This window comes from Furipterus horrens, unplaced genomic scaffold (genome assembly GCF_987537825.1).
Source record: "Furipterus horrens unplaced genomic scaffold, mFurHor1.1.pri manual_scaffold_3, whole genome shotgun sequence".
NCBI classification, from domain to species: domain Eukaryota; kingdom Metazoa; phylum Chordata; class Mammalia; order Chiroptera; family Furipteridae; genus Furipterus; species Furipterus horrens.
Genome location: NW_028327173.1, coordinates 11,276,870 through 11,780,853, shown reverse-complemented (window position 1 = coordinate 11,780,853; position 503,984 = coordinate 11,276,870). Strand labels below are relative to the sequence as shown.

The following is a 503,984-nucleotide window of genomic DNA, read 5'->3' as shown; positions in this document are numbered from 1 at the left end:
CTCACTTCCCTGGCTCCTGGGAGAGCAGAGCCCAGCCCTGGCCCAGCCTCCAGCTTCACCTGGGGGTGGGGGTGGAGGGACACCCAACTAATCCATCCGCAGTTGGGCACTTGGGTCGATTGCAGCCAAGCCCTCTCTGTTCTGTGTGCCCAGTGGAGTGAGAAAATAGAATTGCTCCTGAAACATAGTCTCTCAGGACACGATCGATCGTGGGACTCGGAGATTTGCTTTCTATCCTAGTTGTCCATGTCCAGGAAGCTCCCAGACTGAGGAAGCCCTGCTCATCTGAGGTCTGGAGGTTGCTGAGCATCCTGGGTGGCTCCTAGTGGCCTGCTGATAACTCCATGGTGTACCCTGGCTTAGCTGCCCCCTCCGTGCCCCCCAGCACTTGCTTATGCTGCTCCCTCTGTCAGCGGTCCCTTCCCCTCCTTTCATCACCTGGTAAAGTCATTCTTCAAGCACCGGATCGGAAAGCCTTCCCAAGACCCTCAAGTGGCATAAGCTTCCTCTTCCAGTGTGATCCTGGAGGCAAGGAATACATACCTCCGTTGATGCTGCTTTCTCTCTGGACTAGTTGAATAGATCTCCTTCCTACACTAGATCATGGGCTCCTTGAAGGCAGGGATGACAGCGATTTCAGCATCCCCAGTGTCAGGCCAGACAAGGTGTACAATTTGTCTAAAGGAAGTATTATCCCCCACAGGGGAGCGCTTCCATGAGGATAACTATCATAGCGATCATAATCGTGCGCACATATGAAGGACCTTACTATGTGCCTGGTCCCATTCTATGTACTTCCCACCCGCAAAATAAACCTATGAGACAAACAGTATTATTATTCCCACTTTGTAAGTAAAAAAGAACAAGACCTAGAGAGAGGTTAAGCAGTTGACCTAAAGTCAGTTAAGCGGTGATGCCAGTCAACAGCCAACACTGTTGGATGATCGCGCCCCACAGAGCCCGGCCTTGCTGCGCTGTACGCAGCGGGCACTCAGAAACTACTGTTCTGCTTACCACCAGTATCCTCAGTGTGACCCTGGGTCAGATGTCTGCCTTCGGGAAGAGCCCACTCCAGCGCTGCAGGAAGCTGAGTGCAGCCTAATGAGCTTGCCAGCTCTGCCAGAGAGCCAGGAGTAGAAGCCCCGGACAGCCCAGCCTCTGCTAGCACAACCCAACCCCCTCAACAAGGCTCTGGGTTTGAGTTGAGTCACACCTATCTGGCGAAGACTGGGACTTACGGGAGGGCCACAATGAGGGCAAGGGGTCTGAATGATGACTTGGTAATAATACCAACAGCTGCCATTAGGTACCAGGTATTATATGAAGCGCTAGCAAATCCTTAGAATTCCTTTGTCGTTCCCATTTTACATGTGAGAAAAGTCAAGGCATCAAAATGTTTAGTCCCTGCTCAAGATCAAGTGGGGAGTGACTGACAGTGTGCAGCCATGAACCCAGACCAAAGGCCGTGCTCCTCTTCCCACCACACCCTCGTGGTTGCCTGCAGCCCCTCCCCGTGCAGTGGTGGGATGTGCACCACAGGACCCAGGGTGGTGGGGCCCCAGCAGGAAAGGCAAAACCTGTCACGTTAGACTTTCCGAGCTCACTGAGATGCACCTGGTTGGCAGCGGTATGCCAGTTGCCCTGACAGGCCTGGCTGGCACAGGGCACTGGCCTGAAGCCAGACCCTGCTGGCCCTGGGCCAGCCTCTTGGGGCCGAGGTAATGTGGGGCCCAGAGCTGGGGTAGAGGGCTGAACGCTTCTCTCCCCAGCTCATTAGCAAACATCTGGGCTCAGGAAAAAGACCGACCTGGAATGTGACTGGGCTGTGGGGAGCTGCTCCCTCCCAGAGCCCGGGGAATGTGAGCTCCCTCCCGCAGGGGCACGGCTCAGGTCAGCTGTTTCCTCTAATCCCGTCAGCCCTGCCTCGACAGGGGTCCAAACCTCTGCACTCTCCTGGAGAAAGAGGGAAAACAAGCAGAAGGCCTTCCTTCCTAGTCCACCCTACGGAGACAGAGGGCTGGTATTAGGCCCAGGAGACCACAGTCCCTCCCTGTCTCGTGAGAGAAAGACCAAGGGTGTCTACGCTTCTAGGTTTGGAGCTGGGAGGGGCCATTAGAATTCATCTTGGAAGGTTCTAGAATCTTTCTGCTCGGGTTTGAATTCTTGTTCCATTACCCAGTGACTCTGGGCCTCTGCAAGCTGCTTCATGTCTAGGCCCCGGCTTCCTTCTCTGTAAAACACAGCTGGTACGTTGTGTACTCCATAGAATTGTGGTCGCTTGCTCATTTACTTAACACATATTTATCATGCCTACTATGTGCCAGACAGGCACCGAGGTGTCGGGACACAGTAATGGACTAGACCCATGAGGTCCCAGCCCTCAAGAAGCAGGGAGGCAGAGAGTATACAAATAAGCAGACGAAAGGGCTTCTCCTAACCAAAGAGTTACAAAGGAACCAAGTGAGCCAGAGGGCGTGATGCGATGGGAGAAGCCTCCAAAGACATCTCAGAGAGGTGACGTTTAAGGTAAGATTATGATGAGGGGGAGCCAGGATTCGAGGAGATAAATGGATGCAAAGTACTCGGCACTGTTCCTGGAAAATAGCACGTGATCCAGAAAATGAAAGCTATTTTAGGGAGGTTCACATATAGCAGAGGGAAGGCAGGGAGTCGGAATCCCTGAATCAAACCCAGGCTTTAGCACAAAGCATTCTCACCGTAACCAAGTCGTGCCCTTCCCTGTTCTCACTTTTTTCACCTGTGAAATAGGAATTTTAATGGTACCCTAACCTGCAGGCTTTCTTCGGGAATTCACCGAGAGATGTGTACCTGAGAGATGTGTACCTGAAGCTCGGCTCTCAGGAAGTGGTAGCTATTATACTTATATTTTCCCTTCCCCAGGAGGAAAATGGTTTGCCTACATTCACTCATCAAGTCAGGAGCAGAATCAGATATTCTGGCTCTGAGCCCTCCCCCTGGGCTGCTTCCTCCCCTGGTCCCTGGAGGCTCTGGAAGCCTCTGGGGTCCATCTCAACATCCGCACCCAAGGGTCTGTCCCTGAGGGCCACTGAGGCTGTGGGAGGTGCGGCCTTGGCCTAGACTGAGAGGCCCAGGGAATGGTCCTTGGCCCCATGGAAAAATTAAAAATGCTCTTTGTAGGTAGGGTGAAAGATCAGGAATGAAGAAAAGGGATCAAATGCTGAGAATAAGGGAAATGAGAAGAGAGAAGTTCAGAGATGAGAACTAGATTCTGGGAAGTCGGGAGGGGAAACCCAAGTCTGGACCAGACAGGTCCAAGCCTGTCTGACTCCAAGGGCCCTTTTCCCACTCCAAAGAGGCAGGGTGTGTGCCAGGTACAGCTCCTTCCTCATCTGTAAGAACCACCATACTGATGGCGCTGGGAATGTGGCCTAAATGCCCGAGCTGCAGTGCCAGGGGCTCTCCCCAGCCCCTCACTTCACTCTGCGGGTGTTTCTTCCTCCCCCACACACCTCACACGCACCCTCACGGAGCTGAATGTTGTCTTCCTTCGCTGTAGTTGCCCGACGCCCCCCCCCCCCCCCCCCCCCCCCGCCAGTAAAAGCCCCTCACCTCCGTGTGACAGCAGGAGACCTGGGCTTTCGGGAAAGGGCCTCCGCCTGGAATCGCCCTTCCCTGCCCCCGTGCTGGACATGGCTCATTAACAAGGCCGCGTAGTGGTGGGCAGCGCCAGGCAAATCAATCCGTTTACAACGTTGACTCTCCGTTTCTTCCCTTGCATTGTTTCTTCCATGTCTCAGCCCCAGCGGCCCACACATATCCACAGAGTGGGATAAGAATGTTCCTCCGTCCTCAAGAGTTGGCCCTCCTGTGCATATTTAATATCCCACAGAACAGCATTTTTTCTGATGCTTTTGTGCTCCAGATAATTCCTGTAAAATCCCCTTTTCTAGGAACATGGACTTGGAGAAAAAGAAGGCACACGAGACTATCATGTGGATGTCTGCCCAGTCCCTCTTCTAGAGAACCCGCCTCCAACCGTATCCACAAACACAGGGTACCCCCAAAGCCAAGTCTGCTCTCCCTGAACCTGCCCTCCTAGCTAGAGTCGATTGGACCACAGCAGATACCTGACGCACACTGGGCCGATCAGACTGGAATCTGAACTGCGAGGCACGGCACCGTGTTAGGGAGCTGAGTCACGTGACGGGCAGGCCTCCAGTGACTCCGACAGCTGGAGAGGCTGATGAGAGCTTGGCTCTCGCCTTGCGCAGCCTCGGTGTTCATTCACCTTTTCCTTGGAATCTCTGAGCTTCTCTAGCATCTTACAATCTTAAACTGATATGAAAGAGTCTTGATTAAAACAATGTTTTGTTTTGTTTTTTAAATGATTGATATTTTTAAATCCTCACCCAATGATATGTTTATTGATTTTAGAGAGGAAGAGGGTAAGAGGGGGAGAGGGAGAGAGAGAGAAACATTGATTGATCGGTTGCCTCTTGCACACGCCCTGACAGGGAATCGAACCCGTGATCTTTTGGTGCATGGGAGGATGCTCCAACCAACTGAGCCACCTGGCCAGGGCAAAACAATGTTTTTTTTTACTGCCTCCTAAGTTCCAGCACAGTGCCAGGTTCCATAGGTAGAATAAGGCCTAAGGCATGCTCTTTAAGGGAAAAAGTAACACAAATAAATGGGAAGTCAGAGAGCAAAGGAAAAGCTCATTGCCAGGGAAGATGCCCAGCCATGAGGCTCAAAGAGGTCAGAGCAGGGAGATACCCCAGGGGGCCACTATGCCCCAAAAGGCTTGCTGGAGGAGGTAGCATCTAAATGGGGGCTGGAGACAGGACCAAGGCTTGGGCAGGTCAGAAAGCAGTTCATACTAAGAAAGGAACCAGAACAAGTGATTTGCATTGACTAAAGTAACCAACATAGCAGATACCATCAAAACACACTTTCTGGACTGGCCCAGAAATAGCCTCAGAATCCTTAACATATCTCATCTAGGCAGTCGCCAGCAAATGGGTACGTTGGCTTATGAGATGAAACTTACTCGTTTGATGAATTTGTCAGCCCAAGGAAAATGGGTTTTAGGAAAAAATAACTAGATTTAGTTGCCTGAAATACATATACTAATCCCCAGTTACTCAACGGATATTTATTGTCTATTATGTGCCAAGCTCTGGGTGGAGACAATGAACAAAACACATAGGTAAAGCTAGACTGTGAGACAGTGGTAAATGCCAAAGAAAAATAAAACACGGAAGCAGGTTGGGGGTGGGGGCAGGGAGGGGAAGAGTACAAAACCCAGAGTGGTCAGGGAAGGCCTCACTGAGGAGGAGACAAGGAGACACGTGGGTAACGACTTGCAGGAGACAGGGAGCAAGCTGTGCGGACACCTGGGAGAAGAGTGTCTCAGCAGGAGTAGCACATACAAAGGCCCTGAGGTGGGAACATGCCTGTGCGCTCAGGAGCAGCGAGGACGGAATGACTGAAGCAGAGGAGCTAGGCAGGAGATGGCAGGTCAAGGCTGGGCAGGTACTAGGAGGGCCAGACCTGGTAGGATCTTGGGAGTCCAGTGTGGTGACTTTGGCTTTGTCTTCAAATGGCAGGAAAAGCCATTGGAATGCTTTGAGCAGAGGACTGATACAATCTAATTTACGTATTAACACTGGCTGCTGTGTGGAGAATAGATAATAATACTGTATAGTCTAACATTACTATCTACCAGGTACTGTTCAAGGGCCTTCCATATATGAATCCTCATGATAAGCCTTTGAGGTAGGTATTATCAATATCATTCCCATTTACAGATGAGGAAACCAAGGCAAAGACAGAGTAAATAACTTCCAAGGCCCCATAGCAAATATGTGTCAGAATTGGAATTCAACCCCCAAGAGTGAGGCTCCAGAGCCCCTGCTCTTGGCCTCTGTCTTACTCCATGGAAAGGTAGTGAGCACAAAGTAGAAGGCAGAGATAGGAGCTGGATGGTGGAGGGTCTTGAATGCTAGGCTAAATAATTTGGATCTATATATATACAATCTGTGCATGACTGGGGAGCCACTGAAAACTTCTGAACAGGAGACAACATGCATAAGACAGCATTCAGACTGATAGGAGGGGGGAGAGGCTGAAGGCTGGAGGCCACTGAAGACTCACAGAGATTCTGCAATGTGAAAACAACCTTCCACGTCTCCCCTTCCTCCACCAAACTGACTTTACAGATCGCAGGTCCAGGCCAAAAAGAAGTTTCACGGCTGCTTTCTGGGGCCCAGGGGAGGAGTCAAGAAACCTTAATAGATGTGGCTACTGACTGCCATGTTCTGTGCCTCGCCTTCCGTGGCTCTCTCCCTTGGTCTTCAAGAAAGAGTATCTACACGGACGAAGGAAAAAAATCTGTAATTACCTTTATACTCCTTGACAGGAGTTTCCTGGTAAAACAAGTAGAAGTTGAAGTTTACCCATGAAATCCACCACAGAGCGAAGAGGAAGTAAATTCTGTAACAGTGGTGGGCCTTTGCTATGGTATGAAAGTCTGTCATATGATATCACAATTGATATATCTCCAGTTTAAATGGGGGATTCCTCTTTTGACCACAATTTGTTATATAACCGATTATAAAATAATCTTATTTAGCTGGCCATTTCTCCTCCACAACAGGGTGCCTGACCTCCCATCTGTACTTCGTGGCAGGAAGGGGTCATTACAATAGTCTTACAACGAGGACCGGAGAGATCGAGTGACTTTCTCATAATTACAGTGACCGAGGCAAGCGGCTCAGAGGAGAACAGAGGATGCTCTATAGTAAGAATTTTGGGAAGCCTGTCTTCTGATTGAAAGTCACTGACCCATAGGAATGATCAGTCAGGGCCACCCACTTCAAAAGGAAGTTAATTTAGAAGTTTTAAAAATACAGGAAACATTAAACTCAATTACCAAACTGAAAAAAAGTAAGGATAAAACTATGCCATAAATATAATAAAAAATGTATTCTGGGTCTTGACCACACTCAGAGGTATAGGCAGCAGGAACAGTGGAAGGTGAATAATGACAGAAACTGAAGACACATGAAGACAAAGGCAAAAAGACCATAGTGCGCGCGCACACACACACACACACACACACACACACACACCCATCTGACTCTCAAAGAACCACAGTGTATTTCCACTCATCTACATGCAAACAGAAGCCACGTCCACCTAATTTATTAGTACTCTCTTTAGAAGCTAAATTCCTAGAGGTGGGTTTCTCATTTTAGATGAGGGAGTTGTGGGGTGGGAGGGGAAACCAGACTAAACCCTAGGTTCTGGACTTAAGATGTCAGTACAAACTCAGGGTCACACACACATACACACACTTCACAGCTGTCTGGAGAGTGGTCGAAAAGCAATGACACATGAATAGCAATACACATACCTACAGATCTTGGTTTCTAACTACCACTTCCCACCGAAAGGAACACGAGCTCCTTGGAGAAACGGCTGATTCTGATGTTGGGGGAACAAACCTAAGAAAAGTCTGAGGTGTCTGGTGCTTCAGGAACGGAATGGACGTATCAAAAGGACATAGGCACCATCTTGAAAGAACTCCTCTTAGAAACAGTCTGGACAATTTGAGTAATAAATGTTCACAGTGATGGCTTATAATCAGTTTAGTAAGATGAGAATTCATGAGTCCATACTGATATGAATAAACAAACTAATATTTGGGGAAGAAGGGAAAGTTCTTCCTCACAAAATGTCAGGTAATAAGGCATGATAAATTCAGAAAATCACCAAGGCATGCTAAAACAAATGATGGTTCGAGAAGGAATAGGGTATTTACAGTCTCAAAAGAATCTCCTCACAATTTACTTATTAGTTACAACATCACTTTAACCAAGTGACCAAAGTTCACATCACTGACATTCAGGCAGATGGATGTCATGTGACACACTGAAAAGGACATGTTACCATCTCTACCCAAACTGTAAAACCTGGAATCTAGTCATAAGGGAACATCAGACAAAACCAAACTGAGAAACACTCTACAAAAGAACTGGCCTGTACTCTTCAAAAATGTCAAGATCAAGAAAAAAAGCTGATGAACTGCTCTGGATTAAAGAAAGAGACTCAACAACTAAATATAATAGATGATCCTGGACTGGGGAAAATAGGTAGACAATATATTATTGACAGTTTACAAAACTTGAACATGAACTGTGGATTAAATAACACTATTGCATCAGTGTCAATTTCCTGACTCTGCTAATTGCACTGTGGTCATATAAGATAATGTCCTTATTCTTAGAAAATATACAATGAAGTACTGAGGGGTAAATGGGCAGGATGTCTCCAACCTACTCTCAAATGGTTCAAAAGATACTACATACACACACACGTGCGCGCGTACAGAATAAAATAAATAGGAAAAAATGTGAATAACTGGTGACCACGAGTAAAGGGGACAAAGGAGGTCCTTGAATTACTTTCACAACTTTTCTCTTAAGTATAGAATTATATCAAAATCAAGTTACCAAAAAAATTTAACCCTTTAAAAGTAAAAAATAAATTATAAAGGTAGTAAATATTATCAGTATACATTATGAAAAAGGTTTTCCATTTTTTACCTAGTGGTGGTTATATCTTACTGTAAATTATGTCTAAAACAAACACAAAAAAACAAAAACAAAACCTAACTGAGCCCTGGCTGGTTGTGGCTCAGTAGATTGAGTGCTGGCCTGTGAACCGAAAGGTCGCCAGTTTGATTCCCAGTCAGGGCACGTGCCTGGGTTGTGGTCCAGGTCCCCAGTTGGGGGCGTGCGAGAGGCAACCAATCTATGTAGCTCTTGCACATCAATGTTTCTCTCCCTCTCTTCCTCTCTCTCTAAAAATAAATTAATAAAATCTTTTTTTAAAAAAATGGTTAACTGAAAATGTACATAGTTTTTAAGGTGCATAGGTCAATAAAATGCCACGATGCTTTATTACATTTGCAAGGATTTAGCAAAACTCATCAGTATCACCGACCTGAAGCTCTGGTTGACAATTATGTTTCTGATTAATGAACACAGGAGTTATTATTTTTACTTTTTAACAAATATAGATGATTCCAATCAGATCAATTTATTCTTATCAATTTCAACTACTCGATCAGGTTTGTGTCAAATCAGGTTTAAACTGGATCAAACCATTCTGAATGACCCTTACCAGTTTAAACAGCTTTCGCCCAGCACAGCAGAGTAGTTAAGAGTTTGGGTTTGGGAATCAGTAAAAAATCCTTCCTGTATCACTTCTTAGCTGTTTGTCTTCAGGTAAGTTAATTTATCCTTTCAAAATCTGTCTCCTCATCTATGAAGTGAGGATAATAGTATTTTTCTCATAGGAATGCCGTACAAAATAAGCATCATGATGTATGTAAAGCCTTAGAACAGTAACTGGCACAAGCGTATGCGTCCAATAAATACTAACTATTCTTATATAATCACCTGAAGTGATCACATTAAGTTTTGCCTGCCTCACACTGGCTACACCAGGAATGAAGATGACTTGACTGACAAGTTGATATGAGCTCCTTTTCCTAGACCCAGTTCCTGAATTCCTTCCTCCTAGAATTCCTGACACCACCTTCCCCACTTACATCTTCTGCCTCTGATCTTCTTAAGTAAAGATGGCACAATCGAAGCCCATTATCCTGCATGCAGATGTATAGTCTTTGCTGTGTTGCCTACCCCACCGCAGCCTCCCATGTGGGAAACATGGTCAAGTTTCAGAAGGGGAGAAGCCACAGTGCCTTGACTTGTGTGCATCATTTTTTTAAAATTTATTTTTAAAGAGAGGAGAAGGGAAGAAGAAAGAGAGGGAAAGAAACATCAATATGACCAGGAATCAAACCTTTTGCCTTGGTGGAATCGATCCCAACCAACTGAGCCACGCCAGTCAGGGCCTACTTATATGTATCTTAATGGAGCAGAGTGAAAATAACTGCCATTCATACTTATTTGTGAAGATGCACGGTTTTTAAATAATTGTTAGGCTTTTTATTACCAGGAACTCATTTGAGAACTCCATTTGTCCCTCAGATCTTGCTAACTTAGACTTTAAGAGCCAACTGGAGCCCAAAGATTATGCCCTTTCTGTTCCAGAACAGTCCCCTACCCACCATCAAGGCCATGCACACTATTCAGATTCAAACAGCAACAACTTTTTACATACTTGTGTTAGCACATGTATTTGACCCTCAAAGCCTGTAAGGTAGGCATTATTTTTCTCCTTTTACATATGAAAGTGAAGTTTGAAGAGCTTCAGGAAATCCCCCTCACCCCCGTGGTCACATGACAAGTAAACGATGGAATAGGAACTTGGACCCAGGTCCTCTGGCTCTGGGTCTTCTCTCCCTTGTTCCCCACCCACTCTAACTCATCACTGACTGTCCCTTGTTCCACACAGAGGCTGCTCAGTGAACACGGGAACTTCTGCCCCGCTCCTGCCCAGGTCTGTTTACCCCAAAATCATCCTTTGGTGTAAGGGGGGGGGGGAGTGTTGCTTGCAGCACTCTTTAAAAAAAAAAAGTGGTGATAGCTTCCAGATGAGCTTGTTATTCTAAATTTAACATTCCTTTGGGTACTTAGAATTTCCACTTTCTCCCTTCCACCCCTTTGCATTGGTGTAATTAGAAAGCACGCAACAGGAACCCCTCCGTGTCTCCGCACCACTCAGGAGGAAGGCTGTCCCAGCCCCAAGGAGTCCGTCTTGGTGGAAACACTTTGCAGAGTTTATTTGGACAGGTTCAAAAATAGTCCTGCAACAACACAAGCAGATTGTACCACAACAAGTAAAATGTAATTATGGCTTGGTTACATTTTTTAAAAATGTAAACAGTGAGGTTAGGAAAAACTGAAGCAAAAACTACATGGGAGTTTCTCGCTCATGCCCAAACTCTGCGTTCCCTGCAAACAGAATCTCCAGACTGCGCCCTTAGGTCTTTTGAAATGGATGCGAGAGGATGACACGGAAGGAGGCAGCTCAGGAGTGTGTTGAGGCCATTTCTCAGAACAAAGGCATGCTTCTGCATACGGCAAATGCAGCCTGATAATGGCTCCCCCGGTGGGTACTTGGAATGCCAAAGTCATTCACCTAAATGAGTTCCAAATACATATTGTTCTGGGCCAAATTATAGTGTCAAGCTCAGACTATATGTATTTATGTATGTTGGCAGAGTAGGCCTCTTTGGGGGCGCCAGGTTTATCCTAGTATCCTGTGCCCAGTTGGGTTCCCATCTCTCTCTCTCTCTCTCTCTCTCTCCAAACCCAGGAATTTCCTTGCATTTGGTTCCAGAAGGGCAGACAAGAAGCAAAGTCAGAGTTTCACAACCCCACGAGGGAACAGGTCCCGGAAGACTTGAATTTCTAATGAAACTTAGAGTAGAACAGAATGTATGCCTTTGCCAATGAGCTGGAACTTTTTGAAGGTTGATTTGAGATGGGGGCAGGGAGTGGGGACAAGATCGAGCATTGTGCTTTGGGCCAGTCTCTGCTAAGAGCTACAAGACAGGAATACAGAGTACCCTGGAACTAAAGCAAACAGCCAATGCTTCCTTTGGCTGGCCTTTGCCCAGAACCATTTCCTCACAGGGCTCACCGGCTTCTCAAAACACAGAAGCGGTATTTCAAAGATGCTGGGCAAAGGGATCCATCCAAATAACTGCCTAAAATCTAATAACTAATGAGAGAGAGAAGTCTGATTCCAGTATCCATTTTGGCTCCACTGTCTTCTAACATATCTAGAGGATTAGTGGGCATGCTGTGTTCCCTCTCTCTCTCTCTCTCTCTCTGGAAGTGGACCAGTCACCCTTCTCTCTGAATAAAAATGGAAAAATTGGGGGAAAGAATAACTTAAAGCAGGTATGGAGAAGACAAGTGTAACGGATGAAATAGGTTGCCGGGTTATTTTTCTTTTAATTACAGGATTGTCTTGATCATGGAATGAACAGGACAAAGTGAAAAGGAGCAGAATGGCTATAGCAAGCCCTGGCCATGACTTACAGCTCTAGGCTCAGGCCGGTCTCTGGGCTTTAACTGACCCGAAAAAAACAAAAAAAGCCCAGAGAGCAGTGGAGCCTGGGCAGTTGGCAGGGCAGAGGGCCACTGCTGCCTCTTCTGGTCCAGAGGTTGGCACGCCTTTCCGGAAAGAGGAACAGAGTGGAGGATGAGGGAGGGAAAGAAGAGGCGGTGTGACTACCCTGAATTTAATTCATTACAACACTTGTAAGAACTGTCTAGTCGACGTTCCAGAATTGGGGACAGACACTAGCTGCACCCTGGTGCCCAGCCTCCCCCGCCTCCCCCTTGCCATGCACACTCCACAGCTGCACTGGCCCCCACTCGTAGTTTTCCAACTGTCAGAACGCTGCACCCCTGTTCCGAGCCTTGGCGTCAACTCCTTTTGTTTTCTTCCTCGTCTGTCAGGAACGTCCAGGTCAACCTCAAGCCTCAGTCCATGTTATTTCCTCCTCTGCCAGGACACCCTGGGGAGACCTAGTGGTTCCTTCTCCTTTGTCCTCACTGCACTTTGTCTACAACCCGCCCCTTCCAGTGTCAACAGTTTGTATGACCATCTTTCTCCCAGACTCTAAGAGCCTTGTAGGAAGGGGCACCTGTCTTATCTTTTCATCTACGTATCTGTTTGGTAGCTGTTCAATCAATATTCACAGGATAAAGGAACACGTGGATCAAGCTCTGCCCATCTTAATTTTATTATAAAGAGAGAAATAAGGTATGGAAGACTGAATTTTGGGGTTCTGAGTATTTTCAGAAGAAATTGCTATAATACTACTTTTGTGTCCAGCCTCCCCGTTTCAAGTAAAACGAAAGGAATAAACTCACAGAGCTCTGGGCATCAGAAGTGGGCCTTTTGCCCTCAAATTTCAGCTGTCACATGAAGACAAAAATCAAGCCTAAACGTGCCCTTCCAGCCAGGTGGGTATGCCACACACAGTCCCAAACCTCAGGACGAAGCCCCCAGCGCTGAAGCTGGGACTGGGCCAAGCTCCAGAAGCTGCGAACAACTGTGACACCACATGGCGAGTCACCCACACAGTCAGGCTACAGGCCCTGCCGACACAGCCAGCTCTCTGACCGCCGTGCGGCAGGCGTAGCTGAGACGTGCCTGGCAGGCCCGGGGTGGGGAGAACAACATACGATCATAAAGAGCTGCTATTGCAAGGCAAGGCTCCTCGGGACACTCGTCATCGTCATCAGACAGCACAGCAGCCGCCTCCAGCCTCTGATTTACGAGCTGGAAGCAGTCCTGAACACTACACATTAGGGACGCGCAACGGCTGTGCTTTCAGGAAGGTCCTCAGAGAGGCCGGGACCAGGAGGTTCCAGCTGCTGGCAGTTCAAGTGTCATCTTTCTCATGCTCGGACACTGGAGGCAAAGAAATGCAGGCAATGCACGGGGCTGCCTATTTTTGTTTAATTTATTTCTTTTAAGACCACCTCCTTGCAATTTCCAGAGAGAAAATACAAAACAAGAAACAGACTTGGTTTCAAATACATAAACAGAGTGCTGGAGTTTAAAGCGTTGCTGAAAACATTGTTACGGGAGAACGTCAGCTTACTCCAGAGCACTTCAGGGTTCCTGAGGAATAAACATGGTTTCTCTTTTCCTCCCACTGGGATGTCCTCAGGCGGAAGTCAGTGCTCCTGCTCCTGTAAAGAAAGGACACTCAGGTCACAACTGTGCAGACAGCATTTTGACAACCCTCTCTAACTTGCTGCTGCAGGTCAGACCCAATGGACCATTGGGCCCAAAACCTTACCCTCCCCCCGACCATGTGCTTTAAAACTGTCTCACAAAAGGACTGCAAATATCCCATCTGAGTTCTGAAGACTCCCTAAACTCGGAGGAAGTGGGGTGGGGAAGGAGTGGAACAGGGCTAACTAATCAGTACCTGAATAAGTATACAGTATTCCTAAACCCATCAAAGGGACAGGGCCCAGGTGAGTGGAAAACACATGGGTCTGGAATCAAACAGCCTCCGAAGGACGGGATCTTTGGCAAGTTTTTTAACCTCAGTAAGATTCAGATGTCTCATCTTCTGAATGAGGATAACAACATCTCTCACAAATCTACTGGGGCCTGGGGAGGTCTCGAGAAAGAATACAGAGCCCCTAGGATGATCCACAGGGCATAGCAGGCACTCAAGAAGCAATTACCATAATAGGACTACATTTTAAAAGCCCCAAGTTGGGATTTTGCTCCTCTTTTTAGAGAATGGAGGATGACAACATCAAGGCACAGACTCAAGTTCAGATAAAGTTACAAGGCCATTTTGGAGCAGTACACACGAGACTGTAAAGAAATGTAACAATATTTTCCACAGAAAGTCCCAGCCATTAAATATATAATATGCATATAATCACCCCTGAGCCATTATCCATGGCAACTCAGTTTGGAACATTTCAAACAATTAAAAGACCTGAAGTTCCTCTCCCTGTTCCTTTCTGTTCTCCCCCAAATTCAGCCACGGTGCCAACAACGTGAAGAGCTGGGGCGCAGGGGAAACTAACTGCCTGTCGTAAGCTCTGTGCCACGCAGCTGCGCCTCTCCTCGCGCTGTCCCCCCCGATTACCTCACCCTGGCTCTGGCGCAGAGACGGTTCGTTAATACGGGAGGCGGCGAAAGGCCTGCCACTGCCCCGCTGGCCAAGTCTCGCCGCTCCCACTCTCCCCCCAAACACGCATAGCAGTCGGCAGGCGGCTGACACTCGGGGCGGGTTCTAAGATAGAAGCTATGAGCCGTGGTGGGGTACTGTCGTTTGCGATTTAGTGGCAGCTTTTGATCAGAATTGGGACACTCGTTTGTACCACATTTTCTGCTCTACTTGTTAGGACGGTGGAACAATGGACAAGTCAATCACCCTTTCTTGGCTGGCCTCAACTATAATAATGAATGTATGTGTTTATATAATGTCTCACCTCTTAAAACCATTTAAGAGTTCACATTTAACTCTCACAATATCCCAGTAGGTAGCAATTATTTCCCTCATTTTATAGGTAAAAAAGAATCTCAGAAGCGAGCAACTCAAGACAACACTGGAAGCAAGGGATGGCCCAGGCCTCACACCCAGGTCTCCTGGCACCTGTGCTCCTTCTGCTGGCCTCTCAGGCTGCCCACCTCACAGTGATTCTAGCTCAAGGGTAACCCAGGAAGCGGATGATTCCACACACCCAGGAAGTGTGAAGTTTTTCGCTGAAGTCTGCATTGCCATAAAGGTCACACCTTAGTAAGTCTGAGGCTATTAACGCATCTAATAGGACATACCATTTACTCCATTCATTCATTTTACATTCAAGTGCCTACTTTGTTCCAGGCCCCGGGGAAACAAAAATAAATAAAGCCCTGTGTCCTTCAGCACCCAGCTTCCCATGATCCTTTCACTTAAACCCCATGGTAACCAGTCACCTGAAGTAAGGCAATGAGGACCGCAGCTACACACAAAATGTGCTGCCTTCTTCCCTCTTGAGGCAAGGGTTACGATGTTTCATCTTGTCTGCATGATTAAAAATCCATCTGTAGACAAGGACTTGGGCAGAATTATGTGGGACATAGAGTCAAAAACCTGTCCTCTCCAACTAAAAGTAATGACTGAACCCCAGAAGTTTTCAAGTTTAGCTTGAGTATATGTGAGGTGTCTACCAGGTACTCTGAGACTGTGAACAAAGGTGCTGCTTACAGATATTGAACACAAATCTACTTTACCACGATGATACACTTTCAGGCAGGTGTGTCAGCTCCAGTCAACTAACATATGAGCATGTATGTGAGTGTACGTATGCATCTCAAGGTGCAGGGGAGGGGAGAGACTTGAGGCGCCAACATGGTGCCAACATCACTAAAGGCCAAAGAGCCATCAGGATCACAGTGGTGCCCCGTGACACACACAGTTTATTTATAAACTATATGCACCAGAAAGAATTCTTCGAGGACTCAGGAGAAAACTCTTTTTCTTTGGAAAGAAAGAGAAATATCAGTTTGGTACATACTTTGACATATTTTCCATGTAGAAGATACGGAGACTGGAAATCATGCTGACAGTTGGAGTAGGCCATTCCCAGTCCCATGCCAGAACCAAAGGCTAGTGGCCACATTCTTCCTAGTGAGCAGAAACAGGGAAATCCCAACAGGGCATGTTAGGAGGAGATACAGCTTGTTCTCTGGCTCAAACACATTTGCTTAGGATTCAATAAATATTCAGCATGTATCATACAGATGACTATGCCATGCCAGATTTTGTCAACATTTCATCAACAGTCAAAAAAAGGAAGAGGGAGGCTGTTAATAAACTTACCAATTAACTAAGTACTTATTAAGTACTTATGCTTCCAGGTTTAATAATGGTACATACGAATGATACATAACGGTATAATATGAAAACAGTAGACATAGTTGAAACTTTTAACCTCTTACCAGTTCTAATCATTTGCTCATTTTAACTAGCTTTTTAATCTTAGCAGAAATAATACCACTTTCCAGTAAGGTGCTTGGATTTTTTAAATATCTAAGAATATCACCAATATTTCCATGTTTTTGTTACAGTTAGTGGTAAGGTTTACTTAAGCCAATACTGGAAATGATTATTTCATGTCAGTACGACGTGTTATTTATGATTCTCTAGTTATGTATTTCCACCAGTTCTTCGTGGAAAGACGGCAATAGCCAAACTTCAGTTCTTCCACAGAATGAAAGGATAATGCCTGCCCTTAGCTTAGAAGAATTTTTGGTCAAAAAGCATGTGTATTTCTGGTCCACTTGTTTTCATTACTAGCAGTATTGTCATTTTCAAGTTCCTTTCAAAAAATTGTAATTAATTAGAAATATTTGCGCATGTAGATTTGGTCAAATGACTCACTGGCATGAAGTGCAGGCTTTTTAATGATATCACATTTACGATATGTCCAGGGGGAGTTCTGGAGGTGCTCAGACCATTCTGACCTCTTTTGAGTCCACATTCTCTGTCTAGCTACCGAAACCCATAAATGGCTGGGCTGGCCACTCTTTCCAGAAGTATCCCTGCTATGTGTATGCACACTAGGACATCATGTTGAAAAGGTAGTAAGAGTCACACTTACTTTTAAAGAAGGTAAGTGAGAAAACAAGTCCTAATCCAAAACCAGTACCTGCAAAGAGGAACAATATGTTACATCTCATAATATAACTTGACAAAAATAAAATGAACATTTCATAAATGTGAACATCTATAAAAGATTCTCTTCCCCATAATTTGGTAGAGTTGATTTTCTCATTTCTAACATTCTTTCTTATTGTCAGAGGCTTTTTAGATGCCATTGGCCCCCTGCCCACAACAGGGGATAAAAACTTCATGCCCCACTTTGTCTAGACAAGTCTTGAGGGGCGAGAGAACAAGCCCCGAGACAGCTCTTGAGAAGCCACCTCCGCATCGCCTGGGAAGAGCCTCCAGCCCCTTGGGCCCTCCCATCTGTCTCCCTCTTCCGCAGGGATGCCACAGCCAGGACATCAGATGAACAGTGTCAGCGGGAAGCTCCCTTTGTCATTTCAACACTGGGTGATGGTTACTTTCTGAGGAATATCCTAAAGGCTGTCACAAGTCAGTGTCCAAATGTGGTGATTAAGGCCCTCCCCTCAATTTACTCATAGGGCGTTTTTACCACTATCTTTCAAAGCAAAAGAACACACACACACCTATTTTAATGGTGTGGTAGAAAAAATTTGCAAATACCTAATTTTAAATTAAACTTCAAGGACACCTAAGCTTGAATAAGAAGGACCCAATCCTCATTTTTACCAATATTTCTCCAACACTGGTCATCACAACTTTGTTAAATCCACACATCACCTGTACAACTATTTACTTAATAGTTTTCTTTTAAAAAAGAAAGAAAATCAATGCATGTATTTACTTAAATAACTTAGCCTCAAGTTAAGTAATAATATTGGTGGAATCATAGATTTGAGTGCTAGCAATATTTTTTTTTCATAAAGTGTGTCAAAATGAGTGCAGAAGCATTTAAATAAAAATATATGTCTGTAATACTGCTTTAGGGAAAAAAATCAGCTCACATACTGTAGTGATGCATGTCCCAACCTTTGAGATAAACTTATTTTCCCATCATCAAAAAAAAGTAAACATGCCAAGGAAGAGAACCAAACCTAATCTTTCCCCTTCAGATTTGACAACTGTTTCTGCACCTTTCAGAGCTGATGCTCTTTACAAACGGTCTGTTCCAGGCCAACAGAGTCCCCTACTACCATCTTGACAATTAAGCACCACAAAAAAGTCTCAGTTCTCACTTGCCTGAATGGTTTTCAAATTTGTGCTATATGGAGAAATGCTTCTCCATATAACCATGACTCTAGGCTGCGACAGGGTGAATGAACATTCAAAGTGCTCCTCTGTCAACCAACCGGACCTCTTCTGATCCAAACACAGAGAACTAGCAAGCCAGCTTAATTCACATCTTTTTTGAGCCACCGATGCAACAATGCAGCTGATGTTAGCCTGAAGAAAGTATTCATGCTCGTACCCGGAACGATTTCCGGTAATTCTCCCCTACCATGTATATGTGGCCATGATGTATGTTTCTTCCCTATGACTGTATCCTACATAAACATGATTTTTAATTAAAAATTATTACTTTGCCCTGTCCAATAGAACTTGTATTAGGTATTGATTTGGTGCCTGACTTTAACATGCAATATCTGAAAACCATTCATGTCATCCCAATTTCCATATAATTTCATCGAATGGTAGAAAACTAGTCAGTTTACAGACCACAATAATTAACCTACTCAAGATTGCCATAATGAGAAGGAAAAGGGACTAACATTTCAGTATTTCCCATGAGTCCTCAAATTCTCTTCCTTCCCCCAAATTATCTGTTAAAGCAAACAATCTGACGTGGTATTATCCCGCATTTTCCAGATGCAGAAAATAACTTGCTCATGGACACTGTTTAGTTAGTGGTAGAGCAGTGAACTGAGCCCAAGTCTGCCAGACTCCAAAGCCGCCATGCCCACTATATGTCCTGACATTGGATTCCCTTACCATTTCGACCCCTTAACAATCACTACCCACCAAGGGAAAGTAGACTATCAAGATTTCTACTGCCAGTGCACTAAGATACAGCCAAAAAGAAATTGTGCTTCCTGTCCAAGAGCCCAGAACACTAGGCAACCAGGGTAGTAACAAGTTTACACAAGGCCAGAAGGGCTTGTTCAGATTCACTCCCAGACTAATCCGACGGCGCATGTCACAGACACAGGTCTACCTGGTAGGCGCTGAGTCAAGAACTTCAGAGAAATAGGAGCTATCAGGATTGATACTCCTTGGCAAGAATCTGCTGTTGCTTGGTTTATAAAATGGCACAGGGTTCAATTTCAAAACGGCCTGCCTCACCCCCCTGCAGCTGGAAGATGAGTAAGACAGTAAATTGGTACTAGAAAATGAGGTAAAGGATTTGGACTGGCTTACAGATTTCAAACCAGGCAATGGGATGGGGAGGTAGGCCAGTAAAAACATAATGGCTTACAATCAGAGCTTTTGGTGTTCTCCATCTGGAAGGCAATTTTTTGGCAAACAAATCAAAAGCCCCAAAGGAAAATATTTCAGCATTTTTCTTGTCCCTCTGACTCCATGCCTGTCTCTCCTATTTTTTCCCCCAAGGAAAGAAAGCTCTCTGATGCTCAACTTTTCCTAGTGGTCCACCAAGAACGATGACATTATCACTCAACCACAGAGATGAGAAATGCTTCAACATCAACCAATACAGAGTAGAAAATCTTCAATCTCAGACTTTATTTAAATTCAGGTATATGCCCAACCACCTAGTTTTGCTCCTATAAAAGGCAGTTATCTGCGACTATACACGAGATCACAATCATAGTTCAGACTAGCCGAAGACAGTGTCCTCTATGATCTTAATTAAATTGGGCTGCTACATCTTCAGTCCTTAAGAGAGATTTCCCCCCTCCATTTCCATATTTTAAAGACACAAAATAACAAGACTGTCCTCTTCAGGGAAAAAAATAATAATGAAAAATAATTTTTAAATGTCAGTGTTGTACTTTGAGTTAACTATCTCAGTTATTTAAGAGATGAACAATGGTGGAACTGCTGATGAGTTTCACAGGTTCAAGTTCTCACATGCTCAATTTTCTTTTAAAAGGCAACATGTTGCTTCAAAGAAAGTCCCACCTGATCAGGGGACACCAACTCTGCAGCTGTTTCCACTAAAGATTGGCACCTCTGCGCCAGGTTTAAACTTCATTAACAATAAAACATGAAAGGTCTGTCTTACAATAAAAACAAACCAACATGGAAAAGAGAAGAGGTTTCTCTGCCTCTGGCCACTTTTTTTCTGTTGTTGCATGACAAGCTCCCTTAGAGGAAAAAAGCCAAAGGAAAAAGTACAAAGCATTTTTCACCTTCCCTGGAAGCAAATATTTAACTATGAACACAGTTTATATAACTTTGCCTCCCCCGACTCAAGCCTGTTCTTTTGGTCCATGCTGTCTGGAATGACAAATAACCCTAAAGCAAAGAAATGCCTGATTATAGGTACACATCTTCCTCAGAGCAAAGCCCAGTTACAGGGGGAGCGGGAGAGGGAGGGAGACAGGAGGCAAGCAAAAAACACAACAAAACAGAGGAGCCTTATGGAATTGACATTAGGCAAAGAGCCCGTGCTCTGAAACCATTTCTTTTGGAGAGGAAAAAGAATTGGCACAAATTCTTTCAAAAAGAAATTACTCCAAATCAATCTAACCCTGAACTTTAACGCATGCTTAGTGCCCAAAAGGACATCATAAAACTGGCTAGTAGATAAACACACATTTTTAGCAAGGAGCAACTCCCTAACAGCTCATCTGATACTATTTTAATAACAGAACAACGGAGAACTCACTCCCACTAACTACATATAAAACATTGCCTTATCTTATGCCCAAGTGGATTCTGTAACAAACCTGAAAGAATAACAACTCACAGCGGTCCACCTGAAGCCACATTTTGTGTAAAAAAAGAGGAAGAAAGCTATGACTGTGCCATACGGACAATTTCCAGTTAGTCAATGCAACTTTATTTAGGAAAATCTTTGCTTCACTAGGCCACATGTCATAAAGCACACGGTTAGAAAGCAAACATAATCAGCAAGAATTAACAAACAGGCCACATAATCTGATTGCAGTCTGGGAGTAGAAATGTACTTTGGATGTTAGCTCCTCAGCGAAACAAGCCGGGGTACCACATGCTCCTGCTGAATCAATTCTGTAGAAGTTGCAATTGCCAATGGACTTCCAATTAAGGAGGAATAACTATTGCTTGGAGAGGTGTGGGAAAACAAACAAACAAATCCTCAGAAATTCTCTTAGAAAACATTTCTCCAAAATTTCAGAAGGAGATAAAGTCCACAAACCCACCTCATTGGTCTATTTAGTATATGTTACTTCTATGATAATTAAGGTCTCACTGCAGCTCATATTTAACACTTCAAACCAAGCTCCTAAATTCATAAGCCTAATGTATAGTAATCAATGCTAAATTTGATCTGCATCTAAAAATTAATTAAAATTGCAAAGCAACTCCATTTTAATTTGTATAACAACTTATATCAAGATGTATGAGCAGAAACTTTACCATAAGCGATTGGCAGTTCATAAATATGAGAACTACAGGAATTACAAGCAAGTTTTTAAGATCCTTAGAAGCCATGTGCCAAACAACTTTATTCTTAAAGGTCTGAGAGACAAAGAGAAGATACAGCGTCCAGAAAGTGAGGGCCTCACGCGCCTGCCGGGCGCTGCTGTTGGGGAGGAAGGCCCAGCTCAAACCCCTGCTGCCTCGGGACCTGCTGGCTATCCGACCTCAGGCCAAGGACGTCACCTGCCGGCCTCAAACGTGCTCGCCTTCAGAGTGATGACAATCTTACAGGGTTGCCGTATGGATAAGGTACCTGGCAGGGTCTTAAGGAACTTGGTTAAGTGGTAGTAGGTCTGCCATGGCTCTGATAAAACTCAAAAGGTGTCAAAAGTGTAATATTATAGTCAATCCTCTACTCAAATACACTGAGGGTGACCCACAGCTGAATATGAGAACGTTTCCCTTCTCTCTCTGCATAACTGACTGCATTTCAATGGCATTAGCAATTGTTTCTAGGAATACACCAGGTTTTGATATATATGTATATACATTTAAAACAGGGAATTCCTTCAGACTCACTGCTGAAGTAGAACATTTTTCTTTAAAGCATAACAAAGACTTTCCTAGAGCTGTCTTGTGTTTAATAAAGCTGTATTTATGCTTTAAACATGGGTTACTATCAAATTGACCTATTTATAATGGGCATGTTTTCCTGTTCAATCATGTGTCTGTCAACGCTATTACAATCATCAAATGCATTTGTTATGACAGAACAAACAAGAATGTGCTTTTATAGAAAAGTACCCTAGGGACTGAGTTTAGTGAGAATTACATTTCCAAGAAACATTCCTGATTTATGAAAGATGCTCAGGGCCCAATTTATGAGGGAAAAAAAGGTTTTCAGTCAGTTCCAAACTGTGTTACTTAATCCTTTGAGGCAAAGATAGATTGTCCCAGGTGTCCAAGTGTAAATGCCAAGTCATGTGAATTAACCAAGAGTGTGTGCCAGACCAAAGACCCAGGGATGGTAAATCCGATCTGTGTTAATCAGCTTCTCAAAAATCAACATTGCTGCAGGGTACAGAGGAAATAGACCAGGAAGGTGGCTATTTAACAAGGCCTTGACCTTCCTGTGGCTATCCAGACTAGACAGAGGCTGGAACATCTGTAGGAATTTCTCAGGTAGACATCAACTGTCCGTATTTGAGTGGAACACACACAGCAGTCAGCAGAAAGGAGTAAAGATAGGGAAGGCAGCCGTGGGGGCTTTACGGGTGAGCTCTGCTTCAGGAAAGGCCCAACTCACAAAAGGGCCCTTTTTAAGTGAGTGCATATATATAGCACAGGATCCAACTTTCGGAATCCTGACAGCCACACAACTTTCCAAGAATGCGCAGAAGAAAAAACACGGTTGTACACGAAAAAATGTAAAATTAAGTTTCAATAAACAACAAAAGGCATAAAGCCATTAGATTTAATTGGGGGGAGGTGCTTTAGTTTCAAGCACTGTATCATGTTTCGATACACATTTCATTTGATCCACAGAAGCACCTTTTAGAAGCATCAGGACTCTGTCTTACAGCAGAGTAAACAACGTAGATGGGCTAAGTGAGTTACCCAGGTAACGCACACATCTGTCAAAGTAGAACTCAAACCCAGGCTGTCTGCCTCCAAAGTCATGGCTCTTTCCTATACACAGGGATAAACCCCATAGGGGTCTGCAGCAGCAGGTCTATTGTTACATATGACAACAAAGAGTTTTTCTGTCCCTGACTGGCGTGGCTCAGTGGACTGAGCACTGGCCTGTGAACCAAAGGGTCACAGGTTTGATTCCAAGTCAGGGCACATGCCTGGGTTGCGGGCCAGGTCCCCAGCGGGGAAGCATGAGAGGCAACCACACACTGATGTCTCTTTCCCTCTCTTTCTCTCTCCCTTCCCCTCTCTCTAAAAATAAATAAATAACATTTTTTAAAAAATGAGTTTTTCTGGATTGTAGCACTGTGGGTAATTGATGACTATGTTACCAGTCTTCAGTCCCTTAAGGAAACAACAGAAACCACAGATATTTGACTTAATCAGGAGCGGTAACAAAAACCTGAAATTACTTAGAATCAATGAAAAGGTCAACAAATCAAGTCAGGAAATATTTCCCTGTGCGCTGACTGGAGACAAAATGAGTCCAAACGGGTGAGGGCTGGTGAACGACTCCAAGCTGCTCAGAAGGAAAGGGCATTTTGCCGCCAGTCCCTCCCCTCCCAGCACTGCCCGCACCTCTAGCCCCGCTCACTGGTATCAGTAACGGGATTCTCATCCCTGTGAAAGTAAACGGAAGTCAGGAATCTATTATACCCTGTGTGCAGCACCATTACAGTTTTTATGTTGTTGCCTATTCCTGCTCCAAATGAAAAATTCAACAAACAAGGACCAATACCTTCTTTTCCCTACACATATACAGTCCTACTTGAGTACAGGTCGGCTTTAGAACTCGTCAAACACTACTTGTCGCATTTTGAGCAACAAAAAAGTTGCAGCACCTGGCGCTTGCTCAGGGCTTGTTGCCCTTGCTAGAGCTTGTGTGAGTCACACCACCATCCCACGAGAGAAAAACGCTTCATCGTTCAGTAGTACTCATCGGTGTCGGCTCTCGTCACGAGGTCCAGAACGAATTAACGATGAGTATCAAGGTGCCACTGTATTAGCATTTATTAAGGAGAAGGCACTGAGGATAAATTCCTTTACTTTTCGGAGCACACCACTCCAGGACATAGGATTTGTTCTTTGAAAAGAGGGAACTGTTACATAGTGGTTATTCTTCAGCTGTAAGGTTACATGGGCTTGGGGGTAAGACAGGCTAAGTGACTGAGAATATTGGTTAGGTTACTCTGTAGTTGTGTGGCAGTCCTTTGGGTCAATTATAACACTTCTCTGGGCATCAGTTTTTTCATATGGAAAATAACATTAACAGTGCCTGCCCCTGACTGGGGGTGGTGAGGATCGAAGAGCACATGTGTGTAGGAAGCCTGGAAGAACAGTGCACTGCCCAGAGTCACTGTCCTTGTCTTCTCCCACAAAAAGCCTTGCGAAAACAAATCGAAACTTTAAATATGTACTGAGCACTGAAGGGCAACGGTGCTGGGTTTAACAAGGATCAGAAATAAGTAAGACACAGTCTCTTCTTTGGGGAGCTTGTGAACTAGAAGAGATAACAAGTCAGGTATCCATAAAAGTGAACAAAAGCAGATCCTCAGAGCTCCGAAAGAGGGGCAGTGTTCTGCTGGAAAATTTTTTTTTTTTGACCTTCAAAAAAGAGGTGGCATTTGAGCTATCTTAAAGGGCAGACTTTTAAAAACAGATTTTACTTATTTTTAGAGAGAGGGGAAGGGAGGGAGAAAGAGAGGGAGAGAAACATCAATGTGTAAGAAATATATCAACGACTGATTGCCTCTCACACATCTCCAACTAGAGAACTGGCCTGCAACCCAGGCCTGTGCCCTGACCAGGAATCGGGAATTGAAACGGTGACCTTTTGGTTCACAGGCCAGCACTCAACTCACTGAGCCACACCAGTTAGGCAAAGATGAACTTTTAACAGCTGGAGTTTGGAGGGAATGGGCATGCATTGCCCACAGGGGCGGAAATAGGGGCTGGGGTGGGGGCAGAGGGCAGTCCAGCTAAAGCACGAGGCATGTCCTCCAGAGCGGGAGATAAGGCTAGAAGGGGGTGGGACCCATTCTGAAGGCATTGGAATCTGGGCCAAGGAGTCTACCTGGCACTTAATTCAGCAGACAGGGGACTTCCCTGAACAATTTTTAAGAGGCTAAGAGGAGTGAGGCTATGCTTTAGGAAGACTCATCTGACTACGGTGTGTAGGATTACTTGAAAAGAAGAGACATTTTACTGGCAGAATTTGCAGGACTTAACAACTAATTAAGTGTGTATATGTGTACCTGGGGTTTTGGAGGGTGCCGTGGGGAAGGCTGCAGGAAAATGCTGGGAACTTCTATCTGGATAACTATAAAAACACTGGTGCTATTTAAAAGTCATCAAGTAAGTTTTTAGTACCAAATTTCCTTAATAAATCTAAAATATAATGATTTATAGAAGTGCGACATGTACATTCTTCTCAGGAACACCTTACAATATTAAGTAAAGAACATTCACTAAGCACTTATGCTTCAGGATTAAATCACCTCATTTTGATCCTCACAATAAACTTCTTTTATTGCCCCACTTTATACACCAAGAAACTGAGACACCAAAAGGTTACGCACCTTGCCTCAGGTCACACGCCTGGGATGCGGACCCAGGCAGGGTGAGTTCGGAGGCCCACCCCTGGCTGCCATGCCGCAGTACTGCCAGGGCAGCCTCCTCACAGATGGATGAATTATAGTCATACAATTGCAATCATTCGTTTTGACTTACCGAAGGAAATTAAGTACCTTCCAAAACTCATCCTGGTCAACCTATGTGTAGGTATTTCCCTAATTATACAAACTGAGTGCCTGCTGTGTGCTAGGCACTATGCTAGGCCCTGGGACTAACAAGTTCCTGCACTCACTTAGTTCCCTGTCCAGTGTTGGGGGACAAGACACAGGGACAGAAGTGAGATGCACTGGAAGCAAAGAGCAGAGTCTGCAAACCATCGGGAGGGTAAGAGAAGGGAGGGGGAGAAACAGTGGCAAGGGAAACGGACTACAAGGAGCGTGGATCCTCTTTTCTGCCCATGCAGCTGAAAACTGTTGCTTCACCAGCCGCCCTCTGCCTCTCCTGTGCTCCATGCTACAGAAGTGAGACCGCCGGTGTTTAAGGTAACTTTGATCAGGAATTATGAACTTCTGAGTCGGGATGACAACATTTGATGATTCCGAGATGACAGATCCTTAGATAAATGTAATCATGGACACAGACAAACAGAAATAGAAAAGGGGGTCAAATATTTTAAAAAGATACCAAGGGGGTTGCATTTAAGGTAAAGTTGGTGCAAATAATGAGTATCTCAAATCGGCATTGCAAAGGTGTTGGGAGGACTTGCCTGAATTTTGGGGCTTTCTATAAGCAAGCAGCTTTTTATCTGTTAATCAAATCTAGGTCTAATAAAGTGCCTAGACTATACGGATAGACAGGACAGCACCTAGATGACTTTCTATTACAGTAGCGTCCTACAGTAGCATTTCTTAAAGGCCTCACTATTCTACAAAGCCCCAGAAGTAAAACTCTCCAAATCACTGGACTTGCATACTTTAAGAAACCAAAAATTTAGTTTTATAAATTCAGTGAAGAAAAAATTCTTCTAAAATATAAGTTATGAGCTGAAATAAAATGAATTTTAAGTTGCACTGAAATAAGGAGAAAAATAAGTTGTCAATTTTCAATGATCACAATCAGTCTTTTTGGAGAATACATAAAATTAATAGCATTTATTCTAATATCAAGACAAAAAACGACTGGAGCAGTTATACACTGTACTTTTGGTTCCAGTCAAAGTGGGATATTTATGAGCTTACAAGTTCAGGGTTTGTCACATACAGGCCTATACTGAAATGGTAAAAAAATAAATAAAAATAAACATTCCTACAACTAATGGATTTCGATTTAGTCATCTGAAACGATGCCAAGAAACCAGCAGCTCTCTTAGGGCCTCCTTCCTAGTAAAAAGTGAATTGTTGCTTTAAATCAATTGCTTCAGTTAATCGTTTAACTTGTATCAAACAGGAATTCTGAGTGGTTTATATGTGCAGGTTCTGACAAACAATCAGAAACATTTGTTTTAAACTTGTAAACATTTGTCAAAGTTAAGTAAGTCTACAAACCCATCAATTATATGAGAGTGTTACATTAATTATAAGTTATCCAAAGCAACCTAATGCAGGTTTAGGCTGGATAAAGAAAACTTAAGTAAAAGCACAGGATTTCAATTCCTCCCATATACACCGTTAACTATTAATCAAATAGCTTTAAAATTCTACTAGAAGATACACCACTGAAGCAACCCAGAGAGTCTATGTAACCTTAGATAAGCCCCTTGGCCACACTGTGATCTGCCCGTCCACCTGCCATCTCTTCAAGACATGCCTCGTACCATTTTTGTTTGACTCCTCATCATCCATTAATATTCGCCCGTATTCTCATATTCCATATTTTTCTAATTTGTACTTAAGTTTATCTTGTATCTTATTTCTGCAATGCTGTATAAAAAGCATTTCAGATTAATTCTATCCATTTATTTTAAAAATTAAATTGCTAACTGTAAACAGTTACCAATTCCAATAGACTTTCATTTTATAAGTAATAGTGCTTTCTTTTTCTCTTTCTTTCTTTCTTTCTTACAAGTATACATTTGGCTTTAAAAAAAAAAACCTTAAAATTATGAACTGTGCTTTTTAAAAAGTCATTCTAAGTACTGTTTGTTCCTTTTTCTTTTCTTCATTTCCCATCTTGTTTTCAGTTGTGGAAAGAGTGTGTCACAGATACATGAATATGTGGCCCTGTGTTTGTGAGTTTAGTCTGAAAGGGCTGTGGCTGGGGACTCAGAATAAGAAGTTTTGGGGAAAGTTTTAAAACAGAAAGCCTTTCTTCCAGGAAACTCGTCTGTGGAAGCCCAGTACATTCAATAGATACAAACTAAGCTTCTACTTGAGGCCTCCAAGTAGCATGAGGCCCTGCCTCCTGAACCTCATACCTGTGCCAGAGGGGACCCACAAATTCTAGGGCTCTGCAGAACACATTTTGAAAACTGGTAACAAATGAACTCTCCTGTTTGTCAGTAGTTATGATTCCAAACAGCCAGATCTCCATTCAGTAGAAACCAAGCTCCAAGCTAGTTACAGGTCAGCAGCAGGGGAATGGAGAGGGTGTACATATGTGTGTGCCTAGTGTGTGGGACCCTAATGGCTGGGTAAATCCAGGAGGAGAAGAGTTATCAGCTGGGATCAGAAGACCAATATAACAGCAGTCTCATGGACAAATATGTCTAATATGCAGAAAACAAAGAAGCAGGTTCCAAACAAATCACCTTATCTGAAGACCTAGGGAACATGTCTCAATCTCCCCAGGCATTCATTTTCTAAACTGTGAAATGACAGGGTTGAAATAACTTAGTTGTTACCAGCTTCCCCACCCCCAGTAATAAAATTATTTTTCCAAATAAAATATGTATTACACAGAAAACAGATAAATAAAACAGATCAAAGTGGAGCTGCTCTGTGGGGGCAGGGAGAGGACAGGGGGTTGGAAGCCTGACTAGAAATCACTAACTTAGCCTCCCCTCACTTTCCTCTCCGTACCTACCCCTACCCAAAGGCAACCCCTAGGATACTCTGAAAGACATTTAAAAACCAATGGACCAAATGAATCCCCAAGGTTTCTTCCAGCTCTAATCATCTATCATTCTATAAATCCACGAATTCATGGAGGCTGTTAAAATGGGGCTATCCAGAGGTTGATGGGGTCTCAGCTGCGTAACCCCCAGAGAGGTTACACTGATTCATATGTCCACACTAAGCCTGAGGGTTCTGGCTGCTTACCTCTTCACTGACACTAAGTATTTTCAGCATTTTCATATTTCATCCTTTTGGTTTTAAATAACTCTTTGAGGTGTAATTTATGAAACAATAAAATGCACCCTTTTAAATTGTACAATTCAATGAGTTTGATAGGTTTTATACATGTGAAACCAGCACCACAATCAAGAAACAGAATACACCTCCCACCCCCAAAAGTTTCCTTGTGCCCCTGGCAGTCCATCCGTCCCTTCACCCTTTGCCCCAGACAACCACTTACCTGCTGTACTTTGTCACCACAGATTGGCTAGCATTTTCTAGCATTTTATGTGTGAAAAGAATCATGAAGTATAAACAGGCATACTTCGTTTACTATACCTGGCTTTACTGAGCTTCACAGACTTGTCTTTTTTTACAAATTGAAGGCAACACCCTCCGCCAGCAAAAGGATTCCGATCCACTTTGTTGCAGTCGTGGAGAGCTGAACGCTCGGTATCTCCAGGTTCTGCCTGTACTCTTCTTTTGTTTCTTTGTTTGGAGGCGTTTTTGGTGCTGAAACCCAGGACAGGCAACATATGCTCTTTTGTGTCTAGCTTCTTTCTACCAAGCTAATGATTTTGTAATGTATATATGTTGTTGTATGTATCAGTAATTTGTTCCTTTCTATTACTGAATATTCTAGTCTATAGGAAGTCTCTACAGAGACAACAGCCATCTGCCTTCACCTGTAACAAGTGTGGCAGGGATTGTCACTCCCGAGTCGGACTGCACAGCCATTCTCGGCGGTGCAGATAGACTCTCAAGAAGCTACGCCATCGTCTCTCGAGACGGACGGCTGCCGACGACGACGAGGAAGTCTCTATTTTGTTTATCTATTTATCTGTGATGGATATCTGGGTTCTTTCCAGTTTGGGGGCATTATGAATAAAGCTGCTATGAACATTCATATGCCAGACTTTTTGTGGACATGTTTTCATTTCTCTTTGGTTAATACCTAGGAGTAGAATGACTACATGATATATTTAACTTTATAACTACCTAACAGTTCTCCAAAGTTGCAGACGCATTTTATATTCCCATCAATAGTGTACAAAATTCTGGCTGCTCCACATCCTAATGAACCTCAGTGTCGTCAGTCTTTTTAATTTTAGCTATTTTAATGGGTGTGTAGGGGTATCTCTTCCCCCTGGCTGGTTTGGCTCAGTGGATTGAGCGTCGGCCTGCGAGCTAAGTGTCGCTGGTTCGATCTTCCAGTCAGGGCACATCAGAGAAGGAAAACTCTGATTCCAAAAAACCTCCGCTGCCTTGCGGCATACCTCTTCAGGGGAAAGGCTAAGGGAGTAAACCCCGACAGAAAATCCGGAGCCGGAGTCCCTAAGGCGGTTTGACGTTGTAGTCAACACCGGCAACTCCTGCGGCGCACCTGAAGCCAAGCTGTATTGACTCCGTCTTTCCCTTGGACCCTTCAGCTGCGAAGAGAGGGGGGGTCAGCTGCATGGGCAACAGCAGACCCTCCATATCACCCTGCCCAGGCTCTGTAGCTTCAGCTTCACTGGAGAGGACACTCCAGCATCATCGCAAGATGTCGATTCAACACGGGAGGAGACAGATACCGTGTCACTCCCGAGTCGGACTGCACAACCATTCTCGGCAGTGCAGATAGACTCTTAAGAAGCTACACCATCGTCTCTCGAGACGGACGGCTGCCGATGACGACGAGGGGTATCTCATTACAATTTTAATTCTTTTGTAAAAAATGTTTCAAACATTTTACCCATTTTCTTAAATGAGTTGTTTGTCTTATGATTAGTTTTAAGATTTCCTAATTTATTCTGGAAACAAGTCCTTTATCAGATACATGTATTGCAAATGTTTTCTTCCATTCTGTGACTTGTCTTTCTGTGTTCTTTGTTTGTTTTTCCCTGGTGATAAGAACTTGTAGGATCTCCTCTCTTAGCACCTTTCAAATGAACCACAGAGCTGTGTTACCCAGTCATCACCAGCACCTTACCTCTCCAGTACTCACGTCTCATAACTAGAAGTCTGTGCCTTTCGGCCACTTTCATACTATTTCCCTACCCTCTTTCCTTTTTAAGGCTGAATAATAGTCCATTGTATGTATTAGCCATATTTTGTTTATCCCTTCACAGACTCAAAGCTTTTGAGATACACAGTGTTTGAAGAGCTGGCAAGATTCAGGCTGTTTCAATTGGCTCTATAACAGCTACTGGGTGCAGTCACTGGATAAAAGAATGAGAGGTCAGGATTTCTGCTAATTCAAACTGAGCAGCCTGGTACATCTCTGCTTTCAAAAAAAAATCTTTTTACTTAAGCTAAAGAAACAACATGCACTTGAGATTTTTCTTTTTAATAACGGGGGGGGGGGAACTATGATAGTTCCTAGTGTCAACCAACGGTGGTGGGCACCAACTCAATGCCAACAGGAAGCCCCAGTTGGGGGTGCAATGAAGCACGGCTGCATGGCTCTAGAACAGCTCAACTGTGAGACAGCCTGGCTGTGAGGTGGCCCTGGGGCCCGGCCCCTCGCCTGCTCGACAGCGCGGCTCTGTCCCTCGATGGTCTGCTCTCCTCTGCTCCCGGCCAGGCTGCTTTGTGCAGTGCTGGTCTGCTCCCCTCAGCTCCAGAGACACATCTTTGGTGTTTCAGCTCAGCCAGGGAGAGAGATGCAGCCTTGGGTGGAAAGGGAAAGTACACTCTTTTTATGTTTTTGATGGGGTCTTTTAAAGAGCAAAAATTGTATATTTTGGTCAAATCTAGTATGTCAGTTTTTTTCTTTATGAATTTTTGCTTTTTGTGACCTAAGAAATCTTTTCTGAACTCAAGGTCACAAACAGTCTCTCCTGATTTCTTCTAGAGGTTTTATATGTTTTAGCTTTTACGTTTAGGTCTGTGATCCTTTCAAGTTAAAATGTTTTTATGTGTGATAATGAGGTTCATTTTTTTGTCTACATGGACAAACAGTAATTATAACACAATTTGTTGAAAAGATTTCCCTTTCCCCATTAACCAACTGGGCATCTTTGTCAAAAATAAGCTGCCCATATATTTATGGGTCTACAAGTATTTCTGGACACAGGCTGATTCCACTGATCCATGTGTGTATCCCTTCTCTGATGCCGCACTGTCTGATTTACTGCACCTTTACAGTAAGTCTTGAAATCAGGTAATGTTATTCCTACAACTTGGTTTTTCTTTTTAAAATTGCTTTGGCTACCCTGACCGGGGTGGCTCAGTTGATTGGGTGTCATCCTGCAAAGTGAATGGTCACTGTGTTGATTCCCGGTCAGGGCACACACCTGAGTTGCTGGTTCGGTTCCCATATTGGATGCATGTGAAAGGCAACCCATCGATGATTTTCTCACATCGATGTTTCTCTCCCTCTCTTTCTCCCTCCCTTTCACTTTCTCTAAAAATAAATAAATAAAATCCGTATTAAAAAATAAATAAATAAAGACTGCTTTGGCTATTTTGGATTATTTACTTTTTCATATAGATTTTAAAATCAGCGTCTCAATTTCTATAAATACCTTTGAACATTATTTTTCTTGCTGGCCAAAGATAAACTTCCTCACTGAGTTGCTAGGAGAGTAAAAAAGGGATAATATGTTAGTGTACCAAATACGATGGCAAATAACAGGAATTAAATAAATGTTAGCTTCATCTCTCTTTCCCCCTCTTGGCCTTTAAATAAATAGGATCCAATCCAGCATGCCCTAACATTTCACTAGTGGGTCAATGCCTGTAGTAAAAATATTACCACACCAAATGACTTTTATAAGTAAATATTTGTATTTTTACTTGGATTCAAACTAAAATGTACTTGCCAGAGAAAGCAATTCAGCATATTTACTAATAAACTATTTCAGCCCACATTTTAGGAAAGCATAAAACCACAGCCAGACAAAAATTTAAATGTGTTTTCAAGTTCCATATAGCGCCTAATTACATTATTCTATAATACTAACAGAAAACTCTCCTCTAGCAAGATCACAGTATTCCATTATTCATATATTGCTGCTGTCAATGGAAAAAGTATTTCTGTATTTGTTTAGAAATTGCTTAGAAATACATATAACAAACAAAACATGGCTACTAATTCAACAATTAACATGTACTAATTTGAAACCCAAACCTATAAACAACCAAAACCCTTTGAAGTATTTTAGTTTAGCCTAATTGATATCACTCCTTGAAATGGAGTGGTATCAGTTTGCAAACACAGGCCACCAAAAGGCAATTTTTGGTGAACCACCAATACTTTGTGGTAACCCACATTTATCAGATGAACTGATACCTAAAGAAAAACAATAATTTGCTTTCTTTTTCCATGACTTTATTCCAGGCCGCTTTCAGTGTAGCTATTTTTTAACATTACAATGGCCTGAAACAATTAACTTAACTACCCTTAACTGATTAATGGATGAATACACAAAATCTGCTGGCTCACTGTAGAGAGCTAGCTGCTAAGTCATTTACTGTCCTACCCTTTTTTTTTTTTTTTTGTAATTCAAAATGTGTTTATTGGGATGGTTCCCCACTCATCTTGATTTCGGGTGCTTTTAGTGCTGCCTCCTTCTGAAGGCGCATCCTTCTGTCAGACTTGCTTTTCTCCTTCATAGGCTGACAGAGGACAGAAGAGCAGCCACACACAAGACTATCCTCTTTATGCAGGGCTATGGACGGTGGTGATTTTTAGCATCTTGGGCGTTTCACATCCATGGAGTAGGAACTGGAGCTCAGCACCAGGTGGTTCTTCTTGTGTTTCCCCTTCTCCTCTTCTGGAGAGGGACGGAAGAGATCCTTAGTGAGAGGCATGTTGTTGTGGGGAAATCATCACCACCGGAAAGGCCTGTCCTGCTTTCTTAACAAGGAAGGAACAAGGCCAAACTCTTTCTTTTCATGAAGATGAATGTATAGCAAAGCAATAACTTTCGCCCTGTTGACTGAGCTGCATATAACCAGTGACCTATCTCAAGACAAATCAGAAATTAATAAACAGCAAAATGTTACTTAGGCTTCCCCGCCGCCTCTCTTATTGGTCAACCACAACACCAACCTCCACTTACACGGCTTGGCATCACCCTGACAGCTACCACTCATGAGCCTGCATGTCAGGTTCTGTAAATATTACCCCTGTGCCATCACTATTACTTCAGTCTTCATTCCACTCCTTCCCTTGTCTTAGTTCTGGTTTCCTCTAACTTGATCAGCTTTGGCATGATTTTTGCAATAACATACTAATCCATCTCCCTGTCTTTGTTCTGACCCTTTCCAATTCATTCTCCTCATGCTACTTCAGTGATTTCTCTGAAATCAGAAATTCAGCCATGTCACTCTTCAACTTAATAAGCAATGGTTTTTCTCAATACTACATAAAGAGTTGGCATACAACCCATCAATTCCACTCCTATGACATATCCAAGAGAAATGAAAACATATGTCCATGCAAAAACTTGTACACTCGATGGTAACAGCATAATTCATAACAGCCTAAAGTGTGAACAACGTAAATGACCACTGGCTGATAAATGGCTAAACAGAATGTGAAACATCCATACCACAGAATATTATTTGTTAACAGATGTCGATACTTCCCAAAGTGATCTACAGATTCAATGCAATCTCTATCAAAATCCCATGACATATTTTTTGCAGAAATAGAAAAACCCATCCTAAAATTTATATGCAATCTCAAGGGACCCTGAATAGGCAAAATAATCTTGGAAAATAAAAATTTACTGCAAAGCCACAGTAATCAAAACAAGGTGACACTGGCATAAACACACATAGACAGTGGAATACAGGGCCCAGAAATAACACTTGCATGTGGTCAAATGATTCTGAGAAGGGTGCCAAGACCAACCAATGAGGAAAGAATAGTCTTTTTAACAAATGGTGCTGGGAAAACTATATATCCAGATGCAAAAGAATGCAAGTTGGCCCTCCCTTATCTGACACCAAACACAAAAGTTAACTCAATATGGCTCAAAGGTCTAAATATAAAGCCTAAAACTATAAGACTCTTAAAGAAAACATAGGGCAAAAGCCTCATTACATTGGATTTGGCAATGACTTCTTGAATACAACACTGTAAGATAGTAGGAAAAAAATATATATACATATACAGGTCTCTATCCCCAGTTCCTAGAATAGAGCTCCTAAATCCCTTGGAATTTCCTGGGTGATAGGAGTGTCTTCTGTTCTAATGACGCAACTCTTGGTGAGCTCCTGGACAGCTTCAGATGGGGGCTGGTCACCAGAAAGACCAAGCCAAGCTTGGAATTTTCAACCCCCGCCCCCCGTCCGCCATTCTCCAAGATGAGAGGAGCTGGAAATTAATTAATGATTGACCATACCTTTGTGATGAAGCATCTATAAAAACCCCGAAAGTATGGGGTCCTGAGAGCTTCCAGGTTGGTGAACACATACATGTATGGCCAGAAAGGTGGCACACCCTTACTCCACAGAAACAGAAGCTCCTGCTCCTGGGACCTCATCAGGATCTCACCCTATGTATCTCTTCATCTGGCTGTTCAGTTGTATTCTTTAATATTGTTGGTCATGAACTGGTACTCTTGTAAGTAAACTGCTTTCCTAAGTTTTATGAGCCATTCTAGCAAATTATGGAACCCTAGGAGGGGGCTGTAGGAGCCTCTGATTCATAGCCAGTCTGTCAGAAGCAGAGGTAACAATCTGGACCGTGACTGACACCTGAGGTAGGGCCAGTCTTACAGGAAAGAGCACTTAACATGTGGGGTCTGCGCTAACTCCGGTAAGTGTCAGAGCTGAACTGAATTACATCCAGCGGGTGTCAGAGAATTGCCTAGTGTGGGAAACTCACATATCTAATGCCAGAAGTACTGGGGGTATGTGAGTAAAAGAGAAACGTGGAGGTTTTTTCTGCTCAGACACCAAAGGCACAAGTAACAAGGAAAAAACTGACAAATTGGACTTCATGAAAATTTTAAAATTTTGTCCAGCAAAAGACAATATCATAACACAACAAAGCCCAAAACAACAAGTGGGTGGGTGTGGGGAACACTGGTGCAATGTCGGCTGGTTGTCAATTTCAGCGTTACTTACCTTAACAACAACGTGAGGGCGTTGGCGGAAGTATATATGTTTGAAATGAGGTAAATGGATGATGAACTGTTCCATGAAATTTTAAAAACAATCAATCCACCAATGCATCAGTCCATCAATACCCACCAAGTTGTAGAACTTCCTTTGGTGGAAAAAAAAAATGCAATTCTCTCTTGCTCTCTTTTACACACACACAGTGCTTCCCCAGCTGCTAAAAGGGGACAGCTGCAATGTGAGAGCCCACTGTCCCCCAGAGGGGGGTCTGATCACCAGGGATGGGAGCCCATCCGTGTCTGCCTTCCAGGTACAAATGCTGGGCAGTCAGGACGGCGCCTAGTGGACCCCAGATGGGGCTACCAGCAGTCACAGGACCAGCTACACAAGCAGCCATGGCCTCGCCACCACTACCGTTTCCCTGCACATGAATTTACCCTCAACTGTTCGATCAATAAAGCCTCCTGCAGTTCAAAATAATAAAGGCCGTATCAGAGTAAAAAGGCATCCCACATGGTGGAAGAAAATATTTGCAGACCGTGTATCTACTAAGAGGCTCATATCCAGAACATATAGGGAACGAGTGCCTAAAACACAACAAAGGACTTGAAAAGACAGTTCTCCAGGGAAGACAAACAAACAGCCAATACACACATGAAAAGATGCTCGGTATCCTTCATCATTAGGGAAACGCAAATCAAAACTACAGTGAGATACCACCTTACACCCATTAGGATAGCTACTATCAAGAAAAGAGAGACCGTTGGAAAGGATGTGAAGAAATTGGGACTCGGGCACTGTTGGTAGGAATGTAATATGGTACAGCTGCTGTGGAAAACAGGACAGTAGATCCTCAAAAAAGAAAAAATACAATTAATACATGATCCAAGAATTCCACTACTGGGTACAGACCCATGTTCACCACACCATTGTTCACAATAGCTAAAATGTGGAAGTAAGCCAGCGTCCATCGACAGGTGAACACACACACATATATATGAATATTATTCAGCCTGAAAAGGAATGAAATGCTGACAGATGCTACAACATGAATGAAACTTGAGGGCATAATGCAAAGTAAAATAAGCTAGTCTGAAAAAGACAAATACTGCATGATTCTGCTTACATGAGGTCCCTGGAATAGTCAAACTCACAGAGACAAAAAGTAGAACGGTGGTTGGGGCTGAGGGGAGCTGGGAATGGGGAGTCATTATTACATGGGTACAGAGTTTTAAAAGATGAAAAGTTACAGAGATGGATGACAGTAATGACTGCACAGTATTATGAATGTATCATATTTGATACTACCACTTCACTGTACACTTAAAAATGGTTAAGGTGATCAATTATAGTATGTATATTTTATCACAGTAAAAAACTTGGGAAAATATACGATTAAATGATAATGCATGTAAAATGTAACATGCTTAACAGTGTCTGGCATATAGTAAGCACTCAATAAATGGTAACGATTATCATCATTCCCGATAGAAGTCAGAGTCTCTCTTTCCTCTGGGATGTTGCCTGGACACTTTCTGGAAGGCAGTCCTCCACTTGGTCCACCTACTAAATGCCTACATATTCTCTAAAGATGAAACACCCATTGCTAATGCAGTTAACATTTATCAAGAACAGGTAATGGCCTAATTGTTGCTCTACAGAGATTGCTTCATTTCCTTACTTATAACAACCCTCTGAGGCAGGTATTATTATTTTATAGATGAGGAAACAAGGCACACAAGGGTACTTATTGGTAGTACATTTATTCTAACAGGAAAAAATTGGGTAAAAGCAAAGGCACATGAATGCTACCATGATCCACTGAATGGAATATATTCTAGGGGCTGCTTATAAACGTCCATGGCTTGCATTTTTCCTTGTTACTAAGAAAATGAAAAACACTGTAGTGCTTAATACACCTGTCTTGCAAAAACAGCATTTTTCAGAGAAGTATCAGCAACCTCGGGCAACCTTTCCTCCAAACAAGACGTCTCCTTCCCTATTTTAGATTTCCTGGCCAATGCCTGGATTAGTAACACTAGATAACCCTTACTCTGGTCTCACAGTAGGATTGAAATGCAGGGAAAAGGGACGCCACCGATTTTACAGCTTTTTGGGTCACATTAGGCATTTCCAGGACCTCCATAGGAATCTGGAAGTACTGGAATCAGATCTTCCTCAAGGTCTCCAATAAACCTGCAGCTCTGGGGCTCTGGCATTATCACACACACGCCACTTAGGTCATGAGATCATAGCCTGCAGCGCTGGCCTTCAGCATTCAACAGTGAGTTGCAACAGGACTCTGACGGCAATGACAGTGCTCCCATGGCCCACCGGGCTTAGAAGTGCTCAAGTCACAGGGAAGCACCTCCGTATGTCTCATATCTGTGATTTTCTCATCTCCTGGAATCTTACTTTCCCTGGGAAACAGAACATATATAACCTCCTATCCAGACCAGAGTGACAAAAACAAGCCTCTTATGTTGGCAAGATCCTATGCCTCCTACTGTCATTAACAAGAATGTGTGACGTATGTGGGTACATACAAGGCAAATTACAAGGAAAATAAATGGCACAGGCCTTGAACTGAATGAAGAAAGAAAACTAAAACGTTCAATAAATCTGATAAAACTTAAAAACAAATCCATAAAATTAACAAAAGCCATTAATGATGCATTCACATAAAACCAATGGAACATGACATTCATAAAATGTAATATTCTTCATTCCTTTTTATTTCCTGCCGTAAGGCACTGGCACTAGCATTTGAAGCAACATCACTCTCTACTTGTTTAAAAGCAAAAGTGCTCTCTGGTTTATGTTTCTTGGTTGACTACTCCCAAACATTTCTAATACTACGTACTTCATTATTAAGATCTACTGATAGCAATTTACACCCCCAGATGAAATAAAGTTGATAAAAGTCCCAAAAGGACAAGGACACATGATCAAACATGTGAATTGGCAGAAACTCAAGTGAAATCTACCTTAGTTAGACTTTTAAATTTAAATGCTAATTCATTCAGTTAATAAACACACAGTGAACAGCAAAAATGGGCAGAGAACATAATCTGCAACATTCTCAGCAATCTATGTTATTCATTTAGCAGTTATTACGGTATGCCTCCTCTACGCCAGGGGTTGGGGGATCAACGGTGAACAAAATGGTCTCTAGTTCTCATGAAGTTTATATTCTAGCAAGATCAAGCAAAGAAAAAAATTGCAAATTTCAGCTGGTGATATGTTCTATTAAGAAAAAGTAGTGTTCTTTTCCTCCCCGGCTGCTTGAAGATCAGCTGCCATCATGAATGACACAGTCACTATCCAGACCAGGAAGTTCATGACCAACAGACCCCTTCAGTGGGAAAAGATCATTGACATCCTTCACCCTGGGAAGGCAAGAGCATCTAAGACAGAAATTCCGGAAAAACTAGCCAAAATGTATAAGACCACCCCAGATGTCATCTTTACGTCTGGATTCAGAACCCATTTTGGTGGGTGGCAAGACAACTGGCTTTGGCATGATCTATGATCCCTTGGATTAAGCAAAGAAAAATGAACCTGAACTTAAGACTTCCAAGACATGGCGTAATGAGAAACACAAGAAGACCTCAAGAAAAAAGAAAGGAATGCAAGAACAGGGTGACTGAAGTCAGGGAGGGGGACTGCAAGGGTCAACGTTGATGCTGGCAAAAGTGAACTGGAGCCCTGGCCACTGTGGCTCAGGTGGATGGAGCATGGTCCTAAACCCAGTCTGATTTCCAGGCAGGACACAGGCCTGGGTTGCAGGTTTGATTCCCAGTTGGGGCGCATCTCTCTGTATCATATCCATGTTTCTCGTCCTCTCTCCCTCCCTTCCCCTCTCCCTCCCTTCCCCTCTCTCTCAAATGCGAATAAAATAAACCTAAAAAAAGTGAGCTGGAGAATGGAAAACAGAAGGAGTAAAGATTCTTCACTGGCTTTTTCATGAGTGGATTAATAAACTAAGAACTTAAAAAAAAAAGGTACATTACTCTCAAACCTTATGGATGAGCTAGGCAATGCATAATGGTTAGCAGTGGCAGGAGTTAGAAGTCAAAGACAAAGGTGAAAACGTGAGGAAGAGAAAGGAAAAGAAGGGAACAAGAGCTGAAAGAAACATAAGGAAAAAGGCCCATTGTGCCTATTACACGGAGGTGTTTTTGTTTGGTTTTGTTGATGCATGGGCTCAATTGATCAGATCAAACCATATCAGAAACCATATATGCCACCATACTCCTATTAAACACAAAATAAAGGTATTTTAAAACCAGTATTAATGGGGAAATAGAACTGTCGTTCTTTCTTTCCAGATAGAAGAAAATTAAATTTTAATACACACGCATGGGGAATTCACATAGACATGATAAATCCATGAAAATTCCCAAAGACAGTGAGGCAACATTGCGTATATAAGACATTTTAGACAAAGGAGAAAAAGGGGGTGTTAGATTTCAGAAGTAAGAATAGGTGATTTACATGCTAGTTGAGGGAGAACAGAACACACAGGGCAGGAAAATGCCCCTAGCTGACTCAGAAACGCTGGGACACAGTGGGCATCCAGTTCAACAGGCACCTGCCTGAAGCCCTCTTGTACTACCATACATAATTCAAATTAGGCCAAGGCAGCATCCCGAGGTGACCTTCCTGAGGCAGGTTTTTCTCTCTTTGATTCTCTTGGGCAGGAAAGAGCAGAGAGTCAAAAGTTCTGAGTCCTTTGTTTCTTAATAAATAACTTAAAAGCAATATCCCAAAAAGCAGCTTCAGAGTGACATAATTTTGTCCCTTTGGTCCCACCTTTTAAATTTTAAATAATAAAATTTCACATTCCAGAAGCTAAGCTGATAGACTGCTCCATATTTCATTGATTAAATCATTCAGTTCTGAGAATAAGTCAGTTCAGTTAATGGTGTTGAGTCTCATTTCAGGAGGCAATGAAGCACATGGGCTCCCAAAGTGAGGCCTATATGGTGTATGCAAGCACTCGGGTATTTAATAAGGAGTATGTCTATGAAAACAGAAGAAAAAAAAGGTAAATGATAAGAGCTGATTCTGTAAGGCTGTCAGTCAAGAAGATTTCTGGATGTGAGACTCAAAGTTTCTTTTGCTGGAATGAAGGCAGGCAGTGATCTGGTAGATCCTCCATGTCTACCATTTGAATGTCTCTGATGATGCCCTCAGGTGCTCTGGTGAATTCTGCTTGGCTTACACTGAAATGGTTTAAATATGAGCTACTTTGGCAATTTTTCTGAAGTTTATATTATGTCCTTTAGCTGCAATTTGCAATTGCAAAGCTCAGAAAAGTTTTAGTTCTTAATAATTAAAAGTCAAGGGGTGGGAGGAAAATGAAACATTAGTTTAAAGGGTTATAGCCAAACATTTAGGGAAACTAGAAAAATTCAGGATTCAGCCTAGTGTATAGGTGAAAAATAAAATTTGAAAGACAGTTAACTGAACTAGAGTCTAATATTCACAAGTGTGTATTACAGATTCTACAGAAACACAATTTCTCTCCCTAAAATCGCCATTTTTCTCAAAGATAATCAAATCAATAAAACTGATTTTCTTATGATAGCAAAGGCAGGGGTAAGGGTATTCATAAATAAATATATCTCTTCTTAAAGGACCAAATCATTTAAGAACTTTCTACTAAGACATTACTCAAGTCTCAAGAGTAAGAGATCCTTGAAGAACACTTTTTAAAAGATACACTGCCTAAAGTACATGTTTATGAGAGCTGTTTAACTCATCTGTGCAACATGTAGGCCAAACATGAACAATTAAAATCGTCTCTTCTTTTTTTCTTCCCAGCAAACCAGTGGGAAAAACAACAAAAAAGCTTTAGCCAAACAGAGAAGTGCTCATAAAGGGAGCTGTCTATTCACCTTGGCTTTCCTTTAGTCTCATCAAGGTAGAGTATAAACTTGTCACTATATAACTGAAAGCCTGCATTGGCCCTTTCTTCCCTGCCTAAAGCTTCTAAAAAACCTCTATCTTATGACAGGCTGCCATTCCCTGAGTCTCCATGTCCATTCTGAAGTACCAGAAAAGCACTGGTTCTATTTACCTTACTGCCTAAAGGGACAGGAACTGATACACAGACTACAGAAAGGAGCTCATCCCCGTAGTCCCAAGACCACTCCAGACTAAAAGAAAGCCTCCCAAAATTAGACTCATCTCTCTTATGGCCTGTCTCTAAGTCCATCACTAAAGGGACAACCCCTCAAAATCTGAACTCAGTTCCCCCCTCAAAAATAAAAAAACCCTTTCAACTTCATTGTCATTTTCAAAGTCAACTACGTAAGCAGAAAAGCAACCAAACTCATGACCTTTTCTTCTCCCTATAGTCTTTCCTGCTAAATATAATCAGTTACTAAGTTTTATATGTTATTCGGTGTAAGTGAGATGTAACACACCTCCTCTTCTATTTCCAAATTCTGATCAATGACATTACCACTTAACCTTGGAGTCATCTTTAAAAAAAAAATGTATTTATTTTTTAATCTTTAGAGAGAGAGAGGAAGGGAGAAAGAGAGAGGGAAACACTGACTTGCTGTTCCACCCACTTATGCATTCATTAGTTGCCTCTTGTATGTGCCCTGACCGGGGGCAACCTTGGTGCATTGGGTCAACACTCTAACCAATTGAGCTACCTGGCCAGGGACAGGAGTCATCTTTATAAGGAATGAAGATGAGATAAACTTAACCAATTGGAGAGAAAATTTTAAAAAATAGCTACTATGTACTTGTCACTGTGCTGGCCTAGGAAGCGCGTTATACTATTTTCATTTTATAAATGGGGGAAAAAGTTTGGAGTTTCTCAAATATTTCTTTCTTGTCTAACAGTTCAGACTTCCATCACTTCACATATACAGTACTGTTTGTCTCCTCTACTCCAAATTTGTTCTGTATAAAAACACTGCCAGAACGATCATATGAAAATTTCATTATATCACATCAACTCCCTGTTGAGGGCGGTGAGATGCCTGCTGCTTCCCTACTTGCCCACAGACTGGCCCAGAGCTCAATAAATACTTATTGTTTAAAACTATCCCATGACTCCCCACCAGCCTACGTGTAATGAGCCCTGGAAGCATCAAGTAATAGATTTAATCTTAGACAGAGGCCTTGAATCTACAGAATGTATGTAGAAAAGACTTAAAGACCAAGTGGGATCTCTCTAAAACATTTCACAGCTCTGACTTCACCCAAACCAGACTTCCCCTAGGAACCGAGGTGTGGAAATGACAATGCCTGGGTTCTAACCCAGCTCCTCCACATCCAGCTAGTTAACCTTTCCATGCTTCAACTTTCTCCTCCACAGAAGTTCAACTGGGCCTCAGCTCGAACTCTTTCACCCTCCCTGACTATCCAAGTCCAAGCCGTTTCCTAGAGGTCAGCTAAAGGCCCATTTCCCTTGCAAACTCTTACTGGATGACCTTAGCCCATCACTCCACTATTTGACTTATAATGAGTCTGAATCACTCATCTTACTTTTTATCTGTAATCATACATCACCGTACCTCATTTAATTATTTTACCTGTGTATGCCATACCCCCAACCAATGTCCCACTCATGAATGATAACAACGCTACACACTGCCTCACGTGATCATCACGGGCAAAACAATATTAATTATCAACAATTACTACGGCCACCATTTACTACATACACAGTGCCAGGCACTATGCTAAGTATCTTATGTATTTTTCTGACCTTCACTCTTCATAATTGTTTTAGGTAAATCTGTTTCTTTATCCCCATTTAAGGAAGAGACTTAACCCAAAGCTACGATACTGAGGATGGGGGTGAAGAGTGAGATTCAAACTCAGCTCTATCTACCGCCCATTCTTAACTACTACATCATACTGTTTAGTAATTACTATGGTCACTTCATATCTAGGTGCTAAATCTTCTCTCCTAAATGTAAGCTGTTAAGGATAACAAGAATCGTGTACTTCTTTGGTCGCTTCCAAAATAATCCATTCTTAATAACGGAGTCATACTCTCAGGTCTTTACATAAACTAATCATGTAATCTTCACAAGTCTGCGAGATAGTAATAATTCTTATTGCCAATTTGCAAATGAGGAAGCACGGAGAAGTGAAATAACTTGCCCCAACTCACACAGGGTGAAGTGGTATTGATACATTACTTCATTTATTCCCTCTTCTCAACAACTTTATTAAGCACTCTTCTAGGGGTTGGGCAGCAGTGAATAAACCAAAAACATCCCTGCTGTCACGGAGCTTACAATCTTATTTTCCTTCAAGGACAATCCTCTTTAAGACTTCCACGCAAAAATATCAAATTTGGATAATAAAAATCAGTACCGAAGAAAGAACATGGGACCTGAAGCCAGAAAGCCTGGGATAAATGCCCAATTTTGCCATTTATTAGACCCTGGGCAAATCCCTTCACCTGACTCTCAATTTCATGACCTGCAAGAGGTAATGAATTAAGTTGCGTACCCAGCACAGTGTCTGGCACTTCGTATTCTGCTCCGAGGAGGAATCCCCCTCTTTTCCCTTCCTTCTATGCAGCGACTTGGTAATCTGTGTCGTCCCGGAGCACACGTTAAAAGGCTACACGCAGTTACATTAAGGACCACAAAGGGACCAATGTCTTACTTTCCAGGGCAATTCTCATTCCAGATCACCATCACTGTGTCTCCAGTTTCAGGCCCGGATAAATCAGGTTACAACTCGGGAATGACAGCAACTCACGTTAGGGCCTGGCAGTGTCTATAAAGTGCTCCCGATGACCTTCTTTAGAATGCACTTTTGTTTCCGTTGGGGTGGGATGTGGCCGCCTGACCCGGCTCCACTACCCGCGCGGGAGATGTGGCCCCGGGGAGAATGTCGAGCCTCTGGCATGCGGCTGTGCCACCTGCCAATCCAACCCCCCACCTCCTCAGGGCTGCAACTCCACTCCTCCCCCTCGGTGCTGCCCAGGCTCCTCCGGCCCGTGTCCCCCACCGCCCGAGTGACCTCCCGCTCAGGCAACTCGCCTTGGCCTGAGGGGCTGGAACAGGCCGGGCGGCCTGACCTCTCACGGAGGTTCCCTTCCGCCCTCCAGGTCAGCGGAGCCTGGAGCTGGCTGATCGGCTTCGGCGGGGCCTGCCAGCGGCGAGAAGCCTCTTACCTATCTTGACGACCGTATCCGCCAAGCACCGGTCCCACTTCCTGCCGAGGTCTGAATCCGACATATTTCTCACCGTAAACTACAGCTTTCCTAACGATCTGGCCCCGTACTCCTACTCCAGGCAAGACTCGCGAGAGTTGGCCGTGGTTCCCAGGCCCAGAAGACCGGCCTCGGCCTGCCAGATATCGCGAGATGATGTGACTGCTTCCGTCCTTGCCAGTTTTTTCAGTCGGTCGTCAAGGTGACGGGTGGCTGGGAGGCCCGAGGTGACCCTGACCTTGGATACGCGCCTACCTAAGGGTTTCGAGGCTATCAGGTTTCCTAGGTGGCATCCAGAGCCCTGTCTGGAAGGCCCTTCCTCCGCACCAGCTCCCGACGTTGGCTCTGGAAATTCGCAAGGCAAGTGAGGGCACAGCGCTTGATTTATTCATTCATTTACTTACCTTCACTTTTTCTGCTCCTGCATTCACTCATTTGTTGCAGTGAAGCTCCCACCCGCACCGCGTACATAGAAACTGCGCTGGCAAAAGGTTACCTATTGCCAATCAAATGGAGGCTTTTGCGGCCTCTGTACAACACTTTGACACAACCGCGCCCTCCCTCCTGATGCTCCTTGTCTCCGCCTTCTCTTGATTCGTTTGGACTTCCAGGACACCAGTCTTTCCTAGTCCTCCTCTGACTCTTCTCTTCGGGAGTCCTTCCAGGGCTGCTTTCTCTCTGCCAGATGCTTAAAGAGCGTTGTTTCCACAGGGTTCCTTCCTTCAATGCTCTTTTCGCTCTACACACTGTCCCTGAGTAATTGCGCGCCTGCCAAATTCTACACTTAGATGTCTGCCTCAAGCTCCACATTTTTTAATTCAGCCTCCTTGCTGGAGTCCTTGATTTTAGTTTTCCTTCCTCGTTTCCTTCCTCCATCCTATCAACAAATACCAATTTGACCATATTATTCCTTTGATTGGAAGCTGTCAGTGATTCTCATTTATCTACGAGATAGAGCCAAGCTTCATAAAGTTCATTCTAGGAAGCCCACATTAAGAGACCTTAGAGCCCCCCTTCATCAGCTTGTTGTCACAGGAGCTTGCCTACCCCTATAATTCGCTACATTGTGTTGAAACACCTCTTTGTAGAAGTTTGTATTTGCCAGGAAAATTATTATAGAAGCTCATTAAGGGCCAGAGCACAATGCTTTAGGCAGTAAGGTCTTCTATGAAAAATTTGTTGAACTGAGTCAAATTCATTCACCTGTTTTATTTTTTTTATCTATCTGTCCTTGGCAACTTTAACAGCAGAATGGCTGTACCATCCTTGCTATGATAGAGCCCCTACTTTCAGGAAGTCTCCTTCCATGACCACCCTTCTAGCTCTCATCTGAGCTATAATACGTATCAGATTGTATTGTAACTGTGTGTCTCCTGGATGTGACTAAGCTCCTTGAGAATGGACACCGTGCCATTCCTGTATCCCCCACAACTAGCAGAGAGCCTGGTAAATATTGGATTTTCAATAAGTGCTTTTTGAATGGATGTAAGAATGAATGGGCCCTGACCGGTATGGCTCAGCTGGTTGGGCGTTGTCCCACAAATCTAGAGGCCGTAGGCAAGATTCCGTTCAGGGCACATGCTTGGGTTGAACGTTTGGTCCCCAGTCGAGGCTCCTTCAAAAGACAAATGATTAATGTTTATCTCTGACATCTGCTGTTTCTCAGCCTTTCTCCTCCCCCCGCTCCCTTTCCCTAAAAATAAATAAATAAATACCGTAAATATTTTTAAACAGAATGAATGGATGGATGGATGAATAAATTATTGATTGAATGAGGAAGAGAAAAAAGTTTTTGTTCTAGAAGAACTTTATAGTGTACCATTTATGTTGAAATAGAAAAGGAAAATTAACTTCACTAAATACCTATGATGTGTCACAAGTAGTACCAGGCATCTCATATAATTTCATTTATCCTCACAGCAGGTTGAGATTAGTGTATTTTCACAGATTTGGAAACTGAGTATCAGAGAAATTAATGTGGAAGATGCATTGTGTAGATTTAGAAACTGACAGAGGCATTTTTATTGGATTCCAGAGAGTTGTAAAATTTTGTGGAAGGCAGAGAGCAATTACAAAAGCAATCAGAGGCAGATGGTATAGTATGAGTTCTGGAGCCAGGCTGTCTGGGTTCCGATCCCAGCTTTGCCATTTCCTAGCTTTGTATCTATTATTCTCTTTCCCCATTCTTTTCCCAATGTGATGTTTTGTGCGATGTTTTGTTCACTGTTGTATGCCCAGCCCAAGAACATTATCTGACACATAGTATTTGCTTGATAAATATATGTTGGTTGAATGAATAAAAGAAATGAAATCTCTGGCATTTTGATAATTCTTGGAGAACAAAGACCAATATAAGTGAGAACAAAATATTTTTTTAAGCCAGCAATACACATATTATCAATTTTGTTACATTCAAAATGTGTAAAAATAGATTTCTCAGTGCTGGAGGAGGGAGTTACAAACATGAAAAGGAAGAAAGCGTGAAAGAACTCTTTGCTGTTGGATTGCAATTCAATGTGTCAGTATGAACTCATGGCATTTAATATAATATAGATATAAAAATGTGTGTGTGTGTGTGTTTCCTGTTCTTGTTTGCTGGGAGGCCCTACAAGCAATGGCACACCAGTAGCAATAAGCAAGCCTAGATCTTGACTTCTAAATATCATTCTCTACTAAAAGAATCCAGGGTTCCTTGGGAAAACATCTGAGGTTCCAGGGTTGTAGCAGAGAAAATAGGAGATGACTCTGGAATGGAATAGCTTCTTGTGTCACAAAGTAAGAAATTATTTAAAGGATGTTATGTCAAAATGTTTCAATAACTACAATCTGCCTAAAGTCGTGCTTAGTTCCCAGCTGGGACTCTGTGTAAGGCATTATAATGAGTGTCACTAGGGCTTCCCTCAATTGTATGGAACAAGTTTCAAAAAGATAGAAGTTTGCATTTCAAATGCGTTAAGACAGTCTTGTGACAAAGCAATTTCACAACAAGAGAGTCAGCATCTTACATTGGACAGAAGAAAAATGAAAACAAAAACTGTCACTTAAGTACACTAGATTTTAGCCCCAAGTGGTTAATCAACTCAACATAAGCTCTTTGTTTAGTTTTAGTTTACTAGGTTGTAAATCCGGCTTCATTAACAACACAAATTAGAATATTTCATAGCACAGCACCTACAGAAAGGTCTTTTAGATTTCAGTGGAGTTTTCTTTTGTTTCCTTGCTATTAAAAACTAATTCCTTTATTAAAGGGAGAGTCACATTTTTTTGTTGTTGTTTCATATATTCTTTCTTCAAGAGGGGACTTATATTGTTTTGGCCCTTCAGTAATGTGCCCAGAGTCAAACAGCTATTAAGTAGTTTCTTTGTTTGGTTCCAAAGTTCAGAAGCCCCTCCCATTTACATATATATTTACATACATATATTGATATTTACAAGATAACAAGCATGCAGTAAAGTGCTAGAAACATAAGTACAGAGTAACAGATAAATGGTAAAATGAACATCACTAGCACTTCAGACGCCCACTCCCCAGTGTGCCTTGCCAGATCATACCCCCTTCCTCCTTGCTAGCATAACTGCTGTCCTGACTTTTATGTTACTCATTTCCTTGCTTTCCTTTAAGTAGTTTTACCCTGGTTATACATCCTTAACAATATGGTTTAATTTTGCCTGGTTTTGAACTTTATGTAGATAGAATCACATAGCCCATATTCTATGGTATTTCACTTATTTTGCTCATTATTATGCTTTAAGATTCATCCATGTTGTTTCATGTATATTTCATTCTTATTTCATTGCTATATAGTATCCCACTGTATTCTACCCATAATTTATTTGTTCTGCTGTCCATAGATATTTGGATTGCTTCCAGTTTAAGGTTATTACCAATAAGGTTCCTAATTCTTGTACATGCATCCTTATGCATACTGGCATGCATTTGTATAGGATTATAGGTCATATAACTAAGGGGAGCAATGAGATATGTTTATCTTCAGCTTTTTAGATACTGCCAACTTTATCCCAAAGCGATCGTACCAGTTTACATTTTCACCAGCAGTGAATGAACATTCCTGTTATTCCATATCCTCACCAATAGCTGGTTTTTAATTACACTCTAAAATTGTTGCCAATCTGGTAGGTATACAGTGGCATCTCATGGGGGTAATTCTTGCTCTTTCAAATGACTAAACTACTCAATCATATGTTCTGAATATATAATATAACAGGAGTGTGGGGTTCAAATTTAATGAAAAGAGCTCTGGCCAGGTAGCTCATTTGGTTAGAGCGTTGTCCCAATACACCAAGGTTGCAGGTTCTATCCTCAGTCAGGACACATACAAGGATCAACCAATGACTGCATGAATGGTGGAACAACAAATCAATGTCTCTCACTCTCTCTCTCAAATCAATTAAAAATTTTTAATTTTAAAAAATTAAGTTAAAAAATTTTAATGAAAGAGTCCATGTCAAGAGGAGATGATAGAGACACTTTGCCACCTTAACGTTTGTGACCTTGAAGCAGATATACTGGGTTGAATAGTGTTCCCGACCCAATTCATGTCCTTCCTGAAACCTCAGAATGTCACTTTATTTGGAAATAGGATCATTGCTGATGTAATTAGTTAAGATTAGGTCATAACTGGAATAAGGAGAACCCTAAATCCAAAATGACTGATGTCCTTATAAAAAGAGGAGAAAAATACAGAAACAGATACAGAAGGAAAATGTAAGAACAGAGTCGCTTAGGAGGCCATCAGGACACAGCGAGCAGGAAAAAAGAAGTTTATTGAGGGAATCAGCAAGCTGGGAGGGAGCCATGCTGCAAGTGGCTCTGACTCCGAACTCCTAGGGAAGGAGGGGGTTGCTTTATAGGGGGAAGAAAAAAGGGACTATTGAATTGTGGTTATCTTGCAGCTGCAAGCATGACAGGCCAATCAAGGCCAAATGCTGCTCGGCTTGACACACCCTGCTACCGTGGGGAACTCCCAGCCCAAAATATCGCTATCTTCCAAGCAGCTGCAGGCCAGCGGGGGGAGGGCATGGGAACTGAGGCTGTCAGAAAATGGCTATGTGACAGTGGGACAGATTGGAGCTATGTGCCTGCAAGCCAAAGATCAATCACCAAAAGCTAGGAAAGAGCCATGGAGCAGGTTTTTCCTCCGAGTCACCAAGAAGAAACAAACCCTGTTGACGCCTTGATTTTGGATTTCTAGCCTCCAGAACTGAGAGAGAATAAACTTATGTTGTTTTAAGTCATCCAGTCTGCAGTACAATGTTATGGCAGGTTTAGAAAATAAACTAGCAGGGAACACACTAGATTGGATGTCATGTGAGCTGGATCCTAGTCTACTCTGCCACTAACAGGTGGGTAGGTACATGTAGCAGCGCCCATCAAATGGGCCTCCCTTAGCAGCTCTCTCTTCAAATTCTTGCATTTGCTTCTTCTCCTTGTATCTTTGGGCCTAATACTGGTAATGGCTCCCACCGTTACTTACTCCGAGGAATTACCATCCCTCTTGCTTTGGAAATAGTAACTTTATTAAACTCTCCTCAGTTTTCCGCTTTGAGTGGACCACGTATTTCCTGCCAGGACCCTGACTGCTAAACTTAGGAGAGGTCCTTGCCCCACTTCTATTTCCTGTCTGTCCCCACCCACAGCCTTTATTTCCTTCCTAGCGTATATCACAACTTGCAATTGGCTTCTCTGTTTATTTACTACTCTCACCAGTGCCCCCCCATTCCCCATTTCTCCCACCAGATGGTAAGTTTCATGAAAGCAGAGACTTCACTTGCCTCATTGTCATTATACCCCTAGTGCTTCGCACAGTGTCTGGTACACTGAAGGCATTTAATTAATATTTCTTGAATGAATGAATGAATGAATGAATGAATGAACGAGGAACAGAAATGATGTCTTTTTAATTTTATATCTCTAGCACTAGCCAGGAGAGGTACTAAGTGGTGCTCAAATGATGTTCTGTGTTCTCACATGGCCCTGCCTTTGAGAACAGAGGGTCTGAGTATGGGAGACAAACTTATGACTAACAACCAGTGCAAATGGAAGTATAGCTTTGTGCTCAGTAAACTCATATATGGTATTTGGATTGACCTTAGAGTCTGAGTCTGAGGGAATGCTTGGAAAGTTCTCTTGAAGGTGCATTTTCTGCATTTACCTGCATTTGAAGATATACTCAAGTTGCATATAAATGGATTTATGAGAGAACATGAATTTGAGACAAAGAGCAGCACTGAACTAGTTCGGATTTAAGCATGTGAGCTTGAGAGTGAGAGTTGGTGCGAGTATGATAATCGTAGCTTGAGTATTAATATTTCAGAGGCCAACAAAAAGCATACATTTGTTCACATAGAGCTCCCCTGGCTAACTTAATGTCACATTAGCTTTGATTGTTTTTTTTCACCTGGATAATGTGAACTCAGCCATAATGAGGTTACTGGCAATCACTTGCCAGTTCTGTTTGGTTGATAAAAATTAGGGCCCTGGCTGGTGTGGCTCGGTGGATTGAGCACCAGCCTGTGAATCAGAAGATTGCTGATTTGATTCTTGGACAGGCAGGGCACATGCCTGGGTTGCAGGCCAGGTTCTCATTTGGGGGCGTGCGAGAGGAAACTGATCCATGTTTCTTTTGCACATCAATGTTTCTCTCCCTCTCTCTCTCCCTCCCTTCCCCTCTTAAATAAAAATAATTTTTTTTTAAAATAGGGATTTCTTGATCAGTGCAATTTGGTAGAAAAAAACATTTCTAAATATGGAATTCAAGGTTGGGGGAGGCATTCTGGGCAGAAAAAAGGTTAGGCGACCTCTTCTTAACTTCCCTCCTGTCTCACAGAAGAGATGGGTGTCTCAGTCCTGAGCTGGCACTTAGATCTGCCTGCTTCTAAAGGCACACCTTTACCTGGGAAGTTGTCAGAGGGTCTTTCCATGAAACCCTGAAACTCTATATAAATATTTATGTATGAAAGCATATCATTTTGTTTTTTTTTTTAGTCCATAGCTTTCCTCGGATTCTCAGAGAAACCCAGGATCCAAAGAAGGTTAAGAACTGTTGACCTGGAGCCAAATACAGGTCTTGGGTAGGATGCCAGTTCCTCCAGCAGAGGACAGTGGTACCCACGTTCACCGACCTTCTTGCCTTTACAACATTGGTTATCAAGAGATCTGAGCGGCTGATTCAGGTAGGCCTGACTCAAGAGTATCAAAAGAGAGCCCCAACCTTCCCCTGTTCTCATTGGGTTGGTTTTGAAATCCCATTTCCAACCCCCAGTTGCCACATCATTGGGTATGTAAGCTCTCAAGCAGTAGCTCCAAGGAAGATCATCTTCTCCCATCAACTTCCTGAAAGGGTCTGGAAAAGTCTCCTTAGGAACACACATTTTTCTGAGCTCTGTTGCATCTTTGTCAATGCTGGTTTTTTTTGCTTCCTTCGTGGACGTGTTTAGACCACCAGCACAAACACTGATTCAGAGACCCTGTTTGGAAGACATTTTTCAATGGAAACAAGAATGAATTGACTTTGGCTGGATGCCTAAGCCTATACTAAGCCTATAGAACGATCACTTAGTTCCTTAACTTAGCATTCAAAGCCGTTTGAGAAGGGTTTCACCTCTCCACTTCAAGTCTTTTGTTACTGTCCACATATAAGGTCTCCTTTTTGGCCAAACTATTCCTGCAATTGCTTTGGGCTTTCCAACAAGCTGCCGAAGAGGTCAGTCCTTCCTTCCTGTTTCCCTTATCTTTTTCATCCCTATATCGGCACACATTATGGCTGCAACAGAGTGTGCGAACAGAAGATTAAGTCAGAGGGATGGTGGAAGCAGATGGTATAGAACCTTGGAGGCCATGACAAAGACTTCGGTGTTACTCTGCGTGAGATAGGAAGACATGAGCAGTTTCTGAAGGGAGAAGTGACTCCATCTCATTTGTGTTTAGCAAAGGCCACTCTGACAATTGTGTTGAGAACAGAATGTTGGGACAGGGGCAGAAGCAGAGAGCCAGGTAGGAAGACTATTCCAATCATCTAAGAATGATAGAAAAGGAGGCAGTGAGAAGAGGTTGGCTTCTGGGTGTATTCTGAAGGTAGGACTTACGGGATTTGCTGACAGATGTGATGTAGGGTTTGGGGGGAGTGGAAGAGGAGTTAAGGATGGGTGTAAGATGTTTGGTGTGAGCAAACAGAAAGGTGGGAATTAACAGTAAGATGGGAGAAGGAAGCTTGAATGGGGGAACAGACATAGGAATTCAATGTTGGCTAGGTTAAGTTTGGAGCTGCCCAGTAGACCCAGTTTATGTGCTGCCCCGTATTTCCTCAACCCCCTGTCCTCCCTACCCCCTTGTCTGCTTACTCAAAGAGCAGCCCTGGCCACCACAACTAGTAGCCTCCTGCTAAGACCACTGGCTGTCTCAGCCTCCCCCAGGGTGACAGCCAGGCTACAGCTAACGTCCATCATGCAAAAGCTCCAGGCACCAAACCCAAGTGACCAGACCCAGAGGCTATGCTTCCTTCCAACACTTCTGAGCCCAGATCACAATCTAAACCAGAGTTGGGGAAACTGGCACCCCCAAGGCCCCCAAAAAGGCCATGGACTACAACCCAGAGATTCAAGGGGTAAAAGTTTATCGTTGAGAGACAGGAGGTGAGAAGGAGTCAACAGATGAAGTCTAATTCCTTCTGAATTCTACTCTCCTTCCCAAGAGGTAACACCAAAGCTCTGCCGTCCACCCACCCGACCCTCCCCCTCTGGAGATGTTCTCGTGTGACCTGGCCACCAGCTGTGTTTTCCTGTGAATCTGTGGCTGGCTTGATAATGTACCTCTTATGTTTGCTTTCCCTCTTCCCTCCCTTTCTGCTCTGGGATTGCACTTCTTCAGCAGAGTATGCCCATGTATGAGCTTTACCCTGGGCTCTGATTTCTAAAGAACCCAGGTTTAGCCAACATTCAAGTGGAAATGCAGAGTATGCAGGGGAAAGGTCAGTGCTGGAGATAAAAATGAGGAGTTCGATGCATGTATGTGCTTCTCTAAGGTCTCCTATGGGATGACTATGGCCAGAGGGGAAAGTTAGAACAAGGCCTGAGCCCTGTGACCCTGTAATGTTTAAAGGCTGGCCAGAGGAGGATGAGTCAGCAAAGGAGAATGAGAAGGAATGACCATGTGTGGGCAGAAAACCCAAAACATGGCTTCCTGGATGCCAAAGGAAGGAAATGTTTCAAGGAAAAGAACATGATGACCTGGGTCAAGTGAAGATGGAGAATCGGTCCTTGGATTGAGCATCAAGGAAGTATTTCAGTTGCACGGACCAGAACGGTTTCCTCAAAGGAGTCGGAGCCAAAGTCTGAAAACAATGGGTTTGAGAGAGATTAAGAGGAGACAGATTGGAGACAGCAGGTGTACACAATCTTTTCAAGGTGTGTTTCTACAAAGAGATGAAGAAAAGGGGCAATAGCTTGAGAAGGGGTGGAGTCGATAGCAGGTTCTGTAGGGGAGAGCCCTTGCTCACGTTTGTATGTGGATGGGAATGTGGATGGGAAGGCTTCGGTAGAGAAGGTAACACAGATGATGCGGGGGAGAGAGAGGAGGGACGGCTGCCTCCTGGAAGTTCCCCGCAGAAACCGCAGGGTTTAGGTTTCAGGGGCTGGAAGTAGGAGGTTTGTTTCTGAGCAAAGAGGGAGAAAGCTAGACATCTGGAATTTCCTCTCCATGGATGCCTGGGTCTCTAGGGCCCAACTTTTAAAGTTGAACGTTTACTTTTTGATGTGGTTAGAATCCCTTAGCCCACAATATGTTCCCAAGAGCATTTAATTAAATGGGAATCTGGTGTGCATCTGTGACTAATTAATGTTGATCAAAAACAATTAAATATTAAATGTCAGTGCTGTTACCTGGTTCCTTACTAATAATTGCAAAGGGCTGAATGTAATTATCAAGTCCTGACCTCCATAGGAACCAAGTTCACCTTCAAATAATGAAAAAGAAAAACTGAGCTAATGAGAGAGCAGATTTTGTACATTTTAAAAAAATATTTGAAGCAATGAAATGCTAAACATCAAGGCAAGGGTATTGCTTAGAGTTCCTTTCCTCAGTGCATGGGCTTCGAAGGGCCCTCTCTCTTACAGAAATAATGGCAGCTCCATTAGCAATGTAGTAAACATTCCTAATGGTTCTCCTTTCAGTAAAACATGTCTTCATATGCTGATAATATTCTGTACTGTATATGTTATGTGATAAATGTAAAATGATGCAATTCTATTCAACAAGTGTTGTTGAGGACTTGATTTTACCAGTCCTGAGCTAAACTCTGGGGATAGAGAAATGTGTAAGATGAACCCCTGTCATCTTTAAGGTCTGGCCTGGTGTTCCTCAGAGGGTGCTCTAATGCCCACCATTATCAGACTTACCTGGGTGCTTTGCCCTTCCTCTCTCCAGTTCATCTAGTATGATCAGAGGTTGCTGTTTTCTCCTGGTTTAATAAATAACTTTTGTTCGCATTTCTTGTTTTGGCGTGATTTTTAAAGGTGGGGGGGAGCAGCAACAACTTTATTCTGCCGTCTTGAAACTGGCAGGCCACCACGATCCTTGTGGTCCTGGTGAGGGGTGGGACGCATCCAGCAGATCCCACAGATGGGCTGCTTCTTGCCCATGGGAGCAGTGTGGGAGATCGGAGGACAAAGACCAAAAGCAATGCCTTGGATCGGCGTGGTTGCTGAGAGCCAGAAGAGTGAGTCAAGACCAGAGGGCCATCCAGCAAAGAGATGGGTGGAGGATAGGAACCATAGTATGAAGCCAAAACAAAGAGCGTTGAGGACCAAGAAATTTACGAGCAAGGAGTAGCAGGATGGAAAAACAAGGAGGCGGTCTGGAAAGGTTCCCAAGACAAACCGGGGATGCTTTGGGTGACTTGAACTCTCATCCCCGCAGCGACTTCAACATCCTGCCCAGGTTGTTTAACAGGATCATGGTAAAGGGACAGTGTGACACTGTAACCTTCAGTGCTCCTCTGAAAAGTTCAGACTAAGCTCCGTGCATGACAGTCTGAGTTCTGAGCTGTTGTTAACTGTAAAATGCTCATTTGATGCTCTTGGGAATTTGATACTTCTAATTCTTAATCTGTAAAGAGAAACCACTGTAGTTCCCTTGACCTATTGCACTTTACAGATGCATGGGGATGCTGTGGGGATGGAGCAGAACTTCAGTCCGACTTCCCCCTTTGCTTGTGCAGGGCGCTCATAATGTCTTTAGCTTTAAGCTGAATGCAGGAGAGGGATGCAAGGAGGAAGAAGGGCAGGGAACTCACAATTCTTGTTAGCATGTGTTGGGTGCAAGGCACTTTCCATGTGCTGTTTCTTTTATTCTTCTAACAGCCATCTGGGTTGACCCCTCACACCCACTTTTATAGATAAGGAAACCAGCCCCTCCTAAGTGGAGGATATGACATTTCAATGCAGGTCTCTCTGACTCCGACACTATGATGCTTCCAGTATAGCACAGAGCCAGCCCCTGTTCCTCCCTCCCTCCTCTGCAACACAGGAGGAGGTGACCAGTCACTAAGAGCCGCTCTCTTCCCAAAGGAAGAAGAAAGCTGACTCATGGCTGACCTTCCCTCTGAAATGTTATGTGATCTTTTGAACGATGACTATTTAAACCAAAAAATTTGACTTGGACTTTAAAAAAAAATTTTTTTTCATTGTTGTTTTAGTATAGTTGTCCCAATTTTTTCCCCCATTGCTCTCCGTGACTTGGACTTTTAATATGGCTAAACAGAAAAGATCCTCTCATTCACTGAATAAGTATATGTGGAACACCTCATTTATAGAAGGTACTGGGCTAGAACGTTGGAGGATTTGGAAATGTATAAAATACAGGCGAATTGTATAAAATTACTTTTATGGTTAAGGTTTATTTGAATTTAGATGTACTAAAAAATGTTCAATTTTGAGCTTGAAATTGATCTCTTGGCATTCACAAGAGAGGTCAGGGCTGGATTTGCCAGTAGGGCAGGTCACTCACCTGGAGGTATTGAAATCTTGCAGATGGATGAATTTCTCAGAGAAGATGGATTACAAGGGATAAAAATAAAGACAAGGATAGAGCCTTAAATTACACCAATTGTTAAGAGCTGCAAGTGAAAGGTAAGCCGTCAAAGCCCTAGGGATGAAAGAGGAGGAAGAGATAAAGGAGGAAAAGGCAGACAAGAATAAAAAGTTTAGAAAGGGCGCACACACAGAGCTTCCAGGAGAAGCTGTCCAAAGTGTCTAGCACTGCATGGAGAGCTAGCCGAACAGGGATTTCTAAAAAGCCATGGAGTAAGAGTATTGATAGGCAGATGATGCATCTATCCTGGAAAGTCAAAGAAGGCTTCATGGAGGAAGTGGACATTTGATTCAGGACCCAAAGAACAAGTAGTTTGTCAGAAAGAATGATGTTCCAGGCAGAGGGGCAAGCGTGTGCAAAGGCATAGAACTGTGAATGAGCATTGCATGTCTAAAGAAGAAAGTTCTTGGTGGTGGGGAATGGGGCCCAGCTTAGAGAGGCTTCTCGAGAGAAAAATAGTTTAGACCTATGTCCAATATTTTGATATAGAATTATTATTGTTGAGTATTAAGTTGATTGTAGATCAGTAAAGGGGGCTTTATGAGAGGCAGAATATCTAACGTTTAGAATGTCACATGCTGTGGGCAGAGATTTTGACTCTTGTTCACTGATGTACCCATGTGCCTAAAACAGTGTCTAGTATGTGGTAAGAGCTCAATAAGCCTTGTATTTGGGTAACAAATGTCCATACTTGACCTTAATAATTTGATTATATTAGACATTCCACAGAATCACCAAATAAAACAAAAAAAGTGGAATTGAGAAAGCTCAGTAAAAACAAGAGCAGCCCTAGCCGAGTAGCTCAGTTGGTTAATGCTTTGTCTCGATATGCCAAGGTTGTGGATTCGATCTCCTGTAAGGGCACATATAAGAATCAGCCAATGGATGCATAAGTAAGTGAAACAACAAACTAATGCTTTTCTCTTTCTCTTGCTTTCAGATAAAAAACAATTTAAAAAATATAGACAAGAGTAAGCATTACAGAAATTGATGGGGTTGAAAAGAGATGTAAGTAAACAGTAATAATAATAATAATAAATGTTAACACTTATTAAGCATGTGTCTTTAGAGTTTGCTTGTACTAGTCAATAAATATATAAATATCTTTGACAACCACCTTTTACTGATCTAGAGAGAATCAAATTAATATCTGACAGAGGTTAAGAGAGTTGCCCAAGACCACACAGCTAGTGGAAGTTATGCTGACATTCAAATCCACTCTGTTTCTCTCTAGAACCAAAGCTCCTAATAAAAATAAAGCCTAAGCACCATCTGCATTCCAGGCACTGTCCTAGGCATCCTATACTTGCTACCCCATAAGTCATCTACGCTGGTGGCATTATTAGCACCATCATGCCTGTAATATATGTAATATAAACACAGAAGTGAAAGGACAGAGAGAGGTTAAGTAGTTTACCTAAAGTCACGTGTAAATAGGCAGCACAGGCTGGTGAGCCCAGGCAGACTAGCTGCAGTCTCAGGACTCAACTCATATAGCCCTGCCCCTTGGCCGTGACACCGTGCTGATTCAGAGGGACATTTAGGCCATAACATGTGATCCCATTGTTGTTTTTAAGATTTTATTTATTTATTTTTAGAGAGAGAGGAAAAGGAGGAGAAAGCGAGGGAGAGAAACATCAATGTGTGGTTGCCTATCAGACCCCCAGCTGGGGACCTGGCCTGCAACCCACGCATGTGTCCTGACTGGGAATTGAACTGATTACACTTTGGTTCACAGGCCGGCACTCAATCCACTGAGCCACACCAGTCAGGGCTGTTTGTTCTGATGGAGGAAACACAGACTTTAGAAAGAGCCCTGAGTTTGAATGCCTGGTTTTCCACTAACTCGCTGGGTGACTTGAAACTCTCTGAGCCTCAATTTCCACAATTGTAGAACAGGAATAATAATTGTATCCACTTACAAATCTGAGGATTAGATGAGGTAATGCCTATAAAGTTCCTGGCGTGATTTCTGCCACAGGTCAAGATATTTTAGTGACTTATTTGTTTTTTACTCTCCTTCTGTCAAGGATATTTCACTTAGATCAGGGGTCTTAACTCTTTTATTGCATGGACCCCTTTGGCAGTCTGGGGAAGCTGATGAAGCCTTTCTCAGAGTAATGATTTCAGAGACAAAAAATAAAATGCATAGGATTACGAAGGAAACTAGATATAATGAAATACCATTATAAAAAATGTTTTAATTTTGAATTTATGATATAGTAATGGATGTGCTTGTTACTGCATTGAACCATAGAACCTAGTGGCAGGTCCAATAACTTTCACAAATTCCAAGAAGTGATGAAGGTCAAAGACATTTGGGAATCACCTGCAGCACCTGTTATGTGAAATGAAAATATCTTATCAGTTCTGTTGGTGACAGTCACTCGTCCTGCTAAGGGTTTGTTATCTACATTCATAATTGAAGGAAATGCTAAGTTCTAGTCAGAGGTTAGTGAGAAAAAAAAAAAAAAGATGTAATTTTTTTCCATCCAAGTTTATAGAACCCTGGGTTAAAAAGAGATGGTTTAAGGGAAGGCGGGGTTGGGGAAACTCTGGGCCTGGCTGGTCTGCCTGGAGGTTCCTCATAAACAGGCCCCTGCAGTCACGCTCTGGGATGTTACTTGTTTGGCCCTGGGTGGGCACAAGTTATGCATCTCAGACTCCCTGCGCCCCAAACTGAAGCCCTGATCTTCCTTCCTGCACAGGCCTGCCCCACAAACACCCTTTCTCAACTCAGCAGATGGAAGCCCCTCCTCCCAGCAGAAATCTTGGAAGTGTCCTGATGCCTCTCCCTCTCACCCTTCACTTCTAATCCATCAGGAAATCCCATTGGCTGTGCTTTCAAATAAACCTGAATCTGGCCACGGCTCACCCCCTCCACTGCCCACAGGCTGGCCTTTGCCACCAGAACCTCTCACCTGGTAACTGCAATAGTCCCCTCCCCTCTCTCATTACTTCTTCCTTGCCCCTCTGCAGCCTCTTCTCCACAGTCTGAGCGGCCCTTTTCTGTGTAAGGACCCCTTGCTTACTCTGCTGCAAGCCCCCTGGCCTCCTTGCTGTTCCTCAATCCTGCTAGGCAACCTCCCAGTTTGGGGCCTTTGCACTGACTTGACTATTTCCTCTGACAGTAATAATCTTCCCTTAAACATCACCATTCCCAACTCTCACATCTCTAAGTCTTCATGCAAATATCACTTCCTCCAGGAGGCCTCTCTTGATTGCCTTATTTAAACACAACTGTGTCTCCAGCCCTCCCGATACCCTTAGTCTACTCTAATTTTGCTTTTGGCCTTAGCATGTAAAACCTGTCATGTTATGTAATTTACTTATTTATTGGGTTTATTTTATGTCTTCATCCTTCCTTCACCCATACTCAACTAGAAAATAAGCTCCATAAAGAAAGGGATCTATGTTTTGCTCACTACTATGACTGTGGGAGAGGGGGAACACATAATAGGTGCTCAATAAATTGAGTAATTCAATGAATAAAGCAGGGTTGGCAGGTTGCACATTCAAATGAAGTAGCTCAGACATGAGAACCAGAACCAGGCTCTGTTCCCAGCTGCCACTCTCTGAGCCTTAGTTTCCTCATCTGTGACATGGAAATCACAAAAGCCTGTCTTACAAAACTGTGGGAGGATGAAGTGAGCTGGTCTGGAAGGGACCTGGCATTTTGCAGGTGTTTCGTAAATGCTGACTCCTGATCTACTTCTGATCTGGAGTAAGCAACTTCCTCCTGTTGGCATGGGGTCCTGGGAGCTCTTGTACAAGGGCAGGGCTCATGTCCCTCTCCTTCGTCCTGTTCCCAAAAAGGCTCAGAATAGAACCAAAGTCTCCTGCCTCCACTTGGTGCTGTAGCCAACGGACCACACGACCACTTTTTTCCTGTCCACTACTTTCTTTTGAGGTGGAAAGTAGTCGTTGGAATAACTTACCCAGGGGCAGGGAAAGGAAAAAACAGCAAAAATTGTTTTAAAAGGGAGTTATACAAGCATATGCAGGAAAACCCCATTGAGAGACATAAATGCTGATTCAAAAGAGGAGGAAATATGAAATTTGAGTTTTCCAGGCCTTCCCTGGTCCTGAATTTCCTCTCTTCCATCACACATTTTTCTTACCCACAAAATGGGCATTAAGAAAGATGACAGGGTCAAAAAATAGACCCTGTAGAAAAGAGGAGGGAGGTTGAGGATGTTGTTGAGCAGGAGTCAGTGCTGCTCCCTATTCCTCCCACCAGTTCCTTAAGTCACGATGGGGAGAGGCAAGCTCAGGCAGAAGCTGATGTCTCCCCAGGGAAGGAGAGTGAATTCCGGATCACTAATGGAGACCGTTTTCCAGGGCTGCTTTCATCTCCTGCCCAGCCCAGGGCTGGGGACCAGCAAGCTGCAACTCCAAGGAAAACCGGACTTCACAGCGGTCTCAAGCAGCTGTCTTCCTGCAAGGGCATGTGCCTGCGCCACGGAGTCAGGCCTGCCGTCCAGCCCAGCTTGTGCCCGGCTTGTGCCCGGCTTGCCCCTCAACTCCAGGGAGTCCTGCCTCCCCATTTCCTCCCCACCCGAAACAATGCTGAGTTGGCATGTGAAAATGAGTGTGAAGCGAGGCTGCGCACTGGTCTTTGTTGAGGATTTGTTTTTGCCAAGTGGCTTGGTGGGGAAGATTGCATTGCTTGGTTATTTTTAAGCCTGCATTTCTGGAATTTGATTTGGGGGAAAAAAAGAAAAAGAAGAAAACAAAAACCAGAAACTCAAGTCATGAGAAGCTAGTGGCTCTGGGCATCCTCTTTAGGAGCCTTGGTACTCTCTAGAGCAACCAGGAGCCCAGGGACTGTGGAGCTGGCAGAGAACAGAGAAGCAGAGGGGTTCCAGACTGCTCCAGAAAGTAACCTGCTCTTCATCCCAGGGGGAGAAAAAGTGCCATGCCCACCTGATGCCTCATTTCTGGCACTTGCCCGTGGGCACTGGCTGCATGCCAGGCTCTGGGCTGGATGGTGATGGAAACAGTATGGGTCCCTGGTGGTATGAGGCTCATCCTTTAGATGGAGAAATTGAGGATTGCAACATAGTTATGGTATGAGCTCGATATGGGGAAGATACAAGGTTGGAGGCGGTGCTAACCTAGCCCAGAAGGATCCAGAAAGACTCCCAACTATGAAAACTGAAAAATGTGCGTGAGTTAGCAGAGCACAGCCAGAGAGGATTGTGGGTAGGAGAGGGGTGGGATGGGGTGGAGACAAGAAAAGAGGCTCTGAAGGCAGACAGACCTAACTTCTCATTCTGTCCCACCTCTGACAAGCTGTGCTGTCTAGGCAAGTTTGCCTACCTTCATTCTCCTCACCCGTAAAATGTGAATAATCTAAATCCTTTACTTACAAAAGCTAACATTTATAGAGCCTGTTCTGGGTCCAGGCACTGTTCTAAACATCTTATATATATTAACTCAAAAGATAATTTTTTAAAATATAAAATGTTGATTCTCATATACACACGAAATGAACCCGTATCAAAGAGTTTATGGAACCTATTAAGTACTGAGGGAAACTGTAAGGTGGTATGACTAGGTCGGAGGAGAAATCAAAGTACCCCACAATTATATTGAGATAAGATGGATGGAGGGCATATAACCTATCAAATACTATTACCGTAAGAAGTAAGGAGGCATTAAGGGTTTCTGAAGTCTGTAAGGTCAGTGAAAATCAGATATTTTAAATGTTTTAGTTCTGTCTACAAAAACGGAATCCACTAAATTATTATGGGTTATAGATGGGTTAAGAAGAAAGATAAAAGACTTCCTTATAAATCTGGAAAATAGAACATTGAAACTACATCCACATTATTCCAAACAAATAACTACCATAAAATACCCCTTGTCAGTTCATTTAGTCCTAAATAGTTAATTCTTTTTTTTTTAATTAAAAGATTTTATTTATATTTAGGGACAGGGGAAGGGAGAGAGAAAGGGTGAGAGAGAAACATCCATTGGTTGCTTCTCATACTTGGTTGCCTCTCATATGTGCCCTGACCAGGACCAAACCCACAGCCCAGGATTGGACCCTGACCAGGAATCAAACCAGTGACCTTTCATTTTGCAAAATGACACTCAACCAACTGAGCCACACCAGTCAGGGCCCTATGTAGTTAATTCTTGTTCTGCTGGCTCTTGAGTCTCATGAAACCATCTGTTTGACTGTAGAGATCTGGAAATCCTGACCCACGCTACTGGTCTAAGAGTCTAAAAGTCATGTAAGCCATGTCGGCTCAGTTTTGAGTGTCAATAGTTTGAAATATCCAGTACAGCCTTTTTCCATGAGGCTCTGAGACTGTTTTTTTGAAAATGAAAACTCTGGCCTACAGCTTATAGTAGGGTCTTCTGGCAACTAATCAATGTTTCTCTCTCACATCAATGTTTCCCTCCCTCTCTTTCTCCCTACCTTCCCCTCTCTCTGAAAATAAAAAAGACCTGGTTGCTGTGGCTCAGTGGATTGAGCATCAGCCTGTGAACCGCAAGGCCGCTGGTTTGATTCCTGGTCAGGGCACATGCCTGGATTGTGGGCCAGGTCCCCAGTTGCGGATGTGTGAGAGGCAACTGATCTATGTTTCTCTCTCACACATTATTGATGTTTCTCTCTCTCTTTCTCTCTCCCTGCCCCTCTAAAAATAAATAAAGTCTTAAAAATAAAAAACAATTCTTTGAAAAAAATTAAATTAAAGCAAAATAACAAACCTTTGTGATTTTTGCAGGGATCCTATGGAAAATCTTTCCCTGTCACCAGCACCTGTCTGGCAAGTTTGACTTTCATTGGAGCAGGCAGTCAAAGCCTGCGTTTGGTTTTCTTTCTTCCTTCCTTTCTTTTTTCCATTTTAAAATCTTTCTCAGTTTTTTCCCTATTCCTTTTAAGTAGGTATTATTATTATCTCCATTTTGGATAAAGAGAACTCAAGGCAGAGATGTTGTCTAAGGTCACATGACTAGCAAAGGGCTAAGCCAGTGATTCTCAACTGGTGTGATGCAAGAATTTTTAAAGCACACAATACCTGGTTACTTAGTCAGAGGCACTGGCCTCTTTTCCCTGGATTGTCGAATTAAAAAGTGACAGCAACTATACAACAATAGCTGTCTGATGTGAATGAATCAAAATAAGAACTATGTTTTTTGTCAGATTGGCAAAAAATATATTTTTTAGTGTGCTACAGAATTTTAGTGATTACTTTATGTGTGCCAGGATATGAAAAAGGTTGAAGATCTCTGGGCTAGGTGGTTGTGAAATGTACCTAAGATTTAATTTTAATCAGATATGGGAAGATGACAGACATGGAGACAATTGCTTGTGAAAGGCAGGGCCAAGTGAGAAGGAACCAGGGCTGGTTGGGAGACAGAAAAAAAGCCTGGGCAAAAGACTGTTGTGCTTTTCATGGGGAAGGAATGGGAGAGGCGAGGCAAGCAGTTTAGGATTGCTTAGTTTGAGTAATGTCAACAGGCTCCGGGCTATGAGGTGGCCCCTAGTTGTCTGGTACTTGGCCCTGGGTGATTTAGGGCAGAGGGATACTGACTTGGTGTTCGAGTTAGACAGAGGAGGTGGCTGGGTGTTTGAAATGTTTGGCTTGCACATGAAAGGCATGCTCACAGGCAAATTGTTTACTATCTCTAGGAATTAGCTAGCCCTGGGAGAGGCAGTCTCTCCAGGATTAGCAAGGCCCTAAAATGTCAAAGCATCATAAAACACAGAACATAAAAACATGATTAATACATGAGCCTGACTTTGAACCCCAGCAGTCTGACTCTGGAGTGTGTGTTTTTATCTGTACACCCTACTGTCTTTCATAGGGTTATTGTGCTTAAGTGGGGTGTGTAATAAACATATTATGCTTAGCACATGGCCCGGCACTTAGTAAGTGCTTTATAAATCACCAGGACTATTAGGCAAAGGCCTAGAAGTGGGAGAGAGAACAAGGCCATTCAGGCAACTAAGACTGGACCATGGCTTTACTGAGGAATGCTGGGGAGTGTGGGGTGGGGAGAAATGAGGCTGGTGTGGAAAGGAGAGGCCAGGTCTCCCAGGCCTTGTTAAGGAAGGTGGAATTTTCCCTAAGGACAGAAAAGAACCAATGAAGTGTTTTAAAGAAGGCTCAAATTTGTTCTTTTTTTAGAGGGCCCCTTCCTAGTTGTGGGGTCAAGAATGGATTTACTGCAGGACAGCTCTGGAGGCAGTAGTGACCAACAGAGCTGGATGAGCTTGATCTCCCCAGCAGCCCCTTGGCATTCTCAGATTTTCATTAGGCGCTCTGCCTGTCCCCCTACTCTCAGACCCCGTGGTGGGAGTTTGGGTTCTGCCCCCTAGGGGTGGAGCACTCAACCACCTAAGCCTATGTCGATCGGCTCGGCCTTCTTTCTTTCTTTCTTTTTGAAGTATATTTTATTGATTATGTTGTTACAGTAGTTCCAATTATTCCCCCTTTGCTCCCCTTGCCCAGTACCCTCCTTCCCTCCAGCAATCCCACCCCCTTTAGTTTATGTCCATGGGTTGTGCATATAACTTCTTTGGCTTCACCCTTTCCTATATTATTCTTAACTTCCCGCTGTCCATTTTGTACCAACCGATTATGCTTCTTAGTCCCTGCACCATTTCCCCATTTCTCCCCCTCCCCTCTCCCAGCTGATAACCCTCCAAATGATCCCATTACCTATGATTCTGTTGCTATTCTGGTTTGCTTAGTTGGATTTTGTTTTCATTTTTTAGATTCAGTTGTTGATAGTTGTGACTTTGTTGTCATTTTAGTGTTCATAGTTTTGATCTTCTTTTTTTTAAATAAGTCCCTTTGACATTTCATATAATAATGGCTTGGTGATGATGAACTCTTTTAGCTTCACCTTGTCTGGGAAGCACTTCATCTGCCCTTCCATTCTAAATGATAGCTTTGCTGGATAGAGTAATCTTGGTTGTGAGTCCTTGCTTTTCATCACATTGAATATTTCTTGCCAGTCCCTTCTTGCCTGCAAAGTGTCTTTTGAGAAATCAGCTAATAGTCTTATAGACACCCCTTTGTAGGCAACTCTCCGCTTCTCTCTTTCTGCTTTTAGGATCCTTTCTTTATCTTTCACCTTTGGCATTTTAATCATAATGTGTCTTGGTGTGGTCCCTTCTGGGTCGAGCTCGCCCTGGACTCTCTGTGCTTCCTGGACTTCTATGTCTATTTCCTTCACCAAATTTGGGAAGTTTTCCTCTATTATTTTTTCACATAAGTTTTCAATTTCTTGCTCTTCCTCTTCTCCTTCTGGCTTCCCCATGATTCGGATGTTGGCATGTTTAAAATTGTCCCAGAGGTTCCCAAGCCTCTCCTCATTTTTTTTTCAATTCTTGTTTCCTCATTCTGCACTGGTTGACTGTTTTTTACTTCTTTATGTTCCAAATTATTGATTTGAACCCTGGTTTTCTTCCCTTCACCATTGGTTTTGTGTGGATGTTCCTTCGTTTCACTTAGCATAGCCTTCACTTCTTCCCTTATGCATTTGCCATAGCCAAGCATATCTGTCAAGCCTGTGAGCATCTTTATCACCAGTGTTTTGAATTCTGTGTCTGTTAGGTAGGCTATCTCCTCATCTGTTAGGTTGTCTATCTCCTTGTCACTTAGTTCTCCCACTGGAACCTTGATCTGTTCCCCATTTTGGGCCATACTTCTCTGTCTCCTCATCTTGACAGCTCCTGTGTTTGTTTACCTCTGTGTCTTAGGTAGAGCTGTCACTCCTGTTACGTTGTAAGAAGCAGAGCCTTAGGAATTCGTCAGTACAGGGTGACCTATTTCAACACGTTGTGGCGCTATATGAGGGGGAGGGGTCTGAGAGGGAACAATGCTGCCCATTCAGCACTCGCCCCTTTTCAAGGCACTTCTCCCACTTCCCTGTGGAACTGATGCCCCTCTAGCTGCTGCCCTGACTGTCGCTCCCAGAGTGGGTGGGTCTGTGGATGTTCTAGGACAGTGGGGGCCCTTTAAACAAGTGGACTCTGCAGAGAGACCAGCAGTTTCTGCTTCGACTCTAACCCCCACTGGTTTGCACAGTCAGAAGCAATGAGGCTTGATTTTCCTCGTTGCTGGGATTGTGAGCTTTGCGGTCTGGTCAGGAGCTAGGAACGCTCCCCAGGTGTCCCTCCTGACTTTTTAAAATGTTTGACTGCACTTTCTTCTGGCCTGCTGCTGCCGCCGCCGCTGCTGCCACCACCACACCGCGTCCTCTCCGTCCTGGCTCTGACCCGGCTCCACCCTCCTAACTATCTGGATGAGTATTTCTTCTTTATATTTTTGTTTCCTGGACTTCCATGCAGTTTGTTTTCTGGAACTTCTGGTTGTTTCTGGTTTTGAGGTAGTTGTATTCCTTCTTAGTTATGGAGGGAGATGCAGTGTGTCTGTCTACGCCTCCATCTTGGCTGGAAGTCCTCTAAGTTCAGCCTTTTTCTTTTCTTTACTTTTTTTTTTTTTTCAGCTCAGTTCATTTTGGGGCCACTATGATTGGGTCAATGATAGGTCTGAGAAGAGTGACTATCAGGACTATGGCTTAGACCAGGGATCCTCAATGCCCAGGCCACGGACCGGTACTGTTCTGAGGCCCGTTAGGAACCATAATGCACAGCAGAAAGTGAGTGGGGCCTACCGGGGCTCCCCATCACTTGCATTACTGCCAGATCTCCACAAAACCATCCCCTGGTTCCAAAAAGGTTGGGGACCACTGGCTTAGACTACTAGAAAACAAACTTGCTTTTGGGTGCAGAACTTAGATCTGAGAGGATATGAGGGCTGGAGCAGCTGCATCCACCTTGCCACTACAAGGGCAAAACTTTGAATGGCTTGGGGCATGACTTAGAACAGAAGTATAAAGCCAGCCCAGTGAGAAACAGATAATAAGTTCCAATGTCATCACTTGTGCCCTGAAGCTAGCTGTGCATGAAGCCACTAACCTCACTTTTCAGTTCATTTTTTTTTTCCAAGATATTTTGAGTTTGATCTCTGGCTAATGAAACCAATGAAAGTAAACAGCTCATTGCAATTTATTCCTTAGTAAACAGCTCATTGCAATTTATTCCTTAGTACTGACTAAGTGTGTGTGGGGGGGAGGTAGGGGGAGCAAAATCCTGTTGCTATATACTAAATGTTTATGTCCCCCACAAATTCATATATTGAAATCTAATTGCCACTGTGATGGTATTAGGAGGTGGGGCCTTTGAGAAGTGATTAGGTCATGAGGGTGGAGCCCTCATGAATATAATTAGTGCCCTTATAAAAGAGACCACAAAGAGTTCCCTTGCTCTTTCTGTTATGCTAGGACACAGCAAGAAGATTACCATTTATAAACTAGGAACCAGGGTCTCACTAGGCACTGAATCTACTGACACCTTGATCTTGGACTTTTCAGCCTCCACGACTGTGAGAAATAAATTTCTGCTGTTTATAAATCACCTGGTGTATGGCAGTTTATTATATAGTAGCCTGAACAGATTAAGACACTTTACTACTTAAAAAAAAAAAAAAAAGGTTACCATCCAAAGCCCTCTCATGCACCATTGGTAAAAGCTGGCACTACCTTTGTAGAGGAAAATTATGCACTAGTATTAAAATGTAAGTGTTTATACCCTTTGACCTAGGAATTCCATATCCAGCAACACATTCTACAAACTTGTACAAGCATGCAAACATAGAAAGATGCAAATATAGAATGATTTATTAGAGCAAACATTACTAATAAACCAAATGTCCATCAAAAAAAGAATGGAGCTCTGACCAGTGTGGCTGAGTTGGTTGGACGTTGTCCCTCAAAACCAGGACATTGTCGCTGATTCAATCCCTGGTGAGGGCACATGCATGGGTTGGGGGTTTGGTCCCTGGTCAGGGCACATATGAAAGGCAACCAGTTATTGTTTCCCTCTCACATCAATGTGTCTCTCCCTCTCTTTTTCTCTCTCCCTTCCCTTCTCTCTAAAAATAAATAAATCTTTTTAGAAAGAGAATGGAAAAATGAATTATGGTATTTCTCTACAACCCGAGCAACTCAAACAACCTATATAGCCCTGAACACAATGGCATATAATGCAATGGAATATGTTACGTTTTAAGAGATTGTGATAGTTCTATATAAAGACACAGCAAGTTGTCCATGATATATAAAAGAAAAAAATAAGTCACAAATGATAGGCATGATTTGTGTCTAAGATCTTTACGTATTGGTATATATTAGAACACCCACCAAACTGTAAATTGTGTCATTTTAGAGTGTAAGCTCATGGGGAAATTTATAGGTCCTTCTTTATATATTTCTGTAATGTTTTATTTGATAAGGTATTTACCCCTTCAATAAGAAAAAAAATGATGAAGTTTAACTATTTATAAGAAATAACGAAGATACAATCTAGATATGTCTCTATCTTGTCCTTTTAACATTGAAAAGGAAAAATAGTTCAAAATGGTCTAAAAACAATAACACCATTAAGTAGATTAAGGGGAAGTTGGGCAAATATTTCAGCACACGTATTCAGGAGCCTTCTCTCCCAATTCTACACATGTGTGAGACTTCAGTCAAATGCCAGTAAGTCTTACAGTTCTCAGGAGAGCATGAGAATCAGGCCCTTTGGCATTAACAGAGCTCCAAAATTATCAGATAAAAAGCTAAAAGTTTCATTTTCTTGTTGACAAGCATCCAAATGTTTGAAAACATGGAGAAAATGGACTGACCTTTCCCCTTCTTTGTCAAGTTGTTTGGGCTTTGAGCAAGAAGTGCTTTTTATATCCTATTTCAGGGTCTGATGGCTGACCTAGAAATATAGTCCCTACTAACGGAAGAGGAATCAGCCAGAATGGACGTATAGTAAGTTGAGAGGGAAGAGTGAATGAAAAACACAACATCCCTTGGTTGCAAGTGACATACAACTCAAACTGGCTGAGGCAACCTGCATCTGAAAAGTCCACTGAATCCAGGAGCTCAATTGTATCTAGACCTGTCTTTCTCTCTTTCTTTGTTGTGAAACTTTATATAAGAAGGCTCTTCCCGAGTTATGGCACAGGCAGCTCCAGGCTTACATCCTGTTCTCTCTTAACAGCTGCAGGAAGAAGATGCTCTATTTCCCCAGCAGTCCTATTGACTTGAATTGTTCCTGATTTTTTTTGTCTGAACGGGGTCACGTGGCCATATTCAAAGCAGTCCTTGTGGCGGGTTGGGGGCTGGTAAAGAAGACTGACTAGTGCAGGCATGGCCCCCATCCCCATTCCTGGAGCCAGGGTGAGAGTTATGCCCACTGAGTCGTATAGACTGAGAATAGGGGAGTGGCAGTGTCCCCAAAAGAAAATCAGAAGGAGAAGGTTCGAGAAAGGACAGACATAATATACAGGAACAGCCAAGTGGCTAGATGGGGCTTCAGCTCCAGTTCAAATAGTGACAAATACTATAAAGAAAAATAAAACCGGGTGAGGGAGACAAGAGAAAGAAAATCTTTTTGACCCTGCTCTGGGACTAGGCTCTTCCCTGCTCTTGAGACGTTTTGGGGCTTAAAAGGCCAATGCCTTCAACTTTTAGTTTTACCCTCTGGAGAATCCTCAAGTGAGGGAATTCAAGATCAACATTCAGACGGTGTGGAGAGCTTCACGCTGTAGGGGCTTCAGGCCCCAAGCTTCCCAGGGTCTGGGTGAAGCAGCGCCCCGCGAGGGTCAGGGTTCCCCCATTTAGCAAGTTATTCACGGAATGCCTACTTCGTTTCAGGCAGACCTCGCAGCGCTATGCAGCAGCCCCCACAGAGTTCAATCTCTCGGATGAGACACTGATAACGAACAACTGAACAGACATGCGTAACAGTCTTAAGGGTGAGAAACGCTGTGACGGAAGGTAAAGCGGGGTAGGGAAATAGAGGGTCTGAAGGTGGTCAAGGAAGTCCTCTGTGTTGAGAAGACTTTTGAGCAAAAACTGAAGAACTTGAATGATGGATCCAGACAACTCTCTGGGGGAACAGAGTTCTAGGCAGAGAGAAGGGCAAGCTCAAAAGGATGTTTCCATATTGGAGGACCAGGCAGGAGGCTGTGTGGCTGGAACAGAGTCAGTGAAGGGAGGAATGCTAGGAGGTAAGATCAGAGAGACACAATGGGAGTTCCGGCAAGGAGGGTTTCATTCTGTGGCCTCTCCTCTTGGCTGGTGGGCAGCTGCCATCTGCTGTGAACTCGCCTGACTTCTTCTCTGTGTGTGCTGTGGATGGGGGAGGGGCAGAGCTAGCTCTCTGGTGTCTCCTCTTATAAGGCACTATCCCATGGTGAGGATCCCACCCTCATGACCTTATCTAGCCCTAATTACCCCCCAAAGACCCCATCTCTAAATACCATGACATGGTGGGTAGGCCTTCAACTTACGAACTTGTGGGGTGGACACCTTTTGTTCATAACACCCTTCTAATGAATTTTGGTTTTGCTTGAGGTAGAGATAGCTTTTGTGGCTTGCAACCAAGAACCCAAATGATGAGCACTTGCTCAATTTCACTTAAGTCTGTTGTAGCTCTTAGGAAAGAAAACTAGAAAGGAGAGTGGGGATAGCTCAAAGTCCCTCATTCCCACCACTGCAGAAATGCTCAAAGCAAATTACAGCTACAGAAGTCACTAATGTCATCTTGATTTATGACACATCTGCCTGTTTAAGAGTTTCCTCAGGGCATAGTTTTAACTTCCTATCTCTTTCTTAGAAGGTTGCTGCTCTCTTCAATCCTGGGGGACAGTGAACAATGACTTCCCCCAGCACCAATTCATTCACAGACCCAGCCTTCCTGCCCACCCCACCCCCATCAGCTGCTTGGCTATTAGAGATGTGTGTTTCCTGTTTACAAAGAGATATGAAATACATTAGTTGAAGAGTTCACCCCTAATGCTGTGCTGCTTCCTTCTGCTTCGCAAGATGAATGTCACTTGGCCCTAGAGTTTTATTTGTCTTTGGAAGTAATGGATTAGATGATGTTTAGGAATTCGTGACAATGTAAGACCAGATCTGTAAGGTTCTCGGTTCACATTACTCATCTGAGTTTCATTTATTTATACACCTTCCTATGTTCCAAAGAGGATTTACTAAATGTGTGCTGTGCAAAAGATTTTTTTTTTTTTAAGCGATGAAGCTGGGGCTAAATTAAAATTAGGGAAGAAAACAAGTTTGATGAAGTAATGAAGTAAGAGGCAAATTAGAACCCAAAGCTGCCTAAACACATATTGCTTAAAGTTTTGAGGAGATGTTAAGAGATGTACTGAAAACCTTGTCCAGAGTTTCCTGATTGGCAAAGCGAGTAGGGAAACACTTCTCATATCTAATTTATAGTGCCTTTAAGACTGAAACAACATGGCTGGTTTTACTTTTTTACTTACATAGTAAGTGGTAGTTGAATAGCTGCATTTTGTTTGGACTCCGAAAACAAACTTTTCTTTAAAATATTTTTTAAATTTTTGAAAATGTTTATTGATTTGAGAGAGAGAGGAAGGGGAGGAGAGAGAGAGAGAGACATCGATTTGTTTTTCCATCTGTCCATGCACTCCTTCATTGTTTCTTGCATGTGCCCTAACTAGGAATCAAACCCACAACCACAGTGTATCTGGACAATACTCTAACCAACTGAGCTACCCAGGAAATGTTTTTATTTTTGATGCCTTTAAAAAGCTCAAGAAACAAAATTTTAACTTTTTAGATCAGATAAAGTTGGCCATTCTCTACAAAATAATCATTTCTTTTACAAAGAGTCCCTTTAAGACACTTAACAATATTTAAAATTTAAATAGTAATAGCATGACTTATTAAGTATTTGTCAGCGCAGCCTTGCTCTGAGAAATCACCCGGAGACCACTGTGGGATTAGGCACTGGGTTTATTGAGGGAAAAGGGAGGAAGTGGGTAGTGGGGAGGGGAGAGACAGCTCCTGGATCAATGCGAGGGCCCGTAGGAGCAAGGGGAATGGGGAGCAAGGGACCAGGGAATGGGGAATGGAGACTGGGGTCTCCCGGTCTTCCTCGTGGGCCCGTAGGAGTCCCACCTGCACTTCTGCAGGAGCTTTTTTTATACTTGTTAACTGCACATTTTGGTGAGGGTGAGTTTGCTTATTAACATATTCAGTAGGTCATTTATGTCTCATTGCTTCCACCCCACACATACCAGTTTAGTTAACATATCAAGCTAGGTCCATTACCATTTCCCCTGGGAATGGTTTCAGTCCATCAGCGTATCCTTTGGGAACTGCTAAATCCATCAGCATATCCTTTGGGAACGGCTAAGTCCAGGGCCAGGTTGATTAGCATATACCAAAAGTCCAGGTGTGCATTCTAGCTGCCTTCGTGTTCTGACAGTATTTGCTTACAGATAGATTTCTAGTAAAGTCTAGTGGGACCTGAAAAGCCTTCTAATTCATCCTTCCAGTCCAATATGGAAAGATCATTAACTTTTTTAAAATTGTATTAAAGGCACATAACATAAAATTTATTATCTTAAAATTATTTTAAGTGTATAGTTCAGTAGTGTTACGTATACTCGTATACTCATATTGTTGTACAACAGATTTCTAGAAACTTTTCATCTTGCAAAACCAAATCTCTATACCCACTAAAAAATTCCCCATTTCTCCCCCCAGGCTCTAGCAAGCACCACTCTACTTTATGTTTCTGTGATTTTGACGACTCTAGATAGCTCATATAAGTAGAATCATGCAATACTTGTCTTTCGGTGACTGGCTTATTTCACTTAGTAGTTTTTTCAAGGTTCAGATATGTTGTAGCACATGAATTATGTTTCATTGCACATATATACCACATTTCTTTATCCATTTATTCACCTGTGAACATTTCGGTTGCTCCCACATCTTTGGTATTGTGAATAATACTGCCATTTTACATTCCCACAAACAATGCACAAGCGTTCCAGTTTTTCCACATCCTTGCCAACACCTGTTTTCTGTAAGATCATTAACTTCTGAGGAACAAGGGAACAGAGATTGATACACTTAAAATATTTTGTCTGGTAGCAGAGTGCCTCAGCGTACCACCATTTTATATACTTTTGCAAGGTATCCCCAAATTTTATTTTTTAGCAAAATAATGCATTCATGGTATGATGTCCACAGATTGGGAAGGAAGATACAAAATTATCTTTGCTTCCAAGTGGCATGATTGTCTGTAGCAAATCCCAAGGAATCAACAAAAATCCCAGCAATAATAAGTGATTACAGCAAGGCTATAGGTGCTGATCACTTTCCTGTATACCAGCAATGAAGAGTTGGAATCTGAAATTAAAAATACAATACAGTACTATTTACATGAGCACCCCCCCCCCCAAATAAAAATCTTAGGTATAAAAGCTAACAAAAGTGTACAAGGTCTATATGAGGAAAACTACAAAAGTCTGATGAATGAAATCAAAGAACAAGATGAGTGCATAGGTAATTCATGTTCATGGACAGAAAAACTCAATGTTAGATTGTCAGTTCTTCCCAACTCGATCTGTAGAATGAATTCAATCCCAATCAATATCCCCATAACTTATTTTGTGAATTTGAACTAACCGAGTTTGCATGGAGAGGCAAAAGACCTGGAATTGCCAATACCATATTGAAGAACAAAGTCAGAGGACTCACATTACCCAACTTCAATACTTACTTTAAAGGTACAATGATCAATAGAATGTGGTATTAATGAAAAAATAATAGATTGATGGAACAGAATAGAGCTCAGAATTAGATCCTCACAAATACAGTCAACTGATACTTTACAAATAAAGGCAATTTAATAAAGAAAGGGTAGTTTTTTCAACAAATGATGCTGAAATAACTGAACATCCACATGTGATAAAAGTGAATCTAGATACAGACATTATATCTTTCACAAAAACGAACTCAAAATGGATCATACAGCTAAATGTAAAAATAAAACTTGTGGAAGACAACATAGGAGAAAATCTAGGTGACCTTGGCTTTGTCAATGAGTTTCAGACACAACACCAAAAACACAAACCATGGAAGAAGATATCGATATGATGATCTTTATTTAAACTAAAACTTCTGGCCCTGGCTGATGTGGCTCAGTGGATTGAGCGCCGCTTGTGAACTGAAAGGTCGTGGGTTTGATTCCCAGTCAGGGCACAGGCCTGGGTTGCAGGCCAGGTCCCCAGTTAGGGGCGTGTGAGAGGCAACCGTATATTGATGTTTCTCTCCCTCTCTTTCTCCCACCCTTCCCCTCTTTCTAAAAATAATTAAAAATAAAATCTTAAAAAAAAAAAAAAAACCCTAAAACTTCCTCTGTGAAATACACAGTTAAGAGAATGAAAAGAGAAGCCACAGGCTGGGAGAAAATATTTTCAAAACACATATTTGATAAAGGACTGTATCCAAAACAAAAAGAACTCTTAAAACTCAGCAATCAGAAAACAAGCAACCCAATTAAAAAGTGGGCAAAAGATCTTGACAGACACCTCACCAAAGAAGATAAACCCACAGCAAATAAGCATGTGAAAAGCTCAATATTGTATGTCGTTAGGGACTTGCAAATGAAAACCACAATGAGACACCACTGTACACCTGTTAAAATGGTTAAAATCCGAAACACAAACAACACTAAATGCTGGATGTGGAGCAGCAGGAAGTCCCCATTCATTACTAATGGGGATTTGAAATGTCACAGCTAATTTGGAATACAGTTTAGCACTTTCTTACGAAGCTAAACATGGTGTTGCCATAGGCTCAGCAACTGCATTCCTACAATTGCATTTGTATTTACCTAAATGAGTTGAAAGCTTATGTCCACACAAAACCCTGAACATGGATGTTTATATTAGCAACTTTATTCGTAATTGCCAAAAATTGGAAGCAACCAAGAAATCGTCAATAGGTGATCGGATACACAAACAGTGGTGCATCCAGATGATGAGTTATGATTCAGGCTAAAAGGAAATGAGCTATCAAACCACCTAAAGACATGGAGGAGCCTTAAATGCACGTTGCAAAGTGAAAGACTTTCTGAAAAGGCTGCTTACTATATGATGCCCACTACAGAGCATTCCGGAAAAGGCAAAACTATAGAGACAGTAAAAACATCAGTGGCTGTCAGGGGTTCAGGGAGTAAGGAACTAGGTGGAGCTCTAGGAATATTTAAGTCAATGAATCTATTCTATAAGGTGCTATAATGGTGTATGCATGACACCATGGCCTGTTAAAACCCACAGAACTATTCAACACAGAGTGAACTCTGCTAGAAACTATGAACTTAGTCCCCAGAAGGCCACTTTCAACATTTTAGCAGCTTCTTTTGGCATATTATATCCATCTTTCTAAATATGATTTTACTTCTAATTTTTTATGAATCCATTTTAGGCATTCTCTATTAACTTCCTATTACAAGCAGATGACGTTTTAGCTTTCTCAAATCATCAACAGCCCCGATTCTCCCCTTTTCAACTTCATAATGTGACAAATATGAAAATTTTGAGTTAAATCCACATTCAGTTTTTACATTATTCAGAATATGTAAATATAGAACACGGATGAGCCAGATAGTACACTATCATGTTTCCCTTCTTGGACAACTTTTTATTTTATTTTTGTCTGTATTTCTCTTTATCTCATTTTTTTCCATTTGCTTAGTTCTGCTTTTGTGTTTTTTAAAAATCTGCCCTGGCTGGTGTGGCTCAGTGGATTGAGTGCCGGCCTGTGAACCACAGGGTCACCAGTTCGATTCCCATTTGGGGCACATGCCTGGATTGCAGGCCAGGTCTCCAGTTGGGGGCGTGTGAGAGACAGCCACACATTGATGTTTCTCTCCCTTCTCCTCTCTCTAAAAATAAATTTTAAAAATATTTTTTTAAAAAACACACCTGTATATTCAACAATTCTTCCCATGACTCTATGGTGGATATTTGTCATTCTTTCAAAATGACGAATCTTGAACCCATCCTGTATTTGGGGAATTCCTCCTTTTGAGACTCGTGGGAAGCAGAACTCCACCATAGAGGCAGAAGATTCTAGATGCTTGCTTTCTTTGTGTCTTGGGGCTAAGACATGGGCACTTGGCTTGGGCTCCACCCATCGGTGGCAATGCACACATCTAAGACTTTGAGTAGATCACTAATAACTGGAGAAGCAGGAAATGCAAGGAGGTTTTTGTAGTAGAAGTTGAAGTGGGGCCACAGTGGGCCCTGCTCAGGGACTCAGTGGTGTCAGCTTTGCAAACTGCAGTGCCTGGTACTCAGGTACAGCGGCAGCATCACCTTCACTGCGCCAGCTAACAGCCTAGTTTCGGGAGCTATTTCTAGTTGGATAGCTATGAATGAAGTTCTCCAGACCTTTTCGGATTTTATGGGCCACCTAATATCCTTTTAAAAAAATTCTCTTTCTCCTTAAGTCAACTACAGTTGATTTATCTTACCCTCTGTTAAGAAGAGCTCTCTAGACACGGTCAACATGCAGGGCCGATGGCCTGGGCATGTGACCTGGAGCTCTAATGCTCTGCTTGTACCATCTTGAAATTCTTAATAATTTTTAAACAAGATCTTCATTTGCATGTTGAATGGGGCCCTGCAAATTATGCAGGCAGTCCTGGTTGCCTGGAGTCAATAATGTGTGAATTCCTCTATTTTCCAGGAGACCTCCATCCTGGAGCCCTCCTCCGTCCTGTGCACATCTGGACTGAGCTCTGCACAGCTGTCACCCTGAGTCTTCCCTTTGCCAATAGCTTGTGAGTTTCCGTCACCTTTCTCCTGGGTTGGAGCCACTGTTTCCTGGATACTTGCCTTTTTCTTGTGTTTTTCTCTCATATGGGAGGAGTACATCATCCATCACTTCCTAAGAAAAAGTGCTTGAGAGGTAAAATTCTTGAGAGGTTGAGTATCTGGAATTGTGTTTATCCTACCTCACACCTGATTGATAGATTGGCTCGGGGTAGAGTTCTATGCTAACAGTATTTTTCATTGAGTAATTTGAAGGCTTTTTTCCTTTGCCTTCCAGCTTCTACTGTTATTATTAAGGTCATTCTAATTCCCAAGTCTTTAAATATGGCACGTTTTTGGTTTTTATTTTCTCAATTTCTCTCCGTCCCTCCCTCTCTCTCTCTGAGAGCTTTTTGACTTCTAGGCCAGTGCCCACAGAATTCCTGGGGATTTTCCTCCAACATCAAAACATATTTCTTCAGCTCTGGCTGGTGTGGCTCAGTGAATTGAGTGCCAGCCCATGAACCCAAAGGTCGCTGGTTTGATTCCCAGTCAGGGCACATGCCTGGGTTGCGGGCCAGGTCCCCAGCTGGGGGAGTGAGAGAGGCAACTGATCAATGTAGCTTTCACACATCAATGCTTCTCTCCCTCTCTTACTCCCTCCCTCCCCTTCTCTCTAAAATTAAATAAATAAAATCTTTAAAAAAACATATGTCTTCATACTCCGTTGGGTTGATACTAGAAATAATAGTGACAGAATCTCCCTGTTTCTTTCTTTCATTCAATAAATTGTTTATTGAGCAGTTACAAGTACTGAACAGTCTGCTAGGCACTGGGTTTACAATGGTCAACAAGACAGACAGGACTCCTGCCCTTAGTAGAGCTTGTGTTATGGAATTCGACCAAACAATTGTGTATGTGGGTATTCATTATAAAGAAAAGAGGGAGTTGTAGTAGTAAAGTGTGAAGGTGGTCAAGGAAAGTCTCCCTGAGATCTGAAAAATGGGAGAGAGCCAGCCATGTGAAGGGTCAGGGTAGAATGTTCCAGGTAGAAGATTCTAGAGGAGCCAAAGTTCTCGTGCCAGCTTGTCAAGCTCGCCTGATTAGGATCCTTATCACTTCTTGAGTCTCACCTCTTACTCCCTTTTAGCCCCTCTGGCCTCCATGCTGCTCCTTGAACATACCAGGCATGGCCCAGCCTCAGGGCCTTTGTACTTGCTATCCCCGCTGCCGAGAATGCTCCTTCTCCACGCATCTGCATGGCCTGTTTCCTTACCCCCTTCAAGTCTCAAATGTCACCATCTCATTGAGACCATCCCTGGCCACCATGTTGAAAATTGCAAACTCACTCCCAATACATCTGATCCCCTCTCTGAGCTTTCTTTCTTTTCCCTTAGTACTGCTTCTCATCCGACATACTGTATTTTTTTTACTTGTCTTGTTTACATCTGTCTTCCCTCGCTAAAATGTAAGCTTCCCAAAGGCAAGGATTTGTGTGCATTTTTTTTGCCTGCTGTATCTTCAGTGCTGAGAATGATGTCTCATGCACAGAAGGTGCTTGATAAATATGTTTTGAGTGAATGGATGGCTCTGAGTGAGGAAGAGCTTGGTATATTTGGGCAACAGTACATGAGCAATAAGTGGGACAGGGTGAGCAGGAGGGACAGGGCAGGGGAGGTGGACAGAGGACAGACACATGGGGCTGGTAGAGCAAAGAAAGGAGAGTAGTTTATCCTAAAAGTTATTAGAAGACCTTCCTAGGGTTTTAAGCAGGGGAGTGACATTATCCAGTTTGAGTTTTTGAAAGGGTTGCTGTGGCTGTCATGTAAAAGTAGAAATGGGGACTAGAAATGAGGTCACCAGTTAGATGACTACTGCAAAGAGCCGAAGAGGATGGTGGCTGAGACCCAATTGAGGGCAGTGCAGAGAGAGAAAGTGAATAGATTCCAGATATGACAAGAAATCTACCCTCGGCCCTTGTGACAAGACCCTTGCTACAAACTGGGTGTGGGTTTATAGACCTTGACCTCTTTCCAGCGAAACTTCCTTCAACTTTCCTGTCTGGTTTGGTGTTTAATGGTCTGGCCAGCCTCTAAGATGAATTAGAGGATGGTAAACTGGATCTCACCTGCACCCAGAAAATATGATCAAGAACTCAGAGGAATTTTTGCCCTAGCCTTCCAGGTTCGTGACCCAGGATCTATTCCTCTCTGTACTTGACTCATGGCTGATCCTGCCTCCTTACCACAGTATTTCCTCACTTATCATGGGTATTACGTTCTAGACCCCCCTGCAATAGGTGAAAATCTGCGAAGTAGGAACCTTACATTTATTTTAGTATTATATTTTAAAGCTTTATAAACCCTTCCTGCACACTTATAAACTGTTCCTAGTCCCTTATTAACCTTTCCCACTCCCTTATTAACCTTTTCAACACTTTTGTAAACACTACTTATGTTCTTAAACATATTCTACACTCTTAAACCTACGTAACTTTAACAACATACGTATACAGTACCACAAAATCCCGCGATATAGCAAAAAACCTGTGATAAATAATTAAATATAATATTTTTAAAAATCCCGCAATACAGTGAGGCCGCGACAAGTGAACCGCGATATGGAGAGGGACTGCTGTGTTCCCTGCCTCTGTCCTGTCCTCCCCATCCCCCAGGAAGGAACTCTTCCTTGCTCTCTGCTACTCTGTGTTCTCAATTCACCTGGTGTGAGGGTAAAACTCTGCTTACTATTCCTAGTTGTAATTATTGATTGGTTTGCCTGTCTTCCCAAACAGACTGTGTATTCTCTCAGAGCAGGGGCGTTGTCTGCTCATTATTGTGCCCTGGTTCTTGTCTACAGTAAAAGACTGTTGAACTTGATGGCAATAGCCACGCTGGCCATGCTTTAGGACAGCCCGATTGCTCATGTCCTCACTGTGAGATGAGAAGGGCTGCCTTGCATTTATCAGCCCCAGCCCTCAATCTGGCCAGGCACAGACACTCTTTCTAGGCTCTTTTCCATATTAGGCAGAGACTTACCAGGTGCAAAGGCCTGTGAGGGCTCTCTCCATTGAGCGCAGAAACTTGGCTAGCCAGGGAAAGGATTCTGAAGTTGTCTCCAAAGAAGGGGGAAGGATTAGCTGCTATTTAAACAGCATGGGAGCTGTCAGTAAGGAAATGGACTCTCCTGAAATTGACAATATGATGCTTCCAAATATGAGCTATTGACCAGATGGAAGCCTGATTGTCACTGAGCCCAACTCTTCTTTCCCAGCAGGGATCTGGTGGTGCCAACCCCTCTTTGGACTGCTGTACAGTAGGTGTCAGGATGCAGCCCACCTGAGATCCTAAGGGGGAAAGGGTTCTCAAGTAGTTAGCAAGCATGGTCTAGTAATGTCAGAAGTAAAGTGTGGATTCTGACTTTCTGAATAGTGTTAAAACAATGTGGAGAATGAACCATCAGGAGCCTCCATAAGCCAGGTATCATTAGAAAAGCATTTGTTCAACCTCTTAAAGTGTATTAGTTATCTATTGCTGTGTAACAAATTACTCCACAATAGCAGCTGAAAATAACACATTATCTCACAGTTTCTGTGGTCAGGAAATCGGGAGTAGCTCAACTGGGTGGATTTTGCTCAGAATCTCTGATGAGGTTGCAGTCAAATTGTTGACTAGGGCCGCAGTCATGGGAGGCTTGACTGGGGCTGGAGGATCTGCTTCCATGACAGCTCACTCACGTGGATGTTGGCAAGAAGCCTCAGCTCTTCATTCCATGCACCCTTCCAGGACACGCATGATGTGGCAGCTGTTTTTCCCCAGAGCAAGCGATCCAAGCAAGAGACCAAGATAGAAGCCTCAAGGATTTTTATGACCCAGTCTTGGAGGTTGCACACTGACACTTCCATTTTATCCTGTTGGTTAGAAGTGAGTGACTATGCTCAGCTGACCATCAGGAGGAAGGAAACTAGGCTCCACTTTTCAAAAGGAGTGTTAAAGTCACAGGTAAATTTTAAACCACCTCATACAGTCAAGAAGAAGCAAGAAAATGGAAACTCTTGAGGCTGCAAAAATGTCTATTTCCCTTAATTAGGTCAAGGGGATTTTGGCATAAAGAGGAGTCCCAGGCTGAGAGTGATGGCTAGTTTGTTCTTTAGTTCACACATACGTACTGTCAAGGGGTAGAGACCTTAATATTAACCGAAGGACTCTGATCTCCAGGCCCTTATGCTTCTATCACTAGCCATGAGTATTAATCCTAATTTAATTATATGCTCCTGTTATCCACACAAGGGCTCTAAGGCTCAGAGAGGTTGCGTGACTTGTTCAAACTTGTTCTGGCAGAGCCGGGCTGCAAAGCCAGTTCCTGAGAGTTCCAAGTCTGTGTTCTTTCTTCTACACTTGCTTAAACCTGAGTGCCTTCTGTCCTGCTTCCTGCAGAAACAGAGTGAAGGTGGAAAAGGGCCCAGGGGAGTGGCGAGGGCTATGGGAAGGAGGAACATTATCGCCAAGGCCTGGAAGCTTTTATAAGCATGGCTCTCCCCTGGTTGGTTGAAGAACACATCGGAATCTCTCTGGAGGCTGCTGTGAAGATGCTGTGGAATTCCTGGTGTGCCTGACGAGGTGTTGCCGCGCTGAGGCTGCCGGCCAGCTGGCCCTCCCAGAGACAGCCCCTCTGGGGTCTGCGCTGCTCGCCCCCTTCTGCTGCAGTGAAGACTAATGTCACACGTCGCTGATCAGCTGGTGGTTGCAGAGCCCTCGCTGAGCATCAGACACACTGCTCAGGTGTTCTGCACATTGACGCAGGGCCTCTGCATGGCCAGAGGCAACTCAACACCATTGATTAACCGCAGAGGAGGAGCCCGAGGCACAGAAAGAGTGATTGTCTGAGTCTGCGCAGACAGCCAGTTTTGAGGTGGGTTGACCAAGGTTTGGGGCGTTGATAAGCCGTAATGGTTTAAACCCGGGGGCCTGGAGTTAGCGGGTCTGGAGCTAGAGGTCCTGATTTCATAGGCTCTAGGCACTCTTGCCCTCGAGGGCCCCTCCCTTCCATAAAAAATATTAAATGTATTTTATGACTATGTTGGAATAAAGATGAACCTAATCCAGACTGAATTAATTACTGTATAGTCATTATCATTATAGCCATTTTTTCTTCTGATTTAGAAATAAATGAAATTAAAACAATTTTGTGGGCCCCTAAAAGTACTGTGGGCCCTACACATGTGCCTCCTGTGCCAAATGGAAAAGTCAGCCCGGCCTGGGCATGAGTCCTGATTCCCCCGCTTGCTAACTGTGTGGCCTTGGCTGAGTTACTTTATCTCTCTGCACCTCGCTTTCCTTCCCTGAGAAATGGGAACAAATGTGAGACTGTATGATATATGGTGAGAATGAGGTACAGTGCCTGCCATAAATGAATGCTCACTAAATCAATAAATGTTAGCTGACATTCACGGAACATGCCTTTGGTTGCTGGCCCAGTCCCCATTGTGGGCACGTGCAAGAGGCAACCGGTTAGCGTTTCTCACATCAATGTTCCTCTTCCCTCTTCTTTCTCCCGTCCCTTCTCTCAATAACAAATCAATAACATCTTTTTTAAAAAACGGGTCCATTTGTCCATTTTACCCCCAGCTTCTTCCCTTCTGAGCCAGTTCCATACTTGCTTAGCTACATTCGTCTTAGTGTATAGGCTGTATGGGCAGTAATGGGGGGCGGTACGCTGAGTGCTTGCCCAAAGATCTCGGATCTTAGACTTTATTTTACGGAGAATGAACAAAGATTTTTGAACAACAGAGCAGAGCAGATCTGATTTTCAAAAAGATCTCCCTGGTAGGAAATGAACAGTAGGTGCAGACAGGAGGTGATAAATGCAGGAAGTCTAGGTAAGAAATTTTTCCAATAGTTCAGTGGAGGATTGATGAACAGAACAGTGAAGATAGAAATGAGACAGACGAGAGAAAGAACTTTCAGAGAAGGAAGGAACAAGGCTTAGTTATCTAAGAGCAGAAAGGAATTTGTAGAGAGGCCACTGGTAATTGAGGATGGTGAGACCATTTAAGTAAAACTCTGCCCTTACGCCCAGCAACCCGTGAAAGGGCAAGTGGCAGAGTCCACTCCCAGGAAACTTCCCATTTTATTATAGCCCACCAATCACAAACATGCCCAAAGTCGAGAGGATGGTGTAAAACATCTTTACCATTCCTGTACTCTCTTCATAGGTACCTTGTCTCCCACATGGCCTTCCTCTTTCATTTTCTACTCCTCTGTTCTCCCCTAGGGCCTATGGCTCCATCTAGACACAACCCCTTGTGATTGAGGCTAAAAGGATCTACTTCTGTCTTACCAATATGAATAGGTTCTTGTAGATCTTTTCAGCATCTCATCTCCTTCTAGGGTTGAGAACAAGAAGGAACAGAGAGGATGCAGGGCCCAGAGAAACCCATCCTGCCACATAACCAAGAGAGAAAACATGTACAGGGTGAGGTTCAAAATTCGCAATGCAAATTTCTGCCACGGTCAAGAAGGGAGTTGGTTCTGGGCACAGGGTGGAACGTTCCGGGCAGATGGTGTCGATTGTGGTGACTGGGGCAGTAATGGGAGCCATACACTTGAAGTTCAGTATTTCTGCCTATAATATGGCCTGTGTATTACCAGTATTGTTGCAAGGCTAAGTTCTGCTTTCTGATCCAAGCTGTTGTCATCTCCTTTGCCAAGAGACTGTGTCTGGGGGTCCTTGATCAGGCCCCCACTTTGCTTCTTTGTTCATGAAGGTGTCTGTTAGTGGTGAACCTCTTTTTGTCTGGCTTCTAGTTTCCACAAGGCAGGAGGTTTATCATAGTAACATCTCAGCTGCTCCTGGTCCCCCTCCTCTTACTGTTTCCTAAGAGGAGCAGTTAATTGAGCGGGTTTGGGAGAAGGAACTGAGCACACTCAGCTCAGTGCCCTCCTTCCTTTCCTCTCTCTGATAACACATTTGTTCCTGCTCCTTCACCTCAAGTCCTGCAGGGGCAGGGTCTACCCTGTCCAGGGCTAGTCAGCCTAATTCTGGGGTAAGGAATCAGAAGTCCCCTTAGTGATATACCTAAAGCCAACTTCTCCATAATCAGCTTAATTGGTAATAAAATGATATTTGGGTCTCTCCCTACTTGATTCCTGCACCTTCCCTTCATTTTGTTCCAAATTCCAGCAGGAAAAAATGCATGTTATTTATTGAGTTATCCCCAAACCCTAACAGTCCCAGTAGAGACATATCTAAGACACGTATAATCAAATTAGAGAATTGGACCTCCCAATAAATAGAAATAACACATAATTCATTTCAAGCGCAACAACAGAGAAAACACATAATTCATTATAAGTCTAGCAATGAAGTGATAGGATTTCAAAAAAAGTTGTGTCCTTCCAATCTGTAGTTAAAATATTTACACGGGGCCCTGGTGATATGCAGGCGGTAGTTTACAGAGCACAGCCTGTTCAAACCAAACAGTTGCTCTGTTCCTGATTTTGGAAACTCGTCAAGGAATCAGTGTTTACTTAGACAACTTGGGCCCAGAGCGGCTCTTGTGTAGCTGGATTCAATCCAAGGAGAAGCCATGGCCCAGGAACATTCCTCCTTCTCCCCTGACCATTGAGACACAGACCTCCCAGCTCTCCAGGGCCCTCTGGAGGGCGTTGGGTCCAGCCTCCAGTCAACTGTGCGGTCCCCAGGCTGGACTGTGTAGACTGCTCTGCTTTAGAATGAGCCCCTTGGCACCCCACCCAGTGAGAAATGCTGTGTGTGGATGTCTTATCCATTGAACTTGCAAAGAGAGAGTGTAGGTTTCAGGACAAAGGATTTGACGTTTAATACATGGATGACTTGAATTAGTCTGGAGAATAATGTAGGGGGTGGACAAGCTGTGGGAAACAGACCACAGAGAATCTAGAGAGATCAAGTCTGAGACAGGAAACAAGGCCTGCTATTTCTACCCCAAATAAAAAAGCAAGCCTGATGTTATTGAAGAACAAGTGTGCGGATCAACCCTAAAGCTCAGGCCATGGCTCCTGTGTCCTCAGTAAGATAGTAGTAATTGTTATTATTCTCATTGAGGTAATTTCGAAAACCAGTGAGATCAGCATGTGGGTAAGCCTGGTGAGAATTATAATGATGGGGTTAAAATAGTGAATAGCAATTATTTCAGTCTGTTCCATCCTTTTTTCTATTTGGCAACTGCCTTTCCCTGATCTTAGGTGGTTCTAATGGGACAGTCAGTCACTGTCCCTGCCAATACAGTGGTGGACAATGACTTAGGCCTGGTCAATCATGGTACCGACCTTTTCTTTCATCACAATTGGTGCTGGGATAGTCTCGTTACCCAAACAGGACTCATCAGAATCCTTCTCTGAGATTTGGAAACACCCCCCACCCCGATGAGGTTCATTGGTGAAATAGAAAGGGGATGAGCTTTGGTGTCTGAAGGTATGGATTCTGCCTCATGAAGTTGGGCAAATATATATATTTTTTTGTAGTCTCAATGTTTTTATTTTAATATATAATGGAGTAATAATGTGATTATTGATGGAGATAAAATATATACAGTAGACACACAGTGGACATCAATGAATGGCCCCTATGGATAGCGTTCATAAAAAAAGAGTAGTCTAATCCTCCCCACTCTCCCACCTTACCTCATCAATCTTCACTCTGTAAAGCACTTTTAATTAACTATAATTGGGAGACCCGCCTTTTAGGAGGGAGGGGCCATCCTTCATTCTCCCTTGCCCTTGAGATCCCTGGAGAGTCGAAATGAGAGAGTAAAATCTCAGGATGGACTACTCATTGTCTAGCCTATCCATTGATAACAAGTGCTGGGGAATCCTTTTCAAGAGTTTAAGAAATTATCTTCAGCCTAGAAGGTAGGTCAGTGCTCTCTAATAGAACTTTCTGCTGTGAAAGACACCTTCTCTGTGTGTGCTGTGCGCTACAGTAGCCACTAGCCATGTGTGGCTACTGAGCACTTTGAATATGGTCAGTGAGACAGAGGAACTGAATTATTTACTTTTTTAAATTAATCGAAATGTAAATATTCGTGTGTGGCCATGGCTACCATATTGGACAGAGCAGCTCCAGAGGGAAGCATGGGGTTAGCAGGCAGATACAGAAGTGGGTAAGAGTAATACGCAGTGCTTGCTTGGTTGAGAACTTGTGTAGGAAAGGCTACAAGTTGGAAGCAGGCGGGTCTGCAGGGCTGGAGCAGTTGCTCAGGGAAAGTCATCTGTCCAGCTGGCAATTTAAAACAGTGCATACTGTTTTGTGTGCGCTACCTGCAAATCTGCAGGACTCCTGAGAACGGTGTCTTAGAATTCTTTTCAAAGTTTTAAATTGCAAAGTAATTTAAACTTTTTAGAAAGAATTTTATTTATGTATTTTTAAAGATGGGAAAAGGAGGTAGAGAGGGAAACATCGGATGTATCAATCGGTTGCCTCTAGCACGCCCCCAACTGGGGACCTGGCCCACAATCCAGGCATGTTTCTTGACCTGAAATCAACCGGCAACCTTTTGGTTCGCAGGCTGGTGCTCGATCCACTAGGCTGCACCAGCCAGGGCCACACCCAGCCAGGGTGCAAAGTAATTTAATCTTTAACCACATCCCAGAAAGACTGATTACTAGAGGGAGAAAAATCCCTCCAAAACCTAATGCACAGTTATGATCATATTTGTATATTTTCTTTCAGTCTTTTACACACGTATGTTTATACTTCACATGCATATTTATAAATTATAATCTCTATGGATATACATTTTGTATGCTACATTTTCCATTTATCATAAGTACTTTTATGTGTCATCATTTTTTTGGTATCATTTTAAAAAATTGCAAAATATTCTACTGGATCGTCGGCAGCCGTCCGTCTCGAGAGACGATGGTGTAGCTTCTTAAGAGTCCATCTGGACCGCCGAGAATGGCTGTGCAGTCCGACTCGGGAGTGACATGGTAGTATCTGTCTCCTCCCGTGTTGAATCGACATCTTGCGATGACGCTGAAGCTACAGAGCCTGGGCAGGGTAATATGGAGGGTCTGCTGTTGCCCATGCAGCAGACCCCCCCTCTCTTCGCAGCTGAAGGGTCCAAGGGAAAGACGGAGTCGATACAGCTTGGCTTCAGGTGCGCCGCAGGAGTTGCCGGTGTTGACTACAACGTCAAACCGCCTTAGGGACTCCGGCTCCGGATTTTCTGTCGGGGTTTACTCCCTTAGCCTTTCCCCTGAAGAGGTATGCCGCAAGGCAGCGGAGGTTTTTTGGAGTCAGAGTTTTCCTTCTCTGATGTACCCTGACTGGAAGATCGAACCAGCGACACTTAGCTCGCAGGCTGACGCTCAATCCACTGAGCTAAACCAGCCAGGGCTATTCTACTGGATACACTCACTATAATTCATATAACCATCTGCCTTTTCAAAAATTCTTTTGGATGTTTCCAATTTCCTTCATTACGATGCTGGGACAGGTGGCCTAGGGCACATAACTCCACCCTACCTGGCCCCATACTTTTGTGTAGCAGTGGAGTATGAGCTTTGAAGGCAGACAGACATGCATTTAAATCCTGGGCCTTCACCACCTAGTAGCTACATGACTTCTGACAGGATCATTCATCTCCTTGGGTTCCAACTTTTTCATCTATACAATGGGAATAATAACATCTGCCTTTCTGGGTTGTCAAGACTGGACATTTGTAAATTGCCTCCCACACAGCCCGGGACCAAGAAGATACTCAGTGAATTACAATTAACAGTATCATAATTATTTTTACATTAATAATTAGTTTTAGGAAGTTTAATTATGGTAGTCTTTAGAGTCTAGTCAGAGTTCCAAGGACCTCTGATTTTGAGAAACCTCTGATTTGTTTGTGCTAATGACTTTCATGGCCCATCCCTCTTGATTGGACCAGAATCCCCTAAGCTTAGACTCTGGGAGGCCGAGGGTCTCTAAGCATTAGAGAAATGGGGGGCATCCCGGGAAGCTGCAGAATGGACTGGGGAGGTGAGTGAGGGGAGGGTTCCACCTTCACATACTAACCAGATAGATACACAACCTTCCCTCAGGTTTGATTCTCTCTGGGGTCCTTCTCTTCCCATGGGGATGGGTAGCGTGACACTCCCAAAATGGACAACATCTGAGTGAGGGTGGAAGGAGAAATAGGAGGCATTTATAAGATATGCTTTCCTGCTAGAGTTGGCAGCTGTGGGTGGTAGATAAGGAAGGCACTGTATTTGGAATTCTGCCCCTCTGGGGGGTCCTAGTCCCTCCTGAGCTATAGGAGCAAATTACTAAGCCCCTCCCTGTGCGCTCTGTTTTTCTTGTTAAATGACGATAATAATAATGTCCACAAGGAATTACGAAGCTCAAATAATAAAGAAACAGCAATGCTCATTTTCAGGCCTGGGGTACCAGTTATGTTTCAGGTCTTGGGTAGGGCAATTGACACGCGTTACCTTACCCAGTTGTCACACAGTCCCCAAAGGCAGGGGAGGAAAGCAGGGCTCTGACAGGTGAAGGCACATGCTCACCCCACTGCACCTCCCTGCTTTATAAACTGTAAAGCTCTGGATGGTTGTAATCTTTTTTATCATCCTTTTTTATTGGGGTGACATTGATTAACAAAATTATACAGGTTTCAAGGGTACAATTCTATAGCCTATCATCTCCATATTGTATCACGTGTTCACCATCTCAAATCAAGTCTCCTTCCATCACCGTTTATCCCTCCTATCCCCTCTGGTTGTAATTTCTTGTTTGTAATTTGTTACTAGACACTCTGGGGTTCTTCAGCTCATTCTCTGGAGATTTCTGCTAGAAAGTTCTTCCTGAGGGTTACCAAGTTCATTGAACAAGAGGACTTGACATACATTTGTTGGGCACCTACTGCGTGGTAGAGATGGTGCTGGGGACTCAGCAGTGAACAACACTGTGGACAAATTACCCTCAAAGAGGATACATTTTTACGTAGGAAGACTGACAGGTAAAAGCAAACAAGTATATAAATATGACTTGAACTCATGAGAAGTGCAGGTAAAAAAAGGAACAGGGAAAGGGATTGAGTGCCATTTTTATGTCCAATGGTCAGAGAAGGAACTATGGTGACAGCTATGTTCAGCGCTCAGACGTTAGGGTCGACAAGAATGTACTCTCCATAAGGACAGGGCCCTGGGATCTTGCCCATCCCTGTAGCTCCAGAAGGATGTTCCTCAGTAGGTTCTCCATAAATCTTTGTTGAATGAGTGAATAAACAACAGCCATTGTCTCAGACCTGCTGGAGAAATATCCACTTGAGGACAGGCATGGGATTTTGGATTCTGCTCCTATCAACTGACACTGATGGAGAACTTTCTGTGTGCCGGGCACTACTCCAGCCTCTGCGGCTGCTGAATAATCCCTTCCCTTGAGGATCTTTGCTAGAGGTGATGGTGAAACTTGCAATTTAGCTGTCTAGAAGAGAAGGGAGAAAAGAGAAGGGAAGAGCGAGGGGTTACGTGCAAAGTGTAACAGTGTCAGGGCCCAGAAGGAGTTCAGCAAGTGGACTGCCTGACATTCTTTTCTTGGTGCAAAAAAAAAAAAAAAAAAAAAAAAAATCTGGTTCTGTTTTTTAGACTGGGGGCTCGCTGAGTCAGTGGTTCAAAGAGAATAGCATGAGGATAGGAGTGGCAGATGTCATCTGCAGCAGATGGTGATGCCCCAGAGACAGACTGTGGCCTTGAAGATGCTTTGCTCCACCCTCTCTGGGCCAGGAATCAAGGTCAGGGGCAGACAACCAAGCTCAGTTCCCCGGGGTCCCGATCCCAGCCTCTCAACCAGGCCAGCCATTCCCAAGAACGTCACCCTTGTTCCACCCTTGGATGCCACACCAGGCTCAGCAGTCTCAGAGGCCAAGGTCGTGAGAGGAATCATCCTAGCATCTGTTGTTAACCATTATTTCCATTCTTTTGGCTGCTCTTCCTCCTCAGCTCCAAAGATGCTGGGTCAGGCCTTTGTTCAGCCCCACAAGAGAAGGAGAGGATTATTAAAGGAACAGATTTTGCATTCCATATTTACCCCAGATGACATTGCCTTCATCCCTAAAATAGCTCCAGCTCTCCTGGGTGGAACTTGCTCATTCCTTTTCATCTTGTTATTTTGCAACTGTTTACAGAGACCATCACCATAGTGATATTATCAGCACCGGTCAGATGAAACTCCAAACTCTTAGGTTGTTATTGCTTTTTTCCTTTGTACCTTGGAACATGACTTTTTCACCCCAAACCAGATCTTTCATTTCTTATAAGCACTTAAGTTCTCAGCTCCCAAGTCAGCAGCGCTCTGACTGATTGCCAGCAGTTAAAACCACAGAGGTGGTCCATGCTGGGAAGAGGAATAGAAGGGCTCGGACTAAGTTTCCAGAATGGAAACTGTATGTACCAGAAATCTCCTTTCCTTCAGATAAAACTTGATTAAAGTTTCAGGGCATTAAAAGAGGTACTAAGTAAACTAAGAGTCTAAAGAACCGTTAGTGCCTGTCGGTCGGCAGCCGTCTGTCTCGAGAGACGATGGTGTAGCTTCTTAAGAGTCTATCTGCACCGCCGAGAATGGCTGTGCAGTCCGACTCGGGAGTGACACGGTATCTGTCTCTTCCCGTGTTGAATCGACATCTTGCGATGATGCTGGAGTGTCTTCTCCAGTGAAGCTGAGGCTACAGAGCCTGGGCAGGGTGATATGGAGGGTCTGCTGTTGCCCATGCAGCAGACCCCCGCTCTCTTCGCAGCTGAAGGGTCCAAGGGAAAGACGGAGTCAATACAGCTTGGCTTCAGGTGCGCCGCAGGAGTTGCCGGTGTTGACTACAACGTCAAACTGCCTTGGGGACTCCGGCTCCGGATTTTCTGTCGGGGTTTACTCCCTTAGCCTTTCCCCGGAAGAGGTATGCCGCAAGGCAGCGGAGGTTTTTTGGAATCAGAGTTTTCCTTCTCTGATGTGCCCTGACTGGAAGATCGAACCAGCGACACTTAGCTCGCAGGCCGACGCTCAATCCACTGAGCCAAACCAGCCTGTACGAGCCTGTACCACCCTGGAAACCCCAGGGCCAGTGCACCCAGTAACAGCTACAGACCACGTTGGAGCACCACCACCCCGCCCCTGTACAGCTGATCCTCCTCAGAGGGCAGAGGTTGGTGGTCAGTGGTCACAGCCAGTCCTTGCAGCTGACTGGCCTGTGTAAATCCCTCCCATTGACCTGCTAACAGCAACCAAGACTCAACTACAAGAGGAGGGTGTACTCAGCCCACATGAAGGGTACACCTCGAGTACCCAGCTTGGGTGATCGGGGGTGGGGGAGAATGTGCCACTGGACCCTACAGGATACCTACTACATTAGGCCACACCACCAAAACATGGGGTCAAAGTAGCTCTGCCTAATACATAAAAACAAACACAGGGAGGCTGCCAAAATGGGGAGACAAAGAAACGTGGTCCAAATTAAAGAACAGATCAAAACTCTAGAAAAAGAGCTGAACAAAATGGAGATAAGCAATCTATCAACTGCAGAGTTCAAAACACTGGTTATATGGATGCTCAAGGAACTTAGTGAGGGCCTCAGCAGCATAAAAAAGATCCAGTCAGGAATGAAGGATACACCCATTGAAATAAAGAACAATTTACAGGGAAACAACAGTAGAATGGATGAAGCTAAAAATCAAATCAATGATACGGAACATAAAGAAGCAAAAACAACCAATCAGAACAAGAAGAAAAATGAATCCAAAGAAATGAGGATAGTGTAAGCAGCCTCTGGGACAACTTCAAGAGGTCCAACATTTGCATCACAGGAGTGCCAAAAGGAGAAAAGAAAGAGTAAGAAACGGGAAATCTATTTGAAAAAATAATGTAAGAAAACTTCCCTAATTTGGTGAAGGAAATACACATGCAAGTCCAGGAAGCACAGAGTCCCAAACAAGATGGATGCCAAGAGGCCCACTCCAAGACACATCATAATTAAAATGCCAAAGGTTAAAGATAAAGAGAGAATCTTAAAAGCAGCAAGAGAAAAGAAATTCATTACCTACAAAGGAGTTCCCATAAGACTGTCAGCTGATTTCTCAAAACAAACTTTGCAGGCTAGAAGGGATTGACAAGACATATTCAAAGTCATGAAGAGCAGGGACCTACAGTGAAGCTTGCTCTACCCAGCAAAGCTATCATTTAGAATCGAAGGACAAATAAAAGAGTTTCCCAGACAAGAGAAAATCTAAAGGATTCATCATCACCAAACCATTATTACATGAAATGTTAAAGGGACTTATTTAAGAAAAAGATCAAAACTATGAATAATAAAATGGCAAAAACTACAAATCTATCAATAAATGAATCTAAAAAACAACTAAGCAAACAAGAACAGAGACAGAATCATGGATACAGAGAGCGTTTTGATGGTTGCCAGATGGGAGAGGGGTGTGGGGGAATGGGGGAATTAGGGGATTAAGAAGTACAAATAGGTAGTTACAGAATAGCCATGGAGATGTAAAGTACAGCATAGGAAATGGAGTAGCCAGAGAACTTACATGCATGACCCATGGACATGAACAATGGTTTGGGGATAGCCTGAGGGAGTGTGGGTACTGGGTGGAGCAGGGGCAGAGGAGGGAAAATCAGGACAACTGTAATAGCATAATCAATAAAATATAATTAAAATGTAATTAGATACAAAATAAACAAGGAAATAAAGGAAAACTGAAAAAAAAAAAAGTTAGTGTTTGGACCAAGAAACATGGCTCTAGAATTCAACAAATAAACACAGCCGGCATGTTGTGAGCCCTTAGCAAACAATTATCTTCATGATATTTTTCTTCATAATCATCATCTTGGACGAAAAGTCTTTATTACAGCATTCTCCTACTCTGCTGGTGGGTTGTAGGTCTGTGTGACTTTTTAATCAAAAACTTGGCAATGGGTAGGAAAAGCCTCGGTAATGTGCTCTTCCTTTGATGCGAACTTCTACTTGTGGGTTCTAAGAACATAATTAGGGATGTAGGCAGAGGAGTACATATGAAGATGTTCATTGGTAATGATGGTGAAAAGCTGGGAATAACCTCGCTGTACAACATTAGGGGATTGCTTTCAAAAAATCATAATCTAGCCATACAATGGATACTAAGCCACCATGAAAAATAATGCCACAATAGAATCACTAATAATTTGTAAAATATTCATAATGTGTTATTAGACAGGAAAAAGAAGCTTACAAAAATGTGTGCATAGTATGATCCTATTCTTGTAAAACATGTATATAAGTACAATAGAAAAAAGATTAAGGGGATAGGCCCTAAAAATATGTGATTATTTACTTTTTGTGTGTTTTATCTTTAACTTTTTTACAATAGGCATGTATTTCTGTAGTCATGTTTAAAATGCTATTTTTAAGAATAATAATAAGCTGTCAGGCCTTTTAAAATCATCTCTCTGATAGTCCTTGTGGGCAGAAATAGAATCTTATTCCAGGAGCTTTCTTGCATAAAGCTCATAAGATATAAAGTGCTCAGTGATTTCTTATTGTGGTTGGAAGATAATGAATAAAAAGTATAATACATGGGACCAATAAATATGTAGCAACCATTGGTTTTCTGCTTATTTAGTTTAAGGTAAAAATATATACAAGGATGACATAACCAGGTATCAAATACATGGACAATGTAATAAGACTGGTAAATGTCTTTACAGAATACCAAGAGTCATTGATGCTTGTCAAGAACAGTGAAGATTGGTGGTGGTGGTGGTGGTGGGGTGCCATCTGCTTATTGCTTATCTTATTTAAATCTCTTAATAATTCTATCGTGGCAGGTATCATACCCCCATTTTATAGATGTGGAAACTAGGATATGGAGGTTCAGTCACCTGCCCTTTCAACATTGCAGGGAGAACAAAGATGCACTTATTCAGCTAGGAGAGGCATAGGTCCCAATTCAGGATTGAAATGGCTGAGATAGGAAGGAAAGAGAGGATGGAGAAGGAAGACCTGTACACTTATGGCGTGGTCCCAAAAGTTCTTTACCAGACTGGCATACCTCTAGGTTGCTGCCTGGAGAAAATGATAATAATTTTAACTACCCTCCTTTGAGCACTTGAGGATGATGTTGATATAAAAATGAGGATTACAGGGTGTCATTATATTCAGCCTCACTGGCCTGTGGGAAGTGGTGGAAGTTACAGCAAAAATGTGCCAGAGAGTAAATTACACAGAACCCTAGAGTTTATCATCATTATGATCATTACTCAAAACATCTAAACACCTCTTTGTTTGAGGTAATGTGGAGGGGAAAGAAAGCAAAGGCTTTGGGATCAGACAGACCTCCGTTCAAATCCTGGCTCACCATCCATGTAGCTGCATGATCTTTGTTCAGCCTGACAGGCTCTTCCCTGAGGTATCTGTGGAGCCCTGACGCTTGTATGGAAATCCTGCTTCAGTTGATCATCCCCCCAATTTCCTGTTATATTGGAAATTATAATGGGAAGCTCTTTAGAAGTGCATTAGTCAGAACAAGGTCAGCTGTTGAAACAAAAGAGCCCCAACTCTTAGTGGTTCACTGTTACAATAAAGATTTATTTTCCCCATGAGACATGATCTGATTGGGTGTTTTCAGTGGACTGTCCTGGAAGGGGATTCAGGCTTCTTCCATCTTGGGAGTCTTCCCTTGGATCCTCTGCCGGCTGATGGAGAGAGAGAATGTTATGGTCATGTCTAGGGGTGACACATGACATTTCCTCCCACATTCTATTGGTCAAAATCCAGTCACATAACCACAACCTCACTGAGGGGCGACTGGAAATTATATACTAAGCTTGTGTCCAGAAAGAAGAAAGGAAAAGGGTGAACATGCAGCCTCTCATTGCTACATATCTGTAGCAATCACAGGTAGCGTGGGGCAGAGGCTCAGAGGCCATCCAGATAAAGCCCAACGGGACCTCAATGGCAGGGTCTGGCCATGGTGCCCAACAGAGAGATCTTTGGCAATCAGAGTTTTCTTGACACATATAAGTTTTATTTTATTTTTTAAAGATTTTACTTATTTCTTAGAGAGAGGAGAAAGGAGGGAGAAAGAGAGGGAAAAAAACACTGATGTTCGAGAGAAACATTGATCCGTTGCCTCTCACATGACCCCAACCCAGACCTGTGCCCTGACTGGGAATTGAACTGGCAACCTTTTGGATCACAGGCTGGCACTCAATTCATTGAGCCATAGCTTCCAGGGCATCACATGTAAGTTTTAAACTAGGTCAGACCTTACAGGATCTTAGGCCAACTGTCTGGCAGTTTTACGTTGTTAATCAGACAGCACCAATGAATATCAGAAACGGACTCCATGACTACGAGCATTGCTCTGGGCCTCTGTGCTGAATCACCGAGCCACGTGCCTTCTGCTTTTCCCCTTTGCCTTTTGTTCCCCATCTGCCTTCCTTCAGTCTTAGTGATTTATATTCCCCACTTACAGCCACTTTACCTGCTGGGCCAGACACTTGCCTTTCTCTGCCTTTGACCTCTGCTTTCTTTTTTTGACCAGGAGTCTTTCTGACTACAGTGACATTGATTGCCTTAGATAAAGAGATCACTAGGTCTAGCCTGGTCCTGGAAGGTAACAATCTCAACAAAAGTCCTCTTATGCTTTGCATTCCATTGGTTCACTTGAATAAAATATAAAGCTAAGATTTGTGTTTAATTATTTAGAAGGAGTTAAACTTATGTGGTCAAGGGAATTCTCTTCTCTTTCAAAAAAATTTTAAAGTCCTATGTGAGTTTAAATAATACTTTATGGCTCTGAAATCCTTTTCTTTAATCCTTATCTTTGGAAAAGCAGACTTTTCTTGTTTTAATCAAATCCAATTCATAAATTTTTCTTTTTTAACTAGAGCTCTTTGTATCCTAAGCAACCTTTGTCTACCCAATGTCATGAATATTCTCTTTCTCATGTTTTCTTCTAGATGTTTTATAATTTTAGCTTTTCCGTTTAGGTCTGTGATCCATTTAGAGTTCATGTTTATATAGGGTATGAGGGAAGGGTCAAGATTCATTTTTTTCTAAGTGGACCTTCAGTTGCTCTAACACCATTTGTTGAAAACACTGTTCAGAGTGAAAATTGTGTGACTGTATATGCGGGTCTATTTTTGGACTATTCTGGTCCATTGATATATGCTTTGATTTCTGCAGCTTAATAGTAAGTCTCGATATCAGGCGGTGTAGGTCCTCTGCCTTTTTTCTTTTCAAGATTCTAAGATCTTTGCATTTCCATATCCATACATGTATCTTTTTAATTAGCTTGTCAATTTCTACAAAATGAACTTGCTGGGATTTTCAATTGCATTGCATTGCATTGCATTGAAGCCGTAGATCATTTGGAGGAGAATGAACATCTTAACAATACTGAGCCTTCCAATCCACGAAAAGGGTACATCTGTTTACATCTTTAATTTCTCTCTACAATGTCTTCTAGTTTTTGAAGTACATAGAACTCGCACATCTTTCGTTAAATGTATCCCTAAGTATTTTATGCTTTTGGATGTTATTACAAATGATATTTTTAAACTTTTTGTAATGGTTTATTCCTCTGATCTTTTATTACAACCTTTCATTAGACTGGTCTCCAAGTCTTGCCACTTTTTCAGCTCCTACGTCAATTCTGCATCTGGTTTAGTTTCCTTTGGAACGTTGTGACGGCTGATTGGAATGAGGGATGAGTGCTTGGGAGAAGCTGAGGATGGCCTAAGTTTGCCTCCTGGATGAGTGTTTTTGGAGTTTCTCTGGCTCACCATCTGACAGGTCTCATTCATAGAGTATCATATTCCAGGTACTATGCTAATTGCTAGTGATATGACTCACAGCCCCTGCCTCAAGGGCAAATTACGAGTGAAAAGGTGATTCAGTTAGGTGTACGCAGTACAGGGTTTCTGTGGGAACACAGAACAGGCCCCACACAGCTTTTGAGGGGATTGAAAGAGAATACTACAAGGAAGAGGAGGTGACGATTTTTCTGAGTCTGAAAGGTCAGCCTTAGACAGATTGCAGAGACCAGCCCAAGCCTGGTGGGCGGCTGGCTAGCCAGCTTAATAAACTAAACATGAATTCTCCCCAAATATGCATATAAAAACTCCAACAGCTGGCCCACATGTGAGAGGCCTTTCTGTAACTCTAGCAAGACCCCACAGATGGTCAGAATACAAATACTTTTGGTCCAGCAGGAGGCGGCTGCAAGTTTTCCCAGGTACCTATTAGAAAAGCAAAAACAAAGCCTTGAGATGACAGTGTCTAACCTCAGACTAAAGTATCCTCTTGGCACTAAAGACTTCGGGGATGTGTTAAAACAAAGTGGATTACCAGTGGTCTGTCTACCTCCCCCTTCTTGCTACATGTTCTTTCAAGATGCGGTGGGGTGGAAAAAGTTGATCTAAGCTGTCTAGCAAGGCTGCCTGCTCTACAAACCACACAGTGTTCTGTCTTCAAAGGAAATCAGCATTTTTTTTTTCTGTTGTTGTTGCCTGTATTCATCTCTGCATAGGGTTCCAATAACTAGAAATTTCTGAGACCCAAATGTAGCCTGTTTCATTAATTTGCATGAGTCTACCCAGAATGCACACCTATAATGACCAAGTGTGTGTGTGTGTGTGTGTGTGTGTGTTTTAAGATTTTATTTTAGAAAGAGGGGAAGAGAGCGGGAGAAATATTGATATGCAAGAGAAATATTGTTGGTTGACTCTCTTCTGCATTCCGGACCAGGGACCAAACCCGCAACCCAGGCATGTGCCCTGACCAGGAATTGAACTGGTGACCTTTCCTGCTGTGGGACTATGCCCAACGAACTGAGCCACACTGGTCAGCTCTGTAATGGCCACGTGTTATGTTCCCTGCCCCCCACTCTCCAACAAGACTTTCTTCTCCTTTATGGTATAGTACTGATTTCCATTATCAAGGAAATGGCTCCCCTCTCTGATTATCGGGTCCCCATCCCTGGCAGCTCCAGGAGTAGGCTCGTAACTGAGACCTGCTGGTAAATGTAGTCGTGAGCATGAACGAGATTGTCCAAGAAGAAAGCACAACGTAAAAGGAGGAGAGATCCCATGACTGAGTCTCAAGGAACCCCATCATTTAGTGGTTGTGTAGAAGAGAATGAGTCTGCAAAGAACACAGAGAAGGAGCCATCTTAGAGGTCGGATTAAGACTAATAAAGTCATGAGATGTCATGGAGCCTAATGGAAGAGGATGATTCAAGGAGGTTTGAGGGACTAATAGTGTCAAATACTACTGGGGATTCAGAGGAGGTGGGGATAAAAACCATCCGCGTGGTTTTGACATGGAGGTATGAGTGACCTTAGAGCCATGTCACTGAAGAAGTGATGGAACCGAACAGGAAATTAGAAAGTGCGGGGAGGAAATACTGTCAGTTCTGTAGCTGCAAAAGGCAGGAGATGGAGTGGTAGGCTAGGGGAGCTGTGGGATTCATGTAGGCTTCTTTTCTTTTTTTTAACATAAGATGTGAGATACTTAGGCATGTTTAAAACCACAGTAATTATCTAGTTGAGAGGGGGTAGTTGAACAATCTCAGGAGAGACGGAATAATCGAAGTGTAAGGATCCTGAGAAATAGATCTCTAAGAGGGAATATTGTTTACAGCATTTCCCAAACTGAATTGATGTGCCACCCTGTTCCCCCCACCCCCACCCCCGGCTCCCCGCTTCATGCAGAGTTTATTTTTATCAGTGTTCTGTAGAAAGCACTATGGCCCAACCCTAAATTAATTAGTATGGCCAAGGCCATACTTTGGCTTCAGCCAATCAGAATCCTGTCTTCTGGAGCTGGGGGTTGGCTCAACTCCACCCAAACTAAATGAGAATGAAGAAGGGTTATGTTATAGAAAAGAGAGGGTGTGCATATGTGGGAGATACCCCAGACATGATCTCTAAACCAGCTGAATGATGGGGAAGATGAAATTACCTGGTGTTCCTTCCCTCCTGGCCTAGCAAGGGGTTAAAAGCTGGCTAATTCTAGAGTTCTCTTGTATCTTCAAAGATAAAACACCTAAAAGTAATCCAAGCTGTACAACCCAGGGAGCAGTCTCAGGCCTGTTAAATCAGAGGTGATTTAGGAGCTAAGCAATCCCCAGCCCTCGGAGAGTCGTGCACTTATTAACCCAACAGTTCCAGCTGTGGTGACTTAATTGAAGAAGAAAGGATAGAAACCATGTTGGGCAAACTTCCGAGTAATGCCTGCTTTAACATGTCCTATAGTAGCTTGTGAGAATCACAAAATAATTCAATATTTAGCCCTGGCTGGTGTGGCTAAGTGGAATGAGCATCTGCCTGTGAACCAAAAAGTCGCTGGTTTGATTCCCAATCAGGGCACATGCCTGGGTTGCAGGTTGGGTCCCTAGTTGGGGGCGTGTGAGAGACACCGATTGATGTTTCTCTCGCACACTGATGTCTCTCTCCCAGTCTTTCTCCATCTCTTCCCTTTCTCTCTCTCACTAAATAAATAAAATCTTTGAATAATTCAATATTTAGGGGAAGGCTGTTACACCAAGGTTCTACTTCTTTCCTTGGGGGCGGTCCTGTTTGGCTGTGGGCTTACCTGCCACTCTGCCTCAATTCAGCAAACATCTATGGGCATCCACTACGCGAAAATTGTCGCATTATATGCTGGAATGTAGTATCATCTTTTGACGTTTACAAAGCACTTTCCTACATATGATCTCAATTTAATGATTCTGAGAAAAGACTTTGAGTCAGAAAGACGAAAGCAAGGATGGATTTACCTATCCACTTATCTGTGTAACCTGAGGCAAGTCATTTCATCTCAGCCTTAACTTCTTTTTCTATAAAATGATAATAATAGAAGTTCCTATCTCAAAGGATCGTTGGGAGGAACCAATGATATAATGCAACAGTTTAGCACATAGTAACCACTCAGTTAAAAGTAGCTATTACTTTATCATTCATTCATGTCCACTTATTCACACAATAATCCTATGATGTTGACACTATTACCTTATTTCACAGAATTCATTGAGCAACTATTATGTTCCAGGTGCTGAAGATCCCTAGTGACTAAAGAGCAGTTAGAGACTGAAAAGAAGGGGTCCCAGAACAGAGCCTTCAGAAAAGGAAGAGGAGCTGTCACAGGGACCTCAGAGGAAACCAGAGCACCGAGAGAGGGCATCAAGGAGCAGAAGTCAGTAGTAAGAGGAGGCCAAAGGGACCATTGGCTTCCGCAACCTGGAGCTTCCTGGTCAACAGGTGGAGGCAGAAGCTCAACGCAGACTGTTCCGAGGAGAAACTGGAGTTGGCATGGGAAGAGTGACTGCGGAGAACTCACGAAGTATTGCTATGAAGGGGAGAGAAAAGAATGGGGTGGTGGCTGGAGGGACATGTAGCATCAAGATTTTTGTTGTTAAAGCTTTTTAAAAAATATGAGACATTGGGGTGTGTTATTTTCAGAAGGTAGGGATAATCCAGTATAGAGGAATAAATTGGTGCGTGAGGAAAGAGGGGTGCAGAGTGCCAGTAGCGGGTTGGCTCTGCTGGGAGCACAAACCCTTCCTTCATTGTAAGAGGGGGGAAGGCAGAGAATGTGGGCAAGGCGCAGAGTTGCAGGTAGATGAAAGGGCTCCTGTCTGTTTGGTTCTATCATCTCTGTGACGTACGAGGCAAGGTCACCTGCTCAGAGTGAAGGATGAGAAGGGGACAAAGGAGGAAGAGTGAAAAATCATCCTTGTAGGATGTGGGTAATTGAATACAGCAGGGAAATAGAGCAGGATCGCTAGGCGCCTTTGAATTTTGTGGTCATCAGTTTAAAGTGACACTAGTCACTTTTAGTTTCCCAGCCATGTTCTCATATTCGGATTTAAGAAGAGAGTAGGAGATTGGCTGGGCTTAACTATGTTGGGTGAGTTAGGAGACAGATGGGCAAAGGGGTTCCAGGTTTTTGCCAAGGAGTGAGTATAATGATCATCCCTAAGCTGGTAAGGAGAAACGTGAGCAGAAGGGGGGAGAAAATGTGAAAATCTGGCAAGGTCAAGGGTTTGCAGATCTTGACAAGGTTGAAGAAATGCTTGTGTGTGATATTGTTGTAAGGAAGCTAAAGTCAGATTTGAGGTCTTGGCAATTGTGTTTTCTGAGATAATGCAGGTATTGGTGAGAGCAAGTTGGGGTAAGACCAATCAGAGTGGGTATCTGAAGACAGGAGAAGGGAAACTCATTGGTAGGGAACACATGATAAGGGAGAAGTAAATTTCTGATGGATCATGCTTATGGATCTGAAGTCATAAAGGTGCAGGAGGTCAGTTCATGAGAACAAAAAGGAATGGTTGCAGGTCAGAAAATGTGATAGTAAGAACTTGAAGGGGATTGGATTTTTGAAAGAGGAAGGGAGGAGAAACAATACTAAAAATATGTATGGTGTTTGCCTGCCTACCCCCAACCTCTCGTAGGCAGTCAGGTTTGATGCCACCTGCACCCATGCTCACAGCAATAGTTGACTGGTCAAGGGGTGAGCTCTGACCTATGGGCAGCCAATCTGTGGACTGGCTGATGACCAGTTCAATGAGCTGTCATCACTAAAAGATGAGTTATAGTAACTGCATTCTGTCTTGGGGTCTGAATCATGAAACAAAAAGAATTTGCCAGTTTAATAGAGCAAGCTGATGCAGAGAATAAAGGAGGACGAAGGTCACCAGGATGGACCTCATTCAGGCTAAAATCTTGAGGGAATAAGGGCTACAAGCTGAGGATGCCCGACAGTAAAGAATTAATCAGATGCATCAAAAGCAGCGGAATGGGGGCCTCATGAGGGACAGAGTAGCCTGCCCTTGAATTCTGGATTGATTCCTGAGCCCTCTTATTATGAGGTAACACTATTCAAAGGTTTTGAGCACAGAAGCAACGTAAGCTCTGCCTCAGAATGCCTGGCTTTGAAATCATTAGCTATGTGATCTTGGGCAAGTTACTTAACCTTTCTGTACCTGTTTCCTCATCCGATGTACTGTGGGAATTACAGAACTGCCCTCACAGGGTTGTAGCGAGGATTAAATAAGAAAATACAAGTAATGCACTTTGAACAAGGCTTCCTTTCTATCTTATTTTCTTTATGTAAACAGTTCAAGTGTCACTTCTTTCACAAAACTTTCCCTCATGTCCTTATTTATCCCTTGGTTCCCAGGAGGGCCACCACCTTCTTTAGTCTTCTTGGTCCTCCTTCTCAGTGGCTTTGCTGGTTCCTCTTTATTTTCTTGACCTCTTCTCTTTACATTCACCTCCTAAGTAAGCTCACCTAGCTGTCTTGTGCTCTGAAGTACCTTAAAATATCATTTATTAGCTAACAGTTCTCATAAATTTATCACCAACTCCAACTTCCTTTCCCAACTCCAGACTTCCATGTCTGATTTCTTATCTGTCATCTCCATTTAAATCTCCAATAGGCAATTTAAAATATAACTTGCCCCAAACTGACTTTTGTGCCCCCCCAAAACAACCCCCTGCTCCTCCTATAATCTTCCACAGATCAAGAAATGGTAAACCCTTCCAATGCTGATAAAGCTAACAATCTTAGCATCATCCTTGACTCCTTTCTTCCACTCATGCCCACCACCAATTCATCAGCAAAAATCCAGAATGTAATCTTTCCTTGCCTCCTCAATGTTACTGCCCTGATGGAAGCACCTTCATCTCTCCACTGTGTGACCTTGGGTTACCTCTTTGGGTCTCTGTTATGAAGATTAAATATTATTTGTAAAGTGCTTAACAGTATTTATTACATAGGAAGCCCCATGTAAGTACTTTTTAAGTAAATAAAAAAATGCCTTGAATACAGAACTAGCTTTCTAACAACCCTAGTCCCCCTACAGTCTGTTCAGAACACCGCAGCCTCCTGATTCTTTTAAAGCCCAAGCCAGACAGATCCTGTTACTGCTCTGCACCTTTCTGACCTTGGCTCCCATCCCTCTCCCCTTGCTCAATCTGGGGCAGCCACCTTGGCCTCCTTGTTCCATGAACATACCAGGGACTATCCCCTTTGGGTCTTTGCCCTTGCTTATGCCTCCTTCTGATTAAATGCTACTGAGTTAGGTCTCTTCTGGCCTCATTTTGCTAACTGGCCTGTCTATTCAACCCTCACTCTGATTTTCTTTCACATCTCCAATCACCACCTGACACTTTATCTGCTTCGTAGCTGACTGTCTCCCCTCCAACACTCAAGATCTGCAACAACAGGGACTGTCTTGTTTACTGCTTTATCCCTAGAGCCTAGAACAGTGCCTGTACATAGTAGGTCCTCAATAAATACTTACCAAGTGAAAAGAATCCCTAAGTGCCATTCTCTTCTATGACTTCCCATAATATAGATCTGAATCATTCTTTTGGGACTTACCAATATCACCTTTTATGCAGGTGGCAGGTTTATTCCACTGAGTTCTCAGGGGTGGGGGCGGGATGACTAGGACATGGTCTGGCTCCTGGTAATAATTCCTGTCATTTATGCAACAGTACAGTTTACAATCCCTTCACAGGTGATTTGATTTGATTCTCACAAGAGAGGGAGCAAGCTAGGGAGGGCAAGGCTAGCATCCCAGGTCTCCTGCCTTCTAGACCAAGCTCAACAAATATTTGTTAAATGAAGAGGGACAAAAAGGAAAAAAGAATTTCTGAGTTATTCTGTGGAGTGAGGTAAGCCCCCCTGGACAAACTGGCTGGTTGTCTGTAGCACGAGTAAAAAACACTACAACACCTAAAATTGAGTCCAGTTTCCTAATTCCTACTCACAGCTATCCTTTAGCACGTAGCTATATATACTAAGTGCTCAGTAAGTGGTGTGGCCCAAGGCACTTTATTTTTCATCCTCATCCCAGGACATGCTTGATGGTTTTAGAGAAGGGGAAGGGGAGAGAGAAACCTCCATGAGAGATGGGTTGCCTCTCCTACGTGCTCCGGACCAGGGACTGAAAACTGCAACCTAGTCATGTGCCCTGACCGGAAATCGAACCCACGAGCTTTCTGTTTATGTGACGATCTTCCAAGCAACTCCAAGGCACTTTTTAAACAGATCTGGCTCAGGTGCAGTGACTTGCCTCAGGACTCGCAGGTAGCAAGCGGCAGCAATGGCATTACATCTCAGGTTCGCTCGCTACGCTCTCTCCGGGCTGCGCTGGGCCCGTGGGTCGCAGCAGTTCCGGGTCCGCCGCGGGAGAGAGCGCGTGCACCAGGTGGGGAGGGGAGGGACTGACTCCTCCCAGCCCCAGTGCCTTCCGCATCCCAGCCCGGGAGGCCCGCGGTCACGGTTCCGCTGCAGCCACCTGCTTCTGCAACCCCAGGGCGGATGGGTGGGTCTGGGTGCAGGCAGCAGCCCGATCCCGAAGTCAGCCTTAGCGCGGACCCTGCAGGCCCGCCCACCCCGCTGGCCACCGTGCCCCTCCCTGCCCTCAGGCTCCGCCCCTCACTTCCCTGATCGGCGCTCCGCCCCCCCCGCGCCACGCTCCATACTTGGCGATCGCCGCGGCCCTGCGCGCTCATTGGCGGAGAGCCGGCTGCGTGGGGGGCGGGCCCGGGCCGGTCTGGGCGGGGAAGGAAGGTGGCGGCGGCCCGGCGCGGGGGGAGGGGGCCGCTGACCCGGATGTTCACTCCTGGGCACCCGGGGAAGTGGAAGCGCCGGGCCCTGCTGCTGGGGGTAGAGCCACAGACGCCGGGACCGGGACCGCCGCCGACGCCGCCACCATGGTAAAAGCCCGACGTCACCATCCCCCAGCCCCTGGGGCTCTCGCCGTAGCTCACGTTCCCCTCCCTCTGCCGACGCCTGGCCCGCAAAGGGTGGGTTCCCCCGGGTGGGGGAGGGGCGGGGTCCCAGATCTCAGGTAGACATCCTCCGTGCTGGCTCTGGAGGGAGCCGCCAGCCCGGGCTTGGGTGGGCAGCGACCCTGCTTCCCCCTCCGAGTCCCCGCCCTTGGCTCAAGCTGGAGCCCCACTCTCACCTCGGGGTCCTGGCTAGTCTCCTTCATAGCCCAGGCTAGCCCCTCCGAGACCCCTGGGCCTGGCCCCTGCTCCGGTGACCCAGGCGTGGTCTCCATTTCTCCTCCCTGTGGCCCGGGTTAGGTTCCGTTTCCTCGTCCCTACGGCCCAGCTTAGGTCGTTTCTCCCTCCCGTGGGCCACACTGGGCCTCTGTCGCCCTCCTCCATGGCCTCGGTTCGGACCCCCGTCAGCTCCTCCAGTGGCTTCAGCCTAGATTTGTTTCCTCTCCTCCATGGCTTCAGCCTGAATCTTCTCTTCCCTTCCTACCCCTAAGTCTGGGTCTCCCCCTCCTCCGCCCATGCCACCACCTGGACGTCACCCCGCCCCCCCCCTCCCATGAGCCCCTTCCCTGGACTTCTCACCACTCTTAAAAGTAGCCTGCGCCGGCCCCCTTCTGTCCTGGACTTTACCTTCCCTCCAGGCCGTGCTTCCAGCTCTGCCACCGATCCAAGAGTTCCCCTGCGCCCAGGGCGAACCTTGGCCGTCTCGGGGAAGCGAGGAGAGCTCTCCAGCGCGGGGTGCGGGTGGGGTGGGGTGGTCCCGGGGCCTTTTCAGGATTGAGGGTTGCCGCATCTGGGGAGGCCGTCTGGGAGCGAGAGAGGGAATGCCGGGCATCTCTTCCCCGAACGCAGCGCCGTGCTCTGCGGGCCCTTCCGCGGCTGCAGCCTTGGTGCCCCGCGCCCCGTACCCCGCTCCCGGTGCTTGCAGAGCGTGCCGCCGGGGCCGGGCCTGAGCGACAGGCGGAGGGGTGAGGGTGGGTGGGGCGAGCCCACAGGCCAGGGATGAACGCACAATCGCCCTTGTGAGGCCGCAGCCCTTGAGGGAACCAGCCGGCCCCCAGGCCAACATACGGCCTGGACACGATGTACCCCAGCAGGCGCAGCCTCCCTTTCCCCCTGAACTGTCAGCTCCTGAGGGTTGGAACTGCTGATTATGGAGGTGCACCGGATCAGGTGAGCCAGACCCGGAGGGAGAAACTAGCTCCACTCGTGGTGTTTGTTTTGGTAATGAAGGCAGGTGCTGCCTGGGCGCTCTGACTGGCCTGAGGTTTCACATAAGCCCGCCCTCCTGTCCACTTTGGAACCTTCCGCAGAGAGGCCCAGCACCTGGGTAGCAAGGGCCAGATGGCTTTTGTCTCACGTGGCCAAGGAACCTTGAGAGATGGACTGACAGAGCTCTGGCTTACACCGTGTGCTCCCACTCAGCTGGGCAGATATTCGCATGTGGACTTTGGGCCCCAAAGGGTTTTGAGGATCTTGGTTGCTTGTTTAATTCAGGGATGTTGCTGCTGCACTGGGGTGACTACTTCAGACTGTCCCAAGTTTTTTCTTGATGCCCTCTTGTATATTAATTTAAAAAGTAGCCAGTTACTTTTCATGCTGTCGGACTTGTCTTCATTGGCTGAGAACTGGCACGAGGTGGTGGCCCAGCCCTAGGCCTGGGTGGGGAAAGACACCTGGACAGATTTGGGTGAGGACTTTAAAAGTGGAGTGAGGTTTTGTAAGTTTGTTCTTAGGGCAGAAGCAGGAGAGATTGGGTGGGGTTGCCAGGTGGGGCTGCTCATTGCAGGTATCTGGCAGGGAGGGGCATCTTGCCCTGGGTGGCTGATTCTCCAGATGTGCTGGGAAAATGCCCTTAAATGATCCAGGAGGCTTCTCGAGAGGCCTGTGCTGGGTCTTACTTGAACAGTCTGAAAGGACTGTGGAAGGGGTGGAGGAAAGGGGCTACCATTTCTTGATGAGCTATGAGCTTCACCTGTATGAGCTCATCGACTCCATACAGAGCCCTTTGAGGAATTGCTGTCCCCTTTTACACGTGAAGAAGCTGAGACTCAGGGGGTTAAGTAACTTAAGGTGTTGCTCAGTCAGTGGAAGCACACCTGGAAGGCTCTAAACTTTGTCCTTCCCATTGTCTCAGGCTGCTTAAGTGTGGGACAATACAAAGAACACTGTTCAGACAACGTAATAATGGGGTACTCAGAGATGGCAAGGGAGGAGCAGCCCTTCCTGCCCTCCACTCCACCGGCTGCGGTATGCGGGAGGCCCTGGACATTAATTGACTGGCTGGTGTGCTGGGTCCTAAGCCTTGTTTAGTAGTGAAATAGTAGTATGCAGTCATATTTAGCCTGGACCAGAGTGGGAGCTCTTGGAGGGCAGGAATTTTTGTCTTGTTTTTTCCATGATTATATCCCTGGGGCCTAGAAGAGCACCTGGCACTGAAGAAAATGGCTTAGAGTGCCCTCTTTTAGGGTGTGTCTGTGTCCATGAACTTAGCCTCTTGGAGTTCATGCTTATTCTCTCAGTGACCTATTCTTAGTATCTCCTGGGTTGATAAGTAATTTCTGACTGCTTATTGTCATTTATCTCCTACCTGAATACTCTAATAAACTGTGTGACAGTTGGAGTAGGACAGAAGTGGCAGTGTGAGGTCACAGCATAGGGAAATGAATTAAGAGCACTGTGGTTTTTATTTTCAGTGGGTTTGGTGCTAGAGAACACAGCTAGATCTCGGTTATCCATGGAGAGAAATAGCAGTTTGAGAATCTAAAATACATTGGACTTAGGAGTAAATGCCATAATTTTTGTTGGCATCAGTTAAGAATGCACAGGCAAATGGAATTTGCATGCATTCCCTTAGCAGGTAATAATCTTACCACTGTCTGTAAGTGCTTTACAGTTTAGTACAGTTTAAAGCATTTTTCTTTATACAGCTCAAGGTTCTAATTTAGGAGTTATTATTCTAACTCAGAGTTACGATTCTGGTGTTGGTGGGGGGGGTGGGCTGTCTCAGAGGGGGACAGGCAAGGGCCCCCTCATGAGCTGGCTCTACAGCTAACATGGTTTTGCCCGACAGGAACTGATAGGTGATGCCTGTCATATTGTTGCAAAGTCTCCTGGTGTAGGTGAGAGCCATGGCCCAGCTCAGGCCCCTCATGTGTCTATAGCCCTCTTCATTTAAATCCAGTTGGCCCCTCTCTCTGGTGGAATGCTTGAAGAAGAAGTAGCTAGCAATTGATAGCCTGAGATTAAGGAGAGTATAAATCACACATTCGAAAGCAGATAATCTGTTTATAGCTCGGAAGTCACACTTTACATTCTGTGGGGAAGGGAAGAGGGCAGATGACTGACAGACAGCACAGAGAAATGGCAGGGGAGGTCCAGTGACCACTGAGACTCCTGTTTGCTGGTAGACAAGTGCAGAAGTGTGGGGGGGCGGGGGGGCGGTACCTGAAGCTGCAGGGTAACATTACTTGACTGTATATTTGTAAACTGCCTTCTCTGGGCTGCTTTATGTGCTGAGGACACAATGATGAACAAGACAGGCAAGGGTCTGCGCCCTCACAGCTTTCGTCGTTAGGGGTGGGGAAGGGACATGTTTAATATGCCTAATGTTTAAGGAGTAAGAGTCTTGCTTAACATAATTGCAAGCACATTTGCATGAGACATGGCAGGAGACTTCAGAGAAAGTTGGGGCTTGTGCCAGGCTTCACTCCCAGACCTGCTGGAGGGCGCCTGCTCTTGCCTCTGCCAGCGCCGTGGGAGTGATGCACTGCACACTGTCTGGTCTTCTGCAGACAGAAGCTCTCCCATCCAGGAATGTAACCTTGTGCCGCGGAAGTCCTGCCCTTCTAACCCAGGTAGCTAACATTGATGGAGGGTCTGTTGTGATCCAGAAACGAGACTTAGGTTATACCTTAGCCTCTGTTTCACTTACAAGGAACTTGAAGCTTCAGAAGTTGAGTGGCCAGTGTGAGTGGCAGGCCTGGGACTCACATCTAGGTCCACCTGGCACCTGTCTGGACATTCTCCTGTTTCTCAGACACAGGGAACTGTGGGGCCACAGGTACAGGATTTTGTCCCACTTCTGTTTGCAGCAGGTCCCACCTGTGAGAGTGGGGTGCGGAAGCCCAAAGGATGCAATTGCAAAATCACCTGTATTAGGACCAGCTAGAGCAATGCCATTTTCAAATCTAAGCTTTTACAGATTAATGTTTCAGTGTGAGGAGGTAGAGACTGAACTAGGAGCTTTAACCTAGAGAGTCCTCCTGCAGCAGCCTGACTGGGAGGGTTCAGTCTTAGGAGGGTGGCAGCGTAAGGTAGAAAGTTAGGACTTAGGAGCCAGACTGACTTCCTTGGGATAATAACAGTACCTCCTGACAAGGCTTTTGTGGTGATTAAATGAGATAATAATGCATGTCAAGTGCTTCAAACAACATCTGGCACATAATTATGTAAGTACTATTATTATTATCACCATTTTACAGATGAGATTCAAGGGGGTAGGTATGTAGTTGCTAAGTGGAGGAACTGGGTTTTACTGATTCCAGAGCTAGACCTCTTTCCTTCACTCCTTACTGCCTGCTGAAGGCTATTTGAAGTTTGCTTGCCTTTGGTCTGTGCCTTGAAGGAAGAAGACCTTCCCTAGTAGAGCCTGAGGCCCCACTTCACTGTAGAAGGCAAGGCTCCTTGTGCCCTGAACACCTCTGGTCGCCTTAGTCTGATGCTGGATATCACGTCTCATGCCATGTGTGTGCCTGGTGGAGCCCCCAGGCTTGGAAGAAGAGGGACAGGACTGGGGACAGAACATATGAGCTCTGTGAGAGCAGGGACGTTGTCTATTTGGTTCCCACTAACTGCCCCACACCTTGTACTGGCTGCCTTGCACTTGGTGAGTGCCTCGTAAGCACTGAGTGAATGCGTAGTGAGTGGAGAGGTGGCTGCGTTCTCTTTGCTGCCTGCTCCACAGAACATGTGCTTGGCAGATTTGGGTTGGAGTTCAGTCTCTGCCACTCAGAATGTGACCTGAGTGAGGATCCTAACCTCCCGTGGCCTCCGTTTCTTGAGGATAACATAGAGATACCAGGAGAAAGAAATGAAATGTGTAATGAATTCAGTCCAGTGCTTAGCACACAGTCAGTGGTAGCTATGACTATTTATCTTATTCTGCTTTCCATAGAGTAAGGGACACAAATAAGAAGCCATAATCCCTGTCTCCTAATCCAGAAGGGGAGGCAAAATACAACCAAAAGTTCAGTGCAGCAGGAAGGAAGTGGTAATAGAAAAGACTTAACATGGGCCACGTCTGTGATCCCTGCAGGCTTGGCTTGCATTTCATCTCTTCCAGGAAGCCCTGCAGACCACTGCAGCCCACACTCAGGGTAAAGCCTGGGGAGACCTTGCCCAGGCAGCGAGGAGGGTTGGGGTGCAGTCTGGTGGAGGCCATTCTAGGCAGAGTCCTGGAACAAAAGCAGAGGTCCCGTGTGGTCAGCCTTTTGAGTTTGGGGACCAGCCATGGAGGAGACTGAGCGAATGTGGGTGCCTCAGTCTGGGGAGTGAGTTGTGGAGCGCCAGAGTTGCTAAGCTAAGGGGTTTGTTTGCCTTTGATCTGAGAGTGTGGAGTCAGTTAAATTTTTGACAGGGCAGGTAGAAATTTGAGGAGGCTGGCAGAGTAGTGGTATTTTAGGAAGAGCCATCTGGCCGGGGTGTGCAGGAAGGACCTGGAAGTCAAAGAAGCATTTGCAAGCATCAGCTGTGAGGCTGTGCAGGGCCCCGCCACTGTCCGGCTGTGGGCATGGAGAGGAAGGGATGGTTGAGAAAGATAGGACGGCGGAGTGAGACGTGATTTACCACCTCTGGGGCTGAGGGTGATGCTTCTGTCCCCAGAGCTCCCCTGCGGAGGCATTCTGATAGGATGGGATGGTTTATCATTGATCCAACAACTATTTCTGGTCAGTTTAAATCCTAGATAGTGGTGTCTGCAAAGCCTTGATATCCTATTAACAATTGACTGGGGATTTCAGTGATCCAGCCAGCCAGCCAGTCTGTATCTGCTGTCGCACCAAGTTCTCAGTTTGCAGGCATTAGGCTCTGAGCGCACTGACACCTAAGCCACTCAGTCTGCTGAGGGCGCAGAGACCAGAGCTGCGGGGGGTGGGGTTGGAGGGGTGCAACCTGGTGGCTGTAACAGTGACAGGAGCTCTTGTTTTATTTTATTTTATTTTACTTTTTTAAAGATTTTTTTTTAAAAAAACTTGTTTTGCCTCTCGCATACCCCCAACTGGGGACCTGGCGTGCACCCAGGCCTGTGCCCTGACTGGGAAACGAACCAGAGACCTTTTGGTTTGCAGGACGATGCCCAGCCAACTGAGTCACACTGGTGGGGGCAAGTGACAGGAGCTCTTAACTGACCACTTTTGAATACCCGAAGCAGCCCTGTAAGGAGGTTCTCATGTCACCCTCATTACACAGGCGAGGGATCCGAGTTCTTTCTGGGCAGTGACTCGAGCTTGTGCTCTGGGCACCAGGCACTTCTGCTAGTGCTTCTGCTAGGTCACTCACTCATGGACGTGCTCTGAGCAGTCACACGGGCCCCTTGGAATGGGAGACCTAAAGTTAAATGGAGGAGGCAGATGGAAGCAAGGTAAATCTGAGGTTCTGACCGACTTTGGCGTGAGTGCAGAACCAGCGTGGTAGAGGTCCATGACATAAGCAGGTTGGGGGGGGGCCTGCTCGCCTTTTCCTTTCCCTGCCCCTCCAGTTTCCACATCTTTGGAAACCTGTGAAAAGGAGCCTTCACCTACAGCTTTCTAGTGATAAACTTTCAGTCCAGTAGCCCAAGGCAGCAACCCTGGTGGTTACCATCCATTGCCCTATAGGAGCCGTGAGGATTAAGTGAGTTTATGGGTGGGAAGTGTAAACCACGTTTGGCACTCTGTAAGTATAGCAGTAGTGTTGGTCATTATATGATTATTAATCCTGATGGGTGATAGGTGGTGTTTCATTTACCCTCCCAGCCAACCTGGAAGGCAAGGGGTATCCCCATGTTCAATGGAGACCTCCAAAGAGGTAGAGTCCCTTGCCTGAGTGTGACAATCTTAAGGGCTTCTAGCCCAGTGTTTTCTGGCTGCAAAGTTCTTACCACACTGTAGATGACAAGCAGTCGTTACCACTGGCCCAGAAGCTGAACTTACACTGTTTATACTGCTCTGTGACGCTTCCCCTTTTAGCACCTAGCAGACCCTTCTGAGTTAGGGGCTGATCCAAAACCATTGTTATTTAGCATTCTTTGGACTTAGTGTCTTAGAGATTTCCATAAGAATATTTAGGCAGAGGACTCCTTACCTTTATCAAGTGAAATATCTTTAATTAAAAATATTAAGGTTAGGAAAAGATGCTTTTGCACATACCTTTCTTCTGTGGTATATGAATTGCAAGCAGCCTCGTGTTGGAATTGGGTATTTCCTTGTGATTCGAAATGCCTTCTTCTTTCTTAGTCATAGCTGTCATTGGTAGGCTAGACAGGTCTGGATTGCTCACAGCTGATGTTGCTACTCAAGGCTTCTCTATCATGAGGCTTTGGCTCTGATGGGCTGTACCTGGCTTTGCTTGGACAGACTGTTGGCATGCAGTTTTGTGCTGGGAAACTGAGAGGAGGTTTTATCCACTGCACACTTCAGGGGAAGTCTAATTTTGGGGCCTGTGGCCACTGAAGGAGCTACTCAGGAATGTTTCCCTGTCTCATCTCTGGCTTGGTTTTTATCACTCTTGGCTCCTCTTCTGAGCATATCATGCTGGTGACCTGGTGAGTGTGTGGTCCCTGGGGCTGTGGACCCCGTCACCGGGGAACACACACCCTAATGCAGCTTGGCCATGTAGGTGCTCTGCGCTGTTGAGAATTTCTGAAGTGCACCATCTGTGCTTCCTTGTGTATCCTCCTTCAGACCTCCTGTCCTGAAATCTGTTTCAGCCCTAGTGGGTGTGGACCCCTGGCAGCCTTGAGCTTTGATGCCTGCGTCTTGGTGTTAAGGAGTGCACGCACGGACCAGACATTGGATGTGCTCTGGGACGGCAGGATTCATTCCTTAAGTTATTAAGAGTCCCTGCAGGATTTTCTGTTAGTCCCAGCCGTATCACCTTCCCTCTGCCATGTCTGCTGTGGATACTCACAGTCACTATCTCTAACGCTCTCAACCCCGACCCTGTGAAGCTGTTTCTTTGTTTTGCAGTTTAGGAAACTGGGACTCGGAATGGTTTAGTAACTTGCCGAAGGGCCCCCAGCTAGTTAGTGGGTCTTGGTCCATCCCACTGAAAAGCTCATGCTTATTCAGCTCTGTTGTCCTGCCTCATATGGATACTTAGTTTATGGAGGAGGAAACTGAGGTCGAGAGAGTTTCACCTATAGGTCTAGCCGCAGTGGCCGAAGTCTGGGTTTAGCTTAGAAGATAAAGTTGTTGTTTTTTTCTTTTTGGTTCAGGGTGTTGAAAGCAGCTGGAACTTTCTCAGCGATGGTCTTTTTTAGAAGGAAACTTGCTAAATCTTCAAGTGTTAGCTGTGTTGTAGCCTGCCATCGCAGGGCATGTGCCTTGGGTTTCTGGGCAGCACAGTTGCGCGCGTCCTCGTGATAGTGACGACCCCTTGTTGGCGACTGTTGGTTGTTGAATGAATGTATGAAGGAATGAATGGATGTCTAGTAGGTCCTTAAAAGTTCAGCCTAAAACTGACCAAACACTAGGGTGGGGCAGTTCAGGTGTGAGACGGTCTAGCAGTCTCCAGATCTCCGTTTGGACTTGAACCTTCAGCCAAGTGTGGCTTCACATGAAGTCAGTGCGTGCTCCTAGTCCGTCAGTGCCGCTGCAGGTGGGAAGGACAATGAGGGAAGGAGCTGAACGAGGTCTGCCTCCGAGATGGGACCAGCACATTCTTCAACTGTTCAGGCCACCCTTGACAGTGACGAGATCGGGGCTTGGTGAGAACAGTGATTCTAATGGCACTGGCATTCGCAGGTGGCTCTGTACATGGTGGGCACTAGGCACTTGGCTCAAAGTCACACAACTGGCCATCCTGGGAGCTTCTGAAAGGTCCTACGCAGTTTTGATTCCAGAGTCCAAAGGCATTGAAGGGTGGGTTCTGAAGCCAGACTGCCTGGGTTCGGGTCCCGACCTGCAGACTTGGGCAGCTTCCTTCACTTTCTGCCTCACTTTCCTTGTCTCACAGTGGAGTGGTGAGAATAAAAGTAAGTACTTCTGATGGATTTTATGAGGACTAAATGAGTTAATACATGTAAACCCAGACACATGGTAACATTATTATTATTAACATTAGCTCTAACACTCTTAATATCAGTGACATGGACTATTAGCATGTTATTGGAGCTGAAGGGGAGACTTCAGAGTGGAAAGTCCCTGTGTTTGGCGTTGGAGTGAGTTTGTGCCATGTGTGGACACTTTGTCTCGCAGAGGAGGCCTTGCTTGTCCCGTAGCTCAGTGGGAAGCCTTGTTGGTTGTGGGCCTTGCAGAACATACACCTACCTGCCTTCTGTGAACCGCTTGTTTGAAATGGCGTTTTTGTTCCGGGTTCTAATAAAAATCACTCTTCTGGAAAGTGACTTATTATTATTTTTCTTTTTCTTGGCATGAGTGGCCAACCCTGGAGCACCAGTTACATTTGGTACCCAGGGCCTTTGAGAGTAGCAGGGCGTGATGCTTATCAGTGACTCATCTTAACCTCTACCCCCACCCCGCAGGTCCTGTGCTTATTTTCTGATACATTTTCTCCGTTTTCTGAAGGTGGCAAGTTGTCATAGGCCACTCTTTGTGAACTGCCAGAGACCGGAGGATTTTGCTGCCTCAGGGGTTTAATGTTTTATTTTAAGGGCCTGTGTTTGATTTCAAGGCACAGTGTTGTGGTTTCCTAGAGTATAAGAAGGAGACAAGATAAAGGAAATGGCAAAAACAACAGATGTTAGAAGGCAGCCTGCGTAGTGTAGCAGGAGGAGACTCCTGGGTCTGAATCCCACTGTGGCTGCTTCTGTACTGTGTGAGCCTGATGGTACAGCGGCTCTCTCAGCCTCAACTTCCTGACCAGTAAAATGGACATAATATCCTCCTCTTCACAGGGTAGTTGAGAGGATTCAATAAGAGTGATGTGTGTGCAGTGCTGTAACTCGGGCTTCCTCATATGTGGGCACTTAATACAGGCTCATTATTATCTATAGGAATTTCATTATTTGTCATGCAAATGAGCACCATTTCACAGGGAAGAAAATGCATTGAATCTAAAAAAAAACCTGTAGTAAGGAATACCATAAATATAAAATGTAGATGTAGTGATCCCACTAAGGAGAGGCTGTGACTTTCTGGCCTCTAGGGTGGGTGCTCTGGGCCACTGCACATTTGCTTAGAGAATTTATCACGCAAGGGGACTTGCACTGAGCCAGCCCATCTAGTTGTGCCCTCATTTTGCAGGTGTGGAAATGGAGGCTTAAGAGGTTCGGAGATAGCTTGTTCATATATATGGTTGCACAGTTAGTAAGGGGCAGAGGTATCCTTTAAACTGATCCTTCTGATTCCAAAATCTAGCCCTTAATACACACTGGAGGCTGGTCCAAGGATGTTGTTAGGTGTAGAGGAAAGTGCTTTATGTTGATGGTTCTAACAAATGTTCTTCAGTATTTTTAAAATACTTTTGCAGTTCAAAATAGACTATATGTTAAGTGGCTGCCCCTAGTTTTGCTGTGATGACTTGGAGTCCATGTTAAAATGCATCAAGAATGAGCTCGCAGCTTCTCATTTAAAAGGGAACCTCATTTCCCACATAGTGGCTCCTAACCTGTAGTCAGGGTTTGGAATTACTTTTGAGGCCCTGAGTACTGTCGAGTCTTTTTACTTCTCTGCCCTGCTTCCTGTTGTCTGTGTATATCCAGGTGGACTCTGAAGTAGGGAGCATAGGATGGGGATAATAGTTGTCAGTGACCATGCTAGCATTTGAACTCAGGGACAACTTACTGCACACCCTGTCACATTTGCAGCTGGGGCCAGAAATAAGCAGAGAGGCCATAGTTAGCTGCCTACCAAGATAGCCAACAGAAAACTAATTAGTCCAATCCCAAGAAGTACAGCCACGCAGAGGTTTTTGACCTCAGAGCACTTGGCTGTGGATGTCAGCACCTGCTCACAAGGTGGGCGGGATCTCCCTGTCCTAAGGTCATGGCAGCCTGTATTACATTTCATCTTATTTGGCAATAGGTGGGATTCCTGGGAAATGGATCTAGTCTTCACATTGCCTTAACTACTTTGATTTCTTCATTCCTTCCTTTAGGTAACTTCCTCCAGAGGCGTTTATCCAATGTTTATGGTGAAACTGGCTGCATAGGTTTTTTTCCTCCCTATGTTGATGGACTGTGGCTTCTGAGCTTGCTGAATTCCAGGTGGGGAGCCCACAGAAGCATTGTGGGAATTTCCCCTAGGGTCCTGCTTTTATTTTGATTCCATGGTATCTGTTTGTACTTATTGACTGTTGAGGAAGTATTTTTTTGAGATAACAGACAAGAACTGGTTGCCATGGTCCCTAAGGAAGGGCCCTCCCATCATGTGACTAATTGGCGGAACATGGACAGATAAATAGTATTGGACCTTTCCGTGATGTGCTTAGAGTGCTTTGTGAGGCTTGACTGTTAGTCTGGCACCCTTGTAAGGCATTGGATTAACAAATAAAATTGAGTTGTTATAGTGCCAGCTTCTCTAAGGAACAGAAACATGATTTCCAAGCCTCAGGTGCTGGGCTCTTTTGGAGCAAGTACAGCCAGGTTCCAAACCACCTGAAGCATTCAGGAGGCCCTCAGAGTTCACAACGAAAGGCAGGTAGTTATATTCACTACTGCACACTTAGGTTGGCATGTCACGTGCGTTATTCTGCAGTGGTCCCCGCTGTCCTCTTAGCTCTGTAAAATGTTTGTGTTCGAATGCCTACCTCGTGTTGTGAGGATTAAATAAGCGAGCAGTTTGTAAGCCCGTACTCTCTTTTAGTTGCAGTGGATATCTGTCTCTCTATCTATGCACATACATAGAGATACGTGTATCTGTTTCTCTCCTCCTTTTGAGATACTTTCTTAAGATAAATCCCCAGGAGTGGGATTATCTGGCTGAAGGGAACTCATTTCTCTCCATGCATTCTTCCCAGTCACTTTGCTTTCCCAGTGCTGACTTAGCTGTGGCCTGGCCTCGCTGGCTGATCGCCAAGGCCCTCTCATCTGACCATGTCCTCCCTGCCTAGCAAGCTTCACTTCCTCAATCTGGCTCCCTGTTCTGGCCGAGGGTAGAGAGCGCCTTGCTTTCCTGCAGAAGTGTCTTGTGCTAGGGTTAGCCTTTGTGGTTTTTGCCACATCCATCTCCATATCAGAACCGTTAATTAACTTATCTTTATGTTGCCTATTTTTTAAAGTAAATTTTTTTAGGAGGGAGATGTTATTACCATAAGTGGAAACCGGTATCAATTGCCATAAGTAGCTAGTATATGTTGAAATAAACATTTATAACTGTTGGTAGGAAAGATGCTCATCTGTGGACCACCAGTGTCTGGCTTGCTCCTGTCTCTGGGCCTCAGCTTGCAGCATCTTCCTTCTTTCCTCCCTCCTTTCTGCCTTTGTCTATCCCACTTACCTTCCAGGACCTGACTTTGTCCCTTCTCTGTCACTGAGCCTTCTCTGACTACCACATCATGGGTCTGCCCTCTCATCGATCCATAAAAACAAACATTTAACAATGGTATGTGCTCTGCTTTGGCGAGGTAGGCGTAAAGGTACTTCCCATATCTACAAGGCAACTGTTCAGATCGGAAACAGTCAGAAGAACTTGTGGAATGGGAGGTAATTGCTGTAAGGGGGTGTGTGCAGGTGCACTGGAAAATGTGTCTGGCTGAGGGGTTTCAAGGCTGGGTTCCCAGGGGAGAGGTGTTTTGTTGGAGCCGGGATGAGAGAACTCATTGTCAGGGGCACAAGGGGTGGGTGTAGACATGGCAGTCAGAAAGGGCAGTGTGTCGGAAGTCAGAGCACAACATGTTCCGGGGAACCAATAGCAATTTAAACTCCATGGAGCCAAGAGGTCGGGAGGGAGAGCTTGACGAGACTAGGCGGGGAGGCAGGGGCCACCATGGGAAGGAAGCCCTTCACCATGAAGGGGCTCTGATTTTACCCCTGTCCATTTCAGCACCTTCTCTGTACCCTGACCTGACGCACGATACAGCCGTTACGTTACCTGTACAGTTCCGCAGTTAGCTCTCTTTCCTTGGGTATTATTTGCTGGTTTCTGTGCTCCGCCCAGTTATGTGCTGGATGCCTTCTCTGCACCATTCTCTGTGCCAGGACCTGGGACACTGACCTGAATGAAAGGAAGTCCCTGCCTTAAGGAACACACAGTCTAGTGGGGGACATAGTCGAGTTGAGTGTGAACACCGATGGCAGCGCCCCTGGGAAGCTTCTTGACCCCGTTCCCTGCCATGAGAGATTCCCCTTGTGATCTCATAGTATGATTTTTTAAATTGTATTTTTCTGTTGTTATAAACATCATATGTTCATGATAGAAAGGTTGGAAAATATAGAAAGGAAAGAAGAAAAGTCACCCATAATCATACCCTGCCAGCAGCTACTGTCAACCTTTTGTTATATTGCTTCAGCATCTTTGTCTGTGCTTAGTTTTGAAAGGCTTTTCATGGGATAAGTTCACATTGTCTGTGCTATTTTGATATCCAGCCTTATTTCACAAGAATTTTCTTGATAAAAACTTCATAAACATTTTAAATGAATTTAATATCTCAACTACAATTTGCTTAACCATTTCCCTATTGTTGGATAAGTTGGGGTTTCTAATTTTCCCTTACACATCTCCCTGCCCATGAATATATGCTCACAGCTGTATTTCCGTAATGTCACCCCAACCACTGAATTAGCAAATACGGAACCATTGTTCCTGGGGGAAATACGGGGTAGGGTTCCTGTGAGCCTCTGGTCACAGCATTCTTGTAATCCGATGAATACATAACAGAGAAAGACAAATACTGCATGGTACCAATTATACGTACAATCTAAAAGAAGGTTCAAACTCATGGAAGCAGAGTAGAACATGGTTCTCAGGAGCTGTGGGTGGAAGAAACAAGGAGAGGTTAGTAAAAGGGTATAAACCTTGAGCTATAAAATGAATAAGGTCTGATGTGAAACACTTTTTAAACACACTTTTTATGTGTGTTTCTGTTTAAGGACACCTTGTTTAGTATAATTGATTTATTAACATTGAGGTCCCGGCCAAAAGCACTGTGGCTCATGTCTGAACGAAGCTTATCTAACATATATTTTCTCTATAAGGTGCATCACTGTTGTCTTGTGCTTAGGAGCGCTAGACAACACTGTGCTTGGGGCCATTTTTAAACAGTATAATCTACGAAAAGCACAAAAATGTGAAAAATGTGGCTCTAAAATGACTGTGAAAAGGGCACTTTTAAATTTAAGATTTCATTCATTTATTATTAGAGAGGGGAAGGGAGGGAGAAGGAGAGAAACATCAATGTGTGGTTGCCTCTCACATGCCCCCAACTGGGGACCTTGCCCACAACCCTGGCATGTGCTCTGACTGGTAGTCAAACTGGTGACGGTGACCCTTTGGTTCGCAGGCCTGCACTCAGTCCACAGAGCCACACCAGCCAGGGCTACCCAGTCTTTTATGGTCCTTCTGTATAAGTGAGCCTTAGTGAGTGGGCCTCTGACCTGTTTTGAAGACTGTTCAGTTTACTAATGGGTAGCACAAGTTATGTGTTTGCTTAGAACGTATTTTATTAAATCCCTTTTTACTTTTACCTGTCCCTAGTCTCCATTGTTTTCTGTACCCCCAGCACCCCCCAATAATATACCGTTTTGAACTTTTTGATAAGATTTGCATGCAGAGGAAGGCTAATGAGGTTTTTTTCCTTTTATGTTCTGGTAGGGCTGTTAGCAGACAACAGGATTTAGGACATAAAACCACTGTTTAAGAACAGACATTACACATTGTTTAAGGATGCCTTTTCTTTTATCCACTAGAACTTCTATGATGATGGAAATGCTTTATATTTGTGCTGTCAGGTAGCCCACTAGCCATACTTGGCTCTTCAGCACTTGAAGTGTGGCTAGTGTGATCAAGGAACTGAACGTTTAGTTTTACATACTTACTTTTAATTACCTTAAATTTAAATAACCACATGTGGCTAGTGGTTGTTATATTGGACAGATGAAGGTTGGCTCCCATTGAGAAATTATCTTTAAGTTATTCTATGTAAAAGTCATAAGGAATAATACCATTAAGCTGGACCTATTTTAAATGATTTATAAGTGGATTAGGTGAATATGTTATTTCATATGAGGTATTACTTACATATCCATTCCACTTATAAGGCATTGTGGTAAGTGGATAATCAGAAGTTATCTAACAGCCTCCTTGGGCCTTAGTTTCCCTATCTGTAATGACGGTATTGGTCTAAGCGGGCCTTTCATTAAGTGGGCTTTTTAAAGTCCTTTCTTATACAGCCATTTTAATGATTTTTGTCTTTTAATAGCAATAGCACGTATTTATTGAATACTTCTATGTGCCAGGAATAGCATTGAAGACATTACGTAAATATGTTATCATTTAAATGTAATAATGTAATCTTCATTTGTTCTAATGAGACTAGGTGCTGTTATCTTAGTTTTGCAGATGGGAACATTGAGGCTCAGCGAGATGAAGTAATTTACCTGTAGTTATGTTGCCAGTTAACTATAGAGTTCAGATTCCCACTCAGGGTGCCTCGTTCTATCTAGCTCATCGTCAGTTAAATCTTTATGCAGGGGCTATTTTTAAAAAAATTGATCTGTTTTCATAAACATATAAAACGCATGTTTTAAGTAAAAGTTCTGTCAGATTTGTTGTGTGTGTGTGTATTTAATAGACTCTACTGTAGTGCTCAAGTCAGGGGTCAGTGGCCGTGACGGTTTTGGAGTGCAGGGAGCAGGTGCCTGGGTGGAGGCCAGCGCATCTGGCCAGCTCGTGGCCTCCACGCATCTCGATGAAAGGCCTGGTTGGGGCACACGCCTGCTGGAATGCTGTCTTCGATGCCCATGACCATGCTCAGCTCAGGCCAGGCAAACTGCATCTTCTGCTGGGAGCTGCGGGGCAGGGGCTGGGCCGAGGGAGGAGGCAGAGGCAGAGCGTGGTTCTAAGACATTCTGTTGTACCCATGTGCCACAAGGCAAGAGGGATCCATGGCAAGGCCACCGATTTGGAACCCAAAAGTTGACCCGACCACTAGCTTACTGGCCGTATGCGAGTCACTTCACTTCTTGGAGCCTATGAGGAGCCATTCCCATATCCCAGTAATACTTCTGGAAACTCTCCCATGACTCCACTCTGTTCTGGGTGCTGGGCGTCCAGCAATGAATAAGAGAAATATCATGGAGCTTGCCTCCTATCAATGATGAGCTTACCTTTCCCATCCTTGAAGTAGGGATGCTGATCTCAGTAACCTGCCTCATGGAGTTGTTTTGAAGAGTAAGCGAGATACCTGACTTACACACAGCTCCTGGTGCCCCTCCCCAGAGATGGTTCTGCAAAGACATTGCTCTGTCATTTCGTGGACCTTTTCCTAGAGACCATGGCTGCCTGAAACTGGCCCCAGTGGCTGTTCTGAGAGGGCAGTAGCCTCTTCAGCTAAACAGAAGGGCATGTGATATGGATGAAGCATCTAGCACAGTGCCTAGCCTGAGCTGGTCTCCCAGTACGTGGTATTTCTTTCTCCCATTTTATTTTGGATAATGAAATACTACCATGTGGAAGCTACGAAGTAGGGGCTGGGATGCTGAGCAAGGAGTGGTAGAAAGTTTAAAAAAAAGAGGTAAATCAAAGCAAATTTCCTATTCTCTCTTTTTAAAAATACTTTAATTTCCTTCTTGTTTTTCTGACTACAGAAGTATTACTTATTCTGCTTAAACAACATAGAAATGTGTCACTTAGAAAGTGAAGCCATTCCTTAACTCTACCCCCAGAAATATTGTGGAGAGTTTGATATACATTTTCTGTGCATGTGCTTATATTTTTAAAAAATTATTTCACCTATACAGATGGTTATTCAATTTGCCTTTTTTGTCCTTCAGATAGATTTATTTTCTGGGCACGAGGAATCAGGGCACTTTGTTAAATAAAATAGCCTGTCCTGAGGCCAGAAAAGGGAAGCAAACATCCTTTAAGATCCTGGTCTGGAAAAAGTGGGTCCTGCTTGAAGGTGGAGGAGACCTTTGGAAGGATGGGGAGAAGGGAAAGGGGAAATCTAGGAGGGGCAGAACTTCCGCCTCCAGTTGCTCGTACAAAAACCTCTTCAGTGTCTGACTTCACATCCTGGCTTTCTGTTGCTTGAATATGTAACATAGAAGTGCATCTCCACATAGTAGTGGGTGGAGAGCCTGCCTGCCACCTTCAGAAGTCGGCTTCTGAATGTGGTGGAACTCACTTCCATTGGCTACTTTTTTGGGTCATCTGTTTCCCATCCTCTTAGAAGGATATGTCTACTTTTTTGGATTACAGATTGACTTTTAGACTGATTGGCTTGTTTGCCCACATGTATATGATGTTTCTTTATGTCAAAGAGTGGGTGGTAGTGTAGATAAGCACAATGCTGTGAACACCTGAAATACAAGTTATTTTAATTATAGAACTATTAAGATCAAACCATATGAAATTGCCATTTTCGTAGGTGAAAGTGGTTGGTCATTGTCAGTTTCATTTGGTTCAACTTAGTAGTCATTGTGCAAAGTTTGGATCATAGAAGGAAAAATCTCTCACTAGTAACTTTCATTTTTTAATAAGTCCTTTTATTTCTTTTGTACAGATAGTGTTTTGATTAGTTACAGTCATAGGCTACCTGTAATTTATCTTCCTTTTTAAAAATTCATGTGACCAAACAATGAGACGCCGCACTACGCCCCTATTAGAATGACCAGAATCCAGAACCCTGACACCACCGAGTGCTGAACAGGATGTGGAGCAACAGGAACTTGCATTCTCTTCTGGTGGGAATGCAAAATGGTACAGCCACTTTGGAAGTGTTTAACAGTTTCTTTGAAAAGTGAGCATATTTTACCATATGATCCAGCAGTTGCGCTCCTTGTTATCTACCCAAATGAGGTGAACATTTGCACACAAAAACCTGCACACAAGTGTTTATAGCAGCCTTATTCATAATTGCCAAAACTTGACATCAGCCAAGATGCTCCTCAGTAAGTGAATGGATAAAACAAACAATGGTACATGCAGAGAATGGAACGTTGTTCAGCACTAAAAAGACATAAGCTGTCGCCCTGGCCAGAGTGACTCGGTTGGAGCATCATCCTGTAACTGAAGGGTTGTGGGTTCGATTGCTGGTCAGGGTACATGCCTAGGTTGTGGGTTCAATCCCTGGCCTGGGTGCATATGGGAGGCAACCTATCAATATTTGATGTTTCTCTTCATCCCGTTCTCTTTCTCTTAAAAAAAAAAAATAAATAAATACAAAAAGTCCTCAGGTGAGAAAAAAGTTAAGCACTTAAAAAACAAAGAAATAAGCTGTCAAACCACGAAAAGACATGGAGGAACCTTAAATATGTAGTGCTGAGTGAAAGCCAGTCTCAGAGGCTATGTTCTGTGTGATTCCAACTGTATGACATTCTGGAAAAGGCAAAACTATGGAGACAGTAAGAATACCAGTGGTTGTCAGAGGTTAGGGGAGAGGAAAGGTTGAGTAGGCAGGGCACAGGGCATTTTTAGGGTAGTGAAACTATTCTGTATGACACTGCATGGTGGATACATGTCACTGTGTGTACATTTGTCCATATCCATAGAAAGTAAACAGGAGTGAGCCCTAATGTAGCCTCTATACTTTAGGCAATAATGATGTGTCAGTGTAGATCCATCAGTTGTAAGCAAAGTACCACTCTGGTGGGGGATGTTGATAGTGGAGCAGGCTGTGCATTAGTGAGGGTGGGAGTTAATGGGAAATCTCTGTGCCTTCCACTCAATTTTGCTGTGAATCTAAAACTGTTCTAAAAAGTGAAGTATACTAAGAGTAATTTACATGACCTAAGACTTCTTCACATTACTAGAAGTCTTCCATTGTTCCTTAGTTCCTTAATGGCCACTCAGCACTCCTTAGAGAAGATGATCGACACAGCAGTAGCTTCCCTGATGTTCCATCTTGAGGTTACTTCCAGTTTTTTGCATTATAATCAGTATCACAGTGACTGTGGTCCTTTATGCCGTTTCCTGTGTATTTGGGTTCTTTTGTGAGATGGCCTCCCAGGAGTAATATTATTGTGCCAGAGTATGAACATTTTCACAACTCTCCACAAAACTGCCAAACTGTTTTTTGGAAGTGCCATGCCATGTCACAATGCCACCAGCAATACAGTGTGCTTTCATTGCTTCCTTGTCAACCTTGAGTGTTTTTCTTCCTTAATTTCTAATGTAATATGTTATAAATAGTGCCTTATTTTTCATTTGTAGGTTAACAAAGTTGAATATTCTTGTCTGCGTAGGTATTTGCTAGTTTCACTTACTGTCATTTCTCCCCACATTTGAGCAGTGTGTGTGTGTGTGCTTGTACCAAATTAGAGAATTATCAGTAAGTAGTAGTCTAAGTGTACATGGTGGATTGCACAGTGCCCTCTGAGCCATTGTTTGGGGAATTAGGGTGCCTAATTAGTGCGGATCAAGGCAGGAAGCAAGTGCTATGGGCCTCGACTGCAGTCCCCTGGGCCCAGTGGTGATTTCTGTGCCATCTTCCTTCAGCGGTTCCGTGAACTCAACTGAAATTTGATCGCATTACAATACAGTTAAGGGGCCTAATTAGCCGTAGACCTCTGGAAATTTGAAAATTAAAGAGTCCATTAATCCCAGGGCCCCTCCCTTTGTGAATGGCTCTAATTCCCCTTGGTTTGCTTCATTTTCCTGCTGTGCTTTAGTTCCAACAAGACTTGGATAGAGTGACAGCCTTTTTGCTGGAACTTCCTACCTTTCTGGGGTTAAATATACCCTTTAAGTAACCCCTTCCCCCATGCATTGAGCTAATCTCTAAGTAATAGCAAGGAACCTGGTCGTTATTCCATTTCCTGGATGAAAATCCTCAGGAGTGCCCTAAGGTGAGTGTAATGACCTTTGTTTGTGCCTCTCACTCACCTTGTGACCCAGAGGAGCAAAGATGACCTGGGGTAACAGCACCTCTCACTGAAGTTGAGTTTCAGACTAAGCACCCCCATTCCTTCTCTCTTTAAAATGTTAGAGATCTTGGGTTGCATTTTCCATTCTTGTGGTCTGAGCAGTTCTTTAGACCGGGGTGGGGGCAGCCCAAGTGAAATCCCTAAGGTTTGAGGATGTCCTATGGTTGGATGGGCTGATACTTAAAGACAGCTGGGCTGTGAGCGTGAGCGCCTTTTCCTTGACAGTGCAGTGTGCCTGGTAGCGGTGGCTCGGCATTCCACCAAGGCCGTTTGCTTATGGACGTTTAAGGGAACTCATAGCTGGTATCTTGGAAAGATGTTGCTGTGTGCCATCCTCTGTGTGAAACTGGGGGTGCATCTTGTGTGTGGGTGTTTTGTTGTGTTTTGTTTTGTTATAGAATGCCTGATCCTGCCATGGATTTACAGCTGGCCCTCTTCTGAGAGGTTTTATTAATATTCAGGGATTATTTTTCTGTATTTATTTTGTTTATTCCTCAAAACCTTTTCCTCTCTTTTCAACTCATTTTATTTACTATAGCAGCAGATTATTGGTTACTCTTAAGATTATGAGCCTTGCATATAAGAACCCTATAAAATTCAGGAAATTGGTCTTCTCATGCAAGTCACTTGCTCAGAGATTGTGACATCTTCATGGCTTAGAAAGAAAGTATGTGGTGACCGTGAATCTCTGAGTCTGCCTGCCTTTTTGGAAGGGTTTAAGGTGGGCAGCACATTCGGGCATTAGGACTCTTTTCTCTCCATAGCTCCTCGGTCACTTTTATGGAACAGGATTGCGAATCCCAAGACCGACCGTGGCAAGTAGATGAGATGAGTGAACTGGCCAGAACAAAGAGACACCCAGGTGGTGGTGGCAGGGCTGTGGCAGACAGGAGGGCATGTGCCTGGGTGTCCTACTTCTCCTGAACTGTCATGTATTACAGGATCAGTTAGACTATGCACATCGAAGACTACCTGTCCCAAACCATAACTTGCGGATCGGTAAGGGCTTCCTGCTTCCCTGGACTCCATTGCTTGCTCGGCAGACCCATCAAAGGGCACAAAAAAGCCCTTTTAGATTGCCCTCTTTTAGAGGATGAAGTTTATTTATTGGGTTAAAAAGTAGAAATGGAAGCAGACAATCCCTGAGTCTCTGATTGGCGTTCGGAGCCCCGGGGTTCCAGGGCCCGGTTAGCAGTTGCTGCCGTGGTCGCTTCTGTTGCCACGCTCCGCTCTCACTAGCATGTACCCAGCACAGCTTGGCTTTTTGTGTTTCTTACATGACTGCCTTTGATCCCTCTTCACCCGGGCACCAACAGGAGGCGTTCATGCCTGCATCTGCCCGCAGTCGTGGGAGCCTGCCTGCTCCCCCTCTGCATCCGGCCCCTGTAATTGGCCCACGGGGCTCAGAGCTGTCAGCCCCGTGGGGCCCTCTCTGCTTCCTGGCTGTTTGTCTGCAGTTTGGCTTCCTCTTGTCAGTGAGGTTCTGTGAAGTCACAGTTTAACTCGCCCTTCAACCCTTCCTCCTTCCCTTTACCGAGAGTGTATCTTTTTGTCTAGGGTTCCTGCTGACGTCGGCAGTTTCTTGCCAGAGGAGCTTTAAGCTGTGGTGTGGGCCTTTAAACAGCACTGCGAACGGTCCTTTTCCCCAGAACGGGTCTGCCTTTGCCTTCCAGTCTCGAAGCGCCACTCCTTGAATGAGGACTTCTAAGCTGTGTGGAGAACATTGTGACAACTTTCTGAGATGCAGTGAAGCTTTTGCCATTATGGTAAAGAGTGCAAGCTTGCATCAAACAGCCTGGCTTTCCTGCCTAGCTGCTGTGTGGCCTTGGACAAGTTCCCGCGAATTACTGAGCCTTCTTGTGAGGCGGGGTGATCATGTGAGCCTCAAGGAGGTTGCAAGGATTGAAGGAAGATTGTCTGTAAATGTGTAACATATAGAAAACAATAGTAGTTCTTAGTGATTGTATATCTTTCTAGAACAAAAGCAGTAGGGAACCCCCTCCAAATATCATTTGCTCACCTTCCTGTGGAAAAGTTTTTTAAATGAAGGTGTAGTTATTATAGGGTGAAACAGTAACCTTAGAGGACAGACCTGCTCTTTGGGGCTTTATGTTATATGGCCAGTACATCCAGTTCTCCGCCCACCCTGTGAGCGCAGATGCGAGTTGTAAACATAGAGAGAGGTTGCCAGTCTTGCCCGTATTTATAAAGCTTTCCGCACCAGGGCTTCCCCGGTTCCCTCCGTTATTTCTAAGCTGTTTTCCAGGACCTCCTCTGGGGGTGCCCGAGCCTGGGGAGGACACGGTGCCTGCAGCGCAGGACTCCCCATCCACTGTGGGAGACGAAGCTGTAACCCAGGAAGGCAACAGCAGGTTGCACAGCTCTTGGTCAGCAGTGCAGATGTTGGCGCTGGCTGCCTCGTTTCAGTCCCACCTGTCCGGTTGTCCTGCTCTGTTTCTCACTGTCCTCTGTAAGCTGGGAACAGGCTGCTTGTTTGGGGGATGAGTTAATGCAGCTCATGTGCTGCTTTGGCTGCCTGGTTCCCAGGAGGGGCTCAGTAATTGTGTGCTATTAACATTGTAAGAGGCATTGCTTCAGCAAATATTCACCCATATGGTGAATGACACGAGGTCCCTGCTTTCTTGGGATGAGACAGATTGTAAACAAACCTGAGCATTTCTAATAATAAGTGCTGGAAGAAATAAAGCAGGGTGACCTGCCAGGATCTGAGAGGAGGGGAAGGCCCAGGATGGGGCTTTCCAGGTGAGACCAGACTGCTGAGATGCAGCCAGCACAGGGAGACCTGAAGAGAGGACAGCTGGTGCAAGGCCCCGAGGTGGAGGAATAGAAAGAAGGGTCTGCTAGTGAACGAGGGGCTGTGTCAAGCTGCCTGGGTCAGCAGGGCCCGGTGACACCTTGTGCATCAGGTTTTGTTTTCATGGCAACAAGGAACCATAAGGGTTTTGAACAGGGGAATACTGTGATTTTACATTAAAAAGGGGTTATTCCAACTGCTCTGCAGATACAGGATTGTAAGAGGCTAGAGTGGAAGTAGTGGGAGTAGTTAGGATGTCCAGTGAGAGAGGGTGGTGTAATGGAAGTGGACAGAAGGGGCCTCTGATGTTCGCCCACAAGAACAGTCACCAGCAGCCTCCCAGTTTGGATGTGCTGACTCCACATTCAGTGCTCTTCCCACTGTCCTTGCTGTTCATGTCATAGGGGAGGGCCCGTCTAGGACCAGGAGCCAGCCTGCAGCCCCTTTTTTCCTTCTTGATTTGTTCCATGAATAGTTATGCCCTGAGCATGACTTAAACACTGTGCCAGACCCTGGTGATACAGAAGTGACCAAGAAGAACATGACCCTTGCTCTCCTGGAGCCTCTGGGAGATAGACACTAAACAGATGGTCATTGTTCCCAGAGGGAGGGATGCTGCCATCAGAGGCCAGATTAGGTGTTGACATAGGGATGGTCAGGAAGGCTTAGGCTTGAGCTGAGGGAATAGCAGCCGGGCAGAGGAACAACATGTGCAAAACCCTGTGGCAGGGTGCTTAGTGCAACAAGGGGCCAAAAGAAGACAATGGGGCCAAGGATCAGGGTGGGAAATGAGAATGGAGAGGTGGCCAGGTTTGTTTCTACCCTAGGAGCCTTTGAAGTGTGAGCAATGAGGGGGTGGTCAGTTTTGAGTCATGAAAAGCTTGCTCTGACCCAGGTGTGGAGAATGAAGGGGGCTGGGGCAGGTGTGGGCCCAGCAGCAGACCACTGTGGTAGATCAGGTAGGACATAACGGTGGCTAGGCAAGGGGGGAAGGTTGGTAGAGGGGGCGCAGAGAAGTAATAAAATCACAAGTTAAAAGGCTTTATAGCATCGTTACTGGCACATAGTAAATGGTCAGTATATGTCAGCTGTTATCTACGTGTAATCAGTAGGTTTGGTGGGAGGAAACCCTGAGGCTGGTTTTGGATATGTTGAGGCGTAGCTGCTTCTGAGTCACCCAGAGACGTGGAAGCTATAACTAGACGATTTGGGTTCAGACTGTCCTGTGCAGAAGTGTGCTACCAATCGTCCCAGCCTTGTCACTGAGTGGCGGTAAGGCACTGGGAGCATTGACCTCCCAGAACCTCTGCTTCCTCTTCCATACAGTGGGGGTGGAAGCACTTTGCAGACTCTTAGGTGCAACACATGCAGGGTGATAATTAGGATTGTTTTACCTGTTTTTATATGTTCCTCTCCTTCCTTTCACAACATACTAGTTGGGATCAAGAAAAAAAACTTTCCTATTTTGCCAATTACAAGATTGTGCACTTCCACTCTTACAGGCTGCTGCTTTTTTAAAAAAATGATTTTATTTATTTTTTGAGAAAGGGGAAGGGAGGGAGAGAGGGAAAGAGACATCAATGTGTGGCTGCCTCTTGCACGCGCCCACCTGGGGACCTGGCCCGCAACACTTTGGTTTGCTCTTAGAGGCTTCTTGTGTGCCGCCTGGGGCAGGAAGTTCTTTTTCTCTCATCCATTGTCTTCCTTCCCCTGTTCTTCTCCTGTTTTTGTTTTCTGCCCCTTCCACTCCCCTTCTTGTGCCAGGATCCAGTTCCCAGAGCCTGTGGTGGGTTCTCCATGGGCATTTCTGAGCAGTTCAGCTGCTGAGGTTGATGAGTTCTTGGATTAAAATACCGTTAAGTCCTTACACTAATAAGGAACAGCTGCCCTGTCTGGTGTGGCTCAGTGGACTGAGTGCCGGACTGCAAACCAAAGGGTTGCCCGTTCGATTCCCAGTCAGGGCACATGCCTAGGTTGCGGGCTAGGTCCCCAGTTAGGGGCACTCAAGAGGCAACCACACATTGATGTTTCTCTCCCTCTCTAAATAAGTAAATACATAAATAAAAATAAGGAACAGCTGGTAGTGATGAGAGGAACAATACCAGTCCCTCCCCAGAGCTGATTTGGTGCATATCAGCTTGCCCTGCAGTGTGTCACTTATGGGCAATGATAACTTCTGCAAACTTTCTAATTTAGCAGTCTTTCCTTGGCACCAGATGAGAGCAGTCCTAGCATGCTGGAATGAATCATGTAATAGCAGAGATAATCCTTACAAATAATAAACATCCCTTGCTATTATTCCAAAGACAAACATTGGTGGTGGTGTCACTGGGGTTTTTCATGACCTTTTGTGGACTGTGGACTGGTCTTTTCCAAAACAAACGTGGTGAGTGTCTGCATTTTAGAGACTTTCTTTCCCTGCCCCTTTTATCCTTCAGAAGTATAAGATTTTCCAAGGCAAGCCTAAATATTAACTGATGTTGCAAACGTGTAAAAGGATGGTTTTTATAGGTTTTAGTTTCCAAAGGGTTTTGTGCAAGCTTCTCTTTTCTGGGTTCAGTGAAATGATTAGGTGAACCTTGATAATCTCTTAAGTGCTCTTTGTCCTCCTTGTTCAGGATGGGTCCAGTCGAGGTGCCTTTGTTCTTAGACTCCCAGAAACACTCCTGAAGTGTATAGGAGTAAAATGGACATTTTGTTACATCAGGTCTACACGCTAAGGGATCACATGATGAACTTAAAAAACTTTTTTGAGTAAAAAATTCTTCTGATTAACCCTTGCAGGAGGTCCGTTTGGGAAGTTGGGGAGGAGCTAGAATGCTCATATGTTTGGTTTCCTAGAGCAGGGCCCCCTCTGCCAGTGTGTCAGGAAGCAAGCATCATCAAAGATTGATTCTGCTTGGAGACTGCTTACTGTTGGCCTCTTAGAGTGTTTCTTTCGAGGTGCTTCAGTGTCCAGAGCTGCAAATGGGCGCTTGTTCGCCACTGGTCCATCCTGTCATGTGCAGCGATGCCATCTCTTACCCAGCTGAGCCTCCTGAGGTTGAGCTCTTTGTCTTGTTCGGGACAACTGGCAGAGTGCCTATTTGAAGACCACCGTACCACTCTCTGACCTACAATCAGATATACCAAGATGGCAACCACAGTCTTTTCTCTTGAATTCAGTGCTGTAAAACAGACTGCTCTTATGATGGCTTTAGGAGGGGAGGGCTGAAGCTTTCTTCCAAGACCGTCAATATGGATTGGTCTATGAACTTGGACTGAGTTAAGGACACTTGGATAACTGAACCAGGTGGATCAGGTTTGGAATGTGAACAAAGATGCTGAGAGCTACTTTGTAATCATTTCAGTGTGAGGCACGCTTCCTTCTCCGTGAACCCTAAGGAGTCTGAAATAGTTGAAAAGAAACGGCCCAGGAAGAGGAAGATGGTGGTAGCTTATCTTCACCTGGAACTTGGTCTTTAAGGGAAATGGGGCTCGATGGAGGACAGAGTGTGGGCCCTGGAGTTGGGCAAACTTGATTTGAATCTTGGGTCAGCCTCCTTAAGGGACCCTGGCTCTGGACAGGCCCTGAACCTCAGCATCTTCCTTTTGCTCACCAGGGAGTTAAAAAGAGTTGACTGTGTGTGTACATGCCTAGTAGGTGAGGCATCGGAAAGTGGTAGCTGTTATTAATAATATCTCAGGCCTCTGGAAAGGATGTAATTATTCTGATGCCAGATTTTGTGTCAGGAGCTGTACCTCTGTTCTCATTTCGTCCGCACGTCTCTGAGGTTCGGTAGTGGTATTCCCATTTCACAGGGTAAGAAATGCGTGTGTAGTGCTGTTGGCGGTGGGATTTAAGTAAGCTGTGTGATAACTACATTAGAACTGCCCGGGACTAATTACTAGGAATCCTGAGTTCCAGCACACTGGGTATCTTTTTCTCTTTAAAGACTCAAAAATGATAATAGTCATTGTCTACTTCTGATTTTGTATATTGTAGAAAATTAGCAAAATGTAAAAAGAAATGATTACCTTAATCTTACTACTTAAAACATTTATTATTTTGGGGTATTTCTCTCTGGCCTTTTATTAATATTATTTAATTTTGGGGTGGATCAATACATAGATATGTATATGTTATGTTATGTCATACTTTATTATGTTGATTATTATATTATGGGTGGTAGTATAGCATGGCCATTAAAAACATGGCTCTGGGTTCATACTTGAGCTCTTACATACTAGCTTTGTGATCTTTGATGAGTTCTTCACCTTTGTAGGTGAGTCCTCTCATCTATGAAATACGTTTACTAATAGAAGCTACCTTGTAGGCATGTTATGAGGGTTGAAAGATTTAACACTTAAAGCGCTTAAAGCAGTGTCTGGCACACAGAAAGCCCTTTGTCGGCATAATTACTATTATAATTCTAATCACCATTGTTGTATATTATTACTGTTTTCTTTATAAACCTGATTTTAGCTGTTCCGTAATATTACATTGCACAGGCATAGCGTAATTCACTTTGATGACTTGCTTATTCTTTCATTATCTTGAGTGTACATGAGATAAGGTCCAGTATGTTGGCATCTTCAGAGTGAGACAAAATGCAGGACAGTTAAGAATCCTCGCTCCTTGTTTTCTCCGCTCCAGTGCCAGACTTTGATTCACATCATGTCAGACCAGTGTGTTTCTTTTTCTTGGCTGTCGTCAGATTTTCAAGCCTCAAGACCCTACTTTGTTCTTTTACCCCTGGTTCCGGCTTTGGAAAGTGTGGCCTTTCAGTCCTGCTCCGTGATACAAGTGCACTTTGTGCCTGTCGGCCTTACATTGACTGCAGGGTCAGGAGGTTTGTGGCCGGGTGTGCAGCTGCTGCTGGGGTTTCATCTGCAAATGAGAACCAACCTTGCCAGCTGCTCAGGTCAGATGGAAGCCAGATGGGAGAAGTCGGGAGGGGGGCACTGGGCAGCCTGGAAAAGCGTCCAAGTGTCATGTCATCTTTTCACCTCCGCAGGCCTGTTTAACCTTTAACCCATCATCTCTTCCGGTTCCAGGATACACAGTTCTCCCACAGGCCATGGCCAGCCTAAAAGAGGTGACCCAGAACCTAGAGAGGTGACAGGCATGTCAGATCTGACGGAAGAAGAGCGGCAGCAGGTGGCTAAGTGGCCATCAGGGTGGAAACTTGAACTGTCACTGTGAAGGGAGATGGTGGGGAAATAAGTAACAAAGTTAGTGGGATCCACATGGCACATAGTAGGAGAGGGTTTTTGTTTTTTGTTTTTTTAAAGGACTTTATTTTTTTTAGAGGGGGGGAGGGAGGGAGAAAGAGGGGAAGAGAAACACGTATTGGTTGCCTCTTGCATGCACCCTGACTGGGGACCGAACTCACAAGCCAGGCACGTGTCCCCATTGGGAATCTAACCAGTGACCTTTCCTTTTGCTGAGGAGGACGCCCAACAAACTGAGCCATACCGGTCAGGTCAGTTTTTGGCTCTGAGCAAGGCCAGTGATGAAAATTAACAGACAGTGAAAACAGTCCCCCTAGGAAATGTCTTGGCTAAGCGACAAGTTGATTAGGTCACCAGGCAACTTCTAAGGTGAATTATTTGCAGTTAGATCAAGGAAGCAAAATTATCTTAAGAGGTAGAAAAACAGGACAGTTCTTTTGTCTGAGTTATCACAGCTGCCACCAGGTGTTTGATTGTGGTTTAGAGACGGAAAAGTTGTGAGTGCTTACCTCTGGGCTTTGTAGATTAAGGAGGTCACTGGAGTGAGAAGTCGTCGTCGGCAGCCGTCCGTCTCGAGAGACGATGGTGTAGCTTCTTCAGAGTCTATCTGCACCGCCAAGAATGGCTGTGCAGTCCGACTCGGGAGTGACATGGTATCTGTCTCCTCCCGTGTTGAATCGACATCTTGCGATGACGCTGAAGCTACAGAGCCTGGGCAGGGTAATATGGAGGGTCTGCTGTTGCCCATGCAGCAGACCCCCCCTCTCTTCGCAGCTGAAGGGTCCAAGGGAAAGACGGAGTCGATACAGCTTGGGTTCAGGTGCGCCGCAGGAGTTGCCGGTGTTGACTACAACGTCAAACCGCCTTAGGGACTCCGGCTCCGGATTTTCTGTCGGGGTTTACTCCCTTAGCCTTTCCCCTGAAGAGGTATGCCGCAAGGCAGCGGAGGTTTTTTGGAGTCAGAGTTTTCCTTCTCTGATGTACCCTGACTGGAAGATCGAACCAGCGACACTTAGCTCGCAGGCCGACGCTCAATCCACTGAGCTAAACCAGCCAGGGCAAGGAGTGAGAAGTAATGTATTCATTTTGGACTCCTTTAAACACTCCTCAACTTGGAGCAATACAAGTAGAAAAATATTAATCAAATACCCACTAGAGTGGGAGGGAAAAGGGAGGAGACAGCCCATTCAAATTGATTTACAACTAAGAATAAAGTTTCTGCTTTGAAAAGGAAAAACTCCTTTATAGGTGGAAAGTACCAGCCTGGATCTTACATTTGATTCCTTGGAGATTATTTGGCTTCCCATCTCTATGGCCCATGGCCCTGCCCCTTAACACTTAGCTGTCTTCACCCTTTCTCCCACAATGAAGAAAGCCAGGTGTGAGCATCATAATTAGAGCTAACATTGAACCTGTTCTAATTCTTAAACATAAAATAAACTTTCTACTTCAATTGTGATTCGTTGCAAAATAGCTTAGGTCTAAGTTCTAGTTTACTAAGAGTGGCTCAGTGTTCTAGTTGAGGCCGCTAAGCCAGAGGAGCAGAGGGCTGGTGAGCTCCTAGGGTGTGTTGAACTGGACGGGTTAGCTGTGTGCCTTCTGCCAGTTCTCAGCTGAGCTCTGGTGAGACTGCTGTGATCCTGAACTTGGGGTGGCATCCCTGGGGCATGTTTAAATTAACCTGCTAGCTAAAAATCGTTCAGCTGGATCGCTGCATCCAGAAAATATTCTTGGGAAGGCATAAACAGAGATCTTGGGGTTTCAGCTTCTTTCTAGGTAATACTGGATTCCCTCAAGGGTTAGGTCTGCTCCTGCTCAGTGACTGTCTAGGCTAAGTTTTAAATTCATCAGTATTTTTCTTTCCCACATTAAAACGAAGCAACACCCAACAACTACAAAATCCTTATTTTCTAAAGGGTGGGAAAAGATTGACATGCTCCCGCCAGAGATGATTCAGTGAGGGCTGAGAGAGGTGGCACACCTCCCGCGGGCCATCATGATCTTGTGTGTGGCAGTTGTCATTTTTTTGATCAGTGGAGTTGTAATTTGAAAAAGCATATTCAGAATTAGAATTTTATGCCTGGAAAATGAAGTAAAGCTTAGTTTAGATACAGTACAAATCCTAGAGGATAACGTTAGCAAAATCCAATGGGCATAGATTTTTAGAGATTGAGAAATACTTCCATAAAAAATTTGGAGAGTTCAAGAATATAGATGAAAGGGAAAAAGGAATCACTTAATCTTCCTACTCAAAGAAGAACACTTAACATTTTCATATATTGTTTCTTTCTAGGATTTAGGCTTTTTTTTTTTAGTTGATATTCAAATTTTATATCTGACTTTGCTAATTTAACATAAAGTAGATAACGTTGCCGTGTTTTTAAGGATACTGTGTAAACGTTGTAATGGTTACAAACTATTTGGTCATTCCCGCATTGTTGGGGCGGGATTCCCTACCTTTTGCAGCACAGCAGTGGGCACCTTTGTGCGTGCATTTGAGTGAATTCTTTGGCGTTGATTCCTAAAAGGGTATGAACACTTAAAAAGCTTCTGATACTCAATTGCCAGTTACTTTCTAAGAGCATTGTACTCATTGACACCATTACAGTCATCCAAGCTGCTTTTCTGTTCATTGTGCTTTTTATGGGAGGCCTGATGGATCCTTGCCCCCTTCCCTTCCAGATGGCTTATTCTCATGTGGTTCATTTTAGCTCAGGCCCGCTTCTTTTTACCTTTGAGTACCTCCAGGGAGTAACATCTTGCCACCAGCAACTTTAAAATTTCTCTTGGATGAGAGCCTTGTTCTAGGTTTTCCTGCCCACAGTGCGTCCAGAACTTCGAACTTCGTAAGGTGTTGGGCACCTGGGCCAGGCTCTGCCTCCTTCACCACTTGTCTTTGAGGCAAGCGTGGCCAGTATTTCCCTGTGTTCTGTGGCACTGCAGCTGGCCCCTCTCCCCTCCACTCTCACATTACCTGGTGAGCGTCACTGTGCAGGTGACTTGTCCAGTGATTCCTGCAGGGCTTCTAGCTCCCTCTGTTCCTACCACATGGTCTTGCCATGTGCTCTGAGCCACGCAGGGCCAGAGCCCAGCGCCGCCTCCATCACCTTCCCAGGCTGCGGCCCAGCCCTGTCAGTGCCTCTGGTCCTGGCACTGTCGTGTGTGGGCCTGTCTGTTGCTCTGTGGAGGTATAATTTACATGCCATGGAATTCCCTGGTTCTCAGTGTATGATTCCTTTCTCTCAATTTTGAGTACATTTGCAGAGTTGTGGAGCCTTCCCCACAGTCCATGTAACGGCCTTTCCTCACCCTGCGCAGATCCCTTGCTTCCGGTCTCAGTTACTCCCTGTTCCCACCCCCTGTGACCACTAATCTTCTTTGGACATTTCCTATAGATGGAATCATACGGATTGGTTTTTAAGGAAATTATTTGATTCTAAAAGAACGCTTGTTGGAAAACATCTGGAAGAATGGGAGCCAAATTATTAGTAGTAGTTACCTTTGGGGAGTAATTACCTATGGGTGGTGGGCTCGCAGGGGGACTTTTTGTTTCTGTAATGCTTGAACTCGTTTCAGAAAGCCTGTGTTCCATTTATAATCAGAAGAGAAGGGAAAGGGGGAAAAGTGTATGTCTCATTTGTGGAAAATGAAAAAAATATCAAGAGGATGAGAAAAAAATACTCAGAATTCCCCCTCTCATGGATAAAAGTACTCTGACTTTTTTGGTGTTTATTTTTTCACTCCTTGAGCATATTTTTTAAATGTAACTTTCAAACTTTAAAATTTGCATCCTGCTGTTCCTTTCTGGCATCACATAAGTCTTCTCCCTTACATAAAACACCTTTGCAAGCTTCCTGGTGGTGACTGTGCAGTATTCATTTGATGGTTGTACCATCATTACTGACACTGGGCCTTGAGGTCATTTTTGCCTTTTGCTACTATAAATAATGCTGAAATGAATGTTTCTGTAGAAGCTCTGTGTGAGATCTTTGCAGAATTCTGGGCCAGGGGGTTTGTATCTGAAAACATTTTTCCTACCAGTTTGGAATTTTTTTCACAAAATTGCTTTCTAGATTTTTCCTCTGAGTTTCCCCTACTTTTCAAAAGTGCGTACTTTGGCCCCGGGATGAAGTCTAGATTTCCAGGAGATGGCTTCTTTATGTCAGGGTGAGGTATGAAGTGGGAAGTGGCAGGGAGGTCAGTGGAAAAGCCAACCCAGGACCTAAGGAGCCAGGATGTAGTTTATTTTAGCAAGCTGAGATTTATAGTCTAGACAGGTTTAGATATGTTCCATTTTCTGGAAATAATCCCTTTTCGTTCGTCCTTAGTTTTCAGGAAAGGCGGGTTTGTTGATGAGATTGGTAGTGGGGGCAGCATAGGTGTCTGTGGGACCTTGGGCCTGGGGTGTTGTTAACACGGGGAAGGCAGCGCTGGTGGACATGTGGCCTTAGAGGCTGAGGACATATTCACATGTCCCTTTCCAATTGGACACTCTCTTGCCAGAGTTTATCATGATCAAAAATCTGAACAGAGGAGTTCAACCTCATCTATTTGGGGGTATCAGAGGGGTGTCTGAACCCACCAGGTATCTCATTCAAACTTTTGTTTGTATTGTGCATTTCTCTGGGGGGAGGCCCTATCTATCATCACTTTATCTCTGGCCTCGTGGGGTAGGAACCTTGTTACCCCTGAGGATTGTGTGTCTTCCTTCTAGAGGAGGGCCATGCCTGGTACACATCCCACACTGCAGCCACCCCACACCCACTTCGTGCTAGTCAGGTGACCCAGCCTCTGCACCTCAGTTTCCTCATTTGTGAAGTGCTAGACACTCTGGAGGTACTGAGATTCATGACAGAGTTACTGAATTTTGGCTTATGAAGTTTTTAAAGGCAGCCATGGATCAGAAACTGACCCGAGCAACCTTGTGTCTTCCTACAGCTGGGCCCTGGGAGGGAATGATGTTAATATGGTTCTATTATACAGTATCTTATTTATCTTGCGAACAGGAATAGATTAAAAAATCCTTTTATAGAAGACAAGCGCATTGTAGAGAAGGGTTGTTATTTTAAGTGTTTCGCGGATGGCTGGGGAAGGCGTGAAATCAGACCTGTGCTGGACGTGGACATGCTTACACCCTGTTAGCCGAGAGAATGGCTGCCGGTAACCGAGACTCCTTTTAGTGCAGCTGGCGTAGAGGCCGTCCCCGCAGCACAAAGGAGCTGCATTTTTATGATGTGTAGAAGGCAGCCAAGCTAAAGCCAGGAGCAGTGGGACTTTCCTAAAAACAGACCAGAGCTGGGGATGCTGGAGTGCCTGGTTGCATCTTTACAGGAAACCAATAAAAGCAGAATGTTCCGAGTTGAAGGGTTTTGTGGTGGTTTTTGAGGACCTGTGTTTTTTGTCTTTTAAGCACCTGGTTGCTGCAGAGCTTCATTTAGGGTTTCCTTTTGCTCTTCTTCCTTTAGAGGGGCTTCCCTGGACCGACTGCAAGTGGGAGAACGTTGCCTAATATCCAGTAAACATTAGACTCATATAGGCCTTGAAGCCTGCAGGAGCCTTGCCTCTTGATGGGGCTTATGGCAGGGGAGTGTTGATTTAAAGTTTTAAGAAATGTATGTTATTTATTTGTTTTTTAGAGAGAGGGGAAGGGAGGGAGAAAAAGAGAGAAACTTCAATGTGTGAGAGATGCATGGATCAGTTGCCTCTTGCATGCCCCCAGCTGGGGACCTGGCCCACAACCCAGGCATGTGCCCTGATTGGGAATTGAACCAGCGACCCTTTGTTTCACAGGCTGGCACTCAATCCACTGAGGCACATCAGCCAGGGCTGATTTAAATTTTTATGGAAAATGTCAGACAGTTAATACAATGAGCCCCCATTTACCTGTCAACGTGGCCAATCTTGTTTCATCTGTTCCCCCCACCCTAGCTTACATCAGATCCTCTGATTTAATGTTCGCGGGCAGCTGGGTCTCTCCATGCTGGCAACAGAATTCTACACTCCGCACCGAGATACAAACAAGTGTGATTGCTGACTTTTGTTTTTGAAAATTGTCAGTTTAAAAATTCTTCATCCTTTTTTTAATCATTAAAAAAAAAAATACCTGCCCATTATCCTTGGAAATCACAGAGTTCACAGACTAAAGCCGCCGCCCCCCCCCCCCCCCCCCCCCGTAATCCCAGCATCTGGAGATGTCTGCTGTGAGAGTTTGAAGGACCCCTGTGGATATTGCTCATGTGCAACTGGGGGCAGCTCTTTTCTTTTCCTTGGGTCCTCCCGCACCAAGCCACCCCTCACCCAGCATCATCATGGCCTCTGCCACTTGGGAGCCTGGGTAGGTTCTGAAGTGGCTCTCTCTTTAGTTCTAGAGTTCTGAGTGTGTTGGCGACACACTGGGTGTATATTGCGGAACGGGGTGAATATACCCATCACCGCCCTCCAATCAGTGGCTTATTCTTCATAGGCATGTTGGGTGCTCTGTGGCATTAGATGGCCTACCGGGCCAGTGGGACTTCCTTTCTGCCTTGAAACGCTTCTCTCCGCAGGCTGGCTGGGCAACAAAGCTGAGTTCTAGAGAAAATGCAGTGTTCCTAAGTACACCTCCCACATTCACTTCACTTTCAAGAAAAGTTCTGAAGCAAATGAATTCCTGTGTACTCAGGCCACCAGTGTGCCACATGTCCCCACCCTCTGAATTTAGGGAGTGGAGGGACCCCAGGCTGTAGCTGGTGGTGAACTAACTGTGATTCACTCTTTTAGAACTTTTCATTCCTGCCTATCACTGTATTATATATATTTTCTAATTGCGTTAACTATTTGAAAGTTTGGTTTTTAATGTAGTAGTCTTAAGGAAGGTAAATGAATCAAGTTGGATGTAGTCATGCCTGTGCAGAGACTAAGTCACTGTGCTTAGGGGGCCTCAGCTTGGATGTCAACCAGCTTTTCCTCCTCACGCTGTTCACTGGTGCACATCCCACATGCTGTAGCACGTGGCAGCTCCTCGCTGTGGATCCAGTGGTGGCCATCCAGAGCAGCTTGCATGAGGCTGGGCTGAAATTTACCCTTTCACTGTGAGGAAAGGTTGGCTGAGCTGCCAGGGTTGGCTTTCAGGAGAAATGCTTAATCTACATAAGAGAGCAAATTGTTTTTACATCATCTCTCCCAGCATCTACTTCTACCACATATTCATTTCAAATGTATTCTTTTATTAAAGTGTTTCCTGAATGATTGTGCCTGGAAGTACTTTCTAAGCAGTTTATTGGACTTGTCAGTAATACATGTATGTTTTACTTCAGCTGTTGGCAAAGTTGGTAGCAGCCCCATGCCTGGTCGTGCTCTGGCCCTGTCCTGCCTTGTTATTCCTGGGGAAAGGATGTGATGGCAGCCGGAGAAGCTGCTGGAGCACTAGATTTTAGGACCTTGAGTCCCTCAGACAGACAAAACGACGACAGACTCCAGGGGCTGAATGTAAGAGGAATAAGATGAAGCCCCCATTGGTGCCCTGGTGGCGCATGGTCTCAGCAGCATGTGGTGGGCAGGACACAGGCAGGACTTGGAGTGTTGAGTCAGGAAGCGAATTGCTTTGTGAGGGAGGACAGGGCGCTTGCTTCAGGTGTTTAGAGGGCTGTTGTGGCCGAGAACTTGGCACATCTTTGGGACGGCTGTAAGGACAGAGGGACTGTCAGTCAGTGGGCAGGCGTTGGAGGTGTAAGGAAGAGCACTTCACAGCCAGTGCTCTGTGACACTGGGCTGCCCTGGCGCCTGGTGAGTGTTCCTCCTCTGGTAGTGACCAAGTAGAGGCTAAAAGACACAGGGCTTTAGGGATTTTGTAAGGGGGAAGTGGGATTCTAAGGTCACTGAATTTCTGGGATCCTTTAGTGATGCAAAGACTTTACCAGTTGATGCTGTCATTTCCCACATTATACAAGTGCGTGCAGCTATGCTGTACGGGAAAGCGGCTGCGGCTGCCTGGGGTGGCTCTATGACTGGTTCCCGTCAGCGTGGGACGCTCTCGTGCATGGGACAGTCCTGTACTCGGTCTCACCTTTCCGTGTGGGAGCTTTGGGAACACCTGCCAAGGGACGTGTTGTTCCCTGTCTCTCTGATGGGCTAGGCCGAGGCCAGGAGACTTCTTTCCCACAGGCGCCTCTTCTCCAGGATGTGCCACCACCCTTCATACCTTGAACTTTTGTGGTCTTGTGTGGAACTCGCTGATTTTTACATCCTGCAAGAATGAATCCTGGCTGATGAGTAAATCTGTTTTTCATCATCAATTGGAAACGGATTCCTACCCCTGCTCCCTTGCTCTGGATTTAATCTTCTGCAAGAATCTGCTAAGATTTTCCTCAGGCAAGGGACGCCCCAACTTTGTCCAGCTGCCCGCTGTTGGTTATAAGGGACACCAAAAGAAAGAGTGCGGCCACCCCTGCCGATGCCCTGGAGGCCGTGCAGAGCCCGTCAGCCTCTGGTGGGGGGTCAGGCACACCTCTGTGCTGTGGCCTCCCCTGAACAGCCGAAGTCCTAGTCCCCACTTGGCAGGTCCTTCGTGCGCAGTGCCACTAGTGGAGCAGTGCAGGAAGCTGGAGGAGGGAGGACAGATCTGGGTCCCGATTCTGGGTACATGTATGAGCTCGGGCGAGTCCCGGGGCCTCAGCAGTGGGCAGCGTTTTTTGCAGTACCCTGGTGTGCTGCACAGCACAGAGACGCTTGGGAAAACCTCCTCTTTCCACTCAGCAAGCTCTGGGTTTCCTTAAATTTACTTCCTAATTGAATTTTCTCATTAAATCCTGCTTTTCCCAGAGCTGTAGGCCAGCAGTATACTTTTGAGGTGGTAGGAGACTGGCCAGCTCTCTTTTTTCTCTTTCCTCTAACTTTATTGAGGTATAATTGAAGTACACTAAGCAGCTCATATTTAAAGTGGACAACTTGATCGTTCTTGTTTGTTTTATGATAACATGTACCATCTGCCTCCCTGCGCTCCCATCCCTCCTGAGCGTGATCCTGCACTCCCCAGCTCTCTAGCCTCTTAGTAAGCAGCGATTCCAGCTGGCAGAGCTGTCACATGTGTTTCCGTAAGCATTCCCACGGTCCTTTAAGTGAGGAGCGTGACCTCGGAACCATGTGCCCAGTCCCCTCCCCGACGGAGGAGGAGGTGGGAGGTAAGAACAATAGTTGGATGGATGGATTCCCTGTCTGGGGCACTGCCGGAAAGCTGAGCATTTGTAGGCCATCCAAACATTGGCGTTCTCCTGGGATTCAAGGGTTAGAGGGGGAAAGTGAATTGATTTCTACCTTCATGTTAGAGGAACTTGCCTAGCAAAACAGCCCCCCTTTGTTTTTCTAAGCTCTCCTGTGGTGCCTTGCATTCGTTTCGGTCACGGAACTTCTGAGCTAAGTAGAAGAACATTGGAAAATTTAAGCAAAGATGTTTTCTCTTTGTGTCTTGATGCTCTCCCTCTAGTGAGTTCTGAGGCCGGCTCTGCTGAGGTCCCTGGTAAACAGTTTACTCCCTCTCTCTGGGCTGGTGGGAACATGGGGAGAATGCATTGCTGGTTTTGGAGTCCTAGAAGGGTGTCTTGCTGTGACGATACCTGGAATAAGTTCCACTGCCCATTGTGTTTTATCCCTAGTCACTTCTCCAGTGGTAGATTGTCCATTTCATAGCAAGCCTTTCAGACTGCAGAAGGCATGCAGCTTCTTAGACTGGCAGGGTTTGCCTTCTGTTTTTATTCACGTGATCGAGAGGCAGGAGAAAATTGACGGTACCATTTATTTCCTTTATTGGGGCTCACTTGCGTCCTCCATGGCTTTGGCTGTGATGTAGGTGAGGAACTTACCAGAGGTGATGAGGGTAATGACACCACACCACAGCCTTGAGTCAGCCAGCACTGTGTGCTTGAATTTCTCAGAAGCAAGTTGTGAGAGCCAGAGTGACATTTCTTGTATTCCTGGAACCCTTTACTAACTTAAAGTCCCAAATTATAAGACTCTTTGCTTTTAATAACAGTCATTAGTCAGAGAAGTTATATGCCTGAGTGAGAAACAGTTTTGTCTACCACAATATGGGAAAATACTGTTCTGGGAAATTGAGCATTCAGACTCATAAAGAATTGTCAGATAGCCCTGACTGGTGTGGCTCAGTTGGTTGGACATCATCTTGCAAAGTGAAAAGACGCTGGTTCAATTCCCGGTCAGGGCACGTGCCTGGGTTGCGGGTTTGGTTCCTGGTTGGGGCAGGTGTGGGAGGCAGCCGATCGATGTTTCTCACATCGATGTTTCTCTCCTCTTTCTCCTTCCCTTCCCCTCTCTCTTAAAAAAAAATATTGCCATATAAACCATCCTTGGATTTCTCCTTTGTACAGGTATGTGCTGAAATAGGCCCAGCCCAGACCACAAAGCCTGACCTAGCCCTCCTTTGAGCAAACAGTCACGCATTGGACTCTGCAGCCCTGAGGACTTCCTGGAGCTCACAGTTGCTGCCATGCTGTGGATGCACAAAGTCCAGGATTGTTTTCTAGATTCTGGCAGAAGGCCATTTTGAAATTTTAGATTATATCCTTTTACCTTTTTCTTTCTCCCTCCCCCTTCTCTGTTGACTTAACACGTAAAATTTATGGAGCAATGACTATGTTCCAGATATGTGCTAAGGGCTGTGGAAGGATTACCCCCACTTGATCCTTTAAAATAGCAATATGAGTTATGTGTTCTTATTCCCCTCATTTTGTAGGTTGGGAAGTCTGAGGCTCAGAAGAATTAAGTAACTTGTCCAGGGTCATACTGCCAGAACCTGGTAGAGCCAGGATTTGAATGCAGACGACCTCCCTCAAACCTGTATCCTTAAGTGGAGTGCTCCACCACCCCCTCACTCGCCACTCCACTGGGCAGAGTGGACGCTGAGTAACCAACTCCTCTTCTTTTGGAGACTTGTAAACAAAGAGGGGCTGTGGTTCTTAGGATAAGAAGGGGAGCACAAGCTGGTTGCCAGACAGTACAGGGTGGTGGTTAGGAACGCAGGTTTTGGGATCAGGTAGGCCTGACCTGCCTTTGAATGCCACCTCCACCACCGATGACATGTGTAGCCTCACCACACTGTGTGTGTCACAGTCTCCACATCTGACAGAATGCTGGTACTAACCCCCTAGCATTGTTTTTAAGATTGAATGAGATATTGGCATATAAACCCCTTAGACCAATGCCTTAGTAAGTTTCAGCTCTTATTTGTATTAATGCATTTTAAGCCCCTAAGTCTGAGCCTGCCATGGAGTAACAACTCAGTGGAAGTTGTATTGTTGGGCACAGCCTGCTTTAGGTGGTAGTGTGAGCAATGGATAGTAAAAGTAGTACTGTTTAGTGTTTGGGTGTTATTCCTAGTTATCAAGAAGGTATTTTAGAATTGGAACTGCTGCTTCCCTGTCTTTAATTGTTTTTCTCACATAAGGACTTCAAGCCCCTTAGCCACAGGCTTTTTTGAGACACAGCACGTAGCATTCGATTGAGAATAGAAAGAAAGAAGGCTTTGAGCTTGAGAAAATGTCTTGTTGCGAGATGATCGCTAACTCTAAGGAAACTTGTCTGTTGTTGGAGGAATAATGTTGTCGCTCATAAAGATCACTTGTCTAGCCCAAAAGAACCAAAAAGGAGCGGCCTTGACTGATTTGATTTTCGGCCACTTGTTCCATGGCTGCCCACTCACATGCCTTCAGGTAATGTTAGCCGCATAAGTGGAGGTGTGCAGTGTGTTTAATTCCACATAGGAGCATTAGAATCTCGTGCCCTCTGGAACTAAACTGTGTTCAGAGCATGGTGATGTGATACCTATTTTTATCCAACACTTAATATATTTCAGGAACTGTGCTAGGTTTTTTTTTTTTTTAACATACAAATACTTTGTGCTATTGTCCTCAAAACAACACTGCAAGATAGGTATTATTATCATCATTATTGATATTATTCCCATTTAACAGATAAAGGAATCGAGGCTCAGGAAGGTGAAAGGCTTGTTCAGATCTCCATTGCTAGGAAGCGGCAGATGAAGGATTTAAACCCTTGTCTGCCCTACTTCCCATGTTACTTTTGTGTTTGTTTTGTTTTGTTTTTTGCCACCCTTAGACTGGGAAGGTGGCCTGTGTTAGGTCTTAGATACAGAAGGACCTCATTTTTAGGCATCTTCCTACCTGGTGGGTTCTGACCACTGGAAGAGGAAGAGCTTTGTGACAGGTGCTAGGTTTGATTTACAAATTTATCACAGATTGTGAATGTTGCATTGTACTTTTATGTCACCAATATATATTAGATATTTGGTGTTACATTTAGGGGCACTAGAGGGCGGCCAGGTCCTTGTTGCAGGAGTCTGTTGTAACTGACGTGTGTGCACACCCATGGCTGACAGTGTAGAGTGTGGTACCATGATAATGCACAGCAGCTCTTGAGCTGGATGGGGCAAGCAGAGATTGGGAGAGTTGTCCACATTTATGTGCATCTGCGCATCTGCAATAGGCGCTCAGGACCTGAGGAAAGGAATGAGCCAGGCGCTTTGCTATTAGTCTTAGTTATGGATAAGTCTGGGCCTCAATTTCCTTCCTTTTAAAAGGAAGTTGCTGATTAGATGATTTCTAAGGTCCCCTTGAGCTTAACATTTCTGTGATTCCGTGTTTTAAAATCTGGAGAGGTAGGGGGGGGCACACCCAAGATAAAATGCTCATTCACCCAGCCGACTCCTTAGCAGAGCCAAGAGCAGTGCGTGAGAAACCTGGCAGGAAGCATCCAGAGCAGTGAATTTGTCAGCTGTCATCTGACCCGGGGTGTTTCCTTGCGTCCAGTCGTCCCCTCTGCTCTGCACAGCAGACTCATAAAAGCAGCTGAAGTTGCCTTCAGGTTGAGTGCTGATTGGGAACCAGGTTCCAGTGCACGGGAGAGGGGTCGGCAAGCTTCCTATCAGTGGGGTGGATGGGGGAGGGGGTGGAAGGTGCCGGAGGAAAAGGGCACCAGATACACCTGTGCTTTGTGCTCCTGCCCCTTGCTGAGCAGCGACTCCGCTTGGCCCATTCAGCAGGTGCACGCACAGCCGTGCCTCCTTCATGCTCAGATTGCCGAGCCCTTTTGAGAATGTTGGCCATTCCACCCAATTTACCAGGTGAACTTTGATCCTGGGACACAGAGAAGCTGCTCTGTGTTCTGCAGAGATTTTTGGGCTGTAAACGCTGAATCTGTTATCCAGCACATTGTTTTTCTAACCCACACTACAGCAAAGGCAGAGCTCCACCTTCTGAGTATGATTCATTTTGGATCTTTCACTCCCTGAAGGGATGTGTAAGGGAAAAATCAGCTGATGGCTGTTGTAGTTAGTACTCGCCACTGAGCCTGTATGTAGGTTGCTAAGTTTTGCTTCGGGATAAATACACCAGGGAGAGAGGCGATTGGAAATTCTCATTGCTGGGTGGGGAGTTGAGGTAGCTTGGGGGCTCTGTTAGGGCTGTCTCATTTGTCTGGTTTTCATGGCCTTGGGTGGGCTTGGGAACAGCAGTAAATAGGAAGAAGGTGAAAGGGTGGAAATATTTCTGGGTGCCCTCCTGGGCTAGAGGAAGGGTCAGAGGGCTCCTGGAAGAAAGCTGAACGAAGAGTGAGTGGTGCCGCACGGAACAGAAACACAGTGGGAAGAAGATCGTCTGTGGGTGGGCATGGAATTTGGTCAGCTCTTAGTGCTTTCTGCCCAGAAACTTCTCTTCCTTCCTCCCATTTTGGCTTTAGGGGCGCCCCCAGTTCCATGTACTCCCTCGTGAACAGGGCAGGGACGCTGTGTGGGGTGAGAGTTGTGGAAGTCTGCCCTTCTTTGTTGGTGCTTAATGACTTGGAAACTGAAATAACACCGCGCCTACCTTTCTAGAGACTCTTGGCAGCCTAAATGGAAAGCCTGCATCAAATGAGCAAAATATCAGGGAGGAGAGGGCCTTGGGCACCCAGCATCATTTATGTGAACAGCCTAGCAGATAAGCCCTGTGCTTTACACTGTAGGAGAGTCCAGCCGTTTCCGGAGGATGGACTGTAGGGACCCTTTAGGTCAGACTGTGCCAGACACATTACCTCACTCTCAGCAGCCCAGGAAGGTGGAGAGTGCTGTTAGGCCCACGTTTAAGAGTTTTAAAAACTGAGGTTCCCAGGGCTTAGATGGTGACTAGCTTAGTTCTGCCCTGCAGGGTAAGTGCGAGAACAGGAATTTTTATTATTAGAGCACATCTATGCCTTTAGAGTCTTTTGACTTTGGGGAAAGGATGACAGCTGTGGGCCTTCAACCTTCCCACACTGCCAGGGTGCTCCCAAGTGTGGGGCTGGGAGGCTAGTCCCCACGTTATTTTATGAGCCTGCAATTTATTCCTTTTCTCAAAGACTTTAAAGAAGGAAAGGTTTCTAATTCTGAAACCCACAGTAGATTAGGAGCAACACGTTAGATGAGAAGTGTGGCTGACGGCCCGACAGGCAGGAGAGTGCAGAAGCAGGTGCCGGGCGCGGTCCAGGAATGCTGCTCTCACCCGCGCCCCGCGGCCAGGGGGCAGCGTGCTGTCTTCTGGGTAAAGCATGGACCTCGCAAAACATTTTGGAGGGATTACCATCTTTTAGGATTTAACGAACATTGGTACTTTGGTTATCTGGAAAAGTCACTCAGCTCCTCAGTGATACCAGAATAACTGGCCTGTGGTCGTTCTTAAGTGTCGGGGAGGGTGGCGGTGTCCTCCTTTCCTGCTGGTATGTTCTGGCTGTCTTTTTACTGAAGTCACAAGCCTCTTGAAGGCTGGGACCATGTCTGACCAGTTCAGCTCTGTGTCCCCGGTGCCTGCCCCATCACTCACACCGTTGCTCAGTGACTGAATCAAGTGGAAAGATAGAATGGGGTGGGGTGGGAAAACCTCAACATGAATATGTAGGTTCAGGTGCTGATTTTGCCACTGACTATGTGACCTTGCAAAACCTTCTCTGACCCTCATTATTCATCTGTAAATGTGGAATGAGGGGGCAGGATTTGGATGAACTTGAAAAGTCCATCCAGAGCTGTACTTACGTGATCCTGGCAGAATATTTTTTTAAAGCAGAGACTTATAAAGTGAATATGTTTTCATGATGATCAAAATGACATTTGACTCAGCCACCAAATACTTTAAAATAGGTAATTTTATGTTAAGTGATTTTTAACCACAGTTTTTAAAAGGTGACATTGACCCAGCTATAGTGATACTGTAGACCCAGAAAGGTTAAAGGGGGCTTGACCTTCCAGGTGGGCTTTCACTGTGACTTTGACTCACTGGATATAGAGTATTGGATTTTCCCATGGGAACGAAAAGTCATCCACAGGGAAGGCTTGTGTCTGTGCTTAGTGAGCCATCTGCCTCCGTGTGCGGCTGTCATCACTGTGTCTGGAAGAGACTCTTTCTTCATATTAATCCAAACTGCAGTTTTCCAGACTGACCTATGGATGAGTTATGGGCTGGGCTGGCCAGTGAATCTTGCCCCAAATAGCCCCCAGCACAAAAATGTTCCTGAGCTCCATGGCAGAAAACAGATTAAGCTTTTAAACAGAGTTGCTTGTTGGGTCACAGATTATACAAAACAAACAATGGTTAAGTTAGACTCCATAAATTTGTGATAAGTCAGCCTGGCTCCAGTGAAGTTTACCTTTGTGTTGTCTGTGAAGAACTTGCTGAGCTATTTGGGAATGTAAACGAATAAAGGTCCTGATGAACCTAAGAACAAACTGTGACGGCCTTGAAGCTTTGGTGGGTGGTTTATGTGTGGACAGATGCTATTAAGTACAGATCTGCCACAACTAGTTACCAGAGCAGGCCAAGCAGGACTTCTGCTCTGAAATCCGAGCAGTTTGAGTTACTGCTTGTCCTTGGAAATTACGAACACTGTTTCAAAAAAGCACACTCAAACCATATACATGCTAATGAGACTGTGGCATCATCTTCTAGCAGGTGGTCTCTTCTCGAAAGCTTAGTCCTCTCAGACTTTGGGCTGCCTCTCATTTTCAGGAAGTAACCTTGTCCTGTCTGTCCAGCCTCTTAAAGTTTTAGACCCTCCCCGTCCTCTCCAGCCATACAGTTCTGGTTGCAGTGGAGGCTCCTCTGCTAGCCCTCCTGCCCCGAGTCCCATTTTGGGTCAGACTGTCCCCGCCATCACCAGAGGCATCCTTCTGTATCAGTTACTGTTGCCATCCAACGAATTACCCCAAAACCAGTGACTTAAAATAACAGTAATCATTTTATTATCGCCAATAGTTTCTTGGGCCACAAATTCAGGAGGGTCCTGGCTGGGTGGTTCTGGCTTGGAGTCTCATGCTATTGTAGTCACAACACTAAAGCTGGAAAACTGGGGGCCTGGAGCACTCAGGACTGGCTGAGTATCTCACATCAGAGTCTCAGGATGTCTTCATGTGGCTTTTCTGCATGGGCTGGGTTGGGCTTCCTCACATCATGGTGGCCTTAGGCAGTTGAACTGTTGACATTGCAGCTTGGGGCTCCAAGCATGAGTGTTTAGAGGGCAAGGTAGAAGATGAGTTATCTTTTATGGCTTGGCTTCAGAAGTCACAGAGTATCATCAGTTCTGTTCTCTGTTGGTAAGAGCAGTCACAAAAATTGCCTGTGCAAGGGGAGGGGGCATAAACTCTACCCCACAATGGGAGGTGCATTTGGGCAGGAGAGCTTGGAATGGCCATTTTTTTGGAAAATGTAATTGGCTTCACCGTCTTAAGACAGAACAATATACCTATCACTTCTTTGGAAAAATCTTTAGGGGCTCTCATCCCTTCCGGAGAAGGCGACTTTAAAGTGTGAACAGCCAAAGAGCATGGCACAGAAGTCTTCTCTATAAAGTACACAAAAGCAGAATGCTGGGCGAAGTGAGGTTCTGAGTCTGGGGCCTGGAGCTCTGTGGAGCCCTGGAGCCTGCTCAGAAAGCCGCTGCCCTCTGAGCAGGTTGGGCATAAACTGGCCGTCGCATAGATCCCTCATGACAAGGGCCACGCTCCACTGTTTTGCCCTTTTTCCTGAGCACCTCGCTCATGTAGCAGGTCGCTGTGCTCTGCCTCTCCAGGCCTCTTCTTCTGTCTCGCTGCACTGGCCGTTTGGAAATGCCCCTCTGTGCTTTTCGGGGGTACTCCTGCTCAGCCAGCGGTAACGAGCTCATGTACCCTCTCTTTGGAGAAATCTTCTGAGGTTCTCTGTAACCACTTCGTATGTACCTTTACTATGGAACTATTTTTCATTTTTGTTGATAGGTGTGTTTATCATTATTAAACTTTGAGCTTATCACAGGTTGGGAAGTGTCCTGTTTGCGTCCTCACCTAGAGGACTGAATAAATTTTATTTGATGATTTCCAAATTAGTTTTTGCATTCTTAGTTCATTTAATAGGCCAAGTTTTACTGTACTCAAATGATGACAACACCATCAGGTGTCTGAAAATTCCTTAGTAGATTTTTAAGCTGTCGTGTTCTATTTGCCTTATTGTCCTGTTCGGAAAAAGTTGTTGTAGTTTGTATTAACAGCTGTTTTCTTTGTTGTAGGGTGATTTAAGCGGTTTGTCTTTCTTTGAGTCAAAACTAGCAGTAAGTGAAACATTCCCTAGCTCTGTTGATATACTTAAAAAAACAAACAAACCAAAAACCTAAACCAACCCCTTGGACCTTCACCAGCTTAAAGTGTGGTAACTGTCCTCTGCTTATTATTTGACATCTTAACAAGGACTCTCTTTCTCTCTCTCCTTTTGCCCTATGAAATTTGGCTACACCATAAGTTCCTGGAGACAGCGACTTTGTTATGTTCACCATTCAGCATCAAAAACAGTACTTGTCCCCTAGGAAACACTCAAATAATTATCGAATGACTAATTGAATGGGCAGAGAACTCCGGAGAGTGAAGTGAAATGGTCATTCTTTTACTATTTGCCTTCCAACCTGGAAAACACCATCAATGGAAGGTGGAACTGGTAAAGCTCATTTTATGAAGGAAGTGTCTTGGGTCAGTTAGGAATTTGAAAGAGCCATCATCACGTGGAGAGTGTCCTTAGTCACAGGGTGACAGTGTACAAAATAAATAGGAAGCCACTGGTTAGAAGTAACCAGGGTAGGAAGTCCTAGGGAAAACTGACTCATGAAGAAGTGCAAACCAGTGTATGTGAACTATGCCTCGTCTCTGCACCTTCTGTGTTCCATTCTTCCACATGTCACACAGACTTATTTGCTCTTTTGTGGGTTCCATGAGGGTCGGAACTGGGTTTCATTCATTGGGCCTAGTTCAGGGCCTGACCCACAGGGCCTGGCACTCAAGTATGGTTATTAAATTGAAACCTAGTGGCTATTGAAGGGCAGGGCAGGTGGGACCCCGGGTGGATCTGTGCTTACTATAGGATACAGGACCCGTCAGTCTAGAAGGAATCTTAAAGGTTGTCTAGCCCAAATCCCAGGCCACAAGGTTAAGTGAGCAGCCCAGGTCTCACAGACGTCAAGTGACAGGGTAGGTAGACCTTGGACTCAACTCATGAATCCCAGTTCCTGTCCTGGCTTGATCTTGTTTGTATTTTTTAAATTACCTTTAAAAAATATTTAGTGAAGTGAAACAACGGCAGTGAAACAGAATAGAGAGCCTGGAAATAAGCCCGTGCATATACGGTCAGTTACTTTATGACAGAGGAGCCAAGAATACACATCGGGGAAAGGTGGCTTCTTCATGTGGTGCTGGGAAAACTGGACGTCCCCGTGCAAAGGAATGAAACTGAACCCCAGTCTTACACCATACACAAAAACCAACTCAGAATTGTTTGTGGTTATCTGATAACCACAAAGGAGCATATTAAGATATATGTAAGATTTAGCATCATGATATTGCGAATACCCTCAATCCCACCATTTCATGCAACATTACATGAATATCAACTTTTGTTTTCCCCTAGTGCCTTTTCCCCTTAAAAATACTCTTCTCACTCCTCTGGATTTTGTATTTATAGTTCTCTTGTCTTGGCTAATAAAAAAAAAGCCTTGCTATATTAATATATAATTTATGTCTAAATTATAGTTCAGTATTTCTTGTTTTTGAGCTTTATAAAAGTGGCCGCACCCTAGGTGGTCCCGGGGACTTGCCTCTGCACTCCCACCATCATTCTATTTCTGGGGTCACTTCTCTTGTTGCATGGAGCTTAGGTCATCCATGTTTTCCTCATTGACTTGGGCCATTTCCTGTTTGGGCCCCTCAGGATTTGGGATGACTCCCATGCAGAGGGTTCCAGTTAACTCTAATTTTAACTTTTTACAAGCTGTCATTAAGTTTTCCTGTGTCACTTGGCTTATGGGAAGCTTTTAGTCATTTACTAACTTAATGAAAATTAGATATCCTTAGCCTTAGAGATTTGTAGTGAAATACTTCCAGTTAAGATTAATTGCGATTAATGCAAAATATGAGTTATAAACCATTTTGCAATAGTTGACCCCTTCTGAATCCCAGTATCTTCTGGATTAAGCTTCAGTGTAGCTAGGCTTACTTTTGTCTAAATTTTTATTTGAGTTTTCAGGAAAATTTTTAATATCCAAGTTGAAAATATTTCCAGAGACCAGAAGTTTTTAGGGATTATGAGTGGTCTGTGAATTAGAATTGTATGTGCAGTTTTCTGAGGCCTTAGCTTTGATTGGAGTCTGGGAATCTGAGTCTGCTGTCCCCAGAACTGATTGTTTTAAACCAGGGTTTCTCAGACTTTACAGATATTTTGGGGCAGGTGTTTGGGGGTCTGTCCTGTCCATTGTAGGATGTTTAGAAGCATCCTTGATCCCTGCCCATTAGATGCCAGTAGCTTCCCCTCTCCCAGTGCTGACAACCAAACCAGTCTCCAAACATTGCCAGATACATTGTGGGGGCTGTGGCAAGGGCAGAATAGTTCCAGTGGATAAACAGTAGTTCACACCTTAAAAAAAAACAACAACAGTTTTTTAGAGCAGTTTTAGGTCCGCAGCAAAACTGAGCAGAAGCTACAGAGGGTGCCCCTATAAGCCCTGCCCTCACATAGACACAGCCTCCCCCACTGTCAGCATCCCCCACCCCAGTTCTAACCGATAAACCTGCACTGACTCATCATAGTAACTTAAAATTCGTAATTTCCATTAAGGTTCACTGTTGGTGGTGTACATTCTGTGGGTCTGGACAAATTTATGATTGACACGTACCCACCATTTATAGTAGCTCACAGAGTAGTTTCACTGCCCTGAGAATCCCGTGCGCTGCCTTTCTTCCCTCCTCCTCCAGCCCTTGGCAGCCACTGATCTTTTTTACTGTCTTCGTCGTCGTGTCTGTTTCAGAGTGTCATATAGTTGGATCCCACAGTATGTAGCCTTTTTAGATTAATATATTACTACTTCTCTTAGCAATTTACACTTAAGGGGCTTCTGTGTCTTTTCATGGCTTGGTAGCTCATTTCTTTTTCTTGTTTTTAATTTTTATTTTTCAATGACAGTTTACATTTAATATAATTTTGTGTTAGTTCCAGGTGTATGGCATAGTGAGTGGACAATTAAATACTTTACAAAGTATTCCCCCCAATATTTCCAGGACCCACTTGGCTCCATATGTACTTACTATAATATTATTGTCTATATGGTGGCTCATATCTTTTCAGCCTGAATAACGTCCATTGTCTGGATGTACCATGGTTTGTTTTTCCATTCACCTACTAAAGGACATCTTGATTGCTTCTAGGTTTTGGCAGTTACAAATAAAGCTGCTGTAAACATACGTGAGCAGGTTTTTGTGTGGACATAACGTTTTCAGTTCCTTTCAGGAAAAACCAAAGGGTGCCGTTGAATTCTATAGTAAGAATATGTTCAGTTTTGTAAGAAACCACCACACTGTCTTTGAAGGTACTTGTACCATTTTGCTTTCTCACCAGCAGTAAGGCTGTTTCTGTTGCTCCACATCCTTGTCAGCATTTGGTGTCACCGGAGTTCTGGATTTTGGCCATTCTAATGGGTGTATGATGGTATCTCGTTGTTCTGATTTGCACTTCTGTGTAGACATGTGAGGTTAAGCATTACTTCGTATGCTTATTTGCCATCTGTATATCTTCTTTAGTGAGGTGTCTGTTAAGTTCTTTGGCCCATTAGTTTGCACCTTTTAACTAGCTGACTTGAATCATTTAAGATTTTCTATTCTTGCATGGCCAATGGGGCACATAACTATGTTGTGGACTTTGAACACCTAGCTTCTATTTAGAGCAACAGGAAAGACTTTAGGGTTGGGTTGATTGGGGGAAATGTTATAAAATATATTTTAAAATATTTAAAACATGTATTTGCATACATACAGAAAATACTCCTAATCAAACACATGCTATATGAATTAAACAGGTATTAACTAAACCATTACAAGCATACTGTGAAGTTAAATACACTCCATTTTATGGATAAAGAGGCTTGGAAAGGCTAACAACTCCGTCCAAGGCCATAAATTAACAAATGGCAGAACTGGGAATGGAATGTAAGTCTCTCTAGTGTCAAGTCAGTTAACCTGTATTCTCGACCTTAGAAGTGGTGTTAAAATGTCTTCCCATGCCAGTGGGCCAGACCCATGTCACCCTGGTCTTGGCTGGCATAGAAGGCATGGCCCAAGTAGGGAATTCGTGGTTGCTAGAATTTTGCACTAAGCAGAACAAGTGCTACAAAGTTGCTGGGGTGTGTGTGTGGTGTGGTTTGTGTGTGTGTGTGTGTGTGTGTGTGTGTGTGTGTTTCTTTGCAGGGTATTCGTTTTATTGTGTGTCCCAGAAAAAATTGTCACTGATAACCATCTTGAGCAGGGGAGGTTTTTTTTTTCCCTTTAAAAAAAATACAACCTGCTGTATATACCATATTAGTTACCTGAAAATCAAATTGCTTCCAGTTTGCTTAATGTGTTATGTTTTTGAAATGAATATAAAGTGGATCCTTGGCCCTTAGCCTGTTTAAGGTTAATATATCAGGAGCGTAGACTGATGGTCATAGTCGAAGGTTATATTTCATTCCAGCCAAATGTGGCATTTCCAGGATTACTTTGTATATTTTACAAAGATTCTTTAGCTTCTTTATTTAGGGCTTTCGAAAATCTTGAGATTTGTCTGACCAGAGCAGAATTGGGATGCAGATCACGTAGTGCCTGTGATGGGTTGTGTTGGGGACGCCATCTGCTTCACATGCACTTCTTAGCATCTTTAGGATTTTACCTGACCCGCTTTTCTCACCTTATTTCTTGTTGGGCCTCCTGAGGTCTGGCCTCCTGTGTTACAGCCCACTGTGCACCGAATTTACTTGGCACTTTACCAGTCTTGCCTACCCCCCCCCCCCACTCAGTTCATTCTTTCTCCCTCCATTATTTATTATATACTTACGGCGACGGGTGCAGGCTGGCTGTCAGTAAATACTTGCATCATGAAATTAAATGAGTATCATGAAGCGCACGAGGCTGAAAGAAGGTGCTCCGTAAACGAGAGGAACCTTTATCCTCCCAGGCCTCTGCAGCAGCGGTAGTCCACTTGGCCAGCTAGAGTGAGCCCTTGGCTGTAAGCAGTTCAGTTCAGGTCCTGGTCTATTTTGCAAGAGCCTAGCACCATGGAATATGACTGAAGCACTTAACCTTCCCATAGATTTTGTCCCTTGTTCTTTGCCTGGCTTCCTCCCTGGCTTAGAGCTTATCAAGGAACCTGGCCTGGCGATGCTATCTGATATTACCTGCTTAAATCCAGGTTATAGCAAAGGATAAAGCTTAATGTGCTGTTCAAGCATGCTCCCTGTAGAACCAGTTGGGAGTTGATACATATGCTGAGTTAGAGAAGGAAAGCCGGTGAGGCTTTGAGATGTGAGGAGAACAGCGTCACTTTCTGAATTCTCTGGCCTGTTGCCCACTTCTTTGATTATCTTTTGGACGCCTCCATTTGAGACAGACACTGCTATCAAAGAGACCAGCAGTCTCCCTGAAAGAGACGGGGCCGAGAGCCCGCTGCCGGCCTGCTTGGTCTTAGAATACCCCAGACAGGCTGACACGGCAGCAACGCCGGGTGAAAGAGGGTTCTTGGTGTTTCTATTGGCAAAATGACTTAGACACCTGTGTTTCTTCTTTCACAGAGTGATCAGCAGCTGGACTGTGCCTTGGACTTAATGAGGCGCCTGCCTCCCCAGCAGATCGAGAAAAACCTCAGCGACCTGATCGACCTGGTACGTGCCATGCTCACTTCGCTTCATTTCGGGCTGTGGCTCGTAATTATTTGCTTTCTGTACCTTCCTCCATGCAGAATGCAAAACACACAAGACGCCTTTTCTCTCCAGCCAGACACCACCACTGGGTCACGAGCTTCCCCCCCGCAAAGAGAAGTTGAGTCTCAGATGGTTGTCTTATTATCAACGCCACCAGTGTTAACAAAGCCCAGGATGGGAATTCTAAAGTGGATTACAGTCTGTCTCCTTCCCCCAACTGCCTCATTCTCAGTGTCTAGACACTCCCCTCTAGGCATGGAGGAGAGGCCACACGTCCAGCGGGCGTTCAGCATGCATGGTGCCAGGCTTTGTTCATCTCTCTGCCACTGAGGAAGTTTCTCTGGCCAAAGCACTATGAAAATTGACCCTGTAAAATCCTTCAGTGGCTTCACTTCTAATTTGAAACAGCATAAAACACAAAAACTGGGTTTTGAAGAGCTCTTCACATCTATTTTTTAAATATTTAATTTTAAGATTCAAAATTGTTGGTCTCAAAATGATGCCTCAGATTAACTGGGACTGTAATATTATTTGAAAGTGCTCAAAGTATTTTTAAAAATGTCTATAAAGCTATGGGAAATATTGAAAGGAAGTAAAATAAAATAAAACCAGGCCCCAAGAGGTCAGCTGTGTTACTACCTCATTTGGCCAGCGTCTGGCTCTGAATCCGAGTCCTGTGTCCCGTGTCTTCTTGGATATAATTATCAGTTGCCAACCCTGGCTCATCAGTGAGGTATCTTTTAAAATAGTGGTTTGAAAACTTGCTCATATGCTGTAGTGATATTTAATTTTATTGTATGAATTCCAGACAGTTTTACTAGGAGAAAAACATGACTGCAGGAGACTCATGTCATTCACAGATAAAACTCTTCACAACGGTCTGGAAGGTCCAGAGTGTAACTTTTTTATATTTATAGCAACACAGATTCCCAGCTGAGAGGCAGCTGTATGAGACAAGAGTGGAGCCTGTTGAAGGAGTTGTGAACTTGCTATCTTTCATGTGTAATAATTCAGGGAGTGGGAAGAAGGAAGTTTCTTGAAATAAATGGTCCGCACAAGAAAGCCAGTTACAGGTGCTTGTGATGGGCGTGAAGAGAATGGAAAACGTGATGGAACCTGGCTAGACATATTCTTTAGGTGAATATTAAAGAAGGTGGAATTGTGATGCAAATAAATCTACTGCTGCTCAGAATCCCAGATCACAGACCAAGATCCAGGAAGGTGGCAGCAGTCCCTGCGATGCACTTGGTGTAAACAAGGGGGCTGGCTGGCGGGCTCCATCTGAAAGGGCAGTGGCCCCTCTGCTCCAGTCTCTTGCTGCCCTGTGGGATATGATACCTGTTGCTTCTTTTCATATATTTTTGGAGGAGCCATACATTTGGAGTTGTAGGTGAAACACCCTGATTTTTATTAACATTGCTCCGAACATTGGATGGGTTATGTGTGATTTTGTGCAGAATTTGGGCGCATGCCTGGGAAATGTGAGTTGTGGGGACGGGAGTCAGAGAAAACAGTCTTAGTTGGGGAATAATGAAATACAAAGCTGGGTAGGTGGGAGGTGCCCTTGAAAGTCAGGAGGGCTCAGATCTGATGTGTTGCTAAATTGTCACCATCAACAACCCCCTTACTTTATATACAACACTGTGCTAAGCAGTTTACCTGCATGTGCGTATGTATTTAACTCTCAACAACCCTGTAAGGCAGGCAGCATCATGGAGATGCAGTCTGGAAGTGCTGTATGTCTTTGCGTTTTCTCTGTCAGAGTTTTGAGGGATCCTATGTGGAAGAGGTAGACAAAAGTTGAAAGTGTGATCAGGTCCCTAATTTGGTCAGCTGCGGAGGCTCCTTTTTCTTTTCAACTCTGCATGAAAGTGTGCTTGGCTGTGTTTAAGTTTAGTTTGCCAATTTAGTTACGAGTGTGTTTTAGAAATAAACCAAACATAGAATGAAGGATGAGTAAATTTTTCTCAGTAGGCTCATCTTTGTGTTTAACAAGCTATTTTGTTCTTATGGCAACTGAAGTGTTTTACTACAGCTGTGTATTTTCTCTGATTTCCTCGTCATTCTTTATTTCAGACATGTGCACGTTGCTGCTTTTATGGAAATCTGGTCGGCTGGTTCCCTTACTGCGTGTGCCAGTTGTACTTGGGCAGATTGCAGCATTGACGGAAAATGAAGGAGCCGTCTCTCACGTTAGCCAAAATATTGGGTGGGAGAGTTCAGCCCTGAGGTTGAGTTTGCAGGAGGGTGCTCGGACCCAGGTTGAAGTGCCACACTCTGTCCCTGATTTGTGACGTAGCATGTGGCATCCCAGAGAGTGCTGTCAAAGTGCTGCAGCGTCCTCCCATGTTTAATTTTGTCTTCTGTAGAATGTCTCTGGAGAGGGAATGGAGGCAGGAGTAAGTTGTGGGACTGAGCTGGATGCTTTTATTTGTGCTGTCATTTCCTCCACTTTCCATAATGTATATGCGGCCACTTCACCTTTTTTTAGGTGATTGAGACTCTGGAGAAGAAGCCAGGGTGGTGGTGTGGCTAGGCAGCACCAGGAATCCCAGTTCCTTCTGCTGGGGTAATGCTGGGTACCTTTGGGTCCGAGCACTTACACTCAGGAACAGATTAAATACGGTGCATCTTTCTGGTGTGTCAGTGTTACCAATTTGGGGGGGAATGTTAAATAATTTAATTCATTAGTAATCTAAAATATTAAAACATAGATGTATTATGGAGAATAATTTAAAATGTACATAATTAAAATAAAAACACCTGGAGACTTGAAAGACATTTTCTTCTTATGATTATCAGTTCACTCTTGCCTGCTGCTTCTCGGGGAGGCTGGAGAGGTGCCGACTCCCTCTCACCAGCTGTCTGGAGTCCAGCCTGGGGCCCGTCTACCTCCTAAGGCTGGACAAGAGGCCATAACTGATTCCCATCATCCAGAATGGTCTGGGGAATCGGTGTTCTCATTAATTTTTTTTTTTAATTTGAAGTATGATGAATGTCAGCAAGGAAATGGAGCATGACTTTTCAGTGAATTAGAATCTGGTAAAGCATGCCTCATTAAAACGACATTGACGTGCTTCAGAAGCCACTTTTTGATTAATAGTCTTGCTTTGCACGGTAGTGTGTAAGGGGCATTTGGGTTGGTTTTGTACCGGATCCTGTGACCAGTCCTAGAAATCAGTTCTTTGAATGTTTCCCTTTCATTGCTGCTGTTTCTCCTCAACTTTCCCTGGTTATGAACGGGGTTTTTTTCTTTTTTTTGCTTTTTAACTGGATTTGCAAAATTCTCTTACTCTTTTAAGGGTTGGTCTGTGCTTGAGTGTACTGCTGTGGCTCTGAAGTTCACTCGTAGTTTTAGTTTTTTCCCAAAGCTGTAATTTCAGAGAACTCAGCGCTGTTACGGGTCCATCTAGAAGCAGTGTATCCAGGCCTTTGTTTGATGCAATCTGGGATCAGTGAGAGGTTTTCAAAGCCGCTAATGCACTGCTCAGTGCAAATCGCAGTCATTCTTGCCATGCTCACCTGCCTAAAATAATGAAGGGGAGGAGGTTATTTTCAAGGTAAGTCTCCAATTTTAAGACTGACAAGAATGTTAGGATTTGCCAGCATTCCCCGTGAAGGGAATGGCCTCTCTTAGATGTTGGAGCCAGAGAACTGTAGGCAAATGTACCCGGTCCACCAGTGGTCCGATTACAGAGTGGTATTAAAGAGAAATGTGGCGTATGCTTGGCAGCTAGGCCAGGGCAGCCCAATTTATCATGCCAGATAGCTCGCTTTTCTGCTTTTCTCTTTCCAGCATCAGAGCTTTTGCTGCCTTGGGATTATAATGCATATTCTGATTGGTGGGAAATGACCTTCTTTTGCAGATGGTCAGACCATCATTTTATTACATACTAATCTCATTGTACTAGAGTAACACCAGCCGAAATCCATTGTTAAGCTGTTTCAAAAATACCCACAGGTCCACGTGGGCCAAGAATCCTGTGATATTGAGATGCTTCTTTGGCTTCCTAAACTTTGACCTTCTATGGCTTTGCTGTGCACACTGGCAGCAATAGCTGGGGTGTATTTTGAGCCCTGAGCTGAAGAAGGAGTTTGTTTCTGCAAATTGGCACCTTTGCTTTTCTAAGAGCAAACCCAAAATAGCCCTGAATATGTTTAACCAGGCACAAAAGTCTCTGCTTGCACTGGTCACTTCATTTTTTAATTCCTTTTCTTTTCTTTGCTGTAGTCACTCAGAGATCCAGCTCTTCAGTGAGTGTCCCCAGCCTATTTAGCCAAGCAAGGGGAAGAGAGCAGAGCTGGCTGGGAAAGCACCCAAGCCGCCCCAGCCAGGCTGGCAGGCTGCAGGTCAAAGAGACATCCAGATGCTCTGACCAGGGAGTTGATAACTCGATTGGTTTTCATTTCAGCATATTCCTCTTTTTAGCAGCCAAAACAGCCCTCTGGAAATAGAGAGGGCCAGCTGGGTGCAGGGCTTTGTGCTGCCAGCCTCAGCAGTACCTTTACTTTGAACAGCTTGCAGAGGCTGGTGTGGACAGATTAGGAGGCTGGAGGGCACGGGGTGCACTTAGGTATTGGGGCTCAGCGAGCAAGTGAGTGGGGACCTACAGCTGGTGTTTCTAAGAACCTGCTCTTCATGCATCTATCTGTCCACGGAGCTAAGCTCCCACATATGGTGACTGGTAAAATTAGGGCTAATATATGTAATAGTTTGTTAATATTACTGGTTATCTGAATTCTGCTAAGCATTTTTACTCAGATTGCAGTCTCGAGTAGTTAGACCAATGAAATCTATAAATTATTTTTCCTATTGTCTGTGTAGAATGAGTCATCAAACTCAGTTCTGTTCCCAGGTGATGAAGACGTGCTGGCTTTGGGGGGTCTTGAAGGCCAGATGTGATGTGGTTCAGCTGTGTTCAAGAGTGAGCAGGCTTGTGTTTCCTTGCCTAGTTCCCCCATTATCATTGCCATTTAAAAGTCCCATACCAGCATTTTTTCTGCCTTAATTTCAGAGGCAACATTCAAATGTCTTCTCTGTTCTAAACGGGTCCTAGCTGAATTAGGTGAACAGCTAATGGATTCAGTCGACACTTAATGAGCATGTCCTTTGAGGGGTGCACTGTGCTAAGCCCTGGAAAGAAATGCAGCCTTTATTCCGTGGCTCCCCTTCCACCGGGAAAAAGAATTTCAGGGATCCTAAAACTTGATCCCTGGTAGAGTGACTTTGGTTGGATTCTCTCAGCCCGTCACAGGTCTTCACAATAACTATAGAGCTACTGAACTGAGTTATTCTTCCTAAATTTAACATCTGTGTGCCGGACACCATAGTAGGTGCTGGAGGAGGTATAACATGAAAGGCCTTGCTCCATCGCACTTACATATAGTACAGGATTCGGGAAAGAATTTTCTGGAAGAAGGAAGACTTGGCCATGGTCAGCTTTGTACTCTTACCTAGTGAACAGATACATAGCAGGCATATTTATTGGTCTTCGCCTTTGACAGAGGTGTGCTAGGCCCTTTAAGGGTTGTGCCCAGCTAGCAATGAGTTTTTGCTGTCTTCTCTGACAGCTGGCTACCTTTTGCCCGGCCTCTTACTGCTTCACTGATTCTTTCCCCAGAGTATTCCTGACAGTAGAGGGGAGCAGATCCAGAAAGTGGCTGCCTTAAGTGGAGAATTTTGTTTTGTCTTTTTAAAAGCTGTGTTGCAATTCATAACATGTCCATATGCAAGACATTTTAATATAAAAAGAATGCCTTTTCCACCAAAGTCAGGTTGGTGCTCCAGGATACTGTCTCTGGAGCAGGAGCAGGAGAACGGGTTGAACAATCGGCACTTAGGCAACACCCTCGGCATAGTCTCCGTTGTCCTGGTTTCTGAGCTTCCCTGCGGGCGGGCAACGACACTGTGCTTCAGTCCCCTTTTACAAGGGGAAAAAGCATTCTAGCCAGGGGCCTCCAGCAGTATTTTAATGAACTCCATTCCTTGGAAAGTTGTGGTGAGCCTTTTCATGCAAGCCTTTGCTCCCCGAATGCACTGCAGCCGTGCTGACTGAAGCACAGGCGGGCTAGAGCCCAGGCCCCTGGCCTCAGAGCTGCTCAGGGCTGCCTCTCCAGAGGGAAGGGGGCCTTTCGTGACCCCACCCTGTTGCTGAGGCGAGCACCCTGCCACCTAATGGTGCAGCCTCGGATTTGGGTCAAGGTGGCAGCTAGTCAGCACTTCTAGAGTGCTGTGTTTTGCTTAGAAAGAGGAAATGGGGCTTCCTGGAGTGCCCTCACCTGACCTGCTCCCCCAGAGACATGGCCATAAGTTATTTGACGTTCTTGTGATTTCTCTTCTAAGCAGAGTAACACACCCTCACTTGATTCTGTTAGCAATGAGGTGAACTGCCTCCTGCACAAGCAGTCCAGAAAATGAAAACTGGAGCCTTGGCGAATGAAGGAGAAACGTACAGGGCTGTGGGTGTGTGTGTTTTTTTCTTTGGGGAGCAAAGACTGTTTCCAGGAGGTAAATGAGATGCCCACTGGTCCTGAACTAGTAACTTCCCAGGGGCAAGAGGACCGTGCATGAAGATACTGCAGACCTGAACTGGGGAGAGCAAACGGAATCCGGTGGCTTAGAAACAGGCCCAGTGATGAATGATTCGGGATATAGTACAAGTGGTGGTCGTATTTCGCTGTGAGAAGATAATTGATTATTGAAAAAATTTGCTGAAACAACTAATAACTTGGAAGGAAAATAAGCTAAATATGTGTTGCACAGCAAGTATGCATACTCCTAGTGGATTAATGAACTGATATTTAAACGAACATGAAGGAAGCAGAAGGAAAACAGATAATATTTGATACCGAGATGGGAGAGGCCTTTATATGGCATAGAAGCTAATGACTGAAGGATGGCTTTGGTACATGCAAATTTAATTTCAAGTTTAAACAAAATTCAAAGGCAATAAACAAACTCTGAAAAAAAATTTGCAGCTTATGGCAAAGAATGTATCTCTTAAAGTCGTCAGAAAACACCTTTTGAGGTTGTTAGTGTCATTGTGCCCACTTTTAGTTCTGTTGCCTAGAACTAAAAGAGGAAATGGGCTTTGACAACTTGTGCAAGGTCACCAGGCAGTGGTGGAGCCAAACTTTGAACCTAAGCGTTCTGACTCCAGGTTCTCAACCACTGTGTGCTGTTGCCTCCGGCAGTAAAGAAAGGTAGGGCCCTGACCAAAATGGCCCAGTTGGTTGGAGCATTGTCCCATAACCGAAAGGTTGTGGGCTTATTCCCGGTCAGGGCCCATACGTAGGTTGTGGGTTTGATCCTTCTGTCTGGGCACGGTCCAGACGCTTACAATCCCTGGTTCAAGCGCGGGTCCCCAATCTAGGCATGTATGGGAGGCAGTCAGTTGATGCTGCTTTCTCTCTCCTTTCTAAATGCAATGGGAAAAAAAGTGTCCTTGGGTGAGGATTTAAAAAAAAGGAAAAGAAAGGTAGGAATCCGCCATGGGGACAAAGAGCTGGGTACAGACAGGTGATTCACAGACGAGGTAACGCACACAGATCTTTTTGTCTTTACTAGTCGGGAAAGTGCAGAGTAAAACGAGAGGATGGCTGGGAAAGCCTCCTCTCCTGATGACCCTTCTCTGCTCAGTGGATGTGGATTGCATCTCCCCCTGAATGCAGCGTCCCCTTTTCCTGACTTCATATAATGTGTCAGCCCCCTTGATGTTGAATCTCTTGAGGAATGAAGATGGTGAGCAGTTGCAGGAGCGTGGCACACTGATTGCTGTATACGAGTTTCACCACCCACACTGTTGCATTAAAGGCTTTGAGAAGTCCTGCAGTGGAAAGAAAAGGACCTGTTTTCCTTTAACCCAGCATTTTTCTACATTACTTTCATGGAATCCACTTTGGGAAACATAGGTTCCTGGGAAGTTCCATTACTTCATGTCACATGACCTGGATTCTAGACCCTTTTTGGCAGTGGCCTTAAGTGTGCTGTTAGCCAGGTTTTCAATTTTCATAGCTGTTTGGAAAAATGGCATAAAAGGAAACATAGCTTTCCTTATTTTATTGTTTTCTTTTTCAAAAAGAGAACTGCTTTAGAAAACTTTTAGCTCCTTCAATAGGAGGGGAAAAAGGTGGACGGAAAAAAATGCATTGTGTACATGAAGCAAACCTTATTGGAAGTCAGGAAACTGGGGTTGTAGCTTTGGGTCTGCTACTCACTTGCTTTGTGATCAGCAGGTGAAGTGAGGGCCATATGGTCTCGGTATCTGAGTTCTGTTACCTAGAACTAAACATCACCATGGATACCCTTATGTTCACGTTCCTGCTTTTAGGATCCCCTTTTACTGGCAGAAGAGGCATTGGTATTTCTCAGGTCTGTGGCCATGTAGTTGCCCTGTAGGGTAAATAAGTGGCAGAGTTGAGCAGGCTGGGGCCCTGGCAGGTTTTCCCTGGTCAGCCTCCAGTCCCTAGGCAGAGCAAAGCTGACTGGGACTTGAATCTCATCTCTGTCACCTTCCACCTTTGATAGCTCAGGCAGGTTACTGCACCTCTCAGGGTTTCCTCCAATATTTAAGACCACAGAAAACCAAATTCCTGGAGCAGTTGCCAGGATTTGGGAGTGTATATAAAGTGCCAACATGTACAATGTGTTGTACATGCTAGCTGATGCTAGCTGATGCTTTTATTAATTACCGCCATAGGCTTCCTAGAACCTGTTTGTTAACCCCTGGGTTCTGTCTGCCTAGGGGCTGTGCCCTGCACCCCAGGCAGCCTTCCGGCCGGTGTTTTCACAGGTGAACACGGCCCAGCCTGGATGGCGTTTATAACCCAACGTAGGGTTGTAAGGACTTGGTTTATTTAACCTGGAAGGGGGGAGATTAGAAGGCTCTCCACTGAAGCATTTTGGTTTTTTAATTTTTTATTTATTGACTTTTTACAGAGAGGGAAAAAGGGGAGAGGGGGAGAGGGAGATCTGTTGTTCCACTTATTTTGTGTGCCCTGACCAGATATCTTGCAATCTTGGTATATCAGGATGGTGCTCCAAACAACCAAGCTACCCAGCCAGGCTCCACTGAGGCATTTTAGATGGTCATGAAAACTCTCTCCCTGTCTTCCCTGAGCTGTCAAGGTTGGGATCCCTGAAAAGGAAGCTGGGAAACACCAATGCCTACCACCCCCGAGTGGGTAGAGGAGGTCAGAGTCAGACTATGGCTGACTGGTTTCATGACTAGTAAGGACGTTTGTCATTCCACAGAGATACCTAACACCATGCTTCGTGTTCTGCCTTGGCAGGAGGTGGGCTTTCTGGATGGTGGGGGTCTTCTCCCGCTCCTTCCTGGTTGCTTCGTCAGGCTCTCTTCTCCCTGCTTCAATTCCCTGATGTGCCTAGTTCTCCCTTGGGAGTTTTTTGGAAGCCCTGGGTGGGAAGCTAAACAAAGTGGTTGCGTGGTCTGACAAGGGTCTTAAGGTTGATCTCACTGTCCAAGGACAAGCCAGCTGACATAGCCTCAGAGGTCATTTGTCCGGCTTCATTGAGCCACTGAGAGGTTCATGCAGTTACGTTACATTATCCAGGACAGGACACCTGTGAGCTCTGGACCCTTGGGATTCCTTTGTGTTGTCCAGTTTCCTGCATTCTCCTGCCTTTATTTCCATTTAGTTTGCAATTCCATCTTATCAAGGCTGCTAATCTCTTGTTTCTGTCCTGAACCCACATCTCTGATACACCCCCGCCCCACATGGCCAGTATAGCCCCAGGCATCCCTTTTTCCAGTTTTCTCCAGTCTTGAGGGGTTTCGCAGTCACCCCGGCAGTGGTCTCTGTGCCCTGCCTTTTCCCCCTCTGGGGTGTCTCCTGAGTCCTCCTCATGGTGGGGAGGCTACTGCAGCTCCCCTACTGCTGTCTATTCATGGATGTAATGCAGAAATGCATCCACCAATCAACAAGTGGAAGTTTGGGATGGGCTAGAAGCAGAGTGACCGTTTGCTTTGCACATTTTTGAACACAGATTGGTTCTTTAAAGTGGGCCCCGCCCCCTGCCGCCACACACACACCCGCTTATCTGTCAGGTTGAAGAAGCTTGTTTAGTAAACTTGGAGATCAGGGTTCTATAAGAATCTTGGTTGTTTTTAGGGCAGCTCTTAGCCGGAGATTGTTAGCCTGACATGTCTGCTTAGGAGCATCGGGATGTGATATTGTTGAGCACCTTTAAGTTGAAAGGTCCAGCCAAACTCACCTCTCGCCTTCATCACGTCTTAGCTGTGTGACATCTGAGCCTCCGTTTCCTCCTGTAGAAGATGGTGTGACAGCACTAACCCCGAGTGCTAGAGACTGCTGGTCAGCTTCTAGCACAGCACCTGGCTGGTGGCGGCTGCCTGCATGGGGGCTCAGGTCACATCCACCTGCACAGGCCTGATGTGGCCATTGTGCAAATGAGTAAAAACCCTGCTGGCCTCTTGGTTTTCATTGATAACTGTCAGCTGTCAGACACCATAAAACTAGCCTTCTATCCCCATTTTGCTTATGAGACAACTGAGAGAGGTTTCATGAGTTGGTCAGAGCCCCACAGCTAATGAATGAGTAGCTGAGTCAGAATCATCCCCAGGCCCGTCTGACTCAGCGCGCATTCTCCCACCATGCCGCCTGTGCCCACAGCTTCTCTAGGAGCAGCCTTCTCCTTGTGATTGCAAGCCCCCAGCTGACTCTGAGTGCAGATATTGTCACAGTAATTAGCACCAGCAGCAAGAACGTACTCAGTTCCCTAGAGTTAGCTTTCCCCTTTCCACGCTGAAAGGGTATCCTGCTCTGGCCTGATGGAGATGGAAGCATCCATGGTAATGATCGCATGATCCCCACGACTGTGGCTGCCACCACCAAGCAGCATTACTGTCTCTGTTCTTTTTTTGCTGAGATTGGAGGTGGGTGCCTTACAGTACTCTCAAGGCTTCCCGTTGCTTACATAAAGCAGTCAGAGCTTTCAGAGGGGTGCAGAGGTGAGGAAGGATTCCGCCCTCCTCCTTTTTTGGGTCATTGGCCCTCATCAGACCGAACACTTTTTATTCATTAGTCAGACGGCTTGTGGTTGCCCCTTTGCCACATGTGTTGCTGCCTTCCTGGACCTGTTGCACTCACAATTAAGATTCATTAGAGGCCCTGTCAATCACAGCATGCATAGAACCTGGCTATGTGGGGCCTCACGAAGGGGCAGTCCAGCCCTGTGACTCCCCCCTTCCCCGCCCCTCTGCGTGCCCTGCAAACGTGCAGACATTACCAACCAGATTCTAGGTGCTTCATGTGCAGGAGAAGAGGTATGAGCAGCACTTGTGAAACTCCAGATTTTCAGGTCCTGGTGGGCCTGTTACCTTTTATGTAATTGAAACCTTCGAGCCAAGTTCAGAATTGATGTTACAGATGGTGGAGGTAGGAGTTTTGTCAGATGGAGGCTTTGGAATAAGTATCTGACAGCAGGCCCCTTGGAGGAGAGAGTCGAGCCAAATACAGAGGAGATTTAATTATCGTTAATCTCCCTCTGCTCTTTCTGGAGTGTATATATCAGCACACTTAATTATTATAGACTGGAGCTGAGACAACAGTCTTGGTTCAGAACAAAATTTTGTAGATTTGCCCCAGGCTGGAAATGATTATCCTTCATACAAGTGGGTTTTCCCTGTTCTGTCTGCATGCCGAATATAAGCTGGGAGTAGAGAGGTATGTCAGGCACTTTAAAGTTGATTAGCACTTCTTCCCCAACATGTCCATACCTGTTTCATTGATCTTCCTACTTCTAAATGCTGTATGTTAGGAGAAGCCTTGTCTCCAGGTTGTGTCACTCAACAGTTGGCTTAAAGCACTTCCTGTTGTGTGCCATCATTTTGTATCATTAGCACCAAGGAGCCCCCTCTGGCTTTGAAGCACCTGTGGAAGCAGTGATGGCTCATTCATATTCCCAGACACTAGGGATCCAGTGGTCACATTGTTGATGCTAAATAAATATTAGTTAATGATTCCATAAACCCACCCATCCCCAAACTCTTGAGAGGAGAGGACTATGTTATACTTTCTGAGCTGTATGATCTGAGGCAGAGAGGTGAAAGGGGGATGGGATGTTAACTCGGGAGTCCTCAGTGCCACATCCGAGAGCTGGCGGCCCCAGCAGGTGGCAGCATATGGAAAGGCAATAAATCATTGCGAATCTTTAAGATCACCTGAGCTGGGCGGAGGTGTGCCCTGAATATCTGGGTGGCCTTGACAGGCTATTTAAGTTCTCTGTGCGTCAGTTTCCTCATCTATACAACAGAGAGAATTATGAATTGACCTCACTCAAAGGGCAGCAGTGAGGATTAAAGGAAGTAGTGTGGATAGAGTGCTTAGTGCAGCTCTGGGTACAGACAAGTGCTCGGTGGGTCAGTGCTAACCACCGCCCAAGGAAAAGGTAATGGTGGTTAATGTGCCGCATGGGCCTTCTGACAACATGCAGTGAGTGGAGGAGGAATTCAGTTATCAGAGCAGCTTGCATGTTTCGCCTTTTCCCATTACAGGAGGAGTGTGCCCTGCGTTTTCCTCTCTGGCCAGGGCGGTGGGTTCATGTTCCCTGATCAGGCTCCAGGAGAGGGTGCTGTCTTCCAGCAGGAATGGGGCAGCAAGGCTGCTCAGATCTTCTCACAGTAGCAAGCAGGCGTGATGCTATTGCCTCTAGTACTCGACCTCTTGGTCTTGGCAGTGAAGGCATTGCACCAAGCCTGTGCCATGAGGAAGAACTGCATCTCGGGGTCCAGGAGAGGCAGGGCCCAGGGGCATTGGATGCAGCTCAGGCTGTTGGAGGCCAGTGGAGACATAATTCCACATGCCCAGTGTCACTCTTAGTGTTCCGCCCACCTGCATCCAGACTGTCAGGTGAGGGTGGGTTGGTCCTCATTTTAGAGCAGTTCAGAGAATGTTTATTGCTACTACCCCACCCTCGGACCAGATGATTCTAACAGCCTCTGGACCTCCCTGCCTGTAGTTCCCCTCTGCAGCCAGAGTAACGTTTCCAAAGTGTAGTCCCGATCATGACCCCCATGGCCCTTCATGACTCCACTCTGTAATCAGGATCGAGCTCAGAGAACGGTCTGGGTTAAGTAAGAACTCTTGATCTGGCCCTGGCCACCCCCCTCCTGCCTCCCTGAAGGCCCCACTACACTAGCCATGCTGGTCTGCTGTGGAGTGTCCCAAAGGCCCCGTGCCGTCTTGTTAGATCTTTGTACGTGCTGCCCCCTGTACTGGGAACACATCTCCACACCAGCTGTGCTTATCTTCAGGCCTCTGCTTGGGCCTTACCCCCCTTTAATCTCCTTTGGAATTGCTTGATTATGTGATTCCGTCACTGCCTGTTCAGCTCTCTGAGGGCAGGGATCCTGTCTCCTTTATTCACCTCTGTGTCCGCAGTGTGTGGCACGTAATGGACCCTCATGAAGGTCAAGCCCCTCCTGAGCGCTGGAGTCTGAGCTGAAGCACTGGGTCAGAGTGCCAAGTAAGATAACATTTGTATCTTTAAAGGGTTCATGGTCATGGGGCAGACAGACACCCAGACTGATCCAGTTCCAGGAGCACAGTGAAGAGGAGCACAGTGCAGTGGAAGCACCATAGAGGAGCACCCTGCTCCCCGGTGGGTGGGTTTCAGGGAAAGCTGCTTGGAGTAGGGGCAGCCTGAGATGCGCCCTAGCGGGGTGATAGGAAGGGAGTTAGCTGGGCAAAGGTTGAGTAGCAGCAGTGTGTTTCTGTCCAGATTACAACCTGTGCATTGATACCTAGTAAGCTTTGGGCATTGGTTCAGGCCTCATGGGTCCCTTGCCAAGAAGCAGGTGCTGGGCACACACTCCAGTTTGCTGAGCATCCACTGTTGCCAGTCAGGCTTTTTAGATGGATAAGGGAAGGGACAGATCAGCTAATTACCTGCAATTTTAAGATTAGCGCTGGGAAATGTGCCTTTTACCTAGATCGCCTCCATGTGCGAGCCTGCGTCGGGAAGACGCCACACCAGTCCTTGCCTGGGAAGCTGTGACCTTGCCGGCTCTGTGGAGAGCAAGTGCTTTGTGTGGCTTCCGGTGCCGCCTGCCTTTATCTTGTGTTATCTCGTAGGGTCCCAGCGCTGTCAGAACCAGATCCTCCAGCCGCTCTGTCCAGCCCTGCTGCCGCTTCCACAGCTCTCTGCTCCGAAGTGAACCCAAAGTCAACTTCCAACTTGCCGTTTTTCCTAAACTCTTAGATTTTTGGTGGAGGAGAGGGCTGCAGGGTCTGTCTGTTCCTGATCGTTGTTACCCTTAGAAATACCTTAAAATTTGGTAACTTCTCATAACTGCTGAGGGACCCAGGGTATCCTGTAAGGTAGAGGTAAATTGCCCGTTTGAAATGATTGTGCCCCAGTGCTGCCCTGAATGTCGTGCTGTTCCCCAAAAGAAGAGTATCCCTGGGGGTGTTGGCTGCTCCCACCACTTGGGAGGCAGATAGGCACGTGTCCCCTGTGGGCGGAGCAGGGGAATAGCATTGTTCCCTTTCACGGCCAGCCCTCTGCCTGGGTGCAGGACGTTTCTCTTGGAAACACTTGTGAGATGCCGTGTAATACATGCAGATGAAAATACAGTCCCTAGGTCTGAGGGCTGTTTTGTTTCCCTCTGAATTGTTTCTGCCTTGAACCACCTTGACAGAAGAGCTTTCCTGCATGTTGTCTATGGAAGACCATTCGAAAGGAGAAAATCTAGCCCTCTTCTCCCAGGCCAGGTGGCCCTCTTCTGGTGCTTTAAGGGATCCTGGGACTCCTGAAAAGGTGGCAAGGGACGAGACTGCCTGCTTCATTCTTGGTGAGAGCAGAATTCAAACCTGTTGATTACCCATTGGTTTCCACATTCTTTCCATTCTTGAGGCCAGGGGGAGATTTGCTAATACTCCGTGGGCTTCTCAAATCTCTCCCTAATTAAAGGGCCTCCAAGCGGTTGCATAGCTCTTCTGCCTCAAATCTCTGCCCTTTTGTGTTTTAAATTCTTGTTTCCACAATCTTTGCCACTTGGCAACTCTCCTTGAAAGCCCCCACTTTCGTTTGGGGGCAAGTTTTTTCCCTTTCCAGTTTTTAGGATGCCTACATCCAGGAAATGTAAGTCTCTTTGGACCTATTTGTGCATATGATCTGTGGTCATTTTTCTGTTACTCTTGATGTGTGCACCTCACCATGGCAGTGGGTGCTCCTGGTGTCTGTGCTGTTACGCTTTCCTGGTGGATGAGAGGGACTAGAGGGTCATCTGGGTTTCACTCTGGGCAAAGTGAATGGAAGGGCTTTTTTCTCCCATGGTTCTGTTGAGTGGGAAGGACTACTACAATGTCAGGGAAGTGCTGTAGAAGGGATCTGACCTTGGTAAGGATCAGAGAACTGCAGCAGGATGCTAAGCTCTCCAGGGATGAAGAGGATAGTAGTTCTTGTCAGCTGGAGCCCAGAGGCGTAATTCATCTGAAATGCACAAAGACCCCCTTCCTGGGGCTCCCCCTGGTAGAATTGGCTGGTAGGAGGTTGGTCTAGCTTCTGCATTTCTGGAGCTATATGGCTTCTGTTTCTGGTGGGCCCCATGAAGAGTATCTCTAAGTCAGGTCCTGCTTTCTGGTTGATGAGAAGGGTGAGACATCAGAGTGATGGAGAGAGAGCCCGTTCCCCAGAGCCAGAGAGGCGGAAGGAAGGCCTTTCCTTTTCCAGAGTGGTTGGGAAGCCCCATGTAGGTTGGAAGGATGAGGCGTGTCTGGGTCACCCCCTTAGGACACATCTGGTTGGGGAAACATTTAAAATGATTGAGGAGAGTATGGCGTACTCAGCCTGCCCTCCCTGACATTTGCAATAGTCCAGGAATGTGGACAGGGACGCAGAGGAGCCTGTGAAGCCTGCAGGGTTTTCTAGCTGAGGCTGGCTGGTGGGACCTGGGGTTTCTGATGCCTGTCCGACACCAGCTACTTTAAAAGCTGTGCTGACTGCCAGTGAGCAGGTCTCCGGCAAACAAAGGGGCACTGGAGTTAGTGGCGCTCTGTGCCGTGGGTGGTAGCAGTGTCTGGGCTCCCCTTAGTAAACAGAATTGGGGTGGGAGCTCTGAGGGGCAGACAGATCACTCTTGGAAGCGAAAAGAGATAATTTGGGTTCTTTATGCAAATAAAGAAATTGCCTAAGAGCTTTAAATTTGAACATGGAATTCAGGGAGAAGCTCACGTGGTCACAGCCTGTTCATTCTTCCTCATGTTGTGGGTGAGTCACTTGTGCTGCCGTGTGTGTCTGTGTCCTTAAGGTGTTGTGGCCCTTGAGGCAGGCCCAGGTCGTGGTCACTTTTGGATCTCACACAGTGCCTCGCTCAGTACATGTTTTATTTTGCTTTGTTTTAGGAATTATGTCACAAATTTTTGATTAGCTTAGAAAGCCATTTCCTGGATTGTTATGATAATAAGTAAATAGATTAAGTCCTTTTCAAAAAAATTTAGTTTGCATTCAACACTATTTTGTATTAGTTTCAAATGTGCAGCCCTGGCTGGTGTGGCTCAGTGGATTGAACATCACCCTTCAAACCAAAGGGTCACTGGTTTGATTCCCAGTCAGGGCACGTGCCTGGCTTGAAGGCCAGGTACCCCGTCGGGGGCATGTGAAGGGCAACCACACATTGATGTTTCGCTCCCTCTCTTACTCCCACCCTTCCCCCCTCTCTAAAAACAAATAAAAAAGATCTTAAAAAAAATTTTTTTTGGAATGTGCAGCCCAGCCCATAGACATTCATATAGATTACAGTGTTCCCTTTGATAATTCAAGTGCCCACCTGGCACCATATAGTTATGACAGTATTATTGACTTTATTCTCTATGTGTTACCTTACATCTCCATGCTCATTTTGTAACTCACAGTTAGTACTTATTAATTCCATCACCTTTTTCACCCCGCTTCCCAGTGACGTAGCTTCTCATTTCTGTTGAATCCACTACTGGCCCCTGTCCTTAGCACGTAGCGTGCTGGTATTTCATTTGTGTCCTCTCTCTTCGTAGGCTTTGAGTTCCCTGAGGGTGGGGCACTCTGTTTAATCCCTCATATGTTCAGGTGAATTTTATCAGGAGCTACAGTTTTGAGTTTTTCTTTCTAATTAGCCAAAATGGAGAAACAGAGGCACTCACAACACTGAAAGACGCAGACAACCAAGGGGACACATTGGTTGCTCCTGAGTGGTGCTGACTGCTTCCCCAATAGGAAGAATGTGTGATTTTTCTCTGTCCATGGATAACTCAGTGAAATTAAAACAAAACCCAATTTGAGACATTTACTCAGTGGAAGGAATTCAGTGTGAAACATTGTGTCCTGCCAGCTAGGATGTTTCTGTGCTAAGGGGGTAAAACAAAAAACAAAAAACACTGGCTTGTTACAGGTAAACCTCATGTGGCAAATGGCCCAGTCCCCAGACACACACACACACACACACACACACACACCCCCACACACACACCCCCCCCACACACACACACCCCACACACACCCCACCCCCGGAGCCAGAAGTATCACTGGAATTTTGGTGGACTGTTGGGCTGTTCAGGAGTTTGTGGTCTTCAGAAGAGTCTGGGGAGAGTATGTGGTGGAAAGAGCCAGAACGCTGCTTTGTGACTCAGTGGCTGCATGGCTCTGAGCCTCTGCTGCTGCTTTACAGGTCCTTGGCCTCCCAGGTGGCTCTCAGGACCCCTGGGGATGAGGTACACCTGGTCTGGTGTCAGCCTGCTCATCGCGAAGCCTCAGAAGGGATAGTGAGATTGCTCGTGTCCGCAGACACTTATTCCAGAAACTTCCTCCCTTGTTTTGGGCACTGAGAAAACCCTCTTGAACTTCAGGGTGTTTTGTGGGCTTTCACAATCCAAAATGCTTCCTGAGTGACCGTTGCCCACATTTGGCTTGGCTTGGGGATTCCTTTTCACGTTCACCATGATGTCCCTCTACTGCCATTTGAACACATGTGATTTTCCTGGCGTATCCCCTGCGCTGTGGCACATGGATAATATGTAGGGGTCTGTCCTCCTCAGCGAGGATGAGAAACCGCTCAGATCAGTTGTTTCTGCATCCCCTCTTCAAAGATTTCCCTAGCAGAATCTTACTTACATATTTCTACGGCAGTAGTCCATTCATATAGCTTTTGGGGAGGTTTAACCGTGGTTTTACACACGTTTTGTAAAGCCCAAGGTCGGGTCTACACCTGAGCACCAGGCTGAAACGGACTGAGTTTTCCATTACCGGCCGCTTTTGGGAGAGAGGTTCACGCTGACCGAGTCGTGCAGAAGCCCACTGCTGCCAAGTACTTTTCTCAGCTACCATCAGTCGATGACCGTCAGCAGGAATATTTCTGTCTCTGGGTTACCTGCCAGACAACATTCTCAGGGGACCCCAGCCCCAACTGAGTGGCTGAGGGCTCCTGCACTGGGGGGGGGGGGGGGCTGCATGGGTTTCATTGAATCTGACGCTGAGATAGAGGATGGAGATCCCGTCCTGCCTCTGAAATTACAGCGTTATTAACGAGCTGTTCTCGTGTATTTTTACCTGGTCCTTTCCCCCAAAAGATGTGAGGTGACATAAGAATGCAGCCAGTGCAGCAATACTTGAACAATCTAGACTGGGAAAGTGGGCCCAAGGGCCGTCCTGGGAGAGGATTGTGGCCCTGTCCCTGTTCTTACAGGAAAGGCTGTCACTGGGCTTTAGGTGGCACCCTGAGGGAGTGTGAGTACAGGGCAGCGTGGTCGGTCATCCACACCCTGGGGATGTGAGAGCTTGAGTCTCCCCGCTGCTTGGGAGACCACTGGTCATGGTGCTGCAGCTCCACCCCAGGACATTAGACTCTCTCAGCACTCAGTGTCGCCCACCCACCCAGCCAGTCCAAAGTCCCATCTCTAGGAGAGGCCCTGGAGGACATTCAGGGAGCGGGCTTCCCTCTGGACAGATGGGAGCTTCCAAAGAGCAGAATTCACCCTGAAAGCAGAGTAACTGCTTTTCCACAGTTCAGCACGATCCCCCAACACTTGGGAGGCCCCACTCACACCAGGTGCCAGGTGGGCCAGGCAGCTCGCCCCTGCCCCGAGGGGGAGACACCATGCTCGCATCTGTATGGAGCTGTAGGAGCCCAGATGGGAGAGGGCTTTGGGAAGGAGTGCTTTGGGAAGGAGTGCGAGAGGCAGGCCTCGAAGGTCACTGAGGGTCATTAGGTGGCCCTGGGGGAAGGACGGATGTTCTGGTGCAGAGAGTGTCCCGGTGTGGAGAGGCCAGTGTGGAGAGGCCGTTCAGGCTGCTGAATGGAGGGGCAGGCGTGAGACCCGTAGACTGCAGTGGGGGGCGGGGGGGCTGAGCCCACTTGGTGAACTGCCCTGTTTGCTGAGGCGACTGCTTGCCCCAGAAGTGATGGCTTCTAATACCAGCTGGGGACTACGTGCAGCTCTCAGTCCAAGGCAGTGTACCCGGTGAGTGCACCACCCTGGCTTCCTGAAGCTGCTTGTGGATTGTGCTCTACCCTCCGGGACCCGTCCTTAATTAAGGGGAGCAGGCAGCTTAGAAAGACCCTGGCTGCTCTGTGCAGACGCAGGTGATGCCTTGTGCTCCTGGCCCAGGAATGGTTAACTTAATTAGGCTCCCAGCACTGGCTCATCCCTTCAAGGAAGCGTAAGGTTGCATGTGGTTAACGGGAGCCTCGCTTGTGCCCTGGTTGACTCACATATAGTGATTTTAATTTCTCCTTTCAATTTGTTTTTTCTTTGTTCTGCCCCTTCCTGACCCTACCTTTAGAAAACCTTCTGGCCTCTTATCCCAGGCTGCAAGCTTCCAAACGGCAGAGCCTTTGAATCTTGAGCATGAATGCCTGAAACCCAGCCCAGGAAGTTTGCCTTTGTTTATTATTTATCTCTGGAGTGGTTTGGGGCACCTGCCTGTGAAAAGAAGAGAGGAGGGTCGGCTTCTTGTTTCTTGAGAAAGCTCTTTGTTGTTAATGGCATGTGAAAAAGTGATTTCTAAGTAGGAGAAAACATTTGTTGGTCAAAAAATGATTTCCTGATGTTGGCCAGCTTCCTTTGTGTCAGATTCAAGTAACTGTGGCCCCAGTGCCATCCGTGATTGAGCGCTTAGTCTGCTCCGTGTATGGCAGGTGCCAGCGTATGGAATCCAGGTGCACGGCTCACTCACATTTTAATGTTTCTGCAATTGGGAAACTGCTTCTTACACTTAACGTGCACATTAATGACGTTCTTATTAATGGTACATCTTACAATTTACAGTCTTTGAAGAATGCAGTCTGTACTTGAAGAATGTCATTCTCAGAGTTGGCTGATAGCTTAATTAGAATAGAGGCCGAGTCTCATATCTTACGACACCCTGGCATGTACGTCCATAATAAACATTGTACGTTTTTCTCCTGTTAAGAAAATTGGGGAGCTGAATCTGAAATGGGGGTGCAGGCCCCTTTGTGTGCCAGCAGGGTCAAAGTGCCAGGCTTTGTGCAGGGTCCCCACCTGCATTCCCAGAGTGGCTGCAATATAGCCCCTTCCTGGTGCCAACTCCCTGTGTCTGCACTGGCCTGGCACCTGGGAGGAGACACTTGGGTCCATGCAGACCCGGAGTTCTCCCCCATTGGCTTCTCTTCTCGCCCCTTCCTCTGAGCCCGACTGAATGAAGGGCGCTTTGTCGACCTGGTGGGACCCCGCTTTGAAAGAGCTGGGTCAGAGTTTTGAGTTCAGGCTCCAGCTCTACTCCACGCCTCGGGAGCTGTGTTGGCCAGCCAGGTCCTGGGGTCGCGCAGGGCACCAGCCTCACCTCAGAGAGAGCGAGGTGCTCGATAACAGTAGTTTGTGTGGCTTTTATCCTGTGGCAACATGTTTTGATGGCTCCCTGTTTCCTGTCTGTGAGGCTGGAATGTGCTCTGTGAGAGCCGGGCCGCCTGTGCCTGTCTTGTCTGCTGCTGGACCCGTGTCACCTGCCACATGGCTGGTGCGGCACTCAGCACTTTCTGAGTGGGGTAAATTTCTCTTTGACGAGGGTGTTGTAGCCCCCACTGCTGAGATTTAGGAAGTTGACACTTAGCAAGGAGGTGGCAGGCCAAAGATTTGAACACGTTTGATTTCAAAGTTGATGTTTTCTAGAACGCCACTCTGTTGATTGTTTCTGACACTAGCGTGTGTGACGCTAAAAACACATAAAAAAAAAAAAACAGGTGTCTTGATTGATGAGAGAGAGAAGCATTGATTTGTTGTTCTACTTATTTATGCATTTATTGGTTGATTCTTTATGTGCCCTGACTGGAGAGCGAACGCGCAACATTGGTTTATAGGGTCAACACTCTTAACCAAGTGAGCTACCCAGCCAGGGTATTTATTTATTTTTTTAATTGAAAAAATAAAGGCAAAAGTTTTTGGGTCCTGGAAGAAATAAAAGGGGCAGATTGTAAGCAGAGACCTCTGCTGGCTACTGGGAGGCAGCTCCAGTATCCGGAGCCTTTGCTGCCTCCAGGGAGTATGGGCTGTTGTGATGCAGAGGGAGTGGGGCCCGCGGGGGCTCTGCCCAGCCATGATTTCACCATTACTCATCCGAGTGTGCGACCCAGCAAACGGGGTCTGGTTTTGATTCTTATCTCTGGTGGCGGGCGCTCAGCCAAGCGGGCAGATCAAAAGACCAAATGTGTTCATTTGGCCATTATTTAAAAAACTGAGGGTACAAGGGTGCACTTCTTAAAGACGGGGCGCCGTGGATTACATTATCCATGGAGTTGAACTGGTTTGGCTTTTGTGCTTTTTTAAGGGTTCATCTCAAGTTTCTTTTTCTGGTTGAACGGTTTTTTTCAATATTAATAACTAATGGAGAAGGGAAGAGGCAAAGTAGAACCATATGGCAGCACAAACACGAACCTCACTTGTGGCCGGAAACATCTGATTTGTATCTCTTTTCATGTGATCAGCTGTTGGGTTAGATAGTAGAAAAGTATTCAATTTGGGGGCAACAGCAAGATTTTCTTTTCGTTTTTTTTTTTGTTTGTTTTTGTTTTTTTTTTTAGCCTAGCTGTACTGTGTCCCACATGGCCTTTCTTACACATTGACTAGCAGCTCTGTGCCTGTGGACAAGTCATTTCTCTAAGGCCCTGTTTTCGCACCTTCCCTAAAATAGGAATGGTAACTGGATCTGTCAGTAGGGCTGTTGTGAGGATTAAAGGAGGGTTACAGGTAATTTATAGCTCCACAGTGCCTGGCACGCACTACCAGCTGTTGGATGTTGCATCCTCCTTATCTTGGTCCTCATTATTACTAAGGTGTCAGCTGAGTTGCTAGTGGCATCTTAACATCTTCCTTACTTCTGGGGTTTTTCGCTCCCTGCCCAAGTTCACTTGGTTCCCCTTTCCTTCTGTCTTTCCAGTGGCCCCCTGGGTACTGGTGAGCAGGTGAGGGCTCAGTGTTGAAGGGCATGGCGGTTCCTGCTCCCCGAGCTGTTGTGGCAACGGAGAAATTGATGGAGGCCTGAACCCCACCACCAGACCCTATGACAGAAACACTGTTCTGGCCAGTGCAGCATTATTCCGTGTCATTTGGAATTCAGTTTAAATCCCCCCAACAGCCTGGATTGGTCTGATACCTTTGGGTTATCTGAACACCCCTTACAAAGGTTGTTCAGTAGTTTAGATGAGCAGTTTGGAAAGAAAACCATTCTCCCTGGAGCATTGGTACCAACCATGTATTTGCGCTAGAGGCCCTCCTTAGCTTGGGAGGCAGCAGAGCCGATGCTACATGCACCCCAGAGTGAACTTTCAGGTTATTTGGACTTGTCCTTTCTTTTAAGTCACTGTGCAAACTCATGACCCATGAGATTTAATGTGATTCCTTCAACTATTCTAAGCATTTGACATGACCAGGAAGTGGGGTAGGGTTGGGGATGAGTGTAGGGATGGTGTTGTTCAGTAGTGATTGACTTGATTACAGAGGTAAATTAAACTGCCTTTTTTCTGGTTCTGTAAGGTGACCTCAGATCACAAGATTAATACCCACTTTCTCAGAAGTCTGCAAACACACTGGAGCACCCACCTCGGTGTGCATGTTGCTGGGCTGGGTCTAGGGGGCCGGTCTCTGCCTCTGTAGAGAATGTTAAATAGGAAGAAGTAGAACGACAGCTGATGATAATATTAGAGCAGCCGTCACCAAAGCATTTGGGATTCAGTTGACAGCAGTATTACTGTAGTAATGCCAAAGAATGTGACACCTTGATAAAGAAATTAGAGTTTGGGCTCGGCCCTGAAGAATGGTAGGATTTGAGAGAGGAATGGGAGGATAGGGTGCCAGATTTAGCAAATAAAAATATATGTTCTGTGTAACATTTGAGACATACTTAACACCAAATGTTATTCATTGTACATCTGAAATTAAAATTCAACTGGCCAGTCCAGCAGCCTAAGTGGAGAGGATTTTGAGTGGAAGAACAAATGTACAAATGTGTGTTCAGGGAGCAGTGAGTAGGGCAGTGTGGTTGCTTGAGGGGGTTCAGATAGAAGTGGAGGGGTGAAATGGGATGGGGGTAATATCATTAGGTGCCACATCATGACTCATGCACCTTTGGGCAGCTGCTCTGGTATAAAAACCGGTAAGCACACTGTGTAACCTGTACTTTGCATTCCACGTGATGACAATAAGATTATTCCTTAAGAGCATTTTTATCTTTGATCAAAGAAACAGGAGTGATGGAGGGAAATAGAATACAAAAAATATGGCCCACCTTCAGAGTTTATCCAACAGGCAAAAATTGTACCTGCTTGGATGAAGAATCAGTCAACCATATCATATCCGAGGTGGTTTGCACGGTAGGGCAAATCATGTGCCATTCATGAATTCTGCTTATTTTCCTGTGCACTGCCATAAGTTTTTATTTTTTCATTTTTATTCATTTTTTAAAATTATATTTGATTGATTATGCTATTGCAGTTGTCCCAATTTTTCCCCCTTTGCCCCCCTCCACCCAGCACCCACCACTGCCTTAGGCAGTCCCCCCACCATTGTTCATATCCACAGATCATGCGTGTAAGTTCTTTGGCTACTCCATTTTCTATGCTGTACTTTACATCCCCATGGCTATTCTGTAACTACCTACTTGTACTTCTTAATTCCCCTCACCTCTTCACTCATTCTCCCCACACCCCTCTCTCTTCTGGCCCCCATCAAAATGCTCTCCATGTCCATGGTTCAGTCTTTGTTCTTCTTGTTTGCTTCATTTGTTTTTTAGATTCAGTTGTTGATAGATTTGTATTTATTGCCATTTTATTATTCATAGTTTTGATCTTTTTCTTAAATAAGTCCCTTTTTTTCATATAATACTGGTTTGGTGATGATGAACTCCTTTAGTTTTTCCCTTGTCTGAAAAACTCTTTATCTGTCTTTTGGTTCTAAATGATAGCTTTGCTGGGTGGAGCAATCTTGGCTGTAGGTTCCTGCTTTTCATAACTTTAAATATTTTTTGCTAATCCCTTTAAACCTGCAAAGTTTCTTTTGAAAAATCAGCTGACAGTCTTATGGGAACTTGCCTGTACATAACTAACTGCTTTTCTCTTACCACATTTAAGATTCTCTCTTTATTTTTAACCTTTGATATTTTAATTATGATGTGTCTTGGTGTGGGCCTCTTTGCATCCATCTTGTTTGGGACTCTCTGTGCTTCCTGGACTTGTATGTGTATTTACTTCACCAAATTAGGGACATTTTCTTAACGTTATTTTTTCAAATAGATTTCCAATTTCTCTTCCTTTTATCCCTTTGGCACCGCTATGATACAGATGTTGGACCTCTTGATGTCCCAGAGGCTGCTTATACTTTCCTTGTTTTTGTTTTTTTTTTCTTGTTTTGATGGGTTGCTTTTTGCTTCCTTATGTTCCTTATCATTGATTTGATTCTCAGCTTCATCCACTCTATTGTTGTTTCCCTGTAAATTGTTCTTTATTTCAATTACTATATCCTTTGTTTCTGACTGGATCTTTTTTTATGCTGCTCACTAAGTTCCTTGAGCATCTGTATAACCAGTGTTTTGAACTCTGTATCTGATAGATTGCTTATCCCCATTTTGTTTAGTTCTTTTTCTGGAGTTTTGATCTGTTCTTTCATTTGGGACATATTTTTTTGTCTCCTCATTTTGGCAGCCTCCCTGTGTTTGTGTCTGTGTATTAGGTAGAGCTACTTTTAACTCTGTGTTTTGGTGGTGTGGCCTAATGTAGTAGGTGTCTTGTAGGGTCCAGTGGCACAGCTCCCCCTATCACCCAAGCTTGGTACTAGAGGTGCGCCCTTTGTGTGGGCTGAGTACACCCTCCTCTTGTACTTGAGCCTTGCTTGCTCTTAGCAGGTCAATGGGAGGGACTTACTCAGGCCAGTCAGCTGCAAGGGCTGGCTGTGTCCACTGACCACCAACCTCTGCCCTCCGTGGAGGGTCAGCTGTGCAGAGGCAGGTGGTGGTGCTCCAGTGTGCTCTGTAGCTGTTACTGGGTGCACTGGCCCTGGGGTTTCCCAGGTGGTGCAGGTCAAGGTCAGCCCCCACCTGTTTTGGCTGGGGCCGCCCTGCATGAGCTATAAAGCAATCTGAGATGGCCTCTACTACATTTGCTGGGCTTGGAAGTTTCCAGGCAAGGCTAAACTGAATCTAGGCTGACTTCTGCTAGTGCTGGGGCTGGGGGCTCACTGAGGCTGTTGCTTGTTTTAGAGGATTTAGGAAGTTGTGAAGCTTGAGCAAAGACCAGCCATTCATATGGAAAAGTCATAGTTAACAGTTTGGGTGGGGTGGGCTCTCATTGGATCTCCAGGGCAGAGCAAACAGTGTTAGCCAGACTGATGGAGTAAGAGGAAATGCTTGGGGCTCCAGCAGTTTTCTTCCACTGACTCAATCCCCACTGATTGCTGCAACCAGGAGTTATGGAGACTTATATTCCTGGCACTGGAACCCTGGGCTGGGGGGCCTGGTGCAAGGCTGGGACTCCTCCCTCCCAAGAGATGCTTCCTGAATTTTTATCCATCACAGGTGGGTGTGGGACCAGCCAGTGCCAAATCTCCACCCCTCCTACCAGTCTGGATGGGTGTGGCTTCTTTAATTTTGTAGTTGTCGGACTTCCATCCAATTCTGTTCTGTTTCTGACTGTTCTGGGTGATGGTTCTCTATTTTAGTTTTAATTTTGATGTGGTTGTGTGAGGAGTCAAGCCATGTTTTCCTGTGCTGACACCTTGGCCAGAAGTTGCCATATGTTTTTGAGTGACAGTTCAGATGTTTTCTGAAATTGGTTAGCATGTGGTCATGAACTTTGAAAAGTCCAGTTCCAAATTCCAGTTGCTTTTGGCGGAAGCTGTTAAAGTCTTCCTTGCCTTGGCCAGGACTTTCTTCCAGGCTCTATGGCCATCCGTAGCTGAGCGGGGGATGTGTGCCACCAGAGTGTGCCTTTGGCGTGCACTGTTCTTCATCTTAGCGGTCTGTAAACCAGAGTTACGGTCAGAAGGGAAGGCTTCCATCTCTGCTGCTGGCTTCTTGTGTGGGCCTTGGGCATCTTAATGACTCTGGGCCCCAGTTCTCAAATCTGTAAAATGGGGACAATACTTAACTATTACACAGGATGGGAGTGAGCTTAACGCAGACAACATGCCCTGTGTAGTGGGTCTGACCTGGGTATGATACACAGTAGACACTTGGAGGTAGGTTGATACGATGAACAGCAAAACTAACTTCGAAAATAGCCCCATTTGAGGGGAAGGGGGGGATGCCCTGTTTTTGTTTGTTTCGTGGAGAAGGGTACACAGGTGGGTGTTGCATGGAGAAGGGATTCTGAAAGGAAGCTGGTTGTATCCAGGGATTATGGTGTGTACATCCCTTGGGGGATGGATGACATGCTGCTCTGTGTCATTTCACTGAGGCCAGAATTGATGTGAGCTACGAGGCAGGGTAACTGCCTTCCCGCTGTGCCAGACGGGGGCTTATTGGCTGAGTTCTGAAGCACCCCAGAGGTCAGCAGGGGTGCCCTGAGAAGCCCCTGGAAGCTGGAAAGTCTCTGGAATGGGGGTGTTTGTTCTCTGTCCCCATCTTTCTGATGGTGGAAAGGGTCTTCTGGAGGGACACAGGAACAGCTGCAGCTCTCAGCCCCTCTGCTGAGCTGCTCTTCTGGGTGTCCTTGCCACAGACTTAACTTTTCCGTTTGGAAAGATTATTGGTGCAGTTGGCAGCCTCTTGCCTGGTAAATGATATGGTGGGGCCTCCATAAACCCAGGCCCACGAAACAAGTAAGTCAGCACATTGAAAATACAGTATGGAAGTGACTCAAGACTGTAGGAACCCATTTCTGAAAGTGCTGCCATCCCTTCCTGGAATATTTTGGTGGAAGTTGATGTTTGAGCTGGGAAGAAGAGGCCAGCGGCCTGGTTACTAGCAGGGCCATGCGTCACATTGAAGCAGCGTGGGCCCTGAGATGCAGCCTTGCCCACCCCGGACCACAGAGCCTTCCTTCTCATTGAGGGGGCCCCGGGCAGGCCAACCTGATATTAGCCCACTGGAGCGCCAGGCTGTGGGAAGCTGGTGTGATCCTAGCTTTGCAGCAGGTAAAGTTGACTCTGCAAGTCAGCCTGGTAATGCTTGGCCAGGAGCCTAGAAAGTATTGGAAACTACCCCCAGTGTGGGAGCCTGTGGGAGTTCTCCGCCATGGACGGCTTACTCTTCTCAGAGTCCTGTGGGTTCCTGTGTATTTAAAATGTTTACCTTCTTCTTGGGACTTAAGCTTGTACTTTGCCCACCAGAGACCGATACCAAGCCTGTACATACTTAAATGTACTAGACCACCCTGGTGGCCAGGTGATTAAAGTTGCACGCAGATTTGGAAGGAAGGCTGTATTGGAAATCACGCTCTGCTGTAATTCAAGAATATGTTTCTTTATAGAGGGACACAATTGGTGTTAGACACACGTGGGAAAGAAAAGAACAGGCCCATAGTTCTGGCAGGGTACCAAGGGCCAGATGTTAAATACACTGACCATGATCTGGCTGTAGTTGCCATTAGCCAGCCTGGATCTGATGTGCTGTTTTAACCCGTTTCTACCTTTTTCTCTCTGCCAGGTCCCCAGTCTGTGTGAAGATCTCCTGTCTTCTGTTGACCAGCCACTGAAAATCGCCAGAGACAAGGTGGTGGGAAAGGATTACCTTTTGTGCGACTACAACAGAGATGGGGACTCCTATAGGTGAGCTTCTGCCCATAGAGTGCAGCAGGCATGCCAGGCTACCCCTGGGCAGTCAGAGCCACGCAGCAGCACCGGAACCACTGACAGCCCATCAGCCTTCCTCACGTTTGTCCTTCTGCTGGTCCGTCCTTCCTTCCTTCCTTCCTTCCTTCCTTCCTTCCTTCCTTCCTTCCTTCCTTCCACCCATCCTTCCACCCATCCTTCCATGCGGTCGACCAGTAGATGTTGTGGGGTGCCTCCAGCAAGTATTGGAGATTGAGCATGAACAAAAGGCCTCTGCCCTGGTGGAGCATACAGTCTAATGGGAGAGAATGTTACTAAAAACAACGAGCAGTTTCATTATAATTTAGTAAGTCCTGCAAAGGGCAAGGTATAGGGTGTGGACGTGATGGGGATCCTGAGCACAGGAGGACCTGTGTGATTAAGGGACATTTGAATGCAGCTGTGCCAAACAGATATGCAACTCTCCTGTCTCTTCTCCATCACCGTACTGAGGGTAGTAAATAACTAAGGTGACATAAGTCCCTACCCTGGGTTTTCACAGGTCTAGAGTTGAAGACGCACCCAGCAGCTGATTATTGTATGACATGATTCATGCAGCCACTGCCAAGCTTATTCAGGCTTTGAGGGTAGCATGTAAGAAACTATGGTTGAATCTAGGAGGACTTCCTGTAGGAGGGAATGTCTGAGCTAGATTTTTAAGGGTGTCTAGGAGTTAATCCTATTAAAAAAGATTGGGAATCCTAAACCAGTCTGGTATTTCTGTGATGGATTGCTATAGTCACTGCTTTGGAGAATGGTGGGGGCATTCAGTGTGCTTTAGGTTTATTTGGAGCCCACAGAACCTGGGCTGAATTTTGAAGCTTCAGCCTGGTGCTCTTTGGGGAGCGGTGGGGTGGGGGATGACAGGGTCAGAGAGGTGGAGCAGTAAATACTATCTAGAGTCAGCTGACCTGAGCCCCAAATCAGCACTGCCTTCTATAGCAATGGGGACTTTAACAAATTACTTGTTATCTCTGGTCTTTAGTTTTGTCACATAGAAAATGGAAATAATAGTATTCTTTCTTTCAATAGCATACTTAATAATGTCTCTATATAAGCATGCACTGTATATGCCAGGTGCTATTCTAAGTCACTGTTCTGTGGACCTTATGTCCTAGTGAGGAAGCCAGATAGTAAGCAAGTACATAAATAAATGGACTGAAAAGTGAATAAAGAAAATAAAAAGGACAAAGGGTAGAAAGGGAAGGCTCTTCTGTTAGTGGTAGTGTTTGAAATGAGATTTAAGGATGAAAAAGTTCAGTCCTGCACAGGTCTGGGAGAAGCTGAGACAGTCAGGATCAAGCTGGCAGGAAGGCCAGAGTGGGAGAAGGCAGTGAGGGTGGGCGATGAGTCAGGAGCGGTGGGGATGGATCGTACAGGGCCTTGAAGGCTAGGATGAGGGTAATAGGACAGGGTTATGGCCGGAATTCAGTAACACATGCCAGGGATTGTAGCACAGAACTTAGTGTAAATTACAAAGATTTAATGACTACTGACTTCTGAAGAGACTAGACAATTGATTTATAATCATGTCCCTTTTCTGACTTCAAATGGAATTTAGGTAGAGAATCTGTTTTGGCCAAATCCAAGCCAAACGAGAGACTAGAGTGGAGGTGGTGAATAATAGTCTGCTCTTAAGAGTGGAGCCAACAGAGATTGCAGGTGGATGGGGTGTGATGGGCAGTGGCAGGGCTTTGGGCCTGAGCAGCTGGTAGGTCAGGGTCACTGTTTTTTGAGGTGAGGAAGGCTCTGGGAGTTGCTGCTCTGGGGGCATTTTAAGCCCAAGGTGCCCTTCTGGTGAAAGTGCTGATGTCTGGTACACTGTGACTAGTTGGTCTGGGTGGAGAGGGAGGTGCAGGTGTGGGAGTCCCCAGTGTGGAGGTGGTGAGATGGCCCTGAGGCAAGCAGGCCCAGCCTTGAGGACTAGTCAGTGTATAGGTTGTGAGTGTAGGTCCAGGTGCAGTCCTCACTGGGCGCCTCCTAGGAAATGGGTGGACCAGCTGTTCCAGAGAGAGGCCATGAGGTGCTAGGTGGTCCCACAGACCAGGGAGCACATCACCAAAGGACCGGCAGCCTTGCCAGGCACGGGGTTCAGAGGAGGCTTCCTGGAACAGGTAACCTTGAGCTGAGTCTTGCTTAATCAAGATCATTTTGTTTCCTTTTTCCACCTGAAAACTCCAGCTTGTAGTGTAGGGCAGCTGTTCCCCAGCAGCCTGTGGGAGGCGGGGATCACTTCCCATAACTGTTCCAAGGCCGCACTATCCCAGGGGCTTGGTGTCTGCCTCCTGTCCAGGTCACCCCGCCAGCTCCTACCTTCATTCCTCAGGCACAGGAGCAGGGCATAGGGGACCTCAGCCGAAGAGGATCCCAGGGTGTCTGGGAACGGGATTTTTCTTCCCTGTGTCCTCTTATCGATATAAAACTTCAAGGTCTTCTGACTTTCTCCACATATTTCCATCCTAGCTGTTTGATCGTTTGCTTAAATAAGATCCTTATGGTGTGACTGTTGCCAGCAGCACTGTTTGAAACCTGTTAGCTGAAACAAAAAGCATTCTCTGAGGGAAATGAAAGGCCTGACTTTTGAAATCTAAGTGTTCCTGTCCATCTGTCTTTTTTCAAATGGCCTCCATTTAAGCTCTTAAATGTGTTCTGAGTGCCCCTTCCACTCAGAATATTCTGGGTAATGTTATGATTTTTCCCCCAGCTACAATTACCCCGGCTCCAGGACTAACGGCTTGAAATGCTGTCGTCTGTGAGCCAGGAGAAATGTGAGTTACAGGCTTCTTTAAAATTCCAGGCCCCCAGTCTGCAAGAGAGATGGGCTCTTGTGCCTAATCAGGTCACCTTTAAATGTAAGCCAGTTGGGGCGGGTCTTCCAGGCCGTTTTAACTGCGGAGCAAAGGTCAGAGCCCGAGAGTTAGGGGAAGGGGGGTTCGGGTTCTCGCTCTCAGGTGGTTCTCCACTCCCACTGGAGAGTGGGGGTGCCACACCTAGATCACAAATAGGGGAGGTGACTGCGCCCTTCAGCTGCATCTTTGTCTCTGGTCTGGGCAGAGGCCTCGGCAGAAAAAGCAGAAAGTTGCTCCGTCTCTGTTGGTTTTGCAGGACCACCAGCAGACAGTATTCCTGGGGGTCCTTCCTTCCCCACGCTGTGCTGAAAGTCACCGGCCCTTACTGCACCCGACCTCAGTGCTAGGTACTCAGGTGTGAGGGCCAACAGCCCAGGCCCCCTTCTCGAAGTTTTCTTGCAGTCCAGGGCAAGAGAAGCTAGGTAGGGACACGGTAAGAGTCGCATCTGTGAGCGAGTGAGGGGATGGGGCGCCGGGGTGAGGGATACGGTACTCCTGCTCTGGGGGTGGTGTACGAGAATTAATTTATTCTTTGAACAACACTTTAAAATGAGCATGTGGTTGAGTTCCAGGCACTGTTCTAGGTGCTGAGCAAACAGTGGAGAACAAGACAGAAGACTGGCCTTATTGGAGTTCGGGTTCTAGAGTTGGCTAGCTAAATTTAAATGGGTTCAAATTAAATTAAATGAGCATTTCAGTCCCTCAAGTGGCACTGGCCGCAAGCCTCAGTAGCTGCAGGAGGCGCATGGCTGCATTTTGGACAGCGCAGACAGAACGTTCCTGCTGCTGTGGAAAGTTCTCAGCACTATTTTGAGCGATGAACCAGACACGTCTGCTCGCCCCCAGGAAGGAGAGGTCTTCTCCACCTGCTGACGTAGGTGGCTGGTGGGGCACCCATTACCAAGAAAAAAGATGTTTGTGCACAGAATTTGTTAAAACTGGGCTTCGGAAGTCGGTGATATCTTTTTTCCTTAAAATCCATTCCAAATTGATAGGTTCTTCCGAGTCCTCAGAGATGTGAGGTTTGTTGTCAAGTGGGAGAAACGGGAAAGGCAGTGTGGCTTTCTGAGTGGGCATGTGGAGGAGTTTGTGCCCAGGAGTGTAAAGGGCTCTGTCTGAAGTTCATATTGTCTTCTCCTTTCCATTCCTCTCACCTTTTTAATTCTTTTTCCTTCTGTGAACCCCCAGCTCTGCAAACTCCACCTGCAGGGTTTAATGAGTAGTTATTTCCCTTATAGCCCCCTTCCCAGCACTCTCTGTGATTAAATGCTTTCCTGATGTGGCAAAATACATTTTAAAAAATGCGGCCAGTCTCTGGCCTGGCAGAACAGAGGCCGGCTCGCATTACTTAGCGACGGTCTTTATACGCATGTGGCCCTTGATGTCTGGAAGCTATGCTCCATTCACGTGAAGAACTTGATGCCTCAGCTATTCTTCTGTGTCATCAGCATCCCGGGGGTGCGGCGCCTCTTGCCCAGTCCTATAACGATCGCTCTTCCTAATCCCTAAACGTGTAAGGAGGTCCTTGGAGTAAAGGTTGTTCCAGAGCTGGTAGCAGGTCAGGGAGGAGAGAGGGGCATCTGTTTGCTCAATACAATGGTAAAAAGAAAGGGAAATGAGGAGCAGGGTGAGAAAGAAATGAACATTGGTTGAACATGACTGTATGCCAGGCTCTGGTCCAGGCATTTTTGATGTATTTTCTTCTTTGTTCCTCATAACAGCCCTATGGGTAGCAGATAGTAGACTCGTTTTGTAGAGACATCAAGCCACTTGCCAGAAGAACACAGCTGGTGAGAGGTGGACTGTGGGGTTCACACCCAAGTCTACCTGCTTCTATGCCCCCTCACTCTGCAAACCTGGGGGAAGCCAAGTTTGTTCCCAGGGCCTGGAAAAATATTTGCTGTGGGTAGTGACTTTTTCGCTGAAGTTTTAGACAGCTGGCGCTTGGACTCACAGGCTATGGGTCACAGGCTATGTCTCCCCCAAATGAGAATGTTACCCCCTTCCCTTTCTCCTCTCCAGGTCACCATGGAGTAACAAGTATGACCCTCCTTTGGAAGACGGGGCCATGCCTTCTGCTCGGCTGAGAAAGCTGGAGGTGGAAGCCAACAATGCCTTTGACCAGTACCGAGACCTGTGAGTTACTTGCTCCTTGTGCACATTAGCTCTTGTGGTTTTGATAAGGAAATCCATTGTAAATGAGAATGAGACCAGGCCAGTAAGCCTCCTTTGAGCCTGTAAGCCTGGCTTGCCTAGCGGATTGAAATTCGCCACAGCCAGAGTAGATGCTGGGCACGAGTTTTCTAATCGGTCAGTTAGGAGACGCCTCGGTGACAGAATGCCGTCGTACGCAGATTTGCCTGCGTGGGCTCCGCGCAGGGTTCCTGTAACAGCAGGTACCATTGGGACAGCACCTCCTCTGTGTGAGACACGGGGCCACATGTTTCACACATCATCTCATCCTCACGAACGTGATAGTGGATTTAGTCCCCAGTTTTCAAATGAAGAAGCTAAGGCTCAGCTAAAGGTTTTTGTCCAAAGCAAGAGGCAGAGCCAGGAATCAAACCCAAGTCTGTCTGTCTCCAAAGGCCCCTCTCTTCTGTACCGTACTGCACATCTGACTGAGTTCTTCTGGTGCTCGGGGTCTCTGCTTCTAGACCAGTCACCAGGGCAGGACGAGTTGAGGTCCTTAACACAGTGGAGGCTGACATTTTGTTAACTCTTGAGTTACTCCTTGGGAGGTGGTTTTGCTGGTTCGGATTAGAGTCTTAACCTCTTCTTTCTGCTCCCATCTGGTCCTGCCTCCCATCACACCACCAAAAAGAGCAGCCACTTAATTGTCCTTGCAAGGAAAAGCTCCAGAAAAAGTTATCATCTAGAGTATTCTCTTTTAATTAACAGAATCTCATTTTAGGTTAAGTTCTACACTGATAACATAGCAAACCTGTAAAATATCCAGTCCCACCTCAGTATCAATTCAGTCATCTAGGAGGGGGATTGGCAAACTTCTGTAAAGGGTCAGACAATAAAAATGTTAAGCTTTGCAGTCTATATAAATCTCTGTTACATATTCTTTGCTTTTTCTTTTTTCTCCTTTTTTGTTTCATATTACCCTTTAAAGTGTAAAAACTACCTCTTGAGGGTGGAATTTGGCCTTCGGTTTGTATGTAGTTTGCACCCTGATTAGTAGGATGCAGGCAATAAACCAAAAATGAAACAGCATCAGAACTGCTGAACCTGGTGCTGTTGTTCTAGAAAGCTGCTGGCATTCACTTTGCATGAGGATTCAGGTCTCCACTTGCCAGAAAGTTGGAATGGGCTTCCATTTCATAGCTGATTCAATATAACACATTTAATGAGGAATTTCTTTTAGGCCCTGGCTGCTGTGGCTCAATGGATTGAGCATCAGCCTGTGCACCGAAGCGTCTCCAGCTTGGTTCCCAGTCAGGGCACATGCCAGGGTTGCTGGCCAGGTCCCCAGTTGGGGGCATATGACAGGCAGCTGATCGATGTATCGCCACATTGATGTTTCTCTCCCTCTCTTTCTCCCTCCCTCTCTCTGAAAGTAAATAAATCTTTTTAAAAAAACAAAAAATAATAACACAAAAAGCTCAAGTAATAACAACAACAACAACAAAAATCCCCCAACGATAGGAACAAAAAAAACCCCAAACTATAGGGGAAAATGCAAATTAACATGAGTACCTTAAGAAATGGCAGATTAACTACATGCTTTCCAACTCTTTGGGGGAAAAAAAGGAATTTCTTCTAGAATCTGGGTCGGGAGAAAAAGTGACATTTCAATCGGATACACCAGCATTTAAGCAGAGCAGTGAAATTCAGAAGCACAGCCATGACCAAATGGCCCTCAGCATTTCGTTCGCCCTGAGTGCATTGCTCTGTAACCAGCTTTCTCTGTCACATGCCAGTATTTTATGTACATTATCTTGTCCCTTTTTACAGATGAGACTGTGGCTCCAAGAAGCTAAATGACTCACTAGGCCACAGGGAGTAGAGGAAAAAGCTAGGACTTAAGTTCATATTTGCCTGAAGTTTCCACAAATTATTGGTTTTCACAGTCAGACTCAATTTGCCTGTTTAAAGAGCTCTTACATCTAGAATTTTGTCATATTATAGAAGAGCTTCCCCAGTGATGCTGAGAAGTGACTCATTGCCATCTCATAGTTTATTTGTAGTTGTTTTTTACTTCTTTTACCCGACCATTTGGCAAGAGGCCAGTCCAGCTATTAAGAATTTCCAAGTGGGATCAATTTTATATTATAGTGATGATTTGATAATAAAATAGCAGTGATGAGAACAGCAGTTACCAGCCGGTTCCTGCAAGCACTGTGTTAACTGTCTCCCAATCTTCATCTCATTTAATCTTCCAAATGGCCTGTGAGAGGAGATTCTCCCCGTTGTACATCTGAGTTAACAGATTCAGAGAGGTGAACTTGCCCAGGTTCACACTGCCAGTAAGTGGTGGAACTGGTCTATAGAGCCATCCTTATCCAACTCCAGAGTCCAAAATGTGTTCATTTACTCGAATGACATGCGAGGACTTGCCACAAGCCAGGTACTTGCTAAGTACTGGGGTTACAGCCTTCTACTCAGCTGACCAAGTCCCTGCCCTCATGGCACATCCATTGTGGGAAGACAGACTGTGAACAAGTGCCACAGTGGTTGACTGGGCAGGGGGTGACTCGCTGCTGACGGGGAGCAGTTGAGATGGCCTCTGCAGGAGGTGACGTTGGAGCTGAGGTCTGATGCTCAGAAGGGGCCGGCTGTGCTGGAGTGGGAAAGAGCAGTCCAGGCAGAGGGCTGTTTATACAGGTGTCTCCAAGGCAGAGGGACTCTTGGATTCCCCAAGAGTCAGGACAAGGGTGGTTCTGGTTTCTTACACACTTAGTGTGTAGGCGGTAACTTCCTGAATAAGGTGATGCAGACCTGTGGCTTTGTGCGGTCCTTTGGGGCCAGACCTGGGGAAGAGCCCAGTTTCATCTTTGGTTTTTCCTCCCTCTTTTCACCCTTGCCATCTTGCTGGTTCTTGTACATACGCTCCTCACTTTACGGTGGGGTTATGGCCCCATTGTAAGCCGACAGTATCGTAAGTTGAAAATGCCTTTAATACACCTACTGCACATCACACTTAACCTAGCCTACCTTAAACGCGTCTACCATTGGGCAGTTGGGTTTCATCTCAAAGCAGCAGCCTTCCTCTTCCCAGAAGTAAGAGACACAAACGGGCATTTTGTAGACATGTTGGGATATAAATATGCAAACACATTATCCAAGAAGCACTGGCAACACAGTGTACTGTAGAGTGCCGGTTTTTTACCCTCGGGATCGTGGGGCTGAGTAGGGTTCCACGGCCACAGCCCGGCGTCACGGGAGAGTGTTACACAGCACATTGCCAGCCTGGAAAAAGATCAGACTTCCAAGTTCGGTTTCTACTGAATCTGCGCACCACTTTTGCAAAATCGTAAAATCGAAAAGTCACAAGTGGCGAGCCACATGTATCAGCACACATGGTCACTCTTAGGTGTGTGCCTCTGTGGGAGCTTGGTTGGCCCGGTATCCTGAGCATTCCCCCATTATCATTTTAAAATCTTCAGAGTAACCCCTTAATCCTTAAGGCGTGACCCTGTGGGATAAGTGGGAGTTATCTCACTTACCGGGTGATGAAACCAAAGTGCTGAGATGCTTCCCATGCCAGAAAACGCAGGGGCTGGGATCCGCACCCTGGGTCTGACCCTGCTCAGCGCCTCCTGAAGAGGCTTCCCCTTCCTGGCAAACGTCCACTTTTCTGGGGGTGTGGAAGCTTTAATGACCCTATTTCTCTGTCTTGGAGAGTGCCCACACTCTTTTCTGAAAGCGAGCTGACCTGCTGGGGGTTTAAGAGTGGTGACAGGACAGCATGGGGGGGAGGGGTCACACTTATCAAGCCGACCCTGAGGTTCTGTGACAGTTCGTGATGGTGACATCCTGGCCTGGAGGGTGCTGTTCTTTCCCCAGCAGCGTCACTGTGCTGCCTCAGGCAGGAGGAGGAGAGTACAAGGCCTCCAAATGGCACCCACAGAGGAGGGCAGGGAAGCCCAGTTCACCCTCTGTGGCCACAGGCCACTGGAGAGATGGTGGTTAGAGCCGTCACTGGGGACCCAGAGTCATCAGTTTTAAACCACACAGTGTTATCAGAGTGCACTGGGGAGATGTCTCCTGAGACCACATGTGAAGAGCATTTTCCCAGCTGGACCACACGTGATGAGCCAAACCATTTCTGGGTTGTGAGTTGGTGGTGGTCATGTTGGTGGCCGAGGTGGGACCTGGAGCATGAGCTCTTCCCCCCGTGGTTTTGGAGCAGACGGAAGTCAGCCAGGGACTAGGAGGCCTTGTCCCTGGCTGAAGGGACAGCAGGCCATGCTTTCCCTTTATCCTTCGCGCCGGCCCCTCGCCAGTAGAGAGGCTCATCCCAGCTTCACAGGAAGACTCGTTTGTTGTCACCCCAGTGAATGAAGTGCAGAGCTGTACATGGATTTGTCCATCTGTTTCCCTTTCATGTTAGCAAGTGGGCTTAGCAAAGGCCAGTCTGAGGGGAGACATGCCTTCCCCCTCCCAACCCTATGACACTGCCACGTGTCTGCTGACCTTGGTCACTCTGAGCCGCTGTATGAGGGGCCAGGGAGAGGGCTTGTGTCCTGGGCCGGGTGGGAGGAGCCCAGAGCCTCAGGCAGACGCGCCCCCCCCGCCCCCCCCAAGAAAAGAGAGTGACTAAAAAAGCCGCTGCCCCGAGAGCAGGGCTGGCGCAGCGTTGTGCCCAGGACCGGGTGAGTAGGGCTGTCCCACACCAAACTGGAGCTTGGCCTGTGCCCCAGGGGGCTTGACGAAGGTGAAGAGCACACCTGACCCCTGTGCTAACACCTGACAACCCTGGTGTTTCTGAATTCTTGGGTCCTGGTGAATGACAGTTAGAACTGGGTTTGGCTTATGCTCTGGCCTCTTGGCTTCTCACCCCCTCAAATGTCTGAACCCTGCCAGACTCTGGCCATGTTGGGGCTCAGAGTCCTCTTGTGGGGAGTGCTGTGCTGTAAGGAGCCTTTAGGGGGCTTTTTACTCTGCGGACCACTCACAAGAAGGATCTTGCTCTGTCCTCGGAGGCCAGCAGTACACTCTGCTGCCGCCATCCCCCCCCCCCCCCCCATGCCTTAAGGCTGAACTTGGGGGAATTTTTGTTTTCATCCAATAAACAGGCAGACACAGCTTCCGCCAGCACTTTCCTCCTTGCTTCTTGTGGGTGTGTTAACCTTGCTTACTCCTGATGTTTTCCTGAAGAAGACAAGGGGAGGAAGACCCAGTGAGCGCACAGAAACTTAGAGCTGAAACATGCAGGCCAGGCGTCCCGCTGGGGCTGCCCCAAGTCTCTCCTGGGAGGATGCCCACTGTCCCTGCCAGAGGCTCCCCTCTACCATGAGCATCCTGAGAGGAAGCCTTGGATCCTGTCCTGGGCTCTGGGCCTTGCTCCTGGGTCTGTAAAGGCTTTGACTTTGCAGGGAATTAGAGTTAATTGTCAGCACATGGAGTTGGTATGATCAAGGTGAGGGCGCAGGGCCAGGGATGGATTGACTAGCAGGCCCTCCAGCTTGAACTGTTGTTGGGATGTGGCACCCCTTCTTCCTTGCCTCTGCACAGCATCTCTCCATGATGGAGTAAATGTGCCAGCAGTCGGGAGCATGGCTCTTTCCTGAGGTGGGCAAGAGGCGAGTAAGGGGCCCAGGGACACGAACTAGGTGTCCTGCATGATCCCTTTGAAGCCATCAATTTGTTGTTTTTTTACCGACTGCTTGGAGCTCTCTGCCACATACTAACCCCCAGCTCTCCACTCCCCTTCCATGGTTACTGGTTTTTTGTTCGCCACCAATGGCAGAAAGGGCCACGGTAGTAACTTTCCCCCAGGAAAGGAACTGTCAGGCAGCTGTTAGCACTACCCAGACAACCCTATTTTTAGATTAAAATGATAATTTTGCTGAGAACAGGCATGTTTTGCTGGGGCTGGGTGAGGTCATTATATCTGCTCTGAAGTGGTCTTGAATTTCATCAGTTCCCTCCCCCAAGCCCTCCCATTCTAGTCCCCAATATGTAGGCTACTCTTGTTCTTCTCTGCCAAGCCCCAAGATGGTTTTCCACCCCTAATTCACAGGCCCAGCTCAGTTCAGGGAATGGCATTAGAACACAGCACTGGGGAGGGTAGCTGGAAGGGCAAACCCTTGGGAGGTTGGCTCATGGGATCACTTTTTTCTTGGCAGAGTTGACTCTGCTTTTTTAGGCCCAAGCCTAGGATAGCTCCTCAGTTATAAAACCTCATCACTTGACCTAAGTGATTCTTCCTCCTTTCCTTCCTTCCTTTCTCCTTTAATTATATTTTTATAGAGGGGGAGAGAGAGAAACGTTGATTTGTTCCACTTATTTATGCATTTATTGGTTGATTCTTATATAAGCCCTGACCGGGAATCAAACCTGCAACCTTGGTGTACTGGGACAACGCTCTGACCGACTGAGCTACCAGCCAGGGGCGGGCACTTGAAGCTGCCAGAGAATCATCTCACTTGTAGTGTGGAGCACCAGTTGTCTGCCATGAACCAGGATCAGTGCTTCGATTTTTCAGGTTCCCAGAGAAGATGGGAACCTTCGCCACTCTGGCTTTCACGTTGTGTTTCTTCGTTGCCTCTGTCAGCCTGGGTTCTGCCGAGACCAGATGTTTTAACCGAAGGGGCTGGCACTGCTTTCTTCCAGAGATGATTATTCCCATCTGTGCCAAACATCTTGCCCCATGCTCTGCAATCCTTGGCTCTTGGCTTGCAGCAGATAATACCTTCAAACATGCGGTTGCAATTTATTGGCCTTATAAGTTAATTTTAGTGGGTATGCAATTGATTGAAATCAGAGCTTAATGAAGGCCAGTGTCAGGGAGGAGAGGTGGAGGAGCAGGGCTGGAAGGCATATTGTGTTCTTCCTTGCTTTAGGTCTGCGATAATCTTCAAAAGCTTTAATTAACTTTTCTAATCAACCCTTCTTGTCTGGAAGAAGTTTACAGAATGAGACAAGGCTGGCACCCTGTGCAAGTCCCAGAAACCCACAAGCCTTCCTGGAAGCAGCCAGGGTGCTTAGGAGATGGGTCTTCTCCTTGCCCCTTGCCTCCTCTCCCCTTTCTGGGGCCATGTTAGAATTATAGTTGTTTCCTCTCCTTCCTTCCATTGTCCATCCTATTTAATTTGACATTTGAGCAACACTGGCCCGGGAAGGGCAGGGCATCCATATTTATATGTGAAAAAGTTCGCTGCCTTGTTTTCCTGGGTTCCTGAAACTCCTTGTGCCCGGCCGCCTTCCCACACCTTGGGCCCTGGGCTCCTTGGGCTATGCCTGGCTTGGACTGGAACACTGGGCCCGGGGAATTCCAGTGTTTCTGTTCTGATGGGAATTGTAGAGGGCTGTACAAAATCTTCTGAGGAAATGAAAGTCGTAGAAGTCTGGGAAGCAGGTGACTGATGGTGGGTGGGCAGCAGGAGGCTCAGACACCTCCTCAGAAGCCTGTGACACCCCACACTGTCCAGGCTGGAGTGCAGAATGGGGAGGATTTGGGCTTTGAAAGGAACTTGGACTTGATTCTCTGTTCTGCTTTTACTCACTGACCGACTTGGGGCAAGTAAGTAAAGTTCCTGAGCCTTGTTCCCTTATTTGTTTAAAAGGTACCACCGCCCATCTTAGGGGCGGAGGGGGCATTCAGTGAGGTGCTGTTCCTCAGGCGCTCCTTGTTCTGCTCAGTAACCTTTCACCTGTCAGTCTAACAGAGTCTCCTAATCTTGCAGCAGTTGTCTTATAGATGTCTTATATTCTGTGCATTTTGTTTGTGTATGTGGGATTGCTAGGTGTGGGTGGGTGAGATAGTAGGCTACACGAGGCCTGTCTGGAAAAAGTCCAACCATTATTTAGGTAATGAGAACAGTTTGTGTGACACTGATGTGACCTGGCAGCCAGGGAGAGTGGACTGGAATATGCATGCATGAACAATGAGGACTTCACTGTACCAGTCAGTGGGGGTGGTAGACACCACTGAGTGAGCATGTGTACTGTGTGGCCTCGCATTCAGAATGACTGAGCAAGTAGAGCAACGAATCTGCATCAGATTTTACATTAAGCTTGAACACTCCTCCCCAGAAACTATTTGGATAATTCAGAAAGCTGCAGCAGCTATGGGCAACTGGTAATTGGCAGCTTCATCATGACAACACTCATGCATCATGTCTTACGCAGAGTTTTTTGGTGATACGCCAAATCCACCCAGGTAACTCAGCCCCCCTACAGACCATACTTGGCATCCTGTGACTTTGGCTTTTCTCCAAACTAAAATTACCTTTGAAAGGGAAGAGATTTCTGACTGTCAGTGATTTTCAGGAAAATACGGTGGAGCAGCTGATGGCGATTGCGAGAACTGTGTGAGGTACCAAGGTCCTACTTTGAAGGGGACTGAGGTGTCATTGTCCTGTGTACAATGTTTCTTGTATCTTCTTCAATGACTGAGGTGTCATTGTCCTATGTACAATGTTTCTTGTACCTTCTTCAATAAGTGTGTCTATTTTTTTCATATTACATGGCTGAATACCTTCTGGACAGACTTTGTATATGTTGCCGGCAACAGCAGAAAGCTGGGGGTTCTGGTCAGGGCTCTGCCACCAGCCCACAGTGAGACCTCAAGTAAATCTCTTATCTTGAAAATAGAGTGTAGTAGTTCCCATCTGTGGTGACAAGAGAGAACTTAGAATTGTTTCACAAATATTTACTGAGAACCTGCCATGCTCTGAGTCCTGGGGAAGGTGTCACAAGCTCTTGGAAGCTTGCATCTGGTTCCCTTGGGACTTCGCACACCCTGTCCCCTTTGTGCCTTTTCCTTTGGCTGCTTCTGCCCTGTCTCCTTTCCCTGTGCTGAGTCCTGAGCCCTCCTGGTGAATTTCTGAACCTTGGGATGGTCTCAGGGAACTGCCGGGCTCAGCTGTGTAACTGGTGGGTGGGGGAGGGGGTCAAGACCAAGCTTTGGGCAGTGGCATTTGCACGCGTGGATAACGAGTGAAGGCTGGAGTGAGACATGAGTGGTGGGGAGAGGTTCACAGGCCTTTGTCCGGCATGGGCGTTGGATGTCGTCCTCAGTGCATCAGGAAGGGTTTGAAGGGTCCCAGGGGTACATAGGGCAGCTCTGATGTGCAGCCTAAGAAATTCCCCCATAAACAGTTTGGAGGCTGGATTGAAGAGCATGGAAGTGGAAGGGCCCTGACCCTGACTTCCTTAGTCTGCCTACTGAGCCTTAACTACTCTCCCTTGTCTGGCCAAGTGACATTGTAGTTTAAGGTTACCTAGTGCTCCCTGAAGCACTTCCAGAAACAGCCAGGCTAACTTACCTTCAGTCTCTAGCCTCAGAACCCCCATTGGGAGTGGGCAAGAGCATCGGACAGAGTACGCATGAGGTAATGGGAGGATTGTTCAGGAAAGTTCCGAAGCTGGTTGAACCCTGGACCAGCTGGATTGGCGTGTTCCCCCGTGCCCCCTGCCCCTTCACATGGGTCTCAGTGGCTCATGAAACACAAGCCCTTTCCCGTGCCCAGACCTAGGGGTCTCCAGAAGGGCCCTGTGCTGGGCACTGTGTGCTGCATGTCCCGTGCTCCAAGGACGTGGAGTGGAGACCGGGGTGCTGTCTGGCTTTCAGCTGGTCGGCAGCACCATTAGTGTTTGGGTTTCATGTGTTTTATTTGTATCTTCAGCCATGTGTGCAGAGGGCCTCAGAGAACCCTGCCCTGTCTGCTGGCTTGCCATAGCCTTGGACTCCCGTGAATATGCTGGAAGTAGTCCACTGGGAAACCAAAGTCCTCCTCAGTTGTGCCATGGAAACTGAAGAGAGGGGCGGGTTGCCCACCAGCTTTCTGGGGAGTTGGGTCTGCTTCCTGCTCTCACAGTGTTGAGTTTCAGCTCTCTGTGGCCACTGTCCTGAGGCAGAGGTATCTGCTACCATTTCAAGAGTCCCTGAAGAGTGGATCTAGAGAAGCCTGCACGTCGCCTTCCCAGCCTGGGGGCCAGTGAGGGAATGTCCACTGCAGGTCCCCTCCATCCAGGGTCTGGTTGCCTTGGCATGCACTTTCTGATTTTATCTGCTGAAAGAAAGTTAAATGGAAACCAGGAGTGTGCAGAAAACAGGTTTACTTCAAACATGATCCTCTGTGTCAGCATCAGGGACTGATTCTTCCAGAGTTCTTCGGTTCCTCTAACCGTGTGGAACACAGTCACGCTTTGGAATATGCAGCTCCATGTGTCGGGGTGAAGATGCCATCAGGAAACAAGGACCAGCTCCCTCTGGTGGTCAAGCTCCTACCAGAGACCCTGTGCTCCATGGCTGCTTCCCAGGCTGCTGGCAGATCCCTCTTTTGGGGGAGCTGCTTTGTGGAAGTATCCAGGATGGGTGACCTTCCAAAGGTTCAGCCCGCAGGGCCCCCGACTGCCTCACTGAGGTGGAGGACCCTGCTTTTCAGAATTCCCAGTGCAGGGTACTTACTAGTGTTGTGCCCCAGATTCCTGGCCACTTCTCCCCTTCTCTGAGTTTCTCCTCTGCCTGAGGCAGCATTGTGTACAGCGGCCTGGTTGCATGTGTGTGTTTAGCTCACCTAAATTCAATCTCACAGGCTGAACCAGAGTCCCATGGGGCCAGCCACACCCCAGGTCTAACCCCAGTGCCCACTTCCCAACTCCGTGACTTGGGTGCATTCCTTTCCTCTCTCTGGGCTTCACTCTTCTTAGCTGTAAAGTAACATATGCAAAGCCCCCGGACCTAGAATGGATTTTCAGAAATGGCAGCCCTTGGATGTTAGTGATGGCTTTGAAATTCCAGAAGGCCTTGACCGCCCACCTTCTCATGAGCTGGGGGCTAAGCAGAACTGGCAGTGTTTGCACAGGTAGTCCAGAGAGGCAGGAGGTGGCCACGGTGGTTCTGAGCATAGACCGTTTGGTCAGATCCCAGAGCCAGGTTGGTGGCCGCTGCAGTGGCACCATATTGTCCAGAGAGGCCTTCATTATTTCTCTCTGGGTTTGAGGGGAAAAAGGGGCCTTGTAAAGAGAGGCCATAAAGTACTGCAGCCGTGGTCCAGATGTGGGCTTCTAAGTGCTACTGGCATTGAAGTCGCACATGCCTAAGCCCATTGGTATGTGTGCTCAGGGATTGATGCACCTGTGTGTCCTGGAAGGGTTTGTGCAGAATTCCTGTCCTGTGTCCATAGGCAGACTTGAGGACACAGTTCATAGATTGTGGTGAAAACAGCTGGTCTCAATACACAAACAAGGGTGACAGGCTTTCAGTGGAAGAGCTGGACGTGCCCAGCCCAGAGCCTAGTGTTGACCCTTCTCCGTTTTGTGCAGAGCCGGCTCCAGCCCCCTGGGCCAGTGAGGACGGGACTGTGTTCACAAAGCAAGCACAGCCTTGCTTCTTGGGCAGTTTAGAACGTGCCAGGTTAGGAGAAGAAGGGAGGAGATCTGCTCTTCTCAGCCTAGAGAGGAAGACCCTTTTGAAAATGAACAGCCACCAGGGTAGCATGCCTGCTGGCTCTGTGGCCGGGATATCCCAGCCACTATTTCCTGTGCTCTTTCCAGTGCAACTGTGAGGTGCGGGAAGAACCCACGTGTCCCAGCCCCTCATAGTTATGGCTGTCAGCCTGTCTTTTGTCACTGTGGGCTTTCCAGGAGCTGTACCCATCAGGCAGTACCCACATCCTCCTTTTGGACAGAAGACACGCTTAGCTTCTTGACAGTGGCCGGTTTGGAGGCATCGAACGAAGGAATGCTGGTTTACCCTGCAAGGAAGGAAGCCAGGTTTTAGATGCCTCTCCAAGCAAATTGGAGATTTTTCTCCTTTCCTGGAGTGGAATTGAATTATTCCCATCTGTGGGTACCAGGTGCCTTTTATGTTATAACGATGTTAAGGATGATCAGAAAAACAAACTAGTGCTAGTAGTTGGGGGTTTTATTTTCTTTTTTAGGCAGGGAGGAAACAAAAAGGTATTGTCTTGGCAGAGCCTCTGCTGCTGGTGGATTGGCTCTGCCTTTGGGCTTTAATCTCCCTGTCTTTGCCAAAAAATCAGTCATCAAGCTTGGGAGTGCCCATATGACTTCCTTGTTATTGTCACGACCAAGTGCCTGTTACAGTAAAGAGTGTCCCTCATGACCATTTATCATAGGTCTTGTTACTACTGTTAAGTCAGATCTTAGAAGCAGAACAGACTGCATACGTGACAGAGTACAAAGAGATAGGGAAGTAAGAATCTCGTGGTATCTTGGCGGCCATGGACCCTGTAAGGGTCAGTGTTCCTAGCTTGACACTGGAGACTAGAGGGAGTCCACTTGTTCTTATTGCACTGACGTTTAAATTTTCATCTGAACTCTTCCTCTGGCACTTTGGCCAAACCCACCTCATGTAGCCCCTCTATCTCTCGCTCATTCAGCCTAGCAAGTCCCTTCAGCTCCAGCCAGAATTGAGGCTGTCATTTCCTATCTTTATACTGTCCCTTAACATGGAAGAAATGTTCAGACAAGAGCCATTCTTCCAAGTTGACGACCAGTTGCCCACAGAAGCCTCACTCCAGCCTCTACAGTACTCTTTCTAGAAAGTTTTGGAATTCTGAGGTTCAGAGAGGTGGTCCATGCAGAAGATAATGTTGCAATGGTGAAGGCCATTGTCTGTGCGGATTGAATAAAACAGATTTGAGTGGAAAATTATATACTTGGGTCCTGTATACCCAGTCCTTAAAAGTGTAGGATGTGGGAGACAATTTCATGACAACACACAAGAAAAAATATTTCATTTGAGACAAGGGCAAGCTCAGTGTGTATCAGTGACTGAGGTGTGATTGCCAATAAAGCTAATTATTAGGTCTTGGGTTCCTTGATGGACGGGTACCGCTACATTGAGAGCTGTGTTGGTCTCTACATTGGTTCACGCACTGTCGGGGCATTGATTTCTGTTCTCATACAATTAACAAGGAGGCTAATCATGGTATGGGGACTTAGAATCTTGTCTTCTGAGAATAATATAAGTACAGGAAGGTCAGAAAAAAGAAATCTTGGGATTTATTTAAGCCATCTTTAGATATTTAAAAGGATTACATGAGTAAAGGGCATTGAGTTCATGTTTTGTGTGGTTCCTGAAGGCAATCGGTAGAAGTTTTCACTCAGGTCCAGTGGAAACTATTTGAATTGTTCAAAAGGGAAATGGTTGCCTTGGAAAAGTAGCGAGTTCCTTGTCACTAGAGGCATGCAAGCAGGGTTTCGATCCAACTTGACTAAACTTAGGAATCTGTGCTGTGGTGCTGATTCTACCTTCTGCAGGCCCTGATGCATTGGTACCAATCAAGTATTCCTTGCCTTCCTCTTGGCTTGCTTTACTGAATTGATTGCAGGAGAAAGCCCCCCCCCCCCCATCATCTGGGGGGGCTTCCCTTACAGGGCTCCCTGACTTGTCTGAGTGTGGAGGCAACTGCCTGTGACCTCACATTGCAGGGGTCATTGTATCGCTGAAGGTCCTAGCCTCCAGCCCCAGTCCTGTGAAGGCAGCTTGGTCCATTGGTGGTTCAAAGACTGCGTCTGAGTGAAGCCAAGGAAGTCCCTCTCTCAGCAGGTCCATCCTGGCTTTGGTTCCTTTGTGGAGGACTATGGCCTGTGACTCATCTTTTGGGGACCTCCATTAGAAGCACAAATCTGGCTGTTCTCCCAGGAGGCAATTTGAAAAGAAGGACTGAAGGCAACTTCAAAGTCTATTCCAGCCCATCTTTCCTGTTCCATTTGCAGCCCAGGGTTGGCCGGGACTGGGAATTGGCTAATGCATAGCTACAGCTCAGATTCCCGAAACAAGTTTCCATCCTAGGTCTCGCATTCCTCAGCTTCCAACACTCCATAAAGCTTTGGGAGCCGGAGTATTTTCTTTTCTTTCTTCTTTTGTGAAGTAGGTCATTTTGAGTGTGAAGTATTATGTTCTTCCCTTTTTTCTTGCTCCCCACCCCCAAAGTCCTGTGGTTGAAGAGTTATGGTCATAGAATGTGTACATGGGACTACGACATTATTGAAGTGGAAGAGGGATTTTCAAGGAGAAACGACATAGAACTCTGAGAATTACTGACACATGAGTCTTTCAGTTGGTCCAAATTCAGGAATCTAATTGGCAACAGAGACTAAACTCAACCAGGTGTTTAGTTGTAATTGGCTCTGCTGATAAATCGTCAGCCCTTCCTGAGGGTCTTGCCTTTTGCTCTGGCTCATCCAGCACAGAGGGGTCCCCTGGCGACCTGATCTGTTGGGAGTTTATGAAACCTGTATCTGCCTGTTGTAGTTGATATATTGTTTTTGAAATGGCAGGACTTATGGAACTAACCCAGAGTCTCCCCATCTCCTTAGTCCCAGCTCTCCAATTCCCTGCAGTTCTCTTTGCCTTGGGAAATGTTAACATTTACTGGGAAAGTCTTGAAAGCCATCAAGACTGTGTATAGAACCTTGTCACTCAGTTGAAGTTCTCTCTCTGCTGGACCCCAACAGGTTTACTCCATTTCTTCTTGGGTTGATCTGTCATCCCCCCAACTCCTGATGTGCCTGGAGCTTTCAGGCCCCTCACCGCTGCAGGGTGGCTTCTCCACAGTGTCCTTGACAACTGTCCCTGTGTTGTCTGGCTAACAGGTCACTCCCCCTCTTCACTGTGTGTGTGGATTTCAGGTCTAAGGAAAGCCTGTACTTTCTTGACTAGAGACCTTGCTGCAGGAAGATGGCTTTCCCTCTTGAGCTCAAGTCAGCTGAGCCTGTCGGCCTCCCTCCCTCCTGGAGAGCTGGGGTTTTGAAATCATGGTGCAGGGGCGGAGCCCAGGGCAGGGCCCCGTTAATTTCTCCATAGCCTGCTCTCATCGCTGGGCCACATTAGATCGTTCATTCGCATTGACGTGCGAGGCCCGAGAGCGAGTTGCTGGCGATAGGAGAGCCACCTTATTGAAATAGCATGTTAGCATTTAAACAATATTAATACTATTTGACTCATTAAATATACAAAGGCCTGTTAAAGTGCTTCCATGTGTGTGCTGTTAGTTCTGGCGGGCAACTCCTCAGATGACTTTATGTGGTTTCAGACAACATTTTAGCACATTCTTAAAATACCCACAAAAGCCTTTATGTAAAAACTCATAAATGCGAACCCCATAAAAATTATTTTTTTTCCTGTTTCATGTCATTATGATCAAAGTACAGTAGGTAAGAATAAATTTTCAAAAACTTGTTGAGGTCCCTCTTTAATTAATGCTTCATGCACAGAGCAAAGCCATAAACCATGTAACGGGGGCTCTCCGTGTGCCCCGCAGCTGCCGTGTCACTGACTGCACATGGCGGTCCTGGCGGCACTTGTCCCGGAGGCACGTCTTCCTAGTGATTCTGAAACGGCCCTTCCCCATCACTCAGCCCTCTGCTCTCTTTGTCCTGGAACCACGGGTTGAGACCTGCAGCTGCTCAAGTCCCTCGAGATCCCTTTTGGTGGGTGGAATGCAAGTTTGTTCTTGAGTTGGTGTGGTGTTGGGGCCATACCTCGGAGGCCGGGTTTCGGCACGTCCGCCTCGCCTCGAGAGGGAACGCCCAGTAGGAAGAGGGAGCAGTGACAGTGGGAGCCACATGTCACCTCGGACTCTGCTGCCATCATTTCTTTATTAAAAGTCAAGTTGACTGTAAATTAGGATACTACCCAATGGAATATCATCCCAGGTATTAAAAACAATAACGGAGACCATGTGGCTCCGTGGAAAAGCGCTGATGGTTCCGTGCCAAGGGAGAAAAGCCGAACTCAGCGTAGCACTATTGCTGAACTTATAGCGACGTAAAAAATTACGCATCTGGACAAAGACTGGAAGGGGATTTGGAAAAATCAGGTTTATGGGATAAGTTGATATATGGTACTATGGGCTAATTTTTAAATTTTCTTCTTTTATAGTGTTCTTGCAATACATTTTTTTAAATTTAGGGGACTAGTAACCCACATGGGGGTCAGGATTGAGGTTGCATTTTTACCTCCTTTGTATCCAGCATTTGGAAACATTGGGCCCAGCCAGTGTGGCCCACAGGGAAGCTGAGCGAGCTAAGAGGAAGCTGCCTAGTGTGGGAGCCGGGCCACGGGAAGGGCACTGGACTGGAAGTGGCCAGTTCTACCTTATAAAACATTCATGCCGCTGTTTTATTTTTCTGAAAGAAAACAAATCTAAGGGATGGGACCGAGAGGGGATCAACTGTAGGCCACCTGGCACTTTTGAACATTACTGGGTGGTGTCGACAAGAGCTGTCAAGCCACCATAATCTCTCCTGCTTCCTTTCCAGGACAGCCTGACCCGATTTCCCCAATATTCCAGCACACAGGGCGGCGAGCCTTGGATGAGAATAGCACCACTCTTGTTTGGGGAGGGACAGAGGATTGGGGCTGTAAGCCATGGGAGTGGGGTGGGGGTGGCAGGATGAAAATGCCCACTGGGCTTCCAGCCCTCATTCCAGGATGGCCAACGGAAAAAAGGAATTTTCGGCCCGTCCTTTTTGCCAGCACAGGAAGAGCCAGTTTTTTCTAGTTGCTGTTTCTTTCCCTTTTGATGTGGGGCTGCTCTCCCTACCAGCAGACTGAAAGGGAAAACCAGGTGGGAGAACCCAGCCATCTGTCACCAACAGGACCGGTTCCTAGGTCTGGTGCGGGCTGCTTCTCTCCTCCCTCATTAGTGTTGGGGTGCCTCCAGTGAACTCTTGAGCGGGGGGAGCCACCTAAATTCAGAACAAGAAGCCAGAAGGGCTCTTGGAGCTCCTGCTGCGAGCTCACCTGAGCGCTCGGGGGCTCCACGCATCCCGGGAGCACTCCAGGTTGGCCTGTCTGTGCAGCTCCCTGCAGAGCTGGTCCTGGAGGAGAACACTTACCTGCTCACTCCACGCCAGGGAGGGGATGTGGGGGAGAGGGGCAGTGTTGAAGAGATTTGAAACAAGAGAAAGAACCTTCCTGAGAGGGGTTTCCATGTGCCAAGCTTTGGCTGATTTCCTGGAGGTCACGTGGGATGACACTGAGCTCTGGGCCCCCACAGGTGTGTCTGTCTGTTCCCCTTGCAGTACCACACTGAACCACCTCCCGCCCATTGTTGACCGACAATTTCCTGGGACTGGCATCTCCTGTGGAGCCCTGGCAGGCCTGCCCTCACCTGCCTCCGGGTGACTGGCTGGGGAGGGGCAGGGTTGTGAATTGCACTTGACAGCTTAATCACAGTGGATGGTGCTGGGATGGAGCAGTGAGGACAGGATGTGGTGGTGGCAGCAGCAGTGGGCGGGTCCCAGTCGGCCTGAGGAATCCTGGTGGGGAGGGGCGAGGGTGGCAACCTGGGCGAGGACCCTTGGGCGCCCAGCAGGCCAGCAGCAGGTAGAGCCCTGCACCCCACATGCTGCGGGCTCCCGTTCCTGAGGAGGGGCCACTTCTTTGGTCTGCTTGTCACACACTGCTGTCTAGCATGTACTGACCTTCACACAAAAAAGTACGAAGAATTCTCATATTTCTTCATCCACATTTTCTAAATAGTAACATTTTACCATGTGTATTATATAATAACTTTACTCAGCTATAATTCACTGATGTGTTTACTCTTAGTTCTTGTTTTTGTTATTAAAATTGCTAATAATCCTTGACCGGGCCTCTCCTTTCCTGTATCGGTTTCGTCTCAGCAGTCCTAAAGCCCGCTTCACACAGGCGGTGGTGCCTGGGAGCCCTTAATAAATGGCCGTTGGGTAGATAAGTGCAGGAATGGAGTGGGTAACTGGAGGGGCTGGGGCCAAGACACAGGCCTGTCTGCGCAGGGCCCACGCTCACTGCAGCCGAGCTGCCTGCTCGCTCCTCCCGTCCAAGGTCACACTCCGGGCGGGTCCCAGAGTGTGCCTGCTGCACTGCTGAGCAGGGGTTAGTTGGGGTCAGAGAGCCCACAGACTTTCTGGTAAGGAGCATGCTAGCCCCAGATGAGATTCTTCCAGGTTTAATTGGCCATCAGTGGAGTGTGAGGTGCTGCACGTCCACTGAGGAGCTCTGCCCTGTGAGCTCCTCGGCCTAGACTCACGTTAGCCTGACCCCGTCATGGCTGTCGACTTGGGTCCCTTGGGTTTGGTTGGGAGGGTAGCCTGATTCCCTTTTCTCTTCTGTCCTTTTCTTTCCCTCGAGCATTTGATCTTCATTAGGAATTTTTCCATTTGGCTCAGGCCTGAGAAAGACGCTCCATTCCAAGCTTAACCCTTCGTCCCTGGCTTGGGGGTTGCAGCGAGTTGCTCTGGAAAACCACAGAAGCCTGGGCGTGCCCGGGCTCCGGAGTGTTCTGGGCTGGGAAGCGCTTGTTGCTGTACTTTTTTCTCCTTATCGCCCCTGTAACGTAGCCATCACAGAACAGGAACACCAGCCAGTCATGAGGCTCGCAGCAGTGACCCCACTTCGTGTCTGTTGTGTCACACACTTTGCCGCGTCCTTTATCTGGGAGGAATCTGAAGCCCGGAGAAGCTGGATAAATTTCCCAAAGACCACAGTGCCTAGAGTACATGGCAGAGCTCAGACTCAGATCCAGCGTGAGGACTCCTAAGCCGTGTTCTTTCTGTGACCCCCACAGAAAGGATGTTGTACCCCCATCCCTGACCAATGGATTTTCAGGACACATGCAAGAACCAACCCTGGAACCGTTGTAGGGACGGTTCCAGACAGGCACTTAGGTGACCCTTTGCCGAATGACAGCCCCTGGGACCTGAGCTGATGGTCTGTAATTTGATGGGCTTAGCATCTAATGAGTACATGGACCTGTTTCCTGTAGGTATTTTGAAGGCGGCGTCTCATCTGTCTACCTCTGGGATCTGGATCATGGCTTCGCGGGAGTGATCCTCATAAAGAAGGCTGGAGACGGATCAAAGAAGATCAAAGGCTGCTGGGATTCCATCCACGTGGTCGAAGTGCAGGTACGGCTCCCTCGCGGCTGCTGGCCCAGGGCCCCGGTGCAGATGCCCCGCTGAGCTGTGCAGCCCCTGTTCTCTAGCAGGTGCTTCTTGAAGAGAGGTGCTATGATACCTAAACCCGTTAATTCCTAAAATGCCCAGAAGCTATTTGGATAAAGATGAGTCAAGGTGGCAGCAGTCACTGATGATAAGGATCCCAGAACTGAGTACTCACGATTGCAGATTCAGTCCCTTTAAAAGCCATTTTAGATTTTATAAGAAACGTAGTATGGTAATGTCTTAGGAAAGGGCATGTTAAGAGGACCCTGAACTTGGGGGGCCCCCTCCAGCTCTCCTTAGCTTGGGGTTGTGCGCAAGGTTCTGATCCCTGTCTCATTCCCCCAGGAGAAATCCAGTGGTCGCACTGCCCATTACAAGCTGACCTCCACGGTGATGCTGTGGCTCCAAACCAACAAATCCGGCTCCGGCACCATGAACCTCGGAGGCAGCCTTACCAGACAGGTAGAGTTGCCAGTGTCCACTGGTGCTAGCCTCAGAGCTGACTGTGTGAGGACGGTCCTGGGCCAACGTCTGTGCCTGACATGATCTCCCCACAGGCCTGTCAGTGGTTCCTGAGACTCAGTCATGGGACGTTTGCATCAAAATGCTCCTAGATGTTTAGGACATACTGTCGATAACATTTTAGGATCATCTAATTTATCAGTTGTGATTTAGATTATGTATTAGGACTCTTGGTTGCAAATGACAGAAGTAAAACAGTGACATAAGCAAAAAATGGAAATGAGTCAGCTCACATGGCCAAGAAACTCAGGCTTCGTTGAGTGTGGCTGGGTCTAGACCGCAGATGATGCTGCTGGGAACTGGTATCTCCACGTGGTGGCTTCTGGCAGTCCTGGGGGAAAGAGTGTTTCTTTCAGAATACGTCTACTATCCCCCAGAAATGTTTCACTGGCCCAGATTTGGGTTGCTGGTTCATCACAGAATGTTTCCTGAGGCTATGGGGGAGGAAATAGTCTGGCCAGACTTGGGTCATGTGACTGCCCATGGTATAGTAGATGGAAAAGGGGTGTTGATTTCCTAGAGTAAAACCTGGCTGCTGTTCCAAGTGCAGGAAGGATGGATGTGGGCAGGCAGCAGCCATTGGACTCTGGTGGGAAGGTGCCTTCTGCAGAGAGAACTGATGGGCATATTATGTAGGCGGGATGGGCAGTATGGACAGTGACAGCAGAGCCAGAGGCTCAACCCAGATAGTTGGCAACAGGCTGTTGGGGGACAGTAGCCAAGGTCCCCCCCAAAGGAGAGAAAAGGCCAAAATAAAAGCTTAAAAGGGATTCAGAAGAAGTGCCTGCTTTAAGCATCTAAGTCAGTGTATGGGCCTCCGCATGTGGGTGCCTATAAGGGACCAGTAACCAACAAGCACAGTGGCAAGCTTGCTCTCTGCTCAGCTCTGCCCGCGTGCCCCCCGCTCCCCGCCACAGTCCCCGCAATGCTGCAAGGATGGAGTTGAATGACGTTTACCGGTATCTTCCAGTGTAGGCTCAAGCAGGGACTTTTCACAGCTCAGAACACGCATTCACCTCATAAAGGAATCAAAAACAGTCAAAAGGCTACCTGAGTCACAGGATCTAGACATTGGAAGCGTTCAGAGATCACTCCCAGCCTGACAGGACACCTGGGTAGGGCGTTCGCTGCTTTGGGAGACAGCCCATTCCTTTTACGCCAGCCTCTATAAAAAACAGCAGCCGCAGTAGAGCCTGTCCTCCGAAATGTGCCCGGAATGGCTCAGGCTGGCACCTCATGAGTATGAGTGTGCAGTCGACTGAATGGCCACCCGGTGGCACCCCATCCCATCTCTGTCCCATGAACCACTGGGGGTCCAGGGACTTCCCATTCTGTTCTTATGCAGTCAGTCTTTTTTCAAAGGATATTTTGCAGTTATCCTCACATTCTGCTTTTTTATTCACTGTGCTCCTGTCAGTTATGTTGAAGCTTGGCTTCAGTCAACCAGGTGTTAGCTGTGCCTTCTGGCTTTTGTCACTTGCACGCTAACCGTGATGACTTTGTGCATTATAGTAGCTCTAGGCCAAGCTCAGAGCCCTCCGGCATGGCCACCAGAGATTTTCTTAGAGGGAGATAAGCATTTTTCCTTAGGGTACTTTTCTTTAAGTTAGCTAGCTGTAAGTCCACTGCTGTTTGTTTATTTTCAAGTAAATGCCCTTTGAGCTGTTGATGACTGCTGCCGACTCCCAGCTGACTTTGTGCGTTAGTAGGATCAGGGACCACAGGCTTGGCCATGGCTTCTTTCTCCTCACCCTCATCAGGTTCTCCCCAGGCTGGCCCCGCAGGCCCCTTCTGTCCTGTGAGACACGATGCTTTGCTCCATTCCCCTCTCTGAGGCCCTAAGTAGCCCCGTCGGCGGGTCAGCAGCAGGACGTTGGGCAAGTCATCAGAGGTTGTTGGGCAGGTCGCTCTCAGAGTCCTCTGGCCTGCACCTCCAGGGCATCTGTGCCCTCTATTCACAGCCTCACCCAGGGCCTGAGTCAGCATCTCCCGAGCTTGTCAGAAGTGCAGAGGTTTCGGGCCCTACCCAAACTTACCAAATTGGGATCTAAATTGAACAAAATTCTCCAGGTCATTTATGCGCACATTAAATTTTGACAAGTGCTACTCTTTTGGATTCTGTACCCATTACCATCATGGGGAGGGACACGGCCCCCATACCACCAACATGCACTTGTTCAGACACCAGCAGATCCACTTAATTCTGACACTCCGTGAGGCAGCATCAGATCCCATAGGCTAAGGGCTCGGTTCTACAAGACTGCCCCTCCCCCCACACCTTCAGACAGTGGTTGCAAGTTCAGGTTGTCCCTGTGCTCGCACCGACCAGCTGTGAGTCAGAGGTTCCCACCACGCCTGCCTTGGATTCCATAATTTTCTAGGGAGGCTCACAGAACTCAGGAAACCCGTTTACTCACTAGATTCCTGGTTTATTACAAAGGATATGAATTAATAGCCACAGAAAGAAATACGGAAGGCGAGGTCCTGAGCGAAAGAGCCTCTATCCTCATGGAGTTTGGTGACACTTGGAAGCCACCTGGCTCCCCATCCTGGAAACTCTCCAAACCCTATCCTTTGTGGGTTTTTATAGAGGCTTTGTTACATAGACAAAATTGATTAACCCATCAACCATTGGTGATCGATTCGACCTGTAGCCCTTCTCCACTCCCTGTAACTCAGGGGTGGGATTGAAAGTTTCACCCTCTGTTCCTGGTTGCTTCCCCTGTAGGAAGTGTGTCTTGAGTTGTGCTGGGAGGTTGGACTGGAAGGTGCTGCCTCCCCGAGCAGACTTGTCTTAACTTCTACTTCAGGTGCTACCTTAAGCATCTAGGCAGGTTTAAGACTGTTGTTTAAGGGCCCATATTTAGGCCCCTTAAGGGTGAAGGCCTTGTGCCAGTGTGGTGGCTGCTTTGTGTAAAGAGCAGAGAGAGCATAGACAAGCGACACTTGGCCTCCTATTCCCGTTCCCCATTATAGTGGTTATTATCTTTATGAGGATTCCTTTTAACATCAAAGGTTTATTTCAATAAGATAATAATTATACTTTTAATAGCCATTGGTAGAAAATGTATATGCCAGAAAGCATACGTGTAGAAACTCAAGTGAATTTGTATTTTAGTCACAAAAGAATCTTCATGCATTTGAAAAGTTGTAGTGCAGGCAAATGTGTTGTCAGCCAGCATGACTGGGACGCTTATTTGAGCCCCCATGCAAAACCTCCCCTACCCCTGCTGCGCCACAGGGGCCTGAAGCCACCAGGACTCTGGGGGTCCCCTGCTCTGGCTTCCAGGCAGGGCTGTTCCCATGCCATCCCAGAACCATGGCTAGTGCTCCCTGGGGCAGAGCCCTTCCTTTTGCATGGAAACGGGCCCTTGCTTCCAGGAACCGTTGCCCGGGGAGTGGCATCGAACCCCCAGGCAGCCAGCTCTACCACAGCCTGCCGCCTCCACCCTGCCACCTGGGTGATGGTGGAAAAATCCTAAATTTGTATCCGGAGACTGTTTCCTGCCTCACTTACCGCTCTGAACTGTTTAGAATTCCACCCGGTTTACAGTGACCTGGACAAATATTTAATCCTCAGTCTTCCTAATAGTTTAAATCAGAGCTGTCAGCCACGGCCAGGGTCTGGTTCCAGCTTGCTGCGAGCTGTACCTCCTGCCAAGCCAAACACGGGCCTGATGAGTGGCTGTCCTCAGCACGCCGGGCCGGGGCCGCGGGCCTTGTTTGCATTGCCTGTGCTCTCGGGCTTTAATGAGGAAATTCATGCTTCTGTCATCATCCTAACGGCCGCTCACATTAACTCATCTGAGGTGCATTAAAGCTGGGGCAGGTTTCCAAAGTAAGTAACTGTAAAAGGAGGGGCAGGGAAGCAATGAGGGAGACGAGTCTAAGTTAATGATGCGCAGCTTCTGAGCAAACGGGAAATGTGGGCCGTGGGCTGAGCCAAGTGTCCCAGATGAGCCTTGGAGAGAGGGCTGTGGTTGCCTTGGGTGGGAGACGAAGGGGTTCCAGGAAAGTCAAGCAAATCAGCGGTAAAGAGTGCGCGGTTGTGCAGGCTGTCTCCTTTGATGAGACCGTAAGCAAGAAAGGGTTAATCCCAGGTCACGGGTGAGGAAACAGGCTCACAGTGTTTAACAATTTTCCTATGGTGACTTATCTAGAAGGAGGCAGTCAGGATTTGAATCCAGATTTGTCTGCCTAGGAAAAAAAATAGGCCTGTATTTTTTGCTTTTCCATGTGTCCACTGTACTTGGCATCCGGCTGATTGCTCGGTACACATTCGCACAGAAGTGCACTGAGCCGTCAGCTCGATGTAGACAGTGTACTGCCCTGTGGGCGCCCGTGGCCTTCTGCTGGCAGCCTGTCCAGCAGCCAGCGTGGGCAGCTCTAGTGGAACAGGGGCCCCAGAGGCAGGCGCCGAGAGCGGGGCCGGAGCTATGGCCTCCTACGGAGGGCTCAGACTCCCTGGGAGTGTGCTCAGCACTGTCACCCTGTGAGTGCCTCCTTCTCTGGGTCCTCCTGTGGGGAGTAAGTTGAGCAGAGTGAGACGCAGTCACCACCAGAGGTAGAGGGAAGGGCTTTAAAGGGTTTTAGGTAGCAGAGTGGTCTGATCAAATCTGTCTTCAAAAGATGGCTCTGCCTGCTGACACGGAAGCTGGCTGGCAGAGTCGCCCAGGAGAGATGGCCAGGGCCTGCCGGAGGGCAGCCGCAGGGCTGGAGGGGACAAGCCTGTGTCCAGTGAAGGAGGTCATATCACCCTCCAAGCGGGAGAGAGCAAAGGGCAAAGGCAGGAGGAGTTGGGAAGGAGGGACAAGCCAGGAGACATTCTGGGGTAGAGTGAGCCTCGGGGTGCTCCCCAGGAGGTGGCGATGGGGGTCCAATACATCTTTCTCACCTGAGTTTCTCCATTGAGCCCTGCTTGCAGTTTCCTCATTGCAGCCATGCACTCACGCGCCCCACTGTTGCGGCAGAAGAGACACCACCACCCTAAGACGGAGGCCACCGTGCAGCAGCACGGCGCGTCACAGCCCCCTGTGCTCCCTGGCTTTCCTGTCCCCTTGCCCCATCTCGATGAGGGCCATTGTTAGGCTTGGTGGAGGCTCTTCAGGGCCCCGCCCTCGCCCAGGCATTCCAGGCCAGCCTCCAGCCCCCCCCTCTCTCAGTGAGGTGGTTTATGGGAGTGCAAGTGAGCGACAGAGAGAGCTGCTTTCGTGACTTTCTTTACAATGTTGGTAAACTTAACAGTGACAGCTACTTGGGCCCCATTTCGCACCTGGTCGTGCCACCCCCAGCAGCGCAGACCAGGTGCACCCAGGCCGCGCTCCCTCAGCGCCCTCACCTGTCTCCTCCACTTTGGCGTTTCTTCCCCCACCTCCAATAAAAGATGCTCCCCGGGGTGTCAGCTGGAAAGAGAAGCAGATAAATAGTGTTTTGGCAGCTGTGGTAGGAAAGGTGAGCGGCAGTCCTCGGGGAAGCTCATCACAGCCGGTCGTACCATCCTTCCAGGCCAGGAGAGCGGAAGGTGCCCTCTGGCAGGCTGCCACCGGGGTCCCCCTGGGAAGGCTTGTTTCATGACAAGTACCAACCTGTTGAAAGGAAGTTGCACTAAGAGGTCACTTTGACAGCTAGAGACATGAGAAAGAGTGACAACTATAAATCTCTGCAAGATGCAAGGTTTCCAATCGGGGACAGGGCCTGCAGATGTTCGTTCGATATTTTTTCATATTTTAAGTACGTAGAAACGAGGGTGGAATGTTTTGCTGAGTGGGGTGGTTAGGCCGGACGTTTGCAAGCTAAGCTCTCCCGCTCAGCAGTAGGCACCATGATGTATCTTCAAGCGGTGCAACTCCAGCAAAGGCACCTGCCCAAGTGTCACACAGGGAAGCCCTCTGACTTGCACTTGGCACTTAGTCAAGGCGCTGTGTTTTACTTTACCAGGAGCAGAGGCTGGTGGCGGCTGTGAGGGGAACAGAGGGGCCAGTGCTGTCTCCCTGGGGGAGGCCTGGCTGCAGCTGCTGCCCTGCGCTCCTGTGCTGGGCGGTACACAGGGTCAGCAGTGGGGGCGCTTCCACAGCGTGGCTTCTAGGGTGGGGTGGCCTTGGATGGAGTGACCAGCGCCTGGTTGAGAAGGAAAGCTGGCATGAGCCTGTCTCCCTGCGACTGACCATCCCACTGTGCAGGTTGACGGGAGAAAGGAACCAGAGATCCCAGGGTGGGGTGGGGGTTAGGGGGCAGACGATACAAGGGTGGACACTGCTTGGAATTTCCGAGTGCTAGATTGTGGTTTGTCTTGACTTTTCTGGGAAAGAACGTGGATAAAGTTAAGCAGAGCAGTCTCATGGCAGAAACAGGTTTCAAAATCACCTAGACCTTGGTGCAGACCCAGTCATGTGACCCAGATAGACCCTGTCCCTTCTCCAAAACTCAACATTTTCGTTTGGAAAGACTGTTATAGAATAGAAATACAAGACCATTTTGACACATGATTTATGGCCAATAAATAATAGCTACTACTGCTGCTACCACATATCTTACAAGCAGAGACTTTTCCCTCTTCTAGATTATATACAGTTTGGGGCTCAATTAAAATTGTCTGAAACTAGGCAGACTGAACCTTCCTTGAGAGGTTGTCTTGACAGCTGTCTTCTGGCTTGACAACATGTTCAGTCCTGGCCTGCAGCCCAGCTCTTACCGGGCACAGCTCAGTAACCAGGAAGACACATCTGGCTTATGCCCAAGAGCCAGGACCAGAAAGTCCTGGGAATGAAGCTGCCATTCTGCCAGGCGCCGTTCTGGGCATCGAGTGTGTACTTGCTCATGTAGCATGAGGCAGAGGCAAGGTGATGGAGGCCTGGACAGGCCAAGGCCCTCGACTCTCGGGCCTCCAGATGAGGAGCCATGGAGCTGGGGCTGGCTTCCTTCAGGGCCCCGCCCTGCAGGTTGTTGTACTCACTGAAAGAGGCCGTGCGTCTGTGGGCGATGCCAACTGCCCCTTTTGAAGAAAACAGCCTGCTCTCCAAACACTTGCCCATGTCCTCCCACATCCAAGCCACGGAGAGGAGGGGTGCCTGATGGGGACAAGCGTGCTGGCCTCTGACTTCAGACTCCATTGGAATCACCTTGTGGAACATCTGTGCGGCCACAGCACATAAAAATGTTTTCTTCTGGCAGCCACTTGCATAAGGATGTAATAACATTAGCGTTGCAAAAATAGTTCTCTTTTTGAAAAGCTGACCCTGACCAGATGTGGAGGCAGTCGGCAGGGCTGTGAGCAAGGGGCTGTGGAAACATGTCTGTGTGCCAAGGCTTCTGCCCCACTCCCCACCCCCCAGCCCACCTTCCTTCCATCCATGGTCCCTGCTGGGCTTTTGCTTTGGGTTCCAATTCCCTTTGCCCCTCCCCTCCTCTCCTCCCCATTCTACTGACTTGTACCTTTGAGTGTCCAGTGGTTTCAGCCTTTCCTCTCCAAGAGCTTGGGTCGGTCATGTGACTTTACTTATCCTGATGGTCCTCACTGTGCACTCTTGCTGCTCGTTTGAAATAAGACCCTCGGTGAATGCAGAGTTTCATCATTTCCCTGGGGTTGCCAGGAATCTGCCCTCTGCCTGGAGCTTGGGAGGGAGGGAGACCCTGATTTGCGATGGGACAGAATTCATTTGGGTCGCCACCCCCATGCGCCTCCCTGCCCAGAAGAGCAGCTCTTTGAGCAGCTCTCAGTCTGGGCTGGGGACCAGGTCCCTGTGGGGGGAGGGGACACACAGACCCACAGTGTCGGCGTCCAGAAATCTCTTTTATAAGTGGGTAGACAAGAGTTCTATCCCTCCTCTGGAGTGTGCTCCTGACCTCCATTCAGCATGTACACACTCCGGTTTTGTTGGCACAGGGCTTTGCTAAGGGCAGAGAATGGTCCAGTACACAGGCTTTGCCCAGGGTGGGTTATGTGTTAGACCTGACATGGTGGGAGTAGCTGTCACTTCCAAGTTTATCAGCACTCACTTCTCCTGTTTCGTGGGGACCTTTGGCATGTCGGAGGATTGAAATTCCCCAGGATCACTGGCCAAAGAGTGCCTGGGACAGTTCAGTGCCTGGTGTCAGGCGGGGAAGCTGCCAGGTCTAGCACTTCCGTCCTCTTTCCATTTGACCAGTCCTCACCAAGGTAGTCTTGCAGGAACCAGACGCCTTTATTCTGCGAACATTAGTCTTCTAACTTGAGAAAAGCCTTGTGGGGTCCTAGGTTATAGACTGTCACTCTCCCCACCCCTCCTGTAGCACGTTTAGCAGGTGGCACCCCGTTTCTCCTCAGACACCTCCGTGACCTGGGACTCGATGCTTTATGAACAGATGGCTGTTACAAATAGCTCTGTTGTCCCGTGATGTTCCCTCGCTGTCCTTGACAGTGACGTGGTTTGGATCTGCGCCCCTGCCCACTGCTAGGATCTCCTGGGTCCCCTCCCAGCCTGAAGTATCCCTAGTGTTCTCTCATTTCTTGGGGTCACAGTGTTCAAACCTATTAAGCAGGTGAGCTCCCAACTTGTACATGGTTTTCTGAAACCCCAATGTCCCAAGCTGAACCCAGCCCTGCAGAGGTCGCTGGGCCAGGACAGACAGAGGGGACCATGGCCCTCCTAAGCAAGCCGTGGAGTCTCGCAGCAGCAGCTGCTGATCTGGGCATCAGTAATAGTTTCATTGATGCACCTAAAGTTGCAGAAATGCTGTTGTAGCAGCCGCATCAGTGACTTGTCAGGCTTGAAATAATCTAAAAACCATGAATCTCTTCACAAGTCTTACCCCCATTTTATAGTTGGCGAGATTAATGTTTGAGCCGAAGTATCTGGTTTGCATTTGCCCAGGTACATGTGATCAGCATGCTGAGGCAGGCAGAGCGAAGTCCGTGGAGTCTGACACTGCTGGATCTGGGCAGATCTTGACATCTTTAAGCCTCAATATCCTTGGGTTTAAAATAGGTTTTGTGAGGACTAAACAATAAGGTGACTGCCACCTGGGAAGCCCTCCGTGCGTGGTGGCTGCTGTGTTCGGAAGCCGGCCTGTGTTTCTGGGTTCCACAGTGACCCTTCTGACCATCTTGACCCCTGATGCCGTTGGTGGGACATTGATGAACCCTTTCAGCTCTGCCTTCCTTTAAATCCTGCGCATGCAGGTTAGCCCAGGCCAGGTAGAGAATCCTGCAGGATGCCGCAGAGGCCATCCTGGGGACATGGCATCGACCCCATTAGCAGAGGCTCGCCTGAGGGCCAGCTTGTGGCCCTGCACTCAGCCCCGGCCTCAGGGTGTGCAATGGGAATGTGCCAGAACGCCGCAATCCCCCTAGAGTTGTTCTCTCTTCTTCCAGCCCGGCATCCCCGTCGAAGTAGGAATCAGAGGTTCTGGGATGGAGCTTGTTCACAGCGAGCCCGTGTTGCCTCCTAGAGATGCCTGATTTTAAAATGTGCCAGCAGATGATTTTTAACAGTCACATCAACAATTGTCTCGATCAGTGTCAAACTAGTCATCTTCATTCTGTTATGAAAGCGGGGTCAGCCTCTGCCCCCTCTGGTGTTCTGGCACCTCTAAAGTGCACCGCAAGGTTTCAAGGGTCGCGGTATCACAGAAGCAGATTTGACCCTGGAAGAAAAGGATAAGTGGATGAGAAGTAGCAGAGGCCTCTGAGCATACACCACACCACACCACACCACACATACACACACACGTGCACACATGCATGTGCATCTGCCTGCTTCTGGGTCTGAAGATAGACAGCCTCTCTGCTGCCTTTTTCTTTGCCTTTTTTACTAGTCTGAATTCATTTTGAGCTCTAACCTTCCTGATAGTTCTTATGTTTTCATCCTGTTTCTTGATTACCCATTTAGCTTCCACGTTTTATTTCAGAAACAGTGGTAGTGGTAGCTACATCTTATTTTCAATTCAGTAACCGTAAGCATTTATGTGCTTGCCAGTCTGCATACTTGTGGGGTACGAAACCAGTATACCTCTCTAAGGAGCTGATAACCTTGTGAGGGAAGTAAGCCTTAACCGTAGGAAGAAGGTGGGAAGAAATCCAGAATTCGTTAGTGCTCATGTCAGAACCCTCGATTCCTTTTTCCCTTCCTGCCTCCACTCCTGTAATACAGCACAGCTGACTGCCTGAGCGTCGGCTTGCTGGGTCCCACCTCCCCCCAACCCCTCTCCGTGGTGTCCGCAGGATATACCCTAGGAATCTGGGTTGAGGTTCTCTTGCTAAGATTCCCCACATCACTCAGCTTCACAGAACAGGAAGAATGCAGGCTCTTAAGTAAGCAGGGGCTGCCCCAGGCTCTGCCCTCACTGCCTCTGTGACGCCGGGCAGGCCTCTGCAGCTCTCCGAGCCTAGGAGTCTCCTGTCGCCCAGAGTTGCGGGTCCCTCTCCCCGTAGCTGCCACCACAGCCTGGGGACAGGAAGCCTGTGCTGCGCCTGCACCTGCCCTGGAGCAGTGGAATGAAGATGGACTGAGTGCATCTCCTCCGGGGGGCCCTGGAACAGCCAGTGGCCGGCTAGGGTGTCACCTTAGCCCTCCCCGCTGTGGGCTTGATGGGTGTCTTGTCCACCAAGGGCTGCAGCACAAGACTGTCCCTGGAAGTGGGGCCTTTGGGCTTCTGCTGGCTGGGATGTTCTCTTGTGCTTGGGTTCTCCCACTGGGAGGTGGCCTTGCACCACCTGCAGCTGGCCCTGGAGTTGCCAGCAGGAACGACAAGCTCTTCGCTGTCGTCTGAGGTGGTCATTCTCAGGGAGGGCCCAGCTCTCTAATGTGGAGGACTGTCTTTGTCTGTTGCAGATGGAGAAAGATGAGACTGTGAGCGACAGCTCGCCACACATAGCCAACATCGGACGCCTGGTAGAGGTGAGTGGGCCTCCTGGGCTCCGATCCTCCCCAGCACCCCCGGCTGTGGTTGCTTCCACGGCGTCTGGCATTTGCCCCGAAAGCCTGTTTTCTTTTTGCTGGCCGCCTCCCTTGCGTCTCTCTTCCAGTTCCCTAGCAGCCAGGGGTACATTTCTCATGTTTTGCCCTGGCCTCATTTTTCTGAGCCTTTGGATCTGGGTGCAAGCAGGGCACCGCTCTTGGGAATCCCCTCCACTGTTAAACAGTGCTCCCAGAGTCTGCTCGGGAAGCCCTGAGTCCTGTTCCCCCAGGAAGCGGGGGACAAGGAACAGGCCCCTGGACTGGAGTGGGCTCTGGAGGACCTTGAGTTGCTGCTGCTTTCCCTTCACCATGCTGCTCAGGAGAAGAGGGCTGCTCCCCGCTTTCATAGGGCTGTTCACAGAATGGGTGGAAGGCTGAGGGGTGGTGACGTGGTGTAGACCAGCTCCGGGAAAAGCCAGTGCCACCAGTACTCGGGTACTGGCTTCCTTTGTGCTTGTGGGCGAGGAAGCTGGCGGCTGGGGCTCTCTCAGCAGGCTGCAGTGCAGGCGTGCGCCTCCCCCCAGTGGCGGCCGCGGGGACTGCAGGGGGAGCTGGTGGGAGGGTGCGGACCCCAGGACTCCGGCTGTTTGCCCGCACGTGTGACCTCCCTCCCTCCCTCCCTCCCTCCCCAGGACATGGAAAACAAAATCAGAAGTACGCTGAATGAGATCTACTTTGGGAAAACAAAGGACATCGTCAATGGGCTGAGGTAACGTACTCAAAAGTACACTCTTTGGAAATCAAAAGGATACGGGTTTGAATCCTAGGTCTGCCGCTTAATAGCTCTGTGGCCTTTCACCTCAGTTTACCCTTGTTTATAGATGAGCTAAGTTACCCACCTTATAGGATTGTTATGCAGATTTTGAAAGTTGAAGCACCTTGTACATGGTCTGCGCTCTCAATAGATGCTGGTTCCTACCTCCACTTGTGTCATATGGGGAACGTTCCCCTGACAGCCATCAATGCCCTTGTCCCTGGAGTTGGCCTCCTCTTGGACCCTAGGAGTCAGTCTCGTCTAAGGAACCTGCCCTGCCCCTTTGTCTCTGAGGGGGTCCTCCAACCAGACCCTAAGATACGCGAGAGCGCAGCCCGCCAGGCGGCCTGGCCTCCTCTAGCTGGCTGGGTTTCTGGGCAGCCAGGTGTCCCACAGAGTGTCCACAGCTTTACCCTGCTGCTTTCCAGAGTGGGTCCCCAGCCATTCTGATGTCCTCTGCCAGAGCTCTGTTCACTGTGGCCAGGGTCCTGAGCTGCCCACCCCGGGCCCTCAGTTCTGCACTGTCCGTTGTCAGCTGAGTGAAGGCTGATGGACTCTCTGAGGTCCATGGTGGCAGAGCAGGAGGCCGGAGCCCTGCGGGGGGCAGGAGAGGCCTCGGAGCAGAGGCTGGGACCTCACGCATGTTCTGCCACCCTGCGCTATGCGGCCATCATGAGCTGCTCCTCTCGGTGGCCCTGATAGTCAGGGAGGCAGGATGAGGGGGAATCTAGTCTGCGGCCCAGTACGCCACATGTGTCCAAGGGCTCCCGTTCCTCCTTGGCTCCCAGCCCTCCAATCCCTGTTCCAGGCACAAGTCTCTCTTTTGGGGCCAGAAGTAGAGGGGGGAAGCAGCTCTGGCAGCTGCCCTGGCTTGTGAATTGGTCCAGCAGACAGATGTTTAGTCTCCGACCGACACAGTTTTGAAGTAGCAAGGATTCCTCTGTGGACCCTCATCTTCTCCTATTTTTCATCCCGTCTTCGGGGAACTTGGTCTGGCCCCTGATGGGTTTCATGGCTCCCCACCGCCCCGTCCACACCAGGGATGCAGAGAGCCTGCGGGCTGGTGGTGGTGAGCCCGGAGAGCTCCACACTGTGACCTCCAGAGCGGCGGCGGCCTCGGTGACTTTCCCTTTCTTCTGCCGTGTGTGTCCTTGGGGTCCCCTCAGCGGCCCTGCCTGTGTGCTCCTGCACCCCTGTTGCCCCTCTCTCCTGCTGCATTCATCTCTGAACACTCTCTGTAGATCTGTTGATGTTATCCCCGACAACCCCAAGTTTCAGCAGCTGCAGAGGGAGCTTTCCCAAGTGCTGACTCAGCGGCAGATCCACATCCAGCCTGATAACTAGGCCGATGCAGGTACCCTGCCTGAGAGGGCAAGCGCCCTCCCCACTAAACAGGACTCACCAACCTGCCGATACCCTGCGGGGTCGGCTGTTGCCGCGTGGCCACTTAAACCACCACTAACCCCCGTGTCCATCCACGGCTGTGAGCAGACACATTAACATGTAGACTCAGCCCCCACATAACACCAACCTGTACTGCGCGTGGCGTGTGTCTGTGTTGTGCTGTGGGCGGGAGCTGGGTGGGGGCAGACAGGTGGTTTTGGCTTTGGCTCCTGTAGAAGCCCAGTCCAGGAGTCTAGCTTTGCCTACAGCAGAAGCCGCCTGTCTGCACTGCTTTGATGGCTGCAGAGCCAGGGTCTGTGTCCTGCCTTCTGCCCACCCACGTGCTTCAGGACAGCCTCCCTGAATCTGCCCTGTGTGCACCTGGGTCCTCCCCAACTTTCCCACCAACGACCCTGGAAGCCAGATAAGTCCCCTTCCAATGGGATACTGCCTGTTCGGGGCGACCTGACCTGAGAGGAGTGCACTGCTCTGAGTCTGAGGACGGAGCACAGAGTCCGGGGCTGTAGGCCCCCTGGCCAGCCCGATGCACCCAGACGCTGCCGCTGGCGCTGCTTGGGCCAGCATAACCTTCCACCTCCAGCTAAGTGCCTTAGCTGGCGGAAGGAAAACAGCATTGCTTGTTGATAATGGCTGAGAACCATGGCTTGAGCTTGGGTCAAATAGGACAGCAGTCGGCATCCCTGGAGAGGAGGAGGGATGCTGGTTTTCACAAGTGTTTGAAAACCCAGCCAGACAGGCAGCAGTGGCTTAGCTGCAGGGCTGGGGACTGGATACTAAGGGCCCAGCCCAGAAGAGGATCTGGGGGATTTATGGGGCAAGGGGTAGTGGGGCACTTGGGTAACCAGGCAGAGCTGCTCTTCTGTGTCCGTGGGACTTGAGCGTGTTGGTCTGGGCTGTGTGTGCACCAGCTCCCGGCCCAGGGCATCTGGCAGCCTCCAGCCTTGTGGTGGGACCATCATGTTCATGTCACAGTGTTGACAAAACCTGCCCTGCCCCTACCTTTTTTTTTTAATTCATTTTGAGAGAGAGGGAAAGGAAGGGAGAAAGGGAGAGAAACGTTAGTGTGTGGTTGCCTCTCACACGCCCCCAGTTGGGGACCTGGTCCGCAACCCAGGCCTGTGCCCCGACTGGGAATTGAATCAGCAGCCCTTTGGTTCACAGGCTGGAACTCAATCCACTGAGCCACACCAGCCAGGACAAGAAGACCCCTGATAGTGCAATTTTCCCCCGCCCCTCAGCTTTTAGAGTGGGTCTAGAGTTTTCTGGGTCCTTGGCCTGGGTGTCCAGTGGCTGCCCACTAGAGGCTTCCCAGCTTAGAAGCCCCCTGCAGCAGCAGGCAGCCTGGCACCCAGCCCGTCTCTGCGGGACGGGTCCTCCTTCCCACACTGGGCTAGAGCTCCCTGCAGGTGCTGTCGAGGTGCTTGGCAGTGACCTTCCCAAGCTCCATCTCCTGAATGAATGCCCTGCTCCTTCACCTCCAGCCATGCTGAGCCGAACCTGTCTTACCTGATTCTAACTCTGGTTCTAACTCGAGGACTTTCTCCTTTGGAGGCGTGGAGGCCTGCCATGCTCAGCTTCTCCTGCCCAGGGGAGCCTGTCACTCCCAGGCTGGGGACGGTGGGAGCTGCTGCTTTGCCAGCCGCAGCCTCCCGCTGGTCTGGTTAACCTTCCATTGTGAGCGTTTTCCACAGACCCCCTAGTGGGCTGGCTGAGATCGCAGCCTGGGGGGTCACAGTGGCTGCAGCCTGACCCTGACCCTTCCCTTCCGTGGTTGGTGCAGACCCAGGGGCCATCAAAAATGTTGACCTTTCTTATGGGCGTTTTTTTCAGTTGTGTACAGATTCTTTCCAAATCTTTCCTACTCTGTTCCATTCTCTCCCCATTTTGAGGACGCTGCCTGTGTTTTTCCAGGATTCAGTGTCCAGCATTCACCTTGGGTGCTGTTTCTCCTGAGTCCTGCTTCATGTCACTTCCCCCATTTTCAGCATTTGGGTTTGCTTTGATCCCTCCCTCCCCTTCTTCTCCGCGGTCAGTGTATATGTGACTTGAGGTGCCTGTGGAGCCCGCCGTCCACAGCGTTCCCGAGACGCAGCTTCCACCCTTTCTTGCCACTGCTTTGAAACGATTAAAGTTTATAGTAAGTCCTTGGTTCACTAATTCGTTGGGGAAATTTGACAAAGTGATCGTTCGGGTCATTGCCTCAGCTTCCTTGTCTGTAAGTTGGGGCTAATAATTCCTCGGGAAGCTTGTGAGCGTTCCGTGAGGGGTGTGTGCAGAGCGCTTGGTAAGTTGTGGGGCCCCTGCAGCAGCTGCTGTCAGCCTTGTCTGCCAGCGCTAGCGCGCGCGCAAACACCCTCATGCTTGTGGTTCCCCACGAGCCCAGGACTTGCCAGCAGGGGCCCAGGGCCTCTCACCGCAGTTCCATGCTGACTCTTGAAACCCAGGCTGAGGGCATTTCCTGGCCAAGCTAGCAGCTGATGGAGCCTCATAGCAAAGACCTGAAAGCACCTGTCTTCCATGGTGTGCCCTGGCTGGGACCCACATGCTCACATGTCCAGGCGCGCTGGGTCTTAAACTCTTGCCGAGTGGGGCACTGTGTACCCTGCACTTGTGGGGCGAGCATCACGCCGCCTCTGCTGGGCAGGGCTGCGGTGAGGGGACGCTTAACAGCGGGTCCTCACGGCCCGGGGTCTTTGCCTCTCAGCCCCCGCCCCGCCGTGATCGGCTGCTGGTCTGAAGTACAGAGGGTCTTTGCTGCGTTGGGACCTGGGCCCGAGGAGTGCACTGTGGCCGGGTCACCCCAGCCTGGGGCACGCTGAGCGTTTGCCCGGGTGAGCGTTTGCCTTCCCGTGGTGCCGGCGTGGCACTCACTTAGGGGACGTGAGGGCGCTGCTGCCAGCCCCCGCCCCCCGCCGCGGCACCTCTTCCTGTGACACCTGCTCATAACAGTTCTCTTCCTCCCCGGCAGGTCTGTGCAGACGTTTGCAGACAAATCAAAACAAGAAGCTCTTAAGAACGACCTGGTGGAGGCTTTGAAGAGAAAGCAGCAGTGTTAAACCTCTGCTTCACACTGAGCGGACATGCCATGCACTCGTTAGCTTCCTTTCTTAGAAAACTCGTTTTCTGCTCCTTCCCCTCATCCCTTCCTTCCCCGACAGGTCACACAACAACTTGCGTCACCGACCTGCACAGCGCCATCACACCCTGAAAATAAAGCCGCTAACACCCTCCTCCGTCTCCAAGGCCTGCTTCCCACCACGTTTTGCTATCAAAACTCAATGTTTCCATAGAGACCGTGTGTTTTGTTTGCCCCCGCCCCTTGCCCCCGCCCCCCCATTTATAGGCATAAAATACACTGTCTGTCTGCCTCCCCTTCCTTTCCACCTTTTTGTTACATTGGTGTAAAAAATGTAAAACAAAAAAATTTTATGAAATAACTGTGGTGTGTGAAAGATAGAAGAAAAACTGGAAATCTGATTCCACGTGTGTTTGGGAGTTGCTTGGGGTTGGGGGTGGGAGGGCAGGGCTGGGAGAAAGGAGAGGTGGCCCTCAGCATTGTCCCACACAGCCTGGCCCCTGTCCCACGGAGACCACATTGTGGGGGTGCGGGGGGTGGGGCCTGCTGACCGTTCTGCTCTTCTGGCCAGGTGCTTTTCTGTCAATTTTTATGGAATGCAAAAGGAGTTTTTTGTTTTATTTTGTTTTTTTTGTAAAGCTTAAAAAAAATCTACATCTTATACTTGAGCTTCCATACTTAAAAAAAAAAGGAAAAAAAACAAAAAAAATAAATAAATAAAAAGAAACTGGGACACAGCACTGGGCTTGTGTTCTTTGTCGCCTGCCTCGCACCTGTGGCCTTGAGCGTGCGAGCCAACTGCAGGAGGGCACGAGTGGCGGCCTCGGCAGGGCGTGGGCAGCGGGAGTGTGGGCCTCGTCATGGAGTGAGAAGAAGAGGGGGTCTTCGCAGAGCCCCTCACTCCACCAAGACCCCAGCCCCATCCGCCTTGACCCGCTGGGGCCATGTGAAGTCACAGCGGCTGTGACGTGGAAGATCTCCGGAGCCATCATCTCTGCCCCCCTTAACTCTGCTCCCTGCTTTCCTTTTATTTTAGCGAACACCTGCTTTGTGAGGGCCCGCACACCCGAGGCCACCTTCCTTCACTGCAGCCCTCGGCGATGTGAGGAAACAGAGGTAACGCCCTGAAGGCCTCACAGAGCTGCAGAGCCTGTGGGGCCCAGCCCTGGCTGTCCCCTCTGGCGTGACGTCAGTGTCTGGATCCTTGACACCCCTGACCCCAACTCCTTGGTCCTGGCTTCTCTGCTTCGTCTGACAAGCAAGTTGCAGATGGGGCACATCTTTATTGAGATGCTAAGTTCCTTTCAAGTGCCAGGGGCTGGGTGTGGATGAGGGCTGGAGAGAAGGCAGGCCCTGGCCACATGTAGCTGCGTGTGGCAGCTGTGGGGCCCTGGGTGGGCTGGACCACAGGGAGGACAGCCTCATGGCGTCGTGTTGGCAGAGTGCCTGGCACACGTTGCTGAGTAAATGATTATCACTTTAATTAGGTGTTCAACCATGTGACCAGAAGTAACACTTGAAACCCAGAAATTGTGACTGGGATGTGTACTCTGCCTTCTAGAATATTCCACGGGAGCCACCACTGCTCATTTTTGGTGCTAAGTCAGGCTGGTGAGAGTGGTAACAACAGGCTCTGACAGTGGGTTTCTTAGGTGAGGGGCCGCTGAAGCAAGTGGCATAAAGAGCGTGTGTAACTTGGCTCGAGGGCACCTCACAGCCACTCCTCTGCGTGGAGGCAGGCGTGGTGGCCGGCAGGGCCCCTCTAGCGAGCGTCCCTGAGGCAGAAAGGAGGACTGAGGAAATGGGCGCAGAGGAGCCCTGGATGATAGACTAGCCCTCTGGGTCACACGCTGCAGGGGGCCCACTCGGGGTTTGGTAGCATTGGGGCCTCCCCTGCACCCTCAGCAGGCTCACAAGATGCTTCCAGAAGGTGCCTTGTTAACAATAGGAGGCAGCCTTTGTGAGGTGGAGTGGCAGGAGGTGGTCTTCATCCTGGCACGTGGTGAGGGCTCAGGTGGTGGGTAACCCGGCATTCCCTGACTCCCCAGGGCCCTTCCCCTGCCCCCTGACTGTGGTCTTGACAAGCTAGCTTGTGGAGCCCTTCCTGGGGTCCTTGTGGGGACCCCAGGTCCCAAGACTCCCTGTCTCCAAACGGTCTCATTCACATGCTGTGTGGCCCTCTGCGACCCTCGGCTGCTGGTGGGTTGGAGCAGGCCCTGTGCACTTGGCCGCTGGGCCGTCCTCCTCCTTGGTGCCACCTGCAGCCTGGGTGCCATGCAGTCATCGTCCCCTCCTCCCCCTTGCACGGCCCAGGCTGAGCCAATTAAGATGTTCTCTTCTGAGAGATTCTGATAGTTCAACAGTTGGAGCTGTTTCATTCCCGCTGGGAAGGTTTCCTGTTCCTGAGATCCCTGGAGCAGCCTGGGTGGCTGTCCTGGATGCGGACGGCCCACTTCCTTACCTCCTGCGGGCCCCCCGCAGCCTGCCTGCCTGCCTGCACTTCTGCTCCTGGTAACGGGTGGGCCCGAAGGGGCTGGAGGAGGGTAGGGTACCTGTGTTGAGCACCTGCTCCGGGCCAGTCATGGGGCCTGTGGGTCAGCATTGGCATTGAACCCTCCCCGCAAGCCAAAGAGGCAGACCCATTTCCTCTACTCATCAGTAAGCAGGCGGCCAAGAGAGAATCTTTTCCTTGACAAGTGTTTGTTTCTAAGCTTTCATAGCCAAATCTTAAAAATTTTAATAACGTATGTCTCATTCCAAACACTATAGATGTTATAAAGTATATATTCTAGAATTTAAATATGTTAAAAATCTCATTTTACCCCTGGCTGGTGTGGCTCAGTGGACTGAGTCGTCGGTCTGCCTGCGAACCAGAAGGTTGTTGGTTAAATTCCCAGTCAGGGCGCGTGCCTGGGTTGTGGGCCAGGTCCCCCCGGTTGTGGGCGCACGAGAGGCAACTGATCGACATACCTCTCACAAATTGATGTTTCTCTTCCTCTCTCCCACCCTTCCCCTCTCTAAAATATCTTTAAAAAATAAAAATATTGCTTCATAGACATACTCATCACTGTTTCTACTTTGTGAAACTTCTTAACTTGGAATAAATGCTCAATAAATGCTTTGTGAAGTAAACAGATACACCATTTATGTATCAGCCTCTGGTCTAGGACAGAGATTCGCAAATGGTGTGTCCCAAGAATTTTTAAAAGGGGCACTACCTGACATATAATCAGGGGCACTGACCTCTTTTCCTTTAGATTGTCAAATAAAAAAATGACAACAGCCAACACAATAACCATCTGGTGTGAATGAATTGAAATTGTGCCTATATTTTTGTTAAATGGGCAAAAACTATGTATTTTTTGGTGCGCCACAGAATTTTAGTAACTGGTTCACGTTGCCATGAGATGGAAGAAGTTGAAAATCACTGGTCTAGTGAATGAAATCCTTTCCATCCCTCACCTGACCACCAGCCCCTCGTGTGTTAGGCATTCAGGCCACTCTAATGACTATGTGGGTCAGATGTTGAAAGACAGTAATATATTCTCGTTAGCCACAGCTTCCCAGTCAATAGCCAAGTCTTATTCTTTCAAGTAGCTTTATTGAGCCATAATCCCCTTGTAGACAGTTTGCCCATTTAAAATCTATAAATTCAAGAACAGGAAAAAGAAAAAGGAAGGGGCACCAGTTCAATAGTTTTGTGCTTGTGGGTTCCGTGCACTGAGGGTCCCTTATTTGAGGGATGGTGTTTCAGGCATTCACTCCATTCATTCACTGAGCACTTACTGAACACCTGCTGTGTACTGGGGACATGATGGTGACCAGGATAGAAGTCTCTGCCCATACTGTCTAGTGTGGGTGGGCAGAGCCTTGTCACCACCGTAGGCACTGGTGGGTGGCTGTGTCCTTGGCTGCCACAGGGCAGGGACTGACCAGTGGTCATCAGTTGGATTGAGTTAACCTGAAGCAAAAGGCCATCCCTACTCCCCACCCTAGGTCTGACACTAACCTGCCTGGGTTAGTGCTGGGACATCTGTGATGGTCAGGACTGCACCTGGCTGTTTCCCAGGAACCTCTAGGGTCCCACCATCCAGCTCCGATGAAATGTAAGTCCAACAGAAAGGGTAAGAGAGGGCTGAATTGTGGACCTCTCCGCTGTTCTAGGAACAGAAGGCAATCTTGTCATCTAAGTGAGGCTTCAAAAAATCCCAGGTTTGCTAAATAATCAAGGGGAACCCTGGGCTGGGTGCAGAGGTTGAGGCCGCTGGGTCGTTCCTTTTCCTTGTGCAGAATGCCACCTGTCTGCCAACGAACTGTTCCTGTCCCTCCCCACACCTAGAGAAGAGCAACCTACCACGCATTGCCTGCAGCAAGAAGAAAGAGCTGCCACCCGGGGGAGAAAGGAAGCCCACCTGGGACCTTTTCCCCCAGGCACCCCATCCCCAGCAAGCACAGCCGCCAGTGCAATGGAACCCACGAGACGGGCCCTTGGCTTCTGGGAGGAACCCAGGGAGATGCCAGGTATTGGATAAGCTAAGGTAGACACCACTTACCAAGCACCTACCACGTGCCAGGTGCTGGGGCGCGAGCCTGGAAGCTCATCTTCAACCACCACAACCACGTTCTCCATCCGACAGGGCAGGGGCTACGCCTCCCCGTCAGACTGGGGCTTCTCGAGGAGGAAGGGGTGATGTCTCCCCATCAGAGAAGGGTTTCCCAGGATGGGGTGTGTGTGTGCTGTGCTAGGTCATCTCTCTCTCCCCCACCCAGCTCTAGTTCAGGGGTTTGTGCTGCCGCATGGAACCCCAGGTCTTCAGGCTGGGAGTGCACCTGTGGTCTGTGGCACGTAGGCATCGAGCCAGGTCACAGCCATGGACGGAGCTGGACGGCTGGCTGGCAAAGGGCACCTGAGCCGGGCCTGTGCCAGGGCCAAGTTGGACCTGGGGCACCTTCCGCTGTGCAGCCCAGAGAGGCCTGGGGAAGTCACTGCTCAGGAGACTGTGAAGGGAGCCTCACTCAGCCCAGCAGGGTTGGGCCGCCCCCCACCCCACCCTTGGGCCCTTGGCCAGGGAGGGAGGGTACCCTGAAGGCCGCAAGCCCCCACCAGGTGTGGCATGACCCCTGTAGCTGAGGAACTTAATGTGGTTCAAACAGCTGCCAGGCCTAGCTGGGTGACCTTGGGCAAGTTGCTTCACTCCTGCTTTTCCATCTGTTCAATGGCCATCAGAACTGCACACCTCACGGGCTTTGAGGAACAAATGAGAGGCCACAGCCCAGCTGCACACATAGCAAGTGCTCAATAAACGTCAGTCGCCTGCCAGATTGCACACAGGGCTTCACAGGCATGCCCCAGGGCAGGGCTGGGGGACATTGGCCCTCCTTGCCCCCGAAGTCCATCTGAACCTCAGAGGCACCCTGTCCCAACCCCGTCCTCTTCCCAGACACCTGTGTGAGCCAGTGTTGGCCCTGCCCCCACAACCCCACCTGAGAACAGCCCAGACCCCCATTCCAGGCCCTTGCGCACTGCACTCCTCTCCCTGCTTCAAGATTCAGCTCCAGGGCCGCTCCTCCAGGAAGCTTTCCTGGGTTGTCTCCTCACTCCTATGGCACTTTGTACCTTCTGGTCACCACCCCTTGCCACCAGGGCCCACAAGTCCTCTTCTTAAGGGCAGGGACCAGAGGTGGCTCCCCTGATCCCAGACTTCCAGCACAGCATGGGTCAAGTGTGGAGGACTGTGCTCCACAAGTATCGGTAGCACCAAATTTAGCCACGGCACCTTTCCCCACTGCTGGCCCCACACTGCAGGGGGCGAGGGCGGTGCGGGGCTCAGCTCCTTGTTTTCTCGGGGGCTGGGAGAGGAAGATGCCTGACCCCTTCAGCCCCCGCCTGGGCCCTGGAAGTTGGGGCCCAGATCCCCATCCACGGCTGTTCCCAGAGCAGCCCAGCCCCCAGCGCCTTGGGAAGGAGTCACAGAGCAGGCCTCGCTGGGAAGGACCGTTTACTAGGCTGCCTGCAGTGCCCAGGCCAGTCCTGGGTACCCAGGCCGCAGCCTGTCCCGGCCCAGGGGACAAGCAGCACGATGAGGTAGGTGAGCGGAGGTTTTCTCAGGGGTGAGGTGCCAGCTGCTGCCCCTCCCTCGAGGCTCCCGGGGACAGCTGCCTCAGCCCTGGGGGGAGGGAGGGGAGTCTCAAGCAGGGGGCGGGGCAGAGGCTGGCTCTAAGGGCCATTTTGCTCCAGGAAGTCAGGCTTCTGGAAGATCCAGCCCCGGGTGTTTTGGAAGCAGGTAGGCAGCTCGGTCAGTACTAGGCCCCGACCCTGGCTTCCTCCACAGCCTTATCCAGGGTCCCTAGCGCTGTGACTGCCCACACTCCTCTTTTTCTGAGGTGGCATCTGGAGATCCCAGGCACCTGGGCTTGGCTTGGGTGCTGGTCAGCCCGGGAGGAGGGGCTGGCGCTCCGAGGCGTTGGTGTTCCTGTACACCAGGAACTGCAGGGAGATCTGGAGGGGCCAACGTCAAGGCCTAACCAAGCAGGGACTGGGCTGGACCTGCCCCTGGGGGCCTGCGGCTCCATCCAGGGCTCCCTCCCTACCCACTCCCCTGGGCCCCGCTCTGGCAGCGGGGAAGGGCCAGCCGTGGCCTCCCGGCCTCTGCTCTCACCACGCCTTCCACTCTGAGCCCACCGGCTCCTCCACCCCTGGCCCGACTCCACCTCCCAAGTCAGCGCTGGGGTCTTCCTCCCTCAGGCCTTGCCGACTCCAGCCCCATGGCCTTGTCTGGTCCCGCCTCGCACCACGGCGGGAGGTTCGCCAAGCGGCTGGGCCTGACGGCACTAGAGCTTCACCTTTGCTTTTCTGGACATTCAGGATTACTTCAAATTTGTTTCAGGTGACCTTAAACTGTTCTCTCATTGCACCCAGCAGGGACTCAGCAGATGCTTAAACAAAGGCCATGTTTACTTTCTCCCAAATGAGAGCCAAATAAGGCCCAGATCTGTCATTTAGCAAACATTTACTGAGCACTCACTGTGCTGTGCTTCCTGAGACCTTATCTTATGTAATCGCCCCATTCTCTTGGTGAGACAGTGACTGTTAACCCCACCATGAAGACACGGAAGCACAGAGAGGTTAACTGTTTGCTCCATGTCACACAGCTATGAAAGAGGGGAGCCAGATTTGGAACCCGTTTTTTCGACTAACTCATGTGCCTCACATTCCAGCTTTCATTCCTCTGCCTGCGTGGCCTGGTTTTTCCCTTGCTCCTCAGGGCCTTTGCACCAGCTGAGCTGGGAACACCCCTCTCTTGCCTTTGCCTGACTAACTTCTCCTTCAAGGCACAGTTTAAATGGCACTGTGGAGGCCTCTGCTGAGCCTTTAAACCAGGACAACCCCCTGGTCACACACTCTTGCAGTTCTCCATGGCACTTGGTGTCACCGACTGTAATAAAGTAATTATTTATAATTGTGTGCATCTTGCCTGCCTGTCCACTGAACTGCAAGCTTCCTGAGGCAAGGCCACCCTGTTCTTGCTCACTACGGGACCCAGTGCCCTGAGGGACACATCGCACAGGTTTCATTCTGGATGGATGGTGGGTGGATGATGGGTGGATGGATGGATGGATGGATGGTGAATGGTTTGATGGATGGATAGTGGATAGATGAATGGATGATGGATGGATGGATGGTGGGTGGATGGATAATGAATGGATCATGAGTGGATGGTTGGTGGATGGATGAATGGATGATGGATGGATGGATGGTGGGTGGATGGATAATGAATGGATCATGAGTGGATGGTTGGTGGATGGATGGTGGATGGATGGTGGATGGATGAATGGATGATGGATGGTGGATGGATAGTGAATAGATGGTAGGTGGATGGATGGATAGTGGATAGATGAATGGATGACGGATGGATGGTGGGTGGATGGATAATGAATGGATGGTTCGTGGATGGACGGTGGATGGATGAATGGATGATGGATTGATGGATGGTGGGTGGATGGATAATGAATGGATAGATGGGTGGATAGATGGGTGGATGGATGGAGGATGAATGGGTGTGCCCACTGCCCTGCACCCCCGAAGGATACAATGGTGTCCAGCAGCAGCACACCCAGGCTGCCCACGAGCCACGGCAGGTGGTGTAGCAGGTAGCTGCCCTCGTTCTGGCCCACCTCGGGGTTTTTGAGCAGCACACTCAGCCCATACAGCGTGTTCCCCAGCATCACCAAGGCGAACAGCGAGTAGGAGATCCCCTGGGTCGACTTCCGCAGGAACTGGAGGTGAGTGGGGTGGGGTCAGAGACCTCAAACAGGGCTCCTGCCACTCTGGATTGTGACTGTCCTTGGGTCGATCTGTCCTGTCACACTGCGTGTAGTCCTAAGCTGGCTTTTCACTATGTGCCCAGTGCCTGACATGGGCCTGGCACATGAAAACCACCCATTGCACACCAGCCACCTCTCCCAAACCCCCCATCCAGGCCCACAGGAGACCGAGTTGTATTCTGCCTGCTGGCCCCAGCATGCGCTGCTCCCGAGCCCCCACCCCTTCCATCTCTGATTCTCCACCTTCTCCTCTCCTCTCAGGCCTCCAAGCTCAGCCCCTCACTCTCATCTGACCTCACACAGGTCACGTGGACCCCTGCCTGGCAGACAGCATCATGCCCATTTTCCAGAGGCACAAACTGAGGCTTGGAGAACTGGACTAAGCTGCCCAAGTCAACAGTGAGTGTGGACCCAGACCCTGTGCACCGTGCTCCTCAACTCAGAGGCCAGCTCTTCTCTTCCACTCGTCCCCGCCCCTGCCCAAGGCTCACGTTGGTGCGGATCTGAGGCAGCCGGGAGAACAGGTACAGCACGCTGGACACAGAACCGATGACAAAACCTACAATTTCTTGCCGAGTGAAGGGCTGAGAAGGCAGAAGGGAGTGCTCAGAGCTAGTGGGGGCCAGAGGTGCAGGGTGAGGTCCCCAAGCTCCCTCCTAGAGGGCAATTGCCCTGCCCAGGTGGCCATGCAGGGGAGGGCCCTTGATGCCACCCCCCCATCATGTACCCACACCTCACCTTATTGCCTGGCTCCGCAGACAGGAGCTTCCGTCCCCTGAAGACCTCCCTCGGGGCAGCCACAGAGCCAGTGCTGCTCAGCAGTGGGGTGGTACACACCAGTCCCAAGGTGAACAAGAGCAAGGAATTGATGGGGGCGGACACTGGACACGAGGCAGGAAGGAAGCCAAAGTTAGGTATCTGAGTGGCAGCAGACTGGGATTGACTGGAATCATGGCTTTGCCCTTTGGTGGGCAAGTCCTGTGACCTTGGGCAAGCGACTTAACCTCTTTGAGCTTTAATGCCTCATCTGTAGAACGGCAGTAATAATAGTATTCTCCTCAGGTTGTAGAAATGATCAGTGAGGGCAGTGCGGTCCAGAGGGCGGTTATCAAAAGCAGTGCCTCGGGCCATGCCTTATCCAGCCAGATCTCTCTCTGACCTCGGCTACGCCTCTTAGGAATCCTCAAGGGCAGTGAGGCCCATGCGCCTCGTGTTCATTTCCCCAGCTCCGAGCCCAGAGCCAGGCACAGAGAAGCCGAAGCCATGCTTGCTGAATCAGAACCCAAGTGCAGGGACACTCTGTGGTACTTCCCGGATGTGCTCATTGCCCTTGGGGCCCCACTGGCTTATCAGGGCTCAGACTTTCAAATAAGGCCCAAGGAGGCCTTTCCAAGGTTTATCACCCAGTGTGGGTCACCTGCTCCCGGCTGCCCCTAGCGTGCCTGACACGGAGGGACCACCATACTCACACAGAGAGGGGCGGTTCTTAAACTTGTAATAAAAGTACAGGGACAGCATGACCAGGTCTGCCAGGACGTAATACATCGCCGTGTAGGTCTGCAAGAGAAGCGGGGGCGCTGGCTCAGTCCCAGGCTCTGGGGGCCACAGCCTGAAACTGGGGCAGCGCTCACGCATCCTGGCGGGGGGACCCTGAGCAAGTCATGTCACTTCTCTGAGCTTCTGTCTGCTCATCTGGGGAGAGGGGAGCAAGTTTCTACCTGGCAGAACTCGAGATCGGGTAGGTAATGTGTCCGGCCAGGCCGATGGAGGAAACGGTGCCTAGCTCCACCGGTCAGGACACCGGGGGACCAGAGGTTAATTGCGGGCCCTGGTCTGGACTGAGCAGTGAAGGCTTCACAGTCCTCTTGGGAAAACGGCGGGTTCCTGATTTTGAATCCCAGCTGCACCCACAAACGGGAGAATGACAACACCCAGGCTTCTCAAGGGACAACTTTCCTCCTCTACCCCGTCACTGCCAAGCTCCATCAGAATCACAGCACCTCAAAGGTGCAAGACTCCAGCGGTCCTCTGGTTTGATGTGGTCATTTTGTAGACGGGGAACCTAAGGCCCAGAGCAGGGCAGTGACCAGCCCGCTGTCATGCTGCATGGCAGGGCACAGGGCTCCCTCTACAGCGTGGGACCCTCACAGGATGGAACAGGTCAGGATTCTGGAGCCCAGGCCTCTCCTGTCAGTGGTCCTGAAGCTTCTGCCAGGCTATCTGAGGTAGCCCACCCTGCCCAGGGCCAGCCCACCTGCAGGGGCAGCTGGTCAGCGAGGAAAGAGCCGATGAGGTTGCAGGAGTCTCCGCCAATCCAGCCCAGGAGGAACCACAGGGACAGGGCCTGGTCCATGTTGCCCGTCTTGCAGGCCTTGATATACTGTCTGTGGCAGAGAGGGAGACATGTGCTAAGGGGCCAAGGGTGGCAAAGTCGCCTTGGAGGGTCAACAGGGCAACAGCTCTCAATGAGACAACCACAGGACAGTGGGGCAGGGGCAGCAGACGCACAGGTCACCGGAGCCCTGCAGGCAGAGTCCTGTGAGCCTTTCTTTGCCCTTGGGGGTTGTTGCCAGGGAGAATCCCCCCAACCCGGATATGTGATGGAATGTGCATCTTCCCAGAGAGATCCGAAGCATTACTCACGTTCTCCTCCACAGCACCCTGAGGCACCCAGTGGGGAGCTGGGGTATTTACAGGGTCGTGAAGTTTAGGGTCAGGCCCTGAGAACCACTTCCTAGGGACCCTCGATTCTTCCACGAAGGGGGTAGGGTGTTTGAAAGAGCCTGGTGGCGGTGGCAGCAGCCCAAGGCCTGGGCATCACCACTGCCCTATCTGCAGGAGCGGGTGATGATAAGATGATGGGTGACCCACAGCCTGTTATCTGCAAAGGGCCATGAAAAGGGCAGGGCTGTGACCCCTGGAGCTCCCCATATGGAAACCGGTGGCACTCACACCTTGGGTGTCTTCCTAAAGGTCCTTGGTACTGGGGCCCTCTCTCTGGACCTCTGGCCAGGTCTCAGCGTGGGCCCAACACTGATGGTGACCAAGGGGTCTCAGGCAGTTCTGAGCGCTTCATGTGTGTTAACTCACTCAGTCCTCGCGGTCCCCCATATGGTCAAGTCTATTTTGAGGCTGAACCACAGAGGGGGCTGAGCTGGTCAGGTCACCCAGTGGGGAGTCTGGGAGCCAGGAGTCACACCCAGCCCCCTCCATCTGGACTGCTTTCTCTTCCTCTGAGCTCTTGGTTTGCAGGTGGCCTGCCCAGCCCCCCTCGTCACCTGTCACTTCTCTGGAAATATCAGTTCCTCCTCAGGGCCCTCCTGGGTGCTGTTAGCTCACCAGCATCTTTTCCTTCCTCCTCTGTAATACTTGACACCCTGGCTCGCCAGGACTCTAGCTTCCTGAGGGCATGGACAGTCAGTCAGTGCCTGGCGCAGGTCTGGCACTGAGAAGGCCCTTCATTAAGGTTTATCCTGTGTCCCATAAAGCTCCTTTAGGATGCTGTGACTGGTCATATCTCCATAAACTGCAGATAAAATAACTTTGTCACGTTCAGGAAAGGCTGCGTCCTAAGGAGAAGTGGGAAGGTGGCGGCCCTTCCTGCGTCACTTCGCGCTCTCTCCCAGGCCCGTGACGCCCTCACTGGTTACTCACAAGACCCAGGCAGGAAAGGGAAGCCTCAGCCAGCTCCTCAGAGAGCTCCGGGGAGCTCTCCCCCCACCACAGGGGGCCTCTCTCCCTTGGTGGCTGCCGTCTGCCACCCAGACCTGTCTAGCCTGCTGCCTACGGGACCCTGCATGGCCCGACACCACCGCTTGTGGACGGCCTTTCTCCCTCCAGCCTGTCTTCCCTGTGACACCCAGATCATCTCTTTAAAGGGTCCGGAACGAAAGGCAGGATCTGTTTTACTTACTTCGGTCATACCCAGTATGGTGCCTGAAACAAGGCAATTCAGTAAAAAATGTTGAAGAATGGAGTGTAGAGATAAAATGGAATCACTACAGTCAAGCTGCTGAATTACTAATGTCAAGCAGGTTGAGGTACTAGCCTGACAACGTAAACTTTTCAGCTTTCCAGTCCTGCATCAATGCCGGAATATACACCAGCCCTCCAGATAAGCCTCTGGTCAGCCCTGAAGGACAAAGGAAAGAATGTTCACGCATCCAGACCACTGGTCACCTAGAGGATTACGATCTCGGACCAATCCAGAGGCTAAGAATGCAGGACTGGTTCTTCTCAAGAATGTAAAATACTCTAAGAACCCTTAGCTTTTCTTTCTCCTTCGGAACACCCTGGGTGTTGCCTAGTTGTGTTTGCAGTTTGCAACACCTGAGGCTGCAAAAGAACTCGTTTTCACGGGCAACAGCAGTTCCTCAAGAGATTAATTCTGGAGTTATGGTATGACCCAGCAATTCTGCTCCTCAGGTACATACCCAGGAGGAGGAAAAACATATGTCCCGACAAAAACTTGTACCCACAATAGCCACTAAGTAGAAACAACCCGTGTGTCCATCAGTGGATGAATGAATAAACAGTTGTACACACACACCATGGGATAGTAATTAGATATAAAAAGGAATGAAGTACTGATAGACGCTACAATATGGATGAACCGTTAAGACATTATATTAGCCCCGGCTGGTGCGGCTCAGTGGGTTGAGTACCGGCCTGCGAACCAAAGGGTCATGGGTTCGATTCCCAGTCAGGGTACAAGCCTGGCTTACAGGCCAGGTTCCCAGTCAGGGGTGTGCCAGAGGCAACCACACATTGATGTTTCTCTCCCTCTCTTTCTCCCTCCCTTTCTCTCTCTCTAAAAATAAATAAAATCTTAAAAAAAAAATAAATAAATAAAAGACATTATATTAAGTAAAAGAAGCCAGTCACAAAAGGCCACATACTGTAGGACTCCATTTCTATGAGCTGTCCAGAACAGGTGGCTCTGGGAGGTGTAGGGGGAAAGGAGGAATGACTCGTTTCTATCTGGGTTTCTTTTTATGTACAGTGATGAAAATGTTCCAAAACTAATTGTGGTAATGGTTGGTTACTCAACTCTGTGAATTACACGTGTAAATGCGCTAATTGTAGGGGATGGGAATGATCTTTCAATAAAGCTGTTTAAAAAAAAAAAGGCAAGCCCCTAATGAAACACTCTCATCTTTGTCCCTCAGGATAAAGGGCAGATGCCCTGACAGTGGAGAATCCCCTTCCATTACAGGCCCCTGACCCTCACACACTTTGTCCAGTTATGGGGTCGCACGTACATGTGTCAAGGCTTCACATACGCTCCTTCCTGCCGTCCTTGGAGTAACCCTGCAAGCTAGGGAACGACATTCCTCTCTTACAGATGAAGAAACTGTGGTGCACAGCAGCGAAGTGACCTACCCAGGTCACCGCTGAGTGCAGACCACACGGCTGTCTGCACCCCGGGCCCAGGCTCCCGGCCACGCGGCTCCTGTGCAGCAGGTCTCCGTTCCCTGACCGCCGCAGGGGCCACACTACTTGTCATCACTGCTTGGCCACAGCCAGACTGCCACAGGACACAGGCCCTGTTGGATGCATCCCAGCCCTCCCCTCGCTCCGTCTCCTCTCTTAATAGCTGCGCAACCTAGAGCAGTTTACTTAGCCGCTCTGGATTTGCTTCCTCGTAAAATAGGGACGGTAACTGTACCTATTTCACTGGTTGCTGTGAGGATTAAACGAGGTAAAAACATGTGAAAAGCCTAGAACGGAGCCAGGTACATAGTGGAGTCCTCAAAACGAGCAAGTGTTCTCATTTTATCTGTGGGTCAGCATTGCCCAGCACAAGGCCAGGCCTAGGGTGGGGTTCAGTGAGCACCCTCCTGGGCATGCGGGAAGTCCGTGAGTAGAGGCTGAAGGGGTACACTCAGCCTTGAGTCTGGTGAGACCCATGGCCAGAAGGGCAGCCCCCTCTCTGGCGGTCCCTGGGGACACTGGCCCAGCTCTGCAAGCCTTCCCTGGTGCTGCTGCCCTGGCACTACTCACGGGAAGGTGGATGCTGCAAAGCAGAGAATGGAGACCAAGCCCAGGCCCACGCTGGCCTCATCCCAGCCATCCTGGGCACATTCACCAAACACATCCCAGATCCACTGGCGGGAGCCGTTGGGGCAGCTGGAGAAGTTGCCGGAGCCCACTGTCTTCCAGATCATGGTTATAGAGGGCGGGAGGGAAGGTGCTGGTGTGCTGGGGCAGGCGAGGGCTCTGCGGTAAGAGAGAGAGAGGGGCTTCAGCATTGGGACATCTGGGTCCTAGTCATGGTGTCCCCCACTCCCCCCGAAGCCCATCCCCAACCTTATCACCTGGCACTGAGTGGGCCCCCTGGCCAAAGAACACCATCAGCCTCAAGTACAGACATGAAAGCAAACCTGCTAACCACATGGGCAGGGAGCATGGACCCACCACTGTCAGCGCCACACGCCTCCACCTCCTACCTTAACCCCCATTAATGCTGCAACTCTGTGCCTTGGTTTCCTCATCTGTACCCCGGGGGATAACAGAGCCTCCCTCACACCGCTTGGAGGGTTAGGTGAGTTCATGAATACAGTGTGGGGAACTGAGCCCTCAAACATGTCACTTTTGCTATAACTTGAATGTTCAGATTGTTTCCAATATTTTGTGACTATAAATTATGTTGTGAGGGTCTATTGAGACCAGGCCCATGTAGGAGACTTGTCACCAGGCATTGATCTGTGGATGAAAAGGGGGTTCTATGGAAAGTGACCTCTTAGGGTGATCTGACCATAAATTCCTAACTGGGCAGGCCACGGTGGGTAGTCAGGCCCCAGGCATGTAACTACTCTAGCGAAAGGCTTTGAAGCCAGCCCAATCCATTTGCTCTTGTGCATCTGGGTTACACCACCACTGAAATGCTGGAAGCAATATCCCTGCAGATGTAGCCACCCTTAAGAAGGCATATAATCCTGTAATCTGATCCCTACTTTGCTCTCTCCCACCCTCCTGTAATCTTCCTTATGTTCCCTCCTTCATTTGAAATGCATAAAAGCAGCTGCATAACTATTATTCCCTGGACCATCTGAGATTTTGATCTCTGGCCTACATCATCAGTTTGACTCAGTAAACTCATAAAAGTTCTCTACAGGTTTGGACATGTCTTCCATCAACAGGTTATATGAGGCAGGTGGAGAATAAGGACCCGGGGAACCCTGGGATTGCTCAGGTGGCTGGGATTCAAGCCATATTCTCCCAGGAGCTCGCCTGTGTGGGGTGCCTGATGGCCAGGATTCCAGAGCGCCTCCCCATTCTCACCACTGCCAAAGCCAGAAGATGACTGGCTGGCCGGCTGGCCATGCGGCCGGGCAGGGGAGGCCCCTCCCAGTACCCTGGCACCCTGCACAGGGACTAGAGCAGTCATTGCTTGTGTGACAACCTTAGAGAAGGAAGAGAAAGCGGAGCCAGGTGACGCCATCTCGACCAGACAAGAGTCATTGCAGCCCTTTTACTGAGCTCCCGGCCAGCTCTGTGCTGAGTGCCTGGTGTGCATTTATGCATTTATGCACCTTGTCCTCACAGCCACTCGATCAAGTAGAGGAACCAGGGAAGTGACTTGCCTGGGCCCTCCAGCCAGGACATGGCAGAGCCAGTAGTGAGAGCCAGGGCCAGAACCCTAACCCCTGCTCAAAGCCACCACGCCCCACTGCCCCAGGTGCGTGTGTCCCTGGGCGCAGCAGGCCCGTCCTGCGGTCTGGCACTGCTGCTCAGTGTGTTGCGCAGCCAGCCGGCAGGCTTCCCCTTTCCTCACTGCTCAGAGGGGTTTCCCTCCCCTGGTGCGAGGCTCCTCCTGAGATCTTCAGTTCCTAGTCCCGTCAGGAGGCCCAGGATCCTCCGGAAGTGATGCCTGGAGCTGCAGCCTGGCCATTTCTGTCTTCCCCCAAATTCTTATGTCCAAACTTAATACCCAATGTGACGCTGCTAAGGAGTGGGGACTTTGGAAGTGCCCGGGTCAGGAGGGTGGCGCCCTTAGGAATGGAATGAGTAACATTACAGGAGAAGTGAGGGAGCTTCTCACCCCTTCTTCCCTCCTACCCTCCCCTTCTCTCTCTTTCTCTCTTTGCCACATGAGTACACAGTGAGCAGCCAGCCATCTATGAACAGGAAGTGTGCCAAATAAATGTGTGTTTATCCAACCTGTGGTGTTCTGTTCTAGCAGCGCTAATGGACGATGTCATCCTGACGGGAACCCTGGAACTGCTGAGATTACAGAGCCTGAGACAGTCAGGAAGGGAAAGGAAGTGAGTCAGCTCTAGGCTCTCGGCCCTAACGCGATCGGCGCTAATGCGATCAGCCGTGGGCAGAGGCCCCAGCTGGGGGCCAGGGGGCCACGGGTTGCTGTCTGCCTGTTCACTGGAGCATCTCCAAGGCCCAGCAAGCATGGCTGAATGCTTCTTCCTGTATCTTGATGACTCACCTTGACGACCTTTAGCACAACTGATGTTGCAACCCTTTAAACACCTGATGTCCTGCCACCAGCACCTGCAGATTCTGACTCAAGTGGGGAGCCAGCCTGGGCCCCAGGCCTGGCTTCCAGAAACGGGCCGACCTGGTCAAACAGCACTGAGTGAATGGATGTCCCGATTGTAACAAAGCGTGACTGCATTTGTAGGTTTGACAGGGACCACTGCTGGGGTGCCTTAGAATCAAGGAGGGCACGTGTTCAAAATTCAGGATCAGTACCTCTGGGTTGGGAATCAGGGAACTTGGGTTTAAGAGGCTCCCCAGCAGATTCTGTGCCTGTGGCCACACTAAGAAAGGCTGCATCGGAGGAGGCACCTCCTGCCACACCACGCTCCTCTCCCAGATGGTAAAAGGAGTCAAGGAAATGCTTTCCACTGAAGCTGGTCAAGTGTCCTTTCTCTATCAGATCAAGTCCACATTCCTTGAAGCAAAGCCCAAAGGTACTTCAATAACTGCTCCCCCACCCCACCCCCGCCCCCTTCATCTCCTGTCCCTTGCCTAGGTCTTCAATAGTCATTCTCAGGTCTCCAGGCTTCTTTCTGCACTTGTTGTCTCGCCCCCTAGGAGTGTCCTTCTCCCCGTGGAGGGCCTGGTAGAAATACTAAGATCAGGTTCTAAACTGCCCTTTCAAAGGGGCTTGATAGGGCTGGCGGGACAACACCTGTCACCTCAGCCGCTCCCCTCGACCATAAACCTGAAGACTGCTCATCACACCCCTCCCCTTCCACCTAATTGTAAACTGAGAGTCTAGACGCGCCAGCTGCACAATAAAAATATAGAGAGAGAGGAACGGAGGAAGGGGGAAAGACAAGAAAAGATCTAGGCATGAGCTCGGAGGGCTTAAAGTTGAGCAGAAAGCTTCTAGAACTGACCTGCCCGGTGCCTGCAAGCATAGACGTCTTGGGCAAGTGATGGAGCCTTGCAGGTGCAATCTGTGCAGTGGAGGGAATGCAAGTATCCACCTCCTTGGCTGACCGCAGGTAAATGAGATCATTTAGGACAAGCGGTTAGAATGGTGCCCCCGCCATGGGCCCTGGCACACAGCAAGCAGCCTTCAGTAAGTGCAGAATGGACAAGACTGGCGCCAACCCTCACACTCCAAACGCAGCCTAGGTAGACCTGGGGGGTACGTGGACGGGAGGAGCGTCCCGGCTTGTGGATACCACCCACTCCACGACTCCAGGTTCTGGGCCAGCTCGTGACTCAGCCCGGCGCCCCCCGCCTGTTCGGCGGGGATAATGACAGGGCAGCCGCTGGAGTCAGCGCTCAGTCGCCGCGAGGCCCCCTCCCCGGGCCCGCTCCGGGGAAAACACAGCCGACAGAATCCGGGACCCAGACCCCAAACCCTGGCCAGGCCCGTCCGAGAGGCCACGCGGGTCGCCCCTGAAGAGGGGGAGAGGCGCCCCCGAGGGCCACCAACCCCGCTCGGATCCTCACCTAGGGTCTCGCGCTCCAAAGGAGAGGACAGGCGCGCCAGGACGGTCCCGGGACTGAAGACGGCGCCGCAGAGATGTGGCAGGGAAGCCCCGGAGCCCCGACCCGCAGCCTCGTATTTGCCCCGAGCCTCAGCCGGCTCACCGAGTGCAGACCTGCCACCCGCAGGGTTGCTGGGCTCTGTCTCCGCCGGCTGGGTCAGCTGACCCGAGGCCCCGCCCCGCCCCCCGAAGCGCGCGGCTCCGCCTCCCGCCGCGCACTCGTCACGCGGTCCCTGGGGCGACGCTGGAGAGCAAAGCGTGCGTGAGGGGCCTCCGCGCTCGTAGCGCCGCTTCCAGGCCTCCTCCTCCCCGCGGCGGTGGGCGGGGTCCCAGGCGCCCCAGCGCGCAGGCGCGGACCTCATGCTCGGTGCAGCGTCTCGCGCTGTGGCCCGCGCCGCGGTACGCTCTGCGCGGAGCCCCGGGCCGCCGCGGGCTCGCACCGACAGCGCTGCCGCCATGTCCCAGCCGTCGCGCTCCGCCTCGGGCGCCCCGGCCCGGCCCGCCACCGTGCTGGGCACCATGGAGATGGGGCGCCGCATGGACGCGCCGGCCAGCGCTGCGGCTGTGCGCGCCTTTCTGGAGCGCGGCCACACCGAGCTGGACACGGCCTTCATGTACAGCGACGGCCAGTCCGAGAGCATCCTGGGCGGCCTGGGGCTCGGGCTGGGCGCCGGCGACTGCAGAGGTAACGCCTAGCGTCTGCGCCCCGGCCCCCTGACGTGCCCCTGCGCCGTGCAGGACGCTGAGCCGGCCCCAGCTGTGATGCACCGACAGCTTCGTCCCCTCCCCTAGCCGCCCGCAGTTCTGCGAATGGAATCCCTAGCTCCTCAGGCCCGGTGCGGGTGTAATCCCGCCACGCGGACAGTGCCCTGCGGACCACCTTCACCTTCCCTTCTCCTTGCTCTGCGGGCTGCAGTTCGGGAACTCCCACGTCTGACCCGGAGCTTGGCCTAGCCCGTAGCTTTCTGTCCCTGTTGCTTTCTTGGTGTTCCCTTTATGGTCCCCGCCTCTAGTTCTGCCAGGTGCCCATAACCAGGCCCCAGGCTCTTTGCCGGTGCCCCTCTCCCCATTGTCCTCGCTGCCTGCGCTTCCGGAGCACCCTTTGCTCATCCTGTGCTTTTATCAGGCCCTAGACTTTGCTCCGTTCAGGCGGGAGTGCTCCAGGCGCTCAGGGAGGCCAGGCTGGGCTGGGGGGCAGAGAAGTGTGAGAGAAGGGTGAGGGAGCCCAAGCTAGGCTTTGTTGTGGGGTGATAGGACGGAAAGGGACTGACCCACCCCCAGGGGGCTCAGAGTGGAGTGGGGAAAACTGAAGCCAGTGATTACGGGGGAACCCGGGAGTGGAAGCCGGTAGGGGTAGGAGGGGAGGAGGCGCTAGGGAAGGAGCGCTCAGAGAACCCTGGAGCCGGGCGGTAGAGGATCCGTAGTGGTTTGCTGGGCGGAGAACGACAGAAAGGGGCACCAGGGCTGAGGGCACCGCTGTACCAAGACTGGGCTTGGAAATGCGAAGTGCCTGATGGTGGAAGGATGGCCAGGAGGCAGGTGTGGCTTGAATGGGGGGGGTGGGGGGTGTGAGTGTGGAGGGACTGTCCCTCATTAGCCTGATGCCATTAGGAGGGCCTAGGAGGGTGCCTGGCACAGAGTGGGGCCCAGTAAACGTTAGCTATTGTTATTACTGCCACACCTTGCCTCTTCTTCCTCAGCAAGCCCACCCACCCATCCTTCTTAGGCATAAGACACCCCCCCGCCCCCAATGATCTTCTTTCCTAGCCCTTGTGGGGCACCCCCTCTGGGTCCTGCTTAGAGTCATAGCTTGGTGGATCTAGAGGAACAGAATGGGACATATCTCAGGCCCCCACTTTCTAGTTCACTTGGCCACCTCTGGTTGATAAGGTTTTGTTTCTGAGTTGGTTTTTCTCCCCCAGCCCTACCCTGGTTCCTTCTTTGAGGCCAGGCACTCACTGGGCCAAAGTCCAAAGGTCAGAGCTGAGGCAGAGTTCACACTAAATGCACAGGGGAAGAGGGAGAAAAGCTGTGGGACTTGTTCCCTGATGTGAAGTGGTCTGGTGACTCCCCTCTGAACTGCTGAGTTGCCTTTGCCAAGTACGAAAAGTGCAGACTCCACTCACCCACCAATCCAGATGGCCAGCATTCTTTACGGCATTGGCACGCTGCTGCATGGCCGAACCCCGTCCTGTCTCGTGGGGATCGTGTCTCTGCGGTGGGCGGGCGTGAGCACCCTTCTGCGGGTCTGGAAGGACGAGGGAAGCTGTGATTACCTTATACTCACTTTGCCTTCTACCCGTCTCTCAGATTGATCTCTGCCAGCGCTCATGTTCAGCCTGATGCATCTCTCCCCTAATGCTCAAGTCACACTCTTTACTTGTCTTTACAGTTCCAGGCCGGCCCCCTTGGGGTTTTTTCTCCATACTGTAGCCACAGTGCAGGACACACACCGACTTGAAATGTTTGAGTGGTGGTATCTGAGAAAACCCTTTGGGTTGGGTCTGTGCCCTTTCTCTCCTCTCTCCTGTCCCGTTGCTCCATGCCTGGAGTTCAGAATTGGGAATTGGTCATATAGCTCAGAATTGCCAAGTATTGCCTTCTCTGTGATTTTGCCTGTTCTCGTCCTCTGGCACGTTCTTCCCATCCTTCCTTGTTGAATGTGAAGCGGTTTGGAGACTCCGCGGGGCGTTCTCTCACAGGCGGCCTTCCTGGCAGCCCTCTTCTCCGGGCGTCGTTGGCACTGCTGCTCTTCTGTGCTGCATGTACGGATTATAACATCGCCTTCCAGACTCTGAGCTCCTTGAGTGCAGAGATCGAGTGTGTTTACTTGGTCTCTGGGTACTTAGCCTCTCGTGCAAGGCTTTGCACAGCCAGCAGTTTGATGACTAATAAGTTACGAAAGCAGTGAACATTGAGAACTTACATGTAAGAGCATGTACTTCATCCTCATGGTCTTCCATTGAAGACAGTGCTGTTATTATCATCCCCATTTTACAGATTTATAGAAGTGAGGCTCCAAGAACTTAAGTAATTTAGCCAGGTCACATGGCTTCTGAGTGATTACAATAAGTCTCTTAAACCATTACGTTCTCCTTTCCAAAGTGAAAATTGCCACCAAGGCCAATCCCTGGGATGGGAAGTCACTGAAGCCTGACAGTCTCCGGTCCCAGCTGGAGACGTCACTGAAACGACTGCAGTGCCCCCAGGTGGACCTCTTCTACCTGCATGCGCCTGACCACGGCACTCCCGTGGAGGAAACGCTGCGCGCCTGCCACCAGCTGCACCAGGAGGTGAGGGAGGCACCCCGAGCTGCGGGAGGAGGTCTGCTGCTCCTCTCTGGCCTGTCGCTACCTACGAGAGTGGAGGCTCCAGGGCCATCCCAGAGCAGAGCTGGGGACAGCCCCCCCCAGGGGCTTCATCGTCGTCTCCCGGACTGTGCTGGGTTCTGACCACTGCCTCTTCCCTGCAGGGCAAGTTCGTGGAACTTGGCCTGTCCAACTATGCCGCGTGGGAGGTGGCCGAGATCTGTACGCTTTGCAAGAACAATGGCTGGATTCTTCCCACTGTGTACCAGGTGCGGGCAGGGCTCCTGCTGACCCCCAGTTCTCTCAGCCCTTCCGACGCCCCGTGCCTTCCCCTTGGCAGCCATTCTCCGGCTGACAACCAGCAGGGTGCCCTCGGGGGGACGTGCAAACGCCTCAGCCCGGCCCACAAGTGTCCACTCGCTCTGACCCTGGCTCCCCTCCCTGCCTGCGTGAACTCCTTGTTCCCGTCCTTCCTGCTTCCTCGCTCTGCATGCCAGCATGGAGCAGTCCCCCCCCCCCCTTCTCCCTGGTAGAAGTGCCCAGGTTTCACTCAGATGGCTCTTCCTCTGGAAGCCTCTCCTGATGCCCCAGCGGGGCCTCTAATCTCCAGACCTAGTCTTCATCCACCTAGTGAGTTTGTGAGCACCTGCTGTAATCAGAGAACCCATCTGTATTGTGATTATCTGTCTCCTCTCTGTGTCTTTAACTCGTCTCTAACATCTCTTGGGGATAGAGACCTTGCCGGAATCACTCGTGTTTGGGAACCCAGTGTCCAGCCTACAGCTGGTGCTCACAGATATTTGTGGAATGATATCTCTAGTCCAAGTTTCCCTTCCTGGGGTCCATCCCTGTCTCCCCATTGCCCGCCACCGCTAGTGATCTGGGAAATTATCTCTGAAGTCCTGGGAGTTTTTGACTGAAGGTTTTATTGTATTATTTTTTAAGATTTTATTTATTTATTTTGGGGAGGGGGAGGGAGGAAGAAAGAGAGGGAGAGAAACATCAATGTGCGGTTGCTTCTCACTCGCCCCCAACCAGGGACCTGGCCTGCAACCCAGGTCTGTGCCCTGACTGGGAATTGAACCAGTGACCCTTTGGTTTGCAAGCCAGCACTCAATCCACTGGGCCACACCAGCCAGGGCTGGACTGAAGGTTTTAAAAGAATGCAGCTGGGGTTCCTTCCCTTGGCATGTGCACCCTCTCAGCTGGCTCTTCTGCCTGCAGGGCATGTACAACGCCACCACCCGGCAGGTGGAAACAGAGCTCCTCCCCTGCCTCAAGCACTTTGGACTGAGATTCTATGCCTACAACCCTTTGGCTGGTATGGGGACAGCCTCCCCCTGGGGCGGGTGGGCACTCCTGGCCCTGGGAAGCAGGGAAGGGTTTGACAAGAGGCTGGGCTGTGTCCTCCATCCCTCCTGGTATCCCCACTGTTCCCGAGTCCAGAACAGGGCCGGGGAGCAGTGAGGGTCGGGCCATCTGATTGTAGCCTTCCTGCAGGGGGCCTGCTGACCGGCAAGTACAGGTACGAAGACAAGGATGGGCGACAACCTGCGGGCCGCTTCTTTGGGAATAGCTGGGCCGAGACCTACAGGAATCGGTGAGCTGCAGATGTGTGCGTTAGGCGGTGAAGGGGGCGGGCCCGTTACCTGGATGGAGACATTCTAGGCTGCTTTCCTGAGGACTCCAGGCCTTCCCTGCAGCCTAGACTTGTCTCTTGATTCCTGCAGGAATTACCAAACCCTGAGGGGTTTCTTGCTTTGTTGGGATCTCTGGGAAGAAATAAGGATCCCTGAACCTCATGCCAGGTCTTCCAAGTCACAGCTGTTCCCTGAGACAGGTGTATCACCTGCTGGGAGGGAAGGAAGGAGCCTGGATTGAGGGAGCCTGCCCCCTATACTAGCTTGCTGTGTTCCACTGGTAGTGAGGGCAGGCTTGGAGTTCCTAGGAATAAAGGTGTTGTGGAGGTGTCTGGTGACGGGGCTGCATCCTCAGCCTTCTGCCTCATAAAGCAAGACTCACTGCTAGAGAGGACACTGACCTCTCTGTGCTGCGGGTTGGGGTGGGTGCAGCTGTCTTGCTTGGCTCTTTGCCTGTTGCCCCCCATGACCAACCCCATTTTGCTGACCTCAATGCTGCCCTCCTCACCTGCCTAGCTTCTGGAAGGAGCACCACTTCAAGGCCATTGCCCTGGTGGAGAAGGCCCTGCAGGCCGCTTATGGCACCAGCGCCCCAAGCATGACCTCGGCCGCCCTACGGTGGATGTACCACCACTCACAGCTCCAGGTAACCCAGCTGTCCTGGGAGGCCGTTCTCGTTTCCCTTTTAGGGGGTAGCAGGGGATGGAAGAAGGGACAGGGCTAGTTATTTGGTGACTTTGGAGATTACTCGTAGTCTTCCTCTGAAATTTCTCCATGGCCCAGTTCTTTCAGTGGTAACCCTGTTGTTTTTAAATTCATTGAGTGCCCTGCCACTAGCACTATTGGCTGTATTAGGTTGGATCCGTTACATGAGGACACTGGCTCAGAGGCTACTTCTCCTGACCAGGGTCCCACTGCTACATGACTGGGCATGAGCATCTAACACCTACGTTTTTAACCACGAGCATTTATTTCACCCTTGGCTGCGGGCTCTGTGGAGTCCAGCTCTGTGCCTGGTGGGGCGGCCCTACCCTGCTGTCCCAGTCCCCTTCCTCCGGCTTGGGCGCTGTATGGCTCCTCTATTGGGCATCTGTTAAATGCCGGCCTGTACAAAGGACTTCACAAATCCCACAACCACTCTGCAAAGTACAGGAAATCTGAAGCCTAGAGAGGTCAAGTAAGCAAGCCAGGTTTACCCAGCTGCTGAGTGGCTCTGACCTTGGGTGTGTCTGCTGATGAGACAGGAGACAGGGCTTCAGAGCTGTGTGAAGGCAAGATCAAATTCTTTCTATAATATGTACTATAAACAGACATCTGAGCCCAAATCGTAGCAGGGGCAGGGTTGGGAGGGGGTGTGCAGGACTGGAGTCACTGAGCTGGTGTGTTGACATTTGGCCACCATCTTCCCTTCCAGGGAGCCCGTGGGGATGCGGTCATCCTGGGCATGTCCAGCCTGGAGCAGTTGGAACAGAACCTGGCAGCGACCGAGGAAGGGCCCCTGGAGCCCACTGTCGTGCAGGCCTTTGACCAGGGCTGGCACCTGGTCGCCCACGAATGTCCCAACTACTTCCGTTAGGCCTAGTCCTGACGAGGTGGCAGAGGGCATACCATGTCCGTCACCTTTCAGTTGTCACCCTGGCCTTAAGCTGCTTTATTTAGCCTGTTCTTTCATCATCTCAGTTCACGAGTTATTTCCTGTATTCTTGCACTACTCCCAGTTGCCTTCAGTGTCAAGGCCTGGTTTCCTCTCTGAATAAAGCAGGCACTGGACCCGGTGTAGCCCAGGGCCAACCTGGTGCACTTGTTTGTTCTGCTGCCAGTGGCCTGTTTGCTGCCCTCCCCAGGGGCCTGGTGAGAAGGATGCAGGAGTGTGGGTTCACCTTCAGAGGGCAGGGGCAGTGGGAGGGCCTCCTGCGCTGATTAGCCTGACCGCTCGGGAGTAGGATGGGAGGTGGCCCTTCTGCACAGGACAGAAAGGGCCTTACACACAACCTGAAGCAGATTTTCTCTCATTTGGAAATGCCCCCACTGAATTATCTACAAATAGAAGAATTGGGGCAAAACCCTACCATGAGAATACCACTAAGAAGACTAATAACTCCCAGGATGCTGTGGAATGTTAACACACTCAATTACTCTTGCCTTAGCTAGAGCCTCTGGTCATCTGGTCACACAGGACTCTCAATTTGGGAGAGAAGGTGTTGGGGATGGGGGGTAGGAAGGGCAGCCAGGTGGCCGTTTCTCTCAGCAAATCCCCGATTCACGCAAGGGCCCTGAGCCAGGGAAGAGAAGCCCGGTGGCTGGTCTCCTGTCCCAGGGGTCATGCAGGAACCAGTGCTGGGATGCTGACTTGCGAGGTGAACACAAGGAACCCTAGGAATCCAAACAAAAGTCGAACCCCAGAGGCCTTTTTTCTGAGAAAAGTTCCTTTTGCTGTGTACAGGGCGACACCCTGCAGACAGTTTTATTCTTTGTAGGAAAACACCTGTCGCTGCTGCCCTTCCTTGACTTCATCCACAGCAAAGTAGACAGCTGCTCCCACGAGGGGCAGTGGCAGTGCCCTGTCGACTGGGTGGCACCTGGGACGGGCCAGGAGGCCATCAGGCCATCAGTCGTCATCATCGTCCTCCTCTGACTCTTCTGTAGACTCAGGTGCGCTCTCTGGCAAGTCATCGCCCATCTGTTGGAACCTGCTGGACTGCGCATCCCACATGTATTTGATGGTGACTTTGAATTCAGCCATCTCATATCCGAAAAGCTTCTGCAACAGACAAAGGTACCCAGAGTGAGGAGGAGCGGATGTGACCAGGAGTCTCTGTGGTCCCTCCGGCCACGACCCACAGACTGCTGGGGGGTGGTGGGCGGCCTCACCAGGATGCGGGCCTGCTCTGGGGTCAGCACATCGCCCTCCTTGCACACCTCGTGGTCAGACAGCAGGGTCACCACACCTGCAGAGAAGTAGGGGGAAGGCAAGAGTTACTTGTGGCAGAGCTGTCTGCTGCCCAGAGCTGGGAGGAATCTGCCAGGCTACCTGCCCCCCCCCCCGCACACACCGGGGCTCGGATTCATCAGCAGTGCTCAGTGGCCTGCAGGAGTATTCGGGCAGTAGTGACTGCCCCCGGCATTATCCCTTAATGCTGTGTTCTGGCTGCAAGTTACTGTCCACCTTCACCCCATCCATGAGGTGGGCACCCTTAGCCCCACTTTCTCATGAGAAAATGGAAGCTGGTAGAAATAACCAGCTCAGCCAGGAAAGAGAGCGAGAGAGAGAGAGAGAGAGAGTATGTGTGTGGGGGGAGGGGGGCTGTGAGGTTTGGGAGCCTGTGCTCTCGGCCACCACACTGTGACCTTCCCGATCCAGGGACCTCCCCATACCTCTCTTGAGGGCAGTGGGCAGTCCCAGCTGCCTTAGCTGTGGCTCCATGGAGTGGGGGAACTGCTCCAGGGGCCCCGGGTCCAGGGTCACGGTGAAAGTTGCTTTGTTTCCAGCACGGGCATAGTCCATTTCCGTGTATTTCGTGAACCACCTTAGGGGAACCAGCAGTGTCTGGAGGGGAGGTTCCTGACTGGCCCAGCAGCCCACCCAATGTCAGGCTCCCCTGGGGTGTCCCCCCTTCCCTCCCCGTTCATCTCAGCTGCTGCTGGCAGCCAGCCTGGAGCACCAGGCTGGGAAGAAACTCAGTAATGGGTTCTAGGAACCAGTTCTTACTGGACATCTCCACTGGGTAAGGGCCCTGGATTGTTCCTTCCCAAGAGTGCTCAACAAGCTTGCTCTTTCCCACCACTCCTAAACACTCACTCGTTCACCTCCTCCTTGGTGCGGTCGGTGAAAAGGAGACCAACTTCACCCCTCAACTTCTTGCTGACCTAAAGAACAAAAGCAGGTTGGTCTGGTCACATTAGAGCAGTGGTTTTCAACTGGGGACAATTTTGAGCCACCCCCTCACCCCCCGACCATCTGGCAACATCTGGAGGCATTTTTGATGGTCACAGCTGGGTGTGGGGGGTCTTTTCGCTGGGTCTGGAGGCTAAAGGAGAACCAAAACTTTAAGCCAGACCTTGTTATGCACAACTTCCCTTCCCCAATCCCCAGGCCAGCCAGCAGGCTGGAGTGTATGTCATGTGACAGCAGCAGGCGAGAAGGCACCTTGGCCCCTCCCAGGGAGGGCCAGAAACTCACCTGATGCAGGTTGTCTTTGTACTCATCAGATGGGCTTCGACCCAAGGCCACCATCATCACTTTGTTTTTGCCGAAGAACATCCTACAGAGGGAAGAGGGGTCCGTGAAGGACGGGCGCGCCCAGCCCGCCCCTCAGTTAAGTGCAAACCAGCTCTAGGCCCGCATTGTGGCTGGACGTGTGATCAGTGGCTCCCACGTCTTCCTTGGAGCCCTGCCCGCTGTCTCTGTCCCAGAGTCCCTTTCATTAATTTCCTGCCTATAGACCCGAGTACAGTATTTTGCCTACCAGCCCACTGTGAATGCTACGTGATAATCCGCCCTCCCGCCTGTTTCATGGTCTGACCCGGAGCTGGGACAGCAACGGACAACGGGACTCGTTAGCCCCGCTGTCTGAGTTCCGACCCGAGGTCAGGGGCTTGCCACACAGCTTGCACAGCCTGCTATCAGGTCACTGTGGCATCCCAGAGCACACCCTGACATTCTAAAACTGAAAGGGTGTTCCTAAAAGGACTAGACCCCAGGGGTAAGGGCACCCCTTCTCTGGGAGCGATCAATGCTCACACATTCCCTGAGCAATTACCAAGTCCCGCACCCTAAGGAGCTCAGTGCAAGACCAGCTATTCCAGTAAAAAAGTGTCCTTCAGTGGGGCATGGCACTTTGTCCTTGTTAAGATGCCATCTGTGTGGCCCAGGTACCCAAGGGTCAGTAACCACCCCTGTGCTTTGACTGGGAGCAGCGTGGCCCTCCCCACGTCCTGCTCACCGGCTGTGCTTCCAGGCGTTCCGGATGTCCTTCAACTTGCTGTTCCTCATGTTGGCCACGGAGAAGATGAAGAGGTACTTGTACGTGTCCACACATTTCCGAAGCTGTGGAACAATTCACGGGGCTCTGAAGCTCAAGGGTCACCACAGGCTGGGCAACACTCTGGCCTCAGATGGGAAACAGTATGTTCCAGGTACCTTACAACTGGAAGTTTAGAGCCGAGGCCTCTAAGCCAGGGACCTCCCTGGGGCAAAGCAGGTGTGATCTCAAAGTGTAGGAGAAGCTCAGTCATGGTTTTCTGACTTATCTGTGGCCGCTTCTCTTTATTTGTTAATAATTGACAAGCTAGAAATACTTGGCAATGCCAGGAAGGTGCGTGCTAAATGAAACACGTGAAGCCTCATTATTACTCTTCATGAGAGGCAGCCCAGCAGCCCTGCTGTGCCCACGCTGCTGGCTGTAGCCATGAGGAGATGGTCTCAAGGAAACAATCTTTGTGCAGGAGGAGACACCTGTCTCACCCAGCCCGCATCCCCAAAGCAGTGCAAACAGCGAGCTGGGGTATTTACCCACGTCTGGTACTTTTACCTTAGGCAGACTAACAAATCTCTGTAAACTTACAGTTACCCAACTGCAAAACATCAGTAAGGTCACCTTATGTAAGGAGGAGTGGAATGAAACATATGGAAGGGCCTACTGCAGGGCTCAGAGTAAGAGCTCAGTTAAAGCTGGAAATCGTTACTATGGGAGTTTTTACTGGTGTTGCCACTGGAGGAAAAAGGGCTGCACCACCAGCCTTTTCTTCTTTTTTTCAAACAGCATGTTTCCCTAACGTACAGTCCTACACCCACCTTTATAAACCAAATAAAGGTCTGAGAAAAACAAAACAAAACCAAACAAGCTCTTACCTCTTCTATCAGGTTCTGTTTCAGTTCCAAGCCTTTCTTAGCAGTTTTGGTTAAGGAAACTAATACAAAAAAAGAAAAAGGAGACATGATGAGAGAAATCTGGATGTCCTGGAGGCTCATTTTCTTCTCGCCTTTGTCTCTCGGCTGGACAAGTCGGTATGAGAGGCAGCAAAGCGACTCCCAGGGTCCTCAGATCGCCTGCTCTCTGGCGTTCCTGACCCTGGAGAGCCTTTGACATAGTTCCTGTTAGGCAGACAAACAGATATTCCTTCACCCCTCTTCCTTTAACCTAGAATTCTGTCCCGAGGGGTGGGGGTAGAGCTCGTTCCTGCTCCTGGGTGTGCTTTAAGGCAGACCTACCTAGCCTGCCGGCTGAGGCAGGTCCCTTCCTGCTCATGGCCATGGTGCATAGAGACCATCTATGGCTGGCCTGTGCTGTGAAATGACAGCCCGGGGACTCATCATTTACCTCCCCTGCTACATCTTTTGCTTTGCCTTTTGGATTCATGGATGCAGTAATGCCACTTTGGAGAGGGCTAAGTGTCCCTACTATAACAACAGCTGAGGCCAAACGGCCCCTTACCCAGCAGGGTTTGGCATTTGCCAGATCTCATCATGGCTCCCTCCAAAGAACACACAAACACTTAACAGAGCATCAGGTGCAATGCTCAGGGTGCCCCCAGGAAGAGGCCACCTCTTATTTATCCTGCCTGGGACTTAGTCCCTCTTCACAAGGCATACATACAGAAGGGTAATCTCACCATTCAGGGGCAAAGGAAGCACAGGGGGGCAAACAACACAATGGTCCATTTCCCGTCACATCCACTGCTACAACAGTGAACCAAGCCAGCATCGTCACCGTGTGGATTACTGCTAGTCTTGCTGCTTCCATCCTTGCCTCCATCCTACCCAGTCCATTCTCAACAAGGCAACTAGGGTGATCTTTTAAGTAAAGTTAAACCACATCATTCCTCTGCTCAAGCTCTGTCTCAGATGTCCACACATTTCACCAAAATGTAAAAGGCAATTCCTTCCTCGCAAAGGTCTTAAAAGCCCTGCCCAGTCTCTCCAATCGGCACCCCTCACCCCACCTGCTCCAGCCACACTGGCCTCTTGTCCCAGGACATGTCAAGCATGCCCTCCTTGGAACACCATTATCCAGATAACTCCATGGGTTGCTCACTTCCTTTCTTCAGGTTTCTGCTCATTTGCCACCTCATCCGAGAAACCTTCTCAATGGTCACCATATACAAAATAACATCACCTCTTTTTCTCACTTTTACTCCATAGGACTTCTCACTACGTGACTCTAGTTATTCTGTTTTTGGTGTTATGGGGGTGATATCTTTCTCATGACTAAAAAGTTAAGCTCGCCCTGGCTGGTGTGGCTTAGTGGACTGAGTGCTGGCCTGTGAACCAGGGGGTTGCCAGTTCGATTCCCAGTCAGGGCACATGCCTGGGTTACCACACATTGATGTTTCTCTCCCAATTAAAAAAATAAAAATAAAAAAGCTAGGTTCAACGAGGGCTCCACACCTTCCCTTCTGTAACTGCTGTATCCCCCTATGCCTAGACAGTGCCAGGCACCTGCATATTTGTTGAGTAAACGTGCTCAACAGCCAGGGTGAGAGAGACACCACCAGTCTTAGGAGATGCCATATGCACTGACAACTGAGAAAGAATAAGTCATATGACGATCGGATCATAAGCATGTCAAGCAGCAGGAACTGCAAGTACAACGAGCCAGACGCGAGGAGCGGCCTGCGCTGAAGGGAGAGGTGGGTAGGATGGCGAGAGCGCAAATGCCCAAGGAGACGGGCTGAGGTGGAAAAGGTGGACCAAGGCGAGATCGGGCGCAGTCTGAGTGCTCCGAAGCTGTTTCCCGGCCCAGCAGGCCTTGGAAGAACACTCCAGGCTGGGCAAAAGTTTCCGCTCCCTTGCCCCAACGAAGCTCCAGTAACCTCGGATGCTCCTGCCGCGAGTGCTCCCGCTGCCTGCTAGCAGCTAGCCCGCATTCCGTGCCCATTCCGTGCCCTCAAAGCCTCCATCGCAGCCGGCACCCACGCGGCAGAGCTGCTCCCTGGATCCCAATGTCCCTTTCGCCCACCTTTCTTGTCCCGCTTGGATTTGGGCATCGCTCCGTAGCCACGTGCGGCGGAAGGCGGTGTTGCCCGTTAGGGCCCCGGCGGCGGGGCCTCTGGGACGGCCCTCCGGAGCTGTCCTCGAAGAGTGCCTGACCCAATCTGCTCTGCGGCCCTCCTTTCTCCGCCCGGGATCCACCCGCGCTCTTCTCCACGTCTCCAGAACTACTTTTCGCGTGTTAGAGAACCTCTGCGTCCTGGGCGTTCCACCGAGGGCTTAGCGTGCGGACCCAACTCTACGGTTTCGCGGAGATGGAGCCTGCGGCGCGGTGCACGCCGGGTCGGCGGCGGCGGGCGGGGCCTGGGCTCCCATCATGGCGGCTGCGGCAGCTTCCCGGTTCTGGCTCTGGGCTGCCCTGCTTATCCCTGCGGCTGCGGTTTATGAAGACCAAGTGGGCAAGTTTGATTGGTGCGTACGTGTGGAGCCCCTTCGCGAAACATGTGGCTATTTTCCCAGTACCTGTCCTTTGCCTCCTAAAGGGAGAGGGGTTACAATGCAGCAGGACCGGCTAGGCAAAAAGAAACTAGACGACCCTTGTTCAGAAGTGAAGTGTTACGGTGGTTTTACGATGGCGACAGCAGAGCATTAAACCAAACGTTGGGCATCTCTAAGCCTCCCCCTGTAACTGCACAGGTCGCAAGCCCTTGAAGGCGGCCTGACATTCAGGCGTGTTTGGGGTTCCGGTCAGAGATCACTTGGTCCTTCCTCCTGCGTCGGGTCACGTTTCTGTGACTGTCAGGTTTCTGATCTGCGTGTCGGAGGCCGTCAGCCCTCAGTGAACTCTCATTGCTCCTCGAATTGGCATCTCTTGGGCATGTGAACAGGTCCTTGGCGATTATTGGAAGCCCTAAACCGAGTCCTCTTTCCCCTGCCGTCTAGCCCAACCCAGCTCTGGCCTCAGAACAGGTGCCATTCATTCACTCACTCACCTCCCTTCCCCCACCTTCTTCCTTAAGGCCACGGAGTCCGCTTGCTTTTGTTTGAATCTCAGTTTCGCCATTTAAGGGTTGTTTGATCTTGGCAAAGTGACTTTCCCGCTCTGTGCCGTGTTTTCTTTATCTTAAAGTGGTTTACGAATACTACTCCATTACCTCCTACATTAGTTGTAAGAATGAATGAGATAATTCCCGTAAATTAGCACCATGCCTGGTTCGTCGAGTGCAGTCAGTAAATGTCACCCATTATTTTTACTGTTCAGGGAACATTTTAACCGTCAGAGTCAAGCTCTGATATCTCCTCTGTTAAATCTTTTCTGTATCAGGGAAATTAATTCACATATCTGTTGAGTGGCCGTAGTGGGTCAGTGGTTGTTCTAGGTGCTTTGGGCACAGCGATGTGAAGGAACTCATGGGGCAGATACACAGTGAGTCCTCACTTAACTTCCTCAATAGGTTCGGCAATTAAAAAAAAGGTTTTTTTTTTTTTGCAGAGAGTAAAGCCTTTGTTCACTCTCCAAGAAAGTAGAGGGGCATGGTGTGGAGAGATACACCAGCTGGTTCTGCAATTTTAAACAAAATGACGTACATCAAAACCATTTTATCATAGGCTAATTGAAATTAACAAAAGTTAAGTTTATGGCAATTTGTTACAATGAAACGATGTTATTCAGGACCTACTGGTTAAGTGTGTGATATAAGAATGTGTGATCAACATAAGTCATATTTTTAATGAGCCAGGCAAATGCTCATGATATAATATGCATGTATTACACATATACAGGAGACAGATACCGTGTCACTCCCGAGTCGGACTGCACAGCCATTCTCGGCGGTGCAGATAGACTCTTAAGAAGCTACACCATCGTCTCTCGAGACGGACGGCTGCCGACGACGACGACGACGACGACGACACATATACAGAATATTTATAGTATGACTCCAATTTAGCAGAATGCTAGGTGCATGCAATTTACAAGATGAAAAGTAAAAGAGAAGGAAATACACCAAAACATTACTAAGTTTGTGGTGGTGATACTTCGGGCATTTTGATTTTCTTTCTTTTTTTATACTTTATATATTTTTCACATTTCTACAATGAGCAGGCATTACTTTCATAGTACAGATAACCATATTTTATTTATTTATTTTTCATTTTAATCTTACCCTTTATTTATTTTTTGCCCTTTTTTATTGTTGTTCTTTTACGGTTGTCCCAGTTTCCCCCAGCCTCTGTGGATAGTTTTACATTCCAGCTCTGACAGTAATTAGTTGACTTCAGTGGACTTTGATTTACTTACCTGTAAAATGAGAGTAATAATTATCCTATGTACATCATAGAGTGTTCAGTGGATTCTGTGTGAATAAAGTATGTGGAAATACTCGTAGAAACTGTAAAATGTAATATAAGCCTGTCTCTCCACTACCAGTTTACTTTCTTCTTTTAAAGAAGAATTTTGACCGAACAACACCATGATGATTCGGTGGAAGCATCACGTGTGATTAACTTGTGAGAGAATGTGGTACTTTTTCATTAACAGCAATGTGCAAGCACCGCCTGTGTACTTGGCAGTCTGCCGTACAAAGCTAATTACATTCTCTCTATACTTAGGTAAGAGTGTTGAAAGTGATGCAATAATAGTCCCAAGAAAGTATAAGTAATGGGTCAAATGGATCCTGAACATGGCGTGGGCTAGAAAAGGCTGTAGAGAGCAAAGCCTGACTCAGGTCTATGGCGTTTTGTTGGAAAATTTGCATAATTTTTTGTTCAGAGGTCAAAGAAAATAGAAGGGAAAACTGGATTGTATGTTCATGGCCAACGGAGTTTGTGTCTCTTCTCTAACGTGTAGTATGAGTGCCTAGACCCACTATTAGCGAATGCGGGGACAACTGTGATGTTTGTTCTAGTGGGATTTAGGCCAGCTGCGCTTTTGGGTGTCAGTTATCTAGAGATAAATATGTGCTTTCTTTTAGAAGGAAGGCTTGTATTTCTCATCTGTTACGTACATTCTTGTTTCCTTTGCTTCTGACTGTGTCGCATAGAAATCTTGCTTTGGGTCAGATCTCATTGGTAACAAACATTGCTCCTTCGTCCTCAGGTAGGTATGATGGTGACGACCTGTGGTTGTGTGGTTGTCTCTTTTTCCGAAGTGTTTTGTGCAGTGATGGTTCTGGCCCTTTACGTTTCTTTTCTTCAGGAGACAGCAGTATGTTGGGAAGCTCAGATTTGCCTCCTTGGAATTTTCCCCTGGATCCAAGAAGCTGGTCGTGGCCACAGAGAAGAATGTGATTGCGGCGTTAAATTCTCGGACGGGGGAGATCTGTGAGTGAATTGTGAAGACCGGTTAGCTCGGGGTGGAATGGCTGACTACAGCGAATCCAGAATGGTCTGTGGCTTGCGAAGCCTGCCTGCTGGTTCCCAAGTTAGGGACAAGTTGGCCAGAAGATGCCTCTTGCTGGATTCTGACAATTTTCTTTTTAGTCTTACCATGTAATATATTCCTATCACTGGTCTTTGTAGTTTATTCCCGCAGCCCAAGTCCTGAGTGTTCTTAAATTAGATATTGGTGCAAAAAACACGTTACTCTTATTTTGCAGTAAAGGTTTGGTTTGTCCCCCTCCCACTTACTTGTACTGCTTTTATGGATGATTTTTGGCACTAAAATCATGGATGTGGAACTTGTAATCACCCTTTTTCTTGTGGATCAGATGGATTTTGTTAATTTTGTCATTCATTTCTGTGGTTGGCGGGGTGGTAGTGGTGGTGGGATGTGCAGAGCCCTCAGACTGGGGCAGCGGCGGCTCCTCTCGAAGTCCCCTCCCCTGTCACCCAGGGAATGGGAGTGGCTCAGTGTCAGTTCCCCGCAGTCCTTTCCTCCCTTCAAATAAAATGGGGCTCCGCTGTGCAAATGAAGACCCCTTTTGCTCCCCTACCCATCTTCTGGACGCCTCTCGTTGGTCCGCAGTAACGTCTGACCCTCCTGTCCCTCAGTGTGGCGCCATGTTGACAAGGGCACAGCGGAAGGGGCCGTGGACGCCATGCTGCTGCACGGACAGGGTAAGCGGGGTCCTGCTTTATTTCTGTCACGGCTTCAGCTCCCCCTCCCCACTCCTTGGTTTCTTCCTTGCACAAGGTCTTGGTAGGGAAGGGAGAAGGGCTGTTCCCAACAGGAAGGAACAGGTATGCCAATAGCTCTTATGTGCACTCCTGTGTCAGAGGTGAGGCCACTGCCGACAGGCCCAAGGAGGCTACAGGGCTGCAGTTTGGGAGGTGATGTCATTCTGGTCTTTTTCTCTTCCAGATGCAGTCACTGTGTCCAATGGAGGCCGGATCATGCGTTCCTGGGAGACTAACATCGGGGGCCTGAACTGGGAGATGACATTGGACAGTGGCAGGTAGAGGGAGGAAGCCGTATTTCATCTGGGCTTGGTTCAGGGCTTTGCTGGAACACAGATCTGCATGGACAGCAACTCCGGGCCTTTTGGCTTTTTCCCGGGGACCAGTACAAAGCCAAAGAGCATAAAACACCCAGTTTGGTGTTTCTGAGGTTGTGGAACACAAGTGTTTGCTCAGCCAGCATTTATTGGGCTTTCAGATACAGTGCTCTGAGCTGGGTGCAGTGTTTATTGTGCTTGACTACTTTTCCTGATCTTACTGTGACTTGAGAACTTTGTAGTGTTCTAGATACAAGAACATAATATAAAACTCGCAATGTTTTAGTTTTATGTTTAGAGAACAGCTTAAAGTACTGTTACATCTTTGCTAAATTTGTTTAAATGATCGGATCATTTGCATTGCCTATACACCCGGCAGTCATTTATTCAGTAAACGCTTGGGGAGCCCTCAGGCAGTGGGAACCCACAGTGAATGGGAGACACTCTGTCATCAAGGAACTCACAGTGGGTTCGGGGAGGCAGGCCTGTGGCCCATTAATAGCAGTGCTCTCTGATGGTGCATGGTAGAGGGTCGGCCTGGTCGCTGTGAAGTCCCGCGGCAGGAGGGAACCATCCCTAGGAGATTCAGGGGGCCAGAGCGGAGCAGTCCTGCCTGGTGGATCGAAGTGCAGTCTCCACGTCAGCTTGTCAGAGGCAGCTGTGTTGGACCCCAAAGCCCATGTTCTTAGCTCCCCAGCTACAGTGGTCACGTTCCGTATTGCATTCTCCAGCCTGAGGCTCTGGAGGCGCTGGGCGGGGCTCACCCGGTGCCTGTGCTCAGTTTCCAGGCCCTGGGGCTGGTGGGCCTGCAGGAGTCCGTGAGGTACGTTGCGGTCCTGAAGAAGACCACTCTTGCCCTCCATCACCTTTCCAGTGGGCACCTCAAGTGGGTGGAACATCTTCCAGAAAGGTAGGGCTGCCTTCCCACCAGGTGCCAGTTACCTGGCCCTGCTCTCTGCAGGCCCCTCTTTCTCCTTTAGGGTTGACGCTTTGGCTTTGGCCCAGGCTTACCTTATGTTGGCATCACGTGTCGCGTGTTGGGCTCGCTCGATCCTGGCCTGAACTCACACGCTGTGCCACTTCGGGAGTTTCCACTGCAGTGAGGAGAAGACTCTCAAACTGGGCATGAAAGCCAGTCAGCCACGGGGCGTGGCGCTCTCGCTGTGGTCATGTTACTTCTGGCTTTTGGACTTTAGTTTAAGTCAGACTGAGCTTTTCATATTAAGAAGTCGGGTAACAACTCAGGAAGGCCCAGGGCAGGAGCTTAGTGAGATTTGAGATGGTCCCCAGAGGTTCTGGTGGTGGGAAGCATAGAAGCTGAGAAGGAACAGGAGGGGGCGACGAAAGGGAAGGATCTGCTTAGACTACCTAAGTCAGGGACCCAAAAGGCAAATTCCTATGGGGCCAGGGGCCTAGATAGCATCTAGGAGCAAAGCAGGCTCAGTGGGGATTCTTGGGCGCTGCAGTGTGCCCGGCCCACCTCAAGGGGGCAGCCTTACTCAGCCGATAAGTGCCCTATCGCAGCGATTTTCCACCTTTTCCCTCTCATGGCACACATAAACTAAAATTCTGTGGGACACCACAAAATATATTTTTTGTCGGTCTGACAAAAAAATAGGTATAATTTTGATTCATGCACATAGGACGGCTACTGTTGTGATGGCTGTTGTCATTTTTTAATTTGACTGTCTAAAGGAAAAGAGGTCAGTGCCCCTGGCTAAGTAGTCAGGTATTGTGTATTTTAAAAATGCTTGTGGCACACTAGTATTGCAACATCTTTTTAAACATTTTATTTTATAATTTTTATTTTTTATTTTATAGAGAGGAGAAGGGAGGGGGAAAGAGAGAGTGAGAGACATCGATGTGAAAGAGAAACATTGATTGGTTGCTTTCTGTTTGTGCAGGGGACTGAACCTGCAACCCAGGCTTGTGCCCTGACTGGGATTTGAACCGGCGACCTTTTGGTTTGTGGGATGATGCCCAGCTAACCAAGCCACACCAGCTGGGGCAGAGCATCTTACTTTTTAAAAAAGTGAGAGCTGTGGCCCATGTGGTTTGGTTGGTGGGGCATCATCCTGCAAACCAAAGGGATGCAGGTTCGATTCCAGTCAAGACACATGCCTGGGGTGCAGGTTCAGTCCCTGGTCAGGGCACCATATAAAGGGCAACCCAACCCGTTCAGTGTTTCTTTCTCACATCAATGTTTCTCTCCCTTTCTCTCTCCCTTCCCCTTGCTTAATAAATTTTTTTAAAAAAGCTAGAAATCTGCTTTTTACATGTAAAATTGCAGTTCTAAATTTGGACAGCTAATTGAAATGATAAAAAAGAACGACTGTGTGAGCCCAATGTAACCTGTTTGGGGACTGATAGTTTATGACATCTGGCTAAGAATCTTGACAGCCTGGTTTGGGTGGACCCCCGTCCTATGGCTCAAGCTGTTGCTCCCTGCGTTTTCTTCCCTTTCTTAGTGACAGCATCCATTACCAGATGGTGTATTCCTACGGCTCTGGGGCAGTGTGGGCCCTCGGCATCGTTCCCTTCAGCCACGTGAACATTGTCAAATTTAATGTGGAAGATGGAGAGATTGTACAACAGGTATGGTCATGCATCTGCCTTGAGGAGCCTTGTGCTTTGAGGAGGGGAATAGATAGAGCCCTTCCTTGCACTAGGACCAGGGAACTTGGCTGGGCCAATGCAAAAGCCATTTAAGGTCCCTGATTCTGGCACTGGGAAGCTGCCTTCTTCTCATCAACTATTTGTTTATTTATTTGACTTTTTATGAGTTTTTTGGAGCCAAATTGATGACATGCCATGAAGCAAGATCTCAGATGCTCTCCAAGTATTTACTTGAAGCCTTCACATTCACACATAGCGCTCTCTTGGGGTGGCTAAAAAATTGCGTAGATTTGTTTGTTGCCTGCAATGATAGTGAAACCACATATGACAAATACAGTAAATAAATGTTTATTTGAAATGTTAGTTATTAAAAATAATCTGTTAATTTTTCAAGTATCCAGAAAGAACATTGTGATTTTTCTCTGGTTTTGGAGCTTTTGGGAGGCTGGGGGACAGGAAGAACTCCTTTGGAACCAGCCATGAAGCTTTGACCCCCCCAGTGGAATCTGGGTGACATTGCAGATGAGCTGAGAGGGAAGTGTCAAAACCCTCCTGGACCTCCTGTTATGATGTCTTTCCTGTAGGTCAGGGTCTCAACTCCCTGGCTGCAAAGCCTCACCGGAGCCTGCGGTGTGGTGGGTGAAGCTGTCCTGGTGTGCCCTGACCCAGGCTCACGGTCCCTCCAAACCTTGGCCCTGGAGACGGAGTGGGAGTTGAGGCAGATCCCACTGCAGGTGAGTGACCAGCGCTGCTTCCCCTGGCCTAAGGCATGGCCTTTGCTGCTTAGAAAAGTCTGTCTCCCAGTGTCACTTCTTCCTTTCTGAGACCTGGCAGCTGCTGAGAGAAGGCTGGGCCTCTGGCTGAACTGGTGAGGGGAAGTGGGCCACTCTCCTCTTTGGAGAACCTGAATGGGAGCTTCTGGAACCGCCTGCCATGGCCCAGTTACTCTCATTGGCAAAGTGGGGCAGAGGATGCCCGCCGGGGGTGGAAACGGACTTCCTGGCTTTTAGCCCTGACCCTCCTTCTTGCCTCCCAGTCTCTCGACCTAGAGTTTGCAAGTGGATTTCAACCCCGGGTCCTGCCCACACAGCCCAATCCAGTGGATCCTTCTCGGGCCCAGTTCTTCCTGCAGTTGTCCCCAAGCCACTATGCTCTGCTGCACCACCATCACGGGGTCCTGAGTCTCCTCAAGAACTTCCCACAGGTACCTGCAGGCCACATGGTCTGCTGGGATTCAGGAGGATCTAGCCAAGACATGGATGCTGGAAATCCATGCCCTTGAGGCTGGAGGCATTTGCTTAAGATAGAAGACATCTTCCCTTTGGTGGCTTGCAAAGGGTTAGCCTTTGAGCAGAAATGGGATCCTTTTTCTCCTAAGAGTTATAAAGGATCTTCCAAGTAACACTGGCACGCTCCTCTGAGTCCACAGGAAAGTGGGGATGTTAATTAGAGCTTCCCTTAGATACCAAGAGCAGTGTGGGATTGAGGACTGACCTGTGCCTCTGTTGGAGGTAGGGGACAGCCCTGTTTTCAGCTGTGTATACACCAGGGTCCTTCCTCTTCTCTCCAAGCCCTGGCCATTATGCTCCAAAGTTGGGAGTACTTCCAACTCCAGGGCCAAGGGGCCTCCCTGTAGAGATGACCTTCGGGAAGGTAGCTGGCTAGTCAAGGCCCTATTTAGGAACTGACACCCTGCTTTTCCCCAGACTGCCCTAGTGAGCTTTGCCACCACTGGGGAGAAGACAGTGGCTGCAGTCATGGCCTGTCGGAGCGAAGCAGTGAGTATGACGAAGAACATTCAGCGCTTGGGGGTTTCCTTCCTTGTCCTTGCCAGGAGCCCCGGGAACCAGAAGTCTGGGCATATTCTTCTGGTCACTCTGAACCCAGCAGTGCAGGAGGCTGTCGGGAACGAAGTTGTCACTTCATCTGTAGAGCTTTCTGTGCCCCCTTGGTTCCCAGGAGAGGGGCCCTGTTAGGACAGCCTCCCTTTCATCTGGGACTATTACGGGTTGCACAGGCCTTGTGGGCAGGAAAGAGAAATTGAGATTTGCCTTCCCCAAGTGTCGAGAAGACACAGAAGTGAAAGCTGTATTTTGGGGACTGGGAAGTGACCCTTGGGCTCAGTTTTCTCCTTCTGTCCTTCTCTTTTTCCTAGCAGAAACCTAGCAGTTCTGAAGATGGGCCAGTGGGGAGTTTTTCGGAGAAGTCCAGTGTACAGGTAGGGTGTGGCATTGGGCAGTGTGCCAGACCCGAGACCCAGGAGGTCACCTGGTGAAGTGGGGGTGCAACTAGGCCATGAGCAGGTCTCTTGGCATTTCCTGACTCAAATGGGGTTTCTGGAGTTGTCTAAATGATATTTCTCTTGATCTTTTATAGTTGGGAAGTTAGTAGAATCTAATATCTGTTCTTAACTACTTCCTCCGCTGGGCCCTTGTTCCCCCATTTCTTTTGGGATCCCGGCTGGTGGAGTTGAGTTTTAATCTGTGCATTTGTCCTGGAGCACACGTGGGACCCTGGCTAGGTGTACAGGTTCCCGCTGTGGCTCTTTCTCCTAAGCTTTTCCAAAGGGGTTTGTCATTTCCCTGCTTATGGTCCTGCCTCTTTGGGAAATCTTTGCTACACCAGCCCGGCTTCTTTCGGGACAAGTGCAGTGGTTGCGGTTTTACTTATTTACTCAGGTGTCTTCTTTCTGCCTTAGGACTTGGCTTCCCTTTCTCCTTTATTTTCCTTTGCATATATTTCCTCTCCTGGCCTGGGTCCATTTCTAGGACTTCCCCTGTTCTTGGACCTCCTTCGGGGACTTTGCTTTGGGGGATCCCTCTAGCTGATCTGTGCTGTCTGTTCCCTTAGGACCTGCTGGCTTGCTTCAACCAGACCTACACCATTAACCTCTACTTAGTGGAGACAGGCCGGCGGCTGCTTGACACCACGATCACCTTTAGCCTGGAGCAGAATGGCACGCGGCCAGAGCGGGTGAGCGCAAGCCTTTGTCTTCGGGCTGCATGCTGTGGGTGTCTCGATATGAGGCTCCCTCTCCTCGGGGCGGGTCATAGCCGCACGTCCTGGATTAGAGCTCTGGATGTGGTTCCAGCTCTTCCTGAGCCACTGGCCTGTCATAAATCCGCGTGAGTAACAGTGAAAGCAGGGACCATTCGTTCCAAGCCGTCACTGCCAGGCACCACGCTAAGCTCTTTGTGCACAAATTGATTGAACCTTCCCAGGTGTCTTACGAGGAGGTTATTACAAGCGAGGGAACGGTGACCGAGACTCAGGACTGTTTCTTGAGTCAGAGAGCTAGTTCGAGGTGGCCGCCCCGCGCTGCCTTCGTGCATGCTTTGCTGTGTTTCTCAGCCTGTCTCAGCTGGCCCTTGTTTGTTTCTAAGATGGGAAGTCTAATCCTGGCCCCCTGCTCACTTCGTGGGGTGTGATTGGCACATGGTAAATGACTCGGTACCTGAAAAATACTCGGGTTCCTCCACGGAAGGGCCTGAGCTTGGGCCTAGCACTGTTGTGTTGGCTCCTAAGAATACATGTTATCTTACTGGAGTCCAGGTAATAGCTGTGTTGTTCAGGCATCAAGTAATGCCATGCCTTGGTCCTCTAACCACTCCTGAGGCTTGGAATCTTGGGGTCCGCTGCTTGGAGAGGCGTTGGAATTCTCGCTGACTGCGGCAGTCTTGACTCTTCGGTTTACAGCTGTACATCCAGGTGTTCCTGAAGAAGGACGACTCGGTGGGCTACCGGGCCTTGGTGCAGACAGAGGATCACCTGCTCCTCTTCCTGCAGCAGCTGGGTGAGTGGACCTCACTCAACCCATTTGTGTTAGGCCTGCCCACGAGTTCCGGTCAGACTCTTTATTGGGGTGGTGGGCAGGCTTCTGGAAACGAGTCCCGTAGAGTGTACCCTGATATCTTTTCCAGAGCATATGTCACCTGCTTTTCAGTAATTCCTTAACCTTCTCGCTTGGGACATGGGACTTTTCGCATTTGACCTGTCGAATCTAGCCCCTTGCTCTGTCGTTTCTCTGCAGGAAAGCCCTGAGCCCCCAAGATGAGTCTCTTCGGGAGGCGGGGGGTGGGCAGGCCCGCTTTGTGACTATGATTTCTCTAGTTGGGAAGGTGGTGCTATGGAGCCGGGAGGAGTCTCTGGCTGAGGTGGTGTGCCTGGAGATGGTGGACCTCCCCCTGACGGGGGCACAGGCTGAGCTGGAAGGAGAGTTTGGAAAGAAGGCAGGTATGAGCCCTAGAGCTTGGGACAGCGGACTTGCTTGGGGGGGTGGTCTGTGGGAATGGGTCTCGCAGCACCCCTGGCTTCCAGGGTGCAGCTGTATGCCATTCTGTTCCGAACGAGCCCTGAGACCACTTGCAGTGCTTTGTGGCCATATGGTTTATGTCTGAAAGATGTCACCCCTGACTCCCTCTAGGGACGGGTCCTGAGGAAAAGAAAATTTAGTATAGAAATAGCTACCATTGTTTGAGTACCTCAGTTTGTCAGACCCCATACACCTGCCGTCCGCAAAGCAACAGCCATACCTTTCTAGAGAGACATGACTGGGTTGACCCATTTATTGTGGCCAGTGCCCTCTGAGGCTGGGCACAGTCCCAGCCCCAGGATGGACTCGGTTCCCCCCACTCTGATTCACTCCTGCCTCCTACACTCCAGCTCCATCCATTCATCTCGCTATCCAACATATTTATTGAGGGCCTGCTCTGGGCCAGGCACCCTGGTAGGCATTGCGGATTTTCTTGAGCCGAGGAGTAATTCAACTTTACTGTTTATTTTTGCTGCCTGGATCCAGCGATTCAAGGTAAACTCTGCCTCCTCTGCCTCGTTGCTTGTTGCCTGCCCACATGACCAGCTTGTGGTTCATTCTCTGTTTTTCCTGACTTGCATCAACAAAGTGTATACCGTGTGTGCGTGGAGTGCTGTGGCTGTGGCCTGTCCTGTTTGCCTCCCACTTCTCTTTCTTGAGCTGAAGAAAAATTACAGAAGAAAGGGCACCCCTCCTTTTCAGTGAGCACTTAATGTACCCCGCACTGTGCAAAACCCTGTATATACATCATGTGGAGTCATCTTGCAACAGCCCAGTCAGTGGGTCACATCCCATTTTACAAATGAGGAGCCAGAAGCCAGAAGGTCAAGTACATTTCCCATGGTCACCCAGTTAGGAAGCAGTGGAGTTGTGATTTTAATCCAGGTCTGCCAGACTCCAGAGGCCATGCTCTTTTCCGTGCTACCTCGCTTTAGGAGCACACATCTACCCTGGGGAGGAGATTTGAGGGAGTGGTGTCATTGACGGAGTCGAGGGGAGAGGGAATGAAAGCCCAGGAAATTGGGTGCAGGTTGGTCTGTTGGGTGCAGGTTAAGCCGTCCACAGAGTAGGAGTGAAGCAGTGAGAAACGGAAGTACCCGTTCAGGATGCGCATACCTGCGCCCCACACCCCTCCTCCTTCTGGTTTCATGGCACCCAGAGCCCTCTGGCCATTCTGGGTGTCGGGCTGTGGTGGAGATACTCACAGCATGACTGCATCCTGCATGGCTGACCCCTGGCCCCTTAGACTCCTATTCCAAGATTCCAAGCAGGTGAAGTACTGGGAGCCAGGTAAGTAGGCTTGGATGTTCCTGCCTGGCTGTACCTGGTGTGAGACTATTGGCACCAGACACAGGGCTGCCCCTTGGGCGTGCAGCCTGGGGTACGGAGCCACCGGGGAGAGAGGGACTCCTTGTTAGGAAAAGCAAGTACCCCCTTGCTGGAAATATGGGGGCTGGTGGGGAGGGACCTCAGCTGTATTGCCTTTCCCTTGACCCCAGATGGCTTGCTGGGGATGTTCCTGAAACGCCTCTCGTCCCAGCTCATCCTGCTGCAGGCGTGGACTTCCCACCTCTGGAAAATGTTTTATGATGCTCGGAAGCCCCGAAGTCAGATAAAAAATGAGATCAACATTGACACCCTAGCCAGAGATGAGTTCAACCTCCAGAAGATGATGGTGATGGTGACGGCCTCTGGCAAGGTGAGAGGGGGCCGAGCCCCAGGGCCCGCACCTCTGAGGCTCCGGTGGGAGGGGGCCGAGCCCCAGGGCCTGCACCTCTGAGGCTCCGGCACATGCTCTAATTGTCACAAATAGCATCAGGTCTTTGGTTTGTCTTTCTAGTAGTTAGCCAGTTATTTGTTTATCATTCAGCTCTTTGGCATTGAAAGCAGCTCTGGCACCATACTGTGGAAACAATATCTCCCCAACATCAAGCCGGACTCCTCCTTTAAACTGATGGTGCAGAGAACTACTGCTCACTTCCCCCACCCCCCACAGTGCACCCTCCTGATAAAGGACAAGGTGAGGCTACCTTGGATTTGAACCAAAGTTGTATGGCTTCTTGGTGTTTTGTGACTAACATTTCTCCTAGGCCTTTAGAACTATATGAGAGTTCAAGGTCAGCACTCAGGGGTGAGAGCTGCATTTCTTCCAGTCTTTTCCCGAGGGAGGGACCTCCCAGGACTGATGTGGAATTGACTGGAAGGTGGGTGTGGCTGGATCTGTAGGGAGCCAGCGTTGTGCTGAAATGGCTGCCCTGGGGTTGCTGACCTGCCTCTTGACCATTTTATTTGCCCCTCAGCCTGTCCAGTTCTTGGTTAGCTTTGGAGTCAAGAGGAAGTTTATTTTCCTTTTCACACTTTAGCCTAGGGGAACTTCACCTTCAGCCAAACTGTTTTCAAAAAGAGGGCAAAGACTAAGGAATCCAGCACATTTGAGCTGAAGTCCCCGCTTTCCAGATTTGCTCGTAGGATGTGCATTCTTTTTGTGTCCGTGAAACCTGACGGTTTGTCTGTTTCAGGAGACGGGAATGAGTTCTCTCTATGTCTTCAACCCCATTTTTGGGAAGTGGAGCCAGGTGGCTCCCCCAGTGCTGAAGCGCCCCATCTTGCAGTCTTTGCTTCTCCCCATCATGGATCAAGACTATGCCAAGGTGCTGCTGTTGATAGACGATGAGTACAAGGTACGACATCTTCTAGGGGCTGGAGAACATTCCAGCAGAACTGTGTGTGGGAAGGGGCAGTCAGACTGCGGCCAGTGGACCAGAGATGGGGGCCATCTGCAGTCAGCGCACATTTGGGACTGAAGGGCCTCTGTAAGCGATGTGATTACTCTTTCTGCACTTCTGAAAACTCAGGGTCTTAATAGAGCTGAATTTAAGCCCTAATTGAGTTTGTTAGGTTATTTCTTTTTAAGATTTTCTGTTTTATTATGGCTCTCTTTGATGGGAAATGGTAATGACTATTGAAAAGCTGCTTAGAAATGCCTAACCTTTTCCTTTTTCTCTTTTTTGGGCTCTCTGGGGTGGTCAAGGTCACAGCTTTCCCAGCCACGCGGAATGTCTTGCGACAGCTACATGAGCTGGCTCCTTCCATCTTCTTTTACTTGGTGGATGCAGAACAGGGACAGCTGCGTGGATACCGACTTCGGAAGGTAGGGAAGGGGCATCCTGCCAGCACCTTTGTGGGGGAGATGTGCTAAGGAGTGAGTTCTATTGTAAGGGTAGATCAACATAGTCCTGATGTCTGTTCACACTCATGTTTTTCTTTTTATTGACTCTTTTTAGAGACGAAAGTCAATTTGTTGTTCCACTTATTTATTTATTGTTGATTCTTGTATGTGCCCTGACTGGAGACTGAACCCACAACCTCGGTGTATCGGGATGATGCTCCAGTCAACTGAGCTACCTGGCTGGGGCTTAAAGTCATTTTCATTGAGCATGCTACATGGCAGGCACGGTTCTAGGGGCTGTGGAAGGAGCAGTGAACAATAGACAAAGTCTCTGCTCCCATAGAGTTTTCATTCTGCATTCCCTCCTGTAGCAAAGAGGAGGACATTTTCCTCCATTTGGGGGAGGGTGAGAATGGGCCTTGAGTAAAAAGTACTTTCTATATGAAGGTGATGTTATTAATCTACTCTTGACAGGATGTCTGCTTTGAATTTTATTTCTAGAATGGGATTGATTTGCTCTGACCCTGACATTTGAGTCCATCTCTTGCAAATAGCATTTACACTGCTGTAAAGTCCAGCTCAGAGGCTCTCAGGGGCCTGGGCCTGGGCCTGCTAGCAGGGCAGTGCCAAGGAGTAATCTGTGGCATGTTCTCATCAGACGGCCCTTCCATGCTGCCCGTAGGGCCTTTGGAGAGGCACTCTAGTCTAAAGGTTAAGAGCTTGGACCCAGTTACCTGTGTGTGAAATCTTGCTCACTAACTTTGTGACCTTGGGCATATGGTTTCTGTGGCCCTGTTTTCTGGTCTGTGAGATAAGATCATTATTTAAGCACCTACCTCATGGGGCTATTGTGAAGGATCAGGGAATACATGTAAATCACATAAAGCAATGCCTGGCACATGGTAAATGTCCTTTTCTGAAATTTTGTAACAGTCAGCCTTTTACATAAACAGCATAGGGAATGGTCTGCCCAGAAAATATGTTCTTTACCCTTGTGGGTGAAAAAATTGCCCTTCCAAGTTAGTGAAAAGGAGACCCTGAAAGAGAGTTCTTTGTGGATACAAGGGAGCAAACTGGGGTGTGGGTGTCAGGAATCAATGGTGTCCTGAGGATGTCATCGGAGCAAGCAGTGACCAAGGGCAGACCAAGGAGGCAAAGCGTGCATGGGGAACAGGCCTTTGACCTCTGAGGGATTTTACCGGTGACCTTACTCTCTGGGGGTGTTTTTCATATTAAAAGATTAAACTGATGCAGAAGTCACAAGCAAAACGTGCATGGACCCTTTCAGCCCGTCCCCAGCTGCTCCCCCAGTGGGTTGCCTGCCAGGGGCCGGCCGTGCATCTTCCCACTGCCCTTTCTGTGCATCTACAGCAGGTGTGAGCGGCTGTGTGGGCCCCACGTACATGGGAGCACGGGTGTTTCTTCTTAGTGAAATGCAATGGGCCTGTGTTCATTAATAGGACATTTGAGTTTTTCTAACCTCATTATTTTGTTAAACCCATTTTTATTAAAGTGCAACATTGAAAAAAAGTCCAGGAATGTTCAAAAAAAGGAACATTTATGTGCATAGCCATCCCATCAGGAAGTGGAGTGGCACTGACACCCCAGGAGACCCTTGGTTCCCTGTCCCCTCCCCCTATAGTAACATTTAACCATAAATCTTTGCTTATTGGTTTCCTATGATACTTTGATACTTTGAGGTCCCTACCAGCTCAGTGATTCACTGCTGGCCCATTATACGGATTCTTCGATTTTGGTAACAGGTGGTAAATTTTCTTTGGGCATATCCTACTCAGATAAACAATGGGATGCTGTTGAGTAATCCTCTTCTTTCTTAATGGCTTTAGTGTCTTTTAAAATCAAACAGAGTTCTCAAACTTCTTCACAAACTAGGTCTTTATTGCTGTTTTTCTGTTTCTTCTAGCACAAAGGCTACAAATAATGAACTGTAGGACGTGTCTGGCTACAGCTGTCTTGGGTCTAGGTGTCCCCGATTCCCCCCGACACCCCCCCCCCCCCCCGCCCCAATTACAGGTGCTGCCTGTTTTGCCCTTGCTCCAGGATCTCACCACTGAGCTGAGCTGGGAGCTGACCATCCCCCCGGAAGTACAGCGTATCGTCAAGGTGAAGGGGAAGCGCAGCAGTGAGCACGTCCACTCCCAGGGCCGTGTGATGGGGGACCGCAGTGTGCTCTACAAGGTACGGCCCGGCAGTCTCGTGTGGAGCGGAAGAGCGAGGGTTTACACTCTGGCTCTGGAGTTTGGTAGGTGCGTGACCCTGAGTGAGTCACTTGATCCCTGTGAGCCTAACCTTTTGTCTGGGGAATGGGCTCCCTGTGCCCTTCTCCTAGGGTGGTCATGTGATCACATGAGTCACTCATGCTTAGCCTGGGGCCTGGCATGTGGCCGCTACCCAGTAGATGTTAGCTGTTGTTATAATTAGTGCTAATACTGATAGAACTTTCTGGTTAAACCTTAGTTGACCCACCAGGAATTCGATCTCTGTGACCCAGCACTCGAATTAGTAGTGAAGGACGGGAGATGGAGAGGTGACTAGGGGTCTGCAGAACTGTCCTACGAGCAAATGCAGTCACGTAATAATGGACATTAATCACACCCTCTGGCACAGCAGAGACTGAGTGAGAGAAGGAGATGCAATGGGCCCAGGAACTCAGGCAGAGCACAAGCCTCCAGTGGGACTGTCTGGGATCAGACGTGGCTCTGCCGCAGACTGCCTGTTCACCGTGGGTAATCTGCTTAGGCTTCCTGAACTGTTTTCATGAGTACAATGGAGGTAGTTGCGTCTGTGTCGCAGGATTATTTTGAAGATCAACGATGATGTGTAACATGAGTAGAAGGGTGTCTCCACACAGTTAACATTATTATCAGTGCTGTCAGCTTGGAATTTTTATTGATGGGTGCCTTCCGTGTGGCCACAGTCAGTTTTACTCCTTCAGGTTGACCAAACTAATACACATTCTAAAGCACATTTTGATTTGTACTAGAAAAAAAACTTACTGTGCAATTTCATTTGTAGGCAGTAAAATATACTAGAATACTTGTGTTTTTACATGTGAAAGACTAATAGGAGTAGGGATCTTTGGATTCATATTCATTATGCAAATTTTTTAGGTTAGTCTTTTTTTAATTATATTTTTGGCTTAACTAGATTTACAGAAAAGCTGCAGAGATAGTACATAGAATCCCATATACCCTTTTCCTGGTTTTCCCTAGGGCCATGGGACATCTGTCTAAAGTAAGACACCAACATTGGTGAAACACTATTAACTAAACTCCAGTATTTGTTTGGGTTTTGCCAGCTTTTCCATTAATGTCCTTTTCTGTCCCAGGATCCAGTCCAGGGCCCACATTGCATCTAGCTGTCAGGCCTCTTTGGCTTCCTCTGGTCCTTGACAGGTTTCAGTCTTACCTTGTTTTTCACGACCTTGATAATTTTGAAGAGTGGTAGTCAGGTGTTTTGTAGAATGTCTCTCAATTGTGCTTTGTCTGATGTTTTTCTCATGGCTACACTGTGGTTATGGGTTTTTGGAAGGAATACCACAAAGGTAAAGAGGCATTTTTTTTTTATTGCCGATTGGGTGCCAGGTACTCTTTATAGATACGGGGAGACATCAGTGAACAAAACAGATGACATTTCCTGTCTGCACGAGGCTTTCACTGCATTTGGAAGAGGCTAATAAAGAAAACAAATAGAGAGCATATTAGAGGGGGAGCAGTTCTTCTGAAAAATATGAAGCTGAGAGGAGGGAAAGGGAGCGTGGGATTGGAAGGGGACACATTTAAACTAGGGTGGTTAGGGAGGGTCTCATCAAGGAGGTGACGACACCTGAATGGAACTGAGGGAATGAGGAGGTGAGTCAGGACGCTGGGGAAGAGCCTTCTGGACAGAAAAGCCGGAGCGTGCCTAGAGTGCTCTAGGAACAGCAAGGAGGATAGTGTGGCTAGAATGGGATCTTCAAGGGGAAAGTCCAGGTTGCTGAGGCCAGGAGGTGACAGGACCAGGTCACAGGCCATCACTCTGGCCTTTGGAAGGAGATAAAGAGCCACGGGGAGGCTGTGAGCCAAGGAGTGGCTGAAACGGAGGAGTTGAACAGGTCCACCTGGCCTGCTCTGTTGAGACTGGCCTGTCACGGGCCAGGGAGGAGAGCAGGCAGACAACTAAGCCATTGTAATAATCCAGGTGAGGTGATGGCGCCTTAAACTGGGTTGGTCGGGGTGGGGACAAAGGGTCTGATTCCGGATGCTTTGGAGGTGGAGCCAGGAGGATGTGCTGTGTGTGTGTGTTGGAGAGAAGGGTTATATGACTCAGAGGTTCCAGGTCTGAGACACTGGCGCATGGGGGGCCCTGAGGGGGCGCCGGTCTTAGCAGGGCAGGTAGGACAGCAGTTCAGTGCGGGGCGTGTCAAGTGCGAGATGAGAAATCTAAGAAGAGAGACTGAGCTGGCAGCCTGTCAGTCAAGTCTGGAGTTCAGGGAGAGGCTGGCTCGGATACGTCAGGTTGGGCATTGCCAGCACCCATAGGTGGCATGAAAGCCATGAGCTTGGCTGAGGTCCCCACTAGAGCAAGTATAGATGGAGCCGCCCAAGAGATGGGGAGATGAGGAGGAACCCGCAGGAAAGACTGAGAAGGTGTGGCCAGTAGGCGGGAAGAAAACCAGGGAGCAGATGTCCTAGTCGCCAGGTGGAGAAAGTGTTCCAAGATAGGAGCGATCCCCTGTGTCACATGGTACAAGCGGGTCAGGTAAGGTGAGAACGGGGCCGCGTCCAGTGATGCAGCGATAGGGAAGGTGCTGGTGGAGAGGAGCAGCGCTGCGGGAGCCGTGTCCTCAGGCCCGCGGCGGGGCAGGCCCGGAGTGCGTCTTGAGTTACCATTTGCTGTGTCTGTGACTTGAAGAAGGTGCTTAGCTACTTGAAGACATTTCACCGATGAAATGTAAATAATAGCTCCTTTGCAAGGTTGTTTACGGATTCAGTGAAATGAGGCGGCCGAAGCACGTGGCCTGGCCTGCGGCACCCAGCAGGCACTGAACGGGCGCAGCGATGACCAGAAAACCCGATTCCTTGCCAGGCCAGCGGGCGCCAGGCCTGCCTCCCTGCCCGGGGCTCGCAGTGGAGTGGGGCCTGTGACGTGCCACCGTGGTTCTGAGGGAGCTTTTTCTCCTCCTCCCCAGAGCCTGAACCCCAACCTGCTGGCCGTGGTGACCGAGAGCACAGACATACACCACGAGCGCACCTTCATCGGCATCTTCCTCGTGGACGGAGTGACCGGGCGCATCATCCACTCCTCCGTGCAGAGGAAGGCCAAGGGCCCCGTCCACATCGTGCACTCGGAGAACTGGGTGGTGGTGAGGAGTCGCAGACAAACCCGCGTCACCGTCAGGGACCTGATCTAGCTCAAGACCGTAGGGCTGCGCTCCCGGGGTCTAAATCCTTTCGTTGCCTCTTGTTCCAGAAACCAGTTGCTGCTTGTGTTTTTGTAGGATCCCAAACCCCTGGGTGGAGGCACAGAGGGCTGGTTAAGAGTTAGGCTCAGGCATCAGACCCCAGCTCTTCCATTGTCTGAGCACACAACCTTGACTTGAACTAGTTTTTTAAGTTCTGTTGTGCTGCATCATTTGTGAAATGGGACAGTAACAGCCACCTCTAGCCTAGCTTACGACCATGCCTGGCATATAGTAAGCACTCAGATGTTAGCTATAATTATTCCAACTTCTAAGAACCTTGAGAATTCTTTGTTTCTTGTGGTGCTCTTTGGGTAGCCTGAAAACTAGTAAACTTGTCAGCAAGGAGGAAAACTGGGGTGCTGGCTAGTTTCTTTCCTTGCTGGATGTGTGGCTCATTGGAAAGGTGCCTTCCCATGCAATTTCCCGTCCGGTGGGACCCGCGGCCGAGGCCCCAGCTGTCCCCCTTCTCCTTACAGTACCAGTACTGGAATACCAAGGCCCGGCGCAACGAGTTCACCGTGCTGGAGCTCTACGAGGGCACTGAGCAGTACAATGCCACCGCCTTCAGCTCCCTGGACCGTCCCCAGCTGCCCCAGGTCCTCCAGCAGTCCTACATCTTCCCCTCCTCCATCAACGCCATGGAGGCCACCATCACCGAGCGGGGCATCACCAGCCGACACCTGCTCAGTGAGTGACCGGAGGGGGTGCCCGGGTGCCTGGGCTCCCTCGGGCAGCCGCACTGCAGGGTAGAGCCAGGGCCGCGTTGCTGGCAGGGCCGCGTCTGACCACGTGAGGGGGGCTTTGTGCGGAGGGCTTTGTTTCAGTAGAGAAGTCCCTTAATCAGGCTTTGCCGCCCATTGGAGGTGCACGTTTTAATTCTCGTTGCCGATGAACTTGGTTTCATTCCTAACAGGCGGCCTGCGCTGACCGCAGCAGCTGGCAGTTTAGGGCTCGTCCTTACGTAGTCTAAGTCAGGGCCAGTGACATGTAATAGGCTGCTCTGCTTAGTTGAGTTAATCAGACACTTGGGGCTCCGAGCGCTGACAGGCACTTGGTACTACTCCTTTATTCTCAGATATGAGGACAGCCCTCTTGGCAGTTCCCAGAGTTCAAGCCCCACCATTTCTGAAACCAGCAGGCTCTCACGGCCTCTGGCCACCCCCACCCCTAGCCGCACTGCTGTAGCAGCGCCCTTAGCTTGTCTGGCTCATGGGACAGGGCCTCATTGGTCGCAGCGGGTTGTGATGGAGGGAAAGGAGGGGGAAGAGATCTGAGCGGCCTTCTGTGCACGTCTCTCTCATCATCACCCATTTCTTGATTCTAGAATTTTTTCCCGATGTCTCAGGATATATGAGGAAACCAGTATCTTCAAAAGTGGGAACCTTCCCTTAGACCCATGCGTATTAGATTATCGTTTCTGGCCATTTAAGGGAGCCTCACTGACCCTTCTGTTGTTTTCAACTCAAGTTCTAAATTTCTGCGATAATGACATTTTTCTAAGTAGCACTCACCTGGGGTTGATGGATGTGAACATTCACTGTGACTTCTTTCTGAGCAGTTGGACTACCTTCGGGAGCCATCCTGTCCCTTCCGAAGGCCCTGCTGGATCCCCGCCGCCCTGAGATCCCCACAGAACAAAGCAGGTGAGCCTCTGGGGGCAGTGGGAAGGCTCTGGCCTTCAGGAATGTGATCTACCGATCTAGTTTGGTCCTCAGTCTGGTACGTGCCATCCTGCTGTGCTGGGAGCTAGGCAGGTAGCAGCGAACAAGTCTGACGCATACAGCTGCCCTCACAGAGTTTCCCTTCGGGTTGGGAAGATGGACAATAAATAAGATGAACTTAGCTACTGATAAGTGCTGAGGCGGGAAAAAAAGTGGAAAAGGGACAGGGACTATGAAGGGTTAGAGGGGAATGTATGGTTAAACTGAGAGGGTGGCCTGGGGAAGCCCCTCTGGAATGGTGATTTTTGATTCAAGACCTCGAGGGAGGAAAGAACTAGCCTTGTGGAGATCTAAGGGGAGCCTTTCAGGCGGAGGGAAGAGCCAGTGCAAACGCCCTAAGGTCCTGTCTGGTGAGTTACAGGGAGGCTGGGAGGCCAGTGGGGCTGGCGCAGCGGGTGGTGGCGAAGGGGAAATGAGGTCAGGGAGGTAATGGCGCTGGGTCACGTGGGAAGTCAATAGCTTGTCACTTTTAGATAAATTTCAGTAATTCCAGCCATCGTTCTTGCATATTTTCTCACCTCCATCCTGAATTCTCTTCCCTGAGGGCGTGAGACAGCAGGTCTGTCTTTGCATCTGAGGAAAGGAGAGAGGAGCTGGTTTGCGGGTGGGGAGAGAATGAGAGGGAAAGTGTTGGGGGGCTATGGGGGAGGATGAAGCTGGGGCATGGGCAGGGGCTGATAACGGCTTCCAGGGGTGTGGACAGGCGCACTCTGGAGTAAAGAGCAGGACTTGGCCTAGTGGCTCAACGCTTTGGTTGTAAAATGGCCCTGACTCTCCTGCCCTGGTGTGAAGTACTGGTTGTCTGTATGTTACTGGTTTTTGGATTTAGAACCAGGTGGGAATCCAGATCTCAGTCTTAGTCTCCACGCAGCTTGCTTTCCTGCAGTCTTCCTAATATTTAGCTGCTAAATTTTTCACTAACCAGTAGACTGTGAAGGAAGGTTTGAGGCTTGATACGTGACCTGGAACGCTCCCAGGACTCTGAGAGGGCAGCCAAGAGATCCCCTTACAGCAGTCTGATGCCGGTCCCGGCTGTTTTGCAGGGAGGAGAACCTAATCCCATATTCTCCAGATGTACAGATACACGCAGAGCGATTCATCAACTATAACCAGACAGTTTCCCGAATGCGAGGAATCTACACTGCGCCCTCAGGCCTGGAGTCTACTTGTTTGGTGAGTAGAGTCCACAGCCACCCTGTGCCACTGTCGCCAGAGCCACCTCATGGGACAGCTGCTCTTGGTTTTCCGCTTGGGGAAACCCATTTCCTTTCCTTTCCCATTTCCTTTCCTACCTGAGGTTGAGGGTGTGCGGGTCCCTGGCTGCTGTTCTTACCTGTTTTTCATTCCCTCTGCCTTCCAGGTTGTGGCCTATGGCCTGGACATTTACCAGACTCGAGTCTACCCATCCAAACAGTTTGATGTCCTGAAGGATGACTATGACTATGTGTTAATCAGCAGTGTCCTCTTTGGCCTGGTTTTTGCCACCATGATCACCAAGCGACTGGCACAGGTGAAACTCTTGAATCGTGCCTGGCGGTAAAGACCGAGGACCCACTGCCAGAGAGCAGAACGCCGAGTGGACGGGGCGAGGGTCAGCGAAGCTCCAGCTGCCATTGGACAGGGTGGCAGAGGGTGTGTGTTGGGTGCTCATCTTAGTTAAGAGTGTAAGGAAGAGATGGACTCAGGGAGACCGCGCTGGGGGTATGTGTGGTGCCGTTGTTGGGTGGATCCGCAGCTGAGCATCTCAAAGCGTCAGTGGGCTTTCCCCTTAAGTCCAAAGGCTGTTGCTCTGTTTCCTCTGCCCATCTTTTATTTTATTTTATTTTTTTAAATTAGACCTCCCAACAGTTTTTTCTGTGAGGCCTTTTTAAATTGATACTGGTCTGCCTTCTGTTTCCCAGGTTAATCGAGATATCCATCTGTTTCCCTGCAGCTTGCTTGAGTCGGAAGGGAACTCTTGTTGACAAGTCTACCTTATAGGTGCATTTGCAGTTTTACATTGGGGAGGGAGAAGATCCATCCTTAGCTGCAGCGTTAGGACTGACCCAGCCTCTCATGGCCTCTCTCCACAGTAACGCCTGGCTGAGGAATCTATATTTGGTGTCACACTTTAATTGAGCCTCTACTTTCATGCTCCCATTCAGGTTGGGCCACCCAGTCTTTGTTTCAGTTTATCCAAAGCCAAGTATGTAACTAGCATCTTGGTTTGTTGATCACTACCCATGCTTTTCATCTAAGACGTGTCCAAGCTGAGGCCTTTGTAATACCCTGAATTGTTTGAGCCTTGAAGAGGTTTCCAGGGAGGGAGGAGATGGCACCTGCCTGTCCCACAGGACCTCATAACCTCTCACTGCACCCACCGCCTGGTCCAGCCGCCGCATGACCTAGTTAGGGAGAAGCGTCCTTGTTTAAGAACCTCAGTATTTATTTTTAGTTTTAGATATAAATTAACATGTGTGGCTCACTAGATTGCTCTTAAAATGAGCAGATTTTAAGTCTTACGGGTCCTTAAGAAATGTAGAAAAAGGGTAAAGGTAGGAAATGGGCATTTTGTGAATGAGGTGTTACCCATTGGCCGGGCTGCTGTCTCTGCTGCAAATGAGTGATGTCCTAAAAGTTTTCCCTTGTTCGTGGACTTGGGCAATGATGGGGTTTTTCTTTACTGTGAAGAGCAGGCCTCTAGCCCTGTGGGGGCAGAGGTACATTCAAGTGTCTGAATAAAGCGAGTGACAGATGACCTTTTCTGTGCTTTAGGTAGCTCTGAGGCCATTGGGCCTTAGAGGGGACACACAGCAGTGCGGAAACTGTTTTTAAAAGGCATTTTTTTACCATTCCATGGTCATATGCTGATGGTAGCTTAAGGCAGAGAAGGAAGAAAAAATGATTTTACTTAATAAGTAAAAACAAAATTGTGAAATTTACTTTAATAATGAACATCCAAGTATCTCCAGAAACAAAACGGGCATCTGTTTATCCTGACTCAAGGCATGTTGTGCTTCATGTGAGCTGGGAGAAGGGAGTAAGTGTGAGTTCTGCCCTAGTTCTGGGGAAGGCTGGCTGGAATTTTGAGTGTCCTGTATAAACATGTGCAAGCTGCCTCACTGGCTGTGGCCTGCCTGCCTGCCGTGCCTGCCCAACCCAACAAATCTGTGCTGTTCTAATTGACATTTACGTGTGTGTGTGCAAGAATCTGGAAGAACAAGCCGAAGGGAGAGAAGTTATCTGACCTTTCATAAAATTCCCTGTGTTTCCACTTTAATGATTACGTTTTTACTGAAAGTTAACTCAAATGGCATGGTCAAATACATCTAAGCTGTCTTCCCAAGCTTTCTTAATCTTAGAGCAGCACTCAGTTCTGACCAGCTGTACTCAGCCTTTGGCGACGGCTTTGACTCTGACGGGTTTTCTCGTCTTCCTCTTTCTGTGCATGTCCCTTAAGACATCTGGTCCCCTCTCTTCATTAAGTAGGTTGACTCTGGAGCCCCTGCAATGACTTGAAAGGAGATATTTTGGGTGTAATTTTTTTTTATTAGTTTGGTCAACATACGAGATCTCTTGGTGTAAAATTTTATGACTACATATAATATTTAGTGATTTTCAGTCCATTTTGGGAATAATGTAAAATGGTTTATGGCTTTTGTTAATTTTTCCTTGGCCTTTGGACTCTGGACTTAGTAATCGGTTATTGGGGAATGGGCATGAATTATATACAGAATTGTACAATAGTTTCAATTTTGGGGGTGGGGAGGGGAAGTGAAATACTAATATATTTTGCCCCACCCACCTTGTTAAAACTGTAGGTTGTTGATTTAACACCATTTTTGGAAGAAGCTGGTACCTGCTCCCCTTCCCCTATGCCCCAACAATAAAAGGTGAACAGGTTCATATGTAGATAATAGTTTCATTACTGCCCCTCAATTTGATAACTACCAAAACAAGTGATAGAGTTAAACTTTTCTGAAACCCAAATAATTTTTGTTGGCATTCCCCCAGTATTTATTTTGCTTAGCGTCTACAATTCTAAATTGCAAGTCAACACATTCCGCCTTTCTCTATGAAGGAGAACTCTGGGCCCTGACTCAGCTTTTCTCGGCACCGGAGCAGACGTGAAGCTTCTTTAATGCGCTCCTTCGCCCTATGACGAGCCGTCAGTCCTTGTCAGGCTCTTTCGTTTGAACAGAGGATGCTGCTCCTCTCCTCAGCTGTTGGGATGTTAACCTGCACAGCTCCGAGCACGACAGAAGATATGCCCCAGGAGGTTTCCTGTAATGGATCTCCTTGGGCAGGACCTCCACTCCTTACAAAAAGCGCCCGGTTGGAAACAGACTCAGACACAGGGAGCGGGACTGGTGGTTGCCGGAGGGGAGCGGTGCTGGGGGACTGGGCCAAAAAGGTGAAGCGATTGAGAAGTACACATGGGTAGGTACAGACTAGTCACGGGGATGCAAAGTACAGTAGAGGGAATATAGTCTATAATACTGCGATAACTATGTATGCTGCCAGGTCGGTACTAGAAATATTGAGGGAGGGAACACCTGTGTAAAGTACATGATTGTCTAACCACTATGCTGTACACATGAAACCAATAGAAAATAATATTGATAGGAAACTGTAATTGAAAAATAACAAAATTTTAAAAAGCACTTGGGACAGCTTACACAACCACAAATGATACACAGTGAAAGAAAATGAAAATTAACGAGGTGCAGGCACGGTAACAAGAGAATGAAAAACACGACAGGAGGCTGGTTCGGACACAGTTGCGGCGGACCCCTCCCCCACCCCGCGTGTACGTATATAATCCATCTTTTCTTCAGGCTACTCTGAAATTAATCCTAGACCAGCAGGGAATTAGCTGTGCATCTAGATTGAATTTGGGGGGTGGTGTTCTGTCATGGTCTGCCCTCAGGAATGATTTTAGAACTTGGTGCTGGATTTTTTCTAGAGATGTTAAGGACATCGTTTATCACACGTAGAGGACCAAGAAGGAATTCCCCGCTGGCCTCAGTACCAGACTAGGTGTGTGTCTCTCTTAAGTCACTTATAAAAATCCTTTTTCCTTGATTTTAAATAGAACACGCATGCTGTAGAAAAATTTTAAATGTAGAAATTACTGTGGACTACTACTAATATCAATCACTCATGTAGGCATTGATAGCCAGTTTAGTGTTCTTGTGTACAAACTCATAATGGGATCATGCTCTTTTTTTTTTTTCCAAATAATGCATCTTAAACATGTTTCCAGAAAAGAGGCCCCAAGTCCTTTCTGGAACAACGCATGATAGAAATTTTAGATTTGTAATTTGACTGCCCCCATCAATTGCTATTCTTTTAAAAAGCTTATTACATAAGCTACAATGATCAGAATCATGCCAAGACTTATTTACTGATAACTGCTCATTTAAAACATTTTTTTAAGTAATGAATCTATTGTTCCTCTACATTCTTTACTTGGAATGCTTTCTTCCCTTCTCAAAATCTGGCCTGTCTCCAATCTAAAATCCTCCATAAAGCATTCCCTGTTGATTTTGGCTACCCAGCACCCCGAGTTTCCTGACTGCTAACCACAAAGTTTCCTGAATAGCGTATCTCAGCGTGTTATTACTTGAGTCAGTTTCTGTCTCCCGGGGATTGATAAACTGTTTTCTGAGTCCCCCACTATCTTATGCATGAAGCTGCTAACTGACCAACAGTTCTCCAAATGCTCACACCTTCTTCATAGAAGCCTTAGGGTGTTTGTTCTTGCCTTTGGTGACTCAGTAAGAAATTCTTACATTGCAATGCCAAGACACAGCCCTACTCTCCTTTTCTGGTGATCTGACAAACCCCATTATGCTACATAAACGAAATGCTCACAAGATCAATCTGGGAAATGAGCTTTGTGGTACCATAATTTCTATTTTCAAAAGGAATGGTATCTTTTTGGTATTATATTTATATGTACTTATATAAAGAAAACAAATAGAACTTAGACTCAAAGTCTAAATAGGCTTCGGAAAACACTCTTCTTTATAACTACCTTAATATTCAAATTTTCTTTTTTCAAATTCACTTTATTTTTTTAAATTTATTTTTATTTTTTATTATTATTTTTTTTTTTTGGTTTTTGAATTACAGTTGTCCCCTTTTCCCCCAATTTCTCTTCCCCACCCAACCCACCCCCTCTCCCGCAATCATATCCCTCCCCGTTGTCCATGTCCATGAGTCATCTATACGGGTTCTTTGACTAATCCCTTCCCTTACTTATCCCCCTTCTCTCCCTCTCCCCTCCCCCCTATTGACTAATATTCAAAATTTGACAATTAGCTCTCCATAATTAAAACAAAGTGGATAATATTTTGTCACATTTATTTTATTTTTTTAAGATTTTTATTTATTTACTTTTAGAGAGAGAGGAAGGGGGAAGAAAGGGAGATGAAACACAACTGTGCGAGAGAAACATTGGTCAGTTGCCTCTCACATCCCCCCAACTGGGGACCTGGCCCGCAACTGAGGCATGTGCCCCGAACGGGAATCAAACCAGTGACCTTTTGGTTTGCAGGCTGGTGCTCAATCCACTGAGCCACACCAGCCAGGGCACTTTCCTTTTTTAAAAAAATCCTCACCTAAGGATGTATTTATTAATTTCAGAGAGAGAAGGGAGAGAGAAACATAGATGGGTTGCCTCCTGTATATGCCCCAACCATGAACTGAACCCACAACCCAGGCATGTGCCCTGACTGGGAATCAAACCCATGACCTGCTGGTTTACCAGACAATGCTCTAACCGAGCCACACTGGCCAGGGCCCATCTGCCTTTCAATAGTGTAGACTCTCGTACTTCATATGAAGGAACTGCTTCATGCAATATTTTGTTGCCAAGTTATTTCAAAAGACTACATATGTTAAACTATTAAACAATTCCCAAGAATTACAGTTGAGTCTCCCTTCAAAACCTTCCTTAGTCCTCTGTGTCCTGAGATAACCACTGAACAAATTTGGTATGTATCTCTCCAGACCAAGTCATATTCTGCAACTTGATTAGCAATATGGATCTCCCATACCCATTTTTACGGTCACAAAGTGGAAATTCTTTAGTGTTATTCTATTAGAGATTGTTATATGATCAATTAAATACTCCTTCAGGGACGTCTATCTTACATTATTTAGATCATCTTTCCAGTTAAGGATTCATAACAAAGGATGTGTATACCTCGCCTCCTCATTTTTGAAGGAGTTTTGAGTGTGATGTCAGTTGACACTGCCCTCCAACCCAGAACCCATTTTTCCACCAGCACTGGCATTATAGCATTCCCTCACTTACTGCGGGTATAATGTTCTAGAGCCCCCTGCGACAGGTGAAAATCCGCCAAGTAGGAACCTTACATTTATTTTAGTATTTATGTCTATTTTAAGGCTTTATAAACCTTTCTCACACACTTATAAATCATTTCCAGTCCCTTATTAACCTTTCCCACACTTTTATAAACACTACTTATGTTCTTAAACATATTCTACACTCTTAAACCTATGTAACTTTAACAACACATACAGTACCGCAACATCCTGCAATACAGCGAAAAATCCATAATTAAATTTAATATTTAAAAAAATCCAGTGATACAGTGAGGCTGCAATAAATGAACTGCAATATACAGGGACTACTGTATACAAATCTCTAATCCATGGTACTGAGATGGTTCCTTTTCCAGTATAGAGACAGGCTATCTAGGAAGGTGTCTTTATAAAATAGGAACAGATTTATATTGAGACACACTCTTGTCTACTATTGCCTAACCTGTGATCTGAAAGAATGAAAGTTCAGAAAGCAGAAATACATTTAAAAGGCATACTTACTCACATAAGCTCCACTGTATGTACTTTTTTATGGTTTTGGTGATGTTTTGTACCCCACGTGCCATGATAAAATAAGCTAGTCTAGAAACTGATAACCAGAACGCCAATTTATTGATGACAATGAAGACTGGAATTATAAAGAGGGCTAGAATACTTATGTCTGCTAGTTGGAATATATATTCTTTCCTATGAAAAAGTTAAAATGCTATTATTTTTATTTTACTTTATTTATTTTTAGAGAGAGGGAAAGGGAGGGAGAAAGGGGGAGGGAGCCATCGACGCGCGATGGGTTGCGTCTTGCAGGCCCTGAACTGGGGACCTGGTCTGCAACCCAAATGTGTACCCTGACTGGTAATCGAACCAGTGACCTTTTGTTTGACAGACTGGTGCTCAATCCACTGAGCCACACCAGCAAGGGCTTAAAATGCTATTATAAGTTTGCTTGGTTATTACAGTTAGACTGGGGGTGGTGGTGTACCCTATTATCATATATATGGTTTTTACTATAGGAATATACATGTAAAGGAGACCAGAATATTCACTTCAGCTGACCAGAAGAGCCCTTCTCCACCCCAAAGGATACATAATAACCACTTGACTCCACTTTTCCTATATTATGTATACTATTTTCCTTCTGTTAAATGCCTGCCATGCTAATTAGGAAGCAAAGTATTTACAAAGTGTTTTTCTTTTAACTTTTTATTCTGATACAATTTCAGACATACAGAAAAGTTACAAGAATAGTGCAAAAAATTCTCAGATGCCCTTCCCTCAGATTCCCCAAATGTTAACATTTTACATTTGTTTTATCCTTCTCCCCTGTGTCTTTCTCTTTCTCTCCATCTGATGGTCCAAAGTTCTGCTGAGTGTAAATCCTAAAAGATGGCAATAACAGACCTGAGGAATATAAAAATCATTTCACAAAACAAAACTCTTCCAATATATTTCAATTTTATGTCTTATTTGGTTTAAGCTAGTAAGCGTATCTAAGCTTCATTTTGTAGTTTGTCAGTCAAGCATTTGTTAATTCACAATGGCTACTACTGAACACCGTTAAAATGTGGATGTTTACCTTATTATAATTTTAATAATTTCAACTGTGATCCTTCCTTCCTCAGTTTCCTGTAAATCTTGCTTCCTGCTCTTCTGTAAAACTGATACTCTATTCTAGTCCTGCACCATTGCCAAAATTATTCATCTCTCTTAAAGCAAGAACACTGCAAGGCACATATTCTTCTTTGTTTTAAATTTTCACCATATAAAATGCACTATTTTGGGAAAATAATATTTGTGGATTATAAATGATCGTATCATATTACTAATTGAATCAGGTTACCAATCTATTTCCTTATATTCTTGGTATTAAAAAAAAAAAATCTTGCCGTGGCTGGTGTGGCTTAGTGAATTGAGGGCTGGCCTGTGATCCGAAGGATCACCAGTTCAATTCCCTGTCAGGGCACATGCCTCGGTTGAGGGCCAGGTCCTGGTTGGGGGTGTGCAAGAGGCACCAACTGATGTTTCTCTCCCTTTCTCCCTCCTTTCCCGTCTCTCTGATAATAAATAAAATCGTTAAACTAAATTTAAAAAAATCTTGTTCATGGTGAATTACCAAAAAGGAGCTGCTCTCCATTTGTATTGGGTTGGTCAAAAAGTCCATTATTGTTTTCCGTAAAATAAAAGACACATTTTTCATTTTCGCCAGTAACTTTGTTGATTGGGATATTTTGAGTATGTCTACTATCTCCTGCTATTGGCTTCCAATGGGTAGAGGCCAGGGGTGCTGCTAAACCTCTTCCAATGTATAAGACAGCCCCACAGCAAAGAACTATTTGGCCAAAATGTCAGTAGTACCAAGAAACTTCACAAAGTAGTTCTGACACGTTTGATCAGTCATAGCACCTTCTCCATACACTGCACAAATCTTTCTGTTTCAGTTACATTTTTACCCTTCTTAAAATAATAAAGCATAATATATCAAAAACATCGCATATTTTTCCATCTTCAATATTAAAATGGCTGCACGAAAATTCACCAATTTTGATGTTTGTTTTTAGATGCACGCTGATATGACCACTGTCACAATACAATCTAACAAAATTGTTTTGAATGAAGTTAAAGACAACTAAGCACTACTAGAGTCATTGTATGGAAAAAACATAAGACTTTGTGGCCAACCCAATATATTCAGTGCTGCATTAGGAGTTTCTGCAAAATATGCACTGACTATTGGTTCCTGTAACTTTGTAAAAGCTGGACAACAGACTGACCTCTATTGGCTCCTGGGAGCTAATAATAGTTATGGTTTTATTCATCTAATTGTTTCTAAACTCACAGTATCTATTAGGGTTTATTTCAAGGAAGTCTGTATCAGATGGAATATTTTGGGGGGCAAATGCCAATATCTCCTGCTTTTCAGGTTTCTGCAGTAACACTGACCTCTTCTTGTACACATCAAGTACATAGCTCACTAAATACAGGGGAGCGCAGAAGTAGGTTTATAGTTGTGAATACGCCAGAGTTTATTCTTGTATTATTATTTAACTATTATTTTTCATTTGAACAACTGTAAATCTACTTTTGTCCACCCCTGTATTGTGTGTATTTACATGTAACCATGACGTGTATCAATATACAGAACTTTTCCAGCTCCCTCCTCATCTGTATTCCCACATTAAACCATACCATTCAGCTATGGCCACTTAATTTTTTTTTAATTGCATTTCCTATACTATGACTATATCCTCTCTCACGTACCAGTTTTAAATTTTTAGTTCTTTGCCCAGCCACTTGGGATTAGAAGGCACCTAGTATTTTAAGTCCTTCAGTTAATACATAAAAATTACTATTCTTTAGTTTTTATCTTATTTTCTGGACCAAAGTACGTGTATTAGAAGTTTGTGCTTCATCTAGAATCTCTTTTAGTCCCTTATTTATCCTGTTCTTTTCTTTTGTGATCCAAATTTAGAATGTAACAACGTAAGAACAGACCTCCAATACTGAGTGCTTTCTCCAAATCTATGAGCCAGAAATATCAACAGCATGTAACAGATGTATGAGTTAAGATACTGGTAGAAATCTCCGTGTGATACTTTGCATTTCCTTTTTATTCTTTTTCTCTCTTCCAGCTGCAGCTGATGGAGGGGGAAGGGAGGAAGCAGGAACACTTGATCTTTTATTATTTCCTGAAACCCCTCCAAGAAAATCTTTACAGATTAATTTTGTCTTTTGGGTAAAAATAAAATTAATATCCCAAGAGCCACTATAAAATGCTTTGTATCCAAACTTCTTAGGGTTTTGGTTTGGTATCTTGAAAGAATGAAATATTTATTGTGTCATGGAAAAGTTTTTCCCTGCCTTTGATTTTTCATACTTTTACATTTAAGATTCTTAAACGTAAAAAAAAATTACAGGAAAATCCCTACTGTTATATTGAATCCATGGTTTCCTCCAAGACTGGCCTTGACTGAATTTATTTCTAATATGAAATAGGTCTTTTCGCCCCAGCTGGAGTGGCTCAGCTGGCTGGGTGTTGTCCTGCAAACCCAAAGGTTGCCGGTTCCATTACTGGTTCGATTCCTGGTCAAGGCACATGCCTGGATTGCCGGTTTGGTCCAACCAATAGATGTTTCTGTCCCTTTGTTTCTCCCTCCCTTTCCCTATCTTAAAAAGAAGAAAAAGCGCCCTGGCTGCTGTGGCTCAGTGGATTGAGCGTTAGCCTGCAAACATAAGTGTCGCTGGTTTGATTCCCAGTCAGGGCACATGACTAGGTTGCACATCAGGTCCCCAGTTGGGGGCGCGTGAGAGCCAACCACACAGTGATGTTTCTCTTCCTCTCTTTCTCCTTTCTCTAAAAATAATCAAATAAATAAAATTGTATAAAAAAGAAATTGTGCTTCCTAAAAAAAAAAGAAAAAAAAAAGAAATAGGTTTTTCCCTAGTAAAAGTGCAGATTGAACACCAGGTACCAAATTCTTCATCAGCGTTACACCAGTAACAAAGGCTCTTCCAAAACTTAGGCAATTTCATGGCTTCAGGATTTTCAAACCGTCTCCACGGTTCTCGAGAAGATTCATTTAGGCGGACAGTGTCCGCAGAGCCTAGCCCTTGACGTCGTCCACCAAGCACAAGAATGTTCTCCACGCACGCATACCTTTCCTTGAGTCAAACGTTTTTCCCTCTTAGATCTGGTGTCCACATAGTTTGTTTTTTTTTTCGATAAAATCTAGACATAATGACCTGTAAATAAAAGCTTACATTCTTTCTTTGCTAGTAGAAAAACCGGGTAACTGGAATCTTACTTGGGAAACTGGAAAGAACGATGCAAATACGTGCTGGTATCATTACTAACGAGAGTAATCAAAACATAAAGGGGATGTCGGCGCGAAGGACGGACCAGTGACTGCCATATAGCGGGAGGTGGTGTGGGCAGGAGAAAGCTTTGTAAACTGTGAAGCACTGTAAGGTTACTATTACAGGGAGCCCCGCGGGAGGGGGGACGGGGAAAGGAGAAGAGTGCGAGTGCTCCCGCCTCTTCTTCTCCTTAGCCGTCTGGGGGCGGGGCCCCTACTTTCGCGTTGCATAGTCTACTCCGCTGCCCTGGTTTTGCCACCAGAAACAAAGTGGCCAACTCACCTTTCCCGGGTGTCCATCCCGAAGCCACGGAGCCCCCACATTCACGATCGACTCCCAGCGCGCATGCGCCCCCGCCCTCACCCGCAGCGCCGCACACTGAGCAGGCGCAGCGCCCCAGACCTGTCCACGGCCGCGCCGCGCTTCCCCCGTAAGAGCAGAGGAAGACCTCCACCCGCCTCGCGTGTTTTGGCCCGCGACTGAGTCGCGTAGTCTGACGTTCGGTTGCGTCACTTCCGCCCCCTCCCGGGAGGCGGCGCTGGGCCGGTGGCAATCCCCGGGAGGGAGCCGCAGGAGTACGACGGAAGATGGCGACGAGCGGCGGCGAAGAGGCGGCGGCAGCAGTGCTGGCGCCCGGGGACCCGGCGACGGGGTTGGACACGACCCCGGGCTGGGAGGTGGCCGTGCGGCCCCTGCTGTCCGCGTCCTATTCTGCTTTCGAGATGAAGGAGTTGCCGCAGCTGGTGGCCTCGGTCATCGAGAGGTACCGGGCGGCGGCCCCGGCGGGGCGGGCGTAGGGAGGGGGAGGGGAGGTTGTGCGGGATCATCTGGACCCGCTTCCCGGGCCGCCTCCGGCGGCTCGGGGACCCCCGGCCCAGCCGCAGCTTCGGGGCTCCTCGGTGCTGGCAGACGAAGGCTTGCCTGGGCTTCTTTCTGTCAGCCCATGTAAATCATCCGTGCCTCAGTTTCCCTCCCGAGCAAAACTTTTGAGGTCTCCCTCTCGGGAGGGCGTGGTCGGACCCGTTTGCGAGTGACTTTGAGCTGCACCACGCTCTTAGGGGACTGTCCCCGGGGCTGCCCGTTGTGTTAAGGTCAAAGCGCTGATGAGTTTGCATTTCTCGCCGGCACTCGTGCCCCTAGCCTGGGCCGGCGCGAAGCCCGGGCTTTCCATGGGAGCCCTGCCACACAATTTAATAACGGTCTCCGTGGGGCTGTCATCAGTGGAGGCACGTGCTGTTTCTGGCACTGAAGCCACCAGTGACCATTGAGGACTTTCTCTTCGGGTGGCACTTAACTGTGTATTTCCACCGTAACGGTCTTGGATTAAAAACATTTCTGTGTGTTTAGTCTAAAAGGTCATTTTCCCAAAAGAGGTGTTCTCTTTCTCCCCGGATAAAACACCTTCGGGCTCTCTCTTACAGGTGGGACTATTGATTGGTTTGCTGTTACGGGGTTCTTTGCCTTTTTGTCCAGAGATTCTTAGGCTGTGAGAGTTGTGTTAATTAGCGAGGCGGTGCGTGCCGCTTCCTGACTTAGCTTGCTCGGGACCGTCGTTCATTAGTTGGATGGTAGACGTCCCTCTAAAGCCGCTCTCGCTTTCCTTTTTCTAGCCAGACCTTATTTGAGCAACTCCCTGCAGTTGCTAAGTGGGTCATTTTAGCTTCACGCCAACAAGGGTATAGCTAATTGTTATCCAGAAGGTTAGAAATGGCCGTTTATTACTAAAGGAAGGTCCATGGTGTGCTATATGTTGTGTATTGCGGTGCTTACTGTTAGGTTTGTGTTGCTTTGGATGCAGTTTTGTTTTGTTTTTGTTTTTTTTAACTATAATTAAATAATGGTTGGGTTTGGTAACAGTTTTGGTCGCAGTGAACTTTAGAGGTGGATTTTTCTATCTAATTATTAAGCCCAGAATGTTCTGAGGATGTAAACATGTATCAAAGGTACTGCTTTTAAATTATATAGCCACTTTTTAACTGTTGTAAACATTTGCATTAGTGGTATCTTTCCTGAATTATATACCTCTTGTTATTTATAATGGACAGTGTTCTACGCTTTTTAGAACATTTGCTTTTAATGTTTTTTTGTGGATGTGAGCTGAGACGGTTGTCAGTCAGTGGTGGACACCCTCCGGTACATCTGGTGTCCTGGGCGCATGCTTCTTAAAACTGTAACAGTTGACCAACTCCCTCCCATCAGCAGAAGGACCCCAAACCAAATACCTCAAAGTAGGTTTGAAATTTGCCGCATAAGTAATAGTGGTGCCTCTCCTACCCCCTGGTAGCTGAGATAATCAGAGCTGCCTGTGTTTATGGACACTCGCAAGACCTCTCTTCATGGTTTAGAACAGGGGTCCAAAGTGATGGCTGTTTGGCCACAGCCTTTTCTCGGAAGGTGAGATCCTTGAAGTCTCTGTTCTGATTTTAGTGACCCAGTTACCTTTGAAAGCCTATTATGTATCCTCGTCAGGGTCTATGAGAAGAACATGATCTTAAGAAAAATTTCCAAAAGAAACAGCTGGCTTACAAGTTCTTTGTAGTTAAAGGAACTAAACACATTGAATGTTCAGTTTAGTGTAGAGCAGAGGTTGGCACACTTTTTCCATAAGGGGTCAGACAAGTCATTATAGACTCGTCAACTTGGCCATTGTATGGAGAAATGGACTGTACACGATTCAGAAATGAATGGGCATGGCTGTGTTCCAAAATCTTACCTGTGGACACCTCAATGTGAATTTCATATGATATTTACATGTTAAAAATATTCTTCTTTTGATTTTTTCCAGCCATTAAAAAATTTAAAAGCCATTTAAAAATTTTTATTGAATTTATTGGAATGACATTGATTAATAAAATTATATAGATTTCAAGTGTATAATTCTATAATACATCATCTGTATATGGTTTGTTTACCACCCAAAGTCAAGTCTCCTTCCATCACCATTTATCCCCCCTTTACCCTCTTCTACCTGCCCCCCCCAGCCCTTTCCCTCTGGCAACCGCCATGCTGTTGTCTGTGTCTGAGTTTTGTTTTGTTTTTGCTTTATCCCAACCCCCTTCCCCTCAGACAGCTGTCAGTCTGTTCTCAGTATCTATGAGCCTGTTTCTATTTTGTTGCTTAGTTTATTTTTTTCATTTGGTTCCACAAAAACCATTGTTAAATATGGACTGCACAAACAGATGACTGGCTGGGTTTGGCCTGCAGGTCATAGTTTGTCAACCCCTGGTTTGTAACACAAAAATTAGTACTGTGCTGTTAGTATTGTGTTTCTCAGGTTTTATTTGCCTTTCAAAATGAATTAAGGGTGTCAGAATGATGGAGGTAGTTCTTAAATATCTAGTTGCGGTCACTGAATATAGGACCAGATCAGAGCCAGCACTGTGCAGGTGCCTCGGCTGCCCCATCACTTCCGTGGTCGCTGCTTCCACCTTCTGCAGTTCCTGCATTTCTTTCTGTTGTTAGGCCTGCCGTGCTTTTCTTCCTTGCTTCCAGGGTTATTCTGTTTTTCTGTTGTGGTCTGCTACTTTCTGCTTCCCTTTTTAAAAAAAAAGATTTTATTTATTTATTTTTAGAGAGAGGAGAAGGGAGGGAGAAAGAGAGGGAGAGAAACATCCATGTGTGGTTGCGTCTTATGCGCCCCCAACTGGGGACCTGGCCTGCAACCCAGGCATGTGCCCTGATTGGGAATCGAACCAGAGACCCTTTGGTTCCCAGGCCAGAAATCAATCCACTGACCCACACCAGCCAGGGCTCTGCTTCCCTTTTTGATGTCTTAGTTCCGTCATGCTAGTTCTTACTTTCTATCTGGTGGCCTATTAACCCATTGAATTCCTTCTTTTTTGGCTGGGTTGATGACAAATATCTTAAGAGACTGCTTAGTACTCTACCATTATGTTTTCTGTCCTTGTTCTTTCATACTTTTATAGTAGGGTTAGACGAAATGGTAAATTAAAAAAAAATTCCTAACTTCAGATCCTGTTAATTTGGTTTGGTAATCACCTGAAACAAAGGAGGAATAGATTGGCATCGATAAATTGGGAAGGTGCTCTCAGCAGTGTCATCAGATTTTTAAAAGAAAAAAGATACCTGAGTTTCCTTAAAAGGGAGTTTATTTTATTTCTACTGCCTGTTGCTAGTGTGTCTTTTAGTAAAAAAGATGGAAGGTCTTTCCAACGCCATTACTTTTCCAGACCTGAAATGGAGCTAGAACTAGCGTCATGGAGCACATATTCTGTGTGGAACTAATGAGCGTGATTGCTGAATGTAGCCTTCCATTTTAAGGAACTGTCACACACAGAGTTCCCTTCTCAGCTCTGTGCAAGACACGGTGGTGAGTGTGGCCGTCACTGAACAATTTGACTCTTGGTAGATCACAAAAAATTTTTTTTTCCCTCTTTCCCCTGAGCTAGTTAGTCCTTCCTAGGCTGTCCTGGCCTCCTTAGCGATAAGCCTCTTTGAGTCTCTACCTCCCAGTTTTTTGGTAAAATTTAGGCCAGAGAGACCGACTTGGGAAGGCAGAAGCTGTTACAATAGCCTCATCAGATAATGCACAGTGATTTCCTAAAAATCTCGAAAGAAATACACTAATACCATGATCTTTTTGGGGGGGCGGGGGGGATTAAGCAATGGGTTAATTGAAGGAAAAGGGGAGGAAGGGGGGGGGAAGGGAAGAGGCAGCTCCCGGACCAACTCAAGGGCCCGTAGGAGCAAAGGGAATGGGGACTCCCGGTCCTCCTTGTGGGCCCGTAGAAGTCCCCCCTAATACCATGATCATTTGAATTTATATGCTGTAGGGCATAAGTTTGTGATTGATCTGTAGGGGAAAAAAATGCCCACTACCAAATGATAGGGTACACTTGTGAGATTAGTCTGGTTCTAGCTAATGTTTCCCTGTCTTAGTGCCACATTCAGCACAGGTTTGTCAAGAATGTGAGGGACCTATCATTAGGCTTTAGTTCTTTGGTTAACATGTATTAAAAATATATGCGTGTCTGATATGACACATATTAGACGTTCAGTAAACATATACTAGTCACACCTTGGTACTTGTCGGCTTCAGAATTTGTGAAACCCTGTACTGTCGCATTTTGTTGAGAAAAAATGTTTCAGCACCCATCTCTGGCTCGGTACGCGTTGGCTTTGGCATGCACCACGAGTTCTGGAATGAATTAATGACGAGTGCCGAGGACCACTGTATTTTTAAATATAATTTATTAATGCATTCATTAGGTTTGTTTCATGATTGTAAGCATCATGAATCAAGGAAGCATAATGGATTCTGTACTTGGGAGTTTATGGTTCTGATGAGGTGAAAGGGGTTTGTGGAGTTTCCACAGTTTTGCCAAAAATATTTGAATGGTATCATATTTAAGAGGGAGAAGCGAGGTGAATCCTTTGTCTTTTATTTTGCCTTTTCGAATTTCTACCTCTTCCTTTAAAAAGCTGTATATTTCCGGACCCTTCCAGTTCTTTTTTACTTAACATGTCAAAGTGGATTTCTCTGATCTGGCTGCTTAGCTGCCGCTCTCCTTTGTCCTCCTAATCACGTTCATTTTGTACGGAGTATAAATGCCCTGTCTTCCGGCGGACTCAGTGGTGCCGTTGTGGCCAAGTTAGAAAAGGCAGGTCTTTGAGGAAGATAGCCTGACTGCTCAGAGGAGAGATATTTTTTAAGTATTTTAAAATTTTTCTTCCTTTGTGTTATGTTTGCCTTCAAGGTCTTTATTCTTTTCTTCCTACCTAACTTCTTGCCCTTTGTTCCTTTTTTCATTTCTTTGCATCCTCTGGTGTCTCCCTCAAATTCTTGGGGAATTGGGGTGGGCCCAGGAAGTGTGGCAGCGTGTCTTTATTAGGTGACTCATACACACTTGTTTCTTTAAAATCACGATAGGACATTGTCCTCGACCGCATAGCTACTCCCTCCTTCAAGGGTTTTTCAGACTAATTTCCCCAGGTTTTATCCTCAGTTTGCCTTAAGCAAATGACATGTGGAGCTCAAGACTGCTCCTTTTCTTTCCTACGCTAGTGTCCGTCTTTCCCCAAAGTGCATTTTTGTTTCTTTAGTGGAATAAGACAATCGTGTGTGTGTGTGTGTGTTCATCCTTTGGGTGGGCAGTTTTTCTCTTAGTTTTGGTAAACCTGTTCACTAGAAAAACATGGAGGGAAGCAGCTCTGAAGTTTTGAAGTAAAGCAAAGTAGGTAAGCAGTTCAATAAAATACATCAAACTGGGATGGAAAAGCTTTAGAACAATGAATAAGAAAGTATAAGGATGGAAGTGAAAGAACAACTAAGTAAATGTCGTAGCAAGGGGATTTAGTAGGAAGTGTTTTGCTGAAGATGATATGACCCTTATCAATGTGATGGTCACTAGACACTTTGAATGCTACTTGGTTTAAAGGTTTTTGTTTCCTCCTTTTTGTTCATCTGACAAATAGGGAGAAATGATCATTGGTGGGCAGGAAGATCTTTGTACATCATAAGTGCTCCATAAATATTTTTTCTTGGTGAAGGAGTTGGTCCAAGATAAGGAACTGATCTTTGATAAATACCCATTTATCCATGATGAACCCCCAAATCACAAAGTGCTTGCAATGCCAGACTCTGAAGTGCTGTTTAGGTGATTTATCATTCATGTTGGCACCTTCTGAATGTTGAACGTGTCTTTTTGGCTCCTGTGTTGATTTGGCAAGTGGATACAGTTCTTACTATTTACATTTCCCTTTCTGGGCTGATGATACTTCTAGTTAGAGAATCAACTCATTGAGGAAACTATGTAGCCACATTACTTGGCCTTTTTCATTTAATGGATACATTTTAGTTTTTTCATTGCCTTCTTGTTTCATGGATTGTGGCTTAACATCTGATTTGACAGAGAGAATGACAGAAATGTATTCAGCTTTTAGAACTAGTTGGGCTCAAGACTTTCACAGAAGAGGGAGTTCTTTTGCCAAAGATTTGGATGGGGTTAAAAATCACTGAATTTGGCCCTGGCTGGTGTGGCTCAGTGGATTGAACACTGGTCTGCAAACCAGAGTCACTGGTTTGATTCCCAGTCAGGGCACATGCCCTGGTTGCAGTCCAGGTCCCCAGCTGGGGGTGCAAAAGAGGCAACCCCACACTGATGTTTCTCTCCTTCTCTTTCTCCCTCCCTCCCCCTCTCTCTAAAAAAATAAAATAAAATATTTTTAAAAAATCACTGAGTTTGTTGTGATCTAGCTGTATTCTACCAGGAAGGGGGGTGGGGTGCAGGAGAACAGTGGTACCTAGTGAATTTTGGATTTGGCACCAAGTAGGTGATTTCTTCTCTTGGAGTACTGATTGTTTTTAAGTTATTGCATTATGGGCTGGCGTTGTTTGGTCTTCAGAAGGGGTCACAGTAATCTCTATTTCTCCCAATAGTATTTTAAGTGCTCTTGTCTACCCTTTTAGCCAACACATGGTATTATTAGGTTTTAGTCTTTGCCAATCCATAATGTAGGACAAAATGGAATCCTGTTAATGGTTTTCCTTTAGCTTTTGTTATTCGCTAAGCCAGATACCTTGGACAAGGTACTTAATTTTAATTCTCTAAGCTTCACGTTCTCAGTTTTGAATATAGGGATGGTAACAGTATCTTCCAAATAGAATTGCTACGAGCATTAAGTAAGATAATGCCTATAAATGAATGGGTGAGATATCTGGCATATAGTAAGCACTAAATAAACCTTGACCGAATTATTTTCTTTGTAGTGAATCAGAAATCCTGCACCACGAGAAGCAGTATGAGCCATTCTACTCATCTTTCGTTGCGCTTTCTACACACTATATTACAACAGTTTGCGGCCTCAGTGAGTATCCCATTCTTGTCCCTCTCTTCTGGGGGTTCGTGAATAGGGGGATTGTGTGTCTCCTGTTAGGGTGTCTGAACAAGCTGTTAACGAGGTCTGTATTTTAGTCCTTCTGACCCATTCCTCCAGGAGTGGGCACAGTGGTCTGTGTGATAAGACTCCAGAAGTTCTTTACCTAGGCCAACCAAAAGGGGTTTAGAAACTACTTCATTGGGCATCTGCTTCATAACCTGTTAAGTTCATCTTTACCTTCTTAATCAGAAGCATTTTATTGATTTCATAAATGTAATTATTAGTGTGTTAATTTCTGGGGTGATTGAGGGGATAGGTGGATCCCGACCTGGGTTTAGCAGCCACTAACCAAGGCTCTACTTTTTATTTGGTTTTGGTGAGAAGGTGAACTTGCCTTTTGTGTTCTCTGGTATGTGAAAATATTTTCCTTCCAATTCTCCATCTTTAAACTTTTTCTACTCAAAAAGTGACCAAATCCCTATTTTCTACTATTTCTGAATTTTTGCATTTTTATGTTTTTTTAAATCCTAACTCATATAGTTTTGAAAACTTGTAATGATTTGTTTACTTAGTTTCCAAGCAAGTAAAACAAAAGGGAGCTACGGGGCTGCTGAGTAATCTTTGTGCCGGGTGCTGTTTGTTATAGGCCCTGGCTATGGTCAGAGTCACTTTGAGCTTGAAGACACTTTTTGTAGAAAGCTCTTTGCAAAAAGGCATTTAGAATCTATGGGGAAAAAGAAGCAGTATATTCTCGTGGTTAAGGGTGTGAACTCTAGAACCAAACTTCCTGAATTTGACGCTAGCCATGTGACTTGGGCCAGCCATTTAACCTCTCTATGGTTATCTTAAATAAAAAAAAGTTATCTGCTTTCCGATACCAACCTCATAGAACAGGTTTAAGGATTGAGTTAATATACTTGAAGTGCTTGGCATTTACGGTGATGTGTTTCTTATTATAATTATCTTAGTTTCTAGCAAATGTAAGATATATTGATTTATTAGCAATTGATAGTTATCAATGACAAGAAGCCTTGCTTGCCCCTTTGGATTGTTGGTTCTGAATAATTATTATCATGGGAATATTGAAAATGTTGGATATATGGAGCTCAGTACTGGTTCTGCTTGCTATAGTAACTGTAAGGGTGACGTGAGTTATAGAAGTTGGAGGTTAAGTGAAGCTTCTTACTTTCTCAGTTCCCCGGAACCAACTTCAGTCGGTGGCGGCAGCCTGTAAAGTCTTGATTGAGTTTTCTCTCCTGCGTCTGGAGAATCCAGATGAGGCTTGTGCTGTGTCCCAGGTGAGAGTGATGAGCCCATTTCTGAATCTTATTTTGAGGTAGGGTTGTGGAATGATGGAGAAGGAGTGGCATAGAGCAGGGGTTGGTAAACTTTTTCTGTAATAGGCCAGATTGTAAGTAATTTGCTGACCATCCAGTCCCTGTTGCAACTAGCCTCTGCGTTTTCAGGCTCTGCCTTTGTGGTGGGAAAGCAGCCACAGGCAGTTCATAAATGAATGAGCAGAACTGTAGTTCAGTAAACTTTATTTACAAAAACATGCAGTGGTCTGAATAGGGGCTGTGGTTTTCCAGTCTCTGGTCTAGAGGGCTGCAGAGGCTTTTACAAGGATTCCAGTTACTTTCCTACAAGGCCAGGCAAGTAACAGTGAGTGAAGTGTGCTAGTCGAGATGGTGCGTGACCCAGCTGTAAAGGGGCCCATCACCGCTCGGCTCCAGCTCACTGTGCTCTGCAGCCATGGAGGCTCCAAGGCTCATTATTATATCTTGTGGATTATTGAGAGAGAGAAGAAATCTGGATTTGTATGTTAAACCTTCCATGTTTTAAAAAGTTAACTTTAACTTCAAATTAAAAACCAAGAACATTGGGAAAAGAGTAAGACAAATCTGCAAGCCAGATATGGTCAGAGGACCATTACCTTGTGATCTCCGCTTTAGTGTTTTCTCCTAAGACTGCAGATCTTAGTAGGAACGTAAATTTGGCCCTGTGCCAGTTAGAAGTCTCAAAAGGGTCAAATCTTCTAAAAACGTATTTGAATTTGTTTTCTTTTCAGAAACACTTGATTCTCCTCATCAAGGGTCTGTGCACTGGCTGTAGCCGACTAGACAGAACTGAAATTATCACGTTTACAGCAATGATGAAATCGGCCAAACTACCACAAACAGTGAAGACACTCTCAGACGGTGAGTGTTCCTTTGCCAGGCCTGGTTGCTTGGCCACTTCCCTGGCCAGCTTCTTCCTGTTTTGCTTTCTAGTTGGCAATCTTCTCACCACTCTGTTTGCTTTTGTGTTTTACAGTGGAAGATCAGAAAGAGCTGGCCTCACCAGTAAGCCCAGAGTTGAGGCAGAAGGAGGTACAGATGAATTTTTTGAATCAGCTGACATCAGTTTTCAACCCTAGAACTATAGCATCACCATCGATAGGCCCACAGACTCCGGTGAGTTAACTTCAGCCAAATGTCCTTGTTAAGGCGATGATACTAGGAAAAATAAGTCACAAGTGTATTTTATATTTGTGATATAAAATGATGTACTTGCCAATGTTAGAAAAAAACTGAATACAAACCCAAAATTAAAAAACTAAAACTCACTCTGGCTCCTTCTGTCTATAGTTATTACTATTTTGATGACTATTTTCTAATGTAAATTTCCAATGTAAATAAACAAATATAAAGAAATGTTCTCTGTAAAAGGCATCATTTTATAGTAGTTTTAGGATATATGTATATATATTTTAAAGCTATATATTTTCCCCCTGTTTTTGGGAAAATAACTTCTATTTTCCCCAAACACTAGAGAGGAATCTCTTCTGATCACCTGGAGTGTCTGAAGAGTGTCCATGGAGCTGTTACGTGGTTTGGACAGGTGGTTCGGTTCTGAACCCCAGGGCAGTAGTCAGCAGACGATAGTATCTTGATAGGCCTTTTATATCCTTTGTTTTTCTTCAGGTGGAAGGAGAAAATGATGAACAGTCATCCACAGATCAAACCTCTGCAATCAAAACCAAGAATGTGTTCATAGCTCAGAATGTGACTAGTCTTCAAGAGCTTGGTAAGACTCTTAATTGTTGTCAGAAAGCTGGTTCCTCTGCTTTCAAAAATTCTTTAGGTGGAATCAAACTGCAGACAGAAGCTCGTTTGTAAGGACGAGCTTTTTCCCTAATTCAGGTGGCTCAGAGAAGCTGCTGCGAGTCTGCTTGAACCTGCCGTATTTCCTGCGCTACATCAATCGGTTTCAGGACGCAGTGTTGGCCAACTCCTTCTTCATCATGCCTGCAACAGTAGCAGATGCCACTGCTGTTCGCAATGGGTAAGGTGCTCCGGTGGACACAGACTTTACATCCTGACGCTGTTCTCAGAGAGGGATGGGCTGGTTAGATTTTGTGGCATGCCTGCTTTCAGATTATAGAAGCAAGTGATTCACTTCTGTCATCTTCTCTGTTACATTCCAGTTTCCATTCGCTGGTGATCGACGTCACCATGGCATTGGATACCCTTTCTCTACCCGTGTTGGAACCTCTCAATCCTTCTCGTCTGCAGGATGTGACAGTCCTCAGCCTAAGTTGTCTATATGCAGGTGAGAAGTTATAATGTCTGATCTCATTTTCTCAGTCAAGCACAGATACACTTTCCAGAAACCATGAGATCCCTCTGGGTACATTCTCCCCCTTTACCTTTACTTACTCTTTTCCCAAAGGATCATCTAATATCCTTTCTAGGTGAAATAAGGTCTCAGTAGGAATCTTGTAAGTTGTCATATAGTTCAACAGCTGGCATTATGTTATGAGCATATTTGATTCCATAGTGTGTGCAGATAGTAAGTGTCTACTGTATGAAAAGCAAAACTCCAAATGCTGTTAGGATATTGAGGTGAATAATGTGTAATCCCTGCCCTCAAGGAGCCTACACTTGAGCAGATGGACCACATAGTGCAATATAAAACAGGAGATGCCAAAGGCAACAGAGAAGTATAGTATATTAGGGGCACACAAACAAGGGAGAGATTGAGTCTTACTGTGGGAGCAGGTTTGAGGAAGGCTTTATAGAACAGGTGGTATCTGTTTATGTTGATAAATACAGCGAATGTTATTCTTCATGCTTCCACAGAATCCCCTTTCTGTTGAACATGCTTCCATGGAAATGAGGTCTGATAGCTGGTGTTTACTCTTTCTTTCTTTCTTTTTTTTTTTTAAGATTTTATTTATTTATTTTTAGAGGTTGGGGAAGGGAGGGAGTAAGAGAGAGGGAGAGAAACATCAATGTGTGGTTGCCTCTCACACGCTCCCAACTGGGAACCTGGCCTGCAACCCAGGCATGTACCTTGACTGGGAATCGAACCAGTGACCCTTTGGTTTGTAGGCCAGCACTCAATCCACTGAGCCACATCAGCCAGGGCCGGTGTTTACTCTTTTTAAAGTTATCGTTATGATTTTTTTTAACCCTTGGCTTTAAATTTCATAGTTCTAGAATATCTTGGAAGGTATAACAATTTCTGTTGTTCACTTGGTTCTGTAAGGGAGGATTTGAACAGTCTTGGAAACCTGACCTTGGGTACACCAAGAAATTACTAAAGTTGATAATCTTCTTACAGTCTTTGAACAGCTTATTTTGAGTATCTCTTCACAAATAGGAATTTAAAGATAAAGGTAGTTTCCACTAGGGAAGGCAGTAGTCATGAAGGAACTAGGTTCTGTTGATGTATCTTGTAGGGCAGGCAGGATTTTAGCTTCGCTAACACTAGGCAGAGGCAAAAGCAGGGCCCAAAGTATTCTAGGGTTTGGGGAATGTACTGGTATGTGTGTGTGAGTGTTGATTAGTGAGTGTTACAATTACAAAGAAAGTAGGCTTCCATCACAGAAGGTTTAGAAATGCGTTCTAAGTTGTTTGGACCACATCCATAGACAGTAGAGACCATTAAAGATTTTGAAGTGTAGTATGATCTGAGCTATATTTTAGGAAGAACATTCAAGCAGTACTATGCAGGATATTTTGGTGTGGGGAAATCTGGAGGTGTGAACACACTAATGGAAAGACACACTAATGGCCTGAGCTAGAGGAGCAGCAATAGGAGTAGAAAGATAAGGATGCATGAGACCTTGCGCTGTCTCCAAGTCCATTTCCACTGTCTGTTTCCTAGTCCTGTACCATTAATCTTTGTGTTTTTAAATTTGGGGTTTATTAATTTCAATTTTCTGTGAATTTATTTTTTTTAAGTAACATCTTTATTCTTTAAGATTTTATTTCTTTATTTTTATAGGGAGGGGAAGGGAGGGAGAGAAAGAGGGAGAGAAACATTGATGTGGAGAGAAACATAGATAGGTTGCCTCCTGTATATGCCCCAACCAGGGACCGAACCTGCAGCTCTGGCATGTGCTCTGACCAGGAATGGACCTGGAGACTTCACTTTGCAGGACAACACCCAGCTGACTGAGCCCCATCTGGTCAAGGCAACAATTTTCAGGGAATTTTTTGAATCTCATGTGGATCTCAGTGTACTTAGTAAGGATTAAAGATTCTCTATAAAAATTCTTAGTTGGATTAAAGATCCCAGATTTTGTTTATTGTTGAAATTTGATCATTTGGGATTATATTTAAAGAAAGGGTGGCCAAGATGGAGGTGTAGATAGACATGCTTTGCCACCCTCCACAACAATAGGAAGAAATATAACTACCTCAAAACTAAAAACAACCAGAACTACCGGAAAATTAAACTGCATGGAAGTCCAACAAACAAAGATATAAAGAAGCAATACTCATCCAGACTGGTAGGAGGGATGGAGTCGTGGTGTGGTGGCGGTGGCACCAAGGCAATGGCTGTGGCTTGCCAGCGGAAAGAATAGTCACACATTATAAAAGTTGGGAGGACACCTGGGGAGCAATCCCAGCCCCATACCAGGCCACGCTGCTCACAGCTCCAGCACCATGGAAAATAAAGCCTCATTGTTTCTAACTGTGAAAACTAGTGGGGGTTGGGGCCGAGGCAGAAATTGCCGGTCTCTCAGTAGAGTCTGCTTGTTTAGAGGCCCCCACAGGCCTAGAACGTTCGCAGACCCACCCACTCCGGGAACGATAGCCAGGGCAACAGCTAGAGAGCCACCAGTCTCATACGGAGGTGGGAAAAGTGCCTGGAAAAGGGACGAGTGCTGAGCAAATGGCATTGTTCCCTCTTAGACCCCTCCCCCACATACAGCACCACAACGTCATGAAATAGGTCACCTGTCACTGACGAATACCTAAGGTTCCACCCCTTAAACCATAACAGGTGTGCCAGCTCTACCTAAAACACAGGAAAACACAAGAAGCGGTCAAGTTGAGGAGACAGAGAAGTATGTGACAAAGGAGGGAATGGATCAAGGTTCTAGTAGGAGAACTAAGCGACGAGGAGATAGCCAACCTAACAGATGCAGAGTTCAAAACACTGGTGATAAAGATGCTCACAGACTTGACAGATATACTTGAGTATGGCAAACATAGAAGGGAAGAAGTGAAGGCTATGCTAAATGAAATGAGGGAAAATCCACACAAAATCAATGGCGAAGGGAAGGAAACCAGGGTTCAAATCAATGATTTGGAACATAGGAAAGAAAAAAAACAGTCAACCGGTACAAAATGAAGAAACAAGAATTGAAAAAAATGAGGAGAGGCTTAAGAACCTCTGGGACAGCTTTAAATGTGCAAATATCTGAACCATAGGGTTACCAAAAGGAGAAGAGGAAGAGACAGACATTGAAAACTTATGTGAAAAAATAATGAAGGAAAACTTCCCAAATTTGGTGAAGGAAATAGACATACAAGTCCAGGAAGCACAGAGAGTCCCAAACAAGCTAGATCCAAAGAGGGCCACATCAAGACACATCATAATTAAAATGCCAAAGGTGAAAGATAAAGAGAGAATCTTAAAAGCAGCAAGAGAAAAGCAGAGAGTTACCTACAAAGGTGTTCCTGTAAGACTATCAGTTGATTTCTCAAAAGAAACTTTGCAGGCAAGAAGGGACTGGCAAGAAATATTCAAAGTGATGAAAAGCAAGGACCTACAGCCAAGATTACTCTATCCAGCAAAGCTATCATTTAGAATGGAAGGGCAGATAAAGTGCTTCCCAGACAAGGTAAAGCTAAAGGAGTTCATTGTCACCAAGCCATTATTATATGAAATGTTAAAGGAACTTATTTAAGAAAAAGAAGATCAGAACTATGAACATTAAAATGGCAACAAACTCAGAACTATCAACAACAGAATCTAAAATATAAAAAGAGAAACAAACTAAATAAGTAACCAGAACAGGAACAGAATCATAGGTATGGGGATCAGTTAGAGGGTTATAAGCTGGGAGGAGGAATGGGAAGAAAGGGGGAAATGGTGCAGGGACTAAGAAGCATAATTGGTAGGTACCAAATAGGGGGAAGTTAAGTGTAGTATAGGAAAGGGAGATGCCAAAGAACATACAGACACAGCCCATGGACACGAACTAAAGGGGGTGGGATTGCTGGAGGGAAGAGGAGTACTGGGTGGAGGGGCGCAAAGGGTAAAGAAATTGGGACTACTGTAACAGCATAATCAATAAAATATACTTTTAAAAAAAAAACTGCCACTCACTGGAGCATTTTCTCAGTTCTTTGAGATTTTGCTTCCCGGCAATTGTAATTAGTTTGCCTCAAATAAACACATAAAAGTTCTCTTTAAAAAAAACAAAAGAAAGGAAAAGGAAAGAAAGAGATTTGTCCTTGATGTCTTTGAGAAAAACTAAATATGGGATTTTTTCCCCATAATCTTAATTAAATTATTAAAAGTATATGTTAAAATTAATAGATTTTATTTTTAAAGCAGTTTTAGGTTTAAAGATAAATTGAGTAGATTGTACAGAGTTCCCACAGCCTCTTCTTTCCCCTTACAGAGTTTCCAGTAACATAGTGCATTAATATATTTGTTAAAATTGATGAACTGATATTGATATATAATTATTTTCTAGAGTTTAGATTAGGGTTTCCTCTTTGTGTTGTACAGTTATGTGTACTTTGACAGGTGCATAATATTGTGTATCCATTATCATTGTGTCACACAGAATAGTTTCACTGCCCTAAAAGTCCTTCATGCTTCAGCCAGTAGTGCCTCTCCCCTCTCCACATCCCCAGTCTCTAGTAACCACTGATGTTTTTACCATCTCCATAGTTTTACCTTTTCCAGAATGCCATGTAGTTAGAATCAGCTGTATAGCATGTAGTGTTTTCAGACTGGCTTTTTTTTCTCTCTCTCAGAATATGCATTTAAGTTTCCTCTGTCTTTCTGTGGCTTGATAGCTCTCCTCTTTTTATTGCTGAATAATACAGTTATCCATTCAGCTTCTGAAGGACATCTTGAGTGCTTCTGTTTCTTGGTAGTTATGAATAAAGCTGCAATAAATATTTGTGGGCAGGTTTTTGAGTGGACAGAAGTTTTCAGCACATTTAGGTAAATGCCTAGGAGTATAATTGCTGGATCATATGGTAGGACTGTGTTTAATGTTGCCCATATGGGATTGGATTGACTTCCAGCAACAATGCGATCATTGAATTGCTTGTGAGTGCGTTGTGTTTTTGTTTCAGTTCTGGTGGATCCTTGGGACCATACCATGGTTGGAATTTGTGCATCTTTCTTTTCAGGTGTGAGTGTGGCGACCTGTATGGCCATCCTTCACGTGGGTAGTGCCCAGCAGGTGCGGACAGGGTCCACCAGCTCCAAAGAAGAAGACTACGAGAGTGATGCAGCTACGATTGTCCAGAAATGCGTAAGCCCAGCCCCTGGGGGTGCGGGGGCCTTGATTGTTCAAAGGTCACACTTTCCTCCTTAATAGAGGGAAGGATGTGGAGTACGCTTAACACGCCTTCTGCTTGGGTAGTAGGCCTAAGGGGTCAGTTGACCCTGCAGCAAACACTGTAGTGTCGTGGTGGCAGCGGACCTTGTAAAAGATGAGTCCTTCAGTCAGCGTCTGTGTTGAGGGCCTACTGTGTGTCAGTACACTTTCAGTAGAGAAGTACAGCAGAGGAGTAATTGCAGGTAGTGATCAGTGTGTAGGGTGAGTAAATGTGACGGAAAGCGGTCTGGGTGTGTCGTCGTTAGATCGGGTGGAGGGAACACACACCTCTGTGGTGCCATGTGAGCTGAGCGAGAAGAGGGAGCCAGTGCCACGTGAAGACGACGGGAAGTGTGATGATGGTGTCACAGGAAAGGGACTTGAGGATATTTCAGTCTTGAAGTGAGATTAATTTAGGTAGGATTTAGCATTTATCATGAAATACATCAGCTTGCTCAGGTTTCTATGTATGTTTGATATTGGACAGCTTGAAATCTATGACATGATTGGACAAGCGATCTGCAATTCTCGCCGAGCTGGTGGTGAGGTAAGGGCCGCGTCCCTGCTCCGTTCCGGTCTTGTAGCCTCTAAGATGTGTTCCTGTCTTGTAACCTGTAAGATGTCTATGTTCATGTTCTTCTTTCGCGCCTTTTTCTTTTTAGTTTTCAATTACAGTTGCCATTCACTATTATATTAATTTCAGAAGTCTCTTGTGTCTTTTTCAACAGCATTATCAGAACTTCCAGTTGCTGGGTGCCTGGTGCTTGTTAAACAGCCTTTTCCTCATATTGAACCTCAGTCCTACTGCCTTGGCCGACAAGGGGAAAGAGAAAGACCCACTGGCTGCACTCCGAGTCAGAGACATCCTCTCCCGCACGAAAGAAGGCGTGGGCTCTCCTAAACTGGGGCCTGGAAAGGGGTAGGTGTCTCCCTGGTGGCCGCTCCGCTTTGTTTTCTTTCCCTGCCATTTCCTGTCAGTGGGGCCCAGTCTTAACGCTTCCCGTCTCTGCATCAACAGAAAAAGCTGCCTCCATGCGCAGTCGAACTTAACAGCTAGATGATGAGCATAGTCTAGCCCTGCATCACAGTTGTGTGACTTCGGATGAATCACTCATTTTTTCCCATCTTTTCCCATTTTTTCCCATCTTGTCTCCTCACGTGTGAGAACGGGAAAATGTGTAATACATATTTTAGGATTTTTATGAGGTTCAAATCAGGAAAAAATATGCTTTCGTATAATGGGCTCGGTTAATTTTGAGGTGATTGTGCCACTTACATGTTTACCTATGAAGTGAGGATTCTGTGAGGTCCTCCTGGCTTGCTTTCTCAAACATTTGCTGCCGTTTTGATGAAATCCGTGCATTAAGTCCCTGCTTGCTAGGAAAGAAGGTCGAGGTATGGCTTCTGTGCTGTTCAAGGTTTTGTTATCTGAAAACAGGCATTTCTGGGTTTTACTTAACCCCTCCGCCCCAGCCATGGAGTGGGCTCTTAGGCAGGCATGAGGATATAGCACAATCAAAACAGTGTCCTTGCCTTTGTGGGGTTTATTTCCTAACTGGAACCACAGTGAGCAAATATACCAAGTTCATAATAGATTCTGTGTGAGTGTTGTGAAGAGAAATAAGCCAGAGCAAGTGACAGGGGCTGTGATTTTAGTTAGAGTAGTCAGGAAAGAGCTCTGAGGACGAGATGCAGAGAACACTGGCGAAGTGACAGGGTGAGCCATGCAGACACCTGGGGTAGGATTGTGCAGGTGTTGAGGTAGAAGTATAATTTGGCATCTCTAAGGCTCAGCAAGTTCAGTGTGGCTAGAGAGGAGAAATTGAGGAGGGGGCGAGGTAGAAAATCAGGTCAGAGAGTTAGCTAGGGGCCATATCACCTAGGGCCGAGTGCGGTCTATAGGTGTGAGAGGTTTCCAACAGGGGAGTGGTAAGATCTGATTGATGAGTGATTTGAGAATCCAGCTTTTGTGTGGAGAATAGACTTGCAGGGTCAGTAGGAAGGAAGGAGGCAGAACAGCTAGGAAGCCAATGCATAACTGCAAACAGCGGAAGGGGATGCGGGAAGAGGGTGGTGGCGGTAAAGGCAGAGGGGGTCAGATTGGGACATGTTTTGAAGGTATTGCAGGTGGGATTTGCTGATGGTTTGCAGGTTAAATTTTAAAAATGTGACATCAAATTTTTTGTGGCATGAGGAAAACTGGGCCATGTAATTTACTGAGCTAGGGAATACCAGCTTAGGAGTAGATTGGGAGGCAGGAAGGTTAGGAACCAAAGAATTTAATCTTGGCCACGCTGAGTTTGAGATGAATGTCAGACCTCTGCGTGAGATGTTGAGTGGGCAGGAGGGTATGTGAGTGCAGAATTCAAGGAGGAAGTCAGTTCTGGACTTCATTCAACAAATTATTCACTGAGTATCTTCTCTGTCTCAGGCTCCATGTTAGTCTGGAATGCTTTGATGAGCAACAACAAAAAATAGGCACATTCCCAAGAGTCAGAATTGATATTCATGCAAATATATGTCAAGTAGTATCTAGAGAATATTGTAATAGTGCCTTGACCTTGGTCAGAAGAAGCAAGGCAGGCTTCCCCTGAGTAAGTGTTCTGAAATACGCATTGGGATGGTTGGCAGTGTAGTCATGCACTGAGTAAGAACATTTTGGACGACAACAGACTGCATATATGATGGTGGTATACCATATCAGCTAGGTGTGTTGTGGTCTGTATCATGTATGTTTGTGTAAGCACATGCTGTAATGTTCATACAGCAATGAAATTGCATTTCTCAGAATGTATCCCTGCTGTTAAGTGGCACATGGCAGTAACTATCAGGCAAAGTAGAGAGGTAAGTTCGCTCCATAGAGAACAGTAGTTTGTGATACTGTGAGTTTATCCTCACTCTTGGCATTGTAAAGAGCAATGGGAGAATGCCAAAAAGCACCTATATTCTTAGAGGTAGCAGTTACATTTAAAAATGGCTGTTGTTTCTTGAGATTTAAAAAGAGTGTATTTACAATTTATAAGCTACAAAGCATAAGAAAGGAAAAAAGTCACCCAAATTGGTAAACATTCTACCAGCCATTTTTCTGTGCACATATATAAAATGTTTACAAAAAGAGGATCGCTGTTATAACGTATTGTTGACATCTTTTCAGTGAACAAACTATGTAAGTTTTTAATGGCTGACAGTATTCCACTATATAAATATATCATAGTTAACTAATCACCTTATTAAACATTTAGGTTGTTCCAAGTTTCTTATTTTGATAAACTATGTTTTTTAAACCTTCTAAAACACAAATCTTTGTGAACTTGTTTAATGACCCCCTTGGGGTAAATTCCTAGAAGTATAATTGTTAGGACAAAGGGCACACTTATTTAAAACTTTCAGGTGTTTTGCCAGCCTGGTCTAGTTTGCATTCACGCCAGCTGTGTGTGCAAATGTCCTGTAGCCCCAGGTTCTGTTGACAAGAGGGAATCATTAGTCTTCATGTTTGCTGACGTTAGAGGTGAAAGATGTCATTATGTTGCTCTTATTTGTGTGTCTTAGGTTACTAGTGTGATTGTGATCCTTTTCACATGTTTATTGCTCGTTTCTTTTTCTTCTGTAAACTGCTTATGTCCTTTGCCCCGCTTTTATCTTTGTTGTTTGTTCCTTTTTCTTATTGATTTGCATGAGCTCATCAAATATGAGATATACTAACTCTTTGTCATGTGATCATTTGGACAGAAATAAAAAGTTTTATAGAAGTTGGTAATTTTTAATTTTTCTTCTCAAAAGAATGACTCTTAAGAAGTTCAGACACCATTTATTTATTTATAAATATTTTATTTATTTATTTTTAGAGAGAGGGTAAGTGAGAGAAAAAGAGAGGGAGAGAAACATCAATGTGTGGTTGTCTCTCACATGCCCCCAACTGGGGACCTGGCCCAGGCATGTGCCCTGACTGGGAATCGAACCAGCAACCGTTTGGTTCACAGGCCAGCCCTCAATCCATTGAGCTATACCAGCCAGGGCTCAGACATCATTTAAATGTCAGCATCTTCACGTGACCCAGCTGCTTTGACTGATAATTTCAATTTTAAAATCCATGGATTTTGAAGTTTTTTCTAGTCCTGGAGTTCTTAAAGCCTGTGGATGGACTTCAGGGAAATGGTGCACTTCTGAAATTACATGCAGATTTTGTGTGTTTGTGTACTTTTTTCCCCCCTGGGGAAAGTTCCATAGGTTCTGAAAGGGGTCTAGTGCCCCCCAAATGGCAAGATCCACTGTTTTTTATGTTTGTACTTTATTGTGAGTTATCTAAAGGTTTTTTCCTTTTTCTTTGCGTAGGCATCAGGGATTTGGGGTGCTCTCAGTAATATTGGCAAACCATGCTGTCAAGCTATTAACATCCCTCTTCCAAGACCTGCAAGTGGAGGCCCTGCACAAGGTGAGGGGATTGCATTCAGGGAATCAGTGCAGTGATGACTGGGTCGTTTCTGGCTCAGCTAGCTTGAGCGATCAGATCGGGTTGTTATTTCCTGATGACTCATAACAGTAATTCTCTTTTGATGTTTACCTTCAGGGTTGGGAGACAGATGGTCCCCCTGCGGTCCTGAGCATTATGGCCCACAGCACCTCCATACAGAGAATTCAGCGGCTGATTGACTCTGTCCCGCTGACGAACTTGCTGCTGACGTTACTCTCAACTTCCTACAGAAAGGTGAGTGGGGTCATGCCATTGGGAGTTGGGAAGATCTTATAGAGCAGAAAATTCTCAAAATGAGTGAGACTGACTGAACACTGTGACCTTTATAAAGAAAGATGAGAGGAATTCTTAAAGGATTCCAAACATTTGAGTCAGCTATTGGTCATTAGTGTTGTGATACACATGGCTGCTCGGTGATTTGGGACATGTGGCATGCTGAAGCGAAATCATACAGGACATTATGGCAACATGCCTTTTTTGATTCTCGTCCCCATCTCTGGTTTCAGAGTGCTTTTGTAGGAAAAAACAATGCGAGTCCTGAAGGGAGCTTTTAGAGCTACTTCTTGGGTTTAGAAAAAAAGAGACAGAAAAAACTTTCAGTGGTGAAGGAGATGAAGGAGGATGGTTCCCATTTTGTGATCATCAGTCCCACTAACCTCACTGCTGGCCTAGGCATGTGTCCTGCAGCGTCAGAGGAAGGGCTCCATGAGCAGCGATGCCAGCGCCTCCACCGACTCCAACACCTACTATGAGGATGATTTCAGCAGCACGGAGGAGGACAGCAGCCAAGGTAGAGGCCTCTCTCTTCCGTCTCCCAGGAGGGGGCTGCGGGGTGCAACCAGAAGTTTCCCCAGAGGTGCCTCTGGTTTCCTGTGCACCCTTTTGAAGAGCTGCCTAGCCTGGATCTTCATTTTATGTGTATTCAAAGTTGACATATTACTTAAGAGTAAGTCGAGCTCTTGAAGACTGAATGATAGAAACTACTATCAGCAAAGCCCAGATTGCTTTTCGTTCCTTGTGCTCCAAAATCAAAAGACATCTCGATTCATATTTCTTTTTATGTTAACCCATTTTGTGAACCGAAACCCAAAAGGTATGCGAGGTGTTCGGTTTGGCTGTTGTCATAGCTGTGTGGCTTGGGGAAGCTTCGGGAGAGAAACTCCACATTGTTGTCATGAACATCAGGGCGAAACTGAGCATTCCCTCCTGTCTTAGTTTGGTGAGAGATTGAAAAGGATAAATATCTCAGATTCTTTATAATCAGGTTTGTGGAAGCAATGTACGGTATTGTAAAAGGTATAATTCTTATCTTGGGGTTTACAGTTCATAGGCAAGTAAAAGTTTGCTCTTGAAAATATTTGGTTTGTTGTTGGTAAAATAAAGGGAGATTGTTTCTCTTCCTTTGTTGGACTCCTTTAAAAAAAATCAATTTACAACAAAAAATTACAAGTTTTATTGAGGTCTGATTTATATAAAAAAAATGCTCCCATTCTATGTCTACATTTAGATATTTTTAAGTTTTAAAATTTTCAATTACAGTTGCCATACAATATTACATTAATTTCAAGTGTAAAAACATAGGTGAGTTTTGACCAATTTATGTAATCGTGTAATTACCACCACAGTCAAGATATGCTTATGTTCCTTTTGACTTAGGCATTTTTTAAAAGCAGATACACTTAACATTTTTTAAAAGTGTGTTATGGTTGTTACTTTCTTCTTTCTCTGTTCAGATGATGACAGTGAACCTATTTTGGGGCAATGGTTTGAAGAGACCATCTCCCCCAGTAAAGAAAAAGTGGCACCTCCGCCTCCTCCCCCACCCCCTCCGCTGGAGAGCTCGCCTAGAGTTAAAAGCCCCAGCAAGCAGGCCCCTGGGGAGAAGGGCAACATTTTGGCCAGTCGCAAAGATCCTGAGTTGGTAAGCGGGGATTTCTGAGGCTTAGGGGAAGGAGGAAAGGGGAGAAAGGGTGTGAAAAGCAGATCATTTGAACTAAAACATTTTCTAGGATGGATAACTGTAACATTTAAAGATATTTTTATTTAAGACTTAAATGTATAGATTATGCTTGATTCAGTAACTTCTGCCCTTGGTGGTGGCTTAGTACTAACATAGTCTTCGGAGTTAGGTGAGTTTTAATCCTACTTTTCTCACCTGTTTACTGGCTTTGTGACTTTGGGCAAGAGTCTGAACTTCTCTAGCCTCAGTTTTGTCTTGTCTCGTGTGGCGTGATCGTATCTGCCTCTGAGGGTGCTGTGAGGAGTTGCAGAGCCCTTTGCGTAGGTCCGTGGTAAGTTCCTGCTGACAGGTTTTCCAGTTAGTGTTTATAGATGGACGTACTCTGTGTAAGCCTCTGTTCTGAAGCTGTATCTGCAAGCAAGTCAGATAAAGGCCTTGCTTTCGTACAGCTTAGTCTCGTTAGGGGTCTGGACATAAAACATTTACACAATAATTCAGTTTAATTTTAATAAAGAAGTAAAGATTTGGGAATTCTAAGATTTGGGAATTCTATAATAATACAGGCTTCAGAATTGAATATATCAGTAATGATCAAGAGCTGGACAAATATTGAACCTTAGGAGAAAGAAGTGGGTCAGTCTGTTTGGAAATCTCCTGTCTTCATGCAATATTTTGTGAAGTCTGTTGTACTAAACTGGCATACTGCTTTGTGTTACTGGTAGAATTATAATACATGGGAAGGACTATCATAATTAAACTTCGTTCTGCTGTAGGTGATTTAAAACCTGATTTTAATTCATTGTATTTATTGCATGAGGCCTATGGGCATATTTCACTTCCTGTTTGTATTCAGGATTTTTGTAGGAGCTCTGGGCTTCTGAATCTGATATGAGCTTTTCTGTTTGTTTGTTTGTTTTAGTTCTTAGGTCTGGCTTCCAACATTTTGAACTTCATCACCTCTTCCATGCTGAACTCTCGGAACAATTTTATCCGAAACTATCTGAGTGTATCTCTTTCAGAACACCACATGGCTACCCTGGCCAGTATCATTAAGGAGGTAGACAAAGATGGACTCAAGGGTCAGTCGACAGGATATTTTTTCTCATGGAGTTTGGCCACAGTCTGGGTGGTGTGATACATTAAGTAGCTGCTTGAATAATTGTTTTTCCTGTTTGTCTCCAAGGTTCATCAGATGAAGAGTTCGCTGCCGCTCTCTATCATTTCAACCACTCGTTGGTGACTTCTGACCTTCAGTCACCTAACCTGCAGGTTTGTGTGTGCTGTGACCAGTTAGGCTGCAGTTGTTCTTATTGCTAAGCAACGCAGTTTTTCAGGGAATCCCCACACTGGAAAGAGTACTGAGAGAATATTCCAGTGTGACCCTCTGCCTTAATTAGGATCGTTTTAAGGAAAAGAAAAATGTCTCTCAGTGAACTTAAATAAGAGGAAAAACTACAAAAACAAACTCCCAAGGACTATCTTAGTAGAAAAATGGACAAAATAAATAAGTGGGTGATTTATTTTAAAAAACATATAAGTGCCCAACAAACATAGGCAGTGTTCATTGTTAGTAATCTAAGAGATACAGCTTAAAAGGCATGTTTTTAAAGGAATCAAATTACAGGGGATAGATGCTCTCATATACATTCCTGCTTGCAAATCCACTACCAAAATGAAGTCTAGGATCTTGTTTGTGGGCTTCTTAATCTTATTTTTCTCTCCCCACTGAAGTAGCTGATGTCCTGAATGATAAATCTGAAATTTCTCATTTCATTACATTTATGTGTGTGTGTGTGTTATTTTATGTATTTTTTGCATGTACAGTTCTTAAATTTTAAAAATTATTGTTTTTAGTTCTTACAGCAAATGGTATCATACTCTGCCATCTTTTCAGACTTTTTTCATTTAATGTTATTTAGTAATATATTGCTAAGATCCATCTGTATTTTTGCATATTTTTGTAGTCCTTGTTTTGACTGCTATATGATATTCTACTGTCTTTGTGACTACCAGTTATTCACTTCCCCTCTGTTCCCACTGATGGGCCTTTGGGTTGTGTCAGGTTTCATTGCAATTCCAGGTGTTGTGATCTTTCTTGTACATCTCCCCTGTTCTCTTGGGACCATAACTAGGAATAGAGTTGACAGGTTGTGGAGAGTGTGACCTTAAGCAGATCATACCAAATTGCTCTTCTGAGTAGCTGTACCAAGTTTTACTCCCACCAGCAATGTGTCAGGTATGCGGATTCACATTCTCCTGTTTGCCAATGTCACGTTTTCATAATAACGCTCTTATGTTCAAAGTTAGTGGTTCTCAATCTTGAATGTACATAAGGGTCCCTAGGGAATTTGTTAAAAATCCTGATTCCTAGTTGCTGTGACACTCCCCTTCCCCAGTAGAATTTGTAGATCTCCAGTAATTTGCTTTACTGTTTTGAACATTTTTTTTCTTACCCTTAAGATTCTTTCAGTGGATTCTCAGAATCAAGATACAGTTCAAAGGCTAGCACTTGCTCCCAAAGGGACAAAATCCAGGAAGCTATTTCAAGAAGTTAAAATTGATTCTCATAATCCCAACCTAGTCAAGAAATTCTTAAAAATTTTCTTTTGTTATTGAAAAAAATAATAAAAGCTATTTAGGCTAACCTACTGTTACATGAAAGCATTGGGGGGGGGCAGGAAAGGGAATGTAAATTCATTAGAAAAGTTGTTCATGTATGTAAAATAAATAGAAGGAAATGCTTCAGTTAGTATATGGCCGGCTGTCCTGCCAAGGTTAGCAATTCCTTGCCCAGATCTGAGTTTATTTAGGGAAGTTTCAAAGTTCATAGACTTGGTCTTTTCCTGCTTAAACTTGCCCAAATAATGGGGAAGAAATATTTTTCTCTAGAGAATAGTTAAGATTCCTCTAATGCTATTGTCCTCTTATCATTTTAAAAGTCATTACAGACCTTATGTGGACATACAACCTGGTTGCCCATAGTTACTGACGTCATGCAGAGGAAATCCTCAAACCTCCCTTTTCATTCCATCTCCAAACATGGGACTTTAAATTCTTCCCCTGAATTTCATAGCTATGATGGAGGGAAGTGCAGGATAGTCAGTGTAATCTAACGACCTGCTATTGAGTTCCCTACCTTAGGTAGCGTTTCTTTGGAGTGATGTACAAAGCCACTTTACCAAGGTGCCTGACTTACGGTGCAAGACACACAGTGTCCCCTCAGGGAGGTTAGTAAAATGTGTCTCAGTCTGTGAAAGCGAGCTGATGTAAGCTAGGTCTTAAAATGGTCTTCAGCTGTCAGGGAAATAAAGCGCCATGGTTCTGAGTAAGATGAGTTGGCCTATTCCCTGCTTAGAGAAGAAACTGAAGCCTACTTAACCGAGGACTTGGGACATCTTGGGAAGAGGACTTTTTGCTGAGAGGCTGTGGGGAAAGATGTGTTTGGCTCGCATGGCCCCTCTGGTTTCTCAGATGTGTCTAATAAAACAGTCTGCGAAGGTGCTTTGTGCCTCTTGACGCCAAATGAGAAAGCAGGCCTGGTCTGGTTTTCCCCTGGGGCTGTGCTCCACAGGCCTTCGGTGGTCAGCTCAACCTCTAGCCTGGTTTCTCAGAGGGGAGGCTGGGGATGGGGCTGAAAGCGCTGGCCCTCTAATCACAGTGTTCTTTGCGCAGCCGGCCCCCACCCTGAGCTGTCTGGGACCCACTATCTAGAGCCTCACCTCATTAGCATAGACTCAGGTATTGCTGAAAGGAGCTTAATATGATAAAAGAAGCTGCTTTCACCCCAGTCACTAAGGAGATTTACCAGAGTTTTAGGGTCTCTGTGCTAGGAATGGAATTAAGACCAAATACATATTTTTTACTGTATCACAATGTCACAGGGGGTTAGCAGTTGATGGGTACAGGGTTTTATTTGGGGAAGATGGAAGTGCTGGGTGGAGGTGGATGGTGGGGATCACCGCTGCACAACGCGTGAGCTTGAGGCCACAGAACTGTACACTTAGAAGTGGCTAGAATGGTAAATTTTATGTTACGCTGTTTTATCTCACAAAAAAACTAGCTGGCACTTCAGTACTAGTTTATTTCTAGTACTACTAAAGTTAGCTGCTATCTTTATTATTTTGTTACTATTAATATATTTAATATTAATGATAGAATTTTGATAATTTAATAATACTTAATGGTGATCTGGTTCATTCACTCAATAAGTATTCAGTATTCACTGAGCATTTTCTGCGTGCCAGGTACTGTGGTAGACACTGAAGAAATAAAGAGGACTTGAATGAGTGTGGGATTGTGAGAAAAAGGGGAGATGTGTGTGGCTGTTGTAGGGATCACGGGAGGTTATTTGAATGGCATGAAGGACAGGAGGAGGAGGGAGTCTAAGACATTGCCTGGGTTTAAATCTCCAATAGAGACTGGGAGGATGCTGTTGTCTTTAATAGGAATGGGGAAGGCAGGAAGGAACGTTAGCCTGGGGGTAGAAGGAGTGGTTCTCAGCTCAGTTTGCTCACTCTGAGGTGTAAGTCCACTCAGAGGTTGTATTTACTCACAGATTACTTATTTATTTCACATTGACTCAGAATGGTCCTTTGGTTCTACATGAGGCACAATTTGCCATTTTCTCTGTTTTTTTTTAAAGTTACTGTCGGCTTGCCAACATGACTCTTTCAGTCACTTATGACTTATGCTAGGCCAGTCTTGAAGCCATTGTGTAGCCTGGAAAATTGTATAGCTGAGTGTGAGTCTCTCCTTCAGTGGAGGAGTCAACGAAAGGCCATTGGCAGAGGCGTTTTCTATGTGATTATATTGCTTCCTTTGTCGCTATGTTGAATTTTACAGCCCTTTCAATTAAGAAAACAGTTTGCATGTCTTTTTGTATACAAGAATTGTACATTGTAAGTTATCAACATTTTTAGTTTAAATAGTCACCATTACTGTTACTGCAAAAAGTCATCTTCAATATGATGACATTTTGAGGTGCCGGTAGGATGAAAACATCTAGAAAGCAGTTGGAAATGTGAGTCTGAAATTCAGGAGTTAAAAAAATTAAGATTGATAATAGCTTTGAGGCTTATTGAGGCAGTTGTTGGAGTGTGGAGAAACATGACATGGGTGGGTAGTGAGAGAGACGAAGGCCGGAGGCCGAGGCTTGAACCCCAGGAGTGCCTGCATCGAAGGGGGCGGAGAAAGGGTGCCTGGGAGGTAGGAAGCAGCGCTTCAGGCCGGGGTTTGCAGCTGTGCCTGTTTTACTTCTTTGAAAGTCAGTTTCTCTTACTGAGAGAGAAGAGGAATCGAAGTGTAAGGAAAAAGCAGGTCCCGAGGAATGTTAGCTCCTTTCTACAGCTCTGGGGCCTAAAAACAAACAAAAACCTCACCTAAAAATATTGTATAAATAACGTTATAAGGAATATATGTATATTAACAATAATCCTTTCACTAAATTTATTATTTTAATTTTTACATGTTTTCTTCAAGGCCCTATCCTTGTAGTTTGCATTGTTTTACAGTTATAATCGGAACACTGATACATCTCTTGTGTTCTGCTTTTTCAAATTTTATATATATAATGTTTTTTACATTTACCTTGGTCTTTATAATTGTCACCATATGGCTGCATATCACCTGAACATTTAGATTTTTTTTTCTGGTTTTTTTAAATTACAATAGTGCTACAGTGTTTATTTTTCATATAGCTCAGGCATATTTATTTTTTGAATAGTTTCCTTGAGTCAGGGATCGGAAAGTTATTTATGGCTGTGTTGAACATAGCAATTAAGAATGTAGGTAGAGGTAAACCTGGCTTTATTACTTGGCAGTCTTGTGGCTTTAGTCATGTTCTTAAGCTACTTGGAGCTGTTTTCCTCACCAGTAAAATGGAGCGCATCCCCCCCGCCCCAGCATTACAGCTCTGAGCATCAGCGTGACAGTGTACATACGTACAGTGTTTAGCCTGCGGTAACTGTCCCACACATGTAAACTACTCATGATATCTGTGACGTTTTGGATAATTATTTCCAAGGAATGAGGTCCTCTAGGATATTTCATAAGAATATAATTTAATTTGGCAGACTTAGAAATTTATCTTGTGTCCTGAGGTACCCATGATTTGTGTTTTCTGAAGCCAAGTGCGAAAGCAGGCTTTTGTCTGGTTTTCCATTGGCACCCTGATCCGTTTGTGTGTCTGAGAAGATAAGTTGCAGCTTTGATAACTGAACTGAAAGTAAAGCTCATTTGAAAGACACGCCACAGCTGTGGGCAGACACCCCGAGTCATTCTGCATGCCTGACATCTTACAGGGAAATTTTCTTGCTGATACTGTTAATATAAGGTGTTGGCTCTCCCTCCTGAGTGTTATTTGTAGCATACAACTGATTACGAAAGAGGAAATGTTAGCATTACAGTTCAGGTTTCCTTTGGAGAGCACAAACTTCAAGTTCTCTCCACTTGGGGTGGTACCTCTGTTCTGCTGTCCCAATGCGTTTCTCCTTTTTCAGGACCCCATTTCTGACACTAATGAGTGATAGTTGTTAAGGGGTTAGATTAGTAATTTGTTTTTCTTTTCTATTTTTCTTATTTGTTGAATGAAATGACCTTTTTCCAAACCACTTCTAAATCTCAATTTTTGTATCCTCCTTTATTTAAACACTCCTTCCAATGTCAAAAAGTAGCATTAGAGAGCATTACCAACCTTTGGCCTCCTTCGCTCCTTTTCCTAATGGCCTCTTGTATGTCTTTCATGTCAGAACACACTGCTGCAGCAGCTGGGAGTCACCCCTTCTTCTGAGGGCCCGTGGCCCTTATACATCCACCCCCAGAGCCTCTCTGTGCTTTCACGCCTCCTGCTCATCTGGCAACATAAAGCCTGTGCTCAAGGTGACCCTGATGTCCCCGAATGCCTGAAAGTTTGGGACAGGTAAGAGACTGCCAAGAGAAAAGCCCTGTGGAGAAAATCCCTTACCATTTTTTATGTCTGACTTCTTTGTGGTTAGTCTGTGGCTCTGAGGCGGTACTCTGATGATGGTGTCCTAAGTGGTGAGGGTGGAGACCTGTGTTTCTGGCGGGGGGTGTTGGGGGAAGTTGTGCTGTTTAAAAGAAGGACATAACTACAGTCTGGAAACAGAATCTTCCTTCAGCACAGAAGGGGTTTGGTTTCAATTATGTGACAGAATCTGAATCGTGAACATAACCAATTTTATCCTGACCTGGTTATTTGAAAGTGAGGGAAGCCAGCTCTGTCTTTGGTTTTAATTGCTTTCAACATGAAACCATGTGGAATGACTTGCAGTCTTTTTTTGGAGAACTTTTAAAGATTTTTTTTTTTTTTTTGACTTGGGGGAAGCTCAGATTAGTCATCTAAATCCTCTTTAGATGAAGACCTATATTTGCCGTTTTTGTTTATATGGTGAGGAGTCTTCAAAGCAATTTGATTTTCTCTTCCTAATTCTGTGATCAAATAACTCTCATGCTGGATTTGAGAAATCACAAACCCTCTTGTATACCAAAGACCCTACATTTTTCCTGGTGGAATCTTGCAGAAAGGCCAGGAGGTGGGGGGATGAGGGATGTGGTGAGGGAAACCCTTATTAAAACACAAATCTCTTTTCTAATAGCTAAAGGCAGTGGAAACAGTTGGCTATATTTATTTTTCATTTTTGCATCAAAGCTTTTGCAACAAGTTTTTTGAATAGCAGAAAACTGAGTTATAACATATTCGACTATTATCATGCATTGATTTAACCTGTACTGTAAACTCTTAAAACAAAAACTCTAGCATCAAAGTATAAGGAAAAGTAATAATTGTTTCTCTCTGACCAGGTTTGTTAATTAAAACAAACAAACAAACAAAAACCCACCTTTTGGCAGTTTGCAGTTCTTCATGTTATCAGAAATGGCCGGGTGGGTGTTAGCACTCCTATGGTCTCCCTTGACATTGCTGACAGATGAATGATGGCTCTTTTGTAGCCAAAATTTAGTTTTCGTCTTTTGTTTACATGTAACTTTTTTTCTTCCTCCATTTGCTGTCTTAATGCCTGGGTTTAACACCTGACATTGTAACACTTTGGAGGATGTTCTGACTTTTCCCCATCAGACAGACATACTCTCCTTTCTCTGTGGTAGGTTTTTGTTGACGATGAAGCAGAATGCCCTGCAAGGGGTAGTGCCCAGTGAGACAGAAGACTTGAACGTGGAACACCTGCAGCTGCTCCTTCTCATCTTCCACAACCTCACTGAGAAAGGCCGGCAGGCCATCCTGACCCATGTTGTGCAGACCATCCAGGAGCTGAGCGCCAGCCTGGATGCCCAGATGCGCTCTGCGCCTCTCATCCTGGCTCGCCTGCTTTTGATCTTTGATTATCTGCTTCACCAGTACTCCAAAGCGCCCATGTATCTGTTCGAGCAGGTATGGATGGACAAACTCTTTTTGCTTTACTAGCTTTTATTGAGAGTGTTTTCTTCTCGAGTTATCATGATCCAAAACAAAATGACCTCACTTTAGGTTTTAGGAGCGCATTGTGGTAGGTTTTTGAGTAGCCTTAGGAAGACCGCTGGGACTTGTGTCTGTGCACTCACACTCGTTTAGCCAGAAGCGATAAATGTAGAATACTTGACTTGATGAGTTTGTTAAAACACAGATGCTGTTCTCTGATGTAACCTTGGGTTGTCTAGCACAGTGCCCTGAGCATTGACCCTCAGTGAGCATCGGTTAGTGGTTGAGTGACAGTCGAGCAGTAGATGTTATGGGTTAGTGAATTTTTTTGTAGAAATCCAAAATGAGGATGGAAGGGCCAGTTAAGGATTATTATACTCAGCATTTCTGAAAATGTCTCATTGAGTACTATTCCCTTTATACTCCAGCAAAAAGATACTTTCCAAAAGAGGTCACAGAAAAATCTTAAGATTTTATTTTAGTTTGTGGGTTCCCCAGACTTTAATGTTTTAGTCCATATTGTGCCTGGAGTGAGAAGCAGTGTGGGGACTGTGTACCTTTCTTACTCTGAGTATTTTTTTTAAAGGTGCAGCATAACTTGCTCAGTCCTCCTTTTGGGTGGGCAAGTGGATCCCAAGACAGCAACAGCCGCCGGGCGACCACCCCCCTCTATCATGGTTTCAAAGAAGTAGAAGAAAACTGGTCCAAGCACTTTTCATCAGGTCAGAGAGAAGACTTGTCAATTCTCGTTGACAGGGTTGCATTAGGAGCTTGGAGACTCCTTGAGGCTCTTTGGCCATTGGCTTACTCTGCTCCCTATGGGTGGCAAATACTTACAGATTCAAAACATTTTCAGAAATAGATGCTCACGTATCCAACATTTATTTTAAAACAAAGAACATTGAGATACAAGAATTAGGAACTCTTTTGTCTGGCCGTAGACTGCAGTATATCTATACCTGCCACTCTGGGTAACTGAATTTAATTTCCCTTAAGGATGTGGTTCTAACTCACAGGCTTAATTTCCTTTTGGGTTAATATTCAGAAAGTGATGGGAACCATGACTTTCTCTCTAGTGTTTCTAGTTGTCCATTCTTTTGATGAGATGCCTCATTTTCAGTATGTGTTTGCTTTTATCCTGAGGATTGTTAGATGTTAAGTGTATTTTGTGGAAACTTTCATTAAGTGTTCATATGAATTTACCATCATTGGGATCTCTTATTAGTCCCTTTGATATTGAGGAAATAGCATTAAGTATACGGCAGTCAGTCTAATGATACAATTTTGTTGGTTAACTTGATCATAGAGCATGTGAGCCAGCTCCTAGAGTAGTGGTTCTCATTTGGGGGGGATTGTGCCCCTCCCCAAAGGGGACGTTGGGCAGTGTCCGCAGACATATTTAGTTGTCACAGCTGGGAGGATGCTCCTGGTACCAGGAAGGTGCCAAACATCCTGAAGTCCACAGGATAGCCTCCTACAGCCAAAAGTTATCTGGCCCAGCATGTGGATAGTGCCAAGGTTGGGAAACCCTGTTCCAAAGTGTTTCCTTAGTTTTTACATTTTATAGTTATTAACCAGAGTTGAGAATAAAATAACTCTTTTTAATAAGTGCATTATTTTTCAGATGCTGTGCCGCAACCCAGATTCTACTGTGTCCTGTCCCCAGAAGCCTCAGAGGATGATTTGAACCGACTTGACTCTGTGGTACCAGGAATTTTAAAACCCCATTTTACATGCGGGTCAGATGGTTTCCACCAAAATCAGTCTGTCAGGGAGAAAGGGAATGCCTTTTGTAATGAGGGGATTTGGGCTGTGTTAAGGTTTCAGCTCATTCTAAAAGGAATATGTTTTGAGGTTTATCTGCTGGGCTTCACTTCTGCTGCAGGGGCTGTCCCTCCTGGTGGTTGACACCGCTGACACGTTGTTCCTGAAGACTTGCAGTGTTTTTCACACGCCAGTATTTTAATGGACAAACGTAGTTGCCTTATTCTAAAGCCTGCACTTTGGGTGCTGCCAGTGGCGCTTAAACTGAGTGAGGGCCTGGAGTGGCAATCTTGCTGCAATAACAAACTATTCATCAAAATTTAAATGAACTAGTTTGTCAGTCATGAGGTTAAGTGATAGTGTGTAGATAGCAGGAAAAAAATAATTTCCAAAAATAAGGAGAAATGATTTTCTTTCTTGGTATTAGGCGTGTGATGTTCTCTTCTCTAAACTTGTCAAGTATGATGATCTCTATACTGCCCTGACGTCCCTGCTCGCAGCTGGGTCCCAGCTTGATACAGTCAGGAGAAAGGAAAATAAGAACGTAACAGCTCTGGTAAGACCACGGAAGCTTGGGCTGCTTAGGAAGTTTGGCATTTGTTTGATAATTGGGTAGTAGTTCAATCAGAAATTTCCTTCTAGGACCTGCTCAGTTTACTGAATATCTGCTTGCAAAACTGATACTTCAGTATTTCTATGTCACGAAGGTGCTTATGTTCATCTTAGAGATGATTTTATCATTTTTTGTTAGCATTGGAAAAAATGGGACATTGAGGGTTAATGGCTACCTAAGGATTATATCTCCTGTGAGTGCTGGGGGAGCGATACTGAAAGCCTCACACTTGAGCTTTTTCCGTGGTTGCAGGAATGTGTCTCTATTTCTAGAGGCCATAACAGCAATTTAGGTCACAGAAAGGGCCAGCTGATTGTGGGCCTGCCAAGGAGAATGTCCTGCTTACTTTTGGTTATTTGTTAAATTATTTGGGGAGTCAATGTTGTCTTGGAACAGCTTTCTTGACCTATAAAGTGTACAGGACATGGAGCAAATTATATGTGTGCTTTTACATTTTCTTCTTTAGTATTAGCTATAGTCTCTAAAAGACCTGAAAACAGACTTGAGAGCCAAATCTCAGTTGCAAATCAAGACTTCACACTATTCTGCTTTGAGGGTTGTAGCAGTTCTTGCTGTTAGGGAGACCTGGAGGCAATGCTGCTACCTCTGTGACTGCTCATTTTGCTTCTCCCAGGAGGCCTGTGCCCTTCAATATTACTTCTTGATCCTGTGGAGAATCCTAGGAATTTTGCCACCATCAAAGACTTACATGAACCAGCTGGCCATGAACTCTCCTGAGATGAGCGAATGTGACATCCTACACACTCTGCGGTGGTCTTCTCGCCTCCGGATCAGCTCCTATGTCAACTGGATAAAGGTGCCACAGTGTTAACACAGAGCTTGCTGCTAAGGCGTATTCACAGCCGATGTTCTCTGTGCTGCTGGGAACTGTTAAACACAAGGGTAATGAAAACTTTAGACCCGGCCTGTATTGCTCTCCTGAACACTTTCTCTTGCTGTCCAAACAGGATCACCTCATCAAACAGGGAATGAAGGCTGAACATGCTGGTTCCCTCCTAGAACTGGCTTCCACCAAGTGCAGCTCAGTGAAATATGACGTTGAAATTGTAGAGGAGTACTTTGCTCGACAGGTGTGTTAGTTTTGGATCCATAATGATGGAGTTTGGCTATTGCCATAAGCTTCTGCCACATCTAATTAATATTTTGGTGTTTTTAAAGATCTCGTCATTCTGTAGCATCGACTGTACCACCATCTTGCAACTGCATGAAATTCCTAGTCTCCAGTCCATCTACACCCTTGATGCTGCTATCTCGAAGGTCCAGGTCTCTCTGGATGAGCATTTTTCTAAGATGGCTGCTGAGACAGATCCTCATAAGTCATCTGAGATCACCAAGAACCTACTTCCGGCCACACTACAACTCATTGACACCTATGCGTCGTTCACTAGGTGTGATGGGCTGCCTGCCCGGGGATGTAAATTCCTAAAATTGAATGTCGTAGTTCTAAGTACTATTCACTCTTCAAATCTCCAGTGACTCAGAATTTTGTTTACTTTTTTTTGTTTGTTTTTTATCAGCTTAGGGTTTTTCTTTTTCTTTTTTCCTTCTCTATTATCTAGGGGTGTCTGATGAGGAAATTTTCAAATAGTTCATTAAGAGTCAAGAGAGAGTTTGATTTTTATAAATCTTTAAATATTTTCTAGCATTTTACTTGTAAGGTACAAAGAAAGAATTTTTTCAAACACTATATCATATCTGTTATTCACTAAGATGAAGCTCTTTAAATGCTCTTTAAATTTTATGGTATGTAGTTAGAGAAAAAAATTCCCAATGAATTAGAGTATATTGAAATCCAGCTCTTTCTATAGTAAACATGGCAAATTGTATGCAGTGTAGATTTGTTTGTTCTTCATGGTGTCTAAATATTTCAGAATTCATTTTCAGTATATAGAAGTGGGAGTTTATTTACAAATTAAAAATTCTTTTTTTCTGTTGGAAGAACTGACAGAACTGGGCCTGACTCCCCACAAACCAGAGCTGAAGAGTGACCACTGCTTGTAGCTGTGTTCACTGGGCCCCTTTAAGCTCATTCACCTTATCTGGCCCTTGTAGGATTTCACAGTTCAGCTCCTATTCTATGGGGCTTTTATGCTGAAAGGGACTTGGATCATTGTTAAACTTAATTCATGTCTTTTAATGTGAATTAATTATACCTGAGAGAGGACTGTTGCTTGAGGTAGATGTTTTGAACAAATAAATATGAGTGCTTGCTATGTGGCAGGTGGTTTTCTAGGTACTGGGTGTAGCAGTGGCAAAGCTAAGGCTCTGCTCTCTGAGAGTTTATAGTCTCTAATCTGTCCCCTTAAGCCAGAGCTTTCTAAATGGAGCTCTTACCAGATGTTTCTGGGCAAGGAGGTTTGGGAAGTGCTGGGTAAATAAAATTAAGCAGTTTTAAAAACATACAGATATAAAAATAATACTAATCAGAGCCTTTATATATATTGCCAGTCTTCCATAGCCAGGGAGAGAGGTATCAATATAGTATCACTGTTTCCCAAGCTCATTTATACTGGAATTGTGCTTTGGGAGCATTTCAGAATATGGAGTATTGTCTGGGAAACAGTTACCCACTGGAATTCTCATGAGACCAGAAAGCGGCGGGAACCGTGAACTATAGTTAATAGGTTGGGAAACTGAGGGACAGTTTTTTCAGTTTGTCCAGGGTTAGTTTCTCTTCACTTTCATGGGAGTCCTTCGGCTTCCATATGTTCTCCTATTTTATCTTCAGAGCCTATTTGCTGCAGAACTTGAATGAAGAGGACTCCACTGAAAAACCTTCCCAGGAGAAGCTGCACGGCTTTGCTGCCGTTCTGGCCGTTGGCTCTAGTAGGTGCAAGGCAAACACGCTGGGTAAGTGAGCGTGCTTTTGCATATTACTGTTACTGCTAGTACGGCCAGTACTGCCACTGCTCTCCCTCTCAGCCTGTCTGCTGGCATTGACCACTCATCAGAACCTTTCTGTGCATCAGACATTGACAGGTTTATCTGTTTAGGTCTTCACAGTAATTTTATGGGATAAGTATTGGTATTATCCTCTTTCACTCATTAAGAAACTGAGGCTTAGAGAAGTTATTTGCCCCTAATTCCATATCTTTTATATATATATTAACCCTGGCTGGTTTGGCTCAGTGGATTGAGCGTCGGCCTGCGAGCTAAGTGTCGCTGGTTCGATCTTCCAGTCAGGGCACATCAGAGAAGGAAAACTCTGACTCCAAAAAACCTCCGCTGCCTTGCGGCATACCTCTTCAGGGGAAAGGCTAAGGGAGTAAACCCCGACAGAAAATCCAGAGCCGGAGTCCCTAAGGCGGTTTGACGTTGTAGTCAACACCGGCAACTCCTGCGGCGCACCTGAAGCCAAGCTGTATTGACTCTGTCTTTCCCTTGGATCCTTCAGCTGCGAAGAGAGGGGGGGTCTGCTGCATGGGCAACAGCAGACCCTCCATATCACCCTGCCCAGGCTCTGTAGCTTCAGCTTCACTGGAGAGGACACTCAAGCGTCGTCACAAGATGTCGATTCAACACAGGAGGAGACAGATACCGTGTCACTCCCGAGTTGGACTGCACAGCCATTCTCGGCGGTGCAGATAGACTCTTAAGAAGCTACACCATCGTCTCTCGAGACGGACGGCTGCCGATGATATATATATATTAAAGATTACATTTATTTAATTTGAGAGAGATGGGAAGGGAGGGAAAAAAAGAAGGAGAGGAACATCACTGTGTGAGAGATACATCGATCGATTGCCTCTTTCATGCCCCCAGCCTGGGATCTGGCTGGCAGCCCCAGCATGTGCCCTGACTGGGAATCAAACCAGCGACTTTTTGATTCGCAGGCTGGTGCTCAATCCACCAAGCCACACCAGCCAGGGCCCTATTTCTGTATCTTGCAAGTGGTGGATCTGGGATCCAAACCAAGATTAGTTAGTTCTAGGCTCTTGTTGTGAGCACAGATCTTTGCTCTTTTTTTTCATTTATGGAGATTAGGAAGATGAGCAGGTTACTGCTTTGTGCGTGGGAAAACCTTCCCTCAGTTAGGAATGATCTGGTAGAAATTTAGGATGAGGAATTAAAATAACTGGAGTTAAGTGCAATAGTTACTCTTTTACATTTCTAGCCATTTGTATTTTTCCTGAATTTCAAGCTCTAAATAATCATTTGATATTCAAATATTCTCATTTTTAGAAATTTCACTGCTTTCTTGAATGCTCTTTTTAATGATTCCTGCCCTTAAGATTTATCTTAAGGAGAAAAAGGATCCGAGCAATGCTTATAGAAGGTGTAATGGATGTTTAACAGTGATTTCAGCTTGACTTGCAATGACTTGCCCTCACTTTGCACCTTGTTTTCAGTTGTCTGCTCTGCTGGCCAGATTAGAAAGTGAATACGGTGGGAGATGAAAACTTTACACTTAGGTTGTTGGCTGTTAAGCAGTCAGCTAGCTCTTGGACGTAGTACTGCTATTGGAATGTCCATTTAAGCTATCTTACTAATTATTTTGGCAGGCTGGGCTGTGGTGCTTCTTTACTGCATTTGAGCTTGGCTTTTAAAATGCTGTGACCTGTTCTTTCTCTCTTGTGATGATTCCTTGTTCTTTTTGTTGCCGCCAGGTCCAACACTGGTTCAGAATTTACCATCGTCAGTGCAGGGCGTGTGCGAGTCCTGGAACAACATTAACACCAATGAGTTTCCCAACATCGGATCCTGGGTGAGTGTCTGTCTTTCCAGGAGCAGTGGCGTGGAGCACTAGCCCTTCTGGGTTCCGTTGTTACTCTTTGGGCTGCAAGTAGCTACCAACAGATCTTTGTGTTGGAATATTACTTGCTGTGGCTGAGTCAATAATCAAAACCTTGAATTACCCAAATGGTACCCATGATCTTTTTGCAAAGAAGTCTGTGTTATTGTGTTACAGGACAGCCACTCTGTTCACCTCAGTTTCTTCATCTGTTAAATACTGGGATGTGTAGATTAAGTGTGAAGTGCCTAGCACATTCACTGGCATGTGAATTCTCAGGAAATGTTAACTCTGTTTCCTTTTTAAGTTATGTCAAGAACATATTCCTCTTTGTCATAATTTAATGGAGTAGCTTTTAGGTTTTCTGGGCCTTTAGAAGACTGTTTAATCTTCTGTCAATTTATTTGAACTTTGTATATGCTCTATTCTGATTACCTCTTTTAACAGATCATTCTGTTATTACAGTTCTTTGGAAAAGCCAACTCTTATAATCTTGTTATACCTTCTTAATAGTTGTGACCTTGGTTTACGTCACCTGGAGCTAGAATACAAGGATAATTAAGATATTTGTAATGGAGACCCAGATGCATTGCAAAATCCAGATCCTTCTCAATTATTAGAGATAATAGTTTTCATGTTGAATATACAGTTGACCTTTGAATAACACATTTGAAGTGTGTGGATCCATGTATAGGTGGCTTTTTCACTTGACCCGTGCAGTTCAATCCAGCGTTGTTCAAATGTCAGTTCTGGGGTTGGGGACTTGCGTATGTGGAAGACCGACTGTAGTTATACACAGATTTTTGACATATGGGAGGTTGGTGGTGGTAACCTCCAAGTTGGTCAGGGGTCAACTATAGTATATTCTAATTATTTAGAAAGTGATATTGGTTATCTTAACTTTGTACTAACTAAATTTTAACTTTAACTTTTAAAATTTAAAATTAACTTTGTACTAACTAAAATTTGTTAACTGCTTCCTCCACTCCACTCCATTCTCCTTCCCAGGACGAATAGTAGTGTATACTGAGTAGAGCCATTGCCTTTAAACCCCAGCAGGGCCTTAGTTTATCTCGGCTTGGTTTCTTTTTTTCCCATGTGATAATTTTATCCTTGGTAGGTAGATGCCCTATCAATTTGTATCTTTTTTGCTTCCATTCAGCGAAATGCCTTTGCCAATGACACCATCCCGTCAGAGAGTTACATCAGTGCTGTGCAGGCTGCTCACTTGGGGACTCTTTGTGGCCAAAGTCTGCCCCTGGCTGCTTCCCTGAAGCACACCCTCCTCTCACTGGTCAGATTGACAGGAGATCTTATTGTGTGAGTACCTGCTTTATAGCCCAAAGTGCTTTCTACACCTGTATTCTGTCATAGCTAGAGAAAGTCATGGGTTTTTTTTTTCTTTTTTAAATAACTATGTGATAATGCTTTTTGCAGCAGAGAGCCTAGTGCTTTAGATTAGAGGTTGAGTGTTCACCGAGAATGATTTTTAACTCAGTTCTAAAGGACAGCAGAGTACCTCCCCTTTCTGTGTAGTAGTTATCAGAAAAGGCATGCTGGCTTTAGGTCATACTGTGGTTTGAAGGTGCTTTGGGTTTAAATTTTCAGGTGACAGTGGTGTATTTGAAATCATGTTCTTCCAGAATCATTGCAGAAGTTAGACACTGCTATTTGGGGATTAGGGCAGGCCACAGAGGGACTTTTTTGTCTTCCTATACATAGGCACAGGTAAAGTCCTATATCCCATTGCCTTAAAAGTGATCCAGCCCTGGCTGGTGTGGCTCAGTTGATTGAGCACTGGCCTGCAAACCAAATGGTTTCCAGTTCTATTCCCAGTCAGGGCACGTGCCTGGGTTGTGGGCTAGGTCCCTGGTTAGGGACCCACGAGAGGCAACCACACATTGATGTTTCCTTCCCTCTCTTTCTCCCTCCCTTCCCCTCTCTCTAAAAATAAATATAACATTAAAAAACTAAAAAGTGATCCAGATTCCTGGTAGTTCTAGAAAAGTTGTCTTGGATGGATTACTAGCTTAGGTTTTAGTTCATTTTCTTTTCTGGATATTATAAAATACATCTTATTGTTTTAATAAATGAATTTTTCATATGGAAATGAGTTGTGCTTTTGATATAACAGTGAAAAAAAGAACATGAAATTGTATGATTGCACCTATGCATAAAGCAACTATCAAGGGAAAAAAGACCTCAATAATGATTGAATTGTCCTGTTCTCTTCCCACCCCACCCCCAATCCCCGCCCCGTCCTGCAGCCCTTGGAGGATTATGTTCACTAACCTCGTCCCATTTTCTTTGTTGAAGTTGGTCCGATGAGATGAACCCACCACAGGTAATTCGGACCCTGCTTCCACTCCTGTTGGAGTCCAGCACGGAGAGTGTTGCCGAGATCAGCAGCAACTCCCTGGAGCGCATCCTGGGCCCAGCGGAGTCCGATGAGTTCTTGGCTCGTGTGTACGAAAAGCTGATCACTGGCTGTTACAACATTCTGGCCAACCATGCAGATCCCAACAGGTGAGCCTGATGGAGGAGAGCAGTCAGGTGTCTGCGATCTGCTGCTGTTAGTGAAATGTACCACCACTGGCTTCTTCATGTCATCAATTAATAGCTCCTTATTGTGCCTGTGTGTGTGTTGTGTTCTTGTGGACATACATGAAAGGTTATTTGGAACCCTCTTGTGATTAATTCTTAGGAACAAACATTTAGGAAGTGGAAGGCTTAAATGTTCAGATTTGAAAACTTGAACTGTTTCAACAGATGCTTATCAAGCACTCAGCTAGATGTGAGGAAGTGTACAAAGAAACTGATGAAATTTCTAATATTTTTGTGGTCATGCTCCTGAGCTGGGCGGTCAGTGGAATTAGGTGGTCTCATAGCATGGTCTGGCTTCGATAGCGTAGGCCGTGTTGGTGTGGGCAGGCCGTGAAGGATGGTTGAGTGAGCTGCAGTTTTACTCCATTGAGAACTGTATAAAGTGTCTAAGTATTGGGATTTCTTTACTTTATGTTGTTGAGGAGACCAGGTTTTCTTTTTATCATGGGCTTCATTTTCTCCCCCTTCCTTCCTTCCCTCCTTCCTTCCATAATAGCAATGAACCTCTGGACCGTTAGCCACTGACTACATCAGTTATCTCAGATTTTAGGACTTTTTTTTGTTTCATTAGTTTAATTTACCAAATATTTATTGATCACTTGTGAGCCAGGCTTTATGCTAACTTTTGACAAGACAAAATTGAATATTACCTTGAAGGTTTAGGTATAAACTATCCTTCGGTTTTTAAAAATCAGTATTAGGAGGACATTGAAACAGACCTTCTTATATAGGTAGTTAATTTCTCTTTTTTGATCCTCAGTGGACTGGATGAATCCATCTTGGAGGAATGTCTCCAATATTTGGAAAAGCAACTGGAAAGCAGCCAGGCTCGTAAAGCCATGGAGGAGTTTTTCTCTGACAGGTGAGCTGCATTTTGTTTCATTCAGTGAACATTTTTTGAATGCCTTCTGAAAGCAAGGAGTTATCTATGTTGACTTAGGTATTCTTTCTTTCCGGCGGACTTGAGTTTGTTGATTACTCCTCAAGATAACTGATGAGGGGTTGATTTTACGAACATCTTGTGTTGTGGGCTCACAAATGGCCAGTTCCCTTAGAGGAGATGAGATTGTGAAGAAATGGAAACAGATGGCTTAATGTGGTTCTTCCTTTTCTTCCTCTGTCCGCCTCCAGTGGAGAACTTGTGCAGATCATGATGGCAACAGCCAATGAAAACCTCTCTGCTAAATTCTGTAACCGGGTTTTGAAATTCTTCACCAAACTCTTCCAGCTGAGTGAGTGACAGCTTTTAGTAATCTCCTTATGGGAACTTTGATGTCCGGCTAATACTGTGCATATCTTCTGCCCGGGTGTAACTGCAGCATGAAAATGCTAACAAGTGGAGAGAATCCCTCAGAGAAAGTTCGGAGGAAGTTGAAAACTTGCTTGAAGCCTTTTCCTTTTCCTGGCTCATAGTGTGCGCCTTCCTTCCTTTCCCCCTGCCCTCTTTCACTGACCTTGACCTCTTGGTCTGTCCCCAGCTGAGAAGAGCCCTAACCCGAGCCTCCTGCATCTCTGTGGCTCTCTGGCACAGCTGGCTTGTGTGGAGCCTGTGCGTCTCCAGGCCTGGCTCACCCGCATGACCACAGCACCCCCCAAAGATTCCGACCAGCTGGATATAATCCAGGAGAACCGGCAGCTGTTGCAGTTACTGACTACCTACATTGTTCGGGAAAACAGGTAGAACTGCATTTATGACTCCAGAAATATGTCGAGAGCTTTTGTAGCTATCTTTCCTTCAGGCATCAGTCATTAGTATTTTCAGTGATTTCCTAGCTCCCTTCACTAGAGTCAAGGAATCTAGTAGAGCTCTTTGATTTCTCCCACCGCTTTTACAGTAATTTGACCTGTCTGTTGTAACTTAGGTGAAAGCTTTGTGCTCTAGTAGCCCAAGTCCAAAGTATATATAGCCATGTATTCAATGTTTAATCTTTAATTACTCTTACCAATTTAGAGGTACGTGGAGTCAGAGTCCTATTGATTACTTACCAGTTTGTTGTTTCTTTTCTACCAGCCAAGTCGGGGAAGGTGTGTGTGCTGTGCTTCTGGGTACTCTGATCCCCATGGCAACAGAGATGCTGGCCAATGGTGATGGAACTGGTTTCCCTGAACTCATGGTTGTGATGGCTACCCTGGCCAGTGCAGGTCAAGGTGCTGGCCATCTTCAGCTTCATAATGCTGCAGTGGACTGGCTAAGTAGATGGTAAGATCATGGAAATGGAAGAACCTGTTTGTAGGTTATAACATTGCTCTTAGATACAAGGGGGATGAGTAATTGCTGGTTATTTTCTTTGTAGCTCAGAGTAACTATAAAAGAAACTTGATCCCTACCTTTTTTTATTGGGGATTGAGGGAGTAGCCAATATCTCTGTTCACTTTGTACTTAATCTTCATTGTTTAATCTTCATTGTTTTCTTAATTGGATTTCCTGTTCATTTTTCCTAAGAGAGGTCTTGGGGAAACTGTACTAAGTATCATTGATAAGGCCAGGGTACCCCAAGTCTCTGACTACCTACATAGTTCCCTAAGAATGCCTTTGCTTCTTACTGTCCACAAATTTATGCAATATCTATGAAGATGCTTCTTATCTTTGAGTCATCTGATTTTGTGTCCCTGTCCCCTCTTTTTTTCTTTGGGATAGCAAGAAATACCTATCACAGAAGAATGTGGTTGAAAAACTGAATGCCAACGTAATGCATGGAAAGGTAAGAAAAGGGAGGAGCAGCCATAGTCAAGAAGTGATGATTTCATGTTTGTGGTCCGTGAAGTCTCTCCTTTCTACTGGCCTCTGTACTTGGCCAGTCTACAAAGGATAAGACTGCAATCTCAGGGACCTAGAAATGTATACTTGCTAACTGTGTGCCCTTTGCTGCCTTCTGGGTGTCAGGAGGTGGGTGGAACGAAGGAAATATTCTGGTAAACAAGCATCCAGTAGAATCCTTAAAACAGTGAATTCCAGCTATTTTTAGATACTGATATGCTCTAGAAAACTGTCCCTGCTCCTGCATTGAATCTGTGAGCTCTGCGTAGTCTTATGTGTGGTAACAAACCCCCTCTTCAGCTGCAGTCTGGATAGTAGAATTGTTTACTTTGCCTGAGGGTTCAGGTCATTGTGCTGAGAAGAAGGTTTGAAACTGATAGAAATCTTGCATTCAGGCACCACCGACAGCTCAATTCCTGAACCTGACATGGGTGGCTAGGAACAGAGACCCACCACCACACCATTTGCGTCTCCCTCTTTCCTTGCTAATCTTTATCCTTTCAGCTCTGAACTGTCATAGTGCAGCATGAGGAACTGACGCATCTGAGGCTTTGATGCCAGATTGTTGGGTTTTTTAGGCAGGCATGAACTACCTGCAGTGGGTTACTGGAAACTTTTTCACTTGATCTCTGAAACTATTTCTCTTCTGCATTGATTTGAAACCCAGTAATTTAAATGTCTCTCACTAATGGTTAAAAAATGCTAACAGTAGGAAAAACCACTAATGAGCGCCTAGTCACACTTTTAATTAGTCTTTTTTTAAATGATTTTTGGTCTTCATTTTTCTCTCTTTCTCTAATTTCAGTTTTACTTCATTTTATAAGATTTTGTAAAGACTTTATGTTTGTGCTTAAGAATAAATGAGTACACAGTAATTCAGTACAATTTATTGACCAGCTACATGGAGCCATAGTGCTAAGAGTTGGGGGAAATGGGTAATTAAAACTTGTGGTTTCTTTGCTTTTATATCATTCCCCTGCAATTGAACTTTATTGGGAAAAACGTGAGAAAACATAGTTTACATAATGAAATAGGGAGAACTAAGATTTCCATGCTGCGGTCGTGTTCTCTTGCAGCATGTGGTAGTCCTGGAGTGCACATGCCATATTATGTCTTACTTGGCTGATGTCACCAATGCACTGAGCCAGAGTAATGGGCAAGGCCCAAGTCACCTCTCGGTGGATGGAGAAGAACGCGCCATTGAGGTAGACTCAGACTGGGTGGAGGAGTTGGCGGTGGAAGAGGAAGACTCCCAGGCTGAGGACTCAGTAAGTACCATGTAGCGGCCAGGGTCACCACAAGGCAATTCCTGACTGGTACATGCAGAGTCCACGCTAACAAGCCCTTGGGTCTCTTCCCCAGGCCTTGTGAGCTTCAAAACCCTTTACAGTCCTTACTGCTTTCTCCCAGCCTAATGTGATTAACGCCAGAATGTTTCCCCAGGCCTTCAGAGCGAGCTGTCCGGTCCTAATCTCTTGGGGGAAAGGACTATTTGGGATGCATATGCCTTGTTACATCCAGAGGCAATTATCCTGCTATTCCTTAGTTTTTGCATCCAAAATTCAGTTGTAGGGATGAGTTCTTCGTGAGAATGGTGTGAGTCCCTTTGTAGAGAAAGCATAAGATTTCTCTCTCTAAACCACAAAACTCTTAAGGTCTCACCTGAAATTGTAGCACATTTATAGCCTGCAAGCCATTTCCAATTGGAGCAGGTTTCTACATGTCATTTATGAATTAACTGTTTACATAGGCTGTGTTTTTGTTGGTGTCTGGAGGGATATATTTCCGATTAAAAAGACTTATTATCTTTGAAGGATGAAGATTCTCTTTGCAATAAACTTTGCACTTTCACCATCACTCAGAAAGAATTCATGAACCAGCATTGGTAAGAGCAGTTCCTCCTTTTAGGTGAGGGTTTGCCAGGCTTTGATTGCTGGGACTTCGGGGCCCATTTGCTGGTTCTTGTTCTTCGTAGGTACCACTGCCACACCTGCAAGATGGTTGATGGCGTGGGTGTGTGCACAGTGTGTGCCAAAGTGTGCCACAAGGACCACGAGATTTCCTACGCCAAGTACGGGTCCTTCTTCTGTGACTGTGGGGCCAAGGAAGACGGCAGCTGTTTGGTGAGGGAGCGGCACGTTCGCTGGGCTAGAGGGATGGCTTCTGAATGGCACGACAATGCTTAACAAAACTGGGAAATTTTTAGGTCACCTTCATGGTGTCCTGGGTCTAGGAGTAAATTCTGATTCTGTCACTGATCATGCCATATGAATGTTAGAACTTGCTGGGTTATTTGAAGTCTTGCAGTTGTTCTCTAAGACCCTCTCCATAATTTCAGATGTTGTAATCAAGACCCATCGTTCTGTGTAAGTGTTAGATATTAGGTGATCACCGTGAAGATCAGAATTCAGGCTTTTGGCTATTATTTAAATGTCTAGCCAGTTTCTCCTTCGGGTCAGATTTTCCTCCAAGACCTTAGGCAGAGTTTCGTCTGTGCTTGTGGCAAGAGCTTAGGGCTTCTGATGCTTTCTGTCCCCAGGCGCTGGTGAAGCGAACACCGAGCAGTGGCATGAGTTCCACCATGAAGGAATCAGCATTTCAAAGTGAACCCAGGGTCTCAGAGAGTCTGGTGCGCCACTCCAGCACATCCCCAGCTGACAAGGCCAAAGTCACTATCAGCGATGGCAAGGGTGCTGACGAGGAGAAGCCCAAGAAGAGCAGCCTGTGCCGCACAGTAGAGGGCTGCCGGGAGGAGCTGCAGAACCAGGTGGGCTCTGTGGGCGCCTGGCACCGTGGGCAGAGAGCAGAGCCTGCAGGTGGTTCCCGAGCCAGCAATGCACAAGGCTGCCCTTGCAGCTCTGCTGGTGGGACTTAGAGCTGTTTTCCGTTTCTCTACGTTGACTCATTTCCACAGTGTGAATATGAATGGGATGTGCTGTCACTCGTTCCTGATAGGAAAGGCTGTATCCTGAGGAGTATTAATGGGGTTTGTGGGAGGGTAAGTTTTAGTTATATGATGCACTAGAGCACCCTTTCTTGGCCAGTTCTTCATCTGAAGCACGATTTGAGTGATTATTTTCTCAGTTTTCCCTAGGATGGTACATAACTAGCACCATTCTAGTTTCACAGGAGAGAAGTTAACTAATTATGCATGATGGATGTGATTGAGCGTTAGGGTATCTGTGTGAGACTCCTGGTTAAGAAAGGTTGCTCTAGAGTTAGTAGCATAGTAACAGACTGATTGGAATCAAATCCAGTATTGAGAGAATGAGATGATTCTCCATAATGGATTCTGAATACTGGCAAGATTGTTATGATGAGTGTGACCCATTACTTTTTGTCTTTTTTTTTTTTTTTTTTCATTTGTATATTTGGATTTTTCTCAGGCCAATTTCTCCTTCGCTCCTCTCGTGTTAGACATGCTCAATTTCCTCCTGGATGCCATTCAGACCAACTTTCAGCAGGCTTCTGCCGTGGGGAGCAGCAGCCGGGCCCAGCAGGCCCTCCGTGAGCTGCACACGGTGGGCAAGGTGGTTGAGATGACGGACCAGCTCATGGTGAGTGTGTCAGTGTTCAGGAGCTGAGAGGCAGAAGTGTGCTAAATACTCTGAGAAATATCCTGAGCACAGTCCATCCCTGGCCATTCAGAACTTAGAAACTAAGATACCGTGACATCCAGTGTGAAAATCAGCACATGAGGTGTGTCTTGGCAAGAAGTCATTTGGAATAAGTCCCATTTTCACTTACTATAAATCTATGAACTGCCAAGATGTGAGGATCTTCATTTGGAGGCAATTAGAATAGAAATTTCTTTTGTATATAAAATAGAAAACCTCTGTATTGTACCTTCTTCCCTAAGGGTCATCTGACTTGCAAAAATAATGTTTGTCCTCTTCTGCTTTAAGTAACTTTCTTTTAGTTCTTCATATGACATGGGTTGTAAGTTGTACATCATTATCCGCTTGAACACCTATGCTTAGCACCGACGATAGGAGTTCTGGTGGGGCCTGCCTGAGGTCTTTAGTGCAAGTAAAGGGAAGTGCAAAAATCAATGAGGTACATGATTAGGTCTCACAAGGGGACTGCTTTTAAGGGAACTATATTCATTTGGCAATCCACATACAGACACTCACACATATATTTTGGTATTTTATTAAAAATCAGTTATAGTTTTACATAGTGGTGACATAGTAGTGTAAAAGGTGTTTCTGAATCCATTTAAGTCCAAGATACCCAAATGTTAGGGTATAAGACACCTATGTGGTCCAGTGTGTTTTCTTCACTCTCAAAACAAAGAAACAAAACAGTCACAGTATTAAAGCATTGTTTTTTTAGACTTCTAGATATTAAAGATGAAGCTAAAAAATATTGGGGTGGTGTTGGTGACCCATAAGGCTACTGACTTAATTTTCCCAGGTTAGATCAGTGAGAAAAAATTCCATGATTACTATCATTTTATTTTTTTAAGGCATTATATATTTTTTAAGAGCCAGTACGTTTTATTAATTAAATTTAGCTTTATGAAACAGTCACTAAATTTACGTTTATGAAACATTCACTACATTGTTCTTGTTGGACTGATGATAATGTTACAAATGTACTTGTGTCCATGGATTAGACATTGGACTCCATTGCTTTGACCCAACTACAGTGTCTTAGTCACTTAAATAGTGTACTAATCCACTTGGTTATGTTTGTCTTATTACTGCCTACTCTGTCTGACTCCCTCTGTGCCAGGTTCCCACCTTAGGCTCCCAGGAGGGTGCCTTTGAGAATGTTCGGATGAATTACAGTGGAGACCAGGGCCAGACTATTCGACAGCTAATCAGCGCCCACGTGCTCAGGCGGGTGGCTATGTGTGTGCTCTCCTCCCCCCATGGGCGCCGCCAACATTTGGCTGTCAGCCACGAGAAAGGCAAGGTGGGTCCTCCACTTCCCACTCATTTTAGGTCGTATTTGTCTTTAAGTGCTGAGTAAAACAGATGGACGACTGTGTTCACATTGGCCCTCGGAAAAAGGTTATCAGTTTCTGAGACTGCTTTAGGGACAGTGCTGAATGAGCATTTCTACTTGAACCATTAGTTACTTGATTAGACTTAGACCCGGTACGACTAGAACAAAGATTGTGTTTCTAATTAGTAAATTCCCAATCGAAACACATCCTTCAAGCCCCTAGGGAAAGGTAATGGCCGGCAGTTACCCGTGACAGTGTGGCTCCCGGTCTTTCCCGGTTTGGCCACTCTGTAAGGCATAAACCAAGAGACAAACAGCTTCATAGGAAGGCTCAGTGTCCCTGTTTGGTTCTTTCCTGCCCTCCAAGCCCTCTACGGACATGGGGGAGTTGATATGTTGTGCTATAGAACCAGTAGAAGGCGAGAGAGTGGTGGTTATCTTGACTCACATTTTTTGGTATTCTGGCTTCTCCATCACCAGTAAAGTTGTTTTAACATCTTAAGTGAAAAACAAACTAGAAATATGTATGTTCTTAAAACAGCTCAAAAATACTTTCAAAAACGTTTCATAGTAAACTAGAAAGGACATCCTACATAGAAATTTTTATGATCTGATTATACAAAGAGAAGTTGGTTTTATTACTCATCTGTTTGGTCCTCGGTAGAAGGAGGAAATGAAAGCCATTCCATATCTTTCAGCCAGGAGAAATAGAGGCTGCTATTGGGCTAGGATTTTCCAAAGAGGCTTATCTACGATAAACAGCTGCACACTAGTATCCCTGTTGAAGAACCTGGTGTTATTGCTCTGTTCTCTGAGAAGGCTAGGGTTAAGAATAAATCACTAATTGTTACTTTGCAGATCACCGTTCTGCAGCTCTCGGCACTCTTGAAGCAAGCAGATTCCAGCAAAAGGAAGTTGACTCTGACCCGCCTGGCGTCTGCCCCAGTCCCCTTTACTGTGTTGAGCCTCACCGGGAATCCATGCAAGGAAGACTACCTGGCTGTGTGTGGGCTGAAGGTAACTGTCTTGGTGCAGGACCCTAGTCACCTTCTCTCTCCTGTTCTCAGCACCACTTTCTCTTAGTGGTTGTTGGGGTTAAACATAAAAACCATTGGAATGCTAAAGGAATCTTCCTCTGAATTTCCCCTAGATTATTTTTATGTTGGAATAATCTTTATATGTTCTTGAAATCTGAATATGTCCTAGACAGTCTGAATACTGTCTGAAGGCAGGGAATATTAGGGAAGAAAAGGAAGCATTAGAACTCTGAAACAAATCACCTATTTACAAACCATCTTTCAACCATTCTGTTCCTTAAACTGTCCAGGACTGCCATGTGCTGACCTTCAGTAGCTCAGGCTCTGTTTCGGATCACTTGGTGTTGCACCCCCAGTTGGCGACGGGGAACTTCATCATCAAAGCCGTGTGGTTACCTGGTTCACAGACTGAGTTAGCGATTGTCACCGCAGACTTCGTCAAGGTACAGTACCAGCTCTTTGATGATAGGGTCCTAAAATAGTTCTGCTTTTAAATGCAGAATGTCTGATCTCTGTTGTGTGCTAGCTTTTCCCAGAAATTAAAAATAAAAAATCCTAACATTTTGTTGCCTTTTTTATATTGGTGGGCAGCAGCTTTCTGTGTACAGGCAATATGAAATCGGTTCTGATTCCGCCCCCAGGGTACCAAATGCACAGCTGTCACTGTAGTTGTTACAGAATCTGTTGATGTGTATCTTTCTCCTGCTCATTCCTTGAGGGAGAGTAAAAGACATTATTCATCAGTGCCTACCAACACTTACCAATTGCAGCTCTTTGGATTTACCAGGATAATTTGGGGATGGGACTGCAATAGACCTCCCTTATTTCATCTTTCTTCATTTCATTCTACAGATTTATGACCTGTCTGTTGATGCCTTGAGTCCAACTTTCTACTTTCTCCTGCCGAGCTCAAAGATACGGGATGTTACCTTCCTCTTCAACGAGGAGGGAAAGAACATTATTGTTATAATGTCTTCAGCTGGGTACATCTATACTCAGCTCATGGAAGAGGCCAGCAGTGCCCAGCAGGGACCTTTCTATGTCACTAATGTTCTGGAAGTCAACCATGAGGACCTGAAGGTTAGAGCAAATGTTGCTGTTTTTCTATTCCAGATTTAATTAGCTAAGCAACTCTTCTGTTGTTCTTACTTTTTTTTCCTTTTTGCTTCTTTTTACCTAACAGCAAGAACTCTTATCCTTTAGAACTAAACTGATTCAATTTGATGTTTCTTTATTCTCACGTATTTTTAAGATTGAGACACAGGGATCTCATATTTAGACTATGAGGGCCCATAATCTTGATTTAAAACTAATAAGCAGCAAAACAGGAAGCTGGTACCCAAGGCAACCTGAGAAGTTAATGCAGATGTCTTTGTTCTGACAGGACACTAACAGCCAGGTGGCAGGTGGCGGTGTGTCTGTCTACTACTCCCACGTGTTGCAGATGCTGTTCTTCAGCTATTGTCAGGGCAAATCGTTCGCAGCCACCATCAGCAGGACGACTCTGGAGGTGTTGCAGCTCTTCTCCATCAACATCAAAAGGTGGGAATGAGCCCTTAATGTTCAGCTTCATAATGCGCACCTCTCATAGGATAGTTCCACCTCCCTCCCAAGTACTGGTGTCCAATATGAATTTGGTGAAACATACTTTTGTCCAGCACACCTCCCCCTTCCCTGCTGAGTATCTCTAAAATCGGGCAGCATCAGTGTTGGCAGTTTTGGCTGTCTGCATGGTTTGTCTCCCACAATGGAGACCCCAAGTTGTAAGAGGTAGTTTGGGGTGGGGACACTGTCCCTAGAAGGAAAAGCTATGGTCAAGGCAGCAAACTGGATTTTTTGTTTTTGTTTTCGTTATCCTCAGTTGAGGACAGGCTTATTGATTTTAGAGAGGAGGAAGGGAGGGAGAGAGAGAGAGAGAGAGAGGGCAAGAAATATCAGTGTGAGAGAGAGAGAGACATTGATTGGCTGCCTCCTGCATGCGCCCTGACTGGGGATCAAACCTGCAACCTGTACATGTGCCCTGACTGAGAATTGAATCTACAACCTTTTGATTTACAAGACAACACTCCAACCGAGCCACACGGGTCAGGGCATCAAACCTGATTTTAATGTGATTACTGAGTTTTGAGAAGGGAAAGTAAGTTTCTCCTGGACATGCATGCTGTCATATGCCCTTTCAGTTGCCCTCCTGGGGGACTTACTGGTCACAGAACATGGTATCAGTAGTAGGGGCATAGCTGGGGTTGTGGCGATTGAGGCTTCCATCAGGGTTCCAGATAATAGAGGTGTGTGGGAAGTAGGGAGTGTTTTATTCAGGGAGGAGGAAGAAGAGGTTTAGGATTTTTCCTTGTCTTTCTTATCTGCTCTCGAAGGGCCATTCTAGCACTTTATCTCTGGCCTCTGTTTTGTGAATTACCTGGTTTGGGATGAAATAAAACAGGTACCATTCACACATAACTTGAAGTACTTGGAGATTCTGCATAGGACAACGGGTCTTCAGTCTTAGGCAGCTCACGGCCTTGTGTAGTTGGCAGTCTCTGGGCACACAGAGTCACCTGTCGCCTCAGACAGTGGAGCCTAGCATTAGAGATCCTAACCAGAGTTTCTGCTGGGGACACACATTGGGGCATATGAAAGTATATACATGGTTCAGAAAAAGACTGAGACTCATGGGTAGTTGAGTTCCTGGATAAATATCTTGCTCCGGAAGTCAAGTATTTAGTGAGGATGGCGTTTAGATCAAGGAAAGCACCAGTAGCTGGGGATTGTTGCCTAACTGTGGCCACCTTTGTTATCTGCAGTTCCAATGGTGGCAGTAAGACGTCTCCTGCCCTTTGCCAGTGGTCTGAGGTGATGAACCACCCTGGTTTGGTGTGTTGTGTGCAACAAACCACAGGTGTGCCACTGGTAGTTATGGTGAAACCAGACACTTTTCTTATTCAGGAGATAAAGACCCTTCCTGCCAAAGCAAAGGTCAGTGCATGTTCTCCCATCACTTGAACAGCCGAACCCGGTCCAGTTTTGTACTTGTGTTCTGCCCCTTCCCCAGCTCTTTCGTTGGAGGTCCATAAAGCATTTGGCCTCATTTTTCCCTAGACGCCCGTGTCACCCTTCTGCAGCCCCGCAACTGACCATGAACTAGTTGCTTCTTTGCCTCATTCTCTCTCTGGTTCTGATCTACGGGTGCAGGAACCAACACCCTCCTTTGTCCCTTCTCCTAGATTCAAGACATGGTCGCCATTAGGCACACAGCCTGCAATGAGCAGCAGCGGACGACAATGATCCTGCTGTGTGAGGACGGCAGCCTGCGCATTTACATGGCCAACGTGGAGAACACCTCCTACTGGCTTCAGCTGTCCCTGCAGCCCAGCAGCGTCATCAGCATAATGAAGCCTGTTCGAAAGCGCAAAACAGCCACCATCAGTAAGGCCCCTCCTCCATACCGGTGGGGGACAGGATAGCAGTCTTCTAGAGATGACTCAGAGTAGACAGTTGTAAATATCCGTGAGGAATCGGTGACTAGCCCGCTTGTACATTTTGTAAAGGTAGGGAAGCAGGACAGCTAATTTCCAAAAGTGGAATCAAGTTTCCTAAGGCCCTCAGTGTTCTATGTGGCTTTTATTTTATTTTACTTTATTTTTAAACGTTTTTTAAATATATTTTAAAAATAATTTATTCATTTTTGTTGTTTTGTTTACTTATTATTTATTTTTTTAGAGAGAGGGGAAAGGAGAAAGGGAGAGAAACATCACTGTGTGGTTGCCTCTCACGCCCCCAACTGGGGACCCGAGGTGCAACCTAGTCATGTGCCCTGACTAGGAATTGAACCAGCGACACTTGGATCGCAGGCCAGTGCTCAATCCACTGAGCCACACCAGCCAGGGCTTTCTATGTGGCTTTTAGAGACACACTATACAGATAGGAAGTGCCCCTTGACCCTCCACTTCAGGTCAGCCCTTCTTAGGTGCCCAGGAAAGAATTAGCTCTTGGGCCATGTTTGAGATATTTTTCTCTGCGTTTGGGGAAAATATCATGCCTGGTGTGGAGTACAGGGTAGAATTGATTGAGGAGTAGGTTCTTCAGTTGGTTAATTTCCCACTGAGTAGTGAGGAGCCACTCATAGGTCTCTGAGTTGGGAGTCTTGCTCCTGACCGATAGAGGACACATCAGGGAATGGAAGCTTGAAATTAGGAGGGAGAGAATCTGGCTCAGCAGCAACCATTGCGGGTCCCCCCATTGTGTGTGTTTGAGACGGCAGTGCTGCTCATCCTCCTGTAAAGAAATAGTTTCTGTTTATTTTACACAAACCAGCTCTGAGGGGACCTATTGTGTTATGAGCTGTACTCCAGACCAACACCAGGTGTCTTTGTCCTGCTAGGTGACATTGTGGTTATAGGGATAATGACTATTGGACAGCTTGCCACATGTAGGCATCATACCGGTGTAAGCATTATAGTCCAGAATTTGTCTAGAAAGCGTGGAGCATGTGAGTGTGGGCTCAGCTTGGGGTCGGCAAGCGGTGGCGGAGACTACACTTACCAGTGCCTGGCAATCTGGTGCTGCTCTCCACAGCAACCCGCACGTCTAGCCAGGTGACCTTCCCCATTGACTTCTTTGAGCACAACCAGCAGCTGACAGATGTGGAGTTTGGTGGAAATGACCTCCTGCAGGTGTACAACGCACAGCAGATAAAGCACCGGCTGAACTCCACTGGCATGTATGTGGCCAACACCAAGGTGAGGACTGCGGCAGGCTGGGCTCAGTCCCTCAGAAGCGGTATTGCTCGAGAACACATCTCTTTAGAATGCAAGTATAAAGTAATTCGTCACTGCCACTGACCCTCAATCCTAGTTGAGTGGTCCCTGGAGTAGATGACTGTTTTCACTCCCATGCAGAAGGGCTTCTATACAACGTTAACCAGCGGGGCTGTTGTGCAGAGGACCAGGGGTGCTTAATGCTGGGGAAAAGGAAGCTTGAGGTTGAAGAGCGTCTACTCCCTGCCTCAGTTTGCCCGTCTTTGGAAGCGAGGAAGTCATTACTGCAGAGTTAAAAGGATAAAGGTCTCGCCTAGATCACACGTGGAGACACCGTCAGAGGTGTTCACAGGTTTGCCCCCTGACGTGTGCCTTTCCTCTCTGCAGCCCGGTGGCTTCACCATTGAGATTAGCAACAACAACAGCACCATGGTGATGACAGGCATGCGGATCCAGATTGGGACCCAGGCCATCGAACGGGCTCCATCATACATTGAGATCTTCGGCAGAACTATGCAGCTTAACCTGAGTCGCTCACGCTGGTTCGACTTCCCCTTCACCAGAGAAGAAGCCCTGCAGGCTGATAAGAAACTGAACCTCTTCAGTGAGTCCCCAGCTCCTGGCACAGACTATCCTTCTCATTGTGACTGCTGACTTAGGGGCCACTTCTCTGTGGCTCTCTAGGATTTTGATATCTCTGTGGTCTCTGCCGGCACGAACCTCTGAGCTTCATTTGAGATAGAAAGGAGGCAAGGTGACAAGGCAAAGGATATACTTGAGAATAGGAGGGGTGGAGATAGGGTCACACTCTGCTTCAGGGCCCACCACTTCTGTAGGCTTGGGTCAGCATTGCCAAGGGGGCTGCCCGTGTGTTTCTGCAGAGTGGGGGCGAGATTAGCGTGTGAAATCATAAGGCTTTCTGAAAGCACAGGTGAGAGAGAGCTGTAGGTCCCACGTCACTGGGAGGTGTTCAGCAGTGTCTCTTGCCTTGCAGTGCTCTTGAAAACTTGAAACCCTCAGAGTGCAAATCCCTGAGCCTTTCATAAGGCTGGCGTCTCTTTCTATTGTTTACTGACCACTCCTCTGATGCTGTCAGTATGAATGTGCTTTGAACAAAGGGAGTGCTCAGAGCTCCCTTGGGTGGGGGATGGGCAACGTAGTACCCTGATAGTACTAGAAGGTCTGATCCCCACGGCAGTGGTTAGCGACTGTTCTTCCAAGTAGTAGACCCCTTAGGCTGTGGTCAGTGGAACTGTTTTTTCATGTATTCAGCATCTATACAAGACTAAAGTGCTGCTGAACTCACAGGAGATAAGTTTCTTCTGTGACTGTAAATTGCATGTGATTTGCTACTTTGCCCAGACTTAATCTGGTCTTTGCTTTGGAGGCGGTGGTGGTAGCCCTTCAGAGAATCTGCTTCTTAATGGCTTCTCTTGCTTATTATAGTTGGGGCCTCAGTGGATCCAGCAGGTGTCACGATGATTGATGCTGTAAAAATTTATGGCAAGACTAAGGAGCAGTTTGGTTGGCCGGATGAGCCCCCGGAAGACTTCCCTTCTGCCTCCGTCAGCAACATCTGTCCTTCAAACCTGAACCAGAGCAATGGCACTGCAGAGAGCGACGCGGCTGCCCCCACCACGACCAGTGGAACTGTCCTGGAGAGGTACCAGCACTGGCTTCGGTCCTCACCGTTTCTCACTCTCCCTGCAGACCTTGACAGAGAGTCAGTCTCTGTTAACTGCCCAAGTCTGGCCTTCGATTTTCAGCTTTTCACACAACTCCCTGACCCTCGCTGTCTCCGTAGTGCGCAGACACAGCCTGGAAGTGTGCTGAGAGCCGGCTGACTCCAGCCTCCGCCTGGGGCTTCTGTGCCTTCTCGTAAAGCTCGGGTGTCCTTTGGAGTAGCCAGGGGATGCTGGCTAAATGCCTAAGCCAGTATTATAGATCCGGATCCAGTCTTGCTGAAATTATAGGGAAAAATCTTCCCTTTCATTCTGTTTTCATCATTTTCTCATCTTTCTCTGCAGCAGCAACTTCCCTGGTAATAACGCTGCTGCAAGAGCCTGGCTGGCTACTGTGTCTGTAGCAGAGTTGAGAGCCTCCTAGGCTCCCTCCAGTGGCCTTCCTAAGCACTGCGCTTGGCTTCTTTGCGCTAGGTAGCTATTGGTTTGCCATGGCAGATGAAGTAACTCATGATGTAAGATGCTGAGTTTCTTACATTGTAAGTCGTAGGAATAGCCTGGCTTGAAATCACTGCCTTCCACCAGCAGCCTCCCCCTCTCCCCTTTCTCTCCCTCTCTCTTTCTCTCTCTCTCTCTCTCTATCCCCGTACCCTATTCTTATATTGTTTGCTTAGGATGTGTTTCCAGGTTTCTCTGAGCTTCACATTTTTTTCCTTTTTTTTCTTTGCTTCTCCCCAAAGTTCTGAAACTGAGTCCCTAACCAAGCTGGACCGGTTAGTATGCCCTCTTTCCTTTCTCTGCACGAGTGAGTGTGTGTCAGAGCGGTGCGACCCAGTGTGGCTTTGCCTTGGTTCTGCTTCTGTGGAAGAGTCCTCCCGCTTCTTTCTGTCTGGTCATTGCATGGCTGCAGAGCTGTCGGCGAGAAGTGGAGAATGCGGAGGGCTGTCCCTGCGTGCTAGGTGGCGGCCGCCTCAGACTGCGCTGGCTTTTCTTCCTCACCCCGCTCCTCCCTGCGCCCGCTCTGCAGGGGATGAGAGGGGCAGCCAGGGGCGAGGGGACAGTGGAGACGTCCTACCGTATGAAAAGCCACTGGAGAGCTCATTCTGTCCCACCTCGTTTTACGCCTCTGGTCCCTCTTCCCTAGCTCTTCATTGTCTTCCTCTACCCCTTGACCTTTCCAGCTGCTTCTCAGTCCTTTCCCCTTCTGTCCAGAGCATTGGCTGTCAGAGTGTTGGTGTTTATACTATGCACATTAAACTCACAGGAGTGGGCCCTGGGGAGCATGCTATATGGTACCCTCCAGCAGCTGGGTTTCCTGTTCCTTACCTAAGAGAAAATTGCTCAGGTTTCTAAAGGTGCTTTGTAGTGTCCTTTAAATGTTGGCAATTGGCATGCTCCTGAAAATGCAGTTTGCTCTCTTCCCCGTACTTAGGGACTCATAGGAAGTGCCTTTGCATTTTCTAGGCGGTGTAAGTAAAGTATAATATAAGCTAACCCGACCAGTATAAGAAGATGGCTTTAACCCTTCCCTTTGTGTATGTGCCCTTTTGCCTGTGATCTGTGGGCACCTGAGCTTTGGGTCTCATGGCATCAAGACTGTTAAGCCCATTTCAGTGATCCCTGCCACAGGCAGCAGAAGGGAGCACATTTATCCTCTTTGAGGAAGGAAAGCCCTGTCTTTGAGTTATGGATTATGAACATGGCCTCAGGTTAATCTCCAAGAAGGAGCCAGGTTTCTTCTGGCCCATAACACAAGGAAACGATATGCATGGTGCCTGTGGCAGGTCTTCTTGTGCTTTGATTTTGTATTTGGCATTCATTAGCTGCCCCTGGGGTCCTCTTGACTATAGTTTGCACAGGCTAAAGCACAAGGCGGAAAGAAGGGTTGTGCTCAAGCCAGCTTTTCTGTCTCCTAGGCTGGTTGTGAGTTCTTTAGAAGCCCTGGAAAGCTGCTTTGCTGTTGGCCCAATCATCGAAAAGGCAAGTTACTTTTTCAAAGAACATGGGAGCTTTCTGGAGAAGCAGGAAGTCAGTGGAGTCGTCAGAGGCCTGGAGGCTTTACAGCTGAAGAACATTTATAGCTTAATTTTGATTTGCAGAGAAGCTCCAGAGAAGCCTTCAGCTTAAGGCCTTCTGTCCTACTTTCGGGAGACCTACAGTGAGAGTGTTTCATAGAATAGGACAAGTGCTGGTAAAAGAACACTTCTGGGAGTCATGAACTTGGACTCAATGTCTGTACCTATATTATGAGAGGATGTTGATTTTTGAAATTCTTTGTTTGACCCTACTGGCCTGAAAGGGAAGAGTGGGGAGGGCAGGGCTTAGACAGTGCATTCGGCATGGGTTTGGCGGGGTCAGTGGTAACCTGCTGTCTTCTGCGTCAGGAGAGAAACAAGAATGCAGCTCAGGAGCTGGCCACTTTGCTGCTGTCCCTGCCAGCACCTCCCAGTGTCCAGCAGCAGTCCAAGAGCCTTCTGGCCAGTCTGCACACCAGCCGCTCAGCCTATCACAGCCACAAGGTAATCGTTCCCTCTCAGGGATGCGTTCTGTGGATGTGGAAGTTGGGGGTACTGACAGGGAGTCACGTAAGTTGGTTTTTCATGTGTAAAGCAGGGGCACAGTGAAGTAAGGTGGGAGGGAATAACATTGAGATTAGACCCCACAGTCTGAAATGTCTGCTGAGAAATTAATGGCTATCCCTGCACAGTGGACAAGCCAGCACTGGGTTGCATGCTTGCATTTTTTGTCTCTGCCTCGCCAATAGGGTCAGCACGATTTAAGAAAGAGAAGGGAGAGGCATTCGAGGGTGAGTGTTCTCTCACTGGGAGAGAGTGAGGGGGGGGACTCCTTTAGGAGGTCAGGACTGCTGGTGGTTTCTCTCCACCGGTTGTGGCACCACCCTAATTAGGTGTACGTGCTGGCGAGGAAATTGTTGAGTGGTTGTTGGAGAGTGATGGAGGGGGAAATCTGGGGAGTGAGGGCTCACCTATAAAAGTAAGTAGGCTGAAGGCGGTAGGTTAGGCCAGTTTCCATAGATGGAAAAGACAGCAGTTCAGATCCATGAGGAAGAAGCCAGCAGCCCAGACGCCTTGGTGAGCTTTCATACCTCCTGCCCGAAGAACTGACGAATGCGAGTCTAACCTGCTAAACCACTCGAGGAAAGACAGTTTTGGAAACACAGTCTACGTGATATGAATTTGCAAAAGAATGACTCTTTTACTGTAGGAAAGCGGTCTGGGGTGTTGCAGTTCCGGAGAATTGAGTGGTTTCTAATTTTCCCATCATACTTTGATACTGATTTCATGGCTTTTGATTTTTTGTAGTGCCTTTAATATTTTACGTATTTAGAAGTTTAACTTTGAAGATTTGTTCCAGTTAGCTGGTGGTAATTAACCTGTTCTCTTGAGAGAAGGTAGCCATTCTGATGATCTGCCAGCTCTCCTCTCCTCTTTTTTAGTACCCAGCCCTTGCTCGTGGTTTATCCTCTGTGATCCCTCTGTTACAGGATCAGGCCCTGTTGAGCAAAGCTGTGCAGTGTCTTAATACATCCAGCAAAGAAGGCAAGGATTTGGACCCTGAGGTCTTCCAGAGGCTGGTGATCACAGCTCGCTCCATTGCCATCATGCGCCCTAACAACCTTGTCCACTTTACGGAGTCAAAGCTGCCCCAGATGGAAACAGGTGAACTTGGCCTGTATGGCTGTGGTCCTGAAATCTGCTTAATACACGTTCTACACCCTTTCCTCCCCTTACTGTTCTCACTGGCCTATGACTGACTGCATGCTTTGAGCCAGGGATTTTACTCTGTTGTCTTTATACCTTGTGGAGGATTTGTGACGTTAAGATTGTACCATTTTAGGTAAAGACTCTTTCCAGCGCTTAATCCTTGGATGATTTTTTGCTTTCATTTAGTGCTCTGGACATCAATATAATTTGTCACTACCTCTTATGATCTTCAGGGTAAAGTTAAGCGTGGGCCCCGGTTGCTTCAATCTGAGAGGGTTGTATCTTTTGCTCTCGTGCTCTTCTTTTGCAGGTATTTTATTAACACACGTGGTGGCCTTTCTTAGTGCTTGATTCTGTTTCCTCCCCCCTCCTCGCTTTGTCTGGGTACCAAGCTTGTTTTGTTTACTGATGCCTTTACAATTCTTGTTATTTACATGCACCCATGTACTGTCATCATCTTGTTCCTCCTTCTCATACTGTAATCCAGGAATCATTCTAGAAAATCTCAGATCTTCTCCCAGTTTTTAGAAGTTGAACAGTTGGACCTGAGATCTCTGAATATGCTGTAAAGATCCTGAATGCTCCCCTTCTACTTAATTCTAACATACGGTGTTTTCTGTGATATCCCTTTCCCAGACTGTTTTTTTCCTAGATGTGCCTGCTGGAATCTAGGGATAGTTGGCATATTCATTGGGGCCCCACTTGAAACTCCCTCCCCAGGCAAGCTTCCTTGACCTGAGTTAACCTTAACACAAATTAAATTCCATCTCTGATTTACCGCCGTTAATAACTTCCTTTCTGTTTAGAAGGCGTGGAGGAGGGGAGAGAGCCTCAGAAGCAGGTAGAAGGGGACTGCTGCAGTTTCGTCACCCAGCTGGTCAACCACTTCTGGAAACTCCATGCCTCCAAACCCAAGAACGCCTTCTTGGCTCCTGCCTGCCTGCCAGGTACCGTGGGGAAAGGGACACTCGGATCTTGATAGATAGTGAAGCCTGGTGCAGGTTCTGTCTTTGAACAGATCGAACCCCTAGCCTTTCATCTTCATCGTCCATTTCTTCCAGAATGAATAGTTAGGAAATAGAAGCTTGTGATATCATTGTTCCTGATACAGGAATGCAGTGGACTGGCAGGAAGTGGGACTCTCTTGTCTCTCTTTATGTCGGGTTAACTGTTTCACCTAGAGAGTATGTCCTTAGTTGTGTTTACAATTATTTTTAAAATCTTTGAGAGACTGATACAAAGTCAGTTCAAAAGGTAAAAGTTAAGCATCAGTCTTGAGAATTATGTGATTTCTAAGCTACCACTGCCTTTGGTATCTAACTTCTCACACTATCCCAAGTTTAGGTGGAAGAGTCGGGGTCTGAATAGCAATCTAGAAAAGTAAAACAACCCCTGGTGCTCCTTTGTGTGGGAGTTTGCTTGGGCAGTAACCCTAAAAGGCACGTCAAGGTCATGTTTATCATCACCTAAGGTTTGGAGTTAGTGGGGAACATTTAGAATCTGCTTACCTCTTCACACTTCTCTGTTTTGATATCCAAGAGAGTAGACAACTACTTATTTTCTGTGACATAGGAAATCTGGAAAGGCTTTTGGGGACAGTTTGGAAGATTAGAAGACTAGTAATAAAACAAATCAAATAATGCTGACAGCCTGTATTTTGTGTATGTATTTTGTTTGTTTGCTATGTGCGTGCCTATTTTTTTTTTTTTTTTGTGATCTTGACCTTTATATGGAGCTAAGAACTTGTACTTTTGTCTTAGACTCTCAAGTGGGTAGAAGTTTTTCTATTACATGTTTCTCCCCTTTAGGCCTAACTCATATTGAAGCTACTGTCAATGCTCTGGTCGACATTATCCATGGCTACTGTACGTGTGAGCTGGACTGTATTAATACAGCATCCAAGATCTACATGCAGATGCTACTGTGTCCTGTAGGTATCATCACAACTTTACATAGCCTGGGGATGTCTGGAAAAAACTTTTAAAATAAATTTTCTAACTAATGAAAAAAAACACTCTTAAAGGAAATAATGGGAATTAAGAGTTTTGATTATCAATAAAAGCTTTAAGATTTATTCCTTCCATGGGAGGAAAATAAAGGTTTGAAGAGGTGATGAACTTTGTCTGTCTTGTTTAGGGATGAATACCCAGGCAACATCCTGGTTATTGCTACTTAGTGCTGGGTGTTAATTAAAATGAGTACATGAATGACCATCACTAAGATCTATTTCTAGTGACTCTGTCATGGAAGCTAAGTGTTTGAAGTACTGATTTCAGCACAGAACTAAGATGAGCCTGATCATATGATGAAAAACCAAAGCCTATTTATAGAGAGCCACAGTGACTTTAGAAGCAAATGACCTGTCAGTCTGTTACCAGGGACTGAGATAGAAGAAGGTAGTGAATGGGTCTTACATATGCCAGGTCAGGAAATGGGGCGAACTGCTGAACTTGGTCAGCAGGGTTGCAGGTGAGAGTGGGTAAGTCTTCCACATACATGTAAATGATTGACCAAGAGAGGACAGTGTTTTGTAGACAGTTTCATGAATAATATAAAACCTAAATATGATAGTTTCCTTTCAACCTCAGGATCCCGCCGTGAGCTTCTCCTGTAAACAAGCTCTCATTCGAGTTCTGAGGCCCAGGAACAAGCGGAGACATGTGACGCTGCCCTCCTCCCCTCGAAGCAACACTCCAATGGGTAATGTGAGGTCTCGGCAGAGGCTCACGTGGGTGTGGTGGAGAGGGGACAAGGGCGGGTGTGCTCCATGTTGGCCAAGGGCCTGGAGAGTTTTGTTTATATAGCCATTGTTTTCATCCTACCTTATTCCATGAAGAATTTAAGGCGGCATATAGAAGTGCATATAGTAAGTAGAATAAAAATAAAGCAAATCAGAGCTATGGGAAAATAAAGGTGCAATAGTATAATTAAGCCAAACATAGCACACACACACACACAAAAAAAAATCTACGTCATGAGGTCCTGTATGGTTGTTAAGTGGAAGATCTTCAATCTGGCCGAAAGCTTCCTAAGAGCCATAGCAAAAATAACATAAGAACAGTTACAAAAATCACAACGACTAAGGAAAAATATAGCCATTTTTCAGGAAAAATAGACTTCCTAGCATAAAACCTCTACATTAAGGGTCTGTTTTGTTGCCTAACACGTTAGTAGCCTTGGTGATCTTACCTATAGTGTTTGACAGCAAATTTCACAAATGATTTCCTTCATGATACACTTGAACACAAGTCAAGGGTATAACATTTACCATTTTAGTAAAAACAATTCTCAAAGTATCTAAATATTAGCATTATATTGTGTAACTGTCTGGTTACATGGTTTGCCTCAGAAGTAAACTTCCGATGAAAGTCCTGTACATAATTTTAAGTTTTCTCTAATTTTAAAGAGTAAAAATAATATGTTGAAATTAACTTACTAATTAACCTAGTATATACAAATATTTCAACATGTAGTCAATATAAATTATGAGTGGAATATTTTTTATCCTTAAAAAATATTTTTTGCATAGTCTTAATCTAGTATGTAGTACATACCAACGTCACATCTCTTGTTTGAAATAGTCACATTGCAGATGCTCAGTAGCCACATGTACAGCGCAGGTCTAGAGGAGTGCATGTAACTCTGTGACGTTCAGTCTTCCGTGAATATCATTTGTCTTACCTGAGCCTTTGATGAGTTAGGCAATAGCTGGTGCATCTTTGGTGAGAAGCTAGAGTGCAAAGAGTGTATATTTCCAATTAAGGCCACGTTCACATGCTTTCACAGCCCATCCAGTGAGAGGCGAGGTCTCCATCTTCTTCTCACAGTTAGGGGTCTAACTTCTGTCATATTAGAAGGCCTCCCCCCTTCACACAGGAGCCGGCCAGGCAGGACCTATAGTGGTATCCTTAACCCGCATCTGACGTTTCAGTCCTGGTTCTTCTAATGCTTGTGTAGTCTGAAAATCACACTGACCCAGCTGTTTTGGGAAAAAATAGTAACACTTGAAGCTGCCATGACAGATAACAGATATTATTACATTATTTATTTTCCCTGTCTTGTCCATGGTCTCCTGAGAGTTGATGGGAGCTTGTGGGTCTGCTGGTCTTTGATTTCACTGCTTTATGAAAATCCCTTTGTAATCAAGGTCCCCTCCACCCCACATTTCATCAGCTGTAGAAAGCCTTTTCCTAAGGTAGGGGCAAGCTAGCCCTCCCAACCCCATCTTCCCAGACCCTGCCAGGCTGGGCGTAGCACTCTGGAGTTCATCTCTGAGGCACAGAGGCCAGCTGGTAGCTTGTCTGCGTTTTTGTTTGCTCTGTGATTCTTCACCCCACATGCCGAGGAAGGAGAGATTTTCAAGTACCTTTAGGTGACTGGGGTTTCTTTGACTCAGGAGACAAGGATGATGACGACGACGATGATGCAGATGAGAAAATGCAGTCGTCGGGGATTCCGAATGGTGGTCACATCCGTCAGGAAAGCCAGGAACAGAGTGAGGTGGACCATGGAGATTTTGAGATGGTGGTGAGTCTGGAGCTGGAGAGGGGAGTAGGGGCCTCTCGCTCTCCTCTCGCTCTTACTTGGTGGACTTCCAAAAGCCACCATTTGCTGTGGGACACTGACAGAGCTTTCTGTCTGCAGTCGGAGTCGATGGTCCTGGAGACAGCTGAGAACGTCAACAACGGCAACCCCTCTCCCCTGGAGGCCCTGCTGGCAGGCGCAGAGGGCTTCCCCCCGATGCTGGACATCCCGCCCGATGCTGATGACGAGACCATGGTTGAACTCGCCATTGCCCTGAGCCTGCAGCAGGACCAGCAAGGTAGAAGGCACATGCCAGCAGCACAGCGGCCCGGGGGCCTTGCCCAGGAAAGAGGGCTGGCCGTTACTGATGTGCGGCTCGCTCAGCTTGTCCCCAGATCTGGGGAGAGGCTGATCGGAGTGAGAGCAGTTCAGAGGTGCAGGCGGAGAGTGAGAGGGCGTGTGGTGGCATTTTCAGTCTGGGAGCCGATCTCATGGTTTCTGTTTGTTTAGTCATTTGGATTATTCCTGCCCCAATCTATTAGATTCCTCAAGCCTGTGTCCAACCTGAGCTGAAGCAAGTCTTCCGCCATTTTTGTAACCAGACGTGGTGGTTGGACAGCAATAGCTGTTGATTCACTTCCTCTGGGCCAGAGGTGGTGTCACGAGCTGAGTTTAGATCCCTGCGGGCAGCAGGCGGCCGAAGCAGCGCTGTGGACGGGGCCTAGAGGGGATGTGGTGCTCACTCTCCACTTGTTTCCCAGGCAGCAGCAGCAGTGCCCTGGGCCTACAGAGCCTGGGGCTGTCCGGCCAGGCACCCAGCTCTTCCTCTCTGGACGCAGGAACCCTCTCTGACACCACAGCATCAGGTAACTGTTCACAGCAGGGAGCACGGCTCAGGGCCCTCGGGCCGTTCCCTACGCTGTGAGAGTGTAACGGGCAGCTGCTCCGACAGGCCATCTGGACCTCCCACTTCTGCCTCTGCTTTGGAAGTGCGGGTGTGGAAGGCATACCGGTGCAGCCTGGCCAGGGCGCTCGTGGCTTCGCTTCCTGCACTTTGCATGCTGCCTGCCTTCAGCTCGTTCCCCGAGGAAAGGCCAAGAGAGCGGCTTGCAGGTTGATCAGCTTTAGGCTTAAATTATAGCTTTCAGGTTCTTCCTCAAGAGTGCTAACATTTTAGACAACATGAAAAGAAAGGCAAGAAACAGAGATTATACCTTTAAACCTTTTTCTCTTCATTTGCAAGTACAAGTGAAGCTGCAAGAAGCTGAGTTAGCTGCAGGTGGCTAACCTTCAGGGATCCGTGAGCCTGGGAGGTATAGGGGGTTTGGGTACAATTCAGATGCATAGGGGATTTTCAGCCCTCACCTTGTCTTCGCTTTCAGTCTCTTTCCTAACTTGATAAGATAAAAAAGTTTCCTGAGTAGAGAGTTGGACCAGGATAGAAGAGGCTGAGCATCTGGACAAGCTGCTGGAAAACCTACCTGAGTAGTGGAAGGGTTGGCTTGGAGTTTTTCAGACTGGTGCTTCCCTATATTTGTTTCTTTCTTCTTTATTTTCCTTTTGGGTGTTTTACCCTGGGTAGGAAAGAAAGGGAGAAATTGGCTGTTCCTTCTCACCTGCTGCCGTGCTTGTTGCTTTCATTGCTCCCTTTAGTTGCTGTCATTTCAGGCATGGAGGTCAGTGTCATCTGTAACTGTGTTCCTACTGTGCTCTGTGTCGTCTTGGCTTTCCTCTCCCATGTGCCTCATCCTGTCTCCGCTCAGTCCTGATCCCGGATGCTGTGGCTGTCTCTGGGGAATTTCCTTGCTTCATTATTAGCTTCTGATGAGGGTGACTAGGAGGTGTGAAATTTCTCAGTGAGCTGCCCTCTGGACCACCTGATTTAAGAGAAAACAAACAGGGTTGATGAAAGAGCTCACATTAGTGATTTCCTAACATAAGCACAAATTGGCCGATTACAAAGCAAATCTCATTAAAATTGAGTTCTGTGCTTAAAATGGTGATGGCTGCTCTCCAGTCTCAGCAGGTGTCAGTAACACCTACATAATGGTGACTACAAGGCATTTAAGTTAGAGAACCGAGTGTCCGTGTCACAGATTCTTACTGACTCTGCACGGTTCTACTTGGACTGTAAGGAAAGGCCTAGTGAGCTGGGTTTCCACTTCTAAGCACTGTTGTCAGTGCACTGTGTACCGTGTCTGCTCCTGCTAGTTACTAACCAGCCAAGTAGAGCTTTCCCTTTTGCCTTTGACAACAGGACACACAGACTGCATTGTGTCCTCTGCACTGTGTGGTTTGATGCTTTCGCCCCAAGAGGGTTTTTACCTGTAACAGCTCTCGTTACTCTCTCAGCTCCAGCCTCAGACGATGAGGGCAGCACAGCAGCGACTGACGGCTCCACCCTTCGGACCTCGCCCGCGGACCATGGTGGGAGCGTGGGCTCAGAGAGCGGGGGCAGCGCAGTGGACTCGGTGGCTGGCGAGCACAGCGGTAATGTGGCCCGGGGTCCGGATCTCCTCGGGCAGAGGGTGGGGACAAAATAGGAAGCCCTGCCTGGGTCCTGGAATTGGTTTCAGCAGAGGGAAGCTTTGGGGATTCATTGACTGTCTCAGATTTATTTGACCTCACCTCTGGAGTTCCAAGTGTTCAGTGGTAATAGCTTCAGGTCAGTGATTTTGATATTGAAATATTTTATAGGCAACTTTTAATGATCTGTTAGTAGAAGAAAGCAGTGACATACCTAATCCCAAATCATGATTAGTCTAAAACAGTTATGGTATGACCTCGAAATCCGTCATACTGGTTTTTGGTCCTCTTGTTAGGGCAAGGTATTTGGGGCATTTATTTTATTTTATTTTTTTTCAGTATATTTTATTGATTATATTGTTACAATAGTTCTCATTTTTTTCCCCTTTGCTCCCCTCTGCCCAGCACCACCCCTCCCCCAGAAATCCGCCCACACACACACCCCGTCCATGCGCATGGGTTGTACATACAAGTTCTTTGGCTTCACCTTTTCCAATATTATTCTTTCTTTCTTTTTTTATTAATTAATTAATTAATTGATTTTTTTTAATAATAAAAAATAACAGTTCCCCCCCCCTCAGAGTTAAGATCCTTTATAATCTTATAAAGGACAATGGGCGTAAGTCTCGTGCTCCTCTAGCTGCTTCAAGCTGGACATGGTTGTTGTCCTACCTACCCTTGGGTCCAGAAATCCCTAATAAGAGTGGGGGTGTGGAGGGGAGGGTGGCCTTCCAACATGGTGAAGGATCTTGCAGACTCTAGGTCAGTTGGCTGTTCCCGGACAATGGCATGCTTGGTTTAACAGGCTGGCATCCTTGTTGTGTTCTGGGGGCAACAGATTTAGCAACAGGGTTAAAAGACATCATTCAGTCCATAACCACTAGATGACAAAAGGCAGGTATTAATTTTTCAATATCCCACATTAGGGAAAAAAAGGGCTTCTTTGGAGGAAGGTGTACCAGGCATGTCTCACCTGTCCAAAACCCTTTTGCCCATTATACTTAGTTTGGGATTTTGGGCAATTATTGTTAATGATCCGATGTGTTAAAATAGTAGGTCGCCTTCACAGTATACTAGCTGATAGGATGGGGCTCTAGAATGAGGAAGCATGACAAAGCCATTTTGACTTGATCCTATAAATCAGTCTGTGGATATGAGAATTGTTTTTATGGAGTAGATTGAGAGTAAAAGGTAATTTTAAGATTCCCAAATTAGTGTCTGTCCTCTGGAAAGGGAAATGGAAGTATAGCAATAGCTGAGACTAAGGCCATTCTTGTAGACAGATACTGTGTACCGTAGACACATGAGCGGCCGCCCTGAGAGTCATTTAGCACAGTGCTATGGGCTCAGAATTGTGAATTTCATCTTTATTTAGCTTCACACAGAAGACAAAATATCTGAAGTCACCAGTCATCTTGTAACTGTTGCTGACTTCAGAATGCATTGCATTCCGTCATGCTTTGGGACCTGATCTGTGCTTTTTAAACCATGTCCCTCCAGTATCTGGCCGGAGCAGTGCCTATGGTGATGCCACAGCAGAGGGGCATCCAGCTGGACCAGGAAGTGTCAGCTCAAGCACTGGCGCCATCAGCACCACCACCGGCCACCAGGAAGGAGATGGCTCCGAGGGAGAAGGGGAAGGGGAAGGAGAAGGAGATGTCCACACCAGCAACAGGTCAGGGCCTGGTCATTCTCAGTCAAGGGGCTTTTCTGTGGGGGAGTATTTTAGGAACAGGATCCATCGCAGGAGGCGGAGTGGGTAACGACAGTATATTTCTTTTTAAATATAAAGATAATAAACTCATGAAGCAATTTAAAATCTTAGCAAGTGTTCTAGATCTGTCTTCTTTGTCCTAAATAGAATTATATCAAATCAATTGCAGATAGAAAGTTTTTCCCTTAAGATTTCCCTGTATTCCTTAGTATCCGAGAAGTGGTTGTCATAAAAATATATATCTTCCTCACTCAAATCTTTGTTTCCCTGTTACCCATAAATTTATTTTGTAGCATTCTCCTGTTAAATGGCGTTGTTATAAACTCAACAGTGATAGTTGTTAAATATACACTAGAAATAGCTGCTTGCTCAGCATGTTTATAAGGTAATGGTGAAATAAGACAGAGCCAATACATGTTTATGTGGAGAAAGTGCCAGTGCTGGAGCTCTTGGCAAATTAAAACTAACCTAAAAATTCTAATCCTTCTTCAAGACATTCTGGTGGTGTTTGTACTGGATTGGTGGAATGAATATATTCTTAATCAAGTGGTAACTAGAGAAATAGAAAAACCTAAGAATTCACTTGTGATATAAAGTTTGTTAAATTGGGTAAGGCTCACAGTTATCACATTAGTGCAGAAATAATGAATCAATGTTTTGAACTGAGCGATTTTGATCAGGAAAAGGTCACTGAAGCAGTCAGGCCTCAGAGTGTCTCCTTCAGGGCACCTACCGCGTCCACTCAGCCTTGAGCAACATCTCTGATGGAGGTGACCTGGCTCAGTTGACTGATGATATTTTGATGGAATTTGTTTTTTAACATAAAGGGGTTTTCTGCTTAATCTCCTTCTCTTTCTCTTAATGTGATTTCTAGGTTAATTCCATGGTTTGAGATAATGTGGTCTTGCCAGGGGTTGTCAGTTTTATTTATAAAGAACCAACTTTTGGTTTTGATGTTTTCCATTTCTATTTAAGTCCGCTTTCTATATTATTTCCACTCGTTCGCATTTCCTTTCTCTGCTTTTTTTAGTACTTGACTTCTAGGGGGTTTAATTTTCTGTTCTTTTTTCTAGCTTTATAAGATGGAAACTTAAGTCATTGATTTAAAACCTTTCTTTTTAAATATATATTTGAAGCTACATATCTCTCTCTAAAAGCCCCTTCAAACATTGTTTTGGCTGGAGCCCCACCTATTTTGATCTGTTCTATTTTCATTGCTATTCAGCTAAGTGTTTTCTAAATTCTATTGTAATTTAGTCTTTGGGCTCGGGATATTTAGAAGCATGTTTATTGCTAAATTTCCAAACATTTGGGTGATTTTCTAATTATTTTTCTGTTACTGATTTATAGTTTAATTTATTATGGTGAGGGAACATACTATGTAATTTCAATTCTTTGAAATGTTTTGAGATTCATCATTGCTTCTAAAATGATTTTATACCTTTTTAGAACTTTTAGTTGTTTTTACCAGGAGGGTCAGTTTAGGTAACCTAGCCATATTGTAATGGAAGTCTCTAAGTGGTTTTAACTTTTTTTCCAGGAATAAGTTAATTAAACAATCAAGTGATTTATTTTAAATACTATAATAACAATTTTTATTTTATTAAAAATTATTTATTTATTTTAGAGAGAGGGGAATAGAGGGAGAAAGGGAGAGAAAAGTGTGTGAGAGAAACATGGATTGATTGCCTCTCACATGTCCCCAGCTGGGGACCTGGCCCGCAACCCAGGCATGTGTCCTGACTGGGAATCGAACCAGTGTCCTTTCAGTTTGCAGGTCAGCGCTCAATCCACTGAGCCACACCACCCAGGGCTGAATTGTTTTTATTTAAGTCATAAGAAAAGGAAATTGTAATTTTTTATAGTGCTTAATTTTTTGGTAATGTGGTCAAGAGTGCTGTCTAAGAGTTTGAAAAGCAAATGATCTGGCATGATCTTGGTCTAGGATAGACCCTGTTCATTTGTTGACTTTTTCCTTTGTGTGTATGTGTTCATTCATATGCATGATGTTCTCCAAAAGTGGAGATATTAATCCATTTCAAAGCTTAGATTTTATCCTGGAAGTGCTGAACTGCTACTGTGATCTCATCTTTCTTCACTTGTACCTTATCCATTCCTGATCAGTTCTTATGCATGGGTGGTCTTTCATGTGTTACAGAATTCTAAAGGACATTTATCTCATTCCTTCAAGTTCTTTTTAGAATGATAATCATTATTTAAATAAAACACTGTACTTACATTCAGACTTCTATTATTTTGAAAGTGTTCTGGATAATACTGCTTGCTAGGTTTGTAATATACAAAAATCACATTTAAAAACATACAGAGATGTGGCCGTAGCTGGTGTGGCTCAGTGGATTGAGTGCCAGCCTGCAAACCAAAGGGTTGCTGGTTCAATTCCCAGTCAGGGCACATGCCTGGACTGCGGGCCAGGTCTCCGGTTGAGGGCATGTGAGAGGCAACCACACGTTGATGTTTTCTTTCCTCTCTTTCTCCCTCCCTTCCCCTCTGTCTAAAATATATAAATTAATAAAATTTTAAAATATATATACGGTTTCTTACATTAAATAGTCCATAAAGTAAAATGAAGAGTGATTTACTATGAGGTGAATCCATTAATTCATTCATCAAATGCACTCTTAAATCTGTGTAACTGTGTGTTAGGCGAGACTGCTAACCAACTTGCCAACCAGACCCTAATTAATATATTTTCACATTGGTCCTTTTGAATCAGCATATTCACTGGAGGTCCAGGGCACACACTTAGTATGTAGGCCCAGCTGTGTGTCCACAGATAAAGAAGGCTTAGATTGTAGTCAGCTGAGTACATGAGGGAATTCATGGGCCCAGTATGGGAAGGGTGGTGGTGAAAGTGAATTTTACACTAGGAAAAATGACGGACCAAGTTTGAGAGGAGAGGGTAAAGCAGTGACTGGCTTTCCTGAGGACTTGGAAACGTGAGAGTGAAAGAGTTGGGTCACTGGGCCATGGGATGATATAGAATTTAGAGGTAGAAGAATGCCAGAAAAGAACGCCTGGAGGCAGGATAGGGCCATGTGCTGGAAAAAAAATGCCATGGTGCTTCCTGTGGAAGGTTTGGTTTTGGTGCTGAGAATGGCTAGGACTGGTTGCTTGAGTGATGTTTGACTTTCCTGCAGTAGGTTTTTGAGCACCATTAATTGTATTTTGCAATAGTTTGCTCCCTTTTAACAAAGTGAGATTTCTCCTATGTTGCTGGTATAACAAATAGGCATTTATTAACATTTTTTAAATGCTAGGATTGTTTCTAAGCACTAGGTGCCTTGTTTACCTTGATGGCCGGAGAAAGACCTACATTCAGCTGGTAAGTGGTTGTATACTAGCTCGTGTTTCATATATTTTTCTTGGCCTTTCAGGCTGCACATGGTCCGTCTGATGCTGTTGGAGAGACTACTGCAAACTTTGCCCCAGTTACGAAATGTTGGAGGTGTCCGGGCCATCCCATACATGCAGGTAACCCTCAGCTCACCGGGCTGGTCATATTGTAGTGGGGCTGTCCTGAAGCATGCTCACATCTCTCTTCCAGGGGCTTGGGAGGGCTTTGGAATTAGGTCATAAAACAATGGAATACAATTTTGAACTTTAAAGTCATAGCCCTTTATTTTATAGGTGAGAAGCCTGAGGGTCAGAGAATTTTTTTAAAAAATTCTACAGTTATCTGGCTATTGACAGAGCCAGAAGCAAAAGTCTACTCCGGAGATTAGACGTAGTCACTTTTGCTGTAGTGACTTTGTTAATATTAGTTTTAGTGTATGTTCTGTGACAGATGGCCTCCCACTAGCTGCCTTTGTCTTGGACAAAATTGTTCTTTAATTCATAGCACAGCACAATGCCATGTATCTCAATCCAATTAGGCTTGATGTAATGTAGGTTAGTCATTTAGTTTTGCAAACATTTTGCAAAATGTGTTCTGTGATGCCAAGTGTGGTATATTATCAAAAATGGACTCTTTTGACTCTGGAGACTTAAACTTTGGATTTAAAATCTTGGGCTTTAGAATCTTTTCACGGGTAACTTATAATTGACAGGAAAGTCAGAAAGGTTGGAATTTCTTTGGAAACACCTGATGTTTTGAATTGTTCTCGAGGGACCTGGGCTTCACGTTTGCTCTCTGTTGATCTCTAGGTCATTCTGATGCTCACTGCAGATCTGGATGGAGAAGATGAGAAAGACAAGGGGGCCCTGGACAACCTACTCTCCCAGCTTATTGCTGAACTAGGCATGGATAAAAAGGTAACCTTTGAGTAGTACTGTTGAAAAATAGGGATTGGCTAAGATCAGTTCTCAGTTTTTTATTCCTCTCTTAGGGAACTTCCCCTAGTTTCAGGGAGTGACCATCCATTGAGGGCTCTAGTTCTGTTGATTCACCAAAAATGTTTTCAGTGCTAGCTGTAGCCCAGGCATACTTTTGGATCTTGGCGTAAATGAGGAACAAGACAAAGTCCCTGCCTTCATGGATCTTCTGTAGTTCTACAAGGTGAAAACTGTGAATTAGTTGTTTCTCTCTTAATATGGCCTCCTAAGTATATTAGGCTTTCAGTAATCTAGGTATAATCCATGGATACATGAGCTTGTTGTGGCTCTGATTCCACCTGAGGAACATTTAGCACTGAGATGCTTGAGGGAATCTTGTTCAGAGGATGCCTCAAGCTTAAAAGTTGGTGTGAACTTCAGAGCTCTGTTTCTGCCTGCAGGATGTCTCCAAGAAGAATGAGCGCAGTGCCCTGAATGAAGTCCACTTGGTAGTAATGAGACTCCTGAGTGTCTTCATGTCCCGGACCAAATCTGGATCCAAGTCTTCCATATGTGAGGTATTTGTGCTTGAGTTTCTGGGTGTGGGGGAAGGTAAGAGGGTTGTCTGGTTGGTGCTAGGGCTGAGGGCAGAGGTGATAGTCCTAGGTTGGAATAAGGCCATTGTTGCTGGAGGGAAGTTAGATTCTAAGCTGGTACCTCTTCAAGAACAGAGCCTCCACCTTTTTCAAAATCCCTTACAAATCCTAATCTTTGCCAACAATCCCCCCATCGAAGGGGTTAAAGGGTTTGGAAGTTCCATTATTGAAAAGCAGGGTACTGTTCTGCAGGCACGGAAAGGCTAAGAGGATTCCCCACTGTATGCTGCTATAAGGTATGGTAATAAAGCAGAGAGAAAGCAGTGTGTGCATGGGGGAAAGGAGATTAACACAAAGCAGAGAAGGTAGAAACGGAGGCTGAACTGCATCCAGTCTTAATGAGCTTATGAGCTGTGGGGCTTGCTGGGATTTGCAAGGCCCTCCTAATGGTTTTATTTACAGTAGCTTTTCTCCTACTTTTTTTATTTGTCTGATTGCTCACACCATCTCCTTCGGATGCTGGTTCTGAGAACAACCCCTACCAGGAGGGTGGGGTAGCTAGAAAGTGCCTGTAGTGGAAAGTTTTCTCTCCTTCCTGAAATGGTCCTCTTTTTTAGTTGCCAAGGAAAAAGAAGAAATCCCTCCCTCCCAGGTGCAGAGATCTTGCTCCTTGGCCTCTGGCACCTCTGTAGGGAGATTCGAGTTGAGAATTGTGGGGGTTTTGTTGTTTCTTTTTCCATGCTGTTACTCAAAGAGTTAAGGCGACGTTTGAGCTGGTCGGGACATTTTTAACTCAAGAGCCTGACTAACCCACTTCCATGACGGCTGATTCTGTTGTGAGTGTGGTCCCCCCGTCCCCCCAGCACACGGCCACCTTTACAGGCCATTCTTACCCTCTCCCCCACAGTCGTCTTCCCTCATCTCCAGTGCCACGGCAGCAGCCCTGCTGAGCTCCGGGGCTGTGGACTACTGCCTGCACGTGCTCAAGTCCCTGCTGGAGTACTGGAAGAGCCAACAGAGCGATGAGGAGCCCGTGGCTACCAGCCAATTGCTGAAACCACATACGACTTCCTCCCCACCCGACATGAGCCCGTTCTTCCTCCGTCAGTATGTGAAGGTGAGGCTTTCCCCGGACAGGAGCCGCTCCTGTCCCTCACCGGGAGCCCGCTCAGTGAGGAGGAGGAGAGCCGGAGGAGCCAAGGGCAAGGAGCTGCGGGAGGGAGCCTGCATTGCCCGGTGGGGTCTTCTCTGTGTGATTTAGTGAGTAACCTTCTGCTGGGGCCCTGAGTCCTGCCACTTGGTAACCCTGAGGAATTGAATGAAATCAGACAGTCACGGTCCTTTCACATTAAGCTCCTGGGGAAAAGATGGCACGGTACAAGGTCATGTTGTCCGTAGTGGGTCATGTCCCTCTGTTATCGTTAGAGGCCCTTTTAATACTCTAGCTTAGAAGATGGGCTTTCTGATCAGGTGCGTCTGGGAACGAGGCTGTAGGAACAGTCGTTCTCACTCCCTAGCCATGAGGCTTGGAGAAGCTCTCTAACCTCAGTGAGCCTCCGTCTGTGTGCCTGGAAAGTGAGGGTACACAGAATATCTGCTCCATCGGGCTGTCGTGAGCATTGAACGAGGTGATGTTTGTAAAGCACGGGGCCTGGTATGTACCAGAACTCAATAAATGTTCAGTGTTAACATTTCTGTGCCACCGAGTCCGTGTTGTGGAGCTAAATGGGTTGGACTAGCCCTGCTTCTTACTGCGTCCTCAGGACCACTTGGAATAGTGTAGAGTAGGAATCTGAGTGTGTCCTTCTGTTTTTAGTAACCCTTTGGTGTTTTTTTTGTTTTTTTTTTTTTAATTACTTCTTGGCCAAAACATTCTCGAGGATCCAGCTATCTACCGTGCTCTTGAGCTCACTCGCCCACGACACCCCTGCGCGCAGCCCCACTAATGGTGCATTTCCCCACGTGAGGCCCATTGCCTTTGTATGTGCTGCCCTTCCCAACATTCTCTCTTCTCCCTCTGCGTCCCTTCCTTCCCCCGTTTAGCTGATTTCTGCTTCTTCAAGATGCAGCTCAAACACTAGATCCTAGGAAAACCTTCCCCCACACTTACTTTCTTGCTATTAAATGTGGTTGAGATGACGTTTCCCTGGGTTCCCGGAGTTCCGTGTGCGTGCATGTGGAGTCTTCCCTTCAAACTCTCAGCAAAGACCATATTTTGTTCCTACTTCTACTCCCAGTGCTTGACATAGAGCCACTAAATAACTGGTGCTTGAATATGTGAGACATGTTGTGCAGACTCTTCCTGGGGACCACACAGCTTGCAGGACAGCCGTTGTTCCCACTGTCCTCAAATTTCTCTGTACCCCTGACTGTGTAATGTGAACCCACATCTCAACTGAGTTTAGTGATCCTGGCCCCCCTTGGCTTACTTACATATTTCTTGTTATTATGGAAGTTTTAGTTCTAGGGAATGCAATACACTCATAGAAAGTCAGACAGACATGACTTTCCCTGCTACTGTGTTTTTCAGTATTTTCCCATTCTGAGTTTTGTGTAAATAGAATATAACCAATAGTATCCAAAAAACTATGGAGTGAAATGTTAGAACCTTTAAGAGCAATGAGATCCATCTCCACTGTAATCTTTGCATGTAATGAAATTGCCCAGGAGCCTGGAGCCTTGCTTGGTTTGTAGCCTAAACTGTCAGCCAGCAAAGGCTCCAGCTTCAAAAGGCACCCGCGGCCAGCGCTAGCGTAAGGTATGCTGGGTGAGCAGCGAACCGGCCTTTTTCTTAAGTGCAGTCCTGGGAAGTGTCGATCACGGGCTCTAACATAGATGTTCTCCTCCTAGGGCCATGCTGCCGACGTGTTTGAGGCCTACACTCAGCTCCTCACAGAGATGGTGCTGAGGCTGCCGTACCAAATCAAAAAGATCGCCGACACCAGTTCTCGAATCCCGCCCCCCGTCTTTGATCACTCCTGGTTTTACTTTCTCTCAGAGGTGAGCGCAGGGGGCAGTGCCGGCTGAGGGGCAGCCACGGGAGCTGTGCCTGTCGTTGCGCCCCCCTTTTGTCCCAGCCCTCCCATGGCGTGCGCACACACACACACACACACATACACACACACACCCCGCCAGGCCTCACCCCTGTGCAGCATGCTCCAGGGTGGGGCAAAAGCAAGTTCACAGTTGTTGTATTATTTATTAATTATTGTATTATTTCCCATAGCAAACTGTGAACCTCCTTTGGCCCACCCTATATATGGTGAGCCCTTGGAAGACGTGCGTCAAAGCACGCCGTCCACTGGGTTTCTGGTTCTGTCCATTGCATTTTCCCCATGCATAATGGCAGTGGGCAAGCTTGATACTTGGCATTCCGTCCGGAAAACAAAGTGTGCTGGTTAGATTAACAGATTCTAGGTTAGGGAGTTGGTTATGCGGCCGTTGAAGTAGCAGAAAGGTTAGAAGGGGACGCTGCGGTGCAGAGGGAGAACTGCGGACGGCTGCCAGCAGCCCGGGGGTCCGAGGGGGTGCACGGCTGCTGGCCCCTCCGGGCCTCTGAGGAGGGGGGTGTGACGGGGGTGATTCTGGAAGCACTGAACGAAGTGGATGATCAGAACCAGTGATAGCTGGTCTGTCCTTGAGGGCTAGAGAAATGATGGAGGCTGCCAGCGCGAAGGGCTCTTGCTAGGGAGCAGCCCCCTCCTTTCCCTCCTGCCTTCCAGTGTGCCCCTAGCACTCCCTCACGCAGAGCCTCAGCGGGAGCTAGTTGCAAGGAAGCAGTGCAGTTAGCGTGGCTCTGGACGGGCCACCACGGAGCAGGGGATGCCGGGCGGGTAGGGAGCTGGCCGAGGAGCAGCAGCTTAGCAACCGCAGAAAGCGTGAGGTGAGCCCCACGCCAGGGGACGCAGGTGTAACAGCCTCCCCTCGTCCCCACCTCTTCCCCAAAGTATTCCCAGAAGGGGTGCAGGGATGTTGCTCTTTTTCCCTCTTGGACTTCCTTCTCCCTGTGCCTTTCCCCTGGCCCCTGTAAAGGATACTCAAGTTCACCAGAGGCTAGCGTGGCCACAAGAAAACAGCTTGGTTTGTGTTTCTCGCCAGTTTGTTTCCTTTGAGAACTTTTGAGTTTATTTGAGCCAAACTGATGACGTGATGGGAAGCAAGAGCTCAGGTGCTTTGGAGAATAACAGTTTTGCTCTCACCAGTTTTAATGCCAGTTCACAGAAACCCAGGAGCCTGGGCTGGTATTGGTACAGTGCCAGAGCCCTTGACTGTGGTGTTTCTCCCCTCAAGTACCTGATGATCCAGCAGACACCCTTCGTGCGCCGGCAAGTCCGCAAACTGTTGCTCTTCATCTGTGGGTCTAAGGACAAATACCGCCAGCTCCGGGATTTGCACACCTTGGACTCCCACGTGCGTGGGATCAAGAAGCTGCTAGAGGAACAGGGGATATTCCTCCGGGCAAGCGTGGTGACAGCCAGCTCAGGCTCCGCCTTGCAGTACGACACACTCATCAGCCTGGTACGAGGGGTGGGAACGGTGGGCTGGGGAGAGGGCATGTGGTGAGGCTCAGCTGAGTAGGTAACCCAGATGGAGCCGCACAGTGCTCGTGGATATGAGGAGGACATCCTGGCCAGGGTGAAGACCAGGGTAAATCCGTAACACCTGCCTGGGCGCTACACTGTGTGCTGGCTTCAGGGTCTGAGATTGCCCCCTCCCATTCCCACTCCCACCTGGCTTGGCTCCTCCATTATGTGGAGGGCTGACTTGGGGTTTTTAGCAGTGTCATTTGTCCATGTCAGGGACAGGATCAGCCTGATATTTGTGCACCTCTGATTTTTGTCCTTGAATACTAAAGAAATTTCTTAAGTCTGAAGATAAATTGTTTGGACTTTGGGGAGTAAATATTGCATAGGAGCATCCAGAAGAAACATCTTCAGTATTAAAGACTCCTAATATAACGTCCTTACTGTTGTGCTTTTAGTAAGAAAAACGTAAACTGGATTGTGGTTTTCTGAGTCATAGTCTATCTCTCCTGTTGTGTTATTGAGTGGTCTGAAGGAAGCCTGAAAGCAAAGGGCCTTTGTATGGCGGGGAGTTGAACATAGGAGGCTCGGTAAGAGCCTTGCGTGGGGACCTTGTCCCAGGTTCCCCAGGGCATTGGGTCAACCTTAATGAGAGGACCGTGTTCAGTTTGCGTCCAAAGCCAGGATGATGACCCCTCAAGGCAGCAGGTGTGGTACCAGGTGTGCTTCTGGCCAGAGTTACTCACTTCTGGTGATTGGCTTTCATTTCAGATGGAGCACCTGAAAGCCTGTGCAGAGATTGCTGCCCAGCGAACCATCAACTGGCAGAAATTCTGCATCAAAGACGACTGTAAGCAGTGCTACTCCTGTTGGTTTCTATTATTATTCATTCCTTCAAGAACTATTATTGAGGCTGCTATATGCCAAGCACTAAACCAGATGCTAGAAATAAAGCCATGGGCAAGGTACACAGCCATGTGCCACTTAACGACAGGGATATGTTCTGAGAAACGCGTCATTGGCCATTTCGTTGCTGTGCCAACATCATAGAATGACGTATACAAATCTAGATGGTGTAGTCTGTATACATCTAGGCCGTCTGGTGTCCTACCGTGTACATGCGGTTCCTCATTGACCAGGTCGTTGTTATGCGGCACATGGCTGTGCAGACAACCCTGCCTAGCAAAGAAGACACATGAAAACTTAAAAGAGTAATAAGGGTCAATAGACAAAATTTGGGGTGCTACAGGGACACACAGTAGGAGTATGTATCCTCTATACTGTGATAGTGAAGCTAAAGAGGAGTATATGGAGTTTAGAGAATCATCTTATTCAGAGAAGCAGGGACAGGGAGGCAGTCTCTTCATAGCTAATATGACGCGTGTCAGGGTATAAATTCTTGGCAACATTCAGCAGCAGAAGCTTAGAGGAGGAGCCGCGGTGAATAGGGCAGCCCTGACCCTGTGGAGGCTACTCCTGTGCTTGCATAGAAGCTGAGTTGTCGTTGTCTTAGAGCTGAGCCACTGCCCCCTCTGCCTGCAGCCGTCCTGTACTTCCTCCTCCAAGTCAGCTTCCTGGTGGACGAGGGGGTGTCCCCAGTGCTGCTGCAGCTGCTGTCCTGTGCTCTGTGCGGCAGCAAAGTGCTCGCTGCTCTGGCCGCCTCGGTGGGGTCCTCCAGCGCTTCCTCCTCCTCGGCCCCTGTCGCCGCTGGCTCCGGACAAGCCACGACACAGTCCAAGTCGTCCACCAAGAAGAGCAAGAAAGAAGAAAAGGAAAAGGAGAAGGAGGGTAGGATTCACTTTCTTGTCTTGGTCACAAGGGTGATATGTTCTCATCTCTCTTGGAGCACAAGGTTTGTTCTCTTCTGAAGTGGCGTTTTTCCTGACAGACAGGACCTGGCACCCTAATGCCCACGAGTATGTTTTGGTCTCATTTTCAGTTAACGTTGAAAGTGACACCTTAAACGCTGTGCCTTCCCATTTCAGGTGATAGTGATAGGAAAGGTCAAAGTCCATGGAACATTTTCACTAGGCCAAGTTTCTTTCGAAATAGTAACACTTGCTCTTGTGGCAGGTTTGTTGGTGTTGAAGGAAATGATGCTGTTAAACTTGCCTTGTGAACTGTTAAATGCTCTACAAATGTAAGCTCCTTTACCCGACTTCTTACCATCAGAAAGGCACATGCCTTTCTGTTTCAGTGCTCTTCATGGTCCTTAGAGACCTGAGACAGGTGATCGGGGGTGGAAAGCAAGGAAGGTGGTTCACGTTCTTCCAACTAATTATTCAGATCTCTCTGTGCAGGTGTATAGTAATGTTGACTGTTTTAGATAGCAAACTTTTGAAAGAAATTTCTCCAGTGTGACTGTGTGTGTTAAGTGCCAGGCTAATAGAGGCATTTTAGTCTATGCTTTTGGGGGGCATTATTATATGTCATATTTGGGTTGACCTTTTCTGCCCCAGGAAGCAACTGAAAGTTGTTTTCAAATTATAGCCATTTAGTTCAAACTTTTAGACATGGACCGTCTTCCCTCCCTCTCTACATGGTAGCACTGTCTCTGTGACTCTAGACCACTTCTTCCTATTCTTCCTGCCCTAATCCTGCAGGTGAGAGCTCAGGCAGCCAGGAGGACCAGCTGTGCACAGCTCTGGTGAACCAACTGAACAAATTTGCAGATAAGGAAACCTTGGTCCAGTTTCTGCGCTGCTTCCTGTTAGAGTCCAATTCTTCCTCGGTGCGCTGGCAGGCACACTGCCTGACACTGCACATCTACAGGTAGGGTCCGGGGCTGTTTGACAGTCCCCTAGGTCTGGGACTGGAGTGGGCAGGGCAGTTCTGCCTTGGTTTTATGTTACATGTTCCCAGTCATGGTGTCGATATTTACAGCAGCCTGAGAATCCTCTTAACTGTTATAGGTTTCTTCATCGAGTTATCTGCTTTTTAGCTATTAAACTGATGTCATAAGCAAGAGATGATCTGTTTTCCACTAAGAAGGCTATGTTTACAATTTTGTAAAATGACCAGGTTTGACTCTTTGCACTAACAAAGCTCGTTTACTGCCTTTGGGTAATGTTGGATGATGGGACTAGACCACCTCCTGAAGACGGGAAAGGGTTCTGCTACTTCTGTTAGGACTGATTGTCAAAAGAGCAATGAAACTGTTAGTTGTAGGGAAATAGATTTATCTCCAGAAACAGTACCTGGGCCTTGTTGTTAAAGGACCTCGGGGTTTTCTGTTGCTTGGTAATACGAACCGTTCTTTATCTACAGAAATTCTAGCAAATCTCAACAGGAGCTCCTGCTAGATCTGATGTGGTCCATATGGCCAGAACTCCCCGCCTATGGTCGTAAGGCTGCCCAGTTTGTGGACCTACTCGGATATTTCTCTTTGAAAACTCCACAGACGGAGAAGAAGGTAACAGTTGATTTGTGGTCAAAGAAGCTAACTTGCCATCTTAACCTTTTTTCTCTTAAGAACATTATGACCAGCCTCCAAAGGTAGTGCATGTATGAAACCTCTTGTAAATGTGTATATATGCACTCCCTATGTATACTGCTTAGATAACATACACTGGTACAGTCTGAAATTGCCTTAGCCAATAGAAGTAGATCAAGTGGGAAGAAAACTAGCTCATTAAAATTGCTTGGGAACAACAGTGCTCCTCTGGTTTTTCTAACAGCCCTGATTATATCCCCCCAGAGTGTTTCTGCAATTAGATAACCTTTTCCTGGCTTCCCTGTAAGAATCAAATTTATCTTCCTCTGCAAGGTCTAAAAAGATGGACTATCATAAGATCATGGAAACTTCTAAAGAAGATAGAATCCTTTAAACAATTAGGTATTAGGCCCAGCTTTGTATGATTCTGATGGGGGCTGATAAGTCTGGTGCTTCTAGGGCAGTGTCATCTAGAAAGCAGGAGACAAAAGTCTTTTCCAATGAGACTTTCCCTCAGGCTTTAACTGTGGTCCTTTATTGACTTCTGTTTCAGCTGAAGGAATATTCACAGAAGGCTGTGGAGATTCTGCGGACTCAAAACCATATTCTTACCAACCATCCCAACTCCAACATTTACAAGTGAGTTTTGTTCCGCTTTTGCCTTCTTTGAAGCTCAGTCAATAGTCCAAGTTGCTCTCTCTCCACATGGACTGGTTCTTACATACGAATCAATATGCCCCTGTCTGGTTGGTCTTTGAATCCCTCCCTCATAGCTGGGGCCTTTCACATAGAAGGTACTCAGAATATAATTACTGAATTTGGGTTTGGTAAACAGTAATTTAAGAAGGTCTCTAGTTTCAAGGGTCTAAGTCTAAATCAAATCAGACAAGTTTACAGAAAATGGCTGCATTTTATAGAGACTTCTTTTTTTTCCTTCAAACTTTATTGAGGTACACTTTCCATACCACAGACTTCACCTCTAAAGTCTATGATTCAATGAGTTTTAGTATATTTAATTGTGATTCTTTAAGTCAAACTTGTAATGTAACTTTTTAGGACCCCCCTGACCTCAGGACAGCTCAGAAACAGGAAACATCCAAGGTCGATCGGTTGAAATGTCCTTCCTGTGACTTCTGAACCGTGTTGGCATTTGTTACCTGTCCTGGTCTTCTTACTAGGGTGGGGATCGCCTTGGGGAATATTGAGCCATGGCCTTTTTGTGGCTTCTTTAGGAAGCTCAGTACTTTCTAAGAAGAAATTCCTTTATGCTGAGACTGGTTTCTTCTTTAGCACCTTGTCTGGCTTAGTGGAGTTTGATGGCTATTACCTGGAGAGTGATCCCTGCCTGGTGTGTAATAATCCAGAAGTGCCGTTTTGTGTAAGTGACATCTTCAGTGTGGACTGTCCTGAGGCTTACGGGGCCAGTGGGTTTCTTACTTCCAGAGATTGATTGTTACCTCATAGGTGTTCCTCTACTAACGCTTGGTCAGCAGTGGTTTGAATCCTTACCTGCCGTGCTTGTTACCTTAGATAGGAATTTCATCCATGGATGAAGAGTAGGTTACATTGATGAATTTTGAAGAAGAAAGGATGATCTGTGAGCTTTGAACTAATACAGTGTTTTGTGTGTACTCTTGTGTTTAGTACATCAAGCTGTCTTCCATTAAAGTGGACACACGGTACACCACCACCCAGCAAGTCGTGAAGCTCATTGGCAGCCACACCATCAGCAAAGTGACAGTGAAAATTGGAGACCTGAAGCGGACCAAGATGGTGCGAACTATCAACCTCTATTACAACAACCGAACTGTGCAAGCCATCGTGGAGCTGAAAAACAAGTATGGGCCTTTGAACTTGGGGCGGGGTGGGAGGGGCAGGAGGTTTGTCAGGCTTAACGCCTGCTGTTGCCTTTGATGGCTAGAATCCCATAAAGCAGCCCGTCCCTGGAGCTTCGGTGTGTCCTCTTATCCATTTCAGTCACGACGGGGGGACAGAAGTGAAATACCAGTTCCTAAGGAAGGGTATTTATTTATTTGTTTTTTTTTTGGTTTTTCAATTACAGTTGTCCCATTTTCCCCCATTTCTCTCCCCCACCCAGCAGGAAGGTTATTTTAAAATCATGTCCAATGGAGCCCTTGGGGTCTACGGAAACCCTTCAACAGCTTGTCTAGGGAGGGCAAGCTAAGTGAGGGGGACTCCAGGCCTCTCATTCCCATGTTAACTAGAGCAGTTCCATTTTATATGAAACCATCTAAATATATTGAAAGGTACTTGTCATTTCTTGGATTTAGATGCTGTTCTCTTGCTCACAGAGAGGCAATATTTCTCCAGAAGTTTCTCTAGTATATAGTCCTTCCATTTCTGCATAGTGTCTTCCCTAGATATCTGCTGATACATCTTTGTAGTTCATGGATCCCAGTACCTAAGGAAGGTACTAGCAGGTTACATTGCTGACTTTTACAGAGACAGATCTTTTTTGTTGAAGTCTCAGGCATTGCTGTTGGGCAGAGAATGTGGGTAGATACTACTTGAATATTGAGACTTACCATGCTGTTCTGCAAATAGAATGGAAGTATTGGTATTATTCAAAGAGACAGAATAAAGCTGGAGTGTAACATGTCAACAAATGGCCACCAGGAGCTCTGCCCGAAGGAAGCTTTCTCATCTTCCTTTGAAAAGCAGAGTTAACACAGGTGACCTGCAAGTAGAAGCTGCTCCCAGGGATAACACAGTTCCCTTTTGCGGGAAGGGATTTGGCTTTCTTTGTGTAGAGTCAGTGCAGCTGCTGGGAAAGCACTTAGGCTCTGGAATGAGACTGTGGATTCACATATCAGTCCTGCTACCCATGTCTCTGACCTTGGAGGAGTTATGTGACCTCAGTTCCCTTAAATTCAAAATAAAATAGAGGTAAGCTCACTTTCAGGGTGTTATTTTAAGGAATAAATGAGTGAGTGTGCTGAGAACAGAGCCTACCTAGCACATGTAAGTACTCAGTAAATATTGGCTCTAATTGCATTGATATCTTCACCCCTAAATTATTACATGCCTTTTCTCTCTCTGACTCTACTTGGCACTTGGTCCCAATTCTGGCATGTCTCTCTGCCCCTCTAAAGCAACCGGAGCCTTATCCTTCCAAGGGGGTTGTCATGCTGGGAACTTAGGGCAGTCATCACCTTGGTGGTCTTCAGATTACAGTGTGCCATACTTTTGGAGTAAGGTCTTCCCTTGATAAGGACTTCTGTTTTTCTAGAATCTCAAAAATTATCCTATGGGACATCTTAAAGCCCTTGTAGGTACTATCTTTTCTTATAGAGAAAGGGGAGTAGAAAAATTTTTTTTAAATTAAGGTGCTATTATTTGTCAGATTTCCTGTTCTTAGAGTAACCACTTCATTGCCTTAGAAAAATACATATGGACAGTCTTCGTCTCATCAGACTGTCATCACTGAAGGTTAAGTGAGAGGCTCTCAGGCCCTCGGCCCCTCTATCTGACTCTGTCTCCCCTAGGCCGGCTCGCTGGCACAAAGCCAAGAAGGTTCAACTGACCCCTGGGCAGACAGAAGTGAAGATCGACCTGCCGTTGCCCATTGTGGCCTCTAACCTGATGATCGAGTTTGCAGACTTCTATGAAAACTACCAGGCCTCCACAGAGACCCTGCAGTGCCCACGCTGTAGCGCCTCTGTCCCTGCCAACCCGGGGGTCTGCGGCAACTGTGGAGAGAATGTCTACCAGTGTCACAAATGCAGGTAAGCCAGTAGTTGTTACCTGGGCCAGGGCCATGTACATTCCTTGTATTTTTCCATAAGAGTCTCAGTGTGGGCAATTTCAGTGTTTGGTGCCCTCACAATAATTAGAGGATTATGGGTATGTAGAGTGTAGAGCCCAGGGGTAGAGAGAGAAGGAGGGAAGGAGGGCAAAGAGAGGTGTGTGTGTGTGTCTCTCTCTCTCTCTCTCTCTCTCTCTCTCTCTCCATCCTGTGATGTGCAGAGAGTCCCTAAGTTTACTTCTGGGTCTTCATTTCTTGTTACCTGGTTGCTTAGTCATCTTTACCTATTTGTTACTGTCCCTCCAGTAGCCCCTGCAATAGTTCCAGAGTATAGATGTGACACAGTCCATTTCCTCACGGGTCACACTACCCCACCAAACTTCTGCTACACCCCTAAACGAGACTCTTTGATTCTTCAGATCCATCAATTACGATGAAAAGGACCCTTTCCTCTGCAATGCCTGTGGCTTCTGTAAATATGCCCGTTTCGATTTCATGCTCTACGCCAAGCCTTGCTGTGCGGTGGATCCTATTGAGAATGAAGAAGACCGGAAGAAGGTGAGGCCACATCCGTCCTAGATTCAGGGCTGTGGCTTTGGGGCTGAGCTTCGGCCACAGCTGGTGTAGGGCAGTGCGCTTTTCCTTCTAGCCCTGTCTTCCTCAATGCGGCCCTCTTTTCAGGGCCAACTTTGTGGGTGGGAGCGGGTAACGGGGCGCAATATACTGGAAAACATAGTTTGCATAGGGTTTTGGAGAAGTGTTGGTAATGAACTAGAATGTGTCAAGGGCGAATAACTTTAGATTTGGAAAGGTGGAAATAAGTTGGGTCGCTAGCCCTGCATTTTTCCCATGAACTGCTTCATGGTGCAGCTGTTGGTCTTCCCTCAGTATTAGCTTATTTAGGACACTTCTCAGCCAGCATGACATGATGGGACTGGATGTGAAGAGTGAAAGGGGGCTGACTATTTTGATAGTTATCAGAAGCATCATGGGAAAGCAGAAAATCTTTCAGCTTTGGAGTCTGAAGGACCAAAGTTTCCATTTCAGTTGTACATTTTAACACTGTGTCACCTGCCATAAATTACTTCTCATCATTGCACATTTATTTATATGCACACCTTGCCCACAGGATTATTGTGAAGAATAGAAATAAAGTATGAAACCCAGTACCTGACCTATAGGAAATGTTCCCGTAAATGGTTAGCCATTCGGATTCCTCAGGGAGAGCCATCGTGCTGAAAGCCTTCACACGCATGTCCCTGTCTTTTCCTGTCTAGGCTGTTTCCAACATCAACACACTTCTAGACAAAGCTGATCGAGTGTATCATCAGCTGATGGGACATCGGCCACAGCTGGAGAACCTGCTCTGCAAAGTGAACGAGGCGGCTCCTGAGAAGCCACAGGTAACCGCAAATTGGAAGGGGCACTTGAAGACCGTTCTGGAGAATGATCAGGAGGCCGCCCCTCGGTGAGACTGTCTCACTGTGGAAGGCTGACAGCTACCCTCTTGGGTTGCAGGACGACGCGGGCTCAGCTGCGGGCATCGGCTCCACGTCAGCCAGTGTGAATCGCTACATCCTGCAGCTGGCTCAGGAGTACTGCGGAGACTGCAAGAACTCTTTTGATGAACTCTCCAAAATCATTCAGGTAGAGAAGTCAGAGCGACTTCAGAGTGTGTCATCAGTAGTGGTTTTCAAAGCAGCCCCGTCGCTCTTGTCCAGCAGTCCCGCTCTGGGGGTGGCCCTTGCCGAGTCTAGCTGAGAAAGCGGAGTCTGAGCGGCTGCGCCACACAGCTTCTCTCCCAGGGCGGCTTCTGATGCTGGGCAGAGAGCCGAGAGCGTTCCAGAAGACTGAAGATAATGGGGATTATGATAGATTTGTTTTTGACCATTCACAACCCCTCTTTTCAGTAGTGGGGTTTCTGGTTTTAAAAAAGTGGGTATCGAGATTCTGTTCCCTTCTGTAATATGAGATGTTGGCAGACTAGATGGGTAGGGCATACCAGCTCCCTTCAACCAGGGTGGGCCATGTAGCAGATGGAATATTGATCTCCATGGGGTGGGAAGCTGCCTGTAGACAAGGGGAGCAGCCAGTATCCTTGTCCCCTCTCCCCCCAAATCACCTGTGTATCCTCTTTGCTACATGTACGTACAGTTCTTACCTTTGTTTTGTTCTTTACGAGACAGTGTTACATGACAGTCAAGGGCATGGGCCTGCAATCAGAGGTTATTCTGCCTCTGCCACTTGCCTCGGTCAGACCAACCCCCCTAAGCCTGTTGCCTTCTCTGTAAAATGGGGACAGAGTATCTTAACGGGTAGGGTTATCAAGAAGGTTCAATGAGAAATACATGTAAAGTGTTTTCTTAAACCAGAGCTGATTTCTAGTTAGCTGCTTCTTCCTCCTTATTTTAATTGCTAATTTCTTTCTTTACCTTTTATCTCAGAAAGTCTTTGCTTCACGCAAAGAGTTGCTGGAATATGACCTGCAGCAGAGGGAAGCGGCCACCAAGTCATCCCGGACCTCCGTGCAGCCCACCTTCACTGCCAGCCAGTACCGCGCCTTGTCCGTCCTGGGCTGTGGCCACACGTCCTCCACCAAGTGCTATGGCTGCGCCTCAGCCGTCACTGAGCATTGTATCACGCTACTCCGGGCCCTGGCCTCCAACCCAGCCCTGAGGCACATCCTGGTCTCCCAGGGCCTTATCCGGGAGCTCTTCGATTACAACCTTCGCCGAGGCTCCGCAGCCATGCGGGAGGAGGTCCGCCAGCTCATGTGCCTCCTAACTCGGTCAGAGCCTGCACCATCACAGGGATAGTAGTTCCTACAACACTGGGGTTGGTGGCTGCAGTGATGGCAGGAGCACTAGAGGGTGCCAAGCATTATAGAGGAGAAAATGGGAAGCTGTCCCGGGTGCAGAGAAATGAACTTAAGGAGTGTTTGAAACCCTGGGGAAATAGTATATTTGGATTATACTGTGCTTTATTGGTTCCAGTGAGATTTCCGGAGGGAATGGTCTCTGAGTTCTGGTGAGGGAGGAGAAGGGAGGGACTGCGCACTTGGACTCAAGACTCACCCACAAGAAGACAGTGGAACAGCGGGGCGTAGTGATTAAGAGCTTGGACTCTGGATCCGAAAGCCCTGGCCTTAGTATCCGGTACTTTGTACTGGGGGCCTCGGACAGATTCCTTAACTCCTTGAGCCCATGTTCTCATCTGAAAAATACTGGTGAGAGTAAATACCTTAAAGGCTCATGGTGAGGATGAAATGAAATAATTCATGTGAGTAATACCTCGTATTTGCTAGTACTTAGCGTATGCCCATACACTGCCCAGAGCTGAGCGTGGCTCTTTACTGAGTATGTGGCTTAAACTCAGCAAATATTTATTGAGCACCTGCTGAATGCCAGGCACTGTGCTAGACTCTGAGGATACCGCGGTAAACGAGACCAAGTCCCTGCCCTCTTGTAGCCTCCATTCTAGATGGGAGACCTGCAGGGCACAGATAAGTCCACAGCACAGGGTCAGCAAGTTAGGGGGTGAGAGGTAAAGCTGGGTGGGGACCCTGCTGTGGGAGGGATTGCCGAAGGACAGGGTGGTCCAGCGAGGCTGCAGAGGGTGTGATGCTTGAGCAGAGAGCTGTGTGAAGTAGGAACCAGCTATGCGGGTGTGTGAGGCATGGGCTGCATGCGTAGGAAACACACGTGGAAGGCTGGGAGGCAGGGCTGTGCCGGGAATGGCGGGGGTGCAACATGGAGGCCCGTGTAGCTGGAGCGAAGGATGCTGGGGGGAAACAGAGGGGTGCGGGAACTCAGGAGCGGTCTCTGGGGGCCACATCCTGAAGGGTCTTGTAGGCCATTGTAAGGACTTCGGGTTTTATTCAGAAAATGTTGGAAAGCAAGAAAGCGACATAGTACCATCTATGTTTTCTGTTATTGTTAACACGGACATTGTTACAAAGGGGCCTGGGTGGGAAACAGGAATGCCTGTGGGAGACGAAGCGTGGTGGCAGTCGGAGAAGATGCGGCCAGAGCTGTGGCTGGTACTGGGCGTGGACTCCCACACCCGGGGACTGTGCTGCGCCCCGTGGTGCTGAGGGCTCTGCAGTTGGGATGTGCACTGGGAGGGTGTCTCCCCTGTGCTGGTGCTGCCCGTCCCCCAGTCAGGGTCTCCCCCCGAGAAGGGCGCCGTGACAGCGTGTTTCACTGCACACCACGGTGCCATGGGCTGACTGTGGGCTGGCCCCGGGAGGCTGCGGGGCCTGGACATTGCCTCCCTGTCTCTGGGCTCCTCCCAGTGGAAGGCGGGACACAGCCAGTGGTGAATAATAGGACCCTGTTTTCTTGCGTGTGCAGAGACAATCCAGAAGCCACCCAGCAAATGAACGACCTGATTATCGGCAAAGTCTCCACGGCTCTGAAGGGCCACTGGGCCAATCCTGACCTGGTGAGCAGGGCAGGCGTCCCCTCTGACTCCCCCTCACTCCTCCACTCCCACGCTTCCTCCCTGCCAGTCCCGTTGTGATGACTGGGCAGCATGTCAGCTGGCAGAGCCCACATCCCGGAGTGATGCTCCCAGGTCGATGCTCCCAGGTCGGACCCAGCGCCCCAGGGAAAGGGGAAGTGGCTGGTCGGCCGTATGGCGTACAGGGGCCTCCATCTCTCCTTTCTCTCTCCGGTGATGGAAAGTTTTAGTTGTCCCCGGGTGAGAGCTTGGACAGAAGCCGGGGCTGGGAGTGAGCCCTCTGACTGTTCTCTGCTCACGCCCCTCCCCGTTGGCCCTTCAGGCGAGCGGCCTTCAGTATGAAATGCTGCTGCTCACGGACTCCATCTCCAAGGAGGACAGCTGCTGGGAGCTCCGGCTGCGCTGTGGTGAGTTAGGGGCTTCTCAGAGAAGGGAGCGGAGGCCTCATGGTGCAGGCCCGGCCACGGACGGGAGAGGCGGGGGAGACTACGCTGGGGTGCCTTGTGGGAGCCCCTGCAAGGTGCTTGTGGTCGTGACTCTGCCTTCCTGCCGCACCCTAGCTCTCAGCCTTTTCCTCATGGCTGTGAACATCAAGACCCCCGTGGTTGTTGAGAACATCACCCTCATGTGCCTGCGGATCTTACAGAAGCTGATTAAGCCACCTGCTCCTACCAGCAAGAAGAACAAGGTACTGGGCGGGGTGTCCCAGAGGGAGGGTCAGGGCGGCTGCGCCCCACCCTGAGCTCCCCGGACCCAGGGAGGGGGCGCCGTGGCCTCCTTTGCCACAGTTCAACAAAGATGGGCTGGGAGTTCTGAGAAGGAAGGTTTCTCAGAGGAAAGTCGGGAGTCAAATAAACACGGCAATACAGAAGTGTAGGACAAAGTGGTTAGCCACAGAGGGCTGCCTTTTTCTGCTGTCGCATCAGGGGACTTGCAGCGCCCCTGGCGGCATGGCGTTCTCTCCTGCCCTGTGCCTCTGCCGTGCAGTGTTGTGCGGCAGTGTTGTGCGGCGGTGTCTTCATTTGCTAGCTCGGTGACCTTGGGCAGGTTATTTAACTCAGGTTCCTCACTCTTTCCATCTGTAAAACGGGACTAGAGTCTCCACCGTGAAATGTTGCGAAGAATAAATGATTTCATGAGCAAAGTCTGGCCCAAGTTAGTCCTTAATAAATGTCGGCTGTGGCTGTGTGCTGTCTGCTCTGCCTAGAATGCTCTCCTGCACTTTGTTGACAGCTGCTTGGAAGCTCCACTTCTCTGCTAGGCCGGCTGCAAGCTCCTGGAATCCAGGGACTGCCTTACCAACCTTTTTCTTTTCATGTCCAGTGCATAGTGTGGTATCTAGCGTGGAGTGGCCCAGTCAGTAAATCATTGATAAGTGAATGAATGAAGTCAAATTCTTATATCCTAAAATAATGAGCCGAGCCACAGACGGCCTTGCTTGTACCGCTTGTAGCACATGCGGCCATGGTTCTTTCCCGCGGCCGCGCCTCGGGCTCGCTGGCTCCGGCCCGCCTCTGTGGTTCTCGGGCCTTTCTGCTTTGGGCTCCATCATGACGGAGCCCCTTCAGGGGAGACAAAGCTTCACTGCAGGAAGGTTGCTTTCTGCGTGGGGAGTACTAGGGAGGAAGCTGACGTTGAACACGTTACTACACTTCCCTTGTCCTGGTGTGCCCAGGCAGTCCTCGGAAAAGGCGGGACTGGTGTGCCTTCCCTCCTTTCCTTTGGTGGCTTGTTTCCCCTCAGAGCTGACTCGCAGGACATAAGATTGGTCCTTGATTGAAAAGACGAGCCTCAGCCGCACCTAACTGTCGTTCTCTCCACAGTGTGCGGTGGAAGATTTCCACAGAGTTCTTACCCTGCAAGCCCCCACGTCCATTGTCACACATTGCTGAGTTTTAGCCTTGAGAGAGCAGCCCACAGATCGTGAAGGTGCAGAGCCCGTGCTGGTGGGACTGCCAGCGTCCTACTCGGCAGGAGAGGCAGGGGCGGTGGCAGCGGCCTGGGCTCTCTGCCGGGCGTTTCAGCCAGGGGCTTCCTGGTGACGCCGTGCTGATTCCTTGAGTGCTCAGCCTTTTACTGTTCAGTGGGCCAGCTTGGGGAGTACGCGCAAAGCGCTCCTGCTTTACACCTAAGTGCAGTGTTGTCTTGAAGAAAGGCCCTCGCGTGATTGTCCGCGATGCCAGCTGAATCAGCCGCTCTTTCTGGAACCCGTTTGTGCTTGCAAGGACGACTGACAGGCGGCCAGTTCCTGGGCAGGCAATTTCCTGACGAGTGATAAAGTGAGCCTGTCACTTACAGAGGAGTTGGCACAACTCAGTGAGCCGGTATTTGCCAAGTGACTAGTGCATGTGACAGGATCATGCGTGGGTGAAAGACGAATTTTTTGTGTAGTGGAATACGAAAGGCTTATCGATCGGTTTCAGACTCCACATCGCAGCCAATCTTTAAGGACCTACAGTTTGTTGAATTTGGTGTAGTTGCAAGGAAAAAAAAATTGAAACTTACTTGGAAATGGTATAAAAATATTCTTCTCTTTTCTAATGATATATCTGTGTGAGGCTAGATGTTTGTCATATGCTTAACCAAAACAACATATCACTACTGTTCAAAGGCTGAAGCAGACATGAGAGTTTAGCTATCTTATTAAGGCAGTCATTAAATTATTTTCAGAAATATAAAACTGCACCACTCCTTTCTCTAGGTTACTTTTGTTTTGGAAAATATAAAAAATGTCATTTAGGTTGATAGGTAATGGATTTATTCTTATTTTTAAATGAATTAATAAATATTTTAAGAATTTCTCAGTTTTGATTTTGAATACAGTAACTATCCATGGATAGAACCACTCTCTTTAGAGTCCTCAATAATTTTTTAAGAGTGTGATGAGGTCCTGAGGCCAAAAAGTTGGAGAACCACTGGCTTGGAGTTCTGATTAGCAATGCTCTTTAAATTCTGGAGGCTGCTCAGCGACCACTTGAAGATTTATCTTTGGGCAGCTGTACACCAGCCTGGGGATAGGAATTAGTGTATGTGGCTGTAGGATCGTCTGTAGGGAGCCAGCGATGTCTTAACCTGCACAGTCAGAATCAGTGACCTTAAGCTTGGTGTGGAGATGCTACCACCAAACTGGATCAGAAGCTTTAACAGGAACCTGTATTTGGGCATAAGAGACATGATTAGTGATCCTTCCGATCTTCTTGCCTTTACATATGTTCCCTTGGGGTGTCGGTGCCACTGTGTCGGAGCTGTGGCTCAGGTGTGCCCTCACGCACTTTTCCCTGGGTCCGCTGTCCCCTTGCAGGATGTTCCTGTGGAGGCCCTCACCACAGTTAAGCCGTACTGCAATGAGATCCACGCCCAGGCGCAACTGTGGCTCAAGAGAGACCCCAAAGCATCCTATGAAGCCTGGAAGAAATGTCTTCCAATCAGAGGTGTGTTTGTCTCTTTAAGACCTGGGGAATCAGCCCTTCCTACCCCCATCCTGACAGCTCTAAAGTGTGCCCTTTCCTAACACGTTCTTTTCCTTACTTCTCCCTGTACCCCTTTGCCTCCCAGGGACAGAGGGCAATGGGAAGTCCCCAGGCAAGTTAGAGCTCCACCATCTCTATTTGACTGAGAAGTACGTGTGGAGGTGGAAGCAGTTCCTGAGTCGTCGGGGCAAGAGGACCCCCCCTTTGGACCTCAAACTGGGCCATAACAACTGGCTGCGGCAGGTGAGCGCCCACCGTCCCTGGGCCCCGCTCTGCTGCCCTGGCTCCGGGTCTCGAGCACTTTCCCGTGAAGAGCAGGCCGAGGTTCTTGGTTGCAGCCACCAGCACGTGGGACCGGCCAGAGCAGAGCTCCTCTGCCCTCTCTGCAAACTTGTCTTGCTCCTGCTCTCCCCCGACCACTTAATGGGGCAGAGCTGCAGCGCCTCCAGCTGCCTTTGCTTCTCCCGTCTTTCGCATCTTCTGCTGTCCTCTCCTGCTTCCTTCTAGCCAGTGTCTTCAAGGATTAAAGTGATGAAAAATACTTGGCATATAGGTGTCCCCAAAAGAGCATTATAGCAGTCTTTGCTAAGGAAACTACCCGCTTGTCTTTTTTCCTCATTCAATCCTCTTCGGTATGTTTTCCAAAGTGCTGGATGGGGGAAATCTCCATGAAGAAGAATACTCCTTAGCAACATTTTTCCCAGGCTGTGGCCATCAGATCTTGTGTTAGGGTGTGATTTTTGCCTTTAACCTGGTTCTGGAGAGGTGCCCAGAGGACTTCTGGATGCGGGCTAGTTGACTGCCCTGCTCAGGGCCTGGTGAAGGGCTGTCATCTGAGCCAGGGACTTCCCTCTTGCGCCTTGCAGGTGCTCTTTACTCCAGCGACGCAGGCTGCCCGGCAGGCAGCCTGTACCATCGTGGAAGCTCTAGCCACCATTCCCAGCCGCAAGCAGCAGGTCCTTGACCTCCTTACCAGGTACTGTTTGAGGGTGGGGAGGGGAGAGTGGTCAGACTTCACTGAGAGCCTTTTCTGCTTTCCCCAGGGAATCCGGAGATCAGGGTGGTGGGAGGCGCGCCTGCGTGCTAAGTCATCACGTCCCATGTGGAGGACCACAGAAACAAAAATGTGTTAAAAAGCTGGGTTTTAGTGGTAGGAGCACACGAGCATATAAATGCCTGGCATGCATTATCTCATTTAATCCTCAAAGCAGCCTGGGCTTAAAGGGGCTAATTAACTTCTCCACCAGAAGGCAGTATTTGAGTTCAGGCAGTCGAATCCCAAAGCCTGCACTGCTGGCCACTCTGCGGTGCACTTGCCTTCTGAGTCGTTCAGTCAGAAAGCCAGTCTCGCTGCCCAGACAACCACTATTCATATTTCGGTACTTATTCTAAATGGGTATAGTTCATCGTATCCCATTCCCCGTTGTGTGCTCTGGGTTCTTCCCAAGTGTGGGGCGCTCCCAAGTGGGAAGTTTGGGTTTTCTCAGGGGCCCTTCCTCCCACGTAGAAGGAAGGGGGAGTGAAGGACAGTGGAAGATGTGAGAGGCGGATGGGGCGTGAGGAACTAGGACTGGTAGACCATGGGGGCTCTTTGAGTTCCCTCACAGTGCCCCGTCTGTCTCGATGGCAGTTACCTGGACGAGCTCAGCATAGCTGGCGAGTGTGCCGCTGAGTACTTGGCTCTCTACCAGAAGCTCATCACTTCAGCCCACTGGAAAGTCTACCTGGCAGCCCGGGGAGTCCTGCCCTACGTGGGCAACCTCATCACCAAGGTATCCCACCCTGCAGCCTGGAGAGCCCTTTCCCTAGTTCTTTCAGTGAACTCTTTCTCTGATACACACTTTTTGTGCTGAGAAGTAATATTTGTTGAAAATATTATTCTTATGACTTTATTGCGTTTGTCATAAGGACATAGCAATCTGTTGGGGACGCTTAGACTCTTCCAATTTTTAGAAATCCCTTAACATCAGTGCAGCTGTCCTTGGTTTCTTGGAAGGCAGTTGTGCAAAGATTCAGCTTGAGGGACCGTTAGAATAAAACGATGAGGACCACACGGTGTCTTCGGTTGGTGCTGCAGGCTCCCGGACTGGTGGTGGAGGCGACCAGTGTCGTTGGCAGTGCTGTCACACTAACTGTGCTTATCGTCCTGTTTAGGAAATAGCCCGCTTGCTGGCTCTGGAGGAGGCCACCCTGAGCACTGATCTGCAGCAGGGCTATGCCCTCAAGAGTCTCACAGGTAGAGAGAACCGCTGCCTGGCCCTGCCTTTAGGGTACCCTGGGTGTGATTTGGGGACTGACCCTTAGTTCCTTGGGTACGAGGTTGGCTCTTCCCTCACGTGTTGACCGCGGTGCACATTTAAGCACTACGGTTTTCTCTTCCTCCGTGGGTTTCCAGTTTTGAGCTCCTCCTCTCTATTGACTAGCACACGTCACTGAGCACCTGCTCGGTGCCGAGCACAAAGATGGCTTTCCCCGCTTTTGAGTTGTTCATAATCTTTTGAAGACACGGGCCTTCCTTGCTTATATGCTCACTCAGAGCCCCTGCAGCGCCTTTGTCCTGTCCCCACAGGCCTCCTTTCCTCCTTTGTCGAGGTGGAATCCATCAAACGGCACTTCAAAAGCCGCTTGGTGGGCACTGTGCTGAATGGCTACCTGTGCCTGAGGAAGCTGGTGGTGCAGAGGACCAAGCTGATCGATGAGACCCAGGATATGCTGCTGGAGATGCTGGAGGACATGACCACAGGTAGCACTGCCCCATGGCCTGGGGCCCAAGACCCCCTGTCCCTCTGAGTCCGCCCAGGTGCACTGGTCTGACTTCCCCGAGTTCCGCAGGGCCGGTGGAGGGGTGGCAAACTCGTCCACGTGGTCAAGTGAGGAAGGAGGCGAAACATCGCCTGAGAGAAGACTGGTTTTTGGAGCTGTGAAACCCCAGAGCGGGGTTCAGTCAGTGTGGGCTGTTTACATTGTGCTCAGAGCAGGGAGAGCTCAGGGTTCTCAGACTGGTGTCTTTCGTTGATTCTGGAAAATCCTAAGCCACTCGCCCTGTCATCCTTATCTCTTCACCTCTCTTTCATAGAGTTCATCTCATTGTGTCTTTGTGCTGATTTTGGATGATTTCCTCTGTTCTATTTTTCAGTTCATTAATTTTTTCTGTACTCTCTGTTACCTGCTTAATCTACCCATTGTGTTCTTTTTGTTGACATTCTCCATCCCTTTTATAATCTTTCAACATATCAAATGTATTTCTGTGCCTGATAATTCTAAAATTTGAAATATTTATTGATCTGTTTCTGGTGTTTGTTATTTTGGCTCTTGTTTACTATGCCTTAAGTTGTTGTTGTTGTTGTTTTTTTGTTTTTTTTTGTTTTTGTATTTTGTGATTTTTGACTGTGTTTTGGGGATTTATCTGTGGAGATTCTTCAGGAGCTGAGTCAAAGATGGGGTTTTCTAGAGAAGATTTGTAACTGTTTCCATGAGGCGTCTTGAGGCACTGCCATCCTGGTCCCTTCCACAAGGTTCTAAACTTGGGGTTTTCAGACCTCTTAGGTATTACCAGTCACAGACCTCTGTGAGCGGCCGAGCTCGCCGAGACTTCCCCCTCTACGCATTGCCGCATTTTAAGGGAAGACAATATCCTCTTAGTTACTTGCTAGGGTGAAAGGGAGAATCATTTCTAGTTGACCGGTGTACCAAGGTGGAGGTCTCTTAGGGTACTGGATTTATGTGTGTGCAGCGCAGTCCTGCTAGACTTTCCACCTTGGCAAACTTGGGGCTTTGTATCTGGCTCTCAAATCTTGACAGACTATGGAAACCAAAGCTCAAGCAAAAGCAGCCTCAGTGTTTTTCTAACCTCTCTGGTTTCTCTTAAATTTTGGCTTTTGATTCTTTGCTAGTTATTTTTAAGTGGTGGGAAGTGAGGAGTAGGTCAGGGAACATAGTCTGCTATCTTGGCAGACGTGAAGGGCCTTCTCTTGCCATTTTCATTCTGCCGTGCTCAGTTGATTCATGACCTTGTCAGTTGGACCCTTTTCAAGAGCATATTTCTTCTTCTCCTGTGATTTGAAGTTATGTCTTTGGCTTACAGAAGGCAATCTACAGAACCTTTTAGAATGAGGCTTATACTTCCCTTAGATTTGACTGGAATAGTTAGCATCATGTCGAAATGTCCAGTATTTGACATTTATGAGTGTCTATATTGGCCAAGAGAATGAGGTTATGATTCCGAGAGGAAGACAAGTATACAACTAACCGTGATGCATGGTGTTGACTTGGGCATTGAGGCTTTTAAGTAGAATGTGGTCTGAGTATAAAAAGCTATCAGCTTCAGGTTTCCAATTGAACTATTGATATTACCATGTAGGGTATTTAAAGACTTACCAGGCATAAAGAGTCTGCTAGTGATGGTGCTTCATTTAAAGCATCATCTTGGTTTCTGTGTGTGGATTGCTTTCCTAACTGACTTGGCCACTTGGCTTTCTGGCAGGTACAGAATCGGAAACCAAGGCCTTCATGGCTGTGTGCATTGAGACAGCCAAGCGCTACAACCTGGATGACTACCGGACTCCTGTCTTCATCTTTGAGAGGCTCTGCAGCATCATCTATCCTGTAAGCAGGGGTGCTGCCTGTGGCTCCCAGGGAAACCTCTCGGTAATACATTATAGTCGTGGGCAATCTTACCAGCTGTGGGCCACTTAGCTAACATTTCAGAAAGCAGTAGACAGACATAGACCAAGCAGCAACCTCATTATTTTCCTGTTCCTGATGATGGAAATCCAGAGACCTTCCTTGGTCTTATCTCCTAGATATAAAGTCATGGTTAACTTTTTTTTTTTTTAAACTAGGTCTAACCTGCCATTGCCAAAATCCCATTGCTTATCAATCCAGTATGCTATGAAAGAACAACATTGAGCTGTAGTATAAAGAAATTTTCACTGTCCCCTCTTCCCCATTTTGTGCACACATGCATACATATTTGTTTCCCTGGCCTGAGCTATAGAGAAGCATAGTGTGATCCAAAGACCCTTTCCTGTTACTGAGAAGGGATGCAGGACACCAGTATCCCCAGTTAGTAACGAGAGATCACTGGGGGCGGGCATGCCTGATGTTATGTAATACAGAGAAGACCCTCTTCTTGACTTGAGGGCCACCAGGAACAAAGTCACCAGGCCCCAGCTTGGTCAGCATCACGTGAGATGAGCAGGTGGAGGGAAGCTCCCCTCTCTCATTTCAGTAATACAGCTTTTATACATCGATCCTCATCTGCTTATTTTGTTAGGCTTTCTCTCCTAATCTTCCCTTGGGTTTCAGAGGAGATGTTTGGTATTTAAGGCTGTTTGAATTATATTTGGATTTTTTGAATCGCCCTGAGCTTCCTGTTCTTTGTATCTTTAAATGTGGAAGCAGCTGGCTGAGTCTGGTGTGTTTCCCTCAGAGTGTGCGTGAAACATGGTGTAAATCAAAAAGGCCTTTGCCATGCCTTCTAATGCATCCTCCGCTCTGTCCTTTAGGAGGAGAATGAAGTCACTGAGTTCTTTGTGACCTTGGAGAAGGACCCCCAACAAGAAGACTTTTTACAGGGCAGGATGCCTGGCAACCCATACAGTAGCAATGAGCCAGGCATCGGGCCACTTATGAGGGATATAAAGAACAAGATTTGCCAGGACTGTGACTTGGTGGCTCTCCTGGAAGATGACAGTGGGATGGAGGTAACAAGCATGGGGCAGTGCTGGCATGGTTAGGAGTGTGGGCTGGGATCAAATCCAGGTTCCTTCCCTTAGTAGCTAATTGACCTTGGGCAGCTAGCTTGCTTCAGCTTTCTCATCTTTAAATGGGGCTAGCTATTCCCACCTGCCTGATGTAAAGGGTGATAACCTATGAAGGGCTCTGCCCCATGTCTGCCATGAGGTAAGCAAAGGGTTAGCGAGCTTGTCATGGCGTAGACTTTTTAAAAATTATTCTTGTTGCTCTGGCAGAGGCATCCCAGTGATTCCCAGTTTATCTCCCTAAATGCTTTCACTTTAGCTCTTATGCAAATATACGGCCCTGTGTCTGGTACCTTGTGGTAGACAACATGTAGGGTCTGGAGTTATTATATATGTAGTGAAAAGCATGTTGGGTAAAACAGAGAAAATGGCTTTTTCTGGTGCTGAGCCTGAAATGGATTGAGGCTAAGAGAAGGTCCTGAGCAGGGATTTTTAGCCTGGAGTCCATGGTTTGGGTTAAAGGGTGTTTGTAACCCATGAAATTGTGCACAAAATTCTGTGTGTTGTGCATACATGTGCATTTTTTAGAGAGGGAGAGTCAAGTGATCCTCGACACACAAGTTATGAATCATGAGCCGCTGCTGTGAATTGCCCTTTGATCTTGGAATGTACTTGCCTTACAATTACCTGGAATAACAGCATCATCTACTTTTCTGTTCAGCTTCTAGTGAACAACAAAATCATTAGTTTGGACCTTCCTGTGGCCGAGGTTTACAAGAAGGTCTGGTGTACCACGAATGAGGTATGTGCTTGTTGTTTTGTTGCTTGGAGGTGTGGCTTTACTTTCTGATGTGCGCAGACTTGACCTAGGAGGAGCCACTGTCAGTCGTCACGTACCCAGCTTGTAGCAGCTCCTCTGGAGCTGTCTGCCCTTGCCCTGGTCGTGGTTGTGGGGTGTGGGACACCGGTCACCTGTCCTCCTCTGGGGCGTGTAGCTGTCGCAGAGTCTCAGGAGCACTGCAGCAGGCATACCTGCTGTCTGTATCCTTCACAGACAGGCACCTCGTGACTTAGGTTGCTGCCCGACTCTCTGGGGCCTGCGCCCTTATCAGAACGTAGAACGTGTTCCCAGTGGCCATGTCAGGGAAGCGTGATTTCTGTCTCGCTGGCTGGGGCGTTGAGGCTCAGACAGGCAGTTATTCTTGAGGCGGGCAGAGGGAGGCGAAGGAAGCATGGGGCTCTAGTCCTTTTGGCCGCCTCATGCCAGCTGTCTGCTCAGGAAGTCTGTCTTAGCTAGTTCGCTTCCCCTCTCCCTCCTCTTTTCTTAACCTCTCCATTCCTTCCTCTCCTTTTCCTTCATCTCTTTCTTGCTGGCCCATTTCTTCTCATCTCTCGTCCCTGTCAAGGGGGTTTTCGGTCAATGAATCAAAGAAATAGCTGCAGCAAACTAGTGTACCAGTGAAGCGCTTTTCTAGACTTACTCGTAAATAGTTCTGTAGAGTTAAGAAACCAGATTGGTAGTGTGCTGTTGGTACATTTTGGCCTTTACTTTGTACATATTTTTGCTTCTCCCTTTCCCCCACTGTGCTGGGAATCCTGGACACTGTTTACTGTTGGATGGCTGCCCGCTGGGCAGACCTAGTGCTGTTGGCAGAGGGATGGGCAGAAGGCGGCCCCATCCAGTGCGTCTCGTCACTGACATTTTAGCATCAAGACAGATCGGCACAGACTTAATCCCTGGTACACATAAAGAATTAAGATCAAGCTTCTGTGGGCACCCTTGTAAATGGTGGTGTGGAACCCAAAGAATACACACAGGCATCACCCCTTTTGAACCATGAGGCATGGTAGACATTGAGGATCATTTGATCCTCACGTTAGTGTGCCCGACCCACTGAGGGGTCATTCTGCCAAAGCCCAGAGTTTGTGGCAGTTTTTTATCTGGGGCTTCATCCACTTCCCTGCTTGCTTCCCTGATAAACGGCCCATCTCTTTAGCTGCTGGCTGGAGCCTGTTCTGTCTTCTGAGTCTGCCCATGGTCTGTGGCTGTCTTCTCTCTTCGTTCCCACTGAACTTCCAGGTTCTCTCCTCCACTATCATTTCACAGAGTATGACCTCAAGCACCCATTTCTCATCTCCAAAATGAGAATAATGCAACTGGTATAGTGCCTAACTCATTACCTGGCAGGGAGTGAATGCTCATGGTCCTCCAGTTTACAGAACTCTATAATCTTCTAATTTACCAAAGACTTATTCCTCGTTATTCCATCAGGTTAGAGGAGATCAATGTATAGTCTTTTCTTGCTTTTGGTTCCTGAGATTTGAATCAAAGCTCTTTGATCCTGTTGACCTTCCTTGTATTGATTCTTTGGGTAGTGGTCCTTACTGGTCAGAGTTCTGCTCCTGAAGGAGGCGCAGGCTTGGCATTAGACCTGGGGTTATAGCTGGGTACCTTTGAACAAGCTGCTTTTAACCTTTTACAAAAGCGTAATATAAAGTTTTTAATTAGCATAGGACTTAGCACAGAGTAAAACAATAAATAATAGTTGTTAGGGTTATTACATAGAGTTTTAATGAAACTAAATGAGATAGTGTCTATAAAGTACTTCATACAATTCCTGGCCTAAATAGACACTAAATAAGTTAGCTTTCTTCCCCCTAAGTGAATGCAGTGCATTTGGACTCTAGGTTCTGTGGTTCAGATCTTGTAGAGAAGTAGAAGTTGTCCACGTAGCTGAGGCGTTAAGCAAGACCAGGTGTTTAGTTCTTTGCGTTTTCTGGGCCTATTTACGAGCACCTCTCTCCAACTTCCCATGCTCAGGGAGAGCCCATGAGGATTGTTTATCGGATGCGGGGGCTGCTTGGTGATGCCACTGAGGAGTTTATCGAGTCCCTGGACTCCACCACAGGTATGGCCCTTTCCACAGATAAGTGCTGTGTGTTGGTTCTGAGGTTTGGTGCCCCTCAACAGTTCTTGCCCTGGGGCTCAGGGGTGTTCTGGGCACGTACTCTCTTGTACCTCTGATCGGAACTGAGGGGAGAATATAGGTAGTTATGGCCTGAATCAGGTACCTCTGGGATTGGGGAGAAAAAAAGCCAACCTTGGGGAAAATAATGCAATTAGCAACAGATTTGAGGTCAGATTTACTTTTAGTTTAGTTCCCCGCAATGGTGGCTGTACTTATATTTTCACGTATTTGAGTAAATAATTTTAATTGACTTGAATATTTTAAACAGCTGAGAGTGAGGTAGTTTAATATCTAATATCGACTCCTTTTATTGGCTATGTCTTTATTAGAGATATGAAAAGGGAAAATAGCTATCAGCCTGGAAGAGGACTGTCAGTTTTATTCCCGCCTTCACATTTACCTCTGTTTCTGCTCGGCTTCCCTTCTCTCCCAGATGAAGAAGAAGATGAAGAAGAAGTGTATAAGATGGCTGGTGTGATGGCCCAGTGTGGGGGCCTGGAGTGCATGCTTAACAGACTGGCAGGGATCAAAGATTTCAAGCAGGGACGCCACCTTCTAACAGTGAGTTGGAGGCAGTACGGTGGGACCAGCCTTCTGTGGGAGAGGCCCCCATGGAAAAAAGTTTGTGGTCATTGTGCTGTTTAACCCTAGAGGGCAGCATGGAGCCGTGGACCAGTGCAAGCCAAGGAAGGGCCTAGCAGCTTCCTGAGCCCCCCACATCTAGGCTCCCTCCCCCACCGCTCTATTCCTGGTGCACGCCCCCCCAAAACACCAGTGCAGTGGCAGCCTTCTGCCCTCCCCGCTCAGTGACCCGTGGAACCAACATCTCGTTGTCTTTTCCTAGCAAACCTGTACTGTGTCTATTACTCATATTTCTTCTGAAATGGATTTTTAAAGTAACCTTTCATTTCTTGTAGGATTTTGTTTGGTGTTTCATCTATCTCATTAGTAAAGAGTAGAGGATTCCAAAGGCAGCACAAGTACCACACTGGTTTTTACTTCCAGTGGGTGTGAGAACATGCAGTACTGTGCCCATGTTTTAAGTGGCCCTGTGTGCTTCTGAGCTCCCACAGGCCATGCGCTTTGGAATCCTCCTGTTGACTGTTAGATAAGAGTTAGTACTAGAATTTCCCCCAAGACAGCAGACCATCACCCGCTCTGTTAGGCTGGTGTCTCTGCCATAGTTGTAGAGATGCTAGAGGTCTACCCAGCCCACGAGGGCTACTCCTAGAGAGCACTGCTGTTTAAAATATGCGCCTGGTATGAGATCCCAACCGCCTTACCATGCCCCCTTAAGAATTACTTCTCTCTGCTGTCTTCCGGGTTTTAGGAGGAGTACCTGCTGATTATACATAACCTCTCTTAAACATTTCTCCCCTGCTTGTCCCCACATCTGCACTCTCAGATGGTCTCGTGGGTTTTGACTGGCTTTTCTTAGCAGGTGCTGCTGAAATTGTTCAGTTACTGTGTGAAGGTGAAAGTCAACCGGCAGCAGCTGGTCAAGCTGGAAATGAACACTTTGAACGTCATGCTGGGGACTCTAAACTTGGTAAAGAGTGTGGGCTGCAAAAGATGAGGATTGAGACTTGGAAGTCCTGGGTGGGAGACAGCTCAGCTCTAGACTGAGAGGAAATGGATTTGTGGCCTCTTCAAGCCCTTGCTTTGTCTGTCTGACTGGTCCAGAGGCCCATTCACGGTCATTCAGGCTGTCCCTTTTCCTCCTGCTGGCTCACCCCCATGCTGCTGCCATGACACCCAGGAGCTTCCTTGTCCCCTTCCTGGAGCAGAGACAGAGGAAGTTAGTTCTTAAAACGCTCCAGACCACACACCAGTGGAAAAGTAGTGCCCCTCGCCTCAGGGCAGCCAGGGAAAAGCCTGGAACATCACATTGTCACTATCCTCAGAAGCCTACATGCTCGTCTCACTCTGAGAACGTGGACGTGCGCACGCGCACACACACGCGGTCTCTGGGAATCAGGGCCACGGAGGGCGTCTGTGAGGAGCAGCTTCCATCAGCATGAGTGGCTGTGTTGTTCCCCCCAGAGTGACTGTGTCCCCTCCCACAGGCCCTGGTAGCCGAGCAGGAAAGCAAGGATAGCGGCGGGGCAGCTGTGGCCGAGCAGGTGCTTAGCATCATGGAGATCATTCTGGATGAGTCCAATGCCGAGCCCCTGAGTGAGGACAAGGTGAGTGAGCCCGGCCTGCCTGTCTGTAAACGTTGAGTCCGCCCTGTCTCATTGCCAGTGGCGGGCTCGCTTGTGTCTGTGTCAACCATGAATGGTGGACCTGCTCAGCTCACAGGGATGGCGAGGCTCAGCTAATTAATGGTGACATTGCACTGAAGCCTGAAGTCTGTGGATTCAGAGGGAACAGGGCTGCTAAGGATATTCTTTCACTCAGGAGCTGCTCACTAATGGAATCGTGGCATGTTCCAGCTGATAGACAGGGGCCTTGGTCCAGCCCCTCATTTCACAGTTGAGGAAACTCAGCCCAGAGAGACGAAGTGAGCTGTTCAGTGTTACGTAGTTGGATGCTCTGTAGTTGGAGGCCTAGAACCCAGGTCTCCATCTCCCAGTCAGGTTCTCTCTACCTACACACTATTGCCTCCCTCCGTTCTTAGTGGTGCTAATGTTTTGGGTAGAGATATGACTGGATGCGTTTCAGGTAGCTTACGTTCTCTTGGGGGAGGTAGAGATAGTATTGGTATATTTTGATCACTTGAGACGATTAACAGAGCCATCACAGAAATTTAGAAGTTAACTTATCAAGTGGAACTCAGGCTGTTTATTCCCCAGAATGTGCCGAGACACAGTTCTTTTAGGGCTGCTTCTGATGACTGATGTAAGTGCTGTGGCCAAAGTTCTGGCCCTATCAAGGACCCTTCCGTCCTCTTTCCTATTGCAGGGCAACCTCCTCCTGACAGGGGACAAAGATCAGCTCGTGATGCTCTTGGACCAGATCAACAGCACCTTTGTCCGCTCCAATCCGAGTGTGCTGCAGGGCCTGCTGCGCATCATCCCGTACCTCTCCTTTGGAGAGGTGGAGAAAATGCAGATCTTGGTGGAGCGGTTCAAACCATACTGCAGCTTCGATAAGTATGTTGCTTGCGTTTCATATAGTAAAGGGATAGTCCCCAAGAAAGCACCGAACTAGTTCTGGGAAACTGAGGAAGCGTCCCTGGAATTTCTGTTAGATTTTTGTGTGCCAGCCTGGTTGCCCTTTAAGGGGCTCGATCTAATTGGAGATTCTATAATTAAAATGTATTGTATTAAATTGGCTCAGCAGAGAAGGCAAAGTGGAAGTAAGATGCGAAGAGGGTATGACAAGGTGGGGAGGTGTCATGTGTGCAAAAGCATGAAAACACAAGAGAATGTTGAGTTCAGGGGACAGAGCAGGCGAGAGGGAGAGTGGTAGGAACCAGATCAGCAGGTCTTTCGGTCGTGCTAAGGACTTTAGACTTGATCCGACAGACTGCTGAAGATTGTTCAGCTGTCTTATCCCTTTCACACCTTCAGACTCTTCGCTCTTTCCGCCTAGGTATGATGAAGATCACAGCGGCGATGATAAAGTCTTCCTGGACTGCTTCTGTAAAATAGCAGCCGGCATCAAGAACAACAGCAATGGGCACCAGCTGAAGGATCTGATTCTCCAGAAGGGAATCACCCAGAATGCACTTGACTACATGAAGAAGCACATTCCCAGTGCCAAGAAGTAAGAAGTGGCTCCAGCAAAGCGACTGCTTTCCTTCCCCTCTTCCCGGTTCCTTTCTCCTCCTTTGTCTTGGCATAGTTGTTCCTTTTGCCCTCCTTGGAGGACTCCCTCCTCTTTTGGAAACCACCAAGGTGACCCCTGGGGCTCCGGGGAAAGGACGACAGCCCCTCGGTTTCTGTTTAGAGTATTCATCTCTCTTCCCAGCTGAGCTGCGTGGCCCTTCGTGATTCTTTGTGGCACTCTTGGAGGGTCACAAGCCAGAATCAACAGCTGGTTTCTAGGTAGCCTTTGCTTTTCTGACCTGCTAAGGAGCCTTCCTTCGCTTTGCAGTTTGGATGCTGACATCTGGAAAAAGTTTTTGTCTCGCCCAGCCCTGCCGTTTATCTTGAGGCTTCTTCGGGGGTTGGCCATCCAGCACCCTGCCACCCAGGTGAGTAGCCAGCCTACATGTAGACCTTCTGGAGACAGGACATGTAGAGTGAGGGGACGACACACTGTCCTCTCTTCTCCCAGGACTGATGGTGATAACCGCCTGGATTAGCCTTGAGACATGACCTGCCCTAATACATGCAGCTCCTAGAGCGGCAGAGAATCTCAGGTTGCCTGGCTCAGCTCTCCTTGGACAGGATTAAGGTCTTTGTGACTTCCTCATCCAGCTCATTCTTCCGTGGGCCTTTCTTATCTCACGGGCAGCTGAGCAGCAGTGGAACTGCGAGGAAATGGCTGGTCCTAGTGTAACATAGTTTCGATGGCGGGCCACAGCCACTGGGACATTTGTAGTATTATCACTGCTGTTTCCTGCTGTGCATCAGGCAGCTGGAAACTTGGTGCTGAGAGGCCCTTGGCTGCTCCTCCCTTTAGCTCCCCACTAGCCTGGGAAGGTGGCCAGGCTGGCCTTTTTTTTTTTAAATTAAACTTTATGTTGAGATCATTGTAGATTCACATGCAGTTGTTAAGGAATAATACAGAGAAGTCATATACACATATACCCATTGCCCAGTTCATCTCAATGGTAACACCTTGGCAGACGAGTAAGTACCACAACCAGGATATTGACTTTGGTGCAGTCAAGATTCAGGACAGTTTCCACACCCCAAGGGCCCTTCCTGTCGCACAGTCTCCCGCCCCCAGCACTGACCCCTGGCAGGCACTGATCTGTTCTCCATTTCTATAGTTTTGTCATTTTAGCAGTGTTATATAAATGGAATTATACAGCATGTGACCTTTCGGGGGCTGGCATTTTTCAATCGGGATAATTTTATGGAGATCCACCCAGGTCGTTGTACACACTGTTTGTTCCTCCTCGTCGCTGAATGGCGTCCATGGTGTGGATGGGCCGCAGCCAGTTCGACCGTTCACCCGTTAAAGGACTTCTGGTTAGTTGCCAGTGTGGGACTATTGCAGATAAAGCTGCTGTGAACATTCACGTGCAGCTTTTTATGTGAAGATGAGCTTTCATTTCCTGGGATAAATGCCTAGACTACAACTGCTAGTTGCAGGCTTCGTTTGACAAGAAACTGCCAAACTCTTCTCTAGAGTGACGGCAGCGCTTTGCACCCCTCCGCAGTGCACAGCAGTCCACTTTTCCTCTGCTTCCTCGCGGCGCTGGGGGGGCCCCTGTTTTCTCTCCCTGACTGAGGTGCAGTGACAGCGTATTGTGGTTTTAATCTGCATTTCCCTGAAGGCTAGTGATGCTGCACGCCTGTCTCTTCACATGCGTCGTCTGTGTATCTTCAGGGAAATGTCTGTTTGTATCTTTTCTTTTAATGTTGAGTTTTTAGAGTCCTCTGGGCTGGGTTTTTGAATACAGTTCCACATTCTCGTTTGGTATCAGTTCTGATAACTCATTTCAGAAACGTATTAATGATTTGGTTACGGACAAGATTCTTTCATCTGTCTTGCCCAAATCCCCCTTGTTCTAAACTTCTGTTCAGTTCAGTGGAGATGGTCATAATTAGTACATCTTTGTGGAGATAGTTTTTCCTACATAGTCTTACATTATTTTCCTTGTCCTTGCAACATCTGTATTTTGAATGTGGATAAATCAAGGGGCGGAGCTGTGATTAGCCAGTGGCAACACAGTAAACTTGGAACAGTTCTGCTGATAGCCAAGCTTATTGTTAGTTACTAAATTGAATTGCTTTCTTTAGAATAAGGCTTATCTAGTTAGGTACTTGGCATTCTTACTTCTGGCCATTCACTGTTATTTCAACACATATTGATTTAGCTCCCGTTGTGAACCTGTGCCGTGCTAGGCTGAGGAGACCGGTTAGTGAGGTGGAGAGTGAATGGATTCAGCAGGGATATGGGAGGTAGAATAAATGGACTGGGAGGCTGAGTGCGTGTGGGGAGTGAAGAAGCTGCTCGAATCAAGGACTCTGCTCAGTTTCCGGGCTGGGGGACCAGGTGAATGCTGGCGCCACGAAGGCGGTGGAGACCCCAGAAGACTTGAAGGAAGGCGGGAGAGAGTTCCTTAGATTCGACTCAATGTCTGGTCTGTCCTCCTAACTAGAACGTAAGCTTCGGGAAGGTACGGGTTTTATTTCCCCAGCACCTAAAACACAGCTTCACACGCAGTAAACCCCCAGAGTGCTGAGTGTAGGCTACCCGTGGAATAGTTCAATAGGCCGTTGAACTATGGGTTTGGTGTTAAGGAACTTGAGACATGAGATACCCTGTAATTTTGCCGAGGCACAAATTTGAAACTATAAGAATCAGTTTATGAGCTATAGTGAGTGATCTCAGTTAAGTCCTGAGCTTTTCACATTGCAAATTGACTTTGTTGTTTTCAGTTCATTGTCGATATGTAGAGATTGTCATTAATTCACTCATGATGTGGGCGGTGCGGATCCCCAGGGAGATGGTGCTGTTTCCAGTGAGCGCACCAGGAGCGCTTTTTCAGGTGACACCTGCCTTCGGCGTCCTGACACTCTTGACGCCAGCTCAGAGCATGGTACTATAGTGCGTTGATTGCCAGCCTTTTGAAGCACAGCGTTAATATATATTTTTAAGTGTTTTCTTATTCCCAGTCCCACTTGTAGTTGTGCCTCTAGTATCCTGAGGTGGAGAAAAGTCCTGTGCTCCTTAGTTTGGGAGACCCAGAGAACCCTAGATGAAGACCTTAGCACAGTCCCTATGGACATCAAGGGCCTGCACTGCTCTGTACAGTCACTGAGTTCGCCACTCAGGCCTCTCGTTAGGTGCTGTTTTTTGGGGAGTCTTCCGTGAGCCCCTTTCACTGTGCCTGGATGCTTTACACGTTATCTCACTTCAGTCGCCACAGGAACCCTGGCGTTACCCCCATTTTATAGATAGAGACGCGAAAGCTAAAGAGCACAGTGATGGGTCAAAGGCAGTGGCAGAGCCAGACTCTCCTCTGTTTGTCCAAACCTCTCAAAGTGGAATCAAAGGATCTGATGGAATTTGACCAGATGACATGAGATTGTGTACATTCTATTGGTTTTTCTGAAACTTGAAGCTCCTGGGAAGAATGTCGGTGTACATAACTGGAGGCCTGCGTCTCTCTGGTCGTTTCTTGGCAGGTTCTGATTGGAACTGACTCCATCACAAACCTCCATAAACTGGAGCAGGTGTCCAGCGACGAGGGCATTGGTACCCTGGCAGAGAACCTGCTGGAGGCACTGCGGGAGCACCCTGACGTAAACAAGAAGATTGACGCAGCGCGCAGGGAGACCCGGGCGGAGAAGAAGCGCATGGCCATGGCAATGAGGCAGAAGGCTCTGGGCACCCTCGGCATGACGGTAAAGCCGCTCCCTGAGTCCCCACGTTCTTGCCCCACTGTTGAGGAGCTGGCCGTGGCACAGAGCTGGGGTTGGGGATGGTGAAGATGAAGGCTGGACAGAGAAAGAGGCAGGAACTGGGTGTGTTGGGCTCTTCTCCTTCCTTAATGTTCCCAGCAACGCTCAGAGCTGTGACTACTGTTGTCCTGTGACACAGTTGAGACTCAGCAGTTAGGGGACTTGAGTTCACAAAACAGTAAAAACGGTGATAATAACCTTGAGGATTTACTATATGCCAAGCACTATGATTAGGCACCTTACTTTGTAAGATTTTATTTAAGCCTTCGTGTGTTCTGTGATGTATTATCATACCCATTTTGCAGGTGAACTAATTGAGGTTGAGAGGTGATATAAATGGGCCAAGGCCCATAACTCATAAGTGGTTGGCAGGATTTTGAACCCGGGTCTGCACGCGAAGGGCTCTGCGCCGTTTTCACTGTCCTGAGGCCTTGGGGGAAGCAATAGCCCTATGAGAGCCTCCTCCAGGCCAGCAAACTTGAGTGTCAGCAGTTTTAAAACTACCATGGGAACAGTACATGAATCATAATGCAACGGCCTTGGCAGCTGAGAGCTGATACTGCTGGCATAAAGAAGGGGCTTTCTTGGTGGCAAGTGGCAACTTGCCAGGGTTGCAGCTAGTTGGTTTCCTCTGCTTCAGTGGCTCCTGTAGGAAGAGAATAGCAGGAGAATCTGGGTCTTTACCCTCATTAGAGGCCAACTGAAGCAATGTCCTTCTGATGCAGCAGTCCTTTTAGTGTGTGTGGAGGGTCAGCCCTGTCCCCAAGTGTCCCCAAGCTAGGGTGGAGGGTTTGTGGAAATCCCCTTCTGACATGTCATCTGGGGTTCCCCCAATAGACAAACGAAAAGGGCCAGGTTGTGACCAAGACGGCGCTCCTGAAGCAGATGGAAGAGCTGATTGAGGAGCCAGGCCTTACGTGCTGCATCTGCAGGGAGGGGTACAAGTTCCAGGTACAGCTCCAGGCCTGGAGGCGCAGCCTGCTCCCTTGCTCTGGTGGCAGCCCTCGCCTGCAGGCCTTTTTGTTCTGAGATTGGCCAAGACTTGCCTCTTGGCCACTGTTCTTTAAAGGCAGGAAGGCACACTGATCCGAACATCAATCTTCATCATCACCATGATTATAGGCAACAACCACTCATTAGATTCCATCTATGCTAGGCTCTGTGCCCAGAGCTTTATATCAGCTGCGTAATTTTCTCTTTAAACTTGTAAAAAGTCCCAGTCCGTGTATGAGAGAACAAAGGTCACGGGACAGAGCTAGGATCCTGGGCTTTTAAAACATCATGCTGTTTCCATTCAGGACACCTGGGGAGATCACGCTCCCTGAAACTAGAGTTATATCTAAAAGGAGCAGAGTAGCAAGTGACCTGTTGTTCCCCTAAAGGCCTAAAAGGGGTCCTCCTTTCTCTCCAACTTGAATTGATGACTTAGCTCCCAAGCTGTCAAAGGGCAAGACCCTGGGCCACAAACCTTGTGAGTCTTGCTGCATGTAACACAGACTCTGGAGCTACCTGATAATATTTGAAAAGCAAGTGACTTATCCAGAAGGTACTTCTGTTCTCCATTTTTAGATAAATGAAGCAAAAAGAAAAGAACAGTTTAAACTTACATTTCTGCCTTTCCATCTGCATAGCATCTGCTTAGTTTGGTGGCTTCCCACACTCATTTCACTGTGCCCAGCCAAGAGCTTACCCAGGGGACTGGGGTGCTGGCCACCACCCCCTCTCCTTGGAGGGTAGACACTCGGGTTCCTTCTGCTCTACTTCTCCTGCGTCCACAGCCTGCCCTGAGTTTCTCCTCACCTCTCCTTGTTCTGTTGTCACCGTAGCCCACGAAGGTCCTGGGCATTTATACCTTCACCAAGCGGGTGGCCCTGGAGGAGATGGAGAACAAGCCCCGGAAACAGCAGGGCTACAGCACCGTGTCCCACTTCAACATCGTGCACTACGATTGCCACCTGGCTGCCGTCAGGTGGGCGCCGGCGCTCGCGGACGGGCTCCTCCAGTAGGCCTCCCCATCACGTGCTCTTCAGCTCCAGAACTCTGACTTCACTGAAGTGGGCAGCCTGTCCCGTGCCCTGGACTTGGAGGGGTGGGACTGCCAGCCAGAAGTTTTAGTGCTGTTCCTTAGTCTCCAGGGGGTAGGGTGTTCTGCCTTAAACTGTTTAGGCCCCCCACCCATTCTAGCCATATGACCAGTGAAAGGTACATGGCGTTTTGGCCCACGGCTGGTGAAAGCAGTGTTACTTACCTGCAGCAGTGAACTGCATTTGCTCTGTCGGGGTTACAAATGGCTAATTCTCTATAGAGTTGGGAGCGTGCGCTAACTTCCTTCCATAGCAGTACAGCCCCTTCCCCACCTGCCCAGGTGCCCGATTGCCAACTGAACTCCAGCAGTCATTCGCCCCTGCTCTCCTCCCCATGCAGGTTGGCTCGAGGCCGGGAAGAGTGGGAAAGTGCCGCCCTCCAGAACGCCAACACTAAGTGCAATGGGCTCCTTCCGGTCTGGGGACCTCACGTCCCTGAATCAGCTTTTGCCACTTGCTTAGCAAGGTGAGTGTTGAGCGTTTTGCATGGTACAAAAGGGGATTCCCAGGAGATGGGGGGAATCAGTTGCCCCCTAGCCTGAGGTGAGACCATTTCCTTTTGCCTTCATTGGGAAGCCATGCGTCTCTGCTTGCTGGCAAGGGGGCTGCTCGGAACAGAGAGGAACTCTGCTGAGAGGAACTGGCACCCTCAGGGTCTGGTGCATCCTGTAGACTTTCTAGTTACTCACCACCTCTCCTCCTTTGTTGACCTATGGACAGAAGACATGGGTTACCTGACTTGGTCCTTGAGGCCAGAATTTCCCAGAGTTCACTTCTACAGTGTGTGTCTCTTAGGTTTAAATAATAACAAGTTATAGCTTAGTTACATGGGGAACGTCAGGCCCTTCGAGGCCTCCCTTGTCCCAAAATCCAGAGTGGCATAGCTGAAGCTTCTGTGAGGTCACGACCTCTCACTGGTGGCCTATGGAGTGGTGCCACACCCCAGGTGTTCGCTGTGAAAGAGCTACCTGGCAGTAATATGATGAAAGTAATAATACGCAGCCCTGAGATGCTTACCACGTCTTATTGTTAAACATACTCCACGGATGAAGGAATTGAGGTACAGAGAGATTGAGTAACTTACTTAAGGACACACAGTTAATAAGAAGCATAATAGATTGTAATGCGAATTGACATAGAAAAAATTTTACTTGGAGGTTGAGGAGATGATTCTTATGAATAGATTTCCTTGACAGAATGAATAAGTTCTACCTTTGTTTTTCCAAAATATACTTCTAGATGTGGCCACAATATGTCCTATGATATTGGTCCATCAAGAAATGGGTCCCTCAAAACCAGTGCGTTCTTATTAAAGTTTGGAGAGCATCACTTTCAGTCACAGCAGAAATGAAGTGTCCTCTGCGTTCTCTTCCTAGTAGCCCCAGTCCCTGTCCTCAGCCCTCCCTTTTATTCCGCTATCTGTATGTGTAACGAGTGCGGCCATCAGGGAAGGGGGAGTGCCAGGGGGCTCTGTCTTCCCAGTGGGGGTTCCACCAGTAAGCTTGCTTCCATTTCAGTATCTGTTCTGCTCCCCCCCCCCAACCCCCTCCAGGCACAACACTTACCTCCAGGAATGTACGGGCCAGCGGGAGCCCACGTACCAGCTGAACATCCACGACATCAAACTGCTCTTCCTGCGCTTTGCCATGGAGCAGTCGTTCAGCGCGGACACTGGCGGCGGTGGCAGGGAGAGCAACATCCACCTGATCCCGTACATCATTCACACTGTGCTTTACGTCCTAAACACGTCAGTACCTCGCATCTCCCGGGCAGCACCTGCTGACCCAGCGAGACCTCCCCCTTTTCCGTATTTGTCCTAGTTAGTTTCAGAGCAGATGTCTGACCTAGGCAGCCTTTGGTGAAGCAGGAAGGCTCATCTGTAGCTTTTAGGTGACTCCTCTCCAAAACTGTCCCGTCTCCCACCATGGGCAGCCAAGGGCTGCATCTCTGTACTGACCTCAGCACAGAGGGGCAGAAACTGAGAGAAGCAAGACCATCGAATCTTCTACTTCAATGTAGCCTCTACTCCTCTGTGCAAGACTGTCTTGGGTGGGGGGAGGCCATGGGTTGGAGCTGCACATGGTCACTTGAAGGGTGCACAAGGCATGGCAAGTGAGGGTTTCGCATCTAGGGGAAGCTAAGACCTTCTTTCATAAATGGAAACTAGATTTACTTTCCCTGTTTTCTCTCCAATGAGTAATGCTTCTGGCAAGTGTGAGCGGAAGAGGGGGTGGGGGTGTTAAAGATTATCTGGGAAAGTCAACTGAGAAGGAAGGAAGCCAGGAAAAATTAGATCTGTATTTTTATCCATATGTACATTGTGGAATAGGTTGGTACGTAAAAAGTGCAATTTTAAAGAAGCACTTAGGGATAGAGAATAACAATTTTTTCATTTCACCCCAGATTTCAAAGCAAATGAAGAGCTTTAATACACTTTAGCTCTTAGATTTGATTTATTAAATAATTTTGTATTTTAGGCCCCGTACTTCTAGCAAGAGTCTTATAAATCTGTTGGGCAGGAAATTGACAGGCTGTGGAAAGGTTGTGTACAGTCCATCCAAGGCCACCACAGTTCAGCTTAGGCAACAGGACAACCTGTCTCCTGTCCTTTCTGGCTTCTCTTGCACCATGTTCTCTTCGGCTTCCCTCCTGTTTCCTTGTGAGCTAAAAGGCTGGCCTCCAGACCACAGGCTTCATTGTTGTAAGGTGCACGGGCGGGTCTCCACCAGTGCATTACATCATCTGCTAAACTGTTTAGACTGTCAGAAGAAACACCTGCATCGCCGACAACACAGACGTTCCCACTATCCAAACTGTGCTTCGGGCCTGAGCAGTGCTAATGACGTGTTTGTAGCCTTTGACAGAGCCCTTGGCTTTTGCAGAGACTTGTCTCTTCTTGGCAGCTAAGAGGTAGGGAGGACTGCTCCCTTCTCCAGGGAGGGGAGCAGACGCACAGGGCCAGCAGGACTTGCCCAGCAGAACAGAGCTGGTGATTTTAGGTGTCAGTTTCTCAGGTCCCAGACATTTTAACCCCTGGCCCAGGTGCCTGCTTGGAGAGGGAGTTGGCTATGTCCTGGGTATCTTGGTCCATTTGAGGCTGAGCCGGAAGCCTCACCGAGAGGCACTATTTCTCTTCCACAGACTGCTTCCCTAGCTAGTCACCTCACATCGGTGTGAGCTTGGCCCCATGGGGGCCAGGTGAGGGCCGTGGCTGCCTTTGGTGTGGACCATTAGTGTGTCAAGGCAAGTACGTGACACCGGGATCCAGAGCAGAGCAGGCCCTGCGGAGGCAGAAGCCTCTGATTCCCAGTTGTGGAAAATGAAGTTGCGCATCTCCATCTGTTCCATTGGTGCCGTTTGTCAGGGAGCAGGTATCCTGGCCCCGCCCTCCTGCTTCCCGACAGGCCAGTGTCGGGCAGTGCCCACTGTACACCCACACCTGGTAACTTTGATTCTTGTGGCTCCTAGGGCTGTGTTTTGTTTACCCCCCTTCTCCACCCCCCCTATAGAATTAGGACAGGGCATCAAGCACTCTTGTCCTGAGAGCACCGCCCAGGTTGTCAGAAGAGCGTGTAGCCAGAAATGGCTGACCAGTACAGGTCAGGGTGCACTTGCCAAGGCTTTGTCCTGGAGGGAAGATAGCGAGCTCACTTAGCTAGACAGGTGCTGGGGCCCAGTGGCCTGGGTTCAAGGCCATTCTGTGATGTCCCAGTGTGTGACTTTGGGCAAAATATTTACTGTCTCTGTACTGCAGTTTCCTCTTCTGTAAGATTGGGATAGTGCTGATACCTGTTTCAGGGTTATTGTGAGTGTCCAATGAGACAGTCCAAATGGAGCTCTTAGAGTGATGCCTGGCGTTAAAGTTCATGATCACTATTTTCACTGCAATTTTTACAAGAGTGAGAACAAGAAGCCTGGAAGAAGTTGTTCTAATGAAGAAGACAGGGCACAGGTCCATAGAAAAATAAACAAATTAGCAAGCTATGGAAAGCAACCGTATACAAACGGAGTATGAACAACTTAGCTATGATAAGACTACACAGAGTCAGGGAGAGGGCAGGCGGTGGGCTTGGAGTCAGAGGCTCTGGATTCACATCGACTCCCATCACTGACTGGCTTGGTGACTGGGAAAATCACCATTTCTCTTGGCTTCAGGTACCGTGGTAAAAAAGTGCTGACTGTCCCCTTCCAGAGTTACAAGGACACTGTTGGTGGAGTGTTTATGAACATGCCTGACATGCAGGGTCCCCAGGAGTCCCTACTTGTTTAGAATTGTGTGGGAGCTTAGCTGGGGGCGGACAGGGGACCAAGGAAGGTGCCACCAAGACGGAAGGGCAGCAGTAGCACTTAGAGAGGAGGTAGGAGGGGTAGTCCAGGGTGGGTGGGGGTGTCCTGTGATCCAAGCATTCAAGACACTTGAGAGAAGACGAGGACTGGAGCACACCTCCACTGCGGTCTCTGGCGTCTGCCCTGGTTTTATCACCCCCTTCTGTTCTAGAACCCGAGCAACTTCCCGAGAGGAGAAGAACCTCCAAGGCTTCCTGGAGCAGCCCAAGGAGAAGTGGGTGGAGAGTGCCTTTGAAGTGGATGGGCCACACTACTTCACAGTCCTGGCCCTCCACATCCTGCCCCCCGAGAAGTGGAGAGCCACGCGTGTGGAGATCCTGCGGAGGCTGCTGGTGACCTCTCAGGCCCGGGCAGTGTCTCCAGGAGGAGCCACCAGGTCAGTACCTGCCTCAGGAAGTACCGACTTCAGGAAGCCATCTCCTGCCCCCTGTTGCCTGGACTGTGTATTCCCAGGGTGTGAAAACTGCCGGGTAACGCATGCGCGCCAAGGGAAGGCATGCTCGTTTGGCTCGGTCATTGGTCCTGACCCGTCTCCATTTGCGCCACCAACAGCCTGGGCCCAATGGCTGGCAGGTGCCCGGCCACCTTTGGGCCTGGTGTTCAGCCACTGGAAAGGCAGAGCCAGACTCATCTCTGGAAAATTTCAAGAGGAAGCTAGTCAGGCACAGGGAGAGACTGCTGAGGAGGAGCATATGGGCCTCGGGCGCTAAGACGGGGGCTGGCTTTCCCAGCCTGCTGGTCTGGGCGTAAACTAGGGAAGCCTCTGCGTGACTGCAGCTGGGGGTTTTGTTTTCTGGTCATTGAAAGCTTGTCACCTCCCTCCTTGGTCACATTCCTGCCTTGTCCTTGTCACATTCCATGAGCTATTCTTCTTTTCCTGATGTGGACACCTCCCAAAGGAGGAAGTGGTCTTTGTTTTCGTGACCTGGTGCTATGATTTGGGTCAGGTGGGAGGTGCCCTGAGAGAAACATCTGCAGACAACCACAGGGATCCCTTGAGATGTCCACAGCAACTGCAACACAACACAGTGGGCTCCAGGGACACCACTCTTGGCTCACGGTGACTACAGAGCAGGGGGTGAGCTTGTCGGCTTGCTTTTGCCACTCAAGGGAAGTGTTCCCTTCTGGAAGATCTGTCCTTGGGCGTCTGCTCTCTCTAGGGCCCTAGGGAACATTTCCACATTTGTAGGCCAACAAGGGAGCTCAGGAGGAATAGCAGACCAATTGGAAACAGCCGTGTGTCCCGCTGGCACACCCGGTATCTCTACTTCCATCAGCTCGGATTTCTCAGGGGTTGCTGGTGTAGGTGCCTCACACCTGCGGGGAGACCTGGTTGGAGCTCAGTTCTTGGTTCAGGCCAGTAGCAGCAGCTTTGTGTAGAGTAGGAGGGGACGAGCCGTGTTAGATTCCTGTCTGACCCCTGCCCCCATTCTGAACATTAACAGTTAACTGTTAGTCGCTAGAAATGCAGGTTAGATCTGGGGGTACTCGGTTGTTGACAAGCCGGGCTGGCCCGCTTCCATGGCACAGAAAGTGGCCATTTCCTGGGCGCAGGTTCTCAGTGGCAGGTGTGAAATCTGAGCCCACAGGAGCTGTTTGGCTTCAGTTAGGACACTGGAACTCATTACTGTCCCAGGCAGTTAAAGAAAAGCCGATTTGGTCACCGCTCAATTAGGAAAGCCCACGTGAGCTGCGCTCCTGAGTTGCCGTTTCCTCGTAGCAGTTTAGTCACCTTTACTAATTAGCCTTAAGTGATTAAGTTGGGCAGGGTCATTCAAGAGTCCTGCTTACCAAGGCGAAACGGCCCCAGAGGGGGACCACACTGGGTGTGGGGTGGAGGCAGGAGCGGGGCGCTCCTGACACAGCCGAGGAGGAGCCGGGCGTCAACGCGGTGTGCAGACGCCCTCCGAGGACGGGCCAGGCTGGAAGACACTCAGAGGGCGTCACCCTGCTGGCCGGGCCGTGTCGCTGGCGCAGGCCTTGTGCCTGTGGGGAGGGAGGGAGGGCAGGCCCACAGGGATGGAGCTCGAGGGGTCTGCCGCAGAGACGGCGGCCTCTTCCGCGTGGTCCACGTTCAGAGAAAGGGTCCTCTGCCGGGAACTGGGGCACTGAAGCCTGGGACTTTCTTGTCGTCTTGTTTGCAGAGAAATGGACCATCGTCCTCACCCCAGGCCCACCTCAGGTCACCTCACGCGTGGCAGGCAGGGGAGAGCGTGGGGGCTTTGGCGGGCTGTGGGTGGAGGGAGGGACAGGAAGCCTGTTTCAGTGGTGGGATTCTCCCGTTTTATTATTTTACTTTGTTAAAGGATTTACATTTGCCGACTGTAAGTGTGGATCGCCTGTCCCATGCAACACTGTCCCTTCACACGAGGCCCGTACAGCATAGATCGAACTTCTGTAATAACACCTATCCTTGTCGTCTATGATTCCTCCACGCACATGCACACGCACACACTGATACTAAATTCTAGTCCCTGTAGTTACGGCCTCTGTTCCCTGCGTTCCGAGGTGAGAGCCTCCATGACAAGGGTTCACCTAGCCTTTGCTTACTGCAGAGGTGAAGCCCGTTTGCTGATAGTACCTCTCGTACTCTTGGGTGGCAGGAATTGAATTCTCGCCCCGATATGTCACTCCTCGGGCAGAGAGGTGTCTGGTCTTTCCTGTTTCATGGTGGCTCTGCCTGGTGTAACCCTTCCTCACAGCAGGACTGCCTGCCGAGGGGGCAATGGACAGGGTCAGACAGCCCCAGGGTTCCAAGGGACTACCTGGTACTTAATCCTCAGCCGCATCACGGATTAAGCACAGGCCATCGATACTGGGCAGAAGCCAGTGGGCGTGGTACGCAGCCCGGGATTATCCCTGCTGTTGGGAGGTGTCGGCTGCGTCCTCTGTCCTGGACGTTACCATTGCTCATGGCCACTTCCCCACCAGCTCGCTGTGTTCAACGCAGCATGTGGCTGACCAGCTGCTGTATCTGGTGGTTTTAGGTCTGCTGACTTAAAAATTCTTGCAGTGGGAAAGTGAGGACTGAGGAGAACCGTGTTTCCTGCTTCATTTATTAGATCCCATCTAGTCCATGACCTTGCGTGGGGGATGAACACCGGAACCTGTGAGCCCGTGGCCTCTCTGAGGCGATAGGCTTTAGGTGGCCACATTGCAACTGATGTTTCCCTTTCTTCCGATTTACCCCAGTTTGGAAGAGAGTTACTGCTAAAAATGAGTATTCTGTGGAACATTTTTCTAGTAATTAAAAAGCTGCATCCTGGAGCGTCAGAAGTTCCTGCCCACAGCCCCTTTTTTCAGAGAAGACGGACGAGTGCTGGAACTGAGTGACGCACAGATTGTTGGGACTCTTCCCTTGCTCCCCCAGTGCTTTGCTCTGTCCTGTGAGACCCCTTCAGGGTCTGCATGGACATGCAATTGGATCTTCTTTTCCAGGCTAACGGATAAGACCGTGAAGGACTACTCTGTTTATCGCTCTTCCCTTCTCTTCTGGGCCCTTGTCGATCTCACGTACAACATGTTTAAGGTAAGGGCGCCATCAGAGGCTCAGCAGGTGTCTGCATGGGTGTCACGTAATCCGTGTTGCTGGCTCTGACCCTGCCTCAGCCAGCAGGCAGGTGGGTGTTCCATTGCTGGCCTCTCCCAAGAAACAAGCACCCCCAAGTGGGAAGGGATTCACACCAGCCCAGACCCTTCCATGTCTCTGCTCACTCCTGTGGCCTCCTGCAGACCCAGGGCTGCGGGAGGATCTTCCCTCCTGAGTCACCCTCAGTTTCGATAAGCTCCATTACCCTGCTGAGTGTGACTTATGGCAGCCCGGCTTACAGTAGGACGCTCCTCTCTGCCTGGAAGGAGTCAGAGGGTTTGGGGTGGTTCCTTTTTCATAATATGAATGAAACAGCTCAGTTAAGGCATCTTGACGATTCCCTTTTCTTTGGGAAAGGCAGGTGTGACGTGTGTAGGGAGGAAAGAATGCAGTCGCTTGTTGTAGCTTGTAGGTGATACAGTGTGTCATAAAGGAGCTGTCAGAGGAGTGAAATGAAATTTTATTGTTCCTGGAAGCAAAACACATCCTCCAGGGAGAGCCTCACTGAAGATGGGAGGGCTTTCCTTTCTGCGGGCCTGGGGCACCTGCCTAGTGGCATTGTCACCCACCCGGGCCTGTCTCCTGTGGTTCTTATAGAAGGTGCCTACCAGCAACACTGAGGGAGGCTGGTCCTGCTCTCTAGCGGAGTACATCCGCCACAATGACATGCCTATCTGCGAAGCTGCTGACAAAGCCCTGAAGACCTTCCAGGAGGAGTTCATGCCGGTGGAGACCTTCTCGGAGTTCCTCGACGTGGCTGGTCAGTGGCAGGGTTTTCTCTCTCAGAGATCTGAGCCAAGTCCCTGTTGGTCTCTGTGGGGTTGGCCATAGCTTTTACCTTCACATATCAAAGCATCTCAGGTGAGAACTAGCCTGTCAGCCACCCAGCAGTCTGGGGGAGATAAGTGAATCCTGAGCCACTCATGGCGAGAGCAGCAGCTGCAGCACACACTGGGGACCTCACTGCACTCCAGGCCCTGTGCTGCCGAGTGTCTTCACGGCAGCCCCTGTGAGGTAGGAGTGTGGCCCCCACTTTGTCGATGGGGTGACTGGGGCTCTGAAGTTTCCAGTGGGGCATAGCTGGGAAATTAGTAGACCCCCCTTTTGATTCCTCGCTTTTGATGACAGTTCAGGGAAGGAACATGGAGCTTACCTGCCTTCCTCCTGCCTCTTTTGAAAATGTATTTTACTTATTTATATTTTTAGAGAGAGGGGGAAGCAAGGGAGAAAGAGAGGGAGAGAAACATCGATCGGTTGCCTCTCATACGCGCTCCAACCTGGACTGAACCCACAGCCCAGGCGCGTGCCCTGACCGGGAATTGAACCAGTTACCTTTCGCTTTGGGGATGGTCCCCAACAAACTGAGCCACACCAGCCAGGGCCCTCCTGCCTCTTGTGTCACAGCTGCCCCTGGGGAGATGTGGAGGATTTCAACTCTGATTCTTAAAATAAATGATAAACATCAAAAACTCAGAGCCGAAGGCATCTCTGATTGTAATGAGAGGGAAACGCTTTGAGCTCTTGTCATAAGAGAGGTCCTTGGATAGTCCCTCATCCTGCAGCTCGTCAAATGGAAGTTCATCATCCTCTTCCATGTACAGATATCCTTAGGCAGCAAATGTGTCCTTTTAATTGTAAACACACTAAAAATTGTTTGGATTTCATAACCAAGCATCAGATGACCACAGAGGGAGGTGACTTGGGTTGCGGCCTGGGAAAACCGACCTCGGTTTGCAGGTCCGGTGCCCTCTTGGGCTGTGGGTGCTATTGTCTTACCGCCCGTCACTGCCGCCCATCCAAGGTCAGGCTCCCAGATCCAAACAAAGGGACCACACCTACTGCCCGACTCTTTGTGAGCTTGTTTTATTTTTCCCTGTTGCTCATTGTGGGAATGTTGTGGCATGTAAAGAAGCAGGGAAAAAATTTTTCCCGGATCCCACTAGTATTTTTGTGCGTTTGTCCTGCAGGAACTAAGCTTCACAGGTCTCTGGTGATGCTCCGTGTAAATTTCTCTTTCCTCCCAGCTCAGCCCCAACTGATGGAGTTTTCCCCAAAGCCCTGGGGCTTCCACTTTGTCCTTTGCAGTGGCCTCTGTGGACACTATGCCCTGGGATAGGCCTTTGTTGGCCTGGACCTCCTTGTTCTCTGGATCACGTTAGTTAACACCGCTCCCTGTAGTTTCTTTGTTAAGGTCACTGGACACTCCCACGTGCCTCTTTCCAGCCTTGGCTTTGCACCTCAGCCTCTCTCCTTGCTTGCTTCCCAGGAAGTGAGCCCTGGCTGAGAGCAGGTAGCCTGTGTGTGTGTGTGTCCTCAGGGCCGAGCACTGCATGCCTCCCAGGGGTCTGATGACTGTCTGAACAAAGACTGTCAATGTGGACATTAGAGAGTAAGAGAGAGGAGTGGGCAGGGCACAGGGGTGTCTGCCTCAGGCCAGCTGGGACCAGCACCTCGGCCTAAAGCAGGGGGGAGCGGGAGCGCATTGGCAGGGAGCCTCTGTGGCCCTCCCTCTGAGGTCAGGTTCTCACATGTGACTTTCTTGCTTTGTTTAAACTGGTAGAAAATTCCAGAACATCAGACACTATTTGAATGCAAGGACAAAAACACCTTCCAAAACCAACAGATGATCCATGCCGCTCCCCTGCATTGTACAGACTTTAGGGAGCGCACTTCAATTTGCGTGGTGACAGGCTTTGGGGTTAACAGCTCCACGTTTGCTAAATGTGAGCACCCTGCCCTGGCCGGTGTGGCTCGGCTGCTTGGAGCATCATCCGTAGACCAGAGGGTCGGAGGGTCGCGGGTTTGGTCCCTGGTTGGGGCACATACAAGAAGGCAACCAATTGATGTTTCTCTTTCATATCAATGTTTCTCTCTCTCTCTCTCTCTCTCTCTCTCTCTCTCTCTCTCTCTCTCTCTCTCTCTCTCTCTCTCTCTCTCTCAGAACAGTGAAAACATGTCCTTGGGTGAGGATTAAAGAAAATAAAATGTGATCTTCTTGGTGAGGAGGGTGAGGCCAAGGGGGACCTGATACTAATCAAGCACCTTCTGTGTGCTGGACATTTGCACATACATCCCCACAGTGATGAAACAAGAACTTGTCACTGTCCCCTGTGATAGTTGGAAGAAATAAGAGCTCCTGAGTGTCAGCAGCTTGCTGGAGGCCCTAGGACTAGTTGCCAAAGCTCAGAGGAGCCCACGGTCCTACCACCCTTCTCTGCTCCTCCAGGCCTCTGGGTCCCTCTGCAGATGGGCTGGAGGCTGTGAACACTTTCCTTTCAGAAGCCCTCCCCGCTCCATTTACCCTGGGTTTCATCAGCCCTGCAGGCCCCTGCTGTGGTCCGTGGACTTGGGTTAAGAACGGCTCCAGGAAGATGGCGAGGTCAGGCTCTGCCACTGTAACGCCTCAGACAAACAGCAGGGTCTGGTGCTGAGCAGGCCTCCTCCCACAGAACAGGAGTTTTTGCTCAGTGGCTGATCCCCCAGTCACTGCCGGCCTTCCAGTGAACAGCTGCCAGAGCCTGGCGGAGTGCAGTGTGTTCCCTTCATGGTTGCAGTGACAGCGGGGCTGGGGCTGTGCATGCCTGCCCCTAACCATCCTCTGCCTCTGCTCCAGGTCTACTGTCAGAAATCACCGATCCAGAGAGCTTCCTGAAGGACGTGTTGAACTCAGTCCCCTGACCGTCCCAGAGAGCCGCTGCTGACTGACTGAAGCTGGTGGCCTTCATCCCTCTCTGCTCTTCCCTCCTGTGCATCGATTTCCCACAGGATGCTGCATCATTACTCCTCCCCCCCTTCACCTTTTCTTGGAGTGGCTTGGGGTTTTTAGGCTTCCTGTTCTATCTTGTGTGTGTGGTGCGCTAGCTATGGCGTTGTCTGTAACCCAAGCCATCGAAGGACCTGTACATACCCAGGAGTCATGAGTTGTCCTGGCCAACTTAATACTTGAGTGTGCACATCTTGAGAAATAAACGAATGACTTAGTATACACATTGAAAAAGAAGGTGTTGACTTCTGCTTAAATCCATCCTTAGTGATACCAGCCAAATACTTTCCGTGGCTGCCCAGCCCTTTCCGGTGTCAGCACAGGAAGACTGACATAGCAAAATCTCTGTCTCTGGGCCTCTTGTTGGCACCAAATGGACCCTGTCTGTTCTTGGCCAGCAATTCAGGGCACCACAGTTAATGAAAGTGATTTTTCCTAAACAAACCGCTGGGCCTCGCAGTGTTTGGGCCCTAGGAGCTGGAACCCAGACGCGTGGAACCTGATGTTTTCTGGTCCTCGGTGGAAGGCAGCCTCAGTGCAGTCGGGCACTAGTCTTTCTACAACTGAGGCGTTGGACCCTCGCCTGCCAGCTGCGAACGGGAATCTTTTGGTGACTTCTCTTCGGGGTTGCTTGTTAGGAGAGGGCCTGGGGTACAATCAACACAGTGAGCAGCTCCCCTTCACCGCGCACCTTCTCCCTGTGCAGTGTGTGTGTTATTTCTAGTCTTTCTGACAGCCCTGCGGGAAAGGGTCACCAGACCAGCATCACTTGCTGAAGGCCGCCAGCCGGTAGCTGCCAGAGTCGCAGGTTTGTGCCTCTGAAGCCATATCCGCGACCAGTGTGGCTGCTGTCCCCGGGGCCATGAGACCTGATTCCCCAGGGTCATGGGCAGTGGCCCTCTTGCTAGTGAAGCAGCAGGACTCCTAAGAGCCTCCGCAGATTCTAGGGCACGGCTGACCCAGACGGCCTCTTGGGGAGGAAGAGCCCACCAGTGCCCGTCTCCTGACCTCTGACTGCTCTGCCCGCTGCTTCTCCGAGCGATAGCCTCCCCTATCTTAGCGTCCAGCCCGTGTGGCTCAGGCCTCAGGAGGTGCCTCCGGGCCGCTTTCGAAGACTTCCACAACCGGGACTTGGTGTTCTTCCCCCAGAGCTCCCGGCGGGGTAGCCACGAGCAGGCCTGTGTGTCGTGCTTGGGCTTAGCCCGAGAGGAAAGCGGCTTGTTGCAAGAGCCCAGCTGGCGGCCCTGGCAGGTGAGCGCGTGTGTGCCCGTGCGTACGAGTGCACGCTGGCGCTGGCACTGGGCGAGAGGGCTTCTGGGGGACTGATTTGGCTGAGGAAAGGGCACGGCGCTGCCAGAGCCGTGTCAGATGCCGACTTCATTCAAATCCCAGCTCCACCGCCTCCTGTATCGCCAGTCTCGCCACCTGGAAATGGGAACATCGTGTCTGCAGGGTAGGGTGGCTGCCAGGCTTACAGGAGATTATTTGCCTGCCATGTCGTAAGGAAAGAGCTTCTCTTACTATTAATGAATTCACTTTCAGTGAGGTGATGGTTGTTTCTTTACCGAAGCCCCATGGCTCAGGTGAGGTCCAGGTGTGCCTAGTGAAGGCGGACGGAGGCCCTTTGAGAACGGGCTGCAGACTGTGGACACTTTTCTTTCAGAAGCGCCCCCTCCCCCATTTACACTCAGTGGCTTGGCACACTGAACACAGCCAGTTCATTCCCTCCCATGGGTCCCTCGTCTCCCACCTTCTGGTGGTCTCCCCAGGGGACCGCTGCAGGTACCCATTTGTATGCGGGATGGATGTCACAGAACATCCTGGTGGCGAATAAACCGGGGCAGCTTCTGAGGCGGTGAAGCACGCAGGGAAGGTGCCAGTGTGAACAGGATTGTACCTGCTTACCCGGTGTCGGCTTGCTGTTCCTGTGGCGCCGTGGTAGGCTGAGCCATGTCGAAGCGACGCCTCAGGGCACCAAGTGTCAACAAGGTGCCTTTGGAAGCCTGACTCTGTGGCCGGCAAAGCTGGAGTCACCAAAGCTCATGACAAGAAGTTGACTGTTTTCTTTGCCCTTTGTTTTTTTTATTTCTTGTAAAGGCCTCAGAGAAATTTGACCCCACCCCAGGTGCATCAAGCCTCTTATTTTCACTTCACGGCTTTTCCTGGTGTCTGCACCATTGAGTCTCACTGACTGCTGCAGTCCCAGCCCGGCGGGTTGCCATGTGGCTGTGACCGGTCCCAGGGCGGTGCCCAAGGCAAGCGGGCAGGAGTGGGAACTGATGGTCTAGGGAGGGAACTCTGCCTCCTGACCCAGGGCTCCTCACAGCTGCGCTGGGCACCGGGCAAAGCTCAGGCCCTTCCCATCCCGGGCCATCTCTGGGCTCATTGCTTCCTGGGTTCCTGTCTTTCTCAATTCAGATGATTCCAGACTGAATTATGCCTAGTGATGGCTACAATTTTTAAGCGTCAAAAGTCTGTGTTCAGCTATAAAGATAGAGCAGAGAGGTTACTTACCACCTTTAGAATTGCTAAAGCCTCTGGTGTTCCTTGGTTGCTCTTGTGTCTCTCCTGGTGCCCAGCTTTCTGAGTTCAGTTAGGGGCTGAGTGGGAGGCTAGGGGGCCCCTTCTCCGCAAGGCCCCCTCCTTCCCCCAGTTACGTTTGATGAGACACCTGGGGCTGCGCTGGGTTCTACGCATTTAATTCTTGCAGCAACCCTCCCAAGTTAGGTGGTGGGGTTCACACCTTACTGATGAGGAACCTGCCCCAGAGGAAGGAACTTGCCTGCTGGGAGCCAGGCGTTGACCGGTGTGTGGGACTCAGCAGTCCCCACTCATTGCCCCACTTGCCTCTTCAGTGTCTGCTTGGTGGCCGGTACCGCGCTGGATGCTGAGGGCACAGCAGCGCACCCACAGTCTGTCCTGTGGGCTTAGAGTCCCGTGAGGGGCGACAGGCAGGAACCCAGGCGAGTGGGCTGGAAGGTGAGGCATAGGCAGCGGGGCCGCGGTAGCCCTGCCCTCATCGGGCGCCAGGCCGGTCCACCTCCAGCTCTGCCCTGCCCGCGCCAGGTCCTCTCGCCCAGCTGTGACAGATTTCAGAGGGGTGGCTAGTCTGTGTCGCTGGGGCTGTGACCGCTGCTTTGGCCAGGTGGGCCCTTTGAGGGGCTGGGGACTATAGCCAGGACACAGAGATTCGCTCTGCTCTCTGCTTCAAACTACAGCCTGGCCCTGGCCACCTCTCCCCACCCAGCGCCCTGGTCCCGGGAGCACGTGGAGCCTGCTCACGGTCTCCTCTCGCCCCCGCCGTCCCTTATCCAAGGAGCCGGGCAGTCAGTTTAAAATGCGTTCACATTGTGGTTTCCCTACGCAAGCACTTCCAACGCACGCATTCACCTTCAGAATGGGGCCTAAACTCCCTCTCCCGGCCCCAGGCCTGCGCCTTGGCCTCCCCTCCTCCCCTCTCCCTCCCACTGCTCCACACACTCACTGCCGCTGCCTAGCACCCCTCACCCTGGCTGTCCCTTTGCCCCTCCCTCCATTCAGCTCACTGTCAATCTCAGAGAGGGTCTCTGATGGCCCATCTAAGAGAGCGGTGCCCGCCCGCATCCCTCACTGCCCGCTTTTTCTGTTGAACACGTGGAAACCAGCTTGCTGGTCCATGTGCACGTTGATCGCTGCTCTCCCACGGCTCCGTTCTGCTGGTGGCTTTCCCTCGTTTGCTGTTCCATGTCCAGGGCTGGAGCAGAGCTCGCTCCTCTGCGGGCACGCCAGGGTGTCCTCTGGACAGTCGGCGCCAGCCCTGGCCACAGCCCTGTGCAAAATTCTGGGATGACAACGGGTAAGTCAAAACCCCATTCTGGTAACGGATGGGATGGGTGGGCCTGTAGGTCCTTCCTCGGTGTCCTTCCCCTTTGCTGTTTCTGCAGCAGAGCCGGGGTTGAGGTCCCAGAACGTGCTGGGGACAGAGCCAGCTTAAGCCCAGGTTGGTGAGCCCAGGCCCAAGTCCCCACTGGGGCTCCTGCACCTGCCACACACCCCCTCTCTGTCACAGACCGCCCCTAGGGCAGGGCCACTTCTCTGCCTAGAGCCACCTCTGGTGGCTGGACTGTCCCCTGCAGCACTGAGGGAACAGCAGTCAGGGACAAGAGGAGTCCTGGGGCTGAGGCCCCCGACCCCCTGCTGTCTGCTCCCCTGGATGCGAGCCTAGGACTGCAGCCTCTGGCTTCTCTTGGCCGCCTGGGCCCTTGTTCCCCCTCAGGACGGATGGGTTGCGGTTCGATGCGGAGGAGGGAGCAGGGCAGCCTCTGAACAGGGAAGAGGATGAGGACCAGTCTTTACCAAGTGCCCATTAGAGGCCGGTGCTTTGCCTGCAGTGCCTGTCAGCCCCAATGCCATCCCGTGCGACTGGAGGCACCCCCTTTCCTGGACAAGTAAACAGAGGTGCAGAGCGGCTAAGAGCCTGCCTAGGTTCACGCAGCTGGGACGGGCAGAGCCGAATCAGAACCCAGGCCTGCGTGGCTCCCAGACCCCCTCGTGAGAAGAGTGTTGCCGGCATGGGGAGGCCCAGGAGGATGGGGGTGTGAGGGTGGCTTGGGGGTGTGACCCAGCTTGCTCCCGCCTGTCCCCAAGGCCCTCAAAGGCCTGCGCCTGAGGATGCAGTAGGAAGCGTGCATTTCCCAGACTAAAGAGACCTGTCACGTGAGCAGACTTAGTTGTGAGTCTGCCTCCAGAGGTGGGCCATGAGGTGCTGGGAAGCTCCAGGGCTCTCGGGGGGGGGTGTCGACGGGGGGGGGGGGGTGATTTCGGCGCTGCTGTGGGGCTGTGGGCAAGTCTCATCCCCTGTCTGGGAGGGTGAGGGTTAAGTGAGTTAATGCAGGGGACAGTCCTAGCACCGGGCATGGTCCGGGCTGTAGCTCTGGTGGTCAGCACTGGTGTCGCTGCAGAGGGCCCACAGAGCGGCTGAGCTGAGGGGTCGCCGCTCCTCACCTGCTGGCTGTCGGCACAGACGTGCAGCTGCGGCACGCGCCCACACACGGCCCTGCACATGGGTCCGCTGCTTGGTGATGCCTGTTTGTTCCGTGTGGTTATTTCTGTGTCTGCAGCTCTGCGGTCCCCGCCCTGGGGGCTACTCCCTCTCCTGCCTGTCCTTGTCTCTTGTCCCATCTCAGAGCCTGGCCCAGGCTCCGGTGCTGCGAACTCGCCCCCTTGGCCTCCCGGACAAGCCTGGAGTGGCTGCAAGGCATGTCCTGGTGCAGAGCTGGCTCCCTGCAGCTCAGAGTATGGGGCCTGCCCACCCCCAGAACACTGAAGCCCAGCCCAGGAGGGGTCTGCACCAGGGACCCCAAGGCTGCACCGGCCAATGTCCTACCTGTGCCCCTTTCCTGATTTCAGAGTTTTGGGGTGCACTCTGATCCCTTTACTCCAGGGCTGGGATGGTGGGGTGCAGAGGAGGGGAAGGACTTGCTGGGGTCCCCAGCTCGCAGCATATCCCATATCCTAGGCAAACAGGTTCCAGGCATGTAAACTCAGGGGGCCCTCCAGGCCTGTCACCCTGAGCGTCATGGCTGACGAGAGGAAAGAGTGGGAACAGTGATGGGCGCGGGGGCTCCCTTTGGGAGAGGAAGCAGCAGGTGGCGTTCGGAACATCAGGTACAGACCCGGCACCTCTGCCAGCTCACCTTGTCCACGCTGGTCTCTCACACCCATGCAGGTCTCTGGCCGCTGTCCACGTGCCCATGGACTTCAGTGGCTTCGGAAACTGGCGGAACTGACAGGGATGGGGGAGGCTGGGCAGGGCTGAGTGGCCGGAACAGGACTAGCATTAACTCCAGGTAACAAGTTTAGAGGGAGATCAGCGAGTGGGCCCAGAACTCCTACACAAGTGCCCTGGGTGTGGGCAGGGCTAAAGGAAATGGGGCCTTGGCTCTTGGCGCTTTGGGCTCTGTCCCTCAGGCCCCTCTGCTACCTTTGCCCAATGACCTTGTCCCTCCATCTGCTCCAACTGTCCCCAGCCTGCTTGGTCTCCCAGAGGCTCCTCTTGGACCGCTGTCAGGCTGTTCATGGATTTAAATAGCTGGGGCCTCTCCTGCTCACACTTGCTTAGCACCTGCTCTGGGCCAGGCGTGATGGCCAATCCGCAGTTACTTTTTACTGTTCCTCCTGGGTCACAGAGGAGGAGCCCGAGGCTCAGAGAGGCAGACTCACGTGCCCAAGCCCACACAGCCGTGCTTGGGAGGCTGCCATCACCTGCTCCTGCGCCCCACCAGACCTGGGAGTGGGTTTGGTTAGATCTGCCCAGCTCCCCGCAGAAGGGCACAGCCTGGGGAGCTGCACGGGGACTCGTCGGCCCTAATCAGGGCAAGGGGGCAGTTAGAAGGTGGCTTTTGTTTGGTGAGGCCCGAGTGCTGGCCTTGGAGCTGCGGCCCCAGACACACGGCCACCCTTAGCCCCAGCCTCTTTGTGTGGCAGGAACCTGCCCGTTCCTGGGGATGAGTCACAGCCCTGCAGAGCGGGACTGTGAACAGGGACACAGTGCGACTCTGTGTCCTTGTCCGGCTCTAGAAGTGGCGGCTGGCAGGCTGATTCTTTTCATGATACAGAATACCCACTAGCGTTTTTATTTGCTAAATCTGGCAACCCTACCTCAAGGGGTTGTTGAACATGTGGGTTTAGGCAAACCTGGCCCCTGACTTTGAGGAAGCCCCTTCGTTTCTGTGGCAGAGGCAAGACCCAGGTGCATATCCCCATTTGGGGGCCCAGGGAGCAGCAGATGCTCCTGGAAGTTGGGGAGAGCCCAGCGTGTTTGGGGGACTTCAAGGTCGACAGGGACCCGGCAAGTTAAGGAAGGGGACCTGGGGGGCTGGTGCAGAGGCTCACCCCGAAGGCGATGAGGAGTCTGGGAGGAAGGTTCCAGAAGCCTCGGCACTGGCCACCCTGCAGCAGCTGCCCCTCACAGGTTTGTGCTGAGACCCCCATGGGCCGGCCCAGGCCCCTCTACAGCCCAGCTCCAGGTGGGCCCTGAAGGCCAGGGCTGGGTGGCGAAGGGGCTGGTTCAAATGTGGGTTCAGAGCTGGCCATGTAGCCTCGGCCAAGTCGTTTTTCTCACTGGGCCTCAGTTTCTTCATGTGTAAGATGAACATGCTTCATCGGGTTAACCAAGAGAGCGCTTGCCCTGCACCTGGCTCAGAGGAGGTCCCGGAAACGCGAGCCATTAGGGTGATGAGACTCACCCCCTAGAAGGGCTCCCACGGACGTGGTTTGGGTTCCATTTAAGGGAAGTGCAGCTGATGGCAGGGCTCCTACAGGGACAAGAGCTGTTTGGGGGTAGTGAGTCTTCTGTCACCGGAAGCATCCAAGCAGATGCCACATAGGGGACGATGCTATGAAAGGTCAGTTCAACTCTGAGGGCTGGGCAGCAGGGGGCAAGTTCAAGGGCTTTGGAGTCGGAAGTCCTGGTTCTGATTCTGGCTGTTCCGTGCTGTGTGGCCACGGCCAGCTGCTTCACCCGGCAGCCTCGGCCATGCCAGTGGGGCTGCCCACAGGAGGAATGGGGTCATGCTTGCAAAGCGCCCGGCAAGCGTAGGGGCCAGAGCTGTGGGTTCTCAGAAGCTTCTCCCTGATGTGGGACTGGGGGCTTCTGAGGAGCCTTTCAGGGGCCCTGCTGGGAGCTGCCTAGTCCCCTCCCTGGTTACTCTGCCTGTCCCCCAGAGGGTGGGGCTGGGCTGTGGGGAGAGTGGCCACAGCTTTCTCAGAGTCCAAAGGGAACCTGAAGGGAGGCAGTGAATCAGAGGAGAGTTCTTCCCCCCTCCTGGTATCCCCCAACATCTCCGGCAGGCCTTGTAGGGGCTGGAGCCTGTGCTGTGCTTTCCTCCCAATCAGGGACGCTGAGGCAGCCAGGACCCTGATGCACAGATGGGGTGCAGCCCCACTGGCTCCCCTCAATGCCACATCATGTGCTTGGGGTCGCCCCGGCCTGGGACAGCGGGCAGGACGGGGTATACATGGGCAAGGACGTTTTATCAGCTCCTAGAGGCTGGAAGGTAGACAGAGTTGTCTGATTAGCAACTTTTGGAGAGAGGCGGCCCAGAAGGGTCGGGAGTTGCACAGGCTCAGGTGTTGTCAGGGGAGGGCCCAGACCAGGGGCTGCCAGGCGACTGCCCACCTCACAGTGACCCGCCCACGGGGGTCTGGCTCTGCGGTGCGTGCCCATGGGTGTGCAGTCCTCACAGCTGTCCCCGGGCTGCCGCTGTTGTTCCCACTGCACGGAGTGGACGCTGAGGCCTCCCTGCCCCAACTGGCAGAGCAGGGGGTTGAGGCCACAGTCCACAGCCATCACCTCTGCCACCTCATCTCTTTCCTTGTCCCAGCCGAACACTGTCTTGCAAATGTCTGGACTCGAGTGGTGGGGTCTGTGGGGGGCAAACATGGAGAACTTCTTACTGTCCCAGAGGCTGACCCTGATGAATGTGGCAAACCAGTTCAAGGAGAGTTTCTGGGTGAGGCAAGCCCGGCCTGCTTCATACGCCTGTGGGGAACGGGCCACCACACTCCAGACCCTGGACGTGCTGTGTCACACAGCTGGTGCCACTCCACGGACCCCTAAACACGTCTCACATTGATCTGTTTCTTTGCACCCCTCGCTCTGGTTTCAGAGTCCGGGCCAGTGCATCTAACTGGCTGCAGGAAGGCTGGGAAGCAAGGAAGGGCCTGGCTGGCCTTTGGGGGGAGTGAGGCGGGGCCCCCAAGGCTTGCAGGTGGGTTCTGATGATGGGGAGTCAAAAGCCAAAACTGAGGACACCTGGTGCCTGGCTCACCCCAGGGGGTGACCGGAATGACAGAGAGTGCGTGTCGCAGGGAAGCTCTAGTGTCATGGGCCTGGGTTCTCGTCCCAGCTCCACTCCCACCCACCTCCCCCCACCCCCCGCCCTGGCATTGTCTTTGGCAAGCTGCATCAGCTCTCTGGGCCTCAATTTTCTTATCCATGAAAAGCAGATAATAATCCCCACAGCAGATTTCAGTGAGATTTCGGCTGCTAAGCACTGAGCACGATGCCATCACTGACCACCCATGACCATTATCAGCGGCGCCAGGAGCCGGCACAGGGCGGGGTCAGCAGATGCCCACACAGCCCTCACTGCTCACGGGACACAGGGTCGGGGTGCAGTGCGGCAGGAAGGATACCTAAGGAACGAGGGGAGAGGACCAGGTCCCAGTGACTGAGCTAAAACACAGCAGGGATCTTAAATAAGGGAAAAACTGCACCTGCTTGGGGGTGGTGTGCAGACATTAGGGAGGGACTTCTCAGAGGAGGTGACATTTGAGATGGGTTCCTAGGTGGAGGGAGCAGAATCTCAAACAAGCCCCCGAGGCCCTGGTGTCTCATGCAGTTAGTGTAGGCTCTGCTCTGGAAAGGGCTCGGGAAAGGCCAGGTGCCAGGTGTACAGGTGGGGGGGCGGGTTGCAGGTGCAGGGTGTGGCTAGAGATGGCTGGGAGGCAGGAGGAGGTTTGGGGCAGTGAGGAGGGGGCAGGGGAACGAGGGGAGGCTGAGTACGGTGGCCTGGCCACGGTGGACAGGACCCCTGTGTGATCCAAGGCACATCCCTGCCTTCTCCAGGCTCTGCTCATCCTCCTCTAACATGAAGGAATGGGACGAGACCAGCCCTTCTCCTGGTGTTCCCCGAAGCACCCAGAGGCTTCCCCTCCTTCCCAAGGACCACCTGGGGAGCTGGCGAAGAAGACGAAGGTTCCTAGGTGCCTCCCAGCCCCACCCCCGTGTGCCTGGGGTGGGCATGAGAACCAGTGACTGTATGGCTCCTTCTTCTGTTAATGATTCGGATGAGCTCAGCCCAACACAGGCTCGCTGAGCACCTAGTGGGTGCTAGGTCCTGGGATTCAGAAATGGACAAGGTTCCGTGCTGCCTCTGGCAAGGCTAAGGGGGACCCAGGTCCCCCATTCCCTGTTCTGAGTGGGACCGGCACAGACGGCCAGCGGGGCTCCTCCCCAGAGAGCTCTGCCTGCTTGTCTGATGAGGATGGGGACGGTGACAGGCATTCATTGGGCACTTACTCTGTGCTGGGCCTAGTTCGTTGGCATCAGCTCCTTTGACTCCTTAATTCTCAAAGCAGATGTTAGAATCATCCCACTTTACAGATGAGGAAGTAGAGACAGGTCAGTATTTCCTGCATCACACATCAGGGAAATTGTGGAGCAGGAACGTCCCTCCTCTGATTTCTAAGCCCAATCTTTGAATGGCTCATTCCAGACCATGGCCAGAGCCCAGGGGCCGTGGCTCTGAGCCCGACTCTAGTCCAAAGACCCCTGCTGCTGTCCTGGCCTAGCATACCCCGGAGGGGTGTCCCATCCCATCCTCAAGTGGCCTGTGCAGGATGGCCAAGTCCCTGGGACCTGGCAGGACCAGTGTATGGGCCCAGTACCTGGGCACTGTAGGGGTAGGGGGTGTGGTGGCCCCAGCCCTGGGTCAGCTGAGTTGGTCTGAACCCTGGGCTTGGTGTTCAAAGCCACCCACGGAGCCCAGTGCTTTGGCCAATGTCAATGACACGGAAACACGAGAAAGCTGTGGTCAGAAGTCGTTTGCTTTAAGTGAGCCCCACGTGGGAACCCCCAGTATGATGGGGGAGAAAAACCTCACAGAAAAGCCCGAACCCCAAAACATAGTGACCGGCTCGAACAAGCAACACAAGTCACCTGACATGAGCTGGGACAGGGCCACCCACCCGCAGTGCAGGCAGAAACCCTCCCTGGGATCTGCAAGTTGCCACAGAGGGGAGGTGTGTGGGCTGCTGCTTTGCGGTGAAGTCCTGGCTCCAGGTGTGGCCCCCAGTCCCAGCACCGAGGTGAGCTTGGGGAGCTGCTCTGTGTCGCTTCCTTCCTGGGCAGCCGCCGGGATGTCACCCTGCAGGGGGCTGGCTGCCCCGCACATCACCTTGCCTCCAGGACATGGCCCAGACTTGCCCTTCAGATGGGCATTCTGCTCCCCTAGGCACAGCCACGCTGGCCTCCATGCTCCTCCCTGAACCGTCCTCCTCCTCCTGCCCCTGAACCCTCCAGCTCATCTCCCTGCCCACATTGCTCTTCCACGGCCTTGCGTGGCTTTATTCCCCTTTTTCAGATGGGGAAACAGAGGCCCGGGTCGGGGGTGCTGGGCCTCGTCGGTCGGGGCTCGCTCGTGGTTCGCAGGGACTGCCTGCTGCCTTGTTATTTTCCCCACACGTAGCATTCAGTTGTCTTTATTCGGGAAGACCTCCACCCCCGCCTTTCCTCACAGCCATGGCTTTTTGACCATTGGTCTTGCAAAATGTTCCACATCCTGCATTTGTCTGATTGTTTCATTGGCGTGTCACTTATCTGGTCCCTCTACTGCGTCTGTCCCGTCACGGGAGGTCAAGTCTAACGGCTCTCGCTACAACTTCCCGGCAAGCACAGGGGAGGCCGGCACTGGGTGTGCACACCCTCACGTCTGCGTGCCCCACGGCCAGTAATGCCGTTTGTCGCTTGGTTAAGGAGGGGACCAGCAGACCAACTGATGGCTCCTTGAATCTTCACTTCGTCCCCTCATTTGTCCGTGCCAGATGTGGGGGGCCCGGACTTGTGTGAGGCCCTCCTGGTGTGAGCGCCGAGCCGAAGGGTGGGTAGGACCTGAGCTGCCTGTTGCGGGGACGTGGCTGGTGGGAAGGGGCAGAGGGAAGGGGCACGAGGGGACACCTGGGCTGGGTCCTGAACCACTAGTGGGACTTAGGTTGGGGGGAGGGGGCTGTCTGGGAAGGACACTCAGGCCAGGGCAGCAGAGGTGAAGGTGTAAGGGCCAGAAGCAGCGTGGAGTTATTGGGGGATTGCCGGTGTGAGAGGGAGCATCAGGTTCATCCCTTGGGAGGGAAGTGTGGCCCAAAGCCCGTGGACAGGTGTCCTGAGACTTGGTGTCGGCAGCACACACCTGGCCACCCCTTGCCCAGGTGGGCGTGAGCCCAGGGTGGGAACCAATGGGCCGCGTCCCTCCACCCGTCCTGGACGGTCTCTGCCGTGCCTTCTCTGTCTCAAACGCCACTCCTTCTCCCCCTCCCCATCCTGCCACTCACCCAGCTCAGCCCCTTCTCCTCCTTGTCCTCAAGAAAGCCCCCTCGCTCGCAAAGCCTGAGTCTTTCCCGGCTCCTGTTCCTCTGGCTGACTCTGACTCTGGCCCCGCAGACAGGCCTGGGAGGCAGGATGGCGGGGAGCCAGGACAGCTCCTCACACATCACTCCTGCCTTTCTCTGGAGTCAGGGGACAGCCTGCTCTCCCTACCCTGCCACCAGGACTGGCTGCCCCATCGCTCTTGACGGAGCTGGTCTCCTGGCCAGGAGGCCATGACATCATCTCTTGGGCAAGCTCTGTCTGCCAGGGTGGGGTCCCCACCATGTAGAGCCTGGCATGAGTATGGGCCCCTGAGCCTGGGCAGGCCTGACAGCATAGGGAGCCAGCACACAGGCAGGGTCCTGAAGTCTCTGTCTCTTGGGATATTCCCAGTGTGCCCTGGGGCCATGGTCCTCCCCTGATGGCTTGGGGCCTGGTCTCCAGGAGGCAAGAATTCTCCTGGTTAGTGAGTCTGCACCCAAAATTCAGAGTGAAGGGGAAATGAGTTTTAGAAGATGGACGAACAGAGGATTTGCTGTGTGCATGTCCCCAAGTACCAGGGTGGGGTGGGAGAGCTGGCAGGTGCCCACAAAAGACAATGGGACTTCAGCGCCTGTGAGGAGACAGCTGTACCCACATGGGCCTTTCTGTTCCTCCACCAGGCAAGCCCTTCCCAACCCCAGGGCCTTTGCTCATGCTGCTCCCTCTGCCTGGAATGCTCCTCCTCGGATTCTCACAGACTCTGGAGGACACGCAGGTAGCCATTCATGTGTCATCTCCAAGGGGCCTTCCCCAGGCCCCTGGCCACCCCCCTCCATCTCAGAGCACATGCCTTGCCTTGAAGTTGCTGCGTTTATCCAGCCGGTTATCTGTTAACACCCGGCCACTGACTGGTCATCTCCTGCTCACGGCCCTTGCTGACTTGGATGTAATTATTTCTTTAAGAATCCAATCCCTGGTAACCCCAGGCCCCCAAGGGCAGGCATGCAGCCCTGTTCTCTGTGGACCCCTGGCATTGGACCAGTGGAACTTGGAGACATTTCTGCCAGGAGCCTCGTGGTTAGTTTGTCCTTTTAAGGACTGGCCCCTTAGTGGAACTGAGGCAGCTCTCAACTCATTTCTGTTCCCAGCTCCATCTGCTGGATCTGGGCTCATCTCTCCCCATTCACTGGAATGTTCCTGAGGTTCCTTGGGGCAGGGACCAGGTGTTGGTGGTGCCTGACACACCCCAGTGCCAGGTGGGGGCGCTGCGCAGTCTGGGTGCTGAGGGGGCTCAGAGGAAAGGAAGGCGGGAGGAAGCCAGGACGGCCACGTGCCGGGCTCCTGGCAACCCTGGCTCAGTGGTTGCACATCTTAAATTCCACCCAAACCCTGAACAGAAGCCCAACGTCCAGCCCTGGGGACACTGTCTCAGTGGGAGCTGGAGGCCTTCCTGCTTTGCATGGTCCCTCTCCCCAGGTGGGCTACGGGGAACCGAAGAGAGCCACAGATCAGAAACAGCAGGCCCATTTTACAGATGAGGAAGCGGAGGCCCTGACCGGGAATGAGGGGCCCGGCTGAGACACAGTCTCCACTCTGTGGAGTGTGGGGAGCAAAGGCTGTTCCCACCTCGGGGAGTGGCGTCCCTGGCAGCCCAGGTGAGAAGTTCTGTGCTGAACTCAGCGTGGGGCTGACTCACAGAGGCGCCTCTCCCGGGGCCCGGGGGAGTCACCCGGCTGCAGGAGCCTGGTCTTCTGGGGCATCCACGAGGCAGCCTGGGGCTCAGGGCCCGTACACGTGCGGGCTAATGAGGGTGCCGCCCGCCTGTGACAGGGCCTGAGAGGAGCCACCAGTGCTGGGCTGGGGGACCGCCCTCACCACGGGCAGGCCCGGGCCCAGGGCCTGCTGACTTGGGGGTTTTGTCTTGTGCTGGGCTGGGCCTGCCCTCTGAGAGGAACATGTCTCCTGGGTGTCAGAAGGTGCCCTGGGGACGATGAGGCAGATCAGGGCTAACCCCACACAGCGCACTAAAGGGAGTGGGTGGCAGGCTTCTGGGAAGACAGGGCGTCAGCGCTGCAGCCACGGTGATGTCTGCCCCAGATTGTGAGCTCTGAAGGGCAGGGACAGAACCACCCAGCTCTGCCAGGTGTGACCAGAGCCATACACCTCAGGGGTCTTCCTGAGGGGCTGGGGGATGATGTGAGCCCTTCTGAGGCAAGCCCTGCCCTGAAGGGGGAATTACGGGGGAGGGGTGATGGAGCAGGGTGAGGTGGGGCTGGGGGGTGTGCGCCAAGGATCGGGTCTCGGCCAGCTGGCCCTGAGTGTGATTCCCGGCTCTGACACCATTGGCTGTGTGATACGGACTTTGGTCTAGTGTCTTCCCCGATGTGAACCTCAGTTTCATCTACCGTGAAATGGGTGTAGTGATCCTTACCTTGAAGGGCTGTTGTGAAGAATCAGCAATTTCCTAAGGGCTTTGTAAGCTGTAAAGTGCTGCAAAGAATGGTAAGTTGTTGTAGTGCCTGCCAGAGGCAGGCAGATCACTCCCAGTTCCTGAGTTCAGCCCTGGGGAGGCTTGAGGGCGCTGCTGAGGCCATCAGCCGGCAGGGCCGGAGAGGCTGGGGTGCCATAGCCCTGCAGAGGGGCCGAGCCTGCCCTCCCTGCCCCAGGGAGCCTCCTGTAGAGGCTGAGGCACCCTCGAGCTTGGTGCTGCAGCTGCGGAAGTTCACACAGCGGGTGCAGTGTGCTCCTTCACAGGGTTCTTAGAGAGTACAGTGGTCAAGAGCTTGGGGTCTGGTTTGGGTCTTGGCTGTGCTGTTTCCGAGCTCTGGTAAGCAGTGTGCATGGGGGTGACAGTGCCCCAGAGAATAATCAGGGCTTGAGCCAGGGAAGAAGACACCCCTTGGAGGGGTGGCCTGACATGGACATCAGAGCCCAAAATCATGAGAAGCAGGTCCACGAGGCGGAGTGGCCTGCAGGGGGTGTCCGAGCCCCAGAAGGTATGGAGGGTGGCCTGGTAGAGTGGCAGAGTCTACGTGGGCACCCCTGTGGGAGGGGAGGTGGCAGTAGTAGGGCACTGGTTACATAAAAAGGGGTTTATCTAATTGATAAATAAATATATTAAGGATGAAGAAGCCCAGATTTTCACATCAAAGAAAGCAGTTACAGATGTGGAACGGGAGAGAAGGAAAATGAATACTGTGACGCTGGATTGAAGTTTGAGATATCAGTGTGCATTCATGGTTATCAATAGAAGAGCGATACGGAAAAACATAGATGTAAACGTGTTATGTATTTACCATCTAGTGTGTATATGTGTCTATGGCTATATGTAAATACACACACGCCTGTCCCCGCCCTCTGCTCTGTGTCCTGAGATGACCTGTGAGCAGCAACGCCCCAAAGGCAGTGAGCACCTCTCACACCCAGACCTTGGCGTCTATGTACCATTCTCCACGCCAGGAGCCAGGGCTTCTTGGAGACAGGCTGATTTTAGGGCCAAGCAGGGAAAGTACCAGATGAAGCTGGAACATCTTGTTGTGCCAGAAAGTAAGAAAATGTCAAAGAAGGAAGGAGACTTGCAAAATGCCCCAGGAACCACTTGAAGGGACAACCAATGGCCATCTAGGGACAATTTGAGCATTAACATAAACAAGAATAACAAAGGATTATAAGCTGCTGAATACAATCAGAAACCATGAGTCCCTACTTCTATAAGTAAATAAGTGGAGGAATTGAAAGTTTGATGAGGAACGAGATATTTACATAGTCTCCAAACACTTATTCGTTACAAAAGGAGAAAGAGTAACTTGATAGTAGAGAAACCTGCTGGACGCCACTTGAATCAAGTGCCCCAACTTGACATCACCAGTCATAGAACAAACTCAAAGCCCAGTAGGCGCCACCGGGGATAGTCCTGCCACAAATGAACCTTGTCATGAAGAAACATCAGCCAAACCCGAATTCTACAAAGTAACTGACCTGAAATCTTCAAAAGCGTCTAGGCCGTGACGGGAAGTCCGACGCCAAGCTGGGTCCTTTGGCTGTCGTGGGCGTTGCTGGGACAGCTGGCACAGGCTGCCTGAGGCCCGTGGAGCGGAAGGTGGTGGCATCGGCGGTGCCAAGTTCCTGCTTTGGCGGCTTGGCTGTGGTTGTATAGGGAAGTGCCTTCTGTGCAGCGAACAATAAAGCATTTAGGATGATGGGTGTCAGCTTAGCAACTTACTCTCCAAAAAGCCCTTAGAGTATGCTCTGTGCACAGTTCCTCTACGTTTGAAATTGTTTCAAAACTTTAAAAAGCGTTAGTATAAAAACCAATAGATATAATACATGACAAGAAGAGAATTGTGACGAGACCAGCTGTCTGAAGGCAGCACTTAGGCAAATCCTGACGTTGTGTGTGCTCACCTAATGCCCACAAACACACAGGGGACTGCTGAGCTTCCTGTGCCTCCTGGTCTTGTCTTCCTTTTCGTCCATCCCTGTTGTCCCCTTCTTCCCTGCTCCAAAGCTACCTCCTCCAGGAAGTCCTCCATGAAAATGTCATGTGTCTTGGGGACTGTGGTCTGCTGGCCTTCCCTGGATCCTGGCCTCCAGCTCTGTTTTAATTCACAATTGCTTGTAGAACAGGCAATATAGGAGGAGGTTGGACTGGACAAAACCCCTGTCCTCAAGTTCTCCTCTTGCCCAAACCTTCCAGCATCCCTGCTCTGGGTGCCCCCTGCCCCTTTTCTCCCAGAAATTACTGCCCCAAGGTTGAGGCTGTGCCTGTCACTCCTGTCCCAAAATGAGAACGAATCTGCTTCATTGAGTCCATTTCCTGGACTCTTGGCTGCGCCGTTTTTAAACTAGCTTGGCGAAAGTGGGCCTTATTTTCTGTCTACATGTCTAGGGAACAAGGTTTCAAAAGTGTACATCATCACGCAATCCTCGCAGGCTGGGCTGCCCCAGCTGATCTGGCACCCACTCGCTCCCTGGCTCGCTCCCTCCCTCACTTAGTTATGCATTTATGGGACCTGAGCACCCCTGGGCAGCACCCGCAGAGCACATGCTCTGGGCCAGGCCCTGGCTGGGTGCTGTCCCGGGTTTACTCACACATGCTCACAGAATGTGACAGCGCAGCTACGGTCACATGCCCATTTCACAGATGAGAAAACGGAGGCGTGGAGAGGCTGAGCCCCTCGCTGGCATGGCAGTGCTGTGTCCCTGCAGAGGAGGGATGGCATTTACTTACATGCGCCTGCTTCAGCCCCACAGCAACGCTGCTTGAGGCTCACATGACTCTCCGTTTTTAAGGGACCCGAAACTTACACAGTTCGGGCTGGGGGGACTCTAAGTAAAAGAACACAAAATATCTTAACTTTTGCAAATTGTACAAAACACATGGAGAAGTGAGTCCATTGCTAGGGCCCCTCCAGGCCCTGGAGGAGGAAGGGTCTTGAAGCTTAAGTTTCCTCTGCTTCCCCTAAATCATCCTCTGCTCAGAGAGGCGGGTGACTTGTCCTGGGCCCCTCAGCTCACAAGGAAGGTTTGACCCAAGTTCCCAGGAAATCTTCCCTTTTTTGGTTCTCTCCTCTAGGTCACTTTCTGAAGCTTGCCACATTCTCCAGGTGGGCTGGGCCAGGTGAGGGTGGGGCTCTGTCTGGCTTTGGGGTGGGGCAGGTTAAAAACCCCAGGCTGGACTGGCCCTCAGGATCACCTTGGACGCTTGTTAAGGATACATCTTCCTGGGCCTTCAAACCTCCCCCCACCCCCAATATAGATTAGTGGTTCTGGGGCAGGGCCTGGGAATATGTATTTTCAAGAGGTCCCCAGGTGAGGCAGATGTGGTCACCCTTTTGGGACACACTGCTCCTGGGACGCCCCCTCCTGCCCCTGACACCTCTGTGCTCCCTGCCAGAATGGGCCTGGCACTGTGGCTGAGCAGACCTCATTGCTCAGGTATGCAATTAGCAGCCCCAAGAACAATACCCTTGTTTTAATCATTACAGCTCCCAGCCCGCCTGGTAGTTTGCTGCTTTTACTGCAATAACAAGCTCTGGCATGGGAACAGGGGGAAGGGCTGTTTTCTTTCATCCAGGCATTCCCAAACACCTGCTCAGAGGGGCTGTGGGAGAGGCAGAGCGATACCTAGTGTGCCTAGGGCAATCTGGGAAGGCTTCCTGGGGGAAGTGGCTACTGGATGTCCCCTGGCTTAGTGCTGGGGATATAATGGTAGACAGATAGCATGGATACCAACCACGTTCAGGAGGGGGGCTTACAGTATGTTAGAGACCTGTACGTAGGGAGGGCACTCTACTCAGAGGGGCAGATGTGGTCAAGAGAGGACCCAGCTCAGCTGCGGTGGGCCAGAGGACACAACAGTCTTCCTGGGAGATGATGTCTCCATTGGGCCCTGAAAGGTGAGTAGAGGTGGGCCAGGTGAAGGAGATGGGGGTAGGATGGGTGGAAGAACTCTGTGGTCAGAAGGAACAACATGTGCAAAAAACAGTGAGGCTGGAGGCATGAACGGGCCTCATTAGCCGTGAGGAGAGGCTGGAGCTCATCCAGAGAGCGATGTGCGGCAGGTTACGCAGGGTGAGGCAAAAGTAGGTTCATAGTTGTTTGTATGGAAAATAAAAGTCATGAATAAATGATAATATAAGAATAAACTCTGTTTTGTGCAATCACAACTGTAAACCTACTTTCGCCCCACCCTGTATTTTTCCAAAGGAGGCTATGACGCCCTCTCCCATCTCCCTTGCTCTTCCTTCAACATGACCTTGACATTCCTCCCATCCAGTGCTGGAGTCTATGTCCTTCCCCCTTGAAAGCCCCTGGGTGGAGCTTTGAGTGTGCGGCTCCGTGACATCCGGGGTTCAGTCATAAACGTGACTTTGGTCTTGCTGTCTGGGGATATTCATTCCTTGACCCTGGCTTCCACTTGGAGAGACCACCTGTGGGTGGGTGTTCCAGCCAACAGCCCCTCGGAGCCTGCGCTGGCAGCCAGCCAAGGGAGCAAAAACCCTCTGGGTAATCGCCACCCCACCCACCCCAAGGTGCCTGGCCTATTCTCGACCCACAGACTCTGAGCACAGCCAGGCGGTTGTTCAGGCCACTGTATTCTGGGTAGTTAGTTTGTTGCTCAGCACCAGGAACAGGCACGGGTGGTAAAACATCAAAAGATGTACGCAAAAAACAAAGGGGAAAAAAAGAAAAGAAAAGATGTACGTGGGGGGGGGGGGGTGACAAGGCCCGAGGACACTTTGGGAAATTCACTCAGTCTGTAGGGTGCAGAGCGGATTGGGACAGTGACGCTGGAGACAGGGGCCTGTTCATGGCATATAGGAAATCTGCGATCCCAGCACCAAGGCCATATCTTCCCAAACCCTCAGCCGCGCGGGGATCCCCGTCACATCATTCCAAGCGACCATCGACCTCTGCTTGCATGCTCACGGTGACCGAACGCTCAGGCCTCACCAGGCTTCCCTTTCCTTTGTCCCTCGGCCCCAAGTGCAACAACTCCAGTTCTCTCTTGGGTGGAACTGAAACCTGCCCCCCTGGGGCATCCCCCTGTTAGACGCCCTTCTGTCCTCAGAACTCCCACGCATCCTTCTCGCTGCTCTGTCCTTTTGGGGTATGGGGGTGGGGATCCGCCAGTCCAGGTTTCTGTAAAGTTAGGAGTTCCAACTCACCTGCTCCTCATGTGGTTTTGACTGCAGACCGGGGTTCAAGTCCAGGCTCTGCCTCTTCTAGCTGAGTCGCTTGGGCTCACCTCTCTGGGCCCGCGTGTCCTCTTCGAGGACAGGGACACAGTAGCGGCCCCCTCCTATCGCTGTTGTGAGGGTCACACAAGTGACTGTGTGTAAGGCGTTTAGCACAGCACCAGGGCTCCATCAATGTCAGCCCGGGCGGGGGAGCCATAGCCTGGTCTGGCTGCTTCCCGTCATCGTGGTGAAAATCCAATGAGAGAAAAGGCAGGAAAACGCTTTACAAACTGGGAGCCGCCGGCGTGGGCACTGAAACAACTCAGCACCGGCCTCACCTGCTCCTGGGGACCAGGCCGGGGCGAAGGGGCTGAGGGCCCTCCATCAGGGACACGGGGACGGCATTGTCCTCTGGAGCCGCAGGTGGCTCTGTTCACAGCTGTCATGTCCTCGCCCCCAGCCTGGGTCCTGGCCAAGCCACCTACAGTGGTGAAGGCTGTGACCCGGCCATCCCCACGCCCACCGCTCACTCCTCGGTGTGAGGTCATGGCCAGTGGCAGGGGCCTTCTGAAAGGGCCTGGGGCGAAGGTGGGAGCGGGCTTCACAGATCCTCAGTCTCTCCTTTGTACCCCAAGATCCTGGGGGTGCCACCTCCCCTTGCTGTCCAGGTTTCCCTGGACAGCACCTGGGCAGTACCTGGGCAGTTCAACCAACCTGGATTGTGTGCCGGGAGCTGCGCTGGGCTCATAGGGACTCAGGTGGCTTGGGTTGCAAGAGCTGGAGGAAAAATGGGGGCTCCTGGTATCCCCTCGGGAGGGGAAGGGCCTGGAGGGTGAGAGTCCTGGCCCCTCTCCCCCCTTTGACCATGGCATCTCTGCTTGGATCTGATTTACATAGTAGAGTTCTACATCAGACGGTTAAAAAAGGTATTGTTCCAGCTCAGCCCTTGAAACTGGTGGGGCTGCCTTTCTCACGCTGCCCACCCGCCTCAGCCCACCCACCACCCCCAGAGCCACAGCCCCGGGCACTTCAGGCCCTGAATCATCCACCTTCAGAGGCCTCCACAGCTGAGCTGCGAGGAAGACACCTTCCCAGCCGGGCTGCCTGCCGGGCCTCAGGCTGTGGGCGGCACAAGGAAGCTCAGAAGGGGCTGCTCTTAGTCGGTCATGACCCAGCAGTACCCAGGTGTTTGGAGGTCACCCAGCGGCTCTGCCCCCGTCGAGGGCAGCAGCAACAGGCAATTTATTCTATGCCTCCTGTGTGCCTGGCATTTCCAGGGCAGTCCTTGGCTTAAATCCTCACTGCCTTCCCCGGAGGCCAGGAGTGGGGACCGATGGTTCAGCGCAGGGACTCTGGAGCCAGGTGGCCAAGGTTTGAACCCTAGCAATACCAATTACTAGCTGTGTGACCTTGGGCAAGTCACTTAACCAACCTCTCTGTGCCTCAACTCTCCTCCTTTAAAATTAGAATTCTGCTTCATAGGCTCCTGAAAAAGGCGTTAATACCCATAAAAGGCTTAAAATGACAATGCCCGGCCCACGGGAAGTGCTGTATAATGTTAGCTATTGTCCTCATTCCCATTTTACAGATGGCACAGTTGAGGCTCAGGGAGGATGGCTCACTTGTCTAGAGCACATGGCTGAGTAAGCCAGGTCTGTGTGGCTCCAGGCAAGTAACTCCCTCCCTGTGTCACCTGAATGCTTTCCTGCAACGGGAACCAGCCAGGGCCCTGGGGACCAGCAGGAGGCCGGTGTGTAAGGACTTGAGCCTGGCCTTCAATCCAGTCTCAGAGCTTTGGAGGAGACCCTAGAGTTTATCGATATGGGCGCCGTCCAATCTGGTCGCCGGTAACCGTGTGGCTGATGACCCCTGGATAGGCAGCTGGTGCAAACTGAGCTGTGCCCTGGGTGTAAAGTACACCCTGCCCTTCAGAGACTGAGTACAGAGAATGTAAAATCTTGTTAGTATGTTTCTGTGTTGGCTGAGCGGCGAGCTGATGATACCCTGCATATATTGGGTTGAATACCATTTTATTAAAATTATTTTCACCTGTTGATTTTTACTTTTTGATGTGACTACTAGAGCATTTAGGACTCACATTATATTTCTGCTGGACAGCGCTGACCTAGGCCGTCACAGGCAGACCTCGGAGATGTCACGGGTGCGGGTCCAGACCGCCATGATTAAGCAACTATCGCAATAAAGGGAATCGGAACCGTTTTGCAGGTGGAGGGTCTTGCCTTCTGTTTGTAAAACACGAAATATCCAGGAAGCTCAATAAAACAAAGCACAATAAAACCAGGTGTGCCTGCGTTCCGCGTTATAGATGAGGAAAATGAGGCTCTGAGGAGCAATTTGCTTCAGAGGCAGGCAGAGCTGGGCTCCGAGGTCTCACTCCAGGGCTTGTTCCAGGAACGCCCGCCGCGGCAGGAAGCAGGAGCTGAGCTGGACCACACGGTAAGGAGCCTTTGCCTCTGAGATCCCTTCTCCATGTCTCTGTGTCTCTGTTCTACCGTCGCCCATTGTCCCTTCCCACTTGCACCACCTCCACGCCATGTTCCTCTGCCCAGACCCTAATGTCAGAGAACATTCCAGCCAGATATCTCTAAGAGGCCCTGTGATCAGCGCACTGCAACTGTTCTGGACAGAAATCCCATCTGTGCTCTCAGGGAGCCCCCAGGGGTGGAGGCTTTGTCAGGCCTCTCGCTTCGCTCACTTCACTCTCTTATCAAAGTCTTTCTGGTGTCTAACCCACATCCCTCATGCTGCAGTGTGGGCCTCTTGAGTTGGCTCCTGAGGGTTTTCTCGAGAGCTGGCTGGGGTGGAGGTTCTGTAAAAATAGCATAGAACCTGCTGGATGGGGTGAGTGCATGCAGAGGGTCATCTCCCTGCTGGTGGCTGCTAGACACCCTTCTCTCTGAGCATCCTGGAGGAGTCAGAGATTAGGGGTACTCTCACCCTGTGCTCGCCTGAGCCCTCACTCTGGGCACCCACCCCTTCCCAAGAGGAAAGGAAGCCACCGTCCAGTTGCGCCATGAAGTCAACAGTGCAGGGCACTTGCTTTCAAAGATTAGCTCTCAGCTCATAGGAAGAGATGTTTTCATCACGCCTTGCCTGCAACACACACCTGAAACGGAAGTTTTATGAAACGAGACTTCCCTGTACTCTTTCCTACCTTATCCTATTTTTAAAATGCTGTTCATGGTCCCCTAAATCGATTTCACACCCTATTAATGGGTAACACCCTGCAGATTAGAAAACACGGGTCTAGTGACGGATCTCGGCCCTGGAGACAGAGTTGTCTGCACCATTTCTGTTTGTAAAAGGAATGTAATCATCCCGAATCTGCAGGGGTGTGGAGAGGGCTGGGAACACAGGAGGGAAGCCCCTGGCGTACAAGACTCAGGTGCCGAGGATTATTGCCGCACAGATGTGCGCACCTGGAGATTAGGGAGGGCGGGGCCTCTCCTCTGGGCTGGGCTGCGCTGCGGGAACACTGAGGATGGGTATCTAGGGCGGACGAGCTTGTCCCCCCACGGGACCTCCAGCATCAGCACTGACAGCCACTCCTTCAGGTGAGCATTGCCCTGCCCATCTGGGGTCTTTCTCTTATGAGTGCACCTTGTAGGAGGGGTGGCTTGGGTCCCCAATACTTTGGACAAATGAGTTTGTTAGTCTCTCGCAGTCCTGAGAGACATGAAGGAAGAAAAACGGGGGTGTCGGAGGAATGTGTCTGGAATGTGGGGGGGGGGTCAAGAAGTGGGTGGGAGACCTGGAAGGTCTTTCTGGATGGACACCTGGACATAATCTCTGGCCTGTGTCCCCACCTGCCCCGCCAGCCCCAACCTCCCAACGAAACGCTCTGATCTGAGACCACAGACAAGCTGAGTGGCCTTGGCTCAGCCTCCTCACTTCATTGAGCCTCAGCTTCCTCATCTGCAAAACTGTGTTTGCACGGCCTGCCTCCCTGGGTGGGGGTGGGGGTGGTGCAAAGTTTCAAAGAAACAGTGTGTGTGGAGCATCCTACACCATTGCCAGCACGGGGTAGTTTCCCCATCCCAACCCGTCTCTCCCTCCCTACATGCCACCTGAGAACCAGATTTGGGGAAGAGAGCTGCCCTGTGACACAGTGAGGTTGGAGAACCAACAGTTATGGAAACGATTGAGACAACCCTGGTTTGGGGCACTAACTAGGTACTTGGTACATGTCTCTTGAGTGAATAAACAATGGTGATGCCTGTACTGAGAAGGAGGTTGCTCTAGAACACTGCTGGGACTTGGCTGGCGCATCAGCATCACCTGGGGAATGTAAAGAATAGGGGTATCTGGCTCTCACCCCCGTGGGTGCTGACTTAATTGGCTGGAGGTGTGGTCTGGGCATTGGTATTTTCAAAAGCTCTCCAGGTGATCCCATGGGCAGCCAGGCTTGAGAACCAGAGCACCAAGTTCCCTTCTACCTCCCAAATGATAAAATCTTGTGTAAAGTCATTTACACTTTAGTATAAATTACCTTGTACACTGTGTGATGTATATATAGTGAGGGGTTTGATAAGTGGTTAAAAATGTTGCAGATGTCAGGGAATAGCTGGATTGTCTTTGTAAGAAGCAGAAAAGGTTCAGCTGAGTCAGCTAAGCCTTGACGCTGCAGGGAGATGGTCCATCAGCACCCACACGAGTGAGGCAAGAGGATTCACTAAGCACCGCCTGGGTGCAGGACCTTCTGGGACTACGGCATTGAAACAAGAACCTCCAGTTTGGCGGGAGAGGCCTCGCCCCTGACTCAGCGAATTCCCAGTCTGATGGCGGCGGCAGAGCCTTGCCCTCAGGATGATGATCTCTGCTCCCAGCTTCTTCCAGTGTTTCCCAGTTCACAAAATTTTCGTTTTCACCCTCTTCACTGAGTGATGGGTTTCACGAGGGGAAGACATGGTCCCAGGTCTCAGGCAATCCTTCCACCCTCGGGGACATTCCTGGGCAGATGGAAGGGATGCAATTACCGAGCATCCTTAGGGAGTCCTTGGTCTGAGGTCTTCCAGGATCCCCACCCTCCTGCGTCTGAGTAGGGGACAGGGAGGCCAAGTCCCCATTCCTGGGAATGCCCTGGGTTGCTGTGAGTGCCTGCCACGTGCCTTTAGCATGCTCATCTGTCATTGGCCCTGGTTGGTTGTGTCCTTCCCTAAAACAAGAGTTGCTATTGGTCAAGGACTCTGTCTTCATTTTCTCTGGATCCTCCGAAGGTTTGCTGACTGACTGAGGGACCCACTGAGTAGGTAATGAATGGGGCAGTTGGGGGTGCATTTTGACCCTCACAGAGACAGTAGTCACTGCTCATTTGCCCTGCACATCCTAGAAGACCCCCTCCCCTTCCTTGGAGTCCCTGAGTTCCCAGCAAGGATTGTACACACCTGGGAAGGTATGGGCTGTTCCATTGGCCAGTGATAATGTGCAGAGACCAGGTGTAGCTCTGTAGCCAGCAAGACGAGGGTTACAACGCTGCTTCTTGGTGTGAGTTGTGTGGGCCCCAGGACAGGCCTCCTCCTTCCCAGGGGGCCCCTTGCCTTTCCCCTCTCCTGTGCAGAAAACACATCTGGAAGGAAATGCACCCGAATAGAATAGCAAATGTCTTGGGAAGGGGTGGCGGCAGGGGACACATTACTCCTGCTTCGTAGTTCCCAAAATCCCCACACATGGCTTTGATGATGAAGCAAACCTGCAGTATCTCATCATACTGTGCAAAGTCGCTCCAGTGTCCCCACATGGCCCTGCGCAATTCCTTGGGCTCAGTTTACTTTCTTGAGAGTCACTAGAACTTATTCCAGGCGAGTTGCCCACGGCTGCCTTGTTCCCTAGTTGGTCTGAGATCTTCCGGGCTGGGGGTGTCCGTTCTTTCCCTGGTTGCCATGCTAGGAACTGGCCCCAAAGAACCACAGGGGTTTTCCAATAAATGTCACTATCGGACACTTGCTCCCCAGGGGCTGCTCTATCCATTTCAATTGGCTGAAATTCTGGTGAAAGGAAGAGGGCAAAAGTCACCTGCCCGCTCTCCACCCTTGCAAAGTCTCTCACCACCACCCAGAGAGGACTGGGCTTGTGTCTCCACTGGGTCCCGAGATCTTTCTCTACCTCATCAATCCTTTCATTCCTTTAATTGCCCATAGACACGACATCTGCCCTTGCTCTTTAGACTGAGGGGGACTGCCTAGAGTGACCACTGCCACCTCTCAATGGCCCTCCTCCCTGGCTTCCCGGTTTCCCTTCTGCCTCTGTAGACTGTTCCGTCCCAGGAAGACTCAGTGCGCACTGCTTCCTCCGTGTCCGGCCCCTTGCAGGGCACAGAGGCCAGTCCTTATGGCAGAAGGCTCTGGCTTGAAGGAATGCCTCATCTGGCCAGGAAGAAGGATGGACAAATGGATAATGTAGCTAACATGTGTTCAGTGAAAGAACAGCTCAGGAGAGCAGACAGGGCGTGGATGGGTGAAGGCCACCTCAGGGCAGGTGTCCCCAAGGAGGCAACGCTGCTGGGTGCCCAGGAGGACAGGCTAGAGGTGGGGCCGGCAGAAAGTCTGGGCCAGGGGACATCAGGGCAGGTGGGCTGGCTAGGACGCCACCACCAGGGGTCATCCTCTGCCCCTCCACCTTGCCCTTCCCCTCCTCCCAGAACCGGAACCGCCGTACCAGGTCCTCGGGTGCAGGTGAGGTGAGGAGGAGAATTCTCGCCAGCCCACACGGGTGAAAAGGTGCTGGGCCATGAAACTGGGAGCTAAAGTCGGATCTGGGGATTAGCTGTGAGCCTCGGTGATCCCGGCTTTATTTTATCTCTCGGTCTGCTCCTGGCTGCTTGTCAGGGAGGTAACGCGATTGTCTCGGATGCGGCTTTGGGCAGGACCACACGTCGCACAGAAGCAAGCCTCCGCTTCCTTCTCTGGCCCCTCGCCTTCCTGCCCAGGCCTTCCCCCCGGCCACCAGATTAAGGGAGTGGACCGGCTCATCCCACACTGGGCGTGAGAGGCAGCTCCTCCAGCACAAGGTGACATGCTTCCCACGAGTGTGTGTCAGTCTTTTAAAGAAATAAATAGAAATGGGTCCTTCCCAGGTGAGCTCCTGGAAGGCACAGCTGGGGTGCTGTGTGCAGAGCTCTGGGGAGGGGTCCAGCCATGTGGCTGATAGCACCTGAGTTAGCACAAAGGAGGAAGGGGTCGCACTTCCTTAGCAAGGCGTTGGGGGTGGTGGCCGCCGGCTCTTGGGTCCTGGTGACCTCCTGCTCTGTAAAGTCTACCATTTAGCTTGGCTTTGGCTCACAGTGGGAGGATCTGGGGTTGGCAAGGGAACCCAGGAGTCCTGATTTAAGGGCCATATGGGGGTATCCTGTCCTGAGCAGGTCTGTGGGAAATGAGCTGGCAGGAGGCCCTGGGACCCACCATGCCTGCCTCAGGTCCCCTAGTTCACAGCCTAGGGCTGAGCTGGGCCCTGGCTGCCAGGGAGACACCTGGGCTGTGGTGGGGAGCTGCAGGGAGGTCTGCGCACGGGCAGCTACCTAATTAGGGGGGAGCCCAGTGCACATGAAAACGTGGGCTCCTTGTTCCAAAGTCATTAAGAATTTCAACACGGGGAAAGGGGAACATTGCCTGACTTGCGGGCCCCTGGAGCAGAAGTGCCGTGCCCACAAAGCCTGCTGCGTTAGTCTGCTAGGACGGCTGGGACAAAGTGCCACAAACTGGGGGGCTTCAGATAACAGCAGTGCGATGTCACAGTCCTGGAGGCTGGACGTGTACGCCAGGCTGGTTTCCTCTGAGAAGCAGCTCCACGCCTGGCTCCCAGCTCCTTGGCGTGCCGGCCCTCCGCGGTATTCCCATGGCCGGCCTCTCCGTGGGTCTGCACGCCGTCTCTCCTCTGAGCGTGTCTGTCTTGGTGGCCGAATTTCCTCTTTTACAAGAACATCCATCATGTTAAATTAGGGTCTATCCTAATAATGACCGCATCTTACTCAATTACCTCTGTAAAGACCGGATTTCCAGAGAAGGTTGTATTCAGAGATACTAGGGGTTAGGATGTCAGCATGTCTTCTGGGGACACAATTCAATCCACAACACTGGCCCAGTGGGTGGAAAGGCCTCCTTCGGGTCAGTTCAGCTGGCGGACATTAACCAGCCCTGTGTGTGCCCGGCTGCCCCCTGGGGCAGGTGCAGCTGCGCCAGAGGAACTTCTGTCCCCACGGAACCCTCTGGCAGGAGGCAGGGTGGCTCCCAGGCCCTGGGGCTGGCAGGCCTCTGCTGTGCCCTAGAGGACTGCGGGGTTCCCCTGTGTGAGTCTGGGGGGCGCGCACAGACCCTGACTGCTTCCTAGTTATATCATAGCCCAGCTGTCACCCTCTGTGGCTCCAGCACCTGCCCGGGTCCATGTCCTCACCTCAGGCCCTGTGAGGTCTCGGGGAATAGCCATCGCCTGGGAGTGACAACTGATGGTGCCGCTCTGTCCAAAAGGGGGCTGTGTCCTGCATGGCCACTCGCTAAGGATGTAACCCTGAGTCCCTCTCCTCATCCTCGGTCTCAGTTCTTTTGCCTGTAACTTGGGGTCACCAGGACCCACCATGTAGGTCAGCTGTGACCTCCCAAGGTCGTGTGTTTCGGAAGCGTTTGACAGGGCCCAGAACACTGCGGGGACTGAGGGAGAGGCGGCAACTTGGAAGCCCATTTTCAGGAAATTTGGTGGGAAAGCCAAAATCCACCTCAGAGGTGTCGGAGGCTTCACCAGTGCTCCCAACTGCGGAGTCGGGGGGTCAGGCATGTTCGGGGTGTGGCTTATGGGGGGCAAGGGGATGGACCCAGCGGGTAGACAGAGGCGTGGGCTGGGGTTGGGCCTCCACCGGCCCACACCTGGGGCTCTTGTTTATGGCTCAAACCATGGTGTCGTCATTTTTTCCAAATGATCGTTAATCTCCTCCAAGCAAAAGTGCCAGCTACAGGGTTTGGGCTTTTTCCCTCCTGTTTCTTTTCTTTTCCTTTTAATGAGTGTGTTGCGATCAGTAGGGACCTGTGAGAGGGAAGCTGCTCCCCTTTTCAGGGCCAGGCGGCTCCCTGCCCCTGACTCATCACCTTGCCTCTGGCCTCAAGCATGCACCTTGCCTGTTAAATCTGTCCCAGGCACCGCCCCTCCCTCGGAGGGCCGTCCCCACCTTCGTGTTTGGGAGGCTGAGTCAACAGTGAAGTCACCCCATGGCTTGGTTCTCAGACAAGCTCCCTCTTGCCTGGCTGCTCAGTTCCCACTGGCACCCCAGCTCCACCCCAGCCGTCCTGTGGGCTGGGACCCCGGGTAGGCGGTTGGTGAACAGAGTCAGCCCTGGGCCCATCTGCTAACCCTGGATTTTATCTGGTTCTTAACCCACTGCTGGCTGAAGGCTGACTCGGGGCCAGGCTCTGGTGTGGGCACCAGGGAAATGGGCACACAGATGTCTCCACACACTGGACTGCCTGTGCAAGGCCACGTGGACGCACTGGGCAGCGAGCGCCTGATAACCTCAGAGGTCAGGGAAGGGGATGTCGGGAATGTCCTCTTGAAGGATGTACTGAAAGTTTGCAGAAGAGGGGAGGGAACACATCCATCAGAGGCAATAGCATCTGTCAGCTGGAACAGCATGTGCAAAGGCCCAGAGACACATTCGGAGTAGCAGGATCAGTTTTTGCGATGAGCTCAGGAGGCAATGAGGGAGAAGGAGGCAGGGTCTGGACAGTAGAGGGCTCTATGCCACATCAGGCAACTCACTCCAGGTGAGTGGGGACTACAGAATGGTTTGAGACAGAGTGACATGACCAGGTTCAGTTTTGAAGGCAGCGATACTGGTGGCAGGGTGGGGAGGATGGACGGAGGGTAGAGACTGGTGGCGGGAAGCCCATTTGAAAGCTATCACAGCAGTCCAGGGAGGCAGAGAGAGGTTCTGGGCCAGGGCAGGGAGGGGGGACAGAGGAGGGGATGGGTTTATAAAGCTCAGGGCCCCTGGTCCCTGGAGCAGCAGGTGCCATTTGTAGCTGACAGTGCCCCTTTCTCGCTTCTGGCTCAGTGCTCTCTCTCCGTGATGTCCCCAGTAGGTCGGCTCAGCTAACATGCCACCCTTTGCATCTCATGACCCAAAGTGCATGTGGCGCTACCCCCACATCTGCGTCTCCCAGCTGCCCCTGTGAGGCACTCCCTGGGTAGATGACGGTGCAGGCAAGCAGAGGCGGGAGACTCTCCAAGCTCTCCCACTTCCAAGGGGCAAGTGAACTCTAGACAGGTCTCCACACTCTGGCCCCGGGCTGTCCCCATTCGCTGTACCACCCCCTCCCAGGGGTCCTGCTGTTGGCACAGCAGGAAAGAGGCCTCATCTCACCGTGGGACAGAGCACAGGCTTCTGAGTCAGATGATGCAGGCCTGGGGGTTCTATGCCCCGACTGTGTGGCCTTGGGCACGTACCTTGACTGTTCTGTGCTTTAGATCCCTAACCTACAAAGTAGGGGGGCACAGAGCCTGTCTATGTAATTATGTATTATAATTATGAACACAGCCCCCTGCCTCCCCTACACTTACTGGGGTATCGTAGACTGTGTACAAGACTCCTGTCTGCTAGCCTTCACGGCCACGTCTGCCAGGATGTCCGACAACCACCTGGAAAGTGAGGAGTCGTATCTCTGGGAATTGCTAAGTAGCGGCCGCCCACGCGCAGCACAAGCGTCCAGCGACTGGGCGAGTCAGCGATGCCTGTCCCGGAAGGCTCATCAGGGGCCCCGCGGCCGGGAGCAGCTGCATCCCGCACCATCAGTGCGTTCCCCGTTCCGCCCGACCGCGTGCCCTCTCGTGAGCCGACCAAGGCACTGCCCTGGGCTTCCGTGTCTTGGCTCCATCAGCCACACCTACTCTTCCAGCCCTCGCTGGAAAGAAGTGGATGACAACAAACACGTGATAAAACCATCAGCAGGAAGCGCTTCCTCATGTCTGCGATAGGAGGGGCACCTGGTACCCAGGTCCTTGAAAATAACCTGGATGAGGACGTGGGGGCTGTAGCTCACCTGCCCTCATTAAATACAGTATGTCAAAGAAATCAACCCTCCCATCCAGTGCAGTGCTACACATCCCGAAAAATGACGGCCTAGACCTATGTTTGGTGGCCTAGAGTGAGGGCCACATTATTTTGTTAAATGAAAAAAGCCAATTCCTAAACAGTATATAGAATATGATTTTGTTTTGGCAAAATATACATAATACACATGACCAGAAAGAGTCTAGAGAGAAACACACCGAAACCTCAATGGGTGGCGGGTTTCCAGGTGATTTTCACTTTCTTATCTAGATCTTTCTGGATCATCGAGAACGTGGGTTGGCAAATTGTGGCCTGTGGGCCACATGCAGCCCGTGGCCTGTTTTCATACATGAGCTGAGATGGGCTTTTGCATTTTTAAAGGCTATTAAAAGCAAACAGAAGCACATGCCATAGAGAGTGCGTGTGACTCACAAAACCTAAATTATTTAGGCCCTTTACAGAAAAAGTTCGCCAACCCTTGGCCTAGATAAAACGATTAACATTCGCATGTATTATTGGTATAATACTAAAAACAACATTTTTCCTTTTGGAAGGTAGTGCAATTCCCCTTAGCAAACAGACACATCCATAATCATTTCTTTCTGCTCAGTGTCACCTGTGGATTGGGCACTAGGCTGGGCTCTTGTCCTCCTCCTCCCTCCTCTGTCTCTTCCACCTTCCTACTTTGCCTGGTGCCTTGCATGTGCCAGCACCTCACAGTCGCTGGGGAGACAGACCCAGGAAAATGTCACCATGACGCTGTGGCCTAAGTGCCACAGGGCACCTGTGGATCCTTCAAGGCTGAGGGGCCACGGGGTGGGAGCACAGGCTTTGCCTGGGAGGGTGACGGGTGCTCCAAGGAAAACTTAGCTTGGGGTCTCCTACAATCACCTGGGGGTCAGAACAGGCCCTTAGAAAGGTGATTCAAAACACCAGCCACCTAGGCCAGACTCCCCAGATTGAGGTCACCAGGGGCGGTCTGGTGACTAAAAAGGGGCTTATTTTAGGATTTTAAGAGTCGAAGGTCAAACAGGAGCAGGATATTGAGGGGCAGGAGATCTGCCCGGCCAAAAGCCAGGTGCGATGGGGGTTGGAGAGGCATTTTGGGTGACAGAACGTTGTGAAGCAGCTATTTGGGGGGGGGATGAACCTGGAAAGCGGGGCAATGAATGCTGGGCTGAAGAGCTGGGCTTTGCCTGGGGGGAGAGGGAGCTCTCAGGGGTCTAAGGAGAGAGGACAGACGCTGGGCCCGGCTCACGTGGGCCGGACAGGAGGCCAAGAGTCTGTTGCAATCACCACGAGCTCCTGCCTAGCCAGCTTCCTGCAGGTCCCACACCCTCTCCCACCTGGTCGCCATCAACTCTGTCAGACCAGTCAGGGGCATTGGGAAAGGACCATGTGGGGCAGGAATGGGAAGGTTAGGGACACCCCTTCCTTCCTCTTAGTCACTGGATCTAACTTTCAGCACATCTGTCAAGCCTTAGTCATGCCCGAGGTGATCATGCTTTTCCTTAGCACCCAGGGCGACTGAGGCAAGGAGCCAAGTGGGTTCCCATGTCAGGCTGCCTACCTGCTGCCCCCTCCCTGGGTGCTGGGCTTTGGAAATGAGCCGAACCACCAGGCCAGGCCCAGCCAGGTCCTCTTCTGAACACCTCTTAGCTCCCCGGTCAGAACCAGATGTGGTGCCGGGACTCAGGCCAGACACTCTGGGCTTTGAATCGCAGCTCTGCAGCTGTGTGACTTTGGGTAAGTCACCTCACCACCCTGGATCTCAGTTTCCTCATCCTAGAACAAGATAACGAAATGACCCACCCTGTAAGGACTGAATGCCGTGATGACTGTAAAGTGCACTGCAGGCTGGTGATCAACATTCCTCCCCTCCCGTGCTGGCATCTAAGGAAATGGTGTGACACCCGGGCTCTGCCCTCAAGAGGTTGCCCCTGGAGATGGAACAGAGCGACTTCCTGAGACAATTAGACACACGAATGGAGCTAAAGAGCTCCGCACGACTCTACCCTGCCCTTGGAGACAGCAGCTGGCACCCTGGACCTCCGTGACTCCTTACAGTCATGGTTAGTGATGCCCTGGTCGCACGGGACTTCTGGCCAGTTCCTTGAACATGCTGGGTCCCATGCAGGGCCTTGGAGCAGATGGTTCTCTCGACCTGCCACACTCTCCCTCTTGCCACCTACCCCGCCCCCCAATCCACTGAGATCAAGTCAGCGTCCAGAAGGGTAGTCACATCGCTGCCCTCAGAGTTTGGAAGGGAGAAGGTCAATCCAGTTTTTGCAACGCCCCAGGGAGACACTAATTATTCCAAGAGGTGTCAGGAAACTCTCTAGGCGAGATTAAATTGAATTCACTTTAATTAAAAAGCGAGATGACAGCCACCTGGCCCTTTGGTGGGTGGGAAGAGAGGGAGAGAGTGCCAGGAAGTCAGGTACCTGCCATCTCAGCTCCACGGAGGCACCTCGTTTCCTGCGAGGGCTCCCCTCTTCCAGAAAGGGGTGATGGCTCCCTCCTCAATTATCCCTGTAGTGAAGCCTGTCACATTGCTGGGCAATGACTGGGTCACATGACTTTCTGTCCCCATGGACCAGGTGCTGTTTCCCTGGCAGCTCATCGGCCCAGCCAGTCTTGCCTGGAAGGTTGGGGATTTATAGCACACAGATGCCAAAGCAGACGTGAAGGTGGGTCAGAGCATCCCTCCTTGTTCCCACAGTTCTTGACGTCACAGCAGCTTGTCTCTTGTTTTTTGCCACTTTGCTGAGATATAATTCACATTCCACAAAGTTCATCCGTTGAGCCCCGACTAGTTTTATTCGCAGTCAGGGCACACGCCTAGGTTGCAGGTTTGGTCCCCTGTCAGGGTGTGTACAAGAGGCAACTGTTTCTCTCCCTCTTCCTCCCTTCCCCTCTTTAAAAATAAATAAAATCTTTTTTTTTTTCATGCACCCATTAAAACATACAGTTAAATGAATTTCAGAAAATATATACAGTTGTGTGTCCACACCCACAATCAAGGCTTAGTGACTTCCAGCACCCCCAGATTTCCTCATGTCCCTTGGCAGTCTGTCTCCAGCCCCAGGCAACCACTGATGTAGTTTCTGTCGCAGGAGTGTCGCTTTTCCTAGAATTGCACGTAGATAAAATCAGGTAGTGTGCGGCCTTTGGCGTCTGGCTCTCTCTGCCTGGGACAGTGTTGTTGAGGTTCATCCACATTGCAGCGCACGTGAGGACCAGGCCCCTTTTTATTACCGAATGGTATTCTGTCACGTGGCCCTCACATTTTGTTCACCATGACCCTGTTGAAGGACCTTTGGGTTGGATCCTTTTTTTCTGGATATTATGAATAAGGCTATGATCATTGGCCTACAAATCCTTGTGTGGACACCTGCTTTCAAGTTGCTTAAGTAGCTATTTAGACTAGAATTTTTAGCTCATAAGATAAAGTGCTTTTTAAGAAACCAGTCCAGCTCTTCCGGTCCCAGGTGCTTCGGGAGCCGTGGGCTTGAGTGCAGAGATGGCCAAGTCCAAGGACGACACCATGCACAACCAGTCCTGAAAATGGCATAGAAATGGCATCAAGAAACCCTGATCACAAAGATACGAATCTCTTATGGGGGTGGACCCCAAGTTCCTGAGGAACATGCGCTTTGCCAAGAAGCACAACAAGAAGGGCCTGAAGAAGATGCCCTGCCAAGGCCACGGGCGCTCGTGCTGAGGCTACCAAGGCCCAGGAAAATCCCAAGGAGGTCAAGCCCAAGATCCCAAAGGGCGGCAGCCACAAGCTCAGTCAATTTGCCTACATGGCTCATCCCAAGCTTGGGAAACGTGCTCATGCCCCCATCGCCAAGGGTGTCTGGCTCTGCTGGCCGAAGGCCAAGGCCAAGGCTCAAACAAAGCCGCATGCTGCAGATGTGGCTGCAGCCCCAGCTCAGGCCCCAGCTCAGTCTCAGGTTCCCAAAGGTGCCCAAGCACCTGCGAAGGCTCTGCAGTAGAAGCCTCTGTCTGCTGATGTGAGGACAGAAGTACTGGTGTGACCTCTGGGCTGCTGTCTGCACGGGACTGCTGTCCTCCTGTGGTGCCTGGGCAAATAAATCTGAGGCAGGATCTGTCAAAGAAAAAGAAAGAAAAAAGAAACCAGCCCAGGTATTTTTTCAAAGTGGCTGTACCAACTGCATTTTTGCCAGCAATGCAGAAGGTGCCAGTTTCTCTACGTCCAACCAACACTCGGTATAGTCAGGCGTTAGGTGGTGGTTTTTCATCTCAGCTGTCCTAACAGGTGCGTAGTGGTGCAACATTGAATAGAGATGGTGAGAGCAGGCATCCTGGGCGTTAACTGGTATTTGCTGGGACGAAGGTCGTTTGGCAATGATGTATTATCCTTCGTATATATTGCTGATTTTGATTTATTAATACTTGTTAAACATTTTTGCATCCGTGTTTATGAGGAATATTGATCTATAGTTCTTTTTTTTTTTTTTTTTCTGCTTGTGATTTCTTTGTCTGGATTTGCCATTGGGATAATACTAGACTTATAAAGTAAATTAGGAAATACTTCCACCTCCTGTACTTTCTTTTCTGTAGAATTAGTATTTCTTCCTTAAATATTTGGTGGGACTCACCAGTGAAGTCATCTGGGCCTGGCCTTTCCTTTGTGAGAAGATTTTTAATTACCAATTTCTTGACCCTGTACAGATATATTCAGATCTTCTATTTCTTCTTAAGTCAGTTTCAGTAATTTTTATCTTTTGATAAATTTATCCACTTTGTTTTCAAAGTTATTGACATAAAGTTGTTTGTAATATTTCCTTGTTGTCCTTTTTCTCTTATTTATATTTATTTTTAATAGCTTTATCAAGGCATAATTAATATACAATAAACTATAAATATTTAAGGGGTACAAATTTATATATATGTATGCATATGTGTATGTATACATATATATCTATGGAAACACCACATCAAGGTGATGAACAAACCCATCACCCCAAAGTTCCCTGTGTTTCTTTGTATATTCCATTATAGTTTTCATCTCTTAAAATTTGACTTGGGTCTTTTTTAGATCTTCCAATCTCAACATGTTTAATTTTTCTTCTAGGTTTTTTTTTTAATCCTCACCTGAGGATATGTTTTTATTGATTTGAGAGAGAGAGTGAGTGAAAGAGAAACATCAGTTGGTTGCCGCCCATATGTGCCCCAACGAGGGATCAAAGCTGAAACCTAGGTATATGACCTGACTGGGAATCGAACTCACAAACTTTTGGTGTATGGGACAATGTTCCAACGAACTGAGCCACCAGGCCAGTGCTCTTCTAGTTTTTGAACATATGGAATACAGTTATAACCTATGTCTTAATGTCATTATCAGCTAATTCTAACATGTGTGTCAATTCTGGGTCAGTTTCAATTGATTGGTTTTATTCCCCATTATGCTTCTTTGCACACCTAGTAGTTTTTGACTGAATGCCTAACTTGTGAATTTTACCTTGTTGCATGCTAAATATTTTGTGTTTCTATAACTATTCTTGAGCTTTTTATTTTTCCTGGGACACAGTTAAGCTACTTAGAAACGTTTGTGTCTTTCAGGTCATGCTTTTAAGGTTTGTAAGATGGGACCAGAGCAGCGTTAACTGCTAAGCCAAAATCCTTCTGAGTATGCTGCCCAGTGCCCCATGAACTCTGAAGTTTTCCAAACTGGCTGATCGGAACAGGCTCTGTTCCCAGTCCCATCCTTCTAACCCACGAGGCCGGTTCTTTCATGGTCGTGGGTAGTTTTCTCACACTCCTGCACTGATCAATACATACTCCACGGCACATTTTATGTAGATCCTCTGCAGAGCTCGGGGATCCTGCCTCTGGCAGCTCTCGCCTCTTCTGGACTTTGCCCTGAAACTCTAGCCAGCTTAGTTTCCCTGGACTCTCAGCTCCCATTTCCTCAGCTCGGGGAGTCTGCTGGGCCCCACCTGGGTTCCCCTCCCTGGGCTGCAGCCTGGAAACTCATTCAAGGCGGTGAGCTGGAGGAATTTCAAGTCTCACTTCATTTGTTTCTGTCTCTCAGGGATCACGGTCCTTTGTTGCCTGATATCCAATGTTTTGAAAAATTGTTGTTTCATATCTTTTGTCTGGATTCTCGGTTGTTTCAAGTAGGGGAGTAATTCCCGTCTCTGTTATTCCATTTGGGTTGGAAGTGGAAGTCATCCTAATTATCTTTTTTAATGTGTACAGGATCCATGGTGACGTCCCATTTCATTCCTAACGTTAATAATTTGTGACTTCTTTCTCTCGTTTTTTTGACCGTTTTTAACTAAAGGTTTATTCATTTTATTGACCTTTACAAAGATTAAACTTTTAGTTTTATTGATTTTTTAAAAAGATTTAAAAATATATATTTATTTTTAGAGAAAAGGGAAGTGGGAGGGGGAGAAAGAGAGGGAGAGAAACATTGATCGGGTGCCTCCCACATGAGCCCTGACTGGGACCAAACCCACAACCCAGCCATGCGCCCTGACTGGGAACTGAACTGATGGCCCTGAGGGATGAGGCCCAACCAACTGAGCAACACCAGTCAGGGCTTATTGATTTTTTAATATTTTCTATTGCATTAATTTCTGCTCTTCATTACTTCCTTTCTTGTATTTCAGATTTAATTTCTTCTCATTTTGCTAGCAAGTTAGGGGGGTAACGTAGGTAATTATTTTTATACATTTTTCTTTTCTAGTATAAACACTTAAAGGTATAAACTTTCCTTTAAGTCCTGCTTTAACTAAATCCTGCAAATTTTGTTATACAGCAGTCCCTCTCTATATCGCGGTTCACTTATCATGGCCTCACTGTATCACGGGATTTTAAAAAATATTATATTTAATTACTTATCGTGGATTTTTTGCTATATTGCGGGCTTTTGCGGTACTGTACAGTAAATACTAAAATAAATGTAAGGTTCCTACTTCACGGATTTTCACCTATCGTTGGGGGCTGGAACGTAATACCTGCAGTAAGTGAGGGATCACTGTATTGTTTTTATTTTTACTCAAGATTTTTTTCTAATTTTCCTTGCAATTTTTGACCATGCATTATTAACAAGTATATTGTTTAATGTGCATATATTTGGAGGATTTCCCATACTTCTTTCCATTATTTCTTATTTAATTCTTTTGTATTTAAGGAACATATTCTGTATTATTTCAATCCTTTCAAATGTATTGAGACTTACTATTGACCTAATCTTAACCTACCCTGCTGAAGGTTCCACATATACATTAAGAGAATGTATATTCTTTGATGTAGTTTCATAAATGTCAATTAAATAAAGTTTCTTGATAGTGGTGTTCATATGTTCTGTGTCTTTCCTGATTTTCTGACTATAAATTACTAAGAGAAGTATTAAAATCTTCATGTATTGGAGGTTATTGTTATCACACGCATATACATTTATAAATCTTTATGCCATAGTGACCTTTTTAACATTATGAAATGTTTCTCTTTGTCTACAGTGATAACCCTTGTTTTAAAGCCAATTTTGTTATTAATACGGTTAGTCCAGACTTCTTGTACTTCCATTTGTGTGGCATATCCTTACACTTTCTTGTATAAAGCCTGGAGCTGAATCTTGCTTTTTCATTCAGCCTGAAGTATCTGCATTTCGATGGCAGATTGAGTCCATTTATATTTAATGTATTATTGATATGGTTAGAGTTGGTCCGCAATTTTACTGTTAATTTTTTTAAAGAATTTTATTGGGGTGGCACTGGTTAATAAAATGATATCACTTTCCAGTGTACAATTTTATAAGACATCATTGTATTGTGTGTTCACCGCCTCTAGTCAAGTCTCCTTGCATCACCATTTATCCCCGTTACCATCACCTCCCTCCCCCGCCCGCCTTTCCCTCTGGTCATCACCACCCTATTGTCTGTGCCTGTGAGGTGGTTTTTTTTCTTAAAATTTTCTACTTTTGTCATTTTCTTTGAGGTTCCTTTGTTCTTCCTATACTTCCTTCTTTTGTAAAAATCTTTGCTAATATTTGATTTTAATTCTCCTTTTTTATGTTTTTGTAAGCTTTTACAGACTGATCTAGGCATTGTAATATACATCTTTATCTTACCAAATTCAAATTAATAATGACGAACTTCCACCAGCTTGGCACCAGCATAGTTCAATCGTCTGTCTTCCTTGCGGTATTGTTGTAATGTATACTACTTCTGTATATGTTACAAACCCAGCAATACAGCATTATAAGTTTTGCTATAAATGGTAATATATGTTTTAAAGAAATTAAGAAAACAAAATTTAAAAATATACCACATAATTACCACTTTTAGCGTTCTTTATTTCAAACATGGGTCTGGACTTCTATCAGGTATCACCTCACTTTTGTTTTCAGTTTTTATAGTTTTCTTTGAGTTTTTATTGTAATGCCAATTTGTCAAAAATGAATTTGCTTTGTTTTTATTTATCTGTGAATGCCTGTTTTTCATCCTGATTTTGAAGGATAGTTTTATCATATAGAGAACTCTTTGTTGACATTTTTTTTTTCTTTCAGCACTTAAAAAAAAAAAAGATTTATTTGTTTTCAGAGAGAGGGGAAGGGAGGGGGAAAGAGAGGGGAGAGAAACATCAGTGTGCAAGAGAAACATCAATCGGTTGCCTCTCGCACGCCTCCACTGGGGACCTAGCCGGCAACTCATGCATGTGCCCTGGCTGGGAATCAAACCAGCAACCTTTTGGTTCTCAGGCCAACACTCAGTCCACTGAGCCACACCAGCCAGGGCTCTTTCAGCACTCTGACTCTGTCATTCTAATGTCTTCTGGCCTCCATTATTTCTGGTGAGAACTCCTCTGCTCTTCTGATCATTGTTTCTCTCTATGTGATGCATCAGTGTTCTCTTTCTGCTTTCAATGTTCTTTCCTTAGTCTATCAGCAGTTTGACCGGAGGTATGTAGTGTGATTCTCTTTGCGTTTAGCCTTCTTGTTGAGTTTCTTGGATCTGGTAGTTAATATTTTTCGCTAAATTTGGGGATATTTTGGCCATTATACTAAAAATATTTTTATGCCCACTTCTCTCTTTTTTTTCCTTCTAGGGCTACAGTTTAACATATGTTGGAATGCTTTATATTGTCCTGAAGATTTCTGAAAGTCTATTGATTTTTTCCTCTATGTTTTTACTCTGTGGTTTTCATTGTGGATAATTTCTAATAATTTACTTTCAGGTTCACTGCTTTTATTTCTTCTTTCATCTCACATTTACTATTGAGCCTGAAATTTTTTTTCAGTTGTTATACTTTTTAGCTCTAGAATTTCTACTTGATTTTTAAATAGTTTTAATTCTTTGTTGAGAGTTTCTATTTATTTACTCTCAGTATATTTTCTTTGTTCTTTGAATATATTTATAATAGCTCTTTTATTAAGTTTAAAAATCTGTATTCGACATCTGGGCCCCCTCAGACTGAGCTTCTAATGGCTACTTCCCCCATCGAGGGTCACACTTTCCTGTTTCTCTGCATGTGTTGTAATTTTGGGTTGAAAGCTGGTCCTTGTAGATCATACATTGTGGCAAACAGATTTTTTTTTTCTCTGAAGTTGTTAGTTGTTTGGCTTTGGTAGGCGGTTAACTTGCCTGGATGCGAACTCAGTCTCTCCCACAGTGTGAAGCTGTGTCTGTCCATTTTTATTGTTTTATATGGCAGCTTGGCTCCCTAGGGCCCTCTCCTGTGTCTATATGGTTCAGGGCCCATCAGTGATTGGGCAGAGATGATGCTCAGACACCTCCAGCCAATAAGGACTTAACCCTCTGCCACTTGAGCTCTGGGTGGGTTGAGAAGCTCAGTCAGAGGTTCTAGTTTCAGGCACGCTAAGAGTCCAAAGGCCTGAGAACCATTAAGTCTGAGTCCGAAGGCCAAAGATCCAGGAGTGCCCATGTGTGAGGGCAGAGGAAGGTGGATGTCCCAGCTCCGGTGAAGAGAGGAAATTCACCCCTCCTCTGCTTCCCTGTTTGATTCCAGGCCTCAGATGATTGGACGGTGTCTACCTGCATCGATGAAGGTGATCTCTACTCAGTCTACTGATGCACAAGCTAATCTCTTCCAGAAAGACCCTCACAGACAGACCAGAAATAATTTCTTACCAGCTATCTGGGCACCCCTTAGCTGAGCTAACACATACATTGACCATCACATATGGCTCTCCCACTTTCAATATCTCCCTGTTAAATATGCTACTCTTGAATCACATTCACCACCTTCAGCCTGTTCAGCTGTGGACTTTGCTGCCCTTGCTGGGAGAGCTGGGACCACCCCTAGCCCCAGGCATAAAGGCCACAAGTTCACGGTCCCTCCCTCAGCAGCAGTTTTGCCCCAAATAGAGACTTGTCATGTTGTTACCTGCCTTTGGTCATGTTCTGGTGCTCGGTTAGCAAAATAATTTAGTGCAGTTTTATACTTGTTTTCTGTGGAGGGGAGTTGCTTAATGACTTCATGTTGACATTACTGGAAATAATGCCCATTGTATTCATTCAGGATTTTATTTTATTATACAGCTAAAACAAGTTCATCTTTGACATTGAGAAAATGAGATCACTTCTCAACCCATCAACTACTGCTTACAGTTAATCACTGTTCACATTGTAGATATATCCTTTTATGTCTTTTTAAACATATGCATTAAAAAATCAAAATGGGATGAGTTGATACATAATTTACTATTGTGGTAAAATGTACATAACATGAATTTTGCCACTCTAACCATATTTAGATGTACAATTCTGGGGCATCAAGTCCATTCACACTGTGGTACAGGTATCATGACTACCCATCTCCAGACCATGTTCATCTTCCCCAGCTGAAACTGTGGACCAGTTAAACAACATTCCTACCTCCCCCGGCCTCTGGCAGCACCACTCCACTTTCTATCTCTATGAACCGGACTACTCTAGGGACCTCCTGTAAGTGGAATCAGACAATATTCGCCCTTTTGTGTCTGGCTTATTTCACCTAGCGTAATGTCCTCAGGGTTCATCCGTGTCGTAATGTCAGAATTTCTGGCCTGTTTAGGCTGCATAATATTCTATCGCGTGGATCTACCACATTTTGTTCACTCATTTATTTTGGATTGTTTTACCTAGGGGTTGTTTCCACCTTTTGGCTCGTGTGAATAATGCTGCCATGTACATCTATCAGTTCTATCAAATCTGGACTGCGAAGTGGACCTAGAGCTATGGCCAGTGGCTCCGTTTGGTAACCATTATGCAATAAATCGTCACACACCACCCCCCCAGCCCCTGGTAACGTCTGATCTACCTTTTGTCTCTGTTGAGTTGCCTATTCTAGATATTTCATATAAATAGAATCACACACGTCCCTCCCCTTTATTTTTATTTTTTATTATTATTCTTGTTTATTTTAGTCTAGTTGGCCCAATTTATCCCCCTTGGCCCTGCTCCGCCTGGCCCACCTCCCACCCCCACGGTCTTTCCCGCACCGTGTCCATGTCCAGGGGTCACTCATACACAGATGGAGGGTGGTATTGTTAAAGGGAGGTGGCTAGGGATTAGTCAGGTGCCCCCTTTGCTAATGCCATCTTCCGTCTGTATAATGCTGTATGTTTATCAAGTGTTTTCAACTTTTCAATGGGTCCAGTAATATTAATGTCTGTGAATCAAAATAACTTATTTTTCTGCAGACCTAAAACTAGTTTCAAATGTATTAATTAAAAAGCCCATAAATTAGAGAAAGCCATCACGTAATACTTGTCCCTTGTGATGAGCGCATTGCAGAACCCCTGATTCCTTCTATGGCCGAGAGAACGACTTCACACCTACGAGGATGGCTGTCATATTTTTACTTAGTTTTCAAATTTTAAAAAAATTAAATGTATTGAGATAACATTGGTTAATAGCATGATATACATTTCAGGTGCATCTAGCCTTTTCTCTTTGGTTCTCACAGCCTCTGTTCTCCCTTATTGAGGGTGCGGATAAATCTGACTTGGTCAGACTACAGGCTTGTTCTTGGTCTTATTTGACTGGGCTGGGACACAATTTTTAAGCCTCAGTGCCAAGGCTACCTGGGCTGTATGTCACCCCATGGACCAGAGCGTCTCAGACTTGAGCATGCGTCAGAATCATGTGGAAAGCTTGATCAAGGACACTTTGCTGGCCCGCCCATCTCCTAGGGTCTCTGGTTAAGTAGGTCTGAGTGGGAACCCTAGAAGTACATTTCTTAAAAATTCCTGGGTGCTATTGATGCTGCTAATTCCAAGGGACCACACTTTGGGAACACTTTTAACTAACCCATGTATCATCTTCACTTTATAGAGTTGTAAGGATCAGCTGTATGAAGAACTCCATTCAGGATTTGGCATTATAGTAAGTACTCAGTAAGTATAAGCTATTACTATTATTTTCACATAAACTACTCAGATTCTCAAATAATCCACACACCCATTCTTTCTTCTTTTCCCTAATACAGTGACAACTTCGTTCACTCTTGGGTCCTCTGAGAACTTATAGTCTAAGGCAGTGACTTTCACCCGGTGTACCACAAGAATTTTTAAAATGTGCACTACCTGACCTTTTAGTCTGGGGCACTGACCTCTTTTCCCTTAAATTGTCAAATATGAAAATGACAACAGCCAACACAATATTAGCCATATGGTGTGAATGAATGAAAACTATACCTGGTTGTTAGTTTCTTTTTGGGGGGAGGGGGGATCAGATTGGCAAAAAATATATTTTGTGGTGTGCCACAGAATTTTAGTAATTAGTTTATGGAAAGGTTGACCATCACTGGGCTCTGGGGCAGCTAGAAAACTAATGAATTGCAACACAAAACCTAATGACATAAACTCCTTACGTAGGTGTTGAATACATAACTTCAGAGTCGTTTGATAAATATGTAATTTTGTGTATTTCCCCCCACAGAGTATTTTTATCACAAAATATTTTACCATGTCATTATTAGAAAACCTCCCAAACTACAAATATTGGATTATGTCTATGCTGCATTTTGTTCGACCATTCTACTGGAGGACATTGCATTTCTTCCAAAGTTGTTCCTAATAGGAATAGTCTCCCGTGAAGACCTTGCAGCCACACTGTTTGTCATAACCGCAGATGACCCTCTTTAGGAAAGAGGCTTAAAATGGGGAAATGATTGAGGCCAAGGGCATGAGCTTTTGAAGGGCTCCCAAAAGCCATTGTCAGATTTCCTCCCATCTTGGAACAGAAAGGTTGCTGGCAAATGCTTCCAGTTGGCAGCATCTGTGTTCTCTTCATCAGTGTCCCATGATTCTAAGCAGCAGGCAGAGAGGGTGGGTCCCAGCAACAGACTCAGTGCCTGGTCGCTGTCAGTTTCTGCCTTGTGTTGGCTCAGATCCTCCAGACCTCTGCCTGCCTTCTCCTTCCTTACTTAGATGGCAGTCTGGGCCCTACACCCATCCCTAATGGTGTGTGAATGGTTTTATGGGTTTTCAGTGAAGTGTGAAGCATGGGCGGGAAATCATTTCCTGGTGACCTTAATTCAACCCAAGGCTTGGCTGAAGCGTGAGTAAACTGAGCAGGACGAAGAGGCTACATGGATGGTCAGCCCTCATCTAAGACAAAGCGCTCTTCCAAGGGAGTAGCCACATCCATCACCAGCACCGAGGACAAACGGGCCTTACCTGTGTATGGAACATGCTCTGGGAACTCGGCACCACCTGCTCAGCCGCCCTTGCTGCTAAGGCCTCGAGGCAAGCCCCCAGGAGACCCCTCCTGAGACGCCCCAGCCTGCCTTTGTCTCCCGCCCTGCGCTGGGGGCTGAGTTCCGTGCACCTCACTCAAACTCATTCCTATTGGTGAGGCTCAGAGAAGAAGGGGAACGTGGCCGAGTGAGAGATCAGGAGAACCGGGGCTGGAAGTTGGATCGCGTGTGTCGTGAGGCTGGGCTGGCTGCCCCGTGTCAGGCCTGACGTCATCTGTGGGCCATCCGCCCTGTGTAGTCTTTCCCACTGCCGACTGCTTGCCTCCCGTTTGGAGTCTCTCTGTGGAGCTGTCTTCATTTTATTACTATCATCCCATAACCCGATGCTTGGCTTGCTGTTCTCTGGGTGCTGAGCACAGGGCTGGGCACAGAGGGGCGCTCAGATGCTGGAGGACATCCTTCTTGCTTTTCCTTTTCTTTGCCTTCCTTTCCTTCGCCTTCCTTTCCTTCCTCCATTCCTGTTCCCAGGAGGAGTGATTTTGGATGACGATGCTTATTTCAAGAAAATCTCCTGAAGAGGGGAAATGCCCTCAGTTCTCTCCCTGTGGTTCAACTCTTTAGAGAGACCGGAGCTATCTAAATTGCTTTCCCCCTAAACCCACTATGATTTGAAAGAAAGCCCTGAAAATCCTGGTAGTTCAATATTTAATGTTCACAAAAGTTGATCGAACAATCTCAGTTCTGATAGGCTGTTGCAGGAGTTCCATGGGACCAGCGCCCCTCCTTCCCTGGCCCACTTTTGTCCTTCCTGGTGTGTTTGCTGCTAAACACAGGCTGGGGGCCAAGTGGTGCAGCTCCTGACCTTGACTTTCTCGGCAAGCCCCATGGGTCAGGATGACAGGCACTAACAGTCAAGAACTGCTCAAGAGGAGGTCACTGTTCAGCACAGTCTCTCTTTTCATCTTTATGTAGTTATATTTGACAAATACAATTGTAAGATGTTTAAGGCGTACATTGTGAGAATTTGATATATGTATATATTGTGAAAGGATTTCTCCCCTACCAGAATGTGAGCCTTCTAAGGGTGTGTGTGAGAGAGAATATATGTTTGTGTGCACATGTACACATGTGTGTTTCTTTACCACAATTTCCATTGTTTACAGCATAGTGCTTGCACATATTAAGCACTTAATAAATATTTATTGAGTGAATGAGTGTGTAGTGCTGTGTAAGTATTCAGAATCCTTTCAGTAATAGTGACTTCATTTTACAAACATAAACCAAGGTCCAGAGATGTCACTTGCATTGACCAAGTTCCCGCAGCTGGAAAGGGGCAGAGCTGGGATTTGAACCCCAGCCTTGGACTCAGCCCAGTGCCCTGTGTACTTCTCTAGGCTGCCAGCTTCCTTTGAGGTTTGGCAGGTTAAACAGAAGCAAAAAGTTCAGAGGAAATTTACCACCAGGAAGAGTGTTTACCAGCAATGACCTCACCTTGGAGGCAGTGAAAGGCTTTGCAGAAAAGAGCTGAAAAGAAAATACCTTTGCAGTGAATGAGCTGGGCTGTCAGGGCTTGGGCTGACTCATGAATAAGTTCTCCCTTTATAAGGACTTTATTGGGACACCCCCCCCCCCAGGCATGCCTTTTTCCCTGGGCGCAGGGCTGGGAGAGGGTAAGTGGGGTGAGTACAGGTGGCCGCGCTCGTGGCCCTGGCTGGAAGTTGAGCTCTGCCGGCTCTGTGTCCAGGGACCCTTCACTTCCCTCCTTAAATATGTGTCTTCTTCTGCATGTCTCGTCCCTGACAAACCTCACATGGGTGAGTCTGAGGGTTTGAGTGTAACCCCCAAGTCCCAATTTGCACAAAACCCCGCTACATTCCGCATCAGCTCTTGTTCATTCATTCTGTTTTGGTCACCCCTCCCTCCTGCTGTTTCCCAAAGCGCCCCAATCGGCGGGCCCGCGGTGCTGTGCTCCCGGCAGAGGAAGATGAAGGTCACTCATACCACCTTGTTCATGCCTCAGTCCCTGTGCCCAGCACTGCCTGCCTCCAACTTGGGCACCTCCTCCCAGGGCACACTCACGTGCCCTCCTCCTCTTCCAAACGACCGCGTCCCCCTGTGAGCCGGCCATATCAATGGTTTCCCCGTGCGCTGTCCACTCTCGCCGGACAACCCATCAGACAGTTTTGATTCTGGGCAGCAAGAACTATGGAGACCCCCACCCCCCCTCCAGCCACTTCCATCACCCTTCCTACTTCTCACAACCGCCCTGGGAGAACAGGTTCACACCCACCCGTTTCAGAGATGGAGACGCTGAGGCGCAGTGAGTCATGTGCTAAGATGTCGCAGCCAGGAGGAGCCAGGAAGGCCGGGAACAGGACCCTCTGGTCAGACTCCTCGGTTTATCACCAGGGCGTAGTGCCACAGAGGTTCACACGGGATCGGGCAGGGAGGGACCTCAGGAATGCAGGAAGGCCATCCCAGGAATGCTTGGCCCTTGCTAACTGATGGAAATAGTTGGGGCGTGACATCACACATCACTATCTGATCACCCTCTATTGGCGTGTGTGCTTGGGTCAGTCGGATAATGATTAACCTGTAAGCTCAGGGTTAGGACCAAGAAGGAAGTGTAGGTTATGACTCAAGGCCGCACACTCTCTCCAGTGGGGGAGAGAGGACAGGTGGGAACTGGAGCTGTGACCCAGCACACCCGTGACAGCCAGGGTCCGTGCCTCCTCCAGGAACAGCCTCGGCTGTGGTGTCAGGCAACCAGCTGGTCGCATCCATTTCTGCTGCTTCCTCGCTGTGGCCCTTAAGCAGGTCCATCTCCTGCTCCAGCCTTGTCTTCTCAACAGTAAAAGGAGAATGTCTACCCTGAGTCCCCACCGGGGTCAGGAAGGTCGCCTTAGATCAAGCAGAGGGAGGGCTTTGCATGTAGGGATGCTCAGTAAGTGTAGGTTTCCCGCCTCCTCCCACCAATGGGAATGTCAGCTCTAATTCCCGTCAGCTTTGGAGGGAGATGGACTCTAGATCTGAATCCCACCTCTACCATTTCCTGGGTGTTCAGCCCGGAGAAAGTCACTTCCCTTCCCCGAACCCCAGCTCCCTCTGTGGTGATGGGGATGGTGATAGCTGGCAGCGAGCTTCAAATACAACAGCGTACAGCGATCTCTAACACGTATCAAGTCTTTTCTCGGTGCCAGCGCTCTGGAGCAGGGCCTGAGTTTCTGAATTTCTAGCAAACTCTTGGTGACACTGCCGCTGTCGGTCCAGGGACCACACGATGAGTAGTGCGGTGACAGATTAAGGTCGATGGATCATGGAGGGGAGTGTGCCGGGCAGAGGCACCTGCTGGGAAACTTGCCAGTGGGCTCTTGCCTTCAGGATTTCCCCTGACTGAGGCAGAGCTAAAGGTGGCCTGGTCATTGATTGAACAGATCGGGGCTGGGGGTGGGGCTGAATCAGTCCCTGTCCCCTTGGAGCCCCAGTGCAGGGGGGAGACTGACAGGTGCATACCTGTTATAACCCAAGCATGAGAACTGTGGTGGTATTAACCAGCCCGGGGGTCAGGCAGGGTGACAGCAGGTGTCAAGGATGAGGAGGAGCCCTCCGTGGAGGAGGGCGGGGGGAGCATGGGGCGGCTGTGCTGTGGGCAACCAGAGTCACCCAGACACGCACGGAGGACACGGTCTCTCTCTGTGTCATCCTTTGACAGCCTCATGTGGAGGGAAGCACGCAGGCTTGGGAGGCAGGGACAGCTGGGGTCACAGCTCTGCCATTCAGATGCTGGGTCACCGACATGCTATGTGAGCTCATCATGGAATGTGTTATTTTCTGCAAGGTGGAGGTGACGCTTCCTACCCTGAGTGCTTTGAGGAAGGGTGGGTAAAACAGGGAGTATGGGGCAGCCTCTGGCTCCCAGCACTGTGACCCCCTTCCTTGGAAACGTGGAAATCCAGGGTCTGAGCCTGGGGGGCTGGGTCTCCCGGCAGCCTCTGTGGGCAGGGCAGCCCCTGCTCTGCGGCTCTCCTGCGTCTCCCTTCCTCCCCCAGCCAGGCTCTCAGACGACGATGGGGCGTGAGCCAGGCCCCGCGGAGACTGGTTTTTTTGGAGCCTCCGACCTTAAGCCCGTGCTCTGTCTGGCAAGAATCCAGAGACGTGGCTGAGATAACAGGGCCCTTATCGTGGTGAGCAGACTCCTCCCGGGATAAGGAAAAAAAATAAACCAGGCTCTGTCTGTCCTACCCTGGCACGATGCTCAGCAGCGCCCTACCTTCCAGACTTTGCTGGGCTGCAGTGACCTGAGGCTGACCTGCCTTCAGAGCTGCCCCTCTGTGCCCACCCTCTCCCCACGTCCCAGCCCCCCACCCCTGTTTATCTGCTTGTTCCTCCCCTCAAGTGTATCTCTTTACTCAAAGAGGCGGCACGGTGTGATAGAAAAGGGCAGGGAAATTGGCCTGGATCTCTGAGGTCCGGTCCTCTGGGTAGGTATCTTAGCTCTAGGGTGACCAACTGTCCCGGTTTGCCTGCGACCGAAGGGTTCCTGAGACACAAGACTTCCGGGTGTAAAACAGGGTTCCAGGAAAATTGGGATGAGTTTGGTCCCTCTCTTTATGTCTCTGCGCTTCCATCTGCTCATCTGTGAAACAGGGGTAATTATCTGTTGGGAGGATTAAGTGGAGTAATACAAGGAAGCTTCTGCCACAGAGTGTCGGTTACTTACCTCTCTGCCTGGAGGAATCACAGGGCTTTGACTTTGAATTTCTCATCTCACTTATGCCCAAAATATTTTGAAATCAACACTGAAGCAGATTCGGGGCAGTGTCTGCATTTGGGAAATTATTAAACCTGTCTGTTGTGCTTTTGCCCCCAATGCCTTTTGATTGACAAGGCTAAAGTAATGAAGAACAGAGGTGGGTTAAGTTAAGAGAGGCAGACTGAAAGCCAGGAGGCTAGGCTCACTCTCAACTCTGCCACTAACTTGCTGTGTGACCTCAGACAAGTCACTTTGCCCCTCTGGGTCTCAGTTTTCCCATCTGCAGAATGGAGGGTTGGGCTCCATGATCTCTAAGTGTGTCTAAGTGTACCTTCTAGCCCTAATACTCAGCGATCCTTCAGTACTGAGGCTCATCGCCCTGCAGGGTGTTACAGAGTAAGCATTGGAGATGAAGTGATTTGGTTGGTGCTGCTAAAAAGGTGATGAGAAAGAAACCCAAATTTTCAGCACTTCTTAAGCACCAGCTAAAACCTTTTAAATGGCACAAGGTGGAAAGTGACATCTTACAAATGGAGCAGTTGGTTAATGTCTACAAGATAGGCTGGGTGTGGACTCATGGGTCTCATGGTGCCAGGCCACTGGATGCTTATTTACTGATTCCTTTGTTTAACTGTTTATTCATTGTTCCCCTCTACTTCCCTTCATTTGTTCATTCATTCTTTCACTGAGTGATTCACACAGTGATCGGCAGCATGGAGTCTGAAGCTGGTTTGCTTGGGTTCAAATCCTGGCTCAGACAATTATTAGTTACGTGATCTCAGCAAGTTACTTGACTTCTCTGTGCCTCTGTCTCCTCGCCTGTAAAACAGAGGTAACAGAAGTATCTTCCTTTTGGAGCGAACTTGGGGTTAGCTGTGGTAATTTTTGTAAAGCTCTTTCACCAGCTTCTGGCATCTCCAAGGTATGATATACATGTTAGCCATTGTTTGTTTATTCTTTCACCATTTACTAAGAGACAACTATGTGGCCGGCGCTAGTCTGGGCAGCCACCAGGGCTTCCAATGTGAAGGTCAATGCCACCCTTGCAGAGGTCACACTGGGATAAACAGGCGATAACAGAGTCATGTGCTCCGTGTTGTGCAGGTAAGCACAGGGTGCTATGGGAACGAAGAGGAGGGGCACCCAGCCTGGATGAGATGGGCTCCAGAGGGTGTGTGTGTGTGTGTGCCCAGGAAGGCTTCCTGGTAGAGGTGACACTTGATCTGGGTTTCCAGGCACAGGTACATATTAGCCAGGAGGGGAAAGGGGTGGAGTGTCCAGAAACTCTGGCACTGGGAACAGCTTGTGCAAAGGCTTGGAAGGGAGACTGTGGACGTTCAGGGAACAGACATGGTTTGGTATGGTCTGCTGGGGCGTCGGGGAGGGGGTCAATGCAGTTGAGGGGGGAAGCAAAGCCTCAACCATGATGGACATCCCAAGACTGCTAAAGAGTTACTGTTTCATCAGTTAAGCCAATATCTCCTACTTTTAGGATCAAAACCACATACACAGAAACCTCTCCATTAAGGAATTTATTTATAAATAAGTTATATACATGTATGACCAGACAAATATATCGTGTACATTCTAAGATGCACAAAATAGAAACATTTAATCAGATTATTTGCTTTTTTTTTTTTTTTTGCTTGAATTGTATGAGTTCTTTATACATTTTGGATATTAAACCCCTTATCAGATGTATCATTATAAATATGTTCTCCCATTCAGTGGGTTGCCTTTCCATTTTGTCGCTGTTTTCCTTCGCTGTGCAAAAGCTTTTTAGTTCGATGGAGTGCCACTTGCTTATTTTTGCTTTTGTTGCCTTTGCTTTTCATGTCAAGTCCAAAAAATCATCGCCAAGGCCAATGTCAAGGAACTTACCACCTGTGTTTTCCTTCTGGGAATTTTATGGTTTCAGGTCTTATGTTCAAGTCTCTAACGCACTTTGAGTTGACTTTTGTGTACGGCGTGAGATAGGGGTCCAGTTTTATTCTTCTGCATGTGGCTGTCCAAGTTTCTCAACAGAAAAATGTAAAATGTGCGATACAGAATACATATACATTGTGGTACTTTCCCTCCTTTGCGTCAGTGTCCTCTCTCACGCATCTCCTGGAATGCCCCTCCCGCCCCCCGCTTTGGAGCTCACTGCTCTATTCTATGGGGAGCGCCAAAGGATGGTAAGGGGAAGAGAGTGGGTTTTCACTTTTAAAAGATCATTTTGGCACACATACACATTGGTATCCCCGCAGTCTTTAAAATAAAGATATCATTGCATATTATTAACATCAAAATGTGTTAATATATTAAGGGGAGAAAAAGCACAAGCTTACGAGCATCCCAGTCTGCCCAGGACAGAGCGCTTTCCTGGGATGTAGGACTTTAGTGCCACAAGCGAGACTGGCCCGGGCCATCTGGGTCACCCTAGCAGTGCGCCTAGAACAATCCCATTCTGCAAAGAATATAAAAGAATGTGTAAAACCGTGTTGGAAGGCTGTTTATCCAAACTGTTACGGGTAGTTATCACTGGGGGGCGTGGGGGGGATGGGAAGTTATAATTGCTCTTATTTTTATTTATTAAGAAATATATTTTGGGTGTTGCTTCCCTGAGTGAGATATTTTCTGATGAGAACTAAGTATTGTATGGTTTTTGAAAACATGAAAAACAAGAAAGCTGAGCCTCATTAGCAAGAAGGGCATAACATGGAAGAGGGCCGAGAGAGGAAGGCAGAAGGCCACGGACAAGTTAGGGGCAGTTAGAGAACAAGACGAGAAATAAGGAGAGGGCTCGGACTTGGCGGTGACAGTGGGAGGCGGGAAACGATGGGTTCCAGAGATCAGTGAGAGAGAAAGCCTCAGTAGGACTCGGTGCCTGATTAATGTGAGAGCTGGAGGAGAGGCAGGAGTTGAGTTTCTGAGTGGCGCTGTTGACCAAGAGGGGTAATACAGAAGAAATAGCAGTTTTAAGAAGGAGGGCTAAAGATGCGTGCTCTGGGCCCGGGGCGGGGGTGGGGGGTGGGGGTGGAGGTGCTGGGAGAACGCTATTGGCTTGTTGGCTTGGTTTTAGATGAATGGACAAGCCCGTGGGACACCCAGGAGGAGGTGTAGGAACTCAGGGAACTAGTTACACATACGCCTGTTTCTTGACTTGAGCCACTGTGACCAGCACCCTCCCATTGAAAATCCACCCAGTTCTTCAACAGTGTGCTCTACTGGGCTGGAAGTTCCTTCTGATTCATGCTGGTTTGAAAGGAGTTAGGTTTTAAGGCATGTTAGTCTAGGTTTTAAGACACACTGTTACCACTTGTAAGCAGCAGAACATGACTCATTTGCATTATATAGAAAATTTCTCTTTTCTATCTTTTAGCTTAAAAAAAAAAAAAAGTGTGTGCAACCCTTACCATTTTTTTCTCTCCAGAATCAGTGTAGTGATTTCAATCCTTTTCGATATATTGAGACATGTTTTATGGCCCAGTCTTTGGTGTACCTTGGTCTGCCCTTGAAAATAATGTGTACTCTGTTGTTAGGTGGAGTATTCTATAGATGTCAATTAGGTCAACTTAGTTGATAGCATTGTTCAGGTTTTCTAGATCCTTGATGACGTTCTGTCTACTTGTTCTATCAATAATGGGAGTGTTGGAATTTCTAATTCTAGTTGTGGATTTGTCTATGTCTCCTTTTAGGTGTGTTCATTTTTGCTTCATGTATCTTGAAGCTCTGTTATTAGGTGCCTATATATTTAGGAGTGTTACATCTTCTGAATAAATTGATTCCTTTCTCATTAATAAATATCCTTCTTAATCTCTGATAATATCCCTTGTTCTGAAGTCTCCTTTGTCTGATAACAACGTAGCCACTCCAACTTTCTTATGATTAGTGTTTTTCTGCTATATATTTCCCCATATTTTTACTCTTATCTATTTTGTCTTAAAATGTTTTCTTCTCTTTTTTGTTTCTTTTTTATAATTTAAAAAGGGCTTCTTGCAGACAGCATGTAATTGGGTCTTGCTTTTTAAATTCAGTCTGACAATCTCTGCCTTTAAGTTGGAGTTTTTAGAAAAATTAGCATTTAATGTAATTATTGATGTGGTTGGATTTAAATCTGCTATTTTGCTACTTGCTTTCTATTTGTACCATGTCTTTTGTTTCTTAATTTCCTTTTGTCTGGCTTTTTCTAGGATTAATCACTTTTTATGATTTTATTTAATTTTTTAGTAGTTGCTTTAAGGTTAATTATATGTAACTTTAACTTATCACATAGTATTTATATATTACACAACTTTACACATCAATCAAAGAAACAGAACCACTGGGAGTGATGTATAAAATGACTTATTATAAGAATATAACCTTATATAATTCTGTGGAGCTGGCCAAACAATTTATAAAAGGCTTTTTTCTGATGGCAAAAGGAAGAAACTTGGCAAGAAGAGGTGGATTTCAAGTTGGGGAGGAGCAGAAACCAACAAGCACCCCATTGTCACCTCTCACCTCTTCCAAGATGGCAGCTTCAATGATGTGAGTGACATATGGGAAAAACTGGGCTTTTCCTCATGAAGCTAAACACATACCTGAGCCAGGGCTCAGAGACACGGAAGGAGCTGTGGACCCAGCTGCTGCCTTCCTGATGACAAGGTGACACAGCAGTTAAGTGACAGAGTGTGTGAGCTGCAGCTGGTGTCCCTGTACCAGCTGTCCGAGTGCACGAAAAATGAGAAACAACAGATAGACCAATAAAAGAGCAAAAACCAAAGTAGCAAGTAGCTATTGCATTTAGTACACGTTCCAGATGTTGCACAAAATGTCTCTGTGACCCATGCTAACTTGGAACCATACAGGGAAAGGGATTCTGGGAACTGTAGTTCCAGCTGAGCTGAGTGGACAGAATACAAATCCACTACGGCAGATAATATAAGAAACTTTAAAAAGCAGTGTAGTTTCATTTCCCATTCTGTCCTTTATGTGCCATTGTTGTCTTACATTTTGCTTTTACATAACATCGTACACCCCAGCATGCACTGTCATTTTTGCTCAATTTTTAAAGAAACTGCCAAATGAAGAAAAAAATGCCTTTATATTATTTATTCACTTGTTGATTGCTTTGTGTAGATTCAAGTTTCTATGCAGCATAATTTTTCTTTCACCTGAAAAAAACTTTGTTTGTTATTTCTTGTAGTGCAGGTCTGATGGTAACAAATTCTCTCAAGTTTTAACAAAAAAAAGTTGTTATTTCTCCCTCAGTGTTTAAAGGGTATTATTGCTGGAAGCCTAGAATTTTAGGTTGACAGGTTTTTCTCTTTCAGGGCTTCAAACAGGGCCCATTGTCTTCTGGCTTGTATAGCTTCTGATGGGACGTCTTCTCATTCTTATCGTTGCTGTATGTAACATGTCCTTTTTCTCTGTGTGCTTTTAAGATTTTTCTTGTTGTCATTGGTTTTCAGCAATTTGATTATGATGTACTACGATGTGGGATTTTTATGTTTATTTTGGGGGGGATTATTGAGATTCTGGATCTCTGGGTTTATATTTTTGTTTGGGGTTTATGAGATTTTGGATCTGTGGGTTTATTTGTTTTTTTAAGTCAAGTTTAGAAAATTTGCAGCCATTATTTCTTCAATGACATATCCTGCTTTTGTTTTTGTTCTTTTCCTTGTCCTTTCCTTCTTGGACTTCGATTTCACATATGTTAGACCATTTGGTGTCACATCACACTAAGCCAGCGGTTCTCAACCTGTGGGTTGTGACCCCTTTGGGGGTCGAATGACCCTTTCACAGGGATTGCCTAAGACCATCGGAAAACACATATATAATTACATATTGTTTTTGTGATTAACCACTATGCTTTAATTATGTTCAATTTGTAACAATGAAAGTACATCCTGCATATCAGATATTTACATTACGATTCATAACAGTAGCGAAATTACAGTTATGAAGTAGCAACGAAAATAATTTTATGGTTGGGGGTCACCACAACATGAGGAACTGTATTAAAGGGTCGCGGCGTTAGGGAGGTTGAGAACCACTGCACTAAGCTCTGTTCATTTTCTTTCCAGTCTTTTTTTCTCCCTATGCTTCATTTTAGATAAATAATGTTGCTACACCTTCAGGGTCAGTGACCTTTTCTTCTGCATTGTCTAATCTGCTCTCAATCTCATTCAATAAGTTTTTCACTTTAGATATTTTTCACCTCTAAAATTTCCACTTGAGTTTTATATATCTTCCATTTTTCTCCTCATTGTGCTTAAATATATTTTAAATACTTCAATATAGAATATTTTTGTATGCTAGTTTCCGAATTCATTTCTATTGATTGGTTTTTCTTTCTATTATGAGTACATTTTCCTGCTTCTTGGCACAAGTAGTATTTTCTGACTTAATGCTGGACATTATTGGTATTACGTAGTTGGGTGTCTCATTTTGTTGTCTTCCTATAAGAAAGATGGGCTTTGTTGTAACAGGCAGCAAGATCACTTGAAAATCAGCTTCATCTCTCTGAAGCCTGTTTTAAAGCTTTGCTATGGCTGGTCTGGACTAGCCCTTGTTCGAGGGATAGGTCAGCCTACGGCTAAGGCGTGACTTCTACAAAGTCTCCCCTGAAGGCTCTAGGTTTTCAGTGCCTTCTCACCACTCTGGCTGGTCGTAGGTCAAATGTTTCCCATCCAATGTGAGCCCTGGGAATGGTTGCGCTCGCAGCTTTTCAGGCGTTCTCCGCCCAGTCCCGTGGCATGTCACCCTAGCTCTCAGCAAAGACCTCAGATGGTCCCACGCAAATTTCGGGAGTTTGTTCACTGCACGGCTTCCTTCTTTCTGGAACTTGGACACACAACTTCTAACTGCGTCCCTGAACTCCCAATTTCCAAAATTTTGATTCAGCAAGATTAATATATACTTGGTATTCCTTTCCCTGAACCATGGTCTGGAACTGGCTCCAGGCAGAAAACCAGGACAACCGGGGGCTCCCCTCATCTGCTTCTCTCCTCTTAGGGAGCGTATACCGCCACGCCTGTTATTCATTGTTTGCACACTGTTGTTTTCTCTACTTTGCTCAGTTTTCTTGGTGTTATGGTAAGACTCTAAGTCTTGTTCTCGTTACTCCAACACAGGCAGGAGCAGAAGTCAGGAACTGATATAAAGAAAAGCTCTCTAATGCTACCCCTCTTTCATGAAGCCCTTCTTAATTTCTGTCTCGTCCGTATTTATTGCCATCACACTCTGCCTTGACTTAGAACCGCATACCTTGTGACTCTCAGTGGGCTACAGGGGCCTCAAAGGTGGGCACAGTGCCCCTCCGAGTAGCTTCTCTGAGCCTGGCATGTGATAGGTTTTTGGAAAATGAGGCTGGTTTTCCTTGTGTGACAGTGAACTAAAGTGACCCTGAAGAGGCAGCGGGCATCCCAGGCTGAAACCCAGGAGGACCAGCTCTCTCCCTGTGTGATCACCAGTGGGCATCCTCCCAGGTAAAACCATGAGGGTGCACCTTTCTCCCTTATTAGGCAGGGGGCCGAGGGATTGGCTCAAAGAATCCAAGCCTGTCTGGACTTGCCAGCTACATCATCCCGGCATTAGAGCTCAGATGTTGACACAACGGAAGGGCTTGACCACAGGTGCCCTGGCAGCGTCAGGTGATTCTTCAGAGCGGGGCCAGACCTGTCCCCAAGGGGCCGGTCCCTGGGCCTAGTGTCCAGGAGCTCAGACAGCTCCAGCTCTTGCCCACTTTCCCTGGAAGCAGAGGAAGGATGCAGAGTGGCGAGGGCTGGGTCCTAGTTCTGTGACCTTGATGAGCTAGCTCAGATTTCCTACCTGCAAAATGAAGCCTTAGGCAGGATGGTCTCTAAGGCCCTTCCCCTCTCTAAAGAGCTGGGTTCTGACTGATGGGTTGATGGTTCTGTGAGTCTGTGACCCCCTGAGCTGGGGATTCTGGGCTTTGGATTGATGGTTCTGGGACACTGGCTTTCTGGGGCTCTGTGATTAGAACGATCTGTAGGTCTCAGACAATCTGTGATGCTATGAACCTAACTGTCTATGGTTCTGAGGGTCACAGTTAATGGCAATTCTGTGATGCTTTGTCGTGTGGCTTCATGACCCTGGAGCATCCACCATATACGTTCTCAGCAGCAGCGATGACAGTGGTGTGCCTCGGATCCAGCTTTCTGTTTGCTCAGAAAGAACTCAAACCTGCTCCCCATTCATTGTTCCCAGGTCATTCATTCTGAGTGATTCACTCAGAACGAGAGAAACAGAGGAGCAGGGCACGCCAGCCTCGGCCTGAAAGGGCTGAATTGTCTGCCTGCCTGAGAGAGCCATTGTGCTTGGCTGTCTGGCGAGGGCCTGGCTGGGCCGGGCAACACTGCTTTGTGCCCACGGAGAGAGAGGTTCTGCCCTCCCAGCCCATTATCTGGCATCTGGCTTCCCTAATGATGATCCTGTGCCCCTCCAGGAGGGGTGAGCAGGAGGGCAGGCGGGGGCTGTGGCTGATTCTGCCCCCAGGTTCCTGGGGGCTGCCTCTAGCTGGGCTTGCACCTGTTTTGCCAACCCTGGGTGATGCCCCTGATTCTGCCTGGTCTCTGGCCTGATCCCACCTTGGGGCCCACTATGCAGCTCTCTGAAGTCTCTTGGCCTGGTTGTGCTGCCTGACTCGGACCTCTGGGCACATCCCCTGGAATGTCTTTGTCTCCCTTTCATTCCCCTCCTGGTGAGGACCCAGATGCTGCTCCCTGACCTCTTGGCCTGTGGATTTGGAGCACATTTCTGGCAATCCTGTAATTCTATCTCTGACCTTATAGACATGGACAGGTTGGAAGAAAAGGGGTGAGGAATCCAAAGTGACCCCCACTCTGTCACTTATTCCTGTGTGACAACTTGCATACTCTTTCTGAACTGCAAACTCTTTGTCTCTCATGGTGGCTATTGTTTTAGGTGCTGGTTTGTGTCTTGGAAATCCAACCTAGAGAATGACGTCATCACACTCTGGACTTGGAATGGGGAGGGGTGGGGAAGTGGGAGAGGCCACAGCAGCCCAGCCCTCTTAGGGAAAACAGTTCCAGGCAGGGGTAAAGAGCCAACAAACTGGAGTCAGATAGGCGTCAGTCTCTGTACTTGCCTTGCTGTGTGATCTGGAGCAGATTACTTAGTCTCTCTGAGTCTCTGATTGCTCATCTGTAAAATGGAGAAAGTAATGGTGATTCCCCTGCCTGGGTGGCTGTGAGACCTGAATGTAATCAGGTGTAGTCAGTTCTGTGTGACCAAGCTCCATACTTGGCAGCTCTAGCGTGGAGATTAAGGTCATAGGAATCAGGTGGCCTGTTTGAATCTCAGCTCTGCTACTTGTTGGCTGAAGGGCCTTGTGAAGCTACTTGGCCTTTCCTGCCTCAGTTTCCTCTTCTGTCAAAATGGGCTCATATGTATATTGTGAAAATTATATTTTTAAAAATGTAGATAATGTAGCACATGGCCTGGCACAGGGTAGAACTCAGTCAATGGTAGCCAACAGTATAATTAAATATTCCTCGTGATGCCTGAGGGCTCAGCCTGCTCTGACTTCATTCATGAACTTCTCATGGAAGTACATGTCCCTGGGGGTGTGCAAGGTGGCCTCGGAGAAAGACTCTGACCACATGGCAAACAGGGATAGATCTTGGAGCTTGGGGTTTCTTCTTTATGTGAAATGAGGCCTACTGTCCCACACCCCGTGCTCAGTTGGCCCCACTGGAATTTCTAGATTCCTAAGTCGCCAATGAAGAAGACACCCTTCCTCACCCCTTGAGTTTCCCTAGCAAGGGTTTGGTCTCTGTTTTGGTGCCTTGTTGTAGGGTTTCCATGGGGCTGCCTGAGCTTGGCGATTGCATTGATCTCAGCTGATATACCTCTGGCACCTTCCGGGGTGAGGTGGAGGGAGGAGGGTGCATCTAGAACCAAGCTAAGGATGAAAAACCTGTAACGGGTCAGCATTTCTGGACTCAGGATGAGCAAGAGGAAAGCCATGTCCAGGGCCCTGCCTGTCTGGGCGCTTAGCCTTTCTGGCTCTGAGGCCAACTTTCTGTTCCCTGTCTGTTCCTTCTTTTCTAGTTCTGATGTCTTGGGCTCCCAGGTGGTCTAAGAGTGAAAATAAGTCTGGTATCCAGGCTCTAAAAGCAATCAATTATTCACTTAGTCATTCGTTTGCGATGTCACTGAGATTCTCCTATTACTTGCCAGGCACCAGGCACTGCACTCGCGTTTTGAAAAACAGTGGCAGACGTGCCCTCAAGCAGCCTACACACAGTGTGGAGAAGCCGGTCAAGATAACCCAACAGAAGCAGCAGTGCCATGAAAATGTTTTGTGTGTCTGTGGCAGAGACCCCTTTAAGAATATGATAAAAATTCCCCAGAAAGTGTAGTAAGCGTATGAAATTTTGTCCTCCCTTTTAGGGTGTCTATGGATTCCCTTGCCATCCATTCCAGAATGCCAGGTCACGAGTTCCCGAATCACAGTGGAAAAATTGCTGAGAGAGCCAGGAGGCTGTAGAAATGCAGAGGTAGGAAATGTCTCTTAGTCTAGAAATTCAGGAAAGGCTTCCTGGAAGAAGTCGCATTTCTTCATTCAATAAGCATTTATTGAGCTCTTATGAAATGCTATCTACTGATGACATACCATGAAACAAGGAAGGCAAGTCTTCTTCTCTCCTGCAGCTTAGAGTCTAGTGGGAAGAGACAAAGAAATAAGCAAGCAAATAAATCAACAGACAGACTATCTGGAGGTGATGGGGAGCCTGCTTTAAGGGGAGTGCCAGGCAGAGGGAAGAGTTAACAGAAAGGCCCTAAGGTGGGCATGAAAATCGGTGTTTGAGGATGGCTGAAGAAAGACGAGCCTGGCTGGAGCTTTGTGCATGGGATGGGATGGAGTTAGAGAGCTTGGCAAGAGCCAGGCCACATAGACCTTGTGATCCAGGGTAGAAATTAGGATTTTACTCTGAAGGCAATGGGAAGTCATTTCTTTTCTTTAAATTGAGAACTTAAAATTTGAAGAAATGGAAGCAGCATGCACATGTCTGTTTATGGCGGCCTCTTTTCACTTGACTATGCTTGACAGATGTTGGAGTAACTTAATTTATTTTCACCTGCTATGTAGAGTTATAGGCATATAGGCATCATATTTTATTTCTCTGGTCTCCTATTGATAGACATTAAGGTTGTACCCTGTTCTTTTGCTATTACAACTGGTTCTGAAAGGGGGGCTGATTGGGCTGAAAGGTGAGCTCATTTTCAACGTTATAAGAAGTTGCCAGAAGGCTCTCTAACGTTGGCATGCCAATTTATATTACCACTCATCACGCCTGAAAGTTCCTTTTTCTTTGTACCCTTGCCAGCAGTTGATATTGTCAGCCTTCTAAAAATTTGACCATGTTTTGGGTGTAAAGTGGTAACTTGTTTTAATTCGCATTTCCATGATTACTAGTGGAGTTAAACATGTAATTTTGTATTTATTGGCTCATAGAGTTTCTTCCCTTGTGAATTGTTTGTTCATGTTCCTTGTCCATTTTTCCAGAAGGCTGTCTTTTTCGAATTGATTAGTGGGAGTTGTTTATATTTTTGAGTTGCTAATCCATTCTCTTTTATCCATGCTGCAAATGTCTTCTCCCACACTGTTTACTGGAGGGTTTTAAGGAGGGGAATGACATGATCTGATTTACATGCTGGAAATAGCACTCTAGCTGCAGTGTGAAGAACAGATGGGGGTGATGGGCACGCAGGGGAGCCGGAAACCAGGGAGGACGTCACCCTAATGGTCCAGGGATGGATGGTGGTGGCCAGCACCAGGCTGACAGGAGCACATGAGAAAAGTGGGCAGTTTCAGAGGACATTTTAGGGGAAGAGCCCGAAGAACTAGCTGATGGGTTGGTTGTGGGGCGAGAAGAAAAGATAGGAATCGGGATGCCTCCTAGGTTTTGGTCTGAGCCACTGGGTGAGTGGTGGTGCCATTCGCTGAGATGGAGCATGGCAGGTGGAGAAACAGGTTCAGGCTGAGAGCAGGAGCATGAGTATTTCTGCTTTCAACAGGCGAAGCTGGAGACAGCCAGCAGACATCCAAGTGGCTCAATCACGTGGGCAGTTGGAAATACGAGTCCGGAATTCGGGAGAAACAGCCAGGTCTAGGGCTAGATGTTTGGAAGTCATCAACACGTGGATGGAGTTGAAAGCCATGAGATGGATAAGATGGGAAAAACAGGGGTTCCTGGGATGAGTCTCAGCACATGTCAACGTTTAGAGACTGAGCAGAGGTGGCGAATCAACAAAGAAGACTCGCCCTAGAATGTAAATTCTGTAGACTGCCTACTGCCCAGCACAGGGCTTAGCGAGTAGTGGGCTCTTAGTAAACACCTGTCAAAGGAACACATGAAAATTGAATGAATGAATCAATCAATGAATGAATAAGTGATTAAAGAGATTGAGAAGGAGTAGTGAATGAGGTAGCAGGAAGAGAGTAAGTTATTGTGAAAACCAAGAGAAGGCTTTCAAGAAAGGGGGAGTAGCCAATTGTGTGGAACGTTGTCAAGCAGTTACATGGGAGCTGGACAGAGAAGTGACCATTGAATTCAGCAACATAGACCTTATTGGGGATCTTGAAAAGATTAGTTGAGTTTGCCAGGTCCTGTGATGAATGGGAGAGGGTGGGGGCGGGGACTGAGAGTGAGGGCTTTCCCAAGCAGTTGGAATGGCATGAGAACATGCAGGAAGGCACATGGGGCTGGTTCATGTCACTGCAAGTTGTTCTGGGTAATGGGAGGGGGTGAGAGTGGCCGCGTGAGAATAGGCCGGGTGTCAAGGCAGAGAGGCGAGGGAGGGAAAGGGCCAGTTCCACAGAGATGATGAGAGGTTGAGGGCAGCCCAGAGTGGCTGAACACGATCACTTGAGCTGAGATTAAGGAGGTAACCACGTGCCCATGTATTAGCCAGAAGTCAGGGGACAGAATTCCAATTTGAACTGTCTTAAACTGAAAGGAATTTTTTTTCCCCATGTAAATACCCAGGGATAGTTCCTGGCTTCAGACACGAGGCGTGGACCCTCTCTTCACTCCTGGTTCGTTTTTCCTCTGTGTTGGCTTTCTTGTCTGGCAGGCTGTTCTCTCATGGGGGCAAGATGCCTGCCCGCAGGTCTGGGCTTCCCTTCTGCTCCCTTGGCAACCCCAGGAGGCAGGTCAACTCATTTCCAAACTTTTAGCCAAATGGAATCTCGTTGGCTCTGCCTGGTGGTCATGTGTCATGCCTGAACCGATCACTGTGCTCAAAGAAAAGGTGCTGTCTTCTGATTGGCCAGGCCTTGGTCATATGCCCAGCCCTATAGCTGGGGGTGAAGATTAGTCTCCCTGAAGCACTTTTCATTTGGAAAATCAAGGTGCCAACAGCAGAATGGGATGAGGAAGGGTGTATAGTGCCAGGCAAGGAAACCCAGAGAAGTAAATAATCACCCAGCATCAGGAGGACATGAATTTGTAAAACATCAGTAAGTACCTTAAAGAGATTCCACAATCCAGTGCCATACAGGAGAAGCAGACTGTGAGCCACAGATGTAACTTAACATTTTCTCATACCTACCTTAAAAATGAAAAAAGAAAACAGGTGCAATGAATTTTAATATATTTTATTTAACCCCTTAAATCTAAAATATTACCATTTCAATATGCAATCAGTATAAAAAGGATTAATGAGATATTTTAACATTCTTTTTTTCTTATTAAGTCTTTGAAATCTGTGTTTTATACTTAGAAAACATCTTCTTAGTCCAAAATCTAAATGTTCCTCAGAAGTACTCTATCAGTGTTTAGATTTTAGCAAATTTACAAGGGAAGAAAATAGGTTTCCATACCCAAGCTGTTCCAAATGTACTTACAAATTCTCCAATGACTAACTTGTGTGTCAGTTTTTTAAATGAATTAAAAAGAAGTAGAATTTCATATTCGGTTCCTCAAGTCTCCCTAGCCACATTTCAAGCAAGTGGCTGCCATATCGGACTGAACAGCCCCAATCCAGTGTGGTCGCCTGATCAGGGGGGCCAGAGAGGAGAGTGGCCCGCCCAAGGTCACCTCATTGTCAGGGCCGGTCCGCTCCGCTTCACTGCGTGTCCTACTTTGAGTGGGTCGTTGAGCACCTACGAGCAGGCAGCAGTTTTAGAAGAGCTCTCCACTCGCCGCAGGGAGATTCCCAGCCTGCAAACGGCACGGCCTAGGGTAGCCAGGGTCCACGTCTGGCCGAGGCTCAGATTCCTGCTCAGTCTGGGAACTTCTTGGACTTCCTTTATTTTACGTTCATCTTACCTGTGACCACCTCCGCCTCCAGATAATACACTTGATCTTAGCCAAAAGGCCGAGAAGCGATCCGCCTCCAGATAATAAATGTGTGTGGAACAAGTGCATAAATAACTTTAGCAATCATTTATTGAGCACCTACTGTATTCTCAGCCCTGCACTCAGGCGTGGGGATGCGGAGAGGAGGAGGCTGGCCCAGATTCTGGCCTCAAGGGGCTCCCCCAACGGCCCAAGGAGAACAGGGTGGGAAAGACTCATTTAGTGTGCACACAGGGTAGCGTGGGGCAGTGCTTTGGGGAGTGATCAGATCGCGTGCCTCGCATATGGAAATGACCAGCAAACAGCCTCTGGGGCTGATTGAGTCCTTGGGAAAATCTGCAGGGAGCCCACACCTGACACTGCTAGGTGTTGGGCCTTGGCTTGTGCGTGTATAGGGGGTGTTTGGGTAACAGCCCAAAGGCTAGGAGGGGTTGTTTTGGTTGTTGATTTTGGAACTGAGAGGGGCTATTGTTAAGTGAAGTCTCAGCTTGTTGGGGTGTGGGATTGGCTCAGGGCTGTGGGGTGGGTATTGATTTAGGCATCTTTGCCATCAGGTAACTTCACTTTATTGATGAGGACATCTCTGCATTGAGCACCCCAGCAGCATCCTCCTCTCCTTCTCTCTCTCTCTCTCTCTCTGACTCTCTCTCTCTCCCTGCTCCCTACACACAGACACATACACAGGCACACACACATGCACACACACACACACTCTTCTGGCTACATAATTTAATTTGTGGAGCCCAGTAAACAAAGAAAATGCAGGGTCTCTTGTTCAAAAATTAAGGTCAAACCAGTGACATTAAAGCAGAACTTTTACCAAGCTCAGGGCCCTTCTGAGCAGGGGACCCTGGGCAACCACCCGGGTTACAAGTCCAGGAAGCTGACCCTCCACACATGCAAACACACAAGTCCCTGCTGGTGGCACTGGACATGTGCCCAGCCTCCTCCATGTGCTGTGAACAAGGAAAAACGTGACAATGTGCACCAAATGCTTTAGAGATTTGTTCATTCTTGTCGTCTGTGGACACCAGATGTTAATGACAACTGTCATGATCACTTTACATAGCAGGGAATGGAGATGCAGAGCAGGACCTGGAACCAGCCCCAGACTTAGCTGAGTCCCCTGCACCCCTGCCTTTCCTCCTGAAAGGGGTAGACCTTCCCATTCTCTGGGTCCTTTCTGGTTGTTTTATTTTTTTTTTCTCTAAATTTTATTCTTTTCACTGAATTCCTCCAGCCCCATGGAGCCACTCTTCCCTTCAGTGAGTCTCTGCCATGGGGACCCGTGGTGTCCCTGCCTGGCCCAAATGCCCAGGACTCTCAGGAGCAGCCCCATTTCAAGGTGTCGCTCACCTGAGCAGCACAAGCTTTGACTGAGACTTGGGGTCATGGAGGAGCTGCATCACAGAATAACAAACAGTTGGAAGGTGACCTCAGATGCTCATCTTGTTAGCCGTCCCCTGGTACCCCCTGCCTCGCAGGGCCCCTGCCTGACCAAGGCTTCCCCCGAGCAGGCCGCCTGCTGCTCCCTCTCCCGGGATGTCTCGTTCATTCATTTTTTCGTCCCTCACTGAGCATGCCCTGGGCGTCAGGCACAGGGTAGACACGTCTCTGCCCTCATGGGCTCTGTCTGGTGGAAAGGTGGCCCTGAAATACTGAAACAGCCAAACAGCTTAGCTTCTCGGTTTTGGTTGTGCCAGGTGCTATGAAGGCAAAGGGCGGAAAGTGAGAACGAGATAGGGAAGAGAAGACCCATTCCTGATTGCACGGCATTGACGCCCAGACCCGAGAGATGAGCAGGGACCAGACTGCGAGAAGGAGGTGAGAACGGGGGGGGGCGGGGGTGCACCACCCGGGCAAGAACCCTGAGGCATGGAGGGAGCCAGGGTGCCGGGACTGTAGTGAGCAAGCGGGGGTGGAAGATTTCTTTGGCTGTTGGGTAGAGAACAAACTGGACGGTTGAAAGGACAAGAGTGGAAGTTGGGGACAATAGCCGACAGCCTCAGGGTTCATGTGATGGATGAGGATGGCTGGATTGGTGGTGACAAAGACAGACGAGGCGGACCGATTTGATGTTTATTTCGAAAGTAGGACCAATCGTGCGTGAATCGTGTTTGGGGATGGAAGATGATTCCTACATTTCTGGGACTGGCCCTCATCGCCCATCTGTTAGAGGTGGCAGTAGCAGGTGACACCAGCCACCCAGGGCACTTGAGTACAAAACTGTGCTCCTGGGGATTCGAGGTGGGCAAGGAGGGCTAGTGGACCCCCTGGAGGACATTAAATGTCCAGTCAAGCATGAGGAGGTGAAGGAGTTAAATGGCATGACTTATGATAACGCTATTTTTTCCTTATTATTAAATAATACACAAAAATATAAAAAAGATTGGTCATGTCCAGTGCTGACAAAGACTTGGAGAAACAAGAATCTTAAATACCACGAGTGGGAGAATCAACAGGCACGTCTCACTTTCAGAGAGTGAGGTGGGGTTATCTCTTTACATTTAAAGTGTGCATGTCTCTAGACCTCACTTCTTAGACTGTCCCTGGAGAACTGAGTGTGCACCTGCACGCATCAGTGTTTGCTTTGGTCAAAACTGGAAACAACCAAACTACCCATCAGCTGTGGGTAGGTAGTCAAACTGTGGCCCATCCATACCATGGACACCACACAGCCATTAAGATGGTTGAGGTAGAGCTCTTCATACCAAAATGAAAAGCAAGTTCCATAGGTACATATCTGTACAATACCTACATTATACCCATTATGGGTTAAAAAACTAAAGAAGGCTACGTATTTCTAAATATACACATTTATCCCTGCCAAATGCATAGGAAAAGGACTCGACAGAATGACATTAAACTTGGTAGTGGTCACAAATGTGAGGGGACAGGCACCGGAGAAAGTCTGATTACAGATGCTGCTGGCCTTCTGTGTTTTGCTTGAATATTTCACCATGAGTCTGTTTTCATGCATTCCTGGTGTGATTAAAAAGTTGAAACTAAAACAAATACACATTCATTATAAACCCTCTGAAAAAGCAACTCTACACGGGGAAGGGGTAAACACCCATAATATTACACCCCAAAGATAACCATTATTAAGATGTTACTACGTATGTTTCCAACTCTTTTCTATATTTTCCTATACTTAAAAATATGACTTTATTAAACATAACTGTTCTATGACCTGCTTTTTCACACTTTCTTCTATATTGTATCTTTCCATGCCATTAAATAGGCTCCCAAGCCAAGTTTTTTTTATTTGTGTGTGTATTTTAATGGATCCATTGTATTATGCGGCATGGATTTACCAATATACACTTAAATTCCCATGGTTGACACAGAGCTTATTTATAATTTTTCTTTATTATATACAATCTTATAAGTGCCTCTTTATACAGTTGTCCAATTGTTTTTTAGGGTAATTTATTAGGAAACTATGGGGGCTGAAGCTATTTCAAAGCTTTTGATAGGCCGTACATGGTTGCCTTCCTTAAAGAGGACAGTCACAGCCAGGAGGTTCCTGGCAGGTCCCCTTTGCCTCAAGAGGAACTTCTTGCCCAAAGGGAGAGAAGTTTACAAGAGAACCAGTGGCATCTTACTTATAGGAGGCCTTCAGAGAGGGACTGGATATGTCTGTCTGGGTTGGCTCAGAGGCAGAGCTGCCCAGGAGACCTATGAAAGTCCTCTCCAGAACTTATTTAAGGCTCCCATGACAAGAAGACAAACCATAGGACCAATGTCAAGGTTCACTTTAGCATCTGGTTGTGAGGCCAAGGCCATGGTGGATCTCTGAAGACTCTGCCCTCAGAGAGGCCAGGTCGGGAGTCAAATTTCCCCTGGAGACCCACAAAGAGAGTCCCAGGATGAACTTGCTATATACCCTCCAAGTGTAGCCACCTCAAAAGGTTTTGCACACCTGCCCAAACAAGATGCCAGTTTTTTTCAAGAGGCCAGGAGAAAGCCACAGGACAGACAGGTACTGTGGTGAGTCAAAGGGTGACCAGTAAACTCTCTGGGGTGGCCTTGGGGCTGCAGAGGCCTCACGAGTGAGCGATGGAGTCTGCACGAGGCTGCCAGGGCCGGCTCGTGACAGTACCTCCCACAAATCCTCGAGTCTCCTCCCTTTGTACAAACTCTCCATCTGCTTTCCTTCAGTCCAGGGCACACAACACATTGATAAAAACCACCATCCATGCGACCCACACGTGCATGAAAAGCAACCATCACCCCTGCAACTGCCAACTGCTTCTCCTCTTCTGGTCCCTGCTTGGTTCTCTGCAAACACTAAGTATATTCATAAATAGGATGGAATTATACCAGCACGACTGACTCTCGCTGCCGCGGCCGATCACTCTAAGTGCAGAGACCTCTCACTCTATTCCTTTTCTCATGACCTGCCATCACCTCCCGCCAAAACCTCATCTCATTGCAATAAGAAGGAACACTTATATAGACCTTATTGTGGGCTAGGCATTGTTTTAAGCTCTTGAGCATTTGCGAGTTCATTTCATTTACTATCATGAGACCCGAGAGAGGGAGCAGCCCCGTGGCAGGCCTTCTCTCTCCAGCTCCTCCCTTTGGAGTACAGCCGTGTTCATGGCTGCCAGAGTATGGGTGGTAGTTGCATTTTGTTTTTGAAATTAAGAACATTTCATCCATGTAAAACACGTCTTATATGTGAGATATTAATAATAACCATAATACATGTATATACCCACATCCAGCTTAGAAGAGCTGACATTACAAATTCCTGAAGCTTCCCCGGTGTCCTTCCTCCAGCTCGCCCTCCTTCCCACCTGGAGGCAGTAACAGCTCAGAATGTTGTGTTTCTCGTTCCTTTGCCCTTTCTTTTATAGTTTTCTCATGGATGGATGCAGCCCTGAACATGATAGTTTTGTGTGCTTTTGGCCTTTGGAGGAATAGAATCGGACTGTCTGCCTTTTCCTACAGCATGTGTGTTTTTGTTTGTGAGATTCACCCATGTCATTGAGTATAGCTGTAACGCATTCATTTTCGCTGCCAGAATGCGCTCTGCTGCGTGAAGAAACCACAGCTCATCGGTCCCTTCGCCTGTTGATGGACACAGAATTGCCACCATCAATATTTGTCACATCACACATGTAAGCGTTGCTAGGGGAGGCACACAGGAATAGGAATGCTGGGTAGTGAGCTATGCGCATCTGAACTTGACCAGACGATGCCAAGTTTATTTCCAAGCTGGCTGTATGCATTTACACTGCCACAAGCAGTGTGCTAGGGCTTGCGTCGTTCCACAGCCCTGACCACACTTGGTGCTGTCAGACAGTAACACTGGTGCCAGTTGCGTGGATGTAAATTGGCATGTTGTGGGGGTGTTTGGCTCGCATTTCCTTGATTCCTAATGAGGCTGGGTGTCTTTTCACGTTTGTTGACAATACTTGCTTCCTTGTCTGTGCAGTGTTTGGCAATGGCGTTTAGTCCTTTTTCTATTGTGTTGGCTGTTTCTTGTTGACTCTTCAGACACTCTTTATGTTTTCCCCCTAATCTTTTGGAAATTATATGCATTTCAAGTGTCATTTCCTAATCTGTGGCTTGTCTTTTCACGTTGTAAATAGTGTGTTTTTGTGAACGGAAGTTCTTATTCTTCACACAGTATGATTTTTGATGTTTTTCTTTATGGTATAAACTTTTGTGTCTTTTCAAAGAAATCCCTCTTTCCCCTGAGGTCATAGAGATAGTCTCCTATATTTTCTTCTTAAAGGTGTGTGTTGCACATTTAGGTCTTTAGTTCATCTAGAATAGATTTTGTATAAATGAAGATTAAATTTCAGCTTTTTTTTTTAAAGTACACTTTATTGATTATGTTGTTACAGTAGTTCCAATTATCCCCCCTTTGCTCCCCTTGCCCAGTACCCCACTTCCCCCAGCAATCCCACTCCCTTTAGTTTATGTCCATGGGTCGTGCATATAAGTTCTCTGGCTTCACCCTTTCCTATATTATTCTTAACATCCCGCTGTCCATTTTGTACCAACCAATTATGCTTCTTAGTCCCTGAACCATTTCCCCATTTCTCCCCTTCCCCCCTCCCGGCTGATAACCCTCCAAATGATCCCCATACCTATGATTCTGTTCCTATTCTGGTTTGCTTAGTTGGATTTTGTTTCTAATTTTTAGATTCAATTGTTGATAGTTGTGAGTTTGTTGTCATTTTCATGTTCATAGTTTTGATCTTCTTTTTCTTAAATCCCTTTGACATTTCATATAATAATGGCTTGGTGATGATGAACTCCTTTAGCTTTACCTTGTCTGGGAAGCACTTCATGTGCCCTTCCATTCTAAATGATAGCTTTGCTGGGTAGAGTAATATTGGTTGTAGGCTGCTTTTCATCACATTGAGTACTGAGAAATTGGCTGATAGTCCTATAGGCGCCCCCCTGTAGGCAACTCTCCGCCTCTCTCTTGCTACCCCCAGGCTCTGTCTTTATCTTTCACCTTTGGCATCTCAATCATGATGAGTCCTGGTGTGGTCCTCTCTGAGTCCAGCTCACCCGGGACCCTCCGTGCTTCCCGGACCTGTATGTCCATCTCCTTTGCAAAATTTGGGAAGTTTTTCTCATTTTTTCCAATTCTTGCTTCCTCATTCTGCACTGGTTGACTGTTTTTTCTTCCTTATGTTCCAAATCATTGATTTGAACCCCGGTTTCCTTCCCTTCACCATTGGTTTTGTGTGGATTTTCCTTCGTTTCACTTAGCATAGCCTTCACTTCTTCTCTTATGCATTTGCCGTACTCAAGCAAATCTGTCAAACCTGTGAGCATCTTTGTCACCAGTGTTTTGCATTCTTCGTCTGTTAGGTAGGCTATCTCCTCATCTGTTAGGTTGGCTATCTCCTTGTCATTTAGTTCTCCCACTGGAACCTTGATCCGTTCCCCCTTTTGGGTCATACTTCTCTGACTCCTCATTCTGACAGGCTCCTGTGTTTGTTTGCCTCTGCATCCCAGGTAGAGCTGTCACACCTGTTACGTTGTAAGGGGCAGAGCCTTAGGGATTCGTCAGTACAGGGCGACCTGTTTCACCACATTGTGGCGCTGTATGTGGGGGAGGGGTCCGAGAGGGAACAATGCTGCCTGCCCAGCACTCGCCCCTTTTCCAGGCACCTCTCCCACTTCCACACTGAACTGGTGCCCCTCTAGCTGCTGCGCTGGCCGTCGTTCCCAGAGTGGGTGGGCCTGCACATGTTCTAGGACCGTGGGGGCCCTTTAAACAAGCAGACTCTGCTGAGAGACCAGCAGTTTCTGCCTCTGCCCCAACCCGCACTGGTCTGCACAGTCAGAAGCAATGAGGCTTGATTTTCCGGGTGCTGGGACCGTGAGCTGCGATGTCTGGTGAGGAGCTGGGAGTGCTCCTCCTGACTTTTTAAAATGTGTGACTGCACTTTCTGCCGGCCTGCTGCTGCCACCGCTGCTGTCACCACCACACCGCGTCCTCTCCGCCCCAGCTTTGCCCCTCCTAACTATCTGGATGAGTATTTCTTCTTTTTTCTTTGTTTGTTGGACTTCCATGCAGCTCGATTTTCTGGAACTTCTGGTTGTCTCTAGTTTTGAGGTAGTTGTATTCCTTCTTAGTTGTGGAGGGAGACGCAGTGTGTCTATCTATGCCTTCATCTTGGCTGGAGGTCAAAATTTCAGCTTTTTTCCTAACGAATAAGCAACTGTCCTAGCTTTATTTATTGAATAGTTTATTTTCTGTATTATTTTGTAAAAATACCTCTTGAAAATGGATCACATTTCCATTTATGCTTGAATTTCTTTCTCGACTGTCTAGTCTGATCCACTGGTCTATCTGTTTGTCCCTGAGCCAAAACCACAGTACTCTAATTACTAATACTTTAAAATAAGTGCTAATGATCGCTTTATGTAGTGTGTACTGATACGTGGTAAGCCAAACTCTGCTCTTTGTAATCCTTTAGGAATGTTCTGGCCCTTTGCTCTTCCTTATAAATACTAGAAAGATACTGTCATATGCCATAAAAATCTCATTGAGAGTTTATTTGGAAATGGAATGAATGATAAATTAATTTGTGCAAATAGTGTATTTTATGTGGTTAATATTTATATTTACCTGAATCATTGTCTCTTTTTCTCGCATTGTTCTATCTTGTGTTTTAGACCTACATCTGGGATCATTTTCCTTTTTCCTATGCTACATTTTAAAAAGTACCTTAGGTTAATGTTTATTTGTGGTCAACACATTATATTGGTTTGTTTGAAAATTTTGTCTTTGTTCTTGAACATAGTTTTGCTGAGTACATGATTCTAGTGACAATTATTTTCACTAAGGGGTAATTATTTGGCCCTTTGAAAATATTGTTCCACTGTCTTCTGGCTATGGTTATTACCGTTGGAAAGTCAGCTGTCCACAAATCCTTGGGGGTTTTCTTTGACCTTGGTCTTGTGCAGGTTCATTGTGTTATATATAGATGTAGATTTAAATTTGTATCTTGCTTGTGGTTTACTGTGCTTCTGGAATATGATTCATGTCTTTCATCAATTCTAAAAAACTTAGCCATTATCTTTTGGATGATTGCTTTTCCCCCATGGTATTCATTTCCTATGGCTGCTGTAACAAATTACCACAAACTTGGTGGCTTAAAACAACAGAAAGTTATTCTATCACAGTTCTAGAGGCCAAAGGTGCTAAATCAGTGTGATCGGGCTGAAATCAAGGTGTCAGCAGGGCCATGCTTCCTCTGGAGGCTCTAGGGGAGAATCCATTCCTTGTTTCTTCCAGCTTCTGGTAGCTGCCAGCACTCCTTGGCTTGCATCAGCATCATTGCAATATTTCAGGGTAGCATCTTCAAATTTCTCTCTGCTCTACCTTCATATTGTCACCTCTGTGTGTTGTCTAGTCTCCCCATGCCTCCCTCTTTCTTATAAGGATACCTGTGATTGCCTTTAAGGACCCTGGACAATCAAGGCTAATCTCCCCATCTGATGCCCCTTAACTTAATCACATCATTACATCTGCAAAGACACACACTTTCTCTGTCTCTCTGTCTCTCTCTCTCTCTCTGTCTCTCTCTCTCTCTCTCTCTTTCTCTCTCTCTCTCTCTCTTTCCGTCCCTCTCCCATATATGCTAACATTAATAGGTTCCAGGCATTAGGACATGGATGTTTTGGGGGGGCCATTTTTCAGCCTAGGATATTAAACTCCCCTGAGATTTTACACCCTGCCACTCTGTCCTCCATGTTTGGGTACTTTTTCATAGTTTGTACTTTTGTCTCTGTGCTGCATGAGAGATTGTTTCTTCAAATATATCTTCCATTTTCCCCATTGTTTTTTCAGTCTTATATAATCTTCCATTAATCCAGGCATCGAGTTTTAAATTTCCCTTCATTATTTCTCATTTCTAGATGGTTTGTTTCTTTTTCAAATCCTCACGGTCATTTTTGTAGTCTCTTGTTTCAGGCTCAGTTTGAGTCTTTTTAATTGATTCAATTTGTAAAAAATTGAATGTAGCTGGAGAAACAGTCACAACACCTGTGAAATTTTCTTATAAAAACAATCAGAGCAATGAGCCAGTAGCTGAAGGCTGAGAAATAACCTTCAGGGAAGGTGAAGATTTACATGGTGAAGAGAGGACCCAGCAGAGGGGGGCCAGTCGATGGGGCAGAGTCTGCGTGTAGGAAAGAGCAGATGGAGTTCATGCACAGGCAGAGTGAGAATGCAGAGCGCAGAGGCTGCAGGGAGGAGATAATTGAGTGTGGGCCATCTCTTCGGGTTGTCTCTGCTTTCCCAGTAAACAGGAAGGAAGGTCATTAGCTGAGAAAGAGGATGGGGAGGAGGTGTGAAATGCTCACCCAGGAGTGCTGGAGAGCAGACAGACTGGGAAATGGAATGGAATGGATGTCTAGCAGCACCCAATGCCCAGGACAGCTGATGGGCTGCATCTAACAAGAGACTGGTCAGGATGGCTGGGTTTTTCTAAAGCACAGGTTCAGCGGTCCCTCCCTCATTCTCTCTTCCTGCTCCAAACTCTGTTGTATGGCATTCAAGGTCCTCCATGACCCCAGCACTTTCAGATCCCAATTCTGCCCTTTACACCCCAAAACCCAGAGCTACTTGCAGTGCCCCAAACAGTTTTGACACCGCTCCACCATGATGCTTACTGTTCCCATTGCCTGGAGCACCCTTCCCTGCCTCCACCCTCCAATGGTGGGTCTGCCCATGAAGTTTGTTTCACTTCCCCCTCCCTCCTGTCACCCCACAATTCCCTGTACAGACTTCTCCCATCTGTTGCCACTCCTGGAAAGCTTCAGCGGCTCTGCCCGGTCCACCTCACCGAGGGCACAGACAGTGTACTGTCCTGTCCTTTCTGTGTGCCTGGAGTCCTGCACTGAGCAGGTGCTAAGACAGTGTCTGCATAGAGGACTGACTGATAGCTTCTGGAGGAGAGCTGGGTCAGGCCAGCAGGGGTGTGACCCAAAGGGCCATTAGCGGAACCAGTGGACTGTGGAGAAGAGGCAAGAGCAGTAGCCAGGAATCAGAGCCAAGGCCTGAGGCCAGGATAAAAGCAGGCCATGCTCCCAGGTGGAGGGCCGAGAGAGAGGCAGGTGGGGAGACTGAGGAAGTGAGGGGGAGCAGGCAGTGTGCAGCCACATGGCCTGTAACACACGTTTTCAAACTCTGAGCTCCTGGTGGGGCGGTTCTGTGCTGCCACTTGGTCCTTGTGCTGGGGAGGGGCATGGGCTTATCAGGGTGAGGGAAGAAAGCTGCTACAAAGTGCTTGTCTCTCTGGGAATCGTGTCGAAGAAAAGCAGAGATCTGAGGAGTCCCCCAGGCCCTCATTTCCAAAGAACCAAATGTTTAACTTCGAACAAGCTCCCAACGTGTCCTTGGGAAATAAGGTCAAGTGAGGATCTGATCACAACCTTGAGTAGCGCTGAGGGCAGTGTGTAGGGGCCGGGCTGACTGTCACCCGCAAGCTGTGGGGCTGTGGGCAAGCTGCTCTGCCTCTCTGAGCTCCACCCTCTCATCTGTAAAGGAAGATGATGAAGAAGACTCATAACACAATCCAAAAATGGGCAAAGGATTTGAATAGATACAGGTTTAGGAAGATAATACATATGGCCCATAAGCACACGAGAAAAGCTGTTCAACATCCTTAGTCATTAGGGAAATGCAAATCAAAACCACAGTGAGATACCTGTTCACACCCACTAGGCAGTAACAAGTGTTGACAAGGGTGTCCAGGATCGAAACCTTCATGCACGGCTGGTGGGAAGGTCAGAGGTCAGATGGCAGAGGTGCTCTGTAAAGGCATTTTCTCCAAACAGAAGGAGCTGAGGCCCCGAGACAGAAAGAGAGAGACCCACGGACTCTCCAGGTGATGGAGAGAGCTAGGTGAATTGAGAATTTATTTTGTGCCCGAGACTGTGTTCAAAGCACTTCCCAGGTATTACTTAATCCTCACAGCAGCCCTGTGCCTCTGAATTTCACTGAGTGGAAAACTGAGGCTCAGAGAACTGACGTGACTTGCCCGAGGTCACATGGCTATTAAATTGTGGTGACTGAATTCCACCCCAGGGCCTGAGCGCTTTGCCTCTGCACTACCCTGCCTTTCCCAGAGCCCTAATGTTAAGCAGCCGACTCACCTCCTTTCCAGTCAGACTCATGGGGACTTTGGTTTCCCAGGGAGGTTTGGGTTCGCTCTGCATGCTGCCACCTCGGCCCCAAGCCCAGTGGTAAAGACACCCTTGGACGTGTCTTTGGTTAGGTTTCTGTTTATGAACAGATTTATGGTGGAGGGGAGTCCACTCTCAGGAGAGGGCCTGAGGGCTGGACGAGGAACAAGGACGCTGGTGTGGCCTCCTTTGCGGTCCCACCAACTCTGAAAAAGGCAAGCCTCTTAACCTATTCCCTGGCCCATAAACCACGTTTACAGGCTCCTCTCTTCAAATTTGCAAGGGGCTGGAAGAGCCACTGTGGGGACAGCTCTAGGCATGGCTCTGGCACCTGGGGCCCTGCTGTTAGGTCAGAGATCCCTGTACAAAAGCAGTCCTGTACTGGGGCAGACTGCGTGCGCCCCATCCCCGGCCAGTCTGCTTTGTTCGACTGGGAGCAGGGGTGGGGGTGGAGGTGAGGAGGAGAAAGAGGGGAGGGAACTCTCTCTTACTGAGAACCTAATCCAGCCTGCTGCTGGTCAGGCTCTGGGAGCGACATGTAGATGAGACCCAGTTCCCACTGCCGCAGGACCGCCCTCGGCCCCATCACTTGGAGAGTGGGCAGACAGGCCCTGACAGTTCCAATCAATCACAGTGAACATTTACTGAGCACTTACTGTATGCAGGGGCTTCACAGGCATTACCTCATCTAATCTCACACCAGGCTTAACTAGCTGTCACCGTCCCCATTTTGCAGGCAAAATAACAGAGACAGGGCAAGGCTCAGTCACTTGTCCAATGACACAGAGTGAGCACTGAGAAGAGTTGGATTTGAACCCAGGCTGTCTGCTCCAGAGCCTGCTGGCAAAGCCTCCCCGTCTACAGCCTCACTAGTAGTGGGGGGCCTGGGGGCAGCCCAAGGGAGGGAGGGATCTGCTCTGTTGGAGGTAAGAGTGGGGCACACGGAGGTCTTCATGCTAATGTCTCATTGAGGCTTTGAAGGATGAATAGGAATTTGGTGCAGAAGGGGCAGGGAGTGTTTCCGTCGGCAGGAACTGCCTGCGCATCAGTAAGAGGCGTGAGCTGATGAGATGGGCTTGGGGAATGACGGGCACGCAGCATAATCAGGGGAGAGATTCTAGACCAGACCCAAGGCATGGGGACCTGTTCTGTCCTGCTAAATCATTTGGTGTTTGTACAGGACACACTTCCCCACCCTCCAGGGGCCTTTCCTGAGCGTGGGGAGATAAGCCTTCTCTTTAGGAAATGATGGTGAGTGGGAAGAGGGCAGAGGAGGGGGGGCTGTCCAGGGTCTGAGTGGGAGGCTGTCTAGAGGAGGAGCCCTCTAGCTGGGCTTAACAAGAAGAAGAAGAGGAGGAGGGAGGTATAATATGAACAGAGGTTAGAAAGTGGCAGGTGTGTTTGCAGGACATGAAGAGGATGAAGGGGTAGGAGTTATGGGAAGCAAGATCATGAGGCATGTTATGTGCAGCCCTGCCCACCAAATACTCCTCTGCAATCTGACCTGGATTCAAATCCTAACTTGTGGCTGCCTAGCTGTGTGATATTGGGCAAGTCACTAAACTTCTCTGATCCTTAGTTACCTTCTCACCTATAAACTGGGTGGAAACAAACCATGATAACCTCCCAGAGTCCCGATGAGGGATTCACTCACTGGTACCATCTCCAAGATTATTGCCACGTCAGCCAACCACCCCCACCAGGGGTGGGCAAACTTTTTCTCTAAAGGGCCAAATAAGAAATATTTAAGACATTGTGGGCTAATTGGTCTCTGTTGTATCTACTCAGCTCTGCCATTGTAGTGTGAGAACAGTCACAGACAAAACATAAATCCATGAGCATGGCATGTGCTAGTTAAACAATTTATGGACACATTTGAATTTCATGTATTTGTCACATATCACAGAATACTCTTCTTTGGATTCCCTCCCCCCAGCTATTTAAAAATGAAAAAAACAATTTTTAGTTTGTGAATGGTACTAAAAATAGGCAGTGGGCCAGATCTGGCCTGCAGGCCACAATCTGTCGATCTCTGACCTGGACTGTTATTCTTTAAAACTTTCTTTAGATTCACCTTTTACTTACTTAAATAAATTCATTTGAAAAGAAAACTATATATCACATCAACACCATTTAACCTAAATAGGAGGTGACCATAAAAATAGCATAAAAAAACAAACTAGTGTCATTAAATTCTCACCAGGTCCAGCTCAAGGGTCTGAGCCTGGAGCCTGTTCTCTCTTTGTTAAAGAGTGAGGTAGAGGTGTCAGGGACAAATGAGAACAAGACTGAGACTCTGTCCTGGTCCAGTTCGGGGGGTGGGGGGGGGGGAAATGGAAACGGAATGAACAAGTGGGAGTGGGTCTCTCATTGTAGAAGTTTACGTTATTTGCACTGGCTGGGTGGCTCAGTTGGCTGAGCATCATCATGCAAAGCAAAAGGTCGCCAGTTCCACTCCTGGTCAGAACAGGTACCCAGGTTGCAGGTTCAATCCCCGGTTGGAGCACATACGGGAGCCAACCAATCGATGTTTCCCTCTCTCTCTCTCCCTCTCTCCCTTCCTCTCTCTCTACAAATCAATAAACATATCCTCAGGTGAGGAGTAAATAAATAAAAGAAGTCAATTTTATTTAATGCTGCGTCTTTTTCAGCCCAACGCCATCTTGTGGGACGCAGCACTGACGTCATCGGTAAACTGCCTAGCATGTGTGTGGCTCTGTTACCGGAGGCTTCTGGCCACCAGCATGGTGTCCTAAGTTCTAATCGAGGCCACTTACTGTCAGGGGAGAAAAAAAACCTGTCCCTGGCAAGCCTGTGAGGTGTGAGTCAACCTCCGCTAAGTTTTTGAAGTCTCCTAATGACACGTTGCTGACCAGTGCAGGGCATTAGTATTGTTAATTAAATACTAATCGCAGTAATGTGGAGAATTCAGGCCGGGGAGAGGTTAGTGCCCAAAGGCCTTGAAGCATCTTTTAAAAGCATCACTAAAAACAATCATTGAAATTGCAACAAGGGTGAGTCGAGGACGGAAAAGCCTTGTAGAAGGAGGACAGGGGCCTGGTGGAAAAGCCCACTGAAGCAGCCTCTGGACCCCACCTGCCCGTTCCGGGCAGAGGCTCGGACAGGGTTTCAGGCAGCCCATGGAAATGACACAGCAGGGTCAGGCTGTTGGGAATTTGAAGTCCCCACGGGAGATGGTACCTCCTGATGTGGGACGCCTTGTGGGAGGTTCCCAGGCCTCAGTGGCCTCAGCTGACAAATGGAGATGATAATACTTTGTGTCCAGGAGGAAGGAGCTGGACCAGATGAGCCCTTGAGGATCCGGGCCGGTCCTGCCCACTCTTACCTGGCATGAGTCTCCAATCCTGGGGCCCAGGTGGGTGGTCTCAGGGGCCAGGTGCTCTCCCTCTGGGAGAAAACACCTCAGGAATTGCGAACTTTCTATCGGGGGGCCAAATCTGGCCCTTTGATGTGCTTGTAGTTAAAATGTAAAAAACAAAACACAGCTTTTGGAATTTATTGCATATTAAGAAGTAATAACACAGAGAAACTTGCACAGTACATAACTAAACAGCTGGGTCAACTGTCACATAGCGAACAGCTGGGTGACCACCAACGAGGCTGAGAGAGCACATCGTAACAGGCCACACCCCACCAGGGTCTCCTTGTGCCTCCTTCAAGCACTTTTGACACGGTATTTTTCATTTTTGAGTTCTTAGTCTAACCATGTGATGTTTTTATTCTGTGACCCCATTGGGTGGGGGTTTGACAACCCAATTCTGCAATTCTCCAACATCAGCTAAGTCTCCAACGATTTGAGCCAGTTCTGACACGAACTACTTGGAGTTAGCACAGACCCCACAAGTTAAGCGCTCAGTCCCCCAAGACTGCCCGCCCACCGCCCCCAGCTTCAAACGTCAATCATTAAGTCCTGGCTCAGCTTCCTCATCTGTAAAACGGGGATGTGAACACACGGTCATGGCATTGCTGTGAGGATTAGATAATTTTCTGTACAGATAAAGCTGCGCACCGTGCCTACCCCATCAGCACTGCTTGGCCAGCTTAGCTGTAATTGCTATCTTCTGTCCAATACTATGCTTCTAGGATTGGGCTGGGTGAGGAGCTAAACGTTATACTGATGTATGAGGTGGTCTTTCCCCCTAATTCATTCCGTCCTTCCCCTTCCTTCCAGGCCCCTCTGACCCCTGAGTCTTCACCCTTTATTGCCACCTGTGACACACCATCATCCTCTCGCCAGCCAAGAGGTTTACAGATGGAAACTTGGGGTGCTCCTACCCTTCCCAAGGATGTTTTTATGTAAATGGGCCCTTTAGAAAAGCCCAACAGCAAGGATTAGGCTCTGATAACTCTAGAAGCCTTGCAGTACAAAATAATATTAATAGTAATAATGACCATTGATTCAATGCCTACTTACTGTATGCTGACATTGTTCTGAACCCCTTAATGCATTCCCATATTTAATCCCCTCTTACAAAAGTAGAAGGTTGGGACTTTTTTTTTTTTATCATCCCCATCTTACAGATGAATAAAGTGAAGCACAGAGAGGTTAAGTAACTTGTCCAGTGTCACACAGTAAATGACAGAGAAGAAACACAAACCTAGGCAGCCTGACTCCAGAACCCACAGCAGCTTCTATTTAATGAAGGGCTCACTGTGTGCCAGGCGTGTTTTCAAGCTGCCTTACACACATGATGATCTCTATTGCCTCTGCTTTGAAATACATTGGATTTCTCTGTTAATCCTCACAGCGACCCTATGAGGCTGGCATTATTACCCTCAATTCAAAGGTGGGAAAACAGAGGCCTGGACAGAGAATTGCCTTCATTTGCCTCTCCTGCTGTAGAAATATTCCCTACAAAGCAAGTTGGAACTCAAAAGCTGCTTCATCCTGAACACCCGCCTGGGGGTGGTAGGAGCGTCTGGAGTGGGAGAGACCACATTGGCTTTGGAGAAGGAAGTTGGAATTCTGTCTTCCCTCATCCTAACTTCACGGCTCTGGGAAAATCCCGGGGCCTTGGTGAACCTGGATTTCCTTAGAGCACAGTGATAGAAGTTTTGTCCCTACTAAGAGCTGCTGTGAGCCCAAACTGAGGGAGGGTGCTCAGTAAATATGTGTTGTGACCCCCTCACCCCAAGCCACAGCTGTTGTTCTGTGTTCTCATAACACCGCTGAGTGCCTCTCTTGGCCCACTTACCAGATGCAAAGTGGCATTCTAGTTACTTAGCTACCCAGGGCTGGAGCCTTGAAGTCAAGGACCACATCCTATGGGTCCTTAGATCTCCCACTTGGTCCAGTGTCATTTACGCAGCCATATGCAATGAATGGTCTCTTTTTTTCAAAGTGAAAATAGCTTTTCCATTTTTCTCCTTAGAAAAGGAAGACGTGCTCATCGTAAAATGGGGAAAGAACTTTAACGACCTTGTATTGATGTGAGGGTTACAGGAGATATCGCTGGTATCAAGTGCTCCCCATTATGCCCGGTACAGAGCTTTGTAATGGCCATTATTCAGAAAACACATGAAGGTATTTTCCAAAGTCAAAACTACCTGCTGACATTTTGGGTGTTCTTACAGATTTTTTCCTATGTATGTACACAGACAGCCCTATGGACATAAGACACATGCTTTTGTAATGGAGTTTAATTGATGTGACTTTCACTTCCATGGTAACTGGTGGGCCTCTTTCTACACCAGAATATATGGGTGTGTATTATTCTCTGGGCTGCTAAGTGTCACTCCTTAGGGATGTGCCATGGCCATGACTTATTTGGTCAATGCCCTGTTGCTGGACACCTCAGTGACTCATTGTCTCTGGAGTTGGGCAGGAAGGCACAGGGCAGATGTAGACCAAGGAAGCTTCTTTCTGGCTGAGACCTCTACAGTTATGAAACAGCCGTTGGGGAAGGCACCAAGGCTGACACAGTGACTTCTGTGATGTGTGATTTTAGGTTGCGTTAGGACAATTAGGGAGACGTCATGGGGCTTGGGATGAGCTCAGATGCAGTCCCCCTTTCGCTGGCGCTGGAAGGGCGGTGCTCTGGGAAGGAGGCCTGTGACTCACCCTTTTTTCTTCGCAGTCACCTCCCAGGAGGAGTCCCCATTGCTGGGATGTCTGTTTCAGCAGAAATAGGACCACGAGGTGACAGAGGACCTGCCCTGCCCTCCTCTGAGGGCTTGGTCTGACGTGTGAGAAGCTATTTGCAAACCAGAAATCCGAGGTGAGGCAGGGGGGGAGAGTCTCCAAGCTCACAAAGCCAGCCCGTGGGGAAGATGGGGGGGCACCCTTGAAGGTGAGGGCTCCCTGCCTGCCTGCCCTGCTTGCCTTGTGGTTTCAGGAACTCCCAGGGCCTCCCTGATAATGACCTACCCATCCAAGCAGTGGCTGGGCTCTCCCTGGTCCTGAGGTTGGTGCGGACATGGCAGTGTCCATGAAGGACCTGCTTTAGGCTTCAGGCCCATGAGCACCACACCCTGGGACAGGGGAAAGAGTCTCCCCTCGGCCACCTAGCTTCTCCTCTTCAAGGCTCAGTTTCTCCGCCTGGGAAAGGGGGGTAACAGGCCTCCCCTTGAATCGATGAGGCTGAGATAGAATGAGATGATGCAGGCAAGCCCTTAATCCAGTGCCTGGCACGCCAACCATCGCTGCGAGAGCAGATCAAGCCCAGAATCGTGAGCAGTGAGGGACATGCTGTGTGTGGGCAGAGAGAAGGCTCCCGGGACTAGCTGGTTTTGGAGGTCGGGGACCCACCTCTTTGGGCAGTGATGGACATGTCACTTCATGCAGTTGGGCACTTTCCAGCGCTTTCCACTGATGAGAAGAATGAGGCAGGAGAGGTCATCGCTGAGAGAGGGCTGTGGGTTTTAGCGTGACCTCAGGGGGCCACCCGCTCTGCCAGGCACCCTTCCAAGGGCTTAACATACAGCATTCCATTTAGCTCTCACCCTACGGGGTAGAGATGTCATCCTTACATTATAGATGGGAACACTGAGGCTCGAAGGGACATGGTATCATACACCCAATAAGGAGCACTGGGCTTGCAACTAATTAGGGCACATCAAAGAGAGGGGCTTGGTTGGTTGGGCGCTGTCCTGCAAAGCGGAAGGTCTCTGTTCAATCCCCATCCAGGACATATGCCTGTCCCCGGCGCATACCAGAAGCAGCTGATCGATGTTTCTCTCTCACACAGGTGTCTCTCTCTCTCTCTCTCTCTCTCTCTCTCTCTCTCTCTCTCTCTCTCTCTCTCTCTCTTTCTCTCTTCCTTCCCCTCTAAAAAGAGATAAATAAAATCTTTTTTAAAGAAGGGGCCCCTCCATCCTTGGGGCTGGACTTCTGGTTCATTGGAAGAGGGTGAGTGGCCTGCGAGTGGAGTGACATGGTCCGGCTTCTCTTTCCCAAGGAAGCTGTGAGTCACATTAATGTTTGCCTTCCCTCCCTTGAGGACCCCCACCGCCTTGAGATGAGGGAGACAGTGAATTGGTAGGAATGCTACAGAGAAATGAATCTACAGTGGGGAAGAACATGGGGCCCCTACTCCGGTCTGGCAGTTGCAGAGTGGCTTCCAGGGGGAAGTGCTGCCCTTCACATCCACCAGAAAATGTAAAACTAAAAGGACTGACTCTACTCACTATTAGCTAGGATGTGGAGCAATCAGAACTCTCCAACGCTGCTGAAGGAGGTGTAAATGATTATACAGCCAACTCAGAAAACTGTTTGGCAATATCTGCTAACTCTAAACACAACATCCCCTGGGACATGGCATTTATATCCCTTGATTTGTACCCAAGAGGAACAAGCACTTACAGTCACCAAAAGACACACACGGGAAGGTTCGTAGACACTTCACGCTGAATAGCCCCAAACTGGAAACAGCCCAAACGTCCATCTGCAGTAGAATGAATGACTGCATTGTGATAACTTCATACCATATAAGACCACACAGCAAAGCAAAAGAACAAAATGCTGCTACACACAACTATGTGGGTGGATCTCATACAGTTAAGATGGAGCAAAGGAAGCCAGAAACACACTGTGTGAGTCCATTTACATGAGGCTGGAAAGGAACCATGACGAGAGAACTCAGCACCTGATTACCTTTGGGAGATGCCAGTATAAGGGAGCACAAGGGAGCCTTCTGGCATGAGGGGAGTGATTTGTGGGTGAGTATATCAGGGTGTGTACACATGTAGGAGTCCGTTAAGCTATAAATGTAATACTGAGGCACGTTACTGAATGTAAGTTATACCTCCTTACAAAGTCAAAACAAGACAACAAATGACAAAGAAGATGTGGACCGAAGCTAAGATCGGAAGGATAAGTAAAAACTAGCAAGTGAGAAGGGGAAGCAGTGTTCCTGGAGGAGAAACCAGCTTGTGCAAAGGCCCTGGGGCAGGAGTGCATGGCTCTGCTTCTCATCTTGACTCTGGGCTCCCTTACTGATGCTCGTGCCCCTCATTTCTCTGTACCTCCCTCCACTCATTGAAGGTTTGTGCTGTGGAATAGGTGGGCACAAACCACTTCAATAGCTCACTCCTCAGGTCTATGTTTGAATGTTCCACCGTTGAGTTTTTGAGGAAGAAGCTGCAGGCAGAGCGGGATGGACAGGGCTTGGAGTTCAGAGTTGGGTTCAGAGCTCAACGGTGCCATGGTAGGCAACCTTCACTCCCTCACCAACCTAGTTTCCCTACCTGTAAGAAGGCTCTTTATCATGTGAACTTTTAGTGATTAAGGCAGGGTAAAAGAGATGTTCAACAGATGCCTGTCCTATGGAAATACGGCTTGAAAGCAAGCCGGCCACCCCAAATTCGCGGTTTTCCCTAGAGTAATCTAGCACGGCCCTGGTTAAGCCTCTGAAACCCCTGGTCCTGATTTCCTGCCGTGTGGAACCCTAACCACCACTTAGAACAGTGCCTGGCACATTCTAGAGGTTCAAGGAATGTTGGCTCATGACACCTAGCACTTAATACATGCCAAGTACTGCTCTGAGCTTTTCACAGCTATGGACTTGGTTTATCCTCACAGTGAATACTACCACAGAGGAGGAAACTGAGGTACAGAGCAGTTGGGTCACTTGCGCTCAGTCACACGGTTGATGGACAGAGCTTGGCTCTGGATCCCCTGCTCAGAACCACACTGCCATCCATGTAACCGGATTATACTTGCCGCCCATCTGGCCTTCCCAAGACAGGCCTGTGGAAGCCTGGAGAAGGTGCTGCAAGTAACCAGGGCTCCCCTAAGGCTGTTGACCAAGCTCTGTGCTGTTGGGTAGCCAATGGGACACGCTGGCGCCCTGATGTCGGTGAAACCTACGCCCTTTTCGAGGAAGGCAAACCCACCCAGGGTAATTGTTGAGCCAGCAGGCACGGGAAGCTGCTTGTAAGCCCGGAGGTGCCCAGGAGGGATGAGGCCCAGCAACGTGCCACGGAGGTGAGGCAGAGTTGCCCTTGTTGCCAGCGTTAGTTTTTTTTTTTTTTTTTTTTGGCTGTTGTTGTCATTATTGTTTTTGGGGAGGAGAGACGAGACACTGCAAGAGTTTGCTATTTTGCTTAAAGGATTAATTTTCACCTGTAACATCATGTGGGACTTGCAGCCACTCCCTTTCCTCTGTGCCATCATGTTTTACGGCCCTCTTTCATTTCTCCATGAAGAAACCTGATGAGAATGTTCTAGAAACTGCATCCTGTGGTGGCAATGTGGGACATATGGGAGAGAGCCATTTATTCCCCCTGGTGGCAGGACAACTTAGATGCCAGGGAGGGCCACTGGGTGCGGGACCATTGGAGAAGCTTATTTTTTTTTCTCCTGGCCTCTTTATACATTTATGGGCTTTTCACATTTGCATAAGCAAAAAGATTGAAAAAATTTATGGTGAAAATAGCTAATATTTATTGAGTATTTTCTACATGCTGACTTTACATATATTAACTCATTTAACTCTTACAGCTGCCCTATGAAATGGTTATTTTTATTAGTCTTGTTTCCAGATCAGGAACCACAGTGCAGAAATGTCAATAAGGTAATGGAAAATTCAAACTCTCAACATTTAAAAGAGATTGTCAATAAAAAGCAATGGCCTACTGATGTCATGGCATGGCAAACCTCAAAAACTTGATGCTCAGTGAAAGAATCAAGACACAAGAGAGCATGTATTGTATGATTCCAGCCATGCGAAGGGTCCAAAAAGGGCAAACCTACAGAAGCAAGATGAATAGTTGTCTGGAGCAGGGGATGGAGATAGGGAGTAACAGTAACTGGGCATGAGAGATCTTATTGGCAGAGATGAAATATTCTAAAACTGACTAATAGTGATAGTTGCATAACTTGGTAAATTTACTAAAAACCATTGAAAAGGGTAAATTGTATGATATGTAAAATATGCCTCAAAAAGTTGTAAAACAGAGACATGTAATTAAAATATGAAAGTCTAACATTTTTGAGCACCTATTATTCACTTAACAGAAATTTTTTTTTCAGTGCTGACAGCTCCTTCATTTGTTTTCCTGAGCTCATCTTTGTTGAGAAGCTATTACGTGCCAGGCACCATGCCAGGATACAGGAGTATAGTGGTGAACTAGACTCGGTTCTGGTTCAAGATCCCTGCCCTGATGGCGATCACGGCGTAGTGAGTGTTGAGGGCTGGGGTTGGGGTGGGGTAGTGATGCAGCTGAAAGAGCCAGTGATGACCAGAGAGTGCTGTCACAGCCCAGAGGATGCATCCCAGGCCAGGCCTGGCAGGTGCTGAGGGAGCAGAGAAGGTTTTGTGCATGAGGCTGAGACCTGAAGGGCGAGGGGTGGTTACCAGGTGAAATGGTGAGACAGTGAGGTGGGGAGAGTGAAAGTTGTTTGACCAATCATTCATTCATTCATTCATTCATTGTTTGAGAGCATGCCATGTGCCCAGCACTTGGATAGGACTTGGCAAAGTGGCCGTGACAGAGACAGGGGGTATAAGAAGGGTCTTGTGAATGAAATTATACCCATTTCACTGATGAGAAAACAGAGGCTCAAAGATGTGAAACAACTTGAGGTTACATAGCTGGAGCAGAGATACAAACCTAAGCCAATTTTGCTTCAAAAGCTGATCTCTGAAACAGTGTCTCTTCCTGCTTCCAAGAAGAGGCTGAGCGGGTCAGACAGACCACTGTGATTTTGAGGGCCAGAGAGAGGTGTCCCCCTAAGGAGGTGGAGGCTGGCATCTCTCCTGGGGATAGTCCTGTCTGTTGGACACCTCCACCCCCAATAAGGACCCACCTATAATCTCTTTGGATGATGTATGGGGAAGATGAAGGTGTCCAGGGCTGAGGGGTGCGGACCACTGGCTTCACTGTCCTGCTTGGGGTAGGACTGAGTATTGGGCAGGGAATGGCACCAGAATTCTAGACCAGGTTTGCCACCAATTATCTGGGCAATCTGGGGCCAGTTCCTGCCCCTCTCTGGGCCTCAATTCTCCTTTCTGTAAAATGGGAGCTTTGGGTTTGCTGCATGCTGACTCCGTCTGGCTGACATTGATGACCAGGACTTCTGGCCTCAAAAGTCTCCAGACTATGTGCTGGAAGTAGGGTGACCAGCTGGTCCTGGTTTGCCTAGGACTTTCTGGGTTTTGGCACTGAAGGCCCCCACCAAGGGAAACCACTCGGTCTTGGGCTAATGGAGACAGTTGGTCACTGTAGCTGGAAGGACATTAGGTTAACCTCCCCACTCATCTTACCCACAAAGATCAAGATACACAGCATCTCAGTTTTGCTCCTATGAGGCCACAGAACTATTTTCTAGCCATTTTGTTTGTATACACCGTGTTTCTACAGTTCAGTCAGAAGTCCCTTCAAGTCCAGATATGACTTCTCTTCCTCCATTTCCTTCAGATCCCCTGGTCTCTGCTCAGCCATCTCCTCCAGATCGGGTTTCCCTCCCCTGAACACCCTCCCATGTCTCGGGGTTGTCTTTTGGGCTGTCAGTCTCCATTAACTCCTCCACAGCTCCTTAAGTTCTTGCTCACAATTGTTCTGCCAGCATTTGGGCAGGGGCTGTGCCGGAGCCAGTGCTCCATAAACAATCATGGAATGCTTGACTCTCTTCAGTGCCCAGGACAGGGCCAGGCATACCCCACCCCCTTCCCAGAGTTTCCCACACCAATTCCAAGGCAATTCTGTTGGCAGAACAGATTCTTCCTAGAAAAGGCTGCAGGCAACCACCCTCTAGGTGTGGCTTCTTAACCCCTTCTGTCCTGTAGGCCCCTTGAGCATTTGGTGAAGCCTGTGTACCCCTTCTCAGAATAATTTTGGAAAATTGCATTCAGATTTTGATGAAAACAATTTTTACTAAAATACAACTATCAAAGTATTTTAAAACTTTTGTGATATAGTAACATGCGCTTCTTTCTTAATACATTAAGTAAGATTTAGTGGTGAGCTTAATATCTTAATTTCAGAATTGTGGTAGCTTAAATAATATTTTGAGATATCTATAGTAACTGAAGTGTGATATGAAAATATTGCCCTGGCTGGTGTGGCTCAGTGGATTGAGTGCCAGCCTGCGAATCAAAGGGTCACCAGTTCAATTCCCAGTCAGGGCACATGCCTGGGTTGCAGGCCAGGTCCTCAGTTGGGGGCGTGCGAGAGGTAACCACACATTGATGTTTCTCTCCCTCTCTTCTCTCTCCTTTCCCCTCTCTCTAAAAGTAAATAAATTTTTTTTTTTTTAATAAAGAAAGTATCTGTGATTTCCATTAGTGGCAAAACCACAGGGACTTAGCCTACATTCATGATCAAAGGAAATGCTAAGCAATTGGTGAAAATGAAGATATAACTTTTGTCCAGCCCAGTGTCATGGACCTCTCAGAATTCCACCCTAAGCTCCCTTGGGGGTGTCCATAAACTTCCTGTTTTAAGACAAAGGGGTTTTGACTCTTCAGTTTAGATAAACAAGAAAATCACCACGAGGTAAGAGGTCAAAGAGTAAAGAGCAGTGACCACCCTGGGTTGGGATAAACGGAGAAAGGTCTCAGGACAGGCCAGTTTCGTGCTGAGTGTTGTAAAGGTAAGCCTATTTTGGAAGGAAGCAAGGAGCTGGGGGTGAGGGAAGGAAACAGATGGAGGGTTTGTTCTTGTGACTGAATCAAAAACAGCAGACTAACATTACAGCCTTGTCCTCACCCTAGAGCAAGCCCATGTCACCTTTGAGTCTCTTTTGTCACTGAGAACAACAAACCATTGTCCCTGTAAAACAGGGTACCTGCCCTTAAGCTTATACACGAGACAAAGCAAATACAAAAATTAATAACAAGACAAATATTAAATTGCAATTCAGAAAATGTGTTCAGAAGAATCTGGAACATGCCACGTATCTAGCTAAGTGCGCATAGCACAACCCACAGTAGTTCAAGGGTGTGGGGGTGGCACCTCCCCTCTGAAATTGGAGGTGAGGATCAAATGGGGAAATGGACAAGAGGCCAATAGAGTCGGAAGGACAGAGCATTCGCTTTGGGACTGCTTGCTGCTCCTCATGTCTCAGTGACCTCTGTAAAATGGGGATATTAAGTATGGCACCTAACATTTACTAAGCACTCAATCATGGGAGCTATTATCATCATTTAAAAAATGATAGATGTTTGCAAATTGATTCTAGCGACACCGTAGATTGGAGATCTTGGTCTTTAGGGTCGTAGATCTGAAAAACAGATTTGAATGAATGGAAGAATGAATTGATGAATGAATGAATGGAGTGTGTCCTTGG

The 503,984-nt window shown here is 47.5% G+C and overlaps 7 protein-coding genes, 2 long non-coding RNA genes and 2 pseudogenes across 15 annotated transcripts; 6 read left to right on the top strand and 5 right to left on the bottom strand.

The window, feature by feature from the left end:
* Nucleotides 1–13,404: 13,404 nt before the first annotated feature.
* MICOS10 (mitochondrial contact site and cristae organizing system subunit 10) lies at nucleotides 13,405–45,587 on the bottom strand. Its single transcript, XM_090268705.1, has 4 exons — nucleotides 45,404–45,587; nucleotides 17,097–17,144; nucleotides 16,011–16,120; nucleotides 13,405–13,673 (listed from the first exon to the last, which is right to left on the bottom strand). Exons 1-4 carry the CDS (start codon nucleotides 45,465–45,467, stop codon nucleotides 13,659–13,661), a joined length of 237 nt encoding a protein of 78 aa, XP_090124831.1. The 5' UTR covers nucleotides 45,468–45,587; the 3' UTR covers nucleotides 13,405–13,658.
* Nucleotides 45,588–57,400: 11,813 nt separating this feature from the next.
* Nucleotides 57,401–70,476, top strand: LOC150014281 (uncharacterized). Its single transcript, XR_016509918.1, has 3 exons — nucleotides 57,401–57,586; nucleotides 58,489–58,556; nucleotides 70,330–70,476. It is a non-coding gene; the product is annotated as an uncharacterized LOC150014281 (long non-coding RNA).
* A 35,378-nt stretch (nucleotides 70,477–105,854) lies between these two features.
* CAPZB (capping actin protein of muscle Z-line subunit beta) lies at nucleotides 105,855–226,597 on the top strand. The gene is made up of 9 exons (XM_090268704.1): nucleotides 105,855–105,967; nucleotides 157,429–157,518; nucleotides 185,660–185,781; nucleotides 190,695–190,808; nucleotides 209,576–209,717; nucleotides 210,099–210,215; nucleotides 221,084–221,149; nucleotides 221,842–221,918; nucleotides 226,336–226,597. Exons 1-9 carry the CDS (start codon nucleotides 105,965–105,967, stop codon nucleotides 226,421–226,423), a joined length of 819 nt encoding a protein of 272 aa, XP_090124830.1. The 5' UTR covers nucleotides 105,855–105,964; the 3' UTR covers nucleotides 226,424–226,597.
* A 5,832-nt stretch (nucleotides 226,598–232,429) lies between these two features.
* On the bottom strand, nucleotides 232,430–244,938 carry SLC66A1 (solute carrier family 66 member 1). Of its 4 annotated transcripts, XM_090268697.1 has the most exons (9): nucleotides 244,696–244,938; nucleotides 242,932–243,009; nucleotides 240,772–240,987; nucleotides 237,023–237,152; nucleotides 236,238–236,325; nucleotides 235,507–235,649; nucleotides 235,208–235,352; nucleotides 234,535–234,720; nucleotides 232,430–232,942 (listed from the first exon to the last, which is right to left on the bottom strand). In XM_090268697.1, exons 2-9 carry the CDS (start codon nucleotides 242,970–242,972, stop codon nucleotides 232,791–232,793), a joined length of 1,101 nt encoding a protein of 366 aa, XP_090124823.1. In that variant the 5' UTR covers nucleotides 242,973–243,009; nucleotides 244,696–244,938; the 3' UTR covers nucleotides 232,430–232,790. The 4 variants fall into 4 exon arrangements, with proteins under 4 accessions (XP_090124823.1, XP_090124825.1, XP_090124822.1 ...); XM_090268699.1 differs by lacking the exon at nucleotides 242,932–243,009 and having other exon boundaries at nucleotides 244,696–244,937; XM_090268696.1 differs by lacking the exons at nucleotides 242,932–243,009; nucleotides 244,696–244,938 and adding an exon at nucleotides 244,131–244,301.
* Nucleotides 244,939–245,075: 137 nt separating this feature from the next.
* AKR7A2 (aldo-keto reductase family 7 member A2) lies at nucleotides 245,076–251,487 on the top strand. Its single transcript, XM_090268701.1, has 7 exons — nucleotides 245,076–245,418; nucleotides 247,839–248,026; nucleotides 248,206–248,310; nucleotides 249,266–249,362; nucleotides 249,542–249,641; nucleotides 250,198–250,327; nucleotides 251,096–251,487. The coding sequence occupies exons 1-7, from the start codon at nucleotides 245,094–245,096 to the stop codon at nucleotides 251,255–251,257; spliced, it is 1,107 nt and encodes a 368-aa protein (XP_090124827.1). The 5' UTR covers nucleotides 245,076–245,093; the 3' UTR covers nucleotides 251,258–251,487.
* A 581-nt stretch (nucleotides 251,488–252,068) lies between these two features.
* On the bottom strand, nucleotides 252,069–257,940 carry MRTO4 (MRT4 homolog, ribosome maturation factor). The gene is made up of 8 exons (XM_090268700.1): nucleotides 257,640–257,940; nucleotides 255,533–255,591; nucleotides 254,625–254,728; nucleotides 253,862–253,943; nucleotides 253,481–253,548; nucleotides 253,057–253,208; nucleotides 252,553–252,629; nucleotides 252,069–252,442 (listed from the first exon to the last, which is right to left on the bottom strand). The coding sequence occupies exons 1-8, from the start codon at nucleotides 257,665–257,667 to the stop codon at nucleotides 252,290–252,292; spliced, it is 723 nt and encodes a 240-aa protein (XP_090124826.1). The 5' UTR covers nucleotides 257,668–257,940; the 3' UTR covers nucleotides 252,069–252,289.
* Nucleotides 257,941–257,954: 14 nt separating this feature from the next.
* Nucleotides 257,955–281,145, top strand: EMC1 (ER membrane protein complex subunit 1). 2 transcript variants are annotated; one of them, XM_090268703.1, is made up of 24 exons: nucleotides 257,955–258,082; nucleotides 260,808–260,932; nucleotides 261,602–261,667; nucleotides 261,912–262,005; nucleotides 262,826–262,954; nucleotides 264,513–264,639; nucleotides 265,245–265,394; nucleotides 265,697–265,864; nucleotides 266,367–266,438; nucleotides 266,819–266,878; nucleotides 267,511–267,633; nucleotides 268,357–268,453; nucleotides 268,771–268,893; nucleotides 269,459–269,467; nucleotides 270,472–270,671; nucleotides 270,843–270,992; nucleotides 271,492–271,653; nucleotides 272,004–272,123; nucleotides 274,203–274,340; nucleotides 277,333–277,506; nucleotides 278,082–278,292; nucleotides 279,164–279,248; nucleotides 280,370–280,499; nucleotides 280,687–281,145. In XM_090268703.1, the coding sequence occupies exons 1-24, from the start codon at nucleotides 257,988–257,990 to the stop codon at nucleotides 280,864–280,866; spliced, it is 2,988 nt and encodes a 995-aa protein (XP_090124829.1). In that variant the 5' UTR covers nucleotides 257,955–257,987; the 3' UTR covers nucleotides 280,867–281,145. The 2 variants fall into 2 exon arrangements, with proteins under 2 accessions (XP_090124829.1, XP_090124828.1); XM_090268702.1 differs by having other exon boundaries at nucleotides 257,959–258,082; nucleotides 266,816–266,878.
* On the bottom strand, nucleotides 275,252–291,984 carry LOC150014275 (uncharacterized). Its single transcript, XR_016509636.1, has 4 exons — nucleotides 291,795–291,984; nucleotides 279,845–279,899; nucleotides 279,117–279,223; nucleotides 275,252–275,834 (listed from the first exon to the last, which is right to left on the bottom strand). It is a non-coding gene; the product is annotated as an uncharacterized LOC150014275 (long non-coding RNA).
* Nucleotides 291,985–292,071: 87 nt separating this feature from the next.
* UBR4 (ubiquitin protein ligase E3 component n-recognin 4) lies at nucleotides 292,072–415,186 on the top strand. 3 transcript variants are annotated; one of them, XM_090268693.1, is made up of 107 exons: nucleotides 292,072–292,275; nucleotides 299,242–299,339; nucleotides 300,546–300,649; nucleotides 301,420–301,549; nucleotides 301,665–301,804; nucleotides 302,315–302,417; nucleotides 302,534–302,675; nucleotides 302,818–302,942; nucleotides 308,003–308,127; nucleotides 308,681–308,740; nucleotides 308,922–309,112; nucleotides 312,526–312,625; nucleotides 312,761–312,898; nucleotides 313,337–313,454; nucleotides 314,398–314,585; nucleotides 315,544–315,703; nucleotides 315,808–315,893; nucleotides 321,371–321,540; nucleotides 322,746–323,028; nucleotides 323,642–323,777; nucleotides 324,680–324,759; nucleotides 325,247–325,375; nucleotides 326,067–326,249; nucleotides 326,401–326,523; nucleotides 326,612–326,841; nucleotides 328,182–328,303; nucleotides 330,061–330,158; nucleotides 331,348–331,505; nucleotides 332,502–332,711; nucleotides 333,550–333,651; nucleotides 333,921–334,021; nucleotides 334,268–334,466; nucleotides 334,801–334,989; nucleotides 335,428–335,491; nucleotides 336,624–336,815; nucleotides 337,362–337,432; nucleotides 337,523–337,670; nucleotides 338,087–338,314; nucleotides 338,934–339,104; nucleotides 340,285–340,467; nucleotides 341,359–341,517; nucleotides 341,828–341,980; nucleotides 342,390–342,617; nucleotides 342,922–343,079; nucleotides 344,339–344,510; nucleotides 344,759–344,960; nucleotides 346,110–346,273; nucleotides 346,679–346,895; nucleotides 347,738–347,954; nucleotides 348,714–348,746; nucleotides 349,890–349,953; nucleotides 350,358–350,492; nucleotides 351,479–351,653; nucleotides 352,505–352,645; nucleotides 353,507–353,628; nucleotides 354,287–354,398; nucleotides 356,095–356,225; nucleotides 356,343–356,520; nucleotides 356,984–357,088; nucleotides 358,575–358,712; nucleotides 360,249–360,423; nucleotides 363,858–363,954; nucleotides 364,627–364,734; nucleotides 365,196–365,312; nucleotides 366,238–366,447; nucleotides 368,181–368,330; nucleotides 369,621–369,848; nucleotides 370,625–370,703; nucleotides 371,396–371,641; nucleotides 372,457–372,625; nucleotides 373,121–373,265; nucleotides 373,840–373,925; nucleotides 374,577–374,664; nucleotides 374,931–375,124; nucleotides 376,793–377,032; nucleotides 377,472–377,610; nucleotides 378,330–378,455; nucleotides 378,571–378,699; nucleotides 379,497–379,840; nucleotides 381,405–381,495; nucleotides 381,836–381,920; nucleotides 382,074–382,201; nucleotides 384,815–384,944; nucleotides 385,069–385,226; nucleotides 385,850–385,959; nucleotides 386,614–386,755; nucleotides 387,138–387,219; nucleotides 387,553–387,726; nucleotides 389,467–389,588; nucleotides 390,491–390,688; nucleotides 391,407–391,487; nucleotides 393,507–393,594; nucleotides 394,088–394,215; nucleotides 395,096–395,203; nucleotides 395,721–395,840; nucleotides 396,559–396,749; nucleotides 397,192–397,365; nucleotides 397,696–397,795; nucleotides 400,908–401,126; nucleotides 402,021–402,134; nucleotides 403,010–403,152; nucleotides 403,608–403,733; nucleotides 404,820–405,014; nucleotides 407,766–407,990; nucleotides 411,053–411,143; nucleotides 411,801–411,963; nucleotides 414,817–415,186. In XM_090268693.1, exons 1-107 carry the CDS (start codon nucleotides 292,100–292,102, stop codon nucleotides 414,879–414,881), a joined length of 15,579 nt encoding a protein of 5,192 aa, XP_090124819.1. In that variant the 5' UTR covers nucleotides 292,072–292,099; the 3' UTR covers nucleotides 414,882–415,186. The 3 variants fall into 3 exon arrangements, with proteins under 3 accessions (XP_090124819.1, XP_090124820.1, XP_090124818.1); XM_090268694.1 differs by lacking the exon at nucleotides 348,714–348,746; XM_090268692.1 differs by having other exon boundaries at nucleotides 356,095–356,520.
* Nucleotides 415,187–449,327: 34,141 nt separating this feature from the next.
* On the top strand, nucleotides 449,328–449,805 carry LOC150014273 (large ribosomal subunit protein eL29 pseudogene; annotated as a pseudogene).
* A 28,695-nt stretch (nucleotides 449,806–478,500) lies between these two features.
* On the bottom strand, nucleotides 478,501–478,592 carry LOC150014272 (U2 spliceosomal RNA; annotated as a pseudogene).
* Between the last annotated feature and the right edge of the window lie 25,392 nt (nucleotides 478,593–503,984).

Coding starts and splice junctions, on each gene's coding strand:
- CAPZB (XM_090268704.1), top strand. Junction 157,519..185,659: donor TCAGCGACCTGATCGACCTG/GTACGTGCCATG, acceptor TCTCTCTGCCAG/GTCCCCAGTCTGTGTGAAGA. Junction 190,809..209,575: donor TTTGACCAGTACCGAGACCT/GTGAGTTACTTG, acceptor TGTTTCCTGTAG/GTATTTTGAAGGCGGCGTCT.
- EMC1 (XM_090268702.1), top strand. CDS start 257,988: ATGGCGGCTGCGGCAGCTTCCCGGTTCTGGCTCTGGGCTGCCCTGCTT. Junction 264,640..265,244: donor ATGGAGAGATTGTACAACAG/GTATGGTCATGC, acceptor TCTTTCCTGTAG/GTCAGGGTCTCAACTCCCTG. Junction 266,879..267,510: donor CGGAGAAGTCCAGTGTACAG/GTAGGGTGTGGC, acceptor CTGTTCCCTTAG/GACCTGCTGGCTTGCTTCAA.
- MRTO4 (XM_090268700.1), bottom strand. CDS start 257,667: ATGCCCAAATCCAAGCGGGACAAGAAAG. Junction 252,630..253,056: donor GCCCACTGCCCTCAAGAGAG/GTATGGGGAGGT, acceptor ACTTCTCTGCAG/GTGTGGTGACCCTGCTGTCT. Junction 252,443..252,552: donor CAGAGCAGGCCCGCATCCTG/GTGAGGCCGCCC, acceptor TGTCTGTTGCAG/AAGCTTTTCGGATATGAGAT.
- UBR4 (XM_090268692.1), top strand. CDS start 292,100: ATGGCGACGAGCGGCGGCGAAGAGGCGGCGGCAGCAGTGCTGGCGCCC. Junction 313,455..314,397: donor GGAGGAGGACAGCAGCCAAG/GTAGAGGCCTCT, acceptor TTCTCTGTTCAG/ATGATGACAGTGAACCTATT. Junction 335,492..336,623: donor CCAACGTAATGCATGGAAAG/GTAAGAAAAGGG, acceptor GTTCTCTTGCAG/CATGTGGTAGTCCTGGAGTG.
- MICOS10 (XM_090268705.1), bottom strand. CDS start 45,467: ATGTCGGATTCAGACCTCGGCAGGAAGTGGGACCGGTGCTTGGCGGAT. Junction 17,145..45,403: donor GGATACGGTCGTCAAGATAG/GTAAGAGGCTTC, acceptor TCCTCTTTGCAG/GTACTGGTTTTGGATTAGGA. Junction 16,121..17,096: donor CTCACTTACCTTCTTTAAAA/GTAAGTGTGACT, acceptor TCTGCTCACTAG/GAAGAATGTGGCCACTAGCC.
- SLC66A1 (XM_090268696.1), bottom strand. CDS start 244,252: ATGATCTCATTTACCTGCGGTCAGCCAAGGAGGTGGATACTTGCATTC. Junction 237,153..240,771: donor TTTGCAGCATCCACCTTCCC/GTGAGTAGTGCC, acceptor TCTCTGCCACAG/ACAGTATATCAAGGCCTGCA. Junction 234,721..235,207: donor AGAGAAGAGCTGGCCTCTGA/GTTGAGGAGCAC, acceptor ACTCACCTCCAG/TTCCTGCGGAAGTCGACCCA.
- AKR7A2 (XM_090268701.1), top strand. CDS start 245,094: ATGCTCGGTGCAGCGTCTCGCGCTGTGGCCCGCGCCGCGGTACGCTCT. Junction 248,027..248,205: donor GCCACCAGCTGCACCAGGAG/GTGAGGGAGGCA, acceptor TCTTCCCTGCAG/GGCAAGTTCGTGGAACTTGG. Junction 250,328..251,095: donor ACCACCACTCACAGCTCCAG/GTAACCCAGCTG, acceptor CTTCCCTTCCAG/GGAGCCCGTGGGGATGCGGT.